Below are 456,365 nucleotides of genomic sequence, written 5' to 3'. Positions count from 1 at the left end.
ATTGACCCCCTCAAATAATTTTAGTAGGTTGGTGAAGCATTTTTTTCCCGATACAAAAACCATGTTGACTCTTCCCCAACAGATTATGTTCATCTATGTGTCTGGTGATTTCGTTCTTTACTGTAGTTGCAACCAGTTTGCCAAGTTTGCCTAGTACTGAAATCAGGCTTACTGCCCTGTAATTGCCAGGATCACCTCTGGAGCCCTTTTTAAAAATTGCCCCCCATTTGCTTTTGCTAACATTTGGAGGGACCAGCCCTGCTTCCTACAGCAGCTCGAATTGTGAGCGCAGTCTCGGCAGGTAGGGCTGGATGCAGTGGAATGCATAGGAGTTTAGTTCAGTATGTAACATTGTTCCCCAAGGGCAGGGCAAGTCCTTCCTCAGCCCTTGGTTTATATCCTGCTCTTAGTCAACTCACCCTGGGGTGACTCTACCCTTCCCGCTGACCCACACCTCTGTGCAGCAGACAGCCAGGGCACAGACCGCTGGCTGGGCAAATGGGTACGGCTGAATCACACAGCAGTTCTTCCCTCGCTCAGCCACATATCATAAGCAAGGCCCTGCACGCTCTGTGGCAAAGTGAACTGGGTTCCCCTGGCAAAAGCCCCCTGCATGCAGCAGCCTCTCCTCTGGGCGCAACTTCCAGGACAGTTAAAACAGAGGCTTTTACCAGTTCCAGCCTGCGAGCGAATCGTCTGGCACAGTATTCCTGGCGGAAGCCATTCTCCCACCACCCTTCCACGCTCCGTTCTCAGTGTGGAGCTGAGGCACAGCTGCTGGCTGGAGGCTGTCAGTCTAGAAGCTAGAGGCCTTTGACAGCAAGGCAAGGACAAATTAGATCGTTTCTCAGCTGGGGATGGGCAGGAGGGGTGGGGCTGTTGGATAAATATGTTAGCTGGATGTTGTTGCTACAGTCACCGGCGGTGACATAGGTAACAATGGTGATACTTTAATTGTCAGCTTTAGGGTTCAGAGTTAACGTACCCCTGCAGTGAAGGGGGCAGGTCACGCCTCAGAGCTGCTGTTTCAAGCTGCCTTCAGATTCAGGCAGACGTCACTCCATAGGTTTACCTTTGGGTCCCCTGGGGAAGATTTTCTTCACAGCCATGACAGCTCGAATTTGTTCATGAACACCTGGATTGTGTAGCCAGGCCTGAATTCCAGACAAACACAGGGGGGTCACGCTGAGACAGTGCGGTGCACCCTGGCAGGCTAGCTGTGTGTAAGGAGATACATGGCTGATGTGCTAATCACTGCATCTAGGGGATCAGGTGTCTGGTCCCCAAATCACTGGCTTCTCCACAGACACAACACTGGGGAGGCCTGTGCCTAAGGCATATCGAGAGCTGGCACTCCTCAAACACATGTGACAAGAACACAGGGGAACGGGGTAGGGAGCAGAGGCAGAGGAAGAGCAGAACAGGATGATTTCGGGATGAGGCTCTGCAATTAGTAGGGGATTTGCCCCTTTCTAGGTCTCTGCATTCAAAGCCCCAGTGAACTGGATTCTCTGGCTTTTTTTATTAGTGTTTTTTTTTTTTGTCACTGATTCAAGAGAGTCATTCCTGGGTCAGAACAACATGAGATCTGGTCTGTCCACACTCCAGGAGCTGCCATGCTACCAGAGTAGATGGGGCAGAGTTTTATTCTTGGTAATGGCTCCCCGAGGGACCTGAGCAGCCCACCTCCCACAGCTCCATGCCAAGACTAGGGCCGAGCAAACCCCAGACCGCGGCCTGGCCAGTGGGCCCATGGAATTCCTGGGGCTGCTGTACACTGCTGCAGGGAAAAGCTTTGCTCTGTGCTTTGTTTACTCTTTTATTAATATTCCTGGTCGGGTTCTGGAAAGTACAAATCCAAATACAGCCCCAGCAGCCCGCCCAGCTCTCCTAAGATTGTTCAGGGAAAAGCAGCCTACCAGGAAAGGGCCAGGTTCCCATCCCCAGACTCACCAGCAGCAGCACCTTCCACTGCGGAGTCTCACCAGTCCAATGGCAGCCAATGGTCTGGCTCGCTCCATATACACCCTACCCCCATCTCCAGCACAGGTTCTGCATCTAGACTGGAGCCCCTTTGTGAGGGGCTCACAGCAGCCAGACCCATGTATTAAGGACCCTCTGGCAGCCCTGTTCCCACATGCACAAGAAGCTGCCCGATGGCGAGTATGAGGGTCCCCTGTATCCCACATCCCTGGTCAGTGGGGTGCACAGGCTCCCCCTCCAGAGGAGAGGCCGCCTTGCCCTTGACAGCACAGTGCCTTTGGGATGGTCTCTGGCCATCGCTGCCCTGCCAGACCACAGGCTCCAACAGGAAACCCAGCCCCAGGGCACTCCGTTTTCGGGGGAGGGAATATGCCCCTCACCAGCCAGCTGGCATGCTGCCCCATACTGCAGGCCATACTCCACTTCCTCACAGCTCTGGCAGGGATGCTGCTAGGACGTCAAAGACAGCGAGATCCTGGGCAGCTCCTTCCCCTTGGCCATCACCATGGTATCGGGGAGCCTGCTCCACCTCCCTGCAGTGTCAGGGCTGATATCTGCATGGGGGGAGGGTGACCCAGCCTGACTCCGCACCCCCAAAACTGCAGGAAGCTGCGGGGGGATCCCCCTCCTGGCTGAGCCGGCCAGGCCCCTCGCCAGTCTGTAAGGCCCCAAGTGAGGCAGGAGAAGGCAGGGCCACGTCTTTGGGGGGAAGCGTACATTCCTTCCTGCAGGCAGCACAGAACCCAGCCAGTAGGACAGGGAACATGGGTTCTGGCTCTCTTCACCCCACACACAGCATAGACCAGGTGGGTTCCACATGTCCAGGCATCGATGCCGTAGCCTTGCCTCCTGCTGATGCCACCTGCATGCCCAGGAGGTCTGAGTCTGCCCCTGTCCCCAGGATTGACGTCAATGGGCTGCAGGGCTCCAGCACTGCTGAGAACACACCCAGCCCCAGCCACCCCTTACCCTGTCACAGGATCAAACCGTCCCTCTGTGGAAATGGCTGCATGGGGCCTTTCAGAGGGAAAGGCCACTTTGCTCTTTCCGGCCTTATCAGGGCTCACCCAGCCAGCAGCATGGCTCGGGGGCTGGGGCTGGGCACTGCAGATACAGCCGGCAGTGTGCTCCCTGAGCTATTCTTAGGAAAGGGAAAGTTTATACAAGACATTTAAGCTTTAAACCCAGGCACCATAAATAGTCTATTTTTCAAGGGCCCTGAGGCAGTTGTAGGCTCAGAGCCAGGGCCAAAATTTGGCAGCTGTCGTTGTTTAATGATTAATTAAAATGAGGTAACAAACCGAGACATATCTATTAACAAGAGTATTTGCAGCGTCAGTGGAGGATTCCAAATGGCTGACTTTTTCCCCTTTAATCTTCAAACTTCTTGTTAGGAAAACAAGTTCTTCCTCCGTCGTGGGGTGTAGCGCGGCACTGCCCAGCCCCGTCGCCTCTGGCACTGGGAGCAGAGTGGCTCTCGGGCTCAGCTTTATCTTTATGGGTCTTTTCCTCTAAACAAAACGAAACCTCCACTTCATGATTTTTCCAGTTTAAAATTTTTATTAGACTTTTAAGTAAACTTCAGTCTGAACCCCTTGGCTGCCCGGGCCCCTGCAGAACGGCGTGGCCAGGAAGTAAGGCCGCCCAGCCACTGGCATGCGCCTCCTTGGGTGTGCTGATCCCTCCCCTCCGCACACGCCAGGGTCAAAGGGCAGCTCGTTAGCGGCTCTGCACTTCCCTCTTTGCACAGTAAAGGAGCCCAGCACTGACACCAGGGACTGAACAGCGGCTGAAAGGCCCCAGCGTGTCCCCCCAGCCCAGCTCCGCAGAGATATGGCTGTGGAGAGCCATGTTACCACTGAGGTGACTGGGGGGCATAGTGTTTTTATGGGGAACACTACACCCCATGCACAGCATTCGCTGTTGACTCACAGTGACTCCAAGTCTGCCTGGCTGTGAAGCCGCAGGGCAGGCTGTATTGTGCAATAAGGACCAGTCCAAAATGGAAGCCCTGACTGCAAAGGCTATGCTCTCCTGGGCTCCCTTGGGTTCCAGGAAGCTAATAGAAAAATGGATTGGAGCTCTGGTCCCATTCTGCCCCTGGATGGGGAAGACTGGCTCCTGCTGGGGTTATGGGATGGCAGAATTAGCCCAGTGTGAGTCCTGCCTCAGCCCAATGACCTTGGTGTTGGGAACATATCCAGACAAGCTGACAGTGTGATGTTCACACTGACTTCCTGGCTTATTTCTAGCTCTGGATAAACTCAGTGCCCCTGGTGTGGGACAAGTGCTCGGCCAGCACAGGGTTAATGTGTGTGGAAGGCTCTGGGGAAGTTCTGGGACAATCTAGCAGGTTCACCCTCCCCAGGGCTCTGCGACTTAGCCACATGGGAAAGCACCCAAGTATGAGGAAAAGGGAAAAACATCCCAAAATAGTTTAGTCTTGTTTCCTGTGCTGAGACTCCCAGACAGGGTGGGAGTCTCTGGTTGTGTCTGAGCTCAGAACTGCAGTAAGTAGAGAAGTGACTGCAGAGCCCCATGGTCTGGATGGAAGGGACGTGTACACATACTGTCCGCCGGGGGAAGACGTGCTGGAGACCAAGGCCTATAAGTACACGTGGAGGAAGAAGGAATTAACCATGGAGCAGCTTCTGCAACGTGTCTTTACCCAGAGAATCCCAATGAAGCGGGCTGGCAACCCAGTTATGGGAAGGCAGGTTAACTCTAGCGACTGCTCTAAAGCAGGGTTGGGGACACAAGATGTCCTAGGGCATGGCAGTGGGACAGAAGCGATGAGAACTAGCTAACAAGTGCACCAGAGCATGGAGCCCTCGTGGGAGCTGCGGGGAGACCACTGGGACAGACACACGGCTCTGCCCTCCAAACAGGACAGAAGGACAGTCCTGTCCTGTAAATGGAACTCCCACCATTCAGAACAGAAAGGAGCAACTATGACTATATCCACCCCGCTCTCTGTGGGCAGGGCATCGGAGCCATGGCCACAGGCCTGCATGGGCCAGACACATGTCTGAGCCCCAGTTTGCACCAGCAGCTGGAATCCCCCAAAGGACACATTGCAGGTTTACACCTGGGTGTTGGTTCAGGCCATTTCTATCAAGAACAACTCCTGGCCAATGAAGTGGAGTGTGTAGTTGATAACCCTGCAAGGCCACAGATGCAGAGGGCTCTTGAACTGAGCAGGCACGGCTGGATGAGACCAAATGGCCGGAAGCTGGAGCTAGATAGCTCAGTGGTTTGAGCATGAGCATGCTAAACCCAGGGTTGTGAGTTCAATCCTTGAGGGGACCATTTAGGGATCTGGGGAAAAAAAATAATAAAAATGGGGATTGGTTCTGAGCAGGGGGTTGGACTAGATGACCTCCTGAGGTCCCTTCCAACCCTGATATTCTATGATTCTATGTCCCCAAGTGCCAGCTTCACCGCCCAGGTCAGGGGGGCCTGTGTGGGCTCTAACCTGATGCATGGGGCTGCCTTTGTTACCACATTGTTGACTGCTGGTTGGGCTGTGATGTGGGATGGACTAGGTCACCCATAAGGTCTCTAGCACTGCCTGGCCTATGCCCCGATTGGCCCATGGCCACCCCTCCGCTCTCTGGACAGGAATAAAGTGTGGGTGGCTGCCTCCTCTCATGCCGGCATCTCTCCCAGAGGGACAGAAGCCAGAGACATCTCTGCCTCAGGTACTGGCCATTGCTACCAAAGAGCAGATGGGACCCTGCCCATCCTGACTGACCCCCACCTGCTGGAGGGGTGACCCCTGAACTCCTGCAGCTGAGGGCATTGTCCTCCCCTGCTCCACTGTCTTGAGGGGCTGGGGCGGAGGACCAGCCCAGAGCATTGCTCTGATTTACTGGGATTGTGAGAGTGCCAAGGAGCCCTGGTCATGTAGCAGGGTAATATGGGGGGCTGCTGGCTGGCCAGGAGAGGAGCTGGCAGGAAGAATGCCAACCACTTTCATCCAGGGAGCCACACCATTGGGCAGCCCTGCCCACAATCTGGGGGTTTGTCTAGATCCCAGCTGCTGGTAGAGGAGAAGGGTAGTGACAGCCAAGGTGGCTGTGGTCTCCCCTCCATGGCCAGGAGGCTGTGCCCATTGCTGTCAGATACAGGGACCGTGGCGCTGTTATCCCTGCCTAGCTCAGCTGCCAACTGGGCACCGGGCTTTGCTGGGAGGAGGCTATGCCTTCCTGGGCTGCATGAACAAGTGGTGTTTGGCTCAGGTGCAGTGGCAAGGAGACATTTCCTCTGCCCTCATAGCACCCCAGAGAGGCAGGATAATTAGGGTTGCCAACTTTCTTATTTCTGAAAACCAGGCCCCGCTCCTACTACATCTCTTCCCCCAGGCCCCCACTGCACCTCTTCCTCCAGGCCCCCGCTCCTGTTCCACCTTGTCCCCCAGACTCCCGCTCCTGCTCCACCTCTTCCCCCAGCCCCCGCTCCTGCTCCGCCTCTTCCCCCAGGCCCAGCTCCACATCTTCCCCCAGCCCCCACTCCTGCCCCACCTCATCCCCCCAAGGCCCTGCCCTCTGCTCGCTCCTCTCCCCTCAACTCTAGTGTGAGCTGCCCCAAGGGACTTGCGAACCCCAGCTCCAGCACGCTGCCTGGGAGTGCAGGTCAGAAGAGTGCTGAGGCTGCACGGGAGCCGCCAGGCAGCCCTGCTGGAGAGCTAGGACATGATTCTCCTTCACGACAGCCTCCTGCCTCCCTCTGTGCTGCCTGCCCACCAGCCCCCTTCCTCGCCCGCTCGAGTCCTCTCTGTCCCAGAGCTGCCCCAGAGCACGGCCAGAGGAAGTGCTGGCTGCTGGGGCAGCTCGTGTTTCTTCCCCCCCAGGGAAGGTTCCATGCCTGCTGGGAGCCCCTTTCCCCGCTTCCATGGGTCCCCCACTCTGTCCTCCGCTGCAGCCCTGCAAACTGTGCTCGTCAAAGGGGCCACCCAAGCTGGTGCATGTGTGCCTGTGAGGGAGCCACGGCTTCAGGGCCGGGCAACAGGTTGCCATTTCCCCCGCGGTAACCGGACTTTTAGTGTCCAGTTAGTACATCTAACTTAACACTACCAGGTCCCCTTTTCGACTGGTCTGTTCAGTCAAAAACCAGACCCCTGGCAACCCTAAGGATGATGGCTGCCCGGAGGCCTGGTGCTGTAGCCAGTCAGCATTGCACTGTGGATCTGAGTGTGACTCCAGTGCCTGGGAAGGGGGCAGGCAGATCTCTCCACCCCATCCAGCATGGCAGTTGAGGCGTTAGTCTCTGTGCCTCACAGGCTTGAGGGACTCATGGCTGTGATGGGTGACAGGGGCCTGCTCAGGGATGTGACTGTGAACAGAGCTGGGGAGGCCGGGCAGGCAGCTCCATGCCACCGCAGGGAGAGGGGATCTGCCCCAGCTGCTGCCTCCTGCACCCATGCCATCACTCACACTGCACAAGTGCCTGAGTGCCTATGCAGGCAGAGAGAGGGGCAGGAGAGAACCAGCAATCGAGGGCACTGGGCCAGCACCAGTGCGAGCCACTGCTATACACCTGGCCTCAGTATCACCCATTGGCTCCCCGCTCCAGCTCACTCCCACTCCCCCTTTCCCTCCCTGGGCCTGGAAAAAGCGAGGCTGGAATCAAGGTGGGACTCATGAGGCTGGGTGTCAGCGAGGCTGGAATCAAGGTGGGACCCATGAGGCTGGGTGTCAGCAGGAGCCACCCCAAGTGCTGCCAGCAATGAATCCTGGGAGGCACACAGCCTGGGAGATGCAGGACTGCCTGAGACAGAGCTGCAGGGAGCAACACTACGCTGGGCTGGGGAAAGGCTGCACCATCCTGCCTATCTGCTGGGAGCAGCTTGCCTGTTGGCAGGGCTCAGAGTCATTGCCTGGCACATGCCCTGTGGGGTCATGGGGTGGAATACTGTGAGCTGGAGGGAAAGAAAGGAAAGGGCCAGGGGAGGAGGATTCAGCATCTCGTAGAAGGGACTGGGTCAGAGCAGCTGTTTGCTGGGGCGTCCAATCAGGGGGACAGTGCCAGGGGCAGCGATCGCCCCCCCCCATCTAACAGACCAGGCAATCAGTGTCCACAGCTCCCCATGGCACAACAGCCACTGCCCTGGGCAGCTCCTGCCTGTGGGGGAGAATGATGCACTGGTCCCCAATCTGTGTGGCTTTGCTGGTCCCCGAAGGGCCCTGCTCTTTGACTCTTGGCTCCTCATCCATTTCCAGGTGCCAGTGACTCCCACAGAGCCCAGGGTGGACCCAGTGCCAGAGGGCCCCTGTCTGGGCCATGTGGATACAAAGATGTGGATGCCTCCCTCAATGGGCCCTCAGTCCCCAACTCCTGGGATCTGGGTTCTGTATGTGCAACTCTCGGGAGCTCCCAGCCAGAGAGCATCTGGGACAGGCTGGTGACCGCAGGGCCAGGCAGAGCTGTGAGCCAGTGCAGAGCCTCTGATAAAACAGGTGGTAAATGCTGCCACCTAGAGGAGAGTCTGGGAGCTTACAAGGAACTGAAACTGGTTTGGGAGCTCTGCCAAGCAGCCCCCAACTTCAGGGCATGGACTGCCCAGGATCGGCATGCATGCGCCACTGCCAGATGGCCTGCATGACCTGGCACAGAGTGAGGGCACAGACAGAGCAGGAATGCACAGTACAATGCACAAATACGTACTGCCAGGGACAGACAATCCTGCCAGCCAGGACCGGGCCCAGCACTGGCTCACAGATGCCCATGCTCACACCAAAGATGCAAAGCGGACTCGGAGACCAAAGTGCCACCTGTGTATCTGAGGAGCATGGAGTCCAACTCCCTGCCCCTGCAGCCTCAGCACAGCCTGGGGGTTTCCCTGAGTCCTATGGTTGAATGACCAGATACTCTCTGTTACAGTGGTGCCTCCTGGGCTCCGTGCCCTCCCAAGCAGCATGGTGGCAGCATTGTCCCTGAAATGGGAACAAGGGCAGACACAGCCCACTTGGGGGGGGGACATCGAGAGTGGGGAGGAGGAAAACAGGAACAGTGGCCTCAAGGCACCAGAACTGCCACAGCTCCTAGACCTGCCTGGCAGGCTGCCCATCCCCCAAGAAGGGAGTTGGGGGGCAGGGGGCCATGCTTGCATGCTGCCTGGTCCCTGCCCAACAAAGGGCCCCACACCTGCACCCTTTGCTGTTTGTATGGAATCCCTGGAGTGGCCATTGTTCTGTGGGTCCTGGCATGGGGAAGACCAGGCTCATGCCAAGGGCCCTGCCAGGGACTTCCAGGCCCCATGGGATACTAACAGGCATGGCTGTGAGTCTGAGAACATGGAGCAGCCAATCGAGGGGCTGCTGAGGCCCCAGGGCTGGGGCATATCATTCAGGAGCAGCCAGAGTCCCTGGGCCTCAGAGCTGGGTGAGGATGCCTGGGCAGGACACCATGGCCTCCATTGCTCTAGGTGTCTATGCACAGCTACCACTAGACAAAGCCCGGCCCATTTCACGGTGCTCCCTGGGCCCAGGCCATCTCTGCTCATCATCCCTCGCTACCGGGTTCTGGAAGCCGAGCAGGAACAGCCCTACAGCCCTGTGGGCAGAGACACTCAGCTCCTGGAGCTTCAGGTTGGGAGCCATGGGATAGCCCTCTGCGGAAGCTGGGAGCAGTGGCCAGGGATGCTAAGGAGCTGGCGCCCAGGGGTGAAGAAGTATGAGGGGACCCCATGGCGAGGACCTGTGCAATTGTATCCAGCCTTCAGGGTTACTCCAGCTCCATTTCTCTGTGCAAACAAACTTCTCTCTTTCTGCTCAGCCCCACGGGCTGGGCAGAATCCGGTCTGCAAAGCCAGACCCTTGACAGTAGGGCCTTGCCTGGCAGAATGTGCCTGGGTATGGCCACTCAGAACACTGAATTGCCCTTTTTGGCCCCAGAAAATCCCTCTCCTAACCCAGAGAGCAGCACGGGGGGCTGGGCCCCCAGCATCCAGGCACTGCACCCCGAGACATGGTACCTGTAGGGGACTGAGTCTGGAGAAGGGCCCACGCACTGACTGATACCAGCACCCAGGCTGGAGCCCTCCCAGGACTGGGTGGAACAGTGGATGCAAATGGAAGAAGGGCCTCAGGGGACCCAGCCCCCACTTATTCTCCCCACTTCCCCCATTGTTTGTATCCATCCCTTTTCCTTCCTTCTGCCCACACCTCTCCTTGTCTCCTCAATCTCTTTCTCCGCTCTTCTTCTGCTGCCCAACACCCCTCACCCCTGTTTCCCTCCCTTCTCCTGTTGCTCTGTGCTGCCTGCACTGAGCAGAGATCCTCTTGGCAAGTAGAAGTGTGCAGCCCATCCTCAGCAGGGGCATTTGCTCTCTTCCCCCAGCTCCTGCCCCACTCCCAGGCCAGTGTTTTTGGATCACCCACCTGAGGGCTCTGCAGCACCTGGAGGGAGGGAGTGCAGGTTACCAGGCTCTGTAACTGGGTGCTGCCCACTCCCTTGGGGCAGCTGTGTCTACTACCTACTGCGCCCACAGCATGTCCCCAGTGACAGCCTCCACCCTGGTGAGTCAGGGCCTAGGGGGCTGAGGATGCACATGTATGTGGGGGCTCTGCTCCCCCAGCTGCAGCAGTGCCCCTTCTCCCACAGAGGTCCCTCAAGGATTCCTTGCCCCAGCACCCAACTCCACTGCACGTGCTGGGAGGTCCAGAGGAATTGGAATGAGGCCTGGCACAGTTCAAGATTATCGGGGATCTGGCTGTGAAGATAAAATCACAGCTGATAAAAGGTGCGACTGGCACAAAGATTGGCGGCGTGGTAGATAATGCAGCCCACAGAGCTGTCAGGATCATTCAGGGAGTTGAGCCCATTCGAACAACATGTGGTTTTAAAACTGCCAAAATCAAAGTCATCCTTCTAGGACCAAGGAATGCAGCCAACCCTGCAGAATGGGAAGCCAGGACTCTGCAAAGGATTCATCGTGGACAATCAGCTCAACTGAGCTCACAGTGGGATGCTGAAGCAGAAAGGGCTAATGGGACCCTTGGCTGGAATGAGGAGGAGGAGGGAGGTGATTTTACCTGTGTGTATGGCATTGTTGAGACCGATATTGGAATACCACATCCAGTTCTGGTGTCCACATTATAGAAAAGATGTTGATAAATTGGAGAAGGTGCAGCAAGGAGCCACAAAAATGATTCTAGGTCTGGAGAAAATCTCCTACAGAGGCACTTGCAGAGCTCAATCTGTCCAGTTTGCCAAAAGGAAGACCAAGAAGTCACTTGATCACTGTGCATAAGTATGGTCACAGGTGGAAATACTGGGTCCTAAAGGGCTAGCAGAGAAAGGCAGAACAAGAAGCAGTGGTTGGAAGCTGAAGCCAGACACATTCCAATTAGAAAGGCACACGTTTTCCCCTTACACCGCATAACAATCGCAGAGCAGGGGAGGATTTGTTTAAATCTGTTCAAACTGTTTTGTTTAATGAAGGTTTGGATGTGACTCAGATTGGGTCAATTACAACAGCTGGTGCTCCTGCAATGATTGGTACTCAGCGAGGGCTTCTGAAACGTATGCAAGATCTGAACCCTAATTTGGTGTCCTGTCACTATGTAATCCACCAAACTGCGATTTGTGCAAAGGTTAGCGATGAGTATGCTAATGTAATGTCAACGGTGATTAAACCTGTCAACTTCCTTCAGTCCAAGTCATCACTGCAACACAGACAGTTCAGAAGCTTTCTTTCAGAAGTATCTGCCAATTACGACGACCTGTTGGTTCATAATGACATCCGCTGGCTGAGCAGAGGGGAAGTACTAAGAAGGCCATGGGAAATTCGAGTTCACGTGGAAGAATATCTACATAACATTCTAGGGGAAAAGGCAGAAGAGCTACATGATTTTTTGAGGGATGCTACAAGCATGAGCATCTTGGCCTTCCTTGTTGATTTAACAGGCCACTTAAAAGATTTCAACCTAAAGCTACGGGAAGGCTGCTTATTGTGACCTTAGGAACAGGCTGCTGCTACATTTGTGCATGACGACTGGGGTTAAAGGGGAATATTGTAACATTCACCAAGTAATGCTCTTTGACACCCTCATCATCGCTTCCATGCTCAGAATAAAGATGTGGAGTTTTTATTTCATCAAGGTGGTAAAAGCCTCAGCTTTTCAGCAGTCCATGCCTTCAGCACAGGACAGGAGCAAGTTATATTGCTGCTTGCTTAAACTGCTTAAAACCTTGTGACAGGTTCAGCTAAATCATACCAGCTGCACCGGGGACTGAAAATAAGGAGGAACTTATTTAAAGGGCCCTGCTGCCATTCAGACCAACAAGGATGATTGTAATTTCTAGGCTGGTTGTCAGAACATAAAATAATCATGACTCATTGCATGTGGCGCGCTAGGTGTTTGCTTCCCCCCGATCACTTATTGAAAGAATAGAAAGCAATCCTTCCCCAACTGCCCAGTGACTGGATGAGAGGGATTTGCTGCCATGGGGGTCACTTTCATCCATACATCTGCTTTCTTGGTAACTAGAAAAAAGCAGAGTTCTTGACAAAATTAAACATAAGAAATGTAAACTTTTTTTTAAAGAACTCTGCTAGATTATACATCACTGTTAGTCTGTGCTCACTGTGGTTGTTCAGCATCTGACTCTGGAAGCTGCTGGTGTGTTAATAAAGCACAAAACAAAACTGATTTTGGGGAGAAAAACTGCAATTTTGAATAAAAAGTGTTATCTGGAGTTTTCCTGTCTTTGTTTCTATGCTAGTTCTACAGGGTTTTGACCATTTGTTCTGTGTCTCTACAAATATTTCACTGGCCTGATGAGAGCCACCTGCAAAATGAAAGGTTTCAGAGTAGTAGCCATGTTAGTCTGTATCCGCAAAAAGAAAAGGAGTACTTGTGGCAACTTAGAGACTAACAAGTTTATTTGAGCATAAGCTTTCGTGAGCTACAGCTCACTTCATCAGATGAACAATTTCTGCTTCATCAGAATTTACACGTGACAAAATGGATATGTTTGCAAGCATTTGTCACTGAGGTGCAATGTAAAATATTTCTGTTTCCATCAGCTGTTGCTGATTTATGTAAAAAAACTTGCAAAACGTCACTTACTGGAAAATATGGTGAAATGTAGTGAACGATCTCATTTCAGAAGTTCACCATGTGCATAGCAAAACCACTATTTCCAAGGTGAAAGAATTTTTCTTCCACTAAAATCGACCTCTGCTCAGTACAATAGCCAAGGCTAACAGAAGTACTGCTTGCCTCAGAATGATTGTGCTTACATAGCTTCAAACCCACCTGACTTGTTCTGTAGATCTTATCCAGTTCTAAACACGAAGGCATCTTTGAAGAAAATCCATCTGGTGGTTTTAGAGTTACGAAGGTTTCAGGTGGGCATCTTCTCAGAAAATGAGCATGGCCCAAATAATGCCCCAACTAGCAAAAGTAAAAGAATCAAATCTACTTTGTTCTGTAGAGCACTGTAGCTAGGAGGCATGGCCTCCCTCAGACATGGAGGCAGAGGGAATGCCGCAAGTCACCTGGTGGGCGGAGCCAGGAGAACGACGCCCGCACGTCAGAAGCAGAGGGACAGGACAGGAAGCGGAAGTATAAAAGGCTGGCCCAGTAGTTCAGTTGGGAGGGAGGTGCCGAAGGAGACAGATGCTTCTTCCCCGCTGCTGGAGTGGGACGCCAAGGAGAACCGCTGCTGCCCCAAGGACCAGGCTGAGCTTCCTGAGAGCCCTGACACTCCCAATGCTGAGGAGCTGCTACTGTTACCCTTGGCGGTGTATTCCGGGGAGACTGAGGACAACCCCAGGACACAAGTACACCCGAGGGGGAGAGTAGGAAGCAGCCCAGGGAAACCAAGTCTGGTTGACAGCGGGCCTGAAACAAGATCAGCATGTTGTGGGCCACTCCAGACCAGACCACTCCACCGCTGTTAGGGCCCTGGGCTGGGATGCGGTGGAGTTGAGCGGGCCCGCATCCCCGCTGCCACCCCATCCCTAGGGTGCCAGTACTCCCCCTCCTTAGGCCAGGGAGCCTGTGCTCCTCTGTCACCCCTACCTGAGCCCCAGAGACTGGGTGTGGCACTCACCCCTATCTGAGCCCCAGAGACTGGGCTGGTGCCACAGCTCTGCCTGACTGCAGGCCAGAGCCCAGACTGTTTACAGCCCTGCCCCTCTTGAAGGCCAGGACCCACTGAGAACCGCTGATTCCCAGCTTTCCCCTTTGCTTGGAGAAGGCTCTAGCAGGCCCAAACTGCGAGGAGATGTGGCCTCCCTCAGACGAAGACGTGGAGGGACGGCCCTGCCAGCCTACAAGCACATTCCGATTAAATGTTCAAGGCATGTTTGAATGAAAGTGCCCCACTGTGTGAGTTACATTGGAGAATGACCTGTCCACAAAGAATATGGCCACGGCAACTTGAGGTTTAAGTATTTGCCCATTTGTGCTCAATCTCCTCAGGAAAAAAGCTCTACAATGCATCTGCCTGGTTCTCTGAAGGTGGGAGTGACTCAGGGACATTTGTCAGGGCAGCGTGGGGAAGCTGGCACTGCTGGTGCTGTACGGATTCCCTGGGTCACAGAGTCTGCTGCTTTTCACTAGTACTAATGCCAGCTGAAAAGCCGACAAGCTGAGCAGTGCAGCACCTTCGCTGTGCAATACAAACACCCACTGCGCTGCGGCTATCACAATTTATATTAACACCACAGATCACTCAGCAGCAGCAAGAGCCCCAGTCTCTACATGTGCACTCTGACCTGGGATTTATTCCCTTTACAGGAATATTTGCTGAGGCCCTTGCTTTGGCCCAGCCTGCCCCACAAAAGTCTCTCTGCCTCCCACATGGCCCAAACTGCTTTCTCCTCTCTGCCTCCTACATTGCCCACACCACCTCGTCCTCTCCCACATGGCCTGCACCGCCTCCTCACCTGCCCATACAGCCCACACCGCCTCCTCTCTCCCCACACATACTGCACACCACCTCCTCTTTCCCTCCCAAATGACCCACAACCTCCTCCTCTCCCTCCACGTGGCCCTGGCCCGTGCTGCCTCTTCCTCTGTGAGGCAAACCTGCAGCCAGACCAGGGCTGCTCAGTCAGCTACAAGGGCTCAGCCCTCCAGCACCGTGTGCAGTGACTCATCTCTCAGGTATGCTGCAGCAGCCTATCCCTGGGCGGGCCAGGTCAGATGACCCCAGGTAGGCTCAGATATTTCACTCTCACTGCCAGAGCTGCCAGCACAACTTGGCTAGGAACCCTCCTGCTGCCTTGCGGCGTTACAGGCTCCCAGCCTGTCCTTGATGCTGTACCTGTCCCTGCCCCAGCCTTGACAAACCTTGTTCCAGCCTGCTTCAGCCTTGCCCAGACTTCATTCCCACCTCACTCCAGCACTGTTCCTGACCTGCTCCAGCCCTGCACCTGCCTCCTGATTCCAGGCCCTTGCACTGACTCCAGTCTGGCTTTGACTTTCAGCCTGCATCTGGCCTCTGACTATGATCCTGATTTGGCTTCTCTGCTGACTCTGAGACAGTTCTGACCCAAGGCCTGTCCCTGGATCCTGATTTCAGCACTGCCTGTGGCCCAGTCCCAACTCTGCATCCGACTTCGACTCTTGGTACCTGTTCTTGACCACCGATCCAACCATCAGGCCTGACGGCCTAGCTTGCAGAGCCTGGTAGCTTGCACTGACTACACATTGGACCCCAGGGCTGAGATGGAGCACCTGGGTGCTGCGGTTCCAAGGATGGAGTCCCTGCTCCAGATCCTCCAGAACCAAGTGCCCAGCTGCAGTTAGAGAACACTTCCCTCCGAGACCGCTGTGGGACTGTTGGGCCTACCCATAGAGGCAGCCCCAGAATGTGGTCCAAGAATCCACCTGCCAGAGCCATTCCATGGTGACTGCCACAAGTTTCAGGGGGCCATTAACCACTGCCGCTTGCTATTCCTTGTACCCAAACGAACAGGTGAAGTTGGGGCAAGTTATCAATCTAGTGTGTGGAGAAGCCCTAGATGGGGTATCACCCACCCACCTACCCCCAACCCCCCAGAACGTGCCAGCCCTATGCTTGGCTGCTCTGAGGATTTCATCCATTCCTTCTCAATAATATTCAATGACTCCAACCAAGTCCTCGCAGCCAAAGCAGCCCTACAAGTTCCTCACGCAGGGTCCCTGACCACTGCACCTTCACAGCCTACTTCTGGCACGTGGCCACCGATACAGCCTGGAAGAAGGTGGCCCAGATCTACCATTTTTGTCAGAGACTGAACAATGCCATAAAAGATGAGCTGGCTCGGGTCAATGCCCTGTTGAGTTGCCACCCTACATTAAACTCTGCATAAGAATAGAGAACTGGCTGCTCAAGTGTCTCCTGGAAAGTAACAGACTTCCGCCCATCCCCAGCCTAGTACTGAGGGCCCCTGTGCTCACCCTTTTCCCAGTTCTGAACCAGAGCCCATGCCCCTCGACACCACCAGGAGGTGCCTCACATGCCAAGAGAAGGAATACTGGTGCCAAAATGGCCTGGGCCTGTATTGCGGAGATGGTGGCCACTTCACCTCAGGAAGCCCCCGCAAACCCAGACCCACTACAGTACCAGGACATCACCCACTCCAACCCCAATAGAGGAGTCACGGCTGGACAGAACCCAGAAAGCAAATTCCCCAAACAGATCCCATCTGCTGCCCACAAGTGCCCCTGCACTGGTGGACCCCTTGCCAGCCACACCTGCAGATTTCCATCCAGCTCCAGGTCCCACCTAGGTTTGGCCTGGAGGCCAGAGCCTGAAGGCTGAGCTCTGCTAGGAAGAGCCGAGAGGACTGGCTCTGAGAAGAGACTGGAACAGAAGAGCTTCAGCTGTGACAGAAAATGCCAGAGCTAAGTATGAACTGCTGTGCTGTGGTGATGGACTCTGTTGGGGACCCTGAGGCTTGTTTGAACTATTTCTGTTATTAAACCAGCCACAGGCAGGGGCGGTGGAACACCAGAGAGTTGCCTGGGTGCTGTTCTTGAGGGGCCATAAAGAGAAGGAAACTGAGGCAGGGTGCCACAGAGTGACCTCTGTCAACAAGGCGGTGCTCAGGAGGCTGCTGACTCAGGCGCCTAAATCAGTGATCAGAGATGATCCTTAGTTTCTGGGGATGTTTGATCCAGTCTGGGACCAGCCCCTGGAGCATTCTGTCTCCCACACAGATAAGCTGTACCCTTACTGTGGAGAGTTTCATTGGGCCAGAGGAGCAGAGCTGTTGACCACGGTCTCCATCCAGGAGCTTTAGGCCATGAAGTACCTTGGCAATAAGGACAGAGCCCTTGAACATTGGTTGCTGTTCTCGGGGAAGGTAGCACAGGGCAGGTCTGAGGTGTTCACAGCAGCTGAGGAAATGCGGTGAAGTGCCCTGTGCTAGTTGCAGTTTCCTAAGTGCTGAAGGCTTTGTGCCCAGGTACATCGCAGGGCTGTAGCCCAGCCAAGAGGTGACAAAGGCGTGAATAACTGAGGCCAGGTTGTCGTCTGCCAGGACAGGACAGAGTCTCCTAGCTAGCTGGAGATTGTTGATGCTACTGTGTGAGAACTCAGCATCAACAAGCAATCCAAGAGTGCTCCTAGATGACAGATTGAATTGATCAATTGTGTGTGTGCTCCTGCAGCCAAAGGAGACTGCACCGTGACTGCAAACTCTTCAAAACACCACTCACCTCCTCACCCCCAGCCTCCTTCGTCCCGCAACCCATCCCAGAGTGGACATGGCTTCCCTAGACTCTACTCTTTGCCCTTCCTTCTCTGGAAAGCCAAGTGGCCTTGGTGGTATTGGTGCCATGAATAAGTGGAATATGCTTCTTTCCTGCTCTTCCTGACCCTCCAGGAGGTCCCCCATACCAAACTCTGGCTCGCTGTGGCTATTGCCTGGCTTTCACGTTCCTTCCCTTCCCTCCTCTGCTACTGTTGCTTCTCACATTGGCCTGCCTAGTTGTCTTTAAGAGCAACAAGTTTCATAAGCAGCTTGAAGGGCCCCTGAGCCACCTAAGCTCTTTCTATTGTTCTCTGTCATATCTAATCTATACTGAAATCTGTTCCTTTAATAAAACCCAAACCGATGGGGGATGGTGGATAATCACTATCATAAACAGCCTCTGTGTTAGCAAACAAATTGAAATATCAGTGTCACCTGGGGGAAAGTCTCAGCATTAACCATCCCCCTTGTCCACTCAGGGTATCTATTGGGATATTGCTTTTAAATCTCTCTTCTGACACAAAAAGGAAAGGAGTACTTGTGGCACCTTAGAGACTAACCAATTTACGAAAGCTTATGCTCAAATAAATTGGTTAGTCTCTAAGGTGCCACAAGTACTCCTTTTCTTTTTGTGAATACAGACTAACATGGCTGCTACTCTGAAACTCTTCTGACACAGCGATGCTATCACAGCAGTTAACCAAGCTCTGCATTACTGTGTGTGAATAAGTACCGATGGCCCAGCTGGGGCTTATTTCAAAGCTTCCCCTTCAAACCTGCTGCAACATCTGGCCCTTTGATTTCATAACAACTCCCTAAGTTGGGGATGATTACAACATGTGATCTTCACCTGCTGAAAAGATGAAGCATTAGGGAGAAATTAGATCGTAATTTAGCCTTATGACACAGGGCACGCAAAGGCCTGAGAGCCTGGATTCCAGAAAGCTCCTGTCTGCTAGGTGCTCTGCTCCCCCATCTTTACATAGCATAGGGGGACGGCCATTGCCCATCTCCACAGCCCAGCACTAGGTACACATGGCACATGCCCTGTCTGCTTGCTAAATGCATGTACAAGCCAGAAAGGCAATGGCAGTTACAGAGCAAGACACCCAATACCATGAATATTTATCTGCAGTTAGCACCAGGGTCTGACCTTTGCAGAGGGTACTGGATGAGAGGCCTGGTATCTGCCTGATGTCTTCTAGCCACATGACAGGGTAACACTTCAGAGCCACTGGACTCAGAGCCTGACAGATGGAGACAAACAGAACCTAGGCATTAGGCCTTTCCTCTGGAGACCCTGGAAACCTGAGCAACTTGCAAGGCCCTGGGTAGCAGGCCCCAAGCACCGGCACCTGCCACTCACGTGAGGGGAGAACATGCCAAGAAAGTGGGCAAAGTGCTGGCTGCAAATCCAGCTGGGGATCAGGAGAGAGAGCTCCACCACTGCAGAGCCACTGCCAGCAGCAAGCAAGTCCTTGGCCCCTATTAACACGTGCCAGTTAGGGAGTGCCCTATCCACAGATCGTCTCCACTTGTTGCCCTGCTATGGCAGGCAGGGTCAGATGCGAACACCAACATCCTTCTGCCTGTTGTGCATCCTGCTGTGGGCACGGGCGTACGGTTGCCACCTTTCTAATGGCTGGTAACTGGACCCCTGAGGTCCTGCCCTGTCCTCTACCTCTTCCCCTCCCCCCGCTCCACCTCTTCCCTCCCAGATCACAAAAGCCAGACATCAGGGCTTGTCAAGTGGCACCTGGACACACAAGCCAAAACCCAGACTGTCCAGGGGAAAAGCAGACAGGTGGCAACCCTATGGGCAGGACATAGCCAGCTGCCTCTCTACAGCCTCTACATTTATACTTTCATCAGTGGACACAAGGTAGTGAGCTCCTCAGAGGCCACTTCCCAGGCATGACATGTTAAGTATGGTGGGAATGAGCCCCATACCCATTTGAGAAGCAGGCAGCTGACATGGGTGGTGGTGCTGGGGGGATAGGTAAAGACCGTTACCTCCTACTTGAGACTGGACCAGTCACTGCCTCTGTTGCTCCCTTTTCAGGGTCTGGAGAAGGAGAACAGGCCAGCGGCCTCCTGAGCACCCTTGTAAGGGATATATGGGACAGATATACCTTGAATGTTTAATAACTAATAATTCCTTCAGGCCCTCCAATTAGAAAAGCTCTCACCTCTGTTTAACCCAAAACAGGACCCACTCCCACCTAGGAAAACAATAAGAAAATTGTTCCTATGACGTGAGACACTTTGTCTAAAGTGTCTGAAGACCCACAGATCAGCCAAGGTCAGGCGTTCCCCTCCCCAGCTACAGAAACTCAAATGGGTGAGGGTTTTAATCACCTAGGCAAGAATCTCATAATTTGCATACATATAATCCTCTTTCTCCCTCCCAGTCTAGCTAAAAACTCCAAGTTATCACGCAAAAGTCATACCCTGCTTTCATATGAAGAGTGTTTTCACCCCACACTAACTATAAACTCTGCATTGTGTTCCTTATAAATCGAATATACCATGGATAATCTCTTTCACCCCAAATTAGAATCTGCACATTTGTTTGCCTTGAATCAGATCTACATCCTTCTCTATGTGGAAAATGTCTCCGTGATCTAGTGTAAATCCTAAATAATGTGAAATGCATATGTATACCCAATGGATGTATGGAGTATGGCCTCCAAATTAAGAAGCCTATAAGAATTTTGTTGGTTTTCATTATAAATGATTGTTGCAATGCAGAAGTAATAGGAATTGTCTGACACAAGGGAGGAGAAATGTTGAAAGATATAATCCAGGGTATAACTCTGGAACTTGCTTAAAAGGGGAGATCCCAACTGATAGTAGGGGCAAATAATGAAATACAGTCTTTGAAATCAATCAGACTTAAAAAGCCTCTGGATAAGAAAAGGATTAAGGACATGTGTATACCAATGGAAGGAACAAAGAAACTAAGAACAAAATCTGAGGAACTGCTTGGCACAGGCCAGTAGGAATCAGAGCGTGGCCCTCTCTTACAAGCCCTGAAACTAGGGTATATAAAACTGAAGGGATGTGCTCGGGGGAATTGGCTGAACCACAAGACGCTGCAGAATACTAAGTGTGACTGACACCCAGTCCAACCATGTGGACACCCAACCCAGGATTAAGAAGTGGTGAGATTTCATGTAAAAGATTGTATGTCCCATTCTATTCTTTAATATCAATAACTGTACAGGGCACTTTAACTTTTCAGATATAAATGGGAGGACAAGTGCTTCTAATAACAGTAGGGACCGGATTTTTCTGGATGTGTCAGCTGACAGATTTCTTCACCAAACAGTCTCCGAACCAAGAAGAGGTGATGCCATTTTAGATTTGGTATTAGTGAGTAGTGAGGACATCATAGAAGAACTGGTTGTAGGGGACAACCTTGGTTCAAGTGATCATGAGCTAATTCAGTTTAAACTAAATGGAAGGATAAACAAAATAGATCTGCAAGTTGGGTCCTTGATTTCAAAAGGGCAAACTTTAAAAAAATTAAGGAAAGCAGTTAGCGGACTGGACCATGAGGCATGGGAACTAGGGTGCGGGGGGTGCTGCACCCAGGTTTCACTCTGAAAAGTTTGCTGGTGCTGTTGGAAGCTCACATTTTGTGATTCTTGAGAATCCTGGAGCTGTGCTGCACCCCTGTGGTATGAGTGGTAATTGTGATTTTTCACTTTGGTCTATTATTGTGGGTCTATGTGTGTTCAAAAGCAATCAAATCAATGCTGCATTGCTGTCTGTCACAGCGGGGCGGGAGATTTTGAAGATCACATACAGTAGTTGCAATCTCTCAAGTGTCAGATAGCAGTTGAAGTGTAAATTTGTTAACGTATGGCGTGTCAATGGCATGTAGTCATTCAAGAATGTCACAAAAAAGAATATCAGACTTTTTTGTGAATTCCTCAGCTGAACCACCAATTTAAAATCTGCTCATCACAAATTCTGCTAACTGGGGGTGCTGGTTTGAGCAGTAATTCAAACAATGCAAGTTCCCCGATTCCGGGGAAGGCGGATCCCATGATTCCCGCCAGCAGTCTGCCTCAGCCAGAAACCACAGCCACAAAGGAGCCACTGGATCAGCCTTTTCAGCCAAGGGACTACAGTTCTCCTACAAGGTGCTTTTGGACAGAAAATTTCACCTGATGATTTCAGTCTGGTTGGTTTGAAAAATGGCCATGGCTACACTATATACAGTAAAGGGAAGTGATCATGTTCTTTGTTTTACTTGTTTAAAAGCAACTGAGAAAAGACTGATCAGTGTCAGGCATGAATTTACTTTTGTTAGAGGTGGCTTTTCAAACTGGCGGAAAGCTTCTGAAAAGTTTAGGAAGCATGAAACATCACACTTTCACACAGAAACTGTGAAAAAGATTGCTGGGCTCAGTTGTACATCCATTAATGCTCTTCTGTCTGATTGTGTTGCCAAAGAACAAAAACACTGCAAGAACTGTGTTAGAACTGTTGTTTGGGTACATCAAGTTCCTTGGTTGTCAGAAATTGCCTTTTAGAAGCCACAAAAATTGTGATGAATATTCTGCCAGGTAATGTTAGAATGGACATACACTGAACTCACTGCTAGAGAATGGCTGCACAGACAGGACAAGTGGATATCAGGCACTCTCCACAATGAGATTATTGAACTTTTTGCTCATGCAGTTCAGTGGAAAATAGTGTCACAAGCCCTAGAAAGTCCGTTCTTCGGACTGACTGCAGATGGAACGGCAGATATAAGTACATGTGAGCAGTTTCCATGTAACCTACAGTTTACAGATAAAACCCTTAATGTACAAAGTAATTTTCTGGGATTTTACAATGTGCCTAACACTACAGCAAAAACTTTATTTTTGTGTATCAAAGATGTTTTCTTTCAATGGAATCTGCCTCCCAAATGTCTGCAGGGTTATTGTTTGATGGCGCAAGCAACACGACTGATCGGTACTTGGGTGTGCAATCTCGTCTTAAAGAAATATGTCCTGATTCACTGGCGCCGACTTTCCAATGTGCTGCGGGGTGCTTGACTCCTGACTCTGCCCCGGCCCTGCTCCCACTCCACCCCTTCTTCCAAACCCCCACCCCGCCCCGCCTCTTCCTGTCCCCACCCAACCCCTCCCCCAAACATGCCCCATCCTCGCTCCTCCCCACCAGAGCCTCCTGCACACCATGAAACAGCTGATCACAGCAAGTGGGAGGCATGGGAGGGAGGGGGAGGTGCAGACTGGCAGGGCCTGCCAGCGGGTGGGAGACAAGGGGGGAGGGGAGCTGATAAGAGGGCTGCCAGTGGGTGCTCAGCACCCACCATTTTTTCCACATGGAGTCGGTGCCTATACCTGAATTCACTGTTTGTTCACTGTAATAACCACTCACTGGATCTTGTTCTGCAAGAGTTGGGCCAGGAAGTACGTCTTGTGGCAGATACACTAAACTTTGTTCGGGATGTGTCTGTTCTTACTTGAGAATCTGCAAAGCATAAACACATTATGAATCTGTCTTTGGCTGCAGTGTAGCGGCATGCAATATTTTAGGTCTGTGCCCCACTAGATGCTGCGTTTGTACAGTAGCAATCTCCTGGGTTTGTTCCACTTACAGTGTACTCCTGGAGACCCTGCTAACCCTTCAGCATGACAGCAGTGTTAGAAGCGAAACGCAAGCAAAGATAGCCGGGCTTTATAAACGAGCTAAAAATGCAAGGACATACTTCGGTTTACTGTGCTGAAAAGCTGTATTTGGACCCTGTGAAACATTAGCTAAAAGCCTTCAGAGTGTTAATGCAAGTGCACTTGGAGCATTTGAATGTGTATAATTGTTGGCAGAGTGAATAAGTGTACTAAGACAGGATGCCACAGTTCAAAAGATGATGACCAAAATGAATTACTATGCGGCCAAGAACAAGCTAAAGATTCCACAGCGTAAAACTAGGCTCAGCAAAACACCAGATTGCTTCCGCTAAACTACGGAAACAGAAGACGTATCTGAAACAAATGAAATGCTATGGAACCAAGAATTTTACGAAGCCCTGAATCTGGTAAAGGCTGAACTACAGCAACGTGTCAACCAGGATGGAATGAAAACTGCAGCATACAGGGAGAAAATTCTTATTGATGCAGCATGGGGAAGATAAGCTTTGCAGATATCGAGGCAAACTCTCAACTTCATCTTCCACATCAATTTCATAAATCCAAACTTTACATGTAGTTAGTAATGCTGGGTGATCTCACCAAAGAAAAGTCATTCAATACTGTTCCAGAGATTGCAGCATTTTTTGGAACTCTACAGCCCCAAACAAGGGAACTCTTTAAAGAAACTAAAAATATCATTAAACTTAGCTTGTATTTACCAGTGTCAGTTGCTGGGTCAGAGTGATATTTTTCTACCCTCCGTCACCTTAACACTTGGATACGTAGCACAATGACCCAGAAGAGACCAACACACCTTGCTCTAATGCACGTACACAGTGACACAGTGACATTCTGGATGCACTATTTAATTTATCCATTTGTTCCAAGACTTCCTCTCCCTTTGGAACTGGCAAGTGCTTCCTCTCGACACCTCAATCTGGGACAGTTCTTCAGATTTGACACCTAAAAAGAATAGCTCCCTCACATCCTTTGTGGTGAAGAGCAATGCAAAGAATTCATTCTGTTCCACCTAAACCAAAACAGAACCAGATTTCTGGCATGTAAAATTTAAAAGGTCATAGAGCAGTTTTTAAATGAAGGGCTGGGGGAAAGCCGACCGTGCAGAGAAGCATACTGTTCAGACAGAGACATCCCTTAGGGGAGGATCTATTAACAGGGATTCTCTATATTCTAGTAAAGAGGAGAGGATAGAAGTTGATAAAGTACAGGTAAGAACTGAAGAGAAACAGTTAAATGAAAGAGTCCCATTCAATTACATCACATGAAGGCAGACAACTAAAGAGTGACAAACTTAATAAGGGCTTGTATACAAATACTAGAAGTATTGCAGTAGGAATATACTACCAGCCACTGGACTAGCATGGGATGGTGATTGTGAAATGTTCCAGGAACTGAGAGAGCCTATAACAATAGAAAACTCAGTAATAATGGGGGATTTCAGCATGTCACTTCAGGATGGGATGCTGAAATAAAGTTTCTAGACATCATTAATGACTGCTCCTTGGAGTTACTTGTCCTGGAACCCACAAGGAGAAAGGCAGTTCTAGATTTAGTCCTACATGAAGCACAGAATCTGGTCCAAGAGGTGAAGATAGCTGAACCTCTTAGTACTAGTGACCATAGGGACAGACTCTGTGGGTGCTCCAGGGCTGGGAGACCCATGGAAAAAAATAGTGGGTGCTCAGCACCCCCCAGCCACAGCTGTTTGGTGGGGCTCCACTCATCAGCTACTGGGAGGCTAGGAAAGAGGCTTGGGAGGGCAGAGAGCGGCAGATGGGCTGGGGCCTCGGGGAGGAGGCAGAGCAGGGGTGGGAAGAGGCAGAGCGAGGGTGGGGCCTCAGGAGAAGGGGCAGAGTGGGGGGCGGAGCCTCGGGAAGGAGCAGGGATGGAGCACCCCCAGGGAAAAATAAAAGTCAGCACCTATGATAGTGACCATAATGTAATTAAATGTAACATCCTTGTGGGAGGGGAAAATACAAAAAAACCCCTACCACAGTAGCATTTAACTTAAAAAAAAGTCTCATCCTAAACAGCAGGAAGTCAACGCTGATTCCAATTCAAAGAATCACGTTCATTGGGGCCCTGATAGACTCTACGAGTTCAAGAGCATTTCTGACTGACCAATTCCATGCAATTTGCCACCTATGTCTGGAACTGCGGTCTCAACCCTCAACCACAGCCAAGTTTGCCTGAGGTTGCTAGGGTAACATGGCTGCATGCACACAGGTAGTCTAATTTGGCAGACTGTGCCTTCATCCTCTTCAAACGTAGAATGCCCTCTACCGGAGTGGTTTATCTGGCCAAATGAAAGGGTTCTGGCTGTGGTCTCTTCCAGTCCTATGATTTTATGATTTTTGAATGGTTAGAAAAATTCTTAAATTCAGTTTATAAAACAGAAGTTTTCAAAGTGTGGGCATACCCCACCGGGGTGGGGGGGCATGGAGGAACGTTCCAGAAGATGCGGGACCCCTGGGTGCTAGCCACTCCAGGGTTGAGAATGGGAGGCCCCACCCCCAGCCAATCATTTCTATAGCAACATCTACCTTTCCCACATTCCAGTTTAGTATCATATGCTGTCCAAACACCAAACAGTTGTGCGCTGCTTATTTTGCTGGTGAGTTTGATATTTTTTCATATCATTGTGTGGCGAAAAATGAATCGGTACTTATTGACAGAAGATGTTAATGTTCCAAATCAAAAGCCAGAAGCTGAAATGGCTAAAGTGGATATAGAAAAAAATCTGCAAAAACAAGAAAATATGATGAAGCATATTTGGATTTTGGTTTCATTTCCATTGCAGTTAATGGAGAAATCAATGGGTAGTGTGTGCAGTAACATTAGCACATGATAGCCTGAAACCAACAAAATTAAGACACCATTTAGAAACAAAACATGGTGATTTGGTAGGAAAGAACAGAGATTTTTTCGAATGAAAGCTACAAGAAATTAATAAAAAAAGAAACACAATGAATAATCTGGTATCTACCTCACAAGTGCTTTAAAAGCATCGTATCAAGTTACGTACCACATTGCCAAGAATAAAAAGCCTTACAAAAACCGGGGAAGAACGCATTCTCTCAGCTGCAATTGACATTTGCAGGATGATGCTTGGTGACAGCATGGCAGAGAAGTTAAAAATGATCCCGCTGTCAGACAACATAGCTGCCAAATTTCTGACATGTCAGAAAATATCAAGGCACAGCTGTTCTCTCGATTGCAATCTAGTTTATTTGCAATCCAGTTGGATGAAACAATGGATATATCAAAAGCTCATTTAATTGCTTACATGGTACTGTCATGGTACATACATAGTACATACATGGTACTCTCATGAAATATCAATATTGGAAGATTTTTTTGTTCTGCAAGCCAATTAAGATGTGTGCAACTGGATCTGAACTGTTTAACATTTTAAATGATTTCCTAATTTCTAATGAGTTGAAGCAGGAAGCCTGCACTGGAATCTGCATGGATGGAGCCCCTTCTATGTCTGGAGATAGGGCAGGCTTGAAAGTCAAAGTGTTTGAAATTGCTCCACATATATAATGGACTCATTGTATGATACACTGCGAAGTCCTTGCAACTCGAAACATGGATCAGGAACTTACTGATGTTCTGACTTCTTCTATTAAAATTGTGAACTTTATCAAGATGCAGCCCACAAAGGCACATCTCTTTGCAATGCTTTGTGCAGAAATAGGAGTGGAGCAGGGTGCTTTGTTGTTTCACAGACAAGTCAGGTGGGTACCCATGAGGAAAGTGTTAAAACATGTTTATGAACTGAGAAATGAAGTTTGACTTTTTCTAGTGGATTAGAATTTCAGGAACAGAGACAGGCTGTTTGATCCCTACTGGCTTGTGCTTTTGGCTTACCTTGCTGATATTTTTGACAAACTGAATTCTCTAAATGTCTCATTGCAAGGAGCAGAAAGTACTATTTTTGAACTGCACAACAAGATACTGGCATTCAAGAGAAAGGTAGATCTCTGGAAAACAAAGATTGAAACTGGTTTAAGCATTCCATTCCTGTTGTTAACTGACGCTATCGAGAAAGAGAATCTGATCTATTGAGTGTTGTGGAGCCAATCAAGAACCACTAGACTCATCTCAGAGCCAGTTTGAATAAATATTTTTCCCAAAGGAAATGCACCCCTGAATGAGTGGATTATCCAACCTTTTGTAACTGAGACAGTGACTTTGTCCCATCTCTCAAATGACATTCAAAAGTAGCTGATTAACTGCAGAGTGATAGGACACTGGAAATTAAATTTTAAAAACAGTCTATGGGGGATTTTTGGTTGAAAGTTGTCTCAGAATATACAGCTTTGTCAAAGTGTGACATCAAACCTCTTTTACCATTTGGTTCATCTTAGTTGTTTGAGATTGGATTCTCTGCGCTGGCTGTGCTAAACAACCAGTACCATTCGAGACTGGAAGAGGAGAACTTTAGAGTGTCTGTTTCAAAAATCTCCTCAAAAATTGATAAACTGTCCACAGAGAAACAGGTACACCCTTCACATTAAGTATCTGTGTATTTGAAACTTACAGGTGTAGGTAATTTAATTAAAGTTCTGTGAAGGTCTCTGTTACATTTATGAGTAGGCTATCAATAAGGCTGCAAGTTTGTCACAGAGATCATGGAAGTCATGGATTCAGTGACTTCTGCAGAGGCCGGTGCACCTGGCTCAGGGACAGCTGAGGCAGCCCCTGTGCCTGGTGCACCAGCTGCTGCTGGGGCAGTCTCAGGCCCCCGCACCACAGCAGCAGCAGAGTTTGGGTGTGTGGGAGAGTTCAGGGGATTGGGGTACGGGATGGGGTGAGGCGGGCTCTGGGCGGGCTTACCTGTTGGGCTCCCTGGAAGCGGCAACATGCCCCTTGCTCAGCTGCTAGGCAGAGGCGTGGCCAGGCAGCTCTGTGCACTGCATCCGCCCAGGACACAGCCCCCGCAGCTCCCATTGCCTGGGATTTTTTGTTTACTGCCTGTAACTTGTCCATGACTTTTACTAAAAATACCCATACCTAAAACGCTTTTACTAAAAATACCCATGACTTAGCTATCAAGCATACTTTTGCAGATGTCTATTTTTGTCTGGGGTGGGGAGGCGCAACCAAAAATTTTAACTCAAAGGGTGGGCTCAGGTCAAAAAGTTAGAAATCCACTGTTGTAAAACAAGGAAGATTAGCAAGAGGTTTTTGTTTTGTTTTTTTTAAGAAAGCAGTTCAGCTAAATGCCAGTTCTGTGAAAAACTGGCTATTAAAAGAACTGTTATAAATTTAAGCCAGGACAGAGTATTGCAAGTGTCTGGTGAAAGTCCCACTCCCAATTTGGGAAAGGAGGAAACACCGAGCTGAAGGGACAAAGTTTGTAGGTACAAAGATCAGCCCCAGTTTTTGGTTAGATCTGAGCAACTAAACAACAATAATTGGGAGTTTGTCAAGTGAATGTGTAAAAGGAGCTGTGACATGCACAGGAATTGTGGGCGCTGACTCAAATGTAAACCAGACATGCTACAAATACTAGGAAATGGAGCATCCAGAATTGAACCACCTGATTGGTCCCAAATAGATAAGAGTGATTGAGAAATTTGTAGCTGTACTCAAATAGAGAAAACTGGGTTTCAAAACTGGACCTCTAGAATTTAGCTAGGAGTCTGGATAGCCAAGACAGTGGATGGTCAAATAATCAGTCTGAATTTTATTATAGCTACTAACTGTAAAATATCAAGAACGGTGTCTTGCAAATTCAATCTGTGGTAATTTCCTTAATAGGGGACTGGTTTGCAGTAAACAACTTGTCGCCCAGGGGCTGAAACCACAATATTAGTTACATGCCATAGTAGCGAATCGGTGACACTTGCTTTGAGACCTTAGCTGACAAAAGTCCTATTGGATCTGAAGCAGGAATAGTCTTCTTCGATTGCTGAATATTTCTGACAAACAATACATGGTAAAAGAATGGACCCACAGCTGTAAAATGTGAATCAGAGGCTACAGTAAATGAAGACACAGAAAAAAATTTGAAGGGGGAAAGAGATGAAAGTAAGCTCTCACAGTTTCTGTTGGACTTGTTCCAGCACAATGCCATACACTTAAATAAGGAGCAGCAGAACAGTCTGAGAAACGCGGCCCTGCTCCGGTGCTCCGGCCAAGGCGCTGGGTCAGGGCGGCACCACACCACTCGTTCCTGCTCTGGCTGGGGTGCGGGCAGCAAAATGTGGCTCCCAGAAGCCGCAGCATGGCCCCACTCCGGCTACTACGCACTCCAATGGGAGTGGCAAGGGCAGTGCCTGGGGATGGGGCAGCTTACAGAGCTGGAGCTGCTTCTGGGAGCCACTTGAGGTAAGCGCTGCTCAGAGCCTGCACCCCTCAGACTCTCCCCACACCCCAGCCCTGATCCCCCTCCCGCCCTCCAAACTCCTCATCCCCACCCCAGAGCCGCACCCTCTCCCACACGCAACCCCAATTTTGTGAGCACTCATGGCCCCCCTGTGGCCCTCAAGCCAAAAAGTTTCCCCACCCCTGCTCTGAGGCAGGGAGCTGCCAACAGACACTAGGAAGGGAGGGGAAGCTGATCCCTCTCAATAATCCCAGAGCCATATGACGTCCCTCGAGACGTCAAAGAACACGTCCTATTGGCCAGCCTGTGTCATATGAGAGGGGCGCGTGCCCGGCTACTGAAATTCCATTGGTTGGGATGTGACACAAAAAGATGCTGAATTCTCATTAGCTGATGGGTGAGGGAAAGAGGGGAAACAAATGCTCGATTGGGCGGCGGCGTCACATGAGAGGGAAGCTTGCCGCTGATGCCGAATGTTTATTGGCTGAAGGTGCGCCATGGATGCGGGGAGCGCTGCGCGATTGGCTAATGTGTAGCACGTGGGCGGGGAGGGAGGCCGGCCGAAGGGCACGCGTGGAGGAGGCTGGGTCGGGCCGGGCTACTGAATGTGGGGCTGCTCGCTGGGGCTGCGGCTGGGGCGCCGCTGGACGCCGCTGCGCCGCGCCATGTCCGGGGGCCCCGCTCCGCCGCGGCGGCCGCCCAAAGACCTGTTGCGGCACCTGCGGGCCCGGGAGAAGCGGCGGAGCTCGGAGTTGGCCGGACCCAGCATCGTCTACGTGCAGGTGGCGGCGGCTGGGAGCCGGGACTCGGGCGCCGCGCTCTACGTCTTCTCCGAGTACAACCGGTCAGTGCCGGGGGGCTGGGTCGCTCCCCGTTGGGCTCTCCGGGCCTGCCCGGGCCGCCTGCTCCCCCGCGTCGCTGGCTGCGCTCCCACCCCACTAAACCGCGTGTGGCGCCCGGCCCGGCTCCTCCTGCCGGCCAGGCCCTCGGCACCGTGCCAGTAGCGCTCCCTGGCTCTACGCCCCTTCCGGGCTGTATCCGACTTAGCGCCCCTGGGGGCCGGGGTAAACTCACCTGCCCCTGCGGAGCCTGCTGGCTCCCCAAACAGGAGGACGCTACACTGGGCCCAGCCAGGTGTCTGTGCGGCCCTATCCGTGCTGCAGGATTTGGACACCCCCGTCTGCGGAGCTTTCCTCTTAAAGTGGGGCAAATAAAACTAAACTATTTTGATATGAAAACTTGCCGCTTTCTCTAATAAGCGTTCTAGTCTTATTCCAGGTATCTCTTTAACTGCGGGGAAGGGATCCAGCGCCTTATGCAGGAACACAAGTAAGTGTCCTTACTGTTTCGGAGTAGTTGCTGTGTTAGTCTGTTGCTGCAAAAAGAACAGGGGGACTTGTGGCACCTTAGAGACTAACCAATCTATTTGAGCATAAGCTTTCGTGAGCTGTAGCTCACAAAAGCTTATGCTCAAATAGATTGATTAGTCTCTAAGGTGCCACAAGTCCTCCTTTTCTTTTTGTCCTTACTGTGTTGTTAAAGGAAAAGTTGTAAGAACGTACAGGCTGCATTTCAGTTATTCCATAATCCAAACCTTTTTCTTCTCAGGTTAAGAGTAGCTCGTTTAGACAACATCTTTCTGACTAGAATGAACTGGGCGAATGTTGGTGGTTTGTCGGGTAAGTGGGACTGGAGGTGCACACTTTGTAGCTTGTTTAGGCTGAGTTTATTGCATACACTAGGGGCTCCTTGCCTCCCTCCGTATCCCTACAAAAAGCTCCCTGTGTGCCTCCCTCACAGCTCCCTCAATTTCAGGGGCTCCCTGCAGCTTCCACAGTCTCCCTCTGGCAGGAGTTCTGGGAGTGCCCCCACCCCCTATGCAAGGGGCTCTGTGTGTGCCTCCATTTTCCCTTCCCACCATAGGAAGGCCTCTGCATGCACCCTATCCCCCATAACGGGTTCTTCCAATATACTTCCCACCACAGGTTGTGTTCCCACCATTCTCCCCTAGGACAGCAGCTCTGTGTGCATCCCCATGGCAGGGGCTCTATATGCACCCCATTTTCCTCTTTCCCCTGTTGCAGCGTCCCCAGTCACACACACCCCCATGGGATTCTATGTGCCTCCCATTTTTCCCTTCACCCATTTCAAGATCCCCTCTTCTTGCCCTATGCCAGGAGTTCAGTCTGTCCTTCACTCCTTATCGGTGCCCCTTCTCCCCGTAACACATTAATTAAGGTCCACTGGGTGGGTAGGAAGAGATGAAACAATAATATTATTCAGCTAGAAAGCTTTAATGGGTGTCATCAGCTGTGACTCTGCTAAAGAGCTCAGAGGGTTTCATGTGTTCCCTGTTTTCCCACTTGTGGTTTTCTGGTCCTCCTCTCCTCTTCTCTCTTCCCTCCCCCCACCCCCCTGGGGGAAAAAAGAGAGAAAATAGGGTCTTGCCCACTCACTGATGCCTAGAATATTCGTGGAAGTTTGTGATTTGATCAGATGTGGTGTTTAACATTTAATGTGTTACATACAGAGAAATGCTTTTAAGTTGTGCATATGGACTCTCAAGTTGGCCAATTAATACCTTGGTGGAGTCTGTTATTAAACTGAGTTGCTGCCAGCCTTGTGCTGTACATGTTGGTTTGTCATCTAGCACCCAACTGCAATATAGATGAATCTGTTTTTGTAATGTAGCTTTCGTGCTTGGACCGGACCAACTAATGTGGTAAATGGTTCTCAAAATGTCACGTCTGTCTAAACTTCTGTACTTTAGTTGCTAGCAATACCAAAGATTCTCCTAACAAGAAAAGGTGGGGGAAATTCTTTCTATTCTGTCAGTTTACTTTATGTGCTAGCATTTGGTATATAGCCAGGTTCTGTTTCCTTTTAGTAGTCCATTTTCCCCTTTGTTGGTAGGGTTTCTTTGCAGCAAGGGAGAGTGGAAAGGTGTTTCAGAAGTAAATGATGATAAACTTCCCAAAATTGGGACTCTGAAGTACTTTCAACTACAGCTCATTCTTTTAGTGTAATTTCCATCACTGTAGCACCTGTGTCCCTTCCCAACACTTATGGATTTATCCTCCCAACATCCCTGTGAGGTGGTCCTTGTTTTACAGATAGGGATCTGGGTGCCAAGAGAAGTGACTTGCTCAAGGTCACACAAGGCAGAGCTAAGGACTCGACCCAGATCTCCTGAGTCTCAGACCAGGACCTTAATCACAGGGTATGACATTTCCTTGTGAAAAAGGGTGGAAATTGGACAGATAGTGGAAAATGAATTACAATCTTTGCTTTGGAGGCACTTTCATGGGTTCATGATGAAGGCTGTTTCCAAAGCTGCAGTCTCCCTGCTCTCTCTTCCAGGAATGATTCTCACCTTAAAGGAAATGGGGCTCCCAAAGTGTGTTCTCTCAGGGCCACCACAGCTGGTGAGTAGCTGGTTTTTTTGGGTTTTTGTTTTTGCTTTTTGGAAAGTGGGGACCCTGTAAGAGACAGACTTTAACCTGTGAGCGAAGAGCTATGGCTGGGTGCTGAGTGACCTTGTAAAATGCTGTGAGGTGCTGCTCTAACTGAAGAAGTGCCACCTGTAATTGTTTGGTTCTGCTTTTGGGGCTGGCTTCACAGTGTGTACAGCTCGCTTGTGAGTTGTGCCAGTTTAAAACAGCTCTAGGCAGCAGCAAACTGCCACCACTTGGAACACTCTTGTCTGCTAATGGCTCACTAGTAGATGGAACAGCCCTTCTCCACCTGTCTCCCTAAACAAAATGATGGGGCAGTTCTTCTGGATGTGCCTTTTTAAAGCAGCAGTTAGGGGTCTCTGCAAGTGTCTGAACAAGTTCTAAATCTGCTGTGCTGGTAGGAGGCACTGGTTACATAGATCAAATGCTGGTCTCAGTATCTGGGCTGTTGGTTCCTCTTTTCAGCATTGAATTTCAAAATTGAATTTTGACTTTCATATTTGTTTTCCTAACCCCTGTCCCAGAAAGTGCTTGCTAGGCAGGAGAACTCTCTAGAGATCTCTGGCCAGCTTGCTCATTCTGAAGCTGTTAGGACCATATGTCAGTTCCAGGGAGACACTGTCCTAAACTAATGTACAAAACCGAATGTACTTCTGTGGCAGACTACTATGATAAGAAGAAATGTAGTGTCCATTTTTTCTCCTTGTAGTAGAAAGAGAGCCTGAAGCCTGGGGCATGGTATCAGGCCTAAACTAGAGTCAGACTCTGTTACAAAGCAGGTGCCTGCTTTGCAGATTCACTGTCTGGTACATAAACTTGGCAAGAACATGGCTGATTTTGCAAAAACACAAAACACTCCTAAAAAGTGCAAAGAACTGGGTACTTGCATAAACACAGTCTGGAAGGATGGTGCCAGAACACCCCAATACCAAGTTATGGTATAAACAAGTTCCCTGAAGATGATACAGGGACATACTGAGCCTTCTTAAAGATAAGGTCCGGGTGATGAACGGAGATATTTTGGTGACACTAACAGGTACAAGGTGGGATCCGTTTTTTTTTCCTGCTAGCTGGGGGTTGCGCTTATGACTTCTCTGCACCTGAGAGAGAGTCTTTGCTTGAAAATGTTACCTATTCTGAGTAATAAGCAGGCAATGATTTTTCACCTTGTCTTTTTTTTCCTACTCTTCCCCCCCCCCCCCCCCCAGCGAAACTACCTGGAAGCTATCAAAATGTTTTCTGGCCCACTGAAAGGAATAGATCTGGGTATGTACAGCGGTCATCTGTGTGCACTTACTGTCTGCAATGTCTACACCTTATTGATGCATATATCTGTCTGAACAGCAGCCTCGGGGTGTTAAAGGAGCTCTCAAGGACGACGAGGCCATTGCAGAGAAGCTAAATGAATTCACTTAATCAGTCTTCACTGCAGAGGATATGGGGGAGATGCTCACATCACAGCTGTCCTTTTCGGGGTACACATTGATCATAGTATCGTAGGACTGGAAGGGACCTCGAGGTCATCTAGTCCAGTCCCCTGCACTCATGGCAGGACTAAGTATTAACTAGGTCATCCCTGACATGCGTTTGTCTAACCTGCTCTTAAAAATCTCCAATGATGGAGATTCCACAACCTCCCTGGGCAATTTATTCCAGTGTTTCACCACCCTGAGAGTTAGGAAGCTTTTCCTAATGTCCAACCGAAACCACCCTTGCTGTAATTTAAGCCCATTGCTTCTTAAATGCCTCAGTAGAAGGGGTTTTAGAACAAATTTATTACTGTTTAATTGATCGGTCCCCAGGAGCAGAAGGAACTCAAATGTGAAATTGCAGAATTACTAATTAGTAGATAACCTATCACTGAAACAAGCCTCTGTACCCGATGACTGGAAGGTAGCAAATGTAATGCTGACTCCAGAGGCGATCCTGGCAATTACAGCTTGGTAAGCCTAACTTCAGTATTGGGCAAATTGACAAACTATAGTACAGTACAGAATGATCACAGATAAATAAACATGTTTTGTTGGGGAAAAGTCAACATGGGTTTTGTAAAGGGAAATCATGCCTCACCAATCTACTAGAATGCTTTGAGGGGGTCAACAAGCATATGACCCAGAGTGGTCCCCGCACTACAGAAAGCCTTTGACATTGTCCCTCTCTAATGGCTCTTAATGAAAACAAGCAGACGTGGGATAAGAGGGAGGGTCCTCTCGTGGATCAGTAACTTCTTAAAAGATCAGAAACAAAGGGTAGGAATAAATGGTTAGTTTTCACAATGAAGCGAGGTCCCCCAAGGTCTGTACTGGGACTGTTCTGTTCACTGTCCACTCCCTTTTCCAGATTTATGATTATGTTGAAGTGGCAAGGTTTGCAGATGATACAAAAATATTCAAGGTAGTTAAGTCCTAAGCTGACTGTGGAGAGTTACAGGGTGATCTCACTAAATGGGGTGGCTGGGCAACAAAAGGGCAGGTGAAATTCAGGGTTGATAAGTGCAAAGTAATGAACATTGGAAAAAATAATCCTAACTACACCTATACAACTATGGGTTTTAAATTATCTGTGACCACTCGAGAGATCTTGGAGTCACTGTGGATAGTTCTCTGAAAATGTTAGCTCAATGCCCAGCAGCAGTCAAAAAGGCTAACTGTTAGGAACTATTAGGAAGAGGATAGAAAATAAAACAGAAAATATCATAAAGCCACTATATAAATCCATGGTGCACCCACACCTTGAATACTGTGTCAAGTTCTGTTGCTCCATCTCAGAAGTATATAGTGCAACTGGAAAAGGTTCTGAAAAGGGTAACAAAGATGATCCCTTGATGTATGATACAGCTTCCCTAGGAGGAGAGACTAAAAAGATTAGGGCTGTTGTGTTTACAAAAGAGACAATTAAGGAGGGATACGATAGCGGTCTACATAATCGTGGATGGTATGGGAAAAGTGAACAGAGAAGTGTTTATCCTCTCCCACAGTACAAAATACAGGGGTCACCCAATCACGTTAATAGGCAGCAGATTTAATACAAAGAAGAGGAAGTATTTTTTTCATACAACACATAATTAACCTTTGGAACTCATTGTTGGGGGTGTGGTGACAGCCAAAAATATAGCTAGGTTAAAAAAACCAAATATCCAAAATGGTCAGGGATACAACCTCATGTTTGGTGCAACCCTACACTGGCTACGAGAAGACTGGGTGCATCACTCAACTGTAGCGCTGGGACTTGCCAGTTATAGACATGATACAGGGCTAGATGGACCATTCGTCTGACCCAGTATGGCCGTTCCTGTGTTCTTCCGAGGCAAAGCTCCAAGCTGTAGCCACTGCAGCCTCTGAGAAATGAAAAGAGAATGAGTTCTTCTAATTGTTTGTTTTGGAGTCCATCTGGGATCTGGTTTCCAAGCTGGTTTGAGGGCATTTCCATTTTGTCACCTGGTTTCACCACATATCAGAAAACACAGGAGTCACTGTAATGTTTGGTTGTCTTGACACCTTGTTTTCCAGGATCAGGAACACATTGGTAATGTCTTGATGATAACTCAGTTTTAAAAGAAAGTGACAAGCTGCCTGGCTCAGGGATTGAGAATTGGCAACAGATCCTATCCCATCCAAGTCACTGGCTCAAACCCAGCATGCTGTTTGGTGACCTGTGTGAAATGAGTGGTTTCCAGTCCAATTCCTGGTAGACAGCTCTCTATGTATCTCAAACATTATCACAGCTCTCATTTTTGGGCATGTTTGGAAATGGAAGGCCAAGGGTTGACTGGGCCCAAGGAGTAATCTCTGCCTTATTCTTGATACGGGGTAGCTCTTCCAGGGGAGGGGAGATAAGAATACAACACATCAGCTGATGGTCCAACTAGTGTGCTATCTTGTTTATGACAAAGGCCAATGCCATACTCTTCAGAAGAAGGTGCACAAAACTACCGGGACAACTAGTGGAAAAACTAACTTGCATGTAGGGGAAGCCAATGGCTGGCTTATGCCCTTATCGTTCCCCTCTACTCGACATTGGTGAGCTCTCATCTGGAGTACTGTGTCCAGTTTTGGGCCCCATGCTACAAGAAGGATGTGGAAAAATTGGAAAGAGTCCAGCGGAGGGCAACAAAAATGATTAGGGGCCTGGAACACACAACTTATGAGGAGAGGCTGAGGGAACTGGGATTGTTTAGTCTGCGGAAGAGAAGAATGAGGGGGGATTTGATAGCTGCTTTCAGCTACCTGAAAGGGGGTTCCAAAGAGGATGGCTCTAGACTGTTCTCAGTGGTAGCAGATGACAGAACGAGTAGTAATGGTCTCAAGTTGCAGTGGGCGAGGTTTAGGTTGGATATTGGAAAAACTTTTTCACTAGGAGGGTGGTGAAACACTGGAATGCGTTACCTAGGGAGGTGGTGGAATCTCCTTCCTTTGAGGGTTTTAAGGTCAGGGTTGACAAAGCCCTGGCTGGGATTGGCCCTCCTTTGAGCAGAGGGTTGGACTAGATGACCTCCTGAGGTCCCTTCCAACCCTGATATTCTATGATTTAAATCCCTTCAGTTGTATTAATTTCCAGGACCAACCTCATCACCTTTTAAAAACAATAAGTGATAGCATTTGTCCCCTCCCATCTTCTAATGCAGCAATCGATTTGATGAGCGATCGCATGGCTAGCTTAGCATGTACGTGGCCGAGGTCCTGTGCATGTGCTGCTGGGATTTCTCCATTCTTGTGAGCAGGAAGTGTTTTTTTTTTTTTTAAAAGGAGCATCATTTCTGAGCTATAACATACTGAGCAGGTTTCTTGCACTTCCCTGCCCCGGGGGGGATGTAATACAGATTTCCACTATTGCTTTGGATACAGACTTGTGACAGATCCACTCCTGATCCCATTGCTGTTAATTCATTACATGTGTTACAAACTCTGATACAACTTCCTAATGTACTATTCAAGGTAAATAAGATGTCATCTGATTATAATAAATCTTTTTGGTGCTGCAGTGCAGCATTTGCCATCTATTGACATCATACTGAAAACAGTTTGCAATTATGTGAGTGTTTGTTTTATTCTTCAGAGTTTAAGTAGCGATTCATAAATATATAATACCTCTGCTATCTACAGAGCCAGACTTAGGGCTGTCCCTGCTTTAAGCACCATCTTGGGATTGTATAAAGGCAGAATGGAAACTTTTGTTTTTTAAAAAAACAAACAAACCTGAGGCCACAGAAACCCTAGTCTGTTCAGGGATGTGCAGTGATGAATTGTTTTAATCTCTGCCACTTAGAGCAGTTGCGAGTATAATTGCTTTCTCTTGAAATCATGTATATTTGTCCTTGCAGTAGTGGAGAGTTTCAGCAGCTGGCCTGAGGAAACTGCCTGATTAGCTTCTGTGAGATGCATGCTCCTGAATGTATGTTAAAACATGTCTCTAATTTCCAGGGTGCTTTGTCAACGTTCCTGGAGTCTGGGGCATCTGTTTGTAGTAACTGGTTCATAGCCACTCTGATGTCTAATGTTTTAACTATCTTGTTGCTAGCTGTGCGGCCCCATACAGAGCCCGAGTATAAGGATGAGACGATGACAGTCTATCAAGTACCTCTTGTGGGTGAGTACAGCCGTCTGACTGGAATAGTAGGAAGCAAAGAGTATCTGGAGCTGCAGCTGGAGAGGGAGGAGCAGGGTTACTTGTTGCAGTAAGGACTTCCTTGAACTGGTTTTGGTATCTGGTTACTGTTTGTAAACCTGAGACGTAATAACTACAGGGTTGTGTTAGGTTACTTCTCCTTTGGTGAGAATGTAGCTTTCAAAGAAACCTGAGCCGGTGCCAGACCTTAGGATAAAAGGGTGCTGCCTCCTCTAAGAACTCTGGTATTTTCCTTCAGATGATAGTCCATGGAAGAGAAATGGGAAGTTACTGTGATTCATACTTAACGGGCTTTCCATGTTAGGTATGCTCGTACGAGCAGCTGTACTGAGAGCACATGCTTGAGTTTGATAAGGTTTTGTTGCTTTTGGAGAATCTGCTGAGGAAGGCTCTTGAAATGAGTGAAGTGCAATATGCAGAAACAAGGAAGCAGGGGCTCTCTTGTCCCTTTTTAAACTGCTCAGGGGATTTTGAAGAAACTTTCTGAGTAAGGCTCCATTTGTGTTTTCTCACTCCTGCCTCCTGAGCAAGCCTGTTTTTTTTTCCCTTGGGTTTGGAACAGGAAGGCATTTAGCCAGTGAGCACAGGCTGCATCAGAGTCCTGAAAGGTCAGTCCAAGGTGGAGTCAGCCCCAAATGTGCCCCAGAGCCTGGATCTCCCGCTGCTGAGCAGCAGTGTCCGAAGGGCGTCGAGAATAGAGAAGCCCTGAAGAAAACAGGTGCAGGAACTTTGTATTTTCTTGTACTTCAACTTGTAATTGGAACAAAAACTCTGAAATGTTGGTGTAATTTCTCTCCTACACAAATATTCTTGGTGCAGATCAGAAAGTGCTGGTCCTCTCTGCTGAAATATTGCTTGGGGGTAATTTGAGCAGATGGAGAACATGAGGCAAAACAAGATCCAGTGGTTGGATGCCGAAGCTAGACGAATTCAAACTAGAAATGAGATGCAGATTTTTTTTTTAACACTGATAGCAATTAATTATTGGAACAACTTACCTTGGTACCAGGTGGATTCTCTGTCCCCCCTCAAGTTGTGAAATCAAGACTGGGCGTCTTTCAGATGTTTTTGGTTTGAGGGAGGAATCCTTGGGTTGGAATTCTTTGGGCTGTACTATACAACAGGTTAGACTTAATGATCATAATGGTCACTTATGCCTAAGACTTTGTATCTATCACAGAGGTCATGGAAGTCATGGATTCTATAACTTTCTGTGACCTCCATGGTTTCTGCAGTGGCCAGTGTGGTGCTTAAGCAGTCCCGCAATCCAGCCACTGCTCGGGCAGCTAAGATTTAGTCAGGTATTTATAGTATAGGTCATGGGCCATGATTTTTAGCTTATTACCCATGACTTGTCCATGAGTTCTACTAAAAATACTTATGACTAAATCCTAGCCTGCTTTATGGCCCTTGTGTATGAACTCACTGGAAGGGATGGGACACTGTAAGAAGTTGGCACCTTTTGTGTAAGGAAAAAGATGCTGAAACTACATCATCCTGTGTAACTTTCCCTTCTTTTTTCTTTAAAGATGGCAACAGGAGAGTTGGCAGCAGAGACCCAACCCTGTTGGTGGCTTTCATCTGCAAAGTAAGAAATGTCATATGGAATAGGAGTTCCTACTTTTTTTTTTTTAATCTAGACCAGTTTAATTACAAATACCACCACCTAGCAGGGTAGGGTTTTTTGGATAGTTATTCTATGCCAACCTTTGTATCCAGTAACACTGCACTCAAATCTAGTGATTGAGAATCGGAGGGGTTGGAATGCCATCTGGTGCTTCACACTTAGAAGTGACCCACAAAAGGAGAAGCTTTTTTTAATTTGCTGATTCATCAAGGCTAGAAAGATTTTTATTTCTGCTTGTCTGTTACCCTACAAATTCAGGTCTTGTTGACCTTGCTCTTCCTAGAAGACTCTATGGGTGACTGGAGAACTAGCGAGGTTGAGACTGGACGAATAACGGCAGTGAAAGCTCATTTTGAGTAGGAAGACTTTTAGTTGCTGTTTAAAATACAAAAATAAAGAGCTACCCAAAGTAACACTTCTGTAAGTCAGCTGCTGAACACTCAAAAGAAAAACTTACTCTCTACCTGTATGGGTTGGAGCTCCAGAGCCATACCTCTGGGCAGATCAGCCACAGAAGCAGGACAGAGAGGACTTGATGTGCCTGAGACTTAAAATAAATAAATAAAATAAATTCCTGAGGAAAAATCTCTCCCACAGGCTCTCTTCATGGCTCATTTCAGAGCCAGTAAGGGCATGAACCCCATCTTTGCCCCTCCCCTTTTTCCATCCATGTTTAAACATTGTAAAGAGTTGGTAACTCGTTCCATGGGACCTTTGAGAAACACTTCTTTCTTTTAAATTATTTTCAGCTTCACCCGAAGAAGGGAAACTTCTTGGTGGCCAAAGCGAAGGAGCTGGGCCTGCCAGTGTAAGTATGAGAGCCCTGCCTGTGTGCTTGGGTGGTGGGAGGATCCTGGTCGTATGGAAGCTGTCAATCTAATACTGTCTTTGTGTTCTCATTCTTAGTGGGACAGCAGCCATTGGCCCCATCATTGCGGCGGTCAAAGATGGAAAGAGTGTCACGTTTGAAGGCAGAGAGGTATGACGCTCTAGGCTATCCCAGCTGTGTTGCAGGCTGGGTTTGTAACCAGTGTTCCTTATGGGACCATCTCTCCCAGAACGTTGTTGTAACTAAATGCCACTCATACACCAACCACAATCATCCCCTTTTTTGGGTCAGAACGGACTGCAGCTGTAACCAGTCTAGTCCTCTCAGCTCTCCTGTTTCATGGTAGGATTGGTTGAACTGTCCCTGAACCATACCTCTTAGTGGCAAGTACAAGCCTTGCATGTTTGTTCAGATTCAATAGCCTTCCTTGGCAGCTTGTTTCAGTTTCAAGCTTTCCCAGGCTCATTCCCTCAGTAACAGGTTGTCCCAGGGTCCCTGTCACTGCAGATGGGACAGTATCTGCCATCATGGGAGAAGGGTTGGCGATACACACGGAAATGACATGTATCCCATGCCAACAGTGTGGTGGTTTGTTCCTCTGCCTCAGTGGCTGGTCCAGTTATAGCAATTTGAGTCTGCCACAGCCTGTGAGCTAATGAAGCTGGTCCATTAGTTCAGGCAGTAGAGGTGCTTATACTTTCAAACCCAGAGCATGCCTACATCTGACCCACTATAAACAGGGGTCCCTCTCACTGATTACACTTGTTCATCATCCTGTGACACCCCCCTCCTAACCCCCTCCCTCACAGTGGTTAAAAGGCTCTGTTTGGGGATAGATTAAGATGGATAATCTCCAAGGCCAGTGGCTGGTGAGGGGGAGAGACCCTAACTGTGGGTGTTTCTGGTGGATCCATAAACAAAATCACTGCCCACCCCCCCACCCAGGAGATATGAGTGAGCAACAACTGGCCCTGCTTCCCAAAGTAGCTCACAGGGGCACGCCCCAGTGCACAGAGGGAAAGCTGAATTTCCCTCAGGTGCAGCTGAGACGCTTCTTGCTTTGTCTTGCCTCCTTGTGAGGGATCCATTGGGCAATGTGACCCAGCAAAATCAATGAGAGAGGAGGAGAGAAAATGGTTCCAGGGCCAGAACGGTAACTGGAGCATGAGTCCTTGGACTCGCTGACCATTGAGCAAAGCACCCTGGCGCCCAGCTGATGAGCGAGCAAGTTCTGTGAGGTCCCTAGCTGGCTGTGGAAGAGGAATGAAGTGAGGCTGGTGACTGAGCGGCATGTGCTGTTGGTTATGTTGCCAAAAGGGAGCTGCATACCCAGGCATGTTCGGACAGCATGTACCATAGACTGACCAGGGTGTAACCCTTGTGTGCCTCGTTGCAGATCCTGCCCGAAGAGGTCTGTACTCCTCCTGATCCAGGCCCTGTGTTCATTGTAGTGGAATGTCCTCATGAAGGCTTTGTGGATGCAGTCTGTGAAAATGACATGTTCCGCAGGTATAGTGGAGGTGGAGGGAGGGAAGGGTGTTCCCTGGAATACAGGGTTGGTGGGGGAAGCGTATCAGGTTTGAGCACTTTTTTATGAAACTGAAAATCTCCTGTTAGCCTGGTTACAAATGGAATCTGACATGCTTCGTGGGCTAATGCCAGTGACAGCAAAGTCACCCTGAATAGCCTGGTTAGGAAACCTGCAGATAGCGCACCGAGATATAGAGCCACCAACAAAGATCAGCAGAGGCACAGAAGTTGAAGTATGAGAGGCAGGGCTGTGACAGGGTGTTTTCTGTGCAGGGTGCTTGACTTTAGAACTCATTTCCCCAGGGCCTGGAAGTTATCTTCAGGGCACCTTGCAAGGCCCATCTTACTTGGGAGAGGGGCTTTCTGGGGGTGGGAGGGGAAAGTATTTCTCTCTGGTGCACTTAGTAAGTTACTATATTTCATGAGGTTCCCGCTATCTTAGTTTTAAATAGTCACGTGACTGGACTGCATGATACGCACCTTTTAGTGAGTTCTTGCATCTAAGTAGCTGAGATTTCAAAGGTCTTTGCATACAGTGAGCTTACCTACTGTTCAGTCTGGATCTCACCCCAGAATGTGGAAATTATCTCTTACCCTGTAACTCTTCGGTGCCTTCATGCTTCGCTGCTGTAGATGTCTGTCTGGGATGCCCACAGTCAGCAACAAGCATGCACTTGCTCTACGTACTGAGCAGTCCTGGCCCAACACTTTGGATCCAGGAGTGTACTTGAAACATCAGACTCCTATTGGTCTCCACCAGCCTTGGTTAAAAACTGGTAAGGTGACTCCACGCTCTCCTCAGCCCCGCATTTCCCCAAAAACCTGTTCTGAAATGTCCAGCCCTGTCCTGGAACAATAAGAGGGAGGTTAAGGTTTGTTGCTCCTTTAAAGAGTCTGTATCCAGCAGTTTGTTGCTGTAACTGGAGTCCCCAAACTGTTCAGTTCAAACACAGTACTGGATTGGTTTAAATTAAGTTTATTAAATTCCAGAGAGACTTGAACTGAGCATAAGGATTAAAGTTCGAAATGGTTACGAGAGAGACAGACACTTTCTGGGCACTAAAATCTAACAGACTAGACTGGGTTCAAGGTAAAATCCCCTCAGCAAGTTTCTGTCAGTATCTCTGACCAAGCTCCTTTTGGATTTATCCTCCAAAGTCAAAGGATTGGTACCTTTGTCTTAGGTGAAAGACTGATAACTTGGGGTTCTGTACCCTTCTCTTCTGTAGTCCACTGAATCTTTGAAATGGATTCTTTTGAAGAATACCTCAAGATAAGTTGGTTTCCAGCTGAGGGGTAGGCAACATGGAATCTTTCCCTGCTGGGGTTATCTGCCAAAATGCAAATTACTTAGTTTCTGCATCCTCCCCACAGTGCAACTGACTGAACACTGGCTGTTAATGTCACACCCACTTGGCAGAGATAGAATTGTAGAGCTGGAAGGGACCTCAAGAGGTCATCTAGTCTAGGCCCCTGCACTCATGGCAGGACTAAGTATTATCTAGACCAGCGGTTCTCAACTGGAGGTCTGCGGCCCCTTGGGGTTCTGCAAGCCCTTTCAGGGGACTTGGAGCCCTGTAGCTGAAACATAGTTCCCCGAGCCCCAGCGCGGAAGCTGAGAGCGGTGTGAGGGGCTGTTGTGTCCCATCTCTTCTTCTTCTCTCCCCCCCCGCCCCCCAAGCCAGGAGTGAAGCGCAGGGCTGAAGCTGGAAAACCTCCCAAGCCAGGGGGAGGAAGGAGCTGAAGCAGGAGCCCCCAGCCTGTACACAGGCCCTAGGTACCCCCTCCCTGCACCCTGAGTGGTTTTCAAACTTTTTGAACTGGATCCCCGCTTTGAGTTTTATTTTATGGTTGTGTCCCCACCATAGCCCAGCCAGGCTGGGGGGCCTGAGTGAGTTGTGGGGGTGGAGGTGGTGCTTGCTGTGTGGAGCTGGCTCAAGCCCCGCCAGTCCTTGCACTGCCCTTCCCCCCCTCCCCCCCAATAGAAGTAAAACTATTCCTATCCCCAAGGTGTGTGTCCCCCCCCGGCCCTGAGCCCCGAGTTCCCTGCCTTCCCTGAGCCCTGGCATTTTAATAGCATGTTGAGGGGGGCATCAGCAAGAAAAAGGTGGAGAACACCTGCTCTGGATCATCCCTGATAGGTTTTTGTCTAACCTGCTGTTGAAAATCTCAAATGATGCAGATTCCACAACCTCAATAGGCAATTTATTCCAGTGCGTGACCACTCTGAAAGGAAGTTTTTTCCTAATGTTCAACCTAAACCACCCTTGCTGCAGTTTAAGCCCATTGCGGCTTCTATCTTCAGAGGCTAAGGAGAACCATTTTATTCCCTCTTCCTTTTCTGTACTTGAAAACTGTTATGGTCTTCTCTTTTCCAGACTAAAGATTGAGAAAAATTGGCTATCTTCCCTCACAGGTCATGTTTTCGAGACCTTTAATCATTTTTGTTGCTCTTCTCTGGATATTCTCCAGTTCACCTTTTCTGAAAGGTGGTGCCTAGAACTGGACACAGTACTCCAGTTAAGGCCTAATCAGCATGGAGTAGGGCGGAAGAATTACCTCTAGTGTCTTGCTTAAAACATTCCTGCTAATACATCCCAGAACATTTGCTTTTTTGCTTGTGATCCTCTGTGACCCCTGCAGATCCCTTTCTAGATTAGTCCTTCCTAGGCAGTAATTTCCCATTTTGTACGTGTGCAACTGATTGCTCCTTCCTAGGTGGAGTACTTTGCATTTGTCCTTATTGAATGTCTTTCTATTTACTTCAGACCATTTCTCCAGTTTGTCCAGATCATTTTGAATTTTAATCCTAGCCTACAAAGCACTTGCAACCGGTCCTGGTATTGTCCGCTATTTTTTTTTTTTTTAAGTGTACTCTCTATGTAATTTTCTAAATCATTTAAGAACATAAGAATGGCCATGCTGGGTCAGACCAAAGGTCGGTCTAGCCCAGTATCCTGTCTTCAGGTGCTTCAGAGGGAATGAACAGAACAGGTAATCAAGTGATCCATCCCCTGTCACCCATTCCCAGCTTCTGGCAAACAGAGGCTGACAATGGCCCTGAACTGATCCCTGCAGGACCCCACTTGATATGCCCTTCCACCTGGACTGTGAACCACAGATAACTAATTGGAAAGCCATACCCAGAGTGTAGTTATGCACTCAGCTAATAGTAGCTCCACCTAGGTTGTATTTTCCTAACTGTTTATGACAAGGTCATGCGAGGCAGTATCAAAAACCTTACTGAAGTCAAGATATGCCACATCTACCGCTTACCCCCCACCAGCTACAAGGCTTGTTACCCTGTCAGAGAAAGCTATCTGGTTGGTTTGACACAGTTTGTTCTTAACAAATCCATGCTGACTGTTACTTCATCACCTTATTATCTTCTAGGTGTTTGCAAATTGATTATTTGCTCCATTCTTTCCAGGTACCAAAGTTAGGCTGACTGGTCTGTAATTCCCTAGGTTGTCCTTACTTTTTTTTTTTTTTTTTTTAAATAGATTGGCACTATATTTGCCCTTTTCCTATCCTGTGGAACCTCACCCATCTTCCATGACTTTTTTCAAAGATAATCGCTAATGGCTCAGATATCTGCTCAGTCAGCTCCTTGAGTATTCTAGGATATATTTCATCAGGACCTGGTAACTGGAAGACATCTAACTTGCCTGGGTCATTTTTAACTTGTTCTTTCCTTATCCTAAATGCCTCTTATCCTACCTCATTTTTACTGGCATTCACGGTGTTAGATGTCCAACTGCGACTAAACTTTTTGGTGAAAACTGAGACAGTTGTTTAGCACTTCCCCTATTTCCACATTTTCTGTTGTCTTCCCTCACTCACTGAGTAATGGGCCTACCCTGTCCTTGGTCTCCCTCTTGCTTGTGAGCAATTGTCCCCCTCGTATAGATGGAGGCAGTAGGATCAGAGGCCCAAGGCCACTGTGGATCTTGGCGAGTGTGGAGTAGAATCCAGAACTCCTTGACTCTCAGATCTGAGCTTTAACCTCTCTCTGCTGGGCTTCCTTCCTGGAGGAAATAGTCTCTGCTCTATGGAGTCCTTGATAGTAAATAGATTCTGGAGAGCAGCCTTGTCCTCTTAGGTGAAGAGGTGAGATCTCTGGGTAATAGGAGCCAAGCATTGTTGTCATCTTTGATCTTAAATGTCTATTGTAGGTACCAAGAAGGGAAGGCTGAGGGTCACGTGGCCTTGGTTATTCACATCACCCCAGAGTCAGTGCTTCGAGACAGCCGGTACAAACAGTGGCTGGAAAGGTACATTGCTTTTATTTAATTACGTTGACTTAAAATAACCTTGAAGGAAGCCTAACCCACAAACTCCGTGATCCCAGACTGGCTAATAACAGCCATGGGTCAGGGCATGTGTGGTCAGTTCAGAGAACAGTGGTTGGTTAGTTAATGGCATTGGGTGCCCAGCAGTGGGTTGGAGCTGAAGTAGTTTTATATCTGAACACATCTTACTATTCCTTTTTCTTTCTCCAGGTTTGGACGCACAACTGAACACTTGATACTTAATGAAAATGCAAACACTGTGCACTATCTCCGCAGCCACAAGATCCAAACCCAGCTGAACCTCATTCACTCAGAAATCTTCCCACTGTTAACTAGCTACCAGAGTCGGGTAAGAGGCTGCGCCTGTCTGCAGGTGTCTGCAGAGGCAATCTCGTGCATGCTTACAGGTTGCTCCTCTCTCCTCTCCAGGAAGAAGAGGCCACTTTTAGCGTGCCTGTTGTGCGGGGAGAGTGCCTCCTGAGATACCAGCTGAGACCGAAACCGCAGTGGCAGAGGTTGGTACCCTTGGTAATATATAAACTGAAGAGAGATCTGGTCTCCTGCCACAGGCATCTGCATGGGAGCAGAAGTCATTTTAGAAGATCAGATGATGAGCTGAGACCAAGGAGCATTCAGCATCTAAATGGTGGTGAAGCAAAGGTGGCTTGAAGTCACTTTTGCACTCTGGTTCTGGGCCAGTCTGTGCAGGACCAGACCCCTGGAGAAACTTTCAACAGCTCATTGTGGGGTGGGTGTGTTTGGATGTGAAGGGGGGTTGCATTGTGGGGTCCCCAAAGAAATCCAAGGCCCCATTTTCTGAATGCTACACAAGTCTCTACTAAGACTGTGTGCTCCAGAGCACTTCGACTCTATGTTTGACTGGACCTGTAGGTGTAATGTTCAAGTGGATGCCTAAATGTATGTCTTCTGTCCTAGGGATTTCATAGTTTTAAGGCAAGAAGGAATCCTTAGATCTAATCCAATGGTTCTCAGTGTTTCCAGACTACCGTACCTCTTCATGAGTCTGATTTTGTCTTGCATAGCCCATGGCTCACCTCACTTTAAAAACTACTTACTTACAAAATCGGACCCAAAAATACAAGTGTCAGAGCACACTTGCTGAAAAATTGCTTGCTCTATCATTTTTACCCTAGAACTATAAAATAAGCCAACTGGAATAGAAATATCTCACTTACATTTCAGTGTATAGAGCAGGATAAACAAGCCCATTGTCTGTATGAAATTTTAGTTTACTGACTTAGCTAGTGCTTTTTATGTAGCCTGTTGTAAAACTAGGCAAATACCTAGATGAGTTGATTGTACCCCCAGAAGACCTCTGCGTGTCCCGAGGGCACACATACCCTGGCTGAGAACCACTGATCTAGTCTGACCTGTATATCAGAGGCCATTACATTACACTGTTACCCCTGTATCAAATCCCATGGCTTGGGTTAGACTAAAACATTTGTCCTCCAGATACTAAACGGTGGTGTGCCCCAGGCTGAGAACAGGAGAGGCCTGGGGGTACCAATGCCCAAGACCTCTAATCAGTTCCTTGCTGTTGCAGGGGAGACATACCCAGATGATTCCAGCAGGTGAAATGCCCCATGCTGCAGCAGGGAAAACAAAACATGCTATAGTACCTGCCAGTCTGGCAAGGTGTGGGGACAGAATTCCTTCCAAACCCCACATTATGACCCTGAGTGTGTGAGCAAGACCCAGCCAGCCAGCTGTGGAAGAAAGGTCTCTGTATCACTGGTCCTCCCTGTCCAGTGTCCTGTCTCCAACTGTTGGCTGATGGCGTCAGAGGAAGAAGGAAGTCCCAAATTCAGTTGGGAGGAAGGGGAATGGATTCTGTTTAAACATTTAGGCTTCACTCTACCTGCATGCGATAGCTGTCCTGAAACCTTGTCAGGATATTCCTATACCTGCAAGAAGGTGGGCTCTGAAACTAGCATGGGTGAGTGAAGTTTCCGGCACAGGTGCTGTACCCTGCCCCTGAACAGTGCACTGGGTCCCAGCAAGTCCTGCACAATGTAGCCCTCAAATCCTGAGGTCATGCAATGATTCCCTCTTGCTGGAGTTAGTTGCCCATTTCCAAGAGCCCATGCACCTCCTGCAGTCTGCGGGCAATCCTGGTGGATTGTAGTTTTAAAGCAGGCACCTCTGGGGACTGTTAAGGAAACTTTCAAAGTAGGCTAGTATCTAAGCAGTAATTTGACACTTTGCCCCATAAATTAAACTGTTTTCAGTTGCCCCCCTCCCAACCCAGCCACATCCTGATCTGTGGCCTGTGGATCCTTTCAGGGATGTGGTTGCTGTCTGCAATTCCAGTGAATTTGTGGCTGAAGCCCTGGAGCTCCCTGGCTTCCAGGACTGTGTGAAGGAGTGCAGAGAGAGCCTGCAGGCTGGACCGGTCAAGTCAGGTGAGGAGAGTGTGCAGGGCCCTTTGATTGGAGTAGTAGATAAGTCTGGCTTGACTGGGGAGGTGGGTTGAATTGTTGGGTAGAAACAAACTGGGGACTTGCGTTCTAAGGGGATGCTGTTCGGTGAAATATTCCCATCACCCTGCAAGCTAATGAAGCAACCCTAACAATATGCTGGGTTCAAGTGCCCAGCATAGCACAGGATGGGCTTGTTCCCACATGTTCTTTGTCACTCAACATGGCACAAGCCAGTTTGCATTCTTGGCTCTTGAGGGTGCTGGGTTTGGGGCTCCAGCACTGCACGGGGAGGGTTTAATCACCAACAAAAACCCAGCATTGCATTCTACTGCAGTGCTCTGCTCAACACTAGTTGCTTTGGGCTTTTAAAATTGCGATCCCAAATGGGCAGCGTTCTTCTAAAATGCTGGCCATATAGTGAAGTATGGGAGGAGCAGCATCTAATCCACAGCTGGCTCCCTCTGGAGCCCAAATCTGGTCATCTGGCTATGCACTGATGTCACTGTGTGACACGGGCAGTGAAACAACATCTAAACCATGACTGCAGGAAAAGCCAGCACTGCCTGTCTGCTATCCTGCCAAGAGGGCCATGTCCCTTCTCATTGGATAGCCGTGTGTGTCAGTCACTACCAAGCCCAGTCCTGACTCATCTGCCTCCATTCTGGGTGGACATGCAGCAAGGTGTCCTGCTATCATTTCACAGAGGATTTTGTATCTTTTCCCCATCCCATTAGTATTGATGCTGTGGGGAGCTTGGAGGCTGGGGGTCAAAACCCAGTTGGATGAGCTGGCTAGCCTGAGGCAGGATCTGGAAATCTTATGCTTCAATATTGAACTTCTAATCTGGCTGGGAGCTAAACATACTATAATGCAGCAGGCTCTTGCCAGCATTCATGCAAAGCATGTTACATATTTTCTCTAGGTAAAACTGAGCATTACCCGGAAATAGTCTTCCTAGGAACAGGCTCTGCAATTCCAATGAAAATCCGGAATGTCAGCTCCACCCTGATAAACAGCAGGTAAATACTAGCTCTTTACCTTTCCCTTCCAGTACATGTGGAGTTGCAGGGGGGGTGTTGTGTGGGTGGCTATACAGATGTGCCAGCATACTGGAGGTGTGCCTCACTTGGTGTTCATGGACCTATTAACCAGGCAGGCAATGAAGGGATTGGGAATGGGCCTGGGAGTGTTTGAACCTTGGTCACTAGTTCAAACGGTACTCCAAGGTTCTCATTGTAGAAGGGAAAAGTGCTTCCCACATGTGGTCTTGTGACTGCCTTTGCAGGGCGTGTTCAGACAGCCACTCTGCTTGGCATCAGGCGTCCCCATTCCTGTCGGCATCAGGTCAGAGAACAAGAGCTGAAGCTGCTGTGGAGACTGAACTTTCAGAGTTGGCCCCTCCATGTCCTTTCTACGGAGAGACAGCACTAGTGGCAGAAATGCTGGTTGCTGCCTTTCACCCCCAACTGCTGCCTTCCCAGATCACACTCTGAGCTGGTGTGCTGGGCAGCGTTCATCTGTTGTCATCCATTCCGGTTACTGCCAGCAATACACCTGCTCTTTCCTCTTGCCAGCCCTACCCAGTCACTGCTCCTGGACTGTGGGGAGGGAACGTTTGGCCAGCTCTGTCGCCACTACGGGGACCAGGTGGACAAAATCCTGTGCAACACAGCAGCCGTGTTTTTGTCTCACATCCATGCCGATCATCACACAGTGAGTATCGCTGGGGGGGACTGAGTTAGAGAAGGTGAGTTCCCAGCTGGCTGTGGGTTGTATCCACTTCAGTGGTGGCTCTTGTCACAGAAAGTTCTGCCGTATACTGTTCATTTTCTCCTGTGAGTGTTTCACTCCTGTTTTAACTCTGTAACCATTCCAGTGTCTCCATCAAACATCCTGCCCTGCTCTGCTGCATGTGATTCTGTTGCTCCTGTTTTTAGATATTCCTGGAATTAATACTGGTTCTAGCCTCCCAGCTGTATCTCATAAGCTGTTCTTCCCACTGTGGAATCCCCAAACCTTGCTGAATTCTGCTCAGCTATTAATCCTGTTTCTTCCTAGCGCTGGTCCCTGCAAGTCTGGGTTCAGGCATGTTTCTGGGGCTGGGTGAATGAATTGGATTTTTGCAGTAGCGGTTTCTGGGGGCTCTCGACCTCCCAGGGGTATAAATTCAGCACTCTTCACTGCTTGGAATGTGCTTTCACAAGAAGCTTCAGCAAACTAGCAGGCTCCCTGTTTCATGCTGGCTTGATCCAGGCAGGCTGCATTTCATGCCCGATAGCTTGCACTTTACAGAAGGGCTTCCCTTTCTTCAAGGGTTGTGGGGAAAAGGGGCAGCTACATCCTTGGCAGAATTGGGGTAAGGTCTAATATCAAGTACTTTAGTGGTTTGTCACTAGCTCTTCAGAACCAGTGGGCGTTAGATCAGAGTGTTCTTTGCTGCTCGCTAACACAGCTGTGGCGCAGAACTCAGAAAGGAGGTTAGGGTTTTCTCCTTTCTGGCTGACTTTGCCTCAGCTGCAGAGTTTCTCCTTTTCTCCTCCCCGTGCAACCCTCCCCCTCCCACCCCCCCAGTCTTTATAAGGGTTGTAGCTTTCAGACATGAGGTTTTAGGACACAGATTTATGAGGGATTGGGCTACAGGATTGCCTCCTCTCAGCTGCTCTGGGGGGCAAAGGTCATCTGGGCAGAGGCAGCATTGGTGGGGAGGGCTAGGAGCAATGCTCCAATTTACACGTGACCTTCCTCTAGTTTGTCCCTCAAGCGGTGCCCCACACTTCACTGAGCTGGTGGAATGGCTGTGAAATCGGCTCTGTTAGCGCAGCCCTGCTTCCCTGATGTGGGTTTATTACACAGTAACTGGCTGACAATGGTTCTTCCATATTCTCTCTTCTAGGGCTTGTTGAACATTCTGCTGGAGAGACGGCGAGCGTTCGTAAGTACCACAGCTGTTTCACTGCCATTTAAACCTTAGGGCCAAGGTTACCCCTGGTGCCAGTGGATGTGGTTCCATTGATATCGACGGAGCAACACCTGCCTCTCCCTAGACTATGTTCTGCCTTGTGTAAATTTCTGAAGCACCCCCCGGTACTGACTCTTCCTTGCCTGTTCTGCTTTCAGGCATCCCTTGGTCAGCCACCAAGCCCGCTGCTGCTGATAGCGCCCACGCAGATCATGGCGTGGCTACACCAGTATCACAACAACTGCCAAGAGATTCTTGGTCATGTCAAGTGAGTGCCTCCCTGGCTAGTCGCAGGTAGTTGAATTAGTGGGAAATACTCTCCCTGTGTCCTTGTCGTTCATGGGCCAGGGCAAACCGCTGCCTTGGCCGTGCGGCATGCCGTATAGGCCCTGTCTGCTGTATTTCGATTGATCTCTGCAATTGACGAGCACTTAAATGCAGCTGGTCAGAGAAGCTTAGCAGCAAAATGTCACCTCACTGCAAAAACTAACTAGCTAAAAGGGCTGATCTCCAATACCCCACTTCAGACACTGACTTTTTGCTCCTTCCTCCCCTGGAGCCTGAGCGCACAGGTGGGGTTTGCAGCCTGCACTGTTGGGGCTGGAGTATAGCTCCAAATCACAGGCCTTGTGGCAGACTGTAGAGTACTTGGAGGTTCTGGTTTCTCCTTTGTCTTCCCTTGGGACTCTGTGTGTAGGGTCAGGTGATTGTATTCCAAGGGCACATGCCTGGAAGCCAGGCATTAGCCACTAATCAGTGCAGCAGCTGGGGGCAGGAGAGCACTGACCTTGCCCCATAGGGTAACGTTTGTTCCCCAGCCCCTCATTGCCAGCTCTGTCACCAGCCCTGAGGCCAGGAATCCCAAGGCCAAAGGGGGAGAGGTTCTTGCTGCTGGGTTAGGCAGCCCATCCCTGACACTTTGGGTACATTTAGGCTGCAGCTGGGGAGCATGCTCCCCTGACCACATGAAAACACAAACCAGCTCTGATCCAGCTAACTTGCTAAAAATAGCATTGTGGTCACAGCGGCTCAGGCTAGCCACCCATGTACATACCTAGGATCATGGACCAGATTGTGCTTGGGTGGCTCATCCTTACAGCCATGCCTCTATTTTTGGCACACTGGCTTGTTCAAAGCTAGAGCTTGTATGTCTACCCGAGATGGGGTGTTCAATTCCCAGCTGCAGTGTAGCCATTTCCTGTGTCAGAGCCTGAGTGGGCAGGCTGGCTTCTGACCCACGACTCCAGACAAGTGAAGATTTCAGTTCCTTTAGGGATTCTGCTCTCCCCTACTTAGGGGTGTAAAAGGGTCAGCATGACCATGAACAACCCAACCAGGACTCACCCAGGGGTTGTCAGCATTAACAGTTGACTAGCCAATTCCTAGTCAGTATCTGCTGGTTAGCCCCCACCCCCTTCCTTGCCTCGATCCCACTTACCCAATCTCCTGTTGCCTTAATGGGCTAACCTGCTAGTTGTTACTGGTTCTGGATGATAGTCCCTTCCTTTTAGGTGTGTACTCTTGGGCTATAATCACCCAACTCTGCCCACTAAATCCTGAGGGAAGAGGTAGAAAGCAGCCCCCAAGGGCCTAGGGCAGGTTCACTGGGTACTTGAAGGACTGGTGACAGGTTATCTTGTAAAAATGGGGCCTCCGTTTTGAGAGAGGCAGAGGCAGGTTCTGGAGCATTGGCATAGTGTGCTCCCAGCAGTGAGCTGCCATGTCATGTATCTGCTCCCCAGGGGATTTTTAGGTGTCCCACAGATACAGGCCATTGCTGTGTCTAATCTCAAGCTGACAAAGGCATGGCTGATGATGGCACGTGTGATGGTCATCTGACAGTCATGTCACCTCATCTTTGTCAGGATCGAGCCTCAGCCACTGACTCTCATCTACGTGCCAAAACCGCCAGTCTCTCTTCTCTTCCACCCCCCTCCTCCACAGTGTGATACATACGGAGGGGGACCAATGGAACTCTGGGGCATTCCTCCTTGGAGGAAGAGCCGTTGCCCAAAATTACTCTGGGAACTCTGACAGGAAGGAAATAGATTTGCTTAAGAGCAGCCCCCTCTGCTGCTGCTAGTCAACACCTTGTGATGGGTGGTAACTAGCTAGGATGGGGGGCCAAAGCATGGAGAATGGAACTAAATTCCACCAACAGCTCCAGTATCCAGTATTCGTCCAACAGCTCAGAGTGCCACTGGCCAAAACCCAAGCTGAGAAAGCTGGGCATTGAGAGCTTTCTGTGTGAGCATGCACAGCAGAGTCTCGTCTAGATCCTTGCAATTCAAACTCTCACAGTAATGACGAAGCTTTTTTAGGATGTGAGGTCTGTAATCAGCCACCTGGCAGACCCAGCTTGGACTGGCCAGGCTGCCTACCTCTTGAAAAAGATCAGGACTCTGCAGGCAACAATCCAGTTTTTCTTTGGCTACTGCATAAGCACAAAGGAACTTGGTTGCACTCCAGCAGCTTTTGGCCTCGAACTTGCACTCCTCTTTGAGTTGTCATAGGTCACGTGCTTAGCGGGGTGATCCTTGAGGGGTAAGGTGTCCCAGTGGACACTGATTGTTGACTCTCCGATCATAAAGTCCTACCAACCATCAATGCAGGGGTTCTCTGAGGAAAATCCTGTTGCATTCCCCGGTGCCCATTAGACAGTTCTGTTCCCAGCTGCCTCTGATGGCAGACCAAAGCCTCAGCCCACAGGAGGTAATGGTTGGCCCATGATATGGGCAAAACAACCAATTGTCAGACTTCTAATCCACCCTAAATGCACCACAATGAGCTGATGTTGAGACAGCAGCTAGACACCTGTGGCTGGTCTGTGCCAGCCAACTCGGGTCTGTAGGGCTCAGGCTGCTGAGCAGGTTCATTGCTGTGTAGACTTCCCAGGGCTCCGAGACCCTGCGAGGTGGGAGGGCCCCAGAGCTTGGGCTGCAGCCTGAGTCCGGAAGTCTACGCAGTACTGAGAGAGCCCCACTGGCACAGGCCACTGCGGGTGTCTAGTTGCTGTGTAGGCAGACCCTAGTACAGTGGTTTTTCAAACACATACACTGACCCTCGTCGGGTACGTGAAAAAATTCTGTAATGGCAGACACTGCCTTTTATTTAGTAAAACTTGGCAATCTAATCAATATTGAATCTCCCTTCAATCAAACTGTATTGGTGTAAGTTTCCTTTCTGCTGTGCAACTCCAAATCAGAGGTTTACAAGCTTTGGGTTATGCCCCCCCTAGGGAGGCTCAGAGGAGCATTTATGGGAGCAAGTAGTGATAGCAGGCAACTGTCTTCAAAGTTTTTGAGCTGAGTGGCTTCTTCCCCCCCCCCCCCCCGCCAGACGGGCTGGATGGCTCACCTCAGAGGGGTGAAGGTGACATTCCGTTCCCAAGCCCTGCTGCACGATGTTGCTGCTCCCCCAAAATGTTTCTCCATGCACTCAAGGGGGCCGCCCCACAGTTTGAAAAACTCTAGAAGCTGTTGCTAATGGAAGGCAGAAATCTGGGAGGGGGGGTACATGACTCTGCATTCCCCCAATCTCCCCACACTGTTTCTGCCTATCTCAGATGGGGGTACACAGTAGACTACCTTATTTGGAAAGGGGTATGCAGCCCAAAAAGTTTGAAAACCACTGCCCTAGTAGAATTGGTTAGCAGGTCTGAGCTGCATTGTGTAATATGTCAGAACTACCCCTTCACCAGACCAGGCCAGTAAGGCCTCTCAAAAACTCCAGGAGCTCTACCCAGCCCTCAGCAGAGCTGCTGTGGGTTTAACCTCATGGATGTGTTCTCCAGTTACAGTAAACACAACTTCAGAAAATGATTCACAACACTGTGTGGAGACGGGTTGCTCTGTTCTACTGTGTGGGCTTTTCAGACTGCCAGTGTTGGCCTACCTCTGCTCTTGATGAGGTGTATGGCCAAACTCCCATTCGCTTCAGTAGAGGCAGTCAGGCCAATGCTGAGCACTTGGGAAAAGCTCCTGCTTGTTTGTAGGAGGCATGACTGCTGAGGCCTTATGTCAAAGGATCACTTTAGGTTTTGCAGTTGCATACCAGTAGCTAGACTTGATCTTTCAGCGACCAGGCTCCCCCCTTGTTACACTGTGGGCCTGGACACTGTGTATTTGGAGTTACAGGGCCTTGTGACCCAACGGTCGGCGGGGGGGAAGCAGTCCAGCACCATATAGCTTTAGAAGTTGCTGAGATCTGCTCAGAATAGGCTCCTTCTAGGCCTGTGCTCTCTTTGGTGCTCATCCAGGGTGCTTTGCAGGCAGTTCCACTAACGCAACGGAGGATGCTCTGACTTTCCCCAGTGCATGTTTCCATATGCTGTAGTTGGAAAAGGGTAGAGGTGGCTTGTCATTGCTGAATTGTACTAGTCATTTATGAGATGATGGGAAAACTTGCATGGCACTCCAGCAAGACCTTGAGCATAAAACAAATGGGTATGAAGCAACAGCGCAGGCAAGAGACTGTGAGAGCAAGGGAGGAAGGATTCCAGGAAGGGAAATTAATTTGAAGATGGGAAGAGGGTATTTGGTGGATGAGTCTTCCCTGCTTATGGAGGCAGGGTGGGGGAGGAGAGCTGTGCGCAAGGGCATGGAGGGAAGGTGTTCTCCTGGGCAAGGCACCTGCCCTGGGACTCGGGGCAGGGTTTGGTGAGGATTAACAATCTGAAGTTGGAAAAATAAAACATGAACACCCTAGCACAGACCTAGTAGACATGTCCTGGGGAAGTCTTGCTGTACTACAATAGGTTGCAGTTTCCCAAATGGAACGTGCTGCTCTGCTGACATGAACAGTTTTCAGTGTAGCCTTGACTTCCTAAACATCTCCCTTTTTCCTCTGCAGTATGATTCCTGCCAAGTTTCTGGTGGAAGGGGCGCAAGTCATCGGACCTAAAGCCAAAGCTCTGATTAGCTCACTGCTGGAGAAGTATGACTTTGCGGAGGTAAGCTGGCTGGCGGCTGGGAGAAGGCAGCGAGAAGAGTGTAGGGGTAAACTATGGTGGATAACGCTTGCGGTCCTGTTCAGTTCCAGACTTGTGAGGTGCGGCACTGTAAAAATGCCTTTGCTTGTTCGATGGAACACACATCTGGCTGGAAAATAGTCTATTCTGGTGACACGATGCCCTGTGAGGCCTTGGTCCAAATGGGTGAGTTGAAAACGCACTGTAATCGCTTTGCCAACCGCCGTTAGCGTGCTAGTGAGTGAAAGAGATGTCGGTAAACTCTCCCTAATCTGCTCTTGCAAGTGTTGGGGTGTGGCATCTCAAAATGCTGCAGGGAAGCGATCTTGGGCTCCGAGTAGAGACTATGCTAATCTAAGAACACAACAAGATCTGTATGTTGACCCATGTGCTATTAGTATTATGACTGACACTAGCTACATCGGAAGAAGTGGGTATTCATCCATGAAAGCTTATGCTCCAGTACGTCCCTTAGTCTATAAGGTGCCACAGGACTCTTAGTCTGGATCTGTAAAAGCAGCAAACACGGCTACTCCTCTGATAGCTAGCTATGCTGGTCAGGGGGACAAGCATTGGGATGCATTCTTTATGCCTTTCTTTGTGGGTTCACTGCTGGAAATATTGGGGGTAGAGAAGCACACTTGTCCCCTAATAAACATAGTACACATCTACTTGATAAATGCCCCCATCCGACGTGGTATGTTCTACCAGAAGGATGGAATGAATATGTGGTCTTACGCAGGGAAAGACACTACTTTGCTGATCCATGAAGCAACGTTAGAGGATGGCTTGGAAGAAGAGGCAGTAGAGAAGACGCACAGGTAGAGTATTTCTGGTAAACTGGTTCTCTCTCCCTAGGAGTGAGATACAGAACTGGGCTTGGCCCTCGTAGCTGGTGATGAAGGAGGTTTCTGCTTCCCAGGATGTCCTGGGTGCGCACACATCTCCAGGCTCTGGAGGATCCCAGTTAGAGAGTTCCACCTCTTATTGATGGTGAACTAACTGGTTCTGTAACCTGGATGCAAGGGGCATCCTCTCAGGATAGGGAGCTGTTACTGTACAGCTGGGTAGCTGGAGAAATGTGCTCTGCTAGAAGGGACCCTTAGCTGTTTACCCATTGGCCTTGGGGTGAGGACTTGGATCATTTGGCACCCTTCTTACTCTTCAATTCACTTTGGGACCCATCTGAGCTGTCTCTCTCAGGACTGGTTTGTGCCTTGTGATTGCCAATTCAAAGGGGGTGAGAAGGGGAGCACTGTGCCCTACGTGGATGCAGACAAGACCCAAGCACAGCCTCTTGGGGGGGTGGTGGTGGTTCTGGTACATGGGATGGGGGGGCGGGGGAAGGAAGATGGGATCGACAGGCTGGCACCACCAGTGACAAGCATGCAACTAAACCCCATGCTCCCAGAATTCTTCTAAAAAATGAACACCCAGCTCACTGCAGCCTTGCTTGCCCCCTCCTCGTTGCTGGAGGGGCAAGTGTAACTCACTTGCTGTATGCCCCATCTGCTGATGAGCAAGCTGTCTTCATGCACTGGCTGATAAAACGAGCAATTCAAGTTCTCATGCACTTGAGCTCCAGCTGGCATGTTTTGCCTGTATTGGGTAAAGGCTAGGGGCATTAGCACTTGGTAACGCTGCCTCCCGGTCCCCTCATGGAGAGGGCTGTGCTGTCTGGCCTTTGTCCGGTCACCAGAGTTCTTCTAACAGTTCAGTCTTGTTCCCTGCTCCCCTTGCAGCACGACATCCCAGGCGATTGGGGTTGGGATGAAGATGAATGCAGAATTCATCATGCTCAATCACTTCAGCCAGCGGTATGCCAAGATCCCGCTCTTCAGTGCAGATTTCTCGGACAAGGTTGGAATCGCATTTGATCACATGAGAGTAAGTTGGGAACTTGGAGCCAGGCTCTCAAGGGAGCTGGGCTGTGCTGAAAATCAGGCCGTTCGCAGATCTGTTGCTGAACCCAGGATAGTAGGCTTTCAATAAGCTTCCCCGGCACAGTGGGTTCCACTGGCAGCACTTTCCTGGGTACAGGGATCTCCACTAGAGGTTGACTGTTTGCTTAGCAGCTGGAGGTGAAGTGTTCAGTTGCCACAATCAGTATGCTTGGGTAAACTTGACAGCTGGGGAGGTGTCCAGAGGGAGCTCTTCTGAAGAAGGCTAGTTTTGCAGCTATTGGCCTTTCATGGCATTGCTGCAAACGTAGGGGAGTTCATGTCTGCAGTGTTTGCTGGCTGCCAGCTTTGTGCCCAGGAGCCCGCCTTGCCTGGTTCCACTGGTGCAGAGGCCAAGAGGAGGAGTGTGAAAAGGGGGCTTTTCTGTGCCACTTGCACAGTAAGAACTGAAAAGCTGTTTGTCCAGAGGGAACCCTGTAGGGCACTGTTGGAGCAGCCGCTCCCAGGTGACACTGGAACCCTCCCTCTGTGTGAGCGAGGTGCATGCCTTGTCAGGAGTAAGAGACTGACTTGGATACACATCTAGGATCTGAATTCCCCTTGGCACTAACCTAATCCACTGCAGAATGGGGATTCGAGCCCTCCGGTCTCCAATAGCATAGCAAAGTGCCTCTAACGTGGGCTTCTGAGAGAGCTGCACCCCTTCCTCCTGCCCACCCTTCCAGTACTTTCTGCTGCCACCACAGCACTTGCATAGTAATTACCACATCTGAATGGGTCAAGTTGTCTCCCAGAAAGATGTCCTTGTAAGCATTGGCCCTCTCTAAATCGGTGTTCTAGATATGCTCCTGTGTGCAATCGAGGGGCGTTGCCTGTCTGTAGGCCGCTGTGTCCTCTCCAAAGTGCCTCTGCGTGTCAAAGAATTATTGCTACCTTAGGTATAATCAGTGTACTGAGTGCCATCCTCCCCTTCCCCTCACCTCATTGCATTCTTTCTGGGTGTCTTTACATGGCAAAAAGCTACTAAACACAAACTTGTTGCTCCTTGCTTATTGAACTGAACAAATACTAGCTGAAGGGTTGGTGCCCTTTGACTCTTATATTGTATATTCCCTGCCTTGTGCACGGAAGAGATCTTTTTACATAATGCCTTCTCTGGGGATTCTGAGTTAAATAGAAAAGGAAACACCCCCTGCCCCTGTATTGCAATCTGGACCCCACTGGGCTGGGTGCTGGACAGACATAATGAGTGTCCCTGGTCTAAATAGCTTGCAGTGTAAATGGACAAGACAAAGGGTGGAATTGGAAACAGAGGCACAGAGCAAAATGCTATTCCTCTGCTATGTCTTCTCCCTGTGAATGTCAATCTGTGACTGATCACCTTTCAGGTGTGTTTTGGGGACTTTGTAACAATCCCTAAACTAATCCAGCCCCTGAAGGCTCTGTTTGCCGATGAGATCGTGGAAATGGAGGAGCGGAAGGAGAAGCGGGAGCTGCGCCTTTTGAAAGAGGCCATTGTAGCTTCAGAGAAGCTGGCAGACAGCGAGAACAATGCGAGCAAGTCAACCCCAGCCTCAAAGAAACGGGAACATGCAGAGAACCATCAGGAAGGGCCGAGCAAGAAGCTTAAAACAGCGAACTGAGCTGAGTGGTATATGGCTTGTGAAGGAAAGTAGCTCTGACCATGCTGCACACTCCTTGTCTTGCTCCCTCCAAGCTTTGGGGAGTGTGGAGTTCTGCAGACCCCCCAAGTGAGGGCTTGAGGTGCTGGTGGTGATGGGCTGGCAATGCCTGCAACTGCTACATGGGTGGGATTGCCCATTGTACTGATGTTACTAAGCATATAATAAGCAGTGACAAGGTCTCTGGCCCACGTCCGCACATGCAGTTCATGTTTCTCAACAGTGCTACCAGCCCATCTGTCAACTTCCAGCTGCCTTTCTTCCCTCTCAAGTGTTTTTATTTATTTTTGGTTTTAGACTGGAAGCTGTTGCATGTAACAGCAGTTGTGATGACAGGAAATCACTGAAGATGAGGTCCACAAAACCCCCTTGGGGCCATGGAATCTCCCAGAGTATGTTGGGAAAGCCCCTGCTTACTGTTGTGGGAATGTAACAATGTAAATAAGGGTCTGAACCTAGAGGGTAAGATGAGGTAATTCCATAATAAAATGGGACCCGATTAACAGTTTATTTTGGAGCTTGAGCTCCACTGGAACAGAGGAATCTCGAGTAATTTTTCAGTGTTCATCTTTATTACTATGGCTTTCTCAGTTTGATTCTATAAATTATGCTTGCTAGCAGATCGTTGCAGATGTGATCTCTTCATAGTGCTGATCTGAACAAAACAAACTGGGAATAGCTGAGTATGACCCTGATCCCAAATTGCTGTCATAGCCCTGCAGGAAAGACCAGATTCTCACATGTGCTTGAGCTATGGGTAGGGATTCATGCCCCCTCTAGCATTACTCTGTATCACTTGAGTGCAGGGAAAATAATCTTCCTCTGCCCACAATCAGCTCATTTTGTTAGTGTAAATAAGGAGCTGATCCCAAAGTTGGATGCTTCTTCTCTGCTGCCCCAGGGGGAAGAGACTGAAGTGCTAAAAAGGACAGCATCGCTTTTTCAGTCAGAGGGCCACATGGCTGGTTAGATTCCAAAGGACTGAGTTCATCTAGCTGATCAAGTACTGGATAAGGGGAAAGGGAAGGGTCACAAGTGAACTAACATAACGGAGGGTGTGCTACTGGCAGAACAGCACTCCTTTGCTAACCCGTGGAACAATTTACCAAGGGCCATGAAGGATTTTCCATCAAGATTGGATTTTTAAAAAAAGATTCTTTAGTTCAAAGGGAATTAGTGCAGGTCCCAGAGCTGCCCTCTGGCTCTGGGAGTTTTACAGGAAATGGGGCTTTGTGCTGGTTTTGGGAGACCCAGCAAAGTGCCCCACAACGAGCTGCTGGCTGCGGTGGTACCACTGCCACAGGCAGATTGAGCACATGCATGGCAAGGACCAGCTCTGGCGGAAAACGTTACATGAGAGCCAAGACGAAAGGTCCATCTAGCCCAATATCTGGTCTTCTGCCAGCGACCGATGCCAGGTACCCTAGAGGGAATGAACAAAACAGGTAATCAAGTGATCCATCCTCTGTCATCTACTCCCAGCTTCTGGCAATCAGGGGCTAGGGACATAATCCCTGCCCGTCCTGGCTCATAGCCACTGATGGACCTATATTACAGGAACTTCTCATTTTTTAAAACCATGTATGCTTGTGGTCTTCACAGCTTCTGCTAGCAAGGAGTTTCACAAGTTGACTGTGTGTTGTGTGAAAAAACACTTCCCGTTGTTTTAAATGTGCAGACTATTTCATGTGATGAGCCCTAGGTCTTGTGTTATGAGAGAGAGTAAATAGCACTTCCTTGAAGTCTGTTTTAGTAATCTCCCCTCATACCGATGATGATGCTATCATCATTTTTGTTGCCCTTTTCTAACCCTTTTCCAGTTCCAATATAGTGTTGCTCCCTCTACTACAGGGAGTGTCTCCATGAGTATCTTCCTGGGCCAGTCCCACCTCCACATACAGAATCAGATCCAGAGGAGTTGGAGGGTGACAATCCTAGCCCCTTAAGTCAATGGCCCAGGGTTTCACCCTGAGACTGTAGGCCCTGTGGTGAGTAGCATGTCTACAGCCAGCTTAGCTGCACTGACCCCAGCATGATTTGTAGTACCATAGTGCTAGGTGCTGTACAAACACAACAGTTCCTGCCTCTAAAGAGTTTACAGTCTCTAAAACAAGATAACACGGGGGAGTATAAGGAGACAAGAGTGAGCAGTGTGAAGGGCAGTGGTCTCAGGACACCAGCAGCCTAACTTGTCAAGTTTTTGTAGGCCTGGAGAATTTGAAGGAGTGTAGTCAAGTTAGGCCTGATCTACACTTCCAACTTAGAGCTAGTTACATCACTGAGGGCTATGAAAAATGTCATGTCCAAGAACTCTTCCGTCAACCTAGCTACCAAATCTGAAGGATTAATTACATGGACAGAAAAAAACCTTTCTGTTGATGTAGGAAGCATCTACCCTATGGCACTATGACTGTGCTGCAGAGTGTAGCCATACTCTTAGTTTTGCAGATATTTATGGGGAGCTTTTCCAAGCTTGTGGGGCAGCATGAGAGAGAGCACAAAGGGGCTTATTTAAAAATAAGGGGGTGATCAGAAGTGGAATTAGACATCTTGATAGTGAATGAGATGATAGGGTGGGGATATGCCATGAAGGCCATAAGCAGGTGGCTACTGGTCTAGACCTCGGGCTGGTTTTTACCCTTCTGCTCACCCAAACCGGGAAGCACTATGCCTCTTGTGATACTCACACAGTCTGCAGGTCTGTCACATATTCCCACACAACCAACAAACTATCCCATGCTGATTGTCTTGAGAGAGACTTCCCCCACATAGTGCCTGTAGAAGGGGCACTTGGCTACTGGCAGAGACAAAAGAGCCCCTGGGTTGTAATCCCTGCTTTTCATGTTTCTGTTTCCTTCATTCTCACAGCCCTTTCGGGGAGAAAATAGCTGCTGTTCTCCTGCTTCACAGCTAAGAGCCCAGGGGCTGGATGAGCTCAAAACAGACTAGAATGAAGCTCTGAAATGTGACTGTCTCAAGGCTTGCTTTCTTTGCCATGCTATCTTTTGGGAAGATTGGACTCAATTATCTCCTTGGGAAACACACCATAAATCTCTGTCCTGCTAGAGTGGCTTTAGCTTTTAAGAGTTTGTTGCTGCTTGTATGATATTGGGTGTAGTTGTGCAGCTCAAGTAATTGAGGAACCTGCATTTAGATCCAGAGAATACAAGTTCAGCCCCTGAAGATGACCCACTAGGTCACTGTTACACTTGGCTGTTCTGCTGCTAGACCATACTCTGCCCCCAGAGCCAGGGGGAGAGCTCAGGGATCCTCACACCCAGATTTCTAGCACTAGTTCACAAATAGTTGTGCCACCCAGTGGTAAAAAGTGTATTGTAGCTCCCTCTATGGGCTGCTCCTCACAGAGGATAATAGCAAGGCTTCACCAGCAGTTTTTCTGATATTATTTGTATTGTCAAAAGAAAAGGAGTACTTGTGGCACCTTAGAGACTAACCAATTTATTTGAGCATGAGCTTTCGTGATAAATTGGTTAGTCTCTAAGGTGCCACAAGTACTCCTTTTCTTATTGAAGATACAGACTAAACACGGCTGCTACTCTGAAACCTATTTGCATTGTGGTAGTGCCGGGGAGCTCAGTCACGGGCTAGGACCCCACTGTGCTACCCACTCTGCAAACCCAGAGTCCCTGGCTCAGACACTGTACCGCATCAGCTGTTAGTGCGGTCGGTGGCTGTGCCTTGGATCTGAAGGTTCAAACCCTGCTTGGGGGGTAAAAAACAGCATAAAGTCTGAGCCTGTTAGTTTTCGCCTCCCCGTTGATGGCCCCAGGAAGCCCACAACCACCCTCCTTGCACTAGTCACGTTGGCCTCTGGGAGGAGGAAGCTCAGCCTGGGGAGATGTCATTTCCAGCTTGGGTCTACAGACACCTGCTAGCTCAGGGGTGGGCAAACGTTTTGGCTCAAGGTCCACATTTGGGAATAGAAATTGTATGGCGGGCCATGAATGCTCACAAGCTTGGGCTTGGGGTGAGGAGGCAGGTGCCACAGTCCCTCGCCTTCATCGCGGAGCCGGGTGCCGGGGCTCCGAAGCCACCTGCCGGCGGCTCAGGGTGGCCCAGGGGCCCCGACCCGGGCAGAGCCACAAGCCGCCGCCTCCTGCCGCTCACAGCTTGGCGAACGGGAGCTGGCCCGGCGGCTGCCTCAGGCGGGGGAGGAGCCGCGTCCGCCCCGTCCCCAGAGCAACCGGAGCTCCGCCCTGTACACACGGTCGCCAGGGAGACTCCGCGGGCAGCCGGCGCGGAGCATCCAGCGCAGCCCCGGGCCCCCAGCGCGACCCCCAGCGCGGCCCCGGGCCCCCAGCGCAGAGCCCCCGTTCCGGGGCGTCCTGCCTGCAGCGCCATGGCCAGCCCGGAGGAGGAGCAGCAGGAGGGGTCCCCCGCGGAGGACGCCCCCGGCTCGGACCCCCGCGCCCGGCTGCTCGGGGAGCGCGTGGTGCGCAGCCTGCGGCTGAAGCCGGAGCGCTGGGAGCGCTGCGCGGGCAGCCCCGAGGCGCAGCCCCTGCTGCGGGCCTTCCTGGAGGGCGCCGCGGGGCAGCCGCCGCTGCTGCTGGTGACGCTGAGCCCGGCGGGGCAGCTGGCGCTCAGCACCCAGCTCCCCGCCAGCCCCGGCCGCAGCAAGGCGCTGTTCTTCCTGCGCAGGGGGCCTGGGCCGCTGAGCGCCCCGCCCGGCCCCGGGGAGCTGCTCTACGGGGACCTGCCCGCCTCCTCCCTGGAGCACTTCGCCGCCCTGGTGGAGGAGGTAAGCGGGGCGCGGGGGCGGATGGATGGGAGCCCAGGAGCAGCCCCTTCCTCTCGGCGGTTCTGAGCCCGGGCAACTGGCAGGGACCTACCCCTGGGGCTGCCCCCCTTCTGGCCTGGCTCCAAGTATGTAGCAGCTGGGGGGAGCCGGCAAAGTGCCCAGCCTGGCCGTGCTAGTGCCCCTGGCCCCTGGGCTGGCCTGGCACCAGGAGGGAACCTCTCTGGTTTCCACCTTAGTTTAGGTTTCAGAGTAGCAGCCGTGTTAGTCTGTATTCGCAAAAAGAAAAGGAGGACTAGTAGTCTCTAAGGTGCCACTAGTACTCCTTTTCTTTTCACCTTAGTTCAGAGATCTGTGACCCACCCCGACCCTGGAGGCTCTGTCCCCACAGAATGGCTGAGCCAGGTGGAGGTTAAGGAGCTGTAGACTGGCCAAGCAGTGGGGTCTTTTACCTCAGGGAGCAGCAGCTCATGCTTGGGGAAGCAGATTTCAGGGTCAGTCCCTGCTGTGGTGACTCAGGGACACAGGTCACCATGGTGAAAAACAAGTTGCTAAGGGGTTGTGTGCAATGTTAAGGTAACATCAAGGAGAACAAGTTGCTAAGGGACAACAATGAAAACTGGAACCCACACAACACAGTGTAATGCTGTGTACCTCGGTACATCAGCCCCACGTATCCCTGCTCCCAGATACCATCCATTCCCAGAGCAAAGCTGCTCTACTCATCCAAACTCACAGGCCAATAAAATACCCTTAATTCTGCCCTTTGTAAGCCCAGGCTAGCCCAGAAGGGAAGCGTTTACAAAACCAAAACACACCTGTAGACAGGACCTGTTTAATGCCAGCGTTCCAGTGGGATTAATCTGTATTTCTCATGGTTAGCTTGAATCTGGGTTATCTATGTTTAGAAACTGTCAAGAATCACAACCAATATGTCCTTTTGTTTGTAGTCTTAATTCTGTGAACTAGGATGTGTTCCTAGTATTTTTCCCAATAGAGGTGTCACTTAATGACATTTTTTAAAATAAACGTTTATTTTGAATGTGTTCAGTAAGGATTTAAGATGGGGAAATCTACACAATGATAAGAATGTATGTGGAAGTAGGTGTGAATGTGGCAGTATTTTGGAGTTGGCATTGTTATATTAAGACATTGAACCTTCAGCTCACAGTTGTAGGCTACCAACCAAGTTATTTTGATTTTGTGGGGTAGCATATTTGTTTATGTGGAGCAATATTACATCTCAGTCTTTTTGATGGGTTCTGCAATTTGGTTAAGTCATAATTGCACAGATTGCAGTGTTCGTGTGCTGTGACTTTGTTTGTAAATGGTGATAGGTAGCATATGAGAGGACTTGTAAACTCCAGCTGTTATGTAGAATTTTTTGGGTGTAATGAATAGTTTTAGACTGATGTCACTGGGACTCCTTTGGTCATGTGTCCTGAGCACGGTGCATGTTCTGATCTCTGCTGTGCATATTTCTTTATGTAGCTTTTTGTCCAGGAGATGTAAGCATTGTTTTGTGGCATTCCACAGAGGATAGAGTTAAGGGTCTGACTGTGGTGACAATAGGTGAGTAGGACTGGTCGGCTGAGGGAATGGGAAGTGTGTGAGTGAGAGAGAGAAGAGGAGGGATGTAGGTGAATGGCTTTGTGCTGTGTATCTTGGCCTTGCGCATTTGGGTTTTGCGTTGCTGTCTCTCAGCCATTTGAACTGTTTTTCACAAAGTGTCTTTTGTGTTTGAATTTCCCGGTTTTCTTGAAAATAGAGAGAGCGAGGCTGGCTCAAGAGGACTCAACCAAGGAGGCTCCTCCTCCTCCCATGTGCAATTGCTTTGCACCTGCTGGGTGTGCAGAGTAGGGTGAAGCTGTTCTGGTGCCAAGGGCTGCATGGCTCCCCTGGGTGAATTGCACCGGGGCTCAGTGCCAACTCCACAGATTCTTCTGGCACAGGGGATGTTTCAGAGCAGATCGAGGACAGGAAGAGACAGGCCTGCACCACAGGGATCCGCAGGTACAGTGATGCCCACAGGGACTATGGCAGTGGGAGGTAGGGAGGGCAAGCTAGGGCTGTCCGCAGGCTGCTCTAACCTGCTACTGTGGTCTCTGTCCCCTGCCTGCCCCAGCATCACATCAGGGAGGTGCAAAGCCTCCCCTTTGGTCCCTGTGCTCACTCAGGAACCCAAAGTGCTATAGAAAATCCACACTCAGATCATTCGTGACTCTTCTCTGATGTGAACAAACTGCACTATTGGGCTGGATCAGCCACTCACACTGGGGACAGGAGCAGGCCCTTCCACCCAGGGTGGGGCAGGCCATGCAGATGAGCCCCCAGCTCTGGGGTGATGCCTCTTATGGGAACGCCTCTGCTTGTGTCACATGTGCTGCTCTTTGGCAGAGGGACCGAGCTGGGCCTGAAGGCAGTGCAGGAGCAGCCCAAGCTGCTGAGCAGGCTTCACCCTCTGCTGAAGATCTTCATGTGATTCTCTCATCTTCCTATTCTCCTAATCTGCCCTGTCAGCCAAGCCCTTGCCTCTGTGAAGGAGAGTGGTACCCCAAGAGGTAATGAACACTGGTCTTGCTGGCTAGGTCAGACTGTCTTCAATGACCTGCAAGGAGGACTTGAAGGAGTCTGAAGAGTCTCTCCTTTTGCTAACCAGGGCACCTGACCAGAGCCCAGTGTCTCGGCACCTTTTGTGCTGCAGTAACGTGTATGGCCCTAGCAGCTGGGATGTCATGCAATTAAGTTCACTGTTTTATTGGGGATTTTTCATTTTTTAAAAATAATTTCTGTGTGGCTGTTAACGTGAGAACACTGTACGGAGTGAACACAGGAATTATGGACTTGGTGGCTGCAGCTCTGTAGTAAAGGTTGACTTTTCCACAAATGACACGGATTCAGCTTTTTTGTTACGTATGACAGCTTCCCTGTACCCTCTCCACAATTACAGCACGTGCTCCTTGAGCTTCGAATGACTTCTCAAAGTTAAACATAAATCCATTAATTAGTTTATGAATTAAAATTAATTTAAAAATGGGTCCTTTAAGAACCTTAGCAGCTTGTTAGACTCTGCTCAGTCATTGTCTTTTAACAGAGAAATTGGCAGAGATGGATCTTGAGAAAATCTGGTGCAATAATTCGTTGTTTTTGAAGATATAGATAGATATTTAGGATTAATGGTAACTTGAGCCATTATTTCTTATAATTGAAAGTTTCCCCTTCAGCAGAGGCTGAGGGATAAAGTTCTGCTCTAGAAAAACTTACGAAGAATTGCTCTCCTTTCAAAATGGCTGCCATCTCCTGTTCTCATTGGGACTGAAGCCATAGGCTACCTTTAGCAACGGTAGCCAACCCCTGCATTCTGCTGCACCTCTCTGTCCAGCTTAGCTTCACTCCAGTTGGCACCAGTGGGAGGAAGTGTCCATCTTTGGTAAGGACAGCTGATGGCTTCAATCCTATTGAGAACAATTTGAGATGGTGACCATTTTGAGAATGCCATCTTAACTGAGGGCGAAACCAACTCTTTGGACTTCACTTGGAAACCAATAGGCAGCCAGTAGAAGTTCCAGAGCACGGATGTCGTGTGGTGCTGCCAAGATGCACTGCAGTGTGCACTGGCTTCAGTTTCTGGGTTGATTTAAGGCCAAGCCCCATGTACAGTGCACTGCAATATTCTAATCCCACGGTGATAACACCATGAATAATGGTAACCAGGTCCTCATCTGAAGGAAACGCACAACCTCAGTACAGATGAAGATGGACAAGAGCCTTCCTAAAAGATGCTGCTATATGATTATGATCATCTAGCAAGAGCTAGGATACAGTATTCCGTCAGTCACAGTGGCTCATACAGTCCTTGCCATATCTTCTGGTTGTTTCCTCCAACCAATAGGCATTACCTCTGTCTTATTTGGACTGAGCTTCAGCCAGCTACCTCTCATTCAAGTCCCAATCTCGCCCATGTGTAAGCGGGGAAATAGTCCCGCTATTGTGGGGAACTTTCCTGGCTTCTGCACTACCCCGGTGAAGTGGGCTAGTGAAAGGATATGAGTCCTCGCTCCCACTTTCTTTACCCAGAGGCCTCCCTGTCCTTGAGGACTCGCCTTCCACTCTCCTGTCTGGCAGAGTCCTCGTAACCCCAACAAGGCTGCACCCAGGATTCCTGGGGGGCTCGACCCCCAACCCTGCTGTGGTCACCTAGGACAGCGGCTAGGGTGTCCCCACTCCGGGGTACTCTCTCTGCATTAGGCACTTCTCTGACCCACTGATCATTACATACAATTTAAAGCAAATGCAAGTTATTTAATCAACAATTAATTTTAAAAAGAATAAGGGAAAATGGGAAAGATTAAAGGAAACATATCACCCCGTTCTGTGGCAGGGAACATCACAGTGTCTCTGGAATGTCAGGACAGTTCACAGTCTGTTCCTGGTAAGTCCCAGACCGCATTCTCAGGCCCTGGCTGTGCTGCAGAGATGCTGTGGGTTGGACACTTGCTCTGGTGGTGGGCACACACTCTCAGGCTCTAGATGGCAGGGTCCTTCTTCACAGCGTTGCCCCTGCCCTGTCAGGGTTACCAATCCCCCTCCGAGTCTGGCCTGCAGAGCCTCCTGGCTGAGGCCCACTGTCCAGTGTCCCCCTTCGCTCTCCCCAGCTGCTCACGACACCCAGCTCCGGACTGCTCCAGCCCCAGCTCCAGCTCCACTCTGTCTTAGCGCCAGTTCCACTCTGCCTCAGCACGGCTGCTGCCCTGCCTCCAGCTCCCTGGGCTGCTTCTCTGGTCCCTCTGGCTCTGGTTGCTACAGCTCTGCTCCCAGGACAGGTCTGCTCTGCAGGCTGCTTCTGTGACTCTGCTCCCAGCACGGACCTGCTTCGTGGGCTGCTTTTCTGGCCCCTCTGGCTCTGGTTGCTGCAGCTCTCCTTCCAGGGCAAGTCTGCTCTCTCTGGGCTGTGCCTCTGGCTTTGGGGCTGCAGCTCTGCTCCCAGGACAGGGTCTGCTCTCTCTGGGCTGCTTTTCCGGTCCCTCTGGATCTAGCACAGCTTTGCTCCCCAGCTCAGTGTGGGTCCCTGCTTTCTCCTTAGCTTGGCCCCACTCTGTCTGACCCAGGCAATTCTAGCTCACAAGGAGGACGGGACCCCCCTGGCCTCCTGACTCCCTGATTAGCATGCCCGCCCAGTCATTCAGGCTGACTTGGAGCATTGGCCTCTCCCCATTGTTCCTGGGGACTGTCAGTCTCAGGGTCCTGATTTCCCATAGACCCTTCCCCTTTTAGTACTGGGAGATAGCCAACCAAAACACCACCACTGAATGTTAGTAAGGGGGCAACAGTTCCCTTACACATGCATCGCAGAACAGTGGCTGGTTTGAATCAGACAGATGCACTGCTGGCTGTTAGCATACGAAAGCACTGGTCTCTCGTATCCTCTTATTACCCTTTCTAATGGTCTTGCACACAAGTGGAACAAGAGTAAAGACATGAGGGGATCTTGCTGGGCTCCAGATGAGTGTCCTCAGTGATGAAGAAAAGTCTCCTAAAGGCACCTTCTGGAGGGAATGGAGTCACCAGAGAGCAACCCCATCTGCTCCTGTTACATTGTGCAGCTTAGGACAAATGCTAGTGAAAGCAGCCTGTCGATTTAATCATATCAGCCTGGACACCCTGTCTCCTTCCATCACTAGGGTGAGATCATTTCTGCTAGAGCAGTTTCTGCTCTGTGCCCTGATTAACAAGGATCAAAGAGACCTGCGATATCTAGGTGTTCTGCAAGGCGTTCTGTGTCTATAATCTTAACTAGAACTGGAAGATTAGACACTGGGCAATTGTCAGCTAGATTGTCAAAGTTAAGCATTGGTTTTTTTGAACAAAGGAGACACACCCCAAAACAGTATTGTAAGAGAGACAGGCATGCTGTCCTCCCTAGGCTTTGGCTATCTCCACTAGCAACAGAAGATCCATTCTGATCTTGACACAGTATCAAGACAATAATGCTTTAGCTGAGCTCCAAGTAGCAGCTTTGCAGATCTCAATCAGCACAGGATGAATAAATGCTGTGGAAGTGACCGCCACCCACTCTCCAGTAGAAAGGTCTGTAAGTTGTTTTGGTAGAGGAACTTCTTTTGCGCACACAGCATGGGTGGATACAGAATGTGATCCCATTGGATCGCTTCTGGACTGAATGGGACAGGCCTTTACCTTTTCAGCAAAAGCCATAGGCAATATTGGGGAGGTTTTGAAAGGCATTGTCCCCACAGCTGTCTGAACACCTGAAGTATGCAACTGAGTTCAGCATGGAAGATCACGAGGCTTAAGAACAATTGACACAGGAACGGTCTTATTTCAATCAAAATATGGGACCACAGTCCAGGCTTTGGGATGGGATGTTAGGATGGCTTTCCCCCTTAAGAAAACTGTCATCAAAGCCTGCACCTTCAAGTCTTCTGGCATATGAGAGAGCCTGCAGGAAGGAACCTCCAATGACAGGTGAAAGGAGCAGATACGAAGAGGCACTGAAGGATCCCACGTAGCCTAGATGCAGTTAGGATTGCAGTTCCTTAGAGTCACAGTTTTTGGTTTTGAACATACATGGTTCTCAGACCTTTAACATGCTCTTTTTAAAAGGCTGCCCACAGACTGAGCCCTCTTGCATTGAGGAGTTGGAAGCCAATCCCAAATCCAGTAAAGACAAGGAACATTTTAAAATGACTAGTAAAAGGACAAGAGCCCAGAGCCATCCATTCACCCACTCCTAGTTAGAGCCATGTGGGTGTAAAGAAGGTGGGCAGATAGTGAGTGATGAAGGGCTGTGTGGAATTGGCTGGGTCCCTTTTCTGTTCCTTTCCAGACTCTCAAACATTTGGGTTTTTGAAAGGTGTAGAATATAGGTGAGAGATACTGTTTTGGGGTGTGGTGGGACTCCAGCATCACATACTTTCCAGCATAACTCCAGCTGAACCATTAGCTTTTTATTTGGGAATAATATTTAGATTTCTGAGCTCTTTGTTTTAGACACTGATAAATGCAGAAGCAAGGAGCAAATAATGCCTACAAAGGAGTTCTGGCATTTTGTAACTAAACTGTGTCCTTTTGAAAGGTGCTGAATCTACAAACCCTCTAATTATCCACAAAACAGGTGGTGTGTTGGGGACAGAGATGCAGGCTTCTTCACACGTGTCCCAAATAAACTGCAAGGACTGCTACTGTGGGGTAGAGAAGAAGTAAATTGCCATGCCTCATTCAGTCCTTGGATACTGTTCTGATTGCCAACAGGGCTGACAATTATAATGGGTGTTATATGAATGCCAGTCAATTAGAAACCAGCCTGAACCCCTTCCATGCTCATTTCATGTGGGCACACAGGATCCAGTTTGGTGGCTGGCTGATGAAAGGCTCCAGGTCCCCTGAGCTATCCAGTCCCATTTGGCTTTTTCTTCTTTATTACTTGTCTGCTGTAAACTGGTTTAATGGTTTATATTACAGGTAGTAGCACCAGTCCTGGCAAACCAGAAGAACCACCACAGCTGGCCACATGTGGTGTCACAGGACATTATGCATCATGTCCACAGCCTGAAAAGTAACATTTTTGTGGTTATTGGTCAAGTAAAAGGCAAGACCCTGCTCCCTCTTCCAGCAGGTGCCGAGAGAATGGAGTATATAGATTGTGAAAATGAAAAAACGTAAGTGAAGTTTTGAGTTTTCATCTACTTTGCTCACCGCATGTTTGTTTTTATTTCTGCTAGGAATCCCATGTAAAAATAAGCAGGACTTTCCTCATTCACTGTCCATTCTCCTTGCTAGTCAGTCAAAGAAGTGAGGCCTAATACTCAACCTGATGGCATTTCTGTTTGTCTGCCTGTAACACGATAACTTTTGAAGACCACATCCAATCAGTTCCACAATTTCTGGGAACATTCAAAGCATTAGTGGGAAAAGCCCCATTGATTTTGGGGGCAGTCAGGAAACTAAAACACTGGAAAAGCCTCATTTCCTTACAGTGTCCATTTGACGCTCTAGGCAGATGGGGATTGTGACATCAGACATGACACAGCCAGTCATCATTCACACCCTCTAGTCTAGTTCATTTACATACTTCAGTCCTATTGTTTGAAATGCACCAGCAAAATATACCTGCAGGTCAGAACTGGGGAGCTCTGACAGAGTGAGGAGGCGTGGGGGTTCAGGGCTGGAATAGTGGGAGCTGCTTCAGATCGGGAGCTGTGTTGGAGTGAGGCTGGAGCTTTGCACTGTGGCTCCCGCCTCACTATGCCTGGCTCAGGCAAGATCATTTTACCTTTGTCCAATCAAAACTTGTAGTTTAGCTAGACAATGTCCATTTGGTGCCACAGGTAGAGAGATTCCTTTGCCTTTACCAGCCAGGGGGCACTGTCAAGGGGAGAGATGACCAAGGCAGGCAGCAGGGTTAGAGGTTGAGGTTTAAGACTACGGTTTGGGTTTCTCGAGGGAGGGAGTGCTGATTGGTTGAGTTATCTATGATGTCCTCAGTGCTACTGCTCAGGCTCAGCACCATAAGGGCTGCCACGGGAAGTTGTGAAACTGCTGAAGCAAAAAGGAGAGGAAGAGGAGTGGCTTAGATTAGGTAACATTCAATGTAGGTGAAATGGTTACAGGGTCAGGGATAGAGACTGTGTCCCTGCCACTCCCCACACTTGCCAGCTCTGCTGGCAGCAGTAGTGGAGAGTGTAACCCTCTTGTCTAGTGGAAACAAACCCTGTTCTTTATTGTTTTCTTTGCCTCACCACAGTGCTGCTGCCTGTTTTGAGATGATGCATCTTCCTGCCTAGGGGCCTGTTCCCACTCCTGTTCAGAAGAGCAGGATCAAACCAAAGATTGTAACTGAGAGGTTCAGTGATTAAATACTGCAGTGACAGGCGCTACAGAGAAACCCAGAATAGACAGGTCCTGAGAGAAGCTGGTCCCCATAGCTGGCTGAGCAAACGGAGGCCCAACTCTGCTCTATGGCATTTCTTTGTCTGTCTTTCTGTCTGACACACAATAACCTTTAAAGACTGAGCCTATTTGGTGCAGCAGGCAAAGGAACATTGTGACATCCAACAGTTATCATGAGCTGTGTTCCCTATTTCCAGCCTTCTGGGAAGCAAGCCGGCACCTCCTCTGCTCCTTCAGGTTGGCAGCCACCTTGCATGGTTTCTCCCCAGCTGAGTCTATCTAGTAAGTCACTGGAGGCACGATGGAGCAGGTTGTGCAAAGAGTAGCATTTGGAGAGATGATTCTGCTTGACGCATAGTCTCCCCAGTGCTCCTCCTGGGATGGGAGACTTCACACCACCCCCTACTGGGGCAGTGGCATACATGCCTCAGTCTTGACCATGGTGTGCAAGTTCAGATACTAAACACGAGCAAGTCTCATGCCCAGGGCATTCACATATGCCTCCGGGGGTCAGAAAGGAAGATGTCTGGATGCATTATTGTTTCTGCCTGCCTTCCCTTGAATGATCAGGTACTGGTCACTGTTGGTGGCAGGATGTTGGCTTAGATGGTGTTATCTGCTATAAAGGCATTTTAGAAACTTTCTCCAGAATAAATGTACTGTACTAAAAAAAAGCGTGGGGATTTAAGATACACAGCACCTTGCAAAATAAACATTGGCATCTGGTTATTTTGCACAGGCATATCTGATTCCAGTGCATTGTCAAACAAAAACCAAACTTCACAGGGAGACTTTATATTTACTTTCTGCAGTGTGGAACTGGTGGATAAATCTCTTGTACACGCCATTGAGTCAACAGTGATAGAATGGAGCTACCAGATCCAGGGAGCGTTGAAAAGAGAGTCATCAGAGCCACTTCTGCAAGGCAGCAACCCCAATCCAAAGGTGGAGTTAGAATTCTGGAAAAACAGGTGCGTTGTAGGCAGCCTGGCAGTGTGTGTTTGTCAGTCGAAGCTCATGTTGCATGGAAGGGAAATGCTGCAAGCAGCCAGCACTACTCAGACAAGATATAAAGACTCAAGATAGAGAAGTTTATGCAAGCTCATAAAATAACCATGAGCTGAAAAAAACATCGGAGGTCACTGCTGGTGCAACTGGAAGTATTTCAACTGAGCACCAGTGTAGGGGCTGCAACTCTAAGGGAGCTTTTCTAAAATCCCCCTTCCATCACCGCTAAGAACAGGTGACACTTTGATGGGGACCCCGGGTTACAGCCTGGAACTGTGAGACCGCTCTGCCCCCTTAACTTTCCAGCCTGGGCTGTCTCTCTCAATGCTTGGCTAGTGACAAGCAGCAGGTGCTGTTATCACTCAGCCACCAGCATAGAGAGACACCCAGCTAAGATGCATGAATGCTCTCTAAGCCACTCATGAACTGTAAAGTGGGAGACTCCAGCAAATCCCTCCAGCACCCAGTCTTGCACCCCAGACAATGTACCATCTTACACTGCTCAAGACCTTCTCTTGAACAGTGCAATGTATTAATTAGTTTGCCACTTTGTCAAAAGATAGGCACCAGCCTTTGTAATCTGAGCAGATTCCCCAAGCACTTTAGATAAACTCACTGGTAAAGATAAACCATTAAAATAGGCTTATTAACTACAGAAGGATAGATTTTAAGTGATTATAAGTGGTAGGCATAAAGGTCAGAGATAGTTAACTAAGAAATAAAAGTAAAATCACAGTCTAAATCTTAAACTCCATTAGACTAAGCAAGATTTGAATCAAACAGCTTTTCTCACCCCACTGGATATTGCAGGCAGGTTACAGTTCTTAATACACTGGCTGAATTTCCTTTTCAGCCTGGGACTAAACGTATCAGTTTGAAGTCTTTGTCTTCTCAGCGTTCTTGTTGCCTTTAGTGTAGGTGGGGGAGGAGAGAGGTAATCACATGATGCTACTGTCCCTTATTTTATACTTTCAGTTCATGTCCCAGGAATTATACTGGCCCAGGCATGTCCTAGTAGGCCTTGATGAGTCACAGAGTTGAGCAGTTCCCATTGTGTGGTGCTTGTACAACTGTCTCTCTCAAAATTATAAATCTCTTGTTTGCAATTCCCCTGCTGGTCAATGGCTCACGATGGTTGCTTAACGTCTGCCTGGGTGAGGGTCACCTCCTTTGTTGCCACTGGAAAGCTAGTTGTGGATGCCTCCCGGACACACAAAGTATTTCAGTAACAACCATATAGCAGAATATCATCATTTCATACACACTAACAATATACATGTTTTGAAAGAACAGTGGGTTTCAGCAGATCATGACCTTTCATACGATACCTTACATGGCACGCTTTGTATGAAATATCACAACCATATACAAATGATTAGTATGGGGGTTACAGGGTGCTACTTTGAGGTACAATGTGTCACAGACATCCGTAAGGGCTAATGGAAGCCTCTCACTGGGCTTCTTCCCTTCTCTCCAAGAAACTCAAAGCCAGTTTTTGAAGCCCAGAACATGTTACATTTTCTGATTAAAAGGAATCTGTTTCTCTGCTTGCAGTGAGGGGTTAGCGGCCCCAGTGGCAGCGACAGACCCCGACTCAGGAATCAGACTTGCTCCAAGCTGTTTTTATTTACAAAAGTCTCCAGTGGTTTAACATGCTCAGCTCAGTTAAAAATGCAGAGCTAATTTCCTGTCCTTCTCCCCTCCTGCCTGGTACTTCAGGAGGGGCACCTGGCAATTGGACTGGGGGTGGTCACTGCCTTTGGCCCCTGGACTGGGCTTCCCCTCGGAATAAGGAACAGCCTTCACAGAGCTGGAGCCCATGAGGCCCGAGCCTGTGAGCCAGCACCCATGTAGTCTGGGTGTGAATTGCTCAATGCAGATGGAGTGGAGATGGACGTTCGTTTGCTTGGGTTCAGCTGCTGTGATTTCTACCTTGAGCTCTCATCTCTCTTGCTTTGCTGTAGGTGTAAGGACCTGGAATGCATTTACAATCAGCTGAAAACTAAGAAGGTTAGGAACATGGCCGAACTGCTAGACAGAGTGCAGAGCAGCTACTTCCCAGCCTTCAAAGCCATGTTCAGAGATGTCTTAGAAGGTGAGATTTGGGCACCCTCTTTGCCTTAGCTTTGCTGATTTCATGTTTGGTCTTTTCCCCATCCCCTGATTTTTATAGCTGCAATCCCAACATGACTGGTCTGCAGTGGCATTGGTCCTTGATGTCCTAGTGGAGTCTTGGAGCCTGTGGGGGAGGGATTGTTGGGAAGGGCATCCTGGAGGAGGAAGGGGCAGAAGGGTTAGAGGTTTGGAATTGTAGATGACTCTGCAGTTTTGGTACCATACTGGGACCAGTCTGATTACTGGTCTGTGGATCCAGAAACCTTCCAAAGGTCATGGAGAGGAATTTTGGGATTTGTTCCACCTTTAATAATAATCTCATATTAATCCAGAGTGCCTCATCCTGATGGATTAATGTCACCTTCTACTACAGTGTGATCATGGTGACTGTTTTACAGCAAGCCACAGCCCTTCACAACAGTTTAGGGTAAGAAATGTTGAATACTGTATCCAACTGGAACTACAAGGGGAGTTTTCATTAGACTACTTATTGCCCAAACTGGAATTTAGCCTGGACATCAGGGTTCACACCCAAGTCTTGTGAAAATAATAGTTTGCAACTGCTGCAGGCAGAGCACCTTTTGGTCTGAGGATATCAAGGCACTTGATAAAGGTGGGCAAATATTGTTCTCCCTGTTTTTCTGAGGAGTCATTGCAGGTGTGGAAATGTGACATGACCAAGGTCATGCAGCAGGTCAGTGGCTTGGCTGAGTAGATAACTCAGATTTTGATTCTGAGTCCTCTGCTCTGACAAAAAGTCTGCACTATCTCCAGGAAAAGTGCAATGGGTCTGAGTGCAGTAAATGGTCAGGTCCTTGGTTTTATGTTTCATCTGAAAAGAGTGTCTTCTAGCATTATGTTGGACTCCTTAGAATCACTCCATACAGCTCCTGGGATCTTCTTCAAGATCTTCCATCCAGTACTGAGCTGCTTAGATCATAAGATCTGACAAGAACATTGTCCTAATTGGTATCACTTCTAAAGAAGACGTAGTTATAAAAGATTAAAGCCTGGGTTAGTGTCCTCTAGGTGATGCAGGGGATTAACATTCCAGCCTTTCTCCTCTTCTTATTTTGCCCTCCCAGTGCATTTACACTGGAGCAAGAGGAACTACTCCTTTGGGCAGACAAAAGACCTCCCTATTTAAATCAGAATTGTAGGAATGTTGACACATTTATTCAGTAATTTTGTCATTTTACAGAAAAAAAAGCATAGTTTCTAAGAAGTTTTCTACTGTCTGTCTTTGAGAAGCAAAATTACAGCCAAGCAATGCCCAACTCTGCAGAAGTTCAGTCTTCTTAAGTAAGCCATGCCCAGTGGAATCCAGTCCAGCTCAAACAAAATCCTGAGAATTCACGGTAGTTTCCTTCATTATCGGGGAAGGAGGAATCTCTGAGATGGCCATGAGGGCTCGCTTGATAAGGGGGATTTAGGCTGAGCGTTACAGCGCCTAAGCCCCACCCCCTCAAAAGAACTTCAGTGCCTAAGTCTGGGTCAGAGGTAGGGGCTTCCCTCTGCTCGGCATTCACCGCTATTGAACCCGCTCCTGGAGTTAGGCTGACCTGGCTTAAGAACCTTTCTCAAGAAGAAATGCGGAGGTGTGGTTGGTATCATTCCGACCATACCCAATGGTTCGAGCACTCTTCCAGGTTGCGGGAAACCTAGTTTCAAATCCCTGCTCTGCTCAACTTGATCAACTCCTGCTTTTCCTGTTTGGTGAGTTACACAGTGACAGAGGGTTACAATGCAAATGCTCAATATAACTTCATACCATGGCATACAGATATAAGTAGGATGAATGCATGCAGCATCCTACAAGCATTCCATAAAGTCTAAACACTTTCTTATCACACTAATACCTATTTTAATTGTATTAACTCACAGGTGAGCCAGACTGGTTTCTGGTTATGCGTTTGTCAGTGTTCAGTGAGGCATGAGTTGGCACCTGGTCTGCCAGCATCGCAGCCAGTATCTCTCACTCCTTCATAACCATTCTAATCGTTGTTAATGTTAGAGAGACAAGCTGTCTGTTCTAAATTAGTTCTTCAAGTATTACTCTCCTAAACAACTAACACTCTTGTATCAATTGGCAAGCAGGTTTATAGCCTGCAGAACTGTTTTTTGTGCACCCTTCTTTGCTATTGCTAAGTCTTATTTTATAAGCAAGTAGTTTTTAAGTGAGGTGAAACTTGGGGTACACAAGACAAATCAGACTCTTGAAAGGGGTACAGTAGTCTGGAAAGGTTGAGAGCCACTGCTCTAGACTAATCTAGGTTAGTAACATTCAAAGGCACAATGGTTATGGCTTCCAGGCTTTGGGGCATGTTAGGTGCATAGTGATCCTAACCGCTTCACAAGCAGCTTTTGTGTACTTTACACTGTAAAACTGATGCAAAAACAAATGGAAGCTGGCTCTATTCAGAGTCCCAAGGAGTGACAGAGTGTTGTTGGTTTTTTTGGTGGTTGTACTGTTTTCTGTGTTCTGTTTCCCTTTGCTGTTCATTTTTCCAAATAAATTGGCTTCATTTATTTTGCGAGCTGAGATTTTGCCTGTTGGTGTGAAGTGAGATCAGAGGTAATCAGAGCCCAGGCAATAGCTGCATGCTAGGGAGGGACAGACCTCACCTTTCATGTGTGCTGTTTTTTCTCACAGCTTTGACTGAGGCCCAGGATATTAACCTGCACCTGACACCTCTCCAGCGCCACTTGGAGGACATAGAGAGTGTTGAGTTTAATGAGGTGAAGCCATTGATCAGTCCCTTGCTCCACGTGGTTTGTTTAATCTGGGCCACGTCCAATTACTACAACACGCCTGCACGGATCATAGTGCTGCTTCAGGAGATCTGCAATCTTCTCATCCAGCAAGTAAGTGGCCTGGACACTTTAAATCACTCCCTGAGCCCCAGAGCTCAGTAAAAAGAAAAAGAGGACTTGTGGCACCTTAGAGACTAACAAATTTATTTGAGCATAAGCTTTTGTGAGCTACAGCTCACTTCATCTGATAAATCTCTGCTGAAGTGAGCTGTAGCTCACGAAAGCTTATGCTCAAATAAATTTGTTAGTCTCTAAGGTGCCACAAGTCCTCCTTTTCTTTTTGTGGATACAGATTTACACGGCTGCTACTCTGAAACCTGAGCTCAGTAAGAAGTTTCTATCTCAGGGTTTCCACACGTGGGGTAGGGGTCAGGGTCAGGATACGCCCCACTTGCAACACTGCACCTTGACCCTAGGCAATTGGCTTTCACATCTTCCACTAGACTTGTCTGGGATTTCCTTCACCTGAAGCAAGAAGCAGCCACTTGATTCTGCCAGCCATGTAGTGTCTGGGCTGCACATCCATCCATGTTAGACATGAAAACCATCACAAACCGCTGTGCCCCATAGTGCCAGAACTCACATTTGCTTAGAACGGTTTAGAGAAATGTCAATACTGCAGTGCTAATGCTTTGCACCAAAGAGAGCTGCTCAGTCATTTGGCTTTTATCTTGCATCCCAGCTGTCCTTCAGCTGAGTTTTTATCTACTTAGACATATGCTCCCTGCACTTCCAGGAACACCCACAATCCCAAGCGTGGTGGCACTTCCATAGCATGGTCACCCAGGTCGCGTGGAAGCCCCTCTTTGGGGGTTCCATGTGGTCCCAGCTTTCCCAGGAGGCCATGAGCAGGGGTAGCGGGTTCCTGCTGGATTCTCAGCCACAGGACACCACACCATCTCTGCAGATAGTCGTCAGTAATGCTTGCCTTTCCCCTCTGCGCCTGCCCCCAGGGGATCCCGGAGGCAGCAGCAGCTGCAGTAGTTCTGTGAAGATACCCCTTGCCTCCTGTGGATCCTGTCAAGATCTGCAGGTTTAAGAGCAGACTCTCTGGCCTATATGGGGCACAAACTCTCCTGTTTGCTCAACAGAGGAATGCTGAGGGAGCTCTGTTTGTTTCTGATTACGGCATTTGCACGCACCCCAGTTTGTAGAGTCTGCAGGGCAGAGCACAGTGAAGTGCTTAGAGCTCTGCTCGGTCTTGTATAAATAATAATGATCAAGCCCCCTGCAGATTGCAATGAAAAAAGCCAGGTGAAAACAAAGCTTACGGCATCACAGAATTCATTACATGGTTTTGTAAAACAAAATGGCAGCTGGCCTGTTGGCTCTCCACAGGTTTCCTGGTCTCTACAGCCTGAGGGGAAGGCTGCTGCTTCTCCAGAGGGGGAAGGACCAGCCCCCCACTTTAGCAGTCAGCTGCTAGGTAAGGTTTGCCTTTCCACCCCATTGTGGAGCTGTCAGTCCTGAAACCAAGTGAGAGGCTGGGTGTCAGACCATCACCTAGAAAGGCCTTCTAGCTCTCTCATGCTAGGACTGGGTTCTGGACTCTGAGAATAGACCATGGAGATGGAGTTCTGGCATCTGTGTTCATGGCAGGCAGGAGTTGTGGAAAAGTGTCCCCAGATTTCATCCCCAGATCTTTAGATTTGCTCAGAAAAGCTTTTAAAAAGAGCCACATCATCTCCCCACCCCCCGAGGCTCCCCCATATAATGATTTTTTTAAAACATTGTTTAGCTTGAGAAACACATTTAAATGTAGCCAGCCCAAAAACCCAACCGGACCCTTGGGGCAGCAGAACTTCAATTCTGGTTCTGTCACTGTAGGCCTGGAATTACCTGACCCCAGAAGACATTCTGAAGGGGGAAGCAGAAGAAAGTCTGGGTAAAGTGCGGGAGGTGCTCAGCATCCTGAGATACTTCAAGCAGACGTTTGAGGGGAGACGGGAAAATCTCCATACCTACTTTAAACCAGGCCAAGGAGTGAAAGAATGGGACTTCCAATCCCTCATGGTGTTTGCGCGGCTGGACAGCTTCCTAAGAAGACTTGAGATGGTGGAGGTGAGTATTTGGTCTTGAAATACGGTGAAACCCGAGACAGCACTTTGCAGAGATAAATCCACTTATGACAACAAACCCCTTCATAACCTTCATCCACCTTGTATGTAAGGAGCCTTCTCATTTTTCCAGTCAATTTTCTGCGAAGTGGGGCAGGGGCATTGGTGGCACCATATCCTGGCTAAAGAACATGCGGAATACACACCTGGGTCCTCTCTCTGTGCTGGCATTGGTGTATTATTGCTCACAAGAGTCACTCCAAAGAAGCAGAGCCCTCTAAAGGGGAATGTGTGGTACTTACTAGGTTTCATGGCACACAGGTGCTAGAAATCCATCAGCACAATCTCAGTCCTGGGGCTATGGGTGCTGCTCAACAGCAGGGCTGCCACCTGTCTGAGTGTTCCCAGGATCTTCCCTTTATTTAAGGTAGCTGTCCCGGGAAATCTGTATGGTGCTCAGTACACACTGCCAGCTGGCCAGGTATGTGGGCTTGGGATTGTCCTAGATGTCCTGGTTTTGGTACCTCAAAAGTTGCAACCCAATTCAACAGCTCTACCCCCAGCCCCTTAGCCAAACCACTTGCTACACCTCCAGCCACCCACCCCTTAGCCAAACTGCTTGCTACAGCCCCAGATAGTTCTCCCCCCGACCAAGAAACTGCCTGTTCCAGCCCCCCACAGCCCCACAATAGCTGTGTATTAATCTAAATTTAGTTTAGATGTTTGTCTAAATCCATTCAGTCTGTGGAGGACCCCTCAGGCCTTGTGCCCCGTGTCCCCACACACTGCTAATCCCCTGCTGGTGTCCTTGGCCTGTGCTTCACTGCACTGAGTCAGAGGGTGCTAGGCAGGAGTAGGTACCCCCTGAATTTCTGCATGGGCTCAGTTGGGGATGTTTGGCAGCCCCCCATCACACTGCTAAGAGAGCCCAGAACTGTGTCCTGCTGCTGCTGCCCAGCAGTGGCCTCTGGAGAAGCTGGAGCTGGGTCTGGAAGCCAGTCAGTTCTCTTCGTCAGCAGCTGAGCAGCTCTTCCAGGCTCCAGCAGCAGCTGCTGCTCTTCCCATGTTCTCGGCAAGGAGGCTGAAGGCGGTTACTCCGGTAACTGAACTCCAGTAACACTGCCAGGTCCCCTTTTCAACCGGACGCCTGGCAACCCTACCAACTGATGATATTGTGGCTCGAGCATCACACATTTTCAAAGAGTGGTAGGGACAAAGGTATGCAACTGCACATTACAGTGCTTGGTACAAGTCGGGAGAAACAAAATGAGAGGGCCTTCAGGGGAGGGAGATTTCACCACTGCAATGCACTATCACTTGCCAGCTTCAAACTTGATGATGGGCTCCTGGAACAGTGCATGACGTGTATCTAGGTCTTGACTCTGCCAGGTCTACGCTTTATATATTAATTCTGACTTTACCTGTGTTGTGTAGTACCTGGAAGCTCTGGCCTGGGAGCAGGGCCCATTGTGCCAGGAGCTGAATGTAGATGCCATTCTGTTAAGGATTTGCATTCTTAGACACACATGTATATATTAAGAAACTTTTCACTTCACTTTTAAGGGGACTCTCTTCTTTCATTGCTGCCTCAGCCCGACGTCAGCAGATGCATAAAATGTAGTGGGCTGGCATTTGCCTCGTTTTAGCAAAAGTTCAGCTTAAATTAGAACATTTTGTTCTCGCTGTCTCTCAGAAGATATACTGCAACTGAATACAAAGCACTATTGATTGCAGCTCACTGCATTTTTTTATGCACCCCATTTAATTAACACAGCAGAAAACTCCCAATCACTAATGTCTATATTAAAGCTTTTCAGAATGATGTTTTCCAGTAAGAGCTGGTATGCAGTAAACCAAATTACCCTGGCCATTCTATCAAGACAAACATAAATAAAAACATTAGTAATTACAATTCATAATGAGAGCAATAGGAACAATGAAGTAATTATGCTCCGTAACTCTGCTAACGATCTGGTGCACCAATTGCTTGTTGCTTAGATGCTAGGAAGGTGGGAGCTAGAAAGAAAACAGAGATTTTTCAGCTGCAATCTGCATCTTGTGGCTGCAGATAACTTAGTTTTTTTTATTTAAAGTTGGGCAATAGTTACCAATGTGTGCCTCCTAATACACCCTTCAAGGTGTAGTGAAAGTGCCATGGGATCTGCGATTATTATACTGGGATCTTCCCAATTATACTCAGCTTTGCATGCATCGTGAGATGCAATTAAATGTGTCCTAGGCCTCATCATAATTAAAAACCTAATGGTCTCTAGCCTCTTCATGAAGAAATCCACAGGAAACTCCTGAGTTTCTTTTTTCTTTTTCATTCCCAAGCAACCCTACTAGAATAGTGTGAGATAGGACTTCTTATTTTTACCTTGAAGATATTTGGCAAATTAAAATAGATTGCACAATGGCTGTAATAGCTATTAAATGTGGGTTGGCAGATAGATGTACATGGAAAGAGGCTCATTTCTTTCCCTTCCCTTCCACTTTGTCTTTGTCCTGTTTTAAATTGTACCTATCTAACGAATCTGCTCTCTCGCTGAACTAGCACTCCGATAGCATGTATTCTGCAGGCAGTGCAGGAAGGATCTTTGAAAGATCCAGTTTAGTTAATTACCAATTACCCGGAAGCTGTGGTCTGTTTGGACAGAAAATTATTTCCTGATATGACTGAAATTGATGGGAGCTGTGGCTGCGGCTCCAGACCTAGGCATATTAAGATGGGCATCCCTGAATTAAGGCACTGATTTAGAGACCATTTTTGAAAATCTGGGCTTACGTGACTTGCCCAGCGTCACGAAGCGAGTCAATTACAAAACTGGGATTGGACCCCAGAGATGAAATCCTGACCTTCTGGAAGTCAATAGCAAAACTCCCAGACTTTCCCCTAGATCTGCTAATCCCCTGGTGCACTGTCTGCTGATCCATGTGATTCCCCTAATCGGAATATACAATGATGTGATATAAAGGGCTCTTGGGCACGTATGTTGGATGGTTTGCTTGCCGCACTCATGCACTCCTTTCTGGTACTGAGGTGTCCAGAGCTGTCTCAGGTGTGTTCTCACCAGTATTATACACAAGGAAGGGGTTGTCACTTGCCTGGCCTATGATGTGACTCACCTCGGGATACGTCTTCGCTGCAGCCAGAGGTGTTAATGCAGCACGTATAGACAGACCCGAGCTAGCATTGATCTAGCTGGGTCAAGTACCAATAGCAGCGAAGCTGCAGCAGCACAGGGGGCAGAGTGGGCTAGCAGCTGGAATGCATACCCAGCGTCCCGAGCAGGCTTGCACAGCCCAGCTGCCATGGCTTCACTGCTGCTGTTGCTTGGGCTAGCTGGATCAAAGCTATGTGTAAATGTGCTGCAGTCACACCTCTGATTTGAATGCAGGGTAGAGGTATCCTGAGTGACATAGAAGCTGAAGTCCCATTTTTCAAAAGTGACAGGTGCGTAAGTCCCACTGACCTTCAATGGGTTTTTGGGGCTCCTACGGGCCAGATTTTTAAAGATATAGAGGTGCCTAAAGACACAGCTAGGCACCTCATGGGATTTTCAGACATGCCTAGAGGCTGAATACTCAAAAGCGGTTAGTCCCCTGATTTTGGTGGAAGTTAGGAGTCTAACTCCTTTTGGCATTCAACCCCAGGTGCAGAACTCCCCTGGATCTCAGCAGTCTGCACCTAGCTGCTTTTGAAAATCCCACAAATGTGCACTTTTCGGTGCTAAATACCTTTGAAAATCTGGCCTAGGTGGCTAAATTGCTTTTTATCTGCATCTCTTCCCCTGGTTTCTGAATTGCTTCACGGCTTAGGTGGGAGTTAGACGCTGGATGCCCACAGGGAGGCAGCAGGGCAAATACTCAGAGGCAGGGACATAGGCGCTAGGGAACATTTACTGCAGGGTCTTGGGCGCCGAGTGAGTTTAGGCACCTGGAGGGTTTGGTGGCATTTTTGTGCATGGCACTAGTCCCCAAAACAGGTTTGTAGGTGTCTAACTCCCTTTGTGCACCCAGGCCTTAGACATTTTTGAAAATTTTGCCAAAGACTTAATAGTTTTCCCTGGGATACTCCACTAGATATTCTCCCACCCACTCTATGACATGTTGCTATGTATCTCATTACCCTCCCTCTGGCTAATCTTCAGCCCAAGACTGACTTCACAATTTGCAGAATCCCTGAGAAGAAATTGGAAAGGACTAAACTGTTCCTTGAGTTGCCTCCCCTTGCATCAGCACCGGTGGAGAGGGAATAGATGCTTCCAGCTCTAGCAGCAGGGCTGGAGAAGGAGAAGATATGCCCAGCCCATGAGATGCACGGCTTGTGCTATAGCCAGCCCTATGTCAGTCCATATCCGGCACTAAGCACATGCTGATCACTTATAAAGTGTCCCTGTAGCTGTCCACATGGTTTCACAGTGTGATTGTGCCTCCTTGTTGTGAGAGCTGCTGTCATCTTCTTTTGTCAACATCTTAACTTGTTCCTCTGTTGATTGACTCTGAAGGATTTCCTAGCAACAGCCTTGGACATAATGAAGCTGGAAAAGCTAGAGTTTAGTGGGATAAGAGGAAAGGCGCTGAGCCAGCGGGTCCTGAGCATGTATGAAGAGTTCCAGGAGGTGTACAAAGTACTTTCAGACCGAAGCTATGACTGTCTCGACACAAACAACGTGGTAGGTGGTACTGGACTCTAGGAGAACTAAATGTGTGTAAATGCTTTCAAAGAAGCATGTTCTTTCTAGATAAATCCCAAATCCACCTGAAATTCTCTAGCTTTGTTTCCAGGCTCTTCCTACCTCAGTGCATCATTTCCTGATTTTTTTCTCCCCTAGATTGAAAGGTGCTTTTAGCCCCTGGCAGGTTGCATGAGAAGGCTGTCTTCTAAATTGGGTTCCCAGAGGTTACAGTGGGTACGTTTTTACACGCATATAACAGAACTGTGGTTAGATGGCTGACCATGTGTGTGTGTGTTCCGTCTGCGTGCTGTACTGACTTTGGCCAGATAGCCCATACAGCAGGCTCCGATCAAACTGCCCAATAACCACAGACTCTGTTTGTAGCGAAGGCACTTGTTCAGGTTTATTGTCAACGAAGCACGGTTCTAATGTCCTGGCTCAATGGTTACAGGTACACTGACACATGTATGCCCGTTGCAATGGACTAGCTTAGTTAATGGTGGAACTTTCCATTATCCCCTAGGTCAGCCAAAGACACTCCCTTTGAGATATCTTTTTATACATTAATACAAACAAGTTACATACTGCTCCTCTGACATAGCCAGTTACCACCCGTTACCTTGTACATCTTTATCCATCAAACTGGCATCCTGACCTTATCTTGAGGATGGGTCAGTGTATTCCTGTTCTCTTTAGGGAATAAAGAAAAGGAGTACTTGTGGCACCTTAGAGACTAACCAATTTATTTGAGCATGAGCTTTCGTGAGCTACAGCTCACTTCATCGGATGCATTCGAAATATGCATGCTCAAATAAATTGGTTAGTCTCTTAGGTGCCACAAGTATTCCTTTTCTTTTTGCGAATACAGACTAACACGGCTGTTACTCTGAAACCTATCTTTAGGGAATGTGTTTGTACCATTCTTGGTATGGGGTGTTCTGGTACTACCCTTCTGGAATGTGTTTGCATGAGTGCTCTGTGCCTAGCACCTTTTAGGCATGTGTGTTTTTTGCAATATCAATGCTGTTTTTGCCAGATTCTGTGAGCAGGGCCTGCCTCTTGCTCACAACCTGATTTTGCTTTATATTAGCAAAGTTTTGACCACTACTTTAGCCCAGGCCTCAGGCCTCACACCAGGGCTCTGATACAAGGGCTTATGTTTCAGGGTCTCTTTCTACTATAAGAATAACTGGAAATATTCCAAATATTCTCCAGGTAATGGATCTAACACACAGATCTTGGTGCTCACAGACCATCCTGATTCCTAAGGCTCATGCCAGTACTTGCTTGGGCATGCTGTTTTATTTTAAAGTTTATTTGGAGACTTTATACCATGGACACTAAACTCAGTAGCCTACTGTCAACTTTTCAATAAGAAAGCCAGAGTGGGAATTACATTTCCTGAGGGATCTGCTGCCCATGGTTATATATCATGCAAAGGGAACTCCTGATTTCTCTTACTTCCATCATTCACCTCATCCTGCAATTGCAGTCATGATGGTGTCTTCACTGACTGGTTTGCTTGTCCATTGCAGCTAGTTAGCAGCGCACTCTAGCCCAGGAGCACCCACGGAAAGAAAATTAGTGGATGCTTAGCACCTGCTGGCAGCCAGCTCCTCCCCTTCCCCCCAGCGCCTGCTGCAATCAGCTGTTCAGTGGTGTGCAGGAGGTGCTGCGGGAAGGAGGAGGATTGAGGCTGGGGCGCACCCGGGGGAAGGGGTGGAACTGGATGGGAAGAGGCAGGGTGGAGGCGGGAAGAGGTGGGGTGGGGGCATAGGGGAAGGGGTGGAGTGGGGGCGGAGCCTGGGAAGAGCAGGGGTTGAGCACCCTCAGGGCAAGGAGGAAGCAGGCACCTGTGGTGCTTTTCATTAGTAGATCTCAAAGCATGTCGCAGGTGGTTTGGGACGTTAGAGGTTAAAACCTTAAACTCCACCTGGAAACCAAAAGGCAGCCAGTGCTGATCCTGAAGCAGGGGTGCCATGTGCTGCCAGGGACATGCACTGCTTAATGAGCAAGTAGCTGCATTCTATGCCAGCTTCAGTCACCAAGCTGATTTAAGCTACAGGTGCACATGGAGCATACTGCATAGCCTAACCTCGAGGTGATACAGGCTTAGATCACAGTAACAAAAGTCCTCCAAGATTCCATATGCCCCCCATCTCATGCACTGCAGAAGCGGGATAGCACATAGTGAAGAAGGAAGGAAGGGAAGGGATGGCTGACCTGAACGAGGCAACGGGTATGTGTGTGGGCAATCTACACATTGAACAATGAGGATAAAAATACCTTGGGTATCTGCTTCTTTCACTGCTCACTGAAGGAGGCATGGGTCCTGTGGAAACTACACTGTGTGCTCATGTATTTAAAGACTGTGTCATGCATATGCACAAAGGGCAGAATTAAGCTTGCACAGGCCACCTTGCAGATGTCATTTTTTTATTGTTCAGTGCCTCAGTGAGCTTGATATTCTTTTGACATGAAGAAAAAAGAAAAGGAGTACTTGTGGCACCTTAGAGACTAACCAATTTATTTGAGCATGAGCTTTCGTGAGCTACAGCTCACTTCACTTCATGTAGCTCACGAAAGCTCATGCTCAAATAAATTGGTTAGTCTCTAAGGTGCCACAAGTACTCCTTTTCTTTTTGCGAATACAGACTAACACGGCTGTTACTCTGAAACCTGTCTTTTGACATGGTTATTGTATGGAATTATATTTATTTCTTGTACTGTGATATACGTATATAATGGTGCATTACAGACAAGTTAAAATAACTGTTCCCTTCCCTGAGTATTAGTAATTGGAACTGTCCAATTTGGGGATGGGGCCAACGAGGTAATAGAAGGACTCCCCTCCAGTCACTGGCTGTGTCTTGCCATCTGCAGTCCACAGCAGTGGAATCCCTGTGGTATGTCTAACATCTGTGCTGGCTGTTAGGGTTTTACTATTGAGCTCAGCTGTCAGACTGATATTGTTCCAGACAGTTCTTACTTAGGGAAGGAGGTCACAAAAGTGGCTGCTAGGATCAGAAATCTGCCTCTTGAAGAGGCTGGCTTTAGATCCTGTTCTCCCCTGCCTGTCACGGGATTTTCTGAACCACGGTTGTTAATGAATCAGCTATGGCCCCTTCACAGCTGTGCCAGCCACGAGCCAGTGCTGTTAGGGAATCTAGAGAAAATCTGAGACCCAAAATTCCAGGACCTTGCTGATGCTGGCTAAGAAGTTTTGTCCAGGTTAAGAAGCCTGAAATCTGATTGGCGGGTTTGCCAAGTCCCTGTGATTCTTTGTGTGGTTCAAAATTATTTTACCTTTTTAAAAAAACCAACAACCTAGTTTTCTCTCTCAAACTTCAAAGCATTTATTAAAATTGATGCATGAAGAATGGGTTGAAAGATAATGGCATTGCCTCAACATGGTCCCATTTACAATAAACTTGTGATCAGAGCCACAACATGAATTTGGTTTAAAAGTATGTCTGCTTTTTAATGCAAAAGGTGCATTTGCAAGATTTCTGATCTAGAGATGTGACTTATGATACACTCCCCAAAATAAACATTTTTACAGTTTGCATGGCTGAAAAATAACATCATTCAAGTCATGAAGGTGCACAGACAAATGGGCTTGAAGATACTTAGGGCGAGATCCTCAGCTGGGGTAAAATCATGATGCTGTATTGAAGTTAGTGAAGCTTCACTGATTTACACCCGCTGAGGATCTGCCTCTTACAGGAAACTGCCCTTTCCTGCTCTTGGCGTGGGGAAAGGAGTGGGGGACAGTGTCCAAAGCAGGATGATTCTTGTCAAGAACGGTGTTCCTCACTCTAACATTGTATGCTTGATGTGCCCCATTTCCTTAGGAGTTCGAACATGATGTCTCTGACTTTAAGCAGAAAGTGGAAGATATGGACAGAAGGCTGGGGACTATTTTCAGCCAGGCTTTTGATGATGTAGCTGGCTTGGAGCATGCCTTCAAGGTCTGTGATTCTTGCCAAAGAAATGAAGCTCTTTTTGTACAGGTACCCCGTCCTCCCCCAAACAAACTACATGTCCCATAGCTGTGTTCTGACAGTGCCATGTTCAGGACATGCAGACTGCTTTTCTAAATGCAAAGCACTTCTCTAGCTAAAATAGACCGTTTAGTTTCCTGTCTGTTGCTTTGTTTGTGAAGGGTTAATAAGGTGACAGCTTGGATGCCCAGGGAGAGATGCATTGCGTGTTTGTGCTGCTATACAAGCCAACAGAGCAGAGATTCCCACACTGCAGCCTGTGGGCTAGCATTGGTCTGCAGAGCGCTTGCTTGTGGTGCATGAAGAGTTGTCTAGCTCTCCTCCCTGTTTGAAGCTGCTTGTTTTGGTTTCCAGGCTTCTCATTTCTGAGGAGAGGAAACAGGAGTTACCTTCAGGGACTAGAACTGCCAGTGGCTTCCAGGGACTGGAACAGTTGGGGTAGAAAGGAAATAAGGAGCCAGGCAGCCATTTCAGGGCAGAGTGGCAGGCGAGGACCAGCTGGAGAAGTAGAGGCAGAGGCAGAGAGAGGAACAGAAGAGTTGAGAGATGAACTGGGAAGGGAGCTAGTCCACAAGACACTCCTTCTCTCAGCCCTGGGGCTGACAGAACAATGGCAAAACATTTGGTGAGCAAGTTCAAAAGGTCAATGTTGGTCCCATTTAGCAGGTGTCCAAATGGACCCATTTTTCATTTTTAAGACTATTTCATGAAATGATTTTATTGATGTTTTTATGGTTCCTGAAATGTGGTGTACACAAAAAACCCAAGGTTTTGTTAAATAAAAATCTTTTGTTTATGAAAAAACGGGGTTTTCGGTGAGTGAAAATTGTCATTAATGATTTCACTAACATTTTGATAAAAAAGTTGATAACAAATGTTGTGAAAAATGGAAAGTGTCAACTTTTTTTGGGGGGGGGGAATTTTTGTTCGGGGAAAAAAAGCTGTTTTTCGATGAAAATAGTTTTCATTTGACAAATTTTGACCAGCTCTGATCATTGCGATGCACTGCATATTGTGGAGAAAGCTTGAGAAATGCTTGTGAACGAGAGATGGGACTTTATGGAAAAATGAGTGTGATCAGTGCAGATTTTTCTTTTTCAAAACCATCCCTTATTGAATACAGTATTGAGAGTTCATGGCCTTTAAAGAGGTTCATAGGAACCAGGGGCTGCTGGAGAAGCTGGGGCTGTGATTTTTTTTCCTTTTCTTTTCCGTTTGTTCCTCTCCCTAGTTACTGGACATATTTGGGAGCCTTCTGGAACGGCCAGTGATAGCTGCAAGTGCCTCTGACAAATATCCTCGGCTTATCACCATGTTTGACGGAGACCTGGATGATGCTAAATTGATCTACTTGAGGCATATTCAGGAGGAGATGGAGCTAGGTTCGTGTTAGTAATTGTGCAAAATTGTTTGACCAGAAACAACAGCAGAGCAATCAAGATGATTTGAATTGATTTTCATCAAGATATAAATCTGATTTTTTAAAGAAGATTATTTACTTAAATCAGTTTTACAAATCCTCAAACTAATTTGAAAATATGTACTAGTGTGGTTTTAGATTAAAATATATAATTTTTATAATTAAAATTGTGAATGCAGGTTTTTAAACTAATTTATTTCAATTTCACTACATTAGAGCATTTTACAGATTGCCATAGACAAAGAAGAAAATATTGAAAAGATTAACATTGTTTTGCTACAAACTCTTACCAAATGTAATTTTTTCCCCCCACCTATCATTCCCTTTTACTCTTAAACATGAGCACTCTTAAAATTATAAATTATTCTTTGTGTGATAAATGTACTTAATCTTATAGTTACTCAAATATTAATATTAAATAATTTAAAATAAATATTTGAAATAACTATTCAGTTCCCTTATAATAATACAAAATACATTTGTACACCTGTAGTTAATAATCTTATGAACAACAGAGTATTTGCTAGCAGAGTCTAATCTGTGAGCTGTGATTGGTCTGAGTTCTGGAGGAGTGAAAGGACGCCCCAATCAGATGTAGAAGTAAGGTTAACATTTCAGCTAGGTAGAAAACTCTCCTGTATGTTCTCAGAAATTAAAAACAATAGTTCTTTCCCTCACTTGATACTTTTCCAGAATATTCTGCATTCAACCAAAAACATAAACTACAAAAAGATTAAACTTCTTAGTAGAAAAAGCCTGTGTGTAAGATCTGAAATTCTGCTAATAATTAGGAAACTCTAAATAAAGAAACAAGAGCATTAAAGCTGATCAGGGAATGATTGCTGAAAAATATTTGATCAGAAAAATGAAAACCCCAAAACCAAAAAAATCATAGAAATGTGGGACTGGAAGGAATCTTGAGAAGTTCTCATATCCACCTGAGGCAGGACAAAGTAAACTTAGACTGCCCCTGACAGGTGTTTGTCCAACCTGTTCTTAAAAACCTCCAATGATGGGGACTCCACAACCGCTCTTGGAAACCTGTTCCAGAGCTTAACTACGCTTAGAGTTAGAAAGTTTTTCCTAATATCTAACCTAAATCTCCCTTACTATAGACTAAGTCCATTGCTTCTTGTCCTACCTTCAGTGGACATGGAGGACAATTGATCACTGCCCTCTTTAGAATAGCCCTTAACATATTTCAAGACTTATCAGTTCCCCCCTCAGTATTCTTTTCTCAAGACTAAACATGCCCAGTTTTTTAAACCTTTCCTCAGAGGTCAGGTTTTCTAAACCTTTGATCATTTTTGTTGTTCTCCTCTGGACTCTTTCCTATTTGTCCACATCTTTCCTTAAGTGTGGTGGCCAGAGCTGCATACAGTACCCCAGCTGATGCTTCACCAATACCAAGTAGAGTGGGACAGTTACTTCCCATGTTTTGAATACAACACTCGTGTTAATACACCCCGAATGATCTTAGCCTTTTTGGCAACTGCATCACATTGTTGGCTTGCATTCAATTGTGATCCACTCTAATCCCCAGATCTTTTTCTGCAGTATTAGTCAGTTATTCTCCATTTTGTAGTTGTGGATTTGATTTATCCTTTCTAAGTGAAATACTTTGCACTTATCTTTATTGAATTTCATCTTGTTGATTTCAGACTAATTCTCCAATTTGTCGAGGTTATTTTGAATTCTAATCCTGTCCTCCAAAGAATTTACAGTCCCTCCCAGCTAAGTGACATCTGCAAATTTTATAACATATTCCCCACTCCATTAGCCATGGCATTAATGAAATTTGTGAATAGTACCGAACTCAGGACTGACCCTTGTGGGACCCCACTAGATGCACACTCCCAGTTTCACAGCAAACCACTGATAAGTACACTTTGAGTGCAGTCTTTCAACCAGTTGTGCACTCACCTTATAGTTATTTCCTCTAGACCACACTTCCCTAGAGTGCTTATGAGAATGTCATGTGGGACTGTGTGAAAAGCCTTGCTAAAATCATGATATATCATATCTACTGCTTCCCTTATATCAACCAGGCTGGTAACACTGTCAAAGAAGAGAATTCAGTTGGTTTGTCATGATTTGTTCTTGACATCTGTATTTGCTGTTCCTTATAATCTCTAGATGTTTATGCATTGATGGTTTAATATTTTTTCCAGTATCTTTCCAGGTATCGTAGTTAGGCTGACTAATCTATCATTCCCTGGTCCTCTTTGTTCCTCTTGTCAAAGATAGGTACCGTGTTTCCCCTTCTCCAATCCTCTGAGACCCCAACCGTCCTCTTTAAGTTCTTGAAGATAATTGCTAATGGTTCCAAGATTGCTTCAGCTAGATCCTCAAGTATCCGAGGGTGAATTTCATCAGGCCCTGCCAACTTGAATACCTTCAACTTATCTAAATAGTCTTTAACCTGTTCTTACCCTGTGTTGACTTGTGTTCCTTCCCCCTTGTTGTTTGTGGTGGGTGAGGGCCCCCTTGAGTCCCAGCCAGATGATGATTTGGGCTGCTTACACAAGGGCTTCTTCAAACATGACAAATAAAAAGGTTCCTTTCCCTCTCCCTCCTCTGGAAGAAGGAGAATCAGAGTAAAAGAAAAAGACAAAGGTCATCAGACTCTTTGGCAATCTTTTGGTCATCCCTTTGGGGCTTGGCTTACCTGCAGGCTCTAGAGTCATTGATCAGGGTTAGGGTCTGCTTCCAGGTTCTCCTTTTGGTAACCCCTGCTTGGTACCTGGTCAGTGCAGTCTCAGGGATGGCAGGGTTTATGACTGTCTTCCTCTTTGCTGATCTGTCCCTGTAGTCAGCTGTCTCTGAAGCACAGCAACGTTCCCCTAGTGTGTGGCAGGCTTTCCCATTTCAGCCTCCCTCCCTCCCGGCAGAGTAAGCCATACAGGTGTGTCCGGTTAGTGCTGGGCTGAGCCCATAAGAACTCACTTGCCTCTTGTTGACTAGAGTGAGGGTGTGGCCCCTCCCATTGTTAATATTAATTGTGTTGGGTATTTGGTCACCATTAAACTTTTTAGTGAAGACAATGAAGCAAAATAGGCATTAAACACCTCAGCCTTCTTGATGTCATCTGATATTAGCTCTCCTTCCTGCTAAGTAGTGGACCTACACTTTCCTTTAACTTTCTTTGCTCCTAATGTATTTAAAGAACATCATCTTATTGCCTTTTATGTCTTTTGCTTGGTGTAACTCATTTTGCACCTTAGCCTTTCTGATTTTTTCTTACACGCTTGTGCTGTTCTTGTGTTCTCCTCCTTAGCAATTACCGCACGTTTCCATTTTGTGCAGGATTTGTTTTTGATTTTCAGATCATTAAAGCGCACCTGATGGAGCCATAATGGCCTCTTACTATTCTTACTAACTTTCCTTTGCATCGGGATAGTCTGCAGTTGTGCCTTTAATATTGTCACCTTGAGAACCTACTAGGTCTCCTGAATTCCTTTTCCCCTTAGATTTTCTTCCCATGGGACCTTACACAGTAGTTCACTGAGTTTGTTAAAGTCTTCTTTTTTTAATTTGTTCTGCTGTTCTCACCCTTTCCTTAGATTCATGAAATCTGTCATTTCATGATCACTTTCACCCAAGGCCTTCCACCTTCAGATTTACAACCAATTCTTCCCTGTTGGTCAGAATCAAATCTAAAATATCTGTTCCCCTGGTTATTTCCTCCACTTTTTGAAACAAAAACTTGTCCCTAATACATTCCAAGGATTTATGGGACATTTTGCTGTATCCCTTTATAGCAATATTCCAGTCATGAGACCTTTCCCACCAAATCTCTGTGTGACACCAATTACATAATAATTTAGCTTATATATTAATACTTCCAGTTCTTTCTGATTATTCTCCTTACTTCTTGCATGTGTGTTCAATTGCTGAAAGTTTTTGATGAAAGCAAAAATGTTTTGGTAAAAAAATTGTTTTGTCAAAAAGTCATTTTCCATTGCAAAAATGTTTCAGTGGACATTTTTTGACCAACTCTGAAAAGCATCACTTTATCAGCCAAGGCCTACAAAATGAGAAGAAATTAAAGAACTAGCAACATATAAATAAAAATCTAATTGAAATAAAAAAAATGGATTCAAATTGTTTTAAAAGTCAGATTCTTTTTTAAATCATGGTTTTTTTAAATCCACTTTACCTGAAATTGAAATTGGGATTGATGACACGTGCTTAGTTTTACATCCAACTAACCTGTGAGAGGAAGGAGTTTCTCCCATCACCACATGCTCATGTAACTGCCTCTCCTAGTTAATGGGACTTGCATGTCTGAACAGAGAGACTTGTACGCTGCCTGGATATGCGTTTCCAGCATTTCCCCTGAAACTTGTAAATGCAAAGTGCATTAGCAGAAATCATAGAATCATAGAATATCAGGGTTGGAAGGGACCTCAGGAGGTCATCTAGTCCAACCCTCTGCTCAAAGGAGGACCAATCCCCAACTAAATCATCCCAGCCAGGGCTTTGTCAAGCCTGACCTTAAAAACTCCTAAGGAAGGAGATTCTACCACCTCCCTAGGTGACGCATTCCAGTGTTTCACCACCCTCCTAGTGAAAAAGTTTTTCCTAATATCCAACCTAAACCTCCCGCACTGCAACTTGAGACCATTACTCCTCGTTCTGTCATCTGCTACCACTGAGAACAGTCTAGATCCATCCTCTTTGGAACCCCCTTTCAGGTAGTTGAAAGCAGCTATCAAATCCCCCCTCATTCTTCTCTTCTGCAGACTAAACAATCCCAGTTCCTTCAACCTCTCCTCATAAGTGAAGTGTTCCAGTCCCCTAATAATTTTTGTTGCCCTCCGCTGCAAGTTTTCTAATTTTTCCACATCCTCCTTGTAGTGTGGGGCCCAAAACTGGACACAGTACTCCAGATGAGGCCTCACCAATGTCGAATAGAGGGGAACGATCACGTCCCTTGATCTGCTGGCTATGCCCCTACTTATACATCCCAAAATGCCATTGGCCTTCTTGGCAACAAGGGCACACTGTTGACTCATATCCAGCTTCTCGTCCACTGTAACCCCTAGATCCTTTTCTGCAGAACTGCTGCCTAGCCATTCGGTCCCTAGTCTGTAGCGGTGCATTGGATTCTTCCATCCTAAGTGCAGGATTCTGCACTTGTCCTTGTTGAACCTCATCAGATTTCTTTTGGCCCAATCCTCTAATTTGTCTAGGTCCCTCTGTATCCTATCCCTACCCTCCAGCATCTCTACCTCTCCTCCCAGTTTAGTGTCATCTGCAAACTTGCTGAGGATGCAATCCACACCATCCTCCAGATCATTAATGAAGATATTGAACAAAACCAGCCTGAGGACCGACCATTGGGGCACTCCTCTTGATACCAGCTGCCAACTAGACATGGAGCCATTGATCACTACCTGTTGAGCCCGACAATCTAGCCAACTTTCTATCCACCTTATAGTCCATTCATCCAGCCCATACTTCTTTAACTTGCTGGCAAGAATACTGTGGGAGACCGTGTCAAAAGCTTTGGTGAAGTCAAGGAACAACATGTCCACCGCTTTCCCCTCATCCACAGAGCCAGTTACCTTGTCATAGAAAGCAATTAGATTAGTCAGGCATGACTTGCCCTTGGTGAATCCATGCTGACTGTTCCTGATCACTTTCCTCTCCTCTAAGTGCTTCCGAATTGATTCCTTGAGGACCTTGAGGATGATTTTTCCAGGGACTGAGGTGAGGCTGACTGGCCAGTAGTTCTCAGGATCCTCCTTCTTCCCTTTTTAAAAGATGGGCACTACATTAGCCTTTTTCCAGTCGTTCGGGACTTCCCCCGATCGCCATGAGTTTTACTGTTCGTTTACTCAGTCCATGAACACTGACACAGGATGGAAGAGACAGGCTCCTCCTATCAGATTGTCAGAATCAAAGACTAGCTATTTGAATGATACCCAGATCACACCACCTTCAGGGAATGAACCTGGACCTCAGGATTTTAAAGTATGAGCTTCTAATTCCTGAGTTAAAGAAGCAGGCTTTGTAACTCAGCTGCTGAAACTGACTCACGACCCTTTCTATATATGGGTTGACACTAGACGGGGACCATGATCCACATTGTGTCAGTGTGGGCTGTGCTATATTGGTGCTACAGTTACTTTGTTTTATTCTGCTTTTAATGCTCTGTGGTTTGAAAATGTTTATGGCTTAAAATATTTTAATCTGAAGTAAACAAATATAAAGGTGTGCGAGTTAGAAGCACTGTGTATTTTTACACTGTGTCCTTGCCACTCCTAGTTTGATCATTGCAAAGATGTAATAAATCATCCTAAACATTTTGAAAGAGTCAGACGAAAAAGGTTATTTGGCACTAGGTTAAATATGTGGGGTGAAAGCCTGACTTGTTTGAAGTAAACAGCAAAACTCTCGTTGATGTTAATGGGACCAGGACATCACTGGCCGTGTTTGCTTTGCAAGTTGTTCTAAGTCAGTAGAAATATTTTGTTGAATTGTGTAAAAGATGTGATCATTCTCAGCTCTGTGCTGCTCTTGCTCTGCATGCACAGCTCCCAGCAACACCACTGCTGTTATTGCGTCCTGACTGATGGCACAACGAGGTCCCCAGGCCCTGGCAAGTTTTGCAGATTTCTTAGTCTGGAGCGCAGTGATTCTGCAAATCAGGGGATCAGGCAGCCCATTTAATCAAAGATAGTATGTTCCATGAGGCACTAGTGTTACACAGAATCACAGCATGCCATTAACTTGCCTTGCCAGATACCACTGCAATTCTTTCAGGACCTGTTGAGTTTGCTGTGAGGCATTGTTCCCAAAGTCATTAATGACTCACAAAGAAGAGCAAGGTTTCAGAGGAACAGCCGTGTTAGTCTGTATTCGCAAAAAGAAAAGGAGTACTTGTGGCACCTTAGAGACTAACCAATTTATTTGAGCATGAGCTTTCGTGAGCTACAGCTCACTTCATCAGATGTTTACCGTGGAAACTGCAGCAGACTTTATATACACACAGAAATCATGAAACAATACCTCCTCCCACCCCACTGTCCTGCTGGTAATAGCTTATCTAAAGTGATCAACAGGTGGGCCATTTCCAGCACAAATCCAGGTTTTCTCACCCTCCACCCCCCCCCACAAATTCACTCTCCTGCTGGTGCTAGCCCATCCAAAGTGACAACTCTTTACATAATCAAGTCGGGCTATTTCCTGCATAGATCAAGGTTTTCTCACATCCCCCCCACCCCCATACACACACAAACTCACTCTCCTGCTGGTAATGCTGGTAATGGTCTTACCAGCAGGAGAGTGAGTTTGTGTGTGTATGGGGGTGGGGGGGATGTGAGAAAACCTTGATCTATGCAGGAAATAGCCCGACTTGATTATGTAAAGAGTTGTCACTTTGGATGGGCTAGCACCAGCAGGAGAGTGAATTTGTGTGGGGGGGTGGAGGGTGAGAAAACCTGGATTTGTGCTGGAAATGGCCCACCTGTTGATCACTTTAGATAAGCTATTACCAGCAGGACAGTGGGGTGGGAGGAGGTATTGTTTCATGATTTCTGTGTGTATATAAAGTCTGCTGCAGTTTCCACGGTAAACATCTGATGAAGTGAGCTGTAGCTCACGAAAGCTCATGCTCAAATAAATTGGTTAGTCTCTAAGGTGCCACAAGTACTCCTTTTCTTTTTAAAGAAGAGCAAAGAGATTGAGACAGACATTGACTGGGATCCCCCATCAAGTAGGCAGTTAAAGCCTGCCTTTGCTCCAGGATTGTATTATGATTCCAAAATGCTGGGTTCGAAGAGAAATCCTAGGAAATCAGGGGGACGTTAAATAGACATGTTATCATCAGTGGGATCTCTGCTGTTGGGGATGATATACTGTGCAGAGCTGTGTAGTAAATACCTTCAAATCCTCACTTTAAGTTACATTTGTCTTCATTCAGGCTACCCCTCCGTGCACAGGAACATGTCCTTGGTAGCTGGGGCTTTGCGCTGGGCTCAGGAGCTGAGAGACCGGATCCAGGTCCCATTCAGTCATTTTAGGCACATCACACATCCGTGCGTATCTTTATCACAGATAAGTTATTGTTTTAACTATCTCGATCCCTTTTCTCAATTAATCTGAATTTCATCCTGTGTTGACTATTGTATTCTAATTCGAGCTAAAAATCCTTTTTTAGCCAGAAAGGTAAAGTGTGTTTGTCATGGAGAAGTAATTACAATTGTGTTTTCAGCTTTCCTGAAATCATTTTTTAATAAGTTCCTTAATTGGGTTGGTTGTAAAATGATTAAGAGGCACAGTGGGTAGATGCACAGGGCTTATCAGCTTTCAAACATAGGTTTAGGTTCGAAGTGAAGGAGTTATTGGACCTTTTCCCCACCACTATACAATCCTGCATAGATAGTCTCTGCTCAAGAGGAGCCCAGGACTAGAACAATAGGGATGCTTCAGGTTGTGATTAAGGCACCTTGGCAGAGCTGTGAAGGGAAAGGGGTTTTGCACTGCTGCAGCAGGGACAGCTGTAGTACTAGACCGAGCAGCATTGGCAGAACTGTGTGGAGTTTCCAGGTTTGAAATAGGAAGGGGGCTAAGGGTCAGGATTGAAGTGCATTGGCAGAGGTCAGTGGGGGTGCTGCTTGTCCACAAATGAGAAGGATTGAAAACAATTGCTCCATTAAGGGGCAAACCTGGAAGATATTGAAATTTTTTCCATCAGAACATTTCTTTTTTTGTTATTTATGGGTCATCTAGTAAAAACAGTCCCCACATACTGGCTGCTTTCATCTCTTACTGGCCTGAGACTGGTTGTAGGCACACCTGATAAAGCCATAGGAAGCAGAAAGCAACTAAGCAAAGGAGTTTGATGGTTTTGGTTCATGACGGTTGAAAGAACTCCATTGGCATTACCTTGGAGCGTGGGGTGACTCTGGCTGCTGGTTCTTGCTAGAAGGGATTATAAACTGTGATGAGTCTGCATTTTTGAAACAGTCCTCTAATAAGACATTCCCTTTGCTCTGTCCAGTGTTTTGCTATCAATAGCCTGTGTGCTGCAACCCTAACTATACTACTAGTTTGTAGTAATAAAGACATTAACAGGGTGAGAATGGAAGCCCGTACCCACTGCCCCATACACATAACCCAAATCCATTGCATTCCCTGGAAGCTTTCACAGCAAATGCTATACACCGCGAAGAAAGGCCAGATCTGCATTTTATACAGATTCTGTTCACTCCATTAGGCTCAGCTAATAACCTGCCCTCCAGCTGTAGGTGAGAGGCTGCTGTAGCAGACGTGCAGCTTGTAAGGTAAAATAAAAATAAAAAGGGAAGATGAGGACTGACTAGCTCAGGGCATTTGTGGTGGGGTGAGGAAGCCTTGTTCAGATCTGGCCCTGACATATGTGAATATTTTTCCGGGAAGGTGACTGCACAGTGATCTGTGTGAAGGAGTTCTGGGCCTTACTTACAGCTGGTCCAAAACTTTTGTTTGGCAGACACTGGCCTTTCAACTCAATGCAAATTTCTGTGAAAAAAATATTGGTTTTTGTGAAAAAATTTCAGATTTTCATCAAAAAACCAAAGCCCCTCACATTTTTTGATGATAAACCTGAACATTTGTAAAGAAAAAAAAATTCCATCTGAATTCAGTCACTAGCCATTCCTTTACAGCACAGCACTGGACTGGTACCCTCAGGCTCTCTACATTAGAGAGCATTTGCATGGACACCACATGAAACACATCACGCCTATGCTTCCAGCGTGTCACAGGTGTGTCCAGTGCAATAGCTGTATGACATGCCTGAGCCCTCAGTGGTTCACTTTGAGGCATTGCAATGCTAGTTCTTGTGTAAGGGAAGCACAGGCACTGTAGTTGTACAAAGTCTGCCCAGTGCAATCCCACAGTGCTCTAGGCCACCGTCCTGAGGGCTTGGAACACGGGCTCTATCACAGGTCAATCTGCCTTCCTCAGAGCCCCCTACGCAGTCCTCTCAGTCTCAGCTTTGCCCAGACCCCACCTGTTCCCCCACAATCCCAAAGGGAGAGTCAGGACACAGGCAGCTGCTCCTGAGCTCCGTTTTCTCCCCTCTCGTGACTGCTGAGGAGTTGAGGTTGGGGTTTACATCCAGGGTACAATCAAAGGTTTTTTAAAGGCTGAAGGCAGCTGATCAGGCCATTTGCAAGCCATTGATGCTTCAGTCTGACACTTGGGACATTTTACGTAGCATTTAACTTTTTTGGTTCTCTCTAGTTTAACAAAATAGCTTGATTTTCAAACTTTACATGGATTTAAATAAGACTAAAACATGGACAAAGGTGAATTAAAAAGTCCCAACTGTAAAGACTTATGTACTAAACCTGCTATTGCTTGGTACAGTAATCCAGGCATCACAAAGAGAGTACAGCTGTGGGGGTGCTCTGCAAAACTCTCAGCCACCAAAAATGCAGATGAAGAAATGGGAATGCTGGAGCTCTCTCCTACATTGCACAGGGCCATCCAAGCTGGGGACGTGAAGAGTCTGCAATCCGTCCAAGCTCTGCTGGGCAAAGAGAGGCTAGGAGAGTCAAAGAGCTATGGCACTCATGAGCTCCATAAGGCAGTGGCATCTGGGGGGAGGTAGGGTAATTGCCACGCTCAATAGCGCTGCACTAAGGCTAGGTAGAAGGGGAGAACCGGGGAATGGGGGAATTGCAGAATTGCAATGCTGGGAGCCCCCAAGTGTCATATTGGCCATGTGGGGTATTTAAAAAAAAAAAAAAAAAAAAGTGATGAACCTTACATTAAGAATGGCACGGGTCTTGCACTTAAACCTGAGCCGTTAGCAGTATAAAAACATTTAAGAGAAGGCAGATAAATCATCTGTGATTATTATTTGTATTACTGTAGCACCTAGAGACCCCTGTCAAAACCCAGGGCCCTGTTATGCAGAACAAAGACAATCCCTGCCCTGAAGAGTTCAAATACACTTAGATTTAATCTTAAATGAAAGCACATGTATAGAATCTAAAACTCCAGGATTGTTAAAATGGCACCTGCCCATGGCATGAAATGCTTTCAGAAAAATGTGTTTGAAACAAGGAGGTAATCTACAGTTTCCATCCATTGTGTAACAATGCCTCTGTTCCACTGATAGTTGCCTGGAGTCCCCTGAAGGAAAAAGAATGATACAGAAGTACAAAGACATGGTACAGTTGCTAGAAAGGTAAGTCTGTTCACTTAGCCCTAACTTAGCCCTATCTTATATAAGGGTTTGATTCAGCTGCACATCACAGGAGTATCCAAAGGTTCCTGTTGACTCCCGTGGGCGTTGGAGCAGAGCCCTAGCTTCCAGCCAATCTGTTACTTTGTAGCTTGCATTAAGCACTTGTAGTCTCTAAATCAGATGCCTTTGGTTTTGTTTTTCTGTGATTAGAAGCACTGTATTATTTTGTTCTGCATTGGCTTGTTTTCCAGAGGTTTTCACTTGGCAGGTGTGTATCACAGAATCGCTTTCTGATGTTAATCAGCTAATGAGAAATAAAGGGCTGGCCTCCTTGGAGTATCTCTCCTGATACAGACTTATTAGAAGAGCTGGCTCTTAAATGGATGATGAAAAGGGTAGACGTTTTAATTACAACATGAAATCAATGTAGTGAAGAATCCCTATAAAAGACCCTTCAGGACGGATCCGGAGTGTGGATCTCTTGACAATGTTTCCCAGCACAGCTCTGCCATGGTAGCACTAACCAGTGTACAGGCAGCAAACATTATGTTCTCCTCTTAGACACTCAACTAGGACTAGAAATTCATCCATGTGGAAAAACATCCTCTTACCGGCTTCCCAAAACTCAGAATACCTTGTGGTTTTGCCCCAGTTGTGGAGTGATTCCCACAAAAATTAATATTAACTACTATGGGTAAAAACCTGCCATTTTCCATCAAAAATTGTGACTTTTCATGTGGGGTAAGTATATGAAGATTTGCTGTTTGTTACTGGGGTGAAATTTCACCATTCAGGAATGTGTTAATTGGCAATGCAATTAACTGAGAATCCAGCCTTGGCCGAATTAAGAAGTTCTCACTGGTGGAAAGCTCATTCCATCAAGGTGCCACCCACCATGCTCCAAGCTTCTAGGCCAAACCTCGGTTTGGTGGTGAAAGGAGGAGGAAGAAACTTTTTGACTGTGCCCCATATGGAATTACAACCCCTTTGATGTCTTGGGAATGCTGCAGGAGTCTCCTTGGTGCCAGGGAGCATGTGCGGTACAGCCTAGCAGAAGCTGAAGTGCTGCTATAAACTTTCAGTAGGTGAGCAAACTCCACATACACAAATGATGAGACTGTATGGCGTATAATTAGGCATAATCTAGATAGCTGCTTTTCACTGTCCCCATGAAACCCTGTCTGACTTCAGGACTACCAGAACGAGGAGTAATGGTCTCAAGTTGCAGTGGGGGAGGTTTAGATTGAATATTAGGAAAAACTTTTTCACTAGGAGGGTGGTGAAACACTGGAATGCGTTACCTAGGGAGGTGGTAGAATCTCCTTCCTTAGAGGTTTTTAAGGTCAGGCTTGACAAAGCCCTGGCTGGGATGATTTAACTGGGAATTGGTCCTGCTTCGAGCAGGGGGTTGGACTAGATGACCTTCTGGGGTCCCTTCCAACCCTGATATTCTATGATTCTACCAGCCTGCCAGATTTCAGTGTCCTCCTCCTAACAGCTGAGGGGCTAGAAATGTTCAAATAATGGTTCAACAGTGCCAGCTGTCATGACACGGGATAGAACTCTCAGAACAGTCCAGGATCCTAAGTCCCCATTTCAAAAGCAACTTAAACGTTTAGGAACCTAAGTCCCATTGGTTTCAAAGAAACTTAGCATACGGCTACACTCTGAGCGGGGGATGTGATTCCCAGCTCAAAGAGACATACCAGCATATGCTAAAATAGCAGTGTAGCCATGGCTGGGCGAGTGGTGGGAGGGGTTAGCTGTTTGCATGCCTACCTAGTGCTTCTGATGGGATTGTATGCAGGGAGGATAGCTCCTCCCACCGTTCATACCCTCATGGCTACTCTGCTGTTTTCGCTCATTCAGAACTACTGCACGTATGTCAATTTGAGCTGAGAATTATACCCCCAGCTCAAAGTGTAGACATACCCATAGGCTCCTAAGTGCCCCAGAGCCAGATTTTCACAGGTGCCTAAAGATGTAGATAGGCACCTAGTGGGATTGTCAACAATGACATTGATGGTAGTTAAACACACAACATCTTTAGGCATTTTTGAAAATCCCACCAGGCACCGATCTGCAGCTTTTGGGGACCAAACACCTTTGAAAATCTGTTGGTGTGGCACTTTTGAAAATGAGACTTAGTCTCCTAAATCACTCAGGTGCTTTTGAATATCTTACCTGAAATCTTTGACTTTCTGATTTGCATTTTCCCAGTTTCCTCATGCATGTATTTGCAGGTTTGGTCTTTGTGGAGGTGCTGTGGGATATTTTTTCTTAAAATTCATTCATATTTCTGAGTTGTGAAGTAGGTTTATCTTTCATTCAGACCTGCCTCTTTGGCTGACTGGCAGATGCCTGATGAACGTTGTCTCTGGCAGGTATCAGGAGAAGCTCTATAAGGATTGGTCCCAGACAGTGTCTGAAAAATCACAGTATAATCTCACCCGGCCAGTTATAAGACGAGATCCAGAGACCAAGCTGATCACAGTCAATTTTGATCTGCAGGTAAAATATGAAGATAATTAATCTCACTGCAAGACTTACTGCACATTGCACCCTGTCACGTGACTGTATTTCACTGGGGCTACCCTGGGTTCAAGAAGATGCATTGGACCCACTCTGCTAAAAGTGCATTCCCAGCACCATGCAGCATCTTCCCTGACAGACAACTTGAATTTACTCTCCTCCTCCTGGGCCATGTCTCCTGTTAAATATCATATTCAAAGTGAATCCTTCCAGTGGAAATTCCTGTGTACCTCATACACAAATCCTAATTCAGCTGTTTTGGAGCCTGCATGCTTCATGCTGTAAGAATTTACTATGCAAAAGATCTTCTATACTTTCCACAGTATGCATCCGATGAAGTGAGCTGTAGCTCACGAATGCTTATGCTCAGATAAATTGGTTAGTCTCTAAGGTGCCACAAGTACTCCTTTTCTTTTTAAGAATTCACTGTCCTTGTGTTAGGGTGACCTGTTTTTTCAGTGGTATAAAACAGGATATGTCCTTGGGGATGGATTCAACAGAAAATCCAGGCAGGGTCCATGAAGCACACAAAGGGGCTCTGGCTCTGATGTATTTTTAGTTGGGGGTAGGGGAAAGAGGATTTTGTTTATAGGAAGTTTGTGTTGAAGCTGGCCATGTGGCTAAGCAGAGGTTTTCGGTTCTGCTCTCTCAGTGCATTTATAGTTGTATCTACTGGTAAAAAACCTCAGTTTTTATCATTGTTTTTCTGATATTCCCATTAGCATCACAGAGACCACATAGCTCAAAGGGGGGGGAAGCATGAGTCCATTCCTTTTTGTGCATCATCAAGAAAATTGTTTGCTAAGTTCCAATGAGTTACACCTGTGCACATTCCATGAAGGTGAGAAGGTTGCACAGGTGTCACTGGGTCGATGTTTGAGAAGGAACATGCCCAGCATGGCTTTCAGGGGTTGCAAGGAATTTGCTGGGATGGCAGCTAGAAAAACCATCTTGTTACTTGTTCTTAAAGTACATTGGTATAGAGATTGGTGGGAGACATTCAGTACGATGCATTTGTGGGTCACTTGTCAGAGAAAAGCTCCCCTATAAGTAAAAAGCCACCCCCAAATCATTGCTTTTGAAAACTAAAAAATGTTCAGAATTAGAAAAGTGTCAGCTAACTGAGAGAAGGTGAGTGGGTCAGTCCCTGGACTGCAGTTCTGTAGGTGTCATCAGAAGAAACAATGAGTCCATGGGGTCTACTCACCACTAGGGTGCCTCCCCCTGGCCGCTTTGGGGATTAATTTTTTCCAGGTGCTGCACCCCCTCTGGCAGTCTGTTCACCTGTCCTGTCTTGCCCTGTGGCCCCTCTCACTCCAGGAGCTGCAACTTCTTCTTTGTGACTCAGCCCTCTGGCCAGGTCACTATGGTCCTCCCCTTCTGGGGTATCAAAGCTGTCCTGGGCAAACTGTCCCAGGCAGTCCGCTCTCCACTGTCTGGTTTGCACCACTTCCCTAGTAGCTGGCAGGGAAACCTGGGCCCACCCTCTACTCCATGTTCCAGCTCAGGGGCCCTCAAGTCAGCACCAAAAGTCTGTTCTATCCTGGCCCTTACTGGCTTTTCCCTGAGCCTTGCCATAATTTCTGGCTCTTTCCCCTTCTCTGAGTTTACCAGTCACACAACTGCCTCATCCCAGGGAGAACTGTAGGCTGCATGCCTCTGTTGCTCAAAACACACCTCCCTTCTCCCAGTGAGTGACTCCAGGCTACTCTGCAGCCTCCTTCTGCCCTCAGCTCCTGGACTTTATACAGGCCCCTCCTCTTTCTGTCTAGCTGAGCCTCATTTAATCAATCCCTGCTCCCTGGCTTCTCGTCCAGGTGCAGCCTGGGTAGGTAATTGGCCCACCTGAGCACCTTAACCCCTTCAGGGCCTGTGTGGGGGTGGACACCCTATCACAATGAGTCTATCTGCACTGGTTGTTTTCTAGCTGATTTCAGTGCTCAGGGAAGTGAGTTATCTGGAGGCAAACCAGGTGGAGAGCATCCCCGAAACAGCAGCAGAAATCTACTCCTCCAAGGAGTCGTACCGGAAGCTGGTGGCTAACTTGGAGCTGATGGTGAATGGGTACAATAAGATCCTGAGGACAGTCCTCGAGGTGGAATACCCTCTGGTGCAGGGGCAGCTGCAGGATATTGACTCCAGGCTGAAAGAGGCAGAAGAGACACTGAACTGGAAGACAGAAGGTAAGTCCACAAACCCACTGATTGGGGAGGTGCAGGTGAGTCATTGCTCTCCTACTCCTCAGCTGGGATTCCCAGGTCAGATGTGTTCATGGACATGTGCTCACATTCCTCCACTATGGCCATCCACTCCCTTCCTGGGCACTGTGGCATCTGGAGGAGGGTCTGGGACTGGTAGCTTTGTGTTTAAGGACATTTGAAAGCTCACGAGAAAAGCAGTGTTACCATTGGAGGAGGGCCGTTTTACGGGCTGTTGTCACTGACCTCTTTAATTTGCTAAAAATAAAGCAGTTGGATGGCTGAAACACAAGAAAAGTGAGACCCTGCTGTATGGTCTCCCCAGTGCTGCTAACAACTGCTATGGGGAGGTGCTGCTTTCGGGGGTACCAGAGTGGTGATTTCTGGGGCGGTTGGTCACTCTTCCAGTGGTGCTCTGACACCAGAATGGAAAGTGATTGAACCCCTCTAGAGCCAGGGAGGCCTGTGCAGCGCTGATGCCTGATTATTCCCAGGAAAGGTCACTGCAGCAAATAGATTTTTTTCTAGAAGCGTGAAATGAAGAGTACGATTAATAATGCACAGGCTGTTCATATGCACCATTACCTCAGGATGCTTTTACGTCAGTTCTTACCTCGTTAATTTTAAGTGCAAATAGAACAGTTTCCTGGTGGTGAATATTCCCATTTGAAAATGAACTGGTGGAAGATGCCCTTTCGTTTCCTTCCAAAAATCCATGGGGTGACCAGAAGTACTTTTGCTCTTATGACTCTCCAAAGCAAAACCACCTTTTGGGGATGATCAGGTGCTGAGAAATTGCCTCGCTTCAGACAGAACATAAAGCCTGGGACGGAGCTTCTTCCCCATGTCAGCCCCTGAGTCACCTGCCTCTAAATGCAAGCGCTTGCTGTGACTGGGATGGAGAAGCCCACATGCTGGGCTGAGCATGTGCTGGCAGCTGTGGTGGTGGCCAGAGGGCCTCATGGGGCAAATCCAGCCCCACCCCCGGGGCAGTGCAGGGTCCCCTGGCAGTGGAACTGGCTCTAGGGTTGCCAGGTGTCTGGTTTTCAACCAGAATGCCCGGTCAAAAAGGGACCCTGGCGTCTCTGGTCAGCACCGCTGACCAGGCCATTAAAAGTCTGGTTGGCAGCACTGCCGGTGCAACGGGGCTGGCAGGCTTTCTGCGCGACTCCTGGAGGGACATGCCGGTCGCTTCCGGGAGCCACCTGAGGTAAGTGCCACCTGGAGCCTGCACCCTAACACTCTCCCTCACCCAAACCCCCAGCCTGGAATACTCTCTCCACTCTGAACCCCTCATTTCTGGCTCCACCCCAGAGCCTGTACCCCTTCCCACAGCCCAACCCTCTGCCTGTGCCCAAAGCCCCCTCCCAAACTCCAAACCCCTCAGCCACACCCCCAGCCCAAAGCCCCCTCCTGCATCCTGAACCCCTCATTTCTGGCCCCACACTGGAGCCCACACCCCCAGCCCAGAGCCCCCTCCTGCACCCTGAACCCCTCATTTCTGGACCCACCCTGGAGCCCACACCCCTAGCCCAGAGCCCCCTCCCAAACTCCAAACCCCTCGGCCCCACCCCCAAACCCAGAACCCCCTCCTTCATCCCAAACCCTGACCCCTCCCCAGAGCCTGCACCCCTAGCCGGAGCCCTCACCCCCTACCGCACCCCAACCCACTGCCTCATGCCACACTCCAAACCCCTCGGCTACAGCCTGGAGCCCCCTCCTGCACCCTAGAGCCCACACTCCCGGCCAGAGCCTTCACCCCCCTCTCACACCCCAGCCCTCTGCCCCAGCCCAGTGAAAATGAGTGAGTGGGGGTGGGAGAGCGAGTGACGGAGGGAGGGGGGGATGGAGTGAGTGGGGGTGGGGCCTCGGAGAAGGGATGGGGCAGGAGGCAGGGCCTTGGGGTAGGGTGCAGGGCAGGGGTATTCAGTTTTCTGTGATTAGAAAGTTGGCAATCCTAATGGGCTCCTCTGTGTGAGGGATGGGGGAGGGGAGAATTTTGAGGGGCTGTGATGTGGGTGTCTCTCTTCTCCAGGGGCAGGAGGGAGCACAGCAAGAGTGAGCCTGGGGAGGGGCAGGGCTGGGGTAGGAGAACCATTGTTAAGCCTGTTCTCCCCTGAACATTTCCCCTGCTTGGCCTGGCTCCCAGCTCTGGGATTTGCCCTGTCTTTGATATTTCAATGACACCCTGCACACAGAGGATACTCTGTCCCCCGTGCCTTGCTGCTTCTCCAGCAGAGCTCTGGTCAGAGGGGCATTCCCACTTCCGGAAGCAGGGTCTGTGGGCCTGGCTTGAACACAGACAGTACTGTTGGCAGAAACCAGGGGAAGCAGGGTGCCTTTATTGTGAGTTCTTGGCAGGAGAAAAGAATTCGGGAAAGGCTGGGAGAGACCAACGACCCTCTTGCTGGTGATACGAGGCTTGGTGGTGTCTGGCATTCAGGGCTAGCTCTGCCCCATGTTGGGACCTATGCAGTGGTCATGGGGGACTCGTGTGACCATAAGGAAAATTCAGGAGCATTTCCTAACAGAATCCAAAGTGAGAATATGTGCAAGCCCTGCTGAATTGCTATGAAAATGCTCAGGCAGTGTCTTGACTAGGAGCCCTTTGCTGGTAGAGCAACACCAGTCTGCGGTGCCAGCTAAGCACTCCTGGAGTGGGTGCAGCTTGTATCAGCAAACCTGCACTTCGATTGGTACTGCTGATTCCAGTGCCCCACATGAAACAAGCTACGCTGGTAAAAGTGCAGCTTCCGCCAGCACAGCTGTGTCTACACGAGGGGCTTCCGCCAACACGGCTGTGTCAGGCAGAGATCACACCTCTCCGCACCCACGTAGCTATGCCGGCAGAAGTCTGTAGCATAGACAGAGCCTGAGCCAAACCCTCTTTATTTGTTGAAAAGGCCTGTGGGAGCACATCTCCGTGGTGATCGAGAGCGTTCATGACCTTGAGCGAAGGATCCAGAAAGCCAAGGACAATGTCGAGGAGATTCAGAGCATCATGAGATCGTGGGTCTCACCGATTTTTGAGAGGAAAGAAGGGAAAAAGGAAAATGTGCTCAGTCTGGATGACCGGCCTGAACGGCTAGAAAAGCGCTACAACCTCATCAAAGAGTCGGGGCTGAGAATCCATGCGCTGGTGAAGGTGAAGAGAGTCCTGGCACAGTTTTACCGTGCTACAGAGCAGATACAGAATGCTGCTGGGGGGTATTGGTTGTCCATAGAGCCTGCTTCTCTTCCCACCAAGTTTCTAGTATTCATGATTCTGGAGAAAAGTTTGAGTAAAGACCAAAATCCAGAAGGCAAATATAAAGAATCTCCTGATTTTTCAGGCAATCTCATGATTGTGCGGGACCTGTCTCCTGGTTTTGGATGTTCAGTGTTGGCAATACTGTAGTCGGTTTTATGCCCCTGTCCGCTCAGTGAGCATGTGGCTCCATAACCCCAAATCCATCGTTTCCATCGCCTTCCCGACTTCTGCCCTCACTTGCACTCCAAGCAGTAACAATAAACATACGATAAGCAGAGTTTGTTCCGGGGTCAAAATTTCTGTTGACACCTGGTGATTAGATTTTAGAGCAGGCACTTTAAACGATTTCATGGCTCAGGGAGGAGGCTCGCATTTCAAGTGTCAAATCGACTCAGATTTAGCTACTAAATTAATGCAAGAGGAACAGCCCCATCTGGCAAGTCTGCTGAAAGACAGTCCAAAAGTCTTTGTTCTGCTTTTCTGAATGTTATATTTTCTATTACTCTGAATCTCTTTGTAGTGCTGTTGAGCTGTTTAATCAACAGTCTGACTTGCACATTTTGAATTATTTCCCAAGAATGTGTAATTTCAGTCCCCAGAACCAGAATAGTCTCTGCTTCTTTGACCAGAGGAGGTGACATACATTTTGGGTTTAGTCCAGTGGTTAAAGTGCTAGCAGGAGACTTGAGGTTCAATTCCTTGCTCTACCACAGACTTTCTGTGTGACCTTGGTCAAATCTCTTAGGCCGTGTCTACACTAGAGACCTTACAGCAGCTCAGTTGTACCGACGCAGCTGCATTACTGTAAGATCTCCCGTGTAGCCGCTCTGTGCTGCTGGGAAAGCTCTCCCATTGACATGATTAATTCACCCCCAATGAGTGGTGGTATCTGTGTTAGTGGGAGAGCATCTCCCACTGACAAAGCGCTGTCCACACTGGTGCGTCTGTTGGTGTAACTTACGTCGCTCAGGGGTGTGTTTATTTTACACCCCCGAGCTACAGAAGTTATACTGACAAAAGTGCTAGTGTAGACATGCCCTAAGTCTCTCTGAGCCTCAGGTGTGCATCTGTACAATGGGGACAATGGCTGTTCCCTCCCTTGCAAGGTGCTGTGAAAATTAATGCACTGGATTGTGAGGTGCTCAGATACTATGGGAATGCGGATTGTGTAAGTAGCTCATATAGATAGCTTGAGCCAATGGGATTTTTCCCAGAGAAAGGCCCTTCCAAAGATACACAACTCTGACTATTCAATTATCAGTGGTTACCAGTGGTTCACAATCAAGCTGGAAAGGTACATTGAGTGGGGTCCCACAGGGATCAGTTCTGGGTCCGGTTCTGTTCAATATCTTCATTAATGATTTAGAAAATGGCATGAGAGTACACTTACGAAGTTTGCGGATGATACCAAGCTGGGAGGGGTTGCAAGTGCTTTGGGGGACAGGATTAGAATTCAAAAATGATCTGGACAAACTGGAGAAATGGTCTGAAGTAAATAGGATGAAATTCAATAAGGACTAGGGTTGCTAACTTTCTGATTACAGAAAACCGAGCAGCCTTGCTCTGCCCCCTGCCCCGATGCCCCACCCCTTCTCCGAGGCCCTGCCCTCACTCACTCCATCCCCCCTCCCTCCGTTGCTTGCTCTTGCCCACCTGCGCTTACGTGCTCATTTTCACTGGGCTGGAGCAGGGGCTTGGGGTGTGGGAGGAGATGAGGGCTTCAGCTGGGGGTGCAGGCTCTGGGGTGGGGCTTGCATTGAGGGGTTTGGGGTGCAGGAGGGGGGTGGGGCTGAGGGGTTCAGAGTGTGGGAGGGTGCTCAGGGCTGGGGTTGGGGTGTGGGAAGGGGTTTGGATGCGGGAGGGGCCAAGCACTGGGGCAGAGGAATGGGGTGTGGGAGGGGGTTCAGGCTCTGGGAGGGAGTTTGGGTGTGAGAGGGGGCTCAGGGCTGGGGGTTGGAGTGTAGGAGGGGGTGAAGGGTGCAGGGTCTGGGCGGTGCTTACCTTAGGCAGCTCCTGGAAGTGGCAGCATATCCCCGCCCTGGCTCCTAGGTGGGGGTGTGGCCAGGTGGCTCTGCACACTGCCCCATCCGCAGGCGCTGCCTCCGCAGCTCCCATTGGACACGGTTCCCGGTCAATGGGAACTAAAGAGCCGGCGCTTGGGGTGGGGGCAGTGCACAGAGCTGCCCGGCTGCCCCTGTATCTAGGAGCCAGAGTGGGGGACATGCCGCCACTTCCGGGAATTGTATGGAGCCATAGTCCTGCTCCGGTGTTGACCAGAGCTGCCAGGGTCCCTTTTTGACCGGGCGTTGTGGTTGAAAATGGGATGCCTGGCAACTCTAATAAGGACAAATGCAAAGTACTCCACTTAGGAAGCAACAGTCAGTTGTACACGTACAAAATTGGAAATGACTGCCTAGGAAGAAGGACTGTGGAAAGGAATCTGGGGGTCATACTGGATCACAAGCTAAATATGAGTCAACAGTGTAACACTTGCAAAAAAAGCAAACTTCATTTGAAATGTATTAACAAGAGTGTTGGAAGCAAGACACAAGAAGTAATTCTTCCACTCTGCTCTGCGTTGATTAGGCCGCAGCTGGAGTATTGTGTCCAGTTCTGGGTGTCACCTTTCAGGAGAGATGTGGAGAAATTGGAGAATATCCAGAGAAGAGCAACAAAAATAATTAAGGGTCTAGAAAACATGACCTGGAGTGAGGTGAGGGAAGATTGAAAAAATTGTGTTTGTTTAGTCTGGAAAAAAGAAGACTGAGAGGGGACATGACAACAGTTTTCAAGTACATAAAAGTTTGTTATAAGGATGGGGGAGAAAAATTGTTGTTCTTAACCTCTGAGGATAGGACAAGAAGCAATCGGCCTAAATTGCAACAACGACAGTTTAGGTTGGACTTTAGGAAAAACTTCTTAACTGTCAGGGTGGTGAAGCACTGGAATAAATTGCTTAGGGAGGTTGTGGAATCTGCATCAGTGGAGGTTTTTAAGAGCAGGTTAGACATACACCTGTCAGGAATGGTCTAGATAATACTTAGTCCTGCCATGAGCACAGATGACCTCTAAAGGTCCCTTCCAGTCCTACGATTCTATGATGTGGGCCCAGTTCAGGTATATAAATGCAGAAGGGAAGTTCTCAGTGCTAAGCCCCTCTCTTTTCATCAACTTCCCATCAGAACACAGCCTGTGGCAAGGAATTCCTCTAATGTGCCTGCATCCCTATCATCCTCCTTTGGATATTTCCTAGGAGCCTTTATATCGGCTGAAATATTCTTCACTGCTCAGAAATCTATTACCGATTCCAAAGGCAGCAGCATTACAATCAAGGCACTAATAACATGGAAAGGAAACAGAGTAACAGCCGCATTAGTCTGTATTCGCAAAAAGAAAAGGAATACTTGTGAGCTACAGCTCACTTCATCGGATGCATACTGTAGAAAGTGTAGAAGATCTTTTATACACACAAAGCATGAAAAAATACCTCCCCCCACCCCACTCTCCTGCTGGCAATAGCTTATCTAAAATGATCACTCTCCTTACAATGTGTATGATAATCAAGTTGGGCCATTTCCAGCACAAATCCAGGTTTTCTCACCCGCCCCCCGCACACAAACCCACTCTCCTGTCACAACCTCACTGTGTGCATGGGGGAGGGGGGGGAAGGGGAGAGAGAGGCAGAAAGGTCCAGGGTAGTCTGGGGAGGTGGGGGACCAGAGGTTAGACATGGGGGGGCTGGCAGGAGAGTGGGTTTGTGTGTGTGTGTGTGTGGGGGGGTGTATAAAAGATCTTCTACACTTTCCACAGTATGCATCCGATGAAGTGAGCTGTAGCTCACGAAAGCTTATGCTCAAATAAATTGGTTAGTTTCTAAGGTGCCACAAGTACTCCTTTTCTTTTTATGGAGAGGAAAGCACAGAGAGTGATATGACAGGAAAATAGTAAGCGGGAAACAAAGGGCCCTTCCCTGAGTAATTCTACCGGAGGTCACTGGTGTCTGTTACAGCTTCCCTTACCTCCCTCTGTAGCAAATGCAACACTTTGCCTTTGGTTAGGGGTTCTCAATTTTCATTGTACTGCAACCCCCTTCTGACAACAAAAATTACTACATGACCTCAGGAGAGGGGACCACAGCCTGAGCCTCACTGCCCTGCACTGGGGTGGGGGTGGGGCAAAGCCCAAGCCCAAGAACTTCAGCCTGAGGGGGGACTGTAACCTGAGCCCTGCCACCCAGGGCTGAAGCTCTTAGGCTTCAGTTTGGGCCCCATGCTCCAGCAAGTCTAACACCATTAAAACAGGGTCCTGACCCACAGTTTGAGAGCCACTGGGTTAGAGAGACAGTGAGTAAGGTAGTATCTTTTATAGGACCAACTTCTGTTGGTGAGAGAGACAACCTTGCAAGCTACACAAAGGTCTTCTTTAGCTCTGGGAAAGGTACCAGTGTCCCAGCTAAATAAATGGTGGAACAGATTGCTTAGCATAAGTAAAAAGAAAAGGAGTACTTGTGGCACCTTAGAGACTAACCAATTTATTTGAGCTCAAATAAATTGGTTAGTCTCTAAGGTGCCACAAGTACTCCTTTTCTTTTTGCGAATACAGACTAACACGGCTGTTCCTCTGAAACTTAGCATAAGTAGTTAGCACATTTTCTAAGAGACCATTCAAGGTGAATTGGCCCATTAATACCTCTGCAGTCATAGGACAAAAAGGGGAGTTAGTGGGTTGCAGATTGTTTTAATAAACCATAAATCCAGTAAAGCATAAGCTTTTGTGGGCTACAGCCCACTTCATCGGATGCATAGAATGGAACATATAGTAAGAAGATATATATACACATACATACAGATAAGTTGGAGGTTGCCATACAAACTGTGAGAGGCTAATTAGTTAAGATGATCTATTATTCAAGCTCAGCAGTTTCTCCTTGGAGTCTGGTTTTGAAGCTTTTCTGTTGCAAACATTCAAAACATCCAAAAACCGGTAGGAGAACACTTCAATGTCTCTGGCCACTCAGTAAAAGATTTAAGGCTGGCAATTTTGCAACAGAAAAGCTTAAAAAAAAAAGACTCCAAGGAGAAACTGCTGAGCTTGAATTAATATGCAAACTAGATACCATTAACTTGGGTTTGAATGGAGACCGGGAGTGGCTGGGTCATTACACATATTGAATCTATTTCCCTATGTTAAGTATCCTCACACCTTCTTGTCATCTGTCTAAATGGGCCACCTTGATTATCACTACAAAAGTTTTTTTTTCCTCCTGCTGATAATAGCTCATCTTAACTAATTAGCCTCTCACAGTTTGTATGGCAACTTCCAACTTGTATGTATGCATATATCTTCTTACTATGTGTTCCATTCTATGCATCCGATGAAGTGGGCTGTAGCCCACGAAAGCTTATGCTCTAATAAATTTGTTAGTCTCTAAGGTGCCACAAGTACTCCTGTTCTTTTTGCGGATACAGACTAACACGGCTGCTATTCTGAAACCTGTCATAAATCCAGTGTCTTTATGAAGAGCATGATTTTTAATGTCTAGCAAAGTTATGAATTTAAACTACCAGGCTCATCTTTTGGAGGTGCTGTTCAAGTTTTCTGTAAGGATGCGGACTGAGGGGTCAAATATAGAGTGATCATTCTGTGAAACATGTTCACCCATGGGTGACGTGGTGTTTTTGTCTTTTATCATTTTTCTGTGTGAGTTCATTCGAGAGTGGAGTGATTGTCTGGCTTCACCCACATAATTGTTATTGGGGCATGTAATGCACTGGATCATGTTGTGATGGGTGTGTGTAGGACCCAGGGATCCTGAAAGGTGTGTTGGGAGTAAGGGGTGACAATGCAGTCAGACAGAGCAATCTGAATCACTCCTGTGAGGCAGGGCAGGGCTATTAGCCCCATCATAGAGATGGGAACTCCAGTGCAGAGAGGCTAAATGATTTATTCAAGGTCACACAAAAGTCTGTGTTCGAGGAGGGAACAGAACCCAGGGCACTTGTATGCTAGGTTAGCACCTTCACTGCTAGACCATCCTTCCTATCTGCTCTCTGTCTTCCTGAAGGCTATCAACCTGCTTAATCTCTCTCTATTAATTTGTAGCTGTTGTTTTAATAAAGGTCCAGTGGGTCATTCTACCATGAGACGAATTCAGTCTGGCTGTATTTGAAGGTGACTTCCATTTTTTTTCAGGAAAACCTGAGTCTGTTTGCCGCAGACCCCACCTCCGAAGTTTGGGAAGCCTACGTTGATTATGTGGATGAAATGATCTTGGATGGATTCTTTAACGCTATTGAGTGCTCCCTCAAATACCTCCTGGAAAACACAGGTAACTGAGCTGTCCTTTCTCAGGTCAGGGTGGCTTCCCCTCTCTGCTCTCAGCGAGGTTTCCATTGCTAGTGTGTAGCTGGAACGTCCTGACCTGCTGTCCATGACTAGGAGGTGTTTGTGTCTGGACAGGAGGGAGGCAGCTGGACAAGGAGTGCAGTTTTGCTGTGCAGCAAGAGCAGGAGTCATTGTGTGCTGAGCTGCCCTGTCAGAGCTCCTGGGGATGGCTCCGGGCTGCACTGAGAGTCTCCACATGTACGTGGTTTCCGTTAGCTCCAGGTATGCCAACACTGCCACATAACACCTGTGGCTGGCCAATGTCAGCGACTCGGGCTCGCGGGGCTCAGGCTGTGGGACTATAAGATTGTTGTATAACTATTCAGGCTTGGCATTCAGCCTGAGGCAGCTGACGCGGGCCATCCGCAGGTGTTTAATTACAGCGTAGCATATCCTTCGAGACCCAGGCGTTACCAGGCTGTGGTTCCCATCTGGAGGAACACAGCACAGACGGAGGAAGGGTAATAGCACTGTGTTGCCTGATTTCTGTTTCACACTCTCCCTGGAGACAAGTAGATGCTCTTTTTCGGTCTGCCTCTGTGCTTACACTGACACTGTACCATTGGCATCACCATAGGCTGGCTAGTCGCAGCAAGTGTTTGAGAAGCCCATTAACGTGTGGAGCCCTCACATAAACTGAGTGGAGGCAGAGAAATCTGTAGAGCAGATTAGTGCTAATGGGCCGGGGGTGGAGAGCACCACACAGGACGATGGACAATGTAATTTAGAGTCGTGATCCCAGCTCTGCTGAGTGGTGCTGGCACCAGTGAGAGCCTCTCTCCCATCTGCAAAGGACCTAGGCACTGCGTGACCCCCTCTTCCACATCCAGGAGGGGCTCAACGGTCCAGTTTGTGACTGGTCAAATGGAATAAGAGACCTGGCCCATGAGGAAATCTGGTCCCAGTCACCCACCCCAGGTCTGTGCAGCACAGAGATGACACAAGTAAAGTGTATTTCTTCTGCTTGCTATGACCATATGGTGAATTCTGTTAATCTCTTCACAGCATTTGCCATGCCAGGCACTTTCCTCCCTGTGATTAATAAGGGACCATTAGATCATCTTTTCTAACCTCCTGCATAATACAGGCCATTATATTTCACCCAGTCACCCCCGTATTGAGCCCAGTAACTTGTGTTTGACTAAAGCATCTTTTACAGTCTGGATTTGAAGAGATGGAGAATCCACCACTTCCCTGGGCCATTTGTTCCAGTGGTTAATCACCCTCACTTTTAAAATAACGTGTCTTATTTCTAATTGGACTTTGTCTGGCTTCTGCTTCCAGTCATTGGTTCTTGTTCTGCCTTTCTCCTCCTGATTAAAGAGCCCTTAAGTACCTGGTATTTCCTTCCCGCGAAGGCACTTCTGTACTGTAATTTAGTCACTTCTCAGTTTTCTTTTTGGTAAACTAAACAGTCTGAGCTCTGTCTCTCACTGTACAGCATTTTCTTCAGGTCTCAAATCATTTGTGTGACTCTTTTCTGCACCCTCTCCAAATTTTCAACATCCTTTTAAAAATGTGGACACCAGAACCGGATACTGTATTCCAGTATTGGTCTTACCAGTGCCGTATGCAGAAGTAAAAATCATCTTCCTACTCCTACGTGCTACTGCCCTGTTTATACATCCAAGGATCGCATGAACTCTGTTTGTAACAGCATCACACTAGGAACTTGTGTTCAGTTGCTTGTGCATCATGATCCCTGAATCCTTTCAGTGTTACTGCATTCCAGGATGCAGTCCCCCCATTGAGCAGGGATGGCTGCATTCCTTGTTCCTAAACGTGTAAGCTTGCATTTGGCTGTATTAAAACACATTTTGTTTGAATGGGCCCATTTTTCAAGTGATTCAGATCACTCTGTATTTCTGCACTGTTCTCATTATTCTTTGCCACGTTGCCAGGCTTTGTGTTATCTACAAATTTTATTAGCAATGATTTTATATTTATTTCCAGGTTGTTGATGAAAATGTGGAACAGCATCAGGCCTAGTACCAATCCCTGCAGAGCCCCACTAGAAACGTCCTGATTCCCTACTGACAACTGCTTTTTGAGATCTGTGTGTTAGCTAGTCCTTAACCACATAATGTGTGCTCTCCTGATGTTGTATAGTTCAAATTTTTTAATCCTAATAGCATGTGATACTAAATCAAACGTCTTATAAAAGTTTAAGATTGTCAGAGTCTGCTCAGTTACCTTGATCAGCCAAACTTGTAATCTCATCAAAGAGTGAAATTAAATTTGTTTGACTTGAAGAATTTTCCATAAAACCATGTTGACTGGCATTAAGTATATTCCTATCCTTTAATTCTTTATCAGTTGAATCCCGTATCATGTTTTCCATTACTTTGCCTAGGATTGATGTCAGGCTAACCAGCGTATGGTTGCCACAGTCATCCCAATTGCCCTTTTCGGATATTGACACAACATTAGCACTCTCGCAGTCTTCTGGAATTTCCCCATTGTTCCAATATTTATTCAAAATTAGTGTCAGTGGGCCAGAGATCTCCTCATCTTACTCTTTTCAGACTCCTGGGTGGAAGTTATCTGAGCCTACTGATTTAAAAATGTTTATCCCTAGTAGGTGTTTCTTAACATCCTACGTAGTTACTAATTGGCTGGTAAGTTCTTCATCATTCTCATGTGATATGAGTACATCATTCTGCTTTTTTCCAAGTACAGAAAAAGACAAATTTTTAAAACACTTTTGCCTTTTCTGCATCATTAATAATTTTGCCATCATTTTCTAGTAATGAACCTATCCCATTGTTAGGATTTCTTTTGTTCCTGATATACTTATTAAAAGACCTCCTTTTTGTCCTCGGTCTTTCCAGCCATGGATTTTTCCCTGATGTCTTTCATAGAATATCAGGGTTGGAAGGGACCTCAGGAGATCATCTAGTCCAACCCCCTGCTCAAAGGAGGACCAATCCACAACTAAATCATTCCAGCCAGGGCTTTGTCAAACCTGACCTTAAAAACCAATAAGAAAGGGGATTCCACCACCTCCCTAGGTAACGCATTCCAGTGTTTCACCACCCTCCTAGTGAAAAAGTTTTTCCTAATATCCAACCTAAACCTCCCCCACTGCAACTTGAGACCATTACTCCTTTTTCTGTTATCTGCTACCACTGAGAACAGTCTAGATCCATCCTCTTTGGAACCCCCTTTCAGGTAGTTGAAAGCAGCTATCAAATCCCCCCTCATTCTTCTCTTCTGCAGACTAAATAATCCCAGTTCCCTCAGTTTCTCCTCATAAATCATGTGCTCTAGCCCCCTAATCATTTTTGTTGCCCTTCGCTGGACTCTCTCCAATTTCTCCACATCCTTCTTGTAGTGTGGGGCCCAAAACTGGACACAGTACTCCAAATGAGGCCTCAACAATGCTGAATAGAGGGGAATGAGCACGTCCCTCGATCTGCTGGCAATTCTCCTGCTTATACATCCCAAAATGCTGTTGGCCTTCTTGGCAACAACTGCACACTTTTGACTCATATCCAGCTTCTCATCCACTGTAGCCCCTAGGTCCTTTTCTGCAGAACTGCTGCCTAGCCACTCAGTCCCTAGTCTGTAGCAGTGCATGGGATTTTTCCATCCTAAATGCAGGACTCTGCACTTGTCCTTGTTGAACCTCATCAGATTTCTTTTGGTCCAATCCTCTAATTTGTCTAGCTCCTGCTGTATCCTATCCCTACCCTCCAGTGTATCTACCACTCCTCCCAGTTTAGTGTCCTCTGCAAACTTGCTGAGGGTGCAATCCACACCATCCTCCAGATCATTAATGAAGATATTGAACAAAACTGGCCCCAGGACCGACCATTGGGGCACTCCGCTTGACACCAGCTGCCAATTAGACATGGAGCCATTGATCATTACCTGTTGAGCCCAAAGATCTAGCCAGCTCTCTATCCATCTTCTAGTCCATTCATCCAGCTCATACTTCTTTAACTTGCTGGCAAGAATACTGTGGGAGATCGTATCAAAAGCTTTGCTAAAGTCAAGTTAAAACACGTCCACGGCTTTCCCCTCATCCACAGAGCCAGTTATCTCATCATAAAAAGCAGTTAGGTTAGTCAGGCATGACTTGCCCTTGATGAATGCATGCTGACTGTTCCTAATCACTTTCGTCTACTTTAAGTGCTTCAGAATTGATTCCTTGAGGACCTGCTCCATGATTCTTCCAGGGACTGAGGTGAGGTTGTCTGGCCTGTAGTTCCCCGGATCTTCCTTCTTCCCTTTTTTAAAGATGGGCACTACATTATCCTTTTTCCAGTCATCCAGGACCTCCGCCGATCGCCATGAGTTTTCAAAGATAATGGCCAATGGCTCTGCAATCACATCCACCAACTCCTTTAGCACCCTCGGATGCAGTGCGTCTGGCCCCATGGATTTGTGCTTGTCCAGCTTTTCTAAATAGTCGCAAACCACTTCTTTCTTCACAGAGGGCTGGCCACCTCCTCCCCATGCTGTGCTGCCCAGTGTAGTAGTCTGGGAGCTGACCTTGTTCGTGAAGACAGAGGCAAAAAAAGCATTGAGTACATTAGCTTTTTCCACATCCTCTGTCACTAGGTTGCCTCCCCCATTCAGTAAGGAGGCCACACTTTCCCTGACCACCTTCTTGTTGCTAAAATACCTGTAGAAACCATTCTTGTTACTCTTAACATCCCTTGCTAGTTACAACTCCAATTGTGATTTGGCCTTCCTGATTTCACTCCTGCATGCCCAAGCAATATTTTTATACTCCTCCCTGGTCATTTGTCCAATCTTCCACTTCTTGTAAGCTTCTTTTTTGTGTTTAAGATCAGCAAGGATTTCACTGTTAAGCCAAGCTGGTTGCCTGCCATATTTACTATTCTTTCTACACATCGGGATGGTTTGTTCCTGCAACCTCAATAAGGATTCTTTAAAATACAGCCAGCTCTTCTGGACTCCTTTCTCCCTCATGTTGTTCTCCCAGGGGATCCTGCCCATCAGTTCCCTGAGGGAGTCAAAGTCTACTTTTCTGAAGTCTAGTGTCCGTATTCTGCTGCTCTCCTTTCTTCCTTTTGTCGGGATCCTGAACTCGACCGTCTCATGGTCACTGCCTCCCAGGTTCCCATCCACTTTTGCTTCCCCTACTAATTGTTCCCGGTTTGTGAGCAGCAGGTCAAGAAGAGCTCTGCCCCGAGTTGGTTCCTCCAGCACTTGCACCAGGAAATTGTTGCCTATGCTTTCCAAAAACTTCCTTGCTTTTCTGTGCACTGTTGTATTGCTCTCCTAGCAGATATCGGGGTGATTAAAGTCCTCCCTGTGATCTAATTACTTCTGTTAGTTGCCTGAAGAAAGCTTCGTCCACCTCATCCCCCTGATCTGGTGGTCTATAGCACACTCCCACCCTGGCATCACCCTTGTTGCTCACACTTCTAAACTTAGTCCAGAGACTCTCAGGTTTTTCTGCAGTTTTAGTTTCCCTGCAGTCTTTAGTTTCCCTTATCAATATTCTACACTTCATAACTTGTAATTTATACTAATTGCTGTATATTTGCTTTTTTACGTTTATTTGTTGCTTTTTTATTACTAATTGCTGCCATCATCACTGAAGAGGATGGGCTGTTAGCCAAAGTTGTCATCTTTTCTTGATTGTGGAACCTAATAAACTCTTCTTTTAAGAACTCCCAATTTTCATTCAGATTTTTCTGTCTAAATGTTTTCTCCCAGTCAGTTTCACTTCTAAATTTTCTCAGCATGGGGAAATTAGGTGTTTTGAAACATTAGATATTTATTTTATTGGTTGGAACTGTCCTCTGTTTGCCCATAATGCATATAATCAGGTCATGATCACTGATCCTTGGGAAACCACCAATCAATTATTCGTTCAGCTCTAGTGTCCACTGGGTGGAGGTGGGGGCGGGGGCGTGGTGGGGGGGCGTGGTGGTGGAGTAAAGTCACTTCTTGTCTTACTCTAGCCCAGACCCCATCATCTCTTTTGCTCTCTGTCAGATTCCAAGGCAGCACTGGCTCCCCTGTTTGAGGTGCGGCTGGATCTGGTTATCCCCGATTTGGTATTCCATCCCGCGCTGGATCCTGGTGCTAACGATGGCTTCTATGACATGGTCGAAGGACTCCTCAATGACATCTACCGGATCTCGTCCCTGGTGTCCAGGCTGGCTGAGCACAGTGTTTTCCCTCACTATCAGGTCTCTTGCCCCAGTGCATGATTTCCTATTGCACAGCAATGTGCAAAGTGTGCTCTGGATGAGCATCCACTCACAAGGCCTCTCTGTCATTTCCTAGGCTGATATGGAGGACATGGGTGACTTAGCTGACATGCGCCACAGCCTCATGGAGCGTGTGCAGAACACGATGTCAACCTGCAATGGCTATCGCAACTCCTTCGACCACTACTCTTACCTCTATGGGGATGACAGGAAGGAATTCATACGCCAGTTCCTGTTGTATGGGCACGTCCTGACTGCAGCAGAAATTGAAGCCCATGCGGACAATGGAGTCCCAGAGAGCCCTCCCACATTGCATCAGTTCAGGGAGCAAATTGACTCCTACGAGAGAATCTATGATGAAGTCAACCGCCTGGAACCAGTGAACATCTTCGACAGTTGGATGAAAATTGATGCTCGGCCTTTCAAAGCATCCCTGCTGAATGTCATCAAAAGGTGGAGCCTGATGTTTAAGCAGCATCTCATTGATCATGTGACACACAGGTAACAAAGATTTGTCTGTCCCATCTCCAGATCTCCATTCATTGGGCTCCATCCAGGAGGTTACACTGAGCAGTGTGGGATTTGTTTTCTCTGTCCACCCCATACTGTCCTGAGGAGTGAAGCACCGTCATGTCCCCTACACGTTGCATTCCCTGAAAGTGTTACTCTGACGTGAGGCCTTGCACTGGGTCTGAGGCTGGGGGAGTGGTGCTGCTGAGTGGCTAGGACAGCGCTCTGCTGAGCTAGGCTCTTAGGTCCTACTTCCAGTTATTCCAGGGACTTGCTCTATCTGTTTGTCTATTGTTTTTATACTTATCCTGTCTGTACCTAGCTCCCCCACACGTAAAGCTGGGCTAATACTGCAAGATATTTCCTGTGCATAGTTCCTTAAAGTTTTAAATGAATTTGCTCTTTCGTGTTTCCTTTCTCTGAACATTTCATCTAGGGTTGTTGGCATGAGGGATCCTGGAGAGTGAGTTTCAAAGTCGCAAGTGTGAGGAAGGAAAGAAATTTTAAATTAACATAGGTTAAATGCCAGAAGTGCCTGCTCACTCATCCAGTCAGGGAAGAGAAACAATACCATGTGACTTATTTGACCAATTACAACAAAAGAACACAGTCTGATTATCAAATACTCACAGAGGACTGTTTGAAATCAATCCGTTGGGTTAAAAAATATTCACATTAAAGATTGGTAGATAGTCCTGAAGAGCAAATACATTGGAGGAAAATGTGATCTTCTTATGGTTATTCCAAGAGCACAAAAGGAGTCTCAATCTGTCAGATAAAATATTTCTTACCAATAATTTCCTCAGCTTTAAAAGTAGATATCATGATGCACATACTAACTATAGCTTACAGGGATGTTTAAAGGCCTAATTAATGAAGGATTTCTTGGATGGAAGGCATTATGTATAGGAATGTCAAGTAAGTGTGTATGCATATGTGTATATGTTGTGACAGAGTCAGGCCAGATGGATAGACGTGATAGAAGGCAGATATATTAGCCCCAGGTTAAGTAGGTCCCTTTTCCCTGGGTAAGGTAACAGGGAAGGTTCCAGAACAATCAGAAACTTTCTGGAAACAATTAAGTCAGACAGGCTGATTAGAACACCTGCAGCCAATCAAGAAGCTGCTAGAATCAATTAAAACAGGCAGGGTAATCAGGGCACCTGGGTTTAAAAAGGAGCTCACTTCAGTTTGTGGTGTGCCTGCGAGGAACTGGGAGCAAGAGGCGCAAGGGGGGAGGGATAGCTCAGTGGTTTGAGCATTGGCCTGCTAAACCCAGGGTTGTGAGTTCAATCCTTGAGGGGGCCATTTAGGGATCTGGGGCAAAAATTGGGGATTGGTCCTGCTTTGAGCAGGGGGTTGGACTAGATTACCTCCTGAGGTCCCTTCCAACCCTGATATTCTATGATTCTATGAAGAAGCTGAGAGTGAGAAGGTGTACTGCTGGAAGACTGAGAATTACAAGCATTATCAGACATCAGGAGGAAGGTTCTGTGGTGAGAATAAAGAAGGTGTTGCGAGGAGGCCATGGGGAAGTAGCCCAGGGAGTTGTAGCTGTCATGCACCTGTTACAGGAGCCACTGTAGATGGCTGCAATCCACAGGGCCCTGGGCTGGAACCTGGAGTAGGGGGTGGGCCTGGGTTCCCCCCATCCCTCCATCCCCCGCAACTCCCTACTTGATACAGGAGGAGTTGAACTGAACTGTGGGTTCCACCAGAGGGGATGGTCTCTGGCCTGTTCCCCGATCCACTAGGTGGATCAGCAGAGACTGCAGGGATTGTTCTTCTTCCTTTCCCCGTGCTGGCCAGTGATGAGGCTAACTGAGTGAACAGCAGATTTGAGCCACGAAAGTGGCCAAACTGAGGGCTGCTGTGAACCTCTGAGGCAAGCAAATCCACCAGTAAGTGCAGGATCCACCAAGGCAGAGGAGGAACTTTGTCACAATGTATATATATATGTATATATAATATACACACACACTTGACACTCCTGTAATGCCTTCCATCCAAGAAACAGATTTATACAAAAATATACACACGGTATATACACATTTCTTGGATGTGTGTGTGTGTGTGTATATATATATGTATATGTATGTGTATATATATGTATGTGTATGTATATACACACACACCAAACAATCAATCTACCTACCCACCCTATCCTATCCACCTGTCATTACCAGAAATAAAAGGTATAATCTGGATATTTCCTATTTCTAAACTTCTCTTGCTTTCCGTGCATGCATTAAGGTAATATGGCAACCATGTCCTCAACTTCCCTGAAATGTTAACTCTTTGTGAATAACTTAGTTCATAAGATGATTAAATCTTTTTGTACATAGGTCCTGATTCAACAATGCGCTCCTGTGAGGCAAAGCATGTTAGCATATGTAGTCCTATTGACCCTCATTGGATTTAAGGGGGTGCTACAGGTTCAATATGTGCTTAGCTGAATTGGGGCCCTATAGACTGGGGGTGTATGAGATGGGCAGGATTAGAAAGGTTTTTCTCTTTGAACTCTGTACAAGTCCAGAGCCTGGATTAAGGTACATAATGTGTAATTCTTCGAGTGCTTATTCATGTCAATTCCAAGCAGGTGTGTGTGTGCTGCGTGCACGACAGCCGGAAGATTTTTCCCCTAGCAGTATCTATAGGGTCGGCCTGGGTGCCCCCTGGAGTCGTGCCTTCATGGCGCCCAATATAGGGCCCTGCTGACCCGACCCCTGCTCGGTTTCTTTTTACCGCCAGTGACAGCTATATGGAACTTTCCTCACTCTTGCATCTGCAAGTGCCTTTAGTGGTGTCCCACTGTCATTTGTACATAGTTAGATTCTTAGTAGTATTAGTGGTGTTAGTAGGTTCTCTAAGTTTCCGTTGCGGGGGTCTCCCCCCTGTTTTGTTTCCCTACACCGGGGCATGCCTTGGTCACCGGGGTTCAAATTGTGTGAAGTCTGCAGTAAATTGATGCCAAAGAGTGAGCCACACACTTCTTGTTTTGAAGTGCCTTGGGGAGAGTCACCAAAAGGACAAATGCGGCATTTGTCAGGAGTTTCGACTGAGGACCCTTAAGGATCATGAGCAGAGACTCAGAATTCTTCTCATGGAGGCAGCCCTCCATCCACAGTCCAACCTCGGGTTGGCGGAGCCTCTGTGCGCAGCGCACCAGCTCCAAGAAAGGAGGCTAAGGACTCCTGGCACCGGCACGGCGCTGAACATAAGACTTCTGGCAGGCGCCGATCCTCATCCCTGGTGCCCCAGAAGAAAAAGAGGTGGGAGAGGGGGTGCTCTTCCTCTCCTAAGCCTAAGGAGCCAGTGGCAGGGAGGCCTCAGTCCATCGAGCCTACTTTGGGTCTGCAGCCTTCCAGGGGCTCATCAACTCCTGCCCTTAAAGGGTCCAGTCGAGTCCGGCCCACTACCGTTCTCTGGACCTTCATGGCTGGGACATTCAACTCCCCTCCACTCTGGAGACTTTTGAGACAGCTCAGGACCTTATTCGTCTGATAGTACCACCTTCTGCAAGGAGGGACGAGGCACCGGTGATAACCCAGCCACCTATCCCATCTCGGGGCAAGCTGGCGATGATGTCACACCACTCCCCATCTCCGCTGCACCATTCCCCGGTGCCAGCCGCCCACGTGGGGGGACTGCACCAATCCCCAGAGGCCCAGCACTGCTCATCGGCACCACCCAATACTGCTCCTCCATGGTCTTCCTTTTCCGAGACCTCAGGGTCTGAGGCGGAGTCCCATCGTTCAGATAGGTCCAGCAGCAGGCGGTCTAGATCTCAGCGACACCGCCAGCCTCCTCCGGCGCCATTGCCACCTCAATGGCAACCACCAACTCAGTGGCCCTTTTGGACTCCCTGGGCCTATCATCAAGCCCGGGGTCAGAGCCAGGCATTGCGATCCAGGTCGGCGTTGGTTGTGTTGGCATCCTTCGCTCCCTCGCAGCAGCTGGCATCAGAGACAACGCCGATATCTCCACCTGCCGCTCAGGCGACCATCTGGGCACCGACCTCTGCGACACCGGAGATGCAGGAGCCCAACGAACAACATGACCCTCTTGGTACCGAGGGCAGTGACCTAGGCCATGTGCCGGTGCTCTCGTCCTTCCCCAGATAAGGCCATTGCGGATGCTTCAACGGCCCTGACCTTGGAGGGTAGCAGGGTCCTGCAACAGTTGTTGCGTAGGGTGGCCCAGAACCTGGGTCCTCGCGTATTGTGCTGCCACTCATCAAAACTATAAATGAGACCACAAAAGCTTTGTGGCAGACTCCAGCCTCTTTGCCCCCTACAGAGAAGAGGAATGAGAGACACCATTTCATCCCCTTAAAAGGATACGTGCATCTCTATACTCATCCTACACCTTTCTCTTTGGTGGTGGATGCTGCAAACGAAAGGGAGCATCAGGAGTTTCAGGGACCCTCCCCTAAAAATCGGGAAGCGAAAAAGGTGGACTTGTTTGGGAGAAAAGTCTACTCCACCAGTGGTTTGCAGCTCCACATTTCAAACCAGCAGGCCATCATTAGTAGGTACTCCTTTAACACCTGGGGAACGATGGCCAAGTTCGCCTAGCTGTTACCACCAGACTCCCACTCCAAATTTAATGCCTTGGTGAAGAAAGGCAAACTCATTTCTAGGGCCTGCTTTCAGGCAGCTCTTGACAATGCTGACACGGCTGCCCGAACCATGGCTATGAGGATGACCATGAGAAGCTCCTCTTGGTTCCAGGTCTCTGGACTCCCTCACAAAGTCCAACAGACCATTCAAGACCTACCCTTTGAAGGTCAGGCCCTATTCTCTGAAAAGACAGACAGAAGACTGCACAGTTTAAAAGATTTAAGGGCCACCCTCAAGTTCCTGGGCATACACACTCCCGCTACACAGCACAGGCATTTCAGACCATAGCCTCCTCCGTGTTTCTACCAACAATCGACAGGATGGTTCCCAGAAGAGGAATAGGGGCGGTAGGAAGACACCGCACCCATCCTCAGGCCAGAGCTCTGGCCAACCCAAGGCACCTTCCGGCCCCAAACCAGCCTTTTGAAGGTGCGGTCGAGGATGGTGTACCAGAACAAGAACTGGATCTACCCCGCCTTACCTTTTCCCCCCGACTGTCCCCTTTCTACTGTGCATGGTCCCGTATTATTTCGGACTGCTGGGTGCTCTGCATGGTAGAGAGGGGATACTCTATCCAATTTTGTGCCCTCCCACCCTTCTACCCCCCTTCCCTGTCCCTCTTTAGGGACCTCTCTCACAAGCAACAACATATACAGGAGGTGCACTCACTCCTTTCGCTGGGGCAGTGGAAGAGGTTCCTCAGGAGCAGAAGGGCAAGGGTTTCCATTCCTGGTATTTCCTAATACTGAAAGCCAGAGAGGGGCTCAGGCCTATCCTAGACCTGTGAGAACTCAACAAGTTCATGAAGAAACACAAGTTCTGCCTGGTCTCTTTGGCCTCCGTCATCCCTTCACTGGATCCAGGAGACTGGTATGCTGTCCTCGACTTGAAGGACGTGTACTTTCACATAGCAATAATTCGGTCCCACAGAAAATACCCCAGGTTTGTGGTGAACAACACCCACTACCAGTTCACAGTCCTCCCATTCAGTCTGTCAGCGGCACCTCAGTTGTCCACCAAGTGCATGCCTGTTGAGGCTGCGTTCCTGCACAGGAGGCAGGTACAAGTGTTTCCATACCTCGATGATGGGCTCATCAAGGGCTGCTCCAGAGCTCAAATGGAGGCACAAGTCGACTTCATAGGAACGATGTTCGATGAACTGGGCCTCCTTCTGAATGAGGGGAAATCAACACTGTCCCCAGTTCAGAGAATAGAGTTTATAGGGGCAGTACTGGACTCAACAAGAGCCAGGGCATACCTCCCGGAAGCAAGGTTTCTGTCCCTTGACAACATCATATGAGGTCTTAGGCAGTTCCCCACCACCCATAGCAAGGAATTGCCTGAAACTCCTGAGACACGTGGCTGCTTGTACCTACGTAGTACAGCATGCCAGACTCAGACTTCGACCTCTTCAGGTGTGGCTAGCGTTAGTATATCGGCCAGTCTGGGACAGCTTGGACAGAATCGTAATCCTGCCTTGCACAGTACTCAACTCCCTCCTGTGGTGGCTTGACCCACAGATAGTATGTGCAGGGATCCCCTTCATTATCCCCCAGCCATCTGTCTCGCTGGTGACGGATGTGTCAGCCTTGGGCTGGGGAGCACATCTGGGAGAGCTCAGAACACAAGGCCTCCAGTCTCAGGTGGAACTTGTTCTCCACATCAATGTCAGAGAGCTGAGAGCAGTGCACCTGGCATGCCAGTCTTTCTGAGCCCATTTGACAGGGAGACGTGTATCAATTATGACAGACCACAGCACAGCGATGTTTTATATGAGCAAACGGGTGTGCATGCTCCTGTGACAGGAAGCCCTTATGTGGTGGGACTTCTGTGTAGAACATTTGATACATCTACAAGCATCGTACCTCCCTGGAGTACAGACCGAGTTGGTGGATATATCAGCAGGTTGTTCCACGGCCACAAGTGGCCCCTTTCCCTGGACGTTGCAAACTCAATTTTCCATCAGTGGGGTTTTCCCCAGATAGACCTGTTCACCACGCGATGCAACAGGAAGTGCCAGCAGTTCTGTTCCTCCCTAAATCACAGCCCAGGCTCCATCGTAGATGTGTTGCTCCTCCCATGGGGAGCATAGGCACTGACTCCATGGGTGCTCTGGGGCTAGAGCAATCACGGGGAAAAATTGGTGGTTGCTCTGCACCCACCGGCAGCTCCTCGACCCGCCCCAGCTCACCTCCGCCTCCACGCTGCCTCCCTTGAACGCGCCGCCACGTCCTGCTTCTCCCCACTCCCTCCCAGCGCTTGTGCCGCAAAACAGCTGTTTTGTGCGGCAAACGCTGGGAGGGAGGGGGGAGGAGGAGGAACGCAGCGCACTCGGGAAGAGGTGGGGCCAGAGCGGGGATTTGGGGAGGGTCCAATAGGGGCAGGGAGGGGGTGGAGTCGGGCAGGGGCCAAGGGCGGGCGCGAGCACCCACTGGCACCAAGGAAAGTTGGCGCCAGTGATGGGGAGGCTATGTCCTATATGTGTTTCTGCCTATCCCTCTCGTTCACAAGGTGCTCCTCAAGATACGGAGGGAACAAGCTTCGGTGATTTTTTCATAGCTCCAGCCTGGTGCCGCCAGCACTGGTACATATCATTCCTGGAAATGTCCGTGGAATCTTCAGTCACCTTGCCACTCGTCTCGGACTTACTAACTCAAGATCGCAGCCGTCTTCAACACCTGAACCTCGAGTCACTGCACCTCACTGCGTGGAAGCTCCATGGCTGAACCCGAAGGAGCTCTCTTGCTTGGACCCGGTTAGATATGTCCTCCTTGGCAGTAGGAAGCCTTCCACCAGGGCTACGTACCTTGCCAAGTGGAAGAGATTTTCAGTCTGCTTGGTGCAGCACCATTCGTCCCCAATGCTTGCATCAGTCTAATATAAGTGGCATGATCTCCATCTCAAGCAGCAGGACTGTCCATGTCATCAATAAGGGTTCCCTTGGCCGCCATCTCTGCCTTCTGTCCAGGCGCAGAGGGATGGTCAGTCTTCACCAACCCTATGGTCAGCCATTTCCTCAAAGGTCTCGACAGACTATACCCACAAGTCAGGCAGCCGGTCCTGGCCTGGGACCTCAACCTGGTTCTTTCCAGACTGACGGTGCCGCCTTTTGAACCGCTAGCAACGTGCTCCCTGCTCTACCTCTCATACAAGTTGGTGTTTCTGGTGGCAATAACTTCAGCTAGGAGGGTGTCTGAGCTCAAGGCCCTAACATCAGAGCCCCCTTACGCAGTGTTCTACAAGGACAAGGTTTAGCTCTAGCCTCACCCAGCTTTCCTCTCAAAGGTTGTCTCCCAGTTTCACATCAACCAGGACATCTTCCTCCCTGTGTTCTAGCCTAAGGTGTACTCTAGTGGCAGGGAGCAGAGGCTCCACTCTTTGGATGTCCGCAGAGCATTAGCCTTTTACATCGAGAGAATAAAGCTGTTCCGAAAGTCCATCCAACTATTCATGGCTGTGGTGGACAGAATGAAGGGTCTTCCAGTCTTTTCTCAACAAATTTCGTTGTGGATCTTGTCCTGCATCCGAGAGTGCTATAATCTGGCAGGGGTGCCTGCCCCTCCGATCACTGCGCACTCCACCAGGGTGCAGGCCTCTTCAACGACTTTCCTGGCTCAGGTGCCTACCCAGGAAATATGCAGGGCAGCGACATGGTCCTCCATACATACTTTCACATACATACTTACACACCTTATGCAATTACCCAGCAGGTCAGAGATGGCATGGCTTTTGGTAGAGCAGTACTCCAATTAGTGGACAACTCTGACCCCCATTCCTGAACTTGGGCTTGTGATTCACCCGACTGGAATTGACATGAACAAGCACTCGAAGAAAAAACGGTTACTCACCTTCCCGTAACTGTTGTTCTTCGAGATGTGTTGTTCATGTCCATTCCAATACCCACCCTCCTACCCTTCTGCCGGAGTACCCAGCAAGAAGGAACTTGAGCGGGGGTTGGGTCGGCAGGGGCCCTATATTGGGTGACATGAAGGCGCGACTCCAGGGGGCACCCAGGCCGACCCTATGAATACTGTTAGGGGAAAAATCTTCTGGCTGTTATGCACACAGTGCATGCACACCTGATTAGAACGGACATGAACAACACATCTTGAAGAGCAACAGTTACGAGAAGGTGAGTAACCGTTTTATATAAACTGCTCTCACTGTGTTTTCCTGTTTTGTATTATTTAGCTTGGCTAATCTTGAAGAATTTATAAAGAATGCTGATAGAGGTTTGAACAAAGAGGTTGAAAAAGGAGATTATGATGGTTTGGTGGAGATTATGGGTCATCTTATGGCTGTTAAAGAAAGACAGACCAGCACGGATGAGATGTTTGAGCCCCTGAAGCAAACCATTGAGCTACTGAAGATATATGAGCAAGAACTTACAGATGAGGTGTATAAGCAATTAGAGGTTGGTGAAAACCTATGACCAATACACAAAACTGCAAAATATTAGACACCTAAAAAGAAAGTGATCAGTGTATATTAGCGAATGTTAAGTACCCGGGTTTAGTAATCAGTAGGCCTCAGTGGGCAGATTATTTTGATAGCCAAGTGGCAGAACATGTGTTGTGGATGTGCCATCGCAGCTCCCTAGATAAAGCTACATCAAGATTGTCACTTACAGCAGAGATTTAGCCTGTTGTTAAGTGTGAACGATGCAGTGCCCCTCCCCAGATGGATAGCACTCACTGCATAAGAACAGAACACATGTTCAGGTAGATCTGTTAATTACTTTATGGAGTTACTTTTAATAGGTCCATTAAGCAGGTTTTTTGGTGAGTGCTGTAATGAGAGGGCATTAGTGCTTGGATGCAACCCCATGCTCTGGGTGTCCCTAAGCCTCTGACTGGCAGATGCTGGGACTGGACAACAGGGGCTAGATCACTCAGTAATTGCCCTGGTCTGTTCATTTCCTCTGAAGCATCTGGCATTGGTCACCATTGGAAGACAAGGTACTGGGCTGGATGGACCATTGGTCTGACCCAGTGCGGCGATTCTTATGTTCTTGTTACAAAGGGTAGTCCCTTGTTTAGGGCACTAGCCTAAGACTCGGAAGACTGGCATTTAATTCCTACCTCTGCTGCACGATTCCTGTGTGACCTTGTGCAAACCACCTTGGCATTAGGCAGCGGGTGCTTTTGAAAAATCTCACTAGGCACGGAGCTGCATCTTTTAGTGCCTGAATACCTTTAAAAGTCTGGCCCTTAGTATCTGGGCCTCAGTTCCCTCCGTGTCGTCCTTCCAAACCTCACAGGGGTGTTGTGAGGTGAAGTACATTGAGGTGTGAGGTGCTCAGTTACCAGGTTAACAGGGGCCTGAGAAATCTTTTAGATCCTGTTAAAATGGAAAAATACAAAATGAGAGGCTTATTACAAAGTCCAATTATTAAATATTCCTGGGGCCCCGGTGCAGGTTTCTAGGGCTAAAGGTGATCTTCCTCACAAAGTGACTCTCTTGTGGATTTGTGGAAGGAGGATTTCAGTTAAGCATTATAGGTGGAGTTTTGTTGGGTGTGACAGTTGCCTTATCTTGGGGAATTCCTTGGTTTTTAGTGCTTGTATTCTTGTAAGTAAATTTCAGCAACTAAATTTTTTGCAGGGGAGTTAAAACACCAAGGCTGTCCTTAGGAGTAGAACTGGGGAACCATTTTTTTCTGTCCAGCAACTTTTCAGCTCCATGCAGTTGCATAGAGATCCAGTCAGTATCTTTACTTCCACATACAGCAAGAGAAATAGAGGCAAATAAGATCCTTTATATAATGCTCTCTTCTGCTATCTTGAGGAACCTAGATCTTAAGCTGATTGGTGCATGAATAGTCCATACAAATGGATAGAGTCTAACTGAAGGGGAGGACAGACAGCTGTTAAAGTAAGAAGTGGGCCAAAGCTCTGCTTGAATTTTGCCTTTTTCTTGCTACTTCCCCCATTGTGGTTTCAGTTGGGAAAGGAAGTAGAAAGAGCAAAGTATCCTCATAAGAGATGGAACTCTTCAAGGATTCTCTCAGAGGTGAAAGTAGGAAGCATTGGGACCTCTGTGGTGGGCAAGCCAGTTGCCAGGAGATTTTCCCCTTTGGAAGGTGTGGGTAACTATCCAAACTAAATGCAACCTCTGAACATGTCGAGTTTCATCCCAGACGTTTTTTTCTCTCCTGGCAAGCACTGGCAACTTTCAGTTACTCTTCTGACCCAAGTGAACAGGCACAAAAACAAGCTGGAAAGTTTCTTTTGTTACAGACTGTGAATGATCTATGAGACAGAACCACTATTCTGAGAGCACTGGTGGGGAAGAGGGGAATTGAGAGATGTGGAGGACTCGGGTCACAACACTGGCTGAGGCTCTGACCAGTGTTTTTTAATGAAAGACAAAGGAAGTCCATTCTCCAGACAAATACACAGCTTACGAAGAACCTGCCTTGTGAAACTTCTTTTCTTGGCACCTAAATGAAAGTGTCTTAGACTTCAGGGGTTCTGAGCATCCACAACTTCCAGTGATGTTCATGGGAGCTCTGAAAATTGGGCCATTTTTATTTAGATGGTAACATTAAGTACCCAAGTTTGAAAATGTTACCCTAGGAGTCTCTCCAGACAGGTCCTTTGACTATAACCACCTTTCCCTCTTCTGTTCTAAGATGGGACGGGACAGCATCTATTATAGAACCATCCAGTCTTCATTTTTAACTAAGTTGAAAAGATCAGCTTACCTGTTGAGCCCATCTTCCTGCTTCCATCCACTCCCAGGGGATGCACAAGAGCCAGCTGGACTTTGAATTGGGATCAGTATTTTTTGTACCCTAGGAGCAAGATTTTTTGTACATCAGCCTTCATGTACCCTAGGAGCAAGATTTAGGGTCACCTTTGTCTGGGCTGTCCGCATTTCACAGGATTCTGGTGTGTGTAGAAAACATGGCAGGACATTTCAGGAGGGAAGAGGGTTTACACCTTCATAAGGGGTAAAATCTTCATTTATCTTCAAAGCTTAAAATTCATTCCCTGTTTTACTCCCAGTCATGTGTTTGCCCTTTATATCATGGCAAAAACCTCTTGATTGTGTGAGAGAGAAAATCTGGTATTTTTCCAGCCTGGGACTATCCATAAAGAAGTCAGATACATGTTATGTCAAGTGGCACATACTGTCAGCCAACATTTAATTTTTGCTTGCAGGAGCTGCCAGAAAAATGGAACAATATAAAGAAGTTGGCGATAACTGTGAAACAGCAAGTGGCTTCTTTGCAGGCAAATGAAGTGACAGTTATTCGCAAGAACTGTGCAGCATTTGATGTGGAACAGCAGAAATTCAGAGAGAGATTTCACAAAGAAGCACCATTCAGGTACAGACTAATTACAGCACCACAGAAATAAGAGAGAGAAGGGCTTAGTAGATCATTTGTGCTCTGCTAGGCATATTGTCTAACATCCACTTATCTTTCCCAATTGGTCAGAAGGCCAGGTATAATATCTGATATAGCATTTTTCTGGGGTCTCTATGCTGTAGTGGGTAGGGAGTGGATTCAGCGAGAGTAGGGTTAAAATTTTCAAAAGTGCCTAAGTCCCATTTTCAAAAGTGACTTAGGTGCATGGGAGTCTAAGAGTGACCAAAAGCATCTAAGGCCCAGATTTTTAAAGCTCTTTGGGTGCCTCACTCCCATTGATTTCCCTGGGAGATAAGTCCAGGTTGTAAGAAGTATTCAAGTGCCTAAGTCTCTTTTGAAAGTGGGACTTAGGATTTTAAGTGACTTAGGCATTTTGAAATTTTTGCATTGAGTCTTTTATGTGTCTAACTATAAGCACCCTAAAATGGCCAAACCCTTCTCCCAGTCCCATGATTCCAGGATTGTGCATAGACAATAACCCAGGACAAAGAACCATTCCATGCATCCCCAGGACACAGAGTCCAGGGCTGCCATCAGAGAGTTGAAGGATGGAAGAGCATTCTAGGTACAGACTTGCAAATGATCAGTGTTAAATACCTGGGGTTGCCAGTTTCACCAGTATAATTTGTTTATCACAATGGTTTTGATGTTGTGCTGACACGTCACAGCACAGTATTGTCATACTATGTCAGAGTATCATAGAATCATAGAAATGTATGGTTGAAAGGGACCTTGAGAGGTCATCTAGTCCGTTCCTTTCATTGAGGCAGGACCACCAAAGGCTCTGAAGCAAAGTAAACTGTCATGGGATAAGAGGGAAGGTCTTCTCATGGATCAGTAACTGGTTAAAAGATGGGAGACAAAGGGCAGGAATAAATGGTCCGTTTTCAGAATGGAGTGAGTTAAACAGTGGGGTCCCTCCAAGGATCTGTATTGAGACCTGTGCTGTTCAACATATTCATAAATGATGTGGAAAAGGGAGTGAACAGTGAAGTGCAAAGTTTGCAGATGATACAAAATTATTCAAGATAGTTAAGTCCAAAGCTGACTGTGGAGAGTTAAGAGTCTGTTTTCCAAGTTGAACAGTCCCAGTCTTTTTAATCTCCCCATACACAGAAGCTGTTCCACACCCCTCATCATTTTTGTTGCCCGTCTCCAATTTTAATATATCTTTTTGAGATGGGACAGCCAAAACTGCACGCAGTATTCAAGGTGTGGGTGTACCATGGATTTATATAGTGGCATTATGTTTTCTGTCTTATTATCAATCCCTTTCCTACTGGTTCATAATATTTTGTTACCTTTTCTGACTGCTACTGCACACTGAACAGATGTTTTCAGAGAACTATCCATGATGACTGCAAGATCTTTTTCTTGAGTGATAACAGCCAATTTAGACCCCATCATTTTGTTTGTATTGTTGAGATTATTTTTTTCCAATGTGCATTACTTGGCATTTATCAACATTGAATTTCATCTCCCATTTTCTTGCCTCATCACCCAGTTTTGTGAGATCCCTTTGCAGCTCTTCAAAGTCAGCTTTGACTTAATTATTTTGAGTATTTTTGTATCATCTGCAAACTTTGCTATCTCACTGTGTACCCCTTTTTCCAGATCATTTATGAATATATTGAACAGCACTGGTCCCAGTACAGGTCCTTGGGGGACCCCATTATTTACCTCTCTCTGCTGTGGAAACTGCCCACTTATTCCTATCCTTTCTTTCCTATATTTTAACCAATTACTGATCCATGCGAGGATCTTCCCTCTTGTCCCATGACTGACTCCTTACTTTGCTTAAGAACCTTCGGTGAGGGACTTTGTCAAAGGCTTTCTGAAAGTCCAAGTACACTGTATCAACTGGATCTACCTTTTTCACATGTTTGTTGACACCCTCAAACAATTCTAATAGATTGTGAGGCATGATTTCCCTTTACAGAAGTTGTATTGACTCTTCCCCAACATATTGTGTCTGATAATTCAGTTCTTTACTATAGTTACAACCAGCTTGCCTGGTATTGAAGTTAGGCTTATAGACCTGTAATTGCCAGGATTGCCTCTGGAGTCTTTCTAAAAAACTTGGCATGACATTAGCTATCCACCAGTCATCTGGTACAGAGTCTGATTTTAGTGATAGTTACAATGGTATGGAAAAAGTGGATGCAGAAGTGTTATTTACCCTTTCCCATAATATGAAGAATGGGTCACCTAATGATATTAATAGGTAGCAAGTTTAATACAAACAAGGAAATACTTTTTCACACAACATACAATTAACCTGTGAAGCTCATTGCCATGGGATGTTGTGAAGGCCAAAAGTATAACTGGGTTCAAAAAAGAATTTGACAAGTTCACAGAGGATGGGTTCATCGATGGCTGTTGGCCAAGATGGTCAGTGATACAACATTATGCTTGAAGCGAACCTAAACCTCTGACTTACAGAAGCCAGGAAGGTAAGACAGAGGTGAGTATCTTCAAAATTGCCCTGTTCTGTATACTCCTCCTGAAGCTCTGGTACTGACCACTGTTGGAGACAGGGTACTGGGCTAGATGGACCATTGGTCTGACCCAATATGGCCGTTCTTATGACCCGGTATACCTAGACCATCCTTGACAGGTATTTGTCTCACCTATTCTTAAAAAACCTCTAGTGATGGGGATTCCACAACCTCCCTTGGTAACCTATTCAAATACATAACTATCCTTAGAATTGGAAAGTTTTACCTAATATCTATCCTAAATCTTCCTTGCTGCACAAATTCAGCTGATTACTTCTTGTCCTACCTTCAGTGGACAGAGAGCACTCTGTCCTCTTTATAACAGCCCTTAACATATGTGAAAGCTGTTATTAGGTCCCCTTTCAGTCTTCTTTTCTCAAGACTAAATATGCCCAGTTTTTTAATCTTTCCTCATGGGTCAGAGTTTCTAAATCTTTTATTATTTTTATTGCTCTCTGTGTTCTCTCCAGTTTGTCAATATTGTTGTTAAAGTGTGGTGCCCCAAACTGGACACAACACTCCACTGAGGCTTCACCAGAGCTGAGTAGAGCAGGACATTTACCTTCCATAAGACACACTCTGATTAATACACCTGTCACATTTTGAGGAGCAATCAAGACTAGGCAGGATCACCACTGCCCTGTAACCCCGGGTGCCTCACAATACTTTGCCATTGTAGCTCCCAACCTGGGCTGCTCACAAACAGCCTACCAGCATGCAAGTCACACCCTGAATGTCTGTGTATAGCCACAGTCGTGGTCCAGCAACTCTGGCCTCAGCAGCCTATCAGCAACACCAGCCACACTCTGGCTGCCACCAGCCTGGGTTACTACTTGCAGGATGATCCCAACATACTCCCAGTGCCAAATGTTTGTGTTCTGCACTGTCAATCTCTCTCCTGGGCATTTCACATATTAAAAGTCTGTTGCCCCTGTAAGGGTTTGATATTCAACAGTTTTCTACTTTAAATCCTCTCCCTTGGCATTACCAAGCAGTTCAGTTTAAACACAGCACTGAGTTAGCTTTGATTAAAAAATAAAACAAGTTTATTTAATGGCAAAGAGAGAGATTTGAAGTGCATATAAGTACAAGGTATTACAGGTAGAAACGGGTACGAGAGAAATAAAGATAAAACACTTTCTAGTTGCTAAAATGTAACCAGCTAGTCTTGGTTCAAGGTCAAATCCTTACCACAGGATCCCAGCAACATTGCTGCCCAAATTCTCAGTCAGGATCCCCCCCAAAAAGTCAAAAGGCTGGTTCCTTTGTTGTCTTAGGTGAAAGAGAGAGAGCCTTGGGTGTTTTTGTCCCTCACTTTTAAAGTCCACTCACCCTTCAAAATGTATGTACCTGAGGGTTACCCCTAGATAAAGTTCCTTCCGACGGAGACATGGAGTCTCGTGGTGAAGGAGGTTCCATGTTGTTGCTAAAATGCACATTGATCTGTTCCTGCCCCCTTCCTGCCAAAGAATGGCCACTTGAGAGGTGATGGCCAATCAGCTTTGATGACACCTGGCTAGAGGCGTCAGCTTGTCCTTTGTCTCTGAGGAACAGATTTATCCTCTCCCAGACTGGTAACCCCTTGTAGTCATAATTTCAGCTTTAGTTCATAACTCATAATACACATTTCGTGCATAGGCTACATATGAATATCAATGATCAATGTGGTGTTAGTTTTTAAATGATACCTCACAAGGCATATTTTCCACAAAGATTATTACAATAATGTGTGGGGTGTGAATACAGGGGTGCTTTTGGTGACAATATTATCATTTTTTGCAACTGCATCCCATTACTGGCTCTCATTCAATGTGTGATCTGCAGTAACCCCAGACCTTTTCTGCAGTACCAACACCTAACCAGTTGTTCCCCATTTTGTAGTTGTGAGTTTGATTTTTCCTTCCTAAGCATAGTACTTTGTTCTTTTCTTTATTGAATTTCATCTTGTTGATTTCAGAACACATCTCTAATTTATCAAAGTCATTTTGAATTCTCATCCTGCCCTCCAAAGTGCTTGCAACCCCTCCCAGCTTGGTGTCATCCACACATTTTCTAAACATACTCTCCACTCCATTAGCCACATCATTAATGAAAATATTGAATAGTAAGTGACCCAGGACAGACCCCTGTGGGACTCCAATAGCTATGTCTTCTCAGTTTGAGAGTGAACTATTGATAAATACTCTTTGAGTATGTTTTTTCAACTACTTGTACACTTAATTTAGAGCATATTTCCCTAGTTTTCTTATGAGAATGTTATGTGGGACTGTATCAAAAGCCTTACTAAAATCAAGATCTGTCACAATTATAGCTTCTCCCCTACCCACTAGGCCAGTAACCCTGTCAAAGAAGGAAATTTAGGTTGGTCGGGCATGATTTGTTCTTGAAAAATCCATGTTGGCTTTTACTTACCCTATTGTCCTCTAGGTGTTTATAAACTGATTGTTTAATCATGTGTTCCAGTATCTTTCCAGGCATTGAAGTTAGGTTGATTAGTCTATAATTTCCTGGGTCCTCGTTGTTCTCCTTTTTTTAAAGACAAGTTCTATGTTTGCCTTTCTCCAGTTCTCTGTGACCTCATCAATCCTCCATGAGTTCTCAAAGATAATTGCTCATGGTTACAAAATGATTTTGGCTAGTTCCTTAAATACCCTAAAGTGAATTTCATCAGGCCTTGCTGACTTGAATAAATCTAACTCATCTAAATATTCTTTAATCTCTTCTATCCCTGTTCTGCCTTGTGTTCCTCGCCGCCTTGTTGTTAATATTAATTGTGTTAAGCATCTGGTCACAATTAACCCTTCAAGTGAAGATTGAATCAAAATAGACATTAAACAGCTCAGCCTTCTTAGTGTCATCTATTATTAGCTCTGTTCCCCCACTGAGTAGAGTACCTACACTTTTATTAAGGTCATAATAACGGCCATACTGGGTCAGACCAATGGTCCAGCTAACTCAGTATCCTGTCTTCTGACAGTGGCCGGTGTCAGATGTTTCAGAGGGAATGAACAGAACAGGGCAATTTATCGAGTGATCCATCCTGTTGTCCATTCCCAGCTTCTGGCAGTCAGAGGGTTTAGGGACACCCAGAGTATGGGGTTGCTTTTCATTTTTCTCTTGCTCTTAGTGTACTTATATAACCTCTTCTTAGTGTCTCTTATGTCCCTCGCTATGTGTACCTCATTTTGTGGCTTTGCCTTTCTGATTTTATCCTTATCTGCTTGCGCTCTTCTTTTGTACTCACCACTAGCAATTTCTCTATGCTTCTTCTTTACGGAGGATTCCATTTTGATTTTCAGGTCATTAAAGCTTTCCTAAGGGAGCCATATTAACCTCCTACTATTTGTCATCTCTTTCCTTTGCATCAGCATAGTTTGCTGTTGTGTCTTTAATAATGTCTCTCTGAGAAACTGCCAGCTCTCCTGAACTTCTTTTTCCCTTAGATTTTCTTCCTATGGGACCTTACCTACCAGTTCTCTGAATTTGTTAGTCTGCTTTGCTGAAGTCCATTGTTCTTATTCTGCTGCTCTCACTCCTTCTTTTCTTTCGACTCATGAAATCTTATCATTTTATGATCACTTTCTACCAAGTTCCCTTTCACCTTAAGATTCACAGCCAATACGTTCCTGTTGGTCAAAATCAAGTCTAAAACATCTGCCCCCCCCCGGTTGCATCCTTCACCGTCTGAAACCAAGAAGTCATTCTTGATACATTCCAAGAACTTACTGGACATTTTGTGTTTTGCCAGATTACTACCCAGTGGATGTCTGGGTAGTTCAAGTGCCCCTTACTACTAGGTATACTGCTGTTATTTGTTGTGGGATACACAGTACCCCCCCATTGCCAGGATGATGGCAGTGCTGGGACCTAGGGAGACAGCTATAGGTGCTTCTTTGCCCCCCAGACTATGCCAGGATAGCCCCTAGTGTAAATGCAGGGTATGTCAACAGAAGGAGGAGTTGTGCTGGTGTAGGATGTGTGCAAGTGTACGAGAGATGTAGGCAGAAGCACTCTTCAGTCAGCACAGCTGCATCTCCACTTTTTTTTTTTCTGGTATAGCTGTGTCAGCTAGGGGGATAGGATGATTTATTGCACTCCTAGCCACTTGCATAACTTTGTAGCGTAGACCAGCTCCCTGGCTCCAGCAGAGCAGCTTTGAGCCTGGAGTGAGGCTTTCCCGGGCTCCAGGTCCAAGCATTGTTTTAATCTTTTCCTGTTGATTCCTGCATTGAATAAAGAACATTCTTCCAATAGTTGTACAGTTTTTATAGCTAGAGGCCTACTTGGCCAGAAACACAAAGGCTTATGAATGGAAATGCTCTTAGAAACCTTGTGTAAATGAATGAAAGAGAGTTCCCTTCATGTTGTGTCTCCCTCCTTAGTGAAAGTGACTCTCCTTTAAAGCACACTACTTTGCACTCATGTAGCAGTGTGATAAAATACATTCATAAAATCCCCCCTGCGCACATGAGAGAGGAATAACTCTACCCCACTGAACTGGGCTCGCTTCTGTAAATGTCATTCTCTGGAGGCTGGGGTAGAATCAGCTGCATTGACCAGATCGGTTGTAATGGCCCTTGAATGGGTGAGCCACTTAGCTTTTTGAGTTGTCTTGCCATTAGCTTGTACCTCAGGCTGACAGCGAGCATGTGAATCTGGGGCACAAAGAGGAAAAAATGGCTTTTTGTTTCCTTTTAAAAAGTATCAGTGTTTCTGACAATTTTACCTCCCATTTAGCCATTATTTAACACGTAACTCCATGTTAGTAGAGACTACAGGCAGAAAGATGACTATGCTCTGAAAAAGAGAATGAGGGTACAAATGGGAATTTAAAATGGCATCAGTTCTGCAATGGGGAATAACCATTAGAGCATACTAGAGCTGTGATGTCTTTACTGTGTCTCTTGTACAAGCTGCTTTGCATTATATTTTATTTGAAGTGTTTATAATCTTACTTATGAAGAATGAAAATTGCTTTATAGGTTTGACATTGAAAATCCTTACCTAATGCTGGATGCAAACCACATTGAGATAAAACAAATGGAGTCAACCATGGCCTCACTTTACGAATCAGCTGGTTTGTTTGAAGTCAATGTTCCTGATTATAAACAGCTAAAGCAATGCAGGAAGGAAGTTTGTCTTCTCAAGGAACTCTGGGATATGATCTCTGTGGTGACATCTAGCATAAACGACTGGCAGGCCACGAAATGGAAGGATATTAATGTGGAAAACATGGACCTTGAATGCAAAAAGTTTGCAAAGGATATTCGGAACCTGGATAAAGAAATGAGGGTGTGGGACACATTCACTGGGCTGGACAACAGGGTGAAGAACATCCTGACATCTCTGAGGGCTGTGGCGGAGCTTCAGAATCCCGCCATCCGGGAAAGGCACTGGAACCAGCTGATGCAGGCAACAGGTGTGACATTCACCATGGATGCAGACACCACACTGGCCGACCTCCTGAGGCTCAACCTGCATAACTTTGAGGATGAGGTTCGGGGCATAGTGGATAAAGCAGTTAAGGAAATGAGCATGGAGAAAGTCTTGAAAGAGCTAAAAAGCACTTGGAGCAGCATGGAATTCCAGTATGAACTGCACCCCCGGACGAACATCCCCCTGCTGAAATCCAACGAGGAGCTCATTGAAACTTTAGAAGACAACCAGGTGCAGCTGCAGAATCTGATGACATCCAAGTATATTGCCTTCTTCTTAGAGGAAGTATCCGGATGGCAAAAGAAGCTGTCCACAGCCGACACAGTCATTTCTATCTGGTTCGAAGTGCAGCGGACATGGTCTCACCTGGAAAGCATATTTATTGGCTCAGAAGATATCCGGGCGCAGCTTCCTGAGGTGCGCAGCAGAATGACAGGAGTCATGTTCTCCTCAGTCAGAAAGGAACGCAGGACAACCTCCATTATCCCAACCAGAGCTGTCTGAAATGCAACAAACCCTTTGGTGGCTACTTGTCACACTGGAAATTCCCTTAGTTGCCTGGGCTTATTCAGCATCCCCAGGACATTTGGATAAAGGAGGTTGTGCTTTTGTTTCTTTCTTGGGTTGTCCCAGGAGGCTGAAAGCCCTCACTGATCTCCCCTCTCCCCTGTACACTGCACATACAGAGTTTGTTACTGTAGGGCTGCACGTGAGTGTGGGGCTGCTGACATTGTTTATCGTAGGAAACATATTGGCCTGGTTGTGCTGGCAGAGGAAATACAGATCATTACATGGATTTTGCAGATATAAAGTGTGGGCCACTGACAGTATTTAGCCCTGACAGTATCCCTGTAAAAGTGTTTAACAGAGAGCTGGGCCAGGCATTCCACTGCTCATTCTCTGAAAAGCAGTATAGATTAATTATACCAGGATTTCATTCTCCTTTGGTGTCCTGTAGAGGAAAATCTAAACTACTATTGGTTTCCTGTCCTATTATTGATTTACGTAAATGCGGGTATATGGGGAAATATCCAGGATCTGCCCCAGGTTCCAGCTGAACTGCACGCCCCCAGTGTAGACAGTCTAGAGCTCAGTTCTGTGTGTGGCAATGTGTCAGGGTGTAAAGTTCGCTTTTGCACTCTGCTAGACTGGTTTCTGTGTGCAGGGCCAACCCCCTGTTATAAGTGTGAGCAGCCTGAGCATTGCTGTGACTTACACCAGCTACCAACAGACATGGGAGGTTGAAACCACAATCGAGAGTGAGAGCACGTTGGCCAGGGGTGGAATGTCCGTGAAGCTTGCTGTACTTGCTCTGTGCAGACAAGCTCCATTCAGGTTCTTTTCACCAGCATTAAAGGCAAATAGATGCTTTTGGTTTTGTTGACAAAGAAATCTCTGAGCATTTCATTGAGAGGTTGGGGCGGAATCCTGATCCCTTTGAAGTCCAGGGGTGGTTGTGGTTCACCATTGACTTCAGTGAGGCCAGGATTTTGAATGTGGCTGTATTTATTCTTCACTTAAGTGCACTAGAAGCAGAACTTTATTCATCAATGTGGCCAGATGATGGAGTCTTTTCAGTAAAGAAATGCGTGTTTGACCGGTGGCTGTAGCTTCTCTCTTGCCATTTGTAGGACTCCAAGCGTTTTGAAGGAATTGATGTTGATTTTAAAGAACTGGCCTACGATGCGGAGAAAACGCCGAATGTCGTTGAGGCTACTAATAAGCCAGGTCTTTATGAACAACTGGAGGATATTCAGAGCAGGTTAGTAACACTTTTCGGACTTTGAGGGACACTGCATTTAGCTGCGATAAGTTTACTTACTCTGTGTTCTCAGATCTCTCTACTGGGTGGTGATGGCCATCTCTGTTCAGCCAGTCACAACAACACTAAACTTTATTTAGACTTTGTGTTTGTGATCCACCAATCTGTAACCCAACAAGCTGTTATCGCAATGTTCAGGCTGAGAAGTTCTGTACACAGAAGTCCAGACACTCAAAACATAAGGTGCTGAGTGCAATGTGAGCTCACCCATCTTACATGTATGTTCTATCTCTATAGAGCAGTGTAACCAGTCCTAAAAAATGCAAACCATCTGCAGCATGGCTACGTCCATGTTCTTTTGAGACCTTTAACTATGGTGTGTTTAAATTTACCCCCTCAGTGCTGCAGAGATAGCCTTGCCACATGAGACTGCTAGATACTTTGAGGAATGCCCTATTGCACTGAGGCAGATAAATAAATACGTTTCAGTGTGCTAATTTGACTGGGAAGTGCACACTTGAAAACTCAGTGTGAAGGCTGTTTTGGTCAGTAGTATTCCACTACTAATAACATTGTTAATTTAAAACAAACCTCTCAGCTCTACAAAGCCCATATTCCTCACTGAGGAGTAGCTAAGTGCTATATATGAAATTTATGATTTTAGCCATTTTTAGTTTTGAGTGCAAAAAGTCACAAGGTTTAAATTGGAAGTTCGGAATCTCATAAACTCACAGCTGAACAGATTTAGGTCAGACCAAGCTTGAGCAATTTCATCCCAACATGAACATGGTTGGGGGAGTTGTGTGTAGTTCCAAAAGGCTGGGTTAGACTGCAGGAGTCTTCTGAACTTATGTGTCTGAGGGCTTTATACTGCTTCACATCACCATAGTATCTGGGCACCTTCCACATAAAATCAATAATACTGGGTATATCCCTAGTGGAGAGCCTGGAGTCTATAGCCATGTCTATACTACAGCCACCCCAGCGGCACAGCTGTTGCACTCCTGCTGTACTGCGATACTGAGAGGCTTTGTGCATCGACAGAAGGGATGTTTCCATCAACATAGGTAATCCACCTTCTGAGAGGTGGTAGCTAGGTCAACGGAAGAATCTTTCCTTGACCAAGGTCTATCCCGGGGGTTAGGTTGTCCTAACTATGGGCTAAGTGTGCAAAATTTTTCTCAGCCCTGAGTGATGTAGCTAGGGCAACATAAATGTTAGGTGTAGACAAGGCCTCTGTCACTTCTTACTTTTTGGGTCAAAAGTCTGCCTCTGAACATGAATTACAATATTAGATGCTAAGCAGAATGTATGTGTGTTGATTCTGGACTTGGTTTCTCTGCTTTGTTGCACCAGATTGGCTCTGTGTGAGAAGGCCTTGGCTGAATACTTGGACACCAAGAGGTTGGCCTTTCCCAGATTTTACTTCATTTCTTCTGCGGATTTACTGGACATTCTTTCCAATGGCACCAACCCGCAGCTAGTAAGTCTCACACATTACTGCCTTTGCCTTTGAACAGTGGAGTGGTGGATAGAGTGACAAGCCCAGAACATGCCTGTAGCTTCTTCTAGAAAGTAATGTTTTTCTGTTCCCCCCCAGTAGTAACATGAACGATAATTTCTCTGGAGTTATTGGTATATAACTTTCCACTAGATGGCAGCAAGTACATCACATTCTCATCTCTAAACATTGGGAAGCATTACCGATTGTTCTAATAAAGCTCCTTTAAGCCTGATTAGTGTATGTTTTTGACACCGTACGAGGGACAGACTTTGTTCTTGGAGGCTCTGAGGTTTGAAGGAACAGACTTTCTCTAAAGATCTCAGCGAAAGCTTGCAACGGTGACTGGGAATTTGGATGGCTCAGTTTTGGGCCATTTTCAGAAAATGCCAAGCACCTGCCCTTGAAGGAGTCTCAAGTTGGGCACCCAAAAATGGAGGCACCTAAAATAACTGATCGTTTCAGAAAGCTCCATCTTGCAGTATTCTCACCCTGGGTTTGGGCGCCTTAATGTGAGACTGGTGGCACTCCTTTTGCTCTTGCGTTGTTTGATCCGGTAGAGGAGAAGGGAGAAGTTAGGCCCCCGGGGACACCACGCCGTGTGCCACCCTTGCTGCACTACTCAGAATGCTTCAAAGGGGAAATCCTCAAATCTAAATCTGAGTCAGCCTTGATCTCTGAGCACGAGGCTCAGTGATAGCAATGCCTGTGCCAGGCAGGGCTCCATCCAAAGGAAGCCAAGGCCCCTGCTAATTGATGGCTCCTCAGTGTCCTTGGCATCTGAGGTTGATGGCAACGATCTCTGGCTCTGGATGGGCTGGAGTCTCCACACAGGAGACGGGACCAAGGCAGGAGGTGCCAAGAGAGAAGGGGCAGGCTGAGGGACAGGCTGATGAGGGCTCCAGTTATCTGGAGAGCTCCTCTGAGGCCAAATGTGTCTTGACTCCAGAGAAGCATCAGCACAGTGACTGCAGGGCATGGGAGGACTCGACCTTTCCCCAATCCCCACCAAAGGTGCCCCAGACAGCTGATGCTGTCATTCTCATTCCTTGTTTTGTGCTGTACTAGTGCCATTGTGCTGGGCACTGCGCACACGTGGAGTACAGGATGGTCCCAGCTCTGAAGAGCTTACTGTGTAAATACAATCAACATTTCCTGTTAGACCCGCTCCAGGGATTAGCAAGCAGTGCTTAATTTTGCCAGGGCTGAGCCCCGGCACCTTTAGGCTTGACAGTTCATACTCCCGGCACCTCTGGGCTGGCTGCATCAGTTATGATTGTAAAAAAAATTGCTTGAGCCCCTGCACCTCTTTCACTACACATTAAGCACAGTTTGCAGGGTCCACAGTTACGAGGTACCTGGGCCAGGAAACCTGTCCAGCAAGGTTGCTCTGTTCTTTTACACTTTTCTGGACCAGTTGCCGGTGGAGGTATGGTAGGTCCCTCTCACAATGTTGCATCAATCTTGACTTTCTTTCTGGGAGCTCTGCCTCCTGCACAGTCAAAGGGACTGGCAGGAATGAATGGAGGCCAGCAGTAATACTCAAGACACGTTGCCATGGCATGTTCAATAGGAGGCCTGGCCTGCACTCTACCCCCACGGCCTGAAAGGGAATACTTAGGGGATTCCCAGCAGTTGGGCTCTGAGGAGCTCGGAGCCAGGACTGAGAATCTTGGCAGGATGCTCTCTTCAGAGAAGCAGGCTTGCAACACAAGCAGTGTTCCCATTTGAACTCATTTGACCTTCCATGGAGAATGTATTTTCTCAGTGTGGGTTAGCATTAAGCAGCAGCTCTTGTGAAGGGTTTTGCACTCTGACAGGGATGCACTGGGGTGGTTTGGTCAATTTATGCTTCTGGATGGAGCTGATAGTGAGAAAAAGTGCAGTGGTTGAGGTGTCTGTGGTTGAAAATGAAACATAACCTGTTTTTGCAAGGCCAAGCTTGTAAATGGATGTGTATTTATGGGGGGATATGGCTGGCAGTGGTTGGCAGATTCTAGGATAAGAGTGTTCAGAGGCCTTCAGGAAAGCTCAGTGCTGTTTAAAGTGACTTCTCTGTGGCATATTTCAGTTTGAACAAGACGCCCAGTAGTCTCTGCTCCTTGAATGATGATGCTGACTAGAAAGCAGTGCACATGCATCAGGTGTTTCTCCCTTACAGGCAGCCACAGAAGACCCATTACACACAAAGGAGAACAGTATGAACTGTAAAATATGGGCCATCCAGGGTTCAATCAAATGATGAGCCTAGCTAAAGCAAATGCAGATCAAGCTCTTGTGAGTTCCAGTTCTTGTGTATGCGGACCTTGGTTAATAGAGTGGATGTTTCACCATCAGGGACATTCGTTCTGGAGGTTCTAATGCAGGAAATGCCTCTTCCAGAAGCAGTATTTCTAGGGACTCGCCAATGCAATCAAGTCATTCTAAAGGTATTGCTACAGGGAATGGTTTCAGAGTAGCAGCTGTGTTAGTCTGTATCCGCAAAAAGAAAATGTTCTGCACATGTGTTAGTCTCTAAGGTGCCACAAGTACTCCTTTTCTTCTTGCTACAAGGAGTGACATCCACATGGTTGACTGGATTATGGGATGGCATGGTGAGGAACTGCACTGTAGAGAAAGTTGCAATGATATTGCTGTTTAAAGAAATTCCCTTAACTGCATTTCGTGGCGTTCCTAGGTTTTGTTTCCTTTTCCTGTCCCCAGCAGGGCAGAGTTGTATGGGATGCATTGTATGGGAGTTGTATGGGAGGCATTACCTTCATTGTTACAGGCTGTGCTTTGGAATCCCCATATTCTGGAAGTGTGTGGTAAGAAATTCTGTAGAAAAATCTTAGCTCTGTTTTTCATTAGTGAATATACCACCAATGTAGGTAAGGTAGATTATTACTTTTATAGGAGTTTGTCGTCATGGTAACACCTGGATGTCTATACCATGATACAGCTAAGTCAGAGCGCCTGGCCGGCACAACGGGATATTGGCGGGATAGCTGTGTGCGCCCAGGGTGTGCTTACACTGAAGCTGGAGGTGTCATTTCCAGCTCACGTAGGTGTACATGTGTTAGCTCTGATTGCACTAGAACACTAAAACTAGCTGGGTAGCCGTGGTGGTGTGGGTGGCAGGACGGGATAGTGCCTGAGTGTGTACCTAGCGTCTCAGATGGGAATCATACTCAGGTGGCCAGCCCCTCCTGTGCCTCTGCAACTGTGTGCTATTATTAGCATGCTAGCTGTGTCAGAGCTAGCCTGTGTACATCCACCCGAGTGGAAACGTAACCATCTAGTTCCAGTGTAGACATACCTCCCGTCAGTCGGGAAGCTCCAGCTAAACCCATTTTCTTTAGCAATTGAATAACAGGGCTGTGATGCCTTGTTCTGATTCATCTTGAAATTGATTTGTAAAATTGACAGACGTTTTCACAGTGAATGCTGAACTTTACTCAATCCAGACTCAATTAGCATTTCTATTTTTTTGTTAGCTAGTGGAGAATCTCTTCCAGTTAAGAAACCTTTCAGATAAGGAGATATATGATTATATGAAGTTCAGGTTAGTCAGGGCTCAGTGCATATATAGAAATGCCATTATTTTCTGCTGACATATAATATTTCTTATAGTTTTTCTGTGCTCCTTGGTTTTTTCAACCCTTGAAACCTCACAGTTGTGCATTTGATCAATACCACAAAGACAGGGGGAAAAAACAGGAGAAACTCAGAAAAAATACCACCTTGAAATGCTCACTGGTATTGGAAGGAATTCTGTGAGCATTGTCTGTTATACCTATTTAAAACTGTTTACAATAAAATCAAGTAAATGTCAAGAAGGATAAAATATGGATAAACTCTTGGCCTTTTCATTGTAGTCTCTGAGGCTGTCTGATCATTCCTAACAGAGGATTAAATGCACAACAATATTATCATAGCAGATCTGGCATTGAACTTGTAAAGATTCAGGTATATCCAAGGTTTTTCTGATGGTGTTGAACTGAGTGTCAGAGTGTTCTATAGAGTCTGTCTAGACTGGCTAGGCATAGGAATCTGATTGGATGATTCGCTAAGATGAAAGTTCTGCACATTAAATAAACCACAGAAACCTTTTCTCAAGATCATGAAAGCCAGGAGGCCAATCCTGCCATGTGCTGAGTGCCAGTTGACACTTGCAGCCCATCACCTTCCAGAATTGGGTTCAATATGAATATAAGTGGAACCAAACAGCATAAAAATATTAATAAAGGTCTATCTCTGCAATGCTGCTTGAAAATTTTTTAATCCTTTCTCTATCTGAGACAGTGACCTGTGATAGACTGGAGAAATCCATTTGTTTATATGGTTTTCTAAACAGTCAGTGCTTGTAGCAGAGGACTGGGTACCTTAGGATGGGGGTTCTCAACCTTTCCATCTTACTGCGATTTAGCAGAGAGCCCCTCTCCTTTAGCAGTAGGGGGAGGGCAGGTCTGAGTGACCAGCCAGACATCAGTTCATGACTTCCATGGTGGTGTGACCCTAAGTTGAGAACATATGTTTTGGGGGGGAAGTTCCTGAGCCTTTACTTCCGGTATTAGTTTGCTTGTAACTAACTGGTTACTACACTGGTTGGTCAGTGACTAAAATTTGTATTGTCCGAAGGCTGGAAAAAGCGCTGGTGGTCTGTTCATCTTCCAGCAGACAGATGTTCATGGTGAAGGAAACCCTCCCGAGCAATTCTACCTAATTGCTCCTTTTGAGCCACTGAGTTGAACAAGCTTTGAACAGGCCATGGAGTCTGACTTGGTCTTTCACTCGTAGAGGTGACCCTTCTACGGTGAGGTGGAGGTATCATGGTGGGTTGTAGCGTACTAAGCTTGCACTGCTGCTCTTCTTAGTATTCCTTTGCTGGGGAAGAGCAGAGGCCTTCAGTCTCCAAGGCTGAGCACCTTTCCCTGGCACAAAACTGACTTCCGGTAACAATTCTTGTTGGTCCACAGGCTGAGATAGCTGGGTTCTCAGTACTCCCCCAGCAATGCTCAGCAAAAACCTGAGCGTAGGACTGCATAGGTTCCTCACCGTTGCTCTACCATCATTGTACCTTGTGAGGCTGACCTGCGACTGATCACTTAATGTTCAGAATGTTTGCTTTGTGTGCGTGTGTGTGTGTGTATGTAGGGGTGTGGGTGTGTTTGTGCTGTACAAAAGGTACCATGGCAGGTAACTGCAACATAAAGAATAAAATATATCGTATTACTAGAGTATTGCCACTGAAAGGTATTTCTGTTTTCTAAGTGAAGAAGAAGTAGATGGTGCTTGTGTCTGTTCCAGAGCTACAGAGTTAATCCTGCTGTGTCAGAAGGATGTGACCAGCCCATCATATGATATGTCTGGCCAAAGTGGGATGAGATGAGAGTGAACTTTTGGGAGCCTGACTGAGGGAGCTGCCCTGCTGATGAGCGCACATAGATCCTCCCACCTGAATGACCTCTCTACTACCATTCCCTGTGCAGGTCCAGCGCCATCTCTCCAAACTGTTTGACAACATGGCCAAGATGAAATTCCAGGTGGACTCTGAGCAAAAGCCGACCAAAACTGGCCTGGGGATGTACAGTAAAGAGGAGGAATATGTCAGCTTCAGTGAGCCATGTGACTGTAGCGGGCAGGTGAGATGAAGCCGCTTCATTTCCTATCATCAGAATTAGATTGTGGCTGGTGCTTTTATCCCTATCTTCTGTTGTTGTAGTGCCTAGGAACCCCTGGTCATGGCCCAGAGCCACATTACACTGGGTGCTATACAAGCGCAGAACACAAAGTTGGTCCCTGCCCCAGAGACCTTACAATTTATGCATCAGACAAGAGACAATGATGGAGACAGACAGGAGAGTACAAGGAAACAATGAGACGGCCTGTCTGACCCAGGCTGCCTGCAGAGCTATCATTAAAGTGTCCTAAAAGTTGGAAAAGGTGTTGTATAAAAATGGCACCTCCCTACTGCACAGGTCATCCCCCCTTTGAGTTGTTTGAGTCCTGTCTGCCCATGATAGTGACAATGGTTTTTCTCCTCTTGTTCTCTTTCAAGCACTGAAGGGTCAAGTAAACCTAAACCTGACAAAATGTAAACTGAAAACCAAGGATTTTTTTGGGGCGGGGGTGTTTGTTGGGAAAAAAGGCACAATTTTGGGAAAAAAAATCACAGGGATTTTCATGAAAGCTGTTTGTTAACTGTGATTTTTTTTTTCATTTGAAACCTGTTGACCAGCTCTAATTTTAGCCTTAGAATTCCGCAGTTGATGGGCACAGAATGATACGTTGTGTCTCAACATACACTGAATTCCCAGAGAGCCGGCCGGGGGAGAGAGCTTCTACTGTGATACATTCGTCACAGCAAGAATTCCCCCCCATGTCCAGCACTGACTTTGTGTGAGTGCTGGCAGATTGTGCCCAAGTCACATGAGCGATTCTCCTCCTGGCCTTGGCGACGGAAGATATTGAAGCAAATTACCCACCGGTGGAGTTCGGAATAGTGCTGCTGCAGTTGGAGATCTAGCAATGTCACAACTGCGTTATCAGTGTTGATTTCATGCCAGCTAGAATCCTGTGAACGCATGCGAAGGCGAAGACACAAGTCTCAGCTCAGTAGTCCTGGGCCTAGGACCAATGGGGGGTGTTTAATATTCAGTTAAAGGACATTAATACAGTCCCATATAGTTACCTATTGCACAAGGTTCCTCAGTGGACCAGACGTGTCACTGTGTTTTAATACCTTTGCTAGGTTGAAATTTGGCTGAATCATGTGCTGGACAGCATGAGGGCTACCGTGAGACATGAGATGACAGAAGGAGTGACTGCTTATGAAGAGAAACCAAGAGAACAGTGGCTCTTTGACTACCCTACCCAGGTATTTGATAACGTCACACTTGTCTCCTCTTCGACTGGCCCTCTAGAGAAAGCAGCTCTCAGTTTAGCCTCTTGGGTCACTATTCTAGTATAGGGCCTCTGGTCAGTCCCTGGGGTGGGTGGGGAAGCTCTGTCTGGCTACTGCTCCTGAACTCCAGATGTGCCACCTGCCCCAAGGACATGCTTTCCATTGGTCATAGGAGACTCCTGAGCTGGGGTTTCAGGCAGAGCCCAGTGGTTTGGTTCTGTGAGCTCAGTGCAGGTACAGTATCTGTGTGTTTAATGACAGGGTGCTGTAGAATGAGACCAGCATACAGAAGTGTCAGTGCTGCATATATGGAATCATAAAAACATAGGTCTGGAAGGGACCGTATGCGTCCTCTAGTCCATCCTCCTGTGCTGAGGCAGGATTACATGGACTTAGACTCTGGCAGGTGTTAGAGCTCGTTACCTTGGAAGGGGTTAGTCCCATGCCAGAGGGAGTGAGTATACTTTACCTGCCTGGTGGCTGAGTGAGGAGTGCAGCAGGAAAAAAGTCTACGTGAGCGAATGAAATAAAGCAACCCCTCCCCTCCTTTATCTTGGAGGTTCTCATCCCCTCCTGTGAATTGCTTTGTCTGCTACCCCCTCCCCCTGCTACCCTGTGGCATGTAAAAGACACCGATGTACTGATGAATAGCTGCTGAATTTGTCCTTGTCTCTGATGCTGGTGTCCCAGGGTTCGAGTTCAATGCAGCTCTATGTTGCAGTGTCTGTTGTTGTTACCACTTTGAGAAATACTTTCATTTTATGCCGCAGCTGCTTGATTTTTTCACAACCCCACAGCTTTGCCGAGAGCATGTTGTTAAATACAACACATGGTGTCAGGGCTATTATGCAATGGATGATGAACTAACTCCCTTCTCTAAGGTGGCACTGACCTGTACCCAGATCTGGTGGACCACGGAAGTTGGAATTGCCTTTACCAGACTGGAAGAAGGATATGAGAATGCAATGAAGGAATATTACAAGAAGCAAGTGACCCAGCTGAATACCCTCATCACCATGCTAATCGGTCAGCTCTCCAAGGGTGACAGACAGAAAATCATGACCATATGTACTATTGATGTACATGCTCGGGATGTCGTAGCTAAGATGATAGCTCAAAAGGTTTGCCGATATACCACAAGACATTACGCCTTTTCAGCACTGTCATTTACTGTGTCCTACCAGTGTCTTATATTAGAGCGCAAATCTCCCAATGAATTAATGGAGTAAGAAAAACTGTGCCATCTTTGATCTTCCTGAAATAGGAAAATGTGTTATTGCCCCAGTAGCTTATGTCCCAGTCCTCCTCCTTGTGTTACACATACTCTCTCTATCACTCATGTCCCGGTCCTCCTCCCTGTAGTACACGTCCCCTCTATATCACTTGTGTCCCGGTCCTCCTCCCTGTAGTACACGACCCCTCTATATCACTTGTGTCCCGGTCCTCCTCCCTGTAGTACACGTCCCCTCTATATCACTTGTGTCCCGGTCCTCCTCCCTGTAGTACACGACCCCTCTATATCACTTGTGTCCCGGTCCTCCTCCCTGTAGTACACGACCCCTCTATAGCACTTGTGTCCCGGTCCTCCTCCCTGTAGTACACGTCCCCTCTATATCACTTGTGTCCCGGTCCTTCTCCCTGTGACACACGACCCCTCTATATCACTTGTGCCCCGGTCCTCCTCCCTGTAGTACACGTCCCCTCTATAGCACTCGTGTCCCGATCCTCCTTCCTGTGACACACGTCCCCTCTATATCACTCGTGTCCCGTTCCTCCTTCCTGTGACACACGTCCCCTCTATATCACTCGTGTCCCGGTCCTCCTCCCTGTAGTACACGACCCCTCTATAGCACTCGTGTCCCGATCCTCCTTCCTGTGACACACGTCCCCTCTATATCACTCGTGTCCCGGTCCTCCTTCCTGTGACACACGTCCCCTCTATAGCACTCGTGTCCCGGTCCTCCTTCCTGTGACACATGTCCCCTCTATTACTTTCTTCACGTGTAAGAGCATGAACATTTTCCCTTTGCAAGCTGATTTTTTGAGAGAAGCTGATAATAAACCAGTGGTGCTGCAGTGTACCATGACACAGACAAATTACAGGCTGTGTTTTACTGGTCCATTTATACAAACTGTGGGTGTATTATGTGACCCTGTGCCTCCACCAGCCCAGGCGTGTGTTAATGGGCTGATAAAACACATGCTGGGGTGCCTACTGGACACTGCAGTGTTGTTGTTGCATTTTTAAAATGTGAACAAAGCATCAGACTGTGTCTTTTGGGGCCTACCCCCTGAGGGAGCCACAAAGGCAGGTGCTTTAAAGGCTCATGCAAGCCCTAGCTTTTGTTCAGTCTCCCTCCAGGGCGGGATCCAAAGCCCACTGAAAGCAGGTGAAAGATCCCCATTGACTTGAAAGGGCTTGGGATCCATACCCCTCCCTTCACCAGCGCCTCACGGACGGACACGCTGTTTTCACAATTGGCTGACTGTGGAGCTCTCTGCACCTTGGGCTCAGCCTTGTTAGCGGCAAACTGATCTCAATAGCAGCTCTCACAGGAGCCTGGCCCCTCTTATCTGGGATGGTCCTGCTCCTGCAGGAGGCTGTGTGCTGGGTGGGAGGGAGGTTGAAATGGTTCCCATCTGCTCTGGCTGCCCTTGCAATAGCTTCACACAGCTCTCTGTCTTGCCTCCTGCCTCATCTTTCCCTTTGCACCTTCTCTCAGGCCCTTCTTTGCACCTTTCTCCATGCTGCCCTGGAACCTTTAATCTGTTCCCTCATCCTGCTGCAAGAGAGGGACCTAGGATTTGTTCCCCTTTATTGGTAGGAAACCGAGGCACTGAGCAGTTCAGTGACTTGCCAGGTCTGCTGTAATCATCAAACACTGGGCCCAATTCAGTCACGGGTTAACTCCATTGAAACCAGTGGACTTATAACAGGATTACACTTGGCCCAGCATCTTTAACCTGTTGCTTGTTGAATGTCAGTGAACATGTGGGTGCATTTGCAGGTCGACAGTGCCCAGGCATTCATCTGGCTGTCACAGCTTCGGCACAGGTGGGCTGATGAGGAGAAGCACTGCTTTGCAAACATTTGTGATGCCCAGTTTCTGTACTCCTACGAATATCTGGGCAATACACCTCGGCTCGTGATCACGCCCCTTACGGACAGGTGGGTCACCAGAATGTCTAGAATCCTTCTCCTGGCATACTGCAGCATCAGAGCTTCCCACGTGGGAGTAAGAAACCACTGTGCGTGGCATAGAAGGGTTGGCTAGGACATCAGAATAGTTCACAAGTGCTTTCCTTCTCTCCATGTTCCAGCTGCCCTGCACAGCACAGCTCACACACTATCTCTCTCTACCTCCTCTGCCGGTGTGCAGCACTGCTTGTAGAGCTCAAGGGGGTCTTCAGAATCCACCAGTGTCACCCCTAGGCCTGCTAAAAGGGGTCGCTGCACAGTGATGTGAATCAGAGTGCTCTGAACCTGGGACTCTCAGGTGCTGGTGTGAAACACTTAGCAGGTTGCTGGGTTTCCTCTGCAGCTAAGCTAGCTTGGCCCCACACCTCTCCGTGATAAGCCACAGAGGGCATAGAGTCATCAGACTGCTGTGAAAATCCAGCCCTTGCGGAGAGTTTGGGCAAAGGATGCTGGGTATCCCCTAGAGCAAGCACAGCAAGGCAGAGGCAGTAACTATGGCACAGGAGGATTTTTCAGTTTGCAAACTCACTCTGCATTTGCAGATTCAATTCTGAAGAGTAAGGGCTCTCTCAACACGCATGAGTTTAGTCCCATTACCCTGCACTGTGTCGGTGGCCTTCCTGTAGGCCACGTTGATATTGTGACTCTGCACTTTGGGCGCTCTGACTCATTCAGATCTCTTTTCTCTTTGCTGCTGGAAGATGTTACATCACCCTCACCCAGTCTCTGCACCTTACCATGAGCGGCGCCCCGGCTGGGCCAGCAGGGACTGGCAAAACTGAGACGACCAAAGATTTGGGGCGCGCCCTTGGCATCATGGTGTATGTGTTTAACTGCTCTGAACAGATGGACTACAAGGTACTGGGTCTGACGTGATCCAGGGTTAGGTTGTGTCAGGGGAGCATCCAGGGGGAGGGGCAGGGCTGAAACGTATCAAAAGCCTAAGGCACTAAGGAACATCTGATGGGTCAGCGTGAGGTCCCTTTGGTTATCTGCCACTCTACCAACTGTCAGGCTCCTCCTCCTCCAGTTTGAGCTGCATGCATGTACATTAGTCCCTGGGGAGCCAAGGATATGCTCCCCAGGGGCTAATGCTCTAGTGAGGCAGAGGCCAGCCTTTTGCTGTCCCCGGGGATCATTCTCCCTGTGGGACACTCTGCCTCTGGTGGGGCTGGCTACGAAAGGCCTGAGGCTGACCCAGCACGGGAGTTACAGCAGTCACCCCGGACTTGCCAGTTTTGCTTAAGACAAATACGTAACCATCCAGGAGCCCCATTATTTGTACAGTGCCTAGCGCAACAGGGTTCTGGTCCATTACCGGACTCCTGGGCTGTACTGTAATTCACGCCATAAATAATGCTCAGCATCTAGATCAGTGTGGACCTGGGCCATGACTACAGCTCCTAGGTGCTACAATAATTCAAATAAATAACAACAACAACATAGCACACTTTACTGGTAAGGAATGCAACTAGGGATTTTCATATTGGGTCAGGTCTGAAAGAGTGACAGTGACTGCAAAACCCAGATTACTTTGCCATTCGCTTTCTGTATTTGCTCTGTTACGGTTAGCGTTCTCCTTCAAGTATATGTCCCTGTGGGTGCTCCACCGTCAGATGTGCGTGCGCCCGTGCGCTCTCAATTGGAGACTGCACAGTAGTTTCCGCAGGCCCACGCCTGCACAGAGCAGTGCTTTGTGGTCTGAATGAGGTCAGACAGGGAAGCAAAGCCCAGTGCTACTCTGTTCCCTCTCAGCTGCCTGCAGCTCAAGATGAAGAGTTCTGCTGTCTGCTTCCCTCAGCTTCCCACTTTAACTAGTGAATTCTTTATTTCATTTGTTTCTTTTAAGAGTTTCTTTTAGTTATCTGTTTCTGTTTGATGCTTTTATTTTATTTATCTTCTATTGTATGTTCAGGATGGAAGCTCCTTCCCCTCCTCCTCTTCTTTGATCTTTTGTTTTGTGTTATAGTGTCATTTGTTATGCCCCAGTCCCCAGGGTTTAAGACCTGTGAGACTTGCCACTGGTCCTTTCCCTGCAGTGATGGACACTCCAGCTGCCTGTGGTGTTTGGGGAATTCTCAAAACTCTTCTAAATGTACGGTCTGTGTGAGTTTCAAAGGCAGAGCCAAGAAGGACAAGGAGACTAGACTTAAGCTCTTATTAATGGAGCATGGCCAGCTCCAGAGGGGTCTGCTTCCTCCATCAGCATCCACATTGCAGAGCATCTTGGTCATACTGACTGCCTCATTTGTAGCCCTGGGCAAAGCAATCTACCTCTCTGAGCAAGGAGCAGATCAGCTCATAAGACCCACTCTCAGGAGACTTCTCATCCTTCTAAGGATGCGGCAGAGACTCCAGCTGAGTCCAGTACTGAGGCATTGGTACTGCGGAAGAAACCCGTTTGTTTATACCTACCACTAGGTCAATTACCGTGACTAACTTTTGTGTGAAGGCTATCGTAGCCCTCCACCCCCTTCCAGGTCCTTTTCTTCTGTGGATCCCATTATCTCTGATGAACCTGGCTCGCCAGTGCGGGGGAAGATCTACCAGAGCCACTTGCCGGCACCGCTGCAAGAGCAAGAGTTGAGACTTGCTTAAGTCTCCAGCCTTCGGTACCAAGTAGGACATCAGAGGACTCCCCCCACACACACCTTAGTTCAGGGGAAGATTCCTCAGACTAGGAGATCTCAGTATTGTGCTAGCCTACTCCCATGAGTCTCTTTCATGAAGAGGATCCTAGGGAATCTACCAGACATTGTAGGCCCAGAGATTATGATTATCACTGCAATTCCTTCCTTTATCTCCCTGCCCGGCGGGATTATTGGGACCTGAGGGGCCACTATGGTGACTAATTCCATGGGGAGCCTAAGAGAAAGCACTGGCACCCCCAGCATTCACAGACTGTCCTAAGGTACTGCACACCTTGGAACCGTATACTTCTCCAGTACCAGCCGACGTACAGGAGGAATGAGAGTTTCAGGCTGAGGAGATTTCTGTAAAGATCTCTTCAGACGACGTGATAATGCCACCACCTCACTCCTACGCTGATGATATTAAGACCTTCCAGGACCTCATGAAAAGACTAATGGACTCACTTCAAAGCCCGCTGGAGGAAGTGCAAGAATGTAAACATTCCTTGGTGGACATCCTGAACATCAGTCCCCAGGGAAAGATTGCCCAACTGCACATCCCCTATGGCAAACACCTGCCAAAATCCCACTGACCTGTAAGTGGGCAGAGCAGAAATACTACATCCCTCCAAAGGGAATGGAGTACTACTTCTCCCATCCTAGCCCCAGTTCCCTTGCACTGGATGCCACCAGTGAGAGGAACCATCAAGCTCGCTCTAGGCTCTCTCCATCAGATAAGGAATCCAAGTGGTAGGACTTGCTGGGAAGGAAGAGTTACACATCACCCGCTCTCCAGTTTGGCATTGCCAACTACCATGCCTTCATAGCACAATATGATTTCAACACATACTCTAAATTTACACACATTATTGATCGCTTTCCATGAGATCAGAAAGGTCAATTCCGGTCTATTATCACTGAAGGACATGTGGTTGTGAAAGCCTCTCTGCAAACTGCCTTGGACCCTTCTCAAGCTATGCCAAGACGGAGCAAGAGCTATTCCCGTAGCACCTGCTTGGCCAAGACAGGTGTGCTACTCACACCTCATCTGCCTTTTGGAGGCAACACCCCTCAAACTTCCTAACACTAAGGACCTATTGCCACAGAATTTGGGGTTCCTTACTCATCCTAGCCTCTCCTCCCTAAGCCTGAGAGCATGGCTCCTCAGTGGCTCTCAGGCATGGAATTGCCCTGCTTGGATAGAGTTCAATCAGTCCTCCTGTCCAGTAGAAAGCCCAGTACTTGCAAGACGAACCTGCAAAAGTGGAAGTGCTTCCAACCCTGGTGCTTCCTCCCATCTTCTCAAGCCTCAGAAGTTCCATTCTCCATGATTCTGGACTATCTGTTAGCACTAAAGACACAGGGTCTCTCAGTGAGCTGTATTGAGTACATCTGGCCACCACCACAGCCTCCATTTGCCCATCCAGGGCTTCTCAATCTTTGCCCGTCTGGCAGCATCCAGAGTTCTTCAGGGCCTATACAACTTGCTCCTCCCATTTGTCAACCCCCCTCCAGTGAGGCCTCAACTTGGGTTTGAACACCCTAAGAAACCCCTCCCCCACATTTGAACCAATGGTGACCTGCTCTGCCCTCCAACTCTTCCTCGACATTTATCTAATTGCCATCACCTCAGCAAGGTGAATGGGGGAGCTGGGAGCATCCATGGCGGACCCACCGTACACTGTCTTTTACAAAGAGAAGGTTATTCTGGTTCCCCATCTTTACTTCCTCCCAAAGGTCTCCTCAGAACATAACATCAACCAGGAGATTCACCTACCAGTTTTCTACCTAAAGCCTCACGTCTCCAGAGAAGAATCAAGCCTTCATGCACTGGATGTTAGGAGGGCCCATGCTTTCAATCTGAACAGGATTATCTGAACAGGATAAAACCATTTTTATATCTGAACAGGATAAAACCATTTGGGCCTTCTCCTTGCGTATTTGTATCAGTTGCAGATAGGATGAAAGACCAACTGATTTCCACACACAGACTGTCTAAATAGGTTTCAGGTTGCCTCATGACCAGTTGGGATGATGCTGTGGCACAGCTCCTTCACAGAGTAACAGCGTGCTCTGCTGGAGCTCTGTCCACATCTATGGCTCCACTGAAAGATGCTCCCGTAGCAGAATTCTGCAGGACTGCTACTTCATCTTCTGTCCATGCCTTTGCCAAACATGACACCATCTTACCTGCTTCCAGAGATGAAGCTACCTTTGGTGATGCCATCCTTCAAACTGTCCTGGACTTATCTCTCAGCACCCAATGAGTGGCTGCTTTGGAGTCTCCATGGTGGAGCATCCATAGGGACAGATACTTGAAGAAGAAGGAGGTTACTTACATTACAGTAACTCAAGTTTTTCAAGGTGTTTTGTCTCCTGCCCGCCCTCCTTCCCTTCTGCTGTGGAGTTAGGCATCACTGTTGAGAAGGAACTGAGTGGTAGCAGGCTCGTGCCTCCCTATCTGCCCTCATTCAGAGCATGAGGCACGGTTCTGCACAGGTGCAAGCCTGTGGACACTACTTTCCAGATACCAGTTGAGAGTGCATGGAAGTGCACACATCCTATGGTGAAGCACCCATAGGGACAAAATACTGTGAAGAACTCAAGTAACTGGAAGGTCCATAACCTCTTTCTGTCTGTAAATCTTCCTCCATTGCAGTCCAGCTTCCCCTCCTGCTTGGAAATGCCTGTGATGTCGTAAATTCAGCATTATGATTTCACTGTAGGATCAAAGAGGAGGATAAACTGGACTGTAAGGGAGAGATCTTGTCTGAAACCCAACTAGATTTCACTCTAACCATTTTGGGCATGGTGCATGTCCCTGACCCTAGGTTTAGATTTGTCCCACCCAAAGGAACAGTTATTTTCAGAGCAATGCAGCTGGTTTTGGTGAGTGTTGCCAGACCTCAACTACTAGCTAATATATCCTCTTTGGGCCAAACTCAGCACTTGCTTCCACCCTTTGTAGCCCCATTGTTACTGTAATCACTGTATATGATGTAAATCAGAGCAGGATCTGACTCTTAGGATTTGTCTTCACTGCAGCATTAATTTGGGCTTTTCCTGTGTTTCTTCTAGTGTTGTTCCCTTCCACACACAAGACCCCTAACCCAAGCATGCTGCTGCTGCCGCTTTACAACGAAGTTCTCTGGCCTGGCTGGAGTGTAGGCTAAAGCTGAAGACATGCTTACCTTGGTCTGATAACATGCCCACTTTGCATTGAGGACACAGGCTAAACCAGTGTACTTTTTGGAGCATGCTATATGATGCCCTTGTCAGCTCCTGCATAATGGTCCATCAGTTCAGAGAACACATGTCTGAAAATGACATCCACCAGCTGGTATCACTTCCAATCTAAGCTTTCCTCCTACTCAGTAAATAGTGTCTGCCACCTGAGCCAATATGTTCAGTCACCTCCCTGGCCTTATATCAGCATAGCCCTCCATCTTAAGATGGCCAGTATTAGGTGTCCACCTGAACAGCATTACTTTCCTTAAGAAACCTACATAAAACCGATCCCTCTGATGCATTCTCCTTACCAGATGTATTTCATTCTCTGAGTTCATAGCTAGGTAGCAGTTGGTCCATAACACTAGATCTATGGGTGCTGATATGGCACCATTTCCATTTTTCTTCACACCCCTGTGAGGCAGGGTGGTTATTCCCATTGAACTGATGGGAACTGAGTCAGACAGGGTCTGTCTACATTGCATTGTAAACCTGGGTTTGTGGGATCCCAGCTTGTGGATTCAGTGTGTCCAAGACTGCACTTCAGCATCCATATTACAATGTAAACCTGGCCTTACAATTGCTGGACCCAGGTCTCACGTCTTAGTGTGCAGGGTAGACAGTACCCAAAAAGGCTAAGGGCCAGATTTCCAAAGGTATTTAGGTGCCTAGTGGGATGTACAGAGCAACCTAAGCGAGTTAGGCACCTGATCAGGTATTTTTGAAAATCCAGCTTGGCACCTATCTGCACCAAACTACCCGTGGAAATCTGGCACTAAGTTAATTGCCCAAGGTCTAAGTCTGTGGTCAGGCAGAGAATTGAACCCGCATCGCCTAGGTCCCAGCTTAGCACCCCAGTCACTGAGTCATCCTTCCTCCTCTCCAGGAAAAACATTTGCTCCCTTCTTTGCTGAGATTGCTTCTCTTGTTCTGTTCTGGTTTCCTTCAGCTAAGGCCTGAAGTTCTATGGACACCTCAGCGCCTGTCCCATCTCAGTGCTGTCTGTGAACACTGACTACTCTCTCTAGTGTGGGGATCTGGTCATTGGCCTTGAGAGGGTCCTGTGAAACCTCCTGCACCTTCAATCAGCTAAGCTGTCCAAATGTATTTTTATTCCTGTTCATCTGGTGCAGTAGAATGACTCTGACATCCTTGAATCATCTTTTATTCAGTTTGTGGGCCTCCCAGGAAGCAGGGCATCAGTAATTCAATACCAGTGACCTTTAAAAGGGATTCTAGTGCTTGTATATTGAAAATGTGCAATTAACAAATCATGTAGCACACTATGGAGAGCTATAAAGATTATAATTTATTGTGCCTGCTGTTTTGGTGCACTTTTCTGAACACCCACAGTATACCGGAGATTGTTATAAATAAATAGGGTGGAAAATAAATTATCCATTTTTCTCTGAAACTAATGCCATTGGCAATTTTGCTCTTGAACTTCTTTTGTTGCAGTCTTGTGGAAATATTTACAAAGGCCTTTCCCAGACGGGTGCCTGGGGTTGTTTTGATGAGTTTAATAGAATCTCAGTGGAGGTCCTTTCAGTGGTGGCTGTACAGGTAAGTGAAGAATACTCTCAGTAATGAACTTGGTGATTATTGCAGCCATCAAGCACCAAAGTCTTTGTGGTGGAGTTAAACCCAGGTGTAATTTTCAGCTGAAGCTTGAGTGCTGAAATTAAGTTCACTCGTGTCTACCACTTTCCACAGTTGCCTGATCGTTGTACAGTCCCATAGCATATGCATCAGGGTTTGTTTTTCTTTATACTGCACCAACAAACATCAGATGGCCAGGCCCCTTCTTGCACAACTCCTGTGTGTCCTGTACATTTTGAATAGAGACTTTTGCTATATCAGGTGTAGCCTGAGAGCCACCGAAGCATTATTAACATGCTGTAACATGCTCTGCCATTGGGGTTCTTTCACGGGCTGTGATAACTCCCCTTCCCACAAAGTATTTGCACTCTGCTGAGGGTGGCAGGTCATATCTTTGCTTTAGAATTAGAAAAGAGACACAGCCCTCATCCTTGACCAGTGTAGAGAGCCATATGATGCCCTTGCTCAGCCAGTTCTTCCAAATGATAGATTTTTTTCCCAATTTGCACATCTGGGTTACCCCAGATACTTGCTTTTGCATGATGCTGTGGCTGAAACTGGTACCTCATAGCTAGAATAGCCCAGACCCTTCATGCACCCACCATTGTAGGCACCTTATTTTTCTCCATCGGACAGAAAAGTGGAACCAAGCAGAGCAATGCTTGATCATTTTGAGGGAAATTCTTATGGCAACTTTTCACATGCAAAATTATTCTACTAGGATGATGAGAATTTGTATTATTAACCCCTTGTGCAACAATTACAAAGCTTAATTTTAGTGCTGAGAACTGACTTTACTGTAACCTACATGCTTATCGTGGCCAGTAAATCTGTCTCTCTTTCCATATGGAGACGAGATGGAAATAGGTTTTTATGTGGGGAAGTGGGATTCTCGGGCTGATTCAAAGCCCACTGAAGTCAGTGGGAGTCATTCTGCTGGATCTCCCAGGGAGAGCTACAGCCTTTATGCATGTATATATTGAGGATACATTGATAGCACAGAACCATGGAAAGCAGAGATGGGAAAGAGCTATTAAATCTTCTTCCCCGCTTTGCCTCTTGCTTTTCTTCCTTCCAACATGACAGGTTTCAGAGTAACAGCCGTATTAGTCTGTATTTGCAAAAAGAAAAGGAGTACTTGTGGCACCTTAGAGACTAACCAATTTATTTGAGCATAAGCTTTCGTGAGCTACAGCTCACTTCATCGGATGCACACTGTGGAAACTGCAGAAGACATTATATATACAGAGACCATGAAACAATCCCTCCTCCCACCCCACTCTCCTGCTGGTAATAGCTTATCTAAAGTGATCACTCTCCTTAAAATGTGTATGGTAATCAAGTTGGGCCATTTCCAGCACAAATCCAGGTTTTCTTACCCTCCGCCCCCCCCCCCCCCCCCAAACTGAGGATTTGTGCTGGAAATGGCCCAACTTGATTACCATACACATTTTAAGGAGAGTGATCACTTTAGATAAGCTATTACCAGCAGGAGAGTGGGGTGGGAGGAGGGATTGTTTCATGGTCTCTGTATATATAATGTCTTCTGCAGTTTCCACAGTGTGCATCCGATGAAGTGAGCTGTAGCTCACGAAAGCTTATGCTCAAATAAATTGGTTAGTCTCTAAGGTGCCACAAGTACTCCTTTTCTTTTTCCTTCCAACATGTTTCTGGTCCTTTTCTCATGATCCCTAGCCTGAGAGTTTGAATTTTCATTCCAGAGGTTGCATACTAAGGCTTGCATTACATGTGTCAATGTCATAATAAGATAAAGGTGACATCAGGAAATAGTAACCAGTAAGGAGGTTAGAGCTGTGCTAGTTTTGGATGAAACGAGCATTGTTTGCCCAGCAGCAAAACTAGCCCAGGTCCATACAAATCTTTGCTAAACATTCTTTTCACATTCACCTTTGGCACTACAGGCAGGAAAAGGGGGGTCACTGAAAGGTGTGCCCCTAACCAGTGAATTTCCTTGCTGGTTCCCCAAGGGACTCACTGAAACCTGGCAGATTCAGCTGAGTTATGCTTTGAGTGTTGAGAGCATATGATTCCAAACTCAGATCAAAACACGGAGGGTGTGAAACCTGCAGGCTGCACCCAGAAAATTTGGTGAGGTCAAACTGGCCAAGCTATAAGTGCCCATTTCTTTATGTCACTGGAACTCAGCCTCTTCATACTGGGGTCTGCTTTTCCACACCAAGAACCCCCGAGACCCTCCTCCAGTGTAGCTGGGGTCTAGCCATGATTTGGCTCTATGGGAAGGGCAATGCTGTCACAACCCCCTGACGCTTGTTCCTGACCCCCGAGCTGAGAAGCCCTGGGCTAAATGGACAAGGTCATGCTAACTGGCTGGATTTCTCTTACATCACATTACATTTTGTAAGTAAGTGTGAAAAACCGGGACACTTTTTTCAGGGGGTGGGGGTATAGTGTATATAAAACAAAGTCCATAATATTGGGACAGTCTAGCTAATATTGACATGTCATAAGCATTAGATCACCTGACATCCCCAAAGAAGCACCTGACTGCTTAGATGAGTTTATGAATCATTCTTTCTTAACTTGTGTTCTGTCACATTACAGTTTAAAGTCCACACTAAAGGGGGTCCTTGAGGATATATAAATAAAAAGGGAAGCTTGACCGAAGGAACCCAGAGATGACTCAACTTTGAATGGTTCTTTCTCCAGGAGTTAGAATGCTGCAACTGAATGAGCGGCACTAATGCTGTTCTGTCACCATGTTTGCTAGCTGCCATTAGGAGCAGCCGTGGCAATATGTCATGGGTTGTCTTATTCATACTGCTAATGTCAGTATATGGTTTCTTACAGAAGAAAGGCAATTGGTCACAATTTAAGACAGCTCAGTGCTGTTCTGATTCCACTAGTGAAAAAATGGGGAGATCCTTTCCCTCACTGAAAATAATGTTAAGTAAAACATTAGTTAGCATTAAAAGATTCAAATCTGCTGTGAACTTGATAAATGAGAAGTATAGAGATGTGATCAATAAAATGAGCAAACAAGAGAAACAGGAAGTTAATAGAAGGAACAGAGTAGGTGGCACATAGCTATATTTGTTATATAGTATTTGATACAGTGTCTCATGAAATATTACCTAAGTGATCTTACTCAAGTGCTCAGCTAGTTCGATGCCAGTTTGCTTGGGAATAATAAAACTTCCCTACAGCATCTTGCAGGAGTGCAATGAGGAGGCCCCAGGTTCTCCCACTTGGCCATAGACACTGCCCGGTAGGAGGGGAGGTCCCAGTTGGTCCTAGTCTCTCTGATGGGAGAGGAGTGGAGGAGAGAGATCCCAGCTGATCTCTCTCACCTGGCTTCCTGCTTCCCAGAACCACTGGGCTGCCATCTCCTCATGCTTCCTCCTCCATCTCTTCTGTGCCCATGCCACCTGGCAGGTAACCTGGGCCCCCTTCTTAGGAAAATTCTGGTTGCACCCCAGGCACCTGTGAGCAGTACTGGCTGGGGGGCATCAGATAGCAGATGTGGGGCAGGGAGGGTTTGTAGTACTTCTCAGGCTGGTGACACTGCCTTGGGAATTGCGAATTACAGATGGTGCCATGGACAACCCTCAGGCCTTTCCAGCCTCTGTCGCTGTGTCTGGCCCAGTGTTAGACAAGGAGGATGGGTGGGTATTTCATCCTGGTGTGAAGTGTGATGATAATTCTTCAGACCATCCTTGGGTTGAGGGCTGAGGTCAGGTAACAGCACTCTGGGTGGGCTAAGTTGAGCTGGTGAGATGCTGTAATCTCTGCAGTGGTTCTGACGGGGTTCTATGGTTGCGGCTGTGGGAGAGTCCTCCTTCCTCTATAGTGATGGCTCAGGTTTTTATGAACCACTTGTAAGTTATTTTATCAGTTCTCTGCTTTCATTTGTAACGGTTGGAGGTTGATAAACAGTGTCATAAGCAAAGTTTAAGTCGAGAGTGTTTCCACCTGTGTGACTGGGACAAATGGCTACTTTGGGAGAGTTCCATAGCTGTCCTGAAAGATGATGGTTCCTAGATTAGTGGGTTAGAAGTGCCATCAGATTATCTCCTTTAGCTCTGAGAAGAAATTTGTGGAGCTTTTGGGTTGTCTGCAGATTACTTAGATTCCTGCTGTGTGTCAGTTGGATTCAACCATCAGATGATTTGTCTCTCTCCTGTGGTTTTAGCAGCCTTCAAATGGTCCTGCCTACTAGGAGAGCAAGGCTGGCTGTGAAATTTCAGACGCTATCCTAAAATAGTGGAATCTTAGATAGAGTTGTATCATCCTAAAAGTATAACTGGGTTCAAAAAGAATTAGATACTTTCTTGGAGGATAGATCTATCAATGGCTCTTAGCCAAGATGATCAGGGATGCATCCCCATGCTCTGGGTGTCCCTGAACTTCCACCTGCCAGAAGCTGGGACTGCGTGACAGGGGATGGATCACTCGATAAATTGCCCTGTTCTGTTCATTCCTTCAGAAGCATCTGGCACTGGCCACTGCTGGAAGACAGGGTACTGGGCTAGATGGACCACTGGTCCGATTCAATATGGCCATTCTTATCCTTATCTTTACCTGGTAGCAGTCTTCCTGCTATGGAGCATAAAGGTGGAGAGCAAAGGAGGCCTCTGTAGGCAAGGCCCTGGATACTGTACAGCACATTGGACCCATATTCTGTAATGTGCATTTGTTATGAGAAATCACCTCTCTGTGACATACCACCACGGTGGAGATCAGCAGCGGTGCCCAAGCTGGGAGCTCCCTGACTATGAATGAGAAGGAGTGTCTGTCAGGGTATTCTCTGGGAGGGGCCATGGGTTTGGAATGCTCTCCCATGCCTTGGTGTGCCAGAGACTGGAGTGGTGAGCCTTCCAGGCATGCTGCAAAGCCCAAATTTTCCCGCTCTGGGGTCAGGCTGTTGAGGTTTAGTGTGGGCTGAGAGAGAGACTTAAGGGCAGTGCTTTTGTTTGTGTGGTGATTTCTCATTTATGGGACAGGCGCCCAGAGCACTAGATGGGCTCCTGAAATTGTATTCTAAAAATTGGAAGTAGTAAATAAATAAATAACATTACAGTATCATACAGTAGCACCAGTTTTTACATGAAATGGTTATACCTTTATGAAACTCCCAGCGAGAATATGTAACACTGCTTCTGTGTTTCATTTATTTGCATTGGAGCACAAGAAAATGAAGTGAAGGTGTATGTTTAATGTCAGTGCAGCTTGTCCTATTGGAAAGTATTTTTGGACTACATCTGCCTAGGGCAGGGGTTCTCAAACTTTACCACAGCACAGAGCATGTTTTTAATATATTGATTGTCTCACAGGTCCCCTCCCCTGATATTTGGGATTGCACCAGGGCTCTGTGAACCCCAGTTCGGGAGCCTTTGGTCTAGTCTATAGAATAGGTACATTTGTACATTATACATTGATTGATTTATTAATCACTGCTGGAATCCTGTGTCCAGTTCTGGTGCCCACAGTTCAAGAAGGATGTTAATAAATTGCAGAGGATTCAGAGAAGGGTCAGAAGAATGATTAAAGGATTGGAGAACCTGCCTTACAGTGACAGACTCAAAGAACTCAGTCTATTTAGCTTAACAAAGAGAAGATTAAGGGGTGACTTGATCACAGTCTGTAAGTACCTACATGGGGAACAAATACTTAATAATGGGTTCTTCAGTACAGAACAAGCCAATGACTGAAAGCTGAAGCTAGACAAATTCAGATGGGAAAGAATACATACCGTACATTTTTAACAGTGAGAGTAATTAGCCATTGTATCAACTTACCAAAGGCCATGGTGGATGCTCCGTCACTGACAATTTTAAAATCAAGATTGGATGTTTTTCTAAAAGATCTGCTCTAGAAATTTCTTTGGGTCAGTTCTCTGGCCTGTGTTATGCAGGGGGTCAGACTGGATGATCACAGTAGTCCCTTCTGGCTTTGGAATCTATGAATCTATGATAACTGGGGATTTTTGTCCCTATTGTAGTTTGCATTCCAGTGTCATATAGGTTCCCTGCCCAGCAAACTGTACAAAGTTGTTAGTAAAAGAACAGCTATAAACCACAGACTTCTCAAGGGGACCCAGCAGAAATAAGTTAGCACAGATACTATACTGTGGTCTGTTCTTTATAGCTGAATGCTCAAACTAAAACAGTGACTCCGGTTCTCAGGTGAAAAGTATACAGGATGCCATAAGGGACAAAAAGCAACGTTTCAATTTCCTTGGAGAAGACATCAATTTGATTCCTTCTGTTGGCATTTTCATTACAATGAACCCTGGCTATGCTGGACGAACTGAACTGCCCGAGAACTTGAAAGCTCTTTTCAGGTAAGGTTCAGATCAGCTTTTGTGCCCCATTTAATAAACTAGTTCCTTCACTTTTGTCAGTGTCGTCAGGGGACTCAGAACACAGCTGCCTTTCCATTCACTTTTATTAATAGATAGCTCAGATCTTGGACAAAAAGTCTTGGTTTATGATCGTACAGGGAAGAGAGAGAGGCACAAGTCTCTGAGCTGTTAAAAGCAGCTTTTGGCAGCTGGCTGGCTCAGGGGCATGGTGATGGAATCCTTTCATCACAAGGTCAAATCTGGCCCAAGCTGGTGGTGGCCAAAGGTTGTTGCCACCTCATGGTTATTCAGCAGCCTCTGCAAAATGGATTGGCCAGTCCAGTTCCTAGTGTGACACATTACAAACCCTACCGTCAGTTCATATTCATTGGCCCTAGAGCTGAGCAAAGAATTGATCATTGGTGGGTGGCCTGAAAAGATGAGGGGAAAAAACAGTTTTTCTAAGCAAATACTTTTTTTTTTCTGAAACAAAAAACTGAAAACATTTTGTTAGGTCAAACAAAATGTTTCTATTGTTTATTCAAAGTGACATTTTCTAAACAAAATACCGATTGAAAACAAAATGTCGAAATGGTTCACAGTGTAAATGTCAAATTGAACGGTTTGACATTTCCAATTTTATTTTTTATTTGCTTTTCAGCCAAAACTGTTTCCCAAATTCAGCCCCCATTCATGCCCACAAAATGCTTTTTTTTTTTGGTGAACTTACTGTTTGTCCAGAAGATCTTGCCCAACTCTGATTAGCTCAATGTCAGTCTCAGCGGAGGGGCCTAGTATGGCACAGACCGTGCTGACAGAGCTGCCCTCTCAACCCTTGTGATGACCCCTTTCACCCTGGAGAGCAGTAAGTCCTGGGAGGCTTGCCTCACCATGGCCCATGCCGTACCTCTTCTAGACGCGGAGGAGACTTAGGGCCAGATGTTTAAGGATATTTAAGCACTTAAAGATGCAGGTAGGTACCTATCTGCATCTTCAGGTTCCTAAATACCTTTGAAATCTGTCCCTTAGGGTATGTCTGCACTGCAATTAAACACCCGCGTTTGGCCCATGTCAGCTGACTTGGGCTTGCAGGGATCAGGCTTGCAGGGATCAGGCTAAGGGGCTGTTTGACTGCAGGGTAGCCATTTGGGGTCGGGTTAGAGTCCAAACATCTATGCCACAAGTTTATGAGCCCCAGTTAGCTGACTCAGGTCAACCATAGGTGTAGAAGACATACCTGTGTAGCCAGAGCTCGGTAAGCACCTTTCATTGTATTGGCAAAACACCCTCACTATCTGACAGTCACATCTGCTGTCAGCAGCATCACCCTGCTCCCTAGGGCCATCCCCTCTGTAGAACACTATTGCCTGCTTTGTAGGCCCTTATGTTTTCTTGCAAATATGCCAAGCTATTTGACAAACAGAGCTGCCACCAGAGTATTGTAGGATGGGAGGGGGAATACCAGGAGTTACACCTCTGGGCTCAAAGAGGGCTGGGGTTCTGAATGAGGGTGACTATATCAATTAGTGGCTTCCAGCCATGTCCTGCAATGAGTAGGAGTGCCAGAGAGACCCATGTGCCAGCAGCATGAGCCCCTCTGTCTTTGACTCTCTCTGTGCCTCAGGCTCTCTCTCCCCCGCCCTCCCATCCTGTCAGCATGTGAAGAGACCGTAGCCAGCTTGTCCTCCTTTGTCTCTGAGCTTGGACACTGACAATGTGTTGGGAGTGATCCGTCCCAGCCTTTGCATTAGTGTAAGTAGTTGCCTTAGTCTGGGTGGCGCTTAGACTTCCAAGGTGAAGTCAGTGTTTCTCTCCCTTCCCCTCACATTACACGTTGTCTGCATTGACATCAGTCTGTATCAGTTAGTGCCTGAGATAGGGTGAGTACACAGAGCTGCTGCTTGTCTCGAAGATTGATTTTGTAGCCGCGATATGAAGTTGTTTGTAACTGGTGTAGGAGACATTATTGGTGAATCCTCATCATGGGAGGTTTTTAAGAGCAGGTTGGACAAACCTCTGTTGGGGATGGTCTAGGTGTACTTAATCCTGGGGCATGGACTAGATGACCTTTCAAAGTCCCTTCCAACCCTACATCTCTCTGATTCTACAATTGTAGCTTTGTGGGCTTTTTGTTTTACATGCCTCCTCAGAATCGAAACCAACCCCGGCCTCAGCTATCCCTCTCAGTCACAGTGCTGAAACTCTTGCCAGCAAAGTTGTGTTTGTTCCTTGGTTGAAGCAGAAATGTAGCTCTGTAATTATTTTTCCCATCCTTGCTTTTAGGCCATGTGCAATGGTTGTGCCAGACTTTGAACTGATCTGTGAAATCATGTTGGTGGCTGAGGGGTTCATTGAGGCACGGTTGTTAGCCAGGAAATTCATTACTCTTTACCAATTATGCAAAGAGCTCCTGTCCAAACAGGTGAGTCTGTTTCATGAGCTAAAAAGCACAATTAAATATGTCAGTCTCCTAATGACCAGTAACACTAAGCTCTACCCCCCGCTCTCCTGCTGGTAATAGCTCACCTTACCTGATCACTCTCATAACAGTGTGTATGGCAACACCCATTGTTTCATGTTCTCTGTGTATATAAATCTCCCCACTGTATTTTCCACTGAATACATCCGATGAAGTGAGCTGTAGCTCACGAAAGCTTATGCTCAAATAAATTTGTTAGTCTCTAAAGTGCCCCAAGTCCTCCTTCTCTTTCTACTCTAAGCTCTGACCAACTTGACTGACACGTGTAAGTGCACATCCACAAGATTCCCTGCATGCAGGCACTGCTGATTAAGGGAAGACGTGCATGGGGTACTGTAATTGGCACGTTGTGTGAACGGGGTGGGGGGGGGGAAATGTGGGTCTGTCTGCTACTGTGTTTGTACAGTGCTAGCACAATGGGCCCCGTTCTTGGTTGCCCCACAGCCAGCAGCTTCTCCTACCATAATAAACATGCTGAATCATAATCATTTTGAGTGTCTCAGGTTTAGTAATGGAAGAAGGAGCCTTTCATCTTTTGGCAGGTAGTTAAAATCCAGCGCAGGTTTGTAGCAACAGGACTTCATGGCCATATGATTGCGTCCTTGGAATGTATATGAAATGAATTGGTCAGTCTCAGGAGAGGAGGGTGAAGGGACAGAAGGCTGGAGGTCAGCTGGAGTGAGGATGGAGAGACTTTGAGAGGGGGATAAAGGAAGTGACCCAGCAGCCAATCAGCAGAGAGGTATGAGTGTTCCGAGTTAAAACTCTTGTCAGCAGCCTGATGACATCATCAGTGTCCCAAGATGCCTGCTGCTGTTACTGCTTCTGTGTTGGCTCCTGCTGGCCGAGTCTCTGCCCATGGGTTGGCTCCACCCTAGTGTTCCTTCCTTCTCTGGGCCCGCATGACTGGGGGAAGGATGAAGTTGCATGGGGCCTAGTGTCCCTGGAGCTGGGGTCCAGGGGGGCACTGGAGGGGCAGAGGGGTAGGGTCTGATCTCCTCAGCTCCTCCCAGTGCTGCTGTACTTACTGAATTCTATATCAGCTGAATCCCACCTAAGGAAGATGGGGTTGGAAGTCCTAGCAGCCAGACTGCTACTGCATTCTGTAGCAAGGACTGTGCAGAGGGAAGAAGATTCAGATGAATTTCTGCTGTTGGGTTACATGGCCATTTGGAACTGTCTGCTTCCTTGTTTTGTATTCTGGCAAGCCAGCTAAGTGTAAATGACTCCTTTCACTCTGCCCTGTTTAGGATCACTATGACTGGGGCCTGCGTGCAATTAAGTCAGTGCTGGTTGTTGCTGGCTCCCTTAAGAGAGGGGACCCTGATCGTCCCGAAGACCAGGTTCTTATGCGCTCTCTTCGTGACTTCAACATTCCTAAGATTGTGACAGACGATATGCCAGTGTTTATGGGGCTGATCGGGGATCTTTTTCCTGCTTTGGATGTCCCCAGAAAACGAGACCTGAGTTTTGAATCATTTGTGAAACAGGCTGTGTTAAACCTCAAACTGCAGGCTGAAGACAACTTTGTACTCAAAGTAAGCGAGAGATTCTTTCATCCCAACTTCAGACCTTTACTTAACCTTCAGTATTCTCTTAACTAATAAGTAAGGCTGTGAGTCTGTCACAGAAGTCAGGGAAGTCACGGTTTCTATGACTTTCCGGGACTTCTGCAGTGGCCAGTGCAGCTGACCTCAGGGCTGCCCTGAGCAGCACCAGTGGCTCCCAGCCCCTCCCCCCACAGCAGCACCAGCAGTGCCCTGGAGCCTTCCTCCAGCACCAGCGGCAATCCAGAGGCCCCACCAGAGCAACAGAGGCCCCCCGACACCTGCCCCAGAGCAGCAGTGGTGTCCTGGAGCCCCCCAGAGCACCTAAGAGTTAGTCAGGGGTATTTATAGTTCAAGTCGTGGACAGGTCTTGACTGGCCACACCTCATTTTAAATTGAGCCATATTGTAGAATTCCACAAACCGCACTTTGGGCACTGCTAGCTCGGTGCTGGTGTAACAGTAATTAATGTTCAGACTTTGCCACTGGTATTGTTAGTAAAAGTCACGGACCGGTCGTGGGCAATAAATAAAAATTCACAGGAGCCCTCGACCTGCCTGTGACTTACTAAAAATGACTGGGGGTGGGGGAAGGAATGACAGCTGAAACCCCATGGGTGCAGGGGACTGACAGCCTGAGCCCTGCTGCGGCGGGTGGGGGGACTGATAATCCAAGCCCCATCACCACTGGGTGGGGGCACAGCCCGGGCTCCAGCCCTGGCCTAAGTCTTAGGATGGGGCCACACAGTCCCAGCTCTGGCCCCAGCTGCAGCTCCTGACAGCTGAAGCCAAAGAAGTCACAGAGGTCCAGTAAAAGCATGGAATCTGTGATTTCTGTGACCTCTGTGACTAAATTGTATCCTTAACAATAATGCAATGATTCTGTTCCGCTTTGCAAGGAGACACTGTTATGAGAGCAACTGGCTTAATAGTCCCATGTGGCTGCTCAATAAAGCAGGACTTGTGGTTGTTAATTTGGTCTGAAATTTGGTGGGCTTTCTAGTTGATGTCTCTTGCAGGTGGTGCAGCTGGAAGAGTTGCTGGCTGTGCGGCACTCTGTCTTTGTAGTGGGTAATGCTGGCACAGGCAAATCTCAGGTACTGAAATCTCTGAATAAGACTTACCAGATAATGAAACGACGACCTGTCTGGACAGACCTCAACCCCAAAGCAGTCACCAATGATGAACTTTTTGGCATCATCAACCCAGCAACGAGAGAATGGAAAGATGGTAGGTGTGTTTTCACATAAACCACTGACCAGAAAGGGTATTTCTGTAAACTTTGTAAACAACAACAATAATATTAATAGTTCATTGCTCTTATGTGGTGGTTTTCAATAGATCTCAAAGCACAAACACACATCTAATATCTACAGTGTATTAATGCTTTACTGCTGATGGAGCACATGGGATTCTTTAGCCAGTCGGACTTTCAGATGAAAATTGCTCTCGAATAAATCTTGTTTTAACTTAGCTACCCTAAGAATCAGCTGTCCTGCTCATATACAAGAGACTCAAAGTTCCTAACCTGGACAGGCTGCTGCTAATGATGGACTAAACTAGAAAGCGCTGAGTACTTTCAAACCAGGAATGCTGTAACTATGGTGAGAATGAGCTGGGCACCATGTTCCACTCCATCTCATCCGCTCCGTGCACACATTTCACCATGTTCTCACCATTAATAGCATAGCCACAGCAGCACTTATGGAAAGTGTAACAGGACGCAGACTCACCGGCGGCACCTCCTGCTGGTCATCTCAGGGAATTAGCGTTCCAGCCTCCAGAGTGCCCTCTTCAGGCCGGTGTCTTGCCTTGCTGCTGGCTCCCGTGTCCCTCCCAGGACCCCAGTGCCCCTTTCACTATGTGCTGCCCCCTGGCGTTACCCCACAGTTCTGGGTCTCCCACTCCCAGAAGAGCCCCCCAACCACTATCCCTACCTCTCCTCAGTCGTAGGCTCCTGCCAGTCACCAGCTAGCCCCCGCGCCAGACTGCAGTATGAGCCACTCATCACAGGCAAAGTTGGGTTTGGACCTACTGCCTCTGCCTATCCATGGCTGCCCCTGCAACCCCCGTACCTAATAGGCCTTCCCAGGCCTGCAGCCTGGGGCTTTCCTAGGCCAGAGCTCCCCAGCTCCCTTGGCCTTTCCCCAGCCCTGCTCCAAACTAGGTCCTCTATTCAGGTCTCTGCAGCCAGGTCCCTCCCTCTCAGAGCTAGCGAGAGAGTGCTCTCTTGCTCCGGGGCTTCCCTGATTTTTATAAGGCCCGATGGGTCTGTTTGGGGCATGGCCCCCAGCTGTGGCTGCTCTGCCAATCAGCCCATCTTTCCCTGCCCCAGCCCTCTCCCAGGGCTATCTTAAATCCCTCTGGGCCCGAGCGGGTATCCACCCCGCTACAGAAAGGTTTCTCTGGCCTCAGAAATTACTTCTGCTTGCCACATGCTCTCTTTTTAACCCACCAGCGCTGCTGACTGGCTAACAGTAAGAGAGACACGTCTTCCCTGGTGGGCAGACCTCAGCCCATTTGTGACCACTAGGCCAGACCGCCTATGCCCTGGTCCTTTAAGCAGAGGAAGGCGAAGGAAGAGGCTGCCAATAAATCATACCCAACTGTCCTCCTTCCAAGAGATAAACTGCCCATTCGTCCCTAGAATGTATTCTGCCTTTGACCCCCTACAGTGCCAGTTTCATCTGATTGTAACTACAGACCTTAAATCACAAGTGACAGAAACAAAGTGCAGGTCACAGATGAGGCTATGGAGTCTGACCTGAGTGAAGGCAAGGGCTAGCTTTGGTCAAACAGTGCCTGGAGTGAGCCCACACCAGGCAGAGCTGCAAATCACATTCCACTCCAAGGGGGCCTCTGCTTTTAGGGACATTGTAAAGGGACTGGCTGATGTTTCGTGAGCCAGTGCTTTTGCGGGAGCTTGTCCTCATTCTACCCAGGCTTAGGAACTCCCCACTGCAATGTTTTTTTCATCAGCTGTCCCGACAACTGTGTTTCTTGTAGCCCTAACATCAGTGAGGTGAGTCAGAGAGCTTCCGCAGCTCACTCTCCTTACACAGCCTAACAAAAGTCTGCATTCTCATGCTAAATTGACCCCCACTCAGTCACTGATTTTCTTCTGAATCAGACTGTTTGCCTGTTTTCTTCCCTAAACTACATTAGTTCCTAGGGGAGGGCAGGTTTCACACATTGCCTACTAAAAGGTCCCTTAATAGGACTCTAAAAGGACTTAGTACAACCAAACTTGTCTGTTGATTTCCCTTTCTCCCCAGTTTATGGCATATAGAGACAAGGTTAGTGGAGGGGTGGTTTCTTCTCAACCACTGTCATAATGGATTGAGATCTGCACTGTGAGATGCTATGCGTCTCCGTCCCCAATGATATCAGAACAAATACAACTCAGTCTGAGGCAGTTTCTGGAGCATGCATCCATAATGTCCCTGTGGTAGAATTTGTGCGTAGCGGGAGTTCAGCTCATACCTTTATGAAGCGTTATTCTCTTGACCTGACCTCAAAATCGGATGCCTTTTTCCAATGAGCCACCCAGCAGCTGTTGTTTAAGTTGTCTTACCTGAAACCCACCTCTGTGTTGGAGTAGAGTGCCGGAGCAGATTGACATTCCCAACTCCCATCTCCATGTTTTTGGAGTCCATGTTGGATTGTGAGGAAGTGGAATAAACTGAGTGTGCATGGCAGCCACACCTCCTTTAGACATTACAGCTCTCCTCTGTAACTCTTCATGGCTTGGGACGTAATCAAGGGCCACAGCTTTCCGGTGGTTTCTGGCTTTGGTGCAATCTGTAGGTGTGTCCCAAGAGCAGAGGGCTCTGTACTGACAGTCTTCTCTAAGAACTCCAGTTCCAGCTGAGAAACTCCTTTTCTTCCTCCTTTTTGGTTTTTGCCTGCCTCCAGTTCCTCTACTCTGGATTGCGCAAGAAAATGCTCAGCCTGGGCAAAAGCCATGGTTTTGAGGATTTGCCAAAAGAGAGACATTTTTTCTTCTTGCTTGATACTTTTCATGCAGCCCAAAGTCTCTCTTGGTATTTTAATGTGAAAGTATTTGTGCACTGACAAATGATAGTTTTGAGGCATTTTGTTCTGTTCTACAGCATTGCTGCTATATTCCCAGCATTCTTGTTCTTATCATTAATTATTTGCTTCCCCTGAGACATTTTATTTCCTCAGTCTCCTTGATTTCACTAGCATGTGGTTCTGTCATTCACTCATTCTGTTCTTGTTCTCACCCCCCATCTCTCTAATTCAAAGCCATGACCCAGTGCTAAATGCACCTTGAGTTCCCTGGCAGTACTTCCAGCTGATGAAGCAGTTTTTAAGAAATTCCAAGTTATACTCAAAACAGTTTTCCAAACCTTTATATTGTTTAATATATTTCCTCCTTTCCCTGTTAGTGTAGAGTACCCACTAGTCACTGTTTACTTGCCCTCAACACTCCCCAACAGTAACGAGTTGCACACCGGCCTGCCATCTTTTTCATTGATATTAATTGATAACGTTCATTTTCCCCCCAAAGCAGATTAGTCTGATATCCTGTAACATGGTTTTTTTATGACTTGAATCATAAAATGCACTGAGATTTTAATTTGGCATTTAAGAAGGACGTTGTAGAAAACTGATTGGGCAAGTTCCAGGTTCTGTGATCATGAAGGAGTGTGTGTCATCTTTCTAGGACTGTTTTCATCAATCATGAGAGAGCTGGCCAACGTCACACATGATGGTCCCAAGTGGATGGTGCTGGATGGTGATATCGATCCAATGTGGATTGAATCTCTCAATACTGTCATGGATGATAATAAGGTAATTGATATTCTTTGATCAACACATAAGAGAAATACATAGGTTGAGACAATAGCTCATAGTATGAAAGAGTTGTTACTGTGTTTCTTCAAATAAACAACATCACGCAAAGAAAATGTTACATCTGGAAAACAGCACAAGGCATTAATTTTCAGGAACATGTTATTGAACTGGAGTGGTGCAAGTAACGTTGTTCTGCTGCAGTCAGTACATTGAAATCTCACAGACTCATAGACTTTAAGGCCAGAAGGGCTTTAGAACCTTTTACTCTTGGTTTTAATTTCCTTTGCAAAGTCCAGCTCTGCTTGGCTTTTGGCAATTCTCACTTTGTACCTAGACTTTCTAACATACAAGAGGTAGCTTTCCTTGCTGATCCAGCCTACCTTTCATTCCTTGTAGGCTTTCTCTTAATCACCTGCTCGAGATGCTTCATCCAGCTTGGTTTGCAACCCTTCCCCTGTGCATTTTCCCCTCTTGCTCAGTATGTAGGCTTCAGATAGTTTCTGTAACCTTTACTTAAAGTAATTGTAAGCCTCCTCCACATTCAGATCCCTGAGTTCTTCAGTCCACTTCCCTAACTACTTCCCTTCATTTTATAAAGTTTGAACTTTTGAAAACAAGGACGTTAGTTGCAGATCTATTTTTGTTTATCCTCCCATTTCATTTAAACTGGATTAGCTCATGATCACTCGAACCAAGGTTGTCCTCTACAACCAGCTCTTCTGTGAGGTCCTCCCTACTTACTAGTACTAAATTTAAAATGGCATTTCCACTTGTTGGTTTGGTGACTGTTTGATGAAGAAATCTTTCAGCCATCACATCCAGGAATGTCTGGCCCTGACCATTATTAGTAGCACTTGTCTTCCAATCTGTATCTGGGAAATTGAAGTCTCCTGTAATTGTATAATTCCCAGTAGTATTTATTTCATTAAAATATTAAAGAGGTCTCTACCCATATTCAAATTAGATTCAGGGGGTTTGTAGCATACCACAAGCACTATTCCAGTGGAGCCTCTATTACCTTTCTTCCCCAAAGTGATTTTGACCTAAACAGATTCCATTTCACCCACTACCAGGGGCGGCAGGTTTGTAGAAATTTTGGTGGTGCCCAGAATGCTCAGAGCCCGCCCCCCCACTCAACTCCGCCCCCCACCTCCCTAAGGCTCTCTGAGGGAGTTTGGGTGGTGGGAGGAGGTCTGGGGGCAGGCCTTGGGTTGGGGCAGGGGATTAGGGTGTAGGATGGTTGAGAGCTTGGGCTCTGGGATGGAGTCTGGGTGCTGGGTGCAGGCTCCGGGCTGGGGCATGGGGTGGGGGTGCAGGATGGGTGGAGGGGTGCAGGCTCTGCGCTGGGCGTGGGGGTGCAGGCTCTGGGAGGGAGTTTGGGGTTGGGAGGGGCTGCTGAGGGAGGGGGTGCAGGCTCTGGAACGGAGTTTGGTTGTAGGCTCTGGGCTGGGGCAAGGGGTGGGGGTGTAGGAGGGAGTTTGGGTGCAGGCTTTGGGAGGGAGTTTGGGTGCAGGAGGGGGTGTGTGGGAAAGGGGTGGGAGTACAGGCTCTGGGTTAGAGTTTGGGTGTAGGCTCTGGGCTGGGGCATGGGGTGGGGGTGCAGGATGGGTGGAGGGATGCAGGCTTTGGGAGGGAGTGCGGAGGGCTGGGGTGCAGGCTCTGGGAGAGAGTTTGGGGGCAGGAGAGGGTGTGTGGGAAGGGGTGGGAGAGCAGGCTCTGGGATGGAGTTTGGGTGCTGGGTGCAGGCTCTGGGCTGGGGCAGGGGCTGGGGGTGCAGGAAGGGGTGAGGGGTGCAGGCTCTGGGACAGAGATTGGATGCAGACTCTGGGAGGGAGTTTGGGGGCTGGAGAGGGGGTGTGGGCTCTGGGAGGGGGTGGTGGGTGCTGTGGGGAGGGGACTGCTGTCACATGTGGCTTCCTTCCTCCCCTTCTGCCCCTCGCCATAGCCTCACTGAGGGTGGGGGATGGAGCTGCCCCTTGCCCAGTGTGGGGCAGGAGCGGTGACTGCGGGGGAGGGGGATCACAGGGTCAAACACTCACCGAAGCCCCAGCAGCTGCTCAGGTGAGTGAGGTCCACTCCAGATGTCTTGTGCCAGGGAAGGGGAGGGGAGGGCTGCCAAGCATGTGTGTGCCTCCTCCCCCTCTGCCTCCCCCTCCTGAGGTGCAGCAGCAGCAGCCAGCTGCCTCAGCCGGCTGCTGGCGCTGCTCTTGTGCTGTGCTGTAGCCTTAGACAGCAGCCGGCGCCGGCAGCGGGGGCAGGCGAGGGAGAGCAGTGCCACTTTCACTCAGGCAGGGACGCTCTGGGAGCCGGGGGGGGGGGAGGTGGACGCCAAGGGGAGAGACCCAGCTCCAAAGGTTGGTGGAGCAGCGCCCCCAGCCCTGAATATTACTGGAGCCTGAGCACCCATGAGCCCATGTAACTCGCCGCCCCTACCCACTACCACACTAATTTCTTTACAGTCTATCTCACTATTAATATACAGTGCTACTCCACCACCTTTACCTTTATTTCTGTCTTTCCTGAACAGCACATACTCTTCAATCCCTGTACTCCAGGCATGACAACCATTCCACCATGTTTCTGTTGTTGTGACACCTTGGCATCCCAATATTCACCACTAGCATGTAATTGCAATATGTTTTGTACAAAGAATGCCTTGTGAAGTATCATTCTAAAAGTCTTGATCTGCTATACATTAATAGCTCGTTGGATTGTATGTGCTATCATTGTATGTGAAGTCTGGCTGTGTATGTGTTACTGAAACATGAGAGGTTGAAAACACCCACAAGCAGCCTTTCAGGTACAACAGTAAAAAGGCCAAACATTGTTAATGACTTATTGAGGAAATGCACGCAAGCACAAGGATTACCCCAGGAACTGTGTATAATAGAAACCTCTCAGAGATAGCACTACTCAATGGGAACTGTTTGACCCAGGTCACAGCAAAAGAGCTTTCCAGCAAGTGGGAAGAAGATATAAAAGGGGTAAAGTGACATCATGGGGGACTCCACTGTGATGGGTTCCCCAGGGGCTGCTACCTGGAACGTGGGTACCACTGAGCCCTCTGACCCACCAGCCTGGGATCCCACTCATTGTGCTGCTGTGACAAGTTGCAAAGCCCTCCAAGCTTGCACTTTCATCAGCATTCACACAGGTGGGACACACCCAGCTGCAGTCACATGCAGGCTCTCTAGCTACCAGCCTAAGATCCCAGAGCAGTACTGTCCTGGCCTGGTCAGATCTGGCCAGTATATGGGTTTACCTGGTCTGCTTCTCCCACAATGTGAAGAGGACCATGCACTCTTGTGTTAACCAAGCTGAGATTTTCCCCAGACACCAGTGTTCCCTCTAATTTTTATGGCCATGTAAGGAATTAATTTTGTTATGTGCACCAATATGGAGGTGATGTGTGGCAGGGGTGGGATCAAGAGGTTTGGAGTGTGGATGGGGGCTCAGGGATGGGGCAGAGGGTTGGGGTGCTGGGGGATGAGGGCTCTGGCTATGGGTGAAGGCTCTGGGGTGGGGCTGGGGCAGAGGGCTGGTGTGTGGGCTCAGGTGGGGCTGGCGATGAGGAGTTTAGGGTGCAGGTTGCCCCAGTGCTGCAGCGGGGAGAGAGGACTCCCCCCAGCCCTCTTTCACTGCAGCAGCTGGGGGCCGGGTGAGAGGTGCCTCTCCCTGGCTGTGGCAGCTCTGGCTGGGCTGGGGTGGGGTGGGCTGGGCTGGGCTGGGCCGGGGGAGGGGTGCCAGTCCTGGGCTGTGGCTGTTCCGGTGGGGCTGGGCTGGGCTGGGCCGGGCCAATCTGGGGGAGAGGCTCCTCTACCCTGCAGCTCCAGTGGGCCTGGGCCAGGCCAGGCCTGGCCAGGCCAGGGGCGGGGCTCCTCTCCCTGGCAGCTCTGGCGGGGCTGGGCTGGGCCAGGGAGGGGTGCCTCTCCCCGCCTGCATGGCCCTTGATAGACTGCTCCATGGCCATGCAGCTTACAGGGAACTTAGCCAGACACCTTAGTCAAACACACACTGGTTTGGATTAAAGCATAAAATAAGTTTATTAACTACAAAAGGATAGATTTTAAGTGATTATAAGTGATAGCAAACAGATCAAAGCAGATTACCTAGTAAATAAACAAAACTGCAAATTGAGTTGAACATAATCCTTACCCTGAGTGATAAACAGGCTGTCAGATTCTTGTTTTTGCAGCTTGGGTTTCCCAGGTTTTTATACACAGGCTAGAAATCTCTTTAGCCTGGGACCATCATTTCCCCCCTGTTCAGTCTTTATTCCTCGAGTGTTTCCAAGTGTGTTGCTGTAGGGAGAGTATGAGGTCCCCCCAGGATGTCATTTTCCTGCTCTTGGGGAGTAGAAGGCTTGATTATATCCACCAAACACATCCTAGAAGGTATGTGAGGAGGTTTGTGTATCTTGGGGAGTCATGGAGACTTCCTGAAATCCTCTTTGCTAAACTGGAGGTGGGATATTAGGAGGAAAATATCAAATAGGTGCTGAGAAGCAAGATGGCAAAGCACGTAATCCATTATATCTGAGAACAGACTAGAAGGATATGCACAGTAAGCAAGCAAAATGGAAGGACATGGCTTCCTTTGCATATGCATCACATAGAGGAGCTGAATGAAATCCTAACCAAGCAGTGCAGAGGTCATGTCAGCAAGACCATACTGAGTAATACAGCGATAGCACGGGAATGAACAATTCTCACCAGCAGGATTGAGGAATGCAGCTGCCATGAAGCTTATATTCTGAATGTATCTGCCCTTTGCAGGTGCTGACACTAGCAAGCAATGAAAGAATTCCCCTTAACCCAACCATGAGGCTGCTCTTTGAGATCAGTCACCTACGCACAGCAACTCCAGCCACCGTGTCCAGAGCAGGTAGGTCAAGGGGGAATAAGAGAGCATTCCCTTTCCACTCGCACGAAGTGAAGCTTAGGGTTGAGATTTTCAGAGGGCCCAGGGGAGTTTGGCACCTGACTCCCATTGGCATTCAGTGCCCAACTTCCTTAGGCCCCTTTGAAAGTGGCAGCCTTAATTCACAGTGCCACTGGCTGACAGGGCGTGTGACTGAGGAGTGGGCAGCAGAACCTAGAAACCCAGCACTCCCTGATGAATGGCTGACAACGAAGGTGGTGATGCGGGTAGCGTGTAGAGGGCTCAGTTGAGATTGGGGCACTGTGCAAAGAGAGAGAGAGAGAGCTTACAGCTGAAATAGTCAAGGCAGAGACACATAGGAGAGTGGAAGGATTGTTCTCACCTTTCTATGGATGGGAGCTGAGGCCTAAGAGAAAAGGGCCTGATTTCAAGGTGTTTTTAAACACCTTTAAAAATCTGGGCTAAATTACAATTGTGTAGGAGCAGCAGGCTGTGCAACATGGTACATTGCTGTGCTACTTAAACTATGATCTTAGTGAGGGAAGGTGAAACAGTTCTTGTGGAGAAAGATACCGGTCCCCGCCACGTCCTTGCTGTATCTGTCTCTCTTGCACTGTGTCTCTAGGCATTCTGTACATCAACCCAGCAGACTTGGGCTGGAATCCCCCCGTGAGCAGCTGGATCGACCAACGAGAAATCCAGTCAGAACGAGCTAATCTGACCATCTTATTTGACAAGTACCTGCCGCTTTGCCTGGACACACTTAGAACTAGGTACAGTATAACGGGACGTAACCTGTCTGTGGGCGACACCCACCATGCTGTGGGCTCTCTGGGTGATGCAGCTGCATGGGCCACTACCAGGCAGATTGTTGCCATGCCCCTAAAAGGCCCCATTGACAGAGCAGCGTTGCCTTTCTTTCAGTGTAGTGTTTGTGGGAAAGGAGGAGCGGATGCTGGCTCCCAAATTCACACCCTTGCTTGGCTGCGGCCCAAGTTTCACTTTAATTGACATTTTACTGTTAATTTGTGTCTGTACTAAGTGTGGGCTCACTAGTGCAGGGCATGCTGGGATGTTGTATGATGCAGGAGTCAATTATCTGTCAATTTGAGAGGGAACGGGAAAGAATTTAGAAAAGGTTAAGTCAGTTGGGTCAGAGCGCTTCACTCAGCAATGTGGATTTCAAACAGTTGCTCAGGGGAAAAGGTTTTTGGCCACTAAGAAGTAAAGTTGAGGCACACGTCACCCTCTCCCTCCCCAGGCTCTGTGCCCATGCCCTCTTGGACTATATAGTTCAGCTGTAACCGGCTTCCAGCTGTCACAGGGGAACCTCTCTGATGAGAAGGGTTGAGATCTCTCCCTCAGCAGTTCTTCTCTAAATTCTTTTCATGACAGCTGCAGAAGAAATTGTGTCTGCGTCCCTTTCCAGTCCGGCACAGTTCACTGCTGGGCACCAGTTAAATCAATAGTGGTAGTTTTTCCTTTGCTATAAATAAGGGTTTCAGTGAATCATTAAGCTGCCTCATTGGCCAGGTTAGATTGTTATCCTTTTGATGTCCATCTGGCTTATAGGCTCTAGCAGCAGTAATCAATGATGAGGCCTTTGGGGCCCCATTCTGTTAACTGTTATGCCTGCACAGAGCCTCCACGAGGCTGAGCTTACTCAACTGCCATGGCGAAGGATGATCTGGACAGCCAAGAGGCTCAGGATGTCAGCTGTGCAGCTCTGAAGAATGGCTCTGAGGGCACTTCCTCTGTCCACTTAGTGAGCAGCATCAGGACACAGCTTCTTGCATCTTCCATCCCAGTCCTTATACACGAACAACAGTCTTGGCAGAAAGACACGCACATTGGGGCAGAGACCAGGCATGGGAAATGTTGGCCCAAAAGGCAGATACACAGAAAGGCCTGAATTAGTGAAAATGGGGATTTGTAATGAAAGGAGTTTTGCAACAAGATTGCTGCCTGTGTGACCAGTGTGATTATAGCCATCAGCAGCACAACACATAGGATGGTCCTCACTCTGTTTCCTGAGGTTTATGACAGAGCATGAAATTGCAGGGATTAGCTGCCGACAGTTCTAACCCAGGTATTTTTGTAGATTGCTTAATTCAGAAATTGTAGGACCAGCCTTTCAAATAACTATAATTATTTTATGGAAGAATTCAGCGTTATCCCGCCAGCCACAATATTAGTTCAGCTACATTTACAGAATTCCTAAGTTGGTGTAAAACAGCAAGATTAAAGGGTTTATTTTATAATGCCTCTATTTGACTGTTCCTAACTCATCGTGTTCACAGGAAATCATTGCCCTTAGCGAGTGTCCCATTTTACTACTTTCAAGAGGATCCAAGTTTTTAAATGTCTGAAACTTCTTATTACTGTTATTACTTGTGTACGTGCCTGCTCTTCCAGGTCTAGGGATGAGTGTTTTATTTCTCGCTGTATCCATGGATAAGGAAGATACACACTGCAGAAAAGTAAAATGTTAATGTTCGGAAAGAGGATTTATATGTACATTTCTCTGTATTGCTAACGACCACCATGCTGAATCCAATTATACTTCATATGCTTTCAATTTCCCTTAGGTTTAAGAAGATTATTCCAGTTACCGAACAGAGTATGGTTCAGATGTTGTGTTACCTCCTTGAGTGTCTCCTAACTACGGAGAACACTCCTCCAGACTGCCCCAAGGAACTGTACGAGCTTTACTTTGTGTTTGCTGCTGTCTGGGCCTTTGGTGGAGCAATGTTCCAGGACCAGGTAAAATGAGAGCTATAAGAGTAGGGCTCATTAATGTAGTATCCCATTTAGACAGTAGCCTCTTTTATTATTATACTTATTCAGTGTGATTCTCTAGTATGGTGTTGCGTTCCTGGGGCTAGAATACAATTGTCAATGGGATAGAAACCTCTGGAGCAATGTGCGGTGCTGTTTCTCTACCTTGTTTACAGAGAAAGCACGGTAGTTTGTGAAGGGCATCATTACACAAGAGACAGTATAAGAACGGAAGGGTCAAGGATTAAAACAACAGAGATGAGAGAGACATTAACTTATGTACAAACATTTCATTCTGCAACAGTAAGTTGACTGATTGAAGCAGTAACACCGTACAGAATGTAGTAGGAATGAATACCTGGGCATCTAATTAAGTGGCCTGATTTCCAGAGGTGCGAGCAGCTGCAGCCCCCCACTGAAGTAATTGAAATCAATTCCCTCCATAAGCAGATCCCATCCACTGCTCCTCAGTTCTGGCCAGCTCCATCACCCTCTGCAGGCTGCCTCTGGTGCACAGAGGGCAGGGGCTTCCGAGTGTAGGAAGGGCAGAGTAGGGAAGCTTCTCTCCTCTCCCTCCTGGGCATCTTAGGAGGTCTGAAGGCGAGGAGCTCTTCTACTGCCCAGCTTAGGAAGTGCATAGTGGAGGAGCTCCTGTGCGTGACAGCTGGAGCTCTTAGCTCAGCTCCTGAGTTCCACATTGCCATTTTCTGTGCATGGCCAATCAGCTATGTTTGAATGGGCAGCGCGGCCTCTGTCAAGCACCTGAAAGAATGTATAACAAGCACCCCCTGCAAAATGTACCACACATACAGCTGTTAGGGTTTGGTACTGCCACCCATCACCAGAGTCTCTGGGTGCCTTCCACTTAAAAGTGAAAGCAATAGCGATGTCCCTAGTGGCCTTCATGGAGCCCCTGGCACTTCTCACTTCTTGGGGGTAAAAACTCTGCTTGGGGTAGGGTGAGTTTTTTGAGGAGGGTGCAGTTTGGGTAGAAGGGCAGTGAGTGTTGGGGTTGATTGGGTTGGGGGGTCAGTGGTTGGGCTTGGAGGTAGAAGTGGAGTCAGTGTTGGGGTTTAGTGGGTGAAAGGGGGGGGTCAGTGTTGTCGTTTGGGGGGTGGAAGGAGAGGTTCAGTATTGGGCTTTGGAGGTCAAAGGGGGGTGACTGTGTGTGTATGTGTTGTTTTATGGTGGAAAAACCTTTTTTTCAAAGAGCAGGGTTTTGCAGAATTTCCTAAAGCTGGTCAGACTCTGGATTGGCCTTATCTCTTTGGGGAGTTGCCCAATCCTTTCAACCCACAGCGCTTTGCCTCCCGCTCTCCTGGGATTCATCCTGTGATCTGTGTTGCCACAGAGCAGTGCAGCTGTCACAGGAATTCTTAGATCAAAATGTGTTCTCTGGTGTAGCTGGGGCTTGATCCAGTCATCCATTAAAACAAGCTCCGTTTTCCTTGGCACGCTCTCAAGCTTTTCTCCCTGTGCCAAGTTTCCGCTTTCCACCCCAGCTATGTTAGCTGTTGGGCTCTTCCAGGAGGGCTCTGATGAAGGGGGAAGTCTATGGTTCTGTCATACTCCTCATGCACAGGAAGAGCCAAATCCATTTTTTCTTACTAGAAATATTCACCCTTGGGAAGAGACTGGTTGTGGGTTGTTAGGGGGCTTATTCCTTCACCCACTTACTTCCCTGGTCCTTCTCGCATGAACAGAGAGCAACAATACCCGAAGTCCAAAGGTGCAAACAATTCGATGTTTATTGGGGTGAACTTCCAGCAAGCATGATTCCAGTTTCCTTCCTTAGTATCTCCTTCCCAGCTCTGACACCACAGAGCCTTACACCTGTGTCCCTGTTCCCATTCCACCCCTTAGCCAAACATGATTCCAACTTCCTTACTCCCATTCCCTGTTCCCATTTCCCCCTTTAGCAAAACCTGATTCCAATTTTCTTACCCCCATTCCCTGTTCCCATCACACACACCCACATGCCCACCCCCACCCACACCCAGTCACTTCCTCATTGACTACAGATTATATAGTAAAACTTGAGTTCTGCTTAGCTATACCTTAACCAATCATTTTCCTGAAATTTAACTAACCAATCCTAACATATTGTAACATGATTATGTAACCAATTATATCCCACCACCTCAATTAGTTTACACCCAGCAAAATTAATTATACAGCAGACAGGAACAATCACAGAACCAGACAGAGATTATACAGACAAACAACAGCAAAGTGGGAACTATAATGACAAAACAATACAGAAGTGAGGATTTCACATCCCAGCTATTGATAAGTGAGTTCTTGCCAGACAGGATGCTATCAAACTAAGTTTCCTTTTACATTTTCTAGGCACTTCCCTTTCTCTGGAGGTGATAGGAATACAATCCTGTCCTGATAGTGCCTAACAGCCCAATAGCACCTTATTTCAATGTGACTAGTTTGGAATGTGAGGATGTGACCGTTCGCTTCCCAGCTTATGGCTGCCTCTGCTGCTTAGCCAAAGGCCTGAGCCTAAGCACAGGGCCACAAACTGTCACAGTAAGAGAAGGCCCTTACACTGGCAGACAGTAGTTTTGATTCTTTCTTTTATACCTCTATCACTAGCCAAGTGATAAGAATACACCTAAATTCTTAGAGTATAGGCCTTTACAGACAGGCCTGAATATCTATATCCTAACATGGGTCATTTCAGAGAAAAAGGGAAACAGTTTGCAACGTTATGAGTGACTAAAAGCTGGGGTTTAGGGTGTCCTGATGACAATATCAATGTCTGACACCACCAGCGTAATTAGTTCACCTCTCTATCCCAGGCTTGGATCCAGTTCATGTTAGCCTCAGTAGTGACATGCATCCGATGAAGTGAGCTGTAGCTCACGAAAGCTCATGCTCAAATAAATTGGTTAGTCTCTAAGGTGCCACAAGTACTCCTTTTCTTTTTGCGAATACAGACTAACACGGCTGTTACTCTGAAATCAGTAGTGACCCGTGGCTGTTCCCTCCGGTGGCTAACCAGTGGCCTTGGTGAGATCAGGTGGTGCTCTGTCTCCTTTCTATTGAACAGTGTCCACTTCCAGTTGGACACTGATTGGCCCTTTTTCTGGCAATCTCAGCAGAGAAGTCATGCATCTCACCCAGAGAAGTGGCCCCCTGGGGCAGGGAGAGGACAGCTGAGCTGTGTCTCGATGCGGTGCCTGGTCTAGGGATCAATGGAAAGTGTTAGAGCTGCTACTGTGCCTTGGTTCATCTGCACAAAATTTGCTTCTGACTAGATGAACCTACAGCCAAGGAAATACTCTGCTGACATTTGTTCCATAGCTGGATCCCTTTGACTCAGAAAGCTTCATCCCAGCCAAGGTGCTCAGGTGCAGGCTCCTTTCCTGTGTCCCTTGTTGCCAAAAGGCCCAGTCCTAGCACATCAGGGTCTAAAGAAACATTACCCCAAACTTCCTAAGTGATTAGTAGTGTTCGTGCTCCTTGGAATTGTATGGTCTCCAAGTCTCCCCACATTTAGTTCCCACCACTGCAGCTTGTTCAATGGGTACCTCTACTAGTGAAGCAACGATGCGTCCCAGCTCCCCTAAGCACTACTCAGGGTATGCGTAGGCTGCCACTGGGAGGTGTGACTGCAGCACATGTAGACATATCCGAGCTAGCTTTGAGCTAGTAAAGCTGTAAAGCTTGGGAAGCTGCAGGGGCTAGCCCTGCCCAGGGCCTACCCGGGACCTAGGCCTACCTTGGCCTAGCTAGTTCCCAGCTAGCTGGAATGTCTACGCGTGCTGCAATCACACCTCCCAGTGGTGGTGTGGACACACCTTCAGTGTGTGCGGAACATGTGGTTGGGAGGGTGTGTTTTAGCAGATTGCACCAGGTGCAGTAGAAGTCCTCTGCAGCCACAGAATCTCTCCCTAAGATTTTGCTTTTGATGCTGGCCGTGCTTCTTCCTTTGCTTCTCTGTAAATGTCAGAGTAGGGAAGCCAAGGGTACAGCAGGCTGAACAAGAACCAGGTGAAAAATGATCCAATATAAAATCTGTCTATTGCTCTCCATTGACGGTGCCCTTCACTCTGACCTTTCGTTGCAGAAATGTCAGGATAAACAATCTTAAAGCCTTTCCACTCTGATGTGCTCACTGGAAGGGAGTGGGCTCCCTGTAGGAAAACAGTTGATAGATTTTCCATTTCAAGGTAAAGGCTCTGAAATTAGTAAAATTCCATGTGGGGTTTTATTAAGGAAGCAGCTCAAATTTGGATTGGACTGCAGCTGGAAGCAGCTCTCCTGTGCAGTGGTGAGGGCGCCCTAGTGAGAAAGCTTTTAGCAGTGATTCACTTCCACCCCCGTTGAAGGCTACTACAGCCACTGCTGAGGAATTATAGCAACAGGGAAATGAGGAATTAGTGATTTTGCCTCTGTGAGCAGCACCAGACTGCAGAATCCTGGATAATAATGGTGTGTTTTAAAAATACTCTGGTCTGCTGTTAAGGGGGTGGCTGCTTCAGGATAGCAAAGCCCCATGGAGCCTTTCTCAAAGGGCACCAGTTGAAATAAAGCAGTTAGTGACAATCCTGGCTTTCTTCTGGAGCTTTAGCGGCATACATGAAGTGAGTTGGCAGTTCCAGCTGACTTGCTGTATTGGACAAGAGGGCACAGCGAATGGATGTGGGGAAAAATAAGCCTTATGAGAAATTCACTGAGAATCTGGGCAAGCTGTAATGTTTCATTCACTACTTACATGGTCTTTCATCATCATAGTCTCTGAATGCAGCCCAAGCATTAATGAACTTCTCACTACACCCTTGTGAGGAAGAGAAGGGCTAATATCTCCATTGTACAGATGGGGAACAGACTCAGAAAGATTAAGTGTCTTGCCCAAGGTCACCTGTGAATCTGTGGAAGAGCAGACAACTAAACTTAGATCCCTGAGTGCACAGTCCAATCGCTCTCTTTCCTTCCCCCAGATTTCACAGTCACTGTGAGGACTAGTGGATGGTGTGGGATACGAGTGGGAAAGAAACGTAGGGAAGATAGCAGAGACCAAATTCGATATGTGCTTCCGATGTAGTATAGCAGCAAATAAAGGTTAATGCAAAGATATCAGAACTTAAAGGTGATGGTCCCTTTCTAGAAGTCTGTTGCAATTGCACTTGGAATACTTCATTCAGTCTGGGCTTCTCAATACAGGAGAGCTGTGACAGGGAAAGAATCCAGAAATTAAAAGTAAATGGGCTGTTGTGATTTTTGAAGAAGAACTTTAATCTGCATGCCTTGGCTCACCATGGCTGGAGGTGGGGACATGAAAGCCATCCACAACTACTATTGGAGGCATGTACATACTCCAGATCAATTCATTGGCCTGGTTAATCTGAGACATGTAATTAATTCTGCCAGATGGATCTCTCTATCTAATCTAAGGCATATCTAAAATGGCCATCATGAGAAAGGATATAAATAGGAGTAATGAGATTAAATTAAGATTAGTTTTAACATCAGGAAAAAGCTCCTGACAGTAAGTACTATTTGGCTGTGGAATAGTGTCCTGAGTGAATGGTCAGGGCAGAGCCCAGGGGAATGTACTGCAGGGGATGGTTCCAAACTGGTTGGGGACATGGTGTAGATAACCTTTTAAATCACTAGAGATTTTCTGCAGGTTAACATCTTTGCTTTCCATTTTGTCTTGCAGCTTGTAGACTACCGAGTAGAATTCAGTAAGTGGTGGGTGACTGAGTTCAAGACCATCAAGTTTCCTTCTCAGGGAACTGTCTTCGACTTTTACATTGATCCAGAAACAAAAAAGTTTGAACCTTGGTCCAAACTCATCCCCAAGTTTGAATTTGATCCTGAAATGCCATTACAGGTACGTGAATCTTTGTTTCATTGCCACAAAAGAATACATAGATGTGTGCGGTGTGTGCTTTGTCTCTGTAGAATAAGATTCATTAGTACGGGCATGAGAAAATGAAGGTTTGTTTGTAATGGTGACGTTCCACCTAAGACACAAACATTCACTGTAAAGTGATTAAGTGACCTGGGTTTGATTATGAAGACAAGGTTCATTAAGAAAGTAGTACTCTTGTTACAGTGCATTGGAATATGATTGATGAATGGGGCAATGACAAACATCCATGGACTGAATCAAAGCTGTGTGCAAAACATAGTGCCATCTCAATTACCAGTGAGATATCCACTCTCAAGCTGCACGCATCTCCGCAGTGCCAGTCTATTGTCCTGATAACTCCTGTCTGAAATGTAAAGTAGGGCACCAGTTAAACCAGAAGGGGTAGCGTGGAGAAGAGAGAAATCACACTTGCTCTCTGCAAGCAAACCAAGGTCTTATTTTAATGACTGATTCGGTTCTTTAATATGCAAGGCACATTCACAGGTGGGACGCAGTGGTCTGATTCCATCTAGTGAATGGCAGCAGAGCAGAATGCACACATGTCTGATTTCAACCAGCAAAGGGTAGCAAATTCACCACCAGTTTTTCAGCACTGTAGGGGATAATTAGAGCTGGTCAGAAAATGGAGAATTTTCCATGGAAAAACTCAATTTTTTGTAAAAAAATCAGGTAATTAAAAAGAAAATATTTAAGTTCTGAAAACCCAAATATTTTGATTCTGAAATGCTGCCCTGGTGCCTCATGGGAGTTGTCGTTTGGGTGCCTCATGTTCACACTTTCCATCATAGGCTGGGCTCTCTGGTTGGCCTATATTTACCATGATACACCTGTCTTTTCGTGGTGAAGGGAGATGGTGCATCATGGGAGTTGTGCTCATAGTGCATCATGGGACATGAAGTCTGGCTGGGGAGGCTGGCCCATAAAGGAGAATGGGGACAACTTGACTGCAACACGCAAGAAGCACCGTGCTGGCACTCAAATATTTTGGTTGTTGGCTGATAGCTGAAAAAAAATCAGTTTTGGAATGTTTGTATTTTTTGACAAAAAAACATTGTTTTTTGTGAGTAACCGACACTTCTGGTGAAAAATTTTGCTTGGTCAAAACCCCAATTTTCCATCAAAAAACAGTTGTTGTGGAAAAATTTTAACCAGCCCTAGGGAGATATGTTTTACTGAGGATACGCAGATGCTACCAGACAACTAGTTAGTTACTGAAGACTTTAGCTGGTGTAGATAATCTAATTTACTGTCAGGCAGAGGTCTATCCAGCTGGATCAGTATTCCCCCACCCCATGTGAGCATAGCTGAAAGGGGGTGCACTGTGGCTCATAGCACGTTCCCATCATTCTCCCCTTAGGCTTGTCTGGTGCCCACCAGTGAAACCATCCGAGTGCGATACTTCATTGATAGACTCCTGGAGCGAAGGAGGCCAGTCATGCTAGTGGGAAATGCTGGCACTGGGAAATCTGTGCTCGTAGGAGACAAACTCTCCTCGCTAGATGCCGATGAGTACATGGTGAAGAATGTGCCTTTCAACTACTACACCAGCTCCGCCATGCTGCAAGGTAAAGCGGCAGAAGGTTAGGAGTCCTTGGGGGTAGGGGATGAGGGATGATTTCTCCCTCTGGTGCGTATAATGGAATTTGCTGGGGGTTATGGGTGGCTGGAAACCCCAGCGTATGTGCTGTTGGCAAGCTGTATCTGGATTTATTATATAACTGCCTCAGAGGGAACCGTGGACTCTAAATCCTCCAGAAAGATACCTGGTGAAATCGTGTCAGGGGCCAGACCAGCTCCTGGCCTGCTTCTTTAACTAATTGCACTGCTGGGCAACCAGGAAGCCCAGCTGCACTGCCTTGGAACTGACAGAGTAGCCACAGCCCTGCTCATAAAACTGGCACCCGCAGCAGATCAGCAGCTGCTCAACGTGTACCACGACTGCTGCTGTGGTTGCCCTGCTCCTGCTTGCAACCCTTGCTTCCAGTCCCGCTCCCGACTGCTTCCATTCCCTGCCCCAGCCTCGTTTCTGAACCTGCTTCTGCTCCACCTACTGCCCACTTCAGCTCTAGCCTCTGTTCCCCTCCAGCTTCTGACTTCTGGCTTCGATTATTGGTCGGGCTCCAGCCTATGATTCTGGTGAACCCTCCTGCTCTGGCATTTGGCTTCTGTCCCTCCGATACTGACCCCCAGCTTGTTCCTGGACTCTGCCCCCCTGGACCCAGCTCTAACCAATAGGCTGAACTCTCATTTCAGTCACTAGGCCTGGTTGGCTATGGTTTGAGCAGCCCAATACAAAGGGTAGGGGCCCACCTCACTGGCATAGACCCCACTCAGGAATGGGTGGGGCCATACAGAACTTGGAGGTGTCCATCCTGCAGATGCAGAACACAGATCGTCACCAGGGACCTTGGCTCTGGCTTTCTGGGGACCAAAGGTCTCACTCCCAGACATAAGAACATAAGAACGGCCATATTGGGTCAGACCAAAGGTCCACCTAGCCCACTATCCTGTCTTCTAACAGTGGCCAATGCCAGATGCTCCAGAGGGAGTGAACAGAACAGGTAATCATCGAGTGATCCATCCCCTGTCACTCATTCCCAGCTTCTGGCAAACAGAGTCTAGGGACACCATCCCGGCACATCCTGGCTAATAGCCGTGATGGACCTATCCTCCATGAACTTATCTAGTTCTTTTTTGAATCCTGTAATAGTCTTGGCCTTCACAACATCCTCTGGCAATGAGTTCCACAGGTTGACTGCGCAATGTGTGAAAAAATACTTCCTTTTATTTGTTTTAAACCTGCTGCCTATTAGCTTCGTTGGGTGATCCCTAGTTCTTGTTTCAGAGTAGCAGCCGTGTTAGTCTGTTCTTGTGTTATGAGAAGGAGTAAATAAGACTTCCTTCTTTACTTTCTCCACACCAATCAAGATTTTATAGACCTCTCTCATATCGTTTTAGTCATCTCTTTTCCAAGCTGAAAAGTCCCAGTCTTATGTAATGTTAGGTTTCAGAGTAACAGCCGTGTTAGTCTGTATTCGCAAAAAGAAAAGGAGTACCTGTGGCACCTTAGAAACTAACCAATTTATTTGAGCATGAGCTTTCGTGAGCTACAGCTCACTTCATCTGATGCATACCGTGGAAACTGCAGCAGACATTGTATACACACAGAGATCATGAAACAATACCTCCTCCCACCCCACTGTCCTGCTGGTAATAGCTTATCTAAAGTGATCATCAAGTTGGGCCATTTCCAGCACAAATCCAAGTTTTCTCACCCTCCACCCCCCCACACACAAACTCACTCTCCGGCTGGTAATAGCCCATCCAAAGTGACAACTCTCTTCACAATGTGCATGATAATCAAGGTGGGCTGTTTCCTGCACAAATCCAGGTTCTCTCACCCCCTCACCCCCCTCCAAAAACCACACACACAAACTCACTCTCCTGCTGGTAATAGCTCATCCAAAGTAACCACTCTCCCTACAATGTGCATGATAATCAAGGTGGGCCATTTCCAGCACAAATCCAGGTTTTCTCACCCCACCACCCCATACACACACAAACTCGCTCTCTTGCTGGTAATAGCTCATCCAAAGTGGCCACTCTCCCTACAATGTGCATGGTAATCAAGGTGGGCCATGTCCAGCACAAATCCAGGCTTTCTCACCCCCCCCCTTTTTTTTCCCCCCGGGGACACACACAGACACACAAACTCACTCTCCTGCTGGCAATAGCTCATCCAAACTGACCACTCTCCAAGTTTAAATCCAAGTTTAACCAGAATGTCTGGGGGCGGGGGGGGGGGGGGGTAGGAAAAAACAAGGGGAAATAGGCTACCTTGCATAATGACTTAGCCACTCCCAGTCTCTATTTAAGCCTAAATTAATAGTATCCAATTTGCAAATGAATTCCAATTCAGCAGTTTCTCGCTGGAGTCTGGATTTGAAGTTTTTTTGTTTTAAGATAGCGACCTTCATGTCTGTGATTGTGATCAGCAGTCTCTCCTTGGAGTCTGTTTTTGAAGTTTTTTGTTGAAGAATTACAACTTTTAGGTCTGTAATCGAGTGACCAGAGAGATTGAAGTGTTCTCCGACTGGTTTATGAACGTTATAATTCCTGACATCTGATTTGTGTCCATTTATTCTTTTACGTAGAGACTGTCCAGTTTGACCAATGTAAATGGCAGAGGGGCATTGCTGGCACATGATGGCATATATCACATTGGTGGATGTGCAGGTGAACGAGCCTCTGATAGTGTGGCTGATGTTATTAGGCCCTGTGATGGTGTCCCCTGAATAGATATGTGGGCACAGTTGGCAACGGACTTTGTTGCAAGGATAAGTTCCTGGGTTAGTGGTTCTGTTGTGTGGTATGTGGTTGTTGGTGAGTATTTGCTTCAGGTTGCGGGGCTGTCTGTAGGCGAGGACTGGCCTGTCTCCCAAGATTTGTGAGAGTGTTGGGTCATCCTTTAGGATAGGTTGTAGATCCTTAATAATGTGTTGGAGGGGTTTTAGTTGGGGGCTGAAGGTGACGGCTAGTGGCGTTCTGTTATTTTCTTTGTTGGGCCTGTCCTGTAGTAGGTGACTTCTGGGAACTCTTCTGGCTCTATCAATCTGTTTCTTCACTTCCGCAGGTGGGTATTGTAGTTGTAAGAAAGCTTGACAGAGATCTTGTAGGTGTTTGTCTCTGTCTGAGGGGTTGGAGCAAATGCGGTTGTATCGCAGAGCTTGGCTGTAGACGATGGATCGTGTGGTATGGTCAGGGTGAAAGCTGGAGGCATGTAGGTAGGAATAGCGGTCAGTAGGTTTCCGGTATAGGTTGGTGTTTATGTGACCATTGTTTATTAGCACTGTAGTGTCCAGGAAGTGGATCTCTTGTGTGGACTGGACCAGGCTGAGGTTGATGGTGGGATGGAAGTTGTTGAAATCATGGTGGAATTCCTCAAGGGCTTCTTTTCCATGGGTCCAGATGATGAAGATGTCATCAATATAACACAAGTAGAGTAGGGGCTTTAGGGGACGAGAGCTGAGGAAGCGTTGTTCTAAATCAGCCATAAAAATGTTGGCATACTGTGGGGCCATGCGGGTACGCTGATCTGAAGGTATACATTGTCCCCAAATGTAAAATAGTTATGGATAAGGACAAAGTCACAAAGTTCAGCCACCAGGTTAGCCGTGACATTATCGGGGATAGTGTTCTTGACGGCTTGTAGTCCATCTTTTTGTGGAATGTTGGTGTAGAGGGCTTCTACATCCATAGTGGCCAGGTTGGTATTATCAGGAAGATCGCCGATGGATTGAAGTTTCCTCAGGAAGTCAGTGGTGTCTCGAAGGTAGCTGGGAGTGCTGGTAGCGTAGGGCCTAAGAAGGGAGTCTACATAGCCAGAGAATCCTGCTGTCAGGGTGCCAATGCCTGAGATGATGGGGCGCCCAGGATTTCCAGGTTTATGGATCTTGGGTAGTAGATAGAATATCCCAGGTCGGGGTTCCAGGGGTGTGTCTGTGCGGATTTGATCTTGTGCGTTTTCAGGAAGCTCCTTGAGCAAATGCTGTAGTTGCTTTTGGTAACTCTCAGTGGGATCATAGGGTAATGGCTTGTAGAAAGTGGTGTTGGAGAGCTGCCGAGCAGCCTCTTGTTCATATTCCGACCTATTCATGATGACAACAGCACCTCCTTTGTCAGCCTTTTTGATTATGATGTCAGAGTTGTTTCTGAGGCTGTGGATGGCATTGCGTTCCGCATGGCTGAGGTTATGGGGCAAGTGATGCTGCTTCTCCACAATTTCAGCCCGTGCACGTCGGCGGAAGCACTCTATGTAGAAGTCCAGTCTGCTGTTTCAACCTTCAGGAGGAGTCCACCTAGAATCCTTCTTTTTGTAGTGTTGGTAGGGAGGCCTCTGTGGATTAGTATGTTGTTCAGAGGTATTTTGGAAATATTCCTTGAGTCGGAGACGTCGAAAATAGGATTCTAGGTCACCACAGAACTGTATCATGTTCGTGGGGGTGGAGGGGCAGAAGGAGAGGCCCCGAGATAGGACAGCTGCTTCTGCTGGGCTGAGAGTATAGTTGGATAGGTTAACAATATTGCTAGGTGGGTTGAGGGAACCATTACTGTGGCCCCTTGTAGCATGTAGTAGTTTAGAAAGTTTAGTGTCCTTTTTCTTTTGTAGAGAAGCAAAGTGTGCGTTGTAAATGGCTTGTCTAGTTTTAGTAAAATCCAGCCACGAGGAAGTTTGTGTGGAAGGTTGGTTTTTTATGAGAGTATCCATTTTTGAGAGCTCATTCTTAATCTTTCCCTGTTTGCTGTAGAGGATGTTGATCAGGTGATTCCGCAGTTTCTTTGAGAGCGTGTGGCACAAGCTGTCAGCATAGTCTGTGTGGTATGTAGATTGTAATGGATTTTTTACCTTCAGTCCTTTTGATACGATGTCCATCTGTTTGCATTTGGAAAGGAAGATGATGTCTGTCTGTATCTGTACAAGTTTTTTCATGCAGTTGATAGATTTCCACTCCATACGGCTAAATGCAGTGCCTTTCATAATGACAGGTTTCAGAGTAACAGCCGTGTTAGTCTGTATTCGCAAAAAGAAAAGGAGTAGTTGTGGCACCTTAGAGACTAACCAATTTATTTGAGCATGAGCTTTCGTGAGCTACAGCTCACTTCATCGGATGCATACCATGGAAACTGCAGCAGACATTATATACACACAGAGATCATGAAACAATACCTCCTCCCACCCCACTGTCCTGCTGGTAATAGCTTATCTAAAGTGATCATCAAGTTGGGCCATTTCCAGCACAAATCCAGGTTTTCTTACCCTCAACCCCCCCCCCCCCCCCCACACACACACACAAACTCACTCTCCGGCTGGTAATAGCCCATCCAAAGTGACAACTCTCTTCACAATGTGCATGATAATCAAGGTGGGCTGTTTCCTGCACAAATCCAGGTTCTCTCACCCCCCTCCAAAAACCACACACACAAACTCACTCTCCTGCTGGTAATAGCTCATCCAAAGTGACAACTCTCTACACAATGTGCATGATAATCAAGGTGGGCCATTTCCAGCACAAATCCACCAATGTGATATATGCCATCATGTGCCAGCAATGCCCCTCTGCCATTTACATTGGTCAAACTGGACAGTCTCTACATAAAAGAATAAATGGACACAAATCAGATGTCAAGAATTATAACATTCATAAACCAGTCGGAGAACACTTCAATCTCTCTGGTCACGCAATCACAGACATCAAGGTCGCTATCTTAAAACAAAAAAACTTCAAATCCAGACTCCAGCGAGAAACTGCTGAATTGGAATTCATTTGCAAATTGGATACTATTAATTTAGGCTTAAATAGAGACTGGGAGTGGCTAAGTTATTATGCAAGATAGCCTATTTCCCCTTGTTTTTTCCTACCCCCCCCCCCCGCCCCCAGACATTCTGGTTAAACTTGGAGAGTGGTCAGTTTGGATGAGCTATTGCCAGCAGGAGAGTGAGTTTGTGTGTCTGTGTGTGTCCCCGGGGGGAAAAAAAAAGGGTGTGTGTGTGAGAGAGCCTGGATTTGTGCTGGACATGGCCCACCTTGATTATCATGCACATTGTAGGGAGAGTGGTTACTTTGGATGAGCTATTACCAGCAGGATAGTGAGTATGTGTGTGCGGTTTTTGGGAGGGGGGTGAGGGGGTGAGAGAACCTGGATTTGTGTAGGAAATAGCCCACCTTGATTATCATGCACATTGTGTAGAGAGTTGTCACTTTGGATGGGCTATTACCAGCAGGAGAGTGAGTTTGTGTGTGGGGGGGTGGAGGGTGAGAAAACCTGGATTTGTGCTGGAAATGGCCCAACTTGATGATCACTTTAGATAAGCTATTACCAGCAGGACAGTGGGGTGGGAGGAGGTATTGTTTCATGATCTCTGTGTGTATATAATGTCCGCTGCAGTTTCCACGGTATGCATCCGATGAAGTGAGCTGTAGCTCACGAAAGCTCATGCTCAAATAAATTGGTTAGTCTCTAAGGTGCCAGAAGTACTCCTTTTCTTAGTCTTATGTAATGGTGCTCAAAGTCAGTTCTGAGGTTTCCTAAACCAGTGCTGGCTCCCTTTCCTGCTATACCCTCGTCATTCCCCACACTCCAGGCCCAAGTAGAGCTTATTATTAGTCTGTTCACTGGAGAAGCCTTGGCTTGGGCCTCCCACTGCTTGGAACAGTCCAGCCCCTCCTGGGCCAGCTGGCACAGTTCATTCAGGCCATGCCAGTTATCTTCGGTGATCCACACCATACCTGAACTGCTGAAGCCATGCTACAAACGCTACAGCAAGGAGATGGATCAGCAGCTGAATTCTGTCACCTCTCCTTGGACACTGAGTGGAATGAGGCTGTGCAGAAGCATCAGTTTCAACTTGGACTGCGTTATGAAATACACGAAGAACTGGCACAGCTCCATAAATGTGGCCCAGCCCCTCAACCACGCACAGCAATCCAGGACCCAGAACCCATGCAGAATGGCCAGGCCTGCCCATGCCTGTCTGAGGCTGAGAAACACTGATGTCAAACCTCAGGACTGTGTCTGACTGGGGTTGGAAAATGCCAATCCCCAGCCCCGATAAGAGGGTCCAGGCTGGTCCCTTTCCTCCTATAGAGACTCTTGACCTCCATGCACCTCTGTCGAGACAGCAGCAACTGCAAACCCACTCTTGTTGCAGCTCCTACTCCTGATAAGCCCAGCAGTGCCCCTGGAGGTTCTGGTTGACTTAGGAGTCTCAGGCAATTTTATGGACCAGGATGTGGCTAAGGCCTATGGGATCCCTACCGTGTGTAAGAATTCCCTGGATCTGGGAGAAACCACTGATTGGTTGCTTCTGGCCTCAGGTCTGGTCACCCATCAGATGGTTACCCTCCACCGACACTGGGAGACCCTTCAGTTTAGGTTGATTTGTGTCCCCCACTCTCCGGTCATCATGGGAATGTCCTGGCTTGCTGCCCATGACCCCTGAATCAGGGGGACAGTACACTTTTTTGCTCGCAATGCCAACAATTCTGCCTTCCCAAGGCCAAGAGAGAAAGGGTGTCCTCTGGCGCTCGTGTCCTCATCCGGGGAACCCCTCCTGCAAGGGAATGGGCCGACGGGAGCTTGGCACACTCCCAACCATCCCACTGACTGCTGCCGAAATACCTCGCAAGTACCATCACCATGCAGACATAATCAACAAGGGAACCATGGACACTGTGCCCCTGCCCCATAAATACAACTGCCTAATTCACCTTCCGGCTGGCACTCAAGTCCCCTTTAGCCACATCTATGCTCCACGGGGGAAAATCTGCAAAAGGGGTTTATCTGGCCATCCACCTCTACAACAGCAGCCACAATCTTCTTTGTTAAAAAGTAGGATGGTTCCCTGAGGCCCTGCGTTGTGTACTGGGCCCACAACAAGGTGGCGGTTCAGAAAAGTTACCTATTTCCCCTCATTCTTGAACTCCTAAACCAATTACGCTCTGCCCGTTTTTTTACGAATGTAGATATTTCTGTATTCTTTAACCTGATGTGGGTGAGAAAAAGAGATGAGAGGAAAAACGTCTCCCGCAACCAGTACGGATGCTTTGAATACCTGGACAATCTGTTCGGTCTGTATAATTCTCCCATGACCTTCCAGCATTTTATCAATGACATTTTTCAGGACATGCTAGATCAGTTCATTATTATCCGTCTCAATGACACCCTTATTTTTATAAATGGCCGAACACAGCACCACCAAAACATACAGAGAGTCTTAGAGAGGCTTCACCAACACTGCCTGTAGGACAGTTTGACTGTGGTACAGTAGAGTTTTTTGGCTACATCATCTCCCCAGAATAGGGTTGCCAACTTTGTAACATTTAAAACCTGGACACTCCAGCAGGAGTGCCTGAACCTCTCCTGATCTGTCCCCTGGGTCCTGCTCCTGTTTGCTCCTCTTTCTCCCTCCCCCCATCGCTCGCTGCTCTTCCCCTCTCTCCCCCACCTCTGCCCAGGTCAGGAGGGACTTGCCTGCAGAGCCGTGGCTAGGAGCTACAGCTGCCCGATGCAGGCAGGAGGTGGTCTGGCTAAGTAGGGGCTGGCGCGGGTGATGACTCGGCACCTCCCTGCCGGCAGTAACCGGACTTTGGGTGTCCGGGCAGTAGGTCTGACCGGACATGGTCAGGTCCCTTTTACAACTGGACTTTCTGGTCGAAAACTGGGTACCTGGCCACCGTACCTCAGAAGGACTGGCCATGTGTACTGTGGTGCACTTAGGGGCCAACAGGCCTAGTGGGCAGACCATGGCTCAACATCCCCCAAAGTCTTGGGGCCAGGCTTGTCAAGCAATCTGGGGACCTGGAAGTCAAGCTACTGTCTCTTCCTCCTCTGTCTTTCCCGGATCAGACAAGGGGAGGAGGGCCCAAGGGGGAAGGGTGTCAGTGTCCCAGACCAGCCTCCACTTCCTACCTCCCCTGTGCTCTCTTCAGTTCGGGGCATGGTCACAACACTCTGTTTCCCTCCCTGTGGAGGGTTGCTCAAGCAATCTCAGCAATTCAGTTATGCAGTGGGGGTTTCCCAGCTCCCTTCTCAGTGTTCAGTGATTCGTCTTTGTTAGGGAGAAGGGGAAAGCGAAAGGGATCAGGCCCCTGGCTGCCTGGTCAGGTCTTACCCACAGTCCAGGCCCTTGCCCTGTGGATTTCTATGTTCCAGAAGGTACTAACTGGCTTCCTTCCTGCAGACAGCCTTTCCTTCAGCCTTCATCTGCTTGATTTCCAGAGTCCCATTTTAAGTACGTCATCCATCTGGAGCATGCTATGCAGTTTCTGAGGGGCGGAGCCTTCTTGCCTAGTGCAGCTCTATCTTTCCTTTAGTCTTAGTGAGGAGTCCGTAAAGCCGATCACACCATCGACCACATAAATTGACAGCCATCACCGACTGGTGGTGCCCAGGGAAGTCTGTGGGTGCAGTGCTTTTTAAGCTTTGCCAGTTTGTCATTGATCAAATGTTTCTAAGGGGTGGTCACCCCAATCACAGCCCTCCTGCAGAAGGGAGCCCATCTTTCTTTGTCTCCAGAGATGGAACTGGCTTTTGAGTGTCTACAGTAGAAATTCATCTCAGCCCCAACCCAGGTTGGTTCAGCCCCAACCCAGGTTGGTTCACCCCAACTTGGGCTGGCCATTTATGGTATAAGTGGATGCCTCGAACTTTGTGCTGGGAGTCCAAATGGCAGCCTTGAATGGTTAGTTTCACCCATGTGCCTTCTTCAAGCAGGCTCACACCAGTGGAGCAAAACTATGATAGTAAAGAGCTTATGGCCATCAAAGCAGCCTTCGAGGAGTGGCAGCATCTACTAGAGGTCTCCAGGTTCCCGATCCAAGTCCTTACCAAGCACAAGAACCTGGAATTCTTGAAGATGGCTCAGCACCTAAATCGGCGACAGGCCCACTGGGCCCTGTTCTTTACATGATTTTACTTTGTGGTGACCTACCGCCCTGGGACCAGGAATGGGAAGGTGGATTCGTTTCTCCAGATGGGGGAGTGTTGTGAACATGACCAAGAGGCTCCATCCACAATCCTCAAACCATCAAATTCCACTTCCAGTACCACAGTCTGTGACCTGCTACCCTCCATACATTCCCTGTTGTCCAGTGATCCCTTCACAAGTCAGTTCCACCAAGCCCTACATAGTGCCAATGCCCAGGCTGCCTCAGCCTTCGGCTTTCATGGTGGAATTTTGTATCGAAAGGGGCACATCTGCGTATCTGATGGCCCAACCAGGCTGCAAGTCCTACATATTTCTTTCTTCCCTGAAGATCACAGGTGAGTCATAGTCCCCTTGCAGCCACGCAGGGTCCAGCGAGTCTGGAAAACCTGAGCCATGGGATTGGATTTGGGAGAGGAACAGATTTTCAAACTCCAGAGCCTAAAGTTAAACATCAAGGCTCCATTTCAGCATCTGCTTAAATTTATCCCTGTTCAGGAAAACACATATGCACGTACTTAACTAGAAGCATGTGTTTTAGTATGTCTAAAGTTAAGATCAGGCTGAAAAGTTTTGCTGAATAGGGACAGGCCTGAATCTAACCATGTGGATTATATTGTTGTTTGTATTACGGTGGCACCTAGGAGGTCCAGTCACAATGAGGACCCGATTGCGCTGGGAGTTGTACATACACATGAGGAGAGGTAGTCCCTACCCTCAGTGCCCTGCCCCAGCCCAATGTGCTTCTATGGTGAAGGTCTGGGTGAGCAGAAACATAGGTGTGTAGACTTGGTGCTCACATCAGGGCCCATGGTCTCAGGGTGAAATCCTTGCTCTGTTGAAGTCAAAGGGAGTTTTGCCATTGACTTCAGTGAGGCCAGGATTTTCACCCTCCCAATTCCCCAAGATCTGACAGCATGTGGGAGTGGGAATGGTTTGAGGGAACACTCACTGGGAGGCTCCCTAGAGGATCAGGAGCAGCATTAATGTCTGACAGAGTTGGGGTATGTATATGCTCTCCCAGCCTGTGTTACCAGCTCAACCATCCAGTGGCTGCTTCAGGGGCCTAGTCTGCTGGGGCTACCAAAGCCCGGGAAAAAGCCCTGCTTCCCGTAATACACAGAGGGGCAGGTGCTGGGACAGAGACACAGGGCTACCCTGTGTGGTGAGAGAGGCCTGGTTTGTGCCATCTATTCCCATTGGTTTAGAGCAGGGCTGAGTCCAGACTGGGTGAGAGAGGGGTCAGTCATTTATTTATTGGGTGGGGTGGGAACTTGGCAGTGTTGGTGACAACATGTAGGAGAAAAGAAAAGGGGAGCAGCCCTTTCCCTGTAAACTCCCCCCCCCCCGCCGCCCCAATCCGGGCACTGCCTTCTCAACTTCCCTTCTCCATGACAGGCATGCCCATGCTCATTGTTGCTCCTGCATCAGTCCATGCAAATGATTATATATCTCAGTTCTATTTGACTTCCCCTGCATATTGCCCTATATCGTTTACGAAAGAGGAAAAGAGCTTATGGTAATGTTAGCACACAAATAATTCATAACTCTGCTGCAGCGGAATAAAATGCCATAGCTTTGCAAAGCTGCATGAGGCCAGCTAGAAATTTGATTACAGTTTAAATTAAATGACTCCGATAAGCATTTAGCTTATATTTAAAAGGCTCGGATGGTTACTATATAGCCACAAAGCACAGTTAGATTATTAACATCCAGCTGTTTTAACTGCTGTGTAAGATCTGTACAGGTGAGCTTGAACTTGCATGCCGTGAGTGGGTCAGATGGAATGAGCTGGACAACAAGGGCCACTTTTAACAGAATGCCTTTTATATGTGCAAGTGCATGTGAATGCAAAGTGGGAGAGTTTCACAAATCCATGCAAAAGCCTCATGTATGACATTAGGGAGCTGTTTGCCCAATGCCATATTTGATCCTAGGCTCCAGTGTTCAGCTCTGCTCCAACACAGCAATGGGATTCTTCTGTGTTCAGGAAATTGCTCTCACAGTGATCACTAGCCCCTCTCACTGTTCCCCACACTGCTGCCCGTTAGTGCTCTCATTTACACTATGGATCAAATGCAGAAGGCTAGGCAGGCGGCTTACGTGCCTCTGAAATCCCACTGGCCCTGTGCATAGGGGTGAATTTCACGCTACATGAACAACTTGAACAGCATGTCTTTCTAGCAAAACTCAAGTGAAACAAACCTTCCTTGGCATCTGATCCAAATTGTGAATGATCTTCAAACATTAACACACTTCCCTCTCCAAATGCTGTTTTAATTTTTCCTAGAGCGTAGTTTGTCAATATAGGTCCTCTGGAAGATTGAAAAACAAACTCAAACACTCTGTCTTGAAGCTTTCCTAGCAGGGTAAAAGAAGCTTCTCTCGCTCATTTATCTCAATACTGATGGTGCAGTTGTTGAGATTTATATGGACAGATCTGGGCAGCGTTTTCATATTTCCTTGGACTGTGAGCTATGGTTTGAGTTTGGGGCTCTCTTTCTCTAAGCATATGAATAAGTCATCTGCTATGTGAATAAGTGTGGGTGAAAGATTTCAGCTGTGGCTGCAGTGTTTGTGTTTGTTAGGCATGATTTATATTGCTCTACATTGTTCTCCACTCCTCATATTTTAGAGTTAATTTGCTCTTTTTTGTGTAGTTTGTCAGTTGCCTGCTGTTTCCAGCTGGCACCTATTTAACTTTGTAAAACTCAAATACAATGCAGATTTTATATATATATATAAATATAAATTATACTTGGAGTGTTCTTTGCACATTCCCACTCCTGGGATATGCGCTGACTGGTGCCATTGAATAATGCAGCCTTCTACTAGTAGTGCCTATAAGAGTGCTCACGCATCCCCTCCCACCTCTCCCCTCAGCGTTTGAGCATGTTCTGAGGGTAGCACTATAAAAACGTAATATCCCAGCTACATATAAAAGGAGCGGTTGCCACTTCAATTCCTTCCAGCCACTGACTACAGGTGGATGTGAGCCTTTATCAGATTCAAGATCCTGGGCAAGTTACATAGGTGCTGTAGTAAGAAGAGAGTCAGGAGGAGGCGGCAGCCCAGTGGGGAGTGGAGCACCCCATGACATTGCATTGAACTTCATGTCAAACCTGAGGTTTAAGAGCAGCAAGCCAGCCTTGAATTCTGTTCCCCTCATATTTGGAGACTGTTTATGCCATTTTTTTACACTGAGTGGCAAAAGATCACCATGGACAGATGAGTTTTGGACACAATAAAAGATGGTTATACCATCCAGTTCAAGACCTTCTTCCCTATTCAGGGACTCCTCTCACAAATTAATGCTAAGAACAGAAATCAACTCCCTACTAAGGGAAGGAGTAGTAGAAGAGGTCCCAATAAATCTAAGAAATTGGGGTTTCTACTCGCACTATTTCCTAATTCCAAAGAAAGATGATGGACTTCTTCCAGTGCTGGATCTGAGGAAGTTAAATAGGTACATCCAGATTTCCCTTCAGAATATTAACTCTAGGATCCATTATCCCCTCCCTCTCCTGTCTAAACTGGTTTTACTGCTCTCAATCTCAAAGAAGCTGCTTTCATATTTCAATAAGACCATCACACAGGAAGTTCCTGTATTTTGCCATAGGCACCATGTCCAATACAGGGTCTTCCACTTTGGCCTTTCTACTGCATTAAACTCTACAAAATGCCTAGCTGTAGTGGCAGCTTTTCTGAGAAGACCATATTTACATGATTGGCTCCTAAAAGGAACTTTTGAAGGTGAAACAAAAGGTGTCACTCAATTCAGATGCTCTATGTTCCAAAAGTTGGGATTTTTGATCACTAAAAAGAAATCTCTAATGAAGCCTTCACAAAATATCCTTTTCATAGGAGTACATCTCGACTCCAGAATGGCAAGAGCTGAACTTCTGGAGGAGAAATTCCTGAAGAGGAAATCTACCATTCAGAATGTAAAGTTCTTCCTCTCTCTGCTGAGTCTTATGGCATCACCCACATATGTCACAACATATATAGGGATAAGGCTGAGACCCCCTCAACACTGGCAAGAAACCTGGATCTGCAGTACATGACACAAACTTAATACCATTCCCAAGAAAATCCAGAAAACAATCTTATGGTGAATGGACCAGGAACATGTATGGAAGGGAGTGAAGTTCAACCGTTCCTTTGCTTCCATGATCATTAGAACAGATGCCTCAAAAATGGGCTGGGGTACACACCTCAACACCCTTTTAACAAGAGGTCTCTCAAATCAGCAAGAGTGTCACCTTTATATCAGTCTTCTGGAGCTAACAGCAATTCATTTGGCACTCAGATCATTCCTCCCTCAGGTGCAAGGATCTGTGGTTCAAGCAGCCAGAGACAATATGAGAGCAATGCACTATGTAAACAAACATGAAGGAGCCCATTCCTCAGAGTTTTGCAAGGAGGCAGTGAAGCTTTGGGGATTGGTGTATAATTCATGAGATTTATCCAATAGCTCTGCATATGGCAGAATCTCTTAATCAGTTAGTGGCCCAACTAATCGGAGACTCTTCCCAAATGTATGAAGGGTCCTTGAAAGACTCTGTGATACAAGACAATTTGGGACAATTTTGCTCTTTGGGATACTCAACATATGTAGTATATATGAATTTTTATATCATATAGAAATTTGCCCCAAGATAAAACCCCAAGTGTCATTGTTTTTGTTCAGGAGAAGGAGCTCTTTAATGTTGATGCTTGTGAAGAAGGTTAGACAGGACTCAGCCAGGATGATACTTATCACCCCAGCCTGGCTGAGACAGCAGTGGTACACAGACTTGCTGCTACTTTCCAATGGGAACTACAGATGCTTACCTGTGTCGCCGGACCTTCTGTCACAGCAGCAAGGGAAAGCACACCATCCAGATCCACTTTTATTGCACCTGACAGCATAGGCAATAGGTCTCTGACAGAATTAGAGAAATCTTTCTTTGTGGCTGTACAGTGTTTTACTTAATGCTAGAAGACAATCAACTAGGAAATGTTGTGATTTTGAATGGAAAAGATTTTCGCTATGGATAGCTGATAAGGGTATTGATCCTGTGTCAGCTCCTATTCAATCCAGAGTGTTTGCTGTCTCTGAAGAAAATGAGTTTATCTGTTACTTCGCTCAGGGTACATTTAGTTGCAGTTGTGGCTTTTCATATATCAATATGTGGTAAATCTATGTTCTTGCATGATATTGTTAAGAGGTTTCTGACAGATTTACTAAATATTTATCCCGCTGTGAGAGAGTCTGTTCCCCCATGGAATTTAAATTTAGTGCTAACACAGCTTATGTCTGCACCCTTTGGACCTTTATCATCTTATTCTCTATTTCATCTTTCAGTTAAAGCTGCATTTATTATAGCAATAATATCAGCCAGGCGGGTTAGTGAACTTCGAGCCTTAATGACTGACTCTCCATTTACAATTTTTCATGAAGTAGTAGTTCTTCTTTGAGTGATTGCTCATATCAATTCCAATTAGGTGTGCGTGCACAGTCGTCGGAAAGGTTTTCCCCAGCAGCACCCGTCGGGTCGACTGTGGAGCCCCCTGGAGTGGCACCTCCATAGCACTCTATATATGACCCTGCCAACCTGGTGCTTCCTCAGTTCCTTGTTACAGCCAGTGATGGTCATTGGAACTGTGGCATCTTGCTCAGCAAGCTCTTCATGTTTCCCTAGCGCTATTTACTTTTGTTTGTTTTCCTTAGTTAGTTAAGTTACTTATTATTTAGTATAGTGTTATTAGTTCGCTGCCAGGAGTGGGAAGTTCCCCTTCAACCCGACCGTGCACTCCCTGGGGACTCAGGGCATGCCTAAGTCCCAGGGGTTCAAACCCTGTAAGTCCTGCAACAAGTCTATGCCAATGGGTGACCCCCATGACGTTTGCTTGAAGTGTCTGGAGGAAACACATCAGGCAGATAAGTGCAGGATTTGCAAAGGATTTTGCCCGAGAATGAAGAAGGAGCGGGACTTTAGACTGAAGGAGCTACTCATGGAGGCAGCACTTAGACCGCAGCCAGCATTGGCATGGCAGGACTAGGCACCAAGTGCATCGGTGTGTAGTACCCCAGCAGCGGTGGAGACGGCACTGTGGAGGGACTCTGGAAGAGTGTCCGGTGCCGTTCACCAGGTGCGGAAACCGTTGGAGGTGACTCGGCACCAGTCCCATTCCCCAGGTCAGAAATGGCACCGGAAACAAGGGAGGAGTGGTTCCCCGACTTCAGGACCCAACCCCTCTGTCAAGGTTCCTTCCCCACTCTGAACGCTAGGGTACAGATGTGGGGGACCTGCGTGAAAACCTCCTAAGCTTATCTTTTACCAGCTTAGGTTAAAACTTCCCCAAGGTACAAACTATTTTACCTTTTGCCCTTGGACTTTCGCTGCCACCACCAAACATAGAACATCGGTTACTGAGAAAGAGTTTGTTTGGAAACATCTTTCCCCCCAGAATCCTCCCAAATCTTACCCCCTTTTTTTCTGGGGAAGGTTTGATAAAAGTCCTCAGCAATTTGCATAGGTGAACACAGACCCAAACCCTTGGATCTTAAGAACAATGAAAAAGCATTCAGTTTCTTAAAAGAAGAATTTTAATAGAAGAAAAAGTAAAAAGAATCACCTCTGTAAAATCAGGATGGTAAATAGCTTACAGGCTAATTAGATTCAAAACATAGAGAATCCCTCTAGGCAAAAGCTTAAGTTACAAAAAGACACAAAAACAGGAATATCCATTCCATTCAGCACAGTTTATTTTTGCAGCCATTTAAAGAAAACCGAATCTAACGCATATCTAGCTAGATTACTTACTAAGTTCTAAGACTCCTGTTCTGTCCATTCCTGTTCTGTCCCCGGCCAAAGCATCACACAGACAGACACAGACCCTTTGTTTCTCCCCCCCTCCAGCTTTGAAAGTATCTTGTCTCCTCATTGGTCATTGTGGTCAGGTGCCAGCGAGGTTATCCTAGTTTCTTAACGCTTTACAGGTGAAAGGGTTTTTCCTCTGGCCAGGAGGTATTTTAAAGGTGTTTACCCTTCCCTTTATATTTATGACACCCTCTGAACCATCCAAAGGAGGAGCCCCCAGTGCTGAAAACTACAGAGCCAACCCTGTTGACTTCGGTCCCGCAAGGGGGGGCCGTTGAGTCTGGTGCAATTGGCTCTGTAAGTGGCCCTGGGTGGAGGCAGTGACTCCACATTGGAGAGGGTATGTTAGGGGGCTTTTCCTTCACCCTCTCCCCTGGTTCTTGTCACGCAGACAGAAAGCAGAAGACCAGAAGTCTGAAGTGCAGGCAACACAATTTTGGGTGTGGGGGGGGGTTAGTTTCAAGCAAGCGTGTCCATAACTCTGATGCTGCAGAGCCTTGTTTCCCAGTGTCCCATTCTCCTCGCTCCTTAGCAGGCATAATTATACATGAAGTGCATGCCCTCAGTCCCACCCCTTACAACTTATGGTCATGTTCTGTTTTTTTGGGGGAAGGGGTCGTGAGTCTGGAGGTCTTTGTCCCACCTCTTTTGTATCCCATGGGGGGGGTAAGGAGTGAGGTTGCGCTACGGTCAGGGACAGCCATTTCTTTGGCCTTTGAGTGTTTTATACCTTCCCCCAATCCCCCCTTGCCCCTCCCGACTCGTTGCTTGACCTTGCCTTGAGATAGGAGTTGAGGCAGTCTTAAAGTGTGCGCTCATATATTATACTCCCACCATGCCCAGTAACACTTTAGCTGTTCTTATCTGTTCCTATTATACCAACAAACCCATCTGGCTAGGCAGAAGCAACATATTCAGTGTCTTTGTCCTTTGTTTACACATATTAGCTCACGAAAGCTTATGCTCATATAAATTTGTTCTTCTCTAAGGTGCCACAAGTACTCCTTTTCTTTTTACATATTAATAAGGATCCCTTTGTTCAAACATATTAGTAAGAATATAAGTCTATCAAGAATCAAACGGGCAAACAAGACATAGAATTCTATCTCAGGCAAAAATAGAGGCCTGAATCCTACATTATCACTAGCACTCCTGACAGGTACACTATGGGAAGGCTTATGTTGCATCCCAAAGTTTTTAGCTCAGGCTGTCGTACTAGCTTGACTGCCATAGAGCCCCGGGAGCTTTCTGGTGCCATTATGTATGGAGTTTAATGCTTGTAAACTATGAGAGATCCTACGCAAGGCCACTGGGTTCCGCTTCAGAACCATAGCATTTTAAGCAGCGTATAGGCCTTGTGCAGGCTCTCTGCACAGTATAAATGTGCCCTTAGAGAGTTTCATGCAATCTGGCTTTCTTTGACAGACAGCCACTGGAAAACCCAAAGAACTCTTAATAAATCTCATTTACTGTGAATGTTTATTTCAGACACTAATTTGAATATGTCAGGATTTCAAAGATAGTGAAACATCTCCTTTTACTAGTATTAGGAGAAATTGTTTCAAATTAAAAGGCTATTTTTCCAGACTTGTCATTTGATTCCCAGTAATTGCATTTCAATTTGATATATCTCTTACATATTTGTTAAACCTCAAAAATGGCTGATTTTATATGTTAATTAAACACTAATTAAATTTAAAGTAAGTGCTTAGTTGAAACACTTAATTTAACTTGCTACCAGAAACCTCACAAATTGTGGTTTTCTGGAGGGGGGTTTGTGGGAAGCTACTCCACTGAAAGGAGATTCATCATTTTTTTCCTAGAGTTTTAAATGTTTTTCTGCAGCAAGCTGTCAAAAGATGAGAAATCCATTGGATTCTGAACAGTAGTAAAGAAAAGGCATTTCAAGTGCAGTGAAAAAAAGGCATTTTTAAACATATAAACCTATAATTGGTATTCTGAAAAAAATGTCCCTTAATAACTTTTTCCACATGATAATGCATGTACTAAACGTATATTCTAACAAATGACTATTTTAAAATTCCCAGTGTCCTTTATTGTGGCCAATCCTCTGTAATTATAAATAATTGCTATTTATTGTGATGTTTTTATAGCACTGCTATAAGTCCACTGAAGACTAAAAACTGTATAAACAAATCAAATTTAGTTGGCATGTACTGAAAAATAGTACACCTTGAAATAGAAAGAGTTCCCAAAGTAAACATACAAGGGGAAAAAAAGGGGGTATAGAATATGGCTTTGTCTGGTTGGTTTTGTACCAGTTGAGTGCAATAAAGCTTGGCTCACGTAGGTGTTCAAGGAAATGATAACCTAGGACAATGCAGGATCCTTTGTTGGATGATATGGCTGTGATTTTTTTCATTAAATATTTATATAGAGCTATACATTTGCATGGTGCTTTACAGGAAAAACAAACAACACCCCAAACCCTTCACCCCCTCCTAGGCTCATTGCAAAAAGCTCTGTCCTCCTTCACAGGACCTGAAACAACTGATAAGAAATGGTCTCCCCCAGCCAGAAGACAGAAACAGAAACCTGTGAGCATTTGCCAGCTCTGGCTGGAGTTTGGCCTGCTCACACAACGTGAAGCCTTGGAGGTTTTGAAAGGTGTCTGGACACCACTGGTGAGGGAGACTCCTGCCTCTCCTAGCTGGTGGAAGCCAGTGGAGACTGCTTCAGCCTTCCCCTAATGAAGGGGGCAAGGCAAATTACTAGCTCCCTTGATGCAGGCAATAGTGAGGGAGGCTTTTTTCTACCTGTTCTGAGACCAGACAAATCCACATGCCCTATGTGAGGTCAAAACTCACCCCCATTCTTGGGTTTGTTTTAATTTACAAACAATGTGTTCGTGAGATGAGGGACAGACACTCAGGTAACATGATGGCCAGTCCAAGTCTTTCCCAAGCTTGGCTGCGCTTTGAGGTTCTAGTTCTGGGCTGCTTCGTCCAACCCTTACTTCTTTTGCCTCAGACCCAAGATACTTCTGTCAGGAAAACCCACATCTAAAACCTGCTTCCTTCCTCTTTATTCCCTGCAGGCTTGATGTTGTTGGTAGAGCTGGCTACAGCCCTCACCTCTAACACAGACTATTAACCCCTTTCTTCTTTGGGGTTTGTCCACTTACACATTTGATGACTGGCGTGCACCAATCATACCGTTCATACCACTATTTACATCCTCTGCGAATGCAGCCCAATGTTTGTAACAATCTGCCTTTGTTCCCATACAGCTGTACTTGAGAAGCCTCTGGATAAAAAGGCTGGTAGAAATTATGGCCCACCTGGCACCAAGAAACTCATCTACTTCATTGACGATATGAACATGCCTGAAGTGGACACTTATGGAACAGTGCAGCCCCACACACTGATCAGACAGCACATGGACTATGGCCACTGGTAGGTGCCTTCCCCTGCGCTGTGCTATTCATCCTGTTAATCTGGCACTAAGCATGCAGTGTTGTTGTAGCCATCTTGGACTCATGATATTAGAGAGACAAGAAGTGTGAGGTAATATCTATTATTGGACCCACTTCTGCTTTTGAAGTAACACAAAGCTCTTCTTCAGGTCTGGGAAATTAACTCACAGCGGCACAGCTGGGTGGAACAGATTGTTTAGCATAAGTAGTTTAACACATTTCAAGGAACCATTCAAGGTGAAGTGGCCCGTTAACACCTCTCCAGTTATGGCGAGGAAAGGAGTGGAGGGTGGGGGACTAGGGGAAGCATCCAGGGTTGTTAGTGGGTTACAGATTGTTGTAATAAGCCATAAATCCAGTGTGTCAATTCAGTCCATGATTGTTAGTGTCTAGCAAAATTATGAACTGAAGCTCCCAGGCTCATCTTTTGAAAGTGTTGTCCAGGTTTCCTTTGAGAATGAGGACAGAGAGGTCAGATATAGAGTGATCGCTGTGTGGAAAGTGTACACCCACAGGTGATAGGGTGCTTTTGTCTTTTATCATTTTCCTGGGTGAGTTCACTCGAGAGCATAGTGATTGTGTGGCTTCACCCAAGTAATTGTTATTGGGGCATTTAGTGCACTGGATGAGCACGGCATTCAGATTGTGGAATGAGGGTGCAGCTCTCCTTTCTACTGTTGGTGTCGTTCTTTGTCTACCTTCATGGGCGGCGGGTTGTATAAGCTGGGGGAGTCTGTGCTTCCCCAAACAGTCAGGCGCAATCCTGCCCCCTGCTTACCACCACTCCCTGCGGCTCCAGCCCCCAGTGCTCTGGCTGGGGAGGCTGAGGCAACTCCTCGCTTGCCCACCTGGTGCTTCGGGGCTGGGGAGGCTGGGGCCACGCACTGTTTGCCCTCCTAGTACTCCTTTGGGGCTGGAGGGCTAGCTTGGGGCAGGACTGGGCCAGTGGCTGGTGCTCTGGCGGGAGGTGGAAGTCGGGGGACCTCAGGCAGAAGGGACAGGGCTAGGGGCTAGCCTCCCCCAACTGGCGGTTCACGTGCCGCCCACGCTTACCTTAATTGTACACACATCCACAGACATGCTCCATGGCTCTTCTTCAGTTAGAGCCACTGGAATGACTCACATAGTGTCATAACAAGAAACTGTCCAAGTCCTGTGATTTCCTGCCACTGCTCTCTGACAATAATTTGCAGATTTTATTAAAATGTGGCCCATTTTGGAGAAGCCTCACTCTTTTCTGGGCTTACATCATAACTGCTGCTTTGAAAACTGATTGCTTGCAACAGACAATACATAGCACTGAGACCAGTTGCCTGGCCTTGGATTTGATTTCTATGTGATTGATACAGTTACAATGGATATTTACCAAGGAATGCCACTCTATAGCCAGTGATCACATATTCATCATAAACACTGGTGGTGTGATAAAATTGCCAGTGATGGACATAAATTGTATGTCCAGACAGACTACCTTAGGGCCCTACTTAGAGACTGATCCAGGTGGTGCTCGATCTACAAGGTGGCTGTGTCCTGCTGGGATTTGCCATGATAAACGTGTTATCATTGGACCACAAGTCTTTACTATAAAAGAACTGGTATTGTTTCTTGAGTAATAGAGTTAGCATGAAAGCGAGCATTTCGCAGCACAGGTATGTTGAAGAAAACCAGTTCCAATGTCTCTCAAAGTGGTGGCCCCGTGTTATTACAGCCAGAAGCACAGCATGCACCTGCCCCTTCCTGCTGGGAAATAAAGGGCATTGGGATTTGCTTCCCAATGTGCTGTCCAGATCAGCCCCTTGACCCACAAGCACTCATTCCAGCAAAGGCTTATTGTGAAGGGGGATGAAATTGTGTGGGTCCATGAGAGGAACCAAAGTACCGGGGAGCAGAAGCCTGGGCACCGGGGTGTGAAAGGACTGCAAAGTGGTGAAGAACGAATTAAATAAAAAAAGACCGAGCTTATTCAGACAAAATCCACGCTATGCCATCTTCCCTAACTCTCCCGCTCTGCCCTCTCTGTGCATAAGGATGCATTCTGTACCAAATATGTCCCCCTTGACACTCCATCATTCTGCCCAGATGCAACTGTCGCTATCGGGCACGTTCCAAAGAACCCATCTGGATGCCACATCCCTGCCTTTCTGCGCAACCCCCTTCGACCTCCCGTGCTGTTATTACAGTCAGACTAGATGGCCCAGTATGAGATGAACAAGGTTCCCTGGAACGCATTAGGCTAGACTGGCACTTTGTCCCTGTCACAGCTCCTGTGCTTTCCCTCTCTGCAATTCAGAAAGAGTCCTAGAGAGAGAGCGGATCAGTGGGTGCAGGTCTGCATGCCAGTGCTGGACCCGTCACTGGCATGCTATGACCTGAGTGGAGATGCAGGAGGAGCCATTCAATAATGGGTTCATCAGGCTGGTACAAATGAGGGCACCTGTTGATCTGAGAAGCCATGTGTACACAGCAACAGCATGTTTCATAGAAACTGTGGATGAAAAGTAGAGAATGGGTCTGAACCCCCCTACGCCTTGGGGCAATGTATATCCAGATCTGGACTGTGTGGGTCATACCTCTCTCTATAATAAAAATAATTAATAATAATAATTCATAAAAATAATAGTACCTATGAGCCCCAGCCTAGGACCATGGCCCCATTGTGCTAGGTGCTGTGCAGACACAGAACAAGAGACAACAGATGGATATAGACAGGCAGGAGAGTACAAGGAAACAATGGGACAATACTGGTCAGCATGAGAGGCAGTGGCATCAACATGCCCATGGCCTAACCACTGTCAGTTTGTTATGTCTGAACGGTTATGTGCCTGACCTGGAATTGGAGCTGGTCCTCAGCTCTGTTTCCATTGTGAGCTACCAGAGCACTGGACACTTATTCCCACATACTCTTGTTGAGTCTAATAGTATCAGAAGAGGCGTCACTAACAACATTTAGCATGTCCATATTAACTGTGAATTGCTTTGGTGTCCAAAAATCTGTAGAGTTTCCTGTTGTCTCCTATTCAGAGGTGCTCATAGTTCATGATTCCTTGCTAGTTCATATTGAAATAGTTGCAGATAAGCCCTAGATTCATGTACCTAGACTCAGTGTTGGAAAATGGTTTCTTAAAGGGGAAAAATTACTTGCCAAGGGAGGACCTGGTGTCAAATCCGTGCAACTGTGTTTGGTAGCTGAACTGCATTGTCCTTACTCATAGATGATACTTTAGGACTGGTGTGTGTATAGCACACTTACTCTGTTGTATGCATGCTCCTCAGACACATACATCTGATACTCCAGCTCTGGCACTGTGGAGTGCTACCCTGGGGCTGGGCGGACGTGCACAACTGCAAGACTCTCACCGATTCACTCAGACACAGCACTGTCACCAATAGAATCATAGAATCATAGAATATCAGGGTTGGAAGGGACCCCAGAAGGTCATCTAGTCCAACCCCCTGCTCAAAGCAGGACCCATCCCCAATTAAATCATCCCAGCCAGGGCTTTGTCAAGCCTGACCTTAAAAACTTTTAAGGAAGGAGATTCTACCACCTCCCTAGGTAACGCATTCCAGTGTTTCACCACCCTCTTAGTGAAAAAGTTTTTCCTAATATCCAATCTAAACCTCCCCCACTGCAACTTGAGACCATTACTCCTCGTTCTGTCATCTGCTACCATTGAGAACAGTCTAGAGCCATCCTCTTTGGAACCCCCTTTCAGGTAGTTGAAAGCAGCTATCAAATCCCCCCTCATTCTTCTCTTCTGCAGGCTAAACAATCCCAGCTCCCTCAGCCTCTCCTCATAACTCATGTGTTCCAGTCCCCTAATCATTTTTGTTGCCCTTCGCTGGACTCTCTCCAATTTATCCACATCCTTCTTGAAGTGTGGGGCCCAAAACTGGACACAGTACTCCAGATGAGGCCTCACCAATGTCGAATAGAGGGGAACGATCACGTCCCTCGATCTGCTCGCTATGCCCCTACTTATACATCCCAAAATGCCATTGGCCTTCTTGGCAACAAGGGCACACTGCTGACTCATATCCAGCTTCTCGTCCACTGTCACCCCTAGGTCCTTTTCCGCAGAACTGCTGCCTAGCCATTCGGTCCCTAGTCTGTAGCTGTGCATTGGGTTCTTCCGTCCTAAGTGCAGGACCCTTACATGCATTATGTGTCGGATTCCCTCCACGTTCCCAGTCAGGAAGCTGAAACAATGACATAAGGCACCATTCCATTCCCATTTCTATATGTGGGGAGGGGTAGCTTGTAGGTTTTAGTTAGTGCTTAATAGTAACAATTTGGCTTCACAGTGACATGAAAAGGGAATAAGGACTGCCTCAGGATGAACAGGAGGATCACAGAAGATGCAAAACAGAAAAAGAAAAACTGAGAGATGCTGTGGATATATGATCAAAAAGCACATGACAGGGTTCCACATTCGTGGATCACTGAGACACTGAAAATGCAATAGGTTCATCCAAAGTTCATTTCCTTTGTGCCCCAATCTACAGCTAACTGGAACACTTAGCTCAGCCAGGAAGGGACTCTCATTGATGGCATCCAAATTAAAAGAGGAATCTTTCAAGCACTTATCACCAGTGCTGTTCATGGTAGTGATGCAACAACTGACATGAATTCTCTGTGAGCTAAATTGCGATTATTAAATCAGTGAAGAGCAACAACCAGTTAACCATTTGTTTTACATGGCTGATCTGAAATTATATGGACCATCACAAAAGGAGATGCAGAGAGCGATGACGTATGTAGAAACGTTTGGTGAAGCTATAAATCTGGGGTCAGTTAACTACCCGGATAACTGCCGGTGTGATCAAGTGGAGTCAAGAGGAGGAAAAAAAAATGATGTCCAAACAAGAAACCTTCTGGTGATATACAGAATAATGAATATATATCAAGACATGGACAGGATGTACATCCAACGATGCGATGGAGCAAAAGGAGTGCTATAAGGAGAGGTAGCAATTGACAATGAAGAATACTGTATAATATCAAAATATGTAAGAAGTCAGCCAGAGTAAATGATCATCTAGTTGCGATAACAAGCTAAGGCAGAGTGCATCCCAGCCCAAGAAAGCATAAAGGAAAGGAGAAAGCAAACTGCCAAAGAAAGACTTGGAAAGATTTACACAGAAATCAATGCACAGACAGTGGTGGAGAGCTCGAACCCATTAGTGATCAAAGATTAACAGACTCATGTTTTGTAGGAGGATACCTGAAAAGAGAGGCCAAGAGCCTCAGTGTGAGTGCACAAGAACAGTCCTTAAGACGAAAAGGAGGACTTGTGGCACCTTAGAGACTAACCAATTTATTAGAGCATAAGCTTTCGTGAGCTACAGCTCACTTCTTCAGATGCATATCGTGGAAACTGCAGCAGGCTTTATATATACACAGAGAATATGAAACAATACCTATTCCCACCCCACTGTCCTGCTGGTAATAGCTTATCTAAAGTGATTTCCAGCACAAATCCAGGTTTTCTCACCCTCCACCCCCCCACACAAATTCACTGAATTTGTGTGGGGGGGTGGAGGGTGAGAAAACCTGGATTTGTGCTGGAAATCACTTTAGATAAGCTATTACCAGCAGGACAGTGGGGTGGGAATAGGTATTGTTTCATATTCTCTGTGTATATATAAAGCCTGCTGCAGTTTCCACGATATGCATCTGAAGAAGTGAGCTGTAGCTCACGAAAGCTTATGCTCTAATAAATTGGTTAGTCTCTAAGGTGCCACAAGTCCTCCTTTTCTTTTTGTGAATACAGACTAACACGGCTGTTACTCTGAAACCAGTCCTTAAGACGTAATTATGTTAGAAACAAAATTGACTGACGGAACTGCTTCCCAAACTGCAGTGTGTATTCTGAAAAAGAAGAGGTGGGGGAACATATATTGAGCACTTGCAGGAGCCTGGCTGGGAGAGAATATCGGAGTAGACACAATGAAATCACCAAGTGTCTGCATTGGAGCCTCTGTGGCAAGTATTGATGTAAACGAGCCATGTGGTATTATGACCACCAAATCAAAAGTGCTCCAGAGAATGCAGAGGCTAAGATTTTATGGGATCTGGCAGTTGTCACAGGATGAATGGTGCAGGCAAACAGGCTGGACAGAGTTGTTGTAGAAAAAAAGACCCTGTTAATTGCTATTTCCATCCCAGCAGACAGAAAGATTAAAAAAGAAACAAGAAGAGAAGATGGTGAAGTATGAAGAACTCTGCCATGAAGAGGAAAGCAATGAAAAACTACAACAAATACAGTCTTCGTGATCACTTGGAGCAATTTGTAAGGGTATGAATGGGCAGCTCAAGAACACATTAGATTGCAAGACATCGTGATCAGTGACCTCCAGAGAACAGCACTGTTGGAGAACAAGTGAATTTGAGCACCTACAATACAGGAATTCTGCAAAATTTCACAAAAATTCTGACTAATCAATCCTAGAGTTGGATCGTGGTCAGGATTTATTGGTGACTCATGGGGATAAATTTTAGACAATAGCTTTCCACTTTCTATGCTTAAAGATCTTGTATGTTGTAAAGGCTGTTTGTTTAAAAAAAAGTCCCCATGATGTAATACTGAGGGATAATAACAATAGGAATTGTTGTGCCTAAAAGTCTTCAACTGAGATCAGGAGCCAGTTGAGCTAGGCACTGTACAGACACACAGAAAGGCATAGTCCTTGTCCCAAAGAGCATAGTCTTTGATTCTGAGTCTTGGTGCATGAACTGAAGTCATCTGGGTTACACAGGTTTGTTGCCACTGCTCCAGGCCTGGCCCTAACAAGAGGCTGTGCTGCTATAAGTCTGTTGCTAATTGGCTGCAATTATTGTGTTGCTTTGTTTGCCACAGGTACGACAGAAACAAACTGTCCCTGAAGGAGATCATGAACGTGCAGTACGTATCATGTATGAACCCCACTGCAGGGAGTTTCACCATCAACCCACGGCTTCAGGTAGAGTTCGTTAATTGACACACTGCTAATTTATTAAATCATTTGGAGAGTTAGAATGTCATCAGAATGGTCTTTAAAAGAATAACCTGGAGGGGCAGATTAAGGCCATGACGTTGTAGTTAACACTCCAGCCTTAAGAAACGTGGCCAAATTCTGCTGTCACTTACATCCATGTAAATTCATTTAAATCAGTGGAGGTTTTCTAATTTACACTGGTGAAACAGAAAGCAGAATTGTCCCTTATTCCTCATTTTTGGCCCCTTTCCCACCATATTTCCTAACACATTACTGCTCACAGTTTGAGAAGGACTTTCACTTTTGCCAGCCAGCCAGCATCCTTCAGAGTAATACAGATTGAGTTAATTTTTATTTATCTAGTGTTATCCCTGGAATGTAGGTACTCATTTTCTCTGGTTTGGGTTGTAAAAATCCTCATGCAACCAGTTACATTTTCCTTTGTCAAAGAGATAAAATACAATGAAAATAGGAAAGAAGATGATCCAGAGTTATAATAGCTAATGCTAACATGAATTTGGGAAGAGATATTAAACCTCATGCTTCAGGGCTTAAGCCAGTCACTGACTGTCAGGGATTAGGAGGAGACCTAACATAGGAGGCAGATCATACCACATCTGCTTTGGGCCAGGTTGCTTGCTCCATCGTCCGAAGCATCTGGTTCTGGCCAGTGTCAGAGACAGGGTAGTGCACTAGCTGGATCTCAGCTCTGATCCAGTCGGTCAATTGCTATGTTTAATAGGCAGAAGGCTTAAAACAAATTTAAGGAAGTACTTCTTCACACAATGCATAGTCAACCTGTGGAACTCATTGGCAGGAGATATTGTGAAGGCCAGAAGTGTAATGGGGTTCACATCAGAATTAGATAAGTTCATGGAGGATAGATCCATCAATGGCTATTATTCAAAATGGTCAGGGATATAACCCCATGCTCTGGGTGTCACTAAGCCTCTGACTCCCATAAGCTGGGACTGGACAGCATGGAGTGGATCACACAATAATTGCCCTGTTCTGTTCATTCCCTCTCAAACATTTGGCACTGGTCACTGTAGGAAGACAGAATACTGGGTTAGATGGACCATTGCTCTGACCCAGTATGGCCATTCTTACGTTGTCCTATTTAACTTGTGAAAGGTGTTCTCTTATCATAAGGTGCACTGTTTGTCTGCTGACACTGGTGGGATAGCATTTGCCAAATGAGCCCCAGAGGGGTCAGGGAATTGCTAAGTATCTGTCAGCTATACCCAGGTCACCTTGGCAGGCAGCAGAATGAAAACACGCTGGGTTTTATTAGTACTTACAAGAGAAATAGGGATCTCAAATAGGACTTAGGAGAAGGATCACAACAACCTGATGCATCGTATCCTGCATGGGAACTATATCCCGCTCTCAGCGGTTACATACAGGTAATCCAGCAGGTGCCGCTAGAACGTTTATGTGAACATGTAGAACTGAGAGCCGAATTTGTCTCCATTTCTTGACCATCGCCTCTGTAAAAGGAGTTACCCAGCATCCTGACCTCCTTAAATGAGCTGCCATAGTTTGGTAAAATGAGATATTTTGACCTCTTGAAAACTTGTGACTTACCCATCTCCGTCAGCCTGGCTCTTACTGAGAGGGACAAGGAACCCACAGTCCCTTGTTTGAGTAATGGTCTGAATACAGCACCTTACATGAAGGGTACTGTCCTTTGGACAAAATATTATCCTGGTATAAAGGACCAGATTTTCCAAAGAGCTAACTCCTATTTGGGCACCTGAATAAAACGGCCAGATTTTCCTAAGTGCTCGGGACCCCACAGGTCTCTCGTAGTCAATGGAGGCTGCACATTTCTAAAATATCTCCAGGAAATCAGCAAAATCAATTGACTGTGCTTGTTTATTTGCCATTTTGACTTTAAAACTGTAACGAAATGACCATCAAATGCAATTGACAGTTCCACCCTTTGGAAGCAGATGCCTCAGAAGTGGCTCATCAGCTTGAGCTATTGGGATGAGAAATCACAGTAGAAATACTGATTGCTTTCTGATCAGCTCAATGAGCCCAAACCCCGATTCAGCAAAAAAGGAGGCCAACCCAGTCTGAAACCTTTCTTTGTTTTTCTTCCCTCCCCAGCGCCACTTCAGTGTGTTTGCTCTCTCCTTCCCTGGATCGGAAGCTTTGTCCACTATCTACAGTGTCATTCTAACTCAGCACCTGAAACGGGGGCATTTCTCTGGGCCTGTGCAGAAATCCTCTCAGCAGCTGATACACGTGGCGTTGGGCCTGCACCAGAAAGTAGCTGCTACTTTCCTGCCAACGGCTATCAAATTCCATTATATTTTCAACCTCAGAGACTTCTCCAATATCTTTCAGGTAAGTGCAGTAGCTTTCCTCCTGGGGCACTCGAAGTTTGACTAAAGGTAGGATGTGGTATTTATGGGGGTGTGGTCCCCTCTCTGCGCCAGCCCAGCACCAATTAACATTAATGGGAGGTATGCAACCTCACCAGGCTGCATATGCGCCATGTGTCGTTCAGTCCAGTCTTCCAAGAAAATGACAACACACATTTTTTTTGGAGTAAAATATTTTTTCACGTGGTAACTAAGACCCAGGTCCTCCAGGGTACTTAGGCACCTAAATACTTTGGAGGATCTCGGGGCCTGAAGTTCATTTCCCTGTTGTCCATGTGGTTTGCCCTTTGTTAGACATTCAAGCCTGTGAAATCAGCTGAGGAGTGAGGAAAATGGTTAGCGTTGCCAAGTGTCCGATTTTCGATTCGAACGCCCAGTCAAAAAGGGACACTGGCGGCTCTGGTCAGCACTGCTGATGGGGCTGTTAAAAGTCCAGTCAGCAGAGCAGTGGGACTAAGGCAGGCTCCCTTCCTGTCGTGGCTCTGCGTGGCTCCTGGAAGCAGCTGCATGTCCCCCCTCTGGCTCCTGTGTATAGGGGCAGCCCAGTGGTTTCACACGCTGCCCCTGCCCCAAACGCCAGCGTTGCAGCTCCCATTAGCTGGGAACCATGGCCAATGGGAGCTGCGGGGGAAGCACCTGCAAATGGGACAGTGCGCAGAGCCACCTGGTTGCACCTACACATAGGACCGGAAGGGGGACGTGCCACTGCTTCCTGGAGCTGCCTGAGGTAAGCACCGTCCGGAGCCTGTACCCCTGACCCCCTCCCACCCCCCCACCCCAGCTCTGATCCCCCTCCCACCATCCAAACCCCTCAGTCCCTGCCCACATCACCCTCCTATACCCCAAACCCCTCCTCCCCAACCCTACCCCGGAGCCCGCAATCCCAGCCGGAGCCCTCAACCCTCCTCCCCACCCATGCCCCTGTGGAAGCTGATGTGGAGAGCACTGAAATCAGCACTGAGCTTTGCTTTTCCAGTCACACCGAGCTACAGTAAATGCATCACATTTTGAAACTGAAAAACAGAAAATGCAAAAAGCATTCTTGTGCCATAGCGTGGAATCCTCAGTCATCAGGAAAAGCAGATAGAGAAATCTCACTTGCCTTATCCTTTAGATGGATAAAGAAATTTTCAGCTGCCAATACTGTAGGTAGTAGTATAAAGGCCTTTTAAAATTCAGTTTAATCCTGAATAAACAATCAAGTGCTTGAGCATATAATAGCTTCATTTACAAAGGACCTTTAGCAAATGTTCTTCCACCAGCTATTTTCTAAATGCAGGAGCAGCTCATGGTAACAGGTATGTGGCACAAAACCTACGCAAATTGAAGCTCCTGAGGGTTCTACCTTTGGAACTTTCTGTCTTGTTTTACTGCTGACTCTGCACCGATGGTTAACTGCTGTTCCACTTGTGATCTGCTGAAAGAATCTGTCATTATCACATTATCTTAGCTGTAGCTAAATATTGAATCAGTGACTTACAATCCCTGCCTGATTACTTTTCTCAAAACAGGCTGACAGTCCTTATTATAAGGACTGTGCTAATTGTCTCACTCCAGGAACCTTTGCCTTAGTTGCTACTGCTAATGGAGAATGAGTGAATGCAAGTCTACCTGTGTATGTGAATATTACCCAGAAGAGGATGCTCCAAAGTAGCCATCTGCAGAAATCGTTTCTGACAGAGATCTGCTGACTTGTTGCTTTTATGTTGTTCAGACTTGCAAAGTGCCTGTATATGTAATACTCAATGCCAGCTTGATTGGCAGGCTAATGGCCTGCGTTGCACAGTGAGAGTGACTCACTATGGATTGCACTGAAGGTGAATCCTAGTGGAATTCACTCCATTTTTCTCCAAAATGCTAGAGGGTTTACACTACACAAACAAAAGACATGGCTGAATGTGAAGGAACCTGACACAAACCTAGTGGCTGGAGGTTCTTCTGACAGTCCTGAGTACACTGTGTCAAATGGTGCTCAAATTCGCCTTGACTAGACAAGAATGTTTAGTGCCCTCCTTTTGGGACTTGGAGCACCTACAAGATATTCTATAGCAGTGGTTGCAGGTCCCAAATATTGCTATTGGATGTGATTTCCTCCACTGCTCACCTGCTCGTCACCCTTTGGCCAGGCCAGGATGAATCACACTGGTCCAGCGGCTAGGTGATGAGTTGGCATTATATAATTAGAGCAAAATATGTTTACAGGGTGGTTTGCTATACTTGTCACACTTGGCATGCCAAAGTGACCCTTGAAACAGCTTGTCACAGCACGGATGTGACCCTGCAGACTATTGCCCGATACCTGGTTTGCTCTAGAATTGCTCTTGTCTCCATAGGAGCACACTGGACAAATTGCCAAGTGGTAGGGAGATGAGTTGGGGATTGGCTTTGATAAATCAGAAGAGAAACTGACAATTGCTTTGGAAAGAAACAGGAAGACCAGGAGAGAGTTGCAACTGGAAGCACTGAGCCAGTGGAGGGACATTGCAATGGTCTCAAGTTGCAGTGTGGGAGGTCTAGGTTGGATATTAGGAAACACTATTTCACTAGGAGGGCGGTGAAGCACTGGAATGGGTTACCTAGGAAGGTGGTGGAATCTCCATCCTTAGAGGTTTTTAAGGCCTGGCTTGACAAAGCCCTGGCTGGGATGATTTAGTTGGTGTTGGTCCTGCCTTGAGCATGGGGTTGGACTAGATGACCTCCTAAGGTCTCTTCCAACCCTAATCTTCTATGATTCTATGACAGGGCTTTCTTTGGCCAATAGGCAAGTACATTTAGAGCTGCTATGGAATGGAAAAGCCTCAAGTCAGGTCTGTATTTGTGGGCAATCCTTTGTGGTTTTGAATAGGAATAATGAGACTGTTTCCCAAACTGGTGGCAGGAGCGTGCAGCTGCTGTCTGTGGACCAAGAGACAAGAATGCAAAACTCAAACCCAGAAAACCTAGGAGCTAGAGTGTAAAGTGACGTATCTACATACATCACCTACCAACAGAGATGCTCATCGCTTGGGAGGTAGGATGGTCCCTGGCTAAATGCTAGCCTAGAGTTAGGAGAGCTGGGTTCAAGACCCTGCTCTACCACAGAGTTCCTCTGTGACCTTGAACAAGTCACTTAGCATCTGGCCCAGATCCTCAGAAGTCATTAGGCTCCAAACTCACATTGATTTCAACAGAAATTAGGAGTCTAAATACCTTAGAGGCTCTGGAGCTCTGTTCGCCATTTAGAACAGTATTTCCCCACCTCACAGGGGTGTTGTCAGGTTAACAACACTAAAGGTAGAGAAGTGCTCTGAGGCTATGGGAATTGGGGCCATATAAAAAGTACCTTTGACAAACACACACTAGCAAATCAGCAGTACTCAACCACATGGGCTCTTATGGGCAGGCAGGCCTCATATCAGTCTTGCCTCCTCCATTGTCCCTTGATCCCAGCTATCTCAGCTCAGGAAATCCCTATTCCAATTCATGTGTCTCTCTGTTGTGGGACTGCGACTGTGTGACTTGCCTGCCATTCCCAGAATGCCTTTCCAGGTCTTCCGAAGCAGCGCCAGGACAATGCTCTGGAAATGGCTTATGCTCTGTTTTTGTCAATAGGAGAAAGGCTATTCTGCCTTACTGTGCTGTGCCAAAGGACTCCTAAGGGAACGCTGTTCACATGCTTTCCCAGACATGGTGACACACTGCATTTGCTTGAGCTGGGAACAACCCCCACTGAAAACCCAACAGCCTGTTCTTGGTGGCTGGCCATATGGAGGCTGGGTGTATGTGTTCTGACTCTCCATGCATACTCTATTCCAGTTTGGCTGACTGCTTTGCCCCTCTCTTTCCCTGACCCTCCATGTCATTGGTCTCCCATTGCACACCCCAGAATTGTAGCTGTAGTGTATTGGAATTGGGACTGTCTCTTTAAAGAGAACACAGAGAACACCACTAGAGGGCTCACTCACTATTGACTTGGAACCTGACTGTGCTTGTGTGATTTCTTCCTGTTATGTGCACACAGGACACAACAGTAGCCCTGGAGGAGTAGCTTGTAAACACCCACCCCGCTGCTGAGGTAATAACAGTACTTAGATTTATTCCTTCCATGTCGACCACATGGACAAGGGTCACTTCACAGAGCCAGCTATTTTCTGAAATTATTTTAATTTGTAATTGAACTAAGAGGATTAAAAGTCATTTATTTCTGGGTCATTTTTATACAGTACAAGCTGTGATTTTTACCCTTGTGCTAGGGAAACTTCAACATTTACTCCTCACAGTCCCCTTTGCGCCTCTCATCAGCCCACTGTATTGTAATCTTGGGCTCCATCCATACCCCTAGCAAGCAGGGAAGGCTGTGCTGTGACCCCTGGCATGGCATTACTGGCCATCATCTCAGCAGGGCATAGTTATGATAATGGAGGCTAGGAGCCATCTGTCCTGTTTTCTCCATTTCCTCCACAAAATTTTGCTTGCCTGTCCAAAAAGCCCCAGTGAACCAATTACTTTGTTTTACAGGATGCAGTGCTCAGGAGATAGGAACTATGAGCAAAACAAAGCAAACCCAGCATTCATGGTTCATTTTATACCTCTTTGCACTTCAAGTCTGGAATGAGTGTGGTGATAATTCAGGTTTTGGATGAATGCTTAGAGTGTTGAATTATTAAACATCAAACAGTTGAAAAACAAGATTGCAAATCTGTTTATTCCCAGTATATTTATTTCTAGCATATGGCAGTATGCAAAGGAAAGGCCGATGGAGGTCCAGACTGCTCCAAGGCTGTAATGCATGCACATTCCCAACAGAAGGCTTTACTGTTGCTAGTTCTGCTGTCTAGGGGATCAATATTTCCATGTGAAGATGATGCAATGTCTTTCATGTGTGCCATGGTGGCAGCAGAAGGAAGAAGGAACTTCCTGGTGTCTTCCATCACATGAACCCCTTGCAGCCATGTAGTGCTGAATGTATGTCTGCTCAGAGGAGCCAATGGGTATAGAAAGATTGCTTCTTTAGCGCTGTAACACAGAGCCATGAGGTACCCTAGGCCATACCAGACAGTAATGCTGGGGCTGCACGCTTCGTCCCAAACGATATGCATGGGTGAACTTGTAAACATAAACCAGTAGTTCTCAACCTATTTACCATTGTGGGCCGCATATGCAGTTCTCTGTGTTATGTGGGTCACATCCACACAATATATATACTACCTGAATGGCTCTGAGGATGGCATATGGGCTGCAGCTGTGTGCTGATTAGACCTCAAGTGGCCCACAGGTTGAGAACCACTGTCATAAATCAAGAAAAGTGCAATGATTGGTTTTCCATTCAGGGCTCCTTTCCACTGGGAGCCGAGTCTTGTCCAGCAACCCCACCAAGTCACACTGTTGATGGGCAGGGGCTAAGTGCATGCTGCAGGCTATCTGAACTGTTTTCTTAGGGCTTTGCCTGCTTAGTTAATATATCTCAGACCAAGGTCTGGACCCACTAATGAAGTCAGGGTTTCTGTACTGTAAATCCATCCATGGGGATGCTCCCATCCTGCCTGGATTCATCCCGGCACTGGGAGCCAGACAGATGCGCTGACATGTAAATACAATTTGACTGATGTTTGTCATCATGCTATGTGCTGCCACAGGCTGTGAAGACATCTGTTCCCAGACCAAGGGAGCTATTAATGAGTGTAGTGGTAGCAAAACAGCTTGCGAGTGTGGGGAGCTGCTGCTGAGGACTATTAGAGGCAGGTGTAACCTGCTGTGGAAGCGCAGGGGGATAAGATGGACTGAACTGCACTGTTGTAGTGATTTGTCTCCTTGTGTAGAGATAATCATGTTATATGGTTTGTAAGGCTAACATCAATGCTCAGAGGTAAGTAGCTCATTCATAGAAGGGCTTGGATGCTACACACCCAATCTTTGCCAAGATCTATTAAACTAGCTGCATGTGCTAGGCAGAACAGTGAAACTTATTGGCAGCTCCATCCATCCAGACAATCACTATGCTCTCAAGTAAATTCACCCAGGAAAATGACAAAGGACAAAACCACCCCATCACCTGTGGACGAACACTTTTTTCACAAAATGATCACTCTGTGCCTGACCTCTCAGTCCTTATCCTCAAAGAAAACTTGCATAAACAGACAGGCATGGAAGCTAAAATTCATAACTTTGCTAAAGAGTAAAAATTATGGACTGAACAGTGACACTGGATTTCTGGCTTGTCACAACCATCTGTAACCCGCTAACCCTCTTTTTGTCCTGTGACTGCAGAGGTGTTAACGGGCCACTCTACCTTGAAGGGTCCCTTACAATACATGCTAACTACTTATGCTAAACAATCTCTCCCACCTTGCATTTTGCTGTGAGCTGCGAGGACCTTTCCCAGACCTGAAGAAGAGCTCTGTGTAAGCTCCAAAGCTTGTTTCTCTCACCAATAGAAGTTGGTCCAATAGAAAAATATTACCTCACCCACCTTGTCTCTTTAAGACCTGGAGGTTGTCACCAGACCTGATGGTTTCAGAGAGGCCCAGTGATCCCTGTCATCCCGAGGCTGACCTGCTGGACAGAACCCTTCTAAGCTTTCAGGAGTCAGCTATTTTCAAAACACAGTTTGGTTCAGAAAAAAAAAATATGCCAATTTGCCAATCCTCAAATGTAAAAAAACCCCAACCAACCTATGGGCACTTGATGAGCAAGAGCACTTTAGATTGCATTTTAGCGCATTTTATGTTTTATGTATAAATAATTAGACATAAGAAATAAAGCTTTATGTTTAATTCATGTCATTAAAAACCTTATGTATTGTTAATAGGCTTAGTTATAGGCGTCATCTCTTTGAAATATCATTCTTTTGTGCATTTTAATAGGGTGCATTGTAAACACACTGTTGTAAGCTGACAGCAGCTAATACTTCCTCTAGACAGCACATGCCTAATTAAAGTCACTTATTTTATGTTTTTTTAAGTCTACTCACTCAAGATTTCCAAACTGGTTTTTCCCTCTTGGCTGGCAGCACCAGGGAGATGCTGGGGAGGTGAAGGGCCCTGATTCTGGGCTGAGGAGCAGTCGGTGCAGCTTGGAGAGGTCTCCTGAGCCTCAGTCACAGTGCACTGGGCCAAGACCTTTGCAGGGCCTGGTTTAGACGCTCCAGAGCCCGCATGTTTCTGCTGCTCACTTGGTGTGGTGATGGCAGGTGACCACCTTTACCTCCCAGAGAGGCAACAACAGCAGCAGGGGACCCCTTTGCCCCCAGGAGTAGTGGCTTCCGCCGTGCCTCTCCCCTCAAGAGCAGCGGGGTCCAGAGAGCACTAACACCCCAGCTGCTGGGCGCAGGACATCTGCTTGGCTGGGTGGGCGGGCCAGGCCCACTGCACCTTCTAATCTTCTCTTGGTAGGAAACTCCAACCACACCCTCTTCCTCCCAGCCACACTCTCTGTCATGGCAGCCAACGCAGGGAGGGGGAAGAGCCCATGGACTGGGGTGATCTTCCTGGGACTGGGGGTACAGGGAGGCAGTATGGCGTAGTAGATAGAGTGCTATACTGGGATTCGGATGGCCTGGCTTCTATTCCTGGCTGCAGCATTGGCCTATTGAAGTGACTCCCCGAAGGTCACACACCTTTCTTTGCTTTAGTTTCCCCAGCTGTGGAATGGGGATGATGATACAAAGCTCCTTTGTAAAGTGCTTTGAGATCTGCTGGTGGGCGGGTCTTTGTAGGAGTTAGGAATTATTCGTATGCTGGCCCAAGGGCTAGCATTCCTCAGCAGTGCAGTGCACAATGGTTGACTGCAGTGTAGGATGGTGCCGAAGTATTTAGGTCAGATCTTCCATGGCCTGTGACTGTCTTTGCCATTATTCTTTGTACTGATCTTTGGAGTCTTTCGTGCACAGAACAAAGCAAAAGCAGCACAAAATGCTTTGCTGCAGGCACACTGGGAAGCCCTGGGGAACACAGTCTGCATTCTCCAGGGGCTGGCTGGGTAGGGAGCGACTGAGCAGTCCTGCTGCATGCTTACCACAGTAGCTCTGCATTCGTTGCTCTTCACCCCCAAACCCGGCATGTTAGTGCAGATACAGGAGAAGCTGGGTGTGCTATGTGTAGCTGATATGTGTGTGTGCGTGTGTGTATATGTTCTCTACAGGGCATTCTGTTTTCTACCCTGGAGTGTCTGAAGGCTCCCCAAGACTTGGTGAAGCTCTACCTGCATGAGTCAAACCGTGTGTACCGGGATAAGATGGTTGATGAGACAGATTTCAGCACATTTGATAAAATGCAGACGGAGATGGTGAAGAAGTTCTATGATGTAAGTATTGCCGTTGGTGTTTGTCAGATTAACGCGCTCTGGGATAACCTTTCAGGGGCTAGCTGCCCCTGGACAGAATGACTGGACAGACGTCTGCTCAGACATCTTATGTGTTTGGAGATGGACCCTGTTGGGGAGAACACAGGGCAGGGTGCCCAGACTTCTGTGGTGTCTCCTCAGCTCTGCCACTGACTGACTATGTGACTCCAGACTAGTCACTGCGCATTTCTCTGTGTCTCAGTTTCCCAAGGACTGTCTCCAGTCCTTAAAACACAGCAGCTGCACCACTGAAGCGCTTTAATGAAGACACTACTTATGCTGATGGGAGGGGTTCTCCATTTCCCCAAGAGGCAGTAGCTAAGTTGACAGGAGAAGTCTCCTGTCGACCTAGCACCGTTTACACCAGCAGTTAGGTCAGGTTAACTATGTCACTCAGGAGTGTGGATTATTCCTAGCGTAGACCAGGCCCCAGTCTGTCAAATGGGTAAAGTAATGGATCCCTGCCTCACAGGGAGCTGCGGGGCTCAATTAAGTAATATAAGTAAAGTGCTTCAGGAGTCTCCAGTGATAGGTTCGAGACAAGGGTCAAGCTTGGGCTGAGTTCCCTGGTCTCAGCGGGAGGAGGCTGGGGTCAAGATGCAGCATGGAGTCCTTGGCACTCCTTGGTCCAACAATATCTTTCCAAGGAAACCTCTGTACTCTGACCCCTTGGGATTACAATGGTATGGTCCTCCTAATGTGCATGCAGTTAAAGGTACTTCTACTTGGATAAGTCCTTTTACACAGGCATAACTGTGTCCACACTAGGGCTTGTACTCATTTAATTATCCCAGTATAAAGTAACACCCTCAACTGCCATAGTTAAACTAATACCAACGCTGCGTGTAGGCCAGGCCTTAGTGCTCTGAGGGATCCAGCCTCAGGGATCCCAGCGGTACTGAAGGTGAGGGGGCTTCTCTAATCCCGTGTCCTACCTGTGCATATGTGTGGGCCCCTCCCTCTTTTAGTGCTCACTCCCTCCCCTGAAAAGAACAAGAGCCATCAGACCCGCCCTTCATCCTGGGCACTGGTAGTCAACCCAATACGCATACGCCACAGCCATGCACTGTTCGGCCTCCAGCTCTCACCACACACGTGGCACTCCCTGTCCTGACAGCTCCATCCAATCTACTTTCCCTGCAGTGCTTCCTGTCTCCGATGAAGCACCCAGTATTAGGAATAGAGGATCAGATCAGAGCTTATCTCTCATAACTGTGCTATCTGCAGATGTTCTCCCCTTCCATATAACTGCCTAATTCTGGGATTCCAGTGGCACGTTTGTTCTCAGCAGTACTTTGTGGAAATCAGCTCCATGGCTGAATTATGCATTGCATTAAAAAGTTTCTTTTTACCAGATTGAAATTTGTTGCCTTTCATTTTCAGTGACTGCCCCTTTGCTCTGTCTTAAGAAGGAGGGTTAATAGGAGCACCCAATATACTTGCTCTGTGCCAGTTTGTGTTATGTTATCATGTCCCCTTTTACTTACAAGAACAGTCATATTGGGTCAGACCAGTGGTCCATCTAGCTCAGTATCCTGTCTTCTGACAGAGGCTAATGTCAGGTGCTTTATAGGAAATGAACAGGACACTCACTCATGGAATAGTTAAGTCCAAAGTCACTCATGCTGAATCCAAAGGATTTTAATTTCCTCATTTTTTATGTTAAAGTTTTTGGGACCTTTTACAGGAAACCCTCCCTTTTTAAAGTGTAATGTCCCAGTGCTAGTTTTCATTATGATCCTTGCCATTAAATGGCTGAACTTCCTGAAATTATATTGTTGGCTTCTGTAAGCGCCTCTGAGCTTATAATGAAACACCCCAAAGTCAGGAAACACAAAAGTGAAGCTTTGCTGAGCCCCTTTTACTCTGCACCACTACATGGATGCTTTGAAATGCTGGTTTGGAATCTGTGAGCTGTGATTATGGTTAGATACAAATTTAAAGCTCAGGTGTAGAAAACCATTGTATCATCTGAGAAATACTGTGTGTTCACTATGCCAGAGATTTGGGGCAACACTTTCAAAAGTGCATAAGTGAGTTAGGAGTCTAAGTCCCTTTGTCTTTTAAATCAGTGGGAGATAGGTGCCTAAACATTTTGGACAATCCCAGTAGCTGCCTAACTGCATCATTAGGTGCCTCAGTATGTTTAAAAATCTGGCCCTAAGGTCCAGATCCAGATAAGGTTTTAGGCACATTAGCCCAAGGTTTAGACATCACTGAGATCCTCAGAGTCTGCACTCAGCTGCTGCTTACCTCTGTAGGTGTCTAAATTTCCTAGGCATCTACATTTTCACCACTGAAGTCCCCATGGTATCTGAGGAACTGCCAATGAGCCTGTGCACAGCTACCTCAGTCTAGGCGCCAGGTTACATCTAAACCAAGTGGGATCCTCAAACTAGGCTTGCCCCTCATCTCACCTGGGGAGGAATTGCATTGATCTGTTCTCCTGAAAAGAGCTTTCCCTTTGTTGCAATAGGAACAGGACATTCTGTATTTCCCTTTTGCATTTCATGGCAGGAAATCGAGGAGACTATAGAGGAGACCAAGAAGATGAACATGTACTGCCATTTTGCTAGAGGCGTTGGGGAACCCAAATACATGCCTGTTCAGACCTGGGAGTCACTGAATCGCATCCTTGTGGAAGCCTTGGATAACCACAATGAGGTCAATGCTGTCATGAATCTGGTGCTCTTTGAAGATGCCATGTGCCATGTGTAAGGAGATTTTCTATCTTTGTACTCTGAGAGTCATCAGCCTAAATGTCTTTGGAGCTGGTCTGTGTAATGCATTTCTGTTAACATTTTCAGAGGGGATGAGCAGCCATAATCACAGATGATGTCAGGAAGAGCTGAAAAAGCGGACATTAATCTCTCCTCACTTTCTCATCTGTCCACTGGGGATTTCCTATCTCCTAATGGGTATTGGAAGCCTTTTCTCACTGATGTTTGGCAAGTACTTTGAAACCTTCAGGCCTATGTCACACTTTCAAGTGACTTTCAAAGGTGTTAGGTGCCTAAAGCTGCAGAGTGGTGCCTGGGCAGATGGTTAAAAGTTTCTAAGCAGATATGATGCCTACCTCCGTTGATTTCAATGGAATTTAAGCACCTAAAATGCTTAAGCCCTTTTGACAATCCCGCTAAGCACATGTCTGCACCTGTAGGCACTGGATACCTTTGAAAATGTGGCCCTTAGCAGCTTAAGTCTTACTGCAAGTCAATGGAATTTAGGTTCCTGTGGTCAGATTTTTAAAGTTTTTTAGGCACCTAAAAATGCAGATAGGTGCCTAGTGGGATTGCCAAAAGCACCTAAGTGAATTAGGTTCATCTAAGTGAAATCAATGGGAGTTGGGAGTCTAGGTTCTTTTGAAAATGTTACCCGGTGAGTATATATACTGTATATAAGAATCTCTGAACTAACAGAGCCCTAGAGCCCCATTAGCTACACTGAAGCAGTACTTTTTCATTAGGAAAGGGTGGTCTCACAGTTCCTTAAGTACCAGGAAACCAATCCAATTACTATAATAGAAAAGAACAACAGATACAATCCTTTGATCTACCCAGCTACTCCTTTGAGTCCTGGGAGCTCACCATCCTTTCATTTCCTGCAGCATAGTGTCTTGATATTTAATAAAACCATAATATTGCTTCATGCTAAGATGCTTTTATTCCATTCAGTTATGAAGTAGCAGTTTATCTTCAGCAAAGGCTTGCTTGGATCATCAAACTGTACTTGATTTTGTATTCCATGCATAAGGCAGACACACACACAAGCACTCTGGGTATTAGAATTTTTTCAGATTGTGATGTAAATGTTGTCTCTGTCATTTTCTCGTGTGTGCTCCCTGTGCACCAGAGGGGACTTGCTGGACCAAATCTGATTGCAGCCTCCCTCTAAATATTGTAAAAGATCAAGAGAAAAGGCTCTGATTTTTAAAGTTTATTTTCACATTCCTCCTTGTTCCCCTCCTCCTTTATTCCCGGCAGATGGTCTGTCAGACAGTACCACAGATATGAGCTGGTAGTCCTGACCCAAGATTTAATTCCTAAACTTCAGGAGCTAAATACAGTTAGTGGCTAAATCACCAAGTTGTTCAAGAGCTCAAATCCATCTGTGCTAATCACTAAACATTTCTGTGGCCTTACCCACACATCTATACTTTCATAATTACTGATTTTATCAGTGTTTTGCTTATTGCTCTGAAAGTAATGAAGAACCTGATGAGAAATTAAATTAAACAAGTAGGCCAGCTGAGTCTAGTGAGGGCGTCTCGTGGCATCCTGACCTTATTTAAAATGTAAATGAATTATTCTCTTCTTCAAGACGTTTCTGGGAGAGCGGACTGATGGAATACGAACTACAAGTAGTTAGACCTGCAGTCTAACTGCTACCACAAGTTTCATGTACATTTAAGTTCTCCTTATATTTCCAAAAAGTAAATAAACCTTTTCCTGCCATTTCCCCATATCTCCTTGAAGTTAGCATCTTGGACATGCCCCATTGATCTCAGCAGCTTGTGTCATTTCGCTTTTGGTGAAATAGCGACATCGCAGGCTCCATGGCCATGTTAATCACTGCACTGGGATCTAAACTTTGGCTAGTGAGTGAGATTTCCCCCTCCCCTGCTGGGAGGCAGCCCAGTAACAACTGTAGGAGGCAGCCCTGTAACAACTGTAGCCAAGAGACTGTGTCATTAATAAAAAGAAAAGGAGGACTTGTGGCACCTTAGAGACTAACCAATTTATTTGAGCATGAGCTTTCGTGAGCTACAGCTCACTTCATCAGATGTTTACCGTGGAAACTGCAGCAGACTTTATATACACACAGAAATCATGAAACAATACCTCCTCCCACCCCACTGTCCTGCTGGTAATAGCTTATCTAAAGTGATCAACAGGTGGGCCATTTCCAGCACAAATCCAGGTTTAGAGTGAATTTGTGTGGGGGGGTGGAGGGTGAGAAAACCTGGATTTGTGCTGGAAATGGCCCACCTGTTGATCACTTTAGATAAGCTATTACCAGCAGGACAGTGGGGTGGGAGGAGGTATTGTTTCATGATTTCTGTGTGTATATAAAGTCTGCTGCAGTTTCCACGGTAAACATCTGATGAAGTGAGCTGTAGCTCACGAAAGCTCATGCTCAAATAAATTGGTTAGTCTCTAAGGTGCCACAAGTCCTCCTTTTCTTTTTGCGAATACAGACTAACACGGCTGTTCCTCTGAAATGTGTCATTAATGTATAAGTGAAGAAGGTGTGATACAGACAGAGGGGAACGCTGTTTGCATCTGCTCAACCCACAGATAGCAGTGATGTCATGAGAGGTGGAGTTTAAGTCCCTCTCACTCTGAGTTTTTCTGAGCAGGGGTTAGAGCCACTATTTTTAATTTAAACGATCATGAAAACAGAGGTTCTGACCAAAATAAATAAAGCAGAAGTGGGTCTCCCTGAACCATGAATCACAGATGCAAAAAAAGTGGAGAAACTTTAAAAAAACTTTGTATGTTTCCTTTACATTGAAGATATTTTGATGGAATTTGGAGTTTTCACCAACATACTCCATCCCCATGCCTGAGCCACTTGTTTGACAATTTAAAGGAAAGTATCTCATTGAACAAAACTGTTTTAAATAAATTGTATTTGCTGATGTCATAAACAAACAAGGATGCCAAGGAATAGCAAGTAATTTTTCCATCGCAGAGTTCAGTGATTTACTTCTACAATATTTCCTGTTGAATGTTCTCAGAAATGTGTCATCTTCACATGATTAGCTCACTCTTCTTTGTTAGCACACTTTTTCTGAAGGATACAGTCTAGTGCAAACAGGAATTAACTCAGGGATGATCTCTGGCCTTACACTGGAGCTCAGATTAGATGATCACAGTGATCTGCCCTTATAATCCATTAATCTTTATTTAGTGCCCCATCCTTGTGCATGTCATTGGTGAGACTACTCCATGTGTCAGTCTGAGCAAGGATGACAGAATCTGGCCCTTAAAGAATTAGTAGTTTTGATAAGGAAGACATACTGACAGAGCTTTCCTAGAAGGGAATTACACTGATCTAGATACATGAAGATATTAATAATACATAATGGGACTCCTCATGTGACTAATAGCTCACCAGTGTCATCAAGCCCATGGTTAATGTGGATCCTTGGACATTTTCTGAGAGGAAATGTCTACTAGCGGGACTATTAGAGCACATTTACCCAGCAAATTATTCTGGTTTGACCCATGTTCCATGTAAATGGAGGACTGACCTTTACTGTAAGATGTTCCTGAACATCATAACACAGAATACAAATCCAGAAATAGCCGAGACGGGAAGCTCTGAATTGCCATAGAACCATTTACTGGTTGGTTGCATTGTTTACTAAAGATCTCACCCAAAGAGTATCGAGTGCAAACGTGCCCCTTAGATTGGCACCACTGCTGTGATTCTGCTCCTATTCTCAGCCTAATTTGTTACTCAGTAAAATATGTATTGAAATGCTTCGTGTGGAAAAAAGTCGTCTTGACCAGAGATTCTGTATGCTTCAATTTAGTTGCCGCATCAATCGTATCTTAGAATCCCCTAGAGGAAACGCCCTGTTGGTTGGTGTAGGTGGAAGTGGCAAGCAGAGCCTGACAAGACTTGCAGCTTTCATTAGCTCATTGGAGGTTTTCCAGATCACTCTGAGGAAAGGCTATGGAATCCCTGACCTGAAGGTAGGTGGCGTTGAAAGGTGGGAAGGGAGAGGAAACAGAAACTTGTACTTCTTCCATACAGAGCTTTGTCTTTTCTATGTGTTGGAGAAACCTCCAGTGTAAATGAAAAAAGATTCCAATCGGATCGCAAAGAACAGTCATTCTCTCCAAAATTCATCAGTTAATGTTTTCTCATGGCTTTGTACCTGTAAAGGGCTATAGAGAGTTGATGATGATGATGATGAAGATAATAATAAAGTATTACTATTTTTAAGACAATAAAAAGAATACTTAATCAACCCAGGAGTAATCAACTGTGGAATGATGTAGCTAGAGGTGGGAGAGATTTATTAAGTCATATCCAGTTCATCTCTGACTTCCTGGATGCTATAAGAGTTGGAAACAGCACATGGATCCTAACAATACATTTTCTGGTAAACAGTGAATTGGAAGCTGTGAGAGAGGTTTTTTTTTATGCAAATGGAATGATTTATAAATGTTTTAGCTGCTGGCAAATGATTATAGATTACTTGTTTTTGCTTTCCCACCAAGGCAAACTGGAGCTACATTGTCCAAGTCCTGTCCTGCATCATTAGACTGGGGCTCCTGCTGGAATGGACAGCTTCCACTGAGAGGCCAGTTATGGCTCTGGTGATAGCAAATCTCTACCAAGTTTTGGAAGCACATATTTAAATGCATCTGCTTTCTTATTTAGGGTTTGACTTCAGTGGGGACTGCAAGATTTGGCTTTTAGACATTGTTTATTTAATAATCAAATGTATTATGAGGAATCACTGGAGTTTTTATTTAATGTTGCATCATTTTCTGCCTTCAGATAACTTTGCAGCACTGATCAGTTTGTCTTGCTTTCTGACATGTCTGTGTAATCATCCTGAGCCTATCTCTTCTCACCCATTCAGTTCCACCCGTGAAAAGGTTCCTGGGATAATCTGGGGTTGACCTCCTCATTTGTTAGATAGCCTACTCTTCCCACAAAGACTATACTCTGATTCTTATGTTCAGAAGCTTGTTTTCAAAGCATGTTCCTGTTTCAGGTTCTGTGATGGCGGAAGGTTTTTGACATTCCCTTCACTCTGTACCCATTCTACAGGAATTTATGAAAAATACTGGTTAATTATTTTTCTTGGGTCTAGAAGAACCAGATGGTTTAGTCTGCCATTGACCCGTAACATTGTTATAATTCACTTATTCTAGGTATTCTGTAGGAAATGTAACAACTGACTGTATTTGGTAGAACCATATTTGCCTACTGAAGTTCTAAACGTGTTTCAAAAGCAAGGGTCAATGTACTATCCTGAGCGCCCTTCTAATCCCACTGTATTCTGTGCACATGAACTAATGGGAAAGTCCAGCTGAGTTGGTAGGGGGAAAAAAACCCGGAATCACAGTGACAGCTTTTGCTTTTACTGTGTTTTAAATAATAATGTTCTTTCATGTTCATAATTGTGAGGTAGATACTCTGAAAAGGGGAGGAAGGATAGTCCAGTGGTTGGGGCACTAGCCTAGGGCTAGGACACCTGGGTTCAAGTCCCTGCTCTACCACAACCTCCCTGTGTGAGCGAGCTTGTGTAAGTCAGATAGTCTCTCTGTGCCTTGGTTCCCCCTCTGTACTACAGGGATAAGAGCCATGGCCTGCCTCATAGGGTTTGGGAGGATACATACATTGAAAATTGTGTGATGCTCAGCTACCATGGTAACAGGGACATCCCTGTGTCTTAGGCTGTGTCTACAGTTCAAGCTAGGGGTATGATACCCCAGCTCATGTACACACGTGCGCTAGTTCTGGTTGAGCTAGTGCGAGTATAAATAGCAATGTAGCTGCGGTAGCATGGTAGCAGCAGCAGCGGCATGGCTAAGCCATGCTGAGTATATCCCCACTGCTTGTGTACCCATCATGGCACTGCTGCTGCTCCCCGTCTTACTGTGGCTGCACTGCTATTTGTACTCACACACGCTTGAGGAGAGCTAGCATGAATACATGTATGTGAATAGGAGATCACAGGATGACCACAAGCTGTCAATGTGATACTGCCGTGAAAAAGGCTAATTCAGTCCTAGGGTGCATTAGACAAGGTATTTCCAGCAGAGACAGGGAAGTGTTAGTACGATTACACCAGGCACTGGTGAGACCTCATCTGGAATACTGTGTGCCGTGCTGGTCTCCCATGTTTAAGAAAGATGAATTCAAACTGGAACAGGTACAGAGAAGTGCTAATAGGTTTTCCATTCCTCTGATCATCCTGTCTTATAAGAGGAGACTCAAAGAGCTTGACTTGTTTAGCCTAACCAAAAGAAGGCTGAGGGGAGATATGGTTGCCCTCTGTAAATACATCAGAAGAATAAATACCGGGGGGGAGAGGAGTTATTACAATTAAGTATCATTGTTGACACAAGAACAAATGGATATAAATTGGACATCAACAAGTATAGGCTTGAAATTAGGTGAAGGTTTCTAACCATCAGAGGAGTGAAGTTCTGGAACTGCCTTTCAAGGGGAGCAGTGAGGACAAAAAACCTAACTGGCTTCAAGACTGTGCTTGCTAAATTTATGGAGGGGTATGATGAGACTGCCTGCAATAGCATGTGGCCCATTGGCGACTGCCAGGAGCAAAAATCCCCAATGACTGGAGACAGGACACTAAATGGGGAGGTCTCTGAGTTACTACAGAGAATTCTTTCCCATGTATCTGCCTGGTGGGTCTTGTCCACATGCTCAGGGTCTTACTGATCACCACATTTGGGCTTGGGAAGGAATTTTCCCCTAGGTCAGATTGGCAGAGACCCTGTTTTGTTTTGTTTTTTCTTGCCTGCCTCTGCAGTGTGGGGCATGGGTCACTTGCAGGTTTAAACTAGAGTAAATGGTAACCTGAAGTCTTTAAACCATGATTTGAGGATTTCAGTATCTCAGCCAAAACTTAGGGGTCTATTACAGGAGCGAATGGATGAAGTTCTGTGGCCTGCAATGTACAGGAGGTCAGATTAGATGATCATTATGGCCCCTTCTGGCCTTAAAGTCTATGAGTCTATGTTAGAGGGCTCATGTGACTTTGAGATAGTAATTGAGCCCTTCTCGCAAATGCGATCATAAAGGCATGGCAGAATCTATTTGCACTTGTATGCTTTGTGATGGAAAGGGATGAAGGAAGGAAAACAGCACAGTTAACTGGTCCTATCAAAAATATTCCCAGTATGCCCTCCACAGGGGAGAAGAAATGATGCAGTGGAAAAGAAAATTTTTCACAACATTCTTCTGGTCTCACTACTCAGTGCGCAGAATATAAGTCCTTAACTGAGGCTCCTTCCCTCAGCTGCACAGTGTGTTGGGAACATGCCATGCTGGGGGCTCTCAACTAAGAAATGAGTTATTTTATTTTTATTTTGTTATCACTGAAATAAAAATGGACAAGTAGAGAATAGGGACAGAAAGAACAGCATATCCAGCCACTGAGATCATCTCCCAAATACCTCTGTCCCATCACATATATGATTCACTGCAGTCCATAATTTGTGAAACACAAGACTTCAAATATTGTGGCAGCAGCCACCAGTAGCAGATCACTGTGTAGAAAGGTCTCTGCAATCTGACACGATCTATACTTCAAACTAATCAGGGATTCTACCATCCAAGTTTAACAGAAATAGCAACAGTGCTCCATCTTCAGCAATGATCTGTGATTTTTAAATGCCCTATCTCCAATCAGAAAGGTTTTAAAAAGATCATTTCCTGAATAAAATGATTCAGAAAATTATGTATAGTTTTCTCAGGGTCTGTCTTTTTATTTGTCTTTTGTACAGCACAGAGCATGTTGTCAATGCTTAGCAAATAATAATTAATTAATACTAGCAGTATCCTTGGAAATATTCTGTCATAAAGTGGAGAAGATATAAAGAACAACCTTCATGCTAATTAATTCTGATTGTTTTGTTTTCAGTTGATCAGAAGATTTTGAACAGGCAACATCCTGCTTGAAATATCCCCAATGAAAACGCACTTTGTGACCGAGACTTTGCAGTAGATAAGCACAAACGCTTTACTTTCTTTTCAATCTACAGGCAGACTTGGCAAACCAGTATATTAAAACTGGAGTGAAGAATGTTGGCACTGTGTTCCTTATAACTGATGCCCAGGTGTCTGATGAAAGGTTCTTAGTGCTGGTAAATGACTTGTTAGCTTCAGGTATGCATCTCATTGATTTTATTTCCGGTCTCCTTTTCCACATAAATGTGCACATAGTAATGTCTGCAGCTGTTCCATAGAAGATATTGTAACATTTGCTAAAAGTGATAACTGAACAAAATAAGCTATAAAATTTGTAAATTAAATCTCAAGGAAGAAAGCAGCTAGTAGATTTTGGCCTTCTCAGACATCTGTGACCCAGTCAGTTAGTTTGCACCCTACTTTCAAAGCTCTTTAATTCTACTTATAATTGTTAAGTCATTTCTGTGAGGGGCAATGTGCTAGTGGAGTGTGGAGTCAGAGGAAATGTTTCATTGAAAGATGTGCAGTGTCCATTCCGGTGAGAGGCAGTTTAGTGGTATGACATAACTCCCACTAGTCCTGGCTAGAGAATTTGACTTCACCCTCTGCAAGAGCTGGGTGATTAATGCAAAGCCATTGAAAGACCACGTGTTCGAATGTCAGATAGCTATTCAGTCCAACCACGTTTCTTTCTTGTTCATTTTTCTAGACAAATGTGTGTGACTGGTCTTTATGTGCTTGGTAAATAGCTGTTCTTCCCATGAATACCCCAATTTCTGTGCAGACCATGACATTTGCATGTGAGTTCAGCATTTGCATTTCACCTCACTCTCAGTTAGCTTAACAGGGCACAGAACCAATATAATGGATGTACGTGACCAATGATACACCACAAATAGTGAATAATCAAGAGTTGACATAGAATATTAGTATTGCATTCATAGCTGAAGTGAAGTCTGTAGACAGCCCACTGTCTGAAATTTGTGCATATAGTGTTCAAACAATCTGAACAGCAAATGAATTTGCAGATACCAGAGACTGTTTGTGGATAATTCCTAACCAGAAGAGTGGTTTAATTTGCTGGGTAAATTGTGTGTTGAATATAGTTCCCCCTGCAGCCCCATGCGCTGCCCTCCTGCGGGGACAACATGAGCATTCCCCAGCCCTAATTACAGCACTGTAGCTGCCTGTCAGCATGGAGGAGGCCCACACAGTCTTTCTTACAGCTTTCTTTTTCCCTTCCAGTCACCAGAGGGCTGTCCGTTTGTTTCAATGGGTCTGCTCTGAGACGAAGACATGATCTTTCTGACAGCAAGTCAGTGCTAGCTGATCAGTGAGGACTTTGACGGGATGGTATAATGGGCTTATGAAGTCCTCTGGCTCCTTACGTGGAATTATTTTTATTTGCTTAGAAGGACCCATGAGACAAGACCTCCCTGTCCGTTAGCCCCAGACAGGGCAGAGGGGACTCCTTCCGCCATTCACCATCTGTCTAGGGTGGCGGTCTTGATTGTACCCCCCTTCTCCTTTTCCCCCTTTGCTTGCTCATGTCTGATTCACCCTTCCTTGCTTAAAATGGGGGAGGATAAGTGGGGAGGGGCTGATGCTGTGGCCACCCACTGGAAGTACATAGGAGGAGGAGGAAGGCCTGGTGCTTTCCTGCTTATTCTCTTCTTTGGAGTTTTCTTGGTCTTTCCTTCGGGGATGTGTGTGTATGTCTGTCTGTCTTTATACATGTATGAGAAAGCTGCCTGTATCCTGGAGATGGTTACAACTAAGGAGGTCCAGGCTGCCTAAGGGTTTGGGGGTGTCATTCCCAACTCAGATAGACATACCCACACTAACTTTGATCAAGCTAACGTGCTAAAAATAGCAGTGTAGCCACAGAGGCATAAGCAGAGGGAGGGGCTAGCCGCTCCAAATACAGTCCCAGCTGAGACCCTAGGTACCTGCTCAGGTGGCTGGCCCATCCTGGCACATGTGCTACAGCAGCAGCTACACTTCTGTTTCTAGCACACTAGTTCAATGAGAGGTAGTGCAAATATACGTCCAGCTCAAAGTGTATACAGGCAGTCCTTGACTTTACGACGTTGGACCTACGATGAACGGCACTTACAACATTTCTAATTGACACCCTGATTCTACTTACGACAGTTGATTTAGACTTTACGACACTCGGTCCCGCAATAGAATGGATGGTGGTTTCGAGTTACGACGTTTCGACTTATCGAGGACTACCTGTGCTTAACCATGGACCAGAGGGGAGAAAAGGTTATGTGTCACTGGCTTAGAAGGCCTGCTGGCTCCTGTGACTGGAAAAGGGATAGATCCTGTTTCTGTGGCATTAGGATGATATTATGGTTGCTTTTGAAGGCCCGTATTTCCCCAGAGTTACCTCATGTGGTAGTGGGGATGCAGGGGCTATCCCCTATTCTAGGTACAAGGAAATACCTTGGTATCTCAGACCCAATGAGGCTAGGGCTGCCAACTTTATAATCACACAAAACCAAACACCCCTGCCCCGCCCCTGCCCTGCCCCTTCCCTGAGGCCCTGCCTCCACTCATTCCAGCCTCCCTCACTACATCGCTCGCTCTCTCCGACCCTCGCTCACTTTCACTGGGCTGGGGCAGGGGGTTGGGGTGTGGGAGGGGATGAGGGCTACAGCTGGGAGTGCGGGCTCCAGGGTGGGGCCAGAAATTAGGGGTTAAGGAGCAGGTTTGGGGCAGGGGTTTGGGGTGAAAGAGGGGGTGAGGGCTCTAGCTGAGGTTGCAGGCTCTGGGCGGAGGCCGAGGGGTTTGGAGTGTGGGAGTGGGCTCTGGCTGGTGGTGTGGGCTCTGGGCTGGGGCTGGAGATGAGGGGTTTGGGGTGCAGGAGCGGGCTCCGAACTGGGGTAGGGGGTTAGGGTGTGGGAGGGGGTGCAGGGTGCGGGCTCCAGGAGAGGGCTCAGGGCTGGGGCAGGGGGGTTGAGTGTGGGGTGCGGGCTCTGGGAGGGAATTAGGGTGCAGGAGGGGGTTCTGACATGGGGCAGGAGGTTGGTGGGTGGTGTTGGCTCTGGCCGGGGAGTGCTTCCCTCAGGCAGCTCCTGGTCAGGGGTGCAGTGGGGCTAAGGCAGGCTTCCTGCCTGCCCTGTCTCTGTGCTGCTCCTGGAAGCAGCTGGCATGTCCGGCTCCTAGGCACAGGCGTGGCCAGGCAGCTCTGCATGGTGTGCACTTCACATGCCCACAGGCATTGCCACCACAGCTCCTGTTGTCCATAGTTCCTGGCCAGTGGGAGCTGCAGAGCTCAGGGTGGGGGCAGTGTGCGGAACTTCCCTGATCACACCTGTGCCTAGGGGCTGCAGGGACATGCCGGTCGCTTCGGGAGCTGCGTGGAGCCAGGGTGGGCAGGGAGCCTGTCTTAACCCCACTGCGCCACCAACCGGACTTTTAACGGCCCAGTCAGTGGTGCTGACCAGAGCTGCCAGGGTCCCTTTTCGACCTGGCGTTCTGGTCGAAAACCAGACACCTGGCAACCTTAAATGAAGCAATAACTGTAGGTAACTTGTGACTTTTCATGGCAATGTCTGTAGCAGCTCAGTGGGAAAGGATGTTTTCTGATTGGTTGACTTGGCTGCTTGCTTCTAATTGATTGCATGTTTTTGTTTGTTTTATTTGTTGTATTTATCATCATAACTTAATAAAGAGGAGTAACATTTTGCTGGTTTCTGATCAGCTGCTGTTTCCCCCCTTAATTGTTAATACAGTACCAAATAAAGCTCAGATTTTCAGCAGTCTGATCAGATAATGATCATTTCAGTCCAGACAGGGGTCAGAAGGAGATAAATTAGGGAGTAGTAAAGTAAGGAATCACTACAATTCTGTTTGCATGCATACATTCTTGGCAATTAACTGAATGTACCATTAGCTTTTTAACCATAGTGATCTGTCATTTATTTGAATACAGCTGCAGATGGCATTTTTAAAGAGCTGCAGAACTTGAATATGTAACAAATTGCTTTGCAAAACTGAAATGATTCACTGTTGTGTAAGGCATATTGGGGATTAAATTTCCTGAAACCTAAATAGCAGAGTCAATCAGAAAGCAATGCAGTTGCTATTTCCTGATTCTGAGATTAGAAAGTACTTTCAACTTCTGCTTGTTTTAAGGTTGTGCGAAAGTTTAATTAATTGCCAGTAAATCAGCTCTTCATGGGCAGATGTGGCTTACTCCTATATCATCTCCAATCTGATGAAAGAGGCTCACTTGGATCTGTGCTATGGAATCCAGTGACCTAGTCTGTATGAGATCTCGGCTCCACAAACAACTTTATACCATCAAGGTAAAAATTCCAGTTTGCCTGTTAGTTTGTAAAAATGTGATCCCATTTTTCCCAGGTGAAATTCCTGATCTTTTCCCTGATGATGAAGTTGAAAACATCATCAGCAGTGTGAGAAACGAAGTCAAAAGCCAAGGACTGGTGGACACCAGGGAAACCTGCTGGAAATTCTTCATAGACCGTGTTCGACGACAGCTAAAGGTAAGACTATGCCCGGGAGAATTCACATCCCTACCATTGGGCTCAATGCAGGGGTAACCCTACAGAGTGAAATTCCATGGCCTGTGATATACAGGCAGTCAGACTAGGTGATCTAATGGTCCCTTCTGGCCTTAAAGTCTATGAATACATGAATTGTCCAAAACTCATCAAACAGCGCTTCAATTGAAGGAATGTACCACCTCTGATAAGTGCACCCTGTACCTTTGTATAGTAATATGATGATTAGGAATTTCTGTCCAATCTTTTTAATATATTGAACTAGTAAGGTGACACAGTGACTGATAACATTTCCTTAAAGACTTTTTTTTTAAACATTTCTCCATATTTAATTAAACACAATCTCTCATTCCCCAAAAATGGTGATTTTTCCCCACAGACCTCTGCTAAAATATCATAGACCTTTCCATTTTTTAGGTGGTACATTGGGATTTAGACCTGGACTCACGTGGCTAAATCCTTGAATGCTTCTTGGAAAATCTAGGCCAAAGGGGTCATCTTAACGTCATATAAGCCTGGTACCTTAATGCTTTGCAGCTATGGGAACTCAAATCAATTGTCTTCAATCATATGAGTTGTGGCATCTAGACTAAAGGAGATGAGTTTTGACATTTCAGCTCTAAAGTGTTGCTTCTACCTATAGCACAACTTCTCAAATCTGGAAGGTCTTATAAATAAAGAGACCCCAATCTGATATGGGGGGCGGGGGGGAATCTGATATTCATTTTAAGACTCTTTGGGTTTTAATATCCCTAGGTTTCTTATTTGATTGGCATGTAGGATTGCATAGGAAAATGACTCGTGCTAGAGTATCAGGCAACTTCCTTAACCTTTGTGCCTGCCAGTTGGACATTAGGTCATCATTCAATAAATCCAATCATTACCCAACAGGAAGTCGTCTTTCTTTTTTTTAAATAATTTGTTTCACTCCAGCTCATTATCACTTTACATCTGCAGAGGTTGCATCAGTGCTAAACAGTGTTATTGTTCTGAGAAGCCAGTCTTTTCCTTGTCAGGACGAGGCTACCCTTACATTGCAAGTGCGATATTGACTTTGCTACAACTAAACAAACACACTCAGAATTTCACACACCGCATCCTACGGTAGGAAACATGGTTCCTGAGAAGTTTGCGGAAGATCTTTTGGAAATATGCCTAATTTTGGCTACAGCTTTGTTTAAGCTATCAGCCTTGGAGAGGACAGGTGGTAAATACATTGGGAGCTCAGGGGGATCCTAGAACATGCACAGCGCAGAGACATGCCGCTGGGAGCTCACTCACATGTTATTTGAACTTGCTAAAATACGAAAAAAACAGTTTAAAGACTTGCCAAAGGGTGGGCCCCCCTAGTCGCTAGAGAAAGCACTGTGGGATAAGGAGCTAAGCAGCAGCAGGAAGTTGAAAGCAAGCACGCCTCCTGCAGGACACCGCTCAATGCCCCACTTCCTGTTGAGACTTGCTCTGTGTCACACCCACACACAAACTCCCTGGGTGGGGACTGTGTCTCTTGCGAGGTGTTTGCACCATGCCTGACACAATAAAACCTCAATCTCAACTTGGGGCATCTGGTGCTTCTGCAGAAACAGTCATAGTAATAAATAATAATAATGATACCACCACCAGGAAGCAGAGGTAGAGTGCGAGACAGAGAACACAGCCAGGCTAGAGTACAGCAGCATACCTAGGGCAGTGAAACAGGGCTGGGAGTGAGGAGCTTCCCAACCTGTGTTGGTGTAAACTAGCTCCTTGGCCGTATTGTACCATTGTGTTTGTGTCTGAGTGAGGTGCTTGAGAACAGGGTACCCCGCTTGTCAATGGCAGCTGTTCATGTAGGCTAGATCCAGTTGGTTCAGGAGCAGAAAGGGGAGTATCAGGGAACTTGTAAGTGTCTGAGGGCCAGCCCCAGCCCCTCTGCAATGTGAAGCTCCCGACAGGCAGCATTAAAAACTGCCACTGCTTGAGGTCCCAGTGCAGCGTTGCTATGGTAGAGCAGAGCTCCATGCCCCCGTCTCCCAGACACATCCCCTAGGCCAGGAAAGTGGGAGGCAGGGGAACAGCTGCACCAACAGAGTGTTCCCCTGTGGTACAGGAATCTATGCTGGGCATCTGTGGAAAGGTTATGACTTCTTTGGGCCACCTGAGTCCCCTCATGACCAGTGCCCCCTGTGGAAATGTACCCTATGGTCAAAGGATAGCTGGATTTTTCACGAAGAGAGGAATGTTTTGATTCATTGAGACCTGGTTCCATGTTTCCATTTCCTTGTTCTTTCTCTTTAACAACATGATAGGGAACAGCTGTTCTGGGGTCAGCTGTTAAGTGTTGCTAAATTATTTACTGCATTTAATAATGGAAATCTGCGCTCTGTGTAATAAACCAAGAAGCAGACTATAACATGCCTTATACATCGAGTGTCCCAGATTTGATCAGCACAGGGGCTGTCAGCACAGGAGTGGATCTCAGACTGAACAGCAGACTGGAGGAGAGCAAATGTCAATATGTACAGCCATTTTGCCTCATCCCACTCGGGGCCTGTATCACAGCATCTAGCACAGTGGGGTTCTGGCCCATCACTAGAGCTCCTACAATAATACAAATATTTAATAACAACAACAATAGTAATTAATAATGGAGCATAGCCTGGCAGTACCTGAGGGTTAGGACCTTGATCTTTGCCCAGCACACAGAGAGTAACACAGACAACTGCAAGAGGCTACACACCTAAATCTAAGGATGTAGAAAGAACAGTGTGTTGGTGGTGTTTGTGAAGTAGCGGGTGATCAGGTTGTTAAAGGCTGGATTACATAGCCTGAGATAGACACGTATAGGATCTTGGAGTATTGTATACTGCTCTGTGTATGAGAGACAGAGTTTGTAAAAGCCAGTTAGATGACAATACTCAGTAAGCCATACTGAAACAAGATACAATAGATAAAGGGCCTGATTCTATGCTAGGGCCCCTTTCCAGCACTCCATACCCTAGGGTCTATATCTATTTACAGCCTTTCCAAGGCCCCGTTATGCTGCCAGAGTGGTGTATGAATGAGAGTCAGGCCCTAAATATGCAGCATTGAGTAACAGTGAAACTTTGCTAGGTGCTGCCAGCAGGGTGATTCTGGCCCATTTGTGGGTGTGGTGTTCTGTCCCCTCTAGTGGCACCAAGACCACTTAGAGATTAGTGAGTCTGCTTTACAGCCTTAGCTAATAGCCATATGGCTTTTAGCTCATGCAATAGAGGCTCATGCATTTAGCTCTAGATGTCCCAGGTTCAATCCCGCCTGCTGACGACTGGGATCCGTCGGCATTACAAAAGCAGTTCTTCAGGGAAGCAGTTTGCTGTTATTTCAGAGAGAAAGGAGTGCTTGCTGTTTGGTTATGCTGTTTTATATGGAATTTCCAAGTGCGGACGCACCGGCCAAAGTTGCAAAGGCTCAAAGCTCAAGAGGTCATTCTGGGTGCGGCTCCTGATCTTACTCTGAAATCCTCCCGGGGAGTCATTCTCCCAACAGGGAAAACCCAAAGCTGCAGCTATGTTGGGTGCCTCCCAGCCTGCTGCCCTGCCTCTTCTCAGTGCTCTTATCCTTCTTGCTCCTCAGGTCGCTCTTTGTTTCTCACCCGTTGGTAACAAGCTGAGAGTTCGCAGCAGGAAATTCCCAGCGGTGGTGAACTGCACAGCAATAGACTGGTTCCACGAGTGGCCTCAAGAGGCATTGGAGTCTGTCAGCCTGCGTTTCCTGCAAGAAACTGAGAACATTGAGGTGAGGTTCCAGCAGAGGTAACCCCTGCTGACTCTGCAGCTCCTGGTTTGTCAGCCGAGAGTTCTTCCAGCCGGAGATGGACCCTGAGTGCCCCAGTGCACTCGCCGTGATCTCATCAGCGAGTCATGAGCGGCTGTAGCCTTGGCTTCATTAGCAGAAGTGAGAAGCTGCTGCGTCCAAGCCCAGCCTGAACTCCCCTGTGAGAGAGGGCTGTAACTCAGCCACTGAGTGCAGGCACCCGCTGTTACTGTAAGCAGTACATTCAAACCAAATTCCCAGTAATGTTACAGTAGAGCCTCCATTCCACCAAAAGACACAGCTTTACTGCTCCCAAATACACATTGTAGACAAGTTGCTGACTGTGCTGTATCCTGCTAATCTAAATCAAACCAAGCTGCCCTGGAACGGGCTACAGATATTGGTCAGCATCTGAGAGAGACGCAGACCTTAGTAGGTGCTGGGTCGGGAACACTGTGTGTATGCGCGTGCGTGCACTCACACACACACACACACGCTCACACCCCCTCTAGCCCTCCCTTTCAGGGGTCAGGATTGTGTTGGTGGTTTAGGTAGTGTAAATTGAGGTTTACAAATCAATCTGGACAGTAACCAGACTTGGTTCCTCTGTGCTGACACTTGCATAATTATTCCCCAGAATATACTTCCTTTGCTGCATGTGTGTCTGAGAATTTTTAGGTATTCTCAAGAGGAAATACATTTGTAGCTCAGTTTGACGGCTACTTAATACTCAATTAACAGCTAAATGGATTTATTCATTTAGCTTTTCTACATAGTATTTAGTTGAGTCATATTGTCTAGAACGTCTCTTTTAATGAGTATGTATTTTCCAGTCTGTACAGAACTGTCCTTATTTTAATTAGTAAAAGGGAGTTATTATGTACAAATGAATAGTATAAAAATTACTCAGTACAGTATGTTCAAATGTAGAACACAAGCAACTGGAGAAATTCTAGAGAGAGTAAAATTAATGAAGAGCCCAAATGAGATGCTACACAGTCAATTATGCTGTAGTAGAAGGCAATGATTAATAGATTTGCTTACTTTTTGTTTTGTTTAAAATATAGTCTCTTTCATTTTAGCTTTCAGTGAAAGACTCAATAAGCAAGTTTATGGCCTATGTCCATACAAGTGTCAATGAGATGTCCCGGTCTTATCTGAGCAATGAACGTCGCTATAACTACACCACACCCAAGTCATTCCTCGAGCAAATCAAACTCTACCAAAATTTGTTATTTAAAAAGGGCAAGGAGCTGACAGCAAAAATGGAGCGACTGGAGAATGGCCTGCAGAAACTCAACAGCACATCTGCACAGGTGAGAAGACCCTTCTCTCGTCTCTGGTCTGAATGCTGATTTGTTTAGTTGTTTCTCAGCTCAATGCATACTGTGCTTCAGTTTGGAAGAAAAACTACAGATTAAAAGTGGGATGCGGGTAGTGAATGTCGGTGGTGGATCCTGGCTTTAGCATCCCCATCTCTCCCCTCCAGGGCTTGTGCTCAATTCTCAGATGAGACATGTTTCTGTTCCATGGGGGGAAGGAGAGAAAGAGTGAGGGTGTGTGTGTGTGTAAAGCCAGCTGCTGTGGTTCTAAACTAATCGCTGCACAAGTAGAGAATCAAGTAGAGATCAATTTGATAAGTAGGTTTATGTAATTATGGTAATTATTTCTCAGCTACACATAATATAGTATGTTTGCATAGTCTGGGCCAGAGTGAGACCTGGAATAAGGTCAAGGGAGCTGAAGTCAATGAGTTTGCAACTGCTTACACCAGATCAGCATCTGTACAGCTTCAGCTACACATTGTATCTTTTCATACTGCCATGGGTGTGTGATAAAAATGGGTAATGATGGGATCATTTTCCCTTACAAATCAGGATACATGTCTTTAAGAAACCTTAGTTAATGAGCATTCCTGAATAACTCAGTAGACTGAAATCCACTTGTAAAGAACCTATCTGGCTAAACCGCTAAAATGATGACTGGCTGTATATTGTTCTGGGTATTTGGCAACTCTCTCAACTCATATGACTGCATTCCATCCCTTTGATCAACTTGGGCACTCACCTCTGCATCTTTCCCTGTTTCTCTATATCCTTTCTATACATTGGTAACCAAAACTGAACATAGTATTCCAGCTAAGACCTAACCAGTGAATGCTCTAACCACTTGTCTAGAAGCTAAAAATTGGCCACCCCCTCTTTCTCTGGCCTGATTTTGAATGGGACTTAATCTGGTATGGGCTCTGAGCATGCCTACCGGATTGGGCTTCACAGGTGAGCTAGGTGCTCCTCCACTGATCCTTTCCCACTTTTTGGATCGCTCAGGGGCTCCTGCAGGAGATATGCATCTGGAGACCTAGCATGAGTCAGCAGTGCACCTGCCCAAAGACGGAAACATCAGTGCCAAGAACTTTTACCCTGAAAACATAGGTGTCGAGTGACTGTAGATGCCTGCAGAGTTAGACAGCAGCTGAGCAGGAGTTTTGTGGACAACAGTGGTGTCTTAAAATTGGATCTTCAGTGTCGAAGTACCTTTGTGGATCCAGGCTTGTGCTCCTATTGCCAACATAGTTCTCACTGCTCTTGGTGCCTGGCGGTTAATGGCTAGTTAATGATCGGAATTGAATATGTCGTGGCACCTTGGGACACTGATTTTAACCTGGGCCCTTGCAGTCTTTTCTCAGGGTGTTTCTTGAATTAGCCATTCTAGTTTCAAAATCTCCCCTCCTCCCCCCTCCCCTTTTGGGATTTGGAAATCTTGGCATTCGTGATTAGCTTCTGTTTTAAGTAGCAGTCTCTCATTAGCTTATGTACTAAACAAAACTTCAGACAATGGCTGTCCTCCATTTCCAGGAAAGTCACAGGCTAGCTCCCAGATAATGAAACTGGACAAGTCTGCTGGTTGAATAATTTATTTTTCAGAGCTATGCTCAATAAAAAGAGGTCTGTTCAAAGCCCTGTTGCTAAGTTAACTTTTAATATGACTTCTGTTAAAATTGCATCGCTGAATTCTAGATCCAGGTCTTGCCTGTTGTACCAATTAATTGCTGACCTTTGTGATGCAGTGTTTGTGTTCTTGAAACGCAGCATGGGCATTCAGATTAAATGTGCCTGCTGGGAACCTGCCCTCCAGGTTTTCTGTTATTTAATAATTCTTCTTGCTGTGTTCCTGGTCATAGTCAAGTCTTTCCTCTCTCCCAGTTGGAGTCACAGTGCAGTTCCCTTGAATGCCTGGCTTGCTTTGTTCTTTTTCTTTCTCCTCCACATTAGAAATTGCTTATCTGCCTACCCAGAACATATAGAAGCGTCTCACAGAATCTTCCCATTTCTTAGCGCAGTTGATGATTGCACACTCTGTATTGCTATTAGTTGATGATCTCATTTTCTTCTTTGAGTAGTGTCCCTATGGGTGCTCCACTTTAGGTGTCTGTGTGCCTCTGCACCTCTAATCAGAGATTTTTGGTAGCAGTATCCCCTTGAGCCTGGGCATGTGCTCTCCCTCCCTCATGGTCTGCCTCGAGGCTATTTAGCACTGCATGGTGGAACCCCCCTCACTTCCTTCTCTACCGCCTTTGGCCTCTGACCAAAGGAGCAGTTGTCCCTTCCTTATCTGTGTCCTTAGCATAAGTAGTGTTTGTTTTGTTACCTTTGTTCTCCCTAAAAGTACTCAGGCTAGTGTTTTATTTTTATTTTATTCCTTTGGTTTAAAAAGAAAAGAGAAAAAGGAAAAGAACTTCACTTTCCTTCCCTGTCTGGGGGCATTCTCTCCCCATCCCCCGGCATCTAGTAGACTCATAATTATTTCTTTTTCGGTTAAAAAAAAAAAAGTAAAGACGGTGTTCTTCTGCATATTCCTCCCTGCTAGAGGATGACACCCCCTGCCCAGGGGCTTGCCTGGCTCGCTCTGCTCCAAGCGGTGCCTCTCCTGCCAGGAGTCAGTTCCTGTAATGGCCAGACACTCACTGTGCTTATGCTCTAATAAATTGGTTAGTCTCTAAGGTGCCACAAGTACTCCTTTTCTTTTTGCGAATACAGACTAACACGGCTGTTACTCTGAAACCTGTCACTGTGCCTGGGAGACCCTCACAGAAGAGCTTTACCTGCCACACCTGAAACTGCAGCCTCACAGGAGCTGGGAGCTTAAGTAAAAATTCCCCCCAATAGCGAAAACACTTCAGTCTGCAGGGGACTCCGTGGGGTGTTGACCCCGGATCATCCCTGGAGCCTTCACTTCAAAAGGGGTTGTCAAGGTTCCTCCCCCACTCTGAACTCTAGGGTACAGATGTGGGGACCTGCATGAAAAACCTCCTAAGCTTATCTTTACCAGCTTAGGTCAAAACTTCCCCAAGGTACAAAATATTCCACCCGTTGTCCTTGGACTGGCCGCTACCACCACCAATCTAATACTGGTTACTGGGGAAGAGCTGTTTGGACGCGTCCTTCCCCCCAAAATACTTCCCAAAACCTTGCACCCCACTTCCTGGACAAGGTTTGGTAAAAAGCCTCACCAATTTACCTAGGTGACTACAGACCCAGACCCTTGGATCTTAAGAACAATGAACAATCCTCCCAACACTTGCACCCCCCCTTTCCTGGGAAATGTTGGATAAAAAGCCTCACCAATTTGCATAGGTGACCACAGACCCAAACCCTTGAATCTGAGAACAATGAAAAAGCATTCAGTTTCTTACAAGAAGACTTTTAATAAAATAGAAGTAAATAGAAATGAAGAAATCCCCCCTGCAAAATCAGGATGGTAGATGTCTTACAGGGTAATTAGATTCAAAAACATAGAGAACCCCTCTAGGCAAAATCTTAAGTTACAAAAAAAGATACACAGACAGAAATACAGGTTTCAGAGGAACAGCCGTGTTAGTCTGTATTCGCAAAAAGAAAAGGAGTACTTGTGGCACCTTAGAGACTAACCAATGTATTTGAGCATGAGCTTTCGTGGGCTACAGCTCACTTCATCAGATGTTTACCGTGGAAACTGCAGCAGACTTTATATACACACAGAAATCATGAAACAATACAAATAGCCCGACTTGATTATGTAAAGAGTTGTCACTTTGGATGGGCTAGCACCAGCAGGAGAGTGAATTTGTGTGGGGGGGTGGAGGGTGAGAAAACCTGGATTTGTGCTGGAAATGGCCCACCTGTTGATCACTTTAGATAAGCTATTACCAGCAGGACAGTGGGGTGGGAGGAGGTATTGTTTCATGATTTCTGTGTGTATATAAAGTCTGCTGCAGTTTCCACGGTAAACATCTGATGAAGTGAGCTGTAGCCCACGAAAGCTCATGCTCAAATACATTGGTTAGTCTCTAAGGTGCCACAAGTACTCCTTTTCTTTTTACAGACAGAAATAGTTATTCTATTCAGCACAATTCTTTTCTCAGCCATTTAAAGAAATCATAATCTAACACATACCTAGCTAGATTACTTACTAAAAGTTCTAAGACTCCATTCCTGGTCTATCCCTGGCAGAAACCAGCATATAGACAGACACCCTTTGTTTCTCTCCCTCCTCCCAGCTTTTGAAAGTATCTTGTCTCCTCATTGGTCATTTTGGTCAGGTGCCAGCGAGGTTACCTTTAGCTTCTTAACCCTTTACAGGTGAGAGGAGCTTTCCCCTGGCCAGGAAGGATTTCAAAGGGGTTTACCCTTCCCTTTATATTTATGACAGGGGTCGAGTGATGAAGAGGAGGAGAGAGAGAAACAAAGAAGAAGCCACCAGCAGACTCCCCCTGGAAAGGCTCCTCTGAGCAACTGGCCAGCCAGAGGGGTGTTCCCCAGTGCGGCCACCTCCATAGGACAATATCAGCAGAGGAACCTCCTGCTGTGAGCTCAGCTGCCGCTCCTGGGCTGCTGGGAAGCTCTGGAAGCTGAAACCTGAGAAGGGGCTTCCTGCTCTGAGCTCTGCCCTGCTCTGAGCTCTGCTCTCAGCACTGACAAGGGGCTTCTGTAAGCTCTGTGCTGCTCTGAGCTCTACTCTGGGCAACTACTGCATGGAGAGGGCACAGTTAGCCTACCATCTCTAAAACAGCGACACAGAGAAGCCCTGCCGTCAGCTCTGCTTCTGCATGGAGACACCAGAGGCTTCCATCCTCATGCTCTGAGGCAACCATACAGTCCCCTAAGGAGAGGGGACAGTTACTGTACCATCTCTAAAAGAGCGGCATAGAGGAAACCCTTTGGTACCATATGCAACAAAACTCCCACCTAGGAAGTGTTCTGCACCTTCCCAACTATTGATACCGACTACAGACACTCCTCTGGGGTTCCTGATGAGCCCATGGTAACACAGGTACTTTGATACTCTGGAGACCTGTGGCCTCAGTACCCAGGGAGAGACCATTACCATACTATTTCTTTAAAAAGTGGCACCAACAAACTTTTTATACTGGGCAAAACTCTCATTTAGGGAGTGCTCTGCCCAACTATCGGTACTGACAGTGTACCACGGACCCTCCTCTGTGGTACCAAATGAACCCATGGTACTGCATGAGCTCTGATACCCTGGAGACTTGATGATTGGGAAAGAACCACAATCCCCGTTACTTGGTACCAGGACCCCGGTATCGAGCACATTCCGGCACCCAGAATCGCTCTTAGCACTGGGCTGTATACTGCCAATACCCCAGTCAGCAGCACCCTTACCCACTGACAAATCTGACACTGGCCAGGAGAAGATCATTCCCTGGCCCCTCAAGGTAGCCCACCACCACACTACAAGGGTCATCCCCAATTCCATCACGCCAACCTCTCATGCCTGCCTTCCTGCCTCTCCCTCCCAAGGCCATATTGTAACTCTTTGGGTATATACACACACGGTGCGATCGTCTCCGGTGTCTCTCAGGGAGAGTCCACCAGATGGTTTGCTACAGCCTGGCACCTGAGCCAGGGCAGGGGAGAGCTTTTTCAGAACAGGAAAGAAGGGGGAAGGGGAAAAACAAACAAACAAAAAATCACCTCTTCAGCACACTTCTCATCTCTCCCAGATGAGACTGTGCTGCCCACTCTTCATCACTAGGTGAAGATTTAAGAACTTTCTGAATCTTACAAAGAGGGTGGCAGACGAGCTGCAGATTCCCTTACAGGAGGTGGCAGATACACATCACAAGTTGGTGGAAATTCTGCACACTACCTTCTCATCTAGAACTATCCTCCCAATTAATGGGCTGATTCTAAATCCTACCAAAATCATCTGGCAGAGCCAGCTTCCATTGCACCAACCAGCAACAGAGTGTAAACAAAAACAACCCTACGTCTCTACCCAAAGAGGCAGACTTTGTTTTCAACATCACTCTATCATAGTGGATGTGGTTAATGCATGAAGCAAGCAACATAATGCCAAGTCAACTCCATAGGATCAGGCTTCACAAGATGGCGTATTCATCAACAACATTACTGTTTAGAGTCATAAATTACCAAATTGTCATGGCCAAAACAATTTTGTTAATCTTGGGAAACCCAGGATGTTTCTGAAACATTACTGGAAACACAAAAAGAACAGATTCAGACCATTCGTAGAGAAGGTCAGTTAATAGCCAGACCGGTCCTAGGGACACCATTGGATGTAGCTGTCACAGCAGCCTGCCCAGTCTCCATGACAGTGGTACTGGGGTGGGTTGTGGGTTTTTTTTTTTTTGTTTTGCTTTACCTCTCTAGATTGCCCAAAGAGCTACAGACTTCCAATTTGAAGGGCCAAACTCTTTGCGGAAAAGACAGATTTTCTCTCCACATCCTGAAGGATTCTCAGACCGCACTACACTCCTTAGGAATCTACAATGTGGAACAGAAGAGAAGATATACCTCTCAACCACACCACAGATCACAATCTTCTCAATATTCACCATCTCTGTGCTGTAAAGAGCCACAGTGTGAGAGGCCCAGGGCTCAAAAGTTAGAACAGTCTGCACCCCAGTCCATGACCTCTCAAACTGCCTCTTATAAGCACTTTGATGAGCTGGTCAAGGGCCTGAACAATGATACCTTACAGCATCAGCTGCCATCTATTCACCTGTCACGCCACTCAGAAGTCACCTTACCTTACTTCACAGCAGTTAGGACCAGCTTTAGCGAAAAGAGATTGATCTCTAGCCCTGAACTTACAGGGTGCCTACTTCCATATCTCAATACAACCATCGTACAGGAGATTTCCTACTGCTTACCTTTGGGGCAGGAGCATTAGAGGTACAGATTGCTCCACACAGGGTAGTCTCCAAGGTTCACTTCATTGCAGTGGCATACTAACCCTGGTACAGTGACTGGACTTTATCAGCACCAACCTGATGCAGGACAAGCGAGAGCGCTCCTCTCACTACCCACATTCACCATCCTGGGACACGTCTCCCTAATATGCTGGGGAGCTCACCTACACAACAACAAGGTTCAGGACAAATGGCCTTCAACAGAAATGACCTTCCATATCATTCTTTTGGGGTTAGGGGCTGTCAGGAGTGCCTGTGCACAAACTCTGCCTTTCATCAAATACTCACAAAGGTTTTGATGGACTTAATGTGACCTGTATGTTTTGTATAAACTGCCAAGGAGCTGCCAGATCTCCCTCCCTCTGCAAGACAGCATTCAAACTTTGGAATTGATGCACCCATCACAATGTGCTCATCTCAGCTGTCTGTCTACAAGGGATACAGAACAGGGTAACCAACAGTCTCAATTGGAATTTTCTCACGACAATGAGTGTATACTGAATTCTCAGGTGCTTCAAGATATAGCCACCCTTTGGGGAAACATTCACTGGCAGTTGCCCTCATCTTCCCAGTGGATAGGACCCACTTGCATGTCTTTTCTCAGTTTCCTACCCTATCCAAGATTCTGTTGAAAATTCAAGAAAATAAAGCGAGAGTTATTCTGATTGCCCCTCTTGACTATGACAAGTCTTGCTCCCTTACCTGAAGCAGATGGCAATATGCCCTCCTGTTCCTCTGATGTCAGCCCATTCCTTACTCACTCTCTCAAAACAATGCTGAAATGATTCCATGCTGACCCTTCACCTGAACCCATGGGTCCTCCGCCTCCAGGCTTGGATTTTTCTTTGTTCCAAGGCTTAGAAGCTCTGACAAGTTGAAACACATGTTGCAACACAACCACAAGTTGACCACTCCACATACATGTCTACAAAATGGAAATGACTCCAAGTTTGTACCATTCCAAATGGACAGACTCAACATCATCTTTCCTCCCTCTGATTTTGCACTACATTTTAAACTCTCACTCAGATCCCTTAAGGTACATCTCATGGCGAAAATGGCTTCCCACTTGGAGTTTGCTCAACCACTAATGCGTAGACTCTTTAAGGGCATCGGGACTCTCTTCCCCCCGTGACACCACCTGCTCCAGTCTGGGACTTTAATCTAGTTCTCAGGACTTGGACTAGACCTCCCTCCGAGTCCAGGGCAACTTGTTCTCTCTTATACCTGTCCATGACAACAGCATTTCTAATTGCCATCACCTCAACTAGGCACATGGGAGAAATAGCGGCCCTGATGGCACATCCATCATTCATGGCCTTTGTCTTTAAATAAATAAATAAATAAATAAATAACTCTAAGGCCGTATCCCAAGTTTCTCCCTACTTTTTCTGGACTTTCCATATGAATCAACAGATTCATCTCTCTGTTTTTTCCCAAAACCACACTGTGACAACTGGGAGACAATTGTGCATATGTTAGATATTAGAAGGACATTAGCATTCTACTTGGACAGGACTAAGGACTTCAGGAAATCCCCTAAACTCTTCCTTTCGTCCACAGAAAGATCCAAAAGCTCTGTGATATCTCCTCAAAGACTATCCAAATGGATCTCTAGTTGCATTAATCACTTAGCAAGGGCGCAACTTGTTTCCGTCCATATGCACTCCATGAGATCAGTTCCTACCTCAATCACATTCCATAGGGATACCCCATCTCCCCAGTCTATAGAGCAATGATTGGGGCCTCTGTCCATTCTTTCGCAGAACATTATGTGATCACTGAAGATTTGGCCGCTGACACCATCTTTGACTCCACAGTAATCTCTGTAGTAAAAGACTCCGCTCCGAAGTCCTAGCCTCCAGTGGTGGGTACTGCTCCGGAGTCACCTAAAGGGGAGCACCCATAGGGACGCTACTTGGAGAAGAAGAGGAAGTTACTCACCTTGTGCAGTAACGATGGTTCTTCGAGATGTGTCCCCCTATGGGTGCTCCACAACCCACCCCCCTCCCCTCTAGTTTGGAGTTCTCTATAGGGCTCTGTGGTAGAGAAGGAAGTGAGGGGGGTTCGCCTGTGCAGTACTAAATACCCTCAAGGCAGACCACAAGGGAGGGAGAGCACATGCGCAGGCTCAACGGGACACTGCTACCAAAAATCTCCGATTAGAGGTGCAGGGGCACACAGACACCTAAAGTGGAGTACCCTTAGGGACACACATCTCGAAGAACTGTTACTGCACAAGGTGAGTAACTTCCTCATCTATGCTGAGGCACTCGTGGATCTTTTTGCTAACACTTTGATCTGATCGGCCTTCAGATGATGATGTGGGAAGGAGCATGCTAAAATTTTCTGATTTCCTTGGGGTGTTCACTTACAGTCATTTCTCAACACCTCATTCTTTCTCTTCCCAGTCATGGCCTTAGAGGGCTGTTCTCCATTTTAGTCTTTTCCTCCTCCCATTGCCATTCTGCCATCTTCTGGTAAAAAATGTCTCTTATGCTTGCATCAATGCTGGCAGGCACATGAAGGGTTAATGTTGTAGGTCTCACTGTACCCAGAAGCAGCACTAACTCTTCTGTGTCACTTCTGGGGTGTTATGAGTAAAACACTCACCTCTGTGACCTTGACTGCCTCACAATACAAGAGTCCAGCGAGATGCCTCTAGCCAAGCAAGACAGGTAGAGAAGTTCTTCTTTGAGTAGATGAAGCCATGTATTCCTTGTAGGGTGCACACGCCCAGCACACTGAAGTTGGATAACTTTTCCTAACAGTATCGTTAGGGGCGGTGCTTGTGCCCTGTGGCCCTAGCTCCACACCAGCTATATGAGGGTGGCGCTGCCTCAACACCTGTCAGTTCCTGCTCACCGCTGGCAGCTAGAGTCTGAGCTCGGCATCATGTTTTCACCTCATGTTTTCAGTCTCAGTTTTCTAAGAGTTTTTGGTTTTCCTCTAGATAATAGTAGTACCTTAGGTCTAGTTTAGTGTCAGTTAAAGTAGTTGGCTTCCCTGTGTGATGTCCTCCCCAGAGTTCAAGCATTGTCTGTCATGTGGGGGGCATCCCCAGCAGTGATCCCCATGCTAGGTGCTTGTTGTGTCTGCTGAGGGACACGCTGAGGAAGAGTGCTCCCTCTGTAAGTCCATCAAGAAGAGGACTCAGGTGGCAAGAGACTTAGGATTGAAGTAGCACCTTCTGGAGCAGGCCTCGAGGCCTGCTTTGGCACCGAGGCCTTGGTCTGATCAGCGGTCGCCTGTGGAACTAGCAAGTGATGCTGCTCCACATTCGAATTCTGCTGTCTCTCCCAATAGGGACAAGAGTTGTTCTCCCTTCTCTGGTGCAGTGAGGCAGAGGTCCCATAAGATTAATCAGGACAGATCCAGAGCTCAGAGAGACTCTGCACCATGCTCCCTCCAGCACACGGGATGGAGCAGGTCCATCTAGCCGCTTCCCATTACCGCACGAAGATCAGCATCAGCCTGTACTGTTGACTCCAGTTCTGGCCATGTGTCGTCAGTGCCAATGACGTCGGTACCAGCACTGACTGTCTCAATGCTGGTGGTGTATCAGATGGCTTCAGACCTGTTTGGCTTCCTCAGTCCCTGATTCTCCATTAGTTCAGGTGTTTTCCAATGCTGTGGTTTCTACTGCTTCATCCTCCATTGTGCCCGTGGCACCTTCTGACGTGTTGCAGAACTGCTGGGTTCATGGTCACTTCAACTCGCACTATCCTTGTCTCAGGCTGTTGAACTGAGACGGATTCCGTGCCTGGCACGGAGGGACCCTCAACACTGGTCCATCCCTGAGCACCGTCATTGCCCTGGTAGCAGATCCCATTGTAGAGCTCAGTACTGTCCTTGGCTGTGGTGCCAGGGCCTTCTCCTGTACTAGGTTGGAGTGTGTCTTGCTTGGTACCAGCTGTGCCAATTCCCTGTTCCTCTTCAGCATTGATGCCACCCCATGTTGGGCTTTGGATGAGTCTGATTGTTCACCCCATTGTCATCAGAGAATCTCTGGGACTCCTGGAGATCCAGGTCAGGGTCATCTTCTCCTTTGTTGTCACTGATAAGCAGCAGAAACCATCCTCAAATCAATATTGCTTCCGAGGTCAGCATTGTTCCCGGATAAAGGACAGGGGCTCTTGGCCTGGTACCAACTGGCCACCAGTGCCATATCCATTTGCCCAGTGGCCTCCTTGGAATCCTTGAGCAAGATCACTCCAGAACAATCGCCAGTCCCATAGGTGGCTCCCATTCCTGAACCACCGCAGCTGCAAGCAACCTCTGAGTCTGTTCCCTGTGGGCCTCCAGGGTTATCCTGATCGGATCTTGTGGTTCAAGAAAAAGATCCATCATTGGCACAGCAAACTGCTTCTTCATCCTTTCCAACCACTGTACAATGCTGGGATCCTCCTCTCCCTCAGTGCCTGAGCACTTTAAGGCATATCAGGACCACCTTAGGCACATGGCCTTTAGGCATCCAGGCTGAATTTGTGCAGGAGAATATGAATAAGCTGCAAGATATTCTCCAATCATTAGCTCCTGGGAGAGTAGCCCTCTCCATAAATGAGGCTGTCTTTGAGCCTGCAGAGGCCCTCTGGAATATTCCCACTTAGTTCCATCTCATGGCAATGCTTGCAGTGAAGCGGTACTTCATCCACATGCAGGGTTTTGAGGGCCTTTACTCCCACTTGGCCCCTAACTCTCTGCAGTGAATGACAGGGCACAACAGGGAAGGTATAAATCTATGTCTTAGGACAAAGAGTCCAAAAGGATGGACTTGATGGGGAGCAAGATTTATACCTCTTCTTCCATGCAGATGGGCACTGTGAACCAGCAGGCATTGCTCTATAACTACAATGTTGTTAACAGGGCAATATAAGTTTGTGGACAAGTTGCCAGAAGCCCCCCGGGAAGAGTTTAAGGTGTTAGTTGCAGAAGGCTGTATGGTAGCCAAGACCGGGTAGTCAGTGTTTCAATGTCAGTGTTTTCAAACTCCAGGGTAGAAAGGCTCTTAACTCAGAAGAGGGAGATTATGGGGGTTGTTGGAGCAGGGCATGGAAGAGTGGGTAGGAAAGGAGGTGTCTGAGCTGTGCAGTCAAGGATAATGGAGAGCTTCAGCTTTTCCTCTCAAAATCCTGCACATCCATGCCACCCCATTCTGTCCCCCTTTCTCCTAGAAATGCCTTCACTGACACCAAGTGAGTCCCTGCACTGTTTCCGCCCTGTCTCCCCAGTTCCTCAACCTGCAGATTCTATCCCAAGATCTGCCTCTCCATGGGGAGGAGGTCTGAGGACAGAGAACCAGGCTGTGATGGAGAGGCAGAGGGACAGGAGGTGAGAAGACGTTGTAGGGGCAGTGAAGGGACTAACATGCAGAAGTGCATTCTTTGGCTGGGGTAATTATTGCTGACAAGCCAGAGGCACTGGAGGGTGAGAGTGGGCTGTGGTGCATGGTGATGCTGAGAAAAGCCAAAGAAATTAAATGCCCTAAAACATCATTAAAGCAGAATTAAGGTTGCCCAGTGCTGCCTCATGCCCTTCCAGAATGTGGTGAGTGGCTAAACATAGACCACTGAAAACCAGGAAATGAAGAGTCAAGGTACATGCTTCCCCCAAGCAACCTTAACTCTGCCCCCTGGAGCTGGCAGTAGCTGCTGGGAATGCTTAAGTAGTGTTGATGCCATCATAAGTAGGCCTGGAGAAGGACTGTGGGAAGGTGTCGTGTTTTGTCCCAGATTTGAATTGCATCACTTTCCTGCATGCACTCCAGCTGTGTTCACTGTGGTAGCTGTGACTGTATTAAATGACGGAGAGATTATTTGAAACAGTTTGGCAGAGCCGTCACTGTGATATGAGGAGAGGTGCACATGTGCCTTGAGGGATCAAGTCTGCCTCATTTCAGTACAGAGTTCTGTAGGTTGTGTCAGTTGCAGTGCACAGGGATCTTACTGCCATGGAGCTCGTCAGCAGTCTGATGGCAGACGTGACAGCGGCCAGTAGGGTTTAAGTGAAGGCTCAGAAGGAATCTTCAGGGCAAGGGTGAAGGGGAGGTAACATTTAGGAACTCTGGGGTGGTTTGTGTGATGGCTGAGTGTAGGCCAGGCGTAGGTAGCGCCTGGTCACTATGCCTGACCTAACCATGAGCTTTGCATGAGCAAAAATAAGGTGTTAGACTGTGTCCTAGAGGGAGCTGTCCCCAGAGTGTTCCATGCATCAGCAAGGGTAAAGTACGGGTGTTACTAGCATGCTGGGGCATTGCTCAAAGAGGGCAGAACTAAGGTTGCACTATGGGGGTGATGTGTCCCTTACCTTCCTATTTCTTGGTTCTCAGAGAAAGGTTTGGTTTAGCCTCTCTCCACATTCTGGAAGGGCACAAGGCACCATTGGCAACCTGAACTCAGCATTGACAAAGTTTTGGGCCATTTAACAGATGCATTAGCACTGTAGATGCATCACACAACTTGTGTAAGTGGTGACACATGGTGTCCTAAGCTCTGATTCAGCAAGGTACTTAAACATGTAAGTATAACACTGACAGACCCCGGTTGTCGGTGGGCAGGAACGAACCTAGGACCTCTGGAGAAAAACGTATGAGCTAAAAGCGACAAGGTTCTTAGCTAAGGCTGAAGCAGACTCATTAATCTCTAAGTGGTCTCGGTGCCCCTAGAGGGGACAGAAGACAACACCCACGAGGTGTGTGGGTTACATAAGCAGTCCTAATGATATCACTTGTGCTATTCACTTGAGGTTACTCATGTGCTTAAGGTTCTTTGTTCATCAGGCCTTAATGAAGAATGTGAATGAGACCCTTCAGTCTGCTGTGGTCTAATCAGGATTTTGTAAAGCTTGGATATTGCAGTAATGGGGGCAAGAGAAGTGGATAGCCTGAGAAGATAAATGATGTTTCTATGGACATTGTAACTCCAAAGGCTGGAGTTTGCCCAACCAGTATAGGATTAAGAGTGCTGCAGTCCAGCATTTGCAATCCTGATGAGATAAAACTGTTTGTTATGTATGGATAAGGCTGTCTCCATTTGTGTTTGTTTTTTTCACCCAGGGCTTCACTGCAGGGGAACATGAAGTTATTTTGGTGCATTTTCCTATTATTATGTTTCCACTGAACAAACTGAACATTTCACAGTTAAACATTCATTGTTAAACTGTACATTTCAGCCTTGTCACTAGGAAAAAAGGTATATTTTTAACATGTGCCAAAATCCTAGTATAGACAAGGCAAGGTGTCATTTTAACATGTTAGCACCCAGGGGTCGGCAACTTCAAAGAAGAAGAGCCATTTTTTTTGTATTTGTCTTTGATCAAAATATTACGAGAGCCACATCACACGCAAAGCTATTTGTAGAGTTAGAATTTATCAACTAATAATAATTGAACATATTAAAGTTATTACTACTCACTAATACTTTTAATGTGACTTCTGCTGTTTGAATTTGAATATAAAGAGCTCCAGCTTGCGGCAGGGGATTGGGTTGCAGGAGGGGGTTCTGACCTGGGGCAGGGGGTTGGGGTACGGGAGGGAGTTTGAGATGCAGGCTCTGGCCAGCAGCGCAGCAGGACTCTGGCCCGACACTGCCCCAAAAGCAGCTGGCTGCTGGCACGTCTCTGTATGCCCCTGGCGGGGGGCAGGTCTGCATGCTGCCCTGCCCCCATCACCATCCTCACAGCTCCCGTTGGCAGGTTCCTGGACAAAGGGAGCTACGGGGGCGGTGGTTGCAGGGGTGGGCAACACACAGAGACCCGCTACCCCTCTTCCCACAAGAGGCGCACAGAGACGTGCCAGGAGCTAACCTCTTCCAGGAGTGACTTGGAGTCAGAGCCCTGCTGCGCTGCCGGACGGGAGCTGCACCTCACACCCTCTCAAAAAATGGCTGCCAGCAAGGGGGCTGCCAAAGAGCCACCAGGGGGCAGCCAAAGAACCACATGCTGCTCCAGAGCTGCAGGTTGCCGACCCCTGTGTTAGCCATACAAGGTAAACTCTATGGGAAGACTGTGGGTTCACTGCAACCAGTTAACACATTAAAACAACAACTTGCCTTGTCTACACTAGGAATTTAACGTTAACTAATATGTTAAAACACACCCTTCGCCTTATGTAGAATGGCCTTTCATGCTTTCAACTTTTTGTGTTTCTTTTGAGTGTAATCGTAACTCTGAATTTCCTGGGTTTCTACTGCTTGCGTTTGTTATTGCAAAGGTTTTGCCCTTCAATTAGTTCTGTGTGCTCTCAGCCTTTACTCCAGTTTAAGGCAGATTTTGTCTGGAAATGTTCTCACAAGAGGTGGTGTAACTGAGTGTACATCCACTCCTTTTATATAGCTGTTGTAAGACTTGTGTAGCCCTGGCAGGTTAATCCCTTGTTTGTCTTGTCATAGCCATTTAAACCACATAAAGCTTCTATTCACACATGTATCGAGTATTGTGTTACTTATCTTGGGCAGGAGGTCATAGGCCATATCTGCAATCAGCGAAACCTCACACTTCAATTTTTCCAAATCTCAGAAGATTTAAACAACGAACAAAAAGATGCTGCTCAGTTTGCTGCTTGAAGCAATTCTGTACCCCAGCAAGCTCAGAGTCATTTTGATTTACAATCTCCTCTTTGTGCTGGTGGAAACAGCCGTCTACAACAGAACAACAGGAGGTGAAAATGGATCAACTGCTCAGCATGGGAATACAGAGAGTGTTCTAGGAACAGCCTCTGCTTGAAGCTAATCCAAAATGCCAATAGCTGCAGCTTATGTGATTACATTGCGTTAAAAATTGTGTTCCCTTTTCTGTTATGAAAATGGAATTATTACAGTGGTTCTCAAACTTTTTTTTTCTGGTGACCCCTTTCACATAGTAAGCCTCTGAGTGTGACCCCCCAATAAATTAAAAACACTTTTATATATTTTTAACACCATTATAAATGCTGGAGGCAAAGCACAGTTTGGGGTGGAGGCTGAGAGCTTGCAACCCCGCATGTAATAACCTTGCAATCCCCGGCAGGGTCCCAACCCCCAGTTTGAGAACCCCTGAATTATTAGCAAAAGCTAAGGTCCGACTTGTATTAAGTATTGTTACACAGGTCAAGAGGTACCCCAGGTGTTATGAACAGTCTTTCATTGTGTAGACTGCATGACAAACTGGTCTCTGAGGTCTAGGGAGTAAGTGACTGTGTATATTCATTGAAGTTGGTAATTTCAGAGAGAAAATGAGTGAATATTAATTTAAATCACTAAGGCTGAAAAGTGTTTTGTGCTCCGGTCTGTAAATGTCCAGACTGCAATGGTCGCACCTAGCATGCGCTGTGTGGGTCGCTGTGCACACTGCCTCTGTCGTGAAGCACACCTGCACTGCACAGGCATGCTGCATTTCCCAGGAATGTGGTGGGATAAGCTGCTGAAAGAGAGAGCTGATCATAAGTTGTGCTCACAGGTAGATTAGGGGATTGAATTGGGTATATATTTTGTTCTGCAATGGGAGGAGCATATCTGCAAAATCACCTCATTTTCCTCCTCAAAACTTGCCCTTCCTGTCATGGTGCTTACAAAAACCATGACAGTGGTTAGGCTGCTGGAGTGCTGAGACCATTGCCCCTCACGCTGACCGGCAATGTGTCGTTTTCTTGTGCTCCCTCTTCTGCCTGTCTCCACCTATCAGTTCTTATCTCAGACTTAGATTGTAAACTCTTTGGATGGGAGCTGTCTGTTTGTTAGGTGTTTGCACAGCTCCTAGCACAACAGGCTACTGCTCCAGAACCAGGGATCCTAGATGCTATAGTTAATTAATTAATACAATGTAAGTTTTCAGTCACCTACCAGTGGGATCCTGCTCAGAACAGCAACTGGACCTTATGATGTGGGCATTGGTTTCCAGTTGTATATTCCATGTCCACAGGATAGTGGAGGGAGCCATGGCTGGCGAGAGCACCCTGCTGGCTGTATCTTTCCTGGGATTGACACTACTCACACGCCAGCAGCCCAGGGTGGCCAGGATTGCCCCCAGTCTGTGCTCCTGGCAGCTTGGAGTAAAGGATAAAGGACTGCCCAACAGCATTGTCCTGCTAGCACTAGGAGCTATTGTTCTGCTGAACTTCTTGGGCTTCACTCCCTTTGTGGATGGTGCAACCTTATGTTCCTCTGCTCTCGCTCACCCTTCTCAGGGAGTCAGGGCAGAGGAGGGAGGAAAGGGGAGAGCTGAGGAGGAGCCTTACCAGCCACCTCTCTCTCCAGCCGTGGCGGTGGTAGACCTGGGAGAATGGGAGACCCAGGGGGGAAGGCAGCAATTTATTATTAGTGGGAGATGCCTAATAAGAGGGAGACCCAAAGCCATGCGGAGTGATGCCTCAGGGAGAGCGTCTCAATGGGGTAACCTCTCTGAGGAGCCAAAAGAGGTGCCCTACAGAACACTGTCAGGAGAAGAGGCGCAGTCCTTCTCTCCCCAGAGAGTCTGGGGAGGGCTGCTGGCCATTCTCTGACACCCCCCCGGGGAGGGGGCCACAAGCACACAGCAAGAGGCAGGGGGAGCCAGGGCCATTTGGCTGTGTAGTGAGAATCCAGTGAAGCCTGTTTAGTGAAGCATCTGAACTTTAGGGTGTTCACCTAAAGCTTGGGCTCCTCTCCTCGTTGTGGACAAGTGGGTCTGCTCAGCTCTTTGCCTCAGTGGGGCAGTGATTTACCTGTTCCTCCTGCAAAGAGCTGCAGGGTTTCTCGCACCTTCCTCTGGAGCAGCTGGTGCTGGCCACTGCTGGAGATGAGCTATGCGACTGGATGAGCCATGTGGCAATCCGTGCATTGCCCTTTCCCCGGCTGCGGCCCATCCACCATCCATTTACTGCACTCTCTTGCTTATATAATTCTTCTCCACATGCTTCACTGGAGCCTGCTGGGTTCACGCCCTTCCTGTGTGCTTCTCCCACTGTAGGTAGATGGCCTGAAAGCCAAGCTGGCAGCCCAGGAAGTTGAGCTGAAGCAGAAGAATGAAGATGCTGACAAGCTGATTCAGGTGGTTGGTGTGGAGACGGAGAAGGTGAGCACGGAGAAAGCCATCGCTGATGAGGAGGAGCAGAAGGTGGCGCTGATAACCCAGGAAGTCAAGCAGAAGCAAAAGGACTGCGAGGAAGACCTGGCTAAAGCCGAACCAGCCCTTGCCGCTGCCCAGGCAGCTCTTAACACACTCAATAAGGTATGGGGCAAGCATCAGGGCACTCACAGTATCTCCTGCTGTCTGAGCCAGCACAGTTACGATTGGATTGTTCGAGACGTAGCCCCATAAGGGCCTTGCCTCTGAGGTCAGCCATCACAGCTCACCATGCAAGGGAATCACAGGCGGGTGTACACATGCTGGAGCCCAAGTTCCTTTGCGTCTGTGCTATGTGCTCCTTGTTCTGGGGCTGTTTGGTCCCTGGTATAACTCAGAGCCATCTCCAGGCTGCTGTAAGTGACACCTGCTTATTGGCCATGGGAAGCAGAGAATAGCTGGAGTTCTTGTGCTCTGACTACACACCCCTCTGCCTTTGGCCCATTCCACGTCACTCTCCCTGCCCCACCAGGGCCAGGAGCGGAGCCGACGCACGGCCGCTCCACCGGCATATGGTGGTGCCAATTCAGATATTCCTCAGGCAGAGGGGAAATTTCAGTCCCCCCTGCCTGGTAGTGGTCCCCACTCATCCACCCCTCCTCCCACAGGGACCCGGGTCTCCGTTGGCAGGGCAGTCTCCCCTTTCTCTTATCCATGCTGCAAGTGCTGCCAGGAATTGAGTTCTCAGAGGACTCCCTGCCCTCTGCCATGCAGTAACAAACTCCCTGGGCTCCAGGGCACAAAACCACTCGCTGAACTTTGGCCCAGCGGCCCCATATTGGTACAGAGGGGCCGCTGGGTTAGATTTCAGTGGAATTGCAGTCAGGCAGCTGGAGCGATGCACTGGACTGCTCCCACAGCAGGTGTACTGCTGTAAAGTACTCGGGCTGTGGTGCTAAAGCCCTGGAGGGCAGCAGGGGGACAGGGACATTCCTGGTACTCCTCAGGGGCTGCTATTTCTCTCCTCTCCATGGCCCATCTTGCTGCCCGAGTAGCATAATGGAGCAGAATGCAACAGAGAACTGGCCCTGTGTTTGCAGAGGTGGAGTGTGGGGAGGTGGTAGAATCTCCTTCCTTAGAGGTTTTTAAGGTCAGGCTTGACAAAGCCCTGGCTGGGATGATTTAACTGGGAATTGGTCCTGCTTCGAGCAGGGGGTTGGACTAGATGACCTTCTGGGGTCCCTTCCAACCCTGATATTCTATGATTCTATGAGTGAGGTGCATAATGGAGGGAGATGGGGCTAGGGCTGCATATGAATGGGCCAGGCACCAGGGCCTGGATTGATCAGGGGTGAGGAGGGCCAGGCATGAGGGTCTTGCTGCAGAGCTTCCAAGGGCTAACTTATACCTGAGTCATCAGGAGCGCAGGCAGGGGGCAGGAGCATGGTTGTCAGGAGCAGCAGGGTGCAGAAAGCATGCAGGTACTGCTGGCCAGTTAATTGTACATCAGCAGCTCAGAGGACTGCTAGCAAAGAAAGGTCTGGCCTGGCAATTGATCATGAGGGAGGGAGGGATGCTATCTGTGTGGGAGGCACCACCTACTGTGTACCTGGAGAACAGCAGCAGATTTCAGCCACTAGACACTGCCCTCTGCCACTGAGCGTTTTATACCTTATTGTTTATATTATCGTAGCACCTAGGAACACACAGCATTGTGCCTGCCGAACTCCTGCATGGGAGCTGCCATGAAAATCAATTACCATAGCAGCCAGCAGGTGGGATGGCCTCCACTTTGGCTAACACACCAGAGATTGGGCCACCAACCTTCAGAGCTAAAAGCATAAGCTGCTACAACCTGCACCATGGCTCTCTACCTGGGGCTGTAACAGATTCATATCCTCCATGGATTGTGCACAGAGAGGGATCTGGAACACATCCTCCCCCATGGGACAGAGCACCCTTGAGCAAACTAGTCTTGCTTTCTCCCAAGGCAAGCTGCTTTTGTCACTATTTCTGCCAATCCTTGTCTTGCTTTGCTCCATGATGACTCTCTTGGATCAGGCTGCTGTCAAGGGATGAGGCCTGATCTTGTTGCAATTGCTGTAACATCTCATTTAATTGAAAAGATGTTATCAGCTCTAGCTGTTTGCTCCCAGGTTATTTCTATGCAAGTGCACAGTCAGCACAGCAGGAGCTGTAAGACACCTGAAATACCAATTAGATATGTTTTATAATCCATCTACTTTGTGTGATTTTTCTCCAGTTCACTTAAAACAGAACATTTTAGCTGGAGTTTCAAACTCTTATTATCCTGGTAAAATTTTGCACAAAACTCATAAAACAGCCTTGCCTGGGAGGTAACCGTGGCTGTCAGGAATGCTGCCAGTATTTCATTCTACACCAAGTTTAGAGTCGCTCCTCTGTTACTTCATGCTTGAGCTCACAGGCTACACAGTGCAGAAACTGTGACAGCAGTGCTGTTCAGTGGCTTCAGCTTGTGTCTCCCCCATGCCCAATCAGCACAGTGCAGGATGTCTCCAGATAACTGCCCAGGGGCTGAAGGGATGGGCGCTGTAATTTGTAATGTTCAGTGCTGTATGCGTCAAACGCCTTTGTGATACTTGTACAATCTGAAATGTACAGTGGTGGCCTCTCCACTCTCTCCAGGAAGAGTTTTCTCTCCCTAAGTCCCTTTAAAAGGTAACCAGAAAGAGCCCAACACAGCCAGAACTGTGTAGGTGAAGCTTTGTATGGCCGTTTGCTCCCCAGCCCAGCTCGCAGCGTCAAGCACGTGGGTGCTGAGGATATGCTGTCTTAACACGCCAGGCCTAGCTCCCTGACTGCATTGGTCCAGTTGGAGAAGTTGAGACACAAAGGTTGAGTGTCTTTCTCAAGATCACACAGCAAGTTGGCACTAAAGTCATAGGTGTGACACCCCCCGCCCCCTTTAGGATAATTGTACCCTGGGCCACCAACGCAGATCGTCTATGCAGCAGGGTCGGTTAGGGCCCCTGACCCCCTTCCTGTGCCAGGCAGGGTTTGCAAGGGCAGAAAAGGGGAAATGGCCCCAAGTGTCCCGCGAGTTGGATCACTCAAGGTGCAGTGAGCATTTGCTGCTTGTGTTCACTCTGCTTGTTTGTGTTCTCCCCTCCTTCCCCCCGCCAGCATCTGGTCTGGACTATTAGACTGTATGCTGTTTGGAGCAGGGACTGACTGTTTACTACCTTGTATGGCACCTGGCACAATGGGGCCCAGTTCTCGGATGGCCCCTCAGCATTACTGCAATAGACATGATGAAGACAGGAGCTTGGAGCACACTGTGTCCATGGTACTCCTCTCACTGCTTTTTCCCTTTCGCCTGCCCCCGCGGGTGCTTGTGGTGCAGACAGATAAGGAGCTAGGCAATATATCCTAGACACAGAACTTACAGAGAACAGTTACAAAGGCCCACCCTTGTCCCTCAGCGGGCACGTCCTTTGGCAGGAAGGTTCCTAAGGCGGGGGATGGGGGATCCCAAAGTGGATTGTTTTGAGGTAAGGGATTTCTTCCTTCACCACTCCTTGTCCCTTCCCCATTACTGCCTGCTAACCCCAAATGTCTTGAGACTGGGGAGAGAATCAGGATCTGGAATGGAGAATTGGTCACCTGCTGAATCCATTCTGGGACTGATCGCTGCCACCTCCACCCGTCCTGAGCTGAGTGCTGCAGGTCTCTCTGTCAGCCTTGCTGAGTCCGGGTAAAGTCATAACAGCTCAGTGCAGTGTCTGTTCATATTTAATCTGCTCCTAAGAATTTATTGTTCAACAAAGCTTTGGAAGTTGTCTTCTGGAGCCAGACGCTGAAAGGCACCGGGCACTCCTGCTAAGCACCCCTCACCTCCTTGACATCACTGGGAAGGGAGGGCACTCAGCACCTATCAGGAGGCACTCAGCATCTTGCAGGATCAAGCCTCTGGTGCATGGGTAGAAGAGAAGTGTCCAGGTCCATTGCATAGGTCAGAATTGCCTCCATATCTGCAAAACAAGAGGCACAACCCAAATGTCTCAGTTTCGGGATACTGACAAGAAAGTCCTAATGGAACAAATTTTCCAGGTGATTGCCATTCAGGAGAGGCATAGCAACATTTTTGATGTGTCTGCTTCGGTTCCTGGGCCTGGAAACAAACAACAACACAGGGAAAATATTTACCCCTTCATCAATTTTAGTTTCCTGCTGACACTGTAGAGTAACTCATTCGAGAAGGCTTGGAGTTTCTAGAGACCTGTGAAGCAGTGTTTCCAGAGTGCCAGAAGTCATGTCCTTCTTTCACCTGCTGCTCCAAGATGCTTCTGAGAGCTTGATCTGTCTGCTGACATGAAGAATCAACTCTCCTGACATGTTCATACCGACCAGTAATATAGATGTATTTATGTTCTGCTGTTAAATGCAGCAGTAATGGATGAAGCCATAAGTAACACTGTAGAGTAGAAGGCAATAAGAAATATAGATGGTCTGATAGTGAGAGGCTAATAGTAATTGTTTGGATACATTTCCTTTCCCTTTATGGCCAGGTGCCTCTGGCTCATTTTCAGTCAGCAAATAGCTACAGGAGAACAATCGCCATGTCTGCACAATGCCTGCGCCTTGCTGTACGCGGTCAATGCAGTGCAGCACAGGGGGTGAGTTCAGGATGGCCAAGGTACAGATGAAGCCTCCCCATTAATCCCCAGCAAAGGATATGTGACATCACCCAGCCTGTAACTGCACGAGCTCCGCAATAGAGCCAAACAGAACAGCCCAACTATTCCAGAGGCACATTCCAGCCTCTTCTATTGCTCTGTGGGAAAAGTGGGCTCGGGTAGACGAGTGGGATTCCCTGTTCGCTGGATGATGGGCATCAGGTGCATTACAGCTGTCTTCCTGGAAAGAGGCACCCTCCCCATGCTGTATGGTGTCACATGTCCTTTACTGGGAACTGGTAGGGAGACACCATCAGTATCTTTGCAGAAGCCATGAGTCCCACGCTCCTGGCAGGACAAGGCGCCCAGTAAAGTATGTGGCAGCTGGCAAGGTGGGAAGTGGGAGAGTTAGAAACCTTTAGGGAAGGTCAGAACTGAGGATATTTGTGTAACAACTGCTTCCATTGATTTTGGGGGCTTTCTTAGTGTGGACATGCTGTTAGGATGGAATACCAACAAATTACTAAATGTATTTAGCAAGGAACCCCCCTGCATGGCTGGCAATCATGTGGCTGCCAAAAGCATCAGCGGTGCGATAAGATCACCAGTGATAGAAACTGGCTATGCAGTCAAACCACCTTAAGGCCCTAGCTAGAGACCAATGCGGGTAGTGCTCGGTAGGCAAGGAGGCTGTCCCTTTGGGATTTGCCATGATGATGATATTGACTTTCTAGGACCATGGGGAACTCACAGGCAAAAATGGGAAGACAATTAAGGTGGTAGCAGGCTTGTTAACCTCTACAGTGTAACAACATTACAGTCTATATTTTTCCCTAGTAACTCAGAGTCAGGGGCTCACTCCCCACAGCGGTGGGATGCATGTCCCCGGTGACAGGAAAGTCCTGCTGCTGAACATGATGGCATGTGCTCTTGCAGCCTCACATTTCTACTCCAGCTGTGGAATGTTTTCACTAATTTAGAGTTAAAAAACCTGAATCCTGCGGGTTTGTGGTCTCAAAACTGATGTCTTTGTTCTTAAGAAGCCAATACATGAAAGCATTCGATTTCAGAAAGACTTTGCTAAAAAAGGGATTATTCAACTCTCATGAATGTGGAAGTGGTGTTAGGAGGATTTCTTCCAGGGATCAAACTGACTGTGGAGAGGGTTGGTGGGGTGCGGGGGGGCGGGGTATAAATTCCATTTTAAATATGATCTATTGGCTGGGGTATAAGTGTAGGACTCTATCTGCTCCTCAGTCTGCAGAGGGCTCTCTCATTGTTGCCAGAGGTTGTTTCTCACAAAGATCAAAGACAGCATATGGTCTTTATCTATTTATTGTAGGGTTTTTTACTACTGCCTATCACCACTGTATCTGAATTGGCTTTAGCAAAGTCCCTAGCAAAATTATGCCATCATTAATTCATAGAGAGTTTTAACCAGATGATACCAAAGTGAATATAATAATAATAATTAATTAAAAATGATTAATTGTATTTTGTAGTATCATTCACTATTTGACAGGTACTTCCCAAACACATAACATTGTATATACCAATTATACATTTTACCCCTGAGTTTATAAATCATGCTCCTCGACCTGAATATAGTCCATGAATGTCTTCCATATACTATCAAATAAAACCTCTAGAAGTCTGTGTATTTCCCTCTCCTAGGACGCCACTTAAATCAAGATAGATTTCCCTTTCTGTTCTGTTATCGAAGAATTATCAATCCAGAGCTTAAAATAATCCTCTTTGTTGCCACTGAACTAATTTCTAACCATTCTGTTTTCTTCAAGGGACTGAGCAGCTCTGAGAGCAGTTAGTGTACATGCTGCCGAAAGGATTTAGCTCTTTCTGTAATTTTAGTATTTTAAGCTTTTCTTTTTGTCTTTCCCTGTTAAGTGGCGAGATGAATGTACAACAATTGACTCGTGCCTGGTCATATATAGGCACTAAGCAAGGTGCAGTCCCTGGTCCCTGCTGCTTTTTTGCACTTGTGCTGGTGCCATTGGCAGTGTCTATTACAAACAGGATCGATTTTTAAGGTATTGAGTTGGTGGGTGGTTCTGGGGGCAAAAGCCGCATTATTGTGGATTATGCAGACAGTGTTTTACTATTAGCTAATTATCAAGCTAAAACTCTTCCCACCTGGTAGAAGAATGTGGAGGTCTTTATAGTAGTGTCTGTTTATAACTAAATCACTCCAAGGCAGACATGTCATAGAGTCTGAAACTCAGCAGTGGCCTGTGTCTATATGGGGGAGGTGCTCATTGAGCACCCCCACAGGCACCATTGGGGCAGCCTCTGTCTGTGGAGCTCCTTGCTGGTGGAGAGTAGCTGGTACCAAGGCTTCTGTGGTCAGAAGGAAATGGCACTCACGCCCTTTGCCAAGGGGCTACACCCCTGCATACAGCAAACATCCAGCTGTCGTCACATCCTGCGTGTAACCTCATAATGGCCAGTTGCAGCAATGACAGGGGCTGCTGAAAGGACAGTGTTGGTCTTATTGCAGCCTATGCAGTAGCCACCCCCTGCTTCTAGGCTGCCGCAAGCGCCAACAAAATGGTGATTTCAGAACACAGGTGGCCAAAGTGCCATCCATGCACCAAATGTCACCCCGGAGCTTGTGCCGTGCAGTCCATAGCAGCAGCCACTGTGAGTCTATGAGCCACCTATAGTACTGGGAAAGGCCTGTAGGTCCCTCCATACAATCCCATCTTGATTTGAACAGAGAAGCACATGGATCAAAATGGAGTGTAGAAGCTGGGAGCTGCAGTCTGTGAAGACAGTCTGCTCCATTGTGTACAGATGTGTGGTGATCTTGGCTAGTAGCTAACATTTGGGCCCCTCCAGTGCATAGGAAAATGGTACATCTGGAAAGCTGCATATTCAGGGTCTCCGTGTGGAGATAGGTGCAGCTCTAGTTAGAGCTCCTTTGCTAGAGGGGCTTTCCTCTTTCACTGATTCATGGCTGTTGGGAGTGCTGAAAAACAAATGTATCTAGTTTACGTCAACCCCCTAGCATGTCTCTCTCCTGCTGCTGTGCCTGTCATGCTGTTGCAAATGTCAGAATGCAGCTGTCGGTGCCAATTTAGGAGTTGGTTTGTTGAATCTGAGCAAAGAGCTCAATGGGAAGCCCATCTCTCAGCCTCTTTGTACCTCTCACATGTGCCTCTGCCTCCAGTTCACGTACAAAGTGAATGTTCTCCACGGATATGAGATGTCTGTGCAGTTGGAGAGTGTAACCCGAGCAAACATACAAATAAGCTAGGAAAGCAGGCATCTCTGCTGTAGAGCACAGCTCATTCTGTCACGGATTCCATGTTTGGTGGGTGTCAGCACAAAGCCTGTGTTTTCTCTCTGCTGGGTATGACAGATCCTTGGCAGAATAGCTAATTAGGCCTAATTCCAGGCCCTGCTGAATACGTGCCTCCCCCATGGTGCCTGTACTGTGTCGAGCAACAGCTCTGTGCAGAATGATCCCTGGTACACCAGCAGCACAGGGTGGTTGTGCAGTCATCATTTCAGGCTCAAACTTTCAATACCATCGAATGGATGTGGGCTCCCGGTTCCCGTCAGAATTAGGCAACTTTGGAAATCTTAGTGTCAGTTTTTCTCTGTATCTGAATGGGTTGGATGTTTCAGATACAAGGAGAACCAACATCACGCTTCCCCCCAGTGCTCTTACAAAACCAGGACCTTTTCTGAGTTTCAAACGAACTGAGTTGAGCATTTTTTTAGTTGTGGTGCCCCTCCCCCCTTCTAACGCCAAGCATTCAAAAATGATGAGTCAGGAGCCTAACATTCATAATTATTGGTTAATAAGTAATAATTTTTAAATAATATTTTGGATTCTTACTCTTTCCCTCTGCATTCTGAGCTGTTAGGTCACACTGGGCTTCACATTCCCAAGCTTTCCTCTGCACCCAAACGGCTACAATCTAACTTTTAAAAAAGGGAGCTGATGTCTGGCTGGGGAGCCCAGCCCATAGAGGAGAGTGGGGACAGGAGGTACCTGAAATACAACTTTGATGAGGCACCACAGTGCCACTTCCAAATCAAAACATTTTGGTTTTCAACCTAGGGAGGGACTGCCATTTCTCTGTTGTTTCTGACTAGGAATTGATATTAGCAGGATAAACAGAATTCAACACAGTTAGTATAACACTGAACTAAAGTTAGTGAGTTTCAGGCGGACAGCAGCCCCATTGATCTGCATTCTGAATTAAAAGTTGTTTTTGAAGCCCATCTCTATATGAAGATACTTGGCTAATTTCATGAAGCATGAAGCTTTTTGTTGTCATATTCATATGGGATAAATCTGCAATAATTGTGCATTTTTAATGGCCTGAGAATTAGTTGAAGTGCTGAAGGGACACAACTGATGCACATGTAACAAACCAGTGGAGGCTGTGGTGCCACTAGGGGGTTTCGTTGCTTTACGTTGGATGAGTCATAATATTTAAAATTCAGAGTGCTGCTTCAGGCTTCAAAGCTACTCCCTCAGATTGATAACTTGGGAGCCCGACTCCATTAGTGGCTAAGTAAAAAGAAAACCCATTCATTTTCACTTAACAACCTTGTTTTCCCTTTTCAGAACAATCTGACAGAACTGAAGTCATTTGGATCACCGCCTTCTGCTGTCAGCAATGTCACTGCTGCTGTGATGGTACTCATGGCTCCAGGTGGAAAGGTTCCCAAGGACAGGAGCTGGAAAGCAGCTAAGGTTTCCATGGCCAGAGTAGATGGTTTCTTGGACTCCTTAATTCACTTTGATAAGGAGAATATCCATGAGAACTGTCTCAAAGCTATTCAGCCGTACTTACAGGATCCAGAATTTAACCCTGAGTTTGTGACCTCCAAGTCCTATGCAGCTGCCGGTCTCTGTTCTTGGGTCATAAATATTGTGAGGTTCTATGAGGTGTACTGTGATGTAGAGCCCAAGCGACAGGCTCTGAACAAAGCCAACGCAGAACTGGCTGCTGCGCAGGAGAAGCTGGCTAACATCAAAGCCAAAATTGCTGTAAGTTTAAGACACATGACACATGCATGCACTTCACTGGGAGCTGCCACTGCTCAGTGGGAAACCCTCAGCATCTGGAAGGGCTTCTTTATGGTACCTTGTATTTCTGAAAGAGTGGATTTGAGGATTGGGTAGATTGTGGTCCTTTATCTGGTCTTGCTAGACTTTTGGAGACTTCCCTGCTTTCTAGAGAAGGGCGCTTAGCTCTGTTTCAGATTTGCTTCTTCCTCAATAGAAAGGCTCAGTATTTACCTCTCATTATTCCCACCTAAACTGTTGGAATTATTATCAAGCATGAGTTTGGAATGCCCTTTTATCACACACCACACCACATATGTTCTATATCTACCACATATATTACAGAAAACAAAAACTGGAGAAAGTTTTAGAGAGCTTTTTAAAAAAATGTACTAGGACTGTTTTTCTTCTCTTGTCTCCAACACACCTTCTGTGCACTTGTTAAATTTTGCAAGAAGACAACTCCACTTTAGTAAGACTCAAAAGAACTGTCAAAGCCGGGCTTCTAACTGGGATATTTTATATTCCATCTCCATTTAAACTTTTGTCACTCATTAAAAATCCAGGAAAATCCCTGAGCAAAAAACTTTGTTAAAAGACAGAGAAATGGTTAAAAATACATTTTAATAGAGAGCAGCTCCCACCCCACTTCTTCCTCAGAATTATCCTTCCATTCCAAAAATTCCATACCCTTTAAAAATCCTTACCATTGAAAAGTCTGGAAGTGAGCCTAGAAGGTAAAGTATACAGCCAGTCCCTGGCTGCTATAACCCTGCATCACTCATTATCACCCCATCCAGCCTACACACCACAAATCTGCAAATTTGCAAATTTCAAAAGAACATATTCCTGGGTAGTTATGGAATCCTATTTCTTGTTCAGAAGATACTTCGTCAATATGCTATAATACTACACCATAACGCATTACAAAAAATCTGTGTGTTCTAGTTGCTACACCAATAGTTAATTGAGATAAAAATACAAACTTGCAAGGTGTACCAACCCACAGTCCCTTGTAATGGAAACACCTGGTAACATCAAACAGAACAATTATTCCAATGTAATTAATAAAAAATACTTTTGTTTCACCAAAACATTACACTGTTCGAAAACATAATACTCTGATATTACTTAATGCATCCAGAGGATTAGTACCTTTGAAATCCTTGCTACCCCTTCAATTCAAAGTATATAAAATCTAGAGCCATCTCTGATAATTTCACTGCCTGCAGATCAAAACAAGGAGCACCCTTCACTGTTGTTTTATTTACACTTTTTCAAGTTTGAGCTTTTTTTAAAGATGTAGGATTTTTGCAGAGAAAGTGCAACTGTGTTGGTGTATTAGTAATACTCCACTGAAACATGCTTTCAACCTTAACTTTTTAAATGACTTTTTATTTGCATATGTACAATGCTATGCTATTAAATGTGTAGTATAGTAATATATACCTATACAATCATGTTTATAGGTGAATGCTGATATTTTACCAGACTTTCAGCTGGCATAAATTGGTGTAGCTCCACAGATTTAAATAGAATTATGCCTGTTGAGAATCTGGCCTGCTTAGTGGCATGGTGCTTAAATCCATATTTTGGTCGAATGAAAGTGACTTGATTTTCAAAAGTACAGAGCACATGTAGCTCCCATGTGCTGCAGTGCTCAGAATTTCTGAAAAAAATATGATGCATATACCCACACCCACACACACACACACACACACATATCTGTCATTATAAAACATTTAATAGTGTAGCATCTGTGTGTATTTATACAGAGATATACACACACAAATATGAAAATATATATACACCTATACATATAGATGGAAGATGTATATGAAAATATTCTAACAATATTTTAGTTATATGGCTTAATGCCAAGCTAGTTTGAAAGAGACTGTATTTTATATGGGCACTGGCAACTGAGAGCATAGTTACAGAGGCCACTACAATAATCCCTATTCCATATTCAAGTTTATTTCTAGTGCATTGTTCAAACAGTGTTAAAATGATTTAAAGGCATTTAGCCTTAAGATGTTTGTGCTGGGTGCAGATAAAATCAATGATTAACTCTGGTTCTCTTATCTCAGAAGTGAAAGATTCCAGCACCCTTGGGAGCAGTTAGAGTTTGTCTTAGAGCAGAGTGTGACCAAATCTGTGCGATGAGTCCTCCTCAGCCAGCAGCACGGCTGCAATGAGACCCTGCAGATTTTGGTTCCCTCTGTTCTTCCTCCAGAATGTTGGCTCTTCTTGTATGTGGCCCAAGTGTAGAAACCGCCCAGCTGGACCGGAGTGTGTATTGGCCCCATTCTCCAGTACAGCGGGGAGGGTTGGCACCCCACTCTGGAATGGAAAGTCCTAAGGCACTCACAGAAAGGACCTCCCTCAGTAGGAGAAGGGTAATTGTAGCAGCTCCGTGGTCACTCTCACTCCTGGCTGCCGGATCATAGAATCATAGAAGATTAGGGTTGGAAGAGACCTCAGGAGGTCATCTAGTCCAGATGCTTTATACTCCCTTATGTCCGACTGACATCCAGCATTTAGAATGTCCCTTGGGGCTGTGAACAACAAGCATAACTTGGAGCAGCCTTCAGGAGCAGGCCAGCACCAGAATGCACACAACATCAGGAAAATGCAAAGGTTGCTAAAATCCACTTTTGCGCTTCTTCTTCCTGAGCTACACTAATTACTGCTTGGCCAGAGCTCAGGACCCCGGCCACCATCTTTAGTCAGCCTGTGATCCCCTCCCTTAGTCCAAAATCATGTCACTGCAGTGCCCAAGATAAACAGCCTTTGCACTGTCTGTCCACAGTCCTTTGCAAATTATGTGGCCTGTCACATAAACGGAGTTCCCCAGCATGCTGCTCCTCCCATGCCCTCTCACGCTGTTCTGCAAAGGCCTGATCCAATGCCCCTGGAAGTCAATGGAAGGACCCCAACTGACTTCAGTAGACATTGGATTCGATCTAGGGCTGCCAACTCTGAGTGAACCTATTCCAGGAGATTTTTTTTTTACAACCTGACATAATGTCATTTTCTTAAAATATCCTATTAAAATCTCCCGGATTGTTTTCAATAGTCACTGGGAGATTGATGCCAATTCCAGGAGACTCCAGGCCAATCCTGGAGGGTTGGTAACCCTAATTGGAGCCTAAGTGGTGTATCCTGCTGGTGCTGAGGGTCTCCTACAAGTGGTCAGCACACTGCATGTTGGAGGCAGTGCTTGCAGTTTGAGACCCAGACATGAGTGCTCTGTGCAGGAATCCTTCCTTCTCTCATTGCACTGGCCATTCAGAATAGTAGTGAGAGAGGCTAGCTAGCGTCACCACTGCAGAGACACACGCAGTGACAGCAGATTTTGTCGGAGTCTCGTAATGAAAAGGGTTTTGCTGAAGATGTTCTGATTTGTTTCATCAACAGCACCTTAATGAAAACCTAGCAAAGCTCACAGCCAAATTTGAGAGGGCTACTTCAGACAAACTGAAATGTCAGCAAGAAGCTGAAGCTACAGCATGCACCATCTCGCTTGCAAATCGACTGGTGAGTATCAACAGCTGGAACTTTATCATAGCAATGGAAGTTGTCAGGTGCTATGGAGATGTATACTATAAGAACACAGTACATTGCATCTTGTAACATTTCAGAATGTATGATACTTCCTGCATAGCTGCAAACTTTAGTCATGAAAACAATTTTACAGTACTTCCTGTACTAATGATGTGGCAATTCCCCTAACTCTCTGTATACATCTGGGTATGTTCTATGCACATTTGCATTTCCAATATATGGAACATATACAATGATAGAGGCACAGCCTCTTATCTCTCTCATTTAATTTTCCGAGCAGTTAGTGATAGATCAGAACTGCAGGACTAAAGACAAGATGCTAATAAGACAAGAGCTGTATTTGCTTCTCCATGTAATGATATATTGAAAAGCACATGAACATTTTAATATTTTTTCCAGTTTTAAAAATTAATAGAAATGATTAATAAAGAGTAATAAGAGGAAGAAAGTGGTAAAGCATAAAGGTGCTTATGTGGCCTCCTGCTACAGTCATGTCTGAGCGCTTGCAGTCTGGGTTTAATTTATCTTTTCAGCACCCCTGGGAGGCAGGGCCGTGCTGTTATCCCCATTGCCGAGATGGGGAGCTGAGGGAAAGAAAGACTAAATGGCCTGCCCGGGATCACACAGGAAGTATGTGGCAAAGCAGAAACTTGAATCCTGGTTTCCTAAATCACTGCCCTAAGCACTGGACCATTCTGAGCATTTACTCACAAGGAGTGTTTTGCAGGGAGGAGCGGGATGGCACAAATCACTTCCCTTCCCCCGTTCTGCAGCAAGGGGGAACCAGCTACACGCTATCCCCTTACGCAGGGTTGCAGTGCAAAGTGACAATCTAGTCCTAACACTGCAATAGCTGCTGCTATTAAGCTCTATTTTTAGCCCCATAACTTTGGGTTAGAAAGCTCGTTTGTGCTGAAAATTGCCAGATTAACTCGGAAGGCAAAGGAGAATGTGTGTTCAAAGTTGGAAGAAAAGTCATGAAACTGTTTTTGAGTTACAAGTCGTTTAAAAATTATCCTGAGTTGAAATGTTGGCCTTTGTCTCATGCCTCTTTGTTCGCCTTAGCTGAAAAGCAGCTGGTCACTACTCCTTCAAATAGTTAAATCTCCTTTTCACCTCAGGCATGGGTTATGTTTGAAAAAAATACATTGTAATTCAGCAAAGCTGTTAATGATTTTGGATGTGGTGATTCTGGGGTCTGTTCCTGTTCCCTTGGAGGTCAGTGTAAATTGTGTTGCTATTACCTTCGGTGAAAGCAGGACTGGGCACTATGAACCTGATCCAAAGCCCTTGGAAGTCACTGGAAAGACTCCTGCTGACTTCATTGGGATTGAGCTCTATAGGTGTGGCTGGTTGCAGCTGAAAAGGACATGCAGGTATTTCTGTAGGGGAGAGCTGAAACACATCGTTCTGTAGTTCAAATGGCTGGAAGCCGATGTTGCTAGAGCATGAGGACCCCAGTCCTGGCTGTGCCGCAGAGGTGGTGTTTGCTCCAGGCTTCATTTCACAGCAGCATCGAGGAGATGGTTTAGGGGGCTAGCCTGGGATGCAGAAAATTTGCACTCAGTTCCCTGCTCCACCATACACCTGCCTATGTCAGCTATTTAAACCCAGGTTTGTAAAGGTCTTTAGGCACCTACAGATGTAGATAGGCACTGAGTAGGGTTTTCAAAAGCTCCTGGTTGCCTAACTCCCATTTAAATCTATTGGATTTAGGTACCTAGGTGCTTTGGAAAATGCTTGCGTCTTTAGGCGCCTGCATAGATGTAAAAATTGGGCCCTCAGTCTCTCTGTGCCATATTTGTTCAATGGGAATAACAACATTTTCCCCTCTCCTGTGGGTGCCATGAGGGTAACTGCATTGAAGACTGTGAGGTGCTCGGATGCTGTGGCAAGGGGGTGCCAGATGAGCACCTGAAACAGACAGTCCCGTTCTCAGGCTGAGGCTGATTCCTTTGTACCTGAAGAAAGAGAACATCTCATACTTCCAGAGTTCTAGGGTTAAATCTCACAAGCAGCTAGAAGGTTTTCTGAACATTTTGTTTAAATCCAGTAAGTATGTTTTGAAATGAAAAGACTTTCATAGAGCTCCTCTGGGAGCTTTTGCAACATGACTGTTTCTTTCCATCCTTCTGTGAGGATCAGGAGGTCTGGTTGAACAAGCTGTGAATTCTGTGTGCAGTTATGGGCTCTCGATGCATCTTTACCGAGTGGCAAACTCCATTTGGAAGGTGCAGACTTTTTTCTTCTCTGTTGTTGTTTCACCTCCATGTTGGACTGCAGTTCCAACAGGGGTAGTGGCAGAGGCCTAACAACAAAGGGCTGTTAAACCTTGCTTCTCCCCTATTCACAAAGGATGCACCTAGACAAAAGGAGAACTGGTTTGTCAAGGGAGGGATCGCCTTGGCAACAAAGTGAGCTGGCATGGGTCTGTGATCACCTGAGGAAGCAGAGCAAGATGTCCCCTGACAAAGGGGGCTGGAAGGTATAAAAGGGAGGAGCTGCTCTTCTGCATGCCCTTTTTCTCTAGCTCAAGAGAAAGGAGAAGTAGCCCAGCACGTAGGAGTCTGATGAGGGAACCCTGCCAACCTGCCTGAAACACAGATGGTCCCTAAGGACTCCCCGGGGAACCGGGAGCTAGTGAGGGGCACTGCAGTTAGGATGTTTGCTGTTTTCTAAATGCTCTGTGCTCTTTGAGTGTGTCTTGTGCTTTGAAGAGCAAGAATCTGTTGGCTGTCTCTGCAAAGCCTGGATGTGTTAAGCACTTACACCTACATGTGGCCCCTGGAAGAGGTAACCCTGAAGGCTCACATCTTGGGGTGGAGTTCTGCAAGGGGGTATTGGAGCTATGGGGGTGTCTGAAGAGCCAGCACTGAGTCCGGAGGTGAGGCAACTGGACAGCAGGTTCCAGCTCTGAGGAGTGGTGCTTGCCACAGAATATATACCTCAGAAAGGTGCCTAGGGACCCCACGTGGGATAGTGGTTTGGCTCTGTTCAGCCCCCAGAGCTGTAAAGCAGCTGGGTTCCCTCACAGCAGTCTAGTGAGCGGCCAAGAGCTCGATCAGAGCTGTGACACCCTCCATTTCCCCGCTGAAGTCACATTACACTCCACTGTTTGAAAATTCGGCAAGATTCAGTTTTTGAAGGCAGGAATGATACAATTATTCACCGCCCACATACAAAACTAACACGTTCTTCCTTTCAAGTATAAAGAATTGCACAGCCATTCACCCCAAGCTTCACTCGAATCCAAAACTACATACAGTTCTTTCCTCAGTAAACTCAATATGTAAACCTCCCAGAAAAGAAACCTAAAAATCCTGGCTCCAGCTCTGCCCTTACTTACACATGTGATACATTAACTTCAGCCGAGTAATCCTGATTTCTACCAATGGGATTGAGAACAGAATCTGGCCTCCTATACGTGCACATCAATTGCATATATTGATCAGCTTGAAGTGCTAGTCTACAGTCATACATAACTGTAATTGGGAATAATGTTATACACCTTTCCTGTTAAACTGCACTGACAGAATTAGTCTCAAGAACCAACAACTGTAAGTGCTTTAACAAATTTCTCTCTTTTTACTTGTTGAATATGTTAACTGGTAATATTTCCAGTTTAGCAAAATGACTTGAAAGGAAACATTTTGCTTCTGAAATCAAGGAAACACAAATAATACATTTTTAAAAAGCAATTAAGAAAAAACCCTATCCTTGGGTCAGAGGTAAGGTGGTTGTTTATGAAGTGTGCATCTCCTTAATACTTGATAGTAATGTGTTTGTTGTGTAGGGGTTTTTTAAGTGATATGAAAGATAATAACATTGCTTTCTCTCATCAACTCTAACTGTTTGTAAATGAAGATTTTGGCTTGCAATTTTACTAAGCTTACAATAGTTAATCATTAGATTCGTATATATCTGCGAAATCTCATGCCAGTGGATGAGTTACGTTGGCTGTTGTGTTGTGTTGTAAAGAGGGCATAGAAATGGTGCCTTCCTTGTCAAACTGGGAGCAAAGAGGAGGTGCATCAGCAGCACTGGGAAAGGGCGATTCTAGTCTCACTATTTTTATTAGGAAACATTAGAGACAAAGGAATATTTCCAAAAAGACATGAGATCTCCTGCCATAGGGACATCCTACATTCCATCAAGGAGACTTTGGGATCTTTAATTTCTCCTTCAGCTGACAGGAGTGGCTCTGGAGTCTCCACTCCAAAAATCTATGGTCAGGCCGGGGGCAGTTGGCAGTACCTCAGATTCTGTATGGGCAGCAACCCTTTATGGTCCAGGTGCTCCCGAGGGTGGGAACTGAGTAGCAGCACTGGTAACAATTCATTTAAAATCTCAGAGAACCATAACTATCCATATTAGGACAAAACAAACAGTGAACGGAAGGTACTAGACACTTTCCCCATCATACTCTTCTTTGGCGTTATGCAAACTAGCATAAATGTTTCAGAGTAACAGTCGTGTTAGTCTGTATTCGCAAAAAGAAAAGGAGTACTTGTGGCACCTTAGAGACTAACCAATTTATTTGAGCATAAGCTTGAAGTGAGAAAGCTTATGCTCAAATAAATTGGTTAGTCTCTAAGGTGCCACAAGTACTCCTTTTCTTTTAGCATAAATGTTGTACAGTTCCGTCTTTTCACCAGTGGGTGTCACTAGTAATTTCTAAATCTATTTCAGTATTTTATTTACAAAGAGAAAAAAGTTTATAGACGATTAGGTTTCAAGGCACTTGTCGAAGTCAATCATAGTGAAGCCAATTAAAACTGTAAGAAGAGAGCAGGAACAGTGAATAAGCATGTAGAATGGTGTAATTAAGAGAGAGCTGGTGGAGTGCAGGGCTTTGTTTAGTGGCCATATGCAGGACATTTTTTGACTTCAGGCATTATATTTCTAACCAGGATTTTTTGTCCTGCCGGTCATTGTTGAGATTTACATGACATTGGACTAATACAGTTGAAATTAAAATGGTCCCTGCCCCAGTACAGTACGTTGTTGTGTTGAGGAACACAGGTTGTCCTAGCTTCCCATGTTTGCCAAGAGAAATACACTTGGAAACTAGCTTTGCATTGTCTGAAAAATAACAACACACAATGAAAGTGAGAAGGGGATGTAAATCTGGACTCTCAGCCTAGAAACTCAGAGGACTTACCTTTCCTGGCCATAAGGGTCTTCTGTCCTTTCCAGAATCCCTAAGAATTCCTCCGGACCATGCCTGTCCATCCTTCTGGCTGAGAGAACCGAGCTCCGGCTCCAGCCCCACCAGAGCCTGTCAAAGCCATGTCCTCAGGACGTGCTGGAAACAGGAAATTTAACCCCCTGGTGAAGCCACTAGATTGTGGCCTCCCATCCCTTTAAAAGAAAGTTAGCTCCCACTACTCTCTTCCCTGTGATCTGCATGCCCTTTTGGCTCCACCAAGGTGCTGCCTTCTCGGCTGGATAAAGATGCCCCTCCTATGACTTCCTTTATATGCTGATACAAGAAAGTTACGTGTTACTCTCCAGACATTGCTAGTTACCACCCTTCTCCTTGTACCTACTAGTTTGAACAAAACATCCTTAGCAGTTATCCTGTCATGCCATCCTTGCCCTAGAAGGGGTTGGTGTGTCCCAATACCATCTCTTAAGAATGTGTTTATGTAGTTACTTGAGAACTCTGGGTGTTCTTGCACCATCCTCTCCGATCAGGAATGTGCTTACTTGGTTAGCCGATACCTAGTGTGTTGTTGTTATGCCAGGGCCAGGCCTGCTCTGGTTCACAGCTTTGGTTCACACCATTAGTTATGCCCTGGGCTCCAGCAAGACCTACACCCTAGGGATCGAGACGAGGGATGGAGGAGAGAGAAACTGACTGAGGAGCAGTCTCAATTGTCAGACACCTGCCAGCCAGAGCTGTACAAAAATGTGAGGCCCCAGCAATCCAGCACGCCCTCCCAAGCAGCCAGGAAGGTGGAGTGTGCTGGATGACATCCTGGGACTCCACGGGGAAGGGCAGCATCTTCCATGCTGGTGTCTGGCCAGGAGATAGCATCTTCTGTCTCTTGGCACTGGACACATTTTCCAGTCCTGACAGTCACATATTTTGCTTAGAGATAAGAGTATTTAGAGAAGCACATAGTGCCCCTGTGCTTTGATAGGGAGAAAGAGGATTATCCATTAATATTGTTATTTAGATTACCTCGGGATATATACAGACACATTCCCTGCCCCACAGAATGTGCACCCTAGAATGGATGGGAGGATGTGACAAGAAACAAAACTGTTCTTTTGCTGTACACAATGTGTTACTGCAATGTCTCTTGGTGCAGTAAGGAAAGATTTGAAAACAGATACTTCAGTAATGCTCAGAATTCACATAATGTCAGTTACGGGGCTAATAATGCCCCCAGCCACTCCTGAAAGCCCTTCCCACTCTTCACACTCACTGGAAAAGCCAGAACAGACAGAGAGGCCTTGCAGCTTGCCCACAAGGTCAGCAAAATCAGGCAGCTTCAGATCAACGTGAGATGCAGTTCCAGTGGAGATTGCCTTGCCACCAGATTGCAGAGGTATGGGTGGCACCATGAGGAGGTGATCTGTCACACAGTCATATGTTTCATGATGTGTTACCATGCTCAGAACTCAGATCTTAAAGGGCTCTTGGTCACAACAAAGACTTGGGGAAACCCATTGGAAAGCAGCCCTGCACACCATTCAGTTCCATGCATGAAGTCCCTCTGAGCAACTGCAGGCTGCCGTAGCTGTCTTCACATCAAGCCATTCAAATCACCCCTGTACTTTTCAGTGTTTGAGGAGCTGCAGGAAGATGAGAACAAGAGAGTTGAGTGAACCAAGGGCACTGGGAGCCCCCAGCATAGACAAAGAAGCCTGTGATCCTGGCTGGCCTCTTGCTGTGGAGATGCTGTGGCCTTGGCATGTTGTGATTCAGATATGAAGCAATGACTGGCTTGCTGCTGCCTCCTGGTGCCAGAAGGGTGTGACCCGAGGGGCAAAGGACCACCACCAGGATTCTTCACTTGCTGTCAAGCATGTGGGAACCAGTGGTTACATAAATCTGTCCCAATCTGCCTAAGGCGTCAGGTGATCAGGCTGAGGCTGCAGGATTGTTAGGGGGAGGAGCACATCAAGGAGCACATCAAGTGTTTAAATTTTAAAGCTTTATTAATCAAATAAAGTAAAATAACAGCGGAGAGTGCTGGGGGTTCCCCACGTCACTCAGAGGAAGGAAGAAAGCGTTAGTGCCCCAAGCCCTAACCCACTTTCATACTTACACACACAGTACTCAAGGCTGGCCAAGCCCTGGTGTAATGTAAGAAGAAGAGGGGGAGAGGTGGACGGGAGTTCTGTTTTGTGCACAGGTTGTTCAGGGTCCGCTGTTGATCTCTGATTTGTTTCAGCTCTCAGGAGGGTATTAAGTCTTGGGGTTTTCTGGGGGTGTTTTGTTTAGGGGCCTTAGTTTTTCGTGCTTTTTGTACCAGTTTAAACTGGCCTCCCACAGCTTTCCCCAAACATGCCAGCTTCAGGGATGCGAGAAACTATTGTGTTCCCCATCGCTGACCTTCACTGTCTCACTAGTTTTTGCAAGCCCCTGCAGTTTTGTTTAGTTGACTGCTTTGTTTTTACTGCTGGTTGGGGTTGGAATCCAGGCCCCCATCTTTCTTGGCAGGCAGCTGAGAGTCGGTTGTGTGCCATGGCCTTGGGCTGGAGTTAGCGTCTTCTCTTTGGACCTGGCTGGAACGTCGAGTCAACCCGTTCCTTTCTCCCCTCCTCCCCCTTCTGCCTCTCGCAACCTGCAAAGGAATCTTTTACTCCACACTCACACCTTTAACCTTTCCCATGATACACTCCACTACATATATAGGCGCTAGCAACATACAATGCTAAGCTGCTTACCCAGGGGTCCCCATGGGGGAGGGAGGAGCATTGGGTTGTGACATTTCCCCCTTTAACCCCGAATCAACATTTTGTTGCGAGGGGTCACCATTTAGGTTTTTACCCTTCCTCTGACACGGTGGCTAGGGTTACTGTTGGTTTTTTTATATAAACAGCAATATAGCATGAACAAAATTGTTAGGGCGACAACAATTGCATTCACTTTCCAGTAGTGGCTTTTGGCTTTATTAGTAACGTAGTATAACACGCTTTTCTATTGGCATAGGTGCTTTATTTGGATGGCTGTGATAAAGGCAGCTTTTTTTAGATTAAACGTCTGCTGCAACTCTGTAAAGGAGGAGGCATCTGTCTGGAATACGGTCATTTGTTCCTGGGTTTGCATTAAGGGCAGGAAAACATTGGGTGTAATTTATGAAAAATTAAACACAACATAGTTAGAGATATTAACTATACTTCGCACAACCGCGGGCCAATGCACCGAAAAAATTTGTGCTTGAGAGTTTAACAGCAAATTAAGGGGTACCCTGGAGTAGGTGGTTTTTTGAACACACACAGCGGTATTGGTAAACATATGGGCCTTGGGGGGGGTATATTTTGACGTTTTGGGTTTTTTTAGCAGATGTGCTGACTTACTTTATAAAAGTGGCCTGGAATTGCCTTTTTTTAATATATTATTTGAGGGGCTTTATAGGCCACAATTGCCAAGTGTTGTCCTTTGCAATTTATATGTGCTGATAGTTAGCAGACGTAGTCAGCACATACAGCTTAGCTGTGTCATTGGGGGGGCACCACTTTTTATAAATTGCGATGGACCACTTAGTTTTAGAGGCAGCCTTTTTAAAGGCCTGGTTGGATTTTTATAGCAGGGGCCCATACTCTTTTTATGCGACCAAAGGCCGTGAAGGAGCAGGCTATGCCTGTGCCCTTCCAGTTAGTGACCCTCCAGACATAGCGAAAAGGCCATTGCTTTCGGGGAATCCCTGAGTGGGGATGGATTTTCCCAGGCTAGGCTTTATGGAGCACATTTTTTTGGATGCTATGGACTTGTTGGGTTAAATATTGTTGGAGCTGGGAGCACACAGAATTCCATGCTAGTTGGTCCCCGGCTTTAATTATGGTTTTAATTAGTTTTTGCAAGGTATTTTGCATGTGGAGGGCCAATTCAGCAGTATGTTTGAGGGCTGCAGTGGCCACTGTAAGCTGGGTGAGGTCCGCACTTGTGACCAGTTTTATGGTTTTTTTTAATTGTTCTAATTGTTTGGTTTTTAATGTTTTTTTGCTCAATATTTTAAATACTGGTCGTTGTATTGGCCCCATTTTATAAGGAGCCCACTAAGGTCCGCCTTTTTTGCAGGGACGAGGACAACATTTGCCTGAGGAGGGCAAGTTGGAGGGTGGCACCCCTGGTATAATTAGGAAGGAAGGCTGGGACCTGAAAGCGTGTTAGGGGCAGGTAAATGTCTAAAGCCCCCAAGGTGGCATTCAGGAGGATCCAGCGTTGAGTGGCTGCCTCCCAGTTGGTGGCGGATAACATTTGCCACCACTGTTGGTGGGGGGAGATGTGGGAGGTGATGCCCCCCAATGACACAGCTAAGCTGTATGTGCTGACTATATCTGCTGACTATCAGCACATATGAATTGCAAAGGGCAACACTTAGCAATTGTGGCCTATAAAACCCCCTCAAATAATATATTAAAAAAAGGCAATTCCAGGCCACTTTTATAAGGTGGGTCAGCACATCTGCTAAAAAGGGGAAGCATAAAAATAGGCCCCCACTAAAGCCCATATGTTTATCAATACCTCTGCATGTGTTTGGAGAACCACCTGTCCCAGGGTACCCCTTAATTTGCTGTTACACTCTCAGGCACAACATCTTTCGGTGCATTGGCCCGCGGTTGTGCGAAGTACAGTTAATATCTCTAACTATGTTGTGTTTAATTTTTCATGAATTACACCCAATGTTTTCCTGCCCTTAACGCACACACGAGAACAACTGGCCGTATTCCAGACAGATGCCTCCTCCTTTATGGAGTTGCAGCACATGTTTAATCTGAAAAAAGCAGCCTTTGTCACAGCCGTCCAAATAGGGCATCTATGCCAACAAAAAAATTTGTCATGCCATATTACTAATAAAGCCAAAAGCCACTACTGGCAAGTGTATGCAATTGTTGCCACCCTAACAATTTTGTTCATGCTATATTGCTGTTTATGTGAAAAAGCAACAGTAACCTTAGCCACCATATACAAATCTAAAAACCTAAGTGGTGACCCCTCACAACAAAAATTCCCCAAAAGCAATGGCCTTTTCTCTATTTCTAAAGGCTCACTAACTAAAAATGAACAGGCACACCTTTAATTATAAAATCCTCAACATGAAATACCAACAGCGCCGGCAGAGCAAACATGAAATGCCAAGGGCAGAACACTTGGTGCGCTCTGCAGGGTCCCCCACTCCACAATTCTCCACCAAAACTGTGACAGATTTATGTTACCGATTTGCCTGAGGCATCAGGTGATCAGGCTGAAGCCGCAGGATTGTTAGGGGGAGGGGATGAAGGAGCACACCAAGTATCTAAGTTTTAAAGCTTTATTAATAAAATAAAGCAAAATAACAGCTGAGAGTGCTGGGGGTTCCCCACGTCACTCAGAGGAAGGAAGAAAGCATTAGTGCCCCAAGCCCTAACCCACTTTTATACTCACACACACACACTACCCAAGGCTGGCCAAGCCTGGGTGTAACATAAGAAGAGGCAGAGAGATGGACAGGAGTTCTGTCCTGTGCACAGGTCATCCAGGGTCCGCTGTTGATTTTAGGAGGGTTTTAAGTCCTAAGGTCTTTTGGGGGCATTTCTTTCAGGGGCCTCAGTCCCCCGTGCTTTTTATACCAGTTCAAACTGGCCTTCTGTGGCTCCCTCAACTTTCCCAAAACACACCGGCTTCAGGTACGCAAGAAACTGTTGTTTTCCTTCTTGCTAGCCTTTACTGTCTAGTAGTTTTTGCATTCCCCTGCAGTTTTGTTTAGTTTACTGCTTTGTTTTTATGGCTGGTTGGGGTTGGAATCCAGGCCCCCGTCTTTCTTGGCAGGCAGCCAAGAGTCAATTGTGTGCCGTGGCCTTGGGCTGGAGTCAGCATCTTATTTTTGGACATGGCTTGAACGTCGAGTCAACCCGTTCCTTTCTCCCCTCCTCCCCCTTCAACCTGCAAAAGAATTTTTTTACTCCACACTTACACCTTCAACCCTTCCCACAATATACTCCACTACCTATACAGGCGCTAGCAACATACAGTGCTAAGCTGCTTACCCAGGGGTTCCCCTGGCGGGGAGGTCATTGGGTTGTGACACCAGTTGCAGGAGCAAAAGGAGATGGACAGAATCCAGGGTAGGCTTCAGTGGGACTTCCACCCCTGTGACTGAGGGCAGAACTGAGCCCACAGCAGATAGCAGAACCCTGCGCAAACAGCTTTGAGGGCTTATAAAGAATACATCTGGCTGTTCTGGATTGAAAGACAAACCCGTGGATGAAGGGAATGCTGTTACTTTTAGGTTTCAGAGTAGCAGCCGTGTTAGTCTGTATTCGCAAAAAGAAAAGGAGTACTGTGGCACCTTAGAGACTAACCAATTTTTTTGAGCATACGCTTTCGTGAGCTACAGCTCACTTCATCGGATGCATTCAGTGGAAAATACAGTGAGGAGATTTATATACACACAGAACATGAAAAAAAGGGTGTTTATCATGCACACTGTAAGGAGAGTGATCACTTAAAATGAGCTATTACCAGCAGGAGAGTGTGGCGGGGGGGGAGAGACTGTAGCTCACGAAAGCTTATGCTCAAATAAATTGGTTAGTCTCTAAGGTGCCACAAGTCCTCCTTTTCTTTCTGTTACTTTTAGTGTATCTGAATTTTAGTAAAGAACCTCACAGAATTAATTCAAATTGGCTTGGATAGAAGTACTGTCCTATGGATCTCCAATTGGCTGAAGGACCAAGAACTGCAGTGTACTTAGTTGGAAAGATGTCTGCCAGAGGCATGATAAAGATCCATGTAAGATCTGATTTTATTTAACGCCTTATTAGTGACCCGAAGACTGCAAAAGCAGCATATGAATGAAATTGTCAGGAGCTCCTTAGTTGGGGAGACTTTGCAAATACGAAGTAAGGGAGAAAAATCACACAAAGGACCTTGGAGGCTTTTGAAAAATGGACAGAAAACAGATTCAGTCTAGAAAAGTGAGAGGGAATATATGTAGGGGAATATCATCCCAAACACAGGCAGGCCATTCAGTGGGCGAAAGCAACACAAAACGCCACTGCTGAGGATGACCTGGGATTTAGATATAGGTTTTCAGAACACCATTGCAGCAGGGAAAGGGAGTGTGATTTGGGACTGCAACCTCCAGTATTGCCAAGTCTAGACATTCAGAAATCACAAGATTGGCTTAAAATCATAGGATTTTTTTATGAGGAATACATTTGGGCTCTTTTTCTGTACCTTTTGCTTCCTGAATCTGGGGGGCGCATTCAGGGCCATCCTTACCCATACGCAAAGTACGCGGCTGCATAGGGCACCATGAAATTTGGGGCACCAAATTTCCCGCTGCCCTGCGCAGCTGCATGCTGTTCCAGCCCCACCCCAGCCCGCTTCTTCCCCCCCCCCCCCGCTCTGCCCCACCCCACTCCCCTGAGCTCTGAATCATAGAACCATAGAATATCAGGGTTGGAAGGGACCTCAGGAGGTCATCTAGTCCAACCCCCTGCTCAAAGCAGGACCCATCCCCAATTAAATCATCCCAGCCAGGGCTTTGTCAAGCCTGACCTTAAAAACTTTTAAGGAAGGAGATTCTACCACCTCCCTAGGTAACGCATTCCAGTGTTTCACCACCCTCCTAGTGAAAAAGTTTTTCCTAATATCCAACCTAAACCTCCCCCACTGCAACTTGAGACCATTACTCCTTGTCCTGTCCTCTTCTACCACTGAGAATAGTCTAGAACCATCCTCTCTGGAACCACCTCTCAGGTAGTTGAAAGCAGCTATCAAATCCCTCCTCATTCTTCTCTTCTGCAGACTAAACAATCCCAGTTCCCTCAGCCTCTCCTCATAAGTCATGTGTTCCAGTCCCCTAATCATTTTTGTTGCCCTCCACTGGACTCTTTCTAGTTTTTCCACATCCTTTTTGTAGTGTGGGGCCCAAAACTGGACACAGTACTCCAGATGAGGCCTCACCAATGTCGAATAGAGGGGGACGATCACGTCCCTTGATCTGCTCGCTATGCCCCTACTTATACATCCCAAAATGCCATTGGCCTTCTTGGCAACAAGGGCACACTGCTGACTCATATCCAGCTTCTCGTCCACTGTCACCCCTAGGTCCTTTTCCGCAGAACTGCTGCCTAGCCATTCGGTCCCTAGTCTGTAGTTGTGCATTCGGTTCTTCCGTCCTAAGTGCAGGATACTGCACTTATCCTTATTGAACCTCATCAGATTTCTTTTGGTCCAATCCTCCAATTTGTCTAGGTCCCTCTGTATCCTATCCCTGCCCTCCAGCGTATCTACCACTCCTCCTAGTTTAGTATCATCCGCAAATTTGCTGAGAGTGCAATCCACACCATCCTCCAGATCATTTATGAAGATATTGAACAAAACCAGCCCCAGGACCGACCCCTGGGGCACTCCACTTGACACCAGCTGCCAACTAGACATGGAGCCATTGATCACTACCCGTTGAGCCCGACAATCTAGCCAACTTTCTACCCACCTTATAGTTCATTCATCCAGCCCATACTTCTTTAACTTGCTGACAAGAATACTGTGAGAGACCGTGTTAAAGGCTTTGCTAAAGTCAAGAAACAATACATCCACTGCTTTCCCTTCATCCACAGAACCAGTAATCTCTTCATAGAAGGCAATTAGATTAGTCAGGCATGACCTTCCCTTGGTGAATCCATGCTGACTGTTCCTGATCACTTTCCTCTCATGTAAGTGCTTCAGGATTGATACTTTGAGGACCTGCTCCATGATTTTTCCGGGGACTGAGGTGAGGCTGACTGGCCTGTAGTTCCCAGGATCCTCCTTCTTCCCTTTTTTAAAGATTGGCACTACTTTAGCCTTTTTCCAGTCATCCGGGACTTCTCCCGTTCGCCACGAGTTTTCAAAGATAATGGCCAATGGCACTGCAATCACATCCGCCAATTCCTTTAGCACTCTCGGATGCAAGTCGTCCGGCCCCATGGACTTGTGCACGTCCAGCTTTTCTAAATAGTCCTGAACCACCTCTTTCTCCACAGAGGGCTGGCTGGCTATTCCCCATGTTGTGAAGCCCAGCGCAGCAGTCTGGGAGCTGACCTTGTTCGTGAAGACAGAGGCAAAAAAAGCATTGAGTACATTAGCTTTTTCCACATCCTCTGTCACTAGGTTGCCTCCCTCATTCATAAAGGGGCACATACTTTCCTTGGCTTTCTTCTTGTTGCCAGCATACCTGAAGAAACCCTTCTTGTTACTCTTGACATCTCTCGCTAGCTGCAGCTCCAGGTGCGATTTGGCCCTCCTGATTTCATTCCTACATGCCCGAGCAATATTTTTATACTCTTCCCTGGTCATATGTCCAACCTTCCACTTCTTGTAAGCTTCTTTTTTATGTTTAAGATCCGCTAGGATTTCACCGTTAAGCCAAGCTGGTCGCCTGCCATATTTACTATTCTTTCGACACATTGGGATGGTTTGTCCCTGTAACCTCAACAGGGATTCCATGAAATACAGCCAGCTCTCCTGGACTCCTTTCCCCCCATGTTAGTCCCCCAGGGGATCCTACCCATCTGTTCCCTGAGGGAGTTGAAGTCTGCTTTCCTGAAGTCCAGGGTCCGTATCCTGCTGCTTACCTTTCTTCCCTGTGTCAGGATCCTGAACTCAACCAACTCATGGTCACTGCCTCCCAGATTCCCATCCACTTTTGCTTCCCCCACTAATTCTTCCCGGTTTGTGAGCAGCAGGTCAAGAAAAGCTCCCCCCCTAGTTGGCTCCTCTAGCACTTGCACCAGGAAATTGTCCCCTACGCTTTCCAAAAACTTCCTGGATTGTCTATGCACTGCTGTATTGCTCTCCCAGCAGATATCAGGAAAATTAAAGTCACCCATGAGAACCAGGGCATGCGATCTAGTAGCTTCTGCGAGCTGCTGGAAGAAAGCCTCATCCACCTCATCCCCCTGGTCCGGTGGTCTATAGCAGACTCCCACCACTACATCACTCTTGTTGCTCCCACTTCTAAACTTAATCCAGAGACACTCAGGTTTTTCTGCAGTTTTGTACCGGAGCTCTGAGCAGTCATACTGCTCCCTTACATACAGTGCTACTCCCCCACCTTTTCTGCCCTGTCTGTCCTTCCTGAACAGTTTATAACCATCCATGACAGTACTCCAGTCATGTGAGTTATCCCACCAAGTCTCTGTTATTCCAATCACGTCATAATTCCTTGACATCACCAGGACCTCCAGTTCTCCCTGCTTGTTTCCAAGGCTTTGTGCATTCGTATATAAGCACTTGAGATAACCTGCTGATCGCCCCTCATTCTCAGTATGAGGCAGGAGCCCTCCCCTCACAGACATTCCTGTCTTTGCTTCCTCCCGGTATCCCACTTTCCCACTTACCTCAGGGCTTTGGTCTCCTTCCCCCGGTGAACCTAGTTTAAAGCCCTCCTCACCAGGTTAGCCAGCCTGCTTGCAAAGATGCCCTTCCCTCTCTTCGTAAGGTGGAGCCCGTCTCTGCCCAGCACTCCTCCTTCGTGGAACACCATCCTATGGTCAAAGAGTCCAAAGCCTTCTCTCCGACACCACCTGCGTAGCCATTCGTTGACTTCCACGATTCGACGGTCCCTACCCAGGCCTTTTCCTTCCACGGGGAGGATGGACGAGAACACAACTTGCGCCTCAAACTCCTTTATCCTTCTTCCCAGAGCCACGTAGTCCACAGTGATCCGCTCAAGGTCATTCTTGGCAGTATCATTGGTGCCCACGTGGAGAAGCAGGAAGGGGTTTCGATCCGAGGGCTTGATGAGTCTCAGCAGTCTCTCCGTCACATCGCGAATCTTAGCCCCCGGCAAAAAGCAGACTTCTCGGTTTTCCCGGTCAAGGCAGCAGATAGATGACTCAGTCCCCCAGAGGAGAGAGTCCCTGACCACCACCACCCGCCTCCTTCTCTTGACAGCAGGGCCAGGCCTGCACTCACCGGTGGCAGGAAATGCAGCGTCCAGGCCGCAGCTGCACTGCCGTTGAGTGCTGGGAGGTGGTTCCTCCTTGCCCCCCAAGCCAGCCCCTGCAGAGGTCTGGGTCCCCCCACAACCTGCCCTGTGGGGGGGCTGGGTAGGGCCCCAGAATATCTAGGGACAGCCCTGTGCACATTCAGTTCAGGTTTTCCAGCTTTTCTCCATGACAGGAAGGGTAAAAACCTTACTTAAAAAAAATGGAAGCTGAGATTTTCTTTTAATCATGCAAGGAGCTGGAGCTTTAAGAAAAGCACCAAATTTCACGAGTCTTGTAATAAAGCCACAGGAGTTGGAAACACTGCTGATGGATGGAGACATCCTGCTCATGCTAGTCCTTTTCTCCGAGACTGGTGAGATCATAGCTCAAGTGCATGTACATTCCTCAGCCATCTAAAACCAGCGACACATGCAGAGATTTGCTTCAGTGGACTAGTGATGGGTTTAAAGTTAAGTGTTTTCAGGACTGAGGTCTTATCAAAGAGCAAGACAAAGACCAAGTGGATTATGAAGATTAGAAATTAGAGGCAATTAAAATAACCCTGAGTATATCTTGGCCAAATGAGGCATGAATTGGGGTAATAATAACTGTCTGAAATAACTGAAGGATCTAAATCTCAAGGAGGGAGAGGAATTTCTGAGTGTGGTCCAAGGGGGTGTAACTAGGAGTGAACGGATGAAACTGTGAAAATGAACATTTTTGGCAGTGTACTCGGTAAAAGTTCCTTATAGAGTGAGGAATATTCTTGCCAACAAAGTGGTGGACCCTTTTCTTGGGTCATGTACAGCTAGACTGGCAAATGTCCTAGGGATGTATCCTAGGGGGTGGTCTTTTAGTGGATGGGGAGGAATGGGCAAACTGCCTAACAAATCTTTCCATCTTTGGTTTTAAAAGCACATCAAATGTTATTTGAAGTCAAAGAGTGACCAGATGTGTTAAAAGAAAAGGAGTACTTGTGGCACCTTAGAGACTAACCAATTTATTTGAGCATAAGCTTTCGTGAGCTATAGCTCACTTCATCGGATGCATACTGTGGAAAATACATAAGATGTTTTTATACACACAAACCATGAAAAAATGGGTGTTTATCACTACAAAAGGTTTTCTCTCCCCCCACCCTACTCTCCTGCTGGTAATAGCTTATCTAAAGTGATCACTCTCCTTACAATGTGTATGATAATCAAGGTGGGCCATTTCCAGCACAAATCCAGGTCCTTCCTCCTCCCCCCCCCCCCCCCCCGGTCCCTCCTGCAAACCCACTCTCCAGTTCGTAATAGCTTATCTATTTTTGCGAATACAGAATAACATGGCTGTTACTCTGAAAGATGTGTTAAACTGCTTGTGCAGCAAAAAAATGCTTGAGGAGTCCATCTAAAGGTTAACTTTATGTTGGAATTTTAGGTTGGGGGACTCGCCTCTGAAAACGTGAGATGGGCAGAGGCTGTGAAAGACTTCAAAGGGCAGGAGAGCACATTGTGTGGAGATGTCTTACTAATCACAGCCTTCGTCTCCTACCTGGGTTACTTTACGAAGAAATACAGACAAGACCTGATGTATGGAGTCTGGAGGCCATACTTGCGCCAACTAAAAGTAAGCACTGACTACTTCGGATAACCATTGTCCCTGTCTCTTACAGGAGCATACTATTTGATGCCCAAGAAATCGTTGATGAACAATGGCTTCCATTGAGTATTTGCCACAGGTCTGAGTAAGAGGCAATACACAGTTGTGCTGCCCTACATGCACACCAGTAACCAGATGGTGATTCTGGAGCTCACCGTCTGGTCCCTGGTCTCACCTTGCTCTGGGCGGGGGCAGTAATCTGTGTTCCTTCTCAATGGGGCTGTTACTCCCATTCCCTCCTAGTAACTGAGTTATAAAAGTGACTGGTTTTCAGAGGTGCAGCGTATCTGCAGCATGCACTGAGCCACTGGGAGCTGAGGCTGCTCTGGAGGTGGCATCCGTGTTAGCCGTGTAGAATTTTGGCCATGAAGAAGAGAGAGGCTCCCAAAGGGAAAACAGACTGGAGGGAGGAAGGTAGCAAGAGACTGGGCCACATGAGTGTGGGGCAGATCCAGAGGTCTAGCCCTATTCTAGGCTGGCAGGTGGGCATGAGAGCTCCATATTCTTGTGCATGGAGAATGGGAACCTGCTTTCATTTGATGAAGTTGATGCTGGCTTCATGAATACTTGGCTGCATGTTTCTATGTGTGTGTCACGGGGAAATGTGTAAGGGCCCTTCAGTTTGTCTGGATTTGGGGCTGCCCTGATGTGTCAGAAGTCCTGCCTTCACTTCATGGTTCAGGTGGACTGGCTTCCCAACGTGTTTTGCCCGCGTCACCCCGTCAGTAACCTGATGCAGGCAGGAGCAAGTCAGACATAATTGGTGGCTTTGTCACAAAGTGTTTTCAGTGGAGCCACTTGTGCTGTATTGGATCGGAACCAGAGTGTTTAGCAACTTGCAGAGTTGAGCCTTTGTGCAGCAGTAACTTAGTGAACATTACACGCAGAGGTGAAATGCTTAGAGGCTTTTTAATATAGCACAAACTGAGCTGAGTGATCCCCATACCTGAAAGTTTGAGAAAGCAACAGGTGCCAAGTGATGATAGCAAAAAATCATGATACATCCCTTCTTCTTTGAGAGATGGTCCATCTTTCACTGTGAGTTTTCACATCCACATCATGTGCCTGGGGATGGAAAATTTGAAAGTAGTGTCTGTTGGTCTGCTCATGCTTGCTGGCTCTCTTTGTGCCTCTGACCGAGGGGATAGAGGGCTGGGGGGACCGACCATCTCTCCAGTTCATTCTCACCACCATGTGGTCCAGGGCGGAACTAACTTCATCTTCATCCTACAAGATAAGATTTACATTTAGCTTTGTAAATGTTTTAACAGCTTGTACATTTATTACAGTTTAGTGTTTTATAGATCTCTTAGTGTTTAGATTTAGTCTCTTTGGGAAAACAACTCACCTCCCCACATACCGTTCGGGTACTGGACTATGCCCGGGACTCTGGGTTTTAAACTCTGCGTTTCCTGCCAGTGATCCTTCTCAGTCAGCGATAGCCACCAGTACTGCCTGGACTCCGTTGGGCAAGCCCACATCAGGGCGAGGTGCAGTATCTGCCAGTCATTCCCCAGCCATACCCTGGAAGGGTGGGAACTTGGTCTCTGGAAGCACCTTGTGGAGAAGGCCGTGAGGCCTCAAACAGATCCAGGCTAGGGAATATCCTCTGTACATCAGTCTGATTCAGCAAGGAGTCTGCTTCTGGTGCGAAGTCTGACTTTGGTGTGCCAGTGTCTATTCCCACAGAACCCCTGGCAGGATCTTGTCGGAAATCCAGGAAGCACTCTCATAAGTATGAGACTAAGTCTTCCTCTAATTCCACTTCCAAAAGTTGGATTCAGCTCTGAGCAAACCCATTAGCTTGGCCCATGAGGAGTCAGTATGTCCCAAGTGTAGATAAATTCATGGAGGATTGGTCCATCAATGGCTATTAGCCAGGATGGGCAGGGATAGTGTCCCTAGCCTCTGTTTGCCAGAAGCTGGGAATGGGTGACGAGGTGGATCACTTGATAATTACCTGTTCTGTTCACTCCCTCTGTGGCACCTGAGATTGGCGACTGTTGGAAAACAGGATACTGGGCTAGATGGACCTTTGGTCTGACCCAGTATGGCCGTTCTTATGTTCTTATGTCCCAAAGGCACAAAATGAAAGCCCACAAGCATTAGGATACATCTATACGGGATTATGATCCATTGATACCATCATCCTCAGCATTTCCAAAACAGCACTGATGAAGATTGATCATCATCAGCTTTGTCTATCCGTGTGATCATCTTTCGCAGCAGTGACACAATCTCCTCCGGCTCCAGCAGCTCAGACAAGTAGACTCCCTCTTGAATCATAGAGATCTGAATCCATTGCTGTGCCAGAGGACATTTTTGCTCTCCCAGATCTGGAATCCCCTCCTCCATTAAGTCCTTCTGTCTCCAAAGAGGAAATGACATAATTAAGGGAGTTGACCACTGGAAGGAGTTTGTCACCCATCCGATACACAGAATGCAACTCTGCGCCAGCAGCACCGACAATATTGCTAGTGGAACTGGAATTGGTCTTCTCTTTAACGGGAGATTCCGAGCCACCCAATGAACCTTTTCCCCCCACCCCCCATATCCTCCGCTACCCAAAAGACTTGCGCCAATTTGGGACCGCCCTTTGCCTCATCTAACTAGGAGCTGCAGGTACCTTATGCCATGGGGGCCTCCATGACTCCCTATTGACCCCTCCTACTGGCCTATTTGGGGCCTTGGAACCAGTGCCATCCTGCAGAGTTGGGCCAATCTGCCAGGGAGTCACCCCTTGCCACCTCTCTATGGGGACACTCAGATCTGCCCTTGGATCCTACAGAGGAAGAGGAGCATTGTGCACCAGATCTGGCTGTTCTGCTGAAACAGGTAAAACAACTGTTTTCATCTCCAGATGAAGCACTGACACCTCGCGCCCCCCCCCAAAATGTCTCCTTCTCCACCCCCTCCCCCTCCACTCCAATGACTTCAAACAATTCCAGGATCTTCTTTGCAGAGATCTTCTTCACTGGAAAACTACAGATTCCTCTTGAAGTGGTCCAGGATTTCCATCATGAACTCCAAAACATTCTCCACTCCTCCAGATCCAACAGAATAACACTCCCCATTAATGAAGCCAAAGTGGAGCTAGGTAGGACTTTTTGGCACACCCCTGCCACCTGTGCTTCCACAGAATTGGAAGAATTGTTATGTGCTGGCCAAAGAAGCGGAATTTTTGTTCTCTCATCCTGCTCCCTTGTGGTCCAGGCTGCTTCTGAAAGGGCTAAGCAGCAACACCCCTGGTCTACTTCTATGGATAAAGAGGGCGAACCATTGGATCTACTGGGGGGAAATGTTGTTTCATCATCTAGCCTACAGTTCAGGATAGCCAGTTACCAGGCACTAATGGTGTTCCTACCCTCTGTTTACCAGAAGCTAGGAATGGGCAACAGGGGATGAATCACTTGATGATTACCTGTTCTGTTCGTTCCCTCTAAAGCACCTGGCATTGGCCACTGTCGGAAGACAGGATACTGGGCTAGATGTATCTTTGGTCTGACCCAGCATGGTTGTTCTTATGTAATGGCTAAATACGACTTCCTGAACTGTGCCAGGTTTGCAGAATTTTCTGACCGCCTTCCTCAACCAGACAGAGCTCTTTTCCAAGCTCTGATAGATGAAGGCAAACTGATAGCCAATCCTACTTGCCAGTCCACAGTCAGTGCCACTGATACCTCCTCTAGACCTATGGCTACTACCATTGTTATGTGCAGGGAGTCATGGCTCCATGCGTCAGAGTTACCTAGGGTGGTCCTATGGTATACCATTGAGGATCTCCCCTTTAATGAACCACAGCTCTTCAACCAAAAGACAGACAAGTCCCTCCAAACATTGAAGGAATCTAGGGCTACCCTCTGCTCCCTGGAGATATATATGCCTCCCCTGAAGAGGAAGATTTTCCACCAGAGGCCCTATGAACCACCACACAAGATGCAGAGGGTTCACAAGAGCTGCTTCCCCACACCCTCGGCAACAGGCTCTGTCTCAATCTCAGCTCCCACTTGAGAGCTGAGAACCACCAAGCTCAACACTCCCAACCTCCACACACCATTTGGGGGTCATCTAGCGCTATTTTTCAACACCTGGAGTGCAATAACAACAGACAGGTAGACACTGAACTTCATCCACTCTGGTTATATGATAGAGTTTGCATGCCCACCTCCCCCAAAATCCCACTCCACACCCCGCTTCGGGGATAGCTCTCATGAGAGTATTCTCAAACAAGAGGTGGACTCCCTGTTAGAGCGAGGAGCGCTAGAACATGTGTGTCTTCAATACCAAGGGAGTGGGTTTTATTTGACTTTCTTCCTGGTCCTCAAAAAGAAGCGTGGATAGAAACCTCTGTCTCCACCATCTCAACCATTTCATTCACAAACTCAAGTGTTGCATGGTCATTTTGCCATCTATAATCTCATCTTCAGAAAAGGGCATGTGGTTTACAGCCCTGGATCTGAAGGACTTTCATGTAGGCATTCATCCCGCTCACAGACTCTTCCTCTGATACATGGTGGGCTCCGGCCATTTTCAGTACAGAGTTATCCCTTTCAGCATAGCAACCACCCCCTGGAGACTTTACCAAGGTATTCTTGGTAGTAGTAGCTCATGTCAGATGTTACAGTCTCATGGTCTTCCCCTATCTCAATGACTGGCTTCTTGTCGCCAAGTCCTGCCAGGAAGCCTGTGTGTCAACTTCTGTAATGCTGCACCTGCTCTCCTCACTAGGAGTCAGCACAAACACCAAAAAATCTATTCTTACCCCCACATAATCTCTGGACTTAATTGGGGCCACCTTCAGTTCTATCTCCACAAGAGCATACTTGCCCAAGGACAGGTTCGAGACCATGAGCAATAATAACTCAGATCACAGAAAACCCTTGAGTACCAGTCAAGACATGTCAGTCTCACTTAGATCATATGGCCTCATGCACTTAAATCACCCTGTTTGTACGGCTCCACCTTTGACTGCAGCTATGTTTGAAGGCAACAGTTTACTTTCCAAACTGCCATCCCATGATCGCCATGGTAACAGTTCCAGCCAAGGCAGTGTCTTCCCTCCTATGGTGCACAAATCCTCATCAGGCATGTGTGGGCATCCCTTTTCTCCTTCCCTCATTGGACTGGACCATATTACCACTCCCAGAGTGACCCTCTACTTCTTCCTTGGTTGAACTAATTCAAACTATGCCTTCCCTCCTCTACTGCTCCTGCCATGAGTTCTACGCAACATCCAGCCGCACAGGTACATGTCATCCTGATGTCCCCCTATTGGCCCAGACATTTTTGATTTCCCAACCTCCTACGCATGTCATCCTGACTACCTATCATCCTTCCAGTGTTTCTTGAGCTCCTGACCCAGTGGAATGACAAGGTCAAGCCCCTTGAGCCATATGAACTACACCTCAGGGCTTGGTATTTCGATGGGCAGCATCCTTAGAATGTTCATGCTCCACAGCCTGTGAGGAATCCTTTCTAATAGTAGGAAGGACTCTACTAGAAGATGTTACTTAGCTAAATAGAGGTGCTTTCTTCTTGGGCTCGTCAAAGGAGCATTCTCCCAGAAAATGCAGATACTCCTCTCATCTTGGATCATATCTTCTGTCTGAAGACATTAGGTCTGTCCATCAATTCCTTGCAAGTGCACTTTGCAAAAAGCAGTGCATACCATCCATCTTCTCAGGGCTACTTGGTCTTCACACATTCACTGACTACCAGATACTGGAAAGGCCTAATCAGACCCTTCCTGCCTATTCAGAAGTGTACTCTCCAGGGAGACCTGAACTTTGTTCTCAACACTCACAAGACCCCCCTTTGAACCTTTAGTTTCTTGCTCCATGTTTCTCCTTTCCATGAAGGGTGCTTTCCTCGTAGCCATTACCTCAGCTAGAAGGTCTGTCAAGCTTGGAGAAATGATGATGAATCCTCCTTATATTTTATTCCAGAAGGATAAGGTTCCTTTGCATCTACAACCCAAATTCACCCCAAAAGTAGTTTCAGAATTTCACCTTAACCAATTGATTCACTTCCCTAAGTTCTTTCCAAAACTGCACACTTTCACAGAGGAACAAAGACTCCATTCCCTCGATGTTCAGTGCGCCTTGGCCTTTTCCCTGCAAAGAACAAAGCCAATTAGGAAGTCCCGGAGACTATTCATCTCTATAGCAGAAAGAATCAGGGGGTGTGCCATCTCCATCCAGAGAATCTACAAACAGATCTCTGGCTGCATTCTATTCTGCTACCAGCTATTGAACCTTCCCCCAGCCACCATGGGTTAAGAGCTCATTCGACAAGAGCACAAGTAATAACTTTGGCATCACTTCAGGAAGTAAGTATCCTTGGTATCTGTAAAGTGGCCACGTGGGGCTCGGTTCACATGTTTGCGAGACGTTATGCCCTGGTGCAGGACTCCTCTGATGATTCCTCCTTTGGGATAGCGGTCCTCTGCTAAGCTCTACCATCTACATCCTCCTCCTGCTTAAGTACTGCTTGTCAGACATCCACAGTGGAATACAATAGGGACCATCACTTGAAGAAGAAGAGGAAGTTACTAACCTGTAAGTAGAGGTTCTTTGAGATGTGTGGTCCATATCTGTATTTCTGTATTCCACTATCCACCTCTCTTTCCCTCTGCTTCAGATCTTTTCTGGTTTGCAGTAGAGAAGGAACTGGAGAGATAGTCAGTTCATCCTGCGCTTTATCATCTTGGTCAGAGACACAAGGTGAGCCAGAGTGCATGCACGGACCAATGGATTCTACTTTCAAATTCTCTGGCTCCGGATGCGTGGTGCACATGAGTAAATGCACAGTGGAATACAGAGAGGGACCACACATCTTGAAGAATCTCCAGTTATAGGTCAGTAACTTTCTCTTTCTGTAACACTGAACAAGGACCTCTGTTAGAATAAGAGAGCCAGTATTATCCCTAAAGCCATCCTGTCTCTCTGCTTTAATGCAGAACTTCTCCTAAAACTTCCCACCTGCTGCCTGACTTCCTGTTGGAAATTTAAAAAGACAATCCATATAGCTTCACTAAAAGTGATGGCATCTCCATTTCCCATAGCAAGTAATGCTTGCTTATCAGTTGTCATGTCCAGGTTTCCTAGGTAAACATAGCTGGCCCAGATAGGGGCTTGCCTGTTGTAGAAATGTTTCTAGAGCTGCCAATGTCATTTTGCAACAAACAGCAGACCTATGAGGATGTTAATTATATTCTTCAAAACTGTCATTTCAAAGAGTTTGTACATGGAAATTTGTGATCTGAACCTGCTCTGCTTAGCTGTGATGACTTGGTGTGCTTAGCATGCTGCAGGCATTATTCTTTGTTTTTTTCTATATATCAGGAATGAGTGAGTCTTTTAATGCTAGATCAAAACTATCCTGTAAAACTGTAGGCCACCAACAAATAACACTTAAGCTAAATTGCTAGATTCGGTTCTGCTTGCCCATCCTTGGAATATGTAGCAGCTTCTTCCACAAGTTTTTAACGATGTGCTTGGGGACATTCCTCCTTTGCTTTCAGGTACCAATCCCTGTAACTCCATCATTAGACCCTCTGACAATGCTGACGGATGATGCTGATATAGCAGCCTGGCAGAACGAAGGCCTTCCAGCTGATCGGATGTCCACGGAAAATGCCACAATCCTCACAAACTGTGAACGCTGGCCCCTTATGGTTGATCCCCAACTCCAGGGGATCAAATGGATCAAAACCAAGTATGGTGAAGATCTTAGAGTGATCAGAATCGGGCAGAAGGGGTAAATGCAAGCCACCATACAGAATCATGTATTTTAATTGCTAGCTACGGTGTCAAACTTGAGGTACTGCATGTGTATAACTTCAGCGTAAGGACTACTGGAGCAAATTCAAGTGGCTGGGAAAGCTCCCAAAGTTGTTTGTGTATTAACCTGCTTTTTTCATTACCAAGATGATTACCCTTACTGCTTTCGTTTCTGTTTAAATATAAGCAGGGCTGTTCAATGCTTGGCCTAGTTGCAGTAGAAACCTCCTTAAAATGGAAAAGGAGGAGAAAAGAGATGTATGTGGGCACACCTGGATACCAATCTTCTGCACTTGGGATGGTAACTCTCCACCCTGTGGACTTAGTCCATTTCAGGCTACCGTTGTGTTAGCACGTGCCTTATATTCTGCCCCACCTGACTCCATTCCACAGTGGGACAAAGGCAGAGCAGATCTCATTTCTGCAGGTCCTAGAAAGTAGGAGAGCCTAAGCAAATAGAATAGAGCTGCCATATTCATCAGGGGGTTAGGGAAACTGCCAGGCCCACTCCCTCTGCCATTTAATGTGGCCTTGCAGTGAACTCAGGGTTAAAGACAAAGGAGGAGTATACAAGGTGTATATGGAAAGAACTCCCACCTACTCTGTTTCCGCTGCTCATTGGCTGTGCAAGCTGCTTGTCAAATGGCCAGACTGACCACTCAGTACTGAAACATCATCGGTTTCAAAGGGGATCAAGGTGATTGGCTGGTTGGAATTCCAGCCCTGGAAACAGGCCAGATCAGGTGTGGGTTTGAAAGCATTTTAAGAGCCCCTGGAGGGTGCTCCTGGCTGCTCATTGTGCATTTTAGTTGTTTAAAGCAGTAAAATGTAAAGTGATGAAAGTGGAGGAGGCATCTTGACATCTAGATGGGAACAAAAAATCCCATAAGGTCCACACTGTCTGCCATCATTGCCTACCCTGTGATGCAGTCCCTCCTTTCCCCATCTCCAGCTGCATGCCAGGGTGTCAGTTATGCACAGGAGAACACTTTATTTAGAGGTGCAATGAGAAGAGTCAAATACCTCCATTTACCCCATTCACTGCAGCCATTCCTGGTGTTTGCAGTGTAGACATACCCTGTGCCTAACCATCTAAGGCTGTGTGGATACACAGACACCCTGGTCAGCAAGCTCTCTATGAAATGTAGTAGAAACCCCATTGGTTTTTCTACAGGAGGCCAACTGACTCCCCCACTCCTGCCCCTCATTGTTTTTGTTGTGTTCTAATTGTTCAGTGGTGTTCCACAGCTTTCTCTGGTGTCCCTCAGGGCTCATGCTCCTTGCTGCAGTGAGTAGAGTCTGTGCTACATGCTGATATTGTACCAATACCATCTGTGCTAGGTATTTGGACACCATGGAACGAGCCCTTGCTGCAGGTGAAGTGGTTTTGATTGAAAACTTGGAGGAATCTGTGGATCCAGTTTTGGGAGCATTACTTGGCCGAGAAACAATCAAGAAAGGAAGGTGAGAGTCTGAATGAAATATGTGTCTGTGGCCATCTCTCTGTCTGGCTTTTTCCAGTGTCGGCAGGAGAAGAGATGGGTTCTTTATGCTAATATCTTGCCTTTGCCAAGCTTGGGGGTGTGTGTGTCTTTCTCACTTGCCACAAGTCCTCCTTTTCTTTTTGCGAATACAGACTAACACGGCTGCTACTGTGAAACCTGTCCTTATTGTGAAAGTAAAGCATCAAAACCAAGATGGCTGTTTCAGTACCAAAAGTGACAGCTAGAGCAGAAAAATTTGAAAAAGGAGACAAGCTTATAGTGGATGTGACATGAAACTAGAATCTCTTCTGACAATGGCAAAACTAACACACTCCCTTGTCAGTGGTATATTACTCAGTTCTAGAAAGTCACTGTGAGGTAATAACAGTTACTATTTGAAAAAGGGAATATTGGCCATCCAAATGTCTAGCTTGCTCCTTGGTCTTTGGGTGGTTCTCCTGGGCATCCTGGGGAAAAGGGACTTTCATATTCAGGAACTCCACACCAAGGCACCAATCCTGCAAGCTGATCCACATGGACAGATGTCCCATTGAAGTCAAGAGAAAGGATAGTCTTGTGGTCAAGGTTTTGGATGGGGACTCTGCGTATCTGGGGTCAGTTCTGGGCTATGTTACAAGCTCCTTCTGTGACTGTAGATAATACTCCCTTTCTCCCACTCCATCTGTTTAGACTGTAAGGTCTTTGATGCAAGAACTGTCTCTCACTATCTATGCATATGTACGTATATGTATCTATGTATATGAATGTATGTAACCTATTGCTTAAATCAGCCTCTGTACCAGATGACTGGAGGAGAGCTAATGTAATGCTGATTTTTTAAAAAGGTGCCAGAGGTGATCCTGCCAATCACACGCCAGTAAGCTTAACCTCAGTACTAGGAAATTAGTTGAAACTATAGTAAAAAACTGAATTTTCAGACACATAGATGAACATGATTTCTTGGGGAAATCATACCTCACTAATTTATTAGAATATTTTGAATGGGTCAGCAAACATGTGGACAAGTGTGATCCAGTGGATATAGTGTACTTGGCCGTTCAGAAGGCCAAGGAAAAGGTCCCTCACCTAAGGCTCTTCAACAAAGTAAGAATCATGGGGCAAGAGGGAAGGACCTCTCATGGATAAGTAAGTGGTTAAAAGATAGGAAACAAAGGGTAGGAAGAAACCATCATTTTTCAGAATGGAGAGAGGTAAAAAGCATCTATACTGGGACCAGTCCTATTCAACATATTTATAAATGATCTGGAAAAAGGAGTGAACAGTGAGATGGCAACATTTGCAGGTGATAGAAAATTACTCAAGACTGTAAAATCCAAAGCAGACTGCAAAGAGATACAAAGGGATCTCACAAAACTGGATGACTGGGCAACAAAACGGTAGATGAAATTCAGTGTTGATAAATGCAAAGCAATGCACACTGGAAAACTGTAATCCCAAGTATGCATACAAAATCATGGCATCTAAATTAGCTGTTACCACTGAAGAAAGAGGTTTTGGGATCATTGTGGATAGTTCTCTGAAAACATCTGCTCAGTGTGCAGCAGCAATCAAAAAAGGTAGTAGAAAATTAGGAACCATTAGGAAAGGGATTGATAATAAGACTGAAGATATCATAATGCCACTGTATAAATCTATGGTACGCCCACACCTTGAATACTGCATGCAGTTCTGGTCATCCCATCTCAAAGAAGATATATTAGAATTGGAAAAAGTGATTAGGAGTAGGGAAGCTGAGATTAAAAAGACTGGGACTGTTCACCTTGGAAAAGAGGCATTTGAGGGGGATATGATAGAGGTCTCTTTATACAGTCATGACTGGTATGGAGAAAGTGAATCAGGAAGTGTTATTTGCCCCTTCACATAACACAAGAACCAGGGGTCACCCAATTAAATTAATTGGCAGCAGGTTTAAAACAAACAAAAGGAAGTATTTCTTCACACACTGCATAGTCAACCTGTGGAACTCATTGCCAGGGGGTGCTGTGAAGGCCAAAAGTATGACTGGATTAAAAAAAAGAATTATACAAGTTCATGGAGGTTACGTGCATCAATGGTTATTAACCAAGATGATCAGGGATGCAACCAGCGGTGAGCTGGAGCCGGTTCGCACCGGTTCGCTAGAACCGGTTGTTAAATTTAGAAGTCCTTTTAGAACCGGTTGTTCCGCAAGGGACAGCCAGTTCTAAAAGGGCTTCTAAATTTAACCAGCCAAAAGTGACACCTTAGGCGCTACCTCCACGGGTGCTCCAGCCCTGGAGCACCCAAATGGAAAATTTGGTGGGTGCAGAGCACCCACCGGCAGCTCCCCGCCCCACCTCACCTCCGCTCTGCCTCCTCCCCTGAATGCGCCGCCCCGCTCTGCTTCTCCGTGTGCCCCCCCCCCCCCCCCCGGCTTCCCGCGAATCAGCTGTTCGCGCGGGAAGCTGGGGCAGGCTGAGAAGCAGGCTGCTGGCTTCCTGCTCAGGCCCAGGGAGGCGGAGGTGAGCTGGGGCAGGGGGGCACGAGGAGGGCTGCCTGCGCTGCAGCAGGTAACCGGGGGGGGGCGTGCAGGGGAACCGCTCCCCGCCCCAGCTCACCTGCGCATCCCTGGGCCTGAGCGGGAAGCCGCTGCCTGCTTCTCTCTCCCCCCTCCATGCTTTCCCGCCAAACAGCTGATTCGTGGGAAGCCGGGGTGGGGTGGGTGCGGAGAAGCAGAGCGGGGCGGTGCTTTCAGGGGAGGAGGCGGAGGTGGAGCAGAGGTGATCTGGAGCCAGACACAGGGTGGGGAGCTGCCAGTGGGTGCTTTGCACCCACCAATTTTCCCCATGGGTGCTCCAGCCCCAGAGCACCCAGGGAGTCGGCGCCTAAGGCACCACTTTTGATGTGATCAGTGGGGGAGCAGCTGCTCCCCCACCCCTAGGAGCCAGAGGGACCTGCTGGATGCTTCCTGGGAGCTGCCCCAGGTAAGCACCTCTGGGACTCCCCACCTTGCCCGCCGGCAGGTACCTCTGGCTCTTAGGGGTGGGGTGGGCACCCACTATGATGGTCTACGAGACCCTCCTGCCCAGTTCTGGGAGCAATCAGGAGACAGAGGAGGGGGGTGGATGGAGCAGGGGTCCTGGGGGGGCGGGCAACAAGGAACACTGGGGGGTTGAATGGAGCAGGAGTCCTGGGGGGCAGGGGTGGGCAACAACCCCCTCGTGGAGTGAGGAGGGAACCCATTGTTAAGATTTTGGCAGCTCATCACTGGATGCAACCCCATGACTGCCAGAAGCTGGGAGCAGACAATGGGATGAATCACTCAATAATTGACGTGTTCGGTACCTCTGAAGCATCTGGCACTAGCCACTGTGAGAAGACCGGATACTGGGCTAGATGGACCATTGGTGTAACCCAGTATGGCCGTTCTTATGTACAGTGCCCAGCACAGTTGGGCCCAGATTCTGTTTGGCACTACTGTGATACAAAGGGTAATGACATTTTATCTTTTTACTGATGCTGTGTCTACACGCACAAGTTATACGGCTTTACCTATACCTGTGTATCAGTAAAAAAAAAAAAACACACCCCAAACTGAAATACTGATACCAGTACAAAGTTCTGCGTAGCGCACGCCTAAGATAAATGTACATTCAACATCACTATACCCCACGTTCATCTGGGAATTCTTCTGCTCTGATTCCTGCTGGTTGCATTCATTCCTAGGTTTGCTGTGCTCTGATATTCCTTCTGCACTGTCCCTCCCCTGTCGTTATAAACCATAACCAATTTGTCAAATCATGCAATATATAAAACAAATTGGAATTTTGTCTGTTATCTTACTTTTCACAGGAGACAGTGCAGCACAGCCAGTCTCCAGCCTTGGCTTCATTTTTAAATCTCTGTGAGATTTACGGACCCAGCCTAGTCTGAAGAAAATAGGCTCCATAGATTTAAAGTTATGACTCTTTAAAGTAATCAAGTTGAAACTTTTTTTTTTATGACAGACTGTTGGGCTGCTTCAAAACTAGGAATGACTTACATTTGAGATCGAGCACCCCCAAATGGAGACAGCCTGAAAGTCTAGACTATCTCAATGAGAGGGTGTCTCAAATGCCATCTAACCATAACTGTTCTTAACTTTAAATTGATATCTGTGTATAGTGAGCATATATAATGTCATGCTGTTAAATGCTATTAGACATGAATGACATTAGTAAGTGAGCTAAAAGAGCTTTGGAAGCCACATGAACGTTTTCATCTGTTGATTCTGTTTCAGGTATATTAAAATTGGAGACAAAGAATGTGAATACAACCCCAGTTTCCATCTCATCCTCCACACAAAGCTAGCAAACCCCCATTACCAACCTGAGATGCAGGCACAGTGCACCCTGATCAATTTCACTGTAACTCGAGATGGCTTGGAAGACCAGCTGCTAGCAGCTGTAGTGAGCATGGAGCGGCCTGACCTGGAAGAACTAAAGGTAAGTGGCTGGTAGCAACCACTATAATTAAGACACTGTTGATAAACATTCAAAAATCATGAGTCAGGACCCAAAACCATGAGATTGGCATTAAAATAATGAGATTTTAATAAAATATTGGTTCTTTTTCTTTGCTTTTTGAGTTTGGAGCCACGTCTCCAGTTGCTAGGGTTTTAAGTAAAATATCAAAACTTATGCGATTTGCAGTAAAATACTGAGACCTGGCAATGCTGCTAAGGATGGAAAAGGTTTTCAGTTATAACTCTTGCTCCTCTTGCTCCTAACTTGCTAAAAAGTTCTCCTTTGGAGCTCAGACTTCACAGGCTTCAGTTTAAAGGTAAACTTGTAAAAAAGTTTTTGGAGATTCCACTCAGTCATTTTTCATTGATATGAGGTTGAATAAAACAACATACACACTGCAGAATATTATTGCCACACCTTTTCTCTCATTTTTTTAAAAGCCCCACCCTCTTTGGGACAGCTTTGTACTTTCTCCCTTTTCAGCCTAACAGGCCTCAGGAAATCCTGACAGCGAATTTTTGCAGGGGTGGCTTAACAGAAGGTAGTGTGGCTGCTGAGATAGCACCCTGGCCAAAGACTTGTTGGGTTCTAGTCCCACCTCTGCTACTAATGTGCTCAGATGAGTCACTTCATCTCCTTGTGCCTTGCTTTCCCTCTCTGTGAAATGGAGTCAATGATACTCACCTCCTTTTTAACGTGCTCTGAGATCTGTGGCTGACAAGTGCTATGGAAGAGATGGATATGATATAATTTTTACGTGTCCCAGAAAAACATGCCTCCCATCAGGCAATGAGGAAAGTCATGGGCATGAGAAAAATGTACCAAACATGCTATTTTAGGGTCCTTTTGCAGTCTTTCTCCATTCTGTAATATATGGCAAATATTAAGCTTTCATTTTAAAAATTGCAATTTTTAAAGTTGCCAGATATCGCCATTGCAATGTACGCAAATATGCAGCTGTCCATTGAATCCAGTCTTTCTAAAAAATGTCTTAAGTAAAAAAAGAGCAGCAGCACAAATTTGAGCAATGCCTCTTTCGTCTCATTCTCCTCAATCAAGTATGAGTTTCAAAGCCTAGCAGGACCATTGATTGAAAGGCAAATATTTAAATGTATAGAAGTCAAATTAAATGTACACCCCAAATAAAAGAATAGTAAGAGGACCAAAATAAAATGCCACCATGCTTAAACAACAAAGTCAAAGAAGCAGTTAGAGGCAAAAAGGAGTCCTTTAAAAATGGGAAGCCAAATCCTACCGAGGAAAATACGAAGGAGTATAAGCTCTGGCAAGTCAAGTGCAAAAGTGTAATTAGACAGCCCAAAAAACAATTTGAAGAGCAACCAGCAAAAGACTCAAACTAACAGCAAAAAAAATCAGAAGGAAGTATACCAATCAGTCAGTGGGGGCCACTGGACAGTCGAGGTGCTAAGGAAGCACTCAAGGCAGACAAGCTGTTGCAGAGAAGCTAAATGAATTCTTTGCATCCATCTTCACTGCAGAGGATATGAGGGAGATTCCCACACCTGAGCCATTCTTTTTAGGAGACAGATCTGAGGAACTGTCCCAGACTGAGGTGTCGAGAGGAGGTTTTGGAACAAATTGATACATTAAACAGTATTAAGTAACCAGGACCAGATGGTATTCACCCAAGAGTTCTGAAGGAACTCAAATATGAAATTGCAGAACTACTAGCTATGGTATATAACCTATCGCTTAAATCAGCCTCTGTACCAGATGACTGGAAGATAGCTAATGTAACCCAATTTTTAAAAAAGGTTCCGGAGGCGATCCTGACAATTATAGGCCAGTAAGCATAACTTCAGTACCAGACAAAATTGTTGAAACTATAGTAAAGAACAGAATTATCAGACACACAGATTAACATGATTTGTTGGGGAAGAGCCACCACAGCTTTTGTAAAGAGAAGTCATGCCTCACAAATCTATTACAATTCTTTGAGGGGGTCAACAAACATGTGGACAAGTGTGACCCAGTAGACACAGTGTACCTGGACTTTCAGAAAGCCTTTGACAAGGTCCCTTACCAAAGGCTCTTAACCAAAGTAAGCAGTCATGGGCTAAGAGGGAAGGCCCTCTCATGGATGGTTAAAAGACAGGAACCAAAGGGTAGGAATAAATGTTTTCAGGAGAGAGGTAAATAGTGGTGTCCCCTAGGGATCTGAACTGGGACCAGTGCTGTTCAACATATTCTTAAATGGAAAAAAGGGTAAACAGTGAAGTGGATGATACAAAATTACCCAAGACTGTTAAATCCAAATATGACTATGAAGAGTTACAAAAGGATCTCACAAAACTAGGTGACTGAGCAACAAAATGGCAGATGAAATTCAGTGTTGATAAATGCAAAGTAATGCACCTTGGAAAACATAATCCCAACTACATATACAAAATGATGGGATCTAAATTAGCTGTTATCACTCAAGAAAGAGATCTTGAAGTCATTGTGGATAGTTCTCTGAAAACATCCACTCAACATGCAGCAGCAGTCAAAAAAGCAAACAGAATGTTGGGAATCATTCAGAAAGGGATAGATAATACAACAGAACATATCATAATGCCACTATATAAAGCCATGGTATGCCCACATCTTGAATATTGCATGCAGTTCTGGGTGCCCCATCTCAAAAAAAGATATATTAGAATTGGAAAAAGTACAGAGAATAGCAACAAAAATTATTAGGGGTATGGAACAGCTTCCGTATGAGGAGAAATTAGAAAGACCAGGACTGTTCAGTTTGGAAAAGAGACAACTAAGGGAGGATGTGATAGATCTCTATAATATCATGACTTGAGTGGAGAAAGTGAACAGGGAAGTGTTCTTTACCCCTTCACATAACACTAGAATCAGGGGTCACCCAATGAAATTAATAGGCAGCAGGCTTAAAACAAACAAAAGGAAGAACTTCTTCACACGTGTGACTATTGTTGATGGGTGCCCAACTTGAGATATGCCCAACTCTACACGGGGGTAACAAGATGAAATTCTCTGGCCTATGTAATACATGAGGTCCAGACTAGATGATCTAATCATCTTGTCTGGCTTTAAAAATCTATAAATCCATGAAAAAGAGCTTACAAACATTAAGTTTCTAGAACAGAGTTAACTGGCCATGCTGCACATCTTGCATACTTCATTATACATATTTAGCAATTTAGAAACATGTACTAAAACCCCTGTGTTGAGCCCAAAGTATAACAGGATGAAATTCTGTGGTCTTTGAAATGCAGGAGGAATTACAGGAATCCAAGATAGCAGCAATGGTATAGAAATGTGTAACCCACTGGTGTACTGTAAAGTGCAAGCCAACACTATCCAGGTGGGGCTCTAACAGACCCATATCCTGTGTACATCAGGCACAGAGGGGGACCTGGAACACACCCGGGCCAGTGGGTTACAAATGCAGTCAACACACTCCTCTTTACTGATTCATGTAGGATTGGGTTGATGTAGGGTGTACTTGATTAACACAGTTGTGCCACTAACTAGGATGCATTCCGCCCAGCTTCAAAGTCATTGCATTTTAATGAAATAATGACACCATGGGAAAGGCAAATCCAATACACCGTGCAACTCTCAAATGCAATATTACACTTTGGGGTTTATTAGCTCAGTCGGATTCTGTGGAATTTACATCTCTGCTTTAAAAGAGAAACTGCCTGTATTAGCGAGAGAAGTGAAAATGATGTGAATTGGAGGTCAGGTCTTTCTAAGCGTCTAGTGATTGAGGGGAGTGGATGCTTAAGGAGGAGGATTGGAAGGCAGCTCCTCAGCACAGCTCCTAGACTGGACAGAAGGGGTCACTGCTGTTAGAGCTGCTTCTGGCGTGGGGAGTGAGGGATCAAGTCACAGAATTGCTAGGCTGGCTTTTGAATCAACTTAAGTGAAAATGCATGAGGAGCATTTTAATGCTAGGGATGCCACAAACCTCTCTCCACTCCTCTGTTGGGAATTCATCTTCCATTGCTGGAGGTTCATATAAGCACACAGACCAGCATTTTCAAACTCCTATCCCTAATGTTAAATTTGTTCTGAGGTGCCTACGGAAAAGCGGCCTGATTTCCAATGCGAGCTGTGGGTGCTCGGCACTTCGGAAACCAGGGCACTTATTTGCTTTGAAACTTTTGGGCTCAAGTTCCAGTGGAGGGGAAGAAAAATGTTAGTGAGTGCTCCTCAAGCTAAACTTCCAAGCACTTCTGCTGGCCACAGGGTGTACAAGACAAATCAAGCAGTTTATTTTGCAAAGTCCGGTCCTAATTTCTCAGGATATTTTCTCCATGCTTCTTGGCCCCATTTCACTTGCAGCAGTCCCCAAGGGGGAAACAGAGGTGGCTGTATGCCACCTCCATATCCCCACCCCATGCTTGTGCTTCTGGGGGCCAGTGTGAGGACCAGGTCACAGGCACAGAGTGAGCTGCTCAGTATCCGGGCCAAAGGCCAGGGATCAGTCCAGGGCCAAGCCAGGTCCAAACCACAAAGTCAGAGTCCATTACCAAAGTGAGAATGTGAAGCGAGAACCGAGATGGGGCTGGGCCAGATTTTTTCACAGGAGTCAGCAGTGGTCTTAAGCCAGACACAGTAACCCATGATCAGGGTTGGGAGCTAAGCCTAGGTCGAGCACCAGGAATCACGGTGAGTCACAGTGCGGAGTGGTGAGCAGGGTCTGAGGCATGACAGAGGTCTGCATTACTCAGACAACTCCCAGAAATGGCTTCCTGATTTATGTGGGAAGTGCCAGCCAATCAGGAAACCCCAGAGGGCTGTCGCTCATGCCCCCTATGGTGGGATTTCCTGCAGGTCATCTCAGTTCCTCTTGGTGGCAAGCCCTTCTGGGCCCTGGTGGAGATGAGGAAACAATGCCTGCCTGAAACCCCACAGACCCCAATTGTAAGTCTGTGGGTTCTTACAGGCAGTTTGGTCTCCTTTGCAATTTAGAGTAACCTCAGAGCTGCGCTAATTTCCACCAGCAGTAACAGTCCCAGGTCACTGGAGAACAGCACCCTGAGGGCACATGGCAGAAGAATGTCCCGCATTCCCCCTTCAATGTCCCCAGGGCTGGGGGAAGTCTTCTCCTGTGTCGAACATGACCTTTGCCAACAGAATCTCCAGCTAACCAGTTAGGACTGTTTTGTGCTGTCCTAATCCAGCAGCCCAAAGAGATTGGGTGTGTGTGTCAAGGATCTGACCCTTTTTCTCACAAGTCTACAAAAGCTTCTAAATCTGTGCACATCCCGTTAAAGTCTAAGGCCCTGCATGGGTCTCAAAATCAGTTAATTCAGCAAAAGAAAGATCTGACTTGATCACTGAACATATTATTCGTGGGGGTGTGTTCGGGTTAGAAATAAACACCAAGATGATTACTGAACAAATTCCACTTCTGGGTAAAAGCTGGAGTATGCAAATAACAGCTAAATAGTTTTCAATTACTGCACATGTCAGGGGACCGGTTATTGAGTTCTCCCACGTCGCTCTGACAGAGCCAAGCGAAAAGACAGGGGGAACCTCCCAGCCTGCTTCACATTCTCAGAAAGAGAAATGAACAAGTGTCAGAGTGTGGAACATGATATCGTTATGAAAGAGTCAGCTTCACTGGCCTAAAGGGAAAAGAGTCTGATGTTGCGATCAAAGAGTTAGGCATTTCACTGAGCACAAACCTTACTGAGAGATGTTTGACTCTGAAAATCTGGGACCTCATTGGTTATTTAATATTTAAAGTTTATATATAATTTGCAGAGACAGCTTCATGGTATCTCTATTGCAAATCTATCAGGTGATGATGATTTATATAGTTTTGGAAAGGACAACCATGTAAAAAAATTAAAATAAAGCCATCGTGTTGGCACCACCTGGAGAATCCAGGGAGTGTTTTATGAATTTTTGTATATGAAATTTGTTCCCTTTAGCCACAGGCAGACAGGTAATTTATCCCTGTGTGACAAATATCCAGTGTTGGGAGGCCTCACTCACAATTAACCTTTTTAATGATGTCTGCTTTCACCAGGGTGCATGCTTTGTACCTGATGCCTCTCTGAAATCTCTCATCAAAACTAGGGAGCTAAGACAATCAGAATGGAGGAAAGAGACTGTGAAACAAGAATGAAGCTGTTAATGATTGGCACTGCTTTGCAAGGGTATAAATAGTACATCAGGACAGAGTGCCTGCAGCATCCTCAGATTGCATAATTATAAGTGGAGCCTGTAGCATTGCCTATAGTTAAGGTTGCTCAACACTTCCCATTGGAAGGCCCTGTTTCCAGCTGGTTCTAACTTTGCCAAACTAACTGGGTGAGCTGACAATTCCCATTAATTTTCTGCCTTAGGGTGAATATTTCTGGAAAGTTTCAGCAAAAATAATTCAGCTGCTTCTAAGACCAAAACTAGTGGAAAATACATTGGTTAGGTCATGTTAATAAAGTTCTTACAACTATTGCAGTGTTGAGCTCAGGTGCTTTGGGCAAGGATTTGAATTTTGGCAGGGGAGTTGCCTGCATGTCAGGAATGTTCTTTTTGCTGTTCTTATGTAGAACCACCCAGTTTGGTTAAGATATAAGCCTTGGAAAATCAGTGTGCATATGCTCAGTAGAGACTGTGATGGGTTGGATCACAGAAACCTTCTTGGGGCTGCCAACTGATGCGCTGAGACTACCCCTGAGCCCGTTTCCCCTGGCAGCTTGGGACTTCAGTGCCCTGCCTGGTTTGAGCCAGACCTGCTAGTCTGCTGCAAACCCAGACCCAGGTCTGAGCCACATCCCCCAACAGCTGCAAGCTTCACTGAAAACAGCTTAAGAAGTGTTCTTGTCTCCAACACTCGGATGCCCAACTCCCAGTGCGGTCCAAAACCCCAAATAAAGTGTATACAGGGTCAACTCATAAATTATTCATCCTCTATAAGACTGATAGAGAGATATGCACAGCTGTTTGTCGCCCCCAGCCACCCCAGGTGTTAATACATACATACTTTAATTAATAAGTAAAAAGTGATTTTATTAAATACAAAAAGTAGGATTTAAGTGGTTCCAAGTAGTAACAGACAGAACAAAGTAAATTACCAAACAAAATAAAAAAAAACATACAAGTCTATGCCTAATACAGTAAGAAAGTGATTACAGATGAAACCTAATCCTCAGAGATGTTCCAGTAAGCTTCTTTTACAGACTAGCCTCCTTCAAGTCTGGGTCCAGCAATCACTCACACCCCCGTGGTTACTGTCCTTTGTTCCAGTTTCTTTCAAGTATCTTTTGGGGGTGGAGAGGCTCTCTCTTGAGCCAACTGAAGACAAAATGGAGGGGTCTCCCAGAGGTTTAAATAGACTCTCTTGTGGGTGGACACCCTTCCCTCTCCCTGTGTAGAATTCCAGCTACAAGATGGAGTATTGGAGTCACATGGGCAAGTCACATGTCCATGCATCACTCAGAACTTACAGGTAGCAGCCATTGTTCACATGCTATCTTGAACGTCCTCAAGTAGGCTTCTTATGTGGAGCCTTCCAAGATCCATTGTCCATTAAGTGTTTCTTGATTGGGAACTTAATGTGCAAATTCCTTTCTAAAGAAGCTGCCCAAATGCCTTACTAAGGCTACTTAAAATCAAACATGTACACAGCCAATATTAATAACTTCGAATACAAAAATGATACATGCATACAAATAGGATGAATATATTCAGCAGATCATAACCTTTGCAGAGATACGTTACATGGCATATGTAGCATAAACATATGCCAGTTATGTCATATTTACATTCATAAACATATTTCCATAAAGCATTATAGGGTGCAACGTCACAGAGACCTGTTAGATTTGGCAGCTAAATTCCCTAAATATTCCATCTGCACTGAGCATGCTCCAGCCTAGGGATGCAGGGACAGATCAGAAGTTGTTCACCGAGAGATTCACATCTGTATTCCATTTATGTGTTTGTGCACCCAGTGTGTCCAAAGCCAGAGAGTTTTCCATAGCAATACCCATTGCGGTGGCTCACGCACACTATGCCTCTTTGTGCCCCCTCCCAGGGCAATTTAAGGGAGATGCTATCCTGATCCCTCATAGATCATTCTCACTGCCTGAGTTGGAGCTTACCTTGTAGTTTACTTCAGAATTGCTATGCACTTAGAGGGTTTTTTCCTATATCTGTTTTTTGTAGTTACAGCTCAGTAGTAGTACCCACTAGTTAGTTATAGTTTAGATCATTTGAGGATAAAGCCCAGTGGCATTGGTCACCAGGCTTAAAACGCTGGCATAGCTGGTCGTGTGCAGTCGATATCCCAAACAGCAATCCCCACATGCTGCCTCATATGCCTCAGTGAGGGGCATATTAAAGAGCGGGGCAGTATCTGTCATTCTTTTAAAAGAGAACACAGATCTCCAGAGACTTTAGCCTCAAACAGCACCTCATGGAGCAAGCAATGCGACCTGCTTCAGCATCAGGGCCTTTGGCCAATGATCCAGCCCCACAACTAGCCTCTGCGGGAACAGCAATTTCTGACAAGCCCTTGGATTCCTTTCTGCAAAGAAGGAATAGATCCTCTTCAAGATGCTCTCCACAAAAGAGAACCCATAAAGTGGACAGGAACCATTCAAAGTCCCCAGGAGACTCCCTCTTTATGTCAAGGAGAAACTTCACATGTTGCCAGGATTCCTCCGGTGCCCAGGGTAGAGTCAGGCCTTTGTCATGTGGCTCCCTGTACTGAGATGGGACCTTACTGGTACTGTCCTGTCAACTCCAGCACTGTAACAGGGACAGTCATTGAGTTCAGTACCAACAGACTTAACTCCAGCACCAGCCTTTTAGGTCCTTTCAACCCTGCAGGCTTTTCAAGCGGCATCTGACCTGCTTCGTCTTTCTGTCCTGGGTTCCCTGGTGTCACAAGACTCTTTAGTTGAGGATCTGCCTTCAGCCATTCTGGGTCTGTCCAGTTCTGTAACCTGGTGCCGAATCCATGGATGATACAGGTACTGGTTCCAAGTGAAGAGATAATAAGGATGCTTCCCTGGAACTGACTTTGGTTCCATCATTTGCCAGATCAGTACCGTGCCTGACTTTGATTTCTGTGCCAATGGCTTGTCCGGCACCTCCAGCTACAGCACTGACTCATTCATCTATTATGAGGCCAGCATCAACTTTTGAGATGCCCCTTCATCATCTCGGGGTGCATCTTGGATACCAATCTTGGCACTGACGTTTCCATCTTCCTCTGGGCTACAGACTCATCAGGACAACTGATAGCTCCTCCATGCATGGCCCCTCCACTACATGCAGCCTATACAGAAAGTTCTTTGCATTTTAACTCAGAATCCTCCTCCTCTTCATAATCTTCCCTTGCTACTTGAAACTCAATGAGAGTGTCTAAGTTATCTGTGGAAAGGAATCATTGATACTGAGAATGGGACCATTCTGGTAACAGAGACAGGCCATCTTGGCTGAGTCCATACTGGCCTCCAATTCCATATTCATTGGCTTAGTGGGCCTATTGGAACCTTTCATAGGGGGTGTCCTCAATCGTTGCGGACCAGATCTTCAACCTGCTCCAGAGGATGTTCCCTCCAGTAAACCACCCTCCAGAGCTGCTGGTTTCAGGGCAGCACATTCAGGCACTTTCTCCTGACCCATCACGACGTCAGCCTGAACCTGTGCCCCAGGTTCCAGTTGTGTTATAGGAGGAGCCTTCTGTGCTACTTTCTTCCTCTTTGCCTGATGACTCTTTAGTACCGGATTCCTCCTCTCTCATACCAGAGGACTTCAAGTCTTTCCAGGACCTTTAAGAAGTATGACAGCAGCACTGGACATTCAGGCTGAATATGTCCAAGACAGTATACATAAATTTCTGGTAGGGCTGTTCATTAATCGCAGTTAATGCATGCAATTAACTCAAAAAAACTAATTGCAATTAATCAAACCGTAAAACAATAGAAAACCAATTGAAATGCATTCAATTTTTTTGGATGTTCTATATTTTCAGATATACTAATTTCAATTACAACACAGAATTCAAAGGGTACACTGCCACCTTTATATTATTTTTTATTACAAATATTTGCACTGTAAAAATAAAGAATTATTTTTCACTTCCTCATACAAGTACTGTCGTGCAATCTCTTTATCGTGAAAGTGCAACTTACAGATACAGGATTTTTTTTGTTACATAACTGCATTCAAAAACAAAACAATGTAAAACTTTAGCGCTTATAAGTCCACTCAGTCCTACTTCTTGTTCAGCCAATCGCTAAGACAAACAAGTTTGGTTACATTTAAAGGAGGTACTGCTGCCTGCTTCTCATTTACAATGTCATCTGAAAGTGAGAGCAGGCATGTGCATGGCACTTTTGTAGCTGGCATTGCAAGGTATTTACGTGCCAGATATGCTAAACATTCATATGTCCTTCATGCTTTGGCCACCATTCCAGAGGACATGCTTCCATGCTGATGACACTTGTTAAAAAAATGTGTTAATTAAATTTGTGACTGAACTCCTTGGGGGGAGAATTGTATGTCTCCTGCTCTGTTTTACCTGCATTCTGCCATATATTTCATGTTATAGCAGTTTCGGATGAGGACTCAGCACATGTTCTTCATGTGGAACATGGGGTTCCATGACCACTGCTCCCGAGGGAGACGGGTGGTGGTGGTTGGGGACTCTCTCCTTAGGGGAGTGAGTCATCTATCTGCCGCCCCAACCGGGAAAACCGAGAAGTCTGCTGCTTGCCAGGAGCTAGGATTCACAATGTGACGGAGAGACTGCCGAGACTCATCAAGCCCTCGGATCACTAACCCTTCCTGCTTCTCCACGTGGGCACCACCAATGATACTGTCAAAAATGACCTTGAGCAGATCACTACAGACTACATGGCTCTGGGAAGAAGGATAAAAGGAGTTTGAGGTGCAAGTGGTCCATCCTCCGTGTGGAAGGAAAAGGCCTGGGTAGAGGCTGTTGAATTATGGAAGTAAACAAATGGCTACGCAGGTGGTGCCTGAGAGAAGGCTTTGGATTCTTTGACCATGAGATGGTGTTCCAAGAAGGAGGAGTGCTAGGCAGAGACTGGCTCCACCTAATGAAGAGAGGGAAGAGCATCTTTGCGAGCAGGCTGGCTAACCTAGTGAGGAGGGCTTTAAACTAGGTTCACTGGGGGAAGGAGACCAAAGCCCTGAGGTAAGTGGGGATGTGGGATACCGGAAGGAAGCATGAGCAGGAGAGCGCGAGAGGGGAGGGCTTCTGCCTCATACTAAGAAAGCAGGACAAACAGCGAGTTATACACAAATGCAAGAAGCCTGGGAAACAAGCAGGGAGAACTGGAAGTCCTGGCACAGTCAAGGAATTATGATGTGATTGGAATAATAGAGACTTGGTGGAATAACTCACATGACTGGAAAAGGAAAAGGAGTACTTGTGGCACCTTAGAGACTAACCAATTTATTAGAGCATAAGCTTTCGTGAGCTACAGCTCACTTCATCAGATGCATCTGATGAAGTGAGCTGTAGCTCACGAAAGCTTATGCTCTAATAAATTGGTTAGTCTCTAAGGTGCCACAAGTACTCCTTTTCTTTTTGCGAATACAGACTAACACGGCTGTTACTCTGAAACCTGTCACATGACTGGAGTACTGTCATGGATGGATATAAACTGTTCAGGAAGGACAGGCAGGGCAGAAAAGCTGGGGGAGTTGTATGTAAGACAGCAGTATGTCTGCTCAGAGCTCCGGTATGAAACTGCAGAAAAACCTGAGAGTCTCTGGATTAAGTTTAGAAGTGTGAGCAACAAGGGTGATGTCGTGGTGGGAGTCTGCTATAAACCACCGAACCAGGGGGATGAGGTGGACGAGGCTTTCTTCCAGCAACTACAGAAGTTACTAGATCTCAGGCCCTGGTTCTCGTGGGAGACTTCAATCACACTGATATCTACTGGGAGAGCAATACAGCGGTGCACAGACAATCCTGGAAGTTTCTGGAAAGTGTAGGGGACAATTTCCTGGTGCAAATGCTGAAGGAACCAACTAGGAGCAGAGCTCTTCTTGACCTGCTGCTCACAAACCGAGAAGAATTAGTAGGGGAAGCAAAAGTGGATGGGAACCTGGGAGGCAGTGACCATGAGATGGTCGAGTTCAGGATCCTGACAGAGGGAAGAAAGGAGAGCAGCAGAATATGGACCCTGGACTTCAGAAAAGCAGACTTTGACAACCTCAAGGAACTGATGAGCAGGATGCCCTAGGAGAACAACATGAGGGGGAAAAAGAAAAGGAGTACTCACTTCATCAGAGCTCACGAAAGCTTATGCTCAAATAAATTTGTTAGTCTCTAAGGTGCCTCAAGTACTCCTTTTCTTTTTGCAAATACAGACTAACACGGCTGCTACTCTGAAACCTGTCATGAGGGGGAAAGGAGTCCAGGAGAGCTGTCTGTATTTTAAAGAATCCTTATTGAGGTTACAGGGACAGACCATCCCAAAGTGTAGAAAGAATAGTAAATATGATAGGCGACCAGCTTGGCTTAACAGTAAAATCCTTGCAGATCTTAAACACAAAAATGAAGCTTACAAGAAGTGGAAGATTGGACAAATGACCAGGGAAGAGTTTAAAATATTGCTCAGGCATGCAGGAGTGAAATCAGGAAGGCCAAATCACACCTGGAGTTGCAGCTAGCAAGAGTTGTTAAGAGTAACAAGAAGGGTTTCTTCAGGTATGTTAGCAACAAGAAGAAGGTCAGGGAAAGTGTTGGGCCCCTTACTGAATGAGGGAGGCAACCTAATGACAGAGGATGTGGAAAAAGCTAATGTACTCAGTGCTTTTTTTGCCTCTGTCTTCACGAACAAGGTCAGCTCCCTGACTACTGCACTGGACAGCACAGCACGGGGAGGACGTGACCAGCCCTCTGTGGAGAAAAGTGTTTCGGGACTATTTAGAAAAGCTGGACAAGCACAAGTCCATGGGGCCGGATGCGCTGCATCTGAAAGTGCTAAAGAAGTTGGCGGATGTGATTGCAGAGCCATTGGCCCTTATCTTTGAAAGCTCATGGTGATCGGGGGAGATCCTGGATGACTGGAAAAAGGCTAATGTAGTGCCCATCTTTAAAAAAAGGGAAGGAGGAGGATCTTGGGAACTACAGGTTAGTCAGCCTCACCTCAGTCCCTGGAAAAATCATGGAGCAGGTCCTCAAGGAATCAATTCTGAAGCACTTAGAGGAGAGGAAAGTGATCCGGAACAGTCAGCATGGATTCACCAAGGACAAGTCATGCCTGACTAATCTAATTGCCTTCTGTGGTGAGATAACTGGCTCTTTGGATGAGGGGAAAGCGGTGGACATGTTGTTCCTTGACTTTAGCAAAGCTTTTGACACGGTCTCCCACAGTATTCTTGCCAGCAAGTTAAAGAAGTATGGGCTAGATGAGTGGACTATAAGGCGGATAGAAAGCTGGCTAGATTGTTGGGCTCAACGGGTAGTGATCAATGGCTCCACGTCTAGTTGGCAGCCGGTATCAAGTGGAGTGCCCCAAGGGTCGGTCCTCGAGCTGGTTTTGTTCAATATCTTCATTAATGATCTGGAGGATGGCGTGGATTGCACCCTCAGCAAGTTTGCAGATGACACTAAACTGGGAGGAATGGTAGATACGCTGGAGGGTAGGGATAGGATCCAGAGTGACCTAGAAAAATTAGAGGATTGGGTCAAAAGAAATCTGGTGAGGTTCAGCAAGGACAACTGCAGAGTCCTGCACTTAGGACGGAAGAACCCAATGCACAGCTACAGACTAGGGACCGAATGGCTAGGCAGCAGTTCTGCAGAAAAGGACCTAGGGGTTACAGTGGATGAGAAGCTGGATATGAGTCAACAGTGTGCTGTTGTTGCCAAGAAGGCCAGTGGCATTTTGGGATGTATAAGTAGGGGGGCATTGCCAGCAGATTTAGGGATGTAGTGGTCTCAAGTTGCAGTGGGGGTGGTTTAGGTTGGATATTAGGAAAAACTTTTTCACTAGGAGGGTGGTGAAACACTGGAATGCGTTACCTAGGGAGGTGGTGGAATCTCCTTCCTTAGAAGTTTTTAAGGTCAGGCTTGACAAAGCCCTGGCTGGGATGATTTAGTTGTGGATTGGTCCTGCTTTGAGCAGGGAGTTGGACTAGATGACCTCCTGAGGTCCCTTCCAACCCTGATATTCTACGATTTTAAGAACACTTTCACTGCAGATTTGACAAAATGCAAAGAAGGTACCAATATGAGATTTCTAAAGATAGCTACAGCATTCGACCCAAGGTTTAAGAATCTGAAGTGCCTTCCAAAATCTGAAAACGATGAGGTGTGGAACATGCTTTCAGAGGTCTTAAAAGAGCAGCACTCTGATGCAGAAAATACAGAACCCAAACCACCAAAAAAGAAAATCAAGCTTCTGTTGATGGTATCTGACTCAGATGATGAAAATGAACATGCATCGATGGGCAGTGCTTTGGATTGTTATTCAGCAGAACCTGTCATCAGCATGGATGCAAGTCCTCTGGACTAGTGGTCGAAACATGAAGGGACATGAATCTTTAGCACATCTGGCCCATAAATATCTTGCGATGCCAGCTACAGCAGTGCAATGCGAATGCCTGTTCTCAGTTTCAGGTGACGTAAACAAGTAGTAGTTAGCATTATGTCTTGCAAATATAAACAAATTTGTTTGTCTGAGCGATTGGGGAACAAGAAGTAGGACTGAGTGGACTTGTAAGTTCTAAAGCAGGGATCAGCAACCTCTGGCATACGGCCCATCAGGGAAAGCCCAGCGTGCCGGGCAGGTTTGTTTACCTGCTGTATCCGCAGGTTCAGCCGATCGCAGCTCCCACTGGCTGCAGTTCACCTTCCCCAGCCAATGGGGACTGCGGGAAGCAGAGTGGGCCGAGGGATGTGCTGGCCACCACTTCCCACAGCCCCCATTGGCCTGGAATGGCAACTGTGGCCAGTGGGAACTATGATCCGCTGAACCTGCGGACACGGCAGGTAAACAAACTGGCCCGGCCTGCCAGGGACTTTCCCTAATGGGCCGCATGCAAATGGTTGCTGATCCCTGCTCTGAAGTTTTATATTGTTTTGTGATTGAATGCATATTTTTGTACATAATTCTACATTTGTAAGTTCAACTTTCATGATAAAGAGATTTTACTACAGTACTTGTAATGGGGGAAATTGAAAAATACTATTTATTTTGTTTTTTACAGTGCAAATATTTGTAATAAAAAAAAGTGAGTACTGTATACTTTGTATTCTGTGTTGTAATTGAAATAAAGTTGAAAATGTAGAAAACATCCAAAAATGTTTAAATAAATGGTATTCTATTATTCAATAGCGTGATTAATAGCACAATTAATCACAATTAATTTTTTTAATCATTCAGTTAATCGTGATTAATTTTTAATTGCTTGACAGCCCTAATTTCTGGACATCTTGCAATCATCAGCCCCTGGGAAGCTTGCTCTCCCAATAAATGAAGCTTTTTGGAGCCCATAACAACTTTGTGGAATACATAGGCTTCCATTGCTCCCACTGCTAAGTATACTAAAAAACACTATGATGTTCCTATTCATGGCTGTGAGTATTTATTCCTACTCACCTCCCAACACCCGTGTGGCCACTGCTGCCAATTAAAGATCTTGTCAGGATAGGTATAAGTCTACACCCAAGGAAAAAGAGTCCAAAAGACTTGATTTATTGGGAGAAAGATTTATTCGACTTTGTTATTACAGATGCACATAGCTAATCAACCAGTGCTTCTGCTGAAATATGATTTTCTAAATTGGCCACATCAAAATTTGTTGTTAAACTCCCTGAGGATGCATGAAATGAGTTAACCTTTCTTATAGAGGCTCATTTAGTAGCAAAAAGTCACTCCAGCTGGTGCTTGACATCACAGATGCTTCCATCAGAGTCGTGCCTTCTGCAATAGCAATGAAAAGGGCCTTATGGCTGCTGAACTCTGGTATAGTCCCTGACATTCAGCAGATTTTAAAGGACCTGTCTTGATGGTCACAGAAAAAGTGCAGACCAGCACAGGATCGGTTCCTGCATGCGGGATGGTGCAGGTACCTCGGACCCTTCCCCAGTATTGAGTGGCAAGGGCAGGCGTCCAATACCGTTGATTCCAGTTCTGGCCTCCAGGTGTCTGATGACTCCAGTACCAATAAGGCTGAAGCTGGACTGACTGTATCCTCACTGCTGGTCCAGGACTTGCACCTCCGCACTGCGCCAAGATGCTCCCCTCCCCATGGTGGGCATGGAGCCGGTACCGGAATTGGTGAGGGGAACCTTGGCAGTGAGAGCCTCTTTGGCCCTGCTGCATTCAGTGCTGCTGGTGCTCCCATGGTGTGTCTCATCACTCTCAACATCGACACCTGCAGCACCAGCATGCTTTGAACTGATGATACCGCCTTTATCAGGGGCGCCAATTCCTGCCTTGTTCTGGGTAATGGATGAATTGGACCACCTATTGGCTCCCTCGGGCATCACTCTACCCATATTACCGAGATCCTGGGGTTCTGATTCCCAGTCAGAGTTCTCATCCTCCCACTCCACATCACCTGATGAACTCCACAGGCTGCCAATGGATCAGTGTGGCTCCCAGCGTTGGTGTGTGCCCTGTCGTTGGTACAGAGATCCCTGGGCCTGGCCTCTTCTGGCCACCAATGCCCTACCCATGTCAGTGGCCTCTTTGGACTCAGTGGGATGCTCCTTTCTTGTGGAGATCCCGCTTTTCATCCCATTCAAAGCTGAAGTCACCCACCAGGTCAATGGTGGTGGCTTTGGATCAGTCAGAAGTTCAGGCACTGGCGGTCTTCTTCCCCAGAGCTGCCGGAGTCCTCCTTTCCAGGTATATCTTCCCTGTATGAGACAAAATTGGCTCTCAATTAGAGACCTTTATCCCCATTGACAGATGATGCTATGTGCCTGGTTCATTCTCCCCTGTTATTCTGAAGGACTTCCAGGTATACCAGGAGCTTTAACACTATATAGCCACATCCCTGGGCATCCAAGAGGACACATGAAGACTGGTGGACATTTTACAGCCCACCATCCTTGAGAGGGTGGCCTTCCCTATCAATTATGTGCTCCTCGAGCCCGCAAGCGTCCTATGGAGTACACTGGCCTTTCTACTGCCAGTGGCTAAGTGCATGGAAAAGCTCTACTTTTTTACCCCATGTAGGAATTTGAGGTGTTCTATTCCCACCCAGCCCAAATTCCCTGCTTGTAACGGTGGTAAACATGGCTTGGCAGGGTAGGTTCAAGTCTACCTCCAAGGATAGGGACTCCAAGTGATTGGATCTTCTGGGCCAGAAGATCTATAGACTATACCTCATTGTCCCTACAGATGAGGATCACAAATCAACAAACTTTCCTGTCCAAGTGTGATTTTCTCAATTGGTCAGCTATATCTAAATTTGAAGATCAGTTGCCCAAGGCCTCGTGTGAGGAGTTCCAGGCATTCGCTGAGAGAGGCTGCTTGGTGGCCAAAATATTCCTGAGGTCTGCCCTTGACATTGCGGACATCTCGGCCAGGGTCATGGCCTCAGTGGTAATTATGAGGAGGGCTTCCTGGTTGCAAAACTCTGGGATCGTTTGGACGTCCAACAAGCCATTGAGGCATTACCTTTGATGGCTGAGTCTTGTTCTCAGACAAGACTGATGACACTTGCACTCCTTTAAGGATTCCAGGACTACCTTGGAGGTCCTTGGGCATGTACATGCTGTCTGTGCAAAGATGCCACTATTGGGCGCAGAGGCAGCAACACCATCACCGGCAGCATTCCTTTGCTCAGCCTTTCCCCCCAAAACAGCAGGACTACTCTAGAAAGAGGGGTAGGTCTCACAAGAAGCAGCAATTGGGCTCAGTCTTTGGACAGTTCATATTCCCTCCCTTGGTGCCAGCTAAGCATCCATTTTGACTCCTACGTCCAGAGCACTGGCCCAGTCATTATTCCATTCTCTCTATCTGCCTGTCCCTTTGTGGACAGTCTGGTGTGCTTTTACAATGCATGGGATTTGATTACCTTCGATAGCTGGTCCTAGACACTGTCAGATCAGGCTACACAATTCAGTTAGTCTCCATGCCCCATTTCCCCCCTTCCTCATCCTCCTTACAAAACACTAATCAAGCAGGTCAGCTTTCTGTTGACATGGGGAGTAGGCAGTAGAGGAAATACTGCTGGAACACCAGGGACACAGCTTTCGGTCCTGGTACTTCCCAATACCAAAATCCATGGTTGGAATGAGATCCATTCTCGACCTTCACGGCCTCAACAAATTCATGAAGTACATGAGCAATCAGCTATCCTCCCCATGCTGTCTCAGAATGACTGGCTCACTGCTCTGGACCTTCAGGATGCTTGCTTTCATGTGGCGATTCCACTGAGTCACATGATGTTTCTTCATTTTATGGTAGGGGAATACCATTTTCAGTATATGGTTCTCCCACTTGGCCTCTCTTCTGCCCCTCTACTCTTCACCAAATGCATGATTGTGGGAGTCTGGCTGTCATTTTAAACACTGAAGTCAACCTTGGCTCCTTCTCAAAAAATCAAATTCACTGGGGCCCTGTTAGATTCCACAAGGTCGAGGGCGTTCCTGCCGACTGACCACTTCCAGGTGATTTAACAGCTCTGTCTCAGTCTGCAATCTCAGCCCTCCATGACATTCCAGGTGTGTCTAAGCCTGTGGTGTCACACATCCACTTGCATGCAGGTGGTCCAGTTCACCAGGCTGTGCCTTTGCCCTCTTCAGATGTGGCATTAATCAATCATGGAGGATAGGTCCATCAATGGCTATTAGCCAGGGTGGGCAGGGATGGTCTCCCTAGCCTCTGTTTGCCAGACGCTGGGAGTGGGCGACAGGGGATGGATCACCTGATGATTACCTGTTCTGTTCGTTCCCCCTGGGGCACCTGGCATTGGCCACTGTCAGAAGACAGGATACTGGGCTAGATGGACGTTTGGTCTGACCCAGTATGGCCGTTCTTATGTTCTTCCTCCTCCAGTCCTAGATTCCTTGCGTTAGTGGAAGTCCCCACTGAATGTGTGCCAAGGAGTCCCCTTCGTTCAGTCGTCTCCAACCATCAGTGGTTACCAATGCTTCCCTTCTGGATTAGGATGTGTATCTCGTTTTATTGAGGGTGGAGGGCCTATGGGTGGAACAGGAAGCCTCATTTCATATCAACGCACTGGAACTTTGGGCCATCCACAATGCATGCCATGCCTTCTGGGATTACATCAGGCACTCAGTGGTTCACATACTCACTGACAATACCACCACAATGTACTATGTGAACAAACAAGGGGAAGTGCATTCTGGAGGCAATCTCCTATCAAAGATGACATCATTTCAGTAACAATCCACTTGCCGGGGTTACAAAATCATCTCAGACCATCCCAGCAAGGTTCTGAGTCACGAGTGGTCCCTGAAGTAGAGTGTCCTCTGCAACATGGGGCATCCCTATGATTGACCTGTGTGACAAAGTGGGACTGTGCTTAATGTTTCCTCTGAATACTGTAGGAGTGCCTCAGTTTCCCCAATGCATTTCTTAAGTCTCTAGGTAGTGGGATAAGGGGGTGTAATTGTTGGAGAGAAAAGGGCCAGTGTACATAAATGGCCAACACTCTGTCTCCTGGCAACTTATGGTCTGGGCCCTTCCCCCCTGCAAGGTGTGATCGCTAAAGGGTTGGAGAACAAAGGAATCAGGGGACCTCCTGGCCTGGGACAGGGACAAAGCCCAGAGGAGGAATGGCTGGAGGGTGAGTCATTTTGGGGCTGGCTGGGGACATGGAGTGAAGTGCAGATGTGGTTGTCTGGCTCACTGCCCCCCAAAATGGACCTGGCTGACGGGTCCTGTTCTCTGTACCTACAAGTTCTGTTTTAGACCATGTTCCTGTCATCTAATAAACCTTCTGTTTTACTGGCTGGCTGAGAGTCACGTCTGACTGCAAAGTTAGGGTGCAGGACCCTCTGGCTTCCCTGGGAGCCCCACCTGGGTGGACTCGCTGTGGGAAGCGCACGGAGGGGCAGAGAATGCTGAATGCTCCAAGATCAGACCCAGGAAGGTGGAAGCTGTGTGAGCTGTTTGCCCTGGAGATAGTCTGCTCACAGAGAGGAGGCTTCACCAGAGTCCTGACTGGCTTCATAGGAAGCAGTTCCAGAGCATCGCCCGGGGACTCCATGACACCTGTTTGCAATGAGGGAAAACAGAAAGTATCAACTTCTGCTTTCGAGGAGACTCTGGTCCAGGCTCCCTCTCCAACACCGTCTACTGCAGCTGGCAGTCGACTCTTCTGTATGCCTTTTCACCTGTTCCAGTCATTCCTCAGGTCATCCTCACACTCAAGGCAGATCAGGCCAATCTATCGTTGTTGCTCCAGCATGGCTGAGACAGTGCTGGTTCCCAGACCTCCTTGCTCTGCCAGTTCAGTCTCTCATACCACTTCATCCCGACCTGCTCACTCAGAGCCACAGCCATGTTACCCAGAGTTCCCCCGACCCCAAAGCTCTCGGTAACTTTACTCTCCACAAGGTGGTATCAGGACAGACCAAGGGAGACGCAGCACTTCTGTCTGCTCTAGGGCTGACACAAACAAATCAAAACCACGTGTTTTCACTTAGAGCAGTGGTTCTCAAACTGGGGTTCGCAAACCCTTGGGGGTTCACAACATTACAGGGGGGTTGCCAGAAAAATTTCACTAATGGCAGCCAGAGGACCCCGGGCATTGGAGGCAGCAGGTGGGGCCCGGTTGTAGGGCTGACAGCCTGATCCCCAAAGAGAGCAGGGCAGAGAAGTTGGGGCTGGCAGCCCGAGCCCTGCCCCCGCCAGCGGGGGAGCCAGCCGCCTGAACCCCAGCGCTCCGTGCAGGGCTGGCAGCCCAAGTCCCAGGAAGAGCGGGGCCAGGCAGTTGGGGCTGGCAACCCGAGCCCCGGCGGTCAGCTGGACCTGCAGCCCAAGCTCAGTGGAGCTCAGTTGACTAGGGCGGTCAACGGGGTCCAGCAACAGGAGCCTCATGGAGCGTGGAGGAAATTTAAACCTAAATCCCTGGAAACATTCATTTTTAGGAGGGGGTTCACAAGATTTCACAATTTAGTGAAAGGGGTTAATGGGCTGTTAAAGTTTGGGAACCACTGACTGAAAGCCAATACTTTATTAGTCTCCAGTATTCCCATTAGAATACCTTTATATGAAGTCACTGCTTTGTTTAGTCTCAAGCACACACAAACATAATAGGTTATAGAGCACCCCAAACTGATAATTATCTCCTCAGGATTGTGCCTCAGGAGGTTGGAGTGGTATTTGGGTGATTCAGCCACAGATTTCCAGTGGCTGGTCTACTGTCGGTGGCTGGAAATCTTCTCGATGTGCCCACAAAGCGATCCACTTGACTCAAACCCACAGTTCCCCTCTTATACTCAAAAAAGTTAGAGAGCTGTCAATCAAAAAATGTTACATAGCTGACAAAACAAATCAGTCACTAGGCAAAAAGCTTGTGTTACAAAAATATGAGATGCCAATCCACATCTGAGCTTTCCTGGGGACGTTCAAACTAATATGTAAACAATGGCCTCAGCCTGCAAAAAGCTGAATCATACATGGACATGTAACTTGCCCAGGTGGCTACAAACTCCATCTTGTTGCTGTGATTTTGCACAACAAAGCGGTTTCCGCCCACGAGAGAGAGAATATAAAAGGCCCTGGAAGCCTCTTCATTTTGTCTTTAACTGGCTCAAGAGATGGTCTCTCCACCCCAAAGAGATGCCTGAAAGAAACTGGAACAAAGGACAGTGACTACAGAGGTGTGAGTGATTGCTGGGCCCAGGCCATAACCTACATTAGTCTGAAAAGGATTGGGCCCAGACTAGGAAGGAGTCCAATCTGTGAAAGAAGCTTATTGGAACATATCTTAGGGTGAGATTTACCTGTATTCAGTTTCCTACTGTATTAGGCTTAGACTTGCGTGTTTTGTTTTATTTTGCTTGGTAACTTACTTTGTTCTGTATTATTACTTGGAACCACTTAAATCCTACTTGTTATACTTAATGAAATCACTTTTGTTTATTAATTAACCCAGAGTAAGTAATTAATACCTGGGGGAGCAAACAGCTGGGCATCTCTCTCTATCAGTGTTATAGAGGGCAGACAGTTTATGAGTTTACCCTGTATAAAGCTTATACAGGGTAAAACGGATTCATTTGGGGTTTGGATCCCATTGGGACCTGGGTGTCTGGGTGCTAGAGACAGGAGCACTTGCTAATCCGTTTTCAGTTAAGTCTACAGCTTTGGGGGATGTGGTTCAGACCTGGGTCTGTATTTGCAGCAGGCTGGCATGTCTGGCTCAACAAGACAGGGTTCTGAAGTCCCAAGCGGGCTCAGAGGTAGTCTCAGCACATCAGGTGACAGTCCCAAGGGGGTCTCAGTGACCAAACCCATCACAATCGTATATCAAAACTGCATATGAGATAGCTCAACAGATAATGGGCTCACTCCATGAAGGAGCAAGCAATGTTCATAGTGTTTCTCAGTGAGATTTCCATATTGGACATTTGCATGGCAGCCATGTGGTTGTCCATAGATACGTTTATGGACCATTATGCTATTATCACATCGTCCAGAGCGGATGCAGGCCTTCGAAGGGTGGTCCTGCAATCTCCATTCCAGTAGACTCTAAACCGTGCCTCCAGACTGGGGTACTGCTTGTGAGTCACCTAAGTAGAATGCATATAGAATGTTATAAAGTAGTAATAATTTCTTTCAGCCATGCTAATGACCCATTTGGGTGTCAGTATGATTCCACCTGATGGAATTTCTGTGCTTTCAATTTCCTTTTGTAAACATTTTTGGGTGTAATATTTAGGCTATATTTAAAAACGTTAATGTTGCAAAGTCAAATTCATAGACTCCAAGGTCAGAAGGGACCATTGTGATCATCAGCTCTGACTTCTGATACAGGACATGGAATTTTCCCAAAATAATTTCTAGAGCAGATTTTAGAAAACATCTAATCTTGATTTAAAAATCATGAGTGATGGACAATCCACCATGGCCCTTGGTAAATTGTTCTAACGGCTAATTATTCCTACGGTTAAAAATGTATGCCTATTTGCAATTTGAATTTGTCTATTTTCAACTTTCAGCCATTGGATCATGTTACATCTTTCTCTGCTAGATTGAAGAGCCCATTATCAAATATTTGTTCCCCATATAGGTACTTACAGACTGTGATAGTCACCCCTTAACTTTCTCTTTGCTAAGTTAAATAGATTGAGCTCCTCAAAATTATCACTTTAGGGCAAACCCTCTTCTAATCCTTCAGTTGTTCTAATAAATTATCAGATCATTGAAGCACTCAAAAACTAGGAACCCCCGGAATGCAGATATGTATGCATTTTGATAGTCTTGAATTACATGGTCACATGCTATTTTCCCACAGGACTGAACATGCTCCCTGAGTGAGTGGTTATGCAATATTTTGTTACTCTTTGTTCCTTGTGTGGCCCCAGGCCTTATTTATTACACATTGTTCAAACCCAGCTCTCAATACAGAACTATTAATTTCCTCTTGGAAATTCCATTTAACTTAGCTTTTTGTGTGCAATCCTATTAAGAAAAAGAACAGAGTTATTCAAAAACTGGTGGAAAATAATTGAAAAAATGTAGATAAACTGTTACATGCAGATAAAAAATCCAAGTCGCTCATATCAGAATGACCTAAAGTGCTCTACTTGCAGCATATTAAACTAGCCTGGCACCATTAGCTGATTCATTACTGTTCATTACTGTTAAAAGGCACAAAGTCGAGAGATAATATTCTGCCATTGTCTCTAAAGATTGTGATAGAAGAAAATGAGTAAGGCAGTACAATTCCAGAGCTACTGGATTAGACTAGGTCCTTATGAACTGCATGGGCAGGATCAGGAGAAAGTTTAATTCTAAAATTAGTAACCCTAAAAGGTTTCAGAGTAGCAGCCGTGTTAGTCTGTATCCGCAAAAGGAAGAGGAGGACTTGTGGCACCTTAGAGATTAACCAATTTATTTGATCATAAGCTTTCGTGAGCTACAGCTCACTTCACTGGATGCATTCAGTGGAAAATACAGTGGGGAGATTTATATACACAGAGAACATGAAACAATGGGTGTTACCATACACACTGTAATGAGTGATCAGGTAAGGTGAGCTATTACCAGCAGGAGAGCGGGGCTAGGGTGGGGGGGAACCTTTTGTAGTGATAATCAAGGTGGGCCATTTCCAGCAGTTGACAAGAACGTCTCAGGAACAGCGGGGTGGAGGGAGAATAAACATGGGGAAACAGTTTTACTTTGTGTAATGACCCACACATTGCGGGGGGAGGGATAGCTCAGTGGTTTGAGCATTGGCCTGCTAAACCCAGGGTTGTGAGTTCAATCCTTGAGGGGGCCATTTAGGGATCTGGGGCAAAAATTGGGGATTGGTCCTGCTTTGAGCAGGAGGTTGGACTAGATGACCTCCTAAGGTCCCTTCTAACCCTGATATTCTATGATTCTATGACCCATCCACTCCCAGTCTTTATTCAAGCCTAAGTTAATTGTATCCAGTTTGCAAATTAATTCCAATTCAGCAGTCTCTCGTTGGAGTCTGTTTTTGAAGTTTTTTTGTTGAATAATTGCCACTTTTAGGTCTGTAATTGAGTGACCAAAGAGATTGAAGTGTTCTCCAACTGGTTTTTGAACGTTATAATTCTTGACATCTGATTTGTGTCCATTTAGACTTTTACGTAGAGACTGTCCAGTTTGGCCAATGTACATGGCAGAGGGGCATTGCTGGCACATGATGGTATATATATCACATTGGTAGATGTGCAGGTGAACGAGCCTCTGATAGTGTGGCTGATGTGATTAGGCCCTATGATGGTGTCCCCTGAATAGACATGTGGACACAGTCGGCAACGGGCTTTGTTGTAAGGATAGGTTCCTGGGTTAGTGGTTCTGTTGTGTGGTGTCTGGTTGCTGGTGAGTATTTGCTTCAGGTTGCGGGGCTGTCTGTAAGCAAGGGCTGGCTTGTCTCCCAAGATCTGTGAGAGTGATGGGTTATCCTTCAGGATAGGTTGTAGATCCTTGATGCGTTGGAGAGCTTTTAGTTGGGGGATCTTTGTGTGGAATGTTGGTGTAGAGTGCTTCTACATCCATAGTGGCTAGGATGGTGTTTTCAGGAAGATCACCGATGGATTGTAGTTTCCTCAGGAAGTCAGTGGTGTCTCAAAGATAGCTGGGAGTGCTGGTAGCGTAGGGCCTGAGGAGGGAGTCTACGTAACCAGACAATCCTGCTGTCAGGGTGCCAATGCCTGAGATGATGGGGCGTCCAGGATTTCCAGGTTTATGGATCTTGAGTAGATTTGTCCTTGTGCTTTTTCAGGGAGTTTCTTGAGCAAATGCTGTAGTTTCTTTTGGTTACTCTCTAATCCCACTGAGGGTTATGGCTTGTAGAAAGTGGTGTTGGAGAGTTGCCTAGCAGCCTCTTGTTCATATTCCGACCTATTTATGATGACGACAGCTCCTCCTTTTTGTCAGCCTTTTAGATTATGATGTCAGAGTTGTTTCTGAGGCTGTGGATGGCATTGTGTTCTGCACGGCTGAGGTTATGGGGCAAGTGATGCTGCTTTTCCACAATTTCAGCCCGTGCACATCAGTGGAAGCACTCTATGTAGAAGTCCAGTCTGTTGTTTTGACCTTCAGGAGGAGTCCACCCAGAATCCTTCTTTTTGTAGTCTTGGTAGGAAGGTCTCTGTGGGTTAGTATGTTGTTCAGAGGTGTAATATTCCTTGAGTCAGAGACTTTGAAAATAGGATTCTAGGTCACCACAGAACTATATCATGTTCGTGGGGGTGGAGGGGCAGAAGGAGAGACCCCGAGATAGCCCAGCAGAAGAATCTGTCCTATGCCATCCACAACAGAACCACCAACCCAGGAACCTATTCTTGCAACAAAGCCCGTTGCCAACTGTGTCCACATGTCTATTCAGGGGACACCATCATAGGGCCTAATCACATCAGCCACACTATCAGAGGCTCGTTCACCTGCACATCTACCAATGTGATATATACCATCATGTGCCAGCAATGCCCCTCTGCCATGTACATTGGCCAAACTGGACAGTCTCTACGTAAAAGTCTAAATGGACACAAATCAGACGTCAAGAATTATAACGTTCAAAAACCAGTTGGAGAACACTTCAATCTCTTTGGTCACTCGATTACAGACCTAAAAGTGGCAATTCTTCAACAACAAAAAACTTTAAAAACAGACTGCTGAATTGGAATTAATTTGCGAACTGGATACAATTAATTTAGGCTTGAATAAAGACTGGAGTGGATGGGTCATTACACAAAGTAAAACTATTTCCCCATGTTTATTCCCCCCACCCCACCCCTCCCCCCCGCTGTTCCTGAGATGTTCTTGTCAACTGCTGGAAATGGCCCACCTTGATCATCACTACAAAAGGTTTTTGCCCCCCACCCCCCTGCCCTGCTCTCCTGCTGGTAATAGCTCACCTTACCTGATCACTCTCGTTACAGTGTGTATGGTAACATCCATTGTTTCATGTTCTCTGTGTATATAAAAATCTCCCCACTGTATTTTCCACTGAATGCATCCAATGAAGTGAACTGTAGCTCACAAAAGCTTATGCTCGAATAAATTTGTTAGTCTAAGGTGCCACAAGTCCTCCTTTTCTTTTAACCCTAAAACGCCATTGTTTATTTATAGTAGGTGTAGTTGAGGAGCGCAGTCAGTCACATTACTGCTCCATTCTCTTCTTCACCAGAGCAGGCTATGTGAAGGTCAGGTATGTTTGCTACTGCCATCTTCCTGAGTTAGGACCTGATCCAGCTCCCACTGAAGTCAATCGAAAGACTCCCATTGATTTCAGTGTGGTTGGAACAGATCCTAACTCATGAGAACTCCTGAAATCGGCAGCTATCGACAGTTTATGATAAGTCTTGCATCCAAACTCCAGCAGAAGACAAGGTGGCTCATCCCCTGAATTGATGATCTGTTTAAGCCACCCAACACCTTTCGCTTACCCCTTTCTCTGCCCTGGCAATGTCTTAATATGCTGATGGACTTTACCAAGTCCTGCCATAAGGATTTGAGTTGTGGTGGCTAATGAGAAATTGAAGCAAGGAAAGGTTCATTATTCCTCCCACACACACAAGAAGAAATATCAATCTGCTATGGAGACAATTATATTCCTCTGCCATGCTTCAAATTAGAGGAATACATTTGGCATTGGGGGTATTAGTATGGGACTCACATGGTACATCCGCTTGCCTTGGGACAGAGTTATTGGATTAGGAAACCAGTTTCCAGAAGAAATTAATAGAAGAAGCCAAGTGGTTGTGTCTGGATGTCAGGAGTCTGTGGAATACAGTGATATTACAATGGAGGCAGCCAAAGATTCTAGATAAACCTTGAGATTTCAGATCAGTATCAACCCCCCAAAGGTCAAAGATGGAATTCCATTTTGAGTGGAAGGGTCAAGCATAGCTATCATCTGAATGTTTCCAAAGACCCAGGAGTGTGCTCTAGCAGGCAACGATTCACTGCAACTAAGACCCCCTACTGCCCACAGGCCTGAGTATTGGTATGTGAGAGGCTATGGGGAGGCTCCAATTTTAACAGGGTTCCAGCTAGATGCCAAGGATGGACACACTTCCCAAGGGTGTTGAGCTATACAGACAATCTACTCCAAAAATAGACCTTGATCTTTACAGATATATTAGAAAACCGTTCCCCTGAACAGGATGAGGAGGCTGCTCCTGGCAGGGTTGGAGAGAGAGAGAGAGAGGCCTTGGCAAAAGAATTAGAGCAGCAGCATCACTGAATGGAATGAACTTCGTTAGACTCTTGGGAAAGGCTGCTGTTTGCTGGCTCAGCTAGGCAGGCACAGCAGTTTTGATCTCTGACAATAGTTGCGCATATAGAGAAATTCCTTCATCTGTGAGTGAGGTTAGAGGGGGAGGCGGTTTGTGAGCCCTGAAGAGAGCTAGCCCATAGAAGGGATTAACTTTTGGTGGTGGAACAAAACAGAAAATGCCCCATGATAACCTGTTTTTTTTTCAGAAATTCCATTTTCATTGTAGTATATGAAATATCAAACAATGGACAATTCCATTGTACAAATAACTAACCATAGCCTCAGTGACATTAAAAACAATAGTATAACAGACCAGTAATCAGGTATAGACATCTGTGGGGAATACAGCATCATGTGCAGTTCTCTGTTTGCACTTAAGGGCATTACAGAGGAATTACGAGCTATTGGGGGAGGGGGCGGGAGAAGCATCCATCCTTATTCATAACTCCAGGGCCTCCAGCTCACATTCTAGACTACTAATAGCCTACAATATGTCATTTTAAATGCAGGCCATGTTTGAATGACTGGAACATGCAATATCATAGCCAAATTAGTTTTCTGTGTCAAAAAACTTATAAAATATTTACTTCCTTGGGCAAAGTCCTGCATATATTGCCCAAAAAATATGTCCCTGAAAACAAGGATTTCTAGTTGGAATGCCAACAACCTGCACACTTCAGTGCATTAGCTGTCCTACGTACAGTAGGTGCTGCATTGATATGGCACATGTGTACAGTGTGTGAGAGTGAATATCATATGCAATATTTCAGTCCTGTATTTTGGAAGATTTCAAGTTGATTTATTATTAATTAAAGGTTCAGAATAGACAGCCTGAACTCCTCTATATACAAAACAAATACCATTTGGGGAGCAATGCAGGGCTCCTGGTACATAACTCCTCAGCCCTGGACTGAGAGGGGAATAAAGGGAAAGTCTGGTTTCCATGGACCATTCTGTCCCTTGTCTCAAATGAGATTATCAACCACAGTGGGGGTAGAAATGCTGCTTTCTGGTGGCATGGATGCCTGTGTGCCTGGAACGAGCTCAGAAAACCAGATCATTTCATACTGACACTGAATCACCATCTGATGGCAGCTTTGACCTCAGGCTCACACCAAATGCATTTGAAATCTCTCTGTCTTTAGTGAGAATTGGGTTGGATCCTTAGTGCTGAAAAGCTCCTTGTCTGTTGCCAGTTCTCTGAGCCACAAAGCGATGTTATTTCAATACAGTCTGGGGATTTAAATGCCTTCATCTTTCAAAGGGCTTTTCTATATGCTAAAATATTCGTGATTATTTCCTTTTGACAGCACAGTAGCAGAAAGGCCAAGCTTATATTATACCCAGCAGTGCACAAGACAGGTGCATGGCTTGCCATGGGATGTTTTCTCTGATAATGGCAAGAGTCTATAGCTCAGGCCTGCAGTCAGAGTCTGAGCAAAAAAGGCACACAGGTAGCCCAGGTCCTCAGTCAGGGCAGGTCAATGAGTCTATAGTTCGGGTCTGGGGTCAGGGCCGAGCAGCAAGGGGGTTGGGCATCCTGGCTCAGGCAGATGGCCAACAAGTGGTGGCTTCTTAGCCTTGAGAGGGGGAGGCTGCCACCCCAGGGTGGGCCTGTGCCCCACCCACTCCTCTGCACCCTGGGCCAGGGCCCTAACAGTGGCAGCAGGATTTGCCACTGGGTCAGCAGGGATCCTGACAGGAACACGCTGACCTATGCTCAGGTGGTGCTGCAGTTAGACTAGGGTTGGCTGCCCCTGGGCCACTTCCTGACCTCCCCTCAGAGTATACCTGGTCCTGTAGAGGGTCATCCAGATCATCCGGGTAGAAGGCCTGTGGTAGTGCTGGCAGTTCCTCCACTGTCGGGTCAGCGTATGGCTCCGGCAGCTCTGGTCAGTCCTCAGATCCCCAGGGGCCAGCAGCGGTCTCCCAAGCTCGGGAGCAAGCAGGAAGCATCTGGCTCCTCCAGCGGCTGCAGCCCAACTGAGCTTTCAGACCCACCTTTTATACTTCCCGTCCCGCCTACTGACTTCCGGCAGGAGGGGTGAGTGTGGCTTGGCTCCGCCCACCAGGGCTTAGTGAGGGGTTCCTCCTGCTCCGGGTCCGTGGGAGGCCAGTCCGCCTCACTACAATGTTAAAAAATGAGAATTTGTAATACAATTTATCTCTTGGATAATGTACCTTCATCCCAGTACAGGTACTGTGCCCCCTGGCAAAGGCTGAGCAATAAATGCAATCATTTGTGCACGGGCAGAATCTACTTGTGGAGGGTAACCAAGCTGAGGAAGAGATGCTTTCATTTCACCATAGACCGTATTTTCTATTAACCGTTATTTACAGAGGAAAGATTATGGAGTGGCAGTTGTACGCAGAGCAGGTTGTTATGGAGGGATTTGTTGTCTGAAGGAAAACTGTAATAGCACTGTAATTTACAAGGTCTGTACTTCAGCAAGTGACTATTTAGTTGTTTACCTATATCTGTTTGATTGTCTTGTCTTTTAGATTGTGAACTCGTTGGGTCAGGGACTGTCTTCGATTCTCTGGCACAGTGGGGCTCTATCTCTGGGGACTACTAGAATACAAATCATAATAACAGCAAAGTGGAGGCATTATTATGTCTTGGGTTGTGAAACTGAACTATCTGGCAATGTGTCTTGCACTAATCTCTTTGAATAGAAGTGAACTTTCTGCTTTTTGGCCATTTTTGCTTCTAGTTGTCAGCCTTTTACCTGTTTTACTCTCAGTTCTGAGATGACGTGTGTTGATGTGTCATGCGCAGGGGTACTGGGACCTTTGGGGATGGGAGAGAGTGGCGGCCATGCTAGCAGTGTTGGACTGCACCGAAGGCCATCCTTATCGAGACTGACTTAAGCATAAAACGGGAGGTGTCAATGGGGAGAATGTAGGGTGTGTGTGCGTGTGAGATCTCACCTAATTCTTTTTCTCCAAACCAGTTTGCGCTCTCTTAGCTGTGGGGCATACATCTCCTGTCCCTTCTCAGTCCATACATGTTCAGTGTTTCTTGGAGAGAGCTGCATAGTAGGGATTGGATTGATTTCTGCTGCAAAAGGCCATGATAAACACTGGCCTCTGCGAGTGGGTTGTGAAAATTTCAATCTAACACTGACACGTTGTCCTTGACACTGGTCTGTGGCTAAAACTTCCCTCATTGTTTATTTGCAGTCAGACCTCACAAAGCAGCAGAATGGATTCAAAATCACCTTAAAAACTTTAGAGGACAATTTGCTTTCCCGGCTCTCCTCAGCATCTGGGAACTTCTTGGGGGACACGGCCTTGGTGGAAAACCTGGAGATCACCAAACAGACAGCCGCAGAAATTGAAGAAAAGGTAAAAGCAAAGTCCGGGCCAGAAGAAGGGAACACGGGTGATGTTATATATCTTAAAGATGAATATGCTCCTCTTGCCCCTTCTGCTGCATAGAGAATCAAAATCAGTATAAATTCCTGTGCTCTCTAATCTGGCTGGCTCTGAGCAGTTCAATTCTTAAGAGCTTGTGTATGTTAAATTGCCTATTTAGGAAGAAGAGAAAACAGCAGTGCCTGATGTAAAACAATAAAACTTAAACACTGTATCAAGATGGGTTACACTGCTGCAGCTTAATACTGTGGCCTTTATTTATTTATTTACTTACTTATTCAATTAATTCTGAAGACATTACACTTCCTCAATTAAGCCAGAATTTCAGCCCAGGTGCAAGCTGGAATCCATTGGTGTTTATGTGATCCAGATTCAGTATGCAGAAACTCAGATATTTAGTTCCCATGCAGTTCCCCTGGGTGTAAATTTGATTTTTAAACTGGTCTGCACTGTCACCATTATTATTTACACAGCTTGACTTACTGTTTGTACATTTTCCCTGTATCTGTCAGGCATAAGCCATCCCTTCCCTATCATTTTGCCTGGGGTTCAAGCATGAACAACAGCTCTCATTTCTCAGCACGGGACCCACCCCCCCTCGCTGAGAGGCTAACAGTTTCCCCTCCACTCTTAGGCAGTGTCTAACAGCTCTGAATGTGAAATCATATTTATTCTGCTTGACAAAGATATTTTGTTTGAACTCCTACAGGCCTGGCTCAGTCACAAAGGAGAACACAGGGGACATCTTAGCAAGGCTGTGTGAATTCTAGAAACAATTGTCCTCATAGCCTTAAGACTGAGCCATTGATTGATGGTGTCTGGGAAAGCCAAAGCCAGCAGTGTATTTCCCTCTGACTCTGTTTTGTGGATGGTTTGCCTTCTCATTTGCTTACACCCATTGAAATACTTTATGTACCTCCGTCCTCAGCTTTGCAATGTTTCATGTGGTTGCACCTTCCTTGCAAACCACTGGACATGGGAACTAGCCTTTGCTGTGGGGCCGAATCAGGCTCCAGTGGAGAGAATGCAATGTTCTTTCAGCATTTCTCTTTTCCCTTCGAAATGCAGGTTTCAAGCAGTTTTAGCTTCTAAAACAAGGACAATCAATTTCCACCCATCCTGTTTTGGGGGTGGTGAATGTTGGAATTAGACCTCACTTGGGATCCGGTTTATGTGGCCTTTGAGTTGCTTTACTGGCAGGACTCTTGGGTAACATGCTGCAGGTCAACTCCATGCTCACTCTGGAAAGACAGTGCTAGCGGAATGCGAGGCATAAGAGCCCTTTGCTATCTGGCAATGGATCTTGCAACACAAGAGCTGCCAGGTTAATTTCCATGCCACCTCTCAGAGTTTTGGACCCCTCTGTGTTCTGCTGCAGAGATGCCCCCTTAGGTCTCATGCCACCAGCTATCGCCTTCTCTATGGCTATGTTTACACTTGTGGTGGTGTGTAGACCACACAGGCCATGCCCACACTTTTCACCACCATGTGAAGCTACTTGCTGCATTGAAAGGCTCCAACAGCAGGACACTACGCTGCTAAAAATAGCAGGGTAGATGTGGAAGACACTGCCTGGGCATGTAGAAAGCCAGTGTAAGGTATATACTCTGGAGTTCAGGTGCATAGCGTTCTCTGTTCTACTTGCCTGAGCCATGGCCCACCAACTACATGGCTGGTTATTCCCCAGCTAGCTGGGCATAATTCTACACACTGCAGTAAGTATTCTACACACCGCAATAAGTGTAGAACTACCCAACAGGCAGAGCCCCACAACTGTCTCCCTCCAGACTGGGGATTTAGGTTTGGAGTTCCCCTGCCATTCCCTGTGTTTATCCCAGCACATCTGATGTAGCTCAGCACTTGCAGGTTCCATAATAGTGGAGTACCAGTGACCAGGCAGCCTTCACAGAGCGCAGTACATCTATTTACAGAGTAAATAGATAAAACAATAAAAGGTCTAAATGCATGCTGTGCTTACCAGAGATCCCCCATCTTCCACATGGGGGTCAGGTAGATGGCAAGGTCCTTCAGACCCTTCCAGCAGAGCTTGCCCTCTTGGACAAAGGCTCATGCCAGTATTCAGATCATGAACAAGAGCCAGACCAAAAGCCTTTCTTATGCCAAAAGCCTTTCTTTGTTCTTTGGACCTTTGGAAACTGACCTGACCCAGTATATGTAAAAATCCCTGGTGGGGGGAGTGTTCTTTGGAGTTGTTTACCTGTCCTAGGCTGTGCAGTAATCACCTCCCACTGGTTGTAGCTCCTGGAGGGAAGCTTGGTGACCCCCCCCCCCCATGGAGCTAGAATACAACCCCTGGCTCCCATAGATGCCGGTAACATTTATAAAGTTGATACACTGGTCTCAGAGATATGCCTGTGTTTGCTACCTTCCCCAACCAGAAGCAGCCCAGTAGAAGAGACTCCACACACAGCAGATGCCTCCTTGCACAGCAGCCAGAGAGAAGAGGGCTGCTCGTTAGTGGGCATTTCTTAGACATGGCCTTAGGTGGTTGCGTGACTGACAGTTGTCCAGCCTAGTTTGGAGGAGGATGGATGGGAGCAGCAGGCAGGGCTGCCACCTCTCCGGATTTTCCTGGGATCGTCCCTTTTTCTAGGTAGCTGTCCCAGGAAATCGTACATCCTTCTGGGACATTAAAAGTCCCCGTTTCCGGTAGCCTTGCCCCCACTGAGTCCCCGAGCTCCTACTGGCTATAGTGTGGGAGCTGTGGGGTGGCAGAATGGCTTATGTTGGATTAGCTGGAGTTGATTAGGAATTGCTAAACCAAAATCAGCTGCTGTTCAACCAAAATCAGTGTGTCCACATGGGGGCTTGCACTGGTTTAAAAACCGATTTCAGTTAAACTGGTGCAACTTACTTGTGCTGACAAGGCCTAAAGTTTCTACAAATCTGTAAATCAAACTTTGTGTCTCACTTTAATTCTTAACAATGGAAAGATTTATTTTTGTACCTGACCCCATACACTTGTGGCCCTTATTCATATTAAATTCCATGCATCTTGAAATGCAAACACCATCATGGGAGTTCTCATAACAGTTCATGGATTCCCTCTTTTGTATGCTACAAATTCCCTCTGAGTCATGCATCTGCTGTCAGGTAAAGGTGGAACTGCAATAAAAGTCCTGCAGCTTGAGGGTAAAAGTGACATTTAGCAACTTCTCTGTCATCTTTTCTGCAGCAAGCTGCTTGCACAGACCCTCATGCTGCAGCTCTCTATTGTCAATCTGTAATCTAGCTGCACCTTAAAACTGGCAGGGTAAAGGTGAAGAAAAATAAATAAGTCATTAAGCCATCTGTGCAAGACAGTATGGGAGTGTTTTGCCTCCCGACACCTTGCTTGTCAGAGCCCTGCACGTGCAGTCTGTATTGATCAGGCCTCAACATTTTGTCTGTAGCATTAATCCGTTCTCCTTGCCAGTCAGGGCCCCCCACTCCCCAGGAAAACCCCTCACTGGCTCACATCTTCATTGATTAAAATAGACCACATTACGAGAGACCTCTGCTTTGTACCAAGTAACCATATCAGATTGTACTCACTTTTAAATGTGGTACTAAGGCTGATTCTGGATACTACAGATGGATGAGCCTTATTTGAATAAGAGGAAATGTGAATGAATTAGTCAAGAAAATCCTTAGATACATGTATGATGAGGAGGGCAAACTAAAATAGCTTCTGTAAGGCTCAGTCATGCCTCTTCAACCCATCAAAGTGCTGTGAAAGAGTTAACTAGAACAAGGGGGAGTAGAGAACAGGTGGCTTTAATAGACTTCCAAAAGAGTTTTTGAAAAGTTCCTTACAACAGGCTGTGAAGACAACTTGGTAGCTACACGGGCAAGAGATATGGTCTTGTCCTGGATTCTTTGAGAAGCAAATCAAAGAGTAGGAGTAAATGATCAGTTCTCAGCTTGGAGTGGAGTTAATAGCAGAGTCACCCTGGAAGCAGTGCTAGCTAGGCCTAGAATTCTTTGGTACCCTACATTTATTAGTGTCCCACATGTGGGGGGCGATTAGTGAGGAAAAATTAGCTGATGACAAAAATGATTAAGGCTTGTCAGGAGTAGAGTGTATTGTGGGGAACCTCAGAGGGGTCCAGTGGAAGCAGGTAATTGGGCATCGTCAAATGAAATACAGCAGAGTGCTTACCTGCAGCTGGCAGATCTTGGGTTTTCCCAGCCACTTTGTGACAGCACTTTTCAATTCCAGAAAGACACAGGCAGGGGAGGAGCCGACACAAACATGTACCAAAACCTGCCTCACAGAACACAACCCAAAGAAATTAGCCAAGGCCAGCTGTTCCCAGTATAAGCACTGTCCACGTCTAACTGTCACTGCTTACCACCCAGAAAACAAACCTGCGTGGCTCAGTGGGGGAATATTTGAATGGCTAAACAACTCAAGTTCTCACTCTGCAGTCTGTGTGAAATCACAGCAGCCAATTCTCACTGCTTGGCAGTACAGAGAATTGCTCTGTAGCAATGTTCAGAGGGGCTTTTGTCCTGTCTTTGGTCACCCAGTTTTGTGGTAGACGTTAACCTCTCACAGGGGCAGCAGAAGAGCTCTGCTCTCCCCATCCTTTCTGAGGTGAGAAAGAGTCGCACAATTAAAATAGTTTCATGATTGTTTTGGTCTTTAATTTCCTCACAGGTCCAGGAGTCCAAGGTGACAGAAACAAAGATTAATGAGGCAAGAGAGCACTACCGGCCTGCGGCAGCACGGGCCTCTCTGCTATACTTCATCATGAATGACCTCAACGCCATTCACCCCATGTACCAGTTCTCTTTGAAGGTACTGCCCTTGTGAGTGACAAGAGCTCTCCCAGCTCCCCAGAGTTCTGCTGGACAGTTTAGTTACCTCATTAACATACTAAGGTGGAATGGAATCTGTTTTCTTGGGCTAGGTGGAGCGGAGGGTATTTTAATTCCCACTATAAAAGTAGATATTACCTAATCCCTTTTATTACTTGGTTTTCATGGAGGTTGCTGTTATTTATGGCTTTCTAAAAGCACTTCATGGTTTTATTGTTTCAGTAGCACCTCAGAGTCCCAGTCCTGTACCAGGATCATAGAATATCAGGGTTGGAAGGGACCTCAGGAGGTCATCTAGTCCAACCCCCTGCTCAAAGCAGGACCAATCCCCAATTTTTGCTCCAGATCCCTAAATGGCCCCCTCAGGGATTGAACTCACAACCCTGGGTTTAGCAGGCCAATGCTCAAACCACTGAGCTATCCTTCCCCACAAATCCTATTGTGCTAGGTGCTTTACAAACACAACAGAAATACTCATAGATTCAAAGGTCAGAAGAGACCATTATGATCATTTAATCTGATCTCCTATAGATCACAGGCCAGAGAATTATCCCCAAAATAATTCCTAAAGCAGATCCTTTAGAAAAATGTCCAACCTCGATTTAAAAATTGTCAGTGATAGAGAATCCATCACAGCCCTTGGTAAATTGTTCCAATGGTTAATTACTCTCGCTATTAAAAAAATTACATCTTATTTCCAATCTGAATTTGTCTAGCTTCAAGTTCCAGCCACAGAATTGTGTTATGCCTTTCTCTGCTAGATAGAAGAGCCCATTATTAAATATTTCTTCCCTATGTCGATACTGTAATGAAATCACTTCTGTCATTTTTTTGTTAAGTGAAATAGATTGAGTTCCTTGAGTCTGTGTCACTATAAGACGTTTTCTAACCCTTTAATCATTCTCGTGGCTCTTCTCTGAACCCTCTTCTATTTATCAACATCCTTCTTGAATTGTGGGCACCAGAAGTGGACACAGTATTCCAGCAGTGGTTATAATTCCAGAAGTGGACACAGTATTCCAGCAGTGCCAAATACAGAGACAAAATAACCTCTCTACTCCTACTCAATATTCCCCTATTTACATATCCCAGGATTGTATTAGCTTTTTTGGCCACTGGGAGCTCATGTTCAGCGATCATCCACCATGACCCCCAAATCACCTTCATAGTTACTACTGTAAGTATGGCCTGTAAATATGGCCTACATCCTTTGTTCCCAGGTGTATACGTTTACATATTGCTTGCTTGCACCCAGTTTGCCAAGTGATACAAATCGCTCTGAAACAGTGACCTGTCCCCTTCATTATTTACCATTTTCCCAATTTTTGTGTCATCTGCAAGATGGTCTCTCCTACAAACAGCGCACAGTCTACATGGCTGAAAGAGACAAGCTACCCCCTCCCAATGATGTGAGTCATGCCTGTGCAGTGCAGTAGTGTGTTGTGTTAGGTGGCGATAGTTCAATTAAATATTTAAGGGTGGCATCCCTAGGAGTCAGCATTATGTTTGCAGGGCATGATCTGTTGTCCTTAACCAAGACATGAGGTTGCTTGACGCATTTCATATGCACTGCCAGCAGTTACTACAGGGCACAAGATGGTATGATTTTATCAGTGATTGGAATGTATTATTGAGAACTGGTCTCAATAAGATTCAAGTCATCAGCTGTCACAGCCAGCTGGCATTTTTGGTCATATAGCCCACCTCAGAGATGAAGTCTCCACACACTGAGCCCTGAAGACTGGACTTGAGGTCTTGATTGGACTTAGAGGAGAGGAAAGTGATCAGGAACAGTCAGCATGGATTCACCAAGGGCAAGTCATGCCTGACTAATCTAATTGCCTTCTATGATGAGATAACTGGCTCTGTGGATGAGGGGAAAGCAGTGGACATGTTGTTCCTTGACTTTAGCAAAGCTTTTGACATGGTCTCCCACAGTATTCTTGCCAGGAAGTTAAAGAATTATGGGCTGGATGAATGGACGATAAGGTGGATAGAAAGCTGCCTAGATTGTCAGGCTCAACGGGTAGTGATCAATGGCTCCACATCTAGTTGGCAGCCGGTATCAAGTGGAGTGCCCCAAGGGTCGGTCCTGGGGCTGGTTTTGTTCAATATCTTCATTAATGATCTGGAGGATGGTGTGGATTGCGCCCTCAGCAAGTTTGCAGATGACACTAAAGTGGGCGGAGATGTAGATACGCTGGAGGGTAGGGATGGGAATCAGAGGGCCCTGGACAAATTGGAGGATTGGGCCAAAAGAAATCTGATGAGGTTCAACAAGGACAAGTACAGAGTCCTGCACTTAGGATGGAAGAATCCCATGCACCGCTACAGACTAGGGACCAAATGGCTCGGCAGCAGTTCTGCAGAAAAGGACCTAGGGGCTACAGTGGAGGAGAAGCTGGATATGAGTCAACAGTGTGCCCTTGTTGCCAAGAAGGCCAACAGCATTTTGGGATGTATAAGTAGGGGCTTTGCCAGCAGATCGAGGGACGTGATTGTTCCCCTCTATTCGACACTGGTGAGGCCTCATCTGGAGTACTGTGTCCAGTTTTGGGCCCCACACTACAAGAAGGATGTGGAAAAATTAGAAAACGTCCAGCGGAGGGCAACAAAAATGATTAGGGGACCTGAACAAATGAGTTATGAGGAGAGGCTGAGGGAACTGGGATTGTTTCTTCTGCGGAAGAGAAGAATATGGGGGGATTTGGTAGCTGCTTTCAACTATCTGAAAGGGGGTTCCAAAGAGGATGGATCTAGACTGTCCTCAGTGGTAGCAGATGACAGAACGAGGAGTAATGGTCTCAAGTTGCAGTGGGGGAGGTTTAGGTCGGATATTAGGAAAATCTTTTTCACTAGGAGGGTGGTGAAACACTGGAATGCGTTACCTAGGGAGGTGGTGGAATCTCCTTTCTTAGAAGTTTTTAAGGTGAGGCTTGACAAAGCCCTGGCTGGGATGATTTAGTTGTGGATTGGTCCTGCTTTGAGCAGGGGGTTGGACTAGATGACCTCCTGAGGTCCCTTCCAACCCTGATATTCTATGATGACTTGGAGGGGACATTGGCTGGCCATTGGCTGACAGTGGCCACACAGTCATCCATGATTAACCTGGCTACTCCAAATCAGTAATAATCCTGAGGAGCTTTTAGAGACCCAGATTAAAGCTGTGCAATGTGTCCATGTTTGCTTTCCCCCCTCCCCCCCACCATGGAGCTGCAGCCCCATGCCCGACCCAGACACCGGGGGAGGGGGGGGCACAGACAGGGGTAAGGGGGGTGTGCAACCCTCACATTGCAGGCCACAGAACCTCACCCACCCACTCCTGTAATAGACCCCTAACCTCTGGCTGAGTTACTGAAGTCCTCAAATCTTGATTTAAAGACTTCAGAGTATAGAGAATCCACCATTTACACTAGTGACCCATGCTTCAGAGGAAGGCGAAAATCCCCAAGCTAGCTCTGCTAATCGGACTTGGGAAAATTCTTTCCCGATCACAAATGTGGCCATCTGTTAGACCCTGGGCCTGTGGGCAAGACCCATGAGCCAGACACATGGGAAAGAATTCTCTGTAGTAACTCAGAGGCCTCCCCCATCTAGTGTCCCATCTCTGGCCCTTGGAGTTATTTGCTGCTAGCCGTCGCAGATCAGCTACATGCCATTGTAGGCAAACTCATCATAACATCTCCTCCATAAATTTACCAAGCTCAGTCTTGAAGCCAGATAGGTTTTTTGCCCTCCCCCTCCCCCCGGCTCCCCTTGGAAGGCTGTTCCAGAACTTCACTCCTCTGATGGCAATAACCAGAAATCACTGTCACAAAAGGGACAGCATACAGACATAAAAAGAGAACCTCCCAATTCTGTACAGCCTAAACCCCCTCGTCTGAGAATCAAAAGGTCAGCTTCAGATCACAGCCCTCCACTCCAGCTGCCAATTTGTTGAACTCATCTTTTTTTTCTATCCTTAAGTTCCCTTCTTTTGCCAGCCTGAGTGGACACAGAATCCAGTATTTGCTCTACACTGGAATTTAGAGTAGGAGAGTTAGTCTTTTGGTATAGGTTAAAATGTGTGGCTAGCTGTAAATTCATAGTTAATTCTTTCTTGGTTTCAAGTCTGGACATTGTTTCACCAGCCAGTTCCCCCTACCTTGACTGGTGGGGAAAGAGGTTGACTTTCAGGATGTATACTTGGTCAGTAAGCTCCTTGGGGTATGGATTATTGTTGTATGCTGTAGTTGTGCAGCACCTAGCACAATGGGGCCCTAGGTTTTGACTGGGGCTCCTAGCTGCTACTGCAATACAAATAATAATAATAATAATAATAATAATTAAAAATTTTGCTTTGACAAAATAACCCTCCAGAGTCGTCTTCATGGCCAGTCAGATGGTGCCCATAGGCTCTTCTGGGTCTTTTCCTGCAAAGAAGTCCATGAGAGGAGGGCACATATTTGGGCCATGGCAGCTTCGGCGCAATTACTGCATAGGTCTCTCAGATGACAAGCTAGTTCCAGTGTAAATATAACAATGCTACACGCTCACAAAGGACAGGAGATGTTGATTGATGGAGTCCAGCTTTGTGAGGGTGAAGGGGAGTCTGCCTCCTGGTCTAGGACTTCTTCCAAACAGTTTGTAAACCCTGCTAAGTGATCTTGAAAAACCCCTTAGAGCCTTGAGGAGGTTTTCTCCTGCAATATATGGGGCTGATTCACATGTGTGACAAAGTTCCTCCTCTACCTTGGTGGGTCTTGTGCTTATTGGGGGATTTGCTCGCCTTGGAGTTTCACGGCAGCCCTCAGTTTGGCCGTTTTCGTGAACCCACAGTCCAGATCATCTCCTCCTGTGTCCGACCAGGAGTTGGGAGGTTTGGGGGGAACCCAGGCCTGCCCTCTACTCCGGGTTCCAGCCCAGGACCCTGTGGAATGCAGCTGTCTAGAGTGCCTCCTGAAACAGCTATGCGACAGCTACAACTCCCTGGGCTACTTCCCCATGGCCTCCTCCCAACACCTTCCTTATCCTCACCACAGGACCTTCCTCCTGGTGTCTGATAATGCTTGTACTCTTCAGTCCTCCAACAGTATGCCCGTTCTCACTCTCAGCTAGTAGCGCCTCTTGCTCCCAGCTCCTTACATGCGCACCACAAACTGAAGTGAGCTCCTTTTTAAACCCAGGTGCCCTGATTAGCCTGCCTTAATTGATTCTAGCAGCTTCTTGATTGGCTACACGTGTTCTAATCAGCCTGTCTGTCTTAATTGTCTCCAGAAGGTTCCTGATTGTTCTGGAACCTTCCCTGTTACCTTACCCAGGGAAAAGGGACCTACTTAACCTGGGGCTAATATACCTGCCTTCTATTACTCTCCTGTAGCCATCCAGCCTGACCCTGTCGCACATGCTGAGATTATTTTGTCAGGGAAATGTGCAGAGTATCTTCCTTACAAGTACACATTTTAGTAGATCCATTCCACACATAGCAGATACAGAAACATCTGAGGTTTCACCCTTCATTCACTTCATCTGTACTATGGGAGTTTTTTCAGTAACATTAATAGTGTGTATAAATACCTAGAAAATGATTCCTAAAATGTTTTAACTAATACTTCATAATTTCTCATTATAATTTATCTTGTAGAGATGTGCAGAGGTGATTGCAAAATACTTCACAAATGATGTTATAACTTTAGCTACAAAGCCCGTTATTAACTGGAGTAAATAAGATTTACATGGGTCTCTGCACATGTTCTAACAAGAAATTCACGTAGGAAAAATACATTCTACAAATAATTGAGCAATAAAACATATATCAATATTAGTCTAATTTACAACTGTATTGTTTTCTCTTTGCTTGGGCCTATAAAATCCTAAAAATAACTCTATCTGCACAGCCATACCTGGCTTGTTTAGTGTTATTAATATGTACTGGCCTGGTTATTTCAGATTAGCTAGTTTCCACTTTATGGAGTCTTCTCGTTTTTAACCAAGCTGTGGTTGGGGTTTTCTTCAGTGGCATTTGGTAATTTGCAAATGTGTTTTCTCCAGCATGCTCCAAAGGCTTTTGAGTCTTTTCCCATTTACATAAGAAATGTTTCATATTTTACATAATAGCTTCCTCCTCAAGGGGGGAGGGGACCTTATTGGGTTAATATAATTCCCAGATCATTGGGTATCATCTACCCTTCTTCTCTTGTCATTTCTGCTGAATCCAGGCAGTAAAAAAGTCATGGGGTTGAGGGGGTGGTTTGTACTTAAGGGAATTTGTTACCTCCCACGTCACATGTCTTGTTGCAATGTAAAGGTGTGTTCTCCTCTGGGGACTCCAGTGTCTTTCAGCTCAATGTTTGCAAAACAGAGCTCTAATCCCTATGACAGATCATGTGAAATATTTCCATTATACATTCTGTTTTAATTCAGTGAGCCTGCCTATGTACTACCTTCTTGAACCCAAATGAGCATAATTTCATGGAAAGTGTCATTGTTTTATGGCTGAATACTTCTCAAAAGAGCAACAAGTAAATGTTTTTGCCTTAGAAAAGAGAGAGAGAGAGAGAGAGAGAGTGTGTGTGTGTGAAAAAAGCTTGTCCAAGTCCTAGTGTCCAATCCCATTACACAGCTGTTTAGAGCTGTCAGTTCATACCACTTGGCTGTTCGCTTTGTTTATGAAATAGAAGAAACTGAATCCACTTCAGCTGTGGGAATGTTACATACAATATTCAGGGCATTAAAAGAGTAATTGTAAAACGTCGAAGATCTTCCTCCTGTTCCCCCACCCAGGCGTTCAGTGTCGTGTTTCAGAAGGCAGTGGAGAGGGCCTCTCCAGACGAGAGCCTCAAAGAGCGCATTCTAAACCTGATCGACAGCATCACCTTCTCTGTGTTCCAGTATACCACCCGGGGGCTGTTTGAGTGTGACAAACTGACCTACACCGCCCAAGTGACCTTCCAGGTAAAGAACAGGCGCAGCCTCATTTAGATGGAATAATATGTGTGATAAGTCAAGTTATTGGCATTGCATGCTGTCCTCCAGGAGAAAACCCAAGCCCCATTCCTGCCCTTCAGCATATGTGCAGCTAATACGTGTGGCCTGGGAAAGTTCTTTCCCCTTGTGCTTCTCTCACTGCTAACAATCACAGATGCTTTGGTTCGCATTAAGTTTGCAAATTGCTGTTTGAGCAGTGGTGCCTGCTTGTGGAACCCAAGGAACTGATGGGGAAGGTGGCCTTTAGGGACAGGCGGCTTGTATGTGGAGAAAGGGTAGTTGGTTTGCTGCTGCTGTTTTCATCTTAACTTGACTGTATTTTTAGTGATTTGTTCGTATGTCAACAGCCCAGAGTGCGAGTCCTTTTTATGCCTACACATTGAAATGAAAATAAGTAAATAAATACTGACTGCTGTTATGCCATAAAATTGCTATAAAGTATGTGCAGTGAGTGACAGTTTGAGAGATGTTACTGTATAACATGCAACGAACAGTATGGAGCACAGACCTGACTTGGCTGTAGGTTATCCCTCCACACAAATAGTTAGTTTATAGTTAACTCACTCCAGTGACAGGTTTCAGAGTAGCAGCCATGTTAGTCTGTATTCGCAAAAAGAAAAGGAGGACTTGTGGCACCTTAGAGACTAACCAATTTATTTGAGCATAAGCTTTCATGAGCTACAGCTCACTTCATCGGATGCATTCAGTGGAAAATACAGTGGGGAGATTTTATATACACAGAGAACATGAAACAATGGGTGTTACCATACACACTGTAACCAGAGTGATCAGGTAAGGTGAGCTATTACCAGCAGGAGAGAAAATAAAACCTTTTGTAGTGATAATCAAGGTTCTGTAATGATAATTTCCAGCAGTTGACTGTTCTCTGGACAGTCTCTACGTAAAAGAATAAATGGACACAAATCAGACGTCAAGAATTATAACATTCAAAAACCAGTTGGAGAACACTTCAATCTCTCTGGTCACTCGAGTACAGACCTAAAAGTGGCAATTCTTCAACAAAAAAACTTCAAAAACAGACTCCAATGAGAGACTGCTGAATTAGAATTAATTTGCAAACTGGACACCATTAAATTAGGCTTGAATAAAGACTGGGAGTGGATGTGTCATTACACAAATTAAAACTATTTCCCCATGTTTATTCCCCCCACCCCATTCCTCACATGTTCTTGTCAACTGCTGGAAATGGCCCACCTTGATTATCACTGTGAGTAATATAATCCTTGTCCATATTCTATAAGAAAAACATTACACTTTAAAAAGCCTAGGTACTAAAAAATATAGACATTACCAGGAAAGGTGATTTATATAAATATTCCTTTACTCTTTAAGTTGGTACACCTTGTTAGTAAAATTACTGGCATGTAAAACGTTACCTTATACATTATACAAAAAGCCTTAACTCTGATCCACAACACACACATACTCTTTCAGGAAACATACACCTAGCTTTGTTAGGTGATGTATACAAGTAGCACATGTTGAGTTTGTAAGTAGATATTATCTGTTGAAAATATTGAATGGGTTTACTTCAGGCGATGAAATCTCTGCACTTAATAGTAAGTGGAGTGAGGTTGGTGATAAGAGGCACGTTAATTACCTTATTTTGATGTTATCCATGTCAAAATAAGGTAATTCCCACTTCAGCTGGAAAACTCACCCATCCCTAAAGAAAAGGAGTACTTGTGGCACCTTAGAGACTAACCAATGTATTTGAGCATAAGCTTTCATGAGCTACAGCTCACTTCATCCCTTTAATTGTAGAGACGTTAACATGACTCCATGATACTGCCAAAGCTATTGCTCCATAGGTTGATAGTGAGGTACAGTCAGCAACGCTGCAATAAAGAAATGAGGAAAAGTCACCAATCATCCCCTGACAACATGTGAACAATAATAATGGGTGCATGTTGCAGACATGGGGATTGGTCCTGCTTTGAGCAGGGGGTTGGACTAAATGTCCTCCTGAGGTCCCTTCCAGCCCTGATATTCTATGATTCTATGACCAACTCCAGCCCACAGCTGCTGCAGATCCCACTCTCAGGAAATGTGAGCTATTCGCTTAGATTCCACAGGCTCTCACCATACTCTGAATGCCTCTTTCATATCACTAAGTGATCCCACATGGGCAAAATGGTTAGAACTGGCCCAAACTGGCACACTGCAGTGACATAATCTATGTGAAAAATCATGCAAAATTTTTGGCCAAGTCCTTTCTTGTGATTTTGTGCTCACCCGCTCTCCCTCCACACACACACACACACACACAGGTTTAAGTTTTCATGGTATTTTGGGGAACTGAAAATTCTTTGCAGTGGAACATGTGAAAATCCAACAAATCACTTTGAGATGATTTGGGTTGGATGCCAGTTTACTGACTGTACATTGTTAAAGTTCTGGATTTAGTTTAAGATGATTCTTGTGTACCAAATGTATTAGCTCTTGGAAAAAAGAAGGGCAAATGCTTTAATTTCTTTAGTGGAATAAGGATGCTTGCATGTAGTTGTTTTGTTTATGTAACAGCTGCTCACTGTACCTCATTGTCCCTAAGGTCATGCATTTTAAGGCTAGAAGGAATCATTGTGTTTATGTATGTAACTGTTTAACCTCCTGCATAGCACAGACCATAGAACCTTGCCTTGCAATTTTTGCATCAAGCCTATAACTTCTATTTGATCTATAAAATATCTTTGAGAAAGATCCCAGGCTTGACGTAGACTGCAAGTGATGGAGAACCAGCCACATCCCTAAGGCTTCCTCCATGCCACGAGGGATTCCCAGCTGCTCTCTGTTGCCCCTTTGGACCTGGTCCACAGCCCCATGCAAGTCCTGTTTTAGAACCTTAGCGCTGTTGAGTCAGAAGACTCCATGTGTTTGTTCCAGCTCCTCAGTTTTCTACTCCACACCTCTGTGATGCATATTTTGCCAGCCCCATTTGGCTGCTGGCAGTTTATACATTTTAATCACACATTCTGGCATGTGATGACTCTTACAATGAATGTTCTAATCTGTTCTGCTGCACTCCAGGAATCTGTATAGCAGTGCTAAGGTACATCATTTGTTGGACATTGCAGATACTTCTGATGAGTAATGAAATTAACATGGTGGAGCTGGACTTCCTGCTTCGATATCCAGCACAGCCAGGAGTCACGAGTCCAGTGGAGTTCCTGTCTAATCACTCATGGGGTGGCATCAAGGTAACTGTTTAACTTAAAATAAATGTCATCAATATCTCGTATCAATATTTCTGAATCAAAGTCCAGTGAAGTAAATGGGAGTCTTCTTGTTAATTCAGTAGGCTTTGGACCAATCCCTCTAGCAGTCAATAGATGGAACACCAGCCACAGTCTAGAGCTAGCACAAAGTGTTGCTTTAGGAAAGCAGTTTTCTCTGGTGGTGAGAGCAATGGGGTCTATTCCTCACTGTGCCACTGGCTCCCTGCATGACCTTGGGCAAGTCACTTTCCCTCTCTATGCATCAGCTTCCCCCTCTGTAACCTCTCAGCAGATGCTGAGCGGTTACAGTTTGCAAAGCACTTTGGGACCTTTGGTGCCCAGGTGCTATGCATGGTCAAGATGATATGGGCAATTTAAGACTGAGACAAGTATCTGAGGCTGTGGGCAGATACTACTGCAGGAGGCTGTAGCCCCGACAATACCAGCTGATATGACCTTAGCAAGGCTTGTGCACAGGGACATAATGGAACGGTCTAAGAGCTGCTGCAGTGGGGGGAGGGAGGGTGAAGGAGTGACCCTTCTGGACTGCCTGACTGCTTGCCAGCCAACCAGCATGGAATGTACTTCCTGGTTCAGCAGAGTGCTTAAACATATGCCTAACTTCAAGCATATGACTAGTCCACTGACGTCAGTGGGTGACTCCTCTGTTTACAGTTGCACGTATGGTTAAGTATCTTGCTGAATCGGGAGCCATATCTGTAGTTGTATTGCTGCTGATGACCAATCTCTGGTAACTGCTGTGATCTAGGAATGTGATGAAGGTGTTTGTTTGTGGAACTTTATGACACATCTCTCCTGATGCCCATGCAGGTGTTAGTTTAAAGCGTTCTGGAGCATGGCCACTGAGCTTTCTGCGCTGCAGTGGGTTCTGGACCTGATATCTTGTCTATTAATGACCCCTAATTTCTGTGCTGGGGTGAGGTGGTACAATGTAGTGTGGGAACCACTGCTTCTGAGATCAAACATTCTTATGAACCAGGACAGACTCAAACTAGACTGGTTAAAAAACAGAGAGCCCTGCTACCATCTTGATTACCCCCCCCCCTCCGCCCCATTTTTCATTTTTGGGAGACCATTGGATCAAAGTTTCAAGATGCAAAGGGACCATGGGTTCATGAACCAGGGCAGCTAATGCACCCCATTCCCCTCATTGTTAATGCAGAAGATGGGCACCCAGGGACTTCAGGTCTCAGCGTGAACTTGGCCACAGGCTGAGACCTGTCATCTCCACAGGCTGTACCTCTATATTAAAGATGCAGGTAGCTGAAATCTGCTCCATTTTACACATGCACTGAACTGTTTGCAAGTTGTCAATGTTGTCCTCACTGCTCTAAGTTTTAACTGGCAGTGCCATGTAAAATGTTGTTGGAACTTTGAGGCCAAACTAGCCTTGCTCATTCTTGCAGAGATGTTGCATAATAATTAATGATTTTTTTAAAAAAATAAACACAAGTCGTCTGTTCTTCCATAGTTCAGTGAGGTGTTTTACATGTTCAAACGGCAGCATTTTATTTTTGACCTTTTAAAAACAAATTCAATGACTATTTAAGGTTAGTGCACAGTAAAAACAGGTGTTTCTGAGCATAGCAAATTCACCCTTTTGTAACAGAATGTTGCATTGTGTAAATATCTCACTAAAAGAATCTTTGTTCAGCTCATGAACTCTTTGTTACCAAATACTACTAAATAGCCATTAGATTGTCCTCTGTGATCATTGTTTGCAGTATTGATTCTACTACAAATTATATGCACGATGTAAACTTTATTAGTGTTTATGTTCCATTACTGTGTGTTGATTTATTAGCTTTTGAGGTTTTGGCAATTGTGGTTACTTGAGGAACAGTTCTCGTACAACCATTTTGTCACAGTCTGCTATAATTAGGTTAATTAGTCATGGCTTCCATACAGCTTATTAGCAGGCTAAACTTTCCTTTCCTTTTATCAGGAAGATTAATGCTGTAATAAATTGTTTCTTCAATAAAGCTTGAATAAAGTATATTTCAGATTCATATTTCAAATTCTAAATAGAATTTAGGCTTCTATTTAATTTTTTTATGGGAACATTGAAAAGTTACTGTGCTAAATGTTGCAGTTGCCAGAGGTTTCAGGCTAAGATAGTTGTGCCAAAGGATATCTGACGTTAATATTTGAGGCCCATTTTGGGCGGGCATAGTGACTTTGAAGAAAACCTTATTAACATATTGGGGGACTTGGTATACAAACAGCCATGTCAGAATTAACTATTATTATTACTTTATTACTAATGCGTGCATACTAATCATGCTGTACAGTTCTATAGCTCACTCCATCCAGTGATCTCAGACAATCATGATTTCATCTTCACAGCTCCCTGTGAACTCGTCCAAGGTTTCACAGACCCATGGACAGAACTCAGGAAGCTTGATCCCTGTTGCCCTCTTTAACCATTGAGCCAACTGGCACTGTACAAAATGGCAGCAGTCTAGGGCTATGCACAGCCCTGTGCACTGTAATACTCAGGTTCCTCATGGCAACATTAAATTAAACAGACTCCTACCTGACTCTGTCTTTGGGGTACTTTGCAGAGGATCATCACCATTTTTCTTCCCTCCCATCACTGAGGCTGTATTTCAATGGAGGAGGGCTGAATGAGAGTCCTTTCCAAACTCATCTACGCCACTTCTTGGAGGCCAGAGATCAAGATCACTTCATGCAGATTTGATGTACTCCCAACCCATCAGACACCGTTCAAAATGTAGTCTAATTGCCCATCTGTTCCCCAGGTACTTCACACAGCCAAAACCTACTGTTCACAATTCTACTTGGAAAAGAGATGTAAAAATAGCACCAGGGGGGTCAGTGGTCATTGTCTCTCATTGATTCTAGAGCAAGTTAGCTTAGTTTATAATAAAAACATGTTTGGGTTTTTTTGTAATTACACATTTCACACTTAGCCTGGGATCCACGAGTCAAACTGAGCACTTTCCTTCTCAAGTATCCGTCTGAGCACTTTCCTTCTCAAAGATGCGTGAGAAGGAAAGTGCCGCGAATACATTGGGCCGTTAATACAAAAGACCTGTGCCGCTAATACACTGAGACGTCCAGTTCCTCCATTGCTTATGGTTGCTTACTAGTTGTTGTACTCCTTCCCAGGCAATGCCAGTCCATTCAGTACCTTCTGTTACTGTCTTCTGCCAGTTCCTCTTTGGCCTTCCTTGCTCTCTCTTTCCTCGCTTTGGTACCCAATTCAATGCTTGCTTAGCATGTCTCTCATCTTCCATATGGTGGAACTTTAATTTGTTGTGGAAAGCTCTGACCAGATGTTGTTCATCCTTCCAAAAATGGTGTTTCTTCTCCTAATCCCATGCGAATATCTTTATCAGAGTCACCTTCCAATGTCATCACGTTCCCCTGGTAGCAGAACTCGTCTACCTGTTTGATTTCTTTTCTATCCATGTACAACTTTGCATCTGTTGTCCACTTTCCTACCTACATAATCTTGGTTTTCTCTGCATTTACTTTCAATCCAATTTTTGTTGCTTCCTTTTCTACCTCTGATGTAAAGGCAATCATTCCATTCCATGTCATGTTTAGTAAAGCAATGTCATTGGCAAAGTCAAGGTCATGTAACTCGTTTTGGCTAACACGTTTTACCCTGTCCACTATGTCTTCTGTTGCCAGCTAATGCACAGATAAAAAACCACTCAGTAAGGCCTGTATCTGATCTTAGTGCTCATGTACTTCCATCATATAAGCTCCTTATTACCTTAGTCAGTGTATCTGGTGCCCATAGTTTTTAGCCATATTACACAAGGTCTCTGTGTAGACACAGTTGAACACTTTCTTTAAAGTTGGTTAAGATGGATTTTTGATGATCTTTCAGAGTGAATATCTGTTCACAACATGATCTACCTGGATAGAACCCAGCCTGTTCTTCTCATAATTTTTCATTCACTAACTTCTTCATGCTGTTCAGCATAACAGTAGTGAATACTTTGCCTGGGACTGATAACATTGCAATACTTGTCCAGTTCCTGCATTGAGTAAAATCACCCTTTTTTGGGCAATGCCTTAATGATACCATCTTTCCATTCTTGATGAACATGTTCTACTTGAATTCTGTCAACCCCAGGAGCTTTCTCCTGTTTGAGGCCTTTGATGGCTTGTAGTGAGGCAGAGTAGCCACCCTCCAGTATGGAGGTGGTTAACTCCTCTTGGTGGGCACAACTAACCCCATCCCATCTCCCGCACAGGAAGTGCAGAGGCAGGGCAGGAAATATAAGAGCAGGGCCCTGCAGCTCAGTTGGGGCTGGACTAGGGAAGGAGGTAGATGTCATTCCCAGGGAGCTGAGCCCTTAGCTGAACCCACGATCGACAGTGGAGAGAACAGGCAAACCGTTGGCTCAGGAGACAGAAGACTCTGGGGAGAGACTAGAGGAAGGGCCGCCTGTCTGTGAGACTAAGAGCCAAGTCTCAGTGGTGACAGAGCAGTGCCAGCAGGAGCTGGCAGGAAATAGCCTAGGGAAGCAAGACATTGGTCCAGTTGTGCTGCCAAGACATGAATCAGCAGCCACACGATTCCATGCTAACCCTGTGGCAGGATTGCCCATCACTTCTATGACCCTGGTCTGGGACCCAGTGGAGTAGGGTGGACCCTGGTCTCCCTACCCCTGATTCCTGCCCCCACACATGGCGCTGGCTGTGCACTCACCTTAGGCCAGAAGGCCTTAACCATAGACTGTTGCTGTTTGCCCTGGCCTGGAGGCTGAGGGCTATAGACTGGTTAAGTGCTTAGCCCACGCCCAGGGGGCGAGACCGGGAGGCCCATGCTGACTGGAGGTGTGCCAAATCCTCCTGTGAGAGACCTGAACTGCTATTAGGCCAACTTGCACAATTGCAGGTCAAGACCCCACCCAATGAATTTCCGTGCCAACTTCTTGATGCTGCTGGAAGAGGGTGCTGTCAACCTGAGAGGAAAGAGGGTTACATGGCTGCTTTAATTTCATCAAGTGTTATTGGTTCCTCTTCTATTTCTAACTTAGCATTGGCATTTCTCTCAAATCTGTCCATGATCATTGGCTCTGGACAGTTTAATATAGAATGGAAATGTTTTTTTCCATGTTCTGACTTGTTCTTCATGCATTTTCAACATTTGTCCATGAGATTGCCTGATGGGCATCATCTGCATTAGTCTGGTTCTTTCTTAATGGTCCTTCATTATTCTATAGAGTTTTTTGAAGTCTCTTCTCTGTGCTGCTGCTTCTGCCTCTGCAGCCTTCTCCTGAACCCAGGCATTTCTATCTTGCCTATATCTCTTTATCTCTTTGTCATTTTCTTTGTATCTTGCATCCACCTGTAAGAGTTCTGCCTGTGTCTTGCACTGTTCCTTTTTTTTCTTTCAGAGCTAGCAGCTCCTCAGTTGCTATCTATTTTCCAGATGTAATCCATGCATCTTTCTTCCACCCTCTTTAGTGGCCCACTTCCTTCTCTGCTGTCTCAACTACCGTCGTTTTCCACTTTTTCCTCCCACTTTTCTTCCCACTTCCACTTCTTTCATGTAGGTAAAACCTTCCTGCAACAGAAACTGTTCAGTTAAGTTAAACCAAAACTTGAGGACTGTAGATGCAGAGGGAGCTCATAACCTAAGAATGACAGATCTCAGCAAAAGCCAAATGGATGCTAAGATCTTGAGACATTGAATCCTGATAAGTAAATCGTAACAAGAGCAGGCATATGCAACGTACATACTTTAATATGTAACGTGGCACAGTTTACATGAGAAATGAAAAAAATACCATCTGAATATACTTGGTGTTGGTGAGACGAGATGGGTAGGGAGTGGCAAGATGGTGTCAGATGATGCTATGTTGTTATACTCAGGAGGAGGAATGCATGAAAGAAGTGTAGGAATTATGCAGGATAACATCACATTGAAGACCCTGCTGTTTTGGAAGCCAGTTAACAACAGAATAACAATAGTCAAGTTGCAAACAAATGCAGCAGGTGACATTGAAAAGGACACATTCTACAAGCAGATACAGCAAATATTGACTTATGTGCCTAAATATGACATCAAGTTGATGATAGGTGTGCAACAGCTCCACTGTCTGGGAAGTAGTTATGGGTACAGCAGTGGAAGACATCTGAACTGATAATGGCGAATGGCTCTTGAATCTCTGTGGCACAAACATAGGCGACAGTCTGTTCCAGAACAAGAGGATTCAGAAGCCCACATGGAAATCACCAGACGATGTGACTGTCAACCAAATAGACGATGTGTGTATCTCAGAGGTGGCACCTTCTTTGAGGGATGTCAGAGCCAGCAGAGGAGCAGATGTTGGCTCAGATAATTATCTTTAGTGGCCACATTACAACTTAAACTAAAAAAGATTACAATGATGAACAAAAAGAGTGTTATAACAGTAAAGGAGTTCAATGACAAAGAAATGCAGATCAGACTCCAGATTGCCCTTAGCAACTGTTAGTGTGTTTTGCAGGACCCGGCTGATGATGAAGTTCTCAGGCATCAGAACTGGTAGTAAAAGTGCTTCAGTCATAGTCCAAATGGTCACAGGCCCTGAAGCCCACTCTGGGCCTGGATCAAGAAGAAAGGGGATTGGAATCTGTAGTGCAGAGTTTATTAGAAAATATCTTTATGTTTGCATGGCTCTGTAGTTAGCTTTAAATATGAATCATCAGGCAAGAAACTTTATTAAGAAGGAGTTAAGAGGCAATGCTAATCTTTCTGCATAAAACATCCTTTTGAAATAATAGGTGGATCTGTCTGACTTGGGTGAAATAAGGGGGAATGGGGCAAAATCAGCCTTGTGGTGAAAAGAAGCTAGCTATAACAGGGTTCAAAAAAGAACTAGATAAGTTCATGGAGAGTAGGTCCATCAATGGCTATTAGCCAGGATGGGCAGGGATGGTGTCCCTAGCCTCTGTTTGCCAGAAGCTGGGAATGAGCGACAGGGGATGGATCACCTGATTATTTGTTCTGTTCATTCCCTCTGGGGCACCTGGCATTGGCCACTGTCAGAAGACAGGATACTGGGCTAGATGGACCTTTGGTCTGACCCAGTATGGCCATTCTTTTGTTCTTCAACTGAATTAGAGAGAGATTAGTATTTCTCTACAACAGCCAAATCATAGGAAACCTCTGATGCACTGTTAATATGGCTTCTTACAATTCGGATTATTCTGTGGCTTAAGATAAAAATGTATAAATGTCCTTCATTTTCATGGTGCAGTGGATCCAAATCAGCTCCTTTTAGAATAACTTGATTGTAGGTCGCAGACCAGAGCCACTCAGGGTATGTATATACTGTAGTAAGAGATGTGATTGCAGTATGTGCATATCTCAGCTAATTTTGTTCCAGCTAACTTGAGTAACAATAGCAGTGAAACCACCCCAGCACAGGCAGCAGTAGGGTACGAGCCAGCCAGGACTCTGGGTATGTACTCTAGGGCTAGCCTGTGCTGTGGCATCTTCACTGTTACTGTTGTTTGAGCTAGTAGATCAAAGCTAGCTCAGGTATGCCTACACGTGCTGCACTCATATCTCTAATTGCAGTGTAGACATACGCTCAGACTGGGGCAGGGTCGTGGAAATTGGCCTCTGTGTGCCCAAGGTGGAGAAATCCCACCTGTGCTGTGTCCACTGCTGCTGCTCCTCAGGTTTTCTGGTGGTGGGAGGGGACAGCTTTAAGTGCTGCCTTGGTCTTCCTGGGTGAAGGTGTTGAATTAGCTCATGCTCCAGCTGCCACAACACCCATTTTGCTCCCATCTCAATTCTTCCCTCTCCCTGTCTTTGTCATCCCCTATTGGACTCTCTGCCACCACCACCCTCTGCTAGGGCTTCAATAAATGTTGTCTGACTCGGACCCCTCCTCTTTTAACCCTTTCTCCCCCTATGCAATCCTGTGCCTGATGACTCTACCCAGGCATTTTTGGTCTTCTTTATGTAGATGCCCATTTTCCAGGTCTGATTTCTTTTGTGATATTTTCTGCAGCCTCTATGCCTTACTGAATGCAAATGCATCCCATAGGATAAGTAAAACGTATTATAATAAGTAAGAATACACCTGGCCGACTAGGATTACTTTTTCATCTCAATCACTCCCATCATCTCTTTCTGAAAAGGAAGAATTTTCATTATGTAGATATGAAAAAGGAACTGAAAGGACATAGTTTAATAAATGTGATGTCAAATAATAAGCCCTAAATACTGAATTCAGCTTTCGAGGAGAAAAGCAGTAGACAAAGTAGCATATTAACTCCATATTTATAATTTTGCAAAATGCAGATGATAAGATTGTGCATGTGGCTTATGAGATAAAATACTGAATCATATATTTTGCATTTAAGAAAACTGCTTTCTTGACAAAGGAACTGAAGACTCTCTTTTGCTTCTCCCTCTGAGTACTTTTTAATCACTTATATTATCCATTCTTCGCAAAGATTCATTTTGACACAAACTGCTGCATATATATAATGCACATTGTGTTCTTTGAACGTCGCCAGGGTCTTTTGATCAAGTGGGTCAGATATAAAAGGCTTACAGCTCATTGGCTACATTGTATGTTCAAAATATTAATGACAGAATATCATAGTCTTAATTAAATCCGTTCCATTTACTCCATTCTAAATATGTAATGGTATTTTTTGGAATATCTTTGATAGAACACTGTAAAGCCCAGTGGCTGAGGCCGGCTAAGGGGCAGACCAGAGCAGTGGTCAGGTGTGCATGGGTGGTCCGGTAGCCGGGCGGTTAATTAGTATCAGATGTGTCCAGTGCAATTTTCAGAGTTCTCACAGGGGTCACTAGGCAGAAGATCCAATCCAAGAGGCCAGGTCAGTGATTTAGGAATGTGAGGTCAGGTGAGGCAGCCAGGCAAGGTGGTCTAGGCAACAGCCAGTAGCTCAGACAGCTTCCTCTTCCTGTTGGGGTCTGTATATATCCATATATCCAATGCGAATGATGTCTGTGCAGCCAAGCGGGGGCCTGGAGTGTGGCTGCTGTGGAGCTGTAAGCCTTTAGCACTAAGGCTGTCGATGAGAGGCAGTGTCTCAATGTGGTGCTGTGGCATGGAGGCCATCTAGAGACACAGCAAGCCTGGGTTCAATACTGGGATCCTCACATCACCCCCATTCCCTTGGGGTGACCTTGGGGGTTCCAAAGGACTGGATTTATCCATGTGGAAGGCTCCAATCTTTTCAGGAGTGTGCACATAATGGTTTTGTTCCCAGAACTGTACCTGTGGCCTGTACCTTTCCCACTCAACAGGTAACATATCTTCCCTCATCATATATGGAAGTCTAGGATCTCTTGGACAAAGTACTACTGTCATCTAGGAGATTGTATGTAGTGTTGTTGTAGCTGTGTTGGTCCCAGAATATTAGAGAGATGAGGTGGGTGAGGTAACAGCTTTAGTGGTGCTGTATATCTCGTAGGACATCATTGATTAGATGCTGAAAGATCACGGGTATGTTAATAAGTCTGAAATGCATCACCAGGTATTTAAAGGGGCCATACCAAGCAGATTCTGACAAGATTGTAAGCCCCTCTGATATCTAACTTGGTGAATACACAGGCTGCTCCTACCTGGCCCAAGAGCTCTGGGATCAGGGTAGAGGGTATTGATTCCATATGGTGATTTTATTTACGGTATGGTAGTCCACACATTGTCTTATGGAGCCATCTTTCTTCTTCAAAAAGTGGACAGGGGCCTTGGCTGGGGACATAGAACACAGGAAAAACCTTTCTCCAGATTCTTATGGATGTAGCCCTTAAGGCCAGCTAATTTGGGTTCTGACATGGAATATATTCGGCTGAATGGAATCTTGGTGTCAGGCTGCAGGCAGTTGGATTCCTGGTGTGGGGGTAGCGTGTCTGCATTTTGTTTTGTGAATACATCTGAAAACTCTTGGTATTTTGAGGGGAATCTGATGGCTGACCCTAAGAGCAAGGAAGCCCACTCTGTTGCCTGAGCATCTCCCCCTGATTCCAAAGCCTGAGCAAGGAATCCAGCCTGAGGTTCCAGTGGTTCAAGCTTGAAAGTCAGGAGGTAGTTGTCTCAGCAAAACTTGGAATGAAATGCCACAGTGTTCTGACGCCAAGAGATATGAGGGTCATGTTTTGCCAACCATGGGATTCTTGAGTATCCAAGGGAAGGGTGGGGACCAGATCAGGTTAAACTGAAGGAGCTGCTGGTGCTCCCCAGCTATCACCTCCAAAACTGTAGTTTCTTGACTGATGGGGCCAGAGGCAAGCAGTGATCCATCGTCCATCTCAACTAAATCAGGAGCAGTCTTAGGCTGTATTGGTAGGCCAAGTATGTGAGGCATGGTAGCGCCCATGAAGTTATTGCCAGCCCGAAAGTCAATCAGGGCCTTCTTGGTGGGACATACCTGTCCAGAATCCCGGAGCTGGCATTTTACAGTGGTAGGTGTGGGATATTTTCAAGATGTCAGGCCAGGCACGTGGAATAGGTTGCTGGAGGAAGCTTTGTGGAGTTTTCCCAGTGTTGCCCAGGCTTGACCCCCTTAACAAGGCTGGGCATGGTCATTTCCCAGAATCATGCAGTTCGGGGACTTGTTAGGACAGACAGACACCATGTGGCTGGTGCCAGCAAAATAAAAATATAAGTTCACATGCTGTTGGCATTCCCGTTTGGAAGGGTCCAGTCAGGCCTATGTTGTATTCACCTGCGTGGGGGAGGGAGCCTTTACAAGGGATGTGGGCAGTGCCTGGATGTGGGATAGAATCCATTTCCTCTCATGTCACTGCTCACTAAATGAGGTGTTGCTTCGGAGGCACAGCTCATTAAATGCATCTTGATCCGCAGGAGGCTCCATGCAGGCAAGCTCGTCTTTCATTTCCTCAATGAGACCAAGATGAAATTGGTGTAGCTGGGCTGGCTCATTCCAAGCCATATCCATCACAGAGTTCTTTTAACAGTACCGTGGGTTTGGGTCCTGAAGGTCAGTGTAGGCCATGGGGCCTCAAAAGACCTTTCCACTTGTAGTTCTGTGATCTGTTCCCTCAGAGTGCAGTTTTCCACCCCAAACTGATCCATTGTGGCCTGTAAGGCTTGGTTTTCCACCTGTAGGCAAGTGTTCTACTCCTGGAGGCTCAGCGTGCCCTGGGGCACCTGTGATGCCATATCTGTGGATTCCATGCCTAGAAGGAGACCAAACTCGTTTGAGCAAATTGTAATGCCTGGTGGCCAAGGTGGGCCAGAGGACAGTCCAGAGCAATAGTCAAGTGTCTGCAGATAGTCTGTTAACCAGGAGGCCAGTTGGTATCAGAGGAGTTCAGGGTTGGAGCAACACTCAGAGTTCTCGCAGGGGTCAGTAGCTGGAAGATCCAATCCAAGGGGCTGAGTCAGTGGATTAGGGAGGCAAGGTGAAAAGTCAGGTCAGGCAAGGCAGTAAGACAAGATGGTCTAGGCAGCAACCAGTGGGAACAGCGTGTTTCTCAGACAGCTTCCACTTCTTGTTGGGGTCTTCGTATAGTTCAGGTAACCTGTGAGAATGCTGTCTGTTGTGGCCAATCAGGGGTTTGGGGGTATAGCAGCTGTGGGCCTTTTACACTAAGGTTTTGCTCTGTGTTGGTCAGGATGTTAGAGTAGGGGCCCAGACAGAGGCAGATGCATCTGGGAGGTGAATGCCTGGCTGCAAGGATGGTGTCGCCAGGAGAGCTTTGGCTTCCTTGACCATGGGATGCTGTTCCGGGAAGAAGACTGCTAAGCAGATAAGGGGTTCATCTATCGAGGAAGGGGAAGAGCATATTTGGATACTGTGGGAGGATTGACTAGGTCCAGAGGCCCCCTGCTGGAGGCCTCATGGCCCTGCCTTTCCCCGCCCCAGAATAAAAGTAGTGAGACGTCCTCCAGGCAGCTTACAGGGGCTGCAGAGGAGTAGCCAATAAAAGAAGCTGCTGGAGAGACCAATCAGGAGCCAGAAAGGCCATATGTAAGACAAGCAGCAGAGCTCGGAGTTTGAGGAGCGAAGACCGAATGGCAGGCAGGCAGAGCAGAAGGACCATGGACAGCTCCCTGCAGACAGGACTGAAGCCCAGGGAAGGCTGCTGAAGACCCGTTGCCTGGCTGGTGGGAAGAGCAGCGGGACCACGGACAGGTCAATGTGGGCTGGCTGAAGCCCAGAGGGACTGAGCACAGGACCTGGCATGGCCAGCAAGGGTGCCAAGATGTGTCCCACTGGTCTTGTTGAGAATTGAGCCCAGGGAGGCCAGCTGAAAAACCACCATCTGCAGGTACTGAGATGGGCCCTGGCTCATTGGCTGAAGAAGGGAGTGCCTCTGGGAGAAGCCTTAGAGCTAGGGCCCCATACCAGGGCCATGACAAGAACTTGGACTGTATACCCCTGAATGAGGGACAGTGTGTGCAGCTCGGCTGGAGGGCTGAGCTGCTGAAGATCTGCCAAAAGAACATTGGCTGGGGGGGCGTGGCACTTGATGTATGACCAAAAAATAAAAATAGGCTCACACCCAACCAAGAAAAAGGGGACCATCCATGAGAGGTGGGTGCTACCCTGTGAAAAAGAACTGTGTATACAGGCATTGTCGGCCAGAGAAAGGGGGCACTAGCAAGAGTTCGGGTGCTGACCCAGTAACAGATACAGACTGGTTAACTTAGTGAGGAGGGCTTCAAACTAAGTTCAATGGGGGCAGGTGACAAAAGCCCACAGGTAAATCAAAAACATGGAGACCTGGGAGAAGGGTTGGAATCTGGGGGGAGCATGGGCTGTTATAGCAGGGATAAGGGAAAGACCAGAGAGAACATGGCGGGGGTGGGGGATCATTTCAGTATCTTATCTTAAATGTCTGTATACTAATGCGAGAAGTATGGGGAATAAGCAGGAAAAACTTGAAATGCTAGTCACTAAACACAACTATGACATAGCTGACATCACAAAAACTTGGTGGGATAATGCACCTGTCTGGAATATTGGTATAGAAGGGTACAGTTTGCTCAGGAGGGAAAGATAGGGAAGAAAGGGAGGAGGTGTTGCCTTATATATCAAAGATGTGTATACATTCGGAATGAGGTTAAGCTGGAAAGAGGAGACAGGCTTGTTGAAAGTCTCTGGTAAGGATAAAAGGGGTAAAAAACAAGGGTGATGTCATAGTAAGAGTCTACTACAGACCACCTAATTAGGAAGAAGATGTGGATGAGGCTTTTTTTTAAAGAACTAACAAAATCACCCAAAGCACAGGACTTGGTGGTGAGGGGGCACTTCAACTACCCCAATGTCTGTTGGGAAAATAACACAGCAGAGCACAGATTATTCAGCAAGTTCTTGGAATGTACTGGAGACAATTTTTTTATTTCAGAAGGTGGAAAAAAGCTACTAGGGGAGAGGCTGTTCTAGATTTGATTTTGACAAATAGGGAGGAACTGGTTGAGAATTTGGGAGTGTAAGGCAACTTGGGTGAAAGTGATCATGAATGATAGAGTTCATGATTCTAAGGAATGGTAGGAGGGAAAACAGCAAGATAAAGATAACGGATTTCAAGAAGGCAAACTTTAGGAAACCCAAGGAGTTGGTAGGTAAGATCTTATGGGAAGCAAGGTTAAGGGGAAAAACAGTTCAAGAGAGTTGGCAGTTTTTCAAAGAGACATTATTAAGGGCACAAGAGCAAATTATCCCACTGCACAGGAAAGATAGGAAGTTTGGCGAGATCGGAAGGATGGTCATTATCTGGCTAATCAGGAAATCGTCAGTGATCTGAAACTCAAAAAAGAGTCCTACAAAAAGTGGAAACTAGGTCAAATTACAAAGGATGAATATAAACAAATAACAAGTATGTAGGGACAAAATTAAAAAGGCCAAGGCACAAACTGAGATTAAACTAGCCAGAAATGTAAAGGTAACAAGAAAACATTCTGCAAATACATTAGAAGCAAGAGAAAGACCAAGGACAGGGTAGGCCCGTTACTCAATGAGGGGTTGGGGAAACTAGCAGAAAATGTGGAAATGGCAAAAGTGCTAAATGACTTTTTTGTTTCAGTTTTCACCAGAAAGGTTAGTGGTGATTGAACATCTAACTGAATGCCAGTGAAAATGAGGTAGGATCAGAAGCTAAAATAGGGAAAGAATAAGTTAAAAAATTACTTAGGCAAGTTAGATGTCTTCAAGTCACCAGGGCTAAATAAAATACATCCTACAATACTCAAGGAGCTGACTGAGCAGATATCTGAGCCAGTAGTGATTATCTTAGAAAAGTCATGGAAGACAGAGATTCCAGCGGACTGGAAAATGGCAAATATAGTGCCAATCAATAAAAAGGGAAATAAGGAGGACCTGGGGAATTACAGACCAGACAGCTTAACTTCAGTACCTGGAAAGATACTGGAGCAAATAATTAAGCAATCAATTTGCAGACACCTAGACGATAATAAGGTGATAAGTAACAGTCAGCATGGATTTGTCAAGAACAAATCATGTCAAACCAACCTGAGAGCTTTCTTTGAGAGGATAACAAGTCTTATGGCTGGGGGTGGGGGTGAGAAGTGGTAGATGTTGTGTATCTTTACTTTAGTAAGGCTTTTGATACTGTCTCTCATGACCTCCTCATAAACGAACTAGGGGAATACAACCTAGGTGGAGCTACTATAAGGTGGATTCATAACTGGTTGGAAAACTGTCCCAAGAGAGTGGTTATTAGTGGTTCACATTCAACCTGGAAGGCCATATTGAGTGTGGTCCCACAGGGATCAGTTCTATATCTTCATTAATGATTTAGAAAATTGCAGAGAGAGTACACTTTTAAAGTTTGTAGATGATTCCAAGCTGAGAGGGGTTGCAAGTGAGAGGATAGGATTAAAATTCAAAATGATCTGGACAAACTGGGGAAATGGTCTGAAGTAAATAGGATGCAATTCAGTGCACAAGAGAAAATAAGAACAAATGCAAAGTATTCCACTTAGGAAGCCACAATCAGTTGCACACATAAAAATGGGAAATGACTGCCTAGGAAGTAGTACTGCGGAAAGGGATCTGCGGGTCATAGTGGATCACAAGCTAAATAAGACTGAACCGTGTAATACTATTGCAAAAAAAGCAAACCTCATTCTGGGATGTATTAGCAGGCTGTAAGCAAGACATGAGAAGTAATTCTTCTGCTCTACTCCACACTGATATGGTCTCAACTGGAATATTGTGTCCAGTTCTGGGCATCACCTTTCAGGAAAGATGTGGACAAATTGGAGAAAGTCCAGAGGAGAGCAACAAAAATGATGAAAGGTCAAGAAAATATAATCTGAGGGAAGATTGAAAAAAATGGATTTGTTTAGTCTGGAGAAGAGAAGATTGAGGGGGGACATAACAGTTTTCAAGTACATAAAAAGTTGTTACAAGGAGAAAAATTGTTCTCGTTAACATCTGAGGATAGAACAAGAAGCAATGGGCTTAAATTGCAGGAAGGGCGGTTGAGGTTGGACACTAGGAAAAACTTTGCAACTGTCAGGGTGGTTAAGCACTGTAATAAATTGCCTAGGGAGGTTGTGGAATCTCCATCACTGGAGATTTTTAAAAGCAGGTTAGACAAACACTTGTCAGGGATGGTCTAGATACTACTTAGTCCTCCCATGAGTGCACAGGACTGGACTTGATGACCTCTCGAGGTCCCTTCCAGTGCTATGATTCTGTAATTCTATGGCTGATGGTTCAGTGCACCGTTGTGGCCAAGGATGCAATCTAGAGACCCCATGGGCCTGGGTTCAAAAGCAGTGTCCAGGCAAACACACAGATTACAACTCTCCCACATGTATTTATCTGCGCTCATCTGAAACTTTCCTAAGGGCATAAGAATGGGCCATTGGTACGACCCAGTGCAGCCAGTTAATCCACTTGCCTTCTACAATGGCCACTGCTAGATGTTTCAGAGGGAATGAATATAATGGTGAATTTCAAGTAATCAATCCACTATTGCCCAGTCTCAGCTTCGGGCAATTGGAGGTTTAAGGACAGCTGGACCATGTGATTGTGTACCTTACCATCTTGGCTAATAGCCATTGATGGACCTATCCTCACTGAAATGTTCTGTGCTGCATGGGAACACTTAGTTATTCATTTTAACCTGTTAGCTGAAATAATTTTTATATCTGATTGAACTCTTCCTATTGGCAGACTGACACTGGTCTCCATCTTAAGGTTTGCTGCTGGGCAGATCAGAGATGAACCTCTGAAGTGGTGACTTCTCACCTGGGTGGCAGCAGAGAAATGTGGCTTCTCCAGGTGCTTCCATGCCTCTTACAATGATTCCTGCAGCCTTTGTGCTTCAATAACTCTCCAAACAAGGACATAACCTGCCAGAGTGTGGGGGGTTATTTCTAACCCACTGTCACAAATATGGATTCTACTGTCTTGAGATTTGTTGAAGCAAAGGTCATGTCCATTCTCTAGAAATGTTAATCCACCCTCTATCTGGAGGGAATGGTGCAAAACTGTCACAGAATACACAGGTGCACCAGATTGTAGGGTTTGGGGGGGTTTTGGGTGTGGGGGGGCAGATTAATCTAATTTCCTAAGGTTTTAAAATAATAAATACAAATTCCATCATGTGCAGCTGTAACAACTCTCCAGAGTAGGCCTCAGCAGTGTTTAAATCTAGGGTCTATAGCACACACCTCTACCACTTGAGGTAAAGACATTACAGAATCAGCTGGCATATGCAGGAGTAGCCCCATTTTACAGGCAGCATACTCAAGCACGTGGATGTGGTGGCTTCTTTCTGAAAAGCAATGTGGCTAGGAGACTTAGGGTATGTCTACACTACGAAATTAGGTCGAATTTATGGATGTCGGTTTTTTAGAAATCATTTTTATATTGTCGATTGTGTGTGTCCCCACACAAAATGCTCTAAGTGCATTAACACGGCGGAGTGCTTCCACAGTACCGAGGCTAGCGTCGACTTCCAGAGCGTTGCACTGTGGGTAGCTATCCCACAGTTCCCGCAATCTCCGCTGCCCATTGGAATTCTGAGTTGAGATCTCAATGCCTAATGGGGCAAAAACATTGTCGCGGGTGGTTCTGGGTACATGTCGTCAGGCCCTCCCTTCCTCCGTGAAAACAACGGCAGGCAATCGTTTCGTGCCTTTTTTCCTGGGTTACCTGTGCAGACGCCATACCACAGCAAGCATGGAGCTCACTCAGATCACTTTTGCAATTAGGAGCACATTAAACACCACGTGCATTATCCAGCAGTACTGCCAAAGCGAAACCGGGCGAGTAGGCAACATCAGCGCGGTGACGAGAGTGATGAGGACATGGACACAGACTTCTCTCAAAGCACGGTCCCAGGCACTGTGGGTATCATGGTGCTAATGGGGCAGGTTCATGCCGTGGAATGCCGATTCTGGGCCCAGGAAACAAGCACAGGCTGGTGGGACCGCATAGTGTTGCAGGTCTGGGATGATTCCCAGTGGCTGCGAAACTTTCGCAAGCATAAGTGCACTTTCATGGAAATTTGTGACTTGCTTTCCCCTGCCCTGAAGCTCCAGAATATCAAGATGAGAGCAGCCCTCACAGTTGAGAAGTGAGTGGCAATAGCCCTGTGGAAGCTTGCAACACCAGACAGCTACCGGTCAGTCGGGAATCAATTTGGAGTGGGCAAATCTACTGTGGGGGCTGCTGTGATGCAAGTAGCCAACGCAATCAAAGATCTGCTGATATCAAAGGTAGTGAATCTGGGAAATGTGCAGGTCATAGTGGATGGCTTTGCTGCAATGGGATTCCCTAACTGTGATGGGGCCATAGACAGAACCCATATCCCTATCTTGGCACCGGAGCACCAAGCTGGCGAGTACATAAACCGCAAGGGGTACTTTTCAATAGTGCTGCAAGCACTGGTGGATCACAAGGGACATTTCACCAACATCAACGTGGGATGGCCTGGAAAGGTACATGACGCTTGCATCTTCAGGAACTCTGGTCTGTTTCAAAGGCTGCAGGAAGGGACTTTCTTCCCAGATCAGAAAGGTTTCAGAGTAACAGCCGTGTTAGTCTGTATTCGCAAAAAGAAAAGGAGTACTTGTGGCACCTTAGAGACTAACCAATTTATTTGAGCATAAGCTTTTATGAGCTACAGCTCACTTGTAGCTCACGAAAGCTTATGCTCAAATAAATTGGTTAGTCTCTAAGGTGCCACAAGTACTCCTTTTCTTTTTTCCAGATCAGAAAATAACCGTTGGGGATGTTGAAATGCCTATGGTTATCCTTGAGGACCCAGCCTACCCCTTAATGCCCTGGCTTTAAGACACCAGGGTGATTAGAAGAGCACAGCAGGGCGTGGTGCGCATCAGAGAAGCTTTGAAAACCAGTTTCATGACTGGTCAGGCTACGGTGTGACAGTTCTGTTTGTTTCTCCTTGATGAAACCCCCCCCCCCTTGATTCACTCTACTTCCCTGTAAGCTAACCACCCTCCCCTCCCCTCACCCCTTCGGTCACCGCTTGCAGAGGCAATAAAGTCATTGTTGCTTCACATTCATGCATTCTTTATTAATTCATCACACAAATAGGTGGATAACTGCCAAGGTAGCCCAGGAGGGGTGGTGGAGGAGGGAAGGACAAGGCCACACAACACTTTAAAACTTTAAAACTTATTGAATGCCAGCCTTCTGTTGCTTGGGCAATCCTCTGGGGTGGAGTTGCTGGGTGGCCGGAGGCCTCCCCACCGCATTTTTGGGCATCTGGGTGAGGAGGCTATGGAACTTGGGGAGGAGGGCAGTTGTTTACACAGGGGCTGTAGCAGGGGTCTGTACTCCAGCTGCCTTTCCTGCAGCTCAGCCATACACTGGAGCATATTAGTTTGATCCTCCAGCAGCCTCAGCATTGTATCCTGCCTCCTCTCATCACGCTGCTGCCACCTATCATCTTCAGCCCGCCTCTTACTCTCTTCAGCCCGCCACCTCTCCTCGCATTCATTTTGTGCTTTCCTGCACTCTGACATTGTCTGCCTCCATGCATTCATCTGGGCTCTGCCCGTGTGGGAGGACAGCATGAGGTCAGAGAACATTTCATCGTGCGTGCGTTTTTTTTTTGCCTTCTAATCTTCGCTAGCCTCTGGGAAGGAGAAGATCCTGTGATCCTTGAAACACATGCAGCTGGTGGAGGAAAAAAAAAGGGACAGTGGTATTTAAAAAGACACATTTTATAGAACAATGGGTACACTCTTTCACGGTAAACCTTGCTGTTTACATTACATACATAGCACATGTGCTTTCGTTACAAGGTTGCATTTTGCCTCCCCCCACTGTGTGGCTAACCACTTTCCCCTCCCCCCACTACGTGGCTAACGGCAGGGAACATTTCTGTTCAGCCACAGGCAAAGAGCCCAGCAGGAACGGGCACCTCTGAATGTCCCCTTCAGAAAAGTACCCTATTTCAACCAGGTGACCACGAATGATATCACTCTCCTGAGGATAACACAGAGAGATAAAGAATGGATGATGTTTGAACGCCAGCAAACATATGCTGCAATACTTTATTCTGCAATGATTCCCGACTACATGCTACTGGCCTGGAGTCGTAAAGTGTCCTACCATGGTGGACGGAGTAAGGCTGCTCTCCTCAGAAACCTTTTGCAAAGGCTGTGGGAGGACATCCAGGAGAGCTTTATGTAAATGTCCCTGGAGGATTTCCGCTCCATCCCCAGACACGTTAACAGACTTTTCCAGTAGCTGTACTGGCTGCGAATGCCAAGGCAAATTAATCATTAAACAGGAAATGAGATTCAAAAGTTCACGGGCCTTTTCCTGTCTAGCTGGCCAGTGCATCTGAGTTGAGAGTGCTGTCCAGAGCGGTCACAATGGAGCACTCTGGGATGGCTCCCGAAGGCCAATACCATCGAATTGCATCCACACTACCCCAAATTCGACCCAGCAAGGCCGATTTCAGCGCTAATCCCCTTGTCGGGGGTGGAGTAAAGAAATCGATTTTAAGAGCCCTTTAAGTTGAAAAAAAGGGCTTCGTCGTGTGGACAGGTGCAGGGTTAAGTCAATTTAACGCTGCTAAATTCGACCTCAACTCCTAGTGTAGACCAGGGCTTAGATTTGGGTCTGCCATGTTAGAGACCTTGCTTTTATTTTGACTTCTGCCAGAAATGAGCTAGTAGAGCCCCTCAGTTACTCCATCTGTAAAAGAGAGTGGCTTATATTTGCCTTATTTGTCAGGTAGGAGAATGAAGCCTTGCTCTGCATTCAGAGTTGCGAAGTGCACAAAATGATTAACAGTGGTCAAGAGAAGTGAGACGGGAACTCATAGTCTTCTAGCCCAGTATGTCACCCCTTAGGCCAAAGGATATTTCGATAGGGGAAGGAGAAACAAACCATTTTGTCTATGTCCCATCCAAATGTTCAGTTCTGTGGGGCTGCTTTAGAACGATACAAAAGGATTAGGGGGGCTTGGGCACATGCTCAGTGTAGATGGAATGGTCAGAGATTTTAGGAGCAGTCTTCTAACAGGTTCTACTGCACATGTACAAATGGTGATTTTCTGTAATTTATAACTTGGCCAAATCTGGATGGATTTTAAGAAACACAGCAAAATTCACCTCCCTGCCCTCAGCACTATCCCCCAGCCAAGTTGCAAGTTCCTGCTCCAAACCCTTGTAGTGCTAGAGCTCTTCCAAAAAAAAAAAAAAGTTTGGAAAATACGTTTACAGTGGCAAAACAACCTAATTTTCCTAGCCTTATGTCAAAAACAGCTCAAACATTTCAGTTTAAATTAAAAAAAATATATCTGCCAAAGCATGAAAAATTTCAGACCAACTAATTAAAGTTTGGTAAAGTTAAAAGCAATTGAAAACAGGTTATAACGTGAAGTATTAGGTAACCTTGCAAATAGGGTCCAGTTTACCATCTTCTCAATAAATGGTCTTTTATTCTCGATTCCCATAGAGACTGTTGAAATCACAAAATGAATAGAGAAAGCCCAGTCAGATTCTGTACCTCACCACTGTAGAATATATTGCAACATTTTTATAGAAGCCATTCCCATTTTGTTGTGACCATGCCTGTGTGGTACTTGGAATCAGTTCTATATTTTAATCAAGTATCATTATTTGAATTTTGAGTTATACGATAAATATGTTTGTAATTGTAATTGGCTTCATTATTATATAAAGATTAATATAAATGTTAATGAAATTACCTGGCAGGATGAGTATGATCTGTTCAGTGGGTTATGGACCCAAAGTCCTTCAGGAGGGGTTATAGATCCACATGATATCCATAAGTGCAGATTCTACAGTATGATCTTCAATTTACATGACAAGTTTGTACTAAGCCATTTAGCGAGACAGCTCCTAATTGGCAATTCACAGGAAAAGGCTCAAGTGCACATGTTATTTCAGCTAAGCTTGGTAATAATTTTGCTAACCAGATCTCTCTGCTCCAGTCTGTGTATGGGGCGGGGGAGGGCAGGTGGGGAGGGAGCTGAGATATTTGGCTTAACACACCAAGCTGGGGCCAAGATTTGTCCCTTTTTGGATATCTGCTCTTATAAACATGAAAGACAGGCAGAGCTGGAGAGCCGCACTTTTAGAAGGACGGCAAACTCTAGAAGGATCAAAAGTTCCATGGAGATTCTGTTTGCAGTCCTTCAGAAGGTTAACATATCCCAGGTTCTAGAGCTCTGTGCTATCAGCTCAAGATTGGCATTCATCCCAAGTGTAATTGGGTCACCTGCTGTACAAGCTCCCCCTCACGACCTTGGATGGCTCTATGGTGCTCTGCCTTAATTTCACCTTCTGTTCAGGGCACTTTAGTCACTCCATACAGTCGAAACATTCAAAGCATTCCCCTTGTGGGGTCCAAATTGTTAAATCTTGCAGTCTTTCAAAATAAAACTCAAACAACAGAGTCTTCACCCCAGTCCCAAGCTGGGCCCGGGCCCCTCCTTCCTGACGATCTGTCTTCCTGCTCTTCCAGCAGTAACTCCCCAGCCTCCTTTCCTAGAGCTAAGCCTTCTGGTCCTGGAGAGGACCCAAGGCCTTGTCTGCCTTCTTCAACAGCCTCCTTTCTCTTTTGCCTTTTCTCCTGCTCACGCAGGGCCTTGCAGAAGAACTCACTTTCTGCAGTGTCTGCAGACATCTGCTAACACACACCTTTTCTCTCTAGGCCTCTTCCTTATCTACCTTAGACCTGATTCAGCCACCTGACCCATCTGTCACATGACATCATTCATTGTTATGTATCCTCCCCATCTGGGGAGAAGAGCTAAACTTGTCACAAGTGGGTCTGAGGAGCAACTCCCCTTAAGGGGCCAGAAACCTTGTGACACCAAAGTATGGACACTGGACAAATAGCAGATTGTATGTTATGAAGGTGGTTGTCACAGCCACAGAGTGTTAAGAATGAGCAGTTTTGCTCTTGAAGCAAGAATTCAACTTTGTTCTATATGAAAAATACAGCATATCCTCAAATATACACTTTCTCCCCCCTCACCCTCCAAAGCAGGGGAAGTGGCACAGAATCACCTCACCCACAGGAACGGCAGGAGGGGGCCTCTTCAGTACTTACCCCAGCAGCTGGAGTGTAACTGCTTGGGAGGGTACATGGGCAGGGTCTGCCACATACAGAGTCCTCTTCAGGGGAGGTGTTGGCAGGGCAGCCGGTCATTTGGGGTGGCACCATTCTTGCCTTTCTGAGCTATAGTTTCAGGTAGTCTGCAGACTCAGACAGATACCCCTGAACTGATTACACTCAGGGCATGTTTTTAGGATTTCAGGATTTTCTTTTCAACCATGAGAACTAGTGACTCTCTTTAAAATACAACCCCAGAGTCGGATGTAATCACATGACTCCAGGGAGTGGGGCCTGAGAGGTGGGCCTATAATGGCTGTGCCTTAATCCCATTCTGGAGTTAAGGGTAAATTTAAAAGCAATCCAGACATTTAGATGATGGAAATACAAAGTTCACACACACTACCACACCCTTAACTCTGCCCATGAGAGACACCATGCAATGACCATATGATGGCAACATTGTGGTCCCAGGTCAGGTGATTTTTTATGGATAATTTTTCATTCTTGACCTTTTTTATTCAATGGAGATATCCACACAAATATACTAACCACCTCAATCCTGGAGTCCTTACTTCCTAACTCCTTACTCAGGCTTCTCTGGGTGTTTCATGATGCGGTCCATCACTCCTAGAACACCTACGGCTGGCCAGCTAAAATGGCAGCAGATGGTAGCCCAGAAAGGGGGTGCGCATGAGCTGAAGGAGGTGTTTGTACAGGGTCACATAAATTAATGGTGCTATGCACACTTGAATCCCAATATAACAGTAATAACTTAGTCAAGGGGAGAAAGTGGCGAAGGCTTTGAAGGAAGATGGGGGCATAAGGTGCAGTGAGCTTGTCAGCCTCTGTAAAAGTAACGAGGATGATTAAAATGTACCGCTTGTGTTGACTGCTGATTGAAGTTTGACAAACGCATCATGTCTTTATTTTTACCTTCATTAGTTTTGTACTCCTGAGCTGAATAATTCAGGTAGTGCAGCTAAACAAAAACAATACCTCCGGCAAATGAATAATACAAAACAAAACCTAGTCTGAGAAGATGGAAAATAATCCATCATTCTCTAATCCATCTAGTTAACATTATTCAAATGGAATAGTTCATTTGCCAATGTGTCAGCTTCCAGCATGACCCAATTTATCAATCTCAGTTGGACATAGGCATGGCTTTACCATCCTCCGTGGAGCGGTGTATCTTGAGCTGTGAGGATGCTGGCTTCCCTGAGGAGCCATGAGCAAACCCACAGCAAATGGAGGAGAGAAATGGAAAAATGTATTTACACTCAAGAAAATAGACCTTTCTAATGCATATGGAAGGTATAAGGTCATAGAGCTTAAGGCCAGAAGGGGTCATCAGATCATCTAGTCAGATCTCTTGATATCACAGGCCACCAACACCACCCAGCACCTGCTAAATTCAAGACTAAATTACTGAACTGAAATTAGACCAAAGTATTACAGCCCCCAGGAGACTACACTGTTATGTGCCACAGGCACAGACTAGGAGGGATTGAGTGCCCAGTGCCCAAGATAGCAATGCAGTGGTAAGAAGAGCCTTGTCATATCCCAGCTAGTTAAGTAAGATATCAAACACTGAACATTAACTCAGCAATTCTGCTTTTGCCAAGTTCTAAAAGTTTAAACAAGGACCATAAGGAACTGACTGCATGTTCTTCCCCCGAGTACTGCTCTAAACACATCATGGGATGCTAAGGTTGTGGGGAGTCTTTCCCTTATTTTCACTGGGGAGGCCTGCATCTCTGGCCCATTGGTGGAGTAATACTATGGCACACTTGGAGAATCCATAGCTTAGACGACTAGTTAAATGCAGAGCTTGAACATTTAGAACTTTGGAATAGAAATGAACATTCCCAGACTGCAGATATCGTCCTGCTGCTCCCATTGAAATAATTTGATCTGCCATTGACTTCAGTTACGGCTAGCCAGGACCCTGTAAGTTTTCACAGACTATTCTGTGTGTTGCCCCTGCCATTCAGAATTACTTGTCAACATTCACAAAACTGCCAGTTTGTCTTCCTTAAAGTCAGCCTTTGCCAAGATGCCTATAAATTACTAGGGTCTGGCATTGCCTAGCCTGGTGGCCACCTGTGACTACTGGCAGCATTGTTATGAGCAATTCATGCAAACACATCTGTGTTCACCATAACCTTGTCCTCCTCATTGGCCTGTTTACTCATCTATCATGCACTGTTTAAATCTTAGATTGGGAGCTGTCTGGGAGTGTTTGTGTTATTTATTTGTACGGGATCTGTTATTAAAGTGGGACACTTAGGCATAATAATAACAATAATGATGAACAAAATAAGGCTATTTTTATTCACCTGACAAATTACTGGACTAGAGTGAGGGAGGAGAATTTTCCAAGGTTAAATAAAACATATGTAGAACCTATAACAATCACAAATAAATTACATGTATTTGTGTTGCTTGTTACTTTCTCCTCACCGTTGTGTATTGGATCTTTCCTTAAACATAATCACAGAGACCATAATGCTCTGTGCTGAGAGCCTCAGCTACAATCTACAACCTTGCAGTTACTCCGAAAACCTGTTCAAAGGTGCTCAATATAAAATAGTGACACTACAGGAGCAATCTCGTGTTCAAAGAAGGATACTTGATAAAAACACATCTCACAAATAATACCCTAGATTATTCAAACTGCTTGGGTGTTTAAAATCTCCTAGTTTTCACAGTGTTGCTTACTCTCACAATTCTGTCATGAGTCTTGTGGCATTTGGGGTGTTTCTTGAAGCTGCAGAAGCTGGAAGCCTGGGATTAGGTGATACGCTCAGCTTTCTCTTTCTCTTTTTTTTCCCCCATAGAGAGTTTCTGGTGCTCGTGGTTAGGGAGAAAAGCTTGAAAACATGAAACCAAGTGAACCCAAAGGGCTCAAAAAGCAGAAGGCATATAAGAAGAGCCCACATTTTATTCTTTTTAAAAAACTCGTTTTTAAACAAGTCTCAGGATTTTGAGGGGCCCAATTCATGATTTTTAAACACTTGGGGATGGCAAACAGTTTGCTATTGATACTATTTTACTTGTTTATATTATTAACCCCAGGGTAGGACATGGAAACTAGACTTGTCACTTTCACTTTCAGATTCTGGTGCAACAGAACAATGCTGCACTGTCTGGGTTGAAAGTCTACAGAGGGAGAGTTATTTGGTTTGTATTTTAAACTATTTCCATTAAAACTAAAGATGAAAAAAATCCATGGACCTATTTCTACTTGTCTTAGGTTGTAAAAACTCATTTTAGCGACACATTTTGGGTCAGATTTGACCTGATAGTGTCCTTAAAAATGACTGCATTCAGTGATAAGAATAAGTATTCTCTCCAATAAATACACTACTGTAGGCCTTTGTGTATCTGGCACTGGAAGATAAGTTCTATGAAGTAACAATGACACCAAACCTTTGAAGTTGTTCTTGTGCATAAAACATTCAACCCATTCCCTAGAGGCAGCAGCCCAGTGAGGCATTGTGTGTTGCTGCCCCATCTGCCTGGCTCTTCTTCTCATCCCTTTGAGCCACACTGTCACATCCTCATCTCTCTGTAAAGCTCTCCCTTTCTCTCTGCCCTCAGATCAACTCCCTGTGATACTGCAAATAAAGGACACAATGTAAAAATAAACCAAATTGTATTGTGATGGGAAATGCTAATTCTGTCTCAAAGGAAAATGTTAGCATGCCCCTTGTATTTGCTACAGTGCGGGCAGGGGAGGACTTCATTTTGCATATGTGAATATGTGAAATTCACAGGCCTAGAGCCACGCCCCATCAGGGTTGGACCCATTCCCGACTCGGATGTGAGATTTCTGATGAAAACAATAGTGATACATGACTCAGTGGGTGGAATTCTCTCTGAGATGACACTGATGTGGTGCTTCAGTGTGCTGCTGGAGGGGCAACCTTTTGGGTGAGACACAAATTCAGGGCCTTCATACTTGCAACCACTAACAATGCTGTGGCACCTTTGCAAGAGAAGGAGCAATAGCTCTGGTCCCTTCCTGGCCACATCCCAACATGGTTAATGCATTCGGTCTCTCTCCCTTGCCTCAGAGGCTTAACTTGGAGAAGTTACTCTCCACTTTCCCTCTTTGACGCTGTCATGGCATGTTGATGCAGAATGGCTGCATTTCATAGCTTGGGGAGTGGTGCCTAGGTGTGCTCATCAGCACTATTTTTGAGCTCCTTCTGGGAAGAGTGATGTATTATGGCTGCTGTAAGTGCTCAGATGTGATGGTGATGAGCACCAACGTGAGAAGCTGGACAGGCAGAGAGAGAGTGTGTATGTGCGGAGAGACAGCAAGTGTGTTTGGGGGTAGAAAGAGACAGATTTCAGCTATCAAATCTATTTGAAATTGCACATGTTGATGAAGATGGTGTTCCTGAACCAGTGGCTGGCTGCAGCCATTGAATATCTCAGTGCTGAAGCTAACCAGATTTCCCTTCTGTTGCTCATCGCAGTGTTAACATTTCCATTTCCCATTTTTTTTTGTGATTGTTAATGCTACAAGGGAATTGCTTCCATACTCATTCTCTGTAGAGATATCATCTTCAGCACCTCCTGCCAGTACTGGGCCCAGAAATTCCAGTCCTAGCCAGTTGTGTCACTGTTGCTGACAGCAGCGTGCGCAGGAAGAAGTGTCTCTTGCCTGGCATTTTAGAGACCGTCTGCGTGGATATGTGAATGCAGATTTATTTTAACTATTTATTTGAGGTGGATACTCTGTAGAATATGTCTAATCTTTTTCTCTGTTGGCTTATACCTTTCCTTCCAAACTCTCTGTTGCAGTGATCATATTTTAGCCATGGAGACCTAGATGCAGTCCATGGACATCACTTCTATATTGGCTGGGGATAGGGAGAGTCATTACCCCCTCTGGTGGGTGAGGGCATCGGTTCCCCAGTGTCCCTGGATAGAGTGCAGGCATGGACACCAAAGGCAAGACTGAGAAGTGAGGTGCAGTTTGGTTTCCAGTTAGTACCCCATCAGGCAGCCTGTAAAGGCAATCAAGCCCAGGATCACTAGAGAGGAGGTGCAGGTAGCAGAGCCTGAGATCCTATGCAGAGTTAAAGGAGAGGTGTAGCTTTCTGACTGCAGCAAAGCCAGACATGGGTCTGAATCTGAACTGTGTATAAAGTAACCACCTGAGCCAAATTCTGTGCTCAGCTGTGCATGCTGATGTGGGAGGATATTCACTCTCCCCAGGAATGCCCGGTGCTGATTCCCATAGGTGGGATAACGTGCCGGCCATGAGCTCAGAATCTTCTGGAACACAATAGTCCTCTTCCTCCCCGCCCCCACTCCCCTGCGCCTCCCAGGAAGAGGGTTTCCAGGGGCAAAAAGCAGGAATGGCCCCAACTGCCTCTTAGTTCTGTCTGACAGCGGGCTGGGAACTCACCCCCAGCCCTTGACGCTCCCCTGCTTCTGCCCCTTTGGTTGCTCTTTACAGAGCAGTGTTTGTCAGGTCCTGCACCATTGCGGACATGGTCTGGGCTCAGCCCTCTGGGGCTGCTTCCCTGTCTCCTGCTGTCAGTCTGCCAGGATGATTTCCCTGCTGAGATGTTCTCCTCAGGGGCCTTGGATCCTACAGGCTGAGGTGGCTAAGAAAGTTGACATTGAGTCCTGTGCATAATGTGACACTGTGATGTCTGTTATAGACACGTTTGATGTGTCTGGTGCTTGGGAGAAGGTCACAACCCAGATGGGTGGATGTGGTGGGACTGAGGGATGGGGTGGGGAGGAAAATGGAGTGAGTGATGCTCACTGCCACTTGTTAATCTCCAGAGTGGGAATCCATGGGACAGTTCTCTCAGGAGAAAAACGGTTCCTTACCCTCCTCCCTATGCTTCGTCAAAATGATTGCCCCTCAGGACCCACTCTCCTCACCCATTTTGTGAGTCTCTGATTAAAGCTTCTTGCAGAAGGAGCTGAAGGGAGGTTCAGGCCATGCTTCCATTTTTACCTTCAAACCCTATATGGGCAACAAGGGATCTAGTAGACCCTGCTTTCTAGAGACTCACACAGCTGATTGTGCATAGCCAAAGGCTATGATTTGGTATGTGCAATCACCTCAAGAATCCTGGGTATCCAGCAGGGAATTATACTTGCCAAAACATCAAATACCATTTCTAGTGGCCTGTGTGAAGATCCACTTGCTGATTTATTGTTTCGGTGCATATTTCACGTGGCCTGGGATGACACATTATATTACCTATGAGGTAAATGGGAGTTATAACTGCTCAGCATCTCTCAGGATGTATCCCATAGTAATTAGCAGTGGCTCTGAGCAATACAGTTCTTATTCTGAACTTCCCCATAGTTCAGGGGTGTCCAGATTTTGTTTTGGGCTGATACGTAATATACTTTGCATTTACAGAGTTAATTTCATCCTACATGACCTTTGTGGTCCTTTCTAACCCTATGGTTCTATGATTCTAAGGATCTCATGCACTTTATACCTATTAATTAGGGCCCTGATTCAGGACAATGCTTAACCATGGGTTTAAGTCCCATTGGCCTAAAGTTTAAGTACATGCTCAAGTGCTGTCATGAGTAGGATGCCTTCCTGAATCAGGTCCTAATTCAGTAAGCCTCACAACACAGCTCTGAGATAAAGTACTGTATTCTTTTTCTTCACCTTGTACGGATAGCTGAACTGAGCCATTGGGAGGCTAGATGACTGACAGCAAGGAAGTGAGTGAACTGGGAATAGGACCCAGGGCCTGGTTCCTTGGCTTCTGCTTTAACCATTCCAACATAGCAAAACTGTAGCAGCTAGTAGCTGTAAGAAATGCTTCCCAGGGGCACATATTATGTCTGTCCTAAATGGGGTTCACTGAACTTTTCCAGAGCCTGTCGTCTATGGAGCAATTCCGGAACCTGGATCGGGATATCGAGGGATCTGCCAAACGCTGGAAAAAATTTGTAGAATCTGAATGCCCTGAAAAGGAGAAGTTCCCTCAGGAATGGAAGAGCAAGTCAGCTCTGCAGCGGCTGTGCATGTTGAGAGCCATCCGGCCTGATCGCATGACTTACGCTGTCCGGTAAGGGTACCCAGTGGCCCTCCCTGTAATGCTCTCATTTCGGGGTGGGAAACTATTTAACCGTGTGCTCAAGAAAGCAGAGCTTATTCAGAAAATGTGTTCACATTTGTTTAACCTTAATATATGAATCTCACACAATCTTGTTCTAAAAGATTCTTGTTAATGGTCCTAAATGAATCATCTCTAACTGCAATGCAATGCACCCACTCCACTTAATCAGGACCCTCTTAATCAGGAAACCCATTTCACCAGGATGACTGCCAGGGAACCTAGTCATACGTAATAGCATCTTAAATAAAACTGTGTGAAGAGAAGACATATATGGTCAAAAACTGGGGGATATCGAACAGGAATTGTGCACCTTTTTGTGCATAAATGGTCCTTTATTCCTAAATCTTTAGAGAAGCTTTTCCACTTCACAATAAGTTCTTCAGCAATGGATGAAAAACACACCCACAGAATTTGAGATGAACAGATTGGACTGTATGGAACCTCTTGTTGAACAGACATGATTTCATTATAATACCTCTTCTGTATTATACATGAAAAATAAAGCACAGCTGCAGCAGAATACTTCACAATTATTATTGTTTGTGTCAGTGCCTTGCTGTTTACAACATCAAATCAAACAGAAAACTCGCCTATTTTTGTATTAATGGATTTATCTTATTGCTTTGAATAAGCAGCAGACTCACTACAGTTACTTACTATGAATGGCTGTGGGATACTATCTACCATAATTACTCAAGTTTTGCTTCACAAACTGTAGATTCAAGAAGAGAAACAAGAACAGGCTGTGACTTCCACAGCAATTGTCCTTTTCATCCTAGCATTCTCTGGTTTTACATATCAGTCCCTGTCTGTTAATGGTTAAGAATAAATAACTCTAGCAGAATCAAACTGTATAATTCATTATAATTGATACTAGTTATTAAATTGTTTATAGCTGTTATTCCTTAGGTGCTGGAGTAAAGAGATGTCTTATAGATTGGGTTAATGGTGGAAAAAATAACACATATGTGATGCTGGTTCTAAAAGTTGTAGTTATAAATTGTGTAATGAAGGAAAATAGGCAAACTTTAGGCGGACAACACAGAACAGATGTTCCAGGAAAAATTAAAGGTCTTTCACTCATCAGGACTTGTTCCATGTATATTGTCCTTGTCTTCCAACTTCTGGCATTTCTGTAAGACATTAGTCTTTCACTGAAAAGGTTGTTGAATAGCTTTATACTGCTATGCAATCCTACATATGTATATCTAGGTTGAGGTCCACATTGTAACTTGCTCCATGCAGGAACTAGATCTCTGTTTGTACTTATACCCCAAGATCCTGACTGAGGCGATCGGGAAATATCACAGTAGAATAAAAATATTGTCATTCTAACCCACCCTTTTCTCACCTTTTCTCACAACTTTCTGTGACAAAGTTCCTGCTCTACCTTGGTGCATCTTGTGCTTATTGGCGGATTTGCTTGCCTTGGAGCTTCACTGCAGCCCTCAGCTTGGCCGTTTTTCTGAATTCACAGTCCAGATCAACTTCTCCTGTGTCTGATCAGGAGTTGGAGGATTTGGGTGGAACCCGGGCCCGCCCTCTACTCTGGGTTGCAGCCCAGGGCCCTGTGGAATGCAGCTGTCTAGAGTGCCTCCTGGAACAGCTGTGCAACAGCTACAACTCCCTGGGCTACTTCCCCATGGCCTCCTTCTTTATCCAACACCTTCTTTGTCCTCACTATAGGACCTTTCTCCTGGTGTCTGATAATGCTTGTGCACCTCAGTTCTCCAACAGTCCGCGTTCTCACTCTCAGCTCCTAGTGCCTCTTGCTCCCAGCTCCTCACACGCACACCACAAACTGAAGTGAGCGCCTTTTTAAAACCCAGGTGCCCTGATTAGCCTGCCTTAATTGATTCTAGCAGCTTCTTGATTGGCTGCAGGTGTTCTAATCAGCCTGTCCTAATTGTCTCCAGAAGGTTCCTGATCGTTCTGGAACCTTCCCTGTTACCTTACCCAGGGAAAAGGGACCTATTTAGCCTGGGGCTAATATATCTGCCTTCTGTTACTCTCCTGTAGCCATCTAGCCCGACCCTGTCACATTTCTCAGACTACTTTTGGGCTGGATTGTCCTGCCTTGTCTCATCCCAAAGGTAACTTTTTTTTCTTGAAAGTTTAACATCAGCTAAGCTGTTTCTGAGTTTGTGAATAGGTATTACATTTTACTAGTCTTCCCCCACTCATTCCAACTGGAATATTTGTACTCACATTACTCAAAAATGGCTGAACCTAGAAATGGGAAGTTTAGCTTCTGGTAACAGTACTTCTTGATGATAAGGAAAAAGAATCCAAGGTGGAAGAAATCAGTTGAGTATTTGTACAGTTCTGGGCATGTAAAATTGACGTTAGTGTAAATGCATTAGAATATGTTGTACTTATCATAGAGCTGTTTTAGAGCGCAATAAGGGTAATTCATGATGCCTTCATTAAAGACTTCCGTATTATAGATGCTTGACTGTAGGGCTGCCTAAAATAACCAAGGACATTAAATACAAAATGAACATGAAGCCAATATACTTCTAATGCCCAACATTTTCCAACCTGGATACCCAAAGTTAAGCTTCTGAATCCACACTTAGGTAGCTAGGTAGAAGTGGCCCGCCTTCCAGAGGCTGAGACATCCTCCTCTCATGGAAGTCAGCCATGTTTTTCTAGAGAATCTATTCCTCTTTCCTCAAGGTAAACGCTCTGCATGCTGAGTATGAGAGCACCCAAGAGCTACCTAACTGCTCCCGAAAGGATCCAGTCCTCACCTGGCTCTCACATCTGCATCCCTACACCAGCTAGATCGACCACTCTAACCTACACTGCTAGACAGGCTAAGTTCAATTCTCCCACTTCCATTCCCTAGGTAACTGCTGCAGACATCGTTAAGACAAGGAATGACCCCCATTTAAATGGCTTAGGTGCTATGTGATCATGTTCCTTTCAAGCACTTTTTCTAGGTGTTTCCTGCTAAAATTAGCCTCGTGTCAGAAATAAGAACTGTACCCTGAAAAGGGGCATGGACTAATGAGATGCAGTTTCTTCTACAACCAGGATCTAATAGACTAGCCCATTGGGTGTATGTCAGCCTGGCCTAGAAAGCAACAGTGTCACATACAAATTGTGTATGTGTGTGTGATGCTCTCCTGATGTCTCCATCTTTGTGTTGCTGTCTGTTATCATGTGCATGTCTTTGGTCCTGCCCTTCATCATTACTGAAATGAGCCCCATTGGTCTGAAACAGAAGCTTGTCCTTCTTCATCACTGTGGGCTTCCCATTGCCCTGAGAGGGAAGTGAGAAGTATAATTATTACTAGGGAACCACAGAGTTCTTCACCGAGTTTGAGGAGGAAATGGCTGTAGTTTCAAGAGGCTGGTTAATGTCATTGACCTGAGATAGGGGAGAAAATAAATGGCAGCTGAAAATACTAACTTTGTAAGGGACTCCAGAAAATGGGGATTCTATTTGACTTCCTGTTCTGCCATTCTGTATGTTCTATACTGTTTTGATCCAAGCAGCTAATCAGATTTTGGAACCCTGGAGATGTCCAGGTGGAAGTAGAAATTGATGGAGGCTGGTAATTTCTTTGATGTCATCTTGTTTATTTACAAGAAATTTATGAAGTCCTGCTTCTCTGAACCCAGGAGCAGGAGGAACCAGGAACAAAAAGAGCTGTTTCTCAATGTACAGCCCCAAGCCTCCTTAGCCAACAGACCCAAAGGCTCTAGCTTTTCCCCAGGGTCACAGCGTGCTCACAGGCTACTGCTTGGCTTTCTTGCTCTTTTGCCTCCCAGTCTCTGTTGTGTGTCCTCAGTTTCTGTCTGTTCTGCCTACCTTCCACCCCTCAAAACACAAAACCCCTTCCTCCACTCCATTCAAACTCCTGAGTGGGTTCACAACCACCATTTATCTCAAGTGTGGGGCTTCTGATTAACTAATCCTGACAGTTAATTGATAATGTGTTCACATCCAGTCTCAAAGAGGTTTGTGATCCAGACAGTCACCAGAACCTCCCAACATATCCCTCTCACCACAACAGCCCTGACAAGCCCCTGCCATGGCTGGTTCTCTCTTCTTTTCCTCTCATTCTGTTTGTTTATGTCACACAGGGGCTTCAAAAACATATATCATGTGCAGGGACACTTCTACTGAAATAGCAGTTCCTAATGGTAAACTACAAATCCTGATTAGGATTCTGCATTTTGCATCCAGCTTATCATGAGGTTTCTTATTTCTCTGCATTTGCAAGATACAATAAATACACTTAATAGATTGTGCATCGGCTTAGGAATATACTGTCTGCTCCGGGTATTTCTGGCTTTTCTGAATATTAACATTCTTGCAATGTTTTTCTGGCAGAGATTTTGTTGAAGAAAAGCTGGGAAGTAAATATGTGGTTGGAAGATCTCTAGATTTTGCAACGTCATTTGAGGAATCAGGACCCGCAACCCCAATGTTCTTTATCCTGTCCCCAGGGGTTGACCCTCTGAAGGATGTGGAGAAACAAGGTAAATAAATCAAGTCTCTGAACAATCCACAGCATCCTGGTTTGTTATCTTCTATGTCATTATCCTGGCATAAATCTCCTGGGTTTGCTCTTGGCTCCTCATGGATAATAGAGCAACCTGTTAAAAATAGATAATGCCCAGAGTGTGCTGTACAGAGTTTTCTGAATTTTCACCGAAAGCTTAAGTTAAACTTCTCTCTGCCATGTATTGCCTAGAATACAACACTGGTCACACTGCTGTAGTTTGAGTTTGTCTCCCATACAACTTATAACCCACATCAGAGGTTTTTAGTATGCTATCAGCTAGCTACAAATAGTAACCACTTTCCTATAACATCTTCCCCCAAAAAGACTAGCAGAATTTCCAGTTTTTGACCTCTCCCTCACTCTGCTGTGCTAGCACCTTGGCCAGTGTGATCTGCTGACTACAAAGCAGAAGGGGTTTCTAGAAGGGTGCTGCGTTTGGTAAAGCACTGCTTTCAGGGACATACTGAATTGCTGTTGTCAATACACGTTCTAGCAAAGCTGCTAGCTATGCAGGATTCTCATTGAAGGGCTAAGCTCCATAGTGTGAGCTTCAGGAACACCCCTAATCCTTACAGTTTCTTTCCCCTTGAATTTAGTGATCATGAGGTAGAGCCTGAGCCCAGATCCCTGCAGGACCTTTCCTGGCATGCCCAGATCATTGTAGCCAGTTCGTTCTTGACTGCCGTTGGCAAAGAGGCTCCTTTTGTCACACTGAATCTCATAGATCCATAGATTCCAAGGCCAGAAGGGACTGCTGTGATCATCTAGTCTGATCTCCTGTATAACACAGGCCAGAGACTGGCCCCCAAAAAATTCTTAGAGCAGAGATTTTAGAAGAATATCCAATCTTGATTTTAAAATTGACAGTGATGGGGAATTTACCACAACCCTTGGTGAATTGTTCAAATGGTTAATTACTTGTTCCCCATATAAGTAATTATAGTCTGTGATCAAGTTACCTTTTAACCTTCTCTTTGTTAAGCAAAATAGATTGAGTTCTTTTAGTCTGTCATGATAAGGCAGGTTTTCTCATCCTTTAATCATTCTTGTGGCTTATCTCTGAACCCTCCCCAATTTATCAACATTTTGAATTGTGGGCAGTTGAACAGGACTGCAGCAAGATGAGGACTCACCAGCACGGCACCTCCTGCTGGTTGCCTGGGAATTAGCTCTTTTCCAGCATACGGAGCGCCCTCTGCAGGCCGGTGACTCACCTGCCGCTGGCCCTGTGTCCCTCCCAGACCTCGGTGCCCTTTACCTCAGGGTTCTGCCCCAGCAGTACCCCCTCGCTCTCGGTCTCCATTCCCAGGGGAACCCCCAACCCTCTAGACCCACCTTGCCTCAGTGGCTACTGCCAGTCATCATCTAGCCCCCGCTCAATGCAGCACTGCAGTCTGTCATGGCCACTCGTCATTGGCAAGGGGTTAGGACCTGCTGCCTTTGCCTATTCCCAGGCTGGATCTCTGCAGTCCCAGTACCTATGTAAGCCTTCAACAAAGCCTGCAGCCTGGAGTTTTACCAGGCTGGACCTCCCCAGTTCCCTTACCCTATTCCTCAGCACTGCTCCAGTTCAGGTACCTTGCTCCCAAGCAGCTAGCCCTTCCCACTCCATGGCTAGAGTGAGACACTTCCAGGTCCTGGCCCACAGCCCTCTTATCAGGGCCAGCCAGGCCCTAACTGAGCTGGCCCCAGCTGTGGTCACCTACTCACTCAGCTGCTCTCAATCGCTGTTCTCCAGGAGTGGGGCAGCCGCCCCACTACAAGGACACAGGATTCCAGCAGTGGTCACACCAGTGCCAAATACAGAGATAAAAGAACCTCTTTGCTCTTACTTGTGGTTCCTCTGTTTATGCATCCCAGGATCACATTAGCCCTTTTGGCCACGTCGTCACATGGAAGCTCATGTTCAGCTGATTATCCACCATGAACCCAAATATTTTTCAGATTCACTGTTTCCCAGGATAGAGTCCCCCCGTCCTATAAGTATGGCTACATCCTTTGTTCATTGGCCACTGCTCCAGCTCTTCTCAGGAGCTCAGTCATGTTCATCCAGTATGCTTTCCCCTTCTGTAACCCTGACCTCAGACCTCACCAATGCAGGGGGGGCTTTGGCTCCTCGGAGTGGGAGGTGGAATATTAAAAAAACCATCAGTTATTCAAGTGGCTTGTATGCGCAAAGCCAATGTGTTTCTATCCAATACTTAGTGGGTCACTGTCCACACCAAACAGCAACAAAGCTGGTAGCCTCAGCAGAAAATCCAGGCACCACAAAGATAGTGAAATTGAACTAGCCTATCTCCCTAGAGGTGGTCCCTTAGTGCCAGAGCTAAGACTCGTTTGCAGGGAGTGGGCGCTCTCTGCTTCTGTGTGCAATGCACCTTTTTTGTATATGAAGAGAGTGACTTTAGTTTCCAGGGTTGTCTGCCCAGCCCCTTTCACCAGCACTAAAGTCAAATAAATGTCTGTCAAGAATGTTAATAAGATGCAGAAAGAAAACGGCTGCCTGGAATGCAGCACAAGGCACATGATGGGCCTCAGCTCTCATTGCACTGGGAGAGGAAAGGGCCCCCTGGGCATGTCTGCACTTTGAGCTGGGGGTGTGATTCCCAGCTCCAGGAGACATACCCATACTACTTCCATCAGAGCTTGTGTGCTAAGATAGAGGGGTAGCCATGGTGCTGCGACCACTGCTCATTCTGCCCATGCCTCAATAGTATCATTTCTATTTTTGGCACACTAGCCCAATCAGAGCTAGCATGGGTATGTCTCTTCGAGGTAGAAATTACATCCCCAGCTCCAAGTGTAGACCCACCTGTGCTGTATTGCATGGTGACCAGGAGTCTGCGCTTACGAGCCCTACATATTTCTGTACATTTTATTCCCTTCCTTTCCTGTCATCAAGTCCCATTAATACTGAATTACATGAAAATGGAGCTTGCCAGAACCCCAAAGAGAGCCCTGTCCTTTATATGTTTTTCCTCAAAAGATAAGGCAGTAGCTGGAAAATGAGTATTTGTTGCTGTACTTTTATAGTTCTGCAGGTGAAATTGTCTTCATTATGTTCTGTTCTTGCACTGGGAGTCAGGAACTGTGACCTACAACATGAGTGATTTAATTGTAATTGCAAAGGACTCATGTAATTGAGAACCTGGCTTTTGTCAGCAATCAAAGTTTATGCATGGAAAAAAAGGGGAAAAAATGAAAGAAAACAGAGCCATTTTTTCCATGCAGTTACATCAGTCTTGAACCTGGCCCACTGGGACTTTGGTTCAATCTCTCTATTTAATATTTTATGTGTTTTCCATGAGCTTTTACTGCAGACTAAAGTCTCTCTGAAACTCAGGATAGATATTTGCAAATGGAAGAGAGCTCCTTCCAGGTGCTCTCCTTTCCTGAGTCCTGTCCTAGTCCCACCGCTTTCTGCTCAGACATTGCAACAAGTTTATAACTCTTAAGTCCAGATGCTTTCCGAGTTCCCTAGCCACAGGATCCTGAGTGCACATTCTCCTCTTCTGTCTGAGCTGGAAGATTCTAAAGCCTGCTGGAAAGGAAGGCTGGCATTATGGTTATGGGGCTGGCCTTTGGCTCAGGAGGTGGGGCTCAGTTCCTTGCTGTACTGCAGACTCTCTGAGTGATGCTGGGCAAATTGCCCAGGCTGTCTGTGCCTGAGCTCCCCACCTGTAAAGTGGAAGTAATGATGTTACTTATAATTATTAATCCTATGTATTGTGGTAGCACCAAAGGACCAGCCAAGAACAGGGCCCCATTGTGCTACCTGCGACATAGACACAAAGCAGTAGATGGTCCTTGCTCCACAGAGCCGACTGTCTCCATAGACCAGACAGACACAGAGTGGTGGATGAGGTAGCACACACCAGCAGAGTGAACGATGTCATGGTGGCAAACGTCACGTTGGTGCCACGGAGGGTTTTTTCATGTGTGTGTGTTTACACCAGCTGAGGTGACTTGAAAGGAAAGTAAAGGGTGCTGGGACATCCAAGGGAAGGGGCTGGGTGGAGAGCCGAGGGTAAGAGGGCCAGGTGTGAAGGGAGGGTTGGCGCAAACAGCCAGTCAGCACTGGGCAGAGAAAAGCTAGTCATAACTGTTGAAAATTGGGCCTGACTTCAGCTGTTTCTGCAGCAGCCCTGCCTGCTTTGGTCTCTAGCTGGCTCCTCTCTGTTGTTGTTTTTCTCCAAGGCCATGTGGTGAGGGAAGAAGATGTCCCTACACAACTCTAGGTCCAGCGGGTGCTAGAATGAGGGAAGGCCCCAGTAGGGCCCAGTTTTACCTTCTTTCCTCCCAGTGTATCAGCACCTGCTTTAGCTACATCTGCAGCTGTGCCTCTGTTGCCTGCTCAGACTGAGAGTCTTTAAGGCAAAGATTGTCTATGAGATATTCGTATGTAACCCTTCTGTCAGGTGGTGTTGGCTGCAAGAAAGTCTGGGTCCCGTACCAAGGGGTGTTCTTAAAATTACAAAACAGAACTGGCTTGAGCCCCCACCCAAATATGTGGGGAAACTACACACCACCCCTGGGTGCCTCTAAGAGGCAATACTTCCTTACTGGCAAGTACAGAGTCTGTGTATAACAACCCCTCCCCCACAACTTTTATTAAGAGAAGAGGGAACACAGCAATAATTTGGGGAAACACTGTGCGATTGAAAAGTATGCAAAGTAAAACATCTGTGCCACAGTATCTTGGGTAGTGTCCTTTGCCTCAGTTTCCCACCTTGCAATGTGAAAGTCCAACAGACAAATGTCCCATTAACATGCCCCTCTTCTTTTCCCTCCGCTACATCCCATTCACATTTGATATCCGAGGTCAGTAAAGTCCCGGAATGTGTTTGGGTAGGTTCAGCCCCTGAGGGGGATGGAGGGTTTGAGTGATGCCTCTTACCTGGTCGCGGTCACTGCTTTTTGCTGCCAGTATCACCAGAGTTGCCTCTGCTGTTGCCACCTTTAGCTGTGAAACCGTGTTCTGAGTTTGCAGTAGTTCGCCCAGTCCTAGGTGAGTTCAGCTTTTAGTGATTACACCAGTTAGTGGGGAACTGCACTGCTGCTGCATCTTCTGTGTTGTCTTTCACTGCAACACTGTCACTGCTCCACATCTATGGCTCAGCCCCTTAGACCTGCTCATCAGTGATTTCAGCTCTCATGATCACTGAGAAGAAACAAGGACTCAGCTGAGTCCAGTCAGCTCTGTTTTAAAAACTTGAGGGGGTGGAGATCAAATGACATACAAGACCCTTCGAACAGAGACACCTACACCACCAAGTAAGGACACCTGTTCTCAATCCTTCCCTTCACCTTTCACTTGCATATGGCATTACTAGCACCTGCTTAACTAGTGAGGTTTCCATTATGATGATTCCTCGGGGCATATTAAGTACAGTTCTGCTGCCGTTTAGTCATGTAATAAGTATGATATTTCATTACCCCGGCATCTAAGGCTCAAGTGAATTTTAAGCCAAAACAGCAAAAACTGATCACTTTGGCAAAGCAGGTCTGTCTGCTGATCACCTAGGCAAAGTAGGTGTCTCTGCAAATATGGTCTGCGCCTGATATATTTTCCCCCAGTTCATCATTGGATGCCAGGTGAGAGCTCCTTCAGACTACTGGCTTACAAGTATAACATTTTGGAGAGGGCTGGTTGAAAATTTTCTTCCAAACGTTTTTTTGACAATAAGTGGCTTTCAGTGAAACTGAGATTTTCATAAGAAACATATCATGCTTGTTGAAATCTTGATTGCCAAAACTTTGAGTTTTCTAGTTTCCATATTATTTTCCTTCAAAAAACAAAATAAGTTCAGAGAAATGTGTCATTAAAATGAAGAGGAGTTGGGCACCTCCCCGAGGACCCTTTGAAAATGCCAGGCTTAATGTCACATTACTAAATAATGGTGCCAACATTTTCATATGCAAAACAGGAAAGTGTGTATGCAAATTGGTACTTATGTTCACAATTGTCTGATTTACATGTGCAAATGTCCACTTACACATCCTCATATTTCAGGTATGTCCTAGTAAGCACATTTTAAAGTCTGCCCAGAGGGTGAAGATTATAGTGCTATCCCTTTTGACCCAAGCACTTCGCCAATATTCGGGGTCAGGTGGGTTGTTTCCATTAGGAGGAGAAGTTGATGATGGTATTTCTTTGAAGCAGTCCTGTTTGTTTGTAAAGAATATTCACAGAGTCCAGAGTCCCTGGACACAGTAGCATTCAGACAGGAGGCAATTTCTTTGTTCACCGTTCCAAACCTCTCCAGCCAGGACTCTGCCCAAAAAGCTCTCTCTCTTTGGTTTTTCTCAGGACAACATTGCAAGTACTTTTCTTCCTACTTTCTTTGGCTTTTCTGCTATCTGCTTCTGTCTCCTTGTGCTCTCACACACAACTGCAATCAAGTCAATCCTCACATGCATGTGTATGTTATAAGACTTTCCTTCCCCCCACCCCACCCCCAGGAAACCCACACCCATTGCCCAGGCCTGCTTGTGGTTGAGTCCTTGGGTGCTGGTTTTCCATTGTTTCAACTATCACTGAACAAAGGGGCATTTGATTGTTCCCTCGTTTAGGCTGAATGGAAGGTGGGTGTGTCATGTCCAACACTTTCGGCAAGTTGGTGTCATTACCAAACCCCAGCATATAACAATATTATAAGAATATTTTCTGTTTTATACATCTTCCTGGGCTGCAACAGCCCTTACATATCAATGATATGGTTCTGTTTTTCCTCTTCCATCAGTGCAGGCCTTAGGAGTTAGGAGAGTTTGTTGTAAACAGAGTATGTCCAACCCTGCTGCAGTATTATCTTGGTTCAATCTGGTTATATGGATGTTCGGCTCCTGCTGTCAATGTTTTTCAGTTGCATAATGGAGCCATTTGCCAACCTCTTGACCATAGTGAACCAGCCCCCGCCACCCCCAGGTCCAGGTCCACTGGAAAGGGAACAGAATTGCTTTAACAATATAGCAGTTTGAACTCACCAATCACCAGCAGAATATGGGTTCAACTGTGCCCAGCTTTGGCAGGGGTCCTGGCACCTTGTAGCCCTGCATAGTGTAGATTTCGTCCCATTGGCACTGGATTCCCCAGGGTCAGCGCCATGGACTGGCCATTCTCCCTTGATCAGAGCTGATCCTGTTGGGGTAAGAGCACATGTTGCCTCCTATCACAGAGTAGTGCAGTGTCCCGGTCCCCCTTGCTACAGCAGACGGACCTGGCACAGAGCCTCCAGGAAATGCTCCAAGGTGGTGCCTTTCCACACCACCAGCCACTAGGGCTCCATGTGTGCATGTTTTAGAAGTAACAAGGGTCCCTGGACAAATATGAAGGTAACTAAATGCCTTCCTGATGGCTTGTGTTCTGTGTAGGATGATCCCAGTGGACTACTCAGGTCCCCATTAGCACAGCGCCTCACAACCCTAAGTTTCCCTGTGGGGTAGGGCAGAGCTGTTAAAAATCTGGCCTTCAGTCTCTCTGGGCTGCACTTCCCCATCTGTAAAGTGGTTTTGGTGCCTAAAGATGCAGATTGGTGCCTTGTGAGATTTCCAACAGTGCCTAGGCGGCTAACTCCCATGGTGTTCCTGCCTACGTGGGGCATAGATTTCCCTCAGGTCACACACAAAGCCTATGGCAGAGCAGGAACTTGAACCCAAGTCTCCCCACTCACAGGCTAGCAAGCCAACCATTAGACCATCCTTCCTCTCTGTAGCTCCCCAGCCTATAGAAATAACCACAGGCCCCATCAGGGCCTGAAATAACCATATCCTGCAGGGCCTTGGGTATAAGTTATTGCTATCATATGTCATGTGTTTGACAGCAGGGAGGAGGAAATTATACTTTTCTGACCTGACTGACTCCAAAACAGAAAATGTGGTAATCCAAAAGCTAATGGACTAGACACAGTTAAGGGCAACTGCACCTGTGGTCCACCAAGGGCAACCCTTTCAGGTTCCCGGCTCCCAGCTCCAGCCATCCCCTCTTGTGGGTGGAGACCCATGTCTCTCTCCTTCCTGACAGAGGTTTTTCCAGGCTGCACAGTTCCATGCCTGCATTGTGATATCTCCAGCAAGCCAGGCTGTCTAACCAAGCCAGTATGTGTGCTCTTCTCTCCCTGCTGGCTATGAACAGCTGTAATTGGCAGCAGTTACAGGTTCCCATACAGCTTTTTGTAAGCAAGCACATTTATTCTTGAGGTGAAAGCATTACAGAGAAAATATATTAAACTCAATAAAAGTCCCTATACACACACTAAAAGCTTGCCAGAGGACACTCATCAGTCTTACAGGGATTCAATAAGCTAAAGTCCTTCCAACCCTTCCCAGGAAGAACTGGACCCCTCCTTGGACAGAAGGTCCTGTCCATTTGCTGGATCTGAAAGCAGGCCCTGAGTTAATTTAAATTCAGGCTATTTATCCAAAAGCCCTTTCTTTGTTTGTTGGTCTCCAGAGAATGCAGTTTGAACTAGTGCATGTGAACCTTTCCATGTAGGGGTACTTCTCTGGAGGTGTGCAAATCTGCCTAATCACCTCCCATGATGCTTAGTTCCTGCAGGAGCTGTGGTCACTCTCCTCCATGGGCTTACATACAATCCTTGACCCACAATGATACAGAAACTTAATGCAGTGAGCATTCCCAAAGATATTGCAGGAAATTGCCATCTCTGTCACAGATGTTGTAAACTTTGCACCACAGTCAGCGAGAATCACTCCCACAGCCAGCTTTGACAGTTTGGGTAGAAACAGAGATCCAGCTTTGGCTGCTGGGAAGCCTACTGGGATTTCTACCATGTGAGGGACAAAGTAAACAATATGATTCTTCAGTGTGAGGGTAGTGGAGTTCAAAGGGATGTTATGTCTCCTCCATGTCAGGAGTTCACTGTGATGAATTCTGCTTTCTCTCCTGTAAATTGCCAGTAGTTAGTTCTTTGGTTTGATCTAAGCCACATTGGTATTGAATGCAAACTGTTGTGGGATTTAGTGGCTAGCGCTCTTTTAGGAAATATATTTCTTGAGATATATTCTCTTGAGATGGGGGAGTGGAACCACCCGTGTGTGGTACAAGTACACAGCCAGTAGATAGCAGGAGTCCTTCCTCCTGAGCAGTGCCCCAGAAGGACTGGCTGTTATGAGGGAACTAGAGAAGGAAATGACCTAAGGGCACAAGGCACCAGAACAGATTTCAGCCAACCATTTCCAATATTTAAAGGCATCTCAGTTTCCTTTTCCAGAGTGAATGTATTTCTAAATACCTTGCCAACTACGGTGTGGATTGGCAGGGTGAATTTCACCACTGAATGACATCTGGTTTAAAGCCTGTTTAATCAGATGGAAATGACTTTAATTTCATATAATTTAAAAATGCATCTCCACACAAGGTTATGGGGGAATAATGTTCTTTAAACAAAGCCACTTTGTGGCCCTGTACCTCTGTGTTGATGTCATGCTGCAATTGGAAATAATTAGGAAGCAGCCAATGCTGTTTTCAATGCCTAGGCAAGGAGTGCATTAGAAATAAGATAATAATTATAAGAAATGCGGTAGCTGTTTTGTGAAGGAGTTTTGATAAGCATGAGCTCTGCCTTGTTATTACTGTTTGAGATCAGCAATGCTTCATGAGCTGTTCTGGTAAAGAGTGCTGAAAATTTTCCTTTCTCCTAATAGGGAAGAAACTTGGTTACACATTTAACAACAGGAATTTCCACAATGTCTCCCTTGGACAAGGTCAAGAGGTAGTAGCAGAGGAAGCTCTAGACATGGCTGCAAAGGAGGGTCACTGGGTTATCCTTCAGGTAAGGTAACTTTAAAAATAACACCTCTGAGTCACCTGTTACAAAATTGACCAAATAAATAGGAACACTGGAAGTGAATTCTATTGAATAGAGACATGGTGGGCAAGGTAATAACTTTTATTGGACCAACTTCTGATGGTGAGAGAGACAAGCTTTCAAACTATGGCTACAGCACTGCAAATTTCTATCAGATGGCAGATGAGGGGTGGCCTGTGGGAACTGAGCTTCCCACACTATCCCAAGAGTGGCCTGATGTCCACATGCTATCAACCACATCTACAGCTTGCTGTGTGGGCAGTCTCAGCAGCAAGGCCAACAGTGAAATGGGCATGAATCATAGAATATCAGGGTTGGAAGGGACCTCAGGAGGTCATCTAGTCCAACCCCCTGCTCCAAGCAGGACCCATCCCCAATTAAATCATCCCAGCCAGGGCTTTGTCAAGCCTGACCTTAAAAACCTCTAAGGAAGGAGATTCCACCACCTCCCTAGGTAATGCATTCCAGTGCTTCACCACCCTTCTAGTGAAAAAGTTTTTCCTAATATCCAACCTAAACCTCCCCCACTGCAACTTGAGACCATTACTCCTTGTTCTGTCATCTGCTACCACTGAGAACAGTCTAGATCCATCTTCTTTGGAACCGTGCAGGACTCTGCACTTATCCTTTTTGAACCTCATCAAATTTCTTTTGGCCCAATCCTGCAATTTGTCTAGGTCCCTCTGTATCCTATCCCTACCCTCCAGCGTATCTGCCACTCCTCCCAGTTTGGTGTCATCTGCAAACTTGCTTAGGGTGTAATCCACACCATCCTCCAGATCACTAATGAAGATATTGAACAAAACCAGCCCCAGCACTGACCCTTGGGGCACTCCGCTTGATACCGACTGCCAACTAGACATGGAGCCATTGATCACTACCCGTTGAGTCCGGTGATCTAGCCAGCTTTTTATCCACCTTATAGTCCATTCATTCAGCCCATTCTTCTTTAACTTGCTGGCAAGAATACTGTGGGAGACCGTGTCGAAAGCTTTGCTTTTGCTTTGAAGGCTCAAGTCCCTTTGCTGTCATGGAGTAGCCTTTGGGGATTCCTTTGCGGGAAGTTTGTGCTGCATCTGCCCATGCTTTACCTGCTCTGTGCGCAGAGGGTGGCAGCAGCAGAGGCACGGCTTAACCATGCCAAGTACATACTGTGATGTCCCGGGTCTTGAGCCCAGGCCTGGGAGCCCCTAGACAGCTGCCACATCCTGGCCTCCATTCAATGGCTACTTAAATTGAGTGGGCTGAGAAGCTACTAGGGTTATAGCCCTAGCCAAAGTGCCACCCACGGGAGCTCTGTTTGGAGGATCGCCAGAAAAAGGAACAGAAAGTTTGTCCGAGCAACAAGGTGATTTCTTGTTGTGGCGGCATCGGACCCTGCTTATACCGCCTGCCTCCTGCACCCAGCCCTGTTCCTGATTCCTGCTCCGCTCCTGGCTCCTGCCTCACACCTGCTTCCCTCCTATTCCCACTGTGTTCCTGCTCCTTGCTTGAACCTTGCCTCTCCTCCTACCCTTGTGCCTCACCTCCAATCCTCAGTGACCAGGCCTGGCTCCGACCCCGGCCTCCAACTTCTGACCCTGACTCTTGCTTGACCTTTGGCTCTGGCATTTGGTACCTGACCCAGGCTCTGACCCTCGGCTTTGATTCCTGGTTGTGACTCTGGCTTGACCCCTGGCTCTGGTAACTGGCAGTTGACTCTGGTGCTGATCTTCGGCTTCATTCCGTAAGCTGGATGCTCCACCCACTAGACTTTACACCTGCTCTGACCACTAAGCCTGACTATCTACATCCTGGTCCACTTGTACACATACCCATCAGTTTCGGGTGGGATTAAGCCTTCTAAATTGTACCATTAAAAAGCTTCCTGTTTACTTCCAGGTACCATCAAGCAGTGTGTGAGATACAGCAGCCACCAACTATTCTAAGTGCATCCTTCTGTCTCAACTAGCTGTGGGTTGGTTGTGTATGAGCCTTGTCGGACTATGGTTACATGGGATGCCATGGAGACTATAGGAGGGAAAAACAGAGTTTTTCATTTAAAAATATGGAAATGCTACATTTTGACAATTTCCAAATGTCATTTTCAAAAAATATTGAAACAAGAAAGTCATCAGACTGGCCCTTCACCCAAGCAGTTTCAGATCTGATGAATCAGCATTTTCTGACAGACGTCCCTATGGGCTCTAACTTAGCTATATATGAGTTACCGATTTCCATTTGTGGCCCCGGCAGTTCTGCCAGCAGGCAGCAGTGGATGCTTTGCTCAGGATTGTTCCATAGCGAGATCTTACAATCAGACTTCTCACTGTAACATTCTTTCCTTCGCTGAGAAAGCATTAACAAGCTGAGATAGGAGAAGGGTGTGAAGCTGCTGTTATTGCATTTCTTTTGAGTATACAACCTGTCTGCTTTGCCTCTCTGTGACAAGCCCCCCCCCAAACCCCGATAGCTTTAAATAAACACAAATACGAACACTAGATTCCTTCCCCACCTCTGATGTATCTCTACAAATGCCCAGGAACCTGAAAGAAGCAAACAGGAATTTAAAATATTCTTTGGAGTCCTTTGCATAGGGGGAAAAGCAAGTTCTGTCATTTCCTGTTTTGTGAAGATCTGTAGCGGCCCTTAATGAGACAACAATTTTCCTTTTCAGAATTCCCAAGTGTCACCGGTGCCTCCTGCCCTGATTAAAGTCAAACCGTGCATCCTGTTCTCAAGCTTCACTTTAGATCCATGTAGAAATCATTGTCATCAGCCATGCAGCCCTTTTCAGTGGGGGCTCCTGACATCTTCTTGTAAGAAAATAATGAGCTTGGACAGCAAGTGATGCGCACTTCCCGTTTGTTTATGTACACAGGCTACGTTTCTCAGAGCTGGGGGAGATGAACACCGGCTGCTTTCTCCTACACCATAGGACTCAGAGCTAAATAATTAGTATTCAGGGAAGGCAGCACGTCCCCCCCAGTCTAATGGCAGAGGCACACTAATGATGAGGGTCAGGTTCTTACTCCAAACAGGCCTGGCCAGACAGGGTGAGATGGGGTGGGCTTTGCAGCTGGACGGAGCATTTTTATAGCTTGTCCTTGGTCATGGAGCTCCCTGAAATGGGTGCTAAGGACCCAGTGGCCACAACACTGTGAACATCTGATGTGAGAAAACGTGGATTTCACAGTGTTCAACAGCGAAGCCAAGTTAGCCCAGCCTCCTGCTGGCAGGCGAGCCCTGCAGCAGGCAAGCCCTGCAGCAGGGGCTGGTGCAGCTGCCTGGGGGAAGGGATCCTCATGCAGATGAACTCCCTGCCTGTCACACCTCAGCTGTGCCTATGCAGGGTCTGTGCCTGTCCCACATCTCAGCTGTGCCTGTGCAGGGTCTGTTCCTGTCCCGCTCCCAGGAGTCTGTCTAGGATTCTCGGTGCAGCCGTGACAGAGAAAATACAAAATTAATCATCACGAGGCATCACAGGTTGCAGCTGAATTGCCCCCCTTGGCCACTCACTAGACTCATAGACTCTAGTGCCAGAAGGAACCACCGTGATCATCGAATCTGACCTCCTGCACACTGCAGGCCCCAGAACCTCACCCACCCAGTCCTGTAATAGACCCATAACGTCTGGCTGAGTCACTTAAGTCCTCAAATCCTAATGTAAAGACTTCAAGTTACAGAGAATCCACTATTTACACCAGTTTAAACCTGCAAGTGACCCGTGCCCCACACTGCAGAGGAAGATGAAAATCCCTCAGGGTTTCTGCCAATCTGATCAAGGAGAAAATTCCTTCCTGACTCCAAATATGGTGATCAGTTAGGCCCTGAGCATGTGGGCAAGACTTACCAGGCAGACACCTGGGAAATAATTCTCTGTAGTAACTCAGAGACCTCCCCATCTAGTGTCCAATCAAAGGCTATTGGGGGATATTTGCTGCTAGCAGTCACAAATCGGCTACATGCCATCATAGGCAGTCCCATCATACCATTCCCTCCATAAACTTACCAAGCTCAGTCTTGAAGCCAGTTAGTTTTTTTGCTCCCACTACTGCCCTTGGAAGGCTGCCCCAGAACTTCACTCCTCTGATAGTTAGAAACCTGCATCTAATTTGAAGCCTAAACTTGTTGATGGCCAGTTTATATCCATATGTTCTTGTGTCCATATTGGTACTTAAATAACTCCTCTTCCTCACTGGTATTTATCTCTCTGATGTTTTTTACAGAGAACAGTCATATCTCCCCTCAGCCTTCTTTTGGTTTGACTGAACAAGCCAAGCTCTTTCGGTCTCCTCCTTGGATCATCCTAGCAGCCCTTATCTGTACCTGTTCCAGTTTGAATTCATCTTTCTTAAACATGGGAGACCACACTGCACACACTATTCCAGATAAGGTCTCATCAGTGCCTTGTGTGATGGTACTAACACTTCCCTGTCTCTGCTGGAAATACCTTGTCCAATGCATCCTAGGACTGCATTAGCCTTTTAGACTGCTGTGAGGGGACTCCGCTGCTGTGCCTCTGGGTGTTTTAAGCTCCCTTGGTTCTCAGAAGGCTGCAGCAATGTTTCTTCCCTTGGCCTTTCCAGCACATTTCCTGGGCAGTGACTTAAAGTCTGCTACCCCTTCATGGCAATGGACTCCTCAGCCCACTTGCTTGAGCACCCCAGGACCAGTGCTGACCCTCAAGATACCTCAGTAGCCTTAATGACACCCTCTTCCAGAATGCCACCAAAGGTGAGAGCCTTCTGGATTACAGTTTAACCCTCTCAGAGGGCCAGATGGCAGTTGTAAAGCAGATAACGCACAGATGCACTTTGCATAGAGTCTAACACCTTATTCAGTCTTTCGCTTAACAGATAAATCACAACAGAATACAGAGCAGACAAATTAGTAAACCCTAAATACATTTTCCTGCCTCCGTTTCCTCATCACGCCAGAGCATTGTTTGGACTGGGGTCAGGATAATTGGGGTCATCCAGGTCCTTTGGCTGCAGAGCTGAAACGTGTGTGCTGAAACATGGAGTCTTCTCCCCTCAGCTTGTCCCCTCTGACCTTGGTCCATGGTCTTCCTTACTCCTGTCCAGACATTCTGTGTGTCACACCCCAAGCTCCTTTTGTGTGGCTCTATGTATTTCTATATCCCCTACCAGGACCTGACTTTCTTTGTTCTATGTTTTCCACTGCTCCCCTCTGAGAGGTAGGGTAAAGCTGGTTGCTCTTATGTGCAGTTATCGCTCGCATAATTATTGTGTGGTCAAAGCACAGTCATTAAAGCTAAGCACTCCTTGTTGTCCTCGATCGGGTGTGTACCTGCTGCAGGTCCTGTCCACAGTGCTGCATACATACACAGATGCTTTCAATGATTCAGCAATTTCTTGATAACTTTAGAATAACTTCATAATGTCAACCAGAACTCATAGGTTGTACAGACAGTGCCCCCAAATCAGCACACTAGGGCACAGGAATAGGGGAAATGGATGGCTCTGGTCCATTTGTGTTATACACACAGGGGGGTCCACATAATCTATCACCAAAGTCACACTGAGAGCATCTTTCCAGCATTCTCCCTCATCTCCGTTTTTCTGTTCATGTGTGAAGAGGTGACATTTAATTTTAAAATGGATCTAGACCTAGTGGTCAATCCATCATTTGAGACTGGACCGGAAACCCCAGAGTAGGGAGTAGTCCTGTGCTGGCCCCTGGGTGATCCAACAGGCCCTTATACCTCCAGCTGTTCTCTCTGGCTGGCCTTGAAAGGAAGCTGTCCCAGTATCTGTCAGTGGCTGTACTCCTGAAGGCCTTCGCTAGATGACTAGCTGTCGATCACATTGCCCTGGGCAATGGGGAGAAAAGGGTGGGAGAGAACAGTCCTATTGCCACACTGCAGGCTCAGCATGCAAGGCCTGTGGGGTTCTTATTACAAAATGGATCCCTGTCTAAATTCTATCTGTTGTGATTCCCCTTAGCCTGACCTCTCTCTGTTTGGGAATCACCTGTTACATAGTGGGCACTATCACAGAAGAATAGTAATAATTATGGTCTCAAGAGAGAGCAATTAGAAACACTAGACCATGTTGAGGTAAAATATATACATCAAGAGCATTGCTTTGGGCAGCCTGTCTCTCCAACTCACCCCTTTCTTCCCACCTGCCTTCTCCAAAGCTAACTCCGTCTGGATCCATTCTGCAGCACAGCAGCATATGCACAGCACTACCTTTAGCCCCTCACTAACACAGTCCCTCTGGGAGAATGGGCTCCCTCTATACAAACTTCCATTGTGGATCTGTCTCCAGACAAACCCAGCCTCAGATGCAAAGAGCAGCCAGAAGGCAGGGGCCACACCTTCAGCTTCATTAAGGCAGCTTTTTTCAATTCCCCCTAGTGCAAAGCAGCTATTCATGTGGCTAACTTGGCCTCCCGAGGGTCTCCTCTGCACAGGAAGACTGTCCAGAAGAAAAGAGCCTCCCATTGCAGGACAGGAGCACCCAGGAGCTGAATTTTATGATGCTGTGGGCCACATTTGACCTTTGAGCTGAACTCTCTGCTCCTACTTCAGAACCTCAGGCTAGGAAAGTAGTCATCACAATCAGCAAACAATGTTCACGAGCCTAATCCCAGAGAAATAAACTCCCCGCATTAGCATCTGCCACTAGCAGATCCTGACAATTTGATGCCAGGAAGAGTTCAAATGCTAGTGATTCCCAATTTAACCACAGTCCCCATCCATTAGCCAAAATGCCATTTCCCTCACTTTGTGATCAAGTTAATTTAATTCTTTCTTGAGTGTCTTTCCATTTTCATACACTGTTGCTTCACTAAGATAGGGTCATGTATTGAATTAAATAAGAATAGCTCCTAGACCAAAGCTGTATGCAAATCTAAAGGCTGCAGAGCACTTCTTATTACATGTTACACACACTCGGCCCTTTTCAGTGTGTGTTCCACAAGCAGTGTAAGCCACATGTGGTGTATGCCGTATGCTTCTCCCCAAGGACCGATCAGGACCTCTCTCAGCATGTGGTGTTTACATTGCAGCAGAGTGTAGCAGAACTGTGGGATACACTCCCCTGAGGGCGCAATGTATTGACCACTAATGTCCAGTATACCTCTCCATCAATAAAGAAGAGATCGCTCTCTTTCAGGAGAGCCCCAGCAAAGCAATGGCAGCGCTGGTCAGCTCATGTCCCCAGGACCTTCTCGTCGCTGGGTGCAGCTGAAAAGAGTAGAAATGGTGTCACCCACACCACCTCCAATCCGTGTCTCCGGCTTGCCCTTTTGGCTTCTTCAGTGCTCCAAGCTGGGAGAGGACCCCTCTAGTCATACCTTTGGACCAAGGCTGTGGGTGGGGTGAGACTTCTGACGCCTGTTTGCCTTCCCTGCCTCTCCTCATCTGACTGCTTAGCACTGCTCAGAGAGACTTAGTTCCTGCTCAGATTGTCAGCACTGCCCTGCAGCGTAAGCTGTGTCCCACAGCACTGTTACAACTGGGTCAGACCAGAGCTCTCCGTCCCAAACTCTGGGGAAGGTCAGATCAAGATAGGGACTTTGCCATTCAACCCTATTTTCATAAAGAACCAAACTGGAAGCCCGAGCCCCAGCAGCCTCAAACTCCTTGGAGGTTTGGATTCGGATTCAGTTCCAGATCTGAACTCTGGGCTGTGGTAGGTGCTGCAGCTCTAGGGTGGGGGAAACAGGAAATAGGAGGCCTTTCTGGGGCTACCTCCACCACCCTTAGGCCCAGAACTCTGCCAGGCAGGCCCATCTCCCCACCGAAGATATGGGATCAAGGAAAGAAAAAAATCCTTGAGGATGGAGAGAACCAGAGACTCAAGCTGCCACTTACAGTTGCAGAAGCAGTTTCATCAGGGACCTTCAGACTCATCAGACAGCTGGCTAGCTTATACTCTGAATATTGTTCTCCCTCTGTTGAGTACCTGCCAATTTCAACCCCAATCCTAACCCCTGCCATTCAGCTTACTTCAGTATCTCTCTGTCTACCCTCATGCCTGCCATCGTCTTCCCTTTCATTCATCCCCAATCCCGTTACCGCTCTTCCTTTTCTTCCTTTAGCTAATCTTTTCCTGTCTTCCTTTCTCTCCCACTCTTGCCCTAGAACACATTGAATATCTACTATAAAATACAATGTAAATAAACAATGCCCCACCCCAAAATTGACAACAGAGATCATGGAACAGCACTTTCAGACTATCACTCTGTTGTATCTCTTTCCCCCACACCGTATCTCTCTTGTCTACCAAGACTATAAACTCTTCCAAACAGGGACCATCTCTCAGCATATATTTGTACAGCACTTAGCACAATGAGGCCTCAGTCTCACCTGAGGTCTCTAGGCACTACCATAATACACGGAATAGTTAATAATAATAACTAATGTGACACCAGCACATCTCTAGAAAAGAGCCATTAACATTGCCTTTGCTGCAAGAATCATTGGGTGAAATCCTCTGGCCTGTGTCATGCAGGCCAGAGAAGTTGATCAGAGGGGTCCCTTCTGGTTTTAAAACAGATGACTCTCAGGTACACCTTGCATTTTTTACTTGCCATCCCCAGTTCCCTGCTCCTAGAAAGCCCTGAAAAATGTGCACATGTAATTGACTCTTTCTAGGGACACAACAGTGGTGAAGTGTGGTAGGTGCCCCCAAAACAGTTGTATTTCACTGCTTCTTCAAATATCAGTCTTGTTTTCTCATTTTTTTGAGCATATGAGTCTGGTAGAAAATAAGGAGAACTCCTTCATGTTGGCTTTCAGAAGGCCTTTGACAAGGTCCTTTCCATGAGGCTACTAAAAGAAACTAAGTAGTCCTTGAAGTAAGAAGCAAAGTGTTGTCATAGGTCGGAAACTGGCTAAGAGATAGGAAACAAAGAGTAGGGATAAATGATCAGTTTTCATCCTGGCAAAAAGTTAACAATGGCAGCCACAAAGTTCTATACTCAGATTAGTTCTTGTCTGGAAAAGAGAGGGAGCGGGGAAGTGGCAAAATTTGCAGATGGCAGAACATGATTTAGGTTAGACAAGTGAGGAACTTCAAAAGCACCCAGCCAATCAGGGTGACTGGGCAACATGATGGCACATGGCACTCAATGTGGATAAATACAAAGTAATAGACATTGGAGGGGAATATTTGAACTACTCATGCACCCCATAATCCTTCCATATTTGAGAGGGGGGTCGTGAAGATAAAGCCATACACGTTTGGAAGGAGCTCAGATACTATGGTTTTGGGGGTCATATACGTACCTAGATAGATAAAACTAGTAGCACAGGGGTCAAACACAGGTTCTTCTCTGCCTGACTTTGGGCAAGTATTACTGACAGGTTCTGGAGGAGCCTTAGGACACCAATGGTAAATTGGATCTGTGCCCCTCTAGGCTACTGACAAGTAGTGGAAACATTGTGTCCATTATTTGAGGAGATTGTGAATGGCCACCCATAGCAGGGGTTGTTTACTTAAGGAATTGACTTTGAGGTTTTTGACATAGTTAATCTCTCTAATTATCACCCAGTCTCTAATCTCACTTTTTAGGGAGACGTTTATGACACAGTTGTGGTAATCTGACAATTCCTGGAGTCCTCAGATGGCCTCCAGTCTGGTTCTAGGCCTGCATATTGCACGTAGACAGCCCTAGCCCCAGTGGTTGATCTGCTGCAGGCCGAGAACCAAATGTTTGTGCTGATCATTGTAGACCTGTGAGCTGTCTCTGACCATGCTGGCATGGCCATGATCCTAGGTGAGGAGAAATGGAGGCATTCTGGACTAATTGTATCTTTTTCTCATGGGACGACATGCTACACAACCTTATACAGTAAATGCGAATGAAGGAATAGGATTCCAATGATTCCATTGTCCATCTGTGGATAGCTCCCATTTTTCTTCAAGTGGTTGCAGACATGTGTTCCACTCAGGTGTGCGCGCACCCAGTACAACAAAGCTGGAAATCTTTTCTTAGCAGTGCCCACAGTACCTGTGTCCTGTAGCCCCTCCTCTAGCTATGCAAGGGCAGTACCACCCCAACTCTACTCAGTTCCTTCTCACCACCCGCTGCTTGAGCTGAAACATTCTGTGTGGTATTTTACCTCACTTTTTTCTGTCACCAGAGTTTCCATGATTCTGGTGTATATAGTTAATTATAGTGACACCCTTAAGTTTTTGTTAGTTAAGTAGGGTTTAGCCTGCTGAGATGCCTTCACCAAGTTTTAAACACCATCTGTCATATGGAGTGGCTATCCCCAGTAATGATCCCTACACTCAGTGTTTATTGTGCCTTGGTGAAGGGCACATTGTGGAAAGGTGCTCCATCTGTAAATGGTTCAAGAAAACACAGGTAGCAAGATATTTGTACCTCAAGCAATACCTTCTGAAACAGGACATGAGATCCACCTTGGAACTGTAGACTTCCACAGATCGTCCAGTCCCAACTCAAGATGTTGCTCCAGGCTCAAGGTCTGATATTTCCCCTAAGAGGAAGGGGGATTATTCTCCTTCCTCTGGTCCTCTGAAGAAGAGGTCTTGCAAGACAGACGAGGCCATTCCAGGACTTGAGAGATTCCCCTTCATCTTTTAACATGCACCAGGATTCTTCAGGTTCGCGGGATGGAGTTGGCCCATCTAACCACTTCCCAGTACCACACCGAGAGCTGTTGGACACTGTACCATCGACCTCAGTACTGGGCATGGGGCATGTGTTGAGTATGACACTGACAATGTCGGCATCAGCACTGACTGTCTCTACACTGTTGGCGTCCCAGGTTACATCAGACCCTGCTCTGCCTCTCTGATTCATCGATAATTCAGGAGCACTCAGCTGCTGTGGCTTCTTCTGCTTTGGCTGTGTCCTCTGTACTGCCTGGTCTGTTTGCAGAATTGTCTCAGTCGGCAGCACCATATTCCACACCACCTAAGATGCAGAGTGCGGAGTTGAGGTCAGTCCTCTTTTTGGTACCAAGGGGTCCATCAGCACAGACACTCTCTTCAATACCAACAATAGCTTCAGTTCACACGTCATTTTTGGGATTGATACCAGTCCCAGCTTCAGTATTGTTGTCTGCTCCTGTGTCAGGTGGAAGTACAATGCCTATTTTGGTACAGTACTTAACTTGTTGACTGTTCTTCCATCCTTGGTTCTGATGCCATTCCCATATTGGCATTTGGATGAGACTGGTTGTTTGCTTGGTCCACATTTGGGGACATCTTTCTCCTCTCCCTTTCCTTGAAGGCAACACTCTCGGAAGTCCTTGAGGCCATCCTTGGATCATCATCCGTACTAAGATAGGCATCTTTCCTGCAGTAGGGACAGGGACTCCTGGCCCCATACCTCCTGGACATAATTGCCATATCCTTCTCCCCAGTGGCCTCCTTGGAATATTTGGGACCTTCCTTGATCTACAAGATCCTGTTCTTCAACCCAGTCCAGGATAAGGTTGCCGACCAAATCTGCAGCCTGTCCTTCTGACCCACCTCCACTGCAGATTTAGTTGGAGGTCATTCCCCCTGGGCCATTTCAGCCTGAACCCCTCATACAGGAACAAGTGCTGCCACAGGGAGCCTCCACTGGCCCTTCCTTCTCCTCACTGAGTGATTCACGGTAGTGGGCTCTCCTTCCCTGTGCTTGAGGATTTCAAGTCATAGCAGAACCTCCTGATGTGTTAGGTTTCCACCTTGAGCATGCAGGCCAAGTTCGTGCAGGAGAATACCCATAAGTTGTTGCATATTCTCCAGTCCTCAACCTCAGGCAGGGTAGCTCTTCCCATAAATAAAGCTCTTTTGGAGACTGCAATACCCAGATTCATTGCCACCTACAGCGAGGCATTCTGACAAACAATATTATGTCCTGATGCAGGGTTTTGAGTGTTTCTATTCCCACCCAGCCCCCAAACACTCTTGTTGTAATGACAGTAAATGATAGATCATTGCAGGGGAGATACAAGTCCATGCTAAGGACAGGAAATCTAAGAGAGTGCATTGATGGAGAGGAAAATTTATTCAGCCTCATTGTTACAGATGCACATTGCAAATCAGCAAGCGTTGCTATCTAAATATGACTTCGTTGGTTGGGACACTGTGTCGAAATTAACTGATAAATTGCCAGAATCATCCAGGTAAGAGTTTGCTGTTCATTGTGGAGGGCCATCTGGTGGCCAGAACATTATTAGAGTCAGCACTGGATGTGGCAGATGCTTCCCCCAGAATTATGGTGTCAGCTGTGACTAAGAAAAGGGCCTAATGGTTACAGAATTCTGGCATTGCTCCTGAGGTTCAGCAGAGCATAGAAGACTTGCCTTTTGATGGTGGTTTTATGTTTTCCAAAAAAACTGACAAGACTTGACATTCTTTTAAGGACTACTGGGCTACGGAGTGTTTGTTGGGGTTTTATACCCCATCCCCAAAGAGACGTCGTTATGGGGGTTTTCAGCAACAGCAGCAGTATTGCTCACAGTGGGTTTTCCAGCAGTCATCCGTTACTGTTAGACAGCAAGACTTCTCCAAAATGGGTCATAGGTCACAGAGGAGGAGATCTTCTGGATCCAATTTTAACCAGCCAGGCCGCCCTCCTCCAATGTCAAGCAAGCAGCCATTTTGACTTGCACATCCAGGACATTGTATAAGTAGGGGCATAGCGAGCAGATCGAGGGACGTGATCGTCCCCCTCTATTCGACATTGGTGAGGCCTCATCTGGAGTACTGTGTCCAGTTTTGGGCCCCACACTACAAGAAGGATGTGGATAAATTGGAAAGAGTCCAGCGAAGGGCAACAAAAATTATTAGGAGTCTGGAACACATGACTTATGAGGAGAGGCTGAGGGAACTGGGATTGTTTAGTCTGCAGAAGAGAAGAATGAGGGGGGATTTGATAGCTGCTTTAAACTACCTGAGAGGTGGTTCCAGAGAGGATGGTTCTAGACTATTCTCAGTGGTGGAAGAGGACAGTACAAGGAGTAATGGTCTCAAGTTGCAGTGGGGGAGGTTTAGGTTGGATATTAGGAAAAACTTTTTCACTAGGCGGGTGGTGAAACACTGGAATGCATTGCCTAGGGAGGTGGTGGAATCTCCTTCCTTAGAAGTTTTTAAGGTCAGGCTTGACAAAGCCCTGGCTGGGATGATTTAATTGGGGATGGGTCCTGCTTTTGAGCAGGGGGTTGGACTAGATGACCTCCTGAGGTCCTTTCCAACCCTGATATTCTATGATTCTATGATTCTATGACATCATTCCAACTGCGATCTCTCAATCCCCATCTCTTCAGTTTGGGGACAGCCTGTCTCACTTTTACAGTGTTTGGCACACAGTAACCATGGACAAATGGATCTTAAGCACTGTGAGATTGGGTTCAGAAATCCAATTTCTTTGGATTCCCCCTTCCCACTCCTTCTCTCTTCAGGGACCACTCTCACAAGCCACTGCTCCTTCCGCAGATTCCATTTCTGCATTCTTCAGGAGCAGAGAGGAGGTCCCCCTGCAGCAGGAGGGAAAGGGATTCTCCTCCTCCTCCTCTTGGTCCCCAAGTCCACGGGAGGAATGAGACCTAGCCTCGATCTCCACAATCTCAATAAGTACATCTTTCAGTCCCCCAGCCACCTGCTGCTCCAAGGCCCTATGGGACTGCTGCTCTGAAGGCCTCCAGGGCGGCCTCTGGGACCACTGCTGCTCTGGCAGCTCCCAGGAACAGTGGCACCAGCCACTGATTAGGCAACCCCAGGGCCAGCTGCCCAGCAGCAGCAGGTGCGGCTTGTCTCAGAGTACGCGCCAGCAGTGGCTGATGCGGCTGGCCGCAGGACCGCCCAAGCAGTGGCCAGTGCAACTGGCCCTGGGGCCACTCCAGCAGTGGCTGATGTGACTGACCCTGCAGCACCCAGGACCGCTCCTTGGGTGCTCCCTGGGGCCAGCTGCTCGGGCAGCCTTGGGTCAGCTGCAGTTGCAAAAGTCACAGAGGTCAAGGGAAGTCATGGGATCTGTGATTCCCACCACCTCCATCACAGAATCGCAGCCTTTTTCATAGCCTTGACTTTTTATTTTCTTTGAAGATGGGATGAAGGGTCAAGCAGTCTCCATGCAAATGTTTTCCAGGTGGGTAACATCCTGCTTTTCACTGGTTTAAGGGATAGCTTGGACTGTGCCTCCACAGAGGTTATGAGCTCATTAGACAAGGGCCAAAGCGACATCGATCTCATTTCTCGGTGATGTTTTTATATTGGACATTAGCAGGTGTGATATTCCCAAGGGTTCAATATAGTCTGTTGAACAACTGTGTCCCCCCAATTCTGCAGTGTTTTACACTGTGTTTTACACTGAGAGAGCCACCACTCCTGATCTGCTCTCACACAGCGTCCAGCGTGTGAATCACTCCCAGCTATAGCCAGCCACCCATGAATTACACTGCAGGGCAACACCAGCAAACTGCCAGTCCCAGGCTTCCCCCAGCATTGTGCGTCTTGTACTGCCCAACACCTACCTGGACAATACAAGCTCATATAAAATCTGTCATTTAATTAATAGAAAATTATATGCACAAACTGTGTTATCTCAAATGGAGTTTCTCAAACACTTTAGTCCAAGCACACTGGTTTAGATAAAACAAGTTTATTAACTACAGAAAGAAAGATTTTAAGTGATTACAAGTAATGAGGCATAAAATCATAATTGGTTACAAGTAAACAAAAGGTAAAATGCATCTAATACCTAATTTAACAAGCTAAGTGAATTCAAAGCAAAGCATCTCTCTGACCACATGCTGTAGCAGTTTCACCGGCTGAACTCCTTTTAGACAGGCTCTCTCCCCAGTCTAATAATGCTTCCTTTGTCCTTCAAGTGTTGTTGCCATGAGTATAGATGAAGGGAGAGATCATTTGGGGCCTCTGTTCTCCATTTTTATATTTTTTCCTCCTCTTTGAGAATCATCAGCAAATGATGATCAGGAAACAGAAAGTCTGTGGAACAGAAACCTCCAGTTGTTTCTTTGCCAAGATGTAAAACAACTGGAGGTTTTTGTTCCACAGACTTTCTGTTCCCTGAACATCATCTGCTGATGATTCTTTTTCTGCCAAGGAATAGCCACTTAACCAGCTGATAGTCCATTTGATTTTATTGACACCTGGCTGAGGTGTCAGTTTACCTTTTGTCTTTGAGGAACTGGTTTGTGTCTGCTTTTCTAAACTTTGAGCAAATGTTGTACAGTAGACTCTTATAACTTTACATACAATGTTGCCACACATACTTTACCAGGACAATAATGATCAGTAAACTGTGAGTTTTCAAATGATACCTCAGAAGGCATACTTGGTACAAAATCCATCCTAGGTTTGTAAAAAGTGTACACATGGAGATACAGGCAGTCACAACTGCTACTTTGTCTTCAATATGTACTTTTGCCAAGTATGCTATTATGACTGCAACTTGATAAGATGCAAATTTTAGGGAGGCAGTTCTGCAATCATTCTTTAGGCTCTGAGCCCCATTGCAATTTGGTGCAAAGGAACTGAGGCTGGTCAGGGCAACAGTGCCCTTAAATTGCCCAGGGAAGAGCTACGGAGCCAGAGGGCCTGAGCACTGCCCCTAAGGGTACTGCTAAGCAAAGTTCTCTGGCTTTGGTGTGCTGAGCACACGCACACCTGAGTGGAATACACCTCTGCACCCACACCTTGAAGAACAACAGTTACAATACAGGTAGGTAACCATCTTTAACTGATGAAGGGAGCCCTCCCTGGACTGTATGCTAGGGGTTCTCATTGTCTAGCCTAGTTCTCAGATTTACTGTACAGAGTTATGGTTTTCACAGTGTGTTTCTTGAGATGATCAGACCTTGTAAAAATGGCTAGTTGTCATTACTTTGGAAGGTAATTTGGGATAAGGCATGAAGCAGAAATTCCCAGCAGTCTCCAAAATGTGAAGGGGCTCCACACAGTCTCACACTGTAGATGAAGGGAATGAATTCTTAAGTAAATGCTGGTTTGTGTGTGTTACTATTTCTGATCATTACTATGGCAACCCCAGCATCGTGTGATATACATCCTCTGTCAGAGTAAAGCTCCTTTGAAGTATATGGCTGAAGAAGCACTTCGATGTTGCACATGTACACTCAGGTTCACTCGTGTTCACAGGCATACTCGCTCTGGCTGACACACCCTCTGTAGAACAAATGGTCATTTTATTGCTAAAGTGGTGATGTTATTGCAGGGGTAAATTTGTGGCAATTCTCTCTTTAGCTTCCTTTTTTCTGCCTTTCCAGTAGTTTGACTTCACCAGTGCTTGGAGCAGGCGCTGGCCTTTCTGCATGGATCCAGCTGCAAGATCTGGCTAGCTAAACAAATAATAAGGAAAAAAATCACTTGAAACTTCAATTTCACTTCCACTTGAGACAATTCCGCAAACGCAGACTGCGAGATTTGCATCCCTCTGCATGCAGCCTAGCCATAAGCCTTAGCTGTAAATATATGGGGGATTCAGAAGTGCTTTCCAATGCCTACTGATGTGCACTCATCCAGACCTGACTCACACAAGAACTCTGTCACAGGCTTCAAAATCTGACATAGAAAAATATATGGGAAAGGAATGACATGACTATTTAACCCCATTTACTATGGGCCCTCCAGAGCTAATTTGTGGAAGCGAAAAAGATAGAAAACTGGTGCAACATACGCTTTCAGAAGTGTGGTGGAGAATGTTGTTTGACTGGCGGGAAAGGCTCATGCAGTGGAGCAATTTGCAGAGTTCCCCTCGGAGTTATAAATCATCTTCACAGTATTACAGTCCTTTTTTCCTATGAAAATTTGCCCCATTTTCTTATTCTTTCCTTTGAGGGACTGTTCATCTGACCGAGGCCATAAATCCTTAATGCCAACAAATTGTATACTATCTGTTTTCCTTTTTCCCCCCTTCACTCTATTTAAATTTTAATAGTTACATAAAAAAAGAAGGAATAAAGCATAAATAGACTGTCTGGAGTTGTTTCTCCCAGCACTGACCCTCCATTAGCCATCAGATCAGAAATGCTCTTTGCATCAATCTTCAGAAGGCTAGCAATACCGGCAAGTATTGTTCAGTAGCATCACATCAACACAAGTTGAATCAAAAGGTTTTTTTCAACCACATGATTCTGTAAAAAAAAAACTGATGTAGAAAAAAAACCATTGTCATTCTGTATCTATTCTGATACTTAAGGAACAATATTTCTGGTGTTGAGCTTTATCCATAAAATGTTAGCTCTTTATGGCTGGTTGTGTGTGTCTCTCAATTCTTGTTTTGTTATTGGACTAGTAGTAATAGAGCATGTTGATTGCCTGGACTCTGGGATTTCCTTGCCATTTCTAGCCCTGACTGCGGTGGGAAAGAACTGCTGCATGAACACTCAGGGTATAATTGCATTTTGTCCCCTGTTTTTCTCACTGTTATATTTTACAACAGAAAGGACCCCTCGGGACCCATGATTCCCTCCTGCTCCACTTAATACTAGCATGGTCCCAAATCATTAAAGGAAACGAAAGCTGTGATTTTATTTATTTATTATTTTATTTATTTAAGCTCTAAACTAGAAACCTTGCATCCTGTCGACATGAATGAAAGCCATACCCGCACCCTCTCCTTCTGGAGTATCATTTGATTGGAACTGAGGGATGCAAGCCACTTCCTGTGGGAGAGATGTATCTAACCTCTCCATCCAGTGTCTGTTCATTCCCTGGACAATTATTCTTCTCTTTAGTACTACGTGCATTCCTGAAGTGCCACCACTGCGGAAGCTGCATACTTATTCATAAACCTCACTTCTGGCCCAGACTAGGCTCCAGCAGAGGTCCTGTGAAAAAGAACCATGTGATCACATAATTATAGATTGCATTGTGATGCATATGCACATGGGGGCCAAATTAAAGTTCCATGGACAGCCTAAATGCTGATATTTCCTAGCTTCTGAGTACGACTTTGAAGTTTTAATATAACATTTTAATGTTGATTTTTGTATGTCATTTTGTATCGATTAAACACTGCCTTGTATGTAGGATAGTGGTTCCCAAACTTGTTTCGCCACTTGTGCAGGGAAAGCCCCTGGCGGGCCGGGCCGGTTCGGCTGAACCTGCGAACGCGGCAGGTAAACAAACCAGCCCGGCCCGCCAGGGGCTTTCCCTGCACAAGCAGCGGAACAAGTTTGGGAACCACTGATGTAGGATAACAGGCCTCAGTAAAAATCTGCCTAACATCAAAACACAATACACACACTAGCTGCCTTGCAAACTGGACTAAAGTGCACCATCATCACTAGGTGCCTGCCAAGAGAGAATTCAATCCCAGCTTCTGGATGAATGCCTTCTACAAAGAGCCCTACACTGCAAGGATAGTGATCTTTGCATTTGAAAAACATGGTGCCTGGGTCAAAGAAACAGAGACCCATTGACTTGTTACCCATTTAAACACAGCCCCATGGGTTTTGTTGTGGTCTCTGCATTTTGCCTCCCCTTTGCACCTCCCCCTGCCTCCCGGTATTTTAAACAGTCCCTGTGGCTTTGCTGTGGCACATTCCACGCTGAACTGCAGGCAAAGCATGCTGCAGGTAGCACTAAAAAGATGTGGGAAGTAATTAGACACTCAGGGACAGATTTTCAAAGATTATTAGGTGCCTACAAATGCAGACTGGAACTTAGTGTGATTTTCAAACATGTCTAGTGGTCATGTCTATTGAAATCTGTGGAGTTACATGCCCAACCTCCATAGGCTTTTCTGACAGTCCCACCAGTTGCCTATTTTGGAGTGCCTATATACCTTTGAATATCTGGTTCTCACACAGCAGGATGCAAATCCAGAAAGCTACTCTGAAGTCTGTGGAGCTACCCCAAGTAACACCAGAAGAGAATATGGCTCCTATTTTCTGATACTAGCAAGATAACTGGTTCAGGGAATGGTTTCTGGGCATAGCAAATGTGTAGTCTAACTGAGTTAATCAGCAAGGTTGGAGGAAGCCTTGCTTCTGTGTCTCCTTTCACTCTTTGGCATCAGCTATATACAGGCTGTGGTCTCCATTAGGGGTCAATCTTTGCCAGTAGGTACCTTGCACGTCAATGGGATATAACTGCAGTGTCTCAGATACCCTGGGTAAATGCTGACTTTTAATGGCAACTATTGTACAATATCAGTAGAGAAATCTGTACTTACACACAGGACCTTTGCCCCTAAATGCAAAGTCATGACATGGCAACTGGAAAGGGCACATCACTGGCCCAGCTTAGCACACCACACAGCCCTATTTCTATATATAACCTAGCACACTCTGCCTTCTCTTCAATATGCCACCTGCAGCAGCCTCTAGCTAATGTAACACCAGCCAGTCCTTCGTGCCTCATGTCAGGTTCTGTGTCTCAGTGCTAGATCATCCCCGAACCAGATTCCTGGGCAAAAGTACTAACAGCTGTGGTTCTGATCCAGGCTGTTATCATACTGTCTCAGGCTTCCCTCCTTTCCCGTGGAACAGACAAACAAACCAACACTGCTGTTCACCTTCTCCTCTACTCCTGGCCACAACCCCTCCATCCGTGTCTCACAAGAGGGACCAGAAATGGGTTCTGGAGCAGCAGTGGTCACATCCTCCCAAAGCATCTTTTCTTCTTATCCCCATTAACTTCTGTGTAAGATTTCCTCTCTTTTTGGTTTCTGTGTTCTAGGTGGTGTTGATCATCTTGATGGATTGTCAGTTTCTATGGCACCTGAGCTTTTATCCACCTTATGTCCCCTCAACTAAGGGTCTGGATCAGTCCCAGGCCTCCAGAATTTAGCCAGGCGTTTTCCAGTATTTGTCATCCTCAACTAATAAATAACTGGGGAAAGGCGAGTCATGCTGCCAGATCATTTTTACCCACAATCACCAGCTGTCTGTGCCCTGCCTCCTGAGTCTCTCAGAAGAAAGGCCCATTTCCTGTCATGTCAGTAGAATGGTCAGCTGGGGAAACACTACAGGGTTTCCACCAATGTCCCACCTCTGTGTAGCCCTGAACAAGTGTGTGTGTTAATTTACTGATGGGCGTTAGAAGCCCATTCTCATTAGAAGCCCAGTTGTACGAATAAACAAAGCTTAGATGTTGTGATGCTGAAAAGCCTGTTAAACTTGGTTTCCTGGGAACGGACATCTATTGATACTGAGCGTGAATTATTTTACTAAAAATTATCAAACAGTTTCATTGCATCTGTCTGAAGAAACTCTCCCTTTTCTGGGAAAATAATGCGGCTTCGACAGCCTTACATTAATGTAACAAACAGAAGATTATCATGCCTAAGAAAACAAACAATCTGAGAGCTGTTTCTCTAATCGCTAGTTCTTTGTCTTGATTATTTTTAACTTTAGAATGTATAAAATCTCAGGCCTTAAGTCCACTGTATGTCTGCGGACATGAATTACACTCTCTGTTAGGAAAGTTATTGACTTCTGGAGTGTGAGGGGACTCCTTAATCTCATCTTGGTGCTATATTTGATGGCTGCTCACTCCAGATGTAAATGCCAGCAGTTGACAAAGTATTGTCCAATTTCTCCGTACTAGAATATCCATCTGGTGGCCAAGTGGCTGAGTTCTCTGGAGAAAAAACTTGAGCAGCATAGTGAAGGCAGCCACCAGGAGTTCCGCATCTTCATTAGTGCAGAGCCTGCTCCTTCACCTGATGGCCACATCATCCCCCAGGGCATCCTGGAGAACTCCATCAAAATCACCAATGAACCTCCAACTGGGATGCATGCCAACCTGCACAAGGCCCTGGATAACTTCAACCAGGTATGGTGACATTCCATAGGAATCACTGGCTTCCTTCATGAGGTAGCTACAATAACCAAACAGATTGCTGGATTAGTTAAGAACGAGTGTATCCAGATGCGCAGCACAATGTACGTGGCATATCTGCTACCTTCTGCTCCCAGGTGGCCACTGCATAACCTTGTAGAATCTCTGCTTACAATCTATTTAGGCAGCATTGAGTGGGCAAAAGGGGCGGGGGAGTGGCACTCTATGTCCAAAGTAGCATTACCTGTTTCCAAGTCACTGACAGTTCAGAAGTAAGTGATCTGGGGCACCTGGCACTGGCCATTGTCAGAAGACAGGATACTGGGCTAGATGGACCTTTGGTCTAACCCAGTATGGTCGTTCTTATGTTATTATGTTCTTATCTAGAACACTTATGGATCACTGTCTTAACAGATAAAGCACAAGGCATGATGTCTGCTATAGGTGATCAGCTCCTTACAGAACTATGTATAAATGTGTAGGGAAAAAGCTGTGTGATCATGGAGGACTTCAGTCTGAGTGACACATTCTGGAGGTCTCATGCTGCCAGTACTAAAATCTCCTTGGAATGTCTAAAGATTTTAGATGATAATTTCCTAATTCAAAAAGGGTTGCATCCAACTCGAGAGAATTCTGTATTAGACCTCATGTTGATAGATAAAGAGAAATTGATCAAAGAACTAAAATTACTGCTAACTTAGGTAAAAGTGATCATGATTTGATCTCATTTATTAAGTGCCAACAGAATAAAGAATAAAGTGCCAACAGAATAAAGTCCAGATCAGTAATATACACTTGGTGCTTTAAAAGGGCCAGTTTCAAAAAGCTAAAAAGAATTATGAGCCAGATCAGTTGAGAGAGAATTCAAACAAAGAAACAAACAAAATAACACCAACCCAATGATAATTTAAAACTGTTTAAGGACATTTTACTAGATGCCTAAAAAGCCACAACCTGGCTTAGAGAGAAAGTAAAAGCAAGTGTAAAAAATAAAAATAAATTGTAGTAAAGTGGTCATTAAGGGGTAACTAGGTTACTCAAAGTTTTATGGGTTAGAGTCATACGCCACCTTTTCCCCTTACTTGATTTTTCAGTTAGTGTGTGTGTTTTCCTCCAGCTGGTTTGTACATATTGACAGGTTTCAGAGTAACAGCCATGTTAGTCTGTATTTGCAAAAAGAAAAGGAGTACTTGTGGCACCTTAGAGACTAACCAATTTATGCTCAAATAAATTGGTTAGTCTCTAAGGTGCCACAAATACTCCTTTTCTTTTTGTACATATTGGCACTTAGCAGTCCCTTTACAAAAAATGTGTATAACAAATGGAAGAAAGTGGAATTTGATAGCAATGATTATAAATCAGAAGCTAGGAATTGTACAAAATTGAAAAGGGAAGCAAAAGGATATGAGGAGAAATCTATGGGTAGCAGAGAAAAGGAGTTTTTCAGGTATGTTAGGAACAAAAAAAATCCTAACAATGGTATTGATCTGTAACTAGATGGAAATGGTAGAATTGTCCATAATAATGCGGAAAAGGCAGAAGTGCTCAATAAATATTTCTGTTCCATATTTAGGAAAAAGCCAGATGATGTATTTGTATCATATGAAAAACTTTGCATTCCAACAGTAACTAAGGCAGATTCTGGGTCTGATCTGAGCCCCAAAGACGTGGAAAAGAAGGCCTGGTATCTTTTGCTCCTCTCTGTACCTGGACTCAGATGCACATGTGTGCTTGTGCCCTGGGGCAGGCCATGCTCTTGTTTGTTATTCAAAGTATCGAGCTTTGTGCCTTGGCCCAAAAAGGCAGGCAAACTCAGCTGCAGGCCTCACTGAGGTCAGACCCTCTGAGAGAGACCCTCAGATCTGTCTTCAGATCATGGCTCCATTATCAACCAGGGACAAGTAGGCCATCTTCAACATCCCAGCCCCATAAGAACAACAGCAGATGTTGGTAGGAAGCCCTTAATTTTATGTCTGCATGTTACTACACGAGTATTATACACAATCTATACCAATAGACAACCACACAGAGTGGACGTTAAAACTCAGCATGGGCCCCCAGTTATTACTGTACTGTGGTATCTGAGATATGGCACTTGTCTCTTATTCTAAGTACATGGTATCTCTGAGACCACAGCGTGGGAACTATTCACAAATGTCCCTTTTCTTGGTAACCACTGTGTACGGAGAATAGGGACCGACTCTGAATTAGATTCATTTTTCAGCTGAATATTTAAATAAAGAGGGAACAACTTGATAGCCTGTGAGTGATCAAACCACCTGAATCTCATACACTCTGCTTGGACAGGAGCCTACAAGGATATCCCTGAGCACTGGTATGGAGATTCAGTCTAGAGTCGTCTTCACTTCGAGTCAGCACTGGGGCAATGCCATTTCTCGTGCTAGGGACTGCTGTGATATTGCCTGTCCTCTCTTGTGGATGGGATAAAGCCAAGGCCCTGGCCACTCATGTGTATCAAGAATCCTATGGCATCGTTCCCTAGAGACTGGGGCATTACCCCCAGGCTTAGCCAAATCCCAGCTGGCTAGCTGTATTCTGTCTCCCTAAATCCCCATGCTATTCTTCACTTATCCTAAGACAGCCCTGGATCACCAGCTGGTGCAGAGCAGCTGCCTTGTTCCACCCACAGTTGGGCAGTGAAGTCACACTTTCCCATGCAGAGGTCTCCCAGCTAGAGCCCCTGTTGTGGGAAGTGAGGGAGATGGAGACCATCTACCGCAGAGCAGTCCCTAGGGGCATTCTGACTTTGTCAGCTGCTTCTACGCATGACAGAGCAGCAGGTGGAATGCTCCTTAAAAGATGCCCCCCTGTGCCCACATGGTGCTTCTGGCCAGTAGAGAAGGTTTTAAGGCTACTGTTGGCGTGGCCAGTCATTGCTCGTTAGGAGCACAAGCATCAAGCTTTGCAGGGTGTACCCCTGTGTAGTTGTTCAGGTCCAGCTGCAGTGTAGCCTGCAGCCCAGGAGCACAAGGGGATCCAGGCCTGTCAGATGAAGGTGCTGTGTCATGTGTACTCTGTTAGATGCTCTGATTTTGAAGGCATCTGCAGTATAAGGAAGAGAGTCTCCAGGGAGGTGCAGGTGGGAGGTTCTAGGTAGGGGTTAATGTGAACCGTCAGTGAAGATTATTCCATTTTTATCCACAGCCATTCATCATTTTGAATTGCACAGAAAGTCCCACAGAATAGGGGAGGGGGAACCTTCCCCCAAAGTAATGTTTTCATCCTGCCTGTGCTCATTTCAATCAGATAGTAATTAACATTTTCTAAATTGCTAGAGCATTATAAAATGCCTCTTATCACAAAATCCTGCAATGTGTGGGAGGAGAACCTTTACACCTCATTTCACTGCTTTGTGTTCCATTCTTGCTCAGCGTATGGAATGGATGTTCAAATTTAGTTCAGCTGAAAGCCACAAGAAGGCTTATTATTGTACACGGGGAATATTGTTCTGGTTTTGTAGCTAAAGAAAAGGTTGGGATTAAATAGAGAGAGAGGCCAAATGAGGCTATGAGCCAGATCCTTTCTCAGGTTTCATTCAGACCAAAGTCCCCTTGAAGTCACTGGGAGGTTGCCGGAGGAAAGAATGGGCTCCGAGCATGGTAGGATGCTTTGACCCTGTTCTTTCATAATATCTGCAAAACAGTGCCCTAAAAACCGAGGGAGTTTAGAAGCTGCTCCCTAACTGAGGGGACAACAGGGCAGTGATTGCTCATGATGCCCATGATTCCCATTAAACAAGGATCAGCACATTTCATGGCAAGCGGGACCTCTATTCCCTAGCAAGGTCCCTGAATTCTGCAGTGGGGCAGTGCAGCAGCCTGGGAATCTGCTGCAGAGTTGGGTAACCTAAGAAATGGAAATTGTTAACGAATGGGTGTGAAGTTAAATCATATAATCAGTATAGCAACCCTTTGTTTTACGTATTTTGCTATTAAATTTTGTTTATTTTATGCTAACCTCACTCCCATCTTCAGTTCTCAATGTATCAACAACACACAGCTGCATCAGAGAGGTCGTCATTGCAAAGCTGGAAGTTTTGGCACTGAGGAGACATGGAAGGCCATTTGGGATTGTGGGATGAAAACGTGGGCTGGATGTGTCTGCCCAAAAAATCAGCAGTGAAATAGTTAACAAGGCAGGCACTAAAATAGTTGTCATTAGCTTTCCATGTGAATGCCGCAATGAGATGAATGGGTAATACACTCCTCCCTGAGCTATGGTTTCAGGCTGACTGCAGACTCAAGCAGACATCACTGCACTGGCTCACACCAGGGTCGTCGCACTGTAAGGTTTTCTTCCCAGTCACAAGAAATAGAAATATTTTTAAATAGCAGCTTGGATTCTAATGCACAGTTCCATGGCAAAAAGGGCGCTCCCGTGGCTGCCGTTACCATGACTTGGGTGCATGAAGGGAGCAGTGACCAACAGAAAGACCAGCTTTCAGAAGCACTGTAGAGCCGTACCTCTGGCACTGGTGTGCCAGAAGCCATAGTGGGGGGATGGTGTCTTAGCTACAGCAAAAACCCTGAGCCTTTCTGGCTTTAAGTCAAAAGCTGCAATGACAGTCACAAGGGGAAACAAGGTGACAGTTACAACGGGTGCCCAGCTAGGATGGGAGCGATGGAATCAGCTCCCACTTTCAGTTAGCGGAGCCTCCCACCCCAAGTAGGATCAGGTTCACAATTCCCTGCTGGGAGGGCTCCAATTCCCTCATGTTTAGGGGCTGCTGGGGTGCAGGGCTCTGTGTTTTGACTTTATGCCCTGTACATCCTCTTCCTTGCTGTGAGAGAGACTCACTCCACTAGAGATGGACCCAGGCAGCTTGCCTCCCACTCAAAGCCTTATCGCTCGCACGCTCCCAGCTCAGCCCTGAAAGCTGGCTTCCTTTGTTCCTCTTCATTGACTCAATGACTCAGGCTCTCCGCCCCTCCACCTCCCAGCCTGCCAATAGTTCGACACTGCCCGTTACCTACTCACTATGCAGAGCGCAGCCTGGAAGATGGGCATCAGTGCATAGCGTCAGAGGTCCAGTTTTGTTATTCTCCCCACTACTTGGCAGTTCCTGCTGGTACATGCTGGGTGTGTGCTCAGTACAAGAAGGTTGTATCTATCAGGTGAAAATGCTGGAAGAGAGAAGGCAGTTAGGCTTGTTTTCCTCAGAATGTATCATCCATGGAAAGGAAACCCCTCTCGGGTAATGTACTGCTCTTTCCTCTGGTCCTGACCTCCCTCAGGGTAAATAATGCTAATGAAACCCTGGAGCACCGAAGAGTTCGTTTTCAGGCCGCAGTGCTACAGTGCTTCTGTTACAATGGTGACTCCCGGACAGTTCTCTGTCCCAGACTCAGATCTCTGCTCTGGCCTGCTGCACCCCTCGTTCCCAGTCAGCTGTGCGGGCACTAGTCACCCGTAGAGCTCGGAACACAAGAGGGCTTTGCAGGCAGCCAGTCTATGTGGCGGATTACATTAGTCAGAGCAGGCAGAGTCAGTACTTTAGGCATGCCCACTACAGGGGCCTATGGTTATGGCAGGTGGGCAGTGCCAGTTCACAAGCCAGGAGTCTCAGACCCAGGGACTGAGGCAGGGGTGAAAGGCTCTGGGCTGTTCTCTTCTCTTTGGGGCCCTCAACACTGCATCTCTTTGGTTTTAATCAGTTTATTGAGCCTTTGACAACTCATCCTGCCAGTCTGCAGCCAGCAGACTGCCAATGGGTGAATGCATGCGTGGTTTGGGACAGGTGGGAAGTCCCTGACAGACAACAGTTTTGAGGAGTCAAAGCACAGCCCTCCATGCCCCATGATTCTGTGACCAAAGAATCATTTGCCAGACCCCGAGCTTTCATGCGTAGTACTTGCCATGGTTAAGAAACCTCTGAGAGAAACCTCTGTGTAACCCCGGCAGCAGTGTCTGCTTAAAGCACTCCTGCAGAAGAGATGTGAACTGCCCCATTGATCTCAGTGTGGTGTCAGTTCACTGCTGATCATTTCAGTGGAAACATCCAGCTAAAGTGCTCATCCACTATTGCTGGGTGCAGCAGCAGATATGGGAGCAGAGGAGAGCGAGGCAGCTAAGTTGCTGTAAGAGCTAGTGAGATGGGGAACAAGGAATTCAAGCACAGCAAAGAACATCAGGTCCCCTTGATTGCTATGCATAAGGAGAGGGGGAGAGGAGATGTGTCTATTCTCAGTGTCAAAGGTCTAAACTCCCCCTGGGGGCCAAAAGCCCAAGCTGTCCCCTCACCTTTCCAGGGACCAAAAGCCCTGGTCGTCCAAACCTTCTGCTGTCCCCATGACAACTTCAATAATAGAGCTCTGCAGTCAATAACTAGACCTGCCCGCTCAGTGCTTCAGGGGGTATTTAATATTGCAGTGACATAGAAAGCTGCCACAGCATTTCCAGTCTCATAGAAACCAGGGACCTACCCTGATTCATGAGTTAATCAGAGCTCAGAGAGGCTCCCCCTTGGCTAGCTGAGGCAGGAGCAGGGCTGTGAAGTGTGTGTATGTGGTGAAGGGAGGTTCTTCCCCCAGCCTTGGTGGAATTCACCAGGGCCCAGCCCAGCCCCCCAGGCCATGCATTCTACCCAAGCTTTGCACCGCAGTTAGCTCACAGCACTCTGTAGGCTGCAGACCTGGGCACTCATCACTGTACCAGGGAACATTTGGAAGGTTTGTTCAGTACTATATGGGCTCAAAGCTTAATTTAAAACCCCAAACTGCTTAGCAGAAATGAGTGGATGAGGCTGCTATGTTGCAAGGACACTGGGCAAGAGGATTCGCCAGGCCCTGAGTTCATTAGTGTTTGTGACCCCTGTAGAGCCCTGAGTTGGAGGGTATGGTGGAAATGCACAACATTGCTGATCTGTTTCCATTTCAGGACACGCTGGAGATGTGTGCTCGGGAGAACGAGTTCAAAAGCATCCTGTTTGCCCTCTGTTATTTCCATGCCGTGGTGGCAGAAAGACGCAAGTTTGGGCCCCAGGGTTGGAACCGCTCCTACCCCTTTAACACTGGAGACCTCACTATCTCAGTCAATGTGCTGTACAATTACCTGGAAGCCAATTCAAAGGTGCATGAAACAAAAGAATCAGCTATGTGTGCAGATTGTAGCCCATATGCTTATTACACATCTGTTGAAACGTCTGAAATCTTTTTCATTAAGTGCCAATTCCCCGGCATCGTCAGGCTTTCTAGCTTAAGAACTCAGTGTATCTTAGGGGGATATGGAGCGGCCTCTGCTCCACTTGCATCTGTTGCAGCTTACAAACTACACTTAGATAAAATATCAGCTCTGGCATGTGCAAGTCTCCTCCCTGCCATTTTAGGGACAATGTTTGGAAATGTTTGGCTGCCTAGCCATCTATGTTTAATGTATGGAACTTCAAAGAGATTCGCTTCTCATCGGGAAACCCCACAAAATCTGTTCTGCAGGCTGGGTTTCTCTGGGCTGCTCTCCTGCATGTAGTGATTTAACTGCTACATGATATGCAATTACTTAGAAAAATGAAGTGGTGAAATGAAAACATTCACCCTGTAGATCAGTTCTTTGCTTTCCTGTCTGCAGCCCCATGATGAGGTCAGTGGAGTTGCATCTGCATGGACTCTTTCATGCCCTCTTGGTTCATTATTTAGGTCCCCTATGATGATTTGCGCTACCTCTTTGGTGAGATTATGTATGGAGGTCACATCACAGATGACTGGGACAGACGACTTTGCAAAACCTACTTGGAGGAATTTATTAAGCCAGAAATGCTGGAGGGAGAACTTTTCCTAGCTCCAGGATTCCCTCTCCCGGGGAACATGGACTACAATGGTTATCACCAGGTAGCCTCTTTGTTTGCTGGTATTATTTATACTGCTGAAGTTAATGTCCTCCATAATCACCTTTTAATCTGTCATAGGAGACAGTGAATAGGATTGCAGAGTTCCAGCTCATCTTGTATTATTTCCTGTTATGTTCTTTTTCTGTAGCTGTTAAGCATCCCCTTGGATGAGCCAAGTTTAATGGTAATTTGATACTTCATCATGAGCTCTTCTGTTCATGCATGAATAGAACAACTGTATTAGTTCTTGGGACTTGAGCAGGTCTAGTGGAAAATTACATCCGCATACCGTTTGCTAAAATGGCCCTTTCAAGCTCCTTTTAGCATTGGGTCTGATGAGAAACACTCAAGACTCTTGGATGTCTACTTACTGATTTCATCCGTTCTTTATGTGCAGAGGCAGCAACAGTGGCTGGCGTATTAGTTAGTTTTTGTTCATAAAGTTGGTGAAACAATCTCTACTCCTGGAAGTGAAATTCCCTGCAAAGAGTTCAGAGTATTGATGCCCAAATGTGTAGCAAATAAAAAGGTAGAAGAGGCTCATCTCTGAGATATGTAGCCAAGACATCCTGTAACAATGGCCAGGCTTGTTTTCTTGTGGCAGAAATTATTATTATTCCAGCAGCTTTACTAATTCCACCCTCCTGCTTCCTAGCAGTTTGTTAGCACCGCAGGTCAGTCCAGCTGGATACACTGCATTGGGCTGACTGTGTGTGATGGCTGTCCAGCCCATCAATGCGATCAGTAAGTGTAAAGTCCCTAGCCCTGTACGTAACAATAATGGGAGGTGTGATCTTTCTGTGTAGTACATAGACAACGCCCTGCCTGCCGAGTCTCCGTACCTGTATGGTCTCCATCCAAATGCTGAAATCGGCTTCTTAACCCAGACCTCAGAGAAACTCTTCCGCACCGTGTTGGAGATGCAGCCTCATGACAGTAATGTGGGTGAAGGAGGAGGAGCTACGAGGGAAGAAAAGGTAAGATGGGCAGAGGAGGGAGCCATTCCCACTTGGGTGACTTTGTTTAATTTGGCTGCATTTTAGTCTCTGTTTTTTCTCATGACCCTTTATTATAACCTGGTCAGCCTTTGTACAGTGCGTATAAGAAACAGAAATAACCAGTCTAGCATTCTTCAGGAGTTCCCCATGATTAGTGTAATTGTATCATAGCCAGTGCTAGGGACTTTAACTGGTTCTCTGCGCTCCAGTGCCTTAATTATCATCATGTGAGGACATACAAATTTGTTGTCATTGCTACCTACCCAAGCCATATGAAAGATGATGACGATGTGAGAGCATTGCGAATAAACCGGGCTGTGGCCTCTGCTGGAACACAGCGATCAACCATGGGGGATAACAGTGTGGCTGGCATACGTACAGGCTCCCAGGACGCACCGTATACAAAATGCTAGCCTGATGCTTTGGAGTTTTTCCTGGTGCATTTTCTGTTTTAGTTACACACTAACGATCATATTTCCAAATGCAGCTGTGAAGGAGACAGGAAATAACTTGCTTTGTTATGCTTTTTCCCCATGTTGTATTCGTTCAGAATACCAAATTCTATTTTAAATGGAATTTTAAGCTAACTCCAAGTTTTGTCACTAAAACATTAAAGAATCGTTCATAAAGTCAGCAATCCTGAAGGCACCAGTATTTGATTTTACCTTTATAGCTTCATCCATCTTCTTGCATTGAACCTGGCCTTGGAAGAAGGAGCAATGCAAACCTGGATGCAAAATAGAGTATGCCATGCCATGCGGGCATTTATAAATAATCCTTGTAAAAGAGCCTTATTTGACATGATGTTTGGTAGTTATTTGAATTTTCCTAGGCTGGGACAAGCTCTTTTGAAAGTTGCCGCGTGTGATTCAGCAAGACACTGATTACTTTCTGATGCAGTAAGTGACAGGTGGAGCTCTCTTCCACCATTCAGCAGAGGAAGCACATGGGACACTCACTGACTCCTCTCTCTCTTCCCTTTGGCAAACAGGTGAAGACTCTTCTGGAGGAGATTTTAGAGAAATTAACAGATGAGTTTAACATCCTGGAGCTGATGGCAAAGGTGGAGGAGAGGACGCCCTACATTGTGGTTGCCTTCCAGGAATGTGAGCGCATGAACATCCTCACCAGCGAGATAAAGCGCTCCCTTAAGGAGCTAGATCTGGGGTTGAAGGTAGGCGCTCTCTCTGCTAGAGGTTGCAGCCTTATGAAATCTCATGTGCGTGCTGAATGACTGGAAAGCAGAGGTGATGAGGATGTGAAGAGAAACCAAAAGTGTCTCACGTTTTAAACAGTTTTAAAATGGTACCTAACAAATAGCACAGTGTGCTGCAATGGTAACTTGAGTCCATGGGGGAAAATTCACAGTTGCTCTTCACAGATCAGACTAGATGATCACAATGGTCCCTTCTGGCCTTGGAATTTATGAAAAATGCACATGGTCCCCCATACCCCACCAAAGGTCTCCATCTTGATGGAGAACATGGACTACAATGACTCTGAGCTCTAGCTCATGAAAGCTTATGCTCAGATAAATTGGTTAGTCTCTAAGGTGCCACTAGTACTCCTTTTCTTTTTGCAGATATCTCACCAAGATGGAGATTCCACAACCTCCCTTGGTAATCTATCCCAGCACTTAACTATCCTTATAGTAAGAAAGTTTCCCCTAATGTCTAACCTAAATTTCCCTTGCTACAGATTAAACCAATTACTTCTTGTCCTACCCTCAGTGGAGATGGAGAACAATTGATCAACGTCCTCTTTATAACAGCCCTTAACTTATTTGAAGACGCTAATCAGGTCCTCCTTTTCAGTGTTCATTTCTCAAGACTAAACATGCCAATGTCTTCTAAACCTTTTATGATTTTAGTTGCTGTCCTCCAGACTCTCCAATTTGTCCACATCTTTCTTACATAAAAAAAATAGTAACAATGGCACGGATTTCAAAAGCCAAGAGTTTTGGAAGGGACATTACACCTTCTGCATCAGGACATGAATTAATCTCTAAATGAAGGGGTACAAGAAGAGACTACCCTTATGGACAGCTTATCCCATAACTGCCTCTGCAGGGTTCTTGCACCTTGCTGTGAAGCTGCAGAGACAGAGCACTGGTCCCCTTACTAAAAGAGGGCCCTTTACTAAATGAGGGAGGCAACCTAGTGACAGAGGATGTGGAAAAAGCTAACGTACTCAATGCTTTTTTTGCCTCTGTCTTCACGATGGCAGATGTGATTGCAGAGCCATTGGCCATTATCTTTGAAAACTCATGGCTATCGGGGGAAGTCCCGGAAGATTGGAAAAAGGCTAATGTAGTGCTCATCTTTAAAAAAGGGAAGAAGGATGATCCTGGGAACTACAGGCTGGTCAGCCTCACCTCAGTCCCCGGAAAAATCATAGAGCATGTCCTCAAGGAATCAATTCTGAAGCACTTAGACGAGAGGAAAGTGATCAGGAACAGTCAGCATGGATTCACCAAGGGAAAGTCATGCCTGACTAATTTAATTGCCTTCTATGATGAGATAACTGGTTCTGTGGATGAAGGGAAATCAGTGGACATGTTATTCGTCGACTTTAGCAAAGCTTTTGACACGGTCTCCCACAGTATTCTTGTCAGCAAGTTAAAGAAGTATGGGCTGGATGGATGCACTGCAAGGTGGGTAGAAAGTTGGCTAGATTGTCGGGCTCAACGGGTAGTGATCAATGGCTCCATGTCTAGTTGGCAGCCGGTATCTAGCGGAGTGCCCCAAGGGTCGGTCCTGGGGCCGGTTTTGTTCAATATCTTCATTAATGATCTGGAGGATGGTGTGGATTGCACCCTCAGCTAGTTTGCGGATGACACTAAACTGGGAGGAGTGGTAGATACGCTGGAGGGTAGGGATAGGATACAGAGGGACCTAGACAAATTGCAGGATTGGGCCAAAAGAAATCTGATGAGGTTCAACAAGGACAAGTGCAGAGTCCTGCACTTAGGACGGAAGAATCCAATGCACCGCTACAGACTAGGGACCGAATGGCTAGGCAGCAGTTCTGCAGAGAAGGACCTAGGGGTTACAATGGACGAGAAGCTGGATATGAGTCAACAGTGTGCCCTTGTTGCCAAGAAGGCCAGTGGCATTTTGGGGTGTATAAGTAGGGGCATTGCCAGCAGATCGAGGGACGTAATCGTTCCCCTCTATTCGACATTGGTGAGGCCTCATCTGAAGCACTGTGTCCAGTTTTGGGCCCCACACTACAAGAAGGATGTGGAGAAATTGGAGAGAGTCCAGCGAAGGGCAACAAAAATTATTAGGGGACTGGAACACATGACTTACAAGGAGAGGCTGAGGGAACTGGGATTGTTTAGTCTACGGAAGAGAAGAATGAGGGGGGGGATTTGATAGCTGCTTTTAGCTACCTGAAAGGTGGATCCAAAGAGGATGGATCTAGACTATTCTCAGTGATAGCAGATGACAGGACAAGGAGTAATGGTCTCAAGTTGCAGTGGGGGAGATTTAGGTTGGATATTAGGAAAATCTTTTTCACTAGGAGGGTGGTGAAACACTGGAATGCGTTACCTAGGGAGGTGGTGGAATCCCCTTCCTTAGAAGTTTTTAAGGTCAGGCTTGACAAAGCCCTGGCTGGGATGATTTAGTTGGGATTGGTTCTGCTCTGGGCAGGGGGTTGGACTAGATAGCCTCCAGAGGTCCCTTCCAACTCTGTTATTCTATGATTCTGTGATTCAGGATGGCAACGCCCATGTTCCTAGGAGCTATTGTTTTGGAAGGTTTTTTATGCAAAACAGTGAGTGGCCTGCATGGATAATGGGCCACAAACAGGTGGGATTCTTTGATTCAGTAATATTAGTGACAATGAGTTGAGACTGGTGGATGCTAACTCCGGTGTGTAGTTCAGTGCACTCGAATCCCATCCCAAACAGATGGTGGGACGCTACAGGTCACCAAAACAATGCATTGTCTGGTGTGTTGTGAAACATGCAAATGTACAGAGTTAACATTCCTTTGTTGAATGGCTGCTGCCATCCCATAAGAGGCTGTCAGGACAGCTGGTATTGTAGGGTCATCTATTGGGAACAAGAAGCCAAAGAACTGATGGATTCCACTGCTGTCTATACAGACCCCAGGCACCTCTCACTTCCCCCCAGCTGCAAAGCTTTACAGAGCTACTGACAGAGAATTTGAGAGCAAAGGAAGAATGGATTGGAGCAACACCCTACTTCAGAGAGGAGGGGAGGCAGGAGCCAGCTTCCACAGGGAAGTGATGCTGCTGTTTCTTTGGACAGGTTGTCAAGACAGCTAACTGCAAAAGCAAAGAATCTATGCCCTGTAGCGGGGTCACTAAGCCACTCCTCAGCCTGCTTGCAATCGCCAGTGCGTTGCAGTAATAATCCCCATGGTTTGCCTCCGTGTCACAACTCAGATATTTCCGAAGCAAAACAGCCAGCATAGAGGCAGCTATGGACACTCCCCCGAGCCTGGTCAAGACATTACTATGGCCCATGAGACATAAGGAGGGACTCCCAAATGTCCTGTTTAGCAACTATCATGTGAGGTGTGTGGGCCAGGAAACACACCAGAATTGCAGCTGTATTTGGATCTATAGCTGTGTCAGCGAGGCATGCACAGCCAAAGGAATTCCGTGCTTGAAGGAACAGGAGGTTATTTGTCCCAAATAACCACAGCATCATGGGTGGAAAGGACCAGCAGGTGAGCAATGAGGCAGCTGCCTGGTCCAGCACTCATACTTTTGGTAACCATTATAATCTCAACTTCCAGGTCTGCTGATGGAGCCTTTGGCAGAGGGATCTTCAATTCACAGGTAGCACTATTAGCCTGTTTGTCTGCATAGTCTGGATAGCTCCTAAATTCCATATCCTCATCAGCCCTGCCTTTACTCTTCACTACTGACAGCTTCCTACAAGTAGAGGATCAGCAGACGTGCCATCACTCGAAGGACAGAGAAAGCCTGTCTGTTCCTCTTCTCCAAAGAGGGGCTAATAGAACCAACCCATCAGTCACTTTGTGAGGGCAATATGGCAATGGAGATGCCGTTCTTACCCTTGGCTCTTATGGATAGGACACATCAGAAGGGAAGTCTCCTGAGAAACATATGTACAGCCCGATAACTATATTCTGTTCCCTACAGCAAAGTCCCTTCCGCAGAACCTATGATAGCTGACAAACTCTTGGAGTTTATAGCAACTCATTTGGATGGGAAGGTGGAGGGCAGGCCCCTTTCTTACCAGACTCGCTCAATGCAAAGTTGTAACTTCTCCAGTCAAATCAGCAGTGAGAACTCGACCTGCAAATAAAAGGTCAGCAGATATACTCCTTCTCAAAGAAGAGAAAGTGACCAATCAGACAAAGTATTTCTTAAACTCGTTTCCAGCCTGCTGTACTAGAAATTTAACATCAGGAAAAAAAATTGCCATTTAATTCTTTGGCATCTTTTCCTGCTTACATAGTAACACTCTGCTTCCTGGGTTAAAAGAGGCTTACTATCAGTACACTCTGAAACACACAGCTGATGTAACCTCTTCCAGCTGGACTCTGGTATGTTGGTCTATTTAGGCCCCCCCCCCTTGGTTTTGCCATCTGTGAAATGGGGATAATGATGCTTAACCACTTTTGTGCAGATCTTTGAAATCTGTGGAGGAAAGTTCTCAGAAATATTATTTTATTATCGTAATTGTGTGGACTGATTAATATGCTGCAGATAATTCAGCTGTCCAACCATTTAGAAAATCACATGAAAGTGAAAGTATGGGATCAGTATGGCATGGAAAATCACATTTGTTTTAATCAGTTTGTCTCTTATTTTTAAAATAGCCAAGTGGTGAATACAAAGCACGTTTTTCATATGCATTTCCTGCAAATAGAAGGTGCTAAAAACTGAAATTCAAGCATTTAAGTGACATCTGTCTACTGCTGAAAAATTGGTGTTTGTTCTGTTGACTAAAGAGATAAAAATGTTGTGTGTGCTTTGTAGTTCTGCAATATACACAATCCACTTTAAAATAGCCTGATATTTATGCTGCCAATTATTTTAAACAGATTTACTTTATTTACCAGTGTTTGGCAGTTGAACTGGAAATTCCGTTTCTTGAGACAGGTAAACAGAAGTGATTTAATGTTTCAATCTCTGAGTAGCAAACAAGGTATTATTGTAACTGGGACAATGTGTAGCAATCAGATTTAATATGGAGAAACGCAAGCCACTACGTATTGGCCGGGGAAAACAATGAGAAGAATGGCCCTGAACTAAACCACAAAGGCTTTGAACAGAGTTTAGGCAGTAACAGAACATGCACGTCCTCCAGAAACGCTGCCACAAACTACAGCAGGGATGTAATGTAACCCTTTGAGTGAGATTCAGAGATGTATAGAGAGACCCCATGGCAGAGAAGCCTCCGGCCAGTGTGTTGAAATGACTATACACTCTGCTCAGACTGCCCAGTGCAGTGCTTGGCCCAGCAGTCTAAACATGACATCACTGTCTGCAGCTGAGTCATAATCCTGACTGTGAGGATGGTCTCAAGAGACACAAAGAGGCATGATATGTTAACAGAGACCCAGACAGTCTGATCCTTCGTGTTATAGCTGATCCTTCGTTTGACTGCCCAGCATGGGAAATGGGAACTGCAGGTCCCCAGCAACTTGGCAAATCAGATCACTTATTTAGATGCCTAAATATGGGCTTAGGTGCCTAACACTAGACACTCACCTTTGGAAATGTTGACCACACTCTTCATCAGGAATCGTGTCTGTCCCCTCTTCCAGTCGGTAGATCATCCAGCGAGGAGACTACCATTTCTCTGACTCAAACTGTGGACTTCACTCACCAGAAGAGAGGTTTCTGGAGGTGCAGAGATCAGTGGACTCTGTGAGAACTCTCAGTCAATAAATCAACCATGTGATTTTTCATGAGACTTTCTAAGTTTTGTTTTTTCCTGCTTCTGTGTAAATGCTGTGTGCCAGACTCAGAATGAGATGTATTGGAGCTTGATAAGGTCAGTATATCAGCCTCAGCACAACAGTGATGAGAGAGTTTACGGTCAGAAGGGACCACCAGATCATCCCGTCTGACCTCCTGCACTAAACCCCACCCATTCAGTCTTTTGTGACATGCCCTAAAAGATCCAGGACACTTGATAGCAGTGGACAGTGCCTGAGACATCTACAGAGACGTATCCTTCAGCTCTCCTCTACCCTCAGGTGTGATTGTGACAGATGCTCCAGGCAGCATGGGGAGCTCACACATGCCATCTCACAATTCAAGATCTTTGGAAATTCAGAAAACAAGCTGCATGGAAATTAGAGCTGAGTCAACAATTCACCTGGCAGAACCTCTCACGCAAATCAGGAGAAAAGCAGTGTAGCACCAGGGACAGTACGATAATCTTGGGCAACATCAGCCAATAGCGGGAACTTACTCTCTACCCCATCCCAAGAATTTGTCTGGTTTTGGGCAGGCATGTCCATCATCAACTCATGCCTCTTGCATTTCATTTTCTCATTCTCCCTGGTTCAAAGCCTCCTCTGCTGCATGTCTGAGGATTTGAATGTCTCTATTAGGATATATAAGGCTACTGTCTGGAGTTCCTTTCAGACTCATGCTCAGTTTAGGAGTGAAACCTTTGTGTAATTGTTACTCCCCAAACCCCTCCTGGACGAGTTGTTAATGCTTCTTGACCTCCCACAGCTGGGGATCTGTACTGACAGGACTCAGAGGAGAAAGGAAGCTTACTTAGCAGAGACCATGGATTTGTAGTAGAATAAATATTGTGGGGAGAAAGTATGCCTCTTTGCTGCTCACTGAGTATCTGCTAACAGAGGGCGAGTTGGATATTTCAAGACTAATTTTAATCTTTGAATAGTTCATTGTGTGCATCTAACTACAAAGTCATTGTCTGGTCCAGGAATAGGAGCCATCCAGTTAGGATGGTAACCATCAACAATGACTGGTGCTTCATTTTTAAAAAGCCTTAGTTAAGAATAGCTTCCATGTGACTGATGCTCCTGCATAGTGTTGCACCCAGAGTAATGACTGACTGTGGAGGCAGGTGAACTCCTTACTGATTTTCTCCCTTCCTGCCATACAGCTGGGACCTAATCCTGGTCCCACTAAAATCAATTGCAAAACTCCTGCTGACTTCAGCGGTGCTGTACCTAACCATTGTAGTTGGACTTAGGTGCCTACATCCTTTTTTGAATCTAGCCCTTAGACTCTTAAGTGACTCACATGTTTTAGAAAAATTTTATCTGAGGTCTCCTGATTCCTAATGTCCTGCTGTAACCATTAGACTACTTTCTCTCCCAGACTTCATTGCCTACACTGTTTTGCCAATGGCTTTAACCTAGAGTTGAAAGATCTACCTGAAGAGGTAAGGGAAGTGGTCCATTCAATCCTTGGTCTCTGCTGAGATGGCTGCCCCCAGTGTCATTGGTGAGAGGCACACCTTCTCCACCAAACAGCCATTAGATAGTAAAGCCTTTTAGCTACCACTTATCTGGATCAGATCCAAATTTTTGACCTTAAAGGTGCACTTTGGTGAGCCCCATTACCAGTCCCCCTGAGCTTGGCCCTGCTTTTCTGTTTTTTTTAAATTGTGGTTCAGCACATTGCAATAAAACAAGCTACTAGCAAGTGAAAACAGCTGAAATATATAAAGGGAAATACACAATTGCCCTTCATTTCACAGAACACACATAGCCCTATTACTCCTCTGTAATTACATGACAAATACCAAAGGAAAAGAGATTTGTCATTTGTGCTTGGGCCTAATATTTGAAATTAGCAGGCATTTCTAAGATTTCTTACCGGGTAACTAGTCCAGGAGAACATACACACACAGGACAGAACTAACTAGATGAATTAATGTCAGGTACTTATACAGACCAGGTAAGCTTGTCATTTCAGGGCCATTTGATGGCACTTAGTGCCTGTGGAACTAAGAAAGCCCACATATTTGAAAGGCAAAAAGATTGTTCCTGTTGATTTAGGACTAATTGAAAATGGCCCGACTCCTCTAATATCTTCATTTAACTTGGCCTGTTGCCTTTAACTTCAAGACCAGTCACCTTTGCAGGTCCCATTCCTGCAAACCTTTACTCACAGGATGTGCCATACTTATGCAGCTGAAGTCTGAGGCATGTAGGAACTACACACATACAGGACGGTTTGCAGGATCAGACCTGCTTTGGCCTTTAGCCCCTGCAGGTCTAAGCCAGCCTTGGCGACCCCATTAAAATGGGGTCATGACCCACTTTGGGGCCCGACTCACAGTTTGAGAACCGCTGGTGTAGACAATACTTGGGCCTTTCTTTTACCACTGGTGCGACTTCAAAAGCAGAGCCTGATAAAGGTAGCTGGTGTTCAGTGTTAAACAGCTGCCATATTTCACTCAAGAAGTGGCTGCATTTCAATAGTGTGCATCTGCTTATTATCCTCTTCCTCCTTCTTCTCCACCAGGGAGAGCTGACAATGACAAGCGATATGGAGAACCTACAGAACGCCATCTTCCTGGACACTGTGCCCGAGTCCTGGACTAGGAGGGCGTATCCTTCCATGGCTGGCCTGGCTGGCTGGTTTGCTGACCTGCTCAGCCGCATCAAGGAGCTTGAGACGTGGACAGGAGACTTTGTCTTGCCCTCTGTTGTGTGGCTAGCGGGATTCTTCAATCCTCAGTCTTTCCTGACAGCCATCATGCAGTCCATGGCCCGAAAGAACGAGTGGCCTTTGGATAAAATGACTCTACAGTGCGACGTGACTAAGAGGAACCGCGAAGATTTGAGCAGCCCTCCCCGTGAGGGCGCCTACGTACATGGTTTATTCATGGAGGGTGCACGCTGGGATATGCAGGTAATCTTAGCAATTGCTTGATGAGGAGACGAGTCAGTGCAGCGTATACACTATTTGTTTCGTTACAGCTGAAGCCCACATTCTGTCTCACCTAAGGGTGTATCTACACAGCAGGTCGTCGGGGCTTCTCGGCACAGATGGACACGTGTTAACTCTGCTCAAGCTAGTGCACTAAAAATAGCTCCTGGCACTCGTGCTATTGTTGCATAACTAGGGAACATCTACACAGCAGTTGAGGAGTGGTGCGGGGTGATGCCCAGCTCAGGTAGATATATACGTCCTAGCTCTGCTCGAGCTAGCTGGGAATTACACCTTTCAGCTGCTGTGTAGACATGCCCATAGAGACCACAGTCTCCTCGTGACCATGACATCCCTGCACATGTGGATATTGCAGGCTCTCTACATGGCCATGGTATTGCTGCACACGTGACCTCCACATGTTACAAGGCAAACTGTTACTGTACTGGTGCTGATATGCTTGCTACAGTCTCCTCTCTCCAGGGGCTCCAGGACTTTTGGAGCAATTTGTACCAGTTTTCTACATGAGGAGTCAAGATCTGCCATGAGATACACATGCACTCCCCTTCCCAGAGAACATTTCAGCACCTCAGCTTGTAAAAGCACAGAGCTAGGAGGATGAAGATAAGGGAGTTAAGATGTGAGTGGAGCTGGGGAGGGAGAGCCAGGGCTCTTATCACCCCTCCCATTGAAGCTGCACTTTCAGTAATGTCACAGAGGCAGGAGTTGGAGGACCAAGCAGCCAAAATGCATGAGGGGTGCTGTACCCTAGAGCTGACACTGCCCCAGATAAGCCTGTCATCTCGACAGAAAGCAATAGCTGGAGAGAAGCTCTAGTGCCCAATTTCGGAGCCCTGGGAGTAGCAGAAAGAGAATGGGATGGAACCAGCTTTCTCAGATCTGAGAGTCCCACAGATCCAAATGCAATTCCACATGTGGCCAGAACCCAGGATCCCAAGGACCCACTGATGGTACCAACTTAGCATGGACCTAAGTGTCCATGGACTCCTCAGTCCAGGTGACAGGACTGGTCTGAATGCTGCCATGGTGGATCCCATAAGAGAAGGGACTGGGTTTGGCTCCAAAGATACATCAGTCTTCAGGCATACCCTTCACCAAAGTGCTTCAAGGGATTGAGCCTTTGTGCAGATGGATCTGAAAGCGGTCCCAGTGCAGAGGAGTGGCTGGCCTGACCATGGTGGGGTATTAGTCAGTAGAAGGCAGGTCTAGAGGGCTGTATCCACACTCCCTACCCACAGGAGTGCTCAGACATTGTTTGGTGACTACACAGCCAGTCAGATTGCTCCTACAGTGTACTGCATTGGGGCCAGCATCCTGAAGGAGAACAATTGTCACTGACATTCTCATTGACAGTTGTCAGCTGCTGGGATTTCAGTCTGCAGAGTGAAAGCCATTAGAATGACGAATCCCCACCAAGACTGCTCCTGGAGGTTGCCATGCCAGTGGTAGCATAACTCACAATTTGTGCTGCATGTAGGAATTAAATGACAGTGATTCATGCAGCTCTTACTCTAGGCAGCTTGTGTTACGCTTCTGCTGCCAGTGCTCTGTGAGTGAGCTCTGATCAAAGTGGGTCACTTACTTAGCTATGCTGAGTTCTCCCCTCCACGCCCTGGCATGGGGAAGTTTTTCTTTCAGTAGCAGCTCTTGTCAAGGTGCATAGACTCATGCTTGAAGACCATCCCCCCTGATGGGACTTGGTACTAGGATTCCGTGTAGAAAGGCTGAAGTCTCAAATGCTGAATCTTGTCCTGACCTTGCAATTCAAATCAAATGCATTCCAAAGAGTTTTAAGCTTCTAAGCTTTCTCTCTTTAAAATAGTTTATCACAGAGGATGGGAAATTAGAAAAGGCTCAAAATGTGATCACTGTAAGAGGACAGGGAAAGATAAGGCTCCAGATCCCGTTCCATCTCAGGGTGTGTAGCAATGCACAGTGAGTTTGGAATGCTAGGAACTCTGACAGTAACAGCAGTACAAACGAACTGTGAGCAGGTGGAGTTCATGTCCTGCTCCAGATAAAGACTTCACACACTGCATAAAGCTCAGACTTACCTCCTTGCTGGGTTTGGCCTTACTGGTAACTGAAATCTTAGTAACTGAACATACACCAACCTCAGCACACTTCCTGAATCTGGCTGTTCCCGAGGGTTTCCTGCATCCTCGCTTTCTCTGCCCCCCATTCTTTCTGACCAGAGATTCACACTCACCTCCCTCCTTGTCTGGTGAAATTAACAAGATACACCTGCCACAATGAATCTGTGGAATATTCTCAGCAGCTGTGTGCAGGGTTCTAACCACTGTCAACAGGGTGGGTCCACAGAAAGGCCCTGACCCCTTTGTAGGGCATGAGATCCTGACGCTACTGTAAGCGCCACTGGATTTCAAGTGCCCACAGGGACTGACTTTTTCAACTAGTGATATCAACCAGGGAGGATAAAGCAGAATAATGGATCCTTGGTTGTAGAATAACTCATCTGGGAAGAATGTTCTAATCCTGCCTTATTGAAAACTTAGTGAAATGGTTGCTGGTAGTTTTGCAATTATCATCGGAGCAGGGTTAGATAACATGGTGACCAAAATGCCCGAGTCCTGTCGGGGCTCAGCCTGCACCTTTGTTACCACTGCTGGAGCTGCATCAGTGATGGATCACAGCTGGGAAGTTTGCTAGTATATGCCCTGCAATCATGTATGGATCATGCCGTGGTCCCAGCTGCTGCTAATTCTCACATCTAGGTAACTCTGTTCAGCTCAAGCGATGTGTTCCCAAGATGATCTCATCTTTTGCAAATGTATGTTTCCAGTTATTTTGTTTTCTGTAGTTGAAAAGCACTGAACATAAACGTTAACAGAACCATTCACAATCTCAGAGCATTTCACTTCCATTTTTTTAAGAAAGAAAAAGAACTTTTTCATATGTTGTAGTTCACACTGAACCATCAATCCCACATCTGATGGAGCTATTCGTTTACCTGCATTCCAGAGGGGGCCAGTATAAATTAATCAATGAAGAATTAGTATCACAGATGCACAGCCCATCTGGGCTATATATCCATTGCAAATTTATCCTCTGATAAGAACGACAACTAGTATTTAGAGTAAGTATTTTGAGGAATTTCTCTGCTTTTAGAAAAGCTATTTCATGTTTAAGACGATACCTCCAATTTTATGTCCAGAGGAAGAAGATAAAAAACTCCTCTATAGATTTTTTTTTTTACTGTTTCTATTTGTATTTGCATCTGGGCACCTTCCATTTATAAATCAATCATTATAAATAACAGCCAGCTTTAAACTAAGCCAAACCCACCAGATTTTACAGGGGACAAAATTTCCTGCTGGTGTAGCTCCACTGAAGTCAGTAGAGCTTCTGCAGAGAATCTGGTTAATGGTGCCATGAAGCTGATTAGACTTGCGCTGTGCAAGGCTGCTCTAACAGTTTTGGTCTGCTCACTGCATGCCCTGCAACTAGCCATAGAGAGGTTAATCCTAGGAGCCAACAGCAATGCCAGCCCAGGGGACTGTAATAATGATACCAAGATGGGACAGAGTGGGAGAGGTGATCTTTCTGATAACTGGGCATCACTCCACTTGGTGCTCTGCAGATCATACGTGACACAGTGAATTGCCCTTGGAAGCAAATACACGGCCACTGAAGAGTGCACTGAGCATGGTGTTCCACGCTCATGGCCCCATGCTGCCTTCACAAACACTGCTGCATTTGGCACCAGCTGATGCTTCCGTAGTAGTTCTGTGTAAAGCACGAAGCAGTAAACCAGCTTGTGGGGGAATTACAAAGGCTTAGATCCCTGTGATGGGGTCCACCCTGAAGAGGAACAACCAGAGTTTGCATTTAGCCTAGATGCTTCTAATAGTCAGCTTGGAGAAGAGTCATGGGGATGGCGAGGTGGCCCATGCACCTCCATAATTCCTGACGAGTGCATGTTTAGGAAGGGGCACATCCCAAAGGCTAAGACCAATGCAAAGAAGCTTGGCCAAACTCTGCCTGACCTATCTGAGGCCTGCACTTAGGCCCTAGCCAGACAAACGCTAGTCAAACAGGGCCAGCAGCATTCCCATCCAGGCTTCTGTAATACAAGAAAGATCTGGAATTCCATTCCCCAGTAAATTGTGGATGATACATTCCTGTAGGCAGCTGCCTGTGCATTGAATCACACGAACTGAAGGCTCATGTCTCCGCTCATGTCATGTACCCGGTCCACCAGATACCAGCAACTAACAATGCTGCTCTACTTCCATGGCCACCGTGCTAGGGCCCACCCTGGGTGCTCTCACTGCAGCTGAGAGCCCCAAAGTCTCAGGACGGATTCAGAGGGAATACTTGTCAACCCCTGCTGATGCCTGGGCCGTTATTTGTGGTTAATCTGATGTAGAGTTAACTTGGCAACCCCATTCTGTCTCTGAACCCCACAATCAACCCAGGGCAAGACTCTATCTCCCACATGCCCACTTCGGTAGCACAAATCAAGCATCCCTCCCACTGCTGGATTCTGCCTGTCGCTCAGACACATGAGCACAAGGGCACAGCTGATTCTCAGGCAGGAGAGGAGAGCAGTCGCTTTTTTTCCCCTCTGTTCTTTTTCTTTGGGTTTTTTTGTTTGTTTGTTTTGGGGGTTGTTTTTTTGGCTCAGCCACTCGTGAGGGGTGGGAGTCACCAAAAATATTTTCCACTCTGACTGGCACAATGGGTAGGACTGCTCCTGGCCAAGGGACAGTCTCTTCCCCCCTATACATCTCCTGCAGAACCCGAAACCAACAGGCACTGAAAACTTTCACCTGCCCCAACTTGAAATGGGGTTCTCCCCTGGCCTCCATCTGCCCATGTGTCACCAACCCATGTGCCCAACGTATCATCTCACCTCTCACACACACAACCTGTATAACCTGAGGTCAGAGGCAAGTCCAATTAAAAGGCAGCGAAACAGTGTGAATGGAGCTGTAAAGAAACCAAGAAAACGATATAAAGGCAATTATACCCCAACTTGATGGCGTGCAAATGGTGCTGTGCTGGTAGAACCTGTAGGTACAGCCAGGGGAAAGGCGACTCTTGCACTGATCTATAGATTTAATCCTACTGCTAATATCCCCCAGTTTGTAGCTTGCTTTGGGCTCCCATTCCCGTGTAATGTGGCAATATGATTTGTCCACCATTCCAACTGACTTTTGAAAAGGCAGATCAGATCAAACTGCTGTTGGAGAAGAGTTCTCCATTGGGATCTGAGAGACTGGGTCTCTGGGGACACCTAGGGCAGCTATGTAACAAGTGCACCTTGCTAGCAGTTAGGGACAGTTGTTTTCAAAGCAGAATTCATTTCTGATCATCAGGAAGATAAAAATGCAAATGAAAATCAGCCCAGAGATAGAACAGGGATAAGTGCCTTTGAGATATCTCAGAGAGATTGAAACCCTTGTCAACCTAGAAACAGATGGAATATTTCATGGAAAATTTATTTTCATTATTGCCATCAATAAACAACCTATCTGATCCGAATCCAGTCATAAAAAATTAAAGGGATATGTGTAAAAATAATACATAATAACAACACTTGCCATGTAGCACCCTCAAGAGCAGTTGCAAGGATTACTGAGTGTTTGTACAGTGCATTGAAAATATAAAGTCCTATATAAGAGCCCTGTATTATCATTACTGTCCTATTATAACAAATGGTATTGTTAAAATTAAATTAAGATTGCGGGGTTATGTGCAAGAGTGATTACTTCGCTCCGCTTATTGCCAGGACTGAATAAATCACTAGATAGGTTCAATCTCAACACACAACTCTGGTTTGGGGACATGTGAAAGAAAATCATCTGTGAAGCTAATCTTCAGAGAGGCAGTCCCTGTAGCACAGTGAGGTACGAGTCCCTACCCCATATTTGTTTGTATTTCCCTCTCTCTGGCCCACATTAGGCAGTTATACAAGCTGTTCCCAGAAGAGGACTACTAGACAAATCATTTTACAGTCGGAAAAAGGGACAGTGGTTGCCTGAGAGACCAGAGTGGAGGAAGCAAACCAGCCAGTTTGACGCACTCCCCACATACTGGCCTCCTCCGCTAGGTCATGGCAACCTTCCGATGCAGAGCTGGGCTGTAGAGGACACCAGAGACTCACTCACTACAGACAATTCTCCGTCAGAATGGCCCATGCGTATCCCCGCTCTTCACGTTAGCATCCCTGGTAGTAGAACTCAGGCTCTTCGAGCAGGCAGGGCCCTTGAGGCCACTCAACTAATCCCCATGCAGGGTTCAGAATGAGCCTCCTGAAGCCCCTTCTAATTGCCAAGGACACAGTGAGCCCATAGGGCCCTTGGTGCTCCCTTCTTGTTAATGTTCTCTGCTCCTTTGGGTGCTGTGCTTTGTATACAGCTAATTAGCCAGGGTTTATATTAAAAACCAACCAGCAGCACCCTGCCCAGCTGTGGGTCCCTATGGACATTGTCTGAGAGCCAATAAATAAGCTGGGCCCCCCCCCCATTTCTGGGAAACGCCATCATTTCACATTGGTCAAATACAAGTCTATTAGGACATGTTTTAACACTGGGCCAGATTTTGCCCTGAAAATACCCAGTGCGACCACAGTGAGTTTCACAAGATGAAAGTCACTGCAATTTGACACACTGTGTTTTCTAGTTTAGTGTATCAGAGCCTAGTCAATCCCATTGTCATGGGGAGTTTGCTCATGTTGGTGCATAAATCCTATGTCTGAGATCAGGTGTTTATCAAGCCAGAGGAGAGGAGTGTAGGTGAGGGGGTGGGGAGGACTGATTTCCTCACTCTCCCAGGCCAGGGGCATTGCTGGACACAGCCCGCAGGATCGGGTCATGTTCTCCAGGATGTAACTGTAGTGTTACTATTATTCGTTTGTAGTGCATTTCAAGAGCAATAGCCGTAAAAGCCCATTGGTTACAACCCTACAGACTGACCCTGAAGCCACTCTTCGTCTTTGCTCTGGCAAAGAGCCCAGCGAGGTCAAAGATTGAAAAACCACTGCATGGGGACTTCAGGATTCGTCCCCCAATCTTAGAGTCTTTTCCCTGGGGAGTCCTAATCCAGGGAGTTTGGGGACCCTGTGTTCTTACAGCTGTAAGAACAGCTGGAGTCAGGATATAACTGCATTTTTTCCCTTTGAATAAGCTACATTAGAGAGAGGCAGCTGATGAAAGTGGCTGGACATGTGATCTTGGCAACTCCATGCATAGTTTAACACCCCACAGAAGATGCTTTCACCTGACCAAAGTCACGTGCTTACTTTGCACTGAAACATTCATGCCTGTCACCCCTCGAACTGACACTGAGCATCATTCCTGGGGTCTTTTCTAGTCAGACCAAATGACTAGATGCTCAATGTACAGCCATGCAAATTGGATCATCTCTTCCTTCTGGGCCTGGTAGGAGGGGGTGTCTGCACAGAACAGTGCTGTGGAGTTCAAGTGGAGCGGGGATCTAATCTGGGGAAAGTGATTGGTGCAGGAGTGGGGGAGGGTGAGATGGCAGATGTGCAGAGGTTAGAATTATCTGACATTTTATTTTGATATAATATAGTCCTCACTGGGCCAGGGCACAAGCAGCAGAAGTTGTAAAAGGGCACAGACAAGAAGTAATACATGGCAGGAAACATGGCAGGCTGTGGAAGGAGCTGGAGGCTATAAATGATCATGTATATTGAGGACCCAGTTGGTGGTAAGTCTTGGCATTCTTCAGAGCTTTTAAAACCTTTTCTTCTTTCCTCTGCAGACAGGGATGATGACGGATGCCAGGCTGAAGGATCTGACTCCAGCCATGCCCGTTATTTTCATCAAGGCCATTCCTGCTGACAAACAGGACCCTCGCAGCATGTACCCATGTCCCGTGTACAAAACACGTCAGAGAGGGCCAACCTATGTGTGGACTTTTAACCTGAAAACTAAAGAAAATCCTTCCAAGTGGGTCCTCGCCGGTGTGGCCCTGCTTCTGCAAATTTAGGTCCCGATTGACACAGCGTTTCACCAACAGAGAATGTCTCAATGGGAGCGTTGAACCATTTCACATTCAAGGAATTTCTAAAATAATATACGTAGAGTAAAAAAACCCTCTGTCTTCCTAACTCTTCGAGTGCGGGCATTTAGTGAGCTTGGCAAATGAATTCTTAAGAGGATGTAGCATGCAGTAACAGATGCATCTGTGGGAGGGGCAGTGTGGCCTGGTGGATAGAATCTTGGTGTAGGCCTCAGAAGGCCTAGGTTCTATTCCCAGTTCAATTACTGAATGACTGTAGGCAAATGATTCTATCCTTCCGTGCTTCAATTTCCCCATATGTAAACAGGGGATATAATACTGACCACCTTTGTAAAGTGCTTTGGAATCTTCTGATGAAAAGTGCTGCATAAGAACTAGGTATTTTTATATGTGACTGGACACTGTGGCCAGAGCCTCAGCTGCTACAAATCAGGGTATTCCCATTCATTCAATAGAGCTATGTGGATTTAAACCAGTTGAAGGAGTGGCCCCGTATCTATCACATCCAGAGGATTAAAGGTCTGTTAGGCTCAAATTTGACCTAATGTGTATTTTTCTCTGTGTATGTTCTGATCCAAAGCCAGTCAAAGTCAGAGGGAGTCTTTCCATTGACTTTGATGGGCTTTGGATCTGGCTAAATTGAATAAGCTTTGTAATTCTTTATACTCTGGTTTTTTTTAATCCAACCAAATGTTTCAGTGACGTGTGAAGAAAAATTCAGAAAGCCAGGGAGCCCAGTACTCCTTAGGGGAATAAGTGATTTTAAATGATTTAGGATTCCTCACTGATATCCCTTTAGACTCTAGGAACATTGGAAGGAGAGAGAACGCCACCAGGCTATTAATGAAGCTGAATGAGGGAGATGCAGATTATTTAAGTAAAGCAAACCATTTCAGAATGGTGTACATTTCCTAATAAAATCTTTATTCTTGGATTTGCCTTTAAAACTCCCATTTGTTTCTTTTCATCTCAAATATCAACATCCCACTGCATGGGGAGTATGAATCATGTGTATGACGTGAGGGGCCAGGGAAAGTATGCAGGTAGTTGCAGCTTAGAAATATCTCATGATCACTACTGCAAGGGCTAGATTCACAATAGGGACTTAGGCACCTGACTGCCACTTTGGGAGCCTAAATCCCAGAATCAGGCCCCACTGGGACTCTCAACCCCTCTGCCCCAACTACTGCTGGACTCTGTAGACACGTAAATTTGCTTAGCATCTAATTTTTGCAGCAAATGATTCTGCCTTTGCACATGCGCACTGCAACCCCATGCCAGGCAGCCAGAGCGGGTCAGGAACTGGGGAAAGATAGGCGCTCATCCACCTAACTGATCTGGAACGTGAGCTGAGAGCACACCTACTGGATCAGGCCCCTATAGGCTAGCTTACACATATAACCCTTCTGCCGGTCAGAGTTGGCAGCAACAAGGGCCGGGTTCAGTATCTAGGAGTTCCGTTTCAAAAACACAATGCAAAACTGGCTTGAGCCCCCACCCAGTGACCTGGGACAATTACATACCAACACCCTGGGTGCCTCTAAGAGGCAATACTTCCCTCTCGCAAGCACAGGGTCTGAGTGTAG

The 456,365-nt window shown here is 46.5% G+C and overlaps 2 protein-coding genes across 12 annotated transcripts; both read left to right on the top strand.

The window, feature by feature from the left end:
- The first annotated feature begins 30,244 nt into the window (after positions 1–30,244).
- Positions 30,245–61,622, top strand: ELAC2 (elaC ribonuclease Z 2). Of its 2 annotated transcripts, none has more exons than XM_073310884.2 (24): positions 30,245–30,533; positions 30,968–31,018; positions 31,298–31,368; positions 33,050–33,114; positions 34,353–34,410; positions 38,662–38,730; positions 39,332–39,487; positions 40,299–40,357; positions 41,146–41,204; positions 41,303–41,375; positions 42,622–42,734; positions 46,931–47,029; positions 47,258–47,396; positions 47,477–47,562; positions 49,355–49,473; positions 50,414–50,510; positions 51,066–51,204; positions 52,385–52,423; positions 52,609–52,718; positions 57,302–57,401; positions 57,485–57,605; positions 58,162–58,240; positions 59,162–59,306; positions 60,709–61,622. In XM_073310884.2, exons 1-24 carry the CDS (start codon positions 30,295–30,297, stop codon positions 60,961–60,963), a joined length of 2,541 nt encoding a protein of 846 aa, XP_073166985.1. In that variant the 5' UTR covers positions 30,245–30,294; the 3' UTR covers positions 60,964–61,622. The 2 variants fall into 2 exon arrangements, with proteins under 2 accessions (XP_073166985.1, XP_073166986.1); XM_073310885.2 differs by having other exon boundaries at positions 30,452–30,533; positions 30,957–31,018.
- A 2,837-nt stretch (positions 61,623–64,459) lies between these two features.
- DNAH9 (dynein axonemal heavy chain 9) lies at positions 64,460–455,711 on the top strand. Of its 10 annotated transcripts, XM_073310872.2 has the most exons (69): positions 64,460–65,761; positions 73,238–73,434; positions 75,478–75,636; positions 77,638–77,768; positions 80,442–80,653; positions 82,430–82,663; positions 87,168–87,335; positions 91,193–91,309; positions 92,574–92,724; positions 100,693–100,807; positions 103,882–103,950; positions 106,335–106,461; positions 108,410–108,665; positions 111,584–111,825; positions 118,123–118,258; positions 124,291–124,487; positions 124,585–125,009; positions 133,832–134,054; positions 136,807–136,973; positions 144,496–145,366; positions 146,581–146,711; positions 148,068–148,194; positions 153,684–153,836; positions 154,946–155,071; positions 155,980–156,219; positions 158,107–158,267; positions 158,999–159,155; positions 165,614–165,718; positions 171,919–172,076; positions 174,360–174,498; positions 175,806–176,093; positions 177,121–177,331; positions 180,792–180,919; positions 185,698–185,806; positions 186,429–186,576; positions 188,392–188,566; positions 194,259–194,432; positions 195,832–196,039; positions 216,076–216,241; positions 223,122–223,224; positions 225,355–225,594; positions 233,751–233,912; positions 236,469–236,665; positions 240,493–240,655; positions 244,709–244,832; positions 249,009–249,151; positions 252,764–252,925; positions 254,026–254,259; positions 272,079–272,339; positions 281,433–281,858; positions 285,297–285,416; positions 303,000–303,188; positions 310,744–310,979; positions 312,344–312,466; positions 316,745–316,949; positions 348,042–348,206; positions 352,900–353,040; positions 359,823–359,993; positions 363,122–363,244; positions 392,693–392,886; positions 397,283–397,431; positions 407,121–407,248; positions 427,795–428,022; positions 434,926–435,117; positions 435,681–435,872; positions 436,678–436,848; positions 437,861–438,043; positions 446,338–446,727; positions 454,519–455,711. In XM_073310872.2, the coding sequence occupies exons 1-69, from the start codon at positions 64,862–64,864 to the stop codon at positions 454,744–454,746; spliced, it is 13,944 nt and encodes a 4,647-aa protein (XP_073166973.2). In that variant the 5' UTR covers positions 64,460–64,861; the 3' UTR covers positions 454,747–455,711. The 10 variants fall into 10 exon arrangements, with proteins under 10 accessions (XP_073166973.2, XP_073166975.2, XP_073166974.2 ...); XM_073310874.2 differs by lacking the exon at positions 75,478–75,636; XM_073310873.2 differs by lacking the exon at positions 165,614–165,718.
- Positions 455,712–456,365: the final 654 nt, after the last annotated feature.

Source organism: Lepidochelys kempii, chromosome 14 (assembly GCF_965140285.1).
Source record: "Lepidochelys kempii isolate rLepKem1 chromosome 14, rLepKem1.hap1, whole genome shotgun sequence".
Classification (NCBI taxonomy): domain Eukaryota; kingdom Metazoa; phylum Chordata; order Testudines; family Cheloniidae; genus Lepidochelys; species Lepidochelys kempii.
The sequence above is the reverse complement of the archived record's forward strand: the minus strand, read 5'-3'. Positions and strand labels throughout refer to the sequence as shown.

Bases quoted from the DNA above. Each gene is read 5' to 3' on its own strand.
- ELAC2 (XM_073310884.2), top strand. From the start codon at position 30,295: ATGTGGGGCTGCTCGCTGGGGCTGCGGCTGGGGCGCCGCTGGACGCCG. The intron at 31,369-33,049 runs GTAAGTGGGACT...TCTCTCTTCCAG, and splicing joins GAATGTTGGTGGTTTGTCGG to GAATGATTCTCACCTTAAAG. The intron at 41,205-41,302 runs GTAAGTATGAGA...TCTCATTCTTAG, and splicing joins AAGGAGCTGGGCCTGCCAGT to TGGGACAGCAGCCATTGGCC.
- DNAH9 (XM_073310872.2), top strand. From the start codon at position 64,862: ATGTCATTTCCAGCTTGGGTCTACAGACACCTGCTAGCTCAGGGGTGG. The intron at 118,259-124,290 runs GTAACTGAGCTG...GCTCTCTGTCAG, and splicing joins ATACCTCCTGGAAAACACAG to ATTCCAAGGCAGCACTGGCT. The intron at 134,055-136,806 runs GTTGGTGAAAAC...TTTTGCTTGCAG, and splicing joins AGGTGTATAAGCAATTAGAG to GAGCTGCCAGAAAAATGGAA.